The sequence below is a fragment of the Schistocerca serialis genome, chromosome 2 (genome assembly GCF_023864345.2).
Source record: "Schistocerca serialis cubense isolate TAMUIC-IGC-003099 chromosome 2, iqSchSeri2.2, whole genome shotgun sequence".
Taxonomy (NCBI): domain Eukaryota; kingdom Metazoa; phylum Arthropoda; class Insecta; order Orthoptera; family Acrididae; genus Schistocerca; species Schistocerca serialis.
In genome coordinates this window covers 504616679-505193394 of record NC_064639.1, presented here as the reverse complement: position 1 = coordinate 505193394, position 576716 = coordinate 504616679, and the positions used below count along the sequence as shown (strand labels likewise).

The 576716-nt window shown below is 42.6% G+C and overlaps 1 protein-coding gene across 2 annotated transcripts; it reads left to right on the top strand.

Moving 5' to 3' along the window:
* Positions 1–203148: 203148 nt before the first annotated feature.
* Positions 203149–570188, top strand: LOC126455621 (alpha-(1,3)-fucosyltransferase 7-like). 2 transcript variants are annotated; one of them, XM_050091385.1, is made up of 7 exons: positions 203149–203283; positions 463787–463985; positions 520988–521133; positions 532059–532319; positions 544347–544562; positions 558604–558764; positions 568902–570188. In XM_050091385.1, exons 2-7 carry the CDS (start codon positions 463788–463790, stop codon positions 569198–569200), a joined length of 1281 nt encoding a protein of 426 aa, XP_049947342.1. In that variant the 5' UTR covers positions 203149–203283; position 463787; the 3' UTR covers positions 569201–570188. The 2 variants fall into 2 exon arrangements, with proteins under 2 accessions (XP_049947342.1, XP_049947340.1); XM_050091383.1 differs by lacking the exon at positions 203149–203283 and adding an exon at positions 418737–418900.
* The last annotated feature ends 6528 nt before the right edge of the window (positions 570189–576716 follow it).

The window sequence follows — 576716 nt, the reverse complement described above, 5'->3', positions numbered from 1 at the left end:
CGTATCACGATGTGGCATGGACTCGACTAATGTCTGAAGTAGTGGTGGAGGAAATTGACACCATGAATCCTGCAGGGCTGTCCATAAACCGTAAGAGTACGACGCAGGTAGAGATCTCTTCTGAAGAGCACGTTGCAAGGCATCCCAGATATGCTCAATAACATTCATGTCTTGGGACTTTGGTGGCCAGCGGAAGTGTTTAAACTCAGAAAAGTGTTCCTGGAGCCACTCTGTAGCAATTCTGGACATGTGGAGTGTCGCATTGTCCTGCTGGAATTGCTCAAGTTCGTAGGGACATGAATGGATGCAGGTGATCAGACAGGGTGTTTATGTACGTGTCACCTGTCAGAGTCGTATCTAGACGTATCAAGGGTCCCATATCAGTATCAGGGGCCCCATATCACTTCAACGGCACATGCCCCACACCTCTGCAGAGCCTCCACCAGCTTGAATTGTCCCAAGTTGACATGCAGGGTCCATGGATTCATGAACTTATCTCCATTCCCGTAAACGTCCATCCACTCGATACAATTTGAAACGAGACTCTTCCGACCAGGCGACATGTTTCCAGTCATCAACAGTCCAATGTCGGTGTCGACAGGCCCAGGCGAGGCTTAAAGCCTTGTCTCGTGCAGTCACGAGTGGGCCTTCGGCTCCGAAAGCCCATATCGACATTGTTTCGTTGAATAGTTCGCACGCTGACACTTGTTGATGGTCCAGCATTGAAATCTGCAGCAATTTGCGGAAGGATTGCCCTTCTGTCAGGCGGAACGATTCTCTTCAGTCGTCATTGGTCCCTTTCTTGCAGGTTCTTTTTTCGGTCGCAGCGATGTCGGAGATCTGATGTCTTACTAGATTCCTGATATTCACGGTACACTCGTGAACTGGTCGTACGGGAAAATCCCCACTTCATCGCTACCCCGGAGATGCTGTGACCCACTGCTCGTGCGCCGACTGTAACACCACGTTCAAATTCACTTAAGTCTTGGTAAACTGGCATTGTAGCAGCAGTAACCATTCTAACAACTGCTCCAGACCCTTGTTGTCTTATATAAGCGTTGCCGGCCGCAGCTTCGTCTTCTGCTTGTCTACATGTCTTTGTATTTGAATACGCATGCATACACCAGTTTCTTTGGCGCTTCAGTGTATTTTAATCAATAAACTTGTGCCGTAGCTTTTATAGAAGTTCAATCCCGTGTGGATATGTTAATCACCCATCAACAATTGACTAAAATAATGATGGGGTCGCGATTCCATTAATATTACTTCAGCACTCAAGCTCATTTAGATTTTCATAAATGTGATAACCTTAAATACAGGCTAACACCAACCAACACAGACAAAGGGAAATTCGGTTTAGCAGACGCATGGGCCAGATAGTCAAGTGGAAGGCTTATCATTAAAGTGACTGCTTTCAGAGGGTACGCTCATAGTCGCCTGTAGTCTTTTAAAACGTACCGCAAGTCCAGTGTAGTCTGGCACATACTGCAAGACTTTGTCCTCGGACTGAATCAATTGCGTTTTACACAAAAGTGCGTTCTCGCTGCTGCTTTCTTTCTCTATTCCATTAAAAATTTTTGTCCATCATTGTATTTTCTGAATCAAAAACTAAGTGAGGGGAGAACACAAGGTCACTGAGCCAGAATAATAAGTTTTTTTCGTATTTTTTCTAGTCATCCGATACTCTTCTCTGTCGTAGTATCAAAATATAGTTAAATGCACTAAATTTTTGTCAAAATCATGAAATTCCCTAATTTACGTTTTCATTTACACCCATTTCTTGGAGAATCAAAACACGTGCTTACATCCAGAGACGTTACTGCACTGTTAATATGGAATACAGTCGTTTCGAGAATTCCACACAATTTTGCTGTCATTGTATGAACTAGAGCGAAATTTGTATTATTACTTGCTGTTTCACTGTCGACCTGATCAATAAAAAAATCTTCAGTACTTTCGACACGACAATTTGAGGTTGTTTTCGAATGTCTTTTTGCTCTTTACGAACACTGGCAGGAATAGGATTACACATAGATTCTTGCTCGTACATTTCGCTCCGTGCCAAACACACTTCAAAAATGGTTCAAATGGCTCTGAGCACTATGGGACTTAACTTCTGAGGTCATCAGTCCCATAGAACTTAGAACTACTTAAACCTAACTAACTTAAGGACATCACACACACCCATGCCCGAGGCAGGATTCGAACCTGCGACCGTAGCGGTCGCGCGGTTCCAGACTGTAGCGCCTAGAACCGCTCGGCCACACCGGCCGGCAAACACACTTCAATGCACCGTTCCACGGCAGATTGAAACAGTACATGAATATACGACATCACACGGAAACAGAATATTCAGCTGGCGCTGACGTACTGCTCCTGTAACAGGGTACAAGTAGCAAAACACTAATACGATTTAGGTGGACGAATCACAACTCTAACCTGGGCGCGAGGTTAGAGGCGAAATGTCACGGATTGCGTTGCCCCTCCCGCCGGAGTTTCGAGTCATCCCTAGGGCATGGGTGTGTCTGTTGTTATTAGCATAAGTTAGTTAAAGTTGGCTTAAGCAGTGTGTAAGTCTAGGGACCGATGACCTCAGCAGTTTGGTCCCTTAGGAATTCACACACATCTGAGGTGTTTAATTTCGTGACGGCAGTTCTAGTGGCAGTCAGTCATTTCGTTACTTGTTTGCTCGAACCAACTCGACCTACACGTGAAACGGATACATTGTTTGGTGACTTTTGTTCCACTACCATGCTAATGTATTTCGGACTATTATACAAGAAGCTGCAGCAAGCGAGTAACTTTTTTCCTATTCAAGTGCGAACCACTGGGTAAGGAACAGTTAACTAACAGCACTGCCTTTCGTTTACTATTTTACGTAAATAGTTGAATTGATAACAGTTGTTTGCATGTTTGTTTCTTATTTGTAGACGTGGTGCCACTGAACAGTAATCATGAAAATATCACCATAAATGACGTGTACACTAGCAATCTAAACATTACTTCACAGTGAGGGCAGAACTGAATTCTGCATATGCTTCAAGCCAGCATTTTCAATGCAGAAGGAAAGATGCACGTATACTGGTCTCTGATCTCAAAAATGGGCGTAGGCGTTGTTGCAAGCTTGTGAAGTTGAGGAAATGTACAGTGATTAGATTCGTTACAGGAATCTATGAGCCGTACTTTGTTACAATATTATCATTAAAATAAAAAGGAGAAGACTATAATTCTGCTACCCGACAAGGGCAACGCTAAGATCCCGATGTCACATGTGGACTGCAATAAGATTATTCTCCGTCTTTTGAATGGCGGTGCATAGAGACAGACAGATGTCGATCTTGCAAATAAAATCGTGAGGAAGATAATTCTTCTCGGCCAGTCAGGCTTGCCGCATTACGTCACTGTAGCTGTCAGAACACGATCACCTTTGCCACCATGACTATATGCCCTACCTTAGGTACACAAGGCGTTCCTTTAAGACTCTAAGTTAGTTATTTTAGCGCACCTGCATACCAGCTGCCAAAGTATCAGTGAGAGCGCCGGTTCAGGAACACTGGCAAGACATAGTAATTAGTGTAATACATGTATTCACTGAAATTTTTCGCTTGTTCTTTGGTTTGTGGCTGTTATGCTGTTTATTGTTACAGCGTGGATTCCACAAGTGCAAGGAAAGTTATCGGTATAGCCATTCTTAGGAAACCTTGTCTGCAATATGAATTAAGGATTCGGAAGTAAAGTGAGGAAGAAAGCGTACTGGAACTTGCTCAGCGCTTGCGGGCTGCCTTGACCTTGCCAGTATACATTTGGCAGGAATCGGTGAGAGAGGTGAGTCAAGCCATGCTTTTTTGTAGAAATTTTTTAGTTGATATTCAGGATGAGGTGATAGGTTTCGAAGCTGCCTCCCCGCCACAAAGACGAATTTGCCGGTACAGGCCCTACTAGACCATGCAGTTAATAGAATGCGCGATATACGTGCTGGTAGTAAAAATCCTCCTGTGTTGTCGAGCTTCAAAGGTTGTAAGACGATGTTTTAGTCGTGCAGCAACAAATGTTGTTTCAGTTGGCATGAGGATGAGTAAAATTTTGAGGTTAATGTTAGTCACGAAAGGTCAGTGTCAAGCGGTCATAATGCGTTCGCGGGATTACCTAACCCGATAATGGCAATTCTTAATGGGGTGTCAAAGTTGTCAGTGGAAAGTACTATCGAGCTATGTGAACTTTTATGGTTGTTAGGTAGGTTGCACGGGCATGTCAATGTGTTGGGCGTCAATCATAGTGTAGTATTGCAACTTACTTATCTTTTAGCCATGGGACGTTTAGCCAGGATTATTGCTGAGGCCTTAGAGAACAAGGAAACATTGTGGGATTTCCGGAAAACACTCTTAAATAAATGTGTTGGTACTCGTGAGAAGGAAGACATTGTTGATAAACATGTTTATCTGGTACAAAGAAAGCATGAAACACTATCCCGTTAACCAGGTGCGTCTTGCTATCTTAGCCTTGGGTGTTAAAATCTGAGGCTGAAGCGATCGCGAATATTTTGGAAGGTATACAGTGCGCCGATAGGAGTAGAATTCTTACGATAAACCGTCTTCCTTTGCCGAATTGGACGAACTGTTAGCTAAAATTGCAAATGTTCGTTATAGTGATGGCAGACACGAAGAATTAGAAGCTGGCTGTAGTGGGGATAGAGTAATTAGTATTCACGTTCAGCATTATCGGCAGGGATCGACAGCTAAAGGAGTGTGCTACCGTTGTGGAGAAACAGGGCATTTCGTTAGATTGCCCGATCCGGAAGAGTAGGATAATAAATAACTGACGCCAGAAGAAAAAGGGCCGGTCAGCCTTCCGCAGAAAACTGCCGGCGGGAGATCGTAAAATAAGTGCTGTAAATGGTGACCGCCTCCCTTACGTACGTGCGGTGATGGGTACTGAACCTGTTTGTGCTTTTAGTTGATTCAGGCAGTAACATTTCCCTCATTCATTCTGACAGGTACCGGAGATGCCGACGTATAGCTAGATTATCGGTGTCGGGTCGAGTTAATCATTCTTTTCTGTGTATGGGCGGCCTCTTGAACTAGTAGGTCAGGCCCGTTTTAAATTAAGCATTCAAGGCCTTACATGGCCCTTGGAATGCATTGTTGTTAACGGGGTGGCAGTCCTATTGGAACCTAATTTTTTGATCTTAACGCAATGTATAGTGGATTATGCGAGTGGCACTTTTTATTTTAAGTTTAGGTCAAGTGAAAATCTTAATTTGTCCTCGTAAGGGTGGGGTGAAGGCTTGCAAGGTGAGCGTTCAGGTGAACAGGGCAGATGTAAGCCATCTGTCGGAAACTCAAGCGGTTGAGATCATTAAGCTGCTGGACGAGTTTCCTCAAGTATTCACGATCGGTTGGGCGTGGCTAATAAAATCGACCAGAAACCTGTACGTTAGACACCGTACCGACTGTCTCCTCCAAAAATGAAAAAAAAAAAACTATGGGAAATTGATCAGCTATTAGCGGACGGCGTAATTAGACCTTCCGTCTCGCCGTATGCAGCCCAGATTTTCCTAGTTCCCAAGACTTGTGGTGAAGGTTTTCGGCTGGAGGTTTACTATCGGGCCTTAAATCAGAATATTGTTTTGGAATCCATTCCATTTCCAGAGCTTCATAATTGCTTTACTTGTTTTGCGGTTGCAAAGGTTTTCACTGTCCTTGACTTTAACCAAACATATTATCAGATTCCCCTGGCTGAGGAGTCTAAACGTACTACCGCATTTTGTACTGATTACAACTTAGTCGAACTCAATAGATTGTGCTTTTGGGTTGGCTACTGGTCTTGCAGTTTTGTCACGTTTGTTGGATTCGGTCTTGGGCGACCTGAAATTCAAGTTTGTGTATAACTATTTGATGTGGTGATCTATAGCGCGAATTTACAGGAACACTCGAACATCTTAGGGAAGGTTTCCGCCGTCTCAATGGCGCAGGGCTCACTGTAAAACCTACTGTAGCGGCACCACCGTTTAGGATAGGGAAAGTTAGTTTTGTGCAATATTACGAGCGCAAGTTACATCCAGGTGCGGGCCAGATCGCAGTGAGTTACACATGCCAACGGTTGCGAAGTAGAATGGACGCCGTAGGGCTGATGAACCACTGAAAAGCATGGCGCAAGCTACAGGCAGAAGGGGCCCATTGGCGCAACTGGGGTGTGGTGAGTACATGACTGAAAGTGACGTGATAGCGAAACAGAGGTGCACAGCTGAGTATAAATAGGTGCCAGTTTCTAACGAGATTCATTCAAGTGTGGCAGCTCTCCTGGATGGCGAGGCATGTCACACCACTGGCTACATGCAGCAACAGATGGGGCACTAGCATCACAGTTAATGGTGGGTCACTGGTTCGACCCTCTGAGGACGACGTGGGGTCTGCAACCAGCTAGCAGCTGGCCACTCTTCGGCTCACTACTTCAGGCACTTCTCTCAGCTTCCGACACACGCTGGAGATTTCCTAAGACGAGGGCCGCAGATTCTAACGCCGGATCACAGGCGCTTGTTCGTTGCCGTGATCTCATCCTTGCCGGCGAGAAGAAGGATGCAGCTGGCCACCTGCTGCTCACACTGAGTGGTGCTGAGTCGGAAGGGGCGCAGACCGCTGAGCCAACTCCCGGCATGCTGATGGTGACGCACTCCACTGGCATACAGGGCCGACACACAGAGCATTGCACTGGGTCGCTGGGGTGGTGGCCTCAGCATTGCGGGACCCTGTGACATGGACCAAGGTGAACGGGGCACTGTAGTGGAAAAAAATAAATCACTTGGAAAGTTCTCGTTGTGTTTTTATATGGCACCTCCTGGCATCACCCACTACGTTTGGTGTCTTCCCAGTTCATTTGGTCATCCTGATACATTCAGTGGCAGAAGTTGCCACTACACTACTAAGGTGACCCTAGTCTGTGAGCTGATTTCCGTCTTTGACCATATGGTCTCTCAAAGGGAACTCGAGGTGGACCAGAGCCGCTCTGAAGCGATCATTCAGTTCCCTGTACCACAAGATAAAAAGGGCATTGCATGATTGATCAGCATGTAAATTTTTTTCGTAAATTTATTCCCAGTTTGACTCAGTTGGTGGCACCCCTTAACCAATTACGTAGGAATGGCGAAAAATTTATCTGGGGAGAATCACAGCAAGCCACCTTTGAAGGGCTGAAACAGGTGTTAAGCATGGTCTCCGTGTTATGTACACCTGACTTCAATTTGCTCTTTGTAGTACAAAGATATGCATCCAGGGTGGGGGTGGTGGCCGTTCTGTTGCATGAACAGAATGGCGAAGATGTCTGTTAGCCTACATGCTTCGTGCATTGTGAGCAACTGAAGCTAAATATTAAGTGTATGAGTTAGATGTTTTAGCCATCTTGTTTTCCTCAGAAAGATTCAAATTCTATCTTGAGCATCCTAAATTCAGGGCTGAGATGGATAACCAAGCACTAATTTGGGTTTTGGCTCGACCCCGCAAAACTGGGTGTATAGCCCAATAGGTGGATAGGATGTCGACATTTTAGTTTGATGTTTGCCATATAAGATGGTGACAGAATCAAATTGCTGATGCTTTGAGTCAGATGCTCTATGAGCCTGAGGAGGAATGTAGCAAGGGGCTCGAGTGAAATTCCTTCATTATTTACTAATCTCAAGGCAGAATGGCTGGACCCTGAATCAGAATCTGTTCGGGTCTAATTGGAGGCTGGTGAACAGGTGCTCGGATATTCCTTGCACAAGGACTTCTTGCGTTATGAGGCGGTTAGAGATAACCAGCTTGAATTGTGTGTACCTAAGAGCTTAATATCAGGAGTGTTCAGTTATTTTTACCAGTCCTTGTGTGGTGGTCATCAAGTTCGGACAATTGACCTGGAGGGGCATGGGTGGTTGCCTAGTGTGAGGTGTGGTTCAAATGGCTCTGAGCACTATGGGACTCAACTGCTGAGGTCATTAGTCCCCTAGAACTTAGATCTAGTTAAACCTAACTAACCTAAGGACATCACAAACATCCATGCCCGAGGCAGGATTCGAACCTGCGACCGTAGCGGTCTTGCGGTTCCAGACTGCAGCGCCTTTAACCGCACGGCCACTTCGGCTGGCTAGTGTGAGGTGTGTAAAGCCTCCAAGACAGACACTGGGCCTAGGCGAGGGTTCCTTCAGTCTACTAAGGATTTTCAAAAAAATGGTTCAAATGGTTCTGAGCACTATGGGACTTAACATCTGAGGTCATCAGTCCCCTAGAACTTAGAACTACTTAAACCTAACTAACCTAAGGGCATCACACACATTCATGCCCGAGGCAGGATTCGAAACTGTGACTGTAGCAGTCGCGCGGTTACAGACTGAAGTGCCTAGAACCGCTCGGCCACAACGGCCCTCACTAAGGAGTTCAACCTATGGACAAATTATATATCGATTGCCTGGGACCCTTACCTTGCACCCAGAGAGGGAACCGATTCGTGTTACTAATTGTAGATGATTTAACCAGGTTTGTCTGGCTCATCCCTAGTAGTAGCACCATAGTAGCCGCAAGTATGCAGCATTTGGAGAGGATATTCGCCAGTTTTGGAACACCCAAGGCATTGGTCAGCGATAATGCTCCGGCTTTTACTTCCAAAGAGTTTCGGAAGTTTTGTTTGATCAGGGCATAAAAGATGTCACCACAACACCCTATTACCCACAGTCCTTTTTCTCCTAAAGTATCAACCATAATCTTAAGGCGGCCCTGATTACGTATCATTCCGAGTCGCAGAGGAGATGGGATTTTTCCCTTAATTGGTTGTCCTTCGCGTTCAACCCCGCAAATCATGAGGCGCATAGGACTACTCTCACGAAATTTTCTTTCAGCCTGAACTCACCGTTGGCATATTTGTGGACTCCCAATGAATTGTTGCCAGAACAGTTTAGTTCTAAGGGTATTAAGTGGTCGTGGGAGGCAGCCAAAAGGAACCGCAGAATAGCGCATCGCCGAGAATGAGGAACGTATAATAAAGGCAGGCGGATGGAATGAAGGGAAGTAGGGGATAGAGTGTTTGAAGAACCTCCACAGGCAAGCTCAGGACAGCCAGGGGATTGTAGAGATGTTGCAGAGATGCGTAGGACCATAGCTGTTTTTGAAGAAGGTATCACTGCTGAACTTCCTACTCAGGAATGTAAAATCAGGTAAACAAACAAGGACACGTCGCAGCCAGATTAAGGTAGGGGGGGAAGGTGCCACACATAAGGGTTCCAGTCACGAGAATGAAAATCGCTGCCCTCTCGTTCCGCGTTAAGGGAAGGAGGTTGAGCGGTGACTTCCTGCGAAGCTCTTGGCAGTATAGTTTCTCTGTCGAAGTTAGGCGCTTTGTGGCGTCCTGGTTGGGTAGCGCCCTCTATTTACGACGGCCGCAGCTCGCGGTGGGAGACTCGGTCGGGGGCAGCGACGGAGACTCGGTTGGTGACAGTCACAGGGGGAAGACAGCGCACGCAGCATCGCGAGTAGTCAGTTGACGCCTGGTGTACTGCGAGGACGCACGGTGTTGACAGTCACCGGTCAACATAAGCTCTCTTTAAGAGTCGTGTCTATCTCGAATCCTGCGGAGAACGCGGGGTTTTAACCTGGCGTGCATGTTAACAGCGAGCTCCTGGTTTAACTTTAAATGGTGAGCCATTTTGTGGTGGAACTTTTGGATGTGATTGCTCCGTGTAGAAACATTGATTTTCGCTAGTCATTCCTTAAACCACTTGGTCGTGGGTCCGGGTACTTGCTACTGCAAGTCCATGTAACAGCGCTGTGCCCTGGTTTCGTTGCATTTACCTGTAATTACAAGTGTGGACGATATTCGATGATTCCTTTTTTATTATTGTTGTTAATATGTTGAGTGGTCAATTTTGTGAATAAAAGTTTATTCTCTGTATAAAACTTCAGCCTCTAATTTAAATTGGAATTGCAAACTTGCTTGTTGGCAACAACAATAGTAAGAGTTTTGCTCCGTCAAACGGTGCTTTGGTGTTTAAGGTTGTGTGCGGATTGTCTGGTCATTATCACCTTGAGCTAGTTGTGTTTTATAAATTTATCAAGTGAAATTTCACGTCATTGAAGAGTGTTTAGTGAACTATTGCTTTAATAGCAACTGCGGCTCTCACACTATAATGTTTACCATCTCTTGCTGTATTTGGCGCTACCCAGTGCTTGGCTGTTGGCTTTAGTAGTTTAGTGAACTGTTTGTTAATACTAGAAGCCGTTATTGGTGTGCTCAGGCCCTCCTGCCTGTTGCAACTTGAGCCCTCGAGCACGGAATTTAGACTCGCGGCCGATGTGAACGCCAAACGTCGAGAATGCGCTGATGGCTGTGTAGATCTTTCAGGCTATCGTAACTTCATATTGCCGAATGTTTTGCAAATCGATAATTCAAGTATTTATGAGATCTTGCTATCTGAGTATTTTTTGAAACCTAATAAGCTTTTACATATTGCTATTTTTCATATACACAAGGCTTCATAATTCATTTAATTTCACAAATAGTGAGCTCAGACCTGCAGTTATGTTAAGGTTATATTTGCGTGAAGTATTTTTTTTTATTAATTTAAGGTTGGGGCCATAAGGCTGCTTTTCTTTTAAATTTTTTAAATTGTCAGTGCTTTTATAGAATTGAATAATCGGTGTAGATCACAGAAATTTGCAAATGCTAATTCATCATTGTTGTTACCAGTGATTTTTTAGTTAACGTGGTGAAAATAAATTTTTGTATCCACAAATGGGGTCAGTATTCCACTCAAGCAGCCCATGTACCCTGCTTACTAATCCTATACCTTACCACCCACGAATACTCCTCCGAAGGAATGAATACTCAAATCGTCGAATTAAGCAGCCGTTGATGTCAAATTAAAATCGCATGTGAAAGTTGAGACTGTGTCAAAGAGAAGTTAAGAATCGCTTGTCTACGATGCTGGCCCAATATCCGGAAAGATGGGTAGAACTCTATGGAAACAGGGTACCCAGCGTATGTTGTTTCCGTCACTTCTTACCAATGTGGCATGTCTTACGTAGTGTAGACTAAAAACACAGTTGAGGAGATACATAAGGAACATCAGCCACACACTTGGCTAAAACAACCAATCAAATCAGCTGTTGCCGAGCGCTGCCTCGAATATAATTATGAAAAGAGAACAGTATCGTGTTGCAAGTTCCAAGTTTCGGAGACAGCGTAATTAAGGAGCCTATTGAAGCAATGATATCGGAAAAGCTAATTAACAGGGAGAGAGGTTTCGGTTTAAACAAGGCTTGAGGTCTGGCACTCAATTAAGATCTCGCCAGCCACCACATCCACCAGAAGTGGGACACACTGAGACAATGTGCACATCACAGAATGTCAGTGTGGGCTCTGAAACAAAAGAGCATCAAAGAGATAGTAGACGTTGGGAGTTGAACTCGTAGTCAGCTATAAATAGCGGCATGAGACCAACGATAGTTCAGTCTGGTAGGATACCAGGCAGCGAGCACATATAAGGGCACAACTTTGCAGCATCTGAAGGCGATGAATGATTCGGTCGTCGTAATATTAAAAAATTGAAAAAAGCAAGTCTACTGAACACCCGGAACTACACCAGTAATCAATCATCTGAGAGAAAAAATACTTGTTCTCAGTATCTACTATAAGTGGCGAAGATGTTTTCTGGTCACTGAAGAATTTTAGTGAGGGGAATGAAACGCATTGGTCATATTTCGTAGACGTATGTACGGACGGAGCACATTAAACGTTGTGCGTTCGCCCCGGATTCCAGACATTTTTAAAAGAAATTTCTCCAAATGCAAAGTTTAGCATCTGCATTACGCATGGTTACACTGTGGCAGTGAAAACACTTCCATCTGATTTATCGAATGTACTCTCTCAGGTAGTAAAGGCAATAAACCACATCCGACGTAGTGCGATAAACACAGATATCAGTTGTACAAAGAGGTTGGAGCCAAATAATTTGATGTGGTCTTTCTCCATACAGAAGTAAGATGGCTGTCACGTGGAAAAGTGTTGAAGCGAGTGCTCGAGGGCTGACAACAGACTCCTTTATACGTGGACAGTGGAACGACGGGAAAAGAGAAATAAGCGCCAAAATAAGGTCATTTAATGTGGCTTAATTTGCGGATTTGTTTGTAGAAATTCATTTAATCTCTGCTTTCAAGAAAATATGGTGAACATTTTCGCAGCACAAGGCAAAATTAGTAGTTTACTTCGCAGGTTAGCGCTTTAGCAACGCAGCGCTGAAGTTCATTGTAACGCTCCCTGAGAGATACTCGACGCCAACAGCGAAAAATTCTCATTCGCACGTGAAATAAATCAGCACGTATCATCGATAATAGTCAGCAAGTAACTATTTTCCTGAACTGGAGAATCGACCAGTAAGTGCCTGAGTTTAAAGACAGTTATCAGTGAATGAAGGAATGTTTTCCGGTAGTGAAGTTCAGTCCAAAGTATAATTACTTGAACCATGTGAAGACAACACACTGAAAATAACATTCTATAAAACAGAACTGGTAACATTTCGAGAAAGATAGGTGGCAAGTAAACATTATTACCAGAAAAAGCCTTACGAATACTGATTCCATTCGCTATAACTGATAAGTGTGAAATTGGATTTCCCTGCGATACATCCTACATTCCTGTAACCCTCCTAGCCTCAACATTCGTTAGTAACTGTCCTCACCCATCCAGCCCCTTCCCTATTCTCATTCCATCACTACACAGCCGTCATTCCATCATGACACTTAGTCTTTTGCTTCTCTCCTTTTCCACTACTTTCCACTATGGATCTGACAAAGATCAATAAAGCTCCAATCAGCAAATCTGTTTTTAGTTCTAGTAGGGATAAACTCGGAACGGAGGAGGGATACAGCAAAAGACAATGTTAGACACAAATCAAAAAGGGCATGATGAGGAATGAGACGCGAGGGAACTCACTCAGCCAGTAACATACCTTTTATTTACGTTAGTTCTGTCTTGCAAATATTAGAATAACATTTATATAGTGTTATTTATTTATTTTTCCAATAAGCACGTGAATTAAAACTTAAAAGGTTAAAACCTCTCTTCGCTCTATCGAAATACGACGTGACAAGTTGGTGTTTCCAAGAAACAAAACTCAACCTTCTAACGACCTTCGATAATTACCTTTAAGATCATGGATATTGGTAATGATACATGACTTACTTAGTGGCGCTAGAGAGAGAACTTGCGGAAGCATTCCAGGGATCTTCACTGCAGTTGGATCGACAGGGATGTGGCGCGGAAGGATCTGGACCACCAAAAAAAGGAAAAACTACTCTGAGACGAGATGATCACTTTGTATCTAGCATTCTATTTTGCTGTATCCCTCAACTATTCTACTAGAACTAAAATTATGTTTGATTGTTTTACCTTCATAGAACCTTGCCATGATCTTCAAAAATGTACTCGTATCATTTTGTACATAAAATTTTCCGCTACTTTCAAATCCCTAAATTAAACATTAGGGTTCTCTTTTTAAAAAATCACTTTACCCTCCAAACTGCCTTGAAAATCAAGATCAGGGTCACGGTCATTGGTAGTAATCCCGTGACCCTCTTAACCACTTAGACCTTGTATCTAAAACATTTTGCTGTATGTCTTTTTTATATTGTGTTATTCCAGATCAAAATGGTCCACCCTGCATGTGTGGCGAATCACCTAAAATTTTCATAGCAAATATTGTGGAAATGATAAATGCTACTGATGTGCGGTTTTCACAGACTGCTTTGGTAGTCATGGATTCGTATTGTTAGTCAAGCAACAGATTGTAATAGTACTAAGAAAGTGTATGTTATGTGCGAACATACACTTTCTCAAATGGAAGAATGCTTATCAACATAAACAAACTAAAAGTAGTGTAAATTATAATATCAGAGGTATTTGTTGCAGGATTCTAGTGCGAGTCGTTTACGAGATATATTTTGAAGCAGTCCCGCACTGACAGTTGTGGAATACCTGTGGTAGCACATACTAACGAAAAACACACGTGCATACACTAATTATGTGGATTCTGACCAGTACCGAGACAATTGACCATAACTGGTTGTGTTCAAAACGACCACCGGCAGCGGCAACACACGCTTCCAGTCTGGTATGGAATGACTATTGCAGACGTGCTAGCATTTCAGCAGAGATGTCCGAGCAATCTGAAGTAATACTATCATCGGGTGTAATTGTCATGTCCTTGTAGACAGTGTCTTCCAGCTTTCTCCACAGAAAAAAACCTGCAGGCGTCAAATCCAGGGAACGGGTGGACGAAGGTACAGGTTCTCTGCGTCCAATCCAACGACTTTGACACAATTCGTGAAGACATGCTATAGTACTTTGTGCACTATGGGCTGGACAGCCATCATGTTCGTGCCACTGGTTCCTACTAGTCTGCAGAGGAACATCCGCTGGTAATTCCTCGCGGAGTAGGAATGCAGATGTAAACATCGCATTTCAGCTTACTGAAGGGTGGCATTTAGATTAACTTTTCATCGAATAAGGCGGTCGAAATGCTTCATGAATCAGTATAGCAGTTCTACAATCTTTTACGTTAACACATTTAAAACTTGACGATGACAAAGCTAACATTAATAAATTATTTTTCTGTAGAAACAGATACCTCTGTTCTACACTCCTTTCTTCAGTTTCTCACTTGTCTGTTGTAGCTGACAGTCTGAACTGAGGCGACTGGAAGAGGAACAGGGACAGAAAAATAATCTTCGTAAAGTGCTTTGCACGGGGCTCAACACATTGCACAATTGTCGTTGATCGGTACAATAAAGAAAGCTACATTACAAAAAAGCCTTGAGAAAAACCATATTCCAAAAGCTTTCTATTCTACTCTCATCTGAGCTGTTCAACGTCTACGTCTCACTTTCGTAGATGGCTAGACTCCATACACATACCCGCAGGAAAGACTTCCTAACACTTAAATTTAAAATCCATGTCAACGCATTGCTCTTTTGCAGAAACACTGTTGCCTGTCTGCATTTTGGATCCTCTCTACTTCGGCCGTCAGCATTTATTTTGCCGCTCAAATATCACAACTCGCCTGCTGCTGTCAATGTCTCGTTTCCTCGTCGAATAATCTCAGTAACACCTAATTTAATTTTACTGCTTTCCATTACTCCTTTTTAGTTCATGTTATAACCTCTTTTCAAGACACTACACATTCCGATCAGCAGGTCTTTCATGTTCTTTACTGCCTCTGACAGAATTACAGTGTCATTATCGAACCTTAATTTGTTTCCTTCTACCTGAACTTTAAGTCCGTTTCCGAATTTTCCCTTGGTTTCGTTTACCTGGAACAGGGAAAGCTAGCTCGTATGCAACTCAGCACAGTGCAGTAGGAACTTCTTCGTGATTCTGTTTCATACGTCTCCGTTCCTTTTCCATTTTCAAGCCCTCAAGTCAACTCCTTTCTCCTTCTTCTTCTTCAATATATGGACTGATCGGGGATAGGCAGCAACCCTGTCTGTTAGGAGGGTGCGATACCTGTGCGCCTTCAGTGTTCTGTCTATGAAAAACGGGCCTATGAGCTGAAGGTTCACTGTCCCACACCACATGTTTACACTCCATGAACGCTGATGTTCCACCTGAAGAAGCCAAAGAGATTTTCAACAGGCCAAAAGTGCATGTTTCTGCAGTTTACATCGCCATGGTAAATGTGGCTTCATCACTAAACGAGATACGTGACACATCTGGTGTATCCTGTCTTAATGCCCAAGTGCAGTGGTTAACACGATTTTCATAATCATTTCCATGCAGCCCTTGATGTAGAGACGTGTGTTAGGGATGGAACATATGTCGATAGAGAGTGCATGGCACACTTGCCTGACTCGTGCCACTTCTTCGTACGATTGGGCGTGAGTTTAACGTGCGAATCAGGTGCAACAGCAGCAAGAACATTAATTTCCCCTCTTCTTTCGTTACCTGTTTCCTTCTGTTACGTCGTCTAGGTGTTACACTACAACTTTCATGTAACTGGTTGAAGAGGCTGATAACTAATTGCCGAGATGCTTGACGTTTTTGATTATTTGGCCGAACACACCGTAGAAGAACGAACTGTATTCTTCCTACACTCTCCGTACACCATGAGCATGTCGGCTCTTTCGGCATTGGCAGATCTCACCTTCCACTCACGACCCTGGACTGTCACACACTAACTGACTGGCAAGTCGCAATGCACTCAAGGATCACGCAAGCACGCTATAAGCAAACGTAACAACATCGTACCTGGCGACTACGCAGGTTGAATGACACAAACAAGTCTCGATGTGGAAACTTCTCCAAATACGATAACTCGTAAACGTCTCGCACTAGAATCCTGCAACAAACACCACTGACATTCTAAAATTTACGCTACTTTCAGTTTTTTTATGTCAATAAGCACACTTCCATTTAAAAAATTGTGTGTTTGCATAAAAATTCACTTTCTAAGTATTTTTTCAATCTGTTGATTGGCTAACAATATGAGCCCCTGAATACAAATTCATTCTGTGGAAACCGCACATCAATAGTACTTTCCATTTCCACAACATTTGTGGTACAAGTTTTAGGTGATTCACCCTGTATATACATATATACAAAACCTCTGACATTTCTGTTTATTTAAAAGGGCTCAGTTATGTAATAACATGGGCTTTAAAGCTACGGTGCATGACCGATCCCTATGACATCATAATGAGATTGGTCTACTTATTAGGTTGTGTGTTGCCCGCCCAGATAATGGCAAATAAAACAACCGATACTGTCGTACTATTGCAGAAAACATTTGTTTAACAAATTACCCTACATCTAAACCTCCATCTACATATATACTTCAGAAGTCACCGTACAGAGTGTGATGGGGTTAACCTCGTACTATTGTTAGCATATTTATGCCCTACTGTATTCATCTGTCGAGGGAGAAAAGAGAACGTGTCTTAGTCTCTGTACGCACTCGCGCCTGATTCTCACGATGCCTACAAGAGACGTAAGACGGTACAGCAGAAGGATCAGGTAGTTTTCCTTGAATAAAGCTTCTCCAAATTCATTCAAGATGGCTTCAGGAGAACAGCAGTTGTCCCAAGGTTTGTAAGTAGTTTTTGTGACTACTCTTTGATCCACTTTTTTTACATTGGCGATTTTGGTACACCGAGATATTTGACCTAGTGATGTAATCTTCCGTATAAGTGATGTCATCAGTGACATCACTTTTATCAGTGATGTTATCATCCTTATGAATAGGAAGCCATGTCCCTCCCACCTAGCCTCCGGTCTCCATATCTCCAGCCAATCATAAATCGGTATTAAAATACCAACAACCAATTGTTTGAGTGCGAAATTAAAAATCATACCGTCCCCTCCTCTCTTCTCCAACCACTCACGGTGCAGCACACCTCATATCCATCCAATATGAAAAATCCAACACTGAGGAAATAGTATAATTGTGTAAGTGCAAAATGAAGCCAATCATAGACCAGTATTAAAAATACAACGTGATGGAAAAACCAGTTTTGTGCATTACAGCCTCTCTGTTTCTTCTTTCCAACCAATTAGGGAGTAATATTGAACTGATGCGTCAGATATGCAGTATAAAATTACGTAACCCTCAGTTTAAACTCAACAATATTCATTACTTTTATGAAAGTCGCGTACCTAAAACTTAATATTAAAGTGAAGCCGATATCGAGGTTATACGTTATTCACCTGTACATACATAGTTACATACATACTTCTGGCGTAGTATTAAAATTAATCCAAGGTCAAATGTGTGCATTATACACGTAAAAACGGCGTCTCGTTATGTCAAATTGTGTACTCCTTGCCCGCATCTCGTGGTCGTGCGGTAGCGTTTTCGCTTCCCACGCCCGGGTTCCCGGGTTCGATTCCCGGCGGGGTCAGGGATTTTCTCTGCCTCGTGATGGCTGGGTGTTGTGTGCTGTCCTTAGGTTAGTTAGGTTACAGTAGTTCTAAGTTCTAGGGGACTGATGACCATAGCTGTTAAGTCCCATAGTGCTCAGAGCCATTTGAACCATTTTTTTCTGTACTCCTTACAAACATCTGTACTCTCTTATTTCATATGTCACATTGTATATTCCTTACAAACATGTGATCTCTCTCAAGCATAATAGTCTTTCTTCTCTCTCACAAACATATCACTGAATTTCATTCAACAAATAATGCACTCTTTAAACACGCATCTAATTCCGTCTCTCACAACATTGAAGAAAGGCACTTCATATTTTTGTCTCATGCTGAGAAAAGAACATAAATACGTCGATCTCCCAAGCTTTTTCGTCACAGACTTACATAGAATACACATGTCAATACAATGGTATAGCAGAAGGATCAGGTAGTTTTCCTTGAATAAAGGTTCTCCAGATTTATTCAAGATGGCTTCAGGAAAACAGCAAATCTCCCAAAGTTTGTAAGTAGTTTTTGTGACTACTCTTTGAGCCACATTTTTACATTGGCTCTTTCAGCTGCGAACGGAGGAAGCACCAGTGATGAGAAGGAAACATATCCACAAGTCTCAGCTATCCTGATAAGATGTAGTTCAGCTGAAAGATAGAAACACGCTAACACTGATTGGAAACATACTATAGAAGTAGTTGGACGTAAAACCCAAATATAAAAAAAAAATGCTACATATAAAATTTATCACGAAAAAAATTATTCTTTCCTTCAGCGTTTTAGATATATTTAGGTTATTTACGTTTTTGTAATATTGACATTACATTTTTAAAGCAATTACATTTTACATAAAAAGCCAATCAGGTATTTATATTACATACAATCATACTTTTTTCAGGTAATTACATTTCTGTATCTACTCAATACACAGCAAGCAAGCCTCCTGACGATAAGTGGCCGGCAGTACTTCTTGCTCCACTCACTGATTACCCTTTCACTGTTACTCTCACGAATGGCGCGTATCAAGAATGATTGCCGGTAAGGCTATGTATCAGCTCAAAATTCTTGATTTTTTTCGACGTAGTCATTCCGCGAGGTGTACGTAGGAGGAGGTAGTACGATGTCCGACTCTTACCGGAACGTACTCTCTCGAAATTTCAACAGTAAACCTCTCTGTGATCCACAACGACTCTCTTGTTGCCTCTGACACGAGTTTGTTGAGCATCTCCTTAGCACTCTCGAGCCGACGAGGCGCGCCACTCTTCGTTGAATCTTTTCTGTCCCTTCAGTCAGTCCTCCCCGAAAGGATTCCACATTGGTGAATAATTCTCAAGAATCTTTCGTGAATTTTCCTTCAGGTTTTTCCTATGAATCACAGTCTGGTATCTGCTTTTCCTACGATTAGCTTTACGTGGTTATTCCACGTAAGGTCTCTCTGGATAGTTATTACTACGTACTGTTTCCGGCAGTTTGTCATCAGTAGGCTAGTTATACAGTAGTGGATTTTTTTCCTAAGTACTGTCTTCTGGCGCTGCTACTTTCTTATTGACAACCGCATGATATGAGTACAGTCCTTCAGCTTCCAACGGTTTCTGCTATATCATGTATATGTCAACAGTAACGGTCCTATCACATTTCCTTGGGGTACTTCGGAAATTACATCTGTCTGTTTTGTTGTACGAAGAGCGAAATGTTGAGTTGTATCTGCAAGAAAATCCTGAACCCAGTTGCAGATCTCGGTCGATACTCGGAACGCTCGTATTTGCTCACTAAACAGCAGTGCGGGACGGCATCAAATGCCTTCTTTAAGTTAAGGAACACGGTATCAGCTCGAGCACCGTTGTCTACAGCGGTATGGCTCTCATAGAGAAACAGAACGAGCTGAGTTTCCCAAGATCTCGGTTTGGGGAACCCATGTCCTAGAGGATATTTTCGGTCTCAAAAAAATTCATAATTCTTGAGTATAAAACATGTTCCGTAATTCTACAGCAGATTAGCGTTTACTTTATAGGCATCTGTCCCAGAATCTTCTTGAAAAAGTAAATGTACAGTGCTTTTTTACAGTCGGGAGGTACCCTTCGTTCCTCAAACCGATAAACTCCTGCTAGAAGGAAAGCAAATTCTTTCCCATAATGTTTATAGAATCTTAGAAGTGTCTCATCTGGGCCCGGTGTCTTGCCACTGCTAAACGGTTGTAGTTGCTTTTAAGTTCAGTGATCGGTTATCCAAATATCCACCATTGCTACATTCGTCCGAAGACTGAAGGAGGGACCGCATTACGATCTTACGCGGTGAAACGTTATTTCCGATGACCGAATTCTGTATTTCGACCTTCTATCTATTATGAAATTAGAATTATACATTAATACCTTCAGCTGTTGACGGGCGTTGATATATGTCAAAGGGGACAGGTGAAAATGTGTGCCCCGACCGGGACTCGAACCGGGGAGCCCCTGCTTACATGGCAGATGCTCTATCCATTTTTTTTTTTTCGTTGTTGATCGTTGTGTTTGGTCGTTGCGGACGTCACATGACATCCGTTCAAGTTCGTTTATTGATCTTTCCACTCAGTTTTTTTATTACAGAGGCCAACCAGCTCTCTGACCGAACACTGAGCTACCGTGCCGGCTGTTCCATCTGAGCCACCGAGGGCACAGAGGACAGTGCATCTGCAGTGACTATCTCGCGCACGCCTCCCATGAGACCCAAATTCTCATCTTATATGTCCACACACTACATTCCTAGTGTCCCTACTCAACACACTCATTACTCGTGGAAGACATTCTTACCAAGTCCCGTAAGAGTTCGGGTAATATGTGTGCATCCGCACAAAAGAAGAAGGTCATGGCCGGTGTTACCAGAACTATATAATTATGTGGATATGGTGTCTGTTCTTTTGGACATGTCCAAAAGAACAGACACCATATCCATATAAGTATATTCTATCTATTATCTTCCGTTTCGGTTCCGGTATGTTCATTGTGAGACTGAATAGATCATTTCTAACCTTTTACTGATTTTACGCAAGACTAAGAACTCTTAGGGCTTTTAGTCAGACTGTTTCACAAAATTTTAGTTGAAATACATTGAACGTTTCTGTCATTGCTCTCCTTACCCTCGTTTCAGCCTAGTTCAGTTTTTGTTTGTCAACTAGTTTCTCACTTCTCTTTGTTCATGTAGCAGTTTTCTAACATGGCTATTAAACCACGTCGGTTCTTTCCCATCCCTCAATCCCTTCCTCGGCACATCCCTGTCTAAAGAATATGGAACGATGCTTCTGAATCTTTTTCATTTGTGCCCCACGTCTTCATCCTCATCCCCGAATATTTGATGGTGACTACTGAGACACTCTGTAATTTGTATCCTGTCACTCTTGCTACCTTTCTTAACATTCCTTGAAATACTCGTAGTCGTAGTTGCTATCAGAGCTTTATGGCCACTGGTTCCTTTCTCTGCGTCAACTGATTCGACAAGTTCAAATCTGTTTACTGCTAGGACGTCTAAGAAAATATCTTCAAGAGCTGGTTCTATAATTATCCGCTTGAAGTAATTTTTGAACAAGACATTCGGAATAATGTCACACCAATGTTGATCCGTGGCACCAGCTTTCATAGCACGTCTCTCTCAATGTATACCTGGAAAGCTGAAATCACCCCCTACTACAACCATACGGTCAGGAAAGTTTTGAACGATATTCTGCCAATACGCTCAAATGTAATTTACCAGTATAGCTCCTGACCCAGGCAGTCTATAAAAGCATCTGACTGCCATTTTAACCAGCTTTGATGCTTACCTTCACCCATATTAATTCTCAGTCGGGATCCGTGATAACCTCGCTAGATATTATCTAATATTATAATATGCAGTGGTACAACTCAAATTTCTCTTTATGTAAATCTAAGGCGGAAGGGAAGAAAAGAAAGGAAAGAAAATGTTGATGCCAGCTGCATCGGGACTTTTTGAGGAATCAGCAGTCAAGAGTGAAAATGTGTGTTAGACAGGGATTTGAACCCAAGATCTCCTGCTTACTAGGCACTTGCATCAATTACTGCATCACTCGGACACAGTACAGGGTGTTTATAAATGAATATTGGGGTTTTAACGCTTTATAATATTTATTACATTAAATTTACAGTTATAAATAATATGTAAAATGAAAGAGCAACTGAAACAGTTGTGTTTGGCACCAGTGCGCATGCACAGCGCGCAATGTTTCCGCCGCAATCCGCTAGACAGCGGTAGTAGCGAGGATGGCGACTTGTGAACAGAAAGCGTTTGGTGTTTTGCAGTTTGCAAAGACCGAATCTGTAGTTACTGTGCAAAGTGCGTTCCATCTGAAGTTAGGTTGTGATCCTCCAAGTGATAATAACATTCGTAGATGGTACCATCAATTTGAAGATACTGGCTGCCTTTGTAAAGGGAAGAGCACAGGACAAGCAAGAGTTAGTGAAGAGACTGTTGAACGAGTGAGAGAGTCGTTCACTCGTAGCCCAAAGAAATCAGTCCGGATGGCTAGTCATGAATTACAAGTTCCCATATTTGACTGTTTGGAAAGTTTTAAGAGAATGCATACAACTATGTCCTAACTGATTACAGTTATTAGAGGCACTAAAGCACCAGACCATGGATTACGTACGAACTTTGCAAACGAAATGTTGTTTCATGACGATGAAGATTTTCTGGATCATCTTGTATTCAGTGATGAATCTACCTTTCACCTTAGAGGAGATGTTAACACTAACAATGTGCGCATCTGAGGCTCAGGAAATCCTCACGAGGTGGTACAAATGCAACGAGATTCTCCTAAAGTGACTGTTTTTTTGTGCTGTATACTGGCAGAAAGTTTATGGGAACCTACTGTAACTGGCACTGCTTACCTTGATACACTAGACCAATAGCTCTTCCCTCAGTTGGAAGAAAATGAGCCAGAGAACTTCATTTTCGAGCAAGATGTTGCACTACCTAACTGGCATAGCGAAGTACCTGATTGGTTGAACTTCACTGTACCCAAGCGCTGGAGAGGCCAAAAAAGGGGCCCAATGACAGGGCTTGCTTTGAATGGCCTCCACGTTCACCCGACCTAACGCCATGTGATTTTTTTTCCTTTGGGGCTTCATCAAGGATCGTGTGTACGTGCCTCCGCTACCAGCAGACTTCCGTGAATTAAGAAATCGGAATCAAGCAGCTGTTGCTACAATCACTGAAGGCACACTTATCAGTGTTTGCGAAGAACTCGGCTATAGACTTGATGTGTGCCGTGTGACAAATGGTGCTCACATTGAACGTTTATAAGGTTCTTGGTAAAACTGTTTTGGCTGCTCTTTCATTTGACATAATATTTGTAACTGTAAGTTTAATATAATAAACATTATCAAGCGTTAAAACCCCATATATTGATTTATAAACACCCTGTGTTTCCTGCCATTGCAGCAACTGTCCTCTCGGCCGATCCACACTCCTGCCTAGCGTCATCTATCCACAGTCCCCATCCGTGTCCTCCATGTTCGCCACTTTGATATACCCACAGGAGGTCGGACATAATTGTGCATCCGCACTGAACGTGATGGGTTCATTACCCAGCGAAGCGAATCAATTGTATGAATGAATGATGTCTGTTCTTTCGGACATGTCTGAAAGTGCAGACACCACCCATTCATATAATCCAATTTCCTAGACTTCCCTGTTGCCCTCTATAGTCATCCACTCATAGTCTGAATTCTGGATGCCGTAGACGTTTACAGGAACGCCTTCGTTCTGTTTTTCGAAAATGTGAATATGTTTGAGGTCTGTGGAGAATGGTATCTTGGCAAAGTTTAATTTCTTTGCATGCCACCAACATTTAGACTCAGTCCGTATATGCTTATTTACTGGATATAATCATGTTAGAATTGACCACTTGTAGCAGGAAATGTCCTCTGAGTGAACGTTTACAACTGGATGTTCGTTTACTACCGCCTTAGGCAGTTTCATGTATACTCCTCCACAAAATCTATTATTAAATAATTTATTTCACTGCCCAGTCAGAATCACGAGCTTGGAAAGTTTCTAGCTTTTTCAAAAGTCGCTCTGTGACATTCGTTGAGTACCATCCACTGATGTAAGCAGTCAGCGATAGAGGAGCATTCTTTGTATTGAAGTAAATCTGTTGCATCGAAGAAATATCAAGGATCTCAGCCTATTATCTGTAACACCAGTGCATACTCGTCTTCGAAATGCAGACTCAGCATCAACCATCGTCTAACTCGTACTGATGCTGGTTCAGCCATTATAACATTACTATTACTATTATTATTAGGTTAGTCGATAACAGTTCAGTCTCCCTAAGTATTCTTCAGCAGGTTCTCGCTGTTGCTACTGATGCTACTTCTTGCAAATTTCCCACCTGCTCAACCAGGAGGACAGCAGATTCTGTATAATTAAATAAGAGACAAAAACATGTATTCATAGAGATGACAAACATTATGTTTGAATGATAGTGTGCTTAAGAAGAAGAATACTTACATTTGTTCGAATTTCCGACTCCCAACTTTTTTTGTGCAGAAACTCTGCCCTTCTTGCAGAGTTTTCGTGCAGTTTATTTCACTCCAAGAGCTCATAAGATGTTTGAAGGTCTGAATATGAAGCAGAAATGACTTCAGCAAATTGGAATCTCTGCTTTTTATATCCTCCGAAAAATTCTGAATACTTCACAGTGAATCTTCCTGTATCTGTTACTGCAGGTTCTTATTTCATATCTGCTCGATCAGGATTCTGTAACATCAATGACAAAAAAGACTTGTATTCATAGGTATTCCGGCTCTGCTGTCTCAACTCACAACTGATTCCACAACGAAGACAGTTGGACTGACAGAATGTAACTGACTTCCGAGAGCTTATTCTGTGTTTTTATATCCTCGCCTTCCTGTTGAGTCAGGAGAGGTTTCTTTTCTTATGTCTTGAATCAGAGCCTGCATAAGGATACTTCCAGGAAATGTCAGCTTCTCAAAAACATCAAGCCTTTCTCTTCAGGGCTGGGTTCAAGCTGAGACTTGTTTCCCGTCAAGAAATAGCGAGTTGAGCCTTGTTCCCATAGGTTTATCGGGGCTTATCGCACTCAGATTCTCCCAGCTGCAAGCTACTACAAGCTGAGGAGACTTTCTGTATTAAAAAACAAAAATCGTGGTGTACCAGTTTTAAAACATCAATATTTATTCGTATGATCGGGAGGGAATTCCCATTAATATGCACGTAATTTTTCAGTGTAGTAGAGTGTGTGTCTTATGAGCGATGGTGGATTCATCAGCGTCCTTGTGAGAGACAAAAACATGCATTCCTAGAGATGACGAACAAAATATTTGAGTGAGAGTGTGCATAAGAAGAAGAATACTTAAGTTTTTTCGATTTTCCGACTCCCAACTGGTTTTGTGCAGAAACTCTGGTAGACCTTGAAAATTATCTAGAGACGTTGACCTGTCTCGTATGCATCTCCAGAAATTTTACGGACCATTGAACCATCGGAAACCTTTAAGGCAATAATCGAAGGTCCTCTTCAACAGTGTCTTAGGCTTCGATTGGTCCATGTTATAGTAACACTGTTTAATTAAAATGCACAGAAATTTCTGTTCCACAATTTGCATGGCACGAAAAGCAGAGTCTCATCTTGGAAAATGTTATTCCTGTAGAAGCTTCAGAGTTGTAAAGACATCGTTGGAAGGTTGATACACAGGAAGCTGAATTAATATGCAAAGGCAAATTTTCAGAGTAGTGTTATTTCTTTATCAGAATCCATGGCTATCGAAGTGAGAAGACTTAATGAAACCAGTTACTGTGAGAATGGCGACTTCTGATATTTCCAAGACGCTTCTGCTTTTCTACTACACATTGCATATCTCCCAGCCTCAGACAAATCTGAGGCGTACTGGGAACCAAACCTGAATCCTTCCACACCGAAGGCAATGACACTAACCTTAATACAAGCCTCTCTCTTGCAACATTTACTTCAGTCAGGCAACAGCGTTATAATATCGATGTAAGGCTGTAATGAGTGAACAAGGTAGAGGCTTTTTTCACAGCAGGACATGATATTGAAAATTCCCCAGTGCACTTTAGATTGGACATTACACAAGCCACCTGACTCAGTATTGAGTATCTTGAAGGGAGATGAGTTTTTTTTTTTTTTTTTTTTTTTTTTTTTACCTTGAGAGAAATTTACTGGGCAATAAATAATGATATTACCTTTCTCTGATGGAATTAAAACACTTACGTTATCCAATATTAGTAGTATATTTGTCTGCTGTAGGAGCATATAATAGTTTCACCACAGATCGCATCTTTTATGTACGTTTTTTGCAAAATAGGTATATTCTGGTCTCCTAGAATTCTTAAAGTCATATTAGTATCTTTAAAAGATTATGAATTCAGAGGAGTGAAGTTAAGGTCTTCCTGAAATTATTTGAAATAAGAGTGAACATAATTCTGTTTTGGAAAGGCTGTACAATCATTCTAGAGTCACTATGGTAAGATAGATTGTAGTACATATATATGCAGTCGTCTCTATGAAATAGTACAGGAAATCCCTATGAAACACCTTCCACCTATTCTCTGTATAGTGCAAAGGGCTGACATACAATTACTTCGTTAGCAGAGAGTAATACAGCTATCAACTCATGGGGTGTGGTGGGTTTTAAATAAAGAATGTCTGTAACTTTGGATAATAACACCATTCTGACAGAATGCAGTAATACTTATATTTGACCTTGGAGTCATTTTTTAATATTACCAATGTATGTGCACAGAATTTTGCATATTAGGAATTGGGCATTAGCCATTAGATGTCTAGCTTTAGACGTTAGCCATTAGTATATATATATATATATATATATATATATATATATATATATATATATATGTGTGTGTGTGTGTGTGTGTGTGTGTGTGTGTGTGTGTGTGTGTGTGTGTGTGTGTGTGCATCATAGAGAAGACAGAGAGAGAGAGTATAATTACTTCTTTGCTTGAGGGCTGATCACAGTTGTGTGTAGTACTTTTGAAGTAAAAATTACAGACCGATCACATGTTTATTAGAAGTACGGTATGAAATGCAGAGATGTATTTGTTTTGGAGAGAGAGAGAGAGAGAGAGAGAGAAAGGGTTGCTGGAGATCACAGTATTTGACGTATTAGCTAGCAAGATATGTCTGTGTTCAAGCCATTTTACATGTATAGTGCATATCTTTGACCTTAGAGTTATTTTAATACTAAGCCAGAGTTACGTATGCACGTATAACTTCGTATGTATGGCTTTGTATGTATGTATAACTTTGTATGCATGTATAACTTGACTTCACTTTAATATTAAGTCATGGAAATAGTGAATAGCTTTGACTTTAAGCTGAGGGTTACGAAATATTTTACTGTATAGCAGGCGTATCATTTTAATACTACACTCTGATTGCTTGGAACAAGTAGGGGCAAAAGTTATAAGACAGAAAATAGGTCTGTTTCAATTACCTGGGCTTTTTTTTTAATTGGCTGAAGGTAAGGAGGGAGGAAACTTGGAGAAGTGGCATGACTTGATTTCTATGTCTGAAATAATGAAATATGACATAATTTTTACGCGTCATTTAATACTACACTCTGACTGGCTAGGAAGAGTTTTAAATGTTCCACTAACACGGCTGGGCTATTTCAACAATAATGGCTTTCTGATACTGCACTGTCATTGGTTGGAGATGTGGAGAGAGAGAGGAAGAAAGAGTTTTTAACTTCCCGTTAATACAACTGGTCTATTTCCTAGTATTGTTAGAAAGATGAGAGGGAGAGAGTATAAAGTACACAATTAGTCTGTTTTCATCATCTTGCACTTTTAATACTGTGCTGTGATTGTTTGAAGATAGGTGGAGGGGAGGACATTATTTCTACTTCCCACTAACACAGTTGGTCTGTTTCCACCATCTTGGATTTTTAATACTGAGTTACGGTGATAAGGAGTGGGTCACGATGTGTGTGTGTGTTGGGGTGGGGGAGGTGGAAATATAATTGCCCACAGATAACGATGATGATGTCATTGATAAAGCGATAACATCACTGATAAGTATGATGACGTCACTAGGTCAATGACCACGTTTCAGCTGTTGTCAATGCAAACAAAGTTTATCTAAGAGTACATACCTATACTACTGTTATTTTTATGTTGTGCTTTCATGTGGCCTATGTCAGCTTGCTACAATCCTAACAGCGCAACTCTAAATTCACCTTGTGTCTGTTATCGTATCTGTCTGATAAGGACTCAAATAAGACAGGGTTGTTCATAATTATGTCTGAAGTTTCGGAAGACGACTGCATGAAAACTACAAGAGGTACAGAAAAATGACAAATATCAATGGTTAGTGCGACTCTCTACGTTCCGATTCCTAATACGCACCGGAGAGCAGTTAGAGAGAGTGCACTACTAAGGGGCGAGTGTGTCAACATGTAGACAAATCATTCACTTCTTAACGTAGCGTCGAATTAGTTAGCACCTGCAGATAGACAACCTAATTAATTCATTTTTAGGTGAACTGCTCTCTTAGTAGCGGAAACTTCAGTGAACCGCACGCACGTGCTCGTCTGCCCTAATTGACGCTTGTCGTGTCACAAATGGTGTGCATACTGAGCATCTGTAATGTGAGTTAAAAACTAGGAGAGATGTTCTGTACAATGATATGTATCAGTTTGCTGTATGTCTTGAAGGTAGTTTTACTGCATTCGACTTCTGAAAAGCCAGAAGTACTTGACAAATGCACAGCACTTTACCCTCGTAAGAAATTTAAAATTTCCATTCACCGAACAAATACTGTTCTTATTTCTTCATTTAATTTTATATCACTTCTCAATGCCAGTGCCACTCTTTATGTCATTGGGAAGCCTAAGTTATCGGCATTTTGCCGTGTTCTACTACATGTTGCCACGCATAACGGTTCGTCCCGCAGGATATCCACAAATCTTAGATCATGGCCCAATTCTCATGAGATCAGTGTCACAATGGTGACCCTTAAGTATTTAAACGATACACCGACTTCAGATGTTCTCCACTAAATTCTGTAATAGGATAGTATCGTGCTGTTTCTCTTTGTTATAGGCGTTACCTTGCGTTTATCCACGTTTAAAGGGATCTGTTAAATACTACAAATGGAAATTTAGTTCAAATCTTTCTACATTCGTTTATAATAGTCCAACGACGACATTTTAATGCACCTTATACGACTGGCAGAGAAAATTGTGATAGTGCTGCTAGTCCTATGATAATTCGTTTATGTCGTTAGACGTCCTATAAGACTTCCGCGGAGCTTACGAAATCTTACTTTCTGTTCTGCTGAGCACTTGCTGGCCAGTATAGCATACTGGGTCCAGTCAGTCACATACATATAGAGCCAATCGCATATATGCAAAACTATTGAGTATGATCGTAGCACGGTTGTTAGTCGACGTGGTAAAGCGTCTAACACCTTTTGGGAGTCTAGGGTGACGGAATCTACATGTAAATACTATCCATAAAATGTTTTTAAAACTCCCAGTAAGATCATCACATAATTAGCATATCAAAGTGCAGTATAGCAATGATCTAAATTGTGATCAGTAACCACTAAACATAATAACTTATGTTAGATACTTCATTGCACTGTATTTAGGAAACGAGGGCGCAATGGCATTATCAAAATATTGGTCAAGTATGTCATTCAAGTAAAGATTCATAATGTAGTGCTTCACATTCGGCGGGGTACAGCCGTCCTTGTTATAGGTGACACGAAGATAACACCACGAGGACTGCTCAGTGTTATGTTTCGTTTCTAATACAAGAAAGCACTGTGACTAATAAATAGATATGTACAAGGTCCTCTGACAATGAAATTTACCGTACACCAATATAATTATTTGATCAAAATATCCGAATGCCTATTAGTGGTTATCAATATGGGATGCAGCCACCTTTCGCCTTTATGTTGCCTTGAGTTCTGCTGGCGACATTTTCAGGGAGGTGTGAAAAGGCGTAGAGCAGTGGGACTCAATCTGGTCCACGAGTGAGTTTTGCACCTTTTAATGGTGGGCGGCATGCGGTATTGATATTAAAAAAAGAACTTTCAAGCAGTAAAATCGTCGTAACATTTACAAGTTACAGCAGCAACGCTCTTGTTTGCTTGGGGCATCTCCTTATCTGACATTCAACGGGATTAGTTTTAATGGGTTGCTGCCGGTACGACACACACAGAAGACGGTAACGCATTTTAATTTTCACAATTCCTCAGGGTATTGCTCGTCGACGTCGAGCATTACACCATCTCAATCGCAAACAGTAGCTACATGTAACTGCAATAGATGCACCAGAAGATGCAACTAAAATGTTGCGGAACGAGTAGTGCACGTCTAGATGGACTTCAATGAATACGGCTGTAGTGAATTCACGAGCTTTCGGTCTGCTATATGTTCATCCGTTCTACCCACTTTTATATCTGGATTTTACTGCTTGAAAGATCAGTGAACTATGCACAAGTATTTTAGCTGTGTATTGTTTCACAATGCGTGCTGCACATTTCTAGAGGTCTTAGAGGGGACTTATTAGATCAAGTTTTGCGTAGAAACCCACATCCGGTAACATCATCCAACGACGCTACCAAGCGTCAAAATTATAGGCGCCGGTGTCTGTAAATAAACGTACAGACATGGTGATTGCGAGATGATGGTACAAGTTTTCGAGGAAGATGGAGAAGAATAAACGTATCATTTTGACAAAAGGTCCCTGTACCAGAAACAATGAGTCGAAAGTTACACGCGAATACCGTTCTGATACCTTTGACAGAGAGATACGTGTACCTGTATTATTGTTGCTAAGACTGTAGGGTAGGCACCTTTCAGGGGTCGTAGTAACGACCGAAACAAGGAAAAGTGTCCTGTAAACCTGGGCTCTAAAATGCGTACCTTTAGAGCTATGAGGAATTGTTCAGTAGAGGAGGTGTGTTCCACACTAGCGAAGATGAACAAATGCTCATAGCTCAAAAGGTACGGATTTCAGAGCCTATGTTTACTAGATATTTTTTGTTTGTTCTTGTCTTGGTCCATAGAACCACATCTGAAAGTTGCGCAGCCTCGATTATTAGCAGAAACAGTACTTGTACGTGTATACCACTGTCACAGATATCAGAATGGTTTTCGCTTGTAAATTTATACTCGTTCGTTTCTGAACCAGGGACCCGTACTCCAAATTGATATTTGTCCGTGTCCATCGTCCTTAAAAGTTTGTTACACCACCACGAAATCGCCCTGTTCATACATACGAGGTGCGACAATAAAGTAATGAGACTGATGTGAAAAAAATGTTGCTTGTCGTTTTAGTCAAGTTCAGTGTTGCCTTCTTCAAAGTAGTTCCCTTCTGATATCACACACTTTTTCCAGCGCTTCTGCCATTGATGGTAACATTTCTGGAATTCATCTTCTGTAATATCACCCAAGACCCTCGTCACAGCTTTTTGGACATCTTGTATTGTTTGAAAATGATGTCCCTTGACCACCCTTTTGGCTCTTGGAAATAGAAAACAGTCACACGAAGCGAGATGCGGAGAATAAGGTGGCTGTGGTAGTACTGAAATTTGTTTTGAGGTTAAAAATTGCTGTACTGACAGAGCAATATGGGATGGCGCATTATCCTGATGCAGAATCCAATTATCAGCAATGTTGGCACGGACATAAAGAACTCTTTTACGAAGTCTTTCTAAAATTTCTTTGTAGTAATATTGGTTAACTGTTTGCCCAGGAGGCACCCACTCTTTATGAACAATTCCCTTGGAATCAAAGAAGCACACAAGCACGCATTTCACTTTTGTCGTTGACATGCAAGCTTTTTTTGGTCTGAGTGATCCCTTTGAGCACGATTGCGAATATTGGCGTTTTGTCTCTGGATCGTACTGAAAAAAACAACTTCCATTCTGGGTTGATTTCCGTTTGCTCTAACAGATCGACTGCCACATTTTTCCGTGTTTCTTGCTGTTGTGGTGTGAGATTTTTGGGGACCATTTTTGCACAAATATTTCTCATTCCAAGATCTTCAGTTATTGTTAGACGAACCGTTTCTCGATTGATGTTCTTCTTCAATCATTTTCATGGATAATCTTCGATCAGATGGTACGGGTTGACGCATCCTGGCCTAGTTGACACCCGTCCGTGAGGCTAATGGTCGTCCATTGCGGTCTTAATCTTCAACATTCGTTCTGCCTTCACTAAACATTTTATGCCAACGAAAAACTTGAGCTCTTGACAAAACCTCATCTATAAAAGTCTTCTGAAGCTTATCGTAAGTTGTCATCGCGTTTTCACCCAATTTAACCCAAAAATAAATGGCATACGGTTGCGCAATATTATGCAGTTCCATTTCCGTGACGAGAGACTCAAACACATGTTAACTTATTATAGCACAATTCATGACCGAGCAGTTGCATCGATGTGCCGCTTGGACTAGAAGCAGCTTATAGACCAATGTCAAAGCTATTGTGCCTATGCAAGCCTGCAGGGCTGCCACATCTTGCAAAGAAAATCAGTATCATTACTTTATTGCACACCTCATATACAAGCGCCAGCGCTTGTAACTTTGGCACTCTGTAGCGGGGTTCGATGACGTTTCCGGACATGGGTTCCTGTGTAAGACTTGATGAACTGTGGAACACTCAATAGCGTACCCACCACTTCTGTATTTCTGCTAGTAGTAAAAATTTCTAAACGCTCACCAATTTCACAGTAATAGTCTACATCTACATCGACGTCCACGTGGCTACTCTCCAAATCTCAGGTAAGTGCTTGGGAGAGGGTTCATCGAAACACATTCACCATAATTCTCTATTATTCCACACTCGAACAGCGCGCGGAAAAAACGAACACCTATTCCTTCCGTGCGAGCTCTGATTTCCCTTATTTTAATGTGATGATCGTTTCTCATTAGGTAGGTCGGCGTCAACAAAATATTTTTGCATTCGAAGGAGAAAGTTGGTGATTGGAATTTCGTGAGAAGGTACCACCGCAACGAAAAACGCCTTTGTTTTAATGGTGTCCATCCCAAATCCTGTATCATGTCCGTAACACCCTCCCCCCTATTTCTCGATAATATAAAACGTACTGCTCTTCTTTGAACTTTCTTGATGTACTCCGTTAATCCTATCTGGTAAGGATACCACACCGTCCAGCAGTACTCTAAAAGAGGACGGATAAGCGTAGTGTAGGGACTCTCTTTAGTAGATCTGTTACATTTGGTAACTGTTCCACCAACAAAACGCAGTCTCAAGCTTGCCTTCCCCACAACATTTTCTATGCGTTCTATCCCATTTAAATTGTTAGTAATTGTAATTCCTGGGTATTTAGGTGAATTTGCGGCCCTTAGATTAGAGTAATTTGTCGTGTCACTGAAGTTTAACGGATTCCTTTTAGCACTCATGTGGATGACCTCACACTATTCATTATTTATAGTCAATTGCCAGTTTCCGTGTCATTCAGATACCCTTTCTAAAACGTCTTGCAATTTGTTTTGATCTTCTGATGAGTTTAATAGACGATAAACTGCAGCATCATCTACAAACACGCTAAGACAGCTGGTCAGATTAAGTCCAAAATCGTTTATAACATAAGACACAGCAGAGGGCCTATAACTCTACCTTGGGGAACGCCAGAAATCACTTCTGTTTCACTCGATGTCTTTTCGTCGGTTACTACGAACTGTGACTGCTCTGACAGGAAATCACGAATCCAGTCACGTAACTGAGATGATATTCCATAAGCACGCAATTTCGCTGCAAACCGCTTGTGAGGTACAGTGTCAAAGGCCTTAGGAAACTCAGAAACACGGAAGCAATTTTAGATCTCTTGTCAATAGCACTCAACACTTCGTGTGTGTACAGAACTAGTTGTGTTTCACAAGAACAATTATTTCTAAATCCGTGTTGACTGTGTGTCAATAGATCGTTCTCTTCGAAGTAATTCATAATGTTCGAACGCAATATATGTTCCAAAACCCTGCTGCATATCGACGTTAATGATATGGGCCTGTAATTTAGTGGATTACTCCTATAACCTTTCTTGATTATTAGAGTGAGCTGTGCAAATTTCCAGTCTTTGGGTACGGATCATTCGTCGAGAGAGCGGTTGTATATGATTGTTAAGTACCGAGATATTGCATCAACATTCTCTGAAAGGAAGCTAATGGATGGTGATTTATAAAGTAGATAGTAACATTCCTTCATTAAATTTTCAAAGCAGGGTTGCAGTAAGTTGAAGCATAAAATAATTTATACTAGCGCAATGATATTCCAGTATAATAGTAGTACATCCTTTATCAGTAAAAACGTGACACGTCAGTGCCCTGGGTAGTGATCTGTTGTGCGGGCGTCTCTCTGTTGTCCCCAATTAATGGTTTGTAAAGATGAAAAAATCGATATACGAACAGCACTTAGCCGGCCGTTGTGGCCGAGCGGTTCTAGGCGCTTCAGTCTGGAACCGCGCGACCGCTACGGTTGCAGGTTCCACTCTGCAGTGCTTGTGGCGTCCAGATTACTGTCCGCCACATTTTACTTGACTGTCCTTTATTCTCTGACCAGAGGGCGGTGGTTTCCTTGCCACCGGATTTGCCCTCTATGTTGCAAGACGACGCAACGACTGTGGTTAAGGTCTTACGGTTTTGTGTCCTGTCCAATTTGTTGCCTCGGATTTTAGAGAGAGGATTTTAATGTGCTGCTGGGTGACTGGCTCACCCAGGCTTTAGGTAAGAGGTCCGCCAGTCACGATTACCAACTTGTTTCACTTCGATTTCTGTTCTCTTTTCCTTGTGTTTCCTTTCCTTTTTTAGTGCGTTTCTTCTCCTCTCGTTTTGCCTCTGTATGTGAGGATTTGTAACTGCGTCAGGTCTGTGTCTTTTAGCCGTTCTCCTTGTTCGCTGTCCGTCTTCGTCCCTTCACTGCATGTGTTCCTGTTTCTATGCGTTTGGGCGCTGATGACCACGCTGTTTAGCGCCCGAAAACACACACACGAATCCTGCCTCGGGCATGGATGTGTGTGATGTCCTTAGGTTAGTTATGTTTAAGTAGTTCTAAGTTATAGGGGACTGATGACCTCAGTCCCATAGTGCTCAAAGCTATTTGAACCATTTTTGAACGGTATTTAAGTACTTTGTAAAGGAAGGTATGAAATCCAAAGGAAATTCATGCTTATTTTCAGAACAGACTGGTGGACCCTGCTCCTTCATAATCAACTATTACTGAGTAGACGAACGGGTTTCAATTTGAAATTTCCTTGTAGATTAAAACTGTGTGCCGGACCGAGACTCGAACTCGAGATCTTTGCCTTTCGCGGTCAAGTGCTCTACCATCTGAGCTACCCAAGCACGACTTACGCCCCGTCCTCACAGCTTTACTTCCGCCAGTATCTCGTCTCCTACCTTCCGAACTTCACAGAAGCTCTCCTGCATTCCGTTTAGTGGTCGGCCATGATATGCCATTACCCCACAAATTTTTGCAAAAGTGCACAAAACGGTCGTGAAGGATCGCTGATTGAAAGTGCTAGAAAGTGCTGAAGCTGTGGGGATGTACTCTGAACGGACGTATCACATTTTAACAGCGGAATTCCATATGAGAAAATTATTTGCTAGATTGGTGCCGCGAATCTTAACACAGGATAAGAAACGCATCAGAATGTAAAAGTCTGATCACCATTCATCCCGTTTTCAGAGCAGGTAACGAAATTTTTTGCGCCGATTTGTGTCTACAGATGAAACTTGGGTCCACTACTACACCCCACAGCAAAACAACTCAAAGCAGTGGATACACGTTTAGTCACCAAGACCAAAGGACACAAAATCAATACGGTTGGCTAGAAAGATCATAGCGTCAGTTTTCTTGGATGCGAAAGGAAAGGGAAAATAAATTATGTTCTCGCTAATTAAACAATAACAATACTACAATATCCTCCGCCCACCCGATTAGCCGGGCGATCTAACGCACTACTTTCCGGATGGAAAGGCGTGCCGGTCCCCGGCACGTATCCGCCCGACTGTTTAATGCCGACGTCCGGTGTGCCGGCCAGTCTGTGGATGGTTTTTAGGGCGGTTTTCCACTTGCCTCGGCGAATGCGGGCTGGTTCTCCTTGTTCCGCCTCAGTTGGGGTTTAACTCGTGTAATATGAGGCGTTCGCGGGTTCGCGGGGGGCTGGGCGGGTGGGGGTGGTGGGGTCCGCTGGGGCCGAACAGTACAATAACCCTGGGTTCGGTGTGGGGCGGCGGGGGGGGGGGGGAGGGGTGAGTGGACTGCTGTAGCCTGTTGTGGGTTTGTGAACCAATGAGGGCTCTAACGCATCTTACATCAAGATAATGTACGCCCATACACGTGTCGTTGCCGCGGCAGAGAATATAGAAGCTAAGATATGAATTGTTGCCACATCGCCTTGTTCGCCTGATTTGACTCCATTACGCTTCCACCTCTTCACCAAGCTCAAAATGTTCCTCGGTAGACAGTTTCTCTTCACACGAACAACTGACAGCCGAAGTTGGTGGGTATTCTACAGGCTTGGAGGAATCTAATCTTCAAGATTGGATCAAGGCATTGAAACATCGCTGAACTGTGTGCATTAGTATACTGGGAGACGACAGTGAAAAATAAAAAGTTTCGCCTAGGTAAGTGGTTTTCTTGTATTTCATTCCGAGAACATTTCAAAGTACCTTCGTATTTCACTGTTGACACTACGCGTTATGGCAGATAACGTTGTGAAGGCTTTCAGCAAATCCGAATCAACCCATCGGATCGTCACAGGGTATAGCGTGTCCAATCACTCAAATCGCCCGTTTTCATTCGACTACTGTCGATTGGCGTCGCCTTTTAAACCACCTACCGTCTCGCTTGGCTCCATGGACCCAAAAAATGAGATGCTTCACGTGGGTGTGGAGCATGTCAGAACGTATAACAGAAAAAACACAAAACGTATGAATATAATACTTACTGCCCTGGTCATTTGTCAGGAGATTGTCAAAATAAGCGAATACATTACAGTAAACTGAAACTACTAATATTTACAAAATTAATACCCTGTCAGGATGAAACACTGTTATTCACTTTTAATAAACTAATCATACACAAAATACCTAATCTTGACAGTTGTGACCAAGTGCTGTCAAAATTGGAATCTAACAGACATTTTTACTTAAGTTGGTCTAACAGTCCCTGTTAAAATATTCATTTGTGGAGTAGGAGGAGTTGTCTATCAAAAAGTCTTCGAAAGTCTGTTTAAAGCGTGCTTTATCTGAAATAAAGCTGTTAATGGTTGTTGGCATTTTATTGAAAATGTGGGTTCCTGAATGTTGGACCCCCTTTGGGGCAAGGTAATAGATTTTACGTCTTTATGTAAATTGTTCTTATTCCTGGTAGTGATACTATATGTTGAGCTATTGATTGGAAATAGAGATATATTACTTGCAACAAATTTCATTGAGGAATAAATATACTGACAGCAGTGGATAGAATACAAAGTTCCTTGAACATGTTTCTACATGATGTTCTTGAATTTACACCACAAATGATTCTTATTACACACTTTTGCAGGCTAAAATCTCTTGTTCGGTTTGATGAGTTACCCCAGGCATAATAGAATGAAAGTAAGCAAAGTATGCAAGTTTTTTTCTATTTACATCTCCTACATCTGGCATCATTCCCACCGCAAATACAGACTTCTTTAGGCGGTTAAGCAGTTCTGCGTTATGCCTTTCCCAACTGAATTTATTATCGAGTTTTAATCCCAGAACTTTAACACTGTCAACCTCTTCGATCTTCATGTCTTTATATAGTGGGTCTTTTCAAAGTTTAATGAGAGTGAATTAGCTTTAAACTATTTATTAATGGCAGTGAAAATTTGATTAGCAGCTACTTCTAAATCTGTACTAGACTTTCTACTTATTGTAATGTTTGTATAATCTGCAACTAAAACAAGCTTAGCATGTGGCAATGTAACGGACGAGAGGTTATTAGTATACACAAGAAAAAGCAATGGACCCAAGATGGAATCTTGAGGAACACCACATGTAATTAATTGCCAGTCAGGTGAAGACTGACTGATTATTGCACAGGTGCTTCGCAAAGATATCCTTTCTTTCCTGTTGGATAGATAACACTCAAACCATTTCATAGCATTGCCGGTGACATCATAATATTTTAATTTACTTAACAGAATGCTGTGGTTCATACAGTTAAAGGCTTTTGACAGGTCACAGAAAATGCCAGTAGCCTCTAATTTATTACATAAGGCTCAAATGGTTCAAATGGCTCTGAGCACTATGGGACTCAACTGCTGTGGTCATCAGTCCCCTAGAACCTGCGACCGTAGCAGTAGCACGGTTCCGGACTGCGCGCCTAGAACCGCGAGACCACCGCGGCCGGCTATTACATAAAGAATTAAGTACATTCTCACTGTAAGTGTAAATAGATTTGTCTCTATCAGAACCCTTAAGAAACCCAAATTGTGACTGGGACAATATATTATTTGCAATCAGTTGCTGAAGGAGACGCTTGAACATAACATTTTCAAATATCTTTTAGAAAGCCGACAAAAGTGAAACTGATACCTTCTGGCAGATTAAAACTGTATGCCGGACCGAGACTTGAACTCGGGACGTTTGCCTTTCGCGGGCAAGTGCTCTACCAATTGAGCTACCCAAGCACGACTCACGCCCCGTCCTCACTGCTGTACTTCTGCCAGTACCTCGTCTCCTACCTTCCAAAAAGTGAAACTGGTCGATAGTCTGATGGTATCTCTTTATACTCCTTCTTGTAAAGAGGCTTAACTCCAGCATGTTTTAGCCAGTCTGGAAATGTTCCGCTGATAAGAGATTGATTAGAGAAACAACTTAAGATAGAACTCAACTGACATGAGCACTCTTTGATTAACCTCGTTGATATGTTATTATACTCACTGGAATCTTAGATTTTAAGGATTTTATGATGGATGCTACTTCTTTAGGAGACGTGGATGTCGTTTTCATTTTACTGAAGTTATTTTTAAAGACTTGCTTTAGGTGTGGTTATTATTTCGCGTTTGCACTTCAGTCACATCACCAGAAGTCAACTTGGTTAGCTTTAGAAAGGTTGAAATGTTCCTAATGGGTTTACTACTAAGATGACGTGCAATAACTAGTACGGTTCAAAGTCACTAAACTCTCCTGATCGTCCCCATTCTGCTGTCACTACTTCTCTACTGACAACACAGTATTCCCCGCCTCCTTTTATACGGGGGCTCCGCCTCTCGTGACATCTGGTGGTCAATTCCGCTAACATAGGGTGTCCGATCAGATAGTGTATTCTCGCGTGGAAGACAGATAGTAGGCAGTACTCCTTGTTAGTGACATCGAAACTTACCTCGCTGACAGTGACACTAAGACCTGAAAGTGTAGATGAGCGTGGTAAACGGGGACACCGCCGCGGGTGTTGCTAGGAGCGGCCCATGTAGAAGGCAAGCTACTGGGGGACTGCCGACCGCAAAGCGATAACCGCGCGAGATAATCGCACCGCACTGGGCGCCGAATTAACGGTTGCGTGACGCGACTGCTTGCTTTGCGTTTGTTAGTGAAACACGGGACAGTAAAAACAGAGAGCAGGCACAGCCTTGCGTTCTTTCAGTGTTCTACATCCACATAGATACACCGCAAGCCACCGAACAGCAGGTGGCGGAGGGTACTCTGTACAACTACTAATCATTTCCTTTCCTGTTCCACTCGTAAATAGAGCGTGGGAAAGACAACTGTCTATACGCCTCCATACGAGCCTTCGTGGTCCTTACAAGCAATGTATGTTGGTGGCAGTAGAATCGCTCGGCAGTCAACTTCAAATGCCAGTTCTCTAAATTATCCCAATAGCGTTTCTCCTAAAGAACGACGCCTTCCCTCCAGGGATTCCCATTTGAGTTCACGAAGCAGTTCTGCAACACCTGCGTGCTGTTCCAATCTACCGGTGTCAATCTAGCAGCCCGCCTCTGAATTACTTCGATGTCTTTCTTTAATCCGACCTTGTACGGATCCTAAATACTCGAGTAGTACTCAAGAATAGGTTGCTTCAGCGTCCTATAAGCAGTCTCCTTTACTATCAACCACGTTTTCCTAAAATTCTCCCAATAAAACGATAATCCTCACATGCTCGTCCTGATTATATCCACGTCTGAGATTAACAGTTGCAGCCGAGGACAACGTACCGGATTTTATTAGTTAAGAAGTCTTCCAGCGGCTCATGTATCTGGGAACCTATTTCATTCGCTCGTACCTTCGTTAACAGTCTGCAATCGGGCATCGTGACAAATGCTCTCCGGAAATCTAGAAATGCGGAATCAGCCTGTTGTCCTTGAGCCATAGTTCTCAGTAAATCTTGCGAGAAAAGGACTCTGATTTCTAAAGTAGCGCTGAATCGTGGATTTAAACTTTTTCGTCTCTAGGAAATTAATTTTTTCGAACTCAGAATTTGGTCGAGAATCCTGCAGCAAACCGACGTTAAGTATGTTGGTCCGTAATTTTGCAGGTCCATTCCTTTGCCCTTATTTTATACGATAGTCACATGCGTTTTTATTCGGATCCTTGGGATTTTGCGCTTGGCGAGAGATTCGCGCGAAATACAAGTAAGGGGTCAATGCGGTAGAATGCTCTTTGTAAAATCGAATGGGCATTCCATCCGGATATGGAGAATTATTTGCTTTCAACTCTTTCAATTGTTTCTCTAAGCCTGGGATGCTTATTACTATGTAGTCAATACGGGAGTCCGTCCGATCTTCAAATGGTTCAAGTGGCTCTGAGCACTATGGGACTCAACTGCTGAGGTCATTAGTCCCCTAGAACTTAGAACTAGTTAAATCTAACTAACCTAAGGACATCACAAACATCCATGCCCGAGGCAGGATTCGAACCTGCGACCTTAGCGGTCTTGCGGTTCCAGACTGCAGCGCCTTTAACCGCACGGCCACTTCGGCCGGCTCGTCCGATCTTCCAACGACGTTATGTTGTGACATCTATGTGGCTCCTTTTCAAAAGCAGCGAGGGAAAGCGAGGCATCTAATAACTGCTAACGGCGAACGTCGCGCAACACAATCAGCAGAAAGTAATAATTTGACAAGGGAAGTATCCTAGCTCGAATGGGTAAAATCGAGTAAAAATATTTTAAAATACAGACACTAACAAGGACACTAATCGGTAAGGTTGCATTAATTTGTGTGCAATCGAGGTTTAAAGGTTAACGGATCCAAAACTATTGCAGCACATTTCACTGAAGGCACAATACCGTGTGACAGACGCCTGTGACCAGCAGATTCACACCAAACGTAAATGAGACACTGATTAGTAAAATTTGTTAGAACTGTAGACACTTGCAGAGTTAAATTTCGCAAAATACGAGTTGCTGTGTAGTCGTACTTTCTTCCTCTATTAGCAGTCTTCGTGCAGCTGTGGTGTTCGATTGAAACGACTAAAACACCATGGAATAGACCAGTATGCACGCTTGACAAAGGCCACATAAGGATATGCTTCATTATTTTCAGTAAATACATGCTGCGGAAACTCAGTATCAGGACTTACAACGATCACATCACCAAACGATGCAACAGGGTTATGAATTTCGTAACCAGAAGTTTGCCACATTTGTTAACATTGGCGTGCATCTCTGTGCAGAAAGTGCCTGGCAGATAAAATAATGAAGACGGATGATGAAATATCAAGTCCGTGCGACTGCTACAGGCGCAGGTTCGAATCCTGCCTCGGGCATGGATGTGTGTGATGTCCTTAGGTTAGTTAGGTTTAAGTAGTTCTAAGTTCTAGGGGACTGATGACCACAGCAGTTGAGTCCCATAGTGCTCAGAGCCATTTGAACCATTTTTTTGAAATATCAAGTACGTGACGAGACCTACATTTTTTCAGTTTGCACGCGTACAAAATCAGCAGGACGTCTATTACAGAGTTTGTATCACCTAAAAATATATGTGTCCATAGTCTGGCTTTATTTCGTTGTCTTTGGTGGCAGTATTGAAAGCATTGCACTAGTTTACACTTAAACCTGTGAGTTCTTAAGAGACCTTGCACCGAGTTTGAACGCCCTTGAACATTACTTCTTTACATAAATCCGATCCTTACGTAAATAAACGCAATTTGACTAACTTAAATTTCGTAGTGGCAAGAAGTTTCACATAGCACAACAGAAAAAATACCATGGATCTGACAGGAGTTTCACCAAGACAGATGAGACTATTTGTGACAGGAATTCGACGCAAGGTCGGGAACGACGCAAAAGAAACTCGTTGAGGCTGGGCCGACGGACGGGGATCGTCAATAGCGGACGCCGAGGTGCGAACAGAAGGACAAAAGGACGAGAGGAAACGGAACCAAATGTTAAAAAAATGCAACGAGTCATCAAGAGTTATAAGTCATACGACGTAGAGACGGTTGAGACCAAGAATCAAGGGTGTGTTGCAATGACACCACAGCAAAGCTAACGAACTACAGAATGGTGGGTCGCTACGGGGTGAAATTTATACTCTGAAGTGAGAAAAATCGTGGGATAGCGATACGCACATATAAATTGACGGTAATATCGCGTGCACAATGTATACAAGGACAGGGCTTTGGTAGAGCCGTCATTTGTACTCAGGTGATTCATGTGAAAAGGTTTCAGACGTGATTATGTTTTCACGACGGGAATTAAAAGTCTTTGAACGCAGAATGGTAGTTGGAGCTACACGCAGGGGACATGCTATTCCGGAAATCGTTACTAAATTGAATATTCAGAGATCAACAGTGACAAGAGCCTGCCGAGAATACCAGATATCAGATATTACCTCTCACCACGAACAACGCAATAGCCGACGGCCTTCGCTTAACACCCGAGAGCAGGGCCGTTTGCATATAGTTGTTAGTGCTAACAGACAAGCAGCACTGCGTGAAATAAACGGAGAAATGAATGTGGGATGTACGACGAACGTATGCATGAGGACAGTGCGACGAAATTTGGCGTTAATAGCTTACGGCAGCAGACGACCGACGCGCCTGCTATTGCTAACAGTACGACATCTGTGAAACCGTGTCCTGGTCAGATGAGTCCTGATTACCGTTTATAAAAGATGATGGTAGAGTTCGGGTCAAGCACAGGCCCGACGAAGCCGTGAAAGCAAGTTGTCAACAAGGCACTGTGCAAGCTAGTTGTGGCTCCATAATAATGTGAGCTATGCTCACGTGGAATGGAGTGGGTCCTCTAGTCCAGCTGAACCGGTCACTGTTTGGAAATGGTTAAATTAGGCTATTTGGAGATCATTTGCAGCCATTAATGTCCCGAAACAACGATGTCATTTCACTGGGCCAAAGTTGTTCGCGATAGTTTTAAATTACATCTTGGACATTTTGAGCCAACAACTTGGCTGCCTAGATCACCCTACATGAAGCAAATCGAAAATTAGTGGAGAACAATCGAGAGGCCAGCACTGGCGACATTTACACACTACGGACGGCCTATGGAGGCAGCATGGCTCATTAGCTCTGCAGGGGACTTCCAACGATTTGTTGGGTCCATGCCACATCAAGTAGGTAAACTACACTAGGTAAAAAGAAGACCGACTCGATATTAAGAGGTACGCGATGACTTTTGACACCTCTGTGTAATACGATCGCGAGCTTTGCCTGCCGGCGAAATGGATGAGGCGCTGCGGCAAGTCGATGATAGCGCTCGTGGAGATAACAGCGGTGGAGATCTGCTCCCATGCTCCTGACAGGCTTTCAGACTCACTGGGCCGGGATACCACAGAAACCAAAATATTTCCAACAGAAATCTTATGTCTACTCACAATATGTACACTGATGCGCCAAAGAAACTGGTATAGACATACGTATTCAAATACAGAGACATGTAAACAGGAAATATACGGCGCTGCGGTCGGCAAAGCCTATATAAGACAACAAGTGTCTGGCGCAGTTGTTAGATTGGTTACTGCTGCTACAATGGCAAGTTATCAAGATTTAAAGATTTAAGTGAGTTTTAACGTGGTGTTACAGTCGGCGCAAGGGCAATGGGGACACAGCATCTCCGATTTAGCGATGAAGTGGGGATCTCGTGCGACCATTTCACGAGTGTACCGTGAATATCAGGAATCCGGTGAAACATGAAATCTGCGATATCGCTGCGGCCGGAAAAAGATCCTGCAAGAACGGGACCATCGACGACTGAAGGAAACCGATCAACGTGGTGATAGTGCAACTCTTTCGTAAATTGCTGCAGATTTCAGTGCTGGGCTATCAACAAGTTCAGCGTGCGAACCATTCAAGGAAACATCGATTTGGGCGTTCGGAGCCGAAGGCCCACTCGTGTACCCTTGATGACTGCACGACACAAAGCTTTATGCCTCGTCTGGACAGGTCAACACCGACACTGAACTGTTGACAACTGGAAACATATTGCCTCGTCGGATGAGTCTCGTTTCAGATTGTGTCGAGCGGATGGACGTGTACGGGTATGGAGACAACCTAATGAACCCATGGACCCAGCAAGTCAGCAGGAGACTGTTAAAGCCGGTGTATGCTGTATAATTGTGTGGGGCGTGTGCAGTTGGACTTACATGGAACCCCTGATACGCCTAGATACGACTCTGACAGGTGACACGTACGTAAGCATCCTGTCTGAACACCTGCATCCATTCATTTCCTTTGTGCATTCCGACGGACATGGGTAATTCCAGCAGGACAATGCGACACCCCGCACGTCCAGAATTGCTACAGAGTGGCTCTAGGAACATTCTTCTGAGTTTAAAAACTTCCGCTGACCACTGAATTCCCCAGACATGAACATTATTGAGCATATTGGGATGCCTTGCAACATGCTGTTCAGAAGAGATCTCCACTCCCTCGTACTCTTACAGATTTATGGACAACCATGCAGCATTAATGGTGTCAATTCCCTCCAGCACTAATTCAGACGTTACTCGAGTCCATGTCACGTCGTGTTGCTGCACTTCTGCGTGCTCGCGGGGGCTCTACACGATATTAGTCGAGTGTACCAGTTTCTTTGGCTCTTCAGTGTGTATAGATTACGCAGTATAGGTGTACTTCGTTGGTGACAAAGCGCTCGCACTCTGTGGTCTACAACAAGTAGTAAATGGAAAATATATGAGCTAGAGTGTTAACAAAATTTTATCTCTATGTCTCTGTCTCCACAAGCACGTGTCTTGAAGTTCCACAGCAACCTGAACTTACCAGCAAAGCTGCACATGTCATTTAAAATAAAAATACCACCATTGCTGAGGGATCCTTATTCTCTCTTAGCTTTAAACGTAGTTTAACTAAATGTACTATGTTGGAGAATGTTCTCAAGTGTTCTTCAATAAAAGACAGAGGCGGCAAAAATAAGTTCATAAGAATACGAAATTGTATGTATACTTAAGATATTTATTAAATGACTTCACATTCGCCGCCGACTTTATCATGTATTACAATATTCACTATTGCTATTTCGATCTTAGGTTACAAATACAGTCAATATCTACATCAATGTTACACATAGCACTGACAGAAATACGTAGATACATGTTCCGGGGTATGGCCAGAAATAATCTGGGTTAAAAAGCAAACAGCAAATGACTCACGTACTGATAATACTGCAATGATTGATTTTAATAAAGATAACATAAATGACTGAGGTTTTATAACTTGTGTTAGCCTTTCTCAAATACACCATCTCTATATAGTAGGAAATACACCATCACATTACGAGAACATATCATAAAACAACAGATAATTTCTGGACACTTAACTGTCTCCTATAGCTGCAGTATTTGATCTGATACACAGTAATTTAGCTTACTTTCCGTTTTTCACGTCATTTTGCGAGGAAGAGAATTGTGCCTGTGTATCTTAGTGTGTTCACTAGTGTTTACCAGCTTACCTTACGGTTTTTTTGTCTGTGTTAGGCTATGATCAGACTTACAGAGGAGATTTTAATAGTTGTTCGTTCTTCTCTTTTTCATCAAGCGAACTTCCCAACTGCAGCAACGCAATAGTGTGTAATTTTCTCTTTTGATGTAGTCTGCTTGATCCTTCTCAGTTAGTCCAAACTGCTGCTTTGTGTTTTTTGAGATCTGCTACAGTTTCTTAGACAGAACGATATAGCAAGGCACTGTACTTGTGTGCGGACACAAGGGCAATTGACTGCTGTCGGCAAACAGCTTGAAGCTTTATTGACCAGAGTCAACAGGCTTTTGGCTACTGCTTAAAGCTGTGATGGTATCGGAGCACTGGAGACGAGACCTGTGAAACATTTGGTGCCGTTTGAATCCCTTGGTGATCTGGCTGAGGCTGCGACTTCCAATAAGAAATGTGTGACCAGTCCGTCTTCACTGGAGAGTGGGTGGCGGACAGTGATGGGTTCGCATGTCAGTGAGTGGAGGGCGAAACAGAAAACTGGCGGCACAGCTGACTCCATACGACTTGGCAACAGGTCTGAGGCGTTACTCAGTGTCGGTAAAGCTTCTGATGCTTCTGATCCAGCATAGGAAACCTTTCCTGTTGGGCCAGTGGCTGATTTTCCTAACCAGTGCAGAAGGCAAGTATACTAGTCATTGGGAGCTCCTACATTAGGTGGATAATGGAGCCCTTCAGGGAAATGGAGGTCAGGTCGGGAAAGAACGCCATTGTGTAGTCAGTATGTGTGCTGGAGGATCTTGTCCGAAACATAGAACACCAGAGTCATACCAGACTCAGACAGGCAACTAAATCAGCTATAGCAGAGCATTGTCTGGAACTTCGTCATTCAATGGATTACAGTGACACCAAGATTGTGACACAGACCTCAAGATTTTGGGACAGTGTCATTAAAGAAGCCATTGAGATTAAGGAAACAGACAATCTAATCAACCGTGACTCGGGATACCAAATCAGCAGTGCCTGGAATCCAGCGCTTGAGCTTGTGAAAAGTCAACGCAGGACACTCCGGGATTCTAAAAGAAATAGAAGTGGAGACCAAGAGAACAGCCGTGAGACAAGGTGTCGGACATTAGAGACCAGATTTGACACACCCCAGATCATGAACTCGACTTCAGAAGACGGCCAGGCCGGGCGCGGACGGCGGTCGTAACGCCAGCGACCAGAGAGGGCCAACGTAGCCGCGTCTGGCGAGCGCGAAGCGCAGACGGAACACACGACGAGGCGCGGACCGATTATGGAGCGCCCAGCACGTAACAGAAGTGGAAATCATAGTAACAGTCATGAGACAGAGTACCCAACATCTCAGATCGGGTCTGACACACCTCAGATGACGACCATAACCGTTGAGGAAGGCCAAATCGGGTGCGGACGGTAGTCGGAACATCCGCGACTGGAGGGGTCCATTGAAGCCGAGTCTGGCGGGCGCGGACCACAGACGGAACACTCGACTCGGCGCGGACCGATTAGGGAAAGCCCAGCTCCTTCCAGTTATAAATACTGGACTCGATCGACCCAAGGACCCAATGGAACCGCCTCAACGCACAGGCGACTCGTCTCCCGCCACAAACAAAAAGAATTTGATAACACATGTCGACACCTAAATTACAAAGAAGGCCGCAAGTGTTGGAATAAGTTCAAAACGTTAACAGGCCAAAAGGAACCCTCCAACCACATGCTCCTGATAGATAATGAACCAACCACAGACCCCTTAAAATAAGTAGACGCCTTATAAAACATCCTCCAACCCATACATTCCTTCCGAATCGATGACAAATTCGACTATGAATTCTGCCGATTTGTCGAAGATCAACTCCCTGACCTTCTCAGCAGCCCAACAGTAGAAACAGAAGACACCGCCGAACTGACAAAACCAATCACAGACACAGAAATTTAAACGCAATAATGACAGGACGAAAGTCTGCCCCTGGACTGAACAACATCAAACGCATACATATCCAAAGCTCTCCCTTCCCCACCATAATCACAATCCTATCACTAATATTCAACTACTGCCTAACAAACGAAGCCATCCCCAAGACATGGAAGACAAGTAAAACCATAATGATACATAAAGCCGACAAACCAGCAACTGACCCCCTATCCTACAGACCAATATCACTACTAGACGTTATAGGGAAGACATATGAATGCATCCTCAATGACAGACTACAAAAATACACAGACAGAAAACAACTACTCCCTCTCCTACAATCCGGATTCCGAAAGCACCAATCCACCTCCGACCCTCTTCTCCAACTTACTAGTTACATCACCAAAGGTTTCAACAGATCCCGTTGCACACTAGCCATATTTTTAGACATCGAACGCGCACAACGGATTGCTTTACAAGCTAATTAAACTAGGCATCCCACCCAAACTAGTGCGCCTCATACGCATCCAGATCACGGGAAGGATTTCCAGAGTCCATGTAAATGACGCAGCATCAGAACCATTCACCCCAGAGGCGGGCGTCCCACAAGGAGCTATACTATCTCCGCTACTGTACGCGCTGTACTCGCATGACGTACCGACCCCAAGAGACGCCAACGAAAAATTGGCGCTATATGCGGATGATACCACCTACTGGTGCACAGGCCTCTGGACAGACATCATACAACGAAAAGCCACAGGATACTTGACCAAACTCGAAGACTGGATGACAAAATGGAGGATAACACCAAACCCCACAAAAACACAAACAGTGCTATTCCAGCACCGAAACCTGACTCGATAACGACAACAAAAACGTACCGACATCACCCTCAGATTCTGGAACCAACCCCTACAACTGACAGACTCCGCAAGATTTATCGGGGTATTCCTTGACAAACACCTAAACTATAAGACTCATCTTCAGCACCTACTAAATAAAACAAAACAAAGACTGTGGTGTCACCGCCAGACACCACACTTGCTAGGTGGTAGCTTTAAATCGGCCGCGGTCCATTAGTACATGTCGGACCCGCGTGTCGCCACTGTCAGGGATCGCAGACCGGGCGCCACCACAAGGCAGGTCTCGAGATACGGAATAGCACTCGCCCCAGTTGTACGGACGACTTTGCTAGCGACTACATGGAAGAAGCATTGCTCATTAGCCGAGCCAATAGTTAGAATAGCCTTCAACTAAGTCAATGGCTACGACCTAGCAAGGCGCCATTAGTAACATTGCATGTATCTAAAGAGTCTCACTTGTATCGCCACAATCTCCAGATGTACCAAAAGGATGGATTAAAGTTAAGTATTCCAGAAGCTACGTACTTTTCTTTATAGCATTCACTACGTATCCTGTTTCAGATCTCACGCCCTCCTGCTTTAACTTAGAGCGTGCCTTTCGGCTTCCTCTCATTGTGTCTAGTCTGTCATGTCTAGACACAACAAAGACAAAACCTCATCAGACAAGTCCAAGGCTGATGTATGGATGTTCCACCAGGACAGCCATACACAAGTACAAAACATACATCAGACCTATTTACGAATACGCCTCAGCGCCAATAGGTGGTATACCCAAGACTGTAGCGAAAAAACTATACGCAACAGAGCGACGATTGTTGCGCCCATCTCGCACCCCAAGCAACGAAGTATAAAAGATCACAGACATGACACCGCTCCAGACAAGACTCGTCAAACTCAGAGCAAGATATGGATCTCATGTCCTCCACAAAAGACCAGACATGGAAGACATACTGACAAACAAACCACCAACGACACGACGACCAAAATTCAAATACATGTACCCAGCGCGTACAGTAGCTCAAAACACCTCCAGAATATTTCCCGACTTAGCTCCAACAATGACACAACTGGATAATCTTGAAACAACCCCACCTCACCTGACGGAAGATCATCGCAAAAGCCCATGACATGAAGTATAACGCACTAAATTCCACATCCAAAACACCGCAATGGCTCCACACCAAAAAAAACACACAAGTATCATACAGAAAAACACAACCTCAACACACATAAAACTCAACAAAAGAGAACAAGAACAATCATAGAATCATAGACTAAGAAAAATATTGTAGTACCCAACTCTGAGTACTGTAGTAACAGGAAAGGAGAACCTGTAACCTAGAAGTAAGTAAAGACACAAAAAGTACGAACACCACAACAAACACGACACCACAACACATAACACTCCTGCACAAGCAAGCAGTACAAAAAGGAAAAAAAACCACGCTCCACTCTCATAGTACTAAAACTATGATAAAAATCGCAACCACCCTAACCCTAATATAAACACCCCAAATAATGTAAACCATTACTTAATGATAAATCACTTATTTATTTTTATTTATATTTCAATTATTTTAATTTATAATGTTACCAATCACTTATTAAATGTTAATGAACCTAAAAAAAAAACAATATTATGTATAGCATGTATTCAAAAACATAAGTCATGTAAAATAAATAAAATAAAGATGTAAACCTCTGGCTGATGAAGGGCACTGAAACAAGCCTTAAAACAGCCAGCCTTCTCCCCCCGGGAGAAGGAGTGAGAAGTGCTAAAAAAAAGAGACACCCAAGGACGAGTCTCAGGTAGCACCTGAAGAAGACAGCGAGGCACGTTGTTGAAATATAGTGCGAGAACGACCGGAACATCCGCCTGGATTCCCGAATATCCAACATGTCAACACATTGCCGGGAAAGCATGAAGAATTACTGCATTACAACTATTCAGCGTCTATGTTTGAAATGATTTCTTATTGTCTGTACCACAAGAACAGCTCTGAAAGTTCATCTTAAGTAGTTGTATGAGCAATAAAGCTGCGAAAGATCCACTGTTATGAGAGCTGACTCTCAAAACAGAAACGAAGCATTTTTATTAGTTCCCAGTCTTCTTATACTTCTGTTCTCGCGGCTCCGCCTCTGATGTTTATTTGTAGCTATTTCGCACAAGAAAACGACGGCACAGCCTCCCAGAGCAGCCAAGTAAACTAGAAAATGGAGGGCGAATGCGACGTCATCTCCTTCCTCCTGGTCAGCTGCACCCCGTGGCAAGCTGTCCTCGAACCTGACCAGCCGGCCCTCCAGAACGCGCTGGATTGTGTTGCTGATCAACAGGGTCAGCGGGCTGCCTCTGGTGAGAAGCATCGCCACGGGACTGGAGACAACCCTCTGAGCGAGGGGCATAAAGAGCGGTACGCCCGTCTCGTCACTGTAGGAGGTCGCTGCGTTGTACCTGAATCCCATATCCGGAGCCAGGACGGCCACATCTCTCTCGTAAGCCAGCCTCCGAGAGCATTCATCGAATGAATGACACAGCACCGTGACCTCTAATGGGCGAGGATTAACGAATCTGATGTACAGTTCTGTAGTGATTCGTGTAGAGGCTCCCAGAAGGCCTGACTGTAGCAGCTCTTCCATGGTGGTGATCTCGGGACTCAAAGCGGGACTCGACAGGCAGCTCGTTATGAGCGACAACAGCGCGGTCTGCACGATCATGGAGAAGATGACCCAGGAGAGGAAGAGCAGCCTGGAACTGACGGGCTCCGGTTGGGTGGCAGACATGGAGAGGCTGACTGCGAACACTGCCAGGAAGCAGTTCATCAGACTTTGGTAGTGTCGCGTTCCTCGCTGCATGGAAGATGCTTTGAGCAGCAAGCTGACTATCGCACCCAAGACGAATGTAGGGAGAACGATCTCTGTAGGCATGGCAGCAAGTACGGAATCCCAACCAGGTAACTTCTGTGGGGATGGTGTGAACCACGACAGCCCTTGCCAAATGTAGCTGGTGGTGGTTTCTATAGGTTTGCCCTCAGTTAGAGCAAAGACCAGACCCCCGAGAGCTACATCGGCACGTCTGTACAACAGGTCGCCTGCCATGCCACTCCACGATCCGTCCTCTAGTTGATCTCCGTATTTCTGCGGCCTCGGTCCTCCGTTAACGACTCTCAGCTTGAATTTGTGTGCGCTCGCTACGATCTTGAGGATAGACACTTCGTAACCTGTAAATTCTTCCCTACCACTTCTGTCTTTCTGGATCATAGTCAGAGGAGGATAAGAGTACAACAGAGCAGTTAACGGACATCGTTCCAGAATAGACGGTACTTTCCGCGGGAAGAGGGCAGTCGGTAATTCCACACTTTGATTTTCTCCCAGATTCCATTTTCCGAGTACAGACAGGTGACCGTACGTTCCTGCAGAGCTTCCGTGCGTCGGGCAACGAAACCAGGTGTACAGCGCCGCTTCGATGGTAGATGGTGGAACTGTTGTCGGATTGGACCGCTCAGCTACAGTTACGACAGAAGCGTCTAGTGTACCAATCTCATCAAGCGTCTGTAGTAGCAGGGATTCAGACTCGTGCTGCCCACGACCGTCTGCAACGAGAACGACCAAGAACTTGGTGCGCGGCATCCAGTGGGCTGATCGCCCCCGGAGCGCCTCCAGCAGCGACCGCAGTGTTGCGTCAGCTGCTTTGTCGTCGCGCAGAACAACCACGTAACCAGCAGCCGACTCGGCCATGACAGCTGCAGTGACAGCGGTTGGAACACGTGTGCGCAGCAGCAAGGTGGGCAGGGACGAAGCTCGCAGCAGCGCCGTCACCAGTCCAGGCGCGGTCCCAGTGTCCACCACCAGTATGGGACCCCGGGCGAATCCTCTCTCCATCAGCACCACCAGAAGACGATTTAGTGCCGGCGAAGACTGCTCCCGCCACAGCATCGCTGAAGCCAGCAGCAGGAGTTGCGTCACAACCATGAAATCTGCGAAGCAAAGCAGACACAAAGCCGCGTCTTGAAATAGCTGCGCAACTTGATATTTTCCTTATACTACAGTCCTGATCATTAAAATTGCGACACTAAGAAGGACAGCAACTTGACGGAAAAAGACCGCAGCACCAAGAAGCAGTTCTGGGACATAAACGAAAGTTGGTAGGTGTGTTTTATAACGTATCTTTTACGTTGGGATAAATTTATTTTATTTTTGTTGGATATTTTCGTTAAATAGCTGAATAAATTGTAATTAGGAATAATTTAAGTAAGCAGAGTAGAGACGATAAAGTCAAAGAGATGTTCATTTGGCGGACATTCTCGTAATGTAACGTCATTGCGTCGTTCGATTGTTAAAACTAGTCGTTTGTGTTCCGTTCTGTTGTTCGGTCGTGCGCGTATGTGAAAGGAATTAATTCGGAGACTATAATAAACTTTCACACAGTAGTTACGATTCGATGTTCCGACAAAAGGTGTTAACGTCAGTGTTAATTTGAATTGTGGGCGACAGGTTTAGTTTTGACAGTTTTGAAAGTTGTTCGCATATCATCCTTGAACGTGACCTTTTTTTTAAATTAACGATTGCGGGCTCATTAAAAGCTGTTATCCCATGATTAGGATCAATCCCTCTTTCCTCCTAGATAGTGATCATTCATTAACATTTACATCATAAGAAAAAGGATTATTAATAAAAGTGATGTTAAATGACAATTACGTGTTATTCCGTTAGTGTGGAACCGACGTAATATCTCTGAAATGACATTGATATATAATTGGTGTTAAATACTGAATTGAGATAGGAAGTAAATTGAAATTAGTGAATTTGATACTGAGACTATAGAAGCAAAAGCGCTTAAGGTTTCTCTTCTCTAAAATGGCAAAATAGGTACGAACTTTAACTCAATAGTCGACATTATGTGTTGCAAAGACATTAGCATTTCATACTTATTTTGACGACACGCTTTTAAACAAAGGAACGTTGGGTCTCTGTACGAGTAATAAAATTAAATCTAAAAACATAATTAATAACGGCGAACTCCGCTTTAACAAACTGTATTGTGTGTCGTCATCGGGCAATAACTTCTCAACCCTGGAGACTTGTGTGGTGAAATTAGAAGTCGGGCATATAAAACGAACTTAAAAATCTATTCAAGCTACAGTGGAGTCGGCACAACACGACGTGGGCAGTTATAGTTTCTACATCTGAAAGATGATGACTGTTCAAGTTTCTCACCTGTCGTATAAGACTGGCGCTAGTAGCGCCACTATGAATTTGAAAATCAGGTTGCCTTCAAATACTCGCTGTAACGGTCGTGAGCGTTAGTTACCTTTTAAGTTCGGCGTGGTGAGTTTATGCTAGTGAAGATTGCCTTTAACGCGACAAAGATGTCATTATCATTACGTCACTGAGTTTCAACGACGTCGACTAATAGAGCTACGAGAAGCTGGATGTTCTTTCTGCGATTCTGCAGAAAGACTTGGCAGGAATGTAGACGCTGTACGTGACTGCTGGCACCGGTAGTCACAGAATGTACTGTCTCAAGAAGACTGGGCTCCGGACGGCCACGTGGCACTGCCGGTGGGAAAGACCATCGCGTCCAGCTTGTGGCTCTGTCGCATCGTACTGCATTTGGTGCAGCTGTCTGAACAGCAGCTGGCATCCTCGCACAAACGAAAAAATGGCTGACATCGAAATAAGTGTCCAAGGAGTAGAAAAGCAACTGGAATCACTCAACAAAGTCCACTGGACCTGATGGGATACCAGCTCGACTCTACACAGAGTCGCGGAAGAACTTGCCCCCCTTCTAACAGCCGTGTACCGCAAGTCTCTAGAGGAACGGAAGGTTCCAAATGATTGGAAAAGAGCACAGGTAGTCCCAGTCTTCAAGAAGGGTCGTCGAGCAGATGCGCAAAACTATAGACCTATATCTCTGACGTCTAGCTGTTGTAGAATTTCAGAACATGTTTTTTGCTCGCGTATCATGTCGTTTATGGAAACCCAGAATCTACTCTGTAGGAATCAACATGGATTCCGGAAACAGCGATCGTGTGAGACCCAACTCGCTTTATTTGTTCATGAGACCCAGAAAATATTAGATACAGGCTCCCAGGTAGATGCTATTTTTCTTGACTTCCGGAAGGCGTTCGATACAGTTCCGCACTGTCGCCTGATAAACAAAGTAAGAGCCTACGGAATATCAGACCAGCTGTGTGGCTGGATTGAAGAGTTTTTAGCAAACAGAACACAGCATGTTGTTATCAATGTAATGTATTGCGAATACATAGAAAGAAGGACCCGTTATTGTATGATTACAGGATAGCGGAACAAACACTGGTAGCAGTTACTTCTGTAAAATATCTGGGAGTATGCGTACGGAACGATTTGAAGTGGAATGATCATATAAAATTAATTGTTGCTTAAGCGGGTACCAGTTTGAGATTCATTGGGAGACTCCTTAGAAAATGTAGTCCATAAACAAAGGAGGTGGCTTACAAAACACTCGTTCGACCTGTACTTGTGTATTGCTCATCAGTGTGGGATCCGCACCAGATCGGGTTGACGGAGGACATAGAGAAGATCCAAAGAAGAGCGGAGCGTTTCGTCACAGGGTTATTTGGTAACTGTGATAGGGTTACGGAGATGTTTAGCAAAATCAAGTGGCAGACTCTGCAAGAGAGGCGCTCTGCATCGCGGTGTACCTTGTTCGCCAGGTCTCGAGAGGGTGCGTTTCTGGTTGAGGTATCGAATATATTGCTTCCCCCTACTTATACCTCCCGAGGAAATCACGAATGTAAAATTAGAGAGATTCGAGCTCGCACGGAGGCTTTCCGGCAGTCGTTCTTCCCGCGAACCAAACGCGACTGGAGCAGAAAAGGGAGGTAATTACAGTGGCACGTAAATTGCCCTCCGCCATACACCGTTGGGTGGCTTGCGGAGTATAAATGTAGATGTAGATGCAGATGTTCGGGTCGATTACTTCAGGGACAGCTCCCAGACGTACGCCACGGAACATGCATTTCACTGACACCTAACCACTGCCTTTTGAGTGGTGTCAAACGGAAGCTCACTGCAGGGCACGCTGCAGGTTGTTGTGTTTTCTTATGGAAGCCTGTTATGCCTCGGTCCCAGTGATGACCATGTGTTGGTCAGAAGGAAGCCAGTTGAGGGTCTTCAACCAAACTGTCTGCATGCTAGACACGCTGTACCTACACCTGGAGTTATGGTCTGGGGTGCGATATGGTACGACAGCAGAAGCACCCTGACTGCCAGTTTGTACGTCAGTCTGACGATTCGACTAGTTGTGCTGACATTCGTGTGTGTGTGTGTGTGTGTGTGTGTGTGTGTGTGTGTGTGTGTGTGTATGTGTGTGACTTCCTAAGGGACTAAATTGCTGAGGTCATCGTCCCAACACTTACAGACTTCGTAAATTAACTTATGCTAAGAACAACATACACACACACACCCAAGGGAGGACTCGAACCACCGGCGGGAGGGGCTGCATAATCCGCGGCATGGCGGCTCTAACCACGTGGCCACTCCGCGCGGCTGACGTTCATGAACAGCATCCGAGGAGGTGTTTCTCGACAGTATAACGCTCGGCCACATACCGTTATTGTAACCCAACACGCTCTACAGAGCGTTGACATATAACCTTGACCTACTCGACCACCAGATCTGTCTGCAGTCGAAGACATATGGGACTACAACTCCATCTTCATCCATAACCAGCATTAATCCTCTCTGTATTGAAATACCAAGTGCAATAGCCATGGAACTCCAGCCCACAAACTGACATACGTCAGATGTAAGAAACATTACATGTACGTTTGCATGCTAGCATGCAATCATGAAAGAAAGTTGTTTAGGAGAAAGATACCTAGAGGCACAGGAAAGTGTAAGACAGATTGCGTAATGGAAAGACGGATATTTATGAACGAAAGTTTGAATTGCTAACCATTTCCAAGGGCATACGTAACCTCTGATCATAATGTGTTAATTACAAATGCACATTAAAACCAAATAAATTGCAGATAGGCAGGAAATTAAGGAGATGGAACCTAGATAAGCTGAAAACAAAAATATAAAGTGATTTTTGTATGTTTCAAAGGGAGCATTAGGCAACAATAAACTAAAACTAAGACAATGAGCAATATATAAGAAAAATAAGCCGTCTCGAGACATGAAATAGTAATGTTAGCAGAAGATCAAATACGCAAAAAAACAAGAAAATATCCAGTAGAAACTGTTGGATTATAGACGAGATACTATAGCTAACTGACGAAAGGATTAAATATAAGAAACGCTGCAAATGGAGTAGACAAAAGTGAATACAGTCGTCTAAAAAACGAGATTGACAGGAAATGCAAAATGGCTAAGCAGGGATGTCTAGAGGACAAATTCAAGGCCGCAGAAGCATGCATAGCTAGGGGGAAGATAGCTATTGGCTACAGGAAAATTAAAGAGCTCTCTGGGGAAAGAGAGGCATTTGTGTGAGTATTCAGAGCTCAAATGATGAACCCATACTAAGCAAAAAATGGTAGCTTGTAACGTGGAATGCATATGATTGGTTTCATCAAAACAAGAGAGCGATACAAAAATTGGACGATGGATGGTAGCGAGGATCTCTCGAGTAAACCAAACGAGGAACACTTTTGGTAACACCGTCTCTGGATGTCTCCATGAATTTGCTCGTGCAACGACTTGATTGGTTAGCTTGAGTGCTAATTAAATGGGGAACGACGCAATGTATCGAATTTTTTCTTAATTATTTCGCAGTATAACTTGACCTGCAACAGCCTTGCAAGCTTTTCAGAGTGTCTCTGAACAACCTGTACATAAGTGAAATAAACTTGGAAATGAAGATGAAGATGAGATGGGGAATATGATACTGCGAGAAGATAGATAATTTGATAGTGATGTGACAGACATAAAACGAAGGAAATCTCATTGACTAACATTTCCTCGGAATTATTATGATCCTCGAGAGAGCCAGACACGACAACACTATTACACCCCGTATTGAAGATCTATCAGAAAAGCGAAAAACTCTAATACTTTCAGAAGAATGCAATAACTCTTATTCCAAAGAAGGCATCCCGCGTCCGGCCATCCTGATTTAGGTTTTCCGTGATTTCCCTAAATCACTTCAGGCAAATGCCGGGATGGTTCCTCTGAAAGGGCACGGCCGTCTTCCTTCCCAATCCTTCCCTAATCCGATGAGACCGATGACCACGCTGTCTGGTCTCCTTCCCCAAACCAACCAACCAACCAAAGAAGGCAGGTATTCAAAGGTGTGAATATTTCAGAGCAATCAGTTCAATAAGTAATGGGTGCAAAATAATGACACTAATTATTTACAAATGAATGTAAAAGGTGGTTAAAACCAACATCGAAGAAGATCAGCTTGGATTTCGGAAAAACAAAGGAACATTAATTATCTTAGATGACATGTTAACGAAAGGCAAACCTTCGTATATAGCATTTGCGGACTTACAGAAAACTTTTGACATTGTGGCCGGAATAGACATTTTGATATTCTGAAGATAGTAGTGATAAAATGCAAGAAACGACAGGCTACTTGTACAGAAACGAGACGCCAGTTATAAGAGTCGAAGGACGTGAACGGGAAGCAGTAGTTGAAAAGGGAGTGAGACAAAGTTTTAGACCATCCCTGGTGTTATTTAATCTGTAGAGTGAGCAAGTAGTAGAGAAAACCAAGGAGATATTCGAAAAAGGAATTAAAGTCCAGGGCAAAGTAATGACGATTTTGAGGTGTCCTGATGATATTACAATTCTGACAGAGACACCAAAGTACCTGGAAGAATGCCCGCGCGGTTGGCTGTGCAGTCTAATGCACGGCTTTCCGGACTGTGAAGGAGAGCCTGGTCCCCAGCACGAATCTTCCCGGCGGACTTGTGTCGAGATCCGGTGAGCTGGCCAGTCTGTGGATGGTTTTTAGGCGGTTTTCCATCTGTCTCGGCGAATGCGGGCTGGTTCCCCTTATTCCGCCTCGGCTACGCTATGTCAGCGATTGTTGCGCAAACAAGTTCTCCACGTACGCGTATACCACCATACCACGCAAGCATAGGGGTTACACGCGTCTGGTGTGAGACGTTGCCTCCGGGTGTCCACCGGGGGCCGAACCGCACAACAACCCTTGGTTCGGTGTGGGGCGGCGGAGGGGTAAAGTGGCCTGCGGTAGTCGTCGTGGAGTTCTGGACCACTGCGGCTGCGGCGGGGCCGTTTCTAGGCTCCCGGTTAACATACAATACAACACAGCTACCTGGAAGAATCGGTCAACGAAACTGATAGTATCCTGAAAAGAAATTATGATAACAACTGAAACAGTGGACTGCAGACTGCCAATAGCAAGCATTTCAGAGAAGGAGAAATTTTCTGATATCTAGCATACACTGCCGGCCATCCAAAATAAAATATTCTGAAGAAAGCGTCCAAATCAGGTGAAATCTGCAGCATGCGTTGGCGGCAACGACAGGTGCACTTGATTAGCGTTTCAGCGCAGGAGCACATCACGGGCGTCAGTAGCGCCACCTGAAAGCGCTATGTTGTTGTTGTTGTGGTCTTCAGTCCAGAGACTGGTTTGATGCAGCTCTCCATGCTACTCTATCCTGTGCAAGCTTCTTCATCTCCCAGTACCTACTGCAACCTACATCCTTCTGAATCTGCTTGGTGTATTCATCTCTTGGTCTCCCTCTACAATTTTTACCCTCCACGCTGCCCTCCAATACTAAAGTGGTGATCCCTTGATGCCTCAGAACATGTCCTACCAACCGATCCCTTCTTCTAGTCAAGTTGTGCCACAAACTCCTCTTCTCCCCAATTCTATTCAATACCTCCTCATTAGTTATGTGATCTACCCATCTAATCTTCAGCATTCTTCTGTAGCACCAGATTTCAAAAGCTTCTATTCTCTTCTTGTCCAAACAATTTATCGTCCATGTTTCACTTCCATACATGGCTACACTCCCTACAAATACTTTCAAAAATAGCTTCTGACCCTTAAATCTATACTCGATGTTAACAAATTTCTCTTCTTCAGAAACGCTTTCCTTCCCATTGCCAGTCTACATTTTATATCCTCTCTACTTCGACCGTCATCAGTTATTTTGCTCCCCAAATAGCAAAATTCCTTTACTACTTTAAGTGTCTCATTTCCTAATCTAATACCCTCAGCATCACCCGACTTAATTCGACTACATTCCATTATCCTCGTTTCGCTTTTGTTGATGTTCATCTTATATCCTCCTTTCAAGACACTATCCATTCCGTTCAACTGCTCTTCCAAGTCCTTTGCTGTCTCTGACAGAATTACAATGTCATCGGCGAACCTCAAAGTTTTTATTTCTTCTCCATGGATTTTAATACCTACTCCGAATTTTTCTTTTGTTTCCTTCACTGCTTGCTCAATATACAGATTGAATAACATCGGGGAGAGGCTACAACCCTGTCTCACTCCCTTCCCAACCACTGCTTCCCTTTCATGCCCCTCGATTCTTACAACTGCCATCTGGTTTCTGTACAAATTGTAAATAGCCTTTCGCTCCCTGTATTTTACCCCTGCCACCTTCAGAATTTGAAAGAGAGTATTCCAGTCAACATTGTCAAAAGCTTTCTCTAAGTCTACAAATGCTAGAAACATAGGTTTGCCCTTCCTTAATCTAGCTTCTAAGATGAGTCGTAGGGTCACTATTGCCTCACGTGTTCCAACATTTCTACGGAAACCAAAATGATGTCCCCGAGGTCGGCTTCTACTAGTTTTTCCATTCTTCTGTAAAGAATTCGCGTTAGTATTTTGCAGCCGTGACATATTAAACTGATAGTTCGGTAATTTTCACGTTTGCTAACACCTGCTTTCTTTGGGATTGGAATTATTATATTCTTCTTGAAGTCTGAGGGTATTTCGCCTGTCTCATACATTTTGCTCACCAGATGGTAGAGTTTTGTCAGGACTGGCTCTCCCAAGGCCGACAGTAGTTCTAATGGAATGTTGTCTACTCCCGGGGCCTTGTTTCGACTCAGGTCTTTCAGTGCTCTGTCAAACTCTTCACGCAGTATCATATCTCTCATTTCATCTTCATCTACATCCTCTTCCATTTTCATAATAATGTCCTCAAGTACATCTCCCTTGTATAGACCCTCTATATACTCCTTCCACCTTTCTGCTTTCGCTTCTTTGCTTAGAACTGGGTTTCCATCTGAGCTCTTGATATTCATACAAGTGGTTCTCTTTTCTGCAAATTTCGTTTTAATTTTCCTGTAGGCAGTATCTATTTTACCTCTAGTGAGGTAAGCCTCTACATCCTTACATTTATCCTCTAGCCATCCCTGCTTAGCCATTTTGCACTTCCTGTCGATCTCATTTTTGAGACGTTTATATTCCTTTTTGCCTGCTTCATTTAGTGCATTTTTTATTTTCTCCTTTCATCAATTAAATTCAATACTTCTTCTGTTACCCAAGGATTTCTACTAGCGCAAGCGCTATATAAAGGGAGAAAGACTGTCGTGTGGAAGTAGTTGATTGATCACTTATGCAGTTGTTTTGCATAAGCGGCTTCAGTGTGCCTCGTAGAACACAGCGAGCGTCTTTTGAGCAAATTTAGGATTTCCACTCAGGAAGAATCGTCGCCTATAGAGATTGCGGATTATCCTTCAGAGAAATCGGTGATCGTCTCGGACAGAACCAAGCAACTGCGATGCGGATGTGTTATAGTTGGATGCAGGTGAGAACGACGGACCGATGCAACCGATTGTACTCACCTCGTTGCACCAACCACTGCGTGTGATGACAGCCATATTGTGTGCATGGAAGCGATGGATCGCTCTGCAACGACACGAAAAATATCGCACCAAGTTCGGTCTGTTGCGCAGCAAGCAGAGACTGCGCGTTCCATTCATTGTCGTTTGCAGCAAAGTTGACAGTCGGCAAGGCTTGTATTCCTGCGTTTATCACTGCGTCAACGCCACAGATGAACGACGGACATGGAGAACTGAATGGAAAGACAATGTTTAACGAAGAATCATGATTCTGCTGCACCACGACGCAGGTCGGATTAGATTATGTAGACATCGTGGTAAGAGACTGTTGAACTGTTGCCTCATGAATCGCCATGCTGGTTCTGCATCCGGTATTATGGTTTGGAATGGTATTGGATCCCATTCCTGCAATCACTAAGAACGCATTGCCGGTACACTAACCAGCCAACGTTACATGTCTGAAGTGTTGGAGCCTGTCGTTCTCCAATAACTTCGGAGCTTGCCGATGGCCACATTGCAACAGGGTAATGCGCGACCACACGTGGCACGCAGAGTTCAAGACTTCTTCATCGCTCATCACATTGAATTGCTGCATTGGCCTCCCTGTTCTCCCGATCTCTTGCCTATCGCAAACGTATTGTCGATGATTCCGGAACGAATGATCCGGGATACACCACCCGCTGCTACATCAGATCAATTTTCTTAACATGTGGAGGCAGCATGGACTACTATACCCCAACGACACATCGAGAGCCTCTTCGATTCAACGCCGAGGCGTGTAGCAGCGGTTATAGCCAACAATGGTGTCAACACTCAGTGCTGATTTCATCATCTTCCTCACTTTTCAATCATGTGATCTTTGTACAACATATTACCTCCCAAATCAGTCTTGTTGTGAAATCTTCAGTCCTTCTGGGTATTGCATTTTGGATGTCCAACAGTGTAGATCTGAGTCTCTGGAAACGTTTTCAGAAGGTATTTTTATGAAGTGTAGCCTCATACAGGAGTGAGACATACATGATAACCAGCTTAGAAAGAAAAAGAAAATAGCTTTCGAAATATGGTGCTACAGAGAATGTTTGAAATGAGACGGATAGATCGGATGACTAATAAGGAGGTACAGTACCGAATCAGGAAAACAATAAATTTTTGGCACAACTTGACTGAAAGAAAGGACTGCTTGACGGAACACATCCTTATGTATCAGAAAGGAAGTGTGAGGGACGAAAATTGTAGAATGGTACCAAGTATTGATTGATTATAGTAAGCAAATGGATGTAAGTTGCAGTAGTCATTTTGACATGAGGAACCTTGAACAGAATAGATTAGCATGTAAAGCTGCGTCCTGTCATTCTTCGAACTGAAGACCACAGTAGCAGATATGGATGTAAATTCTTGGAAACCGTGTTACTGCTAGTTGTTGCCGCACGCTAGTCTGACAGGATGGTATGCGTTGATTGTGAGTTAGAGTTTCACTGGGGTGACTGTAATGGAGAATTAAACTGGGAACTCAAAGAGGCTCTCGCTTGGAACCCTAGCCTCTGCAAAAACGACAAGAGAATCGCTAAATACGAGGCAATGATTCTTGCTCTGCAGGCTGAATTAAAACACCAGAATTCTGAACTAGATAAGTTGAAAGGGGAAAGAGATCGTGCGAATTGGGTAAAAATAACAAGCAATGGGCGAAAGGGGAACAACTTCTTGATCTTCATTTGACCTTACTGTGTTTAATAAATATGACTTGTTACCTGAAGTAGGGGTTGAAGAGCCTCAACAAGCTGTAGATCAAATTAGGGGGCAGCAGATTTGTAGCAAAGCAATTAAGTGCAAGTCTGTACCGAAAAATAGTTGGAGAAATGAGTCTTGCTGATAGGTAGTAGTCATGGCAGGGATTTAGACCAGTTCGTACACGACAGATTAGAAATGGGGCACGAGGATACAAGTGTTCTGAAGTCAAGTGCTAGCTTTAGCAAGGTGACAGAGGACATAGCGAATTTGTGCAAAGGTTTCGACGGAGATCAAGTAATTATAGTAGACAGAGTAGGAAACAGCATGACAAAGACAGAAATTAAACCATTAAAGGTGACCGCGATGAGATAGGAGTAACAACTACACATATAAATGTAAATTTTGTGGAGTTCCTACACCGGCATGACCAACCCTGTGTTAACACTTCTGTGAGTCGTGTGAACAGTGAGTTGAGCAGGCTGCTGTTGACTGAAGTGAAACCTCATATGAGTTCAGTGTCTGCTGCTGCAGTTGGGAGGTGGAGATATATTGGACACAGCCTACACATCAATAAGAGGGGAAAAGATAGGTTGGCTGACCTTCTTTCATAAAATTTACGGGTAGTACTGTATACAGATCCCCACTGGGAAATTTTGAACTTTTTATCAGGCACTGGAGTCCTTACTATACTATCTGCTAGACAATAGCAACCAGGTAATAATCTGGTTTCATTGTAGATTTTCTAGAGGTCTGTGATAGGAAAAATGATCTGGAAGCCTGATTTGTATTCTACTATTTGATCTCAGTCATTAATTCTAACACCAATGGATAAAGACTGTAGGACACCAACTGATAATATTTTCCTTGAAAAAGCACTAAGGAAGAAAATAGCTATGTGCCCCGCAACAAACACTATCTCTGGTCGTGATGCACAGTTAAGAAGGATAATTGAGATATCCTTATATATCGGTACTGCGCAACGGAAATGTTAGAATAATTATTAAGTCCAGAACAAATGTTTTTATGAATATTTTACAAGAAAAGATTCAGGACGAAATTTACATGAATCAGATGCTGATATAAAATATAAGCTATTCCGTGGTAAACTCACATCATTACTCGTAAATAGCTTTCCGCACAAACGAATCAGAAAGGACATGTATTGAAAAAAATTTTTGTGGAAGAAAAATGGAAATGTAATCTTGCAATAGTCGTACAGTGTAAAAACTACAGGAAATTACGAAGAAGAGTTATTAAAACTTAAGGAACCTGCATATTACGTCAGAAATCAATAATTCAGAAAGCAGACTCAAGGCTATACAGAAAGTAGAGAAACGAGAGACGGGACATCCAGTCTCATAACAGGTTAACATCACTACTGAGTCAGATGGAAAGGCTATAAATGAAGACTCACAGTAATAAATATATTTCACAAACATTTGTTAAATAAGATAGAAAATATGGGGAAAACAGATCAAGAGAAAAATAGCAGAAGTACGTTGAAACAGTAACTCTCATAAAATTTATTCATATGAACTTATTACCAACCTCTCCTTTTCAAATTAAGGAAATTGTATATTCTCTCAAAAATAAAAGATCATCTGGATTTGATGGTGTTTCCAATAGAGCACTAAGGATTTTGATCCCACATGGTAAGCCCTGTCTTATCTGAAATATGTAATGCATCACTAACACACGGAATTTTCCCAGAGAGACTGAAATACGGCGTTATTAAAACCCTCATTAAGAAAGGTGCTAAGAGATGTCAATGACTACCGACCTGATCCGCTACTGACGCCATTTTCCAAAATTGTTGAGAAGGTGACGCACTCTAGATCAGTATCTCACCTGAGCTACAATGATGTCCTCAAAAAATCACAGTTTTTAATTTCTGAAGAGTTTTTCTACTGAGAATGCCATTTACATGCTCATTCACCAAATTCTACACACATTAAACAACACAGTAGCACTGGTTGGTATTTTCTGCCACCTACCTAAGGCATTTGACTGTCTGAATCACAATATTCTCCAGAAAACAGGTTTAATGGGACTGATGGCCTAGCCAACCAACAACTAATTTCACATTAACTAAAATTGTACTTAGTAATTCAACCAATGTAGTCTGGGGACATTATTTGGACTGGGATGAAACGACATATGTGGTTGCACAAGCCTCAATCTTAGGTCCACTACGGTTCCTCACATATGTAAATGACCTTCCGTCTAATGTACAACTAACTGAATTAGTTCTTTTTGCAGATTACACTGCTGTTATAATGAATCTGAACATACATACAAAAAGAACAAATAGTAAACAATGAGCTTAAAAGTGTCATTGACTAATTTTCTGCGAATGATCTCACCCTCAATTTTAAAAAGATACAATATATCCAGTTCTGCACATCTAAAACACTACAGCAAAGATAAATGTAACAATAGTGAGCAAATAGCAAATAGTGCGGAAACTCCAAAATTCTTAGGCGCCCATATTGATAACAAACGCACATTTTCGAACTCCTGGAAAAACTTAGTTCAAACACTTTTGCACCTAGATTCCTTAAAAATGTTGGAAGAGGCAAATTAGTAAATTGATTTTGCATATTTTAGTTCAGTAATTGTCATATGGGTAACTCATTTTTAAAAAAGAATCTTCATTACCCAAAAACGTGCTGCGAGAATAATGTATGGTATTCACCAATGATCATCCTTGATCATTTATTCAGTGATTTAAAAAGTCTGATAGAGAGCAAAGTAAAATTTATTGGAAAATAAACTAATTAACAGAAGAATTTTTATTATTGTAACATGTGAAAGCCGGTGGGTAAGAATTACTAACTCACATCTGTAAAGCCTATTTTTTTAAAGCACTCTTGTAAATGATTAGCATGCATGATGTACATTTACAAAATGATTCGTGATGCGAATATAAAGTGGCTCATTCCACATCGTTACGACTTAGATTGCAAATGATCCATGAGCATAACACTGGGTAAATAACGAGTCGTTGAGAGCAGTGTTAATAGGAGAAGAAAATGCGTGAATACATTATTACATTAGATTGAAGTTCACAGCCATTATCCTTAACTACAAACAATGCTCATCGTTATGACTGTTGTACGCCATTGCTTGTGTTACTCGTACGTTATCTGTTATGTGCTATAGCTAAGTGTTATTAACTCACAAATGGTACGTATATGCTTACGTATGTTTAGTTTAACCAGCAGATGCACTAAATCTAATGAGTTAGTTAAAAAAAGATATACATCTGGTGTATCCGTGTTGTATGTTCCACACATTTTCTAAGTTCAAACGCAAATTCCATGCCTGTTTTTATGTTCCACTTTTGCCAGTTAATGTATTACACATTTTGATTTTGGAAGCCACTAAGAAAGACAGTTTTTAATGAATATTTTTTATGTTTATTTGGACGATTCTGTCCTGAATGAGCTGAATATACTGGAGGGAGGATTACCACAATCAGTGAAGCGCGTACGTTCATTATTAGCGTTAAGTGCGGTTTCCCTTTGTAGGTGTTTGCACTTTATTATTTGAGACCGAGTTTGAACTACACCGTGGTCACTGAGGAGATGGTACAGATATTAAGACACGAGATTCGCTTTCGTTAGGACTGACTTTCAATTCATCGTTCAGTGATTTAGTTTTAGGTTTTCTGTTGTTTCTCTTTATCTCTTAATGTAAGAGTCCGTGCTCCAGCTACGTTACAAGTGATTTGACAGTAATTCCTAAAACTCGTTCCTTTACGGAGTGATCCAATAAACAATTCTGATTTCAGTTTTATATATCAAGCGCAAGTCACTTGTACAGTAAAATTTTGTCCTCAGTGTTGAATATTATAACTGTAATATGAAAATAATCTCTTCCATTCGCACGTACTTCTTTCCATTCACACATACAGAAGGACATACAAACGCAGTGAAGCACTATTTAGAATACTAAACCACGCGATTGAAGTTTCTCAGTTGGAAATTACACAGTGCCTGACATCTATTATGATTGGCAAATTGATATGATTGATGGCTTCATGTGACCTCAGAATGTCACAAAAAATAGTGTGCTTAACTGCAAAACATTTGGGCCCATATGAGTATAACATCACCATCGACATTACGCTCATGGTTGGAAACTGGATATGCACTGGGCATCCTTCCTGCAACCAAACGAGCACACTTTGAATTACTATGAGCCTTTTTGGATAAGAATAATGGACAACTGTGATTTCTCTGTGTGAGTTTCATGTCACAGTCTTTACAAGTTTTGATTCGGAAGCACAAAAATACGAAGGCACTGAATGCACTGAATTTCTCTGCATTTGTCTAAAATATTAATTTACTGATCTCCAGCAAGCCGCTGGTGAAGTGGATTCGCAACTTCATCTTTAAGGAAAGAAATAGTTGGAATTAAGTTGTATGTGGAGCTAGAAAGTCTTCTTTATTTACTGATGGTGACTAGTTTCGGATTTGCTTCCACTCTTAAACCATCAGTCTTCGTGTAAGTGAGTGATACAGTTATGTATGCATGCATAGAACAACCGTAACAAATAATTCAAATGGTAACACAGATACTTTAGCATACAGTAGACAAGTTACAACTAGCAGTGGGCAACTTAAGATGATATTCCAAACATTTTTTCATTAGGAGTATTAACCTGCATTTATTTCGGAAGATTATGTCTATAGAAAATGAAAGTAGCATGCCAAATATTTTATAGAATTGACGCTACGATTCTTCTCTGAATTAATCTAATTTCCGAATAAAATTTCAAAGCCTGACTTTTGGATTGATCGCTTTAAACACCGGTTTCCTACTCAATGGAATGTTGCGGTGTTACTCAGTTACTTAAGTAGCTCGGGACCCGCAATAGTCCTACGTAACGCGTGCTACTACCCCTGTATACGAGGAGAGTTCGATAAGTAATGCAACATATTTTTTTCTGAAAGCAGATTGGTTTTATTCAGCATTCCAACAGATCCTATTATTCCCCACTCTTTTGGCTCTAAAACTCTATTTATCAACATAATCACCGTTCAACGAGAGTGCCTGACATCACCCCACTGGGTGGGCCTGTATACTCGCAAGGTCGACTCTACTCTGCTCGACTTCGGACCCAAAGTCTCGCTGCATTAATGACCTCCCCATTATCCACGTATTGTTTCTCGTAGAGTGCATTCTTCATTGTGCTAAACAGATGGAAGATGAAAAGTGCGAGATCCAAGCTGAGGGTGCGGCTTTTTAATTTTCTTCGAAGGAGAAGCAGTGTGGCGACACTGTGAATTGCCGTTTTGTTTCCGGTCTGAAGAGATGAACCCATGTTTCATCGATTTTGACAATGTTCGACAAAAAATTGTGCAAAAGTGCAGCAAAGTATTTGATTGTAATCCGTCAATTACCTCGAATGAGGGTGTCCGCACATTCCAACGCTGCCGGAGTCAAAGCCGTGTGCGGCTGTTCGGTGCGGGGGAGATCGAGTAGCTTTGCGCGACCTTGCGATGATGTCGGACTCCTCACCCAACAACTCACTGTGCTTTTGTTCACTGCCAGGTCACCGTAGATAATGTGCAAGCGCCTGTGACTATTCTCGATGCTCTGGTTTTTCGCCAAAAGAAACTCAATGACAGCTCCTGCTTGGAACGCGTGTCTGTTACAGTTACCATTTTGAAAGCCACATATAGCACTGTCGTCTATCAAAATTTCATGAAACTCTGGAGGCTGAAGCGGGAAAATTCCACGATGTCCCACAACAAATATTTCCGAACTTTTTCAACCAAAATTGATCGTGAAAAAATGTGTTACATTATTTACTGAACGCCGCTCGTAGTTTATTCACCAGAACATACATGTAAGGTAAGTTAACCTGCGTCATGTGGCACAGGCGTTCGAGCTGTCTGAGTACCTCAGTTCGGTTCTAGTAAGATTAACTCGAGATCGAGAAAGTGCACAGGTAGTAAGCACCAGCAGTACCTCTCGAAGATAGGCGAGAACAGCTATAACGGTGTGCGGCTGCTGATGACACTGTTGGTTATGCAACTGTGACTGTCCTACAGAACTTCGCGTGATAAATGTACAAGCACGTGTTCGCGTTTCTCATGGCAGTGAAGCATTGTTATAGTAATTACCAAATACCATCTGACGCAAATGCAACACTGGTTCTCCTGTGAAGGTGTTTGCACGAAGCAGACATTCGCTACAAGCGTCACGCGACGCATAAGTGATTTTAAGTATTGTATTTGCCGACATTTGACAAGTAAACCAGCTGCTCTAATTCGTGGAAAACCAACAGCGCATGAGTCATCGGCAAGAGCGTAATGTCAAATTCGCCATTTTTATGTTTCAGGCATCCTAAATTTTGTATTTATCAGTAGGAATTTTTATTACGGTTATAAAAAATGAGACAAAGTAATCAGCATTTTTTTTCAATCATGGTGTAAGTGAATAAACGACCAAAAATCTTACGCGGAAAGATGACATTTTGAAAGCTACGTATAGCGCCGACATCTATCGGAATTTCATGAAACTATGGACGCTGAAGCGGGAATATTCCACGATGTCCCACAACAAATATTTCCGCACTTTTTCAACCGAAATAGGTCGTGAAAAAATGGACAAATTTGCGATGAACTATATGCATATCGGCAAATAAAATTTCTAAAATACAACGAAGCAGTTCATGTAATCTACTTTTTATCAGTTAGTAAACGAACTTTGTTTCACCAGAAACTACACGTTCACTGCAAGTTTTTGGTGACATTGAATCCATCCCAAATGGTTTTAATTGTCTCAGTCCTTTATAGAAAGTAGCCCACTTGAGACATTTTCATAGACACGTGCAATTTTGATCCATACTTTTTATATCCACGAAAGATAATGCAATGATGCGGGATCTTATTTTCTGTCTATAGCTTGCATATAGTTTCTAAGCGTGGTTTATGAATGAGGTCGGCAGTTTCTTTGCTCAATTAGTGCCGTAATGGGAGGGTAAGAACGAGGAGGTTAAGGACGATACGGCTGTTTGCAGTAGGATCGCCGTGATGTAGAGGTACGGCGTTGAGGTACCTGAAATGAGTACGACTCAATTCTATGACATCGTTTCCTGGAATTCTGAGGTACCTGGCGAAAAATTGTAACACCTGGTGCACGCGAGGGTTCTACAGACTTCGACGCACTGGTTATCCCCACTTACCTAAACGTAGTTTTTCGCGACACATCATACACTGGTATTCTCTGACTGTCTTTGACTCCTTACGTAACATTCCTGAACTTGTCGTTTGATATGAAAGACACGTATCTTTCTCTTCTATCACTCCTTTTTTTTTTAACTTTGTAAAATCTTTGTTAGACTGATGGTGCGATCACGAGACAGTGTGCTAGCTCAGCCAGGAAACTACCGGAGAATAAATGAGGAACACTTTAACAAAAAGCAACAAACGCCGTTTTCTTCAAAATGCGTTTTTGACAGTTTAATACGAGTCTCACACAACAGCTAAAGGAAAATACGATAAAACTGAATATTTGCCTTTGTAAAATGCGGATTAATGTAGCAAATTTTCACAAAAAACTGTGATTTATCGACGATCCCTATAGCCAATTGTACACCAGAGAGAAAGAATGCGTGTTGCCGTAGTGTTTAATTTTAATTCTGTTCTTTTTTTTAAGTCAGGGTGGATTTGTTGCTGGCTTCATTCATGGTTTATGATGTTGAGAGATATGTCGGTCACCCTCCAACCAATGATGAGGGAAAGATGAAAGCATTAAAAGAGCCTTGTACCCCATCGGATATTTTCAAGTTTCCAGTCACTGGCAAGAAAAACATTTCTTTTCAACGTCACTGGACTACCAGACAGTCATGGCTTGTATATTCAAACGTCATGCGAGGAGAGCAGTTTGCAAAGTATGTGTTTTACTTGGAAAAACACAAGGGGGTCGTGGACATCAAGAACTAGGAGCCCTTGTTAGTAAGCCATTTGTTAATTGGAAGAAAGCTTTAGAGAGCTTTCATCACCATATAGACACAAAATATAAATTTGATAAATTGTGTAAAGGCAAGCACTTGATGTTAGGCGTCCACCAATGTGGAAAACAGCAAAATTGCTGTAGAGAACAGAAAAAGATTAAAGTCTATCGTGGAAACAATTATTCTGTCTGGAGAACAGGAAACTGTCCTAAAAGGATTCTGCGATTCTGGGAAAGTTAGGAAGAAAAAATGAACACCGTTTTAGCGCTTGATAAGGCGATGCAGCACTTACGGAATCAGTTATAAAACTATCCACAATAGGGTCGTTCCTGAAGTAAGTTGTAATGCTATTCAAGCGCAAGTATTTAAAATGGACAAAGAGGCAGATATTTCTACTGTAATGGCTGACGAAACAGAAGATATATCACGATGAGAACAGTTAGCCTTATGTTTACTGTACGAAGAATGCTCATTTGGAAAATCAGATATCGAGGACGATTTTCATAAAATTATCGAGGTATAATATGTATTAGGTCAAGTATTGGCAGGAACGATTATGACTCATCTCTTATCTCGCCTACAACTTGGATATGGATAGAGTGATTGGACAAGGCTTTGATGGTACTGCAATGATGAGCGGCAAGTTACGAGGCATGAGAACAATAATTGCAGACCAATACCCGGGAAAGCAACTCGTACACTGGGTGTCACACATGATTATTTTAGTTCGAGAACATTCATGTGAGATACCTGTTATACGGAACTGTATCGGAAGCAAAAAAGTATAGTAACCTTTTTCGACAACCTCTACTTCGGGAAGAAAAAGGCTCTGAGCACTATGGGACTTAACTTCTGAGGTCATCAGTCCCCTAGAACTTAGAACTACTTAAACCTAACTAACCTGAGGACATCGCACACATCCATGCCCGAGGCAGGATTCGAACCGGCGACCGTAGTGGTCGCGCGGTTCAAGACTGTAGCGCCTAGAACCGCTCGGCCACTCCGGGCGGCCTACTTCGGGAAGACCTTTGGACGAAAATTGTGGATCAAATTAACTGATCTCATTCAACGCTTATCCCACTTTATGAGGTGCGGTGGACCGAAAAGCATGTGCCTATCGAAAGATATACAGAAATGGTTCCAGTAGTAGGTGCTACATTTGTTTATTGTGGTGCTAAGGACAGCTTTTTGTTTCACATATAGCAGACCTAAACAATGCAATGCAGAAGGTCAATGTGAACATGATCAACACTTGCAGTAGTACGAAGACAATAAAAGCTAATTTACAAAATATTCGGTATGAAATCCAGTTCTCAATCCTTTTCCAATAGGCAAAGGAGAGGAGTTCAAGCGGCATTGTCGTTCCAAGAATGACTGGAAAGCAAACCCAGCACAGCAATGTACCAGGAGGAACTGACGAAATATATCACCATCCTAACGTATTTTACCCCTTCATTGAACATGTGATTACAGTACTTGATGCTCTTTTAAATCACATGAAGAAACGATTTAAGGGAGTCAGATGCCTTTGCTTGAGAAAACCTGTAAATTCCACGAAAAAGAAAGTCTTACAGAGATTACAGAAACATTTATGGGTACAAATGGACGCACAGTATGTCTAAGTGAATACGAAATATACCACAATCACTAGAAATATGTAGAAAAAAACGCGCAACTGCAGTAGAAGTCATTAATCCGTGCAATGAACAGTTTGTCCATTCACAGAAAGTACCTTGTCACTTTAGCCACATTCCCAGCGCCCAATGCGACATCTGAAAGACGTTCCTCCCCCCTAAAGCGGCTTCAAACTTACATTAGAAAGAAATTGGACGATGAAAGACTTACTGGTTTTGCCTTAATAAGTGTTTGCAGTAATCTGGTGATAGAATTAGATTCCAGGGAAATATATGTAACATAGCAGTAAGATGTAGCAGGCTAAATATAAGACTTTAAATTAAAGTAATTGTTGTTATTCATTAAATTACATTTATTTGTGACCATAAGTTGGAGCTAAATATCAAAGCGTTATAAACTTAAATATACACAAACAATAATGAAATAATATAACAGTATTGTCTTACATAATGTAATTAATTATATAATTTGATACTATATAATAGTCTACTGTTTTAACTTTGTTACTTTCATCCTAAATAAATACATTAATGCTAACTACAGGGCTATTACAAATGATTGATGCGATTTCATAAATTCACTGTAGCTCCGTTCATTGACATATGGTCACGACACACAACAGCTACGTAGAAAAACTCATAAAGTTTTGTTCGGCTGAAGCCGCACTTCAGGTTTCTGCCGCCAGAGCGCTCGAGAGCGCAGTGAGACAAAATGGCGACAGGTGCCGAGAAAGCGTATGTCGTGCTTGAAATGCACTCACACCAGTCAGTCATAACAGTGCAATGACACTTCAGGACGAAGTTCATCAAAGATCCACCAACTGCTAACTCCTTTCGGCGATGGTACGCGCAGTTTAAAGCTTCTGGATGCCTCTGTAAGGGGAAATCAACGGGTCGGCCTGCAGTGAGCGAAGAAACGGTTGAACGCGTGTGGGCAAGTTTCACGCGTAGCCCGCGGAAGTCGACGAATAAAGCAAGCAGGGAGCTAAACGTACCACAGACGACGGTTTGGAAAATCTTACGGGAAAGGCTAAAGCAGAAGCCTTACCATTTACAATTGCTACAAGCCCTGACACCCGATGACAAAGTCAAACGCTTTGAATTTTCGGCGCGGTTGCAACAGCTCATGGAAGAGGATGCGTTCAGTGCGAAACTTGTTTTCAGTGATGAAGCAACATTTTTTCTTAATGGTGAAGTGAACAGAGACAATGTGCGAATCTGGGCGGTAGAGAATCCTCACGAATTCGTGTAGCAAATTCGCAATTCACCAAAAGTTAACATGTTTTGTGCAATCTCACGGTTTAAAGTTTACGGCCTCTTTTTCTTCTGCGAAAAAAACGTTACAGGACACGTGTATCTGGACATGCTGGAAAATTGGCTCATGCCACAACTTGAGACCGACAGCGCCGACTTCAACTTTCAACAGGATGGTGCTCCATCACACTTCCATCATGATGTTCGGCATTTCTTAAACAGGAGATTGGAAAACCGATGGATCGGTGGTGGTGGAGATCATGATCAGCAATTCATGTCATGGCCTCCACGCTCTCCCGACTTAACCTCATGTGAGTTCTTTCTGTGGGGTTATGTGAAAGATTCAGTGTTTAAACCTCCTATACCCAGAAACGTGCCAGAACTGCGAGCTCGCATCAACGATGCTTTCGAACTCATTGATGGGGACATGCTGCGCCGAGTGTGCGAGGAACTTGATTATCGGCTTGATGTCTGCCGAATCACTAAAGGGGCACATATCGAACATTTGTGAATGCCTAAAAAAACTTTTTGAGTTTTTGTATGTGTGTGCAAAGCATTGTGAAAATATCTCAAATAATAAAGTTACTGTAGAGCTGTGAAATCGCTTCAATCATTTGTAATAACCCTGTACATATGTTTTATTTTAAGTTGCTTGTATTAATTAGCGTTTACCTGCAGCTTAAAGTGCGTGTGATATACAAACCCGTAGATTCTAATTGGTTGATGCAGTTTTTCATTTCCAGTACACTGATTCTATTGGGGTTAACAGCAATATCTTTTTATGATGTGAACAAAGTTACAGGTACAGTCTAGTTTAACTTTCCAAAGGGCAGTGTTGGACATCCCATGTCAAACTTATAAGTACATCAGTTCCACGCCATTTGCAACACAGTGATGGAAGTCCATATTTGTCTCCTCCTGGGCTGTGCTTGGCTCTTGTTTGTCTGCAAAACATGTTTTGGTGCTGTTTTTATATTTAAAACGACATGTGCACACTAATTAAAATTATATTGAGAGCTATTTGGTGTGATTTATTATTTATAAATTATTTTGTGTTCTTTAACAGCGTTTACCTGTATTTTCTCGTGCTCATTAGTGAATTCTGGATCATGTTACGTTGCTGTGGCTTAGACACTAATTTCACGGTACTATTTTTGTTTATTGAGGCGCTATTCATAGTCGCTTGTTTCACTGTTTTGTTTCCGATTGACGGTCGTAAAATTCGAATTTATGGAAAAAATTATGCTGTTGACCTCCTCAAAGCTTGGCTAGAGTCTCGTTAAATCGACTAAAATTAGAAACTCAAGCAAATTGTAGCTCATATGGAGATTTGAGAGTAGGCTGAAGCTTAAGAGATTAGTCAGGAAGAATCAAAACGCAAAGAGGTGGGGTACGAAAGTACTAAGGAATGACGAGATACACTTGAAGCTCTCTAAGGCTATAGATCAAGCAATAAGGAATAGCTCAGTAGTCCGTGCAGTTGAAGAGGAATGGACATCTCTGAAAAGGACAGTCACAGAAGTTGGAAAGAAACACACAGGTACAAAGAACGTAACTGCGAGGAAAGCGTGCATAAAAGAAGGAATACTTCAGTTGACCGAAGAAAGAATGAGGTACAAAAAGGTTATGAGAAATTCAGCAATGTAGAAAAACAAGTCGCTGCGGAATGAAATAAAAAGGAAGTGCAGAGAAGCTAAGACGAAATGGCTCCATGAAAAATGTGAAGAAATCGAAAACGAAACGATTGTCGGAAGGACTGACTCAGCATATAGGAAAGTCAAAGTAACCTTCGGTGAAATTAAAAGCAAGAGGGGTATCATCAAGAGTGCAACTGGAATATTACTGTTAAATGTAGAGGAGAGAGCGGATAGGTGGAAAGAATACACTGAAGGGCTCTATGAGATGGAAGATTTGTCTGCTGTGATAGAAGGTGAAACAGGAGTCGATTTAGAAGAAGTAGAGGATCCAAAATTAGAATCAGAATTTAAAAGAGCTTTGCAGGACTTTAAATCAAGTAAGGCGGAAGGGGTAGATAACATTTCATTAGAAATCTAAAATCATTAGGGAATATTGTGAAACATCCCCTTAGAAAAATTAATGAATTACTGTGCTAATAAACCTCTTACGTTATTTGATTTTCAAACAGCTGAGCAAAACAGAACGTATTCAGACATTCACTAAACTGACACACAATATTTTTTTAGCGCAACGCAATCTGACTTTCAATAATTCCTACAAAAGAATGGCCCCGACTAACAATAACCTATACCTTTCATGAATCACTCATCATCATCATCATCATCATTTAAGACAGCGTTCAGTCTGGAGCATAGCCCCCTTATAAAATTCCTCCATGATTCCCTACTCAGTGCTAACATTGGTGCCTCTTCTGATGTTAAACCTATTACTTCAAAATCATTCTTAACCGAATCCAGGTACCTTCTCCTTGGTCTGCACCGACTCCTCCTACCCCTTACTGCTGAACCCATGAGTCTCTTGGGTAACCTTGCTTCTCCCAAGCGTGTAACATGACCCCACCATCTAAGCCTGTTCGCCCTGACTGCTACATCTATAGAGTTCATTTCCAGTTTTTCTTTGATTTCCTCACTGTGGACACCCTCCTGCCTTTGTTCCCATCTACTAGTACCTGCAAGCATCCTAGCTACTTTCATATCCATAACCTCAACCTTGTTGATAAGGTAACCTGAATCCACCCAGCTTTCGCTCCCATACAACAAAGTTGGTCGAAAGATTGAACGGTGCACTTAGTCTTGGTACTGACTTCCTTCTTGCAGAAGAGAGTAGATCGTAGCTGAGCGCTCACTGCATTAGCTTTGCTACACCTGACTTCCAGTTCTTTCACTATGTTGCCATCCTGTGAGAATATGCACCCTAAGTACTTGAAACCGTCCACCTGTTCTAACTTTGTTCCTCCTATTTGGCACTCAATCCGTTTATATTTCTTTCCCACTGACATTACTTTCGTTTTGGAGATGCTAATCTTCATGCCATAGTCCTTACATTTCTGATCTAGCTCTGAAATATTACTTTGCAAACTTTCAATCGAATCTGCCATCACAACTAAGTCATCTGCATATGCGAGACTGCTTATTTTGTGTTCACATATCTTAATCTCGCCCAGTCAGTCTATTGTTTTCAACATATGATTCATAAATAATATGAACAACAGTGGAGACAGGTTGCAGCCTTGTCTTACCCCTGAAACTACTCTGAACCACGAACTCAATTTACCGTCAACTCTAACTGCTGCTTGACTATCCATGTAAAGACCTTTAATTGCTTGCAAAAGTTTGCCTCCTATTCCACAATCTCGTAGAACAGACAATAACTTCCTCCTAGGAACCCGGTAATATGCCTTTTCTAGATCTATAAAGCATAGATACAATTCCCTGTTCCACTCATAACACTTCTCCATTATTTGCCGTAAGCTAAAGATCTGGTCCTGACAACCTCTAAGAGGCCTAAACCCACACTGATTTTCATCCAATTGGTCCTCAACTAATACTCACACTTTTCTTTCAACAATACCTGAGAAGATTTTACCCACAACGCTGATTAAAGAGATACCTCTGTAGTTGTTACAATCTTTTCTGTTTCCATGTTTAAAGATTGGTGTGATTACCGCTTTTGTCCAGTCCGATGGAACCTGTTCCGACTCCCAGGCCATTTCAATTATCCTGCGTAGCCATTTAAGACCTGACATTCCACTGTATTTGATGAGTTCCGACTTAATTTCATCCACCCCAGCTGCTTTATTGCACTGCAATCTATTGACCATTTTCTCCACTTCCTCAAATGTGATCCTATTTCCATCATCATTCCTATCCCATTCTACCTCGAAATCTGAAACATTACTGATCGTATTTTCACATACATTGAGTAACTCTTCAAAATATTCCCTCCATCTGCCCAAGGCATCCACAAGATTCACCAGCAGTTTTCCTGACCTGTCCAAAATACTTGTCATTTCCTTCTTACCTCCCTTTCGAAGACTGCTAATTACACTCCAGAATTGTTTTCCAGCAGCTTGACCCATAGTCTCCAACCTGTTTCCAAAGTCTTCCCAAGATTTCTTCTTGTATGCTGCAATTATCTGTTTGGCTTTGTTTCTTTCTTCAACATAACTTTCTCTGTCTACCTGAGTTCTAGTATGTAGCCATTTTTGATACGCCTTCTTTTTCCTTTTACTGGCTGCCTTGACTGTATCATTCCACCAAGCTGTTTACTTCATCCTACTTTTACACACTACTTTTCCAAGACATTCTTTAGCCACTTCTAGTACTGTGTCCCTGTACCTTGTCCATTCCTTTTCCAACCACTGTAATTGACTACATTCAACTAACTGGTACCTTTCTGAGATCGCTGTTATGTACTTGTGCCTGATTTCCTTATCCTGAAGTTTCTCCACTCTTATCCTCCTACATATGGACGTGACCTCCTGCAGTTTCGGCCTCACAGTCCCAATTTCACTGCAGATTAAATAATTATCAGTGTCATCAAAGAATCCCCTGAATACACGTGTGTCCCTCACAGCCTTCCTGAATTCCTGATCTGTTATTATATAGTCGATGACAGATCTGGTTCCCCTGCCTTCCCAAGTATACCGGTGAATGTTCTTATGTTTAAAAAAGGAGTTTGTGATTACTAAGCCCATACTGGCACAGAAATCCAAGCGTTGTTTCCCGTTCCTGTAGGCCTCCATATCCTCTCTAAATTTATCCATTTCACACCCTTCTGTTCGATTTCCAATCCTGGCGTTAAAATCAACCATGAGCAGAACACTGTCCTTGTCCTTTACTCTAACAACTACACCACTGAGTGCCTCATAGAAACTATCCATCTTATCTTGACCTGTCCCTTCACAATGCGAATATACTGACACAATCCTAATTTTCTTGTTAGACACTGTCAAATCTATCCACATCAGTTGTTCGTTTACATACCTTATTGCAACTATGCTGGGTTCCATTTCTTTCCTGATGTAACGCCATACACCCCGTTGTGCTATTCCCGCTTTGACTCCTGACAGGTAGACCTTGTATTCTCCCACTTCTTCTTTCTCACCCTTTACCCGGATGTCACTAACAGCTAAAACGTCCAGCCCCATCTTACTTGCAGCCTCTGCCAGCTCTACCTTCTTCCCAGAGTAGCCCCCATTGATATTAATAGCTCCCCATCTCATTACCATTTGTTTGCCAAGTCGTATCTTAGGAGTCCCTGGTTTGTCAGTTAGAGGTGGGACTCCGTCACCTCCAAAGGTCCGAGGCATTTTGCTCTGATTGTTGCCAGCATCATATTTGAAGTACCAGGGAAGCAGGTTGCTAGCCTTACTTGCCCCGAGTCCCATTGGGTTTTACTCCTAACGGCTGAGGGACTAACCGGTGGATTTCGTAGTCTTTTCCGTATGAGCACAAATGTGACCACGACTCAGAATATGTCAGAGATGCCCAGCCTTACTCCAAAGTAACTGGTATCCCGACTGTCGGGACCACTTACTTGGCCACTCATACGTTGCCTGTGGTTCATGAACTAGGGCATGACTACAGGAACCCACGCCATGAACCACTTACCATGAATCACTTACCTCACAAAAATCTTCGTTACTCAAACTACTGCAATACAGCGTGCGCCAATACTGACAGCTGAATAAAAGATTCTAACTACGGAAGGCACTAACTACTGATTGGCATAGTTAGCAAATGAAAGACTTTGATAGAGAACGAACAATGTATTTACCTTAATAATGTTCAAAAGTCATCATATATATATATATATATATATATATATATATATATATATGTATATCAGTTCATAATATCCAATATTACAAATTTACTCTTTCTGATGGACACATGTCCAGATCGTCCGCTCTCAAAAAATTCTGCCATCTCTCTCCCCACATCCACCAGTGCTGGCGGCTCACCTCCAACTGCGCAACGCTACGCGCTGTTAACATCCAACTGCCCAAAACTACAATAGCAAATATTCTAACAATGCAAACCAGCCACAGACTGCAAACAGCTCAGTCAGTGAGTTTCATACAGAGCGCTACGTGGCGTTACCAACACAAAAACCTAAATAGCCTACTTACAGTTGCAAGGAAACGGCTATTCACTTAGGTGTGTAGAATGTATGAGTCTGGCGACGTACCATCTGACTTGCGAAAAAATATCATCCACACAGTTCCGAAGACTGCAATAGCTGACAAGTTCGATAACTATTGCACAATCAGCTCAAAAGCTCATGATCCGATGATACTGACAAGACTAATGTAGAGAATATTGAAAAAGAAAACTGAGGATGTGTTAGATGACGATCAGATTGGCTTTAGGAAAGGTAAAGGCACCAGAGAGGCAATTCTGACGTTGTGATTGATAATGGAAGCGAGACTAACGAAAACTCAAGACACGTTCACAGGATCTGTCGATCTACAAAAACCATTCGACAATGTAAAATTGTGCAAAATGTTTGAAATTCTCTGAAAAATAGCTGTAAGCAGTAGGGAGAGACGGGTAATATACAATATGTACAAGAGCCAAGAGGGAATAATAAGAGTGGACACCAAAAACGAAATGCTCAGGTTAAAAAGGGTGTAAGACAGGCATGTAATCTTTCGCCCCTACTATTCAATCCGTACAGCGAAGAAGCAATAATGAAAACAAAAGAAAGGTTCAGGAGTGGAATTAAAATTCAAGTTGATAGAATATCGATGATACACACATGAAAAAAAGTTTTGCATCACCTCGGTTCCGAGAGTTCCGGAACCTGTACAGAAAATTGGAATAGACATCAACATAAACATCATTTCCACCCTTTTTATTGCTCATGAAAACTACACATTGTATGTTGGAATGCCTATATTCGTCGTGGAATACTGTCCACAAGTTCATCAAGGCACTGTTGATCCAGACTGTTCCACTCCTCAACGGCGATTCGGCGTACATCCCTCTTAGTGTTTGGTGGGTCACGTCTTCCATAAACAACCCTTTTCAATCTGTCCCAAGCATGTTCCATATGATTCATGTCTGGACAACATGCTGGCCACTCTAGTCGAGCAATGTCGTTAACCTGAAGGAGGTCATTCACAAGATGTGCACGATGGGGGTGCGAATTGTCGTCCATGAAGACGAATGCCTCGCCAATATGCTGCCGATATAGTTGCACTATCGGTCGGGGGATGGCATTCACGTATCAGTACAGCCGTTACGGCGCCTTCCATGGCAACCAGCGGCGTACGTCGGCCCCACTTAATGCCACCCCAAAACACCAGGGAACCTCCACATTGCTGCACTCGCTGGTCAGTGTCTAAGGCGTTCAGCCTGATCGGGTTGCCTCCAAACACGTATCCGACGATTCTCTGTTTGCAGACATATGCGACACTCATCGGTGAAGAGAACGTGATGCCAATACTGAGCGGTCCATTCGGCATGTTGTTGGGCCCGTCTGTATCACGCTGCATGGTGTCGTGGTTGTAAAGATGCGCGTCGCCATGGACGTCGGGAGTGAAGTTGCGCATCATGCCTCCTATTGCGTACAGTTTGAGTCGTAACACGACGTCCTGTGGCTGCACTAAAAGCATTCTTCAGCATGGTGGCGTTGCTGTCAGCGTTCCTCCGAGCCATTATACGTAGGTAGTGGTCATCCACTGCAGTAGCAGCCCTTGAGCGGCCTGAGTGAGGCCTGTCATCGACAGTTCCTGTTTCTCTGTATCTCCTCCATGTCTGAACGACATCGCTTTGGTTCACTCCGAGACGCCTAGACACTTCCCGGGTTGAGAGACCTTCCTAGCACAAAGTACTAGTAACAATGCGGCCGCGATCAAACCGCGATATTGACCGTCTAGGCATGGTTGAACTACAGGCAACACGAGACGTGTACCTCCTTCCTGGTGGAATGACTGGAACTGATCGACTGTCGGACCCCCTTCGTCTAATAGGCGCTGCTCATGCATGGTTGTTTACATCTTTGGGCTTGTTTAGTGATACCTCTGAACTTTCAAAGGGTCAGCGTCTGTGATACAATATCTACAGTTAACGTCAATCTTCAGGAGCAAAACTTTTTTTGATGTGTGTACGATTCACTGATGACACTGCTATCCTTAGTGAAAGTGAAGAACAATTGCGCTATCTGCTGAATGGAATGAACAATCTAATGAGTACAGAATATGGATTGCGAATAAATCGAAGAAAGACTAAAGTAATGAGAAGTAGTAGAAATAAGAACAGCGAGAAACTTTATATCAGAATTGATCGTTACGAAGTACATGAGGTTAAGGAATTGTACTACGTAGGCACCAAAATAGAAAATGACTGTCGGAGCAGGGACGACATCAAAAGCAGGCTAATAATTATAAGATTTCTTTTCGGCAACTAGAGCCGGCAACTCACAAGTACGAGGACATGCTGAAAAGTAATGCATACCAATTTCTTATGTGAAAACCCTTGAAGCTTTTTAAATAAAACAATCGTTATTAGTATTCTACATCTTTAGTACCGACCGCTGTGACCGAGCGCTTCTAGGCACTTCATTCCGGAACCACGTGGCTGCTACGGTCGCAGGTTCGAATCCTGCCTCGGGCATGGATGTATGTGGTGTTCTTAAGTTAGTTAGGTTTAAGTAGTTCTAAGTTCTAGGGGACTGATGACCTCAGATCTTAAGTCCCATAGTGCTTGGAGGCATTCGAATTTTTTACATCTTTAGTCTTCGTGTTTACATATTTACAGTCCTCTGCCGCTAGAGGGCTCCGAATTGTAGCGTTAACATGGCGATGCGTAATGTGAATAAAGTCATGCAAAAAAGTATTCATACAACGTTGTCCACGTAGAATTACTTGATTTATTAGATGATCACAAACAGAGATGTTATTTGGTAAACTAGCAGTATGGGGTCGCCTACCCAAGCTGCACATATAGAAGAATTGACTGAACTGGCCTTCTGCAAAAAGAAAATAAAAATTCTGTACCAGTTGGCTTCCCACGATGGGAAAAAAACATTCATACTCTATTCGAAATGTAAACATAGAAACGACTAACAAACCGCTTGCAGCAAGGAACGCCTTCAATGGCAAGCTGCACCACATGCATGTTCTGATACACGGTGAATGCCGTACAAAAGTGAGAGAGGCCGCAAATGGAAGGAAAAAACTGTAGAGGAAATGCAAGCAATTATCCCTTAATACGTCGAGAGCATAGGGACAAAAATATCTGTAGCTTTCACAGAGCCTTCATAGTGTCCACCAGTATATTTGTATATTGGCACCGTCTTATCTGCATTCTCTGCCCAAAGCTCATTGATGCCTAGCTTCCAGGAGCTCTACTGTACTTTACAACGCCTTCACTACAGAAAATCGATTTAGAACCGTGGGAGCAGCGGTCATCTTGTGCAGAATTCCGGCGACTTCTCTGCGGCCGTCTCGACGGTCGCGGCATTACCTGCTGCTCTGGTTATGTCGGCTTGTGACAGACATCCCCTCATCCTGTCCAATACACACAAAAGCCTTCGGCAAACGATGTCCTACCTGGTGGTAGTTTTACAACCTTCATTAAGTTAATGGTGCCTTTCGGCCCACTTTGATCTGCTGTTTGTCTGCGAAATTGCCAGCCCAGTCAAACGTAACTCTCAAGAAAGAAAATGCCTACAAGTATATTGTGTATTGGCAACCACTAACAGATAATCTTTAAAAAAATAAAGGAATACGCTATTTTCACATCAAATTAATTCGATTTAGTACATATCACTCTATATAGTTTACATAATGTAAGATGATGAAACCATTAGTTTCGGCATCTTTCACTACATCCCACTACAAAATAACCATGATCTGACATAAGATCCACACACAAGAACATACCTATCACTTCCGTTCAAAAACTTTTACTATAAATTAAAAAATGAGAAACATAATCAGTTACACAATAACTATACTTTATAAATCACAACATGGAAACATTTTTTAAATAAAAGTAAAGATCACAAGTGAATTAGGAAATACACTAGTAGTAATAAGTTGAGATTCCCACTTTTACAACAATTCAAACTTATACAACAATTACAGAATGGCATAATGATAAATTTACAAGTAAATCATATACCATGACATTGAGAAACAATTTAGTTACATAGCGTGAAAATAGATAAATGATATATAAATAAAATACAAACTTTTCAAAGAATTCCAGAACATTCTTGCTGAAAAGTAAGAATGTTTGTCAAAAAAATATAAATTTCATTCTTAAAATTCTTTTTCCTACATTGAATTATAGATCGCACATGACACCCAGGAAAACACCTTTTCCGTAATTTCGGAGACAGGTCTGACACACTTATTATGGAGGTAAAGATTCATTCCAGCTAGTATGTGGTGGGTGAAAGTGAAGTTGCTAAGCGAAAAGGCATTGTCCTTGCTTCTTGGCAAGAAGAAATCCGTTACCGTTGCTGTTGTTCTTCGTCGCATCTCATGCATTAGTGACAGCTGGCATGAGCATACTTAAGGCTCATTACTGAGGAATCAGGTTCTAAGTATGATTCATTATCATATACATACGTCTTCTTCGTCGACTGGACTGCAGGACTGCACTGGGATTCTTGTGTTGGCTGGTATTGGTTCTAGCTCATTATCAAGATGCTATTATGAGTTATTGCATCCTGCATGTACTAGTCAAGAGCGTAGTTATCCGAGGTATTCATAAGGATATGATGCAGCAAAATTGCTGTGACATGTGGTATTGGAATGGGTTAACCGGTATGCCGTCTGACCCTATAGTTCACGGTATGGCACAAAGAATCGGGTTAACGCTGACGTCGGATTATGGATTAGTTTAGCTCCATTTCATGTGATGATAGCTGGTGTCATAGCTTGATTTCCGCTGCCGTTTTTAGTCATTTTTGTCAACGTCCAAACTCTGCCGTCAGCAAATATTATAACTTCTACCCCGACGTCGGCGTCTGCCTTGGTGGGTGAGTTCCAGTCCCCATTGTGGTCTGACAGGGAGGAAACCGCTCTATAGGGACGATGCAGTCTTCCACGCCAGACAATGTGGCACCACTGCCACCTTACAGTACTGCTCTCGGTTCCAGCCTCTGTACTTTTGTCCCACAGAAGGTGGGTCAACCAGCCTCTACTTTTGCTTTGTTGTCTACTTCGACCATTTGCACATTGCTTAAAACTAAACATTAGATTCTTACAACACTTTGTACATACACAGTCAATCAGATATTAAACTGAATAAATCTTAACCGACAATATTCCTCATGAAATTATTCATGAAATTCCTTATATATACAATGGCTCTATGCCCTTCAATATTTTGTTTTTCTTTCGTGAAAGATAAATTCTTTGGCTCATTGACATAAGATCATTTCAAGAGAGACAAGAAATTCTGTATTTATTTACCACTTGTAATAATAGAAATACATTAGAAGGTGGACATTTGGTCCTTTATGACAACGGGCGTGTACACTCTAGGATACTACGCTAGCGTTTTCAGTAATTTTACATGCCTTAAGGGGGGGGGGGGATGTAATGGAAAGGTAAACATTTATTTAAAAATCATTACAATAATTTTTATTAATGTACAAATCTGAAATTTTGCATGTGTAAAGCAAAAGAGCTGTGTTTTAACAGAAAAATATAACAAAATATACAGGATTAATATTTTGCCAGAAATCTGAATTTTTAATTTTTATTGTATTTTTTTTATAAAAAGGCATAACTCAAATTCTAATCATGCAATTAATCCGAAAGTTTTATTGTAGTGTCCTGAGAACGTTATAAGACCACTGAACTAGTTATTAATGTATGGTACAAATTGTATCATTAAAAGAGTTTTTAATTTTGCATATCCAAAATTAGCTTTTGTTTTTCTACGTACAATCATCTAAAACTCAGAATGTAATTGCAGGATCTCGTGTTTTTTAGTTCCAGGGAGACAGCAACACAGTGCACACAGTTCCTGATACTCCTCGCCCTCCAAGCCACATATGTTAGCTTTCTTGACCCTGCTCCCGTCGCTGGTGTAAAGTGCTTTTGTTGTAAACACACCAGTATCTATACCAACTCTCTTCAGCACTTCAGTTCTGCCATTATTTTCGTTATTGTAACATAAAACTGCACAATAGGCAAATATTTTGAGTACTTAAAGTCCACAGAATGTCCTTTTTGAGCATCTAATGCAAATTAAATTACTGAGGTTTTAATTTGCATATTGTGTCTTTCCATGAAGATAATTCCTCAGTAAGTCAGGGTTTGCAAGAAACCTGAAAGTGAGCTTAACTGCATTCATAATGTAATGAGTGTATATGTGAATACGGCTCATTTCTGTTTTTGAACTTACACCAATCGTCTTTCGGACACAGATTGTGCATTGGTGTTTGATCAATGGATAGTTTGTGGAAAAAAATTGCTGCTTCCTCTTTTTTGTTGGTAAACCGATTTCCATGAAACGTCAGTTTCCTAAATACAGTTTCCCCATTATGTGTATAAATCTTGACTTCCACTTAAAGGTTTGCGAATTCAACCTTCCACGTACTAATACGTGTTAGTATTGTCCAACGTAAATAAATCACATGCAAGAAAGTTTTAGCCAGAAATATAGATGTCAGCCAAAGATATCGAAAGAAAATAGCCTTCTCACTGACAAAGATTCCGCTGAAGCAAGCAGTTTCCCAAATGTCAGAAAAGGTGCCAGTGGCCGCCAGTGCGGAGTTAGTGTAATAATTTGAAGGCATTTCTAAAGCTGCTGTGATTAAACTGTGTATATAAAAAATATTTTTGAAAAAGCGATTTTTTGGACCAAAATCCATTACATGCTCCCTTAACCCTTCATCACCATCACGCTGGTATAATCGTGGATGCCTTCGTGCCCCTATTTAATTTTAACATAATACAGTTTATCTCACGTTTGGACAAGAAGCTGATCAAAAGTCTTCTTCCTAATCATACATGCATTTATCTGGTCCATCTAACTACCTGTCGATCGACTTCCCCTTATTACTCCTCACGTAGTCCTTCCCTCGAACTGGTGTCGATTTTGAAAGCTGTGTTTTGGGTGTTCTTATTAATTTTGCATGTCAGTATATCTGTAGTGTTTGCGTCATATACATTCTCTACAGCTGTTTGTCTGATTATCTGAATTCATTGTTATAGTTATTTTCGGTGAGCGGACTTTTGTTTGGTCTGTGTAGCGTTTATTGGAAACTGGCTAGTTTGTGCGCAGTTGGATGAATAGAATGTTTGTGAATGGCTGCGCTGGTGGTGGTCACTTTCCTGAATATGGAGAATTGGTGTTGGATATGATGCAAACACTATAGATAAACTGAACCACAAAATGAAAACACAGTTAAAAAGACACCCATCACACATAAACAAAAGCCTTCTCACCAACTTACAAACATACAGAACACACATATGAGGACACATTAACAAGATACACCCACAATAACAAACAAGTGGTTCACTCTCACCTACAACAACAAAGCAGCCCACATACGCCAATAGGCAACATACTCAAAAAACAAGTGCTAAACATAGCCTACATGACAGACAACTCAACACAAAGACAACTACGGACAACCAACACAAGCATAGATTAACACAACACATCTGGTGTTAACCAACTAACATGTCAGGACTGTTAATCAGTTTATATAGGACAGAAGAGCGTTAAAAAGTAACAGCTGTCATTTCGTATTTGCTGAACACCTTATGGACAAGAAACATAACCCAACAGACACCAATACTGACTTGAAAATTCTCAAATGCAGCTCTTTGCAGTGGAACTATGTTCTCTGCCCTCAAAGAATTATTAGATAACACCAACCTATAGAACCACTCACCAATCCACACACACACACACACACACACACACACACACACACACACACACACACACACACACACACACACAAAGAATGGCACATACATATCTGAAGGATTGAAACAACTGCCAGGAACACCTTCAACTGTTGCACCGTCCGCCATCTTGTTTTCACACCTTCAACTGTTCCACTGTCCAACAACTTGTTTTTACAGCTGGTAAACAGTGAAAACAGTGACAGTGACAGCTCAATACACAGAACTTCACAGAGAAAAAGATGAGGAGAAAAGAAAACGTAAGTGTAAGATAACATAAACACATATGCATTCATACACACAGAACCTTCCACATAAAATTAATTAATTTCAGCTATAACAGTTTCCAAATCGTAATTTTTCCTTAAATGTTTTGTCTACATTAAGTTGCATATGGTTGCTGATGACAAACTCTAAAAGAAAACAGACACTGTAAAAACATAATATAACAGGAAAACTAGACCATGTGGTAAAAAGGTGTGAATACATAATTTTGTGTGTTCTTCAAAAATCTGTAATTACTTTTTAAAAACCAATATTTACTTGCATACAAACAGTAAAGAACTTTCTTTATGTTTAACAGCCATAAAATAAAAGCCCACTGATGATACTGCAACTGCGGTGAAACATGTTTGGGATAAAAAACAAACTTGAGTTTTGCTAAAGGCGGACCCCTAACAAAAACGAACGTCTTGTTAAAGCAAACCTCAAGATGTTATGCGTACGTTTCTAGCATAATTCTTGGCTGACGGTCATCGTACAGCCTCTGTTTCTAGCTGTCATTGACGTTCCACATCTTTAGGCATCCGCGTGATACTAAACAAATATTTAAAAAGAAGTTTCCAATTTCTTTCCTATCGAATTACTTCAATATCCTGCACAAACGCATCTTGGCGCAGCCTACATAACCTTACCTTTCCTACCTATATCCGGGTGTAACGGGTCCTCACCACCCCCTCGTAGTCTTTCCATTCTATCAATCTGTGTCCAAAAGCAACCTCAGCATGGACCTTAATACCACAAACATCGACACTACTTCCCTCCATTCTAAGGACACCCCTACGAAACATCAACCGCGTAGTCGGTCTCGATACTATGAGCAGCAGAAACCTTCCCCACATTATACCCATTTATCACAAAAGATAACGCAATCTTTTTCCTTTCTATCGCCACTAACTTACTTCTCCGATACCGAGCGAGGTGGCGCAGTGGCTAGCACACTGGACTCGCATTCGGGACGACGGTTCAATCCCGCGTCCGGCCATCCTGATTTAGGTTTTCCGTGATTTCCCTAAATCTCTCCAGGCAAATTCCGGGATGGTTCCTTTGATAGGGCACAGCCGACGTCCTTCCCTGTCCTTCCATAATCCGATGAGGCCGATGACCTCGCTGTCTGGTCTCCTCCCCCAAGCAACCCAACTGAACCTCTCCGATCTCCATACTCATTATCAAAACCACGTTTTTCTTCCTCAAGTTAAAAGGTGTTACTGACCACACGCAGAAACGGTTTGCTTCTTCTAAAACGTCTCGACACCTTTCACAGACCATCAGCTTTTAGCGACAGTGACTATTTTGTTTACTGCTTAAATAGCAACCATGACAGAAGAAAACATCACAAAACTCTATGATAATAATCACTACTCCTGTATTACTAATATTTCCTTTGACTCCGAAATAATTAATCCACTAAAATGTTTTCTACATGATCTAAATGAGACTTACAAAAGAAAATGTAACATTGACTTTTGCTCCATTATGCAAGGCCGATTACTTCCTGCTCGCATTTAAATTCTGCTGAAATGGTGGAAACCAATTGGTTATCCTGTTTACATTGATTCCAGTTGCAGCACGTTCTCGAGTGCAATTCTGCGGATTCGCATAGGTCCTCCATAGACCGAAAAGAATGTGCCAGATCGCTTTTTGTTTCTTCGAGAGACGATGAGGCGGAAGCAACATATTTTGTCCTACGTGGGACTGTCTGATCCTCACTTTCATATCAACTGTAAACGTAAAGTCTGAAAACGAGTCCGTGATCATATTGTGACAGTATTTGAGAAATCCATCTCGATCACACAAACTAAAATTTCACTGTTACAGTGTTCGGCTACCGCTACCTTCAGAGCAAAAATATTTTGATATAGGTATTTACGCCAAATTATACACGTCGGTACTTACTATGTACCTACGTTTATAATCTGGCGTTGATACCTACATCGTACTACTTTATGATCTAAAGATGGCACTAGCCGAAACTGGTAACAGTGAAGTGTAAAAGTTTGTGAGATGAGGAGGGACTTCTTTACCGTCGATTAGCGGTTATTTGACAATGTTTTCGTGTCGTCCCTTGTCTTCCGGCGGATAGTCCACTACTTTTCTCATCCGATCTGGCGGTTGTCGCTTCTTCAGTACCGTGATGTGCGGAAGCTTGGTGGAGCCGTGTGGGCAACTCAGTTCATGACATCATGGTAGTCGGGCAAGGAAACGTCGCAGATCGTGTGCTGTTTCTGCAAGATTGGATGCAGGCCTGAAATGAAAATAGATCTAATCCTATGCATTTTAACGTTTCCACCCATTGTTGCGATCGAAATTGTGGACCGTTATCCGAAACAAACCGAACCTGTTGTATCAAGCAGTCCCTGCTTCTGCTTGAAGTTTATTCTGTATCAACAAAAACATAACATAAACCACTTTTTTACCATGGCTGGGGCCGTAGAAGACCACAAACTGCAAGCTGTTTCAGTTGCTTCGGGAAAATAGGTGCCTGTATACCTTGTGTGGAGGGTTTACCCTTTTGACAGCTCTTACAATCAGTCAACAACTTTCTATTCCTCATTTTCGTGTTCTTATAACGACATAATGTCTTTCACTTCAAAAAGTATTTTCTTGATCCAATTTGAGCATAGCTCACATAACTGTACCGTATAACATCCTATCGTCGATAAAATATTCTGGAAGGCTGAGCAACCACAGCGACTCGTCTGTGTTCTTTATACAGAATGATATCACTTTTCCCCGTAAGTAATACTGCCTGATATTCGCTTAGCTTTTGTTCTTCCACCTAGTCTTGATGTCTAGTAGTAAAAAATGGTTCAAATGGCTCTGAGCACTATGGGACTTAACGTCTGCGGTCATCAGTCCCCTAGAACTTAGAACTACTTAAACCTAACTAACCTAAGAACATTTAGCGTCTAGAACCGCTCGTCCACCCCAGCCGGCCAATGTACAATGTTTTAAACAAACATAACATTATATAAATGACGTTCAACACGTAGTGCATCACAAACATTTTAAAGTGATATTTGAAAAGGGGATAGTCCAAGACACTGTCCTGGTTGTCCTTGGTTTCGCAGTGACCTTTCCCAGATGGGACAGCAGAATTGAATACTACGGACCATCCCAAATGTCGTGTTCACTCCAAAATAACAATATATGGCAAAAGTACTTGTGACAGAAAGCAATGTATGTATTTGCTCATTAATATAACAACAAACGTGTCCAACAAACTTATAAACTGGATGTTGAGTCGTGCTACTTACAAACTTTGAATAACTGTGTTCATAGCATCCCACGGAGCTAGTAACATGTCTTTACGAACAATGAATAATAAACAATAACGTAAACCTTTTTCTAACAACGTTCACAAAACGCTAAGAATCATTGCGTAGTGAAAATGTAATATCTATTTCATCTACCAAAAAAATATTTTTGTGTTTAGTGTAATCATCAAATAATTTCTATATGCTAAAGAAGATGCATCTTAGATTTAGTTACATTATAATAACATCTGAGGTCACCTTAATTTTCGTTATTAAAACAAGTGCGCAGTTACAGTTTTCGCTTTCTCTTCTGTTTGCTTCCGATTTTAATGGTCGAACTGTATCTATGTGAGTAATCAGGCGAGCGCACGCGCTCGCCCGTATGTGTGTAAATGTGTTAAATATTTCAAAATATGACTATAGAGCATTTGTAGGTATTATGTAAGTACTGTAAATACCTCCCCACCCCCCTCCCATGCCGAATTTATTAAGATTTTTCAGCATTTAGCATTTTTAGCTGTTCGAGCATTTTGGCTGACGAGCTGCAGTCGCAGCCATTACGCGGCAAATTTGAATTTAACCTAACCGTGCAAAAGGCGCACGACCTACAACGACTTCAGTTGCTACATTTTCACATGTGCAACAAACTTATTAACTGTGCGTAAAAAAGGAACTTCAAATTGGAACAGTTTTCGGGTATCCGACCTGGTATCGTCGTAATTTCTCCACAATATTTCGGCAGACGTACACGCTGTCATCTTCAGGTGGTTCCTTGCGAATGCTGCGCTGTCCCTCTCGGCACCCTTTATACTTAAATTGCTATATGAAGTAATGAAAGTATAAAGTAAAATAACAGTAAAGTATTTCTCTCACAGTCAATATCATGACAGAAGCTAAAGAAGTTCTACACAGGCCTTTGCGAATCCTTATGACTTTCTCCATCTTACGTGGGAATTGTAATAAATAATATTCTAGATGCGATATAACTTAGCTTATCCAGCGGTTATTCATATTCCTTATAAACTGTAATATTGTGGTCAAAGAAAAACAGACGGAAGTTGTTTCGTTACGTTTTTTAAACACAACCTGCAACAACAATTAACAGTTTTCAAATCTCACTTTATAGAGAAAAATAATATTTAAATACAGAGACGGGACAGGCTTCCTGTAAATTTCGAAGCAATATTTGCTGTTTTTTTTTCATAATTAAGTCGCCAAATGAAGTGGTTTGTTAGTTTCGTGTCCACGGTAAGTTATATTTTGGGGTGTAACTGCTTCAGTGCTTTATGTATTTCGTCTATGTCAGTGGGGTTACCTTCTATAAGCATTAAATTGTAGTCTACGTATCTGTAGTAGCATTTGATTTTTTTATTAGTTGCGGTTTTACTTTCGAAGAATTTTTCTTCGGGTCTTCCTACGTGCTTTATATACAGGGTGAGTCACCTGACATTTCCGCTGGATATATTTCGTAAACCACATCAAATACTGACGAATCGATTCCACAGACCGAACGTGAGGAGAGGGGCTAGTGTAATTGGTTAATACAAACCATTAAAAAATGCACGGAAGTATGTTTTTAACACAAACCTACGTTTTTTTTAAAAAAAATGGAACCCCGTTAGTTTTGATAGCACATCTGAACATATAAACAAATACGTAATCAGTGCCGTTTGTTGCATTGTAAAATGTTAATTACATCCGGAGATATTGTAACCTAAAGTTGACGCTTGAGTACCACTCCTCCTCTGTTCGATCGTGTGTATCGGAGAGCACCGAATTACGTAGGGATCCAAAGGGAACGGTGATGGACCTTAGGTACAGAAGAGACTGGAACAGCACATTACGTCCACATGCTAACACCTTTTCATTGGTCTTTTTCACTGACGCACATGTACATTACCATGAGGGGTGAGGTACACGTACACACGTGGTTTCCGTTTTCAATTACGGAGTGGAATAGAGTGTGTCCCGACATGTCAGGCCAATAGATGTTCAATGTGGTGACCATCATTTGCTGCACACAATTGCAATCTCTGGCGTAATGAATGTCGTACAAGCCGCAGTACATCTGGTGTAATGTCGCCGCAGGCTGCCACAATACGTTGTTTCATATCCTCTGGGGTTGTAGGCACATCACGGTACACATTCTCCTTTAACGTACCCCACAGAAAGAAGTCCAGAGGTGTAAGATCAGGAGAACGGGCTGGCCAATTTATGCGTCCTCCACGTCCTGTGAAACGCCCGTCGAACATCCTGTCAAGGGCCAGCCTAGTGTTAATTGCGGAATGTGCAGGTGCATCATCATGCTGATACCACATACGTCGACGCGTTTCCAGTGGGACATTTTCGAGCAACGTTGGCAGATCATTCTGTAGAAACGCGAAGTATGTTGCAGCTGTTTGGGCCCCTACAATGAAGTGAGGACCAATGAGGTGGCCGCCAATGAGTCCGCACCATACATTTACAGTCCACGGTCGCTGTCGCTCTACCTGTCTGAGCCAGCGAGGATTGTCCACGGACCAGTAATGCATGTTCCGTAGATTCACTGCCCCGTGGTTTGTGAACCTCCCTTAATCGGTAAACAGGTAGAACTGCAACGCATTCTCTGTTAATGCCCATTGACAGAATTGCACTTGATTATTAAAGTCATCACCACGTAATTGCTGATGTAACGACACATGAAACGGGTGAAAGCGGTGACGATGCAGTATGCGCATGACACTACTTTGACTCAGTCCACCGGCTCTCGCAATGTCCCGTGTACTCATGTGTGGGTTCATGTCAACAGCAGCTAATACACCAACTGCACCCGCTTCTCCTGTGACGGGCCTGTTACGGACCCGTTTGCGTGCTACGACCGTAACTGTTGCATACAGTTGGCGGTAGATGCTTCGCAATGTGCGGCACGTTGGATGCTCTCTGTCCGGGTACCATTCTGCATACGCCCTGCAGACTTCAGCTGCATTTCGTCGACACTCGCCATAGATGAGTATCATCTCCGCCTTTTCAGAGTTCGAATACACCATGGTCACAGTTCCTACAACACTACACTATCACAGACGTCTGGTAACACGGTTTACTACAGTTGGTCTGTGTGCGGAGACGAATACAGAATAACAATAGCAGCAAGCGCTACATGCGGACACGGCGACAGCTAGACCAAACCACAACAGTGCACTACAGCAACACTCGTAAACACGGTCGTCATCGTAATCATGTCACTGCAGATGCTGCTCGCCGACCGTGGCCCGTGTTTGTTACAACACGCAACTGAACGTCGGAGGTTTCAAGCGTCAACTTTAGGTTACAATATCTCCGGATGTAATTAACATTTTACAATGCAACAAACGGCACTGATTACGTATTTATTTATATGTTCAGATGTGCTAACAAAACTAACGTGGCTCCATTTTAAAAAACGTAGGTTTGTGTTAAAAACATACTTCCGTGCATTTTTGTATGGTTTGTATTAAACAATTACACTAGCCCCTCACGTTAGGTCTGTGGAATCGGTTCGTCAGTATTTGATGTGGTTTACGAAATATATCCAGCGGTAACGATAGGTGACTGACCCTGTATATGAGAGGACTACAGATATTTTTGGGATAAGAAAGCTGCAGTCTAACACTTATAGAACCTTCACACATTTCCTGCCTTTCTCTGCCGAGAGCGTAGTGCCATAAATACCTGTAGCTTTCACGGAGCCTGAATAGTGTCCACCAGTATACTGCTCTCCTGTCGGGAGACTGGCGCCATGTTCTCTGCATTCTCCACCCAGTACTTACAACGAACTCACCGCAGAAAAACGCTTTAGGAAAGAGGGAACAGCGGTTATCTTGTGCAGAATTCCTGCGACTTCTCTGCGTCCATCTGGACAGCCACGGCGTTACCTGCTGTCTATAATGTGTCAGCTTGCGACAGGTGTCCCCTCGTCCTATCCAGTACACATAAGAGCCTTCGGCGAACGCTGTCCTACCTGGCATCAACGTCACCTTTTAAAATCTGCATTAAGTTAATGACGCCCTTTGATCTGCTGTCTATCTGTCTGAGAAATTGCCAGCCCAGCCAAAGGTACCTCTCAAGAAAGAAAATGCCTACAAGTACTTCATGTATTGACATTCACTATCAGATAATCTTTAACAAAAGTAAAGGAATACGCTCTTTTAAAATCAAATTAATTCTATCTACATATCACTCTATATAGTTTGCGTATCAGATAATGATAATCTGAAAATCGACGAAACCTGCAGTTTCGCTGCATTTCAGTTCTGCATGAACAACAGTGTTTGAATACTTTTTCCCATGACTGAATGTCGGTGCTTGACAAACAGCGTGATATAATCGAATTCGAAAAATTCACCCACACGTGGAGCACCTTCTACAGCACGACAGTACCAGACCACACAGAGCTCCGCGACACCTGCAAAAAAACTAACGCTTTTTTTTCACGGTTGTCGGTCATCCTCCATATAGTACTGACTTGGCTTCATCACCTTTTAAATCTGTTTCCAGAACTTAAAGAACACATTTGAGGTCTTCACTTTAATAGTGATGAAGCAGTGGAAGGAGAGGCGAGGTTATGGCTATGCCAACAAAGCCAACATTCTACAATGATGGTATCAACGAACTGATCTTTCGTTGGAAGAAATATGTTCATCGACAGGGTAACTATGTTGAGAAATAAATATGTAGACATGAAGAATAAAGATGAAGTATGTTAATTACGTTTTTTTATTTAAAAAGCGTTAGGAGTTTTCATATAAAAATTTGGAGGCATTACTTTTAAGCACAGCTCTTACGTCATATGCTAAATTACCAACGACAGTAAACTGATTTTGCAGGTCAAATTTTGGAATAGGTAGGAAACATAATTTTTGCTTACAACATTATCATTCCTAATAATCTTGAAATAACTTTCTCGTTTCACGCTGTTTGTTGCACCTTCTATTCTCCCCCGGAGTCTTCTCTCATAGCGGCAGCGTTATTGCTGTTCTATTACTCATTTTACTAATTCGTTTACTGTGGTAGACTCTTAGGGGACCCTCACCATAAACAACATTCGCAAACACATATAGATTGAAGGTGGTCAGTAATACTTTATATGGACTAACGAAGGCAGATTTCATATGTAGAAAGAGTTGATGTAGTTCTGTTGACAAACTATGATAGTTGATTTACAGGTTTTCAACAGGTTTACGAGAGAACTGGATATCTTAAACATTAACACACACATTAATACTATTTTCTTTTTTCCAAGTATTTGTAGATCCTTCAAATATGCAGTAAATGGAACGTCATCAGAGCGTAATTCTGTAGTAACTTGTAATACTGCATAAAGCCCTTTATTTAAATTAACAGTAAACCACATTTTTGTATTATCTTAAGGAAAATCACTCATTTCAATACTTACAAAGTAGTCTTGCAAGATAGACTGTAAATCTTCAGCGATATTGCAAGTCTTGACAGACTTGCACAGGCACTGGACGACTTGAATATACGAAGAGTAGAACTGCCTAAAGTTCTAAGTTCAAATTTCAAATTTCAATTCTTGAGCCAATTTTCGTTCTGTCGTTGCAGCTACAAAAAAACGTGTCCTTTTTTTCACCGGGCGCGTTTTTCATTATTGAGGTAAAGCATTATCAGTGATCTGTAATTAAGTTCGTACATTTTGCTTTGCTTTAGGATGGAAAAACAGTTCTTTAACAATATGTTGGTTTTAATTACTGTAACCTCCGCTTGATTTCTCGCCTACATCGGGAAATGCCGTCTGTTTGCACACGTTGATGTTTTTCTTCTTTTGACGCTGATAGCTGTGATCTAATTTTTAGTTGCTCTGCAGCAGTATGCATTTTCTATGTTTTACACAGCACACTCCTCCGCACACGACTTTCTTCAGTTTGTTTTTGTACTTCTACGTATGCATTGTGGTTTGTGTTTCGTAGTACCGCCAACAGACGCTTGACACTAGTTTGTCTTTGACCTATACTCTTCTCTTTTTAGTTTATTCTATGTGTATAATTTTATTTAATTATGTTGCTGTGTATTTATATGCTGTGTAAGACTAGGCAAGGAATAGAGATGGAGGTTTTTTTTGTGAGGGAGGGAGAAGTAACGACGAATGGACGTAAGAGTATAGTTGTGGGCTAGAGTGTGAGTTAGAGGAGCACGTGAGGAGCAAGGAGTGAAATGAAACTGGGAAGGTGGTGGGGTTGGGTGGAAGAGTGGGAGAATTTCACACACACGGTAAACTAAAAAAAAAAAAAAAAAAAAAAAAAAAAAAGGTATAGGCTAAAGACAAACTAATGGCAAGGTTATGTTGGCAACACTAGAAAACACAAATCACAATACATACTTACAAGTACAAGAACAAACAGAAAACAGTGGCGTGCGAAGAAGTGTACTGCCTAAAACATAAGAAAATGCACAGAGCAACTAAAAATTAGGCCACAACTATCACTGTCCAAAGAAGAAAAGCATCAACAATGGCCGGCCGCGGTGGTCTCGCGGTTCTAGGCGCGCAGTCCGGAACTGTGCGACTGCTACGGTCGCAGGTTCGAATCCTGCCTCGGGCATGGATGTGTGTGATGTCCTTAGGTTAGTTAGGTTTAAGTAGTTCTAAGTTCTAGGGGACTGATGACCACGGCAGTTGAGTCCCATAGTGCTCAGAGCTATTTGAACCATTTGAACCATCAACAATGAAGACGGTATTTCCCGATGTCGGCTAAACGTCAAACAGAAATAACAGTAAGTAAAACCCAAAATATTTTTAACGAACTGTTTCTCGATCTCAAATCAAATCAAAACTTAACTGTAGACCAATGATGATGCTTTACTTCAATACAGCGAAACGCCTCTCGTGAAAAAAAACACCCTTTTTTGTAGTTGCAACGACAGAACGAAAATACGCTCAAGAATTGTAAAGAAACTACGGACAATATGATCACACAGATGAAAAATCCAAATTTCAAATTTCTGAAGAGAATCAAAAATAATAATATATCTCATTTTGTACTTAACTTTTCATCCGAAAAAAAGAAACTGTATGCTGATACAACAAATTTATACCCCTCACTTCATCAGTGAAAAAATAGTGGGACAAATTAACAACCTTCTAAGTGCCTTACCAGGGAACTGACTTGTTCTAAGTGTCAATAAGGAAGATTTGGTTTCAGGTAACATTAACAAAGAGCCAAAAATTTCATTTGCGGTAACACATCTACAGAAAAGCAGCAGCAATGATTTAACTAGTGGAGCTGTAGTCTACAAAAATCATTTGTCATATCTTTTACATTTTTTTACAAGAGATTAACAACATTGAACTATAAAAAAGAATCTCTCAGGAACAGACTTCTGTTTTTTACACAACTCGATTCTTGGGGTCAGATATTACACAATTTACTCATTGTCCTTTTGAGGAAGAAATGGCAACATCGCCAGCAAGTCTTTCTGTTTTGGAACTACTAAACAAAGCTGGTCTTTCAGATGAAGCACAGACATGGTCTTTCCTCTTGAATACAGTGAATTTTTAGAACCAGTAGCTATTTTAGGAGATGAGTATAAGACATTTTAATCATAATGCAATGGGAGGCCTTACACACCAGTGTGGACAACAGCGTTCCAGCGACTTCTCTAAAGAAATCTTTCGTTTACATTGGAATTACATGGATTGGGATCATAGCTTGGGAACTGAGCGTCTTTACAGCATGAGACGCTCGCAGAGGCCAACTGAAACCATTAGGTCCCATACACAACGCTTAGGTCCCTGCAGGAACAGCAGATAGGTGTGAAGGCAGGGCAAACACCCTGCCTTATGAAGCCAGAGTTTTGAGCGAGCGAGCTTGGGAATGTTGTATAAATTTGGAGCAACAATTGACTTTATTTTGCTTCGGTTGTCTGTAATTGAAAGCTTCTGTGGCAGCTCAGAAAGTTTTACCCACTCAGCAAAAAAATTCTGTGTTACCTCTTTAAACCATCTCAAGCTAAATGGAGGAGACCGGAAGACGTCTTCGAAAGAACAAACACCACATATATAATTAAGGCAGTGATGGCCAATAATAACTTCAGTGCAGATGCACAACACGCTCGAACTCTTACAGAAATCTGAGAAATGGGCAAGGGGTACTACATCTATAGTGGGTGGATAGGTTGAGAATTGGTGCGGTAGTCCGTGCAGTTGCAATGACCAGTGTGTCCGGATGGTGCAGTTGTCACCACTTCAGCCTAGAGACCAGGAGATCTGGATTCGAATCCTGGTAGGGCACAAGTTTTCAATTTTCCCTGTTGATTTAACTGCCCCCTGGCAGCTAACGTAATTAATTCCTTTGTGTCTTGCTCCAGTCGTCTGTTTCACGGCACCAGAGTAGCCGCGCTTGGTGGTGTCGTGGTGTCAGCGGCAGTCTGGACAGAGGGACACAAACTTAATCCTGCTGCAAACAGATAGTTCCATGATGACACAGCAAATGCAAAATGTGCCTGGACTTGGTCCCTTGATTATTTTGGCTATCAAACGCTGCTCGCAAAACCAACTGTTGACATGCGTCTGTACTACATGGATTTCCAGAACCTGTGTACGGGTGTCAGAATGTTCCACAGATCACTGTTGAAAGAGGCGTCACACGACTGATATAATTGTGCCCAACATGCGCAGCAATCCGTCGATATGTCCACTCAGCTTCCCGCTAGGCTGCAAATGCGACCCCGTTGAAATGGCTGAAGCTGTTCAACAGTAGTATTCACTCGCCGGTGGGGCATGGCAATACCCTACATCGAATCTTGCAATCATTGATCTTTGTTCATTGTTCTTTTTTAAACTCAGCATAGTTACTGCCTGTGGAGTCAAAACAGACGGTACAAATATTCAAAAAGAAAATGTTTAACTTCACAATCCACTGTAAATAACTTCATCAGTTTCTTCTTTGTAAACTGAATAAGATACAAAAATGTACATTAGCCTAAAGACTATAGCTTACTCTAATTGGAAATTATTTAGGAGTGATATTCAACTGAAGTCAAAAACGAAATGTTTAAGAAATGTAGCTATTCTTGCTGTCTACTGAAAAAAGAAAAATTGGAACAACTGTGCGTTAATATCACTCTGAAAAATAAGAATAGTAATTGCAAAATGAAAATTCTTAGGAAATGACGATAATATTTCAGATGGCCATTGTACCTGATTTGTACCCCCGCCAACTAACATTCGACATAATTTGTTTAAGTACTTCTGTTACACAAGCAAATTACTATTCGCAAACATTTTTTTTTTTAGGGTACGTGGGGGAGGGGGCGGCGGAGAGGTCCGGGAGCGGGAAATAGTGAAGGGCCAATATCTCATTGCGAAGACTTCCTCTCCTCTGCCAATCTATTTGTCTCACAGTAGCACTTACACCTAGTATGTTCGGCTGTTTGTTATAAATATTCCAGTTTGTGTCATCCACTACATTTTTTTCCTTCTACGGCTAGCTGTAGTAACATGGAAATTACAACATGTTGTCGTAAGACATATATATTTCGACAAAGAAATCGACGGATCACAAGTGAATTATCCGAATGGTATGCAAATGGGTAGATGTTATGTACATGTGCACACAAACAAATGACTACCTTTTCAGAAAAAATTGGATGATTTATTCAAGAAATAGAGCTCCACAAACTGAGCAAGTCAGAAAGGCGTTGGTCCACGTCAGGCATTTGTCGAAGCAGCTGTTCGGCTTATCATTGATTGGCAGAGTTGTTGGACGTCCTCCTGAGGTTGGGGCGTTAGATCGTCAAAATACCGACATGGTTGGAGGACCCTGCCGATAATGCTCCAGACGTTCTCAGTTGGGGAGAGAGCCGACGACCTTGCTGGCCAAAGTAGAATTTTGCGAGCACGAAGACAAGCAGTAGCAACTCTCGACGTGAGCGAGCGGACATTATCGCGCTAAAAGTATAATCAGGCTGGTTTGCCGCGAGGGCAACGAAACGGGGCGAAGAATATCGTCAACATACCGCAGTGCTGTAAGGGTGCTGCGTATCACAATCAAAGGGATACCACTATGAAAAGAAATGGCTCGTGTGTGTGTGTGTGTGTGTGTGTGTGTGTGTGTGTGTGTGTGTGTGTGTGTGTGTGTGTGTGTGTGTGTGTGTTTTACAATTTGCTGATGTAAATACTTGTATGCACTACAACAGCACGCGCCCCAAACCATTATAAAACCTCCACCAGCTTGAACAGCCCGCTACAGAAATGCAGAGTCCATGGATTCATGACGTTTTCTCCATACCCGTACACGCCCTTCCGCTTTCGTTAAACTCGTCTTTTAGTAGAGGAACCGTCAAGCCACAGATAACAGTAGAACGAAGAGAAAACGATACATGATATGTCCCAAAAACGATGTCTTATCATTGTAACGGTATGAAGACACCATCAAACAAAGTGCATGAAGTGTACTACTTGATTCAGATATACTGTACACTTGATTAGCATTCCAGTACTAGCTTACACATTTTGTAGGAGTAACACCATCCAAATTCTGTTTATAAGGAAAGATTACGCACCAAGTTTCTCTTTCAGAAATTACATTGACGTGTTTGTCATTACGTCTACTGTAAAAAGGATAGTGACAATATCATGGTTTGCATTAGGCGATATTAGTGCTTGTGGGACCCCACGACCGTCAAACAAATGGGGAATCTGTGGGGTCAGGTAGGCTAGACCACAAGTGACTAGCACCAGAGAGGACAGACAGTGTTCGCTCAGGCATGCAGATCGTACAGACCTGGAAAGATGTCACTCAGTGCGGATTGCTAACGAGTCAAACGAGCGGATTGGTTCAATTCGCTTGTCATCGCAAGGGAATATCGTCACAAATGTTCTATGAAGTTTCACTGCCTTATCAGAACATACTCAAGATCTGAAGAGGACACTAAGCCTTAACTGCGACCGAGCGAGGTGGCGCAGTGGTTATCACATTGGACTCACATTCGGCAGTACGATGGTTCAATCCCGCGTCCTGCCATACTGATTTAGATTTTCCGTGATTTCCCTAAATCGCTTCAGGCAAATGCCGGGATGGTTCCTTTGACAGGGCACGGCCGACTTCCTTTCCCTTCCTTCCCCAACCCGATGAGACCGATGACCTCGCTGTTTGGTCTCTTCCCTCCAAATCAATCCAATCCAAAACTACGTTAAAGCAATAATTTGGTTGCAGGAGCGTATGGCATGCAGGACACTGCAGACATATCTTGACCCATTAACAATACAGTGGAGAGAGGCGTCCTGACAGTTGTGTGCCCAATGTCAACACTGACCTCCTCATTCCAGGGGAGTCCCAGTTCATGGTACAGCATCGAGATGCATGTCTCCTTGTGTGGAGCCTTCGAGGAGTATAAATGTTGCGTGACTGTTCGCCCAACACCTGGCATGGTAATAATGATTGGTGTTGGATACACAACATAATCACCTCTGGTTCGCACAACCAACAATTTGGACAGCAAGCATTACATATGTGACGTGTTAAGGCCGGCCAGTGTCCTACCTACAAGGTCTCTGTGATGTTATATACCAAAACGGTAATGCAAGCCTGCATGTTGCTTGAACTCTTGTGACTTACTATGATTTCAGACAGTTTCGATTCTGTCCCTGGTCATCGCGTTCACCAGACCTCTCACCCACTGACAACATCTGGTCATGCGTTGTTGGTAGACTGGCACACCGCCACTGGTGAGCCATTATGATTGAACTCTGGCACAGAGTTGAAAAACCTTGGAATGACGTACCTACAGCTGTTATGCAAGTCGAGTTTGACTCAATGCCTATCCGAGTTAGAGCTGTTGCTGAGAAGGCAGTTCTGTGTACTAAATTTCGCACCCTGTATACCTCAAATCACATACAAATTTAATAATGTACTGTTCCTACTATAGTGTGTAAGCGCAATAAGTAAAATTTCGCTATTTACTATCTTTTCTGTTGCAGTTGTGATGGCCAGTAGTGTAATTCACGCGATAAGACTATGGACCTTCCCCCCAAATGTTAGAGCAATAATTTGGTTGCAGGAGCGTATGGCATGCAGACACATCTTGTTCCATTAACAATTGCATAATGACTTACCACCGACTTCTCAGCACACACAAATAAAGAAAACTGATAGACTCAATACAGACTGTACTTTTGGGGCAGTTCCGAAGTAACTTACATTTAAGATCTACGACGGTTTTGTCTACTATCAAAACATAACAATACACGGCACAGCTATTTATAGTTGTTATCCACACACCTCCCAAAATATCTGGCGCACATTCTTTGGATGAAGGAAGGCAATGACATGAGCATTACAACCATTTCATCGTCGCAATAGGGTTTACGTAACATCGTGACTATGCTTAGTTCAGAGAACAAGAACACTTTGTATATTAAACAAGTAAGCATATATGAAAGTTTTCTTGTGTTTTATTTGCTGAAACCATCCAGAGCGATGGCATTTTGTCCTTTGCAATGTTAGTCACCTGGAAAGATGTCACTCAGTGCGGATGGCTAACGAGTCAAACGAGCGGATTGGTTCAATTCGTTTGTCATCGCAAGGGAATATGGCCACAAATCAGAACATAGTCAGGGCCTGAGAGGAAGCTAAGCCTTAACTACGCTGGATCTGCAATCTTGCCTGAGTTTGATTGAAACTCCATTGGAGCCGCCGCTGCTTCAACTTTCCCTATCGATTTAGTCACTGGAATTTATCAAATCTTTACTTGTAATAAATGGATTACCTTTTCTCGTACCCTCCAATACTGCTGTGCCGCGCCTACAAGACAGCAACCTGCAAACCTGCAACACAAACACGTCTTGTGGGTGGCCACGCTTCTGGCAACGTACGTCGCGACAGGCACAGTCGCTCACAAGCCAAATGACGATCCATGCTCGTCCTGCATGTTGGTAAATGTTCCGGACAATAATATCCACACAACCGCCACATGATGGTCTGTTGTCCACAGAATCAGTGGTAGCTGCCACGAGAGGCGCCAAGTCCACTGCCAATAGAAATCGCTTCCACGATCACGGCTTTCAGGTTGCAGGCCCTACGCGGAGCGTTCAATAAGTTATGGAATGTATTTTTTCTCGGATAATTTCCTTTGAAAAAATTTGGATTGTTTGGGACAACGCAGAATATTCCAGATTCAGCCCCTATAGTTTCATGAAGTTCTGATAGACGGCAGCGTAATAAGTAGCCTTCAAAATATCGTATGTAACGGAGGTACGTTTCAAGCAGAGAGCTGTCACTGCGTTTATTTTGCGGCAAACTAGAGCATCGCAGTTATTCATAGGTTTTTGCAGAATGTCTACGGAAGCCTGGCAGTAAACAAAAATACCGCGATTCGTTCGGCCAAGCGTCTCATTATCGCAACAAGGTCGCGAAACCTGTCCGATCTCCCGCGGGCCGACCGGCCGCACATAGAGGAGAAACGACTTCAACGTTTTCGGCGCCACAAAAATGCAAACAAACTTCGTCTTCTCCAGGATAACGCAAGGCCTCACACAAGTCTGCACACCCTAGAAGTGCTCACAAAACGTCACTGGACTGTTCTTACTCATTCATCCTACAACCCGGATCTCGCACCTTCCGGCTTTAATCTGTCTGGGCCATTGAAGGATGCACTTCACAGGAGCCAGTACATGGATCATGGGGAGTTTATTTACGCAGCATGATGTTGGCTCCGACGTCGGCAAGCAGAGTGGTACCACGCGGGCATACGTTTCCTCCCAGTAAGGTCTCCTGAGGTCATCGTATTAAACGGAGATTATGCTGAAAAATAGGGTTTTATAGGGAAAATAGTATACTAGGATCCTGAACAAAACCAATATACTTCCGGAGAAAAAGTTGTGTTTTGTTACTTATTGGACGCCCTTCGTATTTTTCTACGACATATCAAGTGTACCAAATCTTTCCACATGTGAGCCTCATGGCGACTCCCAACAGTGAGCCTCACAGTCAAGCCATCGCCCTTTCCCCTGTGCCTAATGCACTCAAGTAATTTGTGTTCCATTTTCCTGTGGCTAATCGAAGCACATGTGCTGCAAATGGCCACCCTATCCCTATCCACATACGCAATTTCTGTTCCATTTTTCTGTGCCTAATCAACGCACACGATTTACGACTACCCTTCTGAGACGCCCGCTAAACCTGCAGAGCAGAACAGATGATTAGGATTGTGGAAAGGGCCAAATAAGGTGTCGGTCTAGTTCACTCAAAATTCTGATTCATTACAATTTAATAACACCTTTAAACTACAACGGGACGTAACCAAACCTTTAGAACAACGAATTTAAAAAAAGGCAATTATTTCATGGCTGAGGGCCTCCAAACCAGAAATCTTAAAAGTCAACAAAATAAAAATGCAGATAAAATAGCAAATAAAATAATTAAAATATATATGGTATCACAGCTAGGCTGGAAAGCCTCAAGGCGAAAGTAGATAGAACAAACATATGCAAAGTGCAATCCAAGTGGCTGAGGGCCACAATTGAATTTGAAAATTTTAAAATATATTACTATAAATCTTTAAGACAGAAGGCCGCAAAGTTTTTGCTTAAAGGGTAATTTCAAGAATAAGGTTATAAGCGGCTTAAGGCCCACAATTGATTTTTCAAAATACAAAGTACATAAGGTCCAGTAAAAACAAGAATTTTTAAATCATTGGCTATGGTAGATTACTAACAGAGAATTAAACACCGGTGAGAACGACAATAAAGAAAACAGCACTCAGAACAGCACTCAAAACGGCACGAGGTCGGGCTGCCCTCGTTCACTTAGGTGAGACAGGTGGTGAGCCCGACTACACTTGATCTGTCAGAACCCAACCAGGGGACACCCACGGACCGACCGCCACAACGACTTGCTTGCCAGCAATCAGTAGATGAGAATTCAAACAGAAAAGGTTACGAGCGTGATTAACGACAATGAAATACGTATTAACTATCAAAATTGCACACCATGTTAAACAGCGGCAACAGGTGAGGAAAGGACACTGCCTGAAATTACGTTAGTGGTCAGGACAGGAAATCGGAACACTAACGGCCACAAGGCAGAAAATTCCTCTGGTGTACTCGAATCGTAGTCAACCAATATAGTTAATTGCACCGCATGACGGCTAAATTTCAGCAATAGAAACACTCTGTGTTGCTCACAGGATATCCTCCCCAACAGCGAACCGCCGAAACGAACCGCACAACATGAATGGACGTGGCTTGGGTAGTTGAAACCACTACTCAACTTTGACGTCCTGGGTCGGTGAACCACGTAGTTCGTAGGGATAAGACAGCTCCACACACGCTCCGACACTGCGCAGGGACCACCAGCAGACCCAGCACCGCGCGGAGATAACTTCCCTGGTCCGCAGCAACCGACCGACTCCTCTCAGAATGCCGACAACATCTAAAATAGTCGTCAGTGAAAATAAGGTCAACTACACACACAACCTGACAAACACTTGCACGAAGACCTGAAAAATACGCAACGGTAACTAAACACGCACGAAGACAAATCAGGAGTCGATGTACACACACACACACACACACACACACACACACACACACACACACACACACACACACACATAGCCGACTCATGAACGATCGGCGAGCCAAAACGCGTCGTCCGGTAGCACGACCGACCGACGATCCACCAAGACCGTGGTCCGGCTCAAGTGATGCGTGGCGGCAGTGGTCGGGCGAGCCATGTCGACGCAGACCTCACTGCTGCTCCAACCTGACTGCACTAGTGCCGCATTGCAACTCCCCGACTGGCAGGTCCGGATTGCGCTCCACATGCGTTCCAACTGACTGCCCGCTCGAACTCGCAACCCGAGCTGGCTTACGTCAGACAACGACCGGGAAGTAATAGCAATCGAGCAAAGATACTACGAGAGGGGATATATCGATACGCGCTGCTAGCGCCGGTCATGGTCAGGCAAAGCAGCAACTCAGTGACAGTAGTAATTTAAATTAACTTAGTGACGTGGAAGTACGATAAAAACAGGGTTAAAATACATGATGGCGAGAACGTGAGCCACGCACTGTTCACCTTCCCGTGCCTAAAGCATGCACTCGTATCTACATTCAGCTGTACTCTGCAAGTACAGCAAGTGTAGTCATCACGTGCTCCCGCACTTACGTCAACCCTCTGGGCGCCACTACTATATTTGCTGGGTGCTCACGCAGTTCCTTCCACTCTCTGTGTACGGTTTTTCCCATATCCATTCCATGGCGCTCTCATACTTTTATCTGCTATCGACACGCAGTGCTTCTCTCACCATGGTTGGTACCCTGACGAGAATGCTACGGACAGCTCACTCCGCGGCTGCTGCCAGTCTTGCCAGCCGCTCCAAATCCGTCCACCCGAGATTCACAGTAAGTCCAGGATTCCGGTTTCTGGACACGACTGCTGGACACCACTTACGCCACTTCATCAGAGACAATGTAACGATGGATTCTCGACCTACGTCATCCGACGGTGTCGCCATCGTTTACCGGGGAAGGAAGAAGGCCCATCGTATATGACTTCGCCGTCGCTTCCCTGGTGGAAAGGGACGCTGTGTGCTTCCAAGAGAGCAACTAGCATCTCTGTCCCCGTGGGTGACTACACTTCAGGCATTGTCCTCCGCTATCGGACAAGCACCTTCAAGCCAAACAACGATGCACGCTCCTACCGCATGCTGGTTAATGTTCTGGACAACAACAACAAGCTGGTTTACTGCCCACGAAGTCCCTGGCAGCCCCACGTGAGGCACCAAGTCCGCTGCCAGCACAGCGCACCATATCCCTGCTCCCTGACAGTATAACAGAGCCTAAAGGCTCGCTCTCAATCACGAAGGAGGAGGGGGGGGGGGCTAACACTTAATCGCCCACTAACGTGGAAGTCCCATCTACTACATACGCAACAGACAGCCCACAATAGTCTAAAATTACTAAGACTACTAAGCGGCCGAACATGGGAATTGCATCCCTCCACAATCCTCCACACCTATAAATCCATGATCCGACCCATTCTTTGCTGTGCAAATGTGGCATGGACTTCTGCTCCTCCCTCCTTTTATCACGCCCTACAGATCCTCGAACGCCATGAAATCCGCCTAGCCTTTCGGAACCGCTTACCCTCCCTCACCGTCATCCTCTACCTACTCATAAAATTCCCTACTCATCCATTTTGCACACCTCCGAATATCTCATGTTACTCGTAAACTCGACAGTAGCCACCCCCTAGTTTTCCCTCTGCTCACAGCTCCTTGTACTCTGTCGCGCTTCTACCTCCACATTCCCACAACACTACACATCCTCTTCCAACGAAAGTGTAAACGCCTTCCCTTTCCCGACCATAAAATATATACCCATCCTATCAGTTCCTAAAGAATCCATCCCACCTCCCCCGGTCTGGGCTGCCTGCACTCTCCTCCACCCACATCCTAAGCCTTGGTTTAGAACGGCATCCCTCTTCACTCTCCCGAATTCGTCCAAACATCCGCCCACAGAAGCACACACACACACACAAGCTACTCAAATTGCTACGTTCCCATGATACCCTTTTCCTGGCAGTCTAAGCCCATTTATCACTTCGCTCACCTATGTCTCTATTTCAGTCAATCAACACACCGGCCTTTAGCTTTTTAACTTATGCAACTGTCTCTTTGTCTTTTATCTTTTGTGATACATTCATTTGCCATTTCATTTACCTCAATCTTTTAATTAATCCACACCACCTCCCTTTTAATTTTAAATTATACGCCTGAAACAATGTCTTTTTATTTTGTCAAACATTCATTTTGTCAACTGCCGTATCCAGTTTTATATGTTTTAAACTTTTTGCACTCGTATCACTGAAGAGCTGCGACTTGTATCCGCTGACAGCCCACCCCTGCCCATCTGAAGCGAGAGGAATGAAATGTCAATTAAAAAAAAAAGGAAAAGAGGCAGTTCTGTCTCAGCCATCGAACAAGTTATTCCTTCCAGCTCTCTGCGCCAAGCACCAGCTGCTACCTCAACTCATCAATCACAGACTCGCTAAGGAATCTACATCGGAAGCTCCCCGTGCAATGTTTATTTTGTAATCCGTACCAAGCTTATGGCAGTGACTTTCTCTCTTCACATTTCGGCCTTGTGCCAACAACCTTTGTTACTAATTTTGGTCTTCGGCCACCGCTAAATCATTATTTGCTTGTCTTACATGTAACTCAACACTCTACGAAGAGGATATGCGTTCTTTAATGATCAAATAAACTATTGTACATTGTTTCCCTGAACAGTGTTCTCATTGAGCATCCAATGGTGCACGTCGAACAAGATACAAAAATTACAAATTACTATCTTTGGCTTCAAGAGCAATTTCTGACAGGAAAGCTACCAGACTGCTGGACAAATGTCTTTACAAAATAATTCCAACTTTGGCAACTTCTAACGCAATGTCTTTTAAGCTCTATCAAAATTAGAGTTGAAGTAGATTATCTATCGTTACTGTTGTTTAATGACGTAAGCGAGTATTAAAGTATTTCACAAATAAGAGATGATAACCTCAGATTGTTCACATCGATGAAAGACATTGTTTTGGAGATAAGCGAAGTCAAATACAATAGTGGCTAAACAAATATCAACTGTATGCAATTGGCTTGCTATGAATTTCTGTTTGTGCGTGTTATGAAGTCAAGTATACAGCACTGAAATAGATATAAACTTCCGTAAACTGCCATTCGTGATGAAAGAGGAATAACGTATCGCGTGTCTGCCAGAGACGCGACTTGATCCATGAGATACGTGGCTCGCTCAACTCGCGTGCCGCTACTGCCCCACGCTGCCGTCAGCTCCACATAACTACGACTGCAGGCAGTAGCAATTTCTTTGATCGCTTTGCCGTTACCTAACCAACTGCTCTGGCATATTACCTGCACGCTTTTTCACAATAACTTAGGAATAATAACACATTGTGTTGTACATTGTGTTCATAATATTATGTGAACATATAGCACCTTTGTTGATTTTATATTCGAGGTACTATAAAATAAATAAAATAAAATATATAAAATATTACATTAATTATTAATTATTCATGATAGTGATTGGATGTAATTAATATTTGCTTATCTGGAACGTGGACACTTAATTATTCGGTATCAGACGCTTGACAATGGCTTTTTCGTAAATGTAATGTTATTCGTAGTTGACCGTGAAATAAGACTCAAATAATCGAACTTCGTATTTAAATCGTTTCCAAAGACTGCTGCGGTAGGTGCGGACTCAAAATCTAAATCTCAATATTAGAATAATTTGCCAGCCATGTCAATGCGTTGTACAGAGGTGACTGTCTACTAAACATAAAAAGTTTACACAGTTAGTTAAATCAGATATATTCAACGAATAAGCCTATAGTTAAATAATTCAACTTACTTTCATAAATATAGAATCTTTACAGAGTCGAGTGCCAAATGAGATTGCAACTCGCAGTGTTCTTATATAACATCAAAAATGGCGGTGTGCCAGTTAATAAAATATACTTGCTTCCAGCCTCAGCTATTCTACAAGACCTCCCCTTCTTAAAGAAACATAAGAGTATCGTAATTGTGTTTTTGTTTTATCAGCGACACAGCGCTGCAGTTCTGTGCCATAGGCTTTATTTATTTGTCACAGATTAATTATTTAATTAAGATTTCGCGTTTCCGAGGAAACTCACGCACGGCATGCAAATGTGCCTTTATAGTACTACGCGAATTCCTCACCACAGGCAGAATCTGGATGTAAGAAAACTTGAAAACAGAAAAGAACGATGCAAACAGAGTGACAAAATTAGGTAACAGGAAATGCCTTGTCCTAGGAAAAAATATATAATACTACGCTGGTAATAAAGTTCATTACTTCATCCACTACGCGTTTCGATGGTTAACCATCATCATCATGTGGAAGGCATCTCTTGCATGGCAGTCCTTAGTGGTAAGTACTGGCGATATGATGCAGCTACATGTTAAGTTGCCGAGGTTTGCACAGCGCTTATAGATGTGTCGTAGCAGATGCCTTAAAGTCATGAAAGATACACAAAATTTTTCAAGATATGTCAATACGTAAAATTCCTCCAACTTTACGGCCACTGTCGCAAATGGCCTTCCTCAGGTTTAAATTAGAAGGAAGGTCAGCGTTGGCCGTAATATTGATGGTTTATTGACTGAAAAATCGATTTTCAATCACATAGTGATAATCTTCAGTCCTGTAGTGTACAAATTACACTCATAGGCACTGGTGTCAAATTATTATCAGTAACCAATTCTATGAAACGATCACAATAACTCAGGGTGTTTTCCTTGCTGAATTTTATGGACAGTAACAAAGGCTCCGGGAGGCTGCGTTTACACGTGTAAAAGGTACTTACAGCGCAGGAAGAACTCTGTGTATGTTGCATCCAGACGCTGAAATTCGCTGTACATCAATCGCACAATCCTATGGTTATGTAGCAAGGAAGTTACGTTTTTTCGCCAGTGTGGTGAAAACTAAAGAGTTAATGTAACAAAATTATAGCAAACAGAAGATTGATAACGACTTTATTAGCAGATGTACATACATTTACTGCGTTATTGTGGCGCTGTGAGAGCCATGATTCTTTTTAATTATACGTTTCACAACAATAGGGACTGAATAAATTGCTTCTGAGTAGCGTGCAGTTTCTCCACATTTTTCCATAGCAGCATAATGAGGATGAAACTATTCACAGGCACACGAAATCGATAATGGGAGTTACAATGTCTATAATATATCACTTACATTTCTTATACGTATAGAGCTCTACAGTTAATACCTACATGATAAGTTGATAACAATTTTCACTGTAACATTCTGAGGCTGTTAAGGTGAACATGAGGAAATAACTACACTACCGATTAGCACATGGGAAAAAGATAAATATTTAAAAATCATCCAATACCATGTTGAAACTTTTAAAAAAACTGCTTGATTTGCTTTCAGAATGGCCATTGTGTGAGTTCTGGTGCGGTTTCTTTCTATGACCGTGAATGTCGTAGCCTCACGAAGGCCCATTTTGTGGCCTTTATTTAAAGTCAAGTCTTGAGGTTAACACATGTGTTCTCAAAGTTATGACCTGTATACTTGATGGGTATGGCTGTTGCAGATTTTTCACGTGTTATATGTTGGAATTCTTTTATATGTTCCTTCATGCTAGTGTGAAAGCTACGGCCTGTTTGTTCTGTTTTTGGGTAGAACGTTCATCGTAGCTAATTCTGTACGGCCAAACTGTTTAAATTTGTCATCATAAGTTGTCACATTAAGATTCCAATTAAAGACCAGAGACGACTGTTTTAGAGACCTCAACCACTTTTCCGTCCTGCGAATTAAGACGATCATCGAATTCTCCTCATAACGCTGCCATATTCCTCATGAAGTTTTTTCTGTCTTCCTCTACTTGTTTTCTCTCTTCCACGGGTTTACTGCTTATCTGGGTAGCCGGCGTAATCAAAGCAAGTATTACAACAAGAGATCACAAATGTAACGAAAACAAGCAATCACAATTTGTGTGGCGAATAAACAAGTACCGAGCTGCGCATAATATGGATCGCGCAATCGCAGTTGCGCTTCTTACATTCCATTTAACAGCTATCATGCGCCGACAAGCAACAAATAGCGGGTGGATTCCATGCCCTCTACATCGGTCCAGAGCTGAACTGTCTCCTCACGACGGCCCGTAATAGAATGCCCAAAATCCAAGTTCAAGGCCCTCAAGTCTCCAGTCTCTAGAAAACTCTACATGGAGGTGATGCTGTTGTCGGTGTGATGGGCAACAATTGTATGCCGAGTTCATGGAAAAGCAGGGGGGAGCACACTAAACATACCTAGGGTCTTCATGATTGGTCACCCTTACTTGCCAAAAACTCTGTCCAGAGTGACACAACACTATTGGCTAAACCAAATTTTTCGAAGAAATGCGACAGAATGTCTCACATTGGTTCTCTGGTGTCATGTCACCTGAACCTTTGAGTAGCACAGAAAAGACAGAATACCGCATTCAGATACTCTCCGAGGGCTTTCTGGTGGCTGCAGATTACACTGACCCGAGGGGGGAAGGTGCCAGCCAAGTCTTCAATAGACATGTACCAGTTCATCGCCCAAGCTAAGTGAAGTGCCCATACCCCCTCACCACAATAGACCTGTTCGGCCTAATGAGATATAGTGAATATCTTTCTGCCAACAAAGGAGGCTATAGAGATACTTCCAGTGGCACACAACCCACTTGGTGAGTACACGGCTCATGGCTACTTTCCCAGAAACACTGCTCCAGTATATTAAGTAGATAACTGCGAAATCATAGCAGAAAAATGACATAATATTACGTAGCGATACGTGAGACTAACGTCAAATTGTGGCAGTAACTTCAGAGCTTATACCATATTTACTGTAAAAATGGTTCCTGTTCACGTTTATTGTGAATCGTAGCTTCTCACCTATAATACCGGGTGTCCCAGATATCTTGTCCACCCAAAATATCTCTGGAACAATAACAGCTATTGGAAAACGACTTTCACCGGTATCAGTGTAGGGCTGGGGCCCATGAATGTACATATTTGGAAACATTCTAAAACGAAAGCATATGTGTTTTTTTAACACAAACTTATGTTTTTTTAAATGGAACTCCTATATTTTTTCTTCAGCATTCCATAGCATGACAAAGCACATACACAATGGCGTTGATTGCATCGCAATATTCCCATTACATCCCGAGATATTAAGACGCGAAGTTGACGCTTGAAACACCCGACATGCGCTGCTAGCGCACGTCCTGAGGTTCAGGCGTGAACCCAATGCTGCCCGTTATCGCGATGTGATTGACATGCGTAATCACACTTCCATACTTAACAAGAGGTCCGAAACGAATAATACGGTCTGCTGCCATCCTGCAGCATGGGGTTCACGCCTGAGCCTCAGGACGTGCGCTAGCAGCGCATGTCGGGTGTTTCAAGCGTCACCTTAGCGTCTCAATACCTCGGGACGTAATGGGAATATTGAGATGCAATCAACGCCATTGTGTGTGTGCTTTGTCATACTATGGATTGCTGAAGAAAAAATATAGGAGATCCATTTAAAAAAACATAAGTTTGTGTTAAAAAACACATATGCTTTCGTTTTAGAATGTTTCCAAATATGTACATTCATGGGCCCCAGCCCTACATTGATACCGGTGAAAGTCGTTTTCCAATAGCTGTTATTGTTCCAGAGATATTTTGGGTGGACAAGATAGATGGGACACCCTGTATATACTGACCTAAGATATGAGCTCTAAGGAACCCGACAGTAAAGTATATAAAAATGTAGGTATAGTATCTATAAGCAGTGGCATTGACGACGCACGACCCACTAGCGATGCAAACCTGAAAATTAATTCAAATAGATATAAGTTACTTTAAAAATGAATTTTTAAATACTTTCCCCATTACAAAATGTCATTCGAATCAGACCAACGTGCAATTTTGGCTCCCAGCGTTGTTTAGCAGCATTTGATAGCGTAATTTATTGAACATGATATGCGTTAGGTGAATATTTGTACAATTATCAGTTAATGTTACCGAGGTAATCATTATATATCGGTATACTGAAACAGGTGTAGTAACCGTATAGTTCTTCGTTGGTGCTCTTAGTTCGTCGACATCATTTCAAAAACCATTTATAATGGATCAAATCAGATTACAAGCTTTTATGTTCACATATGGAGGTTGGTGGACGAATAAATTATAGAAACGTTCAGTTTGACAAACAATATTTTGTAGATTTTTTAAAATCCGTGCTATTTGGCAATGTATTAAAATCATGTGTTCATGGCTGCTGGCGCGTGGTGTGACCTTCAGCGAGGTGTGGCAATGGAAGTCTATTTCTGGACGCTCGACGGACAGGCATGTGCGCAGGTGATGCGTATGCCGGTGGAGAACAGGCTTGTCGAATTTTCATAGGTACATCAGGCAGCTCTTTGGCTGTGCACATGAAACATCTGTACACCAATAGCAGAGTACATAATGCTTAGCATATGTATGTGATTCTGAAATAAAGGGATACATAATGTTTAGCAAAATCCAAGCGGTTCTGAAATAAAATATCGGTTATTATGTTCTCAATTCTATGAAATACATTAAAAATAAGTGACATCCTGTGTATTAGATTGGTCTGTCTTATACCGGAGGACATTGCTTTTTCTACTTTTACATTTGGCAGGCCTGCATGTTATGCGCCGACTTTCGGACGTAACTGTCTTTCGCTGTCTGCGTCCTATCTCACATTCCATTCGCACATTTTCGTGAAAATAAATATTCATTACAAGTATCTCTGAAGTGCTAGTCATTAATTGTTTTATCACTCTTCTCGAAATTTCCGTGGAATACATACATACAGCTTTCACAAGACGACAATGAAGTGAGAGCAGCAGGTATTGTCACACGCCGCGAGAACGGCTTGTGCTCTCCAGTGTATAAGTGCTTGTGTGTCGCAGCGTATGCAGAGTTCGTCCAAAGCAAGAGCTGTCATTGGATTAATCACACACCTACACTGTGACTTTAGCACTGGGTTCACATTGTACATATTTCGCGTTTTATTTCACCATCTGTATTTTCATTTCACATGTAACGAGTATTGTCTCCTCTGCCTCCACGAATCTTTCAGTGAATAAATGGATTTACGTTATTTACAAAATTTCTTGTGAATAAAAATAAGACTGAACAACAAATTTGAATTGAAAGTGTATAAAGTGTATAAATTGCATGATTTTTAGCTGGTTATGTTTATTTCAGTATAAAATGATACAAAGTCACCATCTTCATAAATTTTTAGCTCTAGTCTTTTTAAAGAAAGTAATCTACATTTTTGTATAAATAACTCGCCACCTAAATATGCATTCATGTTCCAAGATTCAGCTTAACAAATTTTAAGTGAATAATTACTTGAATTATGTTATGTGTTACGCATTGATAAATTTCAGTGACATTCTGGAAGTACAAAAGTAAAATATTAAAAAAAATTGAGATATGGTTACATGATTGAAAAAACTTTGTAAATATACTTTGTACCAGAACTATGTAAATACAAAAGAAGATATATAAATTAAATGGTCACAAATGTGTTTGAAGGATTACAAATGTTAAGTGTCCATATGCACAATATATACAATTACACCGTTTGTTCAGGGATAAATTCAGAGGATGACTGTTTTCACTTGGCTTGACGTTTATACTCATCCTCGGGAACATCCCTTATGACAGTAATCTGCTAAAATAGTAGGGTTCCACTTTCCGGCTTACCTCTTCTCAATGTGGCAGTATCTTGATGAAACCATTCCCCATGTTCATTACTTACTGCACCACAATCTTTGGGGAAGAAGATGACTATGTAAGAAATGCATTTTCAATGGCATGTTGCTACCAAGTTTTTCATAAGATAATAACATGTTATCTACAATTTCGTTGTAATTTATTGCTCGTTTGTTCTCTACGAATTGTAAACAGACTTTCTTAAAACATTCCCATGCATGCTTCTCATCACCTTGTATGATTCCATCAAAATTACGGTCTCCAAAAAGCTCTCGAACCTGTGGGCCTACAAATATGCCCTCCTTTACTATGGTATCACTTAAATAAGCGAATTTTTGCCTTAAATACTTAAACGCCTCACCATCTTTGTTCATTCCCTTCACAAAGTTTTTCATGAGACCCAACTTCATATGCAAGGGTGGGAGCAGAATTTGTTTAGGGTCTACTAGAGGTTCACTCTTAATGTTCTTTATACATGGTTGAAGATATTTTCTGATGGACCATTCATGTTTACTGTAATGAGATGCACGAGCTCGGCTATCCCATTCACAGAGAAAGCAGCAATATTTAGTATACCCTAACTGCATACCTAATAGCAGTGCAACCACTTTCAAGTCACCACAAATCTGCCATTGAGAGTCATCATACTTGATGGCTTCTAGTAAAATTTTAATGTTTTGGTATGACTCTTTCATATGCACGCTATGCCCAACTGGAATAGAAGGAAACTTATTATCAGTATGTAAAAGCAGTGCCTTTAAGCTCAACTTTGAGGAATCAATAAAGAATCTCCATTCATCAGGGTTGTAATTGATTCTGAAAGCCTTCATTAGACCATTTATGTCTACACATTCCACAAGACTATCTTGCATGTTAAAAAAAGGAGTGAATTGTTGCTGTCTTCTGCGGTAGAATGAAATATTTATATTGCTTTCTAGAAAATTGCGCTGCTGCAGTCTTGATGCTAAAATCTCAGCTATAGCTTTAGAGAGCTCCAAATCTTTAATAAGATCACTTAACTCATTTGAGACAATTTTTGTGGATCAGCAGTTGATGATATATTTGGAAGAAACTCTGGATCGTCTGATGTACATGGTTCAGGACGTTCAGAATCCCCATCAGAAGTAATCTCGTACTTTGTTGTGGTTCAGGTATTGGCAGTGCTTCCCCATGTAGAACTGTATCACTGTCCGCTTCTTCTTCTTAGATATTCCCTTATTGATAGGAGGAACCGAACAAAAGTAGTAGTCACTGACGTGGTTAGTTGGCTCACGCTAGATCATGGGCACTGCGAAGGGCATTGTACGTCATTTCCCATGCATCCAGTTCCTTATGTTGCTGGCACAAGTGTTGCAGATCACATGTGGAGTCCAGGGTTTATCCTGACCACCTATTTTGCACCCAAAATAACAACTGTAAGCTTTTTTAATCGATGGAGTTATTTGCTGTTTTTGTGAAGCAAATGTCACTTCTCCACACACATAGCAAAATGTGTCAGCACTGTTAACACAAACTCGCGGCATTTTTGTTCACTTCAGTAGCAGTCAACTTCAATAACTGGTAGTTAGTCTGGAAACAAATGTGCAAAAATTATTAAATGTGTTAATAAAGTCACTGAATTTGAAGAGGATGGAGACAAAAAAATTACTAAAATTGATATAAAAATGTTTATATCCAAAATATTGCACACAAGTAAGACCAGGGACAATAATATAATCCATTGTTACTAGTTATTACGACTTTGACAAACCATTATAATATTTGATTTTAAACTTAACATAAAAATCCGTATATGATTATCTCGCCGCAATAAAATAGGGTAAAATGAGAACTAGAGCTAATTTTGATTTGTCTTTGTGATAGTCGCGATCACTAGGTTAGAACTGATAGAAACTGGCTATTTTCATTCGATTCGCATGTTCATTGTTGCACAGTGTAATTTTTGATGATAGACCTGTAAGGCAGTTTTGGCCTGATACTTACAGTTTCGACTACTGTTCGGAACATTATAAATACATGTGTTATCATAAATGTGGCAAATTCATGCAGGAGGCAGGTGACCATTATGATAATAACCAGTCGGAAAATGGTTCAAATGGCTCTTAGCACTATGGGACTTAACATCTATGGTCATCAGTCCCCTAGAACTTAAAACTACTTAAACCTAACTAACCTAAAGACAGCACACAACACCCAGACATCACGAGGCAGAGAAAATCCCTGACCCCGCAATAACCAGTCGTTCTGCATTCAGGATGACTGGGTATCAAACATCAGGCAAGGAAAAACTTTATTGCTCATATGAAGCGTTTCAGAATTAGTCCATCATCAGATATCCACGAGCGTTTGCTGCACGTAGATACAGCGTTTCCATTTTTATGTGAAACTAACATTGGCAGACTATTGTGAGTTTTCGATTCACATACAACTTCTTTACTGCCAACTGTATTTACGACACATGTTGCAAACAGTGTTCACATACACCATCGAATGTATCACCAAAATTTTGTCTCTGTTCGACACATAGTTCAGGAGATATGACGTCAAATATTGAGATATGTGAAAAACTGCTGCAACATGCATGGCGTTTTAATTGATTACTTTTTTACTACCAACACATATCGCAAACAGTATCTACATATGTCGCTGAATGTACATGGAAAAATATGTCATTATACGTCAAATAGTTCAGATGTGGCGTCATAAAAACTGATATGCGTGATAAATTGCCGGATTATGTAGGGCGTATCAATTTATTACCTCTTTACTGCTAACTCTGCTCACAACACATTTCACAGTCAAGTCACTCCTACCGCTGGATGAACCTCCAAATTATATCATTGTACGATACACAGTTCAGGAGATACAACGTCATAATCATTGAGCTCCGTAAAAATGAAACTACAGGACGAAATTCGCTAAAGATACAAGTGAAATATGCGTACAAATGTGACGTACATTAAATATGTATGAAATATGTTTGACATGGGCGTACGCGAACAAAGCCGCAGGTAAAACGCTCATCATAAACCCCTGGAACGATTTCAACCAAGCTTGGTACACATATTAGTTGCGGTCTGGAAAGAAATAATGTGGGGGTGGGAATCACAACCCTCCTATTGGTGTGGGGGTGATAACTTGCAGAGAGAATGGGGAGGAGGAGATTAACGGATAAAGAGGATGAAGAAGGAGATGGACATAGATAGAGGGGAGGAGATAGAGAGAGGGGAGGTGGAAAGGCTAGAGTAAGGAAAGAGGAGGAGACAGACAAAGATGGGGGCAAGGAAGAGGTGGGCAGAGGGAAGAGGGATGAGAAGATGGACAGCAAAAGGGAAGAGGAGGAGATGGACAGAGAGATAAAGAGGAGGAGATGACGAGCGAGAGGAGGGAAGAAGAGGGAAGAAGGTATGGTAAGGGTAGGCAGACGAGAAGAAGAGGAGATTGGAGGGTGGGGGGGGGGGGGGGAGGAAATGGACAGAAGAGGAAGGAGCAGACAGTCAGAGGGCAGAGAAGTAGTTGGACAGAGAGAGATGGAGGAGGAGAAAATAGAAGATTGGAATAAATACATACCTGGGCAAAGTCAGGTACCCACCTAGTATATTATAAATGCATGCATAAAATTTCAATTATTTCATACTCACGTCCTTGAAGAAACGTCGCCAGTTCAAGCGTACCCTCTCGCATATAATTTATGATGGCCTTCGATTTGGTCTCTAAAGAATTCGACTGTAAAGAATATAAAAATGAACGTAAATTTATAGTATCGCCACATTGAGAACGTAGACTTCAAAAGCTATGGTAGGCTGAAAATTAGTTAAAATATTTGAAAGCTACTACACAAATGATTTTTTAAATACGTCGCCATCACAAAATTTCATTCGAATCAGACCAATGTGCAATGTTGACTCCTGTCGTTGTTCAGCGGCATTTAACCATGTAAGGTATTGAAACTCTCATGAAACGACATCCTGATTGAAATATAATCGAACTTTGTCTTGTATGAAAGCAGGTTAACTGTGAAAAATAAAAAGTTAGTTGACGATAGTACGCGACTTGTGCACGATCGTTTTAATCACTAAACAATCTGGTCCCAACGCTTTATACGCCGAGAATTCCGAATTCATAACTGGATATTTCTCATACAATGAAGGAAATAACTTTTTTAAACGAATTTCTTTAAACAGATTTGCATTAAAATGCTGTTATTATTAGCGTAAAGTTCTTTACAGGATACATACAACTGAACAGTCGGTCGCTAAAAGAAAGAAGAAGATAGAATGTTTAATAAAACGACAATGTGCGCCCAATAAAAGACAAATAATTTAAAAAAGATGATACCGTCGAACAGAGCTTATACTAAGTCTTTGACACACAGTGGCCTATTTACACTGATTTATCTCTTTACACGATTTGTTTTCGTATCATATGTGTTGGATAAAGACAATTAAAAAAATCGTATACCACTAGTTACCAAATTAATTAATCCTTTCTGTTGTTTGAACTCATCTGTAAATGATCAGGATACATCCATACGTAAATACTAATTAGAGTAATATTCGGTAAGCTAACTAAATCGACACTAGTAAGATGATTCGTGGAATTTACAACTAACTTAGTTACCCTTCACTTCATCAACTCATCGTCGATAGTAGATACGTGTAATCCGAAAATAGGCGATAATGGACCTTCCTAAAACTGGTGAATGTATTGTCGTGTTACTGTGAGCTATCATGCGACAGTTCTTCAGATTCACAAGTAATGCTCACATCCATTTGTAAGACGCAGAAACGATGATATCATCGGTAGAGCTAATAAAAGCACAAGGAAGCATACACTTGCTACCTCTCATTCAGCTGTTATCAACAATAACACCAAAACAGACTATACTGTGTATATCATAAGAATAAACCTATTGTGAACATTACATCATCAATTCTTTTGTTATCTCACTGGATTTCGTTTCATACGGAGCGGAAGCCAAGCTGTCTGTAGTACAGTCGTGTACGATTATAAGGATACCGATACTAAAGAACTGCAATTTTACCGGCGCCTTTAACTCTGACAGCAGTGACCCTCCAGCTGGTCTAACTAACCTGCAGTGATGTGAGCAGTCACAGTTAAGAAGAAAAAACAGACTAGCAGAGAAACAATATACCTTCTAATGTCATTCAATTTTTAAAGAGAATGAAATGATAATCGGCGAAATTCCAGCAATACCGCAGGATTCTTAGAGCATCAATCGGGAAGCATAACATGCTCTCGTTCTCAGCTAACATAGTATTGCAATTACGAACAAGAATGATGAAAATTCGTTACTTAAACAAATGGTAATTTTCCTGAGCTAGCTATGTGTGATGCAAAAGCGTAATGCAGGGATTTCATCGTACAGTTAAAACATGAAGCAGCTGAAGGTGTTCGTACAGTCAGTCGCCTAGTAATCTGTGCTCTTCCCATATTCGAATCCAAGAAATACATTTCAATAGTGAAACTGACATCTGCTACGCTGCTAAAATGTCGATTGTTAATCAGTCGATCAACAACAAAACCCACGAAGCATTCCATGCGCCAGATTTTCTCCCCTTCTTTTGACGTGCCGTTCTGTATCTCGCCAGAGTTCGGCAGTGACGGGTGACGTGGCTTCGTGCATCGCTTCCAGGCAGATTAAATGTCATGTCATTTCTCGCAACGAATCCCCGAACTTGGCTCCAGATCAGTTCTGTTGGGTATAGCAATGGTAAAGTGGCAGCTGTAAAAGTGCAGCAGCTGTGGTGGTGTGCTCGATGCTGTAGAAATTATCGTTTTTCATGTTTCTACCACATTTATAACTGTGGCTCGTGTGGGACCACACTGTGGTATAAAGCAAGGGACATACTCCAAATAAACAGTTCCTGATTTTTCATTTTGCCCTAAAAACTTAATTTGTTACGTTTTTTAATTATATAACTTTCATTAACGATCTTTTATAAAATATCGATAATTAAGAATTTATATTTGCAATGAAAACTGGAATTTTGTGTACAGTGTGTATTTAGAAACAACAAGGCGTGTATTTTCACAAAAAGTAATTAGACGTGTTAATTAGCACAAATTTGATGAGTTTTACATTTTGTAGGTGAAGGGATCCACAACTGAACGACACACAAAGAAAAGAGAGACCAAACCTAGATGTGAATCATCGATCCTTGGACTAAATCTATTAATCATTCTCCGTCGCTACCGTTTCAGCTATGCATGCCACACCTGAAGCGGAACAACTGTAAGAACTACAGTTCCTCGTAAATATTTTTGTGAAAAACATTAGCAACAACTTGTTTCCCGCCACTTTTTAACGATGTTTCACGTGCGTCTTTTACTACGGAGCAGCAAGCAGTGTCAGCCATTTTCTCACTGCGTATTAACAGCGCGACGATCAGAGTCCGATGGTACTGAAACTGGACCTGTACACGAGTTTCGGAATAAAAACTAAATAGCTAAAGCATGATTACAAAAACAGTTGATGACTGTTAATACATTAGAATATCTTAAAGTGACATCTACCCTAAATTATTATAATATATCCACTGCATAACTAGGACCTACTTGCAAGAGCAGAACAACACCACTTTACGTGTGATACGAATTCAGAACGACTGTCCCGGTTGCGTTTGTTTGCATAAGGTTTAGTCTTATCATGAAAGAAGTATACTTGGCTGTACGAGTTTAATTGTGCGTTGTTCGCATTTTCAACTCATTAAGTTCCTTTTGACAATATGGTCTTGCAAGCGAAAGTGGAACTGTTGCCAGTTGCATTGCACATCTTTTGTTTCTTCCCTGCTCACTTCCTTTAGACGTTACCGTTCTCAGTACATTATTTGCTCTTCTCTCTTTTTTCCTTTTTTTGAACCTGTTACACTATGTGATCAAAAGTATACGGACACCCCAGGAAACATATGTTTTTCATATAAGGTGCATTGTGCTGCCACCTACTGCCATGTAATCCATATCAGCGACCTCAGTACTCATTAGACATCTTGAGGGAGCAGAATGGGGCACTCCGCGGAACTCACGGACTTCGAACGTGGTCAGTTGAGATTGGGTGTCACTTGTATCATACGTCTCTACTCGAGATGTCCACGCTCCTGAACAGCCCTAGGCCAACTGTTTCCGATGTGATAGTGAAGTGGAAACGTGGAAGGACGCGTACAGCACAAAAGCGTACAGGCCGACCTCGTCTGTTGACTGACAGAGACCGCCGACAGTTGAACAGGACAGTGATCTGTAATAGGCAGACACCTATCCAGGCCATGTCCGCCCCCGGTAGCTGAGTGGACGCCGGCACGGTAGCTCAGCGTGTCCAGTCAGAGGGTTAATCGATGAACAAAGGACTTAGACGGATGTCTTACGACGTCCGCCCCGAGCAGATGCAACGAACAAAAGCGAACAAAATGAGATTAAAAAAAATTTAAAAAAATAAAAGTGGTCAGCGCGACAGAATCTCAATCCTAAGGATCCGGGTTCGATTCCCGGCTGGCTCGGGGACTTTCTCCGCTCAGGAACTGGGTGTTGTGCTGTCCTAATCATCATCATTTCATCCCCGCCGACACGAAAGTCGCCGAGGTGGCGTCAAATCGAAAGACTTGCACCCAGCGAACGGTCTACCCGAAGGGAAGCCCTAGTCAGACGACTTTTTTTTTTATCCAGTCCATCACACAGGAATTCCAAATTGTATCAGGATCCACTGCAAGTATTATGACAATTCGGCGGGAGGTGAGAAAACTTGGATTTCATGGTCGAGCGGCTGCTCATAAGCCACACATGACGCCGGTAAATGCCAAACGAGACCTCGCTTGGTGTAAGGAACGTAAACATTGGACGATTGAATAGTGGAAAAACGTTGTTTAGAGTGACGGATCACGGTACAATACGTGGCGACCCGATGGCAGGGTGTAGGTATGGCGAATGCCCTAGGAAGGTAATTTGCCATCGCGTGTAGTGCCAACAGTAAAATCCAGAAGCGGTTATGTTATGGTGTGGTCGTGTTTTTCATGGAGGGGGCATGCTCCCCTTGTTGTTTTGCGTGGCACTATCACAGCACAGGCCTACATTGGTGTTTTAAGCACCCTATTGCTTCCCACTGTTGAAGAACAGTTCGGGAATGGCGATTGCATCTTTCAACACGATCGAGTACCTGTTCATAATGCACGGCCTGTGGCGGAGTGGTTACATGACAGTGACATCCTTTAATGGACTGGCGTGCACAGAGTCCTGAACTGGACCCTAAAGAACACCTCTGGGATGTTTTGGAACGCCGACTCCGTGCCAGGCCTCACTGACCGACATCAATACCTCTCCTCAGTGCAGCACTCCGTGAAGAATGGACTGCCATTCCCCAAGAAACCTTCCAGCATCCGACTGAACGAATGCCTGCGAGAGTGGAAGCTGTCATCAAGGCTAAGGGTGGACCGACACCATAATGAATTCCAGCATTACTGATGGAGGACGTCACGAACTTGTAAGTTTCAGTCAGGTGTCCGGATACTTTTGATCACATAGTGTACGAGTATTTCCTTCTGTCACAATGCTATTTGCATGCATCTTCTCTTACTTAACAAAGATTGGCGTCTGTGTGCGCTGTTTTTCCCGTTCTGTTCGCGCTCTCATACCTATCCAACGTTCCACGCCCATAGTAATCAACGTAGTGAACGTGTAAGACTGGAGGATTTGGGCTTAACTTTTCGTCGATGTCCAATTCGTTAGCGACGGAACAAAACTTTAGATCGGACTAAGATTGGAAAAGGGAAACGGCGGAATCATTTTCAAAGGATCCAGCAACAAGTAAATATGCTCTCAGGAGTTTACCATACGGCTTTCGACCCTAATGTCTGCTTTCCAAATTGTTGAACAACATATTACGGTCTTTGACGACGACTGTCAAATGTTGTCTGATGACTGCGACTCAAGCCGATTAGCGCTCAGCAAAATAAAATAAAAACTGCATTACGTTAACAGCACGTGATTTAGGTTCTCCTACGCTACTTTACGCAAGTGCTGGGATGGTTCCTGCTATAAGACAACGACCTCTTCCATCCTTGTCAAACTAGATCTGTAAGTATGAAAATATCTTTCTATATGAATTACGTTATTGTGTTTTTCTTCAGTTGTAATACCAAGACATTGCCAAAATCCACATTAAAGCCATCTACAGATGAACAAAACTGCTACTACTACTGATACTACTACTACAAAAACTACCGCTTTCTAATGGGGCAGCTGAACAGTTGTGATGCTTGTCAGGAGTTATCGCAAAATGTACCTTGCCTTCGAATACAGCATTGTTCTAGATTGGAAAAAAAATTCTGAAAAAGAACCGCAAAATTTTCTGAAATGGTTCGTCGAAAACTACGAAATAAAATAAATTAGGAAAACATCTGACGCTCCCGTGAGTGCTGCTCGAAATGTTTCTTTAATCTGTTTCATTTTTTACTTTTAGACAAATCATTTCACAAACATTTGATTGTTATTTTTGTCAGTTTTTTTTACCTTCAAGTTTCGTTCAGAAGGCGTGAAATATAATATACAGGGTGTTTCAAAAAGGACTTTACAATTTTGAAAATTCATATAAATTAATTCATAGTACCTACAGAGGTGATTCTAGTGTCAATTTGTAGGGAAATAAATCAAGTTTTGTCTCGCATAGTTCCCTAGTGCCGAATCGCTCCGTAAGGAGCACTAGCGGCAGTTGTGTTAGGGATGGCTGCCCTTCCTTGTCCAATGTTTTTACCAAGATTTTAGTGAGAGGATCTTAATTTGTTCACAGGGTGGCTGGCTCGCCCATATTTTACGTAAGTGACAAGCCAGTTACAATTTACTGTGGCATGCTTGACGCTCCTTTCTCGTTTTCTTTACGTTTTATTTCCTTATACAGTAATTTTCATCTTTTCTCGCTTTCTTTGCTTGTATGCTTCCATTTTACTAAGTTTGACCACATTCGTTTCTTTTAATGTGTGCGAGGGCGCTGATGACCACGACGTTGAGCACCCATAAGCCCCAGCACAGACACACACACGCACACACACAACTTCACTGGACCCGAACGTGCTAGCTGCGTGTTTTGGTTTGAAGAGTCGGCGACAACAATTCAGCATAATTTCCATCCCAAATACGCTAAAGATCCTCCTAGAAGCCCTCCAGTTTACGAGAGGCGTAAATATTTTGTAGAAACAGGGTGCTTGGTTGGTTGGTTGGTTTGTGGAAGGAGACCAGACAGCGTGGTCATCGGTCTCATCGGATTAGGGAAGGATTGGGAAGGAAGTCGGCCGTGCCCTTTCAGAGGAACCATCCTGGCATTTGCCTGGAGGGATTTAGGGAAATCACGGAAAACCTAAATCAGGATGGCCGGACGCGGGATTGAACCGTCGTCCTCCCGAATGCGAGTCCAGTGTCTAACCACTGCGCCACCCCGCTCGGTCAACAGGGTGCTTGGTAAGACATAGGAAATCATCAGGACGCCCAAGCACATCCGACGACGACGTTGAGCGAGTGAGACATTTTGTCAGCAGCCCTACGAAATAGACCCGGCGTGCATCTCGCGAACTGCAAATCCCACATTCGACTGTTTGGCGAAGGTTGAGAAACCGTTTCCATTTGAAACCGTACAGATTGACGATGGTACAAGCAATAAAAGTTATTGATAAAATTGCTCGCAAGAACTTCTGTGCGATTATGGTAAATCGATTAAATGAGAATGAACATTTCTTGGACAGAGTCACCTTTTCTGACGCGTCGACTTCACACGTAATTGGCAAGGATAACACACATAACTGTAGGATTTGGGTCAGTGAAAATCCACATCAAACATTGCAACAAGTTCGTGGGAGCCCTAAACTGAACTTCTTTTTTATTTTTTGCATTGAGCAAAAACAGAGTGTGCGACCCCTTTTGTTTCTAATCATATGTCGGTACTTCCTGTTGCTTAAAACCTTCGTGTATTTTGCTAATTATCTTTTCTGTACCTGATTCCTTGTTAGCACGTTATCGTTAGAATCTGTAGTACACACGGCTTATTTACATTTGCATTGGAATGGTAGATTTTGTATTGTGGATGCATAATATTGACTGCACGCAGCCGAAGATTATATGGTCCGAGTGCGTGTTCTGTGTTGGTGGATCAGCAGTCTTCCGTTTCCGTGGTCCTGCATGCTTCGGAACAGTATTTGCTACCGTTGGTGGCATTACATCTATTATTCACATAAAAGATTTTAATCGGCTTGCATGAACAGCCGGGGGTAACTGTAACTTGACGTTAATTGGTGATGTGATTTCGACAAGTTGGTAAGGCCCATGGTAATTTGTCACAAATTTTTTCGTCTTTCCTGTAGCAACATATGGAGTGGATAGAAAAAACCATTGTCCAATTTTGAAATCTGTATACGTAGCGTCTACGTTGCCTTATTTCTGTTGCCATTCTAATTCTCTGGTATTTGCTTTCTGTGCTTTTTTCTAAGCGTCCTTAATGATTCGTGGAAGTTTTCTGACTGCTTCTCCGTTATTTCCTTTTTTGGGCTTAATAACATCGAATGGCGACGGCATCTTCCTTCCAAAAATAACTTCATACGGCGGCATGTCTGGTCCTTCGTGTGTTTTGACGTTGTATGCGCTTACACAATATTGGCTCTGAGCACTATGGGACTCAACATCTGAGGTCATTAGTCCCCTAGAACTTAGAACTACTGAAACCTAACTAACCTAAGGACATCACACATATCCATGCCCGATGCAGGATTCGAACCTGCGACCGTAGCGGCCGCGCGGTTCCAGACTGAAGCGCCTAGAACCGCTCGGCCACATCGGCCGGCTACACAGTATTGAATGGCGATATCCCAATTGTTGTGTTGGTCTTGATAAAATAACTAAGCATCTTCCTGATAGGGTGGTGGAACCTTTCTGTCCGTCCGTCTGTCTGTGGGTGTAATGAGGGTGGAATGTAATTTAAGTACTTTCAGTAAACACCAAAGTTTTGTCATGAGGTCGGACACTAAGTTACTACACTTATTGCTTATAAGTCCTTCTGGTATGGAGAATTTTGAAACCCGAATACTGACCATAGCCTGTGCAATGGTGTTTGCCTTTGATCATGGAGACTTAACATGGTTAGATATCTTGAGAAATGATCTATAATAATTAGTGCGTAACTCTTCCCATCTGGTGTTTTATTAAAGGAAACGTAAAAGCCCATCTTATTATTTGAAATGTGTCCGACGCTTCTGGGAGTCTTTGTAACGGTATACGTTGACGGCAATAGTCTGCTTGCAGGTCACATGGTATGATATTACGCATTCTTTCTTGTCTCCCACCAGAAACGTTCAGCAAACGAGTCTTTCAGTAGTTCTTTGACCACCGTGACTTGAAAGAATGTGATCATGGGTCTCTTGCATGACTTCATGTTGGAGGTCCGAGTCTAGTTGTTCGACACAGTACCGCATCCTGTAGGCAAAACTGCCATTGTGTCGCATGTCTGTTGCAATCTGTATCTGAAGCCTGTGCTTTTTGCTATTCTTCTGCATCGCGATCTACTGCTTCTGATACTGTTACTTTTCTACTAAGGCAGTCTGCGTTTATGAATGACTTCAAAGTCCTTTTCGGAGAGGCACAGGGACCAACGCATCAAACGACTTGACGGGTCTTTTAGCCCAAGTAACGACTTGAGAGCAGCATGCTCCATGATTATCTCAAATTTATTCCCGTTCAGATAGCACCTGAAATATTTTATGCCATAGATGACACTCCGTAACTCCTTTTCTGTTGTTGAGTAATTCTTTTCTACTGTATTTAATTGTCTGGATGCATAGGCTACTGGATGTTGAACATCGTTTATGTTTTGACCCAAAACAGCCCTGACAGCATTCCCAGATGCATCGCAGGACCTGTACAGATTAATACAGGACGATGTGTTAGTTTGTATTTTAGTGTTTCAAATGCTGTGTTACATTCTGTTGTCCAGTGAAATTTAGTACCTTGTTTCAATAACTGCGTGAGAGGTCGTGTTACTTCTTCATAGTCTTCTACAAATTTTCGATAATAATTTCAGAGGCCGAGAAAATGCTGCTCTTTCTTCGTTGGCTGCGGTGTTGGAATATCTTTAACTGCGGTTATTAGCCGTTGATCGGTTTTGATTCCGTGTTCGCTGATAACATAGCCTAAATATGTTACTTTATTTAATGTAAAGTGACACTTTTCCAAATTTAATGTTAATTTAGTGTCCGTGAGTTGTTGGAAAACTTCTCGTAACCGAATTTCATGCTCCTTGATGTGATTTGAAAATACGATTATATCATCGACGTATATCATGCATTGTCGAGGTTTTAACACACGTAACACACCATCTAGCAATATTTGGAATTGCGGGGCATTTTTCACTTCGAAAGGCATCCTCAAAAATTGCCAGTGACCTGAAGGGGTAGAGAAAGCTGTCTGCCCCCTGGTGCAACTACTATTTGATGGTACCGGCTCCTCAAGTCAATTGTGGAGAAATATTTACTGTTACGGAGATGTTCAATGGTATCTACGATATTCGGTAATGGATACACGTCCAATATTGTTTTGCTATTTAAATGCCTGTAATCACAACAGAATCTATAACGTTTTCCACAGCGAGCCGATTTCTTTGGCACAATTGCGAAATTTACGCTGTATGGCGAACCCGAATACTCTATTATACCATCCTCTAATTGCTGATCTATGAATTCATCAAGTAATGGTTGTAACTGGTGAGGAACTCTGTATGGTCTCCTATAAATTAGCGTGTTATCTCTTGTTGGAGTTCTGTGTTGTGTGATGTTCGTTGCTAGTAGTGGTCCCTGTGAACTAAACAAATCCTGAAGCTCGTCCAGCACTGCTTCAATCATATCCCGTTTGCTTTCTTTGAAGTGTGATATCTTCTGGCGCAATGCATTTTTGTAGGCAGCTGGTTTGTCGCTTTTGTCCACGTCTGACCAATGAGAATCATCTTCCTCTAAAGCATTTATGTCTGCTATTCAAATTTCTTTCGAAATTCCTTATCTTCTGTCCAAAAATTATCTATATGCACCGGCACCTTCTGATGGCATCAGTCGTTGCGGTACGAACTATACTCCTGCGCATAACACAATGTGCTCTGTCTGATTCATCATTTTCCTATCACAATTCCATTATGCATAATGTGTTTGCAGGTAAAGCAGCATTAATGTCCACCCAAAGTAACTTTCCTGTGCCGAATGGTATTTTATCCCGCGAATCTACCTTCAAGGACGTTGCTCGCAGTTTAGTTGATTTCTCTTTCCTCAGAAAGGGATCTTGCGGCAGAGCCTCCTTGGCAGGTGTGGCACTTAGTCGAAACAATGGTCCTCTAAGCTCCACTGTTTGCTGCCCGAGGTTGATTATGGCGTGATATTTATTCATGAAATCTAACCCTTGGATACCATCCCATTCACCGCTTACCGTTGACACGAATTCCGCAACCTCCTGCAATCTAACACCCTGAGTGTGAAAGGTTAGTGACGTACAGCGTAATGAACGTACGTCACCTCCGCCTGAACCACTTAACTTATATCTAGGAGAGTCATATCTCCAGGCCTCAGTGCAATGTTTACTTATGACTGACACGTGAGCCCCAGTGTCGACTAATAGTCTGTGTTTTAACCTGAATAGTTACTGGTAACCAGCACTCCACCTTTGCATGCGCTCTAATAGCGTAGAACTTTAATGGGAATTCCTAGCGGCGGTTCTGGCTTTCCCGTTCTTGTTTAACGGACCCCTGTTTGCAAATTTCCTTGTACTGATATGTATGGGCCATCCTTTGACAATTTGTACACAGTGGTTGGCGACAGTTTTTCGCGATGTGTCCGTGCCTATCGCATCTAAAACAACGAACCCCTGTGGAAAATATATTTTTCCTTTCCTTGTACCTCGTCGCGGCGTGTATTTTTTCTAATGCTGTAGCAATGTTGACTGTAGCAGTTAAATTCTTCGGAAATTCTGCCCTAAAACGGCACGATGTTTCGGGTGGCAATCCTTGCAAAAAAGGAGAATATACTTATTGGCTTCATCACTGGCAGGCAAGTGCTAAGTGTTACTATTAACGTGTCGTATTCTATCAACAAAGCTTTCTACTGTTTCGTTGTGTCTTTGAGGCATGGTGTTCAACTGCCGCCTATAAAAACGGCAACTGTTCTGCTTTTTAAACCTTTTGAGCATACCTTGTTTCAATTCTTCAAAAGTTAATTAATTTCGTAACTTCTCTTGATATAGTACATGCGCCTTAGCTTCCTCGATTAACTGCAACTTTGGCATTTGCAACATCTGTCCACCTGACCAGGAACCGGCCGCGCGGGATAGCCGCGCGGTCTAGACGTCTTGTCCCGTGTCCTCCCTCGGGTATGGGTGCGTGTGTTGTTCTTAGCATAACTTAGATTAAGTAGTGTGTAAGCATAGGGACCGATGACCTCAGCAGGTTGGTCCCATTAGACCTTACCACAAATTTCCATTTGACCAGGAACCAAGTTATGGCTGCTAACGAATCAGCAAAAAATGTTTCTGTATCCTCGCTTGGCTTGCCTGACAAGGGAGTCGCAAGGGTGGCTGCTGACGAATCTAGTAAGGGAGGGGTTGCCCTAGATGTTGACCTATACTCGGATAATGGATTCAACAGTTCATTATTGTCAGACGTCAGTTGGGCTACCAGATTAAGTAGGCTACGAACAGCCTCGTGGATGGAAACTCCTTGTATCTTATTGTCTGTCATTGTAGTGCTTTCCTGTTTAAGAAATGGTTTTTCACTCAACTATACTTCGTTATGACCAGAAGAACATAGACTCAGCTATATAACAGGTAACATTATAAATCTGATTACAATTCCGATCAAAATGACAAAACCAACTAACACCATCCGAAATCTGACACCAAATGTATCGTGTCGTCGTTTTGTGACACTAGATACTGAGCGTCAGTGACAGAGGTGAGCAAAGGTTATAATTTTTCCAGGGATGGCGGGAGGGAAAGCGACACTTTGTGGGCGGTGGAATGGGTTCTTTCCTTGGATCAATGGGTGAGTGAGACATTGGTGGTTTCACTATTAGTTATTTATTGACACATAAGACCCTTTAAACAAATAGAGTAACAAATTGTGTTTAAAATCGCTCAATTCTTCGGGGCAGCGGCGCGACACGGAGTCGTAGCGTCCAGATTCCAGTGACCGCTGATGTCACATCAGCGGCTCGTGTTGCGGCGGAGAGCCAGGCGGCGTATTATCACATTCAGTACCGTACCTGTGACCCACAACGGCGGCGGCGCCGTATTCTCCTTGTGAAACCGCTTGTTGCGTTATTAACAAGCGGCTACGGCGTGGCGCAGAATGCTCTGTCCTGTAATCGAACAAACGACCTCAGTTTCGGCGTGTTCTGGCGGAGTTCATCAACCTCTAGGTTCACAGATGACCCATTTGGTGTGGCCGCAGTCGCTTCGTCCTCACCAGCCACCTGGGTAAGTACCACAAGAACTTCTTTCTGGTAACATTTGGGATAGCATCTTCTGCTTTGACCTACTGGTGCGGTACCGACATCTGCTTCTGTCGAGCAGCTTGCTAAGTCGTTGCACCAAAGTGTCACGTCCGCTGACTAACCATCGGTCCGTCTGTCCAGGCGACGTTTCTTCGACTTCTCCCCTCAAAGGAGGTATTTATTCGGTGCTTTCGCGAATGTCGCGAAGTTTCTAGGGTGGCGAATGGCTTTTGGTCGCTGATCTGTCGCAGTGCTGACTGCTGCTGCGCAAACTCCACTGGTCATCGCCCTCCTTGTTCCACTGCTGCCGCTTCCGAATACTGTGGCTTAACGTGCCAAAAGTCTCTAAAATACTCACTTAACCTATAATAAACCAGCTGTTCGTGAAATATTTCAATTTTCCCGCAAATCACTAGTTTCTTCTGAACACCCTGATCACTTTCAAACAAATAAATCTTTTTTATCGAAACTAGATCTCACTTTGGTCCGTCTGATAACCCGTTTACAGTGTGTTAACTGTAAGACGGCAGAGTTGTGAGGGGAGTGAGGGGAGAGGAGGAAGTAAGCATTGGCCGGCGAGGGGAGAGGAGCCGTTGGGCGGGGGGACAAGGCACGCCTAGCAGTTGCAGTGCTGGCACTACAAATTGCGCGTCATGCTTACACGAAAGCTTTAAATGTTGTTCGTAAACGAAACTGAAATCGTCATGTACGTTAAAATCTATGTATATAAAAATGAACGTATGTATGCTTGTCTACTATGCGCTCAAAAACCATTCATCCGGTTGCAATGTACTGTAATACGAATGTGTTTCGAAATAATACAGTAACCAGTGGTGTTTCCATACAAAGCAATACGGTAGCAAGGAAAAATGAAATATAAGGTAATTCGGACGAAATAGGGGCTCCTTCAAAGTGATCGCGAACAAAATATCTGGAATGGAAACTCACCTTTTCTCGCCAGGCGTTTGTGGTGATACGCCAGGATGATTCTTGAAAAACTGTTTGAATCTTCCAATGCTATGCATGCTTTCTCCTGTGTATGTAGCAGCTCTCAATGAATATTTGTAAATGGGGTGAAGCAATTTTTTCTGCTCCCTTTCCCTTTCGCAGCATTCAATCACACGCAATATAATTTTGCGAGCATCGCTACGTAATACTGGTTTCCTTCTAACCGTAGGCTTACCGGTAGGTGTTGTTGGCGACTCCCGAGATGGGCCAGCAACTGCCTCTTCACTCATTTTGATCATGTTTAGCACAACTGCACAATAAAAACACGCAGAACAGTACAGGGAAAAACAATAACGAAGCAGACGACAATGGCTACCTTGTACGACACAGTCAGCTACGTAATGTTGGCAGCAATCGAAACTGCGTGCCTACCGAAGCCTCCCGACGTTTACCGACTTCTACCGATTCAGGACTAGGGAGAGGTCTGCCATCTAAAAGTTTACACACTGTACGCGTATCACATTCTTCGTTTGCCTATGAAAATTTGAACAAATATCCATTTCTAGGGAGTCTAGTTTTCGGTCCGTTCAAATATTTGATCAAAATGTAGTAAATACTAAGGCAGTCAATACTAAGACAGTTGTGTGGCTAACAAATCTTGTATTTATTACTACTACGGAAACGGTTCCTGTCAGAGCCAGAAGGTGACAAAATTTGCTATACTGTAAGTCTGAAACTGTACACAAATAAGCTATAGTAAATAATCTTTTGATATGACTCCACTGTAGCTATAGTAAATAATCTTTTGATATGACTCCACTGTCAAGAGAACAGCAGTGCCGTGATTTCAACCTGCTGCGCCAGTGTGGCGTGCCGACACATCGAACAAGTGGATCGTATCCATGAAGTCTCTACATCGGGAAGTAAGTAAATAACTGATAATACGACACAACGCCTGCACTGCTAACATTATGAACGCGGTAATACAGGAAAAACCACGGTGAGCACCAGCGACCATGCAACCATATGGCATGAATTATTCACGTAACCCTTCCATGAACGGAATTGATTATACACGTCCCGCTCGAGAAACTCTACTACAATGATATTTGCAACAAGCAGAATGGCTGAGCGAAACCTGCAGCGCAATAGTGCCTTATTAATTAAAAATATTTTTTGGCAGCAAGAGGAAAGGAAGTATTCATTGCTGCATCAAGAAAACTAAGTGACTTTTTTTTATTTTCTGGAAATCATGCACTGTAGTGCCCAGACCGAACTCTTTCCATGATCACTCACATCTCTTTCCCTAGAAGCTTAGGAGGTAAGGCAAAGACCGCGACTTCATCTGTTGGTACAGTATTTAAAATCATATTCCTTTTCGAATATAATTACTGTTAGTTGCTGCCCCTAAGTGTATCAGGGTCTATTCCCTCTCTCAGGAAAGATGTCAGTTCTCCAAGGGAAAACTTGCCATCCAGTTTCGGTTCCGTGAAACTCTTCCTTTTTGCGCCACCGAGTGGGAAATCTAGAGACTTACGGTCATGACGCTTCCTTCCTGAACTGTACAGTCTCTTGCCATAATTTTACACATGGACCGTGTTCGTGGAACTTGTGTGCAGCCAGAACTTCTGGTTCTTGCAGAAAGAAGCATACGAAAATTCATTATTATAATTACACTGAATAAGTTCTTTACTCCAGTAGTTGAACGCACATGATGACCATTTCAGTCCACAATGGCTGTCGTTCAGAGTCTATGTTGAAATATACAACTTTAAATGTATGTTAGCATATTAGAATACACAGGCCTAAAGACAACTGTGGTCGAGGGAAAATGGTCATTATTTGCTACAATTATCAAACAAAATGTGGAATGTAGAAACTTTTCAGCCATTACTGGACTGTTACCCTCCTCCATAATGTCGAGCTCGTATTTCATTGTAAGCTTCATTAGTGTCCTTTACGTCAAGAGATCTTGGACAGTAAAAAAAAAAAAAAAAAAAAAAAAAACTGCGTCATTATGACACAGTTCGGAGTTCGGATTAAACTGCGGTGAAACAGCACAGTAACATGTGAAATGGACGCCATGTCAATAACATATAGCTTGAATATTCTGCAACATTCCATGTGGATGTAATGGTTTGTGACACTTGTCTCCAAGTGTTGTTTTCACGTAATTTTGTTGTAGCTTTATAACAGCATATAACACGGCCATTGTTGTCTGTGGAATAACATTGTGACTGTTGCATATGCCCTAACAGTTACTATGTTTGAGAAGCCTAAATGCACTGCGTGACAAAAAGTGAGCATCCAAAAGACATGATCGAATGTCAATCTAATTTCGTACAATTTCATACCATCGGAGGGTTTGTAAACGTTGTAATTAATTTGGTATTACACTGCAAAGATAAAATTGTACGCTGAAACGGGATTTATTTAACAGCCATCATTTCTGTGATAAAAGATTTTTAACTTTAAAAAATAATTTTCTGTCGGTCTTCACCTGTCCACCCAAATGTAAGAACGCTCTTTCACGTCACATCTGTTAATTCAAATAATGATTGTAATATTTATTTGAATATACGTATTTGATTTTATAGTAATAACTTGAGATTCTGTTTTTAATTAAATATCTAGAAATTCTTTATGTTACAGTTTTAATCACGTTGGAAAGCGATTGGTATGGTGACGTGTTGATTTATGTGCCATCCGCGCGCCGGTATGTGAAGACTTGCACGTTACAAAAGTCGACCTTTGCAGTTTAAATTTCTCTCACGAAGGCAGATTAATATTTTATAGCATGATGCAAAACATTTTGTTGCATTTCACTTCATACAATGGCCGTCCACTGTCACCAAACTTACCTGCTTCCCAACAAAGTCTGAACCTGTCGAATACAACAGCGGGTATCAAATACTCACATTCGCCTGTCAGCAGGATAAGTTACTTAAGACATAAATTATTTTACTATGTCTGTCCGTGTTCTGCTCCTACAGTGGTCGCTGTGACATATCCCGAATTCCGAAAAATTGGTTTTCGGAAGAATGCAATATTAACTTTTTACGTCAATTCATTCTCCTTTTTTTTATTTTATTGGGATACGTTGCACTGGCTACACGATCACAGGGCCACATTCACATGTATATATACATATGCAAATTTGAGGTACAAGACGTGACATTGTTATAACCTTTTATTCGTTTTCATGAAAACAACGCATGGAAAACAACGGCAGAAACTGGAAGAAATTAATTAGAAGGGATATAAAAGAAGACAATAATATATAAAAGAAGACTGGATAAATACATCATGAGTGAAAGTTCGATGCCTACACTAGACCGTATAAGAAAGCTGAGGAAGACATTGTCTATTTTTTTTCCTTGCTTGAGCGTAGTGTGTATGTTTATCTAAGTTGTACTCATACAAAATAGCTTCTGCTTTAACTTTACGATGGTAGATAGCTTTAACAACACTCAGTAGCTTAGCTACGCAAAATGGCTGAAATCATGTTGCAAACGCGCTTAATGGCGCAAAGAGTTTTCATTGTTTCATCTCAGTAATGTAGTATTCGAGAAAAGTTTTGCTCGGTAGACTTATTCATGTGTGTGCCGACAGTAATTTGGATTATGAAAATTTATATACTTGACATTAGTCATTTTTTAGTGTTGTGGTAAAACTCGGAAAGAAAATGCATTATGAGGTGGAATTTAGTGCTGATGACAGTCAATGTGCTGATGCGGCTATACATGATGCACATGCTTCAGCTTCTAAAACCGAATAACAGGCTGAAAGATTAATTATTAATCAATTATTAATCCTAAAGCTAATGCCACCACCAGCCAAGTCCAAGATTCAAAATTCATACTGATTCACAATTTGATGGAGATGATGAAGAATATGTCAACCAGCAATGATGATATGCGAAATGAAATGAAATGGGTGCTATTTCTTCCCAAAAAACATAGTTGACCACTAGCGTGTCAAGTTTAACTTTATAGCAGAATGTGACAAATATGTCTTAACAATGTGGCACGCTAATTAAGGAAGTCACTGCACTGAACGATGCATTTCAGGTGCTAATGGAATCTGATATTCTGTCACCCAAATCAGAAACAGCATCCGATGAAATGCTAATTCACGGAAATAATCAATTCAAATCTGAACTGACAAACGACGTGCAATCTTCAGCTATTCAAGATTTATCTCAGAATTGTGCTTTGTAACAAGTTGTTGATCCTTAAGTCAAATCACCTGAGAATCCATTATGTGAAATTTTTACTGGAACACAAGACAAGACAATCATAATGTAGCGAAATAGATCAGTAATGTAACACAGAAGCAATCAATATAAAACAAACAGTACCTTACACGATGCTGTCTGTTGCTACTAAATGTAGTGAAAATATTTATCACACAACACACAGTGAAACGTTCAGTGACAAAAGAAATCATGCGGGTCCGTCGCCCAAAACTATGTCCTTTGGGATGGGGGTAGTGCCATATTTACGCTCAATATTTCTACCTGAATGCTTTTTTGAAAATGAACAGGAAAAAAGGAATAAAGGAATAGGACACAAAAACCTAGTCGGTTACTCTCATCATTGTCTATGACTGTGCTCTGTTTACATCATAAACATTGACTGAAATGCAAATCACGTAAAATTACTATGGATTTCCATACGATGTAGCACTTTTAACGTGATCTGCCAAAGGAACCACACGCTGCAACATTAAGTGTGACTATAAATAGTAAAATAAAGGATGGGATGAGGGACTGACAATAGCACAGTAAACTCGTTACATTATAATGATGAGGTTGACATCTGAGAGGAACTAACCACAAATCACTAAAAATTACGTCTTTAAAATAAAGGTATTCTACAAGACGTAATACATGCAGTAGTGAGATGCAGATGCTATTACGAGCGTTGTACCATCTAATTTATTCAGTTAAAAGCTCGAGATCTCTGAAGGACCCCTCTGCAGGCAAAAGGTTTTTAAACATCGATAACCAGAAGACTTGCAGATTTATGAAAACAGCATCGGACCATGGTAAATTCTGCCAGGCTTTACGGATAGGACAACTTAAGACAAAGACACTGTAACCTCCCCGCAAGAAATTAGAAAGTCCCACAAAAGTGAATAATAAAAATGAGCCAAGTGTAACCTCCTTGCAAAATTAAAGAATAACAGTGGCCCAAATATAAACTTTCCACAAACATTAACGAATGAACATTGCTCATTAAACCCACAATAATGTTAATTAAATAGTGAACCATCAACTGAATGTAACATCTCAACAGAAATAATTAAACCTGATAAATTTTATAAGGGCAGCATCGCAGACCTTCGGCCCAGTGTTCTGAATAGAAAAACCAAAACTCTTACCTCAGTATAACTGCATCTATATCTGCTCTTATTTTTCGGCACAGCTCCGTGCAATGCTGGCGTATATTTAATTCTGATTCTTGGAGGAAATGCATAGGAAATATTCTTTAAATTGAAATGAATGCTTTTTCTTCAAAAGAGTGGAAAAATTCTTTAAATTGAAATGATTACTTTTCTTTAAAAGATTTACTTTCTAAAAAATTATTATTGGGGCATTTCTTGAACAAATTAATTACAATTACCATACATTATTAGCTGAGCGCAATGCTGCTTCATTACTTTCTACAGTAATACACATAGTCCACCACAATCCTGACCAGATTCTGAAGAACAGCACGCCGTCGACGCATGCGGACTCCCGCAGACTAGCACCGACTACTACACCAGACTGCTACTACTCTCCAACTGTCGTCTCGCGCGGTCAAGCGCAGACTAGCCACGATAAATAACTCTCTGGTCAGAGATTCTGTCATGCCTTGCCATCGCTGGTAATGAATACATACGTGTTTCAACACAATACGCCAGTAGTATACTCTCGCAATGTAGTATGTAGTCAGATTAAAGATATTGAAAATTTGGTAATGGTAATAATCCTGAATCCACTACTACTGACACAGTGCAACAATCAGAAGTAACAGGTAGGCACATTTGTTTGGGAGTAAGCCTGGTATTACAACAACAAAGCAGTATTAAATGGAAGTCAGTCCCCACAAAATCTATTGTCACAACATTTATTCCATCCCTTGACCCAAGAGGTCAGCCATCAGAAATGAAATCAAAGAAATGCTTGAATGGAGAATAACTGATCCTTCCACGCCATCTTATTGTAGTTCACTATTAATTGCGTCAAAACTTGACAGGATTATTCGTCGGGCTTTGGATTCAAGAGCCCCTAATAAGATGTGTTCCTGTGAGAACCCGAAACGAAAACTTGGATAAACAATTGCAGAAATTTCACAGAGTCAGATTTTAGAAGTTCGTACGAGCAGGTTAGTCTCACTAAGGAATATAGGATTTATACAACTTTTATCTTTGGAGGGAGAAGCTACCAATTTTGTGAGCTAGAATTTGGTCTAAATGTGAGTTCAGACGTGTTCATAGCTGCCCAAAATGCCCAACAGAGTTAGGATATGCATCGACGATATATTAATAGTCACTCACATCTGGGAAGAACATGTATATTTGCTAGAAGAGACACTAGATAAATTTTCATATGCAGCAGTCGCATCAAACTGGAAACTTTCACAATGTTTGAGGGCAAAATTAAGTTTCTTGGACACATAATTTCATCTGCAGGAATTACACAAGACCTGGAAAAAATTGGCGCAATCCCAGCACGAAAAAACACCGTAAAGAATTCTCGCTTTGTTTTCCTATTTTTAAAGATTCGTGTGCAATCATTTCTTGAAAAGTACCGTCCTATTAGGTCTGTTGAAGAAGAATGCCCCATGGGTGTGGGACAATGTCTGCAGGAGAGATTTTGATGCGATAAAAGATGCATCAGTTAACTTAAACACTTTGCACCATCCTGTTATGACCAACGAAGCTTTCTGCCCAGTCACTGCTGCATCATTTTCTGGTCTAGAAGCCTGTGTATTTCAGCTGCGTAAGATGATGGAAGTGTTATTAGTTTTGCAAGTCAAACACTGTTGGATGGTGAACGTGCATACTCAGCCATAGAGTTGGTAACATTAGCAGTAGTGTGGGCGTTTAAAATATTTAATAATTATTGTTATGGCAAGATAATTAAGGTTTACTAAGATCATCAAGCGTTGAGCATTTTGTTGCCTTGCAAAATTACTCCACCTGAACTTATCACGTTGAGTTCTCCTTCCAGACGAATACAATTATGAGGTCATTCACATTTCAGGAAAAGATAACATCGTAGCAGTTGTTCTGTCACGACTACCACAGGGCTTACCAGAATACACAGAGCTTATGGAGATATTTAATGACTATAGTGTTCTACTCATGAAGGATAACAATTACCGCCAAAATTACTAAGATATGTGGAGGGACATGGCAGATCTACAGAATGCTGACTCACGTTGGTACAAAGTTAAGACATTGCTTATACTAAATCCTTCACATAAGCAACCACAGCATTTGAAATTACAGAATTATGTTCTATTTTACAGACATGATCCACAATCTGACATATGGAGCGTCTGTATTGCAACTACAGCTGAGAATGCTTTAATCTGGTATGCACATAATGTGTGAGGTCAGTGTGACACAGCCAAGTGGATTCGCAAGATCAGTTTATACAGCTGCTCTCCAAACATGAGAAGACTCGTGCAGCAGCTGTTAAAAACATGCCTGATAACTCACAAAGCTAAACCCGCAAAAACAAATGCTGCCATACAGACTTTCACCCTGTAATACCAACAAACTCCCTGGAATTATCGTAATAGAAATCGCAGGACCTTTAGCCTCAGCTGAAGGTTAAGTATGTAGCAGACATCCAATTATTATATACAGTCGCCAATTATTATCAACAGTTGGCAAGACTGCCACTTTGCTGCCATATCACTCTTCGAATTTCATTTGTCACGCATGAAAAAACATTTTTACACCTAAATGACATGAAACAAATACTAATATTATGCTTTAGTACTCACGGAAACCCGAGTGAATGTATATTTTGAGAATTTAATAGATTCATTAGAACATAAACATACAGTAATTAAGCCAGGTGGACAGAATATTTAGAACTTTTTAAACAGCTTGTGATCAATTTGCCACTGTACAATACACGATGCACACCGGCTGACCTCACAAGTAGCGCGGATGAGGAAAATGAATGGATACATCCTCTTCCACGTCTATGGAGATAAGAGTGTTCCTAGGAAGAAATGGTAAGAAAAATCTTAGTCTCACTCACTGAACAGGCACGCCTGAAAAAAATATATTATGACAGAAGATTCTGACAAATGCAGAAGTATTAGGAAGGAGAATACATTCTGCTGAAAACTCACTAGAAATGACTACTGCTTCGCAAAAGAAACTGCAAACGGTACCTTTCGTATAAGGGTGCGTAACATTGAAAGCATTCCACATGAAGGAAGTTACCTCTTGGCTTATCCTAAAACCACTAGGATTAAGGATTTGCATGCACACCAGGACCTGAAACAATATTTCCATCAATGAATGGACTTATTTATACTATACGTGATATCTTGTGTTTCATGTAATTACTTTGAAATTTGTAACTGGATTAACCTGTGCTGTCCGTGGGAAACTTACTGCTATATGAGAAAGATATCTGTATGGATTGGAGAAATATTAGGATGTATCGCTACTAATTAGACATTCACTTGTGAGAGAAGGTTTAAATTCGTGATGTTTAAGTGAGCATAGCTCTCAGTTACAGACTGTATGTGTTGAGTGCATTATTACTTGCTAGGCCTTGTACGCCCTAGAATTTTCAGGTATTAAACGTTGTACATAACTGTGTAAATAGTAGTTGTATGAATAGCTACACCAAAATGGTGTGATGTTAATTTGTACACTGCTTCGAACAACGCTGTCGCACAGACCCTAAGTGTTGTAATGATTCGTGGTGTAGCAACGTCAACTATGAACTCAACGAGAAGATTTACAACTTCCATTTACTTGATCACAATGAGATGGTGCTTTTGTGCCCTAGAGTACTAGTATATTTATGTTAAGGAAAGAAAACCAAGGCATTTGGACATTCATCTGAGTTTATTCTTTACGATGTGAACAATCTGCGATATATGCGAAATTAAATTGTAAAGGTGGATGGTGTTAACCAGACATTCTCTTGGTTTCGTATGAGTACAGTCTCCTACCTTCTCGCGAGTTTGAATGTATATTTTTCTCAGCTTTGGGCTTTTGGTGTCCTTCTGTTTTCTTGCTTCTCCGAGAGAGGTGTGATGCTTTGATCTAACATTCTGTGCAACAGTTAAATTTTTTTGGCCTATAAGTAGGCAATGTCATCGTAACCTCTAGGAAACGTGCTCCTTACATAACGCTGGAACACATAGTTAGGACAGAGGCACATACGAAGAAAAATTAATGATTGTAAAACCCACTTTGTTGTAATGTATTGTGATGATTCCTACGACAAGAGATAGGCAATTGCTTTTTAAATATGATAATTACATGTGTTTTACTAAGAACACTTGGAACCCGTGGGGGATAATAAACTAAAGAATTGTGGTAATGTCAACTCGATTCCTAAAGATAAAGTTTCTACGTTAGCGGATATACGAGGAGAATGTATTCAGTGATGAACACATCGAGGCAGTGGTCACCAGTCAAGCTAGCAGTGTGTCAGGGAGAGATAATGTGAACAACAAAAATAAACTTCCAGCACACGCCTTACGACGAAAATTAGCACTTACCAGGGGTGAACTCGGCTAAAGACCTTCCGCTGTTGGTGTAGTGCAGGTAGATGACAGTGTCATCTAAGTGTAGGGTGCGACGTCTGTGCGCACACTTCGCAAGCACCCACACTAAGGAACGCACTGTGTCGACACAAAAGAATTAGACAGCCGGTGGCGTGATAGAACCGCCTGTGGGCGGGGCGCCAGGCCTGATTGTCGCTACGAACGCTCAGCAAGCCGTTATTATTGAACTGAAATATGTGTTTGTAAATAAAAAGGATTGTCCACAGAGGCACTAAAAATGTTGTGGACCCTAATTGAAGAAGCGATTTTAACTATATGAACTCTTTCATTACAGACTCTAATAGTTTTGACAATATGTATGAAACGAGGAGTGACGCCTTATAGATGAAAAACGAAAATGTCCCCCACGTAAAACACGGATTCGTTTAACAATATATAAACCTATGCTGTTATCTGCATTGATGTTAAAAAGATATTGCTTGCGCTCTAAAGAAAGTTTTTTTTGTATAACCTTCTTGGTTATACAGTATTAGTAATTAAATTGTACGATTGTTCCGCGTAACCTGGTGATGCGATGATGTATGAGGGAACCTTGAGAAATAAAGAACTCTCGGTGGATACCCCCACCTGCTGTTCCGAACATGACCTTCCTGTCGAGAACCTGATCATTTATTCGGTTCCTGCCTCAGCCAACGAAGTCGCTTGAATCAAATCCTTATGTCCAGTGCGTCTGATCGTGATCTACTGTAACTACAACCCTCAAATAAACTGTTGGTGTGGACTCAACAATTCGTTGGAAGTCCCCTGCAGATATATTGAGCCATGCTGCCTCTAAAGTCGCCCAAAACTGCGCAAGTGTTGCCGTTGCAGGATTTTGTGCACGAACTGACTTCTCGATTATGTCCTGTAAATATTCGGTGGGATTGATGTCGAGCTATGTGGATGACCAAATCATTCGCTGGAAGTATAACCAACTGCGAACAATTGTGGCCCGGTGAATTGGCGCATTGTCGTTCATAAAAATCCCATCGTTGTTTGGAAACACGAAGTCCACGAATGGTTGCAAATGGTCTCCAGGCAGTCGAACATAAACATTTCCAGAATGACTGGTTTGGTTGGACCACAGGACCCCAGTCCATTCCATACTAACACAGTCCACAGCTTTATGGAGCCACCACCAACTTGCGCAGCGACTTGTTGACAACTTGGGACCTTGGCTTCGCGGGGTCTGCGCCATCTCGAACCCTACCATCAGCTCTTACAACTGAAATCGAGACTCATTGGCCAGGCCACGCTTTTGCAGTCTTCTAAGATCCAACTGATATGGTCTCAAGCACAGGAGAGGCGCTGTAGGCAGTGCCGTGCTGTTTGCAAAGGCGCTCTCGTCAGTCATCTGGTGACATAGCCTGTAAACGCCACACTTCGCCGCGCTGTCATAACGGGTAAGTTCGTCACAGGTCCCACATTTATTTCTGCGGTTATTTCACGCAGTGTTGCTTGTTTGTTAGCGCTAACATCTCTGCAAACGTCATTGTACTCGGTCGTTAACTGAATGCCATCGGTCACTGCGCTGTCCTTCGTGAGAGGTAATGCCTGAAATCTGGTATTCTCAGCACACTCTTGACACTGTAGATCTAGGGATGTTGAATTCCTTACCGATTTTCGAAATGGAATGTCCAATTCGTCTGGCTATAACTAAAATTCTGCGTTCAAAGTCTATTAATTAGCGCCTTGCGGCCAGAATCACTTCGGAAACCCTTTTCATATGAAACACCTGAGAACAAATAAACAGCTCCGCCAATGCACTGCCTTTTTATACCTTGTCTACGCGATACTAAAGCCGTCTATATATGTTCATATCGCTATCCCGTGACGTTTGTCACCTAATTGAATTATCTACAACAGATGAAATGATAAACCTCTGCATACATCAGTAGTCATTCCAAAGCAGTGTTTCTTAAACTATTTATATGTAAAACATAATATATTAGTATAATTTTCTATAGTGGAAACACTTGTAAACACATCTGATCCGTGTAAAGTCAACGTCTGAAAGCTCCGTCGCAGGATTCTCCCCTTTCCTAGCGATTACGCTCAGACTGGACAGTGGTGGGCAGGGGTGATTGGGGGGGAGGGGATAAGGTTCAATATTTTATTTAAATCACCCGGAACACAGTTATGATTCCAGCTGTTCAAACTAATTCGTGAGATATGATGTTTTGCTAACTAATTCTAAACATTATATAGCAGTTTTCTGTTTCAACAAGTTACTTAGCAGGAAAATCGCATTGTCAAAATTAATTGAATTTTACTGTTCATGATAACATCACGAACTCACGTGAAAAATATAATTTCACGTCTAATGTAAAGCAATTCTGTAACTTCGAGTGTGTACTTGGGTAATGATAGCTGAATGGCTTTGTCAGTGCTGTTAACAATAGCGTCATAGCCATTCAGTAGGGCAGTGCAATTTGTTAATTTCTTCTTGCACTGCAAATATAAAATTTCCACTGCAATTATTTTACAGCCATAGTTGCTGTGGTTTTCGATTTTCAGCTTTAAAAAATAACTGAGGCACGAATCGCCTCCTAAAGTCTGTCCAAAATTACTTATGTTTGACGCTTCGGCAGGAACACGTGAAGGCGCACAACAGAGTTGCCACCTCCCGCTCGGAACACACTTCATACGATTATATTTCATTCATCTCTCTCAAACAGGCAAACTACTCACTTTACAAATATGGGAGTACATCAGTTTGTTCTGGAAGGGTTACACTACGCTTTGATTTTAGCTTTATCTGTGACAAGAAATTATTAAGGCTATATACGGACAATTTACGAAAATGCATTTTTCTCACGACGTTACCTAATTTTCAACATGCAGGTAACTTGTTTGTTGTTGAAGTTAGGTGAATATATTATGTGAACGAAATCTTAAGAATACATTATATTTTCATGTGTTTGAAACCACAACTCTATTGGAGATCTGTAATGGAAGACGATTTGTGTTATATATGACGCGAGTCAACTACTAATCGGGCGACCGTACGGCTTCGACACGGGAAACAGATCGCTATAGGTTGGTAACGAAACTGGTATTATTTTTCTGATGCGCCCACTTAATTCTAACACAAATCAAGAAAAAAAAAAATTAAGCGTGTTTATCACAGTGGGAGTACATACATTAAATGGCCCAACTCTATTGCTTAGAAAGAACAAAAGCGATACAATTTAACAGGGCCACTGTTTTACAGCAGCTGCATTGTAAACAGTAATATTTATTTTGTGTGATACAGACTGCATTTCTGAGACGAACTTCTTTAGAAATTAATTACTCTCAAGGCCTTTTTTAAATTTTAAAACTTAAGACGATATAATTTTGTTGTGTACTTCCTTACAGATGTCACCTGTGCACGCTAAACACATAGCCGAGACTGCTCGTTTTCTCTGGGGATAATGGAGAAACTCCGCTGATATCACTCTCGTCGCTACGACGGATTCTTGAAGTGACTGTCACTGTCGTCTCTTAACGAAATTATCATCTCATCCACTGAATTTTCCAAAAGAACTTCATTCTACCATGCTCTTTCCATGACGCTCTGGGTATGTTGAAGGCTTTCTTCCAATTTTCATGGGTGACGTTTCCTAACAGCTTCTCTTGTGAGCGGTTCGGCTGCAGAGAGGATAAATTTAATGTTATTCTTGGCAGGAAGCCTTAAATTTGAGCCCATATGAACTCTCTTGCCCTGAAATGACGGTGGTAAGATGATAGCCTAACGACTGTACGCCCATGTTTTATAGGCAGTTCTTCAATTTCTTACATGGGAACTGTGGCGTATGGAAGGACATTTTTTTCATAAGCTCCTCATCGTGGATGTCGCTCAAAAAACGGCATCATGAATCTAAGTGCCCCCTCTCCATTAACAGCTTATGCAGCTTATGGCCACAGAAATATCCATAGTTGAAGTCTAGATTGCGTGAAACTGAGGACAAGCGTGTGCAACTGCTTTGGCTGATTTCTTACGCTTGACCAGTCCCAAGTGCAGCAGTTCTGTCGGTTTCTTTGTTAACGGAGAGTAGCAGGCCACCATTAAGTTTTTCATTCTTACAGCAGCCACATAACGCGCAAATCATTTATGCCGGTTGACCTCGTACGGCAGTCCCCTGGCCTATAACTTTTCAACGAACTTCCCGCTGACATTATTGAGTACCACACAACCAATAAGTGTAACAAAAAATAATGGTAACAACGAATAACGATAACAACAAACAAAACAGTAACTCCTACAACCGTAGAAACGAACACACAGAAAGTCACAGGGAGCAACGATCACACAGGACAGCAAGGTGACTGTATCTGAAGCCCACTGCAAGCACGAAATGTTGAAGTGTGAGGTGAAAGTGTGGCAACTTCGCGGATTCGCTGCGGCTGCAGGCAGCGAGGTATTGGCGGAGAGTGTCCCGTGCCTGCCATGTGGGCTTCCCCTTACCACTTTTGTCCTCGCTGTCAATCCTAAGGCACTTTTGGACAGACTATAGCTCCTTTCTTCATCTGTGCACCTAAACGTAAGGACGCCATATCATATTACTTATGTGTATTCCCCCCCTCCCCCCCCCCCCCCCCCCCATGAACCATAGACCTTGTGGTTGGTGGGGAGGCTTGCGTGCCTCAGCGATACAGATGGCCGTACCGTAGGTGCAACCACAACGGAGGGGTATCTGTTGAGAGGCCAGACAAACATGTGGTTCCTGAAGAGGGGCAGCAGCCTTTTCAGTAGTTGCAAGGGCAACAGTCTGGATGATTGACTGATCTGACCTTGTAACATTAACCAAAACGGCCTTGCTGTGCTGGTACTGCGAACGGCTGACAGCAAGGGGAAACTACAGCCGTAATTTTTCCCGAGGGCATGCAGCTTTACTGTATGGTTAAATGATGATGGTGTTCTCTTGGATAAAATATTACAGAGGTAAAATAGTCCCCCATTCGGATCTCCGGGCGGGGACTACACAGAAGGACGTCGTTATCTGGAGAATGAAAACTGGCGTTCTACGGATCGGACCGTGGAATGTCAGATCCCTTAAACGAGTAGGTAGGTTAGAAAATTTAAAAAGGGAAATGGATAGGTTAAAGTTAGATATAGTAGGAATTAGTGAAGTTCGTTGGCAGGAGGAACAAGACTTTTGGTCAGGCGAATGCAGGGTTATAAATACAAAATCAAATAGGGGTAATGCAGGAGTAGGTTTAATAATGAATAAAAAAATAGGAGTGCGGGTAAGCTACTACAAACAGCACAGTGAATGCATTATTGTGGCCAAGATAGACACGAAGCCCACGCCTACTACAGTTGCACAAGTTTATATGCCAACTAGCTCTGCAGATGACGAAAAATAGAAGAAATGTATGATGAAATAAAAGAAATTATTCAGATAGTGAAGGGAGACGAAAATTTAATAGTCATGGGTGACTGGAATTCGGTAGTAGGAAAAGGGAGAGAAGGAAACTTAGTAGTTGAATATGGATTGGGGCTAAGAAATGAAAGAGGAAGCCGCCTGGTAGAATTTTGCACAGAGCACAACTTAATCATAGCTAACACTTGGTTTAAGAATCGTAAAAGAAAGTTGTATACGTGGAAGAAACCTGGAGATACTGACAGATTTGAGATATATTACATAATGGTAAGACAGAGATTTAGGAATCAGGTTTTAAATTGTAAGACATTTCCAGGGGCAGATGTGGACTCTGACCACAATCTATTGGTTATGAACTGCAGATTAAAACTGAAGAAACTGCAAAAAGGTGGCAATTTAAAGAGATGGGACCTGGATAAACTGACAAAACTAGAGGTTGTACAGAGTTTCAGGGAGAGCATAAGGGAACAATTGACAGGAATGGGGGAAAGAAATACAGTAGAAGAAGAATGGGTAGCTTTGACAGATGAAGTAGTGAAGGCAGCAAGTAGGTAAAAAGACGAGGGCTAGTAGAAATCCTTGGGTAAAAGAAGAAATATTGAATTTAATAGACGAAAGGAGAAAATATAAAAATTCAGTAAATGAAGCAGGCAAAAATGAATACAAACGTTTCAAAAATGAGATCGACAGGAAGTGCAAAATGGCTAAGCAGGCATGGCTAGAGGACAAATGTAAGGATGTAGAGGTGTATCTCACTAGGGGTAAGATAGATACTGCCTACAGGAAAATTATAGAGACCTTTGGAGAAAAAGAGAACCACTTGTATGAATATCAAGAGCTCAGATGGAAACCCAGTTCTAAGCAAAGAAGGGAAAGCAGAAAGGTGGAAGGAGTTTATAGAGGGTCTATACAAGGGCGATGTACTTGAGGACAATATTATGGATATGGAAGAGGATGTAGATGAAGATGAAATGGGAGATACGATACTGCGTGAAGAGTTTGACAGCGCACTGAAAGACCTGAGTCGAAATAAGGCCCCGGGAGTAGACAACATTCCATTAGAACTACTGACGGCCTTGGGAGAGCCAGTCCTGACAAAACTCTACCATCTGGTGAGCAAGATGTATGAGACAGGTGAAATACCCTCAGACTTCAAGAAGAATACAATAATTCCAATCCCAAAGAAAGCAGGTGCTGACAGATGTGAAAATTACCGAACTATCAGTTTAATAAGTCACGGCTGCAAATTACTAACGCGAATTCTTTACAGATGAATGGAAAAACTGGTAGAAGCCGACCTTGGGCAAGATCGGTTTAGATTCCTTAGAAATGTTGGAACACGTGAGGCAAGACTGACCCTACGACTTATCTTAGAAGCTAGATTAATGAAAGGCAAACCTACGTTTCTAGCATTTGTAGACTTAGAGAAAGCGTTTGACAATGTTGACTGGAATACTCTCTTTCAGATTCTGAAGGTGGCAGGGGTAAAATACAGGGAGCGAAAGGCTATTTACAATTTGTACAGAAACCAGATGGCAGTTATAAGAGTCGAGGGGCACGAAAGGGAAGCAATGGTTGGGAACGGAGTGAGACAGGATTGTAGCCTCTCCCCGATGTTATTCAATCTGTATATTGAGCAAGCAGTGAAGGAAACAAAAGAAAAATTCGGAGTAGGTATTAAAATCCATGGAGAAGAAATAAAAACTTTGAGGTTCGCCGATGAAATTGTAATTCTGTCAGAGACAGCAAAGGACTTGGAAGAGCAGTTGAACGGAATGGATAGTGTCTTGAAAGGAGGATAGAAGATGAACGTCAACAAAAGCAAAACTAGGATAATGGAATGTAGTCGAATTAAGTCGGGTGATGCTGAGAGAATTAGATTAGGAAATGAGACACTTAAAGTAGTAAAGGAATTTTGCTATTTGGGGAGCAAAATAACTGATGACGGTTGAAGTAGAGAGAATATAAAATGTAGACTGGCAATGGCAAGGAAAGCGTTTCTGAAGAAGAGAAATTTGTTAACATCGAGTATAGACTTAAGTGTCAGCAAGTCGTTTCTGAAAGTATTTGTATGGAGCGTAGCCATGTATGGAAGTGAAACATGGACGATAACTAGTTTGAACAAGAAGCGAATAGAAGCTTTCGAAATGTGGTGCTACAGAAGAATGCTGAAGATTAGATGGGTAGATCATATAACTAATGAGGAGGTATTGAATGGGATTGGGGTGAAGAGAAGTTTGTGGCACAACTTGACTAGAAGAAGGGATCGGTTGGTAGGTCATGTTCTGAGGCGTCAAGGGATCACCAATTTAGTATTGGAGGGCAGAGTGGAGGGTAAAAATCGTAGAGGGAGACCAAGAGATGAATACACTAAACAGATTCAGAAGGATGTAGGTTGCAGTAGGTACTGGGAGATGAGGAAGCTTGCACAGAATAGAGTAGCATGGAGAGCTGCATCAAACCAGACTCAGGTCTGAAGACCACAACAACAACAACATGTGTATTCAAATAATAATTATAATATTTATTTGAATATACGTTTTTATTTTGTTGTAGTCACTTGAGATTCTGTTGTTAATGAAAAGCCCAGAAACTACTTATGCTTCAGTTTTAATTACGCTGGGAAGCGACTAGCATAGTGATGTGCCGAGTTGTGTGTTATCCGTGCGCTATTACGTGCAGATATTCACGTTACTAAACCAGAACCTTCCAATTTAAGTTTCCTTCACTAAGTTCTATTAATATTGCATGGCATAATTCAAAACAGTTTGTCACATTGTACTTCATGCTACCTCATTCTACCGCCACAAAATTTATCAGCTCTCCGACAAAGATTCTTGAACCTGACGACTACAAAAGCAGGTAACAAATAAGTTTCATTCGACCATCAACAGTATGAGTTACTCAAAATTGAAATTATTTCACTTTGTCTTTCCATGTTCTCTTCGTGCTGTAGTCACTGTGATCCATCCAAACTTCTGAACAATTAGTTTTCAGAAGAATGCAACATTATCACTGCAGCTCAATTCCTTCTCTTTTTTTTTTTTTTTTTTATTGGGATACATCACAATGATCAACGCTGCTGTTGTCTGTGACAGGTACACCGGCCGCCAGGGTGCATTAGTGTTGTTCGTGTTTAATGTTGTTCCCGGGACTGGTAGGGTATCAGGGTGAGTCACTAACCATTGCTACCTAGAATAACTCCGAAAGTGTGATAGTAGCTGAAACGTTTGTGGGACAGATGTGGCATGGGACAAGGGGGGCCATAATATGTTCGTTTTTCTTTTTTTTTTTTGCTGGGTGGGGTCATGTCAGAGATATGAAGTTCAACATTGTTTTTTTAAATGGGATGCTATGGTTTGGTACTTATTTTCTGATAGCGGCCATCGAGACGAATCCAATGATGTGTAACAGTAAGGTCTTTGAAGGTCAACGAAGGTCACAAAGGTGGCATGAACGTCCATTTACAGAAGGTGTTCGAAGTGATGATCATTGGTATCAATGCAGTTCTGCAATCTTCTCATCATGGACTGAGTGGTACTCTTTATCACTTCGGCGCTTATCGAAGCACATGCTCTCACAATTCTCTCTCCTAGATCGCGCAAATAGTATACATTCGCCGAATACGGCGTATCCATCTAATGTGCCTTGTCAATGTAAACGCTATTCGACGGTTTCGCAATACAATACTAATAGGAGCGGTAAGACTAGTATGTCGAATCAAGCGAATGTGAGCGATGTATTCCATCGAAGAACAAGTCGATATGGTTCTAATTTACAGAGAATGCCAACGAAATTCAGTGAGAGCTAGAGACTTATTTGCTGAAAGATATCCTCAGCGCACTCACTCTACAAGTCGTACATTTAAATATGTTTCCAGATTGCTATTTTCACTCTGCAGCGAAGTGTGAGCTGATATGAAACTTTCTGACATATTAAAACTGTGTGCCGGACCTGGAATCGAACTCGGAACCTCTGCCTTTCGTGGTCGAGTGTTCTTCTAACTGAGCTATCCAAGCATGACTGACGACCCGTTCTCTCAGCTTCAAGTCTGCCAGTACCTCGTCTCCTACCTTCCAAACTTCACAGAAACTCTTCTGTGAATCTTGCCGAACTAGCACTCCTGGAAGAAAGGATATTGCTGAGACATGGCTTAGCCACAGTCTGGGGGATGTTTCCAGAATGGAAGGTAGGATAGGAGGTACTGGCAGAATTGAAGCTGTGAGAACGGGTCGTCAATCGTGCTTGGGTAGCTCAGTTGGTAGAGTACTTGCCACGAAAGGCAAAGGTCCCGAGTTCAAGTCTCGGTCCGACACACAGTTTTAATCTGTCAGGAAGTTTCATTTAAATATGTGTATGATAAACTAAGAACAACTGGATCTTTAACGCATTGGAAACATATCCGGCAAAAGAAAGTTAATAACGAGGAAACGGAAAATGGTACTCTTGCCACTGTGGTTCGAGATCCTCGTGTTAGTTCGCATCAAATCACAAGGGAATCTGGCATGAGACCGAGTAGTGTTGTTTGTGTTCTGCACCGCCATAAATATCATCCTTACCATATCAATCTCCACCAGGAATTAACCGGTACGGATCGTATGCGTCGCATTGAATTCTGCCGATGGGCTCAACTTCAGATTCAGGGGATGACACATTTATTAATTTGATTTTATTTACTGACGAGGCTACATCCACGAACCATGGAAATGTTAATTTGCATAACATGCATTATTGGTCAACTGAGAATCCATGTTTACTGCAGCAAGTGGCACACTCAAAACCGTGATCGGTGAATGTATGGTGTGGCATTCTGGAGTACAGAATTATAGGTACCTGTTTCATCGAAGGAAATCTTAATGGCAGGAAGTACACCACATTCCTGCAAGAAACATTAGGTCTGTTATTTGAAGAAATACTTTTAGGAGCAAGGAACAGAATGTTGAATCAACACGATGGGTGTCCCGCACATTTTTCGCTTATGGCTAGAAATGAGTTGCAGAGACAATTCCCAGATCGTTGGATAGGACGCGGATGAGATGTGTCGTGGCCGGCTCGTTCGCGAGACTTGACGGCTGTGGATTTTTTCTAGTGGGGATTCGTAAAAGACATTTTTTATAAAGAGATTACAGTACACTTGAAGATATGCGAGGCAGAACTGTCAGTGTATGTGCTTCAATAAGGGCCGATGTGATAAAGAATACCACTAAATCCATGATAAGAAGATTGCAGCACTGCATTGATACATATGGTCATCACTTCAAATACCCTTTGTAAATGGACGTTCATACCACTTTTGTGACCATCGTTGACCTTTAAAGACCTTATTGTTACACATCATTGGATTCGTCTAGATAGCCGCTATCAGAAAATAAGTTCCAAACCATAGCATCCCATTTAAAAAAACAAAGTTGAACTTCATATATCTGGAGATACCCCTCCTAGGAACAAAAAACCAACGTCGGTGGCAATACTTAGTGACTCACCATGTATGAGGGGCATGAACAGCGTCAGATGGTAAGATATACAAGGGGCGTAACAGCGTCGGGTGGTAGGGTATATATGGGGCGTGAACAGCGTCAGGTGTTAAGGTATATAAGAGGCGTGAACAGCGTCAGGTGGTGGGGTATATAAGGGGCATGACCAGCGTCAGGTGATAGGGTATATAAGAGGCATGAACAGCGTCAGGTGTTAGGGTATATAAGAGGCTTGAACAGCGTCAGGTGGTGGGGTATATAAGGGGCGTGAACAGCGTTAGGTGTTAGGGTACATAAGAGACGTGAACAGCGTCAGGTGGTGGGGTATATAAGGGGCGTGAACAGCGTTAGGTGTTATGGTATATAAGAGGCGTGAACAGCATCAGGTGGTGGGGTATATAAGGGGCATGACCAGCGTCAGGTGATAGGGTATATAAGAGGCATGAACAGCGTCAGGTGTTAGGGTATGTAAGAGGCGTGAACAGCGTCAGGTGGTGGGGTATATAAGGGGCGTGAACAGCGTTAGGTGTTAGGGTACATAAGAGACGTGAACAGCGTCAGGTGGTGGGTTATATAATGGGCGTGAACAGCGTCAGGTGTTAGGGTATAAAAGGGGCGTGAACAGCGTCAGGTGTTAGGGTATATCAGAGGCGTGAACAGCGTCAGGTGGTAGGATATATCGTGAACAGGTCGGGTGATAGGGTATATAAGAGGCGTGAACAGCGTTAAGTGTTATGGTATATAAGAGGCGTGAACAGCGACAGGTGGTGGGTTATATAATGGGCGTGAACAGCGTCAGGTGTTAGGGTATAAAATGGGCGTGAACAGCGTCAGGTGTTAGGGTATATCAGAGGCGTGAACAGCGTCAGGTGGTGGGGTATATAAGGGGCCTGAACAATGTCAGATGTTAGGGTATATAAGAGGCGTGAACAGCATCAGATGGTAGGGTATATAAGAGGCGTCATTCGCGTCAGGTGGTGTGGTATATAAGGGGCGTGAACAGCATCAGGTGTTAGGATTTATAAGAGGCGTGAACAGCGTGATGTGGTGGGGTATATAAGAGGCGTGAACAGCGTCAGGTGTTAGGGTATATAAGAGGCATGAACAGCGTCAGGTGGTAGGGTATATAAGAGGCGTGAACAACGTTAGGTGGTGGGGTATATAAGGGGCGTGAACAGTGTTAGGTGTTAGGGTATATAATGGTCGTGAACAGCGTCAGGTGGTGGGGTATATAAGGGGCGTGAACAACGTCAGGTGTTAGGGTATATAAGAGGCGTGAACAGCATCAGGTGGTAGGGTATATAAGAGGCGTCAGCAGCGTCAGGTGGTGGGGTATATAAGGGGCGTGAATAGCATTAGGTGTTAGGGTATATAAGTGGCGTGAACAGCGTCAGATGGTGGGGTATATAAGGGGCGTGAACAGTGTAAGGTGTTAGGGTATATAAGGGGCATGAACAGCGTCAGGTGGTAGGGTATATAAGAGGCGTGAACAACGTTAGGTGGTGGGGTATATAAGGGGCGTGAACAGTGTTAGGTGTTAGGGTATATAAGAGGCGTGAACAGCGTCAGGTGGTGGTGTATATAAGGGGTGTGAACAGCGTCAGGTGTTAGGGTATATAAGAGGCGTGAACAGCGTCAGGTGTTAGGGTATATAAGAGGCGTGGTGGGGTATACAGGGTGTTACAAAAAGGTGCAGCCAAACTTTCAGGAAACGTTCCTCACACACAAAGAAAGAAAATATGTTATGTGTACATGTGTCCGGAAATGCTTACTTTCCATGTTAGAGCTCATTTTATTACTTCTCTTCAAATCACATTAATCACGGAATGGAAGCACACAGCAACGGAACGTACCAGGGTGACTTCAAACACTTTGTTACAGGAAATGTCCAGAATGTCCTTCGTTAGCGAGGATACATGCATCCACGCTCCGTCGCATGGAATCCCTGATGCGCTGATGCAGCCCTGGAGAATGGCGTATTGTATCACAGCCGTCTACAATACGAGCATGAAGAGTCTCTACATTTGGTACCGGGGTTGCGCAGACAAGAGCTTTCAAATGCCCCCAATAAATGAAAGTCAAGAGGGTTGAGGTCAGGAGAGCATGGAGGCCATGGAATTGGTCCGCCTCTACCAATCCATCAGTCACCGAATCTGTTGGTGAGAAGCGTACAAATACTTCGACTGAAATGTGCAGGAGCTCCATCGTGCATGAACCACATGTTGTGTCGTACTTGTAAAGGCACATGTTCTAGCAGTACAGGTAGAGTACCCCGTATGAAATCATGATAACGTGCTCCATTGCGTGTAGGTGGAAGAACGAAACTAAAATGAGCTCTAACATGAAAATTAAACGTTTCCGGACACATGTCCACATAACATCTTTTCTTTATTTGTGTGTGAGGAATGTTTCCTGAAAGTTTGGCCGTACCTTTTTGTAACACCCTGTATAAGGGGCGTGAACAGCGTCAGGTGTTAGGGTATATAAGAGGCGTGAAGAGCTTCAGGTGGTGGGGTATATAAGAGGCGTGAAGAGCTTCAGGTGGTGGGGTATATAAGAGGCGTGAACAGCGTCAGGTAGTAGGGTATGTAAGAGGCGTGAACAGTGTCAGAAGTTGAACACTGACTGTGAAGGACGTGGAGGCGCTGCATACTTCTGTGAAACACAGTAACCAGCACATGACACAGTTGTAAGGGGCCTCATAGTTCGTTTCCATTTGACCGATAGATCGAATCTTGCAGTATCCATATTTGTGTCAGACGTGACAGTGTCCTGATGTTAGACTACATGAGAACGTGAGGGCACATAATAATCGCTTCAAATGGTGTATGAAGAAGAGAACAGAGTTTTTAGTGAGTAGTGGAGAGAGGAATTCGTTTATAAAGATACAATGGATAATCTAGTGTATTTTATGTCAGACGACGATGTTACATTTTAGGGTAGTAATCTGTAACGCCATCATGAGTTTCCTGTTGCTTCTCAGTTAAAGCAGTCGAGACTGATGTCACTGTATGAAAAATTTCAAGGATAGCGTAAAGTTATTTTCACCTTTACAATGAAAGCAGACTCAACATTCGAAGCTGCCTTTGCCTCGGCCTCTAATATTGTAAAGGCAAAGGAACATTACCATCATACCTAATTAATGCTCTTAATGATATGGTGCCGCTCATTATTCCAGAGGTAGGGTGGCTGAACTACTTCGTTGACCTTGTGTGTTACGAAAATCCGGATCATTGGCGGATTACAGACGGTACGTAGTAATTGTAAAATCGACATGGAGGTGTGTGTCATCCACAGCAAATTTTATTGGTCTGAAGAAGATTGCAGGACGGAGGACTCATTCAGTGACACCAGGGGAACGTCAATAACGTGCTATAGCCACCTTCAGAATTGTTACCGTCTGTTATGTTAGATCGTGGTCAGAATTACACACAAACGGTGAGAGATATCGCATTAGTTCTTTCACAACTCAACAGTGGGAACCTTTGTCCCTCATGCAGTGTCATAAAGCATTGTTTTGCTTTGAATTCCTAACTAAGATACACAAGAAGTGACAAGTATGCACGTTTGTCAAAGGTGTTTGATGCCGACTATCAAACGTTGGTCGATCGACAGAAATGAAGATCGGATACTGCAGGAGGACAAATATCCGAAACAGCACAATAAGCTTTGCAGCGACTGGAAAAAGGAGAAAGGTATGCAGGTATTGGATTGGTTTTCACAGTGACGTGGCGCTAATTCTATTGAAAATGTATGGTCTAACGTCAAACGATCTTCACCTTGAAACAGCTGTAAATGCAAATTCGACACATCTAGAGATCTCTTCCACGTTAATACGCGGAAAAGACGCTGATTAACACGGTAGGTGTCTTGGATGGGAACAGTGCCACTGGCTCTGGACCACAAATCTTCCGTGAGACTGTGTTTTGTCATCTTCAATAAGGAGTCTGCCATAGAAGTTCCCTTTACATAAAAACACGCTAGTGTCTATGAAAGGGATTCTTTGGGAAGTGGGGCCTTGATCCATTGAGAGCACCTAGGAACAGCGGGGTAACTTCCCGTTTAATGACGAGTCGCCGATTAGCCTGGAGGGGTGACTCTTGCCGATTGTTCATTTGGCGCCCCCTCCGAACCCTGCCAATGTGTTACTGCCTGGACGGCACCATGTTTCGAGCACAAACGGTTTTGCGTGTTTTTCTTAGGTGCACTGTGATAATAGTAACGTACTGGGATGAAAGATACAACGGTATGACCGTCTTTCTTGTGGCACATAAACTAAAATGCCATATGACTGATGATATTTTCCGTGCATACGAGTATAACGTTAAGTCTGTGGAAGAGTTAACTTCGGCGGTGGAAACCACGACCTTAGACTTGCCAGCGGGTTCACCAAATTGAAGTCATCTCAAATTGCTTGCAACACTAAACTCTGAAGAACCAATGTCATAACACCACCACGGCCACGGATCATTGCCTACATCCTACGTGGGCTACGCCAGCAGTGGCAGGCGTTATCGCAGGCTAGACGAGACGGCCTGATCCATACCGTGAGGAGCCATTTCACACCCTGTACTGCCATGCTACAGAATCACACCCCGCTTTGGCAGCCTGTGTGCGACTAGCCGAGGGACATCACTTATTGTGTGACCCACGACATATGGTCATCGTCGTCGGTTACTTTGTATCTGTGTCACTGTGTCACGTCTCGCAGTTCAGCCAGGATGCACGTTATCGCTGTGCTGTGCTTTTAAGTTCATGTAACTTATGGACATAAATTTATTATTTTTAGTATTGTCGGTTTCTTCATGTAGCACAATCTTTGTACGTTCTTCTTCCAAATACAAATTTGTAATATGGACAGTCTCAGCTGTTGGAATTCATGGTAAACTGAACTGGAATAAAATCGCAAACAGCTGTTAATTGATGGTTTATTCACTATCTGTTCTGACTAATTTGTTATTGATAAGTTGCCTTAAATAGGTTTCATAACTTTATAAGGTTTCTTTAACGCTTTTCGTCCTGTATCTGCATTCTGTTTGCACTTGGGCGAGCGTGTAGGGCTGACAGCTTAATTAACTTCACGCTTCCCTATTCTGAATCTTGCATAACTTTTTCCTTTTGAGGTTTTTTATCTTTTTGATAATAGGGCTGGAAAAGGGTTCTGTTCTTTAGGCAGGTGCTCTGTTGGCGGTATCTAATTTTCTGCTTCTTTTATTACATTTTAATCATATTTATTATAGTAACAAAGGTTCTTTTTGCTGTAATGCCTCATCCTCTGCACTATTCGCCCCAGTGCTCTTCGGGCTATTATTTGTTGACCACTTATTCTCTTCACAGAGTAGGGTTTTGTGACTACGAAGGTAGGAGTCTCTTGGTGTGCTAATCTATGTGACAAAACTGGTAGTAATTTTTATTTGGGCTTCGTTTTATTGGTTGTCCTTAAGTGACCTTGAAATATATAGATTAAAAGGATGTTTTCCTTTCTACGTAGAACCACCTGAAGATACAGCTTTAACGTAACAAAATTACTCTTGAATAAATCATCAGTTAACAGCTGCTTGCGGTTTTATTCAAGTTCAGTTTATCATTCTCCCGCCAGGCCATTCAGGTCAGCTAATTTGGAAGGTGCGATCAAAAAGTTTCCATTCGAGGGCGTTACTGCAGAGTACATGCGACGTAGCGCGATTCCGATGTGGGTATATAAGCACTGACGTGTAGGCAAGGGATTATGTGGCATTCGTGTCTTTTCGATGTATGTGCGGTAAATGCGGCTACGTGAACTATGGTGATGTTATTACCAAATGCCTCAGAACCACCATTCCGTTGCTCCTTTCTTGGCTGCCGAAGGACAGGCGTCGGTAGAAATCCATCGAGAAAGAAGAACGTGTGTGGGGCAGCATGTCTGTAGAAAATCACGGCTGTGGAACGGTGCTCCGAATTCCGTGACGTTCGCTTCATGATAACGCACTTCCCCGTACCGCAAATGACGTAACTCAGAAGTTACGCCAATTCCCAACACCCGCCCCATAGTCATTATCTCTCCCATGCCATTATCACACCTTCGTTCCCTTAAAGAATGCCTTGAAGGGTTCCCGTCCGACAGGGATGTGCAACAGGCAGTTGCGGACTCCTTCTCGCAGCAGGACACTGTGTATTAGCCAACGGGTATCTTCAACCCGGTGGATAGATGTGAAGGTTATCTCAGTGCTTACGGCTATTTTGGCTGATTGGCATACAGACTGTGGACTGTACGGTCTTCGAACGGAAAATTTCTGTTCGCCCCTTGTTCTAAGGTGAAACAAAATAGATAAAATATAAAGTAAAGTACTAATTTATTCGCACTCAGGTGTTTTGATGGCTTGGAGTGGTCAACGCAGGTCACAGTACGATGAATTTTAGCGACATATTACATAAAACTTCAAGCACCACTAATTAACCTGCTCTCGTAGTTATACTGGCCTTCGAAATCTTCAAGACTTAGTTAAGAAACAATCAAAACAAAATCTGATGCCAATAGTTAAAAGCAATGTTACATTACTGCATTTTTTCTTGTTCTAACCGACGGGGCCGTTGCTGTATTGTTGTGCCGTCCGCCGATGCGTGGCCCAGCGAATGAGGTCAGTAGCTTGTCGCTTTTCTTGTCTTTTGCAGTTCTGAGATTACAGTCAGGTGTGGTTTCTATATTTGCCGCCATGTACCTCTATGCTCTGTGTACTCATGAAACATTTTGTTAGGAGAGACAGTTCAAATGAGAGGCTAAGAAACAAATTTTTATCGCCGCACTGAAGTTTTCTTCTCTCTCATTCACATATGGTGCCATCTCACAAATAAATGGACAGACAAAACTGAAATGGTAGGGAGCTAGCTTGGTGAGCGTTAGGATACTTGATCAAATAAACTGATACAGTTTCAGTTAGTCTATTTATCAACAAGGCCAAACATCAAAAAATCAGGGAAAATGTCTTAATGCCCCGGGAGAACACTTTAGAAAGCAATTTACATCCTGTTAACTTTTCTGACCTGGTAAATACTCGGAATAATGAGGAAACAAACAATAAAATATGAAAAACGTTTAAGTATTAGGCACCTTAAAAGGAAATAAAGTAAGTAACTAAGGGCCTTCACAGTGACCAATGTGCTTAAATACAATTTCAAAACAGTTATAATTAGTGACTGTTTTGAAACTGAATTTAAGCACATTGGTCGCTGTGTAGGCACTTAGTGAATTACTGTGTACCTTTTTACAATTAGTTACAATTAATAGCTTACTCTAGTCGACAACCAGTATAAGAAAAATTAAATAACAAATAGCATTTGGTAACTAACAGTGCCAGAAATAGGGTTGAAATCATCAAAACAAAAACATCAAAATGTAAGTACCCCCATCGGGTGGTCAATTACGTTTTAGATGAGCTACAAAACTTGGAAGGCAGCTCTTGAACAAAAGCCTTTAGGAAACAAAGCTCTTCATTGGGATACCTTTTAAAATTTTAAATTCCTTAAAATGTCAAAGCCCATAAATAGTTAGAGACTACCCGAAACACGTCAAAAGTCTTTAAGCTTTTAAATACTGCCTCGACAAGCACACAAAACTAAATTTAAAATACGGAAATCAGATAAAATGTTTAGTATTCCGACAGTAAAATAAAGAGTACATATAAGAGCAATCACCAAATGGCCACCAGCGTGAGAGACCACAAGAATCAAAATATAAATGCCAAGTCACGCCGAACTGGCACACAATAGGTCGAGAGCCAAGAAATAACAAACAAACTATAACTGGTACTTCTGTCAGTGCCGCGAGACTCACGCATTTTTATGCACAATGTAAATACAAATGTAACAGATTACGAACGGTCAATGTCTGCTTGGCATGTGTACTGACCAGATAACACTCCGCCAAATGTGAGACAGAACTTTTTAAAAATTTAACAAGAAGTAATACTTTTGTTATTTACAAGAACAGAGAATAACCGAAGCGATCACACAGGTTGTGACCGCACAAAATCAAACCCAGAAAAACATGACTTTTAAACCTTGGTCATAATTCAACACATTATGCTATCTTGCTGTTTGTGTGTGTCGTGAGATCGTGCCGCATACTGCGAGAAGGTTTTGAAAATTGTAGCGAGAATTTTGACGACTTGTGTTTCATATTTATATCTATGTGTGTGAAGAATGCGCGCTCGCGCTTCTGTGTGTGTGTGTGTGTGTGTGTGTGTGTGTGTGTGTGTGTGTTTGCGAGCGCGTGTGCGCCTGCGCGTATGTGTTGTTCCTCTTCTGTGTCCTGTGACAGTCTTCTTAAAGCCGTAAAGAGGATGTTGTTGAAATGTGCTGTGTTTTCATTTAGTAGCTTTTTCCATTCCACTACAGGCTCATCATCATAATCATAATTGTCTTCAAGGATAACGCATTTTGGCTTATTCCGCTCAGAATGTTTCGCGCCGTCTCTTTAAGTGACGTCCAACGATCTTCTTGCCAGTTGGGTTACATATTATTGCCGCTTTCGTAATTCTATTGTTAGAAATACGTTGGACGTGGTCTTTCCAGTTCAGTCGGCATTTTTCAATTATATTTGTAATATATTCCACACTTAGATTTTGTTTAATATGGTTATATCTTTTATGGTCCAACAATGAATATCCCACTACAAAGCCAAGGAACTTCATCTCTGATGACTGATCCGATGTTAAGGTCCAACATTCGCTACCATATAGCAGCAAAGGTGATGCTATTACTTTGTATAGTTCAATTAATGCTTCTTTCCGCACATTATGTTATAATGTAAATTGTATAGTTCCACAGAAATGTCTGAATTTGGCCAATTTTAGTTCACTTGAGAAATTTAAAATCGAACCATAAATATTTAAATTCTCTTACTTGTTCAATTATTTGTCCATCTGTAAAAATTTTGGCTCTTGTGCGTTACAGTTCTTGAAATGCCATCATTTTTGTTTTATCTGTTGATATTCTCTTTCCGTTTTCAGGAAAGTTTTACTCTGCATACTGAAATTTGACCCTTCTCTTTTGATTCTCCCATTGCAATCTGATCATCAGCAAATATCATCGTCATAAAATTAAAATTATCACTTTTTAATATGTCATTTAATAAAATCAGCCATTTGCGAATAACATTGATATTCTCAATACAAACATTAAAAAGTGTGCGAGACAGTGGCAACGTTGTCTGACCCTTTACTGATATCGGCAGATTCTGTCCCATTCCTCACAGTACTGATTCTTATTTTATTATTATTGTATAATGACTGAATTGTCGTAATCTAATGTGCTGGAACTCCCAATTCCTTAAGTGATTCCTACAGCATTTTCTGCTTTACCTTGCCAAACACCTTTTCATAGTCGATATAAACACTATAAGATGGCAATATAAATTCCCTTCTTTTCTCGGTTACTTGTGCCAAAGCGAAAAGACAATCAGAACATGATCTAACTTTTCTGAAATCATGTTGCACCTCTAACGTACGTGCTTCTGCTATTGCTGCTAATCTTTTGTCTCTAATTTCAGTGAACGGCTTATAGCGAGAATTTAGTAGCTATATTTCTCGGAAATTTGTGCATTTTGATTTATTGCCTTTCTTATAAATATGGCTTATCAAATCTTCATTCCATTTTTCTGGTAAATGTCCGTTCAGCCAGCAAACATTCATAAAATATAAGGATCTGTGCTTTAGTTGGTCATATGGATATTTAATCAGCTCAATGTTTATATTATCAGAGCCAGGGAGATTTTTTATTTTTTGTTTCTTTTATCACATTTTGTAGTTCTTACATTGTTATCAAATCTACAGAGTCGTTGTATTGCTGTTTATTTCTGGTTCTTTCACATAATCAGCGGACAAACATTTGAAATGTTTTAACCATTCGTTTTCGGGTATTACATTTAATTGTAAAGTACCTCGTTGTTGTTTATTCAAGCGCTTCATGGTCTTGTATGCTTTGTTTTGTACTCCATGACTATCATGTTCCATTTCACTCAGATATCAATCCCAACTTTCCCCTCTAGTTTTTTTTATTTCTTTCTTTAGTAAAGCAAATTTACTTTTATAACCCTTTCTGTAATTAAGTAATTAGCTGACGACAAAGTTTGTAGATATGGCTCTTTTTTTCATTTATTAACTGGCTAATGTGATCATTTCAAATCGGTAATCTCCCTTTAGAGTATATCTTTTTCCTAATTCGTAATGTTTCAACGGCTGCGTTCGCTATCATTTCTTTAATAGTATTTATTCTCTGCGACCGGTCTGCGGTCGGGTAGTGTATATCCGCCCAAGAGAAAGAGTCGTGGCCTGGAAGTTAGGCAGCCGACAGCACTCGCAAACATCTCGTGTGGGCCCACGTCCTGGCAGTCAGCACCAGCGTACTGAAGACGTGACCGAACGACAACCTGGTTCTACTGTGTGTTAACGCAGCGTCTAGTATTATTGTTTTAATTTTTTTCTAATGCAACAAGTTACATCATGTGCTCAGAGAGTGTGACAACTACGCCTATAGAGGGAAGTATGTCTCGCCGCAATAGCCACTGCATAGTCTCTGTCATCCCAAAATTAGTTTCAAAGCGTTATTCTGCAATTTTTTTAAAAATTAAGTTGAATGCAACTTTAAGTGACCGCAGCAGTAGAAGTCAATCGATTTACCTGCTGATTAACCTACCGACCAACCTCAACCAGTGCCTCGCTCATGGTACGGTGTATTCGAATGCAATAGTAAGAAACTGGTCTCGAATTAGGGAGGACGGCTGCTTAGATCCCCACCCAGCCATCTTGATTTAGATTTTCTGGGGTTTTCTTAAGCCTCTTAAGGCATATATCTGGTGCTGCCTTTGACAAGAACATGGATGGGTACCTTCGTCACCCTTCTCTCATGCCAAGCTTGTACTGGGTCTGTAATGACCACGTTCTCAACAGGTCTTTGATCCCTAATCTTCCTATTCCTTCCATGCAATAATATGCTACCTCACTATACGACTGAAGTGAGATTTTGTGTCACTGAGCTAGTACCGTAGTTTATTGCAAAGTTCGGTTACACGTCAAGTTAATGTAGCAGTTTGACGTCTGAGAAGATCTCAAAGAAATGTCGATGAATGAAGTGTCGATCAATAAGCATACCACAGAGAATTCCTGTCCAAGCTCTCTGGGAAGACATTTCTTAGCAATGGGATTCCTATACTGCATTGAGCTTCGTGTGTTCCCGTACACTCTCATTGTGAAGGTTGAAGACTTTTTGCAATGTAGATGATGCTTTCTTAGCCAACAGCGCAGTACCCTAAAGGCTCAACTAAGTGGACATTTGAACCCTTTCCAACACTCTGAATGCCTCAGCCAGTCAGGAAGAAAAAAATGTGCGCTATTGTGAACGATGTAATACGTTCACTATATTGTCGGCAAGTCAAGTCGTAGCAAATGCGTTTACGTCAGTGTAGTCCAATACACTGCCCTAGATCTATATCTAGGGGCGACCATATTTGTGGTAACGTGCATGTATAGTACCCGTTTCAGGTAATCACCTACACACTCTTGCCAGTATCGTTGGAATGGTGCCACTGAGAGACGCATTACCCGAACATATGTTCACACTGTACGCACGATGGTAGTGCAGGATTCCTGTATTCCAGGCACTCTTCCATTCGTCATATACAGCAAGATACCAGTTATTATTGCGAGAATTGTGAGGATTAGCGATTAGTAAGAAGTCGACAGTTTTATTAACTTTTTCCTAGTTCTCTAGTACATATCGGGAAAATCTGCTTTCAGTGCAGGATTATACACTTGTATGAAGATCTGAGCCCAGTTTTAATGCAGGAAAATGACCAGTTCCCCTATGATATGTTGTGTGATCGCATGAACACCATGAGTTAATGACATTGACACAGGAGAAGGGATATTATGAGGATGAAATCAATGAAGATGCAATGATATAAAATTATATCAGTACCGGTAAGTAGCGTTCAGAATAGTAGTTAACTTTTAAAATAAATTATCCGAAAGAACCCTCATCGGTTAGTCTTTTTCCATTCATTTTCTGAATTGTAAATCTGATTTGTCTAGTATCTAACGTATTAAAACTATTTGGTTATAAACTACATTCGGTGTTTTACTTTCGGGCACAAAGACCAATAATTTTTGTAATTGTTCTACTTGAGTAAATTCTTTTAATTCCATTTCGCAATACTGATGTGTTTGACATCACGCTTTATTGATAGTCATACTGTACGCTAATCTCACTGGAAATTGGAGCCTTTTAAAAGTGATTGCTAACTTAGTTTTTTTTCGACTTTTTTCTTTTTGATCTTTTGAACTTTTCCTTTATGGTTAGTACTTCTGTTTGTGCAAAAATGTTTAGAAGCCTTTTGCAGTGGAACACAGAGATAATGCAGCGAATTCAGGAATTCTGCTGGGAAGTTGGCGCCTTCGTTTCGGTTTATCATTGCATCAATGGATTTCAATATTTTTCATCTGCTGATATTATATTATGCATTCACTGAATTGTTCGTTGAACTACGTCAGTTTTTGTTGCTAAAATTCGTTACTCACTCAACCATTCTTTGCTTATGTAACATCTCTCTATAATTTGATATGTTGTTTCGATGAGTTGTTTCTCTGTCTTTACCATGTTGAACAAATCGTCGGTTAAGACGATTTTGCCGATATGCGGAACAGTTTAATATGTTACGTTGCAAGCTGTATTATAAAACATTAGAAAGTATTCTAGAGAATTTTAAAACGTTAGTTAACAGGTATATATTCTCAAAAGCTCAGGAACATTACAGAACAACATCGAATTCTGTTTTCTTGGAAAATAAGTTGATGCAAAAGAGACAGAAAATGTGATATTTTCTGTTCCAAGTTGTATTTAAGAATATTCTAAAAGCCGCGCGGGATTAGCCGAGCGGTCTAGGTGCTGCAGTCATGGACGTGCGGCTGTCCCGGCGGAGGATCGCGTCCTCCCTCGGGCATGGGTGTGTGTGTTTGTCCTTAGGATAATTTAGGTTAAGTAGTGTTTAAGCTTAGGGACTGATGACCTTAGCAGTTAAGTCCCACAAGATTTCACACACATTTGAACATTTGAACAATTATTCTAAAACCTTCGTTAACATTTGAGAATATTCACAAAAACCAAGAGTAGTGCCAGGCACTAAAGCAACTGATTGTCCCAGCCAAGAATAGTCTTCATTAGTCAGTATACATTTACACACTAGAGTTAAGAATTTACAAACATTACGCTCAAGCTGAAGGAACTTGCTTTCTTTCCTGTTACTTCTTTTCAATTTGGCAAACAATGTATGCAAGATGTCTCACATCCATAGAAGACCACAGCATGTGTACGAAAAGGATACCAATGAAGAGAGCAATGTGTGCTGATGGGTAAAAAAAAATATCATTTGGGGAAACCAGGATTGAAGGAAAGCAGAGACCGTATATTAGGGTCACTGACACGATCGTTGTGTAGTGTAAGATACGATCCGCGAGAAAAGATGTGTCTAAATACCAAGCAAATCTTGCTGCGAACTGAACGGTGGTCAAAATGCAACACACATTATGAAAGCTTGGGATACCGAAAAGTAAGTAGGAAATTAGTAACTCGACAGTTGACATCTAAATGGAGCGAGCGAAGGATGGAGGTATGCTCTGATTTATATGAAGAGTTCAAAACTGATACAGACACACCTCAAAGTTACAGGAACTTTGAATGCCAGACCTCAGCACATTATTTTGGTGCCTATACTCTCAGAATGAAACAGCTGTTTCTCTCGATTTTCTGGGAAGCAGCTGTACCTTCAAGCGAGCGCTTCAATGAAAAGTTACAGAAGCTTTGTGATGTTGTTAGAAAAGGGACTTAAATCCACCCTTACAATTTACGTTAATATACACATTTTTGGAAAGGATCCAGGTAATCAGCAAATTTGACAACTCCGTGGTTCATATACGCTTTCTAGAAGAGACATGGTAATATTCGACTTTAAGATATTGGGTTTAATGAAGAACCGCCTTTAAGGTAAATATTAAAGTGCACCTTCGATCACTTGAAAGAGGATCTAGCAACTATGTTCGGTCGTAGTGCAAATGCATCGCCATAAATTTCTACCATGTTGAATCGTAACTTCGTGTAGGCGAAGTATCACTCAAAACACACATGAATTTTTAACTCTAGACACTAATCTGAAGGGGAATGAGACAGCCTTTGTTACTCCACTGCTGCATCAGGGAGCTTATTTCCCCTAACTTCAACATGTCTAAAGACGCAACAGAATAAAACCCTCTTCTCTTGCTGCCGTAACAAACTTTCAACATAAATGTCTTGAGGCAGTTTTTCTCTCCAGGATAAATCTGCCAAGAGCCTAAATAGCGCTAAGGGAAGAAACAGGTATTCCATGAAAAACGAAGGTATTAAAATATCACATAAAAAAAGAGGAAGTCGGAAAACGTGATGGTCCATTATTACTTGAGTTCTACAAAAGAATGTAGTATGTTTAGGAAAATTACTAAAACATCCCGAAATATAGACATCACGACAGAAATTAATAATTTTGGTAATAATTAAAACTTGAAACTACGAGGAATACTGAGAAACGAGAAACCAGACACCAAGTCAGTACACAAAACACTATCACAGTTAAACTGAACTACTATAATGTTACTGATAATTCACAATATGCAAGTGTTTCCAACAATCAGTTTTTAAATGTAGCAGAAGCAGTAGGAGTATATAGTTCAGTCGAGGAAACTAGGGAATATATTAAAAAATTTGCTTTCAGGAACGTTAAGCGTTTTCAAATAGCACCAACACCCTTCACTGAAATTTATAGAAATTTAAAACGTATCAAAAACTCTAGCTTAATCTATTCTTATGGATTTTCAAACAGAATTCTGTAGAACTGTTTTTAATTGCTCACGCCGTTAGTGGTGTATGTAATGTAGAAAGAGTAGCAAAAACGTAAGAAGAAAAGGCATGGTGGAAATCCTTGGATATCACAGGAGATATTGAATTTAATTGAAGAAAGAACAAAATTTAAAAATGCAGGGAATGAAGCAGGCGAAAGGGAATACAGTTGTAAAATTAGTCTGACAGAAGTTAAGAATGACTAAGAAGAAATGGCTGGAGGACGGATGTAAGGATATAGAAGCATATATAACTAGTGGACAGACTGAAATTCCTATAGGAAGATTAAAGGCGTTTTTGAAGAAGGAGAAACAACCTCATGCACATGAAGAGACCAGGTGGAACGAAACACAACTAAGAAAAAAGTGAAAGATCAAATTTGGAAGGAGTTTGTGAGAGAGGGATAAGAGATGGTACACAAGGAAAATGTATTTGAAGGCAGTATTATAGAAATGGAACAGAACGTAAATGGACATGAGATAGAAGATATGACACTGCGAACAGAATTTGAAAGAGCACTGAAAGACCTACACTGATCATCTAGAACATTATAACTAACGACCTAATATCGATGTAAACCCGTTCCGGCGACAGCAGCGTCACCTGGTGAGGAGTGACTGCTAGTCAGACACATACACTGTACATGTTGTATGAGTGAGCGTTCTTTCCGTATTTAGAACGGGTAAGGCACGCAATCTATCTCAGTCTGACGAGGGCAGATTGTGATGTCCCGGAGACTCAACACGAGCGTATCTGGAACTGCACGACTGTCGGGTGTGTTGTGTCTGTCTTCAACACGTGTCGAAACCGAGGTGAAACCACGTCCAGACGTGGTGGGGTTGGGCGGCCACTCATCATTGCAGATGTCGCACGCCGTAGGCTGGGCAGGCTGGTAACACAGGACAGGTGGCGAACTGTGACGGAAGTAACATAATGGTGGGCGGAGTACAAGTGTTCCTAAGTACACAGTGCGCCGAACGCTTCAGACGATGGGACTCGGCAGCCGACGACCCATGCATGTGCCAATGTTAACACCACGACATCGGCAGCTACGACTGAAATGGGCACGTGACCGTCGGCACTAGACGTTGGTGCAGTGGCAGAGCGTTGCAAGGTCTGATGAATCCCGATACCTTCTTAATCATGCCAATGGAATGGCGCGAATCCGTCGTCTTCCAAGGGCGGGACATAGACAAGCTGGCGGTGACTCCATTATACTTTCGGAAACATTCACGTGGGTGTCCGTGGGTCCAGTGGAGCTAGTGCAAAGCACCATGACGGCTAAAGAGTATTGTACACTGGTTGCATACCACGTACACCCCTTCATGACGATCACGTTTCCTAACGACAGTGGCATTTTTCAGCAATATAATGCGCCATGTCACAAGGCCAGGAGTGTGATGGACTGGTTCGAGGAACACAATGACGAGTTCCAGTTGGTGTGTGCTGGCCTCTACCCAGCCAGATCTGAAATCTATTAAACATACCTGGAATGTCATTGAACGTGGCGTCAGAGCTCATCGCCCCCCTCCACGGAATTTGTGTGTGCAGATCTGGTGCCAGCTATCTCGAGTGACCTACTAAGGCCTCATTGCTTCCATACCACAACGCGTCTCCACTTTTACCCGTGTCAAGGGTGGACATACCTGCTATTAGGTAGGTGGTCATAGTCTTCTGGATGATCAGTGTTTGTTGATACAAGGCTCCTGGAGTAGACAACATTCTGTTGAAATACTGGTATCCTTGAGAAGAGCCAGCCATGACAAATCTGTTCCATCTGGTGTGCAGGATGTATGAGACAGGCAAAATACTCTCTGCTTTCAAGAATAATGTAATTCCAGTTCCAAAAAATCAGATGCTGAAATGAGAGAATTTTGCCGAACCATCAGCTAAATAAGGCACGTTTGAAAAATACTAACACGAATTATTTATAGGAGAATGGAAAAAAGTGGTAAAAGCCGACTTCAGGTGAAACGTCCTCTTAGAAAAAATTAAGAATGACTTTGCTGCTAAACCTCTTACGTTATTTGATTTTCAAACAGCTGAGGAAAACTGAACGTACTCAGACATTTCTCTCTTTACATATTCTGATCATCACTAAACTGACACACAATATTTTTAGCGCAACGCAATCTGACTTTTTTTGGCGTTGCCAACGTAAAAACCTAAACAGCCTACTTACACAGGAAGAATCAATTTGCATTTCGGAGCAACGTATCACTACCCGAGGCAGTACTGTCTCCACGACTCGTCTAAGAAGATAAGCTGTATTTATAACTTTTCTAGATTTGGAGGAAGCTTTTAAAATGTTGACTGGAATACACTCTTAGAAACTCTGAAAGTAGCAGGGTAAAATACAGGGAGCAAATGGTTATACACACGTTTACAGAAACTAGACAACATTTTTAAGAGTGATGAATGGGAAGCAATGTCTGATATAACGGATCATATTAGTTTTCCTTTCTTCGTTCTTTTCCTCTTATACATGTAAGCTACATACACACGAAGCCAAACGTAAATTAACGAGTTGCTTTGTGACAGAGATAATGTTTTTATACAAAGAAAGAGAAGAGATACGATATTCAATTGATTAATTTCTGTATTTTCACCAGTTCGTTTTTTAAGTGGTAGCGGGCAGACGTATGACGAGATCCGACATACCAGTATTGTTTAAACATGTGTATTTCAAGCGTACATTAAAAGTGTTAGAAAAAGTTATTAGGAAAGTAGAGTTTTATTCATATATTTACGCCGACCACAAATGTCTGTTAATCATTTCGTCCGCGCCGAGAATCCTGCATCAGGAGGTTGGAGCAGACAAGAGGAACTTGCTCGAGCAGCGAAGGAGCAGTCCTGCATCGGCGTTGTTATAATCAGGACTAGGCACAATGGAATTAATGTGAAGAAGTGTATAACTTCAATGATGAATGTTGATCTTAAATGTATTGACATTGAAGGTCTGTTGATATTAGTACCAATTAAAGTTCATCCAGGATATGTGTACCTTCCAATTTCTTTCAATTATTCTTTCCAATTAATTTTCTTTTTAATTATTCAAGCAGAAATTATTAATCAGTTTCCATTATTTATATGCCGACCTATATGCCACTACTCACTGAGATGGGTATGAGTCAGGGTTGCAGCATATCCCCCATGTTATTCAATATATACAGTGAGCAAGCAGTAAAGGAAACCAAAGAAAAATTTGGAGAAGGAATTAAAGTTTAGGAAAAAGAAATAAAAACTTTAAGGTTGCCGATGATGTAGTAGTTCTGCTTCAGACAGAAAAAGACTTAGAGCATACCAGACAAGCATCAACAAGAGTAATGGACTGTAATAGAATGATATCAGACGATACTGGGAGAATTAGGTTAGGAAACGAGACACTAAGAGTAGTAGTTGAGGTTTTGCTGTTTGGGCAGTAAAATAACTGATGATGGCCAAAACAGAGAGGATATAAATTGTGGACGTGCAATGGCAAGGAAAGCGTTTATGAAGAACAGAAATTTTGCTAACATCAGATACAAATTTAAGTGTCTGTAAGTCTTTTCTGGAGTTAAACTTGGACGATAAACACTTCAGAAAAGAAGAAATCAGAAGTTTTCGAAACCTGTTGCAACAACACAATGCTGAAGATTAATGGGTAGATCATGTAACCAACGAGGCGCTACTAAATAGAATTTGCGAGAAAAGGAATTTGTGACATAAGTCGGCTAAAAGAAGGAATCGGCTGCTAGGACACATCTGAGACATCAAGGGATTACCAATTTATTATTGGAGGTAAATGTGGAGGGGATAAAAATGGTATAGGGAGACCAAGAGATGAATATACTAACCAGATTCAGAAGGATGTGGGTTGCAGCAGTTATTCGGAGATGACGAAGCTGACACGGGATAGAGCAGTTTGGAGAACTTCAGTCTTCGAACTGAAAATCACAACAACAGCAACTACTACTACTACAACGTCAAAATACGCCGTTATTAAAACTCTTAATAAGAAAGGTGACAGGAAAGAAATAATGACCCTTTGCAATATATTGGAGAAAATAATGTACTTCCGAGTAGCATCACACTTAAACAGAAATAATATATGAAATTCGGTAGGTTTGTCCTTTGCGGAAACCGCTGACAGTGATATCTAAGTAAACTGCAGAATTTGCAGTCTTGGTAACGTATAAACCTACTGGAATAGATAAACGATTTCAGCTTCACAGCGCTCATCAAATTTTGAAAAGAAGCGACAGAGCAGTAGTAAACGACAAATATCTGACCTATGTGACACTACCTGTCAAGATTTGATGGTGTTTGCAAAGCAGAAACTTGTTACCTCTTAAAGTAAATTCACATGTGACGATAACTGCCAGTTCAATAGTTTATTGAGAAATAATTTACTCGGCACGTCACAGCTTAGATACTAGGAGACGTCGTCTGCTGAGGAGGTCATTTACGCATTTACTCACGAAATATTACGTACCTTAAATATTAAAAAGCGACAGTTGGTATTTTTTGTGCTATCTCCGAAGCATTTGTTTATGTGAATCGTAGAAAAATTAAGTTTTACGAAAGTGCTGATTTTTAGAAACAAGTATATTCAACCATACATTACAATAAGAATGCAAAGAATTATTCTGAATAATCCAAACAATGTTGGAAGGAGAGAAACTTTTAGTGACTAGGGCTTCATCGGGAAATCACACAGGGTTTATTTCTGAATGCAATACTATTTTGTGTGCAGGGTATATCATAACTGATAGCTAAAACTGACACAGGTGAAAGTATGTCGTATCAAAATCAGTTTGTGAGTTAACTGCGTTTGTGATTTTGTGATTATGAGTCGTCCCTTACTTCAGTACGAAGTATTCTCCTAGTAAAAACAAATGTATAAGAAATGTACACTTTTCGATTAATGCTCCGTAAAAGTGGGTACAAATATTGCCCATGGTCCATGTAAAGTTGTAGGTGCATGATGGAGTACTGGAACGTTTTGCTGCTGATGTCAAACAACATGTAATGCGTCAATGCGGTCCAAGATACGTAGGTCGAACAATCCTAATATCTTGACTAACCATGTCCCCTGATCTCAGTCCTCTGGATTTTTCTGCCTGGGGTTCGCTCATAAAACAGGTGTATAGTACTCCCGTTGATACGATGGAGCGGTGAATCGCACAATCTGATGAGATTATCCTGGGCTGTTTGAAAGAATTAGAAACACAGCAGAGGCTAGCGCAGTACCGCATCCACATGCGAGGACGAAGCATAGTACACGTCCTTCAACAGGTACAAGTGTACAGCGAACTGTATCTTGTAACATGTTCAAGCGGTGTAGTATAAGGAGAGGTCAAAAAGGTTCCGTTTGAAGGCATTGCTGCAGCCCATATGCAACGTAGCCCGACTCCGGTGTGGGTGTATAAGCACCGACACGTAGGCAAGGGATTAGTTTGGCATTCATGTCTTTCAAACGTGCGGGCCCTACATATGGAGACCTGAACTAATGGCGACGTTATTACCAAATGCGTCCAAACAGGACCAACATGATGTTATTCTTACCTTTGCCGTCGAGGGACATACACCGATAGACATCCACTGGAGAATGAAGAATGTGTATGGAGCAGCATGTCTGTCGAAACCCACCGATACGGAATGATGCGACAAGGCCTGCGTTGGTCCTGATTAGACACAAGACGTCAGCCGATCCAGGAGAAGCCACGCCAACTCAAGTGGCAGATACTTAAGCACCCACCCTGTAGCCCTCTACCGATTATCAAGCCTTAGGTCCCTTAAGAAAGTCCTTGAAGGCTCCACGATTCCTGTGGGACGAGTATGTGAGCGTGCAGTTTCGAACTTATTCACACAACCAAACGGAAAACTTTAACTGATGCATCGGTGGGATGATTGTCTCAATGCTCACTGCGATTTTGCCTCATTTGCACACCGATTTTGGACTGTACGGCCTTTGAACGGAAACTTTTTGATCCAGCCTTATATTTCTTTTTAATTCAGGCTATGAGAGAAAGTTGAGCCAAATAAGATGGAGTCTCAACCGAGAACTGTACTTTTCTAATTCATATGCACAAAGTAGGACAATATCTTCCCGTGCTGTCGAGTCTTCCCCAAGTACATGTCCTCCTCTTCCGGTTCTTGAACAGAGAAGTTGCTATTACTAGCTGACAGTTATCGCTGATCTCAATTACGCTTTCTCGTCTGCCATTCCTACTACCAAGCTCCTATTCTTCCAAAACACTTTCTTATACCCTTTCCCCTACAACTGTTTCCAGTTTCCAATGATTATTTGTTTTTCATCTCCCTTTACATGCTGAATGACCATTTAATATCCTCCTATACTTTTCCAATCTCTTCATCTTCTTCTTGCGACGTCGGCCTGTATACCTGCTGTTGTCGGAATTCGTTTGTATAAATTCTGATTAGAACAACTTAGTCACTGAACTCTTTGAAGTAATTCACCTTCTGACTTAACGGTACTTTCCTACTCTTAACGAAACCTACGCTCGTTTTATCATTTTCTGCTGCTGTTGATATGACCCTGGATTTCTGGTTGAACAAATATAGGGCCATATCAACAATAGCAGATAATAGATAACAGGAACAGGACTCTTTATAAATAGGGAAGTAGGATACAGATTTAATTATTGTGTACAGTTCAGTGACATCGTTATTATCACCAGAACTGATACCAAACCAACATCGAAAACAATATTTCAGGTATACAGGCCAACGTTACAAGAAGATATGAAGAGAAGGAAAGATATGAGGACATCCAACAGGTAATACCGTATGTAAAGGAGATAAAAATCTAATATTCATGTAGGATTGTAATGCGGCTGTAGCGGAAGTAGCAGAAAGAGTTACGGGAAAATATGCCCTTGGTAGTCGGAATTAGAGCAGATTAAGAATAATTAAGTTTTGCAATAATTGTCACCTAGTAACAGCGAATACTGTTTTAATGATTTACAAGAGGAGGTAGCATACTTGGGATAGGTCCGGCACATGGAAAGATACCAGCTTCATCTAATATTCATGTAGGATTGTAATGCGGCTGTAGCGGAAGTAGCAGAAAGAGTTACGGGAAAATATGCCCTTGGTAGTCGGAATTAGAGCAGACAAAGAATAATTAAGTTTTGCAATAATTGTCACCTAGTAACAGCGAATACTGTTTTAATGATTTACAAGAGGAGGTAGCATACTTGGGATAGGTCCGGCACATGGAAAGATACCAGCTTCATCACAGAGATATTGGCTTGTAAGGCGTAACCCAGCAACATATATAGACTGAGATCACAATTAAGGGGCTCCGGAAAGGCTCAAAATCATGAAAAGTTCAATTTTTACTTTTTTGCGTTTTCTGAATCTGCAGACTATTGCCTTTTAATAGATATATAATTTATTCAATTCCGAAGACTACAACTATTTTTAAATTTTTTTTGAAATGTGTTCTACATGGGCGTGACTCACTGTGGCGCTTTAAACTGCTGTCAAATGGTGTTATTATTAACGTCCGTGTTCATCAGGTACATTTTAGTGATGTGAGATAAAGTATGTGTTGTGGCTAACCTGTGATGGTTCAATATATATCGCTGGTGTGATTGTCGATTGTTTCATATTTATTTGTCGTTATCTCGAAAATATTCGTAATTAATTCTGTTTCTTGAGTCTCTGTTTTGTTGAAGTATAATAATGAGTAAAAGTAAAGTTATTAGAAATCCTCTGAAGGCTTTAAAGAAAAGGAGAAATGGAAAGCCAAAGGTATGTGTTATTACTGTAAACAATAAAGACGATAACCAAGTGAGTGAACCTAACCTCTCAAGTACACCTGCCCATAGCAGTCAAAGTGGGAAAGAAAATACTTCACAGAAGAAGCTTGGTTCAATGAGTGAAAACTATGAATGTTTTATGGGCGAATCGGATGAGAATGAAATATTTGATATGTCGGTCCTCAAAGGAATTTTTTCAAACTGTGTAAGATGTATTCATTGTAGTGAAGTTGGTCTGGAACTCTCCATAATAAAGCACGTAGGACTTGCTAGTGAAATACAACTGAAATGTGATAAGTGTTCATACATGACTACCTTTTGGAACAGTGTTGCAGTAACTGCAACTGAAGAAAATGGTAGCCAAATCTACGAACACAACAACGAGCGATGCTTGCTTTAGACAAGGAATGCCTTCGGGCTGCAGACAGGGCTGTCAAGAGTCTAGAAATACAAGCAAGAGTAAACAGGAGGAGGAACAAGAGGAAGCTGGAGGAGGAGTTTGCAGAGGATGAAGATAATCCATCCTATGGACCTGGAATGCACTTAAAAATTAATCCAATCTTTGTCGCTCGATTCCCAAAACTTTTATTTTCTCATACTAATTACATGTTTTCTAAGGATCTTCGAAACATATTTGTTTCAAACTTTCAGTAAATGTTACACAGTACCTTCTGCATAATTTAACACAGCCTTTTTCCAAAAAACTGTATATTTTTGAATATATAAATAAAAAATTGCAAAAAAATGTTGTGAATTTTCATTACAATTGAAAAAAAATCATCTTTAATAACTGAACTAAAATTTTGTAAAATCCCTGTGTTAAGTTGTAGCCCATATTCCAATAAATAATCTGTAAAAAGTTCAACTTCCTACCTCAAATACTTTGTGAGGAAAGATGTAATTTATAAGCGTTATTTTAACATTGCAAGTATAGGGCGTTCCGGAGTCCCTTAAGTAATGGTGAAGAGTGGACTGAAACTTAGACAATCCTCTAGAAGAATTAGTGCCAAAGGAAGAGGGTTACTGAAGCACTAGGGAATGACAACATGTGTTTTAAGTTTTCTAAAGAAGTGGATACAGTGATAAAGAAATTAAAGGAGGCAGTTGAGTTGAAGAGAAATGTACGTTTCTAAAAAAGAGCTGTCACACATGTTGAACGAACATAGAAACAAGGAAGGTATTGTATTGTATTGTATTGTATTAAACAGGGGACCTAGAAACGACGGAAAGGCTTCGTCCCGCCGCAGCCCTCAGAGGTTCACAACCCCACAAAAAGCCACAGCAGGCCACCCACCCCACCGTCGCCCCACACCGAACCCAGGGTTACTGTGCGGTTCGGCCCCCAATGGACCCCCCGGGAAAGTCTCATACCAGACGAGTGTAGCCCCAAATGTTTGCGCGGTAGAGTAATTATGGTGTACACGTACGTGACACTGGTGTTTGCGCAGAAATCGCCAACACAGTGTAACTGAGGCGCAATAAGTGAACCAGCCCGCATTCGCCGAGGTAGATGGAAAACCGCCTTAAAAACCATCCACGGGCTGGTCGGCACACCGGTCCTCGACATGAATCTGCCGGGCGGATTTGTGCTGGGCTCCGGTAGCCCGCTCGGGAAGCAGCGCTTTCGGCCGCGCGGCTAGCCGTACGGGCTTACAAGGAAGGCAATTGCGAAGAAACCTTGGCTTACGGAAGAAATATTTTAACTGATCGACGCAAGAAGAAACAAGAATGTTCCGTGAAGGACAGAAACTCAGCAATATAAGTCACTTAGGAAAGAAACGAAAAGGAAGTTGAGGTAAGCTAAAACGGAATAGCCGCAGGAAAAGTGTGAAGAAACTGAAAAAGAAATGACTCAGCAGCCTTCCGTGAATTTGAAAGCAATTATGGCAACGTTAAGAGTGCAATGACAATTTCACTATGGAACGCAGTGCAGATAGGTGGAAAGAGTGCACTGAAGGCCTGTATGAAAGGGAGAAGTTCCCTGATGACGTGATAGAAGAAGAAATTGGAGTCGATGTGGAAGAGATAGGAGATAAACTATTAGAGTCAGAAATTAAAAGAGCTTTGGAAGACTTGAGATAAAATACGGTAAAAAGGGATAATAACATTCCACTGCAGCTTTTAAAATCATTCAGGGACATGGCAACCAGAGTCCAAGAGTAGAATCTATGAGACTTTCGGATAAATATCATCCACACAATTCCAAAAATAACAGGTGCAAATAAGTGAGAGAACTATCGCAGCATCACTTTGACATCTCATGCATCCGTTGCTGATGAGATTAATACAATGAAGTGACAGAACTCACATATACGAGGGGCGTTCAGAAAGTAAGCTCCGATCGGTCGCGAAATGGAAACGACTATGAAAATCCGATAAAGCTTTGCACAGATGTGTTGGGTAGTGTCTCTAGTATAACCCCAGTTAGCATCACGTCGCTCTTCTCATTTCTGAGCTCGCAGTGAGTGCGTAAAGATGTCTAGAAAATAGTGTCTGCCGCCAAGTACGAGGGCCTGGTGAGAAATTTCGCCTGAAGCTATGCAGCTAACATTACATAACTGTCGTGCTGTTTCGTCTTCACGACAATTCTCAGCCGCATTCTGCAGGGGCAATGAAGATGCTCCTGCATCGTTTTCAAATGGAAATGTTAGATTACCCACAATACAGTCCGCAATTGTCTCCCCCTGAGTTTCATCTCTGGTCACATGAACCGCTGTCTTTGAAGACAACATTTTGACACAGACAACGAGGTGTAGGCCAGCGTGGAGAATTGGCGGAAAGCACTGGCGGCTGCCTTCTATGATGAGGCTATTGAAAAGTTGGTACAACGCTATGACAAAAGTCTAAGTCAGAACGGCGACTACGTAGAGAAGTAGCTGAAAGGTGTAGCTAATTGTTACAAGTAAAACATTTCTGATGTTCACTGTGGTTTGAATTTGGCAATCAATCGGAGCTTACTTTCTGAACAGGCCTCGTATATATGGCGATAGTATCGCGTATGCAAGGTATAAAAGGTAAGTGCATTGGCAGAGCTGAAATCTGCGCTTGATTGATTCGTGTGAAAAGGTTTCCGGTGTGATTATGGCCGCACGGCGGGATTTAACAGACTTTGAACGCGCAATGGTAGTAGGAGCTAGACTCATCGGACGTTCCATTTCGTAAATCGTTAGGAAATTGAATATTCCGAGATCCACAGTGTCAAGAGAGTGCCGAGAACACCAAATTACAGGCATTATCACTCATTACGGACAACGCAGTTCTCGACGGTCTCCACTTAACGACAGAGAGTAGCGGAGACTGCGTTTGAGTTGTCAGTGCTAACAGACAAGCAAATAATCGCTGAAACCAGTATGGGACGTACGACGAATGTATCCGTTTGGACAGTGCTATGGTAGCAGACGACCGGCGTGAGTGCCTTCGCTAAGAGCACGACATCGCCTGCAGCACCTCTAATGGCCTTGTGACCATATCGGTCGGACTCTAGACTACTGTAAAATCGTGACCTGGTCAAATGAGTCCAGATTTCAGCTATTAAGAGCTGACGGTAGGATTCGAGTGTGGCGCTGACCCAACTTGTAGGCAAGGCACTGTGAAAGCTGGTGGTGATTCCTTAATGATGTGGACTGAACAGATTGGATCTCCTGGTCAAACTGAACCGATCATTACCTGGGAATATTTATATCCTGCTACTTGGAGATCATTTGCTGGAAATTTATGGATGGCACTACGCCACGTCTCTAGGCCACAAATGTTCGAGATTGGTTTGACGAACATTCTGGACAAATCGACCGAATGGATTATCCACCGAGACCGTCCGACATGAATCCTATGCAACATTTATGGTGCGTGATCGAGAGGTCTATTCGTCCATAAAAATCCTGCACCGGCAATGCTTTCGCAATTATGGACGGCTATAAAGGCAGTATGGCCCACTATGTCTGCAGTGAACGTCCAACGTGCCACGCCGAATTGCTACACTACACTGGGTAAAAGGAGATTCGAGATGATATTATGAGATATCCTATGAGTTTTGATAATGGAAGCAAGACTGAAGAAAAATCAAGACACGTTCACAGGATTTGCTGACTTGGTGAAAGCGTTCGACAGTGTCAAATGGTGCAAGATGTTCGAAAGTCTGAGGCAAATTGGGGTAAGCAATAGGGAAAGACGGATAATACACAACATGTACAAGAACCAAGAGGGAACATAAGGCTGGAGGATCAGGAACGTAGTGATCGAATTAAGAAGATCGTAAGATAAGGATTAAGCCTTTCATCCCTACTACTCAATCTACATATTGAAGAAGCGATGAAGGAAATAAAAGAAACTTTCAAGATGGGACTGGAATTCAGGGTGAAACGATGTTACTGATAAGATTCACTGATTACATTGCTATGCACAGTGAAGAAGAATTACATGAACTGTTGACTGAAATGAACAGTCTAATGAGTACGGAACATGGATTGAGAGTAAATCGAAGAAAGAAAAAAAGTAATGAGAACTAGCAGAAATGAGAATAGCGAGAAACCAAAAATTTTTGCCCACTTCTGCCAACTCTGAAGCAAAATAACCAATGGCGGACGATTCAAGGAGAATATAAAAAACAGACTAGCAGTGGAAAAGAGGGTATTATCGGCCAAGAAGAGTCTAACGGTATCAAAATGAGGGCTTAATCTGAGACGGTAGTTTCGGATAATGTAAGTATGGAGCACAGCGTTGTATGGTAGTGAATCATGGATAGGGGGAACACTGGAACAGAAGAGAATGGAAGCTTTTGGTATGTGGTGCTTCAGAAGAATGTAGGTGTTGTGTTGGCAGAAGAGCCAACACCGTGTTACTAGTGGAGGCCGAAATGCACGCGTTTTAGCTCACGCAGGCTGGCGTGAGGAGGGAAGAGCTATGCTGACGTGAGGTCTGGAACATGACAACGAATTAGAATTCAGAAAGCGGACGTAATTAGTTTGATACTTAACTTTAATCCATTAATGATGAACGTCGCTCTTGACGGTACATGATTCACAATATTATCTGTTCAGAATACATTCTTGAGATATGACTTCTAGTAACTGGATAGGGCGCCTTGCTATGTCGTAGCAATTGACGTAGCTGAAGGCTATGCTAAACTGTCGTCTCGGCTAATGAGAGCGTATGTAGACAGTGAACCATCGCTAGCAAAGTCGGCTGTACGACTCGGACGAGTGCTAGGGAGTCTCTCTAGACTAGACCTGCCGTGTGGCGGCGCTCGGTCTGCAATCACTGATAGTGGCGACACGCGGGTCCGACGTATACTAACGGACCGCGGCCGATTTAAAGGCCACCACCTAGCAAGTATGGTGTCTGGCGGTGACACCACAGTAGGTATTTGGGTGGAATAATAATGTAAGGAATGTGGAGTTTCTGCGCAGATTCGGCGAAGAAAGGAACATATGGAAAAGACTGAAAAGGAGACGGGACGGGATGATAGGACATGTACTAAGATATCAGGAAATAACGTCCATGGCACTGTAGAGAGCTGTAGAGGGTAAAAATTGTGCTGCCCTGAGATGGAGAGGTTGCACAGGGGAAGAACTCTTCTATTTGATTCTGCCTCCGCCACATAGTGTTTGAGGATTAACATTAAGGAAGGCACAAATCACAATAAAAGTTAACCATAGGCGTCCACATTGCATTGCATCTGTTGTCAACCTTGATACGTTTATATAAGGAGTTCAACGTCAAAAAAGAAAGGTAAGAAGGTTAACGTTTGACATCGAGTCGACGGCGAGGTCATTAAAGTTGGGCATAAGCTCCAAACGGGGAAGGAAACAGCCGTGCGCGAAAGGAGGAACCATAACGGTTTCGTCTTAAGTGATTTAGGAAAGACATATACTGAGTTGACAAGTCATGGACAGCGATGTGCACATATACAAATGGCGGTAGTATCGCGAACATAAGGTACAAAATAACAGTGCTTTGGCGGAACCGTTATTCGTACTCAGGTGATCCATGAGGAAAGATTTCAACCTGATTATTGCCGCACGACGGGAATTAACAGACTTTGAACACAAAATGGTAGTTGTAGTTAGACGTTTGGTACGATGGATTCCGAAAATCGTTAGAGAATTCAGTATTCCGAGATGCTCAGTTTCCAGAGCGTGTCGAGAATATCAAATTTCAGGCATTAGCTCTCATCACGGACGACTCAGTGCCCTACGGCCTTCACTTAAGAACCAACAATAGCGGCGTTTTAGTAGAGTTGTCAGTTCTAACGTACAAGCAACACTGGGTGAAACAACCGTTGAAATCAGCGTGGGACATATCCGTTAGGGCAGTGCGGCGAAAGTGTCGATGGGCTGTGGGATCAGACAACCGACGCGGCTGGCTTTGCTAACAGCACGACATCGCCTGTATCGTCTCTCCTGGCAACCTCCTGGATGGTGCCTTTGAAAGGACACGGCCGACTTCTTTCCCTGTCCCGCCCTGATCCGATGGGACGGATGACGTCGCTGTTTGATCCCCGTCCCCAAAGCAACCAACCAACCAGCCTCTCCTGGGTTCGAGCACATGTCGGTGACCCTAGACTACTAGAAAACAGTAGTCTCGTCAGATTAGCCTCGATTTCAGTTGTCAAGAGACTATGGTGGAGTTTGAGTGTCACAAAGACCGCAAGAAAGCCGTGGAGTGAACTTTCCAAGAAGGCACTGTGCAACTGGTGGTTGCTCAATAATGGTGTGAGCTTTGTTTACGTGAATTAGCCTGGGTCCTCTGGTCCAAATGAATCGATTATTACTGGAAATGATTATGTTCCGTTACATGGAGACCATCTGCAGCCATTCGTTTCCTCAAACAACGATGCACGGTGTCAGCAGGCAAAGGCTGTTCGCGATTGGTTCGAAGAATTTTTTGAACAGTCGTAAGGTGGCAGAATAAATGGAGGTCAGATTCGCACCTTACATAAGAGCTTCATACATCGCAATGGGAAGGTGAATATGGCACCTAAATTAATTCGGCGGTAACGAGCAAATTTGCCTATCAGTATGTAATGCAAAAAGTGATGACATTCAATCGGCGGCAATTAACACACTGTTCCTATAATGCATGTTTGAGCGGAAACAAGCAGTAAGAGGCGTTTTAGTTTGGAATTCAGAGGGACGATGCAGAGGCAAGGCCACTCTACAAGGGGTACTACGGAAATCACTTAAAGGGGTGTCCCAGGCGGAAAGTCAGCGACCGATCAGGTGACTCAGAGGGGGAGAGCGAGTATAACGTCCCATCTGAGAGACTATTGCAACATTAAACATGTCATTTCAACTTACACACTTGTCTTCAATCCTAGAAGATTTCACCTTACACAGTTCGAGCGAATGATTTGGCCACACAGATCATCCGACATGAATCCCATCAAACATTTATGCGACGTAATCGTGAGGTCAGTTCATGCACAAAATTCTGCTCCGGCGACACTTTCGCCCTTATGGGCGGCTATGAGACAGCATTACCCACTATTTCTGCAGGGGACTTCCAACGACTTGCACTACGCCAGGCTAAAGGCGATCCGACACGATATTAGGAGCTATCCCATGACTTTTGTAATCTCAGTGGGTCTGGATGGCCGAACGGAGATTTGAAACTCCATCTTGCTAAATACGAGTGCAGTTTCCTGCCATTACGCCAACTCCCTTACTTTCAAAGTTAGCGAAAGATAACTCGCAACAATAAAACAATGGCTGCCTATTAGTGACAGATTTTCACTGCTGGCTAAGAAAATCATAATTTCAGCCTATAGTTAGACGGTTAGCTAAAGAACTTGAGATGACACACACGCATATCGTATCCCAGAACTCTAGTTTCTAGCTATGGCTATCAAGCGCGTTTGAATGAATGAATTAACCGTATATATGCCTAGTAAGATTTTCGTACTTGAACATAAAACGCAGGACTATCTGCAAATGTTGCAGTAACTTAGTATGTTTTAGTCGTGCACTCTGCACTTGTCAGATTTATATTTGCTGAGCAATGATACTCTTAACAACATTGTAACTTCAGTCATGCTACGTAAAAAGGCTCTGGTAGTTTACTGTTTCTTTTCTCCAAAAGGCCTTGTCTTTTCCATAATATTTATGAGGTTTTACAGTTTATTTTGTTTAAGCTGTCTCTCTTTTTGAAGAGAGTTTGTGGCAATGCGGTGTTACAGGTTAGAACCTTATGCCATGCCAGACCTAGACCCTGGAAATTGTACATACTGCTGATTTACAGAGTCATCTTGTCACTTAGAATATTATATGGAATTCCTCTTTCTCAGACTACGATAAAGTGTAATTCTCGGCTATTTCCTTATAAAGGTATGTTAACCACACTGTGTGATACTAGAAACGACTTTGAACTCAAAATAAGCCGAGAGGACCTAGTAGCAGTTTAAGTTTACAGAATGGCGCTGAGGTATTCTCAGATGGCTCAGCTAATACAGCGCAGACTCCAGTTCAGAGGTGTAGAGGTAACGGTTCTCGTCCGGCACACAGTTTTAATATAGTGCGAAGTACTCAGGCTTTATGCAGGCCTACGTAAAATTAACTGTAATAAAGGCACGTGCATATACGCCCTCATGCTGGACAGGGGGGATGTAGGTGAGAAGGGGGGGGGGGGAGTGGTCAGGAATAAGAAAAGATCAAAAACACAACACATGACCATCCCTCCATGCCTAATACCGTGTAGCAAAACCGTTGACGTTCAAAACAGCTTGCAATCGTCATGGAATGGACAAATACAGGTCCTGCACGGTTTTTAAGGGAATCTTATACTTGTAAAATAGTGGTAACTATGATGGAGGTGGACAGCAATCACGCACCCTTCTCTCCTAAGTAGTTGCCAGGCGTGATGCGACGTGTCATCCTCGTGCGCACAAAACCTGTCCTGGACGATGCGATGTGTGTGGCTAGAATGGTTCAAATGGCTCTGAGCACTATGGGACTTAACATCTACGGTCATCAGTCCCGTAGAACTTAGAACTACTTAAACCTAACTATCCTAAGGACATCACACACATCCATGCCCGAGGCAGGATTCGAACCTGCGACCGTAGCAGTCGCGCGGCTCCGGACTGAGCGCCTAGAACCGCTAGACCACCGCGGCCGTCGATGTGTGTGAGTAGGGGCCCTGTCGTCTTGGAAAACAGCATTGCCATTGGGGGACAAACACTGGTCCATGGTCGTATAATCTTTGACAATAACACGGGCTTGCAGAGTAACCATGGGGTCCATAGAGTACCTAGATATAGCTGCCCAGATCATCACCGACCTCCCGCCATGTTTTACTCTTGGAATCTGGACTTGGAAAGAAGTTGGAGTCTGAAGCAAGACCCATCTGGCCAAAACACTTTCTGCATCTACATACATACTCCGCAATCCACCATACGGTGCGTGGCGGAGGGTACCACAACTAGCATCTTCTCTCCCTGTTCCACTCCCAGACAGAACGTGGGAAAAAATGACTGCCTATATGCCTCTGTACGAACTCTAATCTCTCTTATCTTATCTTTGTGGTCTTTCCGCGAAATATAAGTTGGCGGCAGTAAAATTGTACTGCAGTCAGCCTCAAATGCTGGTTCTCTAAATTTCCTCAGTAGCGATTCACGAAAAGAGCGCCTCCTTTCCTCTAGAGACTCCCACCCGAGTTCCTGAAGCATTTCCGTAACACTCGCATGATGATCAAACCTACCAGTAACAAATCTTGGAGCCCGCCTCTGAATTGCTTCTATGTCCTCCCTCAATCCGACCTGGTTGGGATCCCAAACGCTCGATAGCCCAGATTTTATGACTTCGGCACCACGTTGTTTGGTACGTCTATTTGTACCACTGATGAGTAGTGTTGGGATTCCAGCTTGCCTTTACAAGTGTAGTCCTTTTATTTTTAGTCGTGAACCCTTTTCCGTGACCAACCGTCCCGAACACTCCAACTCACACTTTCGGTCATGTTGTGACTTAGTGGATAATGTTTTTCCAGTTTCCCTGCATGCAGTATAAATCTTCGATACGATGCCTGCGCAGGAAGGAGCGTAGCACAGAAATAAATGGCCTAAAATCTAAATCATCATACAGATGGAGCACAACCATTTGCTCGGACGAGATGGATAGGTAATCGGTCTTGTGCTTTCACAAGAATCGTCACATTAGTCGCATTTAGAGATTTAGGAAGACCATGCAAAACCTGGAGATGTGTGGCCGGACCTTCATATGCACTACCTAAAACGATTCCAGTATCTTTGCTACTCTGCGCCTTCACTTGGACAAATATTTCGTCTATTTGTTCCTAGTGTTTGAACCCACGTCACTGCTGGATAGCCTATTGCTTATCTCTCTTCTGAAATTTCCTATTGTGTACCACTGCAGCAGTACGTTGTAGTGTTTGTTGCTTACAGTGGCGGCACTATTATAAACGTTGTCAAAACTGTAAGTCGATTGCTCTGACGTTTAGATTTCTACGTTCATCTGTGTCGCACAGACGAGGGCCAGCAGAAATTTATTTAAGAAGGGGCAGATTTTCAAAATTGCAGTTTTTTATACACAGTGACTAACTTCGTGACGTTTTGAAAAGGTGCTGTCTCTAAGGCTAAGTTTAATAGGAATCACAGTAAACTTATTGTATTTCAAACAACCGACATATTATTTTGATATCGAAATGGCAATCATGTTTCATTAGCATAAGATAACTGTACATTTTTATATTATTAAATACAAATACGAATGTCACTATTTTGATTTGAAGTTCTAAAATTACATCCATATCGTGATTAGATCCATGGTATTCAACGAGTTAGAGGCGCAGTAGTAAGACTGGTTACCATCAGATCACCGAAGTTAAACGCTGTCGGGCTGGGCTAGCACTTGGATGGGTGACGTCCGGTCTGCTGAATGCTGTTGGCAAGCGGGGTGCGCTCAGCTCTTGTAAGGCCAATTGAGGAGCTACTTGACTGAGGAGTAGCGGCTCCACCACGAAAACTAGTAACGGCCAGGAGAGCGGTGTGCTGACCACATGATCCTCCGTATTCGCATCCAGTGACGCCTGTGGTCCTTTGAGGCCTGTTCGGGCGGAATTTAGTTTTATTCAATGAGTTATTCACAAAAAAATTTTGTTCATGTACCCATAATATTAGATTTTCACCGAAAATTATAAACCTCAAACAAAAAAATTTGTCATTACGAGTGAGGAAATCCTGTTCGATAGCAACAAAAATAATCAGGAATTAACGACATGTTATTACTCCCGATAGTGTAGAAACAGAATTAACCCTGACACCTTCCTTAAGAACGCTGTACATATATGCTCTTTCAGGTCGTAAGATCCCGGCATGGTATTTAAAGGCCATGTTGATTATAAACTATTAAAATTATTATGATGGTAATGTAGGTTTATTTGTTACTGTATAAATAAATTTTACAATATTCCATGCCAATAATCTCAAGAAAGACATAAGCGCCGGCCCTCAATGAGTTGTTACGCAATCATAGGAAAAATTAGAATAGAATTTTACTTAGAATTCCACTATTTATGTAGTGGTATCTAACGTAAGCTTCACAAACACGTTTGTTACTATTTGAACACTTCACTGGTATCCCCATCAAGTTGTTGTCATAGCTTGATGGACATAATCTACAGTTGGCATGTTTCTGTTTTGGTTGTCACCGCTGGAGCTTGGTAGTGACGGACTTCCTTTCTTCTAACAGTGGCCGCTGACTGCCCATTTCTTGACACTATTTTTCTAGTTTCAGTGTAAGGAGTAACTAGATGTCTTACCAATTCATCGAGAAATATTCTTCTTTTGCAAAGAACATTCCTTTCTCTCCGCAGCACAAAAGCACTGCAGGCGGAAGTCTCAATGATATTGTAGAATATGATCGTTGGCCACCGATTGGTTTTCCTGCTGCTTGCTTATCCGATGTGTCAACTGCTCCCTTACTTGCATTGTAGTCCAATATCATTTTTGCTTCCTTGTTTCTCTGTTGCTTATTTCCTCACTGTTGTGCATTGTGCTCATTAGGAAAACCTTTTCGTTCTTCGTTGGAAGGCAAGATACCACCATGGTATCCTAAAAAAAAAGAAATTGGAAGTGTGAACTTCTTCTTCGCTTGATATATTATTAGAGAGTTAAGGCCTATTTTTTCTCACCGTCTCTAGCATTGTAAGATGTCTTTTGAGCAATCCTTTGCCTAATGCACATGATGAGAATAAATTGTCACATGCGACTTTTTGTCGTTTTAGCTCATGCGTCAGATCCATGACAACCCTCATACTTTGGTTTTTCCCAGGTGCTTGTCCAGGTAATTTTCATCCGTAGATTGTGTCTTCAAAACGTAAGAAATAGCACAGTTTCACAATGTCCGCATTTTTAACCCACATTTCGAGGATTTTCTCGGTATATATTGTTTGAACGGATAACGTCTTCGGTTACATTTATGGCAGGATTACATACATCTAAAGCACTTCCACCAACTTATCGCATAGATCTCTAATAGTTGCGAACTTGTCGTTTACTCTTCGTGCTCTTCGATCAGGCTTTTTATCCAAACGAAACACACGTGAGATGCAACAGAACCGTTTCAGCGACATTACGGGAGGGAAAGGTGGTGTAAGTAGACTGTTTATGTTTTCTCTATGTAAGTAGGCTGTTCTCTATGTAAGTAGGCTGTAGTAGGCTGTTTAGGATTTCTTATTGGTAACGCCACCTCTGTATGAAAATCACTGGCTGTGCTGTGTGCAGTCTGTGGCTAGTTTGCATTGTTGTCTGCCATTGTAGTGTTGGGCAGCGGCAGCTGGATGTGAACAGCGCGTAGCGTTGCGCAGTTGGAGGTGAGCCGCCAGCAGTGGTGGATGTGGGGAGAGAGATGGCGGAGTTTTGAAATTTGGCATGAACTGATATATATATTATGACTTGTGATGATATTAAGGTAAATACATTGTTTGTTCTCTATTAATATCTTTCATTTGCTAACTATCCCTATCAGTAGTTAGTGCCTTCAGTAGTTTGAATCTTTTATTTAGCTGGCAGTAGTGGCGCTCGCTGTATTGCAGTAGCTTGAGCAGCGAAGATTTTTGTGAGGTAAGTGATTTGTGAAAGGTATAGTTTAATGTTAGTCAGGGCCATTCTTTTGTAGAGATGTTTGAAAGTCAGATTGCGTTGCGCAAACAAAATATTGTGTGTCAGGTTAAGCACAGTCTTGTATAATTGTTCAAAGGGGACGTTTCATATGGCGACCCTGCCAGGATTCGAACCTGGAATCTTCTGATTTTTTGTTGTAGTTTGTGTAATTAGTGTAGATTTTGTTTATTGCTAGCGCGTAATTGTAGAGAAAATCTCCTTTGTAGTTGCAGACTTTCATTGTTCTACAGTAAAACAGTTGTGGCATGCATGTAGATTTGCACCAAGTATTTCGCAGCTGCGCTGGCAATTAAGTAGACATTATTTCCATTGCTATGTTATTTTATTTTGCTCTTCAAATTGTGCTTTTCTGTGTTATCGTGTGAAATATTGTGACAATAATGGCGTGTGAAAAACGTAATACTAGGCTCCAAAGTAAACTGAGAAATGACAGTGAAGACGAAAGCAGTGTGTTAGCGCCACCGAGTAATGAATTAACTGATGTTCAAAGTAGTAATTTGGTAATTGTGCATAGGGAAATGGAGCGGGCGGCAAACAATGGTGTAGACAGTGAAACAGGTAGTGAACAGGGAAGCGTTATCGATCGATTGGTCAGCAACAGCTCGCCTCAGGAATCGGGAATGACAGAACACAATATTGCAAATACTGCAGACTCAGGTTTTGGGTTCTCACCGTTTTCTCAAATGAGTCAAGACACATTTTCCGCTTGTCAAAATGTGAATGTTGCCGGTGCAACTTCACTGCCGAAAAGCACTGAGGAACATGTTTCAGACACCAGTGCATTGTTATTACAGTTAATGCAACAAATGGGACAAAGGCTACAAAAGTTAGACACAACGCTTGAACAAAATCAGAAACAAATGGGACAAAATCTTCAAAAGTTAGACACAATGGAACAACACCAGAGACAAACACAGCAACAGTTAGACACAATGGAACAAAATCTCAAAAAGTTAGACTCATTGGAACAAACTCTCGAACAAACACGTGAGGATTTAACTGCTGAGTTACATCACATTGAATCGAAATGTCAAAAAGTCTGTAATGACGTAAAAACTCAAATTTGTGAGCATTTTCAACCTATTTTTTCGCGGCATGAAAATGCATTACAGAATCACGAAGCAGCCATAAAAGAACTGCAAATTATTGTTCATGAAAATCATGAGACCTTGCAAGCTAAATTTGACTCAGTTGCATCTACCGATTCGGTTACGCAACTTGCAAAAACTCAGGAAAACTTTAAGGACACAGTAGATACTCTGAAACTTAGTTCAGAAAAACACACTGAGGAAATAAGTACACTATCGGAGAAAGTAGTTGAACTTTCGGATCAGCTAAATAATTTATCTACGAAGGTAGATGATAATCTGAATGACGCAAAACCGGTAGTCTTTAATGACACAGAACAGAGCGAACAAATTAGGAAACTGAAACAAAATCTGAATCAAATTGATACGCAACACCAAAGAGAAATCCGGGAAGTATAAGATCAGCTGACACAGGTAATACAAAAATTACGTATTTCAGAAGACACTCGCGCTCCAACACGGGAAGAGGGACTTAGAAATACGCAAAAGCCACAAAATAATAACACAGGGCATTTCGGTGATTATGAAAGAAATTGGCAAGGTACACCGAATTTTGAGATGGAACCGCCGACACGACGTAACTATGACCGAGATGCTACTCGCCGACACGATGATTTTGACTATAAGTTGTTCATTACTACACGTAAATTCAAAACATTTAAAAATTCTGGCAACGACATTCATCCACAAGCATGGCTCCATCAATTCTCTCATTGTTTTCCTCCCAACTGGTCATTAGAGCACAGATTAGAATTTATGTGTGGCTACTTAGAGAAGGAACCAGCTGTAAGAATGCGATCGGTCATTCACGATTGCCACAGTGAAGGAGAATTTTACCATGCCTTCCTCTCAGCATATTGGTCTCAAGCCACACAAGACCGTGTAAAACATGGCATCATAATGATGAAACATTTCGAACAATCTGAATTCTCCAGTCTTGTGAAATATTTTGAAGACATGTTGCACAAGAATCAGTACCTGTCAAACCCATACAGCCCCTCAGAACTCATCCGCATTTGCTTAATCAAATTACCTGAACATTTACGACATATTATTTTGGCAGGACGTTGCAAAGACGACACTGAAGCTTTTCAGGGACTGTTACAAGAACTGGAAAGTGACACTGACAGTCGCGGAACGCAGGAGCACAACAATTACAGATCACATCAGTCGCAATTCCGCGATGAAAGAAATAATAACTGGACGCGACAAGGCTATTCTCACAACACAAATCGTGACCAAAACAGACACCACCCGTATGACAACCGTTGGCAGAGTAGTAATAATTACAGGGAAAGATCACCTCTCCGCGGTAATGACTATCACAGAGACAATCAGAGAAACAGACAATATGGGAACCAAAACAATTATTATTATGGGAGACAGAATAACTTGAGACGCAACGGTCCAGCGCGCAGTTACGATTCAGGGAGAAATTCTCCACCACTTAACCGACAAGAAAGAAACTACAGGAAATACCGACATGACGACAGACGATGTGATCGTAACGACAGACCTGAATTGCATCAGAACTGGCGGGATTCAGACAGAGCAGGGCCCTCTCGTCACGGTGAATTTGTAGAAGTTAGGTCTCCAAATCCCATTAACGACGCTCGCCAACAAAGAGACAATAGGCAATGACTCACACCGCTGGCAGCCACAAAACATACTTATGAAACTGACGACGCAGCTGCCGTAGCTAGTAATTACGTAAAAATGGAAGACATTAGGGACATCTTACTCCAGGAACACGACATAAAACATAACAATATTGCATATCCTGTGATTCACATTACAGTAAATGATGTAAAATTTACGGCAGTACTTGACTCTGGCAGTCCCATTTCAGTAATCAGTGAAACAGCCTTTAGCAAATGCAACAAATCGAACGATTGCCCCACACTTCCGTTACGTAAGATTAAATTACAAGGTGCAATCTTTGGAAAAAGTGTAGATGTACGCCAACAAACGAACTTAGAATTCTTTTGTCAAAGCCACAGCTTCTCTATGAACTTTCTTATTGTTCCATTATTGTCGACGGAAATTATACTGGGAGTAGACTTTTTGAATGAATACAAAGCAATCTTAAACTTTCACGATGCTGAAATAACTTTAGAAAAAGTAGGTAAGTCAGTAGCTTTGAAATTTGAAGATTGGCTCTCAAACCATGACGAAGAAATTAATCGGCTTTACCTCCTGTTAGACAACAGTTCGGAATTTTCGACGGAACTTGACGCTAACAATCATTCTGCAAGTACTGACAGGGATGATATCGACGGCGCATTTGACACTAATAAGTTAATTCAGAATAAAATTCAAACAATTGAGAATTGTAATGACACTGATAGGCAGGACCTTTTTGAGATATTACAAGCACATTCCACAGTTTTTACTCACAAAACAGGTACAATCAAGGGATTTCAATACCAATTTCGTGTTCGTGAGCATACTAAATTTTGTGTTAGACCATATGTAATTCCAGCACATTATAGGGACCGTGTTAGAACAGAAATACAATCTATGCTCGACGAGGGCATTATTGAGCCTGCAGTAAGCTCATACAACAATCCATTACATGTTGTTGAGAAGAAAAATGGATCGATCAGGCTTGTCTTAGATTCGAGACAAATCAATACGATCATTATTCCTGAAACAGACAGGCCGCAAACGTTGGAAGAACTTCTTCAAAATTTTAATGGTGTAAAAGTGTTGTCTTCCATTGATCTCAGATCCAGCTTTTATCAAATCGAACTTCATCCAGAATGTAGAAAATACACAGCTTTCCTTTGTTTCGGCGTTTGTTATCAGTTTCGGAAACTTCCTTTTGGTTTGAACATTTCTTCAGCAGCATTCATTCGCGGGCTAAATTCCATATTACCTGAGTTCTTAAAACGTCACATCACCTTATATGTGGACGATATTCTAATAGCAGAAGCTTCATGGGAACTACATAATCGCATCCTCAACAGTTTGTTACGTATTTTTGCAGAATCTGGAATTACAGTTAACTTGGAAAAGTCTGAATTCGGTAGGACAAAGGTGAAGTTTTTGGGACATATTATTTCTTCTGAAGGCATTCAGCCGGATCCTGAAAAGTTAGAAGCAATCAGAGCCATTCCAGTTCCATCCACAAAAAGACAAGTCCGCAGTTTTCTAGGTCTCGTAAATTTTTACCGTCGTTTTCTGAATATGCAAATTCTTGTTACACCAAAACTTTGTTCTCTCACTGGAAAAAATACTATTTGGAACTGGGACGAACAAGCACAGTTGGAATTCAATTCTTTGAAAGAAGCGTTACTTCACGCCCCAATCTTAGCTCATCCAGATCTGTCACAAGATTTCTGCCTTAGCACGAATTCTTCTAAAGTCGGTCTTGGTGCCCATTTATTTCAAGAAGCCACAGAAAATGACACTACTGTTCAGAAAACCATTGCTTTTGCTAGCCGAGTGCTAACAAAATCTGAAAAAAATTATTCCGTTACTGAATCGTTTGGGCATTTAACAAATTCCGTTTCTTTCTTTCTGGTAAGCACGTAAAAGTATACAGTGATCATCGTGCATTACAATTTCTTATGTCTTCAAAATTAAATCATGACAGGTTAAAACGTTGGGCATTGTTTCTGCAAGAATTCCGCTTCACAATAGTCTACATTCCCGGCAAGGAGAACATTGTTGCGGACGCACTGTCACGCGCACCGGCTGGGCTTGAGAAAAGTACCACAGAAGGCAACCTCGAGAAAAATTTCAGTATTCTTTACATTCAGAAACTCGCCTTTGAAAACTTCATCACCACATCTTTAAAGGACATTGCTCATGAACAAGATAAAGATCCGATTTGGAAAGACATCAAGAGCAAATGGCATGAAAAGACACACACACAGATTCGGCATTATTACCTGGTTAGAAACAACATACTCTTCAAACGCTGCACTGTTGATGACAAGCTATGGGTACTTTGCATTCCAGACGATTTTGTTAATAAGCTCATTTGGTACATTCATTTCAGCTACGCACATTTTGGCCCACGAAAATGTTATCATATTCTTCGAACGACTTGTTATTTTAACAATATGGAAAAGAGAATTCGAAGAGTCTTGTCTATTTGTAAACTTTGTCAAAAGGCGAAACCATCTACTGTCTCACATCGTGCTCCGTTGTTTCCTATTATTCCTTCTAAATTAAAAGAATTTGCTGCTGTTGATCTCTTGGGACCGCTTGTCAGAACATCTAATGGATTTTCGTACGTTCTAGTCGCTGTTGAACTTACTTCAAAATTTGTTTCTTTCACTCCGTTACGTAAAGCCACTGGACGGTCTGTATCCAACGCCTTTGTTAAAAATTTCTTACGTGAAGTTGGCCACGTTGCTAAAGTCATTTCAGATAACGGACCGCAATTTAGATCTGCTGTTTGGTCACGCATGCTTCGCAACCATAAAATCAAACCTGTTTTTATTTCATTGTACTCACCACATTGTAACCCGTCTGAACGTATTATGAAAGAAATCAATAAGCTTTTCAGACTTTATTGTCACAGAAAGCATCAGCATTGGGACAGATATTTACACTTATTTCAAAACGTGCTGAATGAAATGCCTCATGATTCCACTGCTTTACCACCTACTCTTGTACTAAAGAATGAAGAACCACCGAACAGAATCAGAGAGCTTGTACCTTTCCCAAATACACGTAAACTTCGACACAAAGACATAATTGATTTGGCTCTTAAAAATATAAAATCTGCAGCAGACAAAAGAAGAAAACTACACGGTAAAGCAAATGCAAAGAAATTGTATATTGGTCAGAAGGTTCTCATTAAAGCTCATTCATTGTCACATAAGAAGAAACATTTGAGTCACAAATTCTTTCTAGTTTACAATGGACCTTACAGAATCCGACGTATACCACATGGTAATTGCGTTGAGGTTGAAACTCTGCGTACTAGGAAGAGTAAAGGTTTACACCACATTTCACATGTAAAACCGTTTATTGAAAGATAATCTGCTTTTTAACTTAGTCCTTGTCATAAAATTTTTCGCTTCACATTACTAATATGCTTTGTCAGACTTAGAAACTGTTAACATGCAACAATGTTTGAAGTTAAATATCCAGTCTAGAACCTAGGGAACATTTTTAAAACAGAAATTACGAATGCATTGTTATAGTGAACAGACGACACAGTGTTGTATTTGTACATTCTTGCTTGTTAGTTGCACGATTACGTAACGACTATCAGGGTTACATACTTAGGACACATACTGGTACTGCTAATGAGATTTTAATGCAACATTTTGGTTTACTTGAAAATACATTCTGGGTTTAAAGTGCTTTCTGAGAGATACCAGATGACACAGAGGTTAGTTTATGTGGCAGCTACACGATTTTTATCACGACGCTACTAATGAGTGACAATGTACAATGTTGATTTTGCGGTGTTTCTGTTTCATATCTGCACAGTTTTTCTGTTTTATTCTAGAAAGTAAAACATGTTTTAGTAGTAACTTTTGTGGTATAGCTACAAGGAGACAGCCTTTTCCATAGCACAACAATACGTTACAGCACAGTACTTTCATCATCATGGCAATAAGCGTAATAACTAAGATATCTATACGCAAAGCATTTCACTTTGTTTATCATGAGGTAAGTACATTGACTTCTGCAGAACTTAGCTTTCGGAGGACGATAACTACGACACTTCCACAGAGATTATGTTGCAACAAGACGCACATTTAGCGCTACAGGACACGTATTTGAGTCATTAATTTTGTACTTAAAACATTTATTTTTAAAGATTTTTGAATTACAAAGAAAGTTTTCCGTGATACATTTCATTCCATTGCTGTAATCTGTAACACCTGAGGGTATAATTACATTAATCCTCAGGGGGGTACACGCTTACTTTGTGTACCATGTGTGTGGCAACCACAAGGAACCCTAGCTAATATGGTATTTGCTTATACAACTTTACACATCGGTACCATATTTCTCTAACACACAAATTACACAGCTATCTGATTATTTAACTGAGAGAGACAAACATTTATTTTACTACATCAGTGACACATGTTTACGTAATTACACCGTTGGATAACTTCACACTTATGAAACTGTATTTTGTCTGTACTTTGTAAACTGTTCATATTTTTTCGGAACCATTGTGATACTATGAGAGCTTTGAATGTCGTATTTGGTATGAGATCATGATTTTTAAAGTACGTTTGAGGCAGATGACACTTTTGACATGAGCAGAGAATTATTTTAGGCTTAGAAATTATTGGAGGAAGTTACGACGATTTTGAGATTTGACTGAAGTGTTATGATGTTATTATTACGACGACGATGTGTATTATGTTGTTGAGGAATGTTTATTATGCTACGTATTTCTTACGATGAAATACTGAAGAAGTGTCGACGAATAAGGTAAGGAATAATGAGTAGTGTTTAGGGACTCTGATTTATGAAAAGGTTGTTGGAAACCAAGAATCGTACTTTAAGAGTTATGAAATGTGTGTGTATATGCATGAATGTATCACAATGCCACTGAAAATTTTTTTGGACACTGTTATATTTATAGGGTTTTGTTTCTACAGATTTGCAACGCTAATTCTTGACCTGTGAAATATTTTTGTATGAGACTACCACGGTAGCAGAATCTCCTGTCGTAAATATTTCCGTAAGAAAGTTAAGTGACCACCTGCACGTAATGCGTCGCGGGCACCCAGCTGTGTCAGACGCCTGGAGAAAAAGCCATTATTGCGAGCCCTTTTCAGCGGCACAGGTAGAACAAAAAAAAAAGGGGAGGCCATTATCCTCGGAAATATTTTTACATCTGCACACCTGATTACGACAAGCGTCTTTCTACGAGAGTTGAGAGAATTTCTACTAACTTATGAAATGTCACATGACTACTGAATGATATTTTTATACTTTGATTTTCGTAGTTGCTTATTTCACTTGATATCTGGTTTCAGCTGTGTTGCAGCATTGCTTTTATAAAATAAAATGCATTTGCTAATGTGAACACTTTCTGTCAACAGATCTATTAAATAATTATTTTATGATCCACATTCTTTAAAAAAGGAGCACTTGGAAAGGAAAGAACAATAAGAAGGAACTAGTAACTGCATTCATAATTTTCTTTTCAAGTAATTGGTAACTTTTTGGTAGAATAACTTCTTGTGGTGCACCACTTTAATTACTTAGACATTAAGATGTGATTATACATTTGCCTTATCTGCATTGTTATCTTTAGTGTACTATTTTTTCTGCTTGCGCTATGTCATGTTTAGGTATAAGTTGCTGCTGTTTGCCAGGCATAGTGTTATTGAATTTGAGTTTTGCTAATTTATGCTGCTAGCTTTGCCAATTTGCATTTTTTGCATTGCTGTTTGTGTTGATTTGTTATGTGATGCTGCATTGCCTCGTCCCTTAGTTTAGCATCTGAGCTCAGTAGATTTAAGTTAGCTTAAGAGGGGGTAGCCTCTAAGAGAATGAGTTGCGATGAATTGGAAGAAATGCATTGAGAAAACAGGTTTAGGTAGGATTTTCTTGGAAATAAATGTTGAGGTAAGAAATGTGTGAACATATAAATACAGAAAGCATGCTTAGATAGAATTTTTTTTTGGTGGAAACAAAGGATGAAATAAGAGGAAAGATATATGAAGTTTTGGGTTGGACTGCAGTACCACATGTTACGCTGAAAACGAACCCTGTCCTTTCCTATTGGTGTTATCCCACTATGTGTGTGTGTACCCTTGTGTATTTGGTTTCTTCCTGTCTCTGTGTAGTTTCATAGAATTTTTTTTTCTTTTAATATTAAGCTACATTCACTATGATGAGGAATACTGTTATCCTCGAATATAATTGGCATTAATAATATGTTATTTACTTTGTAAAGATGTTTAGACATTATTTACTCTGTTTTGTGTTAATGCTAATGTGTGAAGTTGATGTTTCAAAAGTTATTGTGATCTTTTATGTATGTACTCATGTCATAATTACTGTAACACTGACGTATATGTCTATTTCTATTCTTTTGTAACGCCTGTTTTACTACAAATGTTATCTGTATTCTTATGTTCTTTAATGATGTATTTTGTACCTTTGTTATTGTATTCTTCTGTTATAAAATTGTAATTGTCACCAGTTCATGATATTATTAACTTGTAAGCATTCCTTTCACTGCACACGTTTCTGTTGGTCATAGTATATGGACAATATGTGAGAAGTAGGGAATGTTAGTGTTTGCACGTGTGTTAATAATTCAGCAAGGGACTGGATAACAGCATTGCTGGTTCTGAGGACAATTCCAAAAACTTTGTGAGTGCACAAGTGGTGGTTTATGGACTTGCTATATTCTCTGCAAGACTCTTCGATGGTGATTGTGCACCTGCACAGTCGCAACAGATGGCTGCTGGCCATCTCTACAAGGACTACAGTGGGTCTGCACCTCTGGTGGCCCACCAATACCATTATCTCTACAAGGACTACAGTGGGTCTGCATCTATGATGACCTACCAACGCCATTATTTCTACAAGGACTGCAGTGGGTCTGCACCTCTGGTGGCCCACCAATACCGTAATCTCTACCAGGACTCCAGTGGGTCTGCTCTGTGATGACCTACCTACCAATATTCTTCCAAACTTCGAATGACTCTGCTGTGGGTTTGCTCTGTTGTGGCCCATTACCTGTCTGCATGTCGAGAGTCAGCACTGTCTTTCCGTTGGAAGGACAACACTACTTCTTCAAGACTGCATGGAAATCCACTACTTCTGTGTGCATTTTCTTTTACTGCTCAGACTTTGAGAAAAAACACTGCTATTCTACTGTTATGTACGATTAGGACTGTCTTTATGGACTGTGAGAAAATTTTAGCTTTTGACCAACATTGTATCAATAAGTGTGTGCATTTGATTTCTTTGTTATTGTAATTATGAAAAATTTTATCAAATCATTATTGGGCACTGCCCAAAAAAATTTTGTAAAATTTTTTGTGGGGAGCATGGGGGCTATGTAAGTAGACTGTTTATGTTTTCTCTATGTAAGTAGGCTGTTCTCTATGTAAGTAGGCTGTAGTAGGCTGTTTAGGATTTCTTATTGGTAACGCCACCTCTGTATGAAAATCACTGGCTGTGCTGTGTGCAGTCTGTGGCTAGTTTGCATTGTTGTCTGCCATTGTAGTGTTGGGCAGCGGCAGCTGGATGTGAACAGCGCGTAGCGTTGCGCAGTTGGAGGTGAGCCGCCAGCAGTGGTGGATGTGGGGAGAGAGATGGCGGAGTTTTGAAATTTGGCATGAACTGATATATATATTATGACTTGTGATGATATTAAGGTAAATACATTGTTTGTTCTCTATTAATATCTTTCATTTGCTAACTATCCCTATCAGTAGTTAGTGCCTTCAGTAGTTTGAATCTTTTATTTAGCTGGCAGTAGTGGCGCTCGCTGTATTGCAGTAGCTTGAGCAGCGAAGATTTTTGTGAGGTAAGTGATTTGTGAAAGGTATAGTTTAATGTTAGTCAGGGCCATTCTTTTGTAGAGATGTTTGAAAGTCAGATTGCGTTGCGCAAACAAAATATTGTGTGTCAGGTTAAGCACAGTCTTGTATAATTGTTCAAAGGGGACGTTTCAGTGGCTCTGCCTGTTTCTGAATCCCACAGATTCTTTCTTCATTCACCATATGGATTCTACTCACCAGCCATTAATAAGAGGGTAATATAGGCTACAAGTGTAATTTCATCTAAAGTTTCCCAGCTATCCCCATGAACTCTTCGACGCCAAATATTAATCATTTCCACCACAACACTGTGAATATTATCGTTCATCATAATCTGAAAAAATGATTTTATATGAATTAGTCTGATGATAGCGTGTCTTGTCGGACCAGAATCAGTTTTATAATATTTCCGCTGATTTTTTGCTTTTAGACTGAATCAGTTAAACAGCTTGTACTTTGTCCTTCGAGATATCAGTATCTGAAATGTTTTCTGAATCACATGATAGATGTTTTCATTACTGGTGTGATTTTCTTCTTCAGAAATATTCTCCTCACTGTCAGAAGCATTTACTAATGCTTCCAATTGTTCATCGGAAAGAACTCGTTTCGTCATGATGGCCACACGGAAATTACTACGATAGGTACATGAAATGCGTCTGCACACATCAGTTGATAAAATGTAACTTTAGTGAGAATGTGAATTTGAACCCAATTAGCGACTTAAGTTGTTTCGTAACTTTCGCATATTTCAACGATAAGAAATCAGGTACTTACTTTATCATAAAAAACCATTAAGCATATACCTCAGGCATGTAGAAATAAAATTTGACTACGATATTTGTACATTCTGTGAATTTTTGAGCGCCCCCCCCCCCCCCCCCCCCAGGAACAAAAGTGTAACAAATTAAGTTTTAGCAAGTGCGAGGTAACTAATATTTTTAATTCGAAATTTAAAGTAATTAGAATAATTAGAATAACAAAGTCATCAAGTCAGGAGCAATATCATTTAAACATTAAAAGGTTATGTAAGGATAAATTCCTTTTCGGGTCGTATTGACCCGAAGATAACAGCAGAGCTAAACTTTGAAAATCACAGTCATTCCCTTCGTACTAGACATTGTTAAACCTGCGATTCAGTAGAATTGCAGGCATCCATTGTCAGAAATGTGCGAAAATTAAGTCTGTACTTCGGTTTCCAAAAATTTTCAAATGTGTGTGAAATCTTGTGGGACTTAATTGCTAAGGTCATCAGTCCCAAAGCTTACACACTACTTACCCTAAATTATCCTAAGGACAAACACACACACCCATGCCCGAGGGAGGACTCGAACCTCCGCCGGGACCAGCCGCACAGTCCATGACTGCAGCGCCTTAGACCGCTTCTTTTTTTTTTAATTTCATTTTTGTTCGTTTTCGTTCGTAACATCTGATCGGGGCGGACGTCGTAAGACATCGTTTTAAGTTCGTTGTTGATCTATGAACTCAGTTTTTTTTTATTACAGAGGGCGGCTAACTCTCTGACCGAGCACGCTGAGCTATCGTGCCGGCTAACCGCTCGGCTAATCCCGCGCGTTTGTACCCCTTGCGGACGCCTACCGTCGTACTATGACATATCGACACCTGTTGCCGGCAACAGTCAATGAGCCCACGACATGTCTGCTTTTGCCATCGGCACCATTGGGTGCGTGAGACCACTTTTCTGACTATACGTTCCATGGATGTAACTGTCGTGGAATATGCCCAACAGTGTTCTTTAATTATTTTCATGAACTATATGAACAGGGTAACCGAGACGCGATCTGACAGAGATACAGAAAGAAGCGGAATAAAGCAACCGAAAGCGTCGGTATCAAATCTGCCAAACACTGTGAATGCAGTGGGTAATGGTACTTCCGCCGTCTACTACCTGGGAGCAATAGTTTTGAGGTGCCGCCACAGAGGCGCTGTTGTCGGGAGTGAAGCAGCGCGCGAAATATTGGCGGAGCTCGCGTCGTCAGTTGTTCCCGTAGTGCGCGCGCACACCGCCACCGTGTTCGTGAGCTCGGCTCGAAACATGGAAGCCAATCTCTCCGGGGCGCCGACAGGCAGCAGCACCGGCACCGGGACCGGCGCCTTCGTCGTTTGACGTGCGGCTGTAGTCTGCAGGTAAACAACCGCAGCGCAGTTCAGTACGTGCCACATCTGCATGCCTGCGGCGTATTGTTAAGCGAATCCAAGATACTTTCGTACTCACTAGGATGACCAGCTCTCCCGTATTTCCCGGGTTATAGCAATATTTTCTTACTCCGCCCGGCTCCCTTATTGACCCACCTGTTTTCCCGTAATATTTCGTTAGTCATCACTGTTGTAAACATTAATCCCGCGAAGTGCTATCGATAGTTCAAGTTCCCTAAGCGACAGATCTGCAAAAGTTTTCGTCTAATAAACGATAGTGTTGTCGACATATAGTCTCTTTTAGATCTGTGCTTGTACGGAAAGAAGACGGTTTGATTCAAAAGAATGCAAGGGTTGGAGAAAGAGCTATACAGCCTACGCGTCTACAGAGGTCGTGACAGGGGGAATGTTTGTTTCTCGGTCAGTACTGTACTGGCAACCCACGGATGTGCTCGCCTCGTACCGATCGGTAGCTGTGCTACAAATAACGCAAGTAACAAGGTCTCGCGAAAGAGGATTACAGAGACGCTCGATACGTTATTTATTTTTCAGTTGACTCACACAACACAAGAACATTTTTTAACTCTTTGAAAGAGTTCTTTCTCTTATGAACAATAAGTGGACTGTTCAGAGAAAGAGCAGCAGACTTATTAAGTCAGGCACTATGATGTAAATTAAATTTGATTGTTGGTATTTGGGAGCTCCAATGTTAGGCGCGTTATGGGGCCCCTTAGCGACTTGGCTGTCAAGAAGAGGAAGAAAGCTAATGTGCACTCCGCGTGCATACGGGTGGTGTCATTCCAGAAGTGGAAGGGGTACTTTCGGATGCCATGAAGAGTACACATGCAGCCAACTGCAGATTGTTGCTCACGTCGGTATTGTAATGCGTGTCGCTTCGGATTGGAACAGAGCGGCTAACAGAAGTGATGAATACTGCCAGTCTTGTTTGAGAGATGAAAGCAGAGCTCACCATTTGCAGCATAGTCGACAGGACCGATTGCTGATTTCTGGTACAGAGCCTAGTGGAGGGTCTGAATCAGAGGCTCAAACAGTTCTGCGACCGCATAGGCTGCAGATTCCTCGACTTCGTCATAGGGTGGTTGGTTTTCGGGTTCCACTGAACAAGTCAGGAGTCCACTACACGTAGGAGGCGGGTATGCGGTTAGCAAAGGCTGTGTGGCGTGGACTGGGCGATTTTTTTAGGTTAGAGGCTCTCGGGAAAACACAGAAAAGGACTTCATTTTCAAAGGGTGCAGGCCAAACACAGAAAGTACGTATATCCAGGAACCATCGGTCTAACAGTTGTAAATTGTTGTAGCTGTGTAGGGCAAGTACCAGAGATCCAAGCGCTAATAGAAATCTCTGATGCTCAAATCGTTATAGGCACTGAAAGCTGGCAAAAGCCGGAGATCAGCTCAGCCGAAATTTTTTCGAAAAATCTACCAGTGTTTCGCAAGGATAGGCTACACACAGTTGGCGGTGGGGTGTTTGTTGCTGTTAGAAGTAGTTTATCTTTCGCGAAATTGAAGTACATAGTTCCTGTGAGTTAGCATGGGCAGAAATCATTCTTGGCGACCGGAATAAATAATAATAGGATCCTTTTAGCGACCTTCCAATTCAGATGATACAATTACTGAAGGGTTCAAATAAAACTTGACTTTCATTTCAAACACATACCCGACTCATACAATTATAGTTCGCGGCGACTTTAATTTACCCTTCATATGTTGGCGAAAATACATGTTTAAATCAGGCGCTACCCATAAAACATCATCCGAAATTGTCTAAATGCATTCTCTGAAAAAAATTATTTCGAGCAGTTAGTTCATGAGCCTACGCGAACAGTAAATGGTTGTGAAAACACACTTGAGCTCTTAGCAACAAATAATCCTGCGCTAATAACGAGCATCAAAACGGATATAGGAATTAGTGAACACGGGCAGAGAGACTGAATATTATAACTCCCAAATCCTCCAAAAATAAACGAAACATAAACCTATTCAAAAAATCAGATAAGAACTCACTTGACGCCTTCCTAAGAGACAATTACCGCGCCTTTCAAGTTAACAATGTAACTGTAGACCAGATGTGGCTTGAATTCAAAGAAATAGTATCGGCAGCAATTGAGAGATTTATACCAAATAAATTAACAAACGGCGGAGATGATCCTCCTCGGTACACAAGACGGGGCAGAGTACTGTTGCAGAAAGAACGAGAAAAACATGCCAAATTTAAAGGAACCCAAAAGCTCCAAGATTGGCGATCTTCCACAGAAGCTAGAAATTTAGCGCAGACTTCAATGCGAGATGCTTATAATAGTTTCCACTATGAAACTCTCTCTATAAAACTGGCAGAAAATCCAAAGAGATTCTCGTAGTACGTGAAGTATGATAAATGCAAGACACAATCAATGCCATCCCAGAGCGATGGCAATGGAAATACTATCGGCGACAATACCGAACGTAGAAGTAAACATCCTCCGAGTACTGAAGCAACTTAAATCACTTAACAAAAGCAAGTCTTCCCGTCCAGCCTGTATACCAGTTAGGTTCCTTTCGAAGTATGCTGGTACAATAGCTCCATACTTAACAATCATATACAACCGTTCGCTCGACGAAAGATCCGTACAAAAAGACTGGAAAGTTGCACAGGTCACACCAATATTCGAGAAAGAAAATAGGAGTAATTCACTAAGTTACAGGCCCATATCACTGACGTCGACATGCAGCGGATTTTGGAAGTTATATTGGGTTTCGGAGATCATGAATTACCTCGAAGAAAATGGTCTATTGACACACAGTCAACACGGATTTAGAAAACATCGTTCTTGTGAAACACAACTAGCTCTTTACTCACACGAAGTGTTGAGTGCTATTGACAAGGGACGCCAAATTATCAAATTGATTCCGTATTTTTTGATTTCCAGAAGGCTTTTGAATCTGTACCACACAAGCGGCTTGCATTCAAATTTCGTGGTTATGAAATATCGTCTCAGTTATGTGACTGGATTCGTCATTTCCTGTCAGAGAGGTCACAGTTCGTAGTACTTGGCGGAAAGTCATCGAGTAAAACAGAAGTTATTTCTGGTGTTCCTTAAGGTAGTGTTAAGGGTCCTCTACCATTCCTTATTTATATAAACGATTTAGGAGACGTCTAGACAGCCGTCTAGTCATCAGAAGATCAAACCAAATTGCAAAACGATTTATAAAAGATATCTGTGTGATGCAAAAATTGGCAATGGACCCTTAGTAACGAAAAGTGTGAGGTCAGCCTCATGAGTGCTAAGAGGAATCCGTTAAATTTCGGTTACACGATAAATTAGTCAGATCTAAAGGTGTAAATGCAACTAAATACCTAGGAATTCCAATTACGAACATCTTAAATTGGAAGGAACTCATAGAAAATTTAGTGAGGTAGGCTAACCAAAGATTGCGTTTTATTGGCAGGAGACTTAGAAAATGTAAAAGATCTGCTAAAGAGAATGTCTACACTACGCTTGTCCTTCTTCTTTTAGAATATTTTTTGCTAGGGATCCTCAGCATATAGGAGTGACGGAATACATCAAGAAATTTCAAAGAAGGGCAGCACGAATGCGAAAATATTTTGTTGACGCCGACCTACATAGGGAGAAACGGTCATCATACTAAAATAAGAGAAATCAGAGCTCGCACGGAAATATATGGGTGTCCATTTTTCTGCTCGCTGTACGAGTTTGGAACATTAGAGAATTATTGTGAAGGTCGTTCGATGAACCCTTTCCCAGGCACTTAAATACTATTTGCGTATGTAAGTGTAGATGAAGACTCCAAAAACTATTTGTACAAGAAGAAAAAAATTGCAGAGTTCTACAGTTTTTGAAAATAAGTGCTTGTAGCGCGTATATGTTACGTGTGTGCATGCAAATTTGTGTATTACATGCGAAGAACAAAAAAACTGTTTTGTTTCGATTCTATTAGAATCATTTTTAAGAATACGATAAACCCAAAAATGAGGGGATATCCATAGGTGTGTAACACGCCAGAAAACTTCATATAAAAACATATTCAAAAGATTTGAGTTTAATACGCAAACCCCGCGATCAGTTCTTAAGATTACTGGACAGTCGACCGACCGTTTTGCCGTCCTCAGTCATTCATAATTGGATACGGTATGCACCGCACTCGCGGCTGTTGTCGACGTTCAGACCTTGGAGTCCAGGCAGCTCCTTAATTAGCACGTGAGGCTGAGTGTAACCCTGTCCAGTCGTTCCACCAGGGAAGAATTCCTGTCTGTACCAGGAAACGAACGCGGGTCCCCCGCATGAGGGTCTTGTCACGTTGACCACTTTTTTTTTTATTTGTTTCTTCATTTTGATCGTTACTGCTCTCGACGTTTGGTCTGGGTTGACGTCAGATGACAGCTGCTCAAGATGGTCGTTGAACACTTCACTCAGCTTTTTTATTACAGAGGGCAACCAGCTGTCTGACAGAATACACTGTGGTACCGTGCCGGCACACCCATCTATAGAGGCGGACCGAGTACTGATTTCTGAATTTGTACCACAAATGAGTCTTATTACACGCTTTTGCCTTCTAAAAACATTCTCTGCTATTGTGGAGTTAACCAAAAAATATGATACCTTATGATATTTTACGTAAACGTAAGCAAAATTAATTTATATTTCAACTGCCACCCATCCCAAGGAAATTCAACGTTGTTGTGCTGTTGAAATTTATTGCTACTAAATGTCTTTTAAACGTCCCTTAAAATCGTCGTCAGATGTTAGTCATCTCCCTTACAACCATGTCCAAATTTTGTTAGCCATAGTAGGCACGCAGTAGTGGATACGAGTAATATGGAATACTGACTCATCTCAAAATAATTGCAAACGCGACGTACTCAGGAAATCGGCAAACATTTTATTTGTTTAGATTCTATCGGATTCATTTTTCATTCCATAGACCCAAAAATGTGGGGATACTCGTAGTTGTAACATTTCAGAAAACTTTCTTTTTCTGGCCAGCAAAGTTGCTGTAAAGCTAAGGTCGGGAGGCTCGTATTTAATGAACCAGCCTTACTGGTGACGAAGACACAAGTCAAAATACGAGTTGAACCGAAGATAGTTCTATATGGCGCGGATGTAGGAAACGAACTAGCGAGAAGGGAAAATTTTATAACGGTAATACTAAGTGATACCGTCTGTGTTTATGTTTCCAAAAGCTGTGTTCGAAAACGCGATTTTTCACGGGATCATATCTCACGTTCTATTGATAACAGAACGGATGGGTGAAATGTTTTGGATAGTTATTGGCCTAGCGACCATTCGGAAGAACGGGTATCGTGTGCCTGTCCTACACTACAGGGTCAGTATTTAAACATTACACACTTCCTACAGCCCAAAGAAATTGATAAATCGGTTAGTTTTTCTGTATTAGGCCTCGTCTAGGTTGGACCTCAGGCGGGTTACAAAAGCACCGTTTGTTCACGGGTGGTTCTTGAGAAAACCCCGAAAAACAATGATTTTTGATCGCGAAAAATACGAATTGTGAGGATGGCCACTTCTATGATTTCCATTCACGGTAGTATGGCAGATCGTCAAAATTTTTACCATATGTTCCCAAGAACGCTTTGTCTCTGTATAATGGGCACCTCACGGCTATACAAATACGTCCACAGTGGTACTACAGTGACAACAAATTGGCTGGAAATCATCTCAACATGTGTGAAAAGAACATAGAGTGACTGCAAAAGTTATGTATTCAATGAAATATTTCTAATGACATTTTTACTCTTTTAAGATAAAAATCATAAGCCGTTTTCCATTAAAAGTGATCCTTGAGCAAAGTACGGAGAAAAAAATGTAAATCAAATGATTTTGTGTTAACCTTATACTGTGTGTACTTATTTGTTGTTTAGATGTGTCAAAGTGTGTTAGTGTGCCGGAGTATATGAATGAAATGTCAAAACTTGATTGACATATAGGATTCGTTGTATACAACCAGTACAACATGTTGTAGCAGGGAAAAGAAGGGAACCAGCGGGAAAATGTTTCTGTCGAAACACAAAAAGTCGAAAAAGCTCCTCACACTCTGACATAATAGTGAGGAATCCGCTACCTCAATCCTCATTCCCCTTCCTCACCAAAAATTTTGGCATGCCAATATATTCTCGCTCTTTATGCTGAGAGAGTAGAAGAGAGACAGTTACTGTGGGAGAGAGAGGAAACGGTGATAGTGGGAGACAAAGAGGGAGTGGTGGTGGGAGAGAGAATGTGCCAGTGAAAGAGAAAAAGAGATGGATGAAGACAACAGCAGTAGAAAACAATGAGAGAGGAGATATTGACGGCCAGTGAGAGACAGTAGTAGGAAAAGAGAAACAGATGGATGGAGACAAAAGCATTGGGAGCAAATGAGGGAGGAGCCAGTGGAAATCAAAAATGTAGGTCAGTGGAGACCATACAAGTTGGATTCGCCAGAAATTCTGAGCCCCCGAGGTAAGGTGGACACAGTGGCAATGGAAAAAAAGACAAAAGGAGACAGGGAGAGAAGACGGTGACCATGGGTTACATGTAAATCAATGGGAAAAAAGGGAGACAGTAAGAGAGAGACATATACACAATTGCAGTGAGTGGAGATGCTGATTATGGGGGCTTAAAGAAAAAGATTTAGAAGGTTCTGGTTTAAAAAAAGCGCGAATATGTTCGCATGTCAAACTTTTGGTGAGGAGGACGGAATGACGATTTCGGCAGCTGGTTTCCCATTGTTCCGTCAGTCTTTTAAAGACGAACATATTCACATTTTCTATGCTCCAATTGGAGCACTTTCCGCTGGTTTTAACTTGATCGCATAGCTTGACACAAAGTGCTGTGGGTTGCGAGGAATGGCGGTGAGCCGGTCTCGGGTAGAATCCGCTAGTTATCATCTAAAACCCTACCTAAGTCCGGTTTTCAGGCGGTTTTCTGCAGTTGAGTGCCGTAATACCAGGCAAACGCCTTCTCCGCTAATCTGAATCGTAAACAACATTACAGAAAATTGAAATACGTACTTGAAAACTAAAATATTTTATCGGTGCATAGCCACTAATTTAACGCGTGTCGAAGGTACGTGCTTTCCTCGTCAGGAATGTCTATTGTAAGTACAAGAGTCTCCACTACTTATTTACTTCCTGTCATCTACGCAAGGTCCTCACAGTCGTCACACTGAATAAATTTAGGAAAGGTAAAACCACATAAAAATCAACAAAAATTTCGTGGTCACTTCCTCTGTAACTGTGTCTTTTTGAAGTATAGCCCATCAGCATCTGTGATTCTGTAAATGAGTGTACTTGTTTGCCGGTAGTAAACGTTGACAGCGACCCAGTGCAGAAATTCGTGCGCGCGGCCGCTCCTACACCAGGGGAACACGTCCGGACATCAACACACTCGAGGCGTGTCATAAAATACGTATACACAAAGACAAAATGTCACAGACAGAATGCTCAAATAACTTTCCTTATTCAGGATAACGGACACTTGAAGCGAGCAGAAGGAAATCTATGCCTGTAGTCCGCAAAGAATTTACGGTGAGAGAAGGTACATGTGATATCATTATCCTGTTCGCTGTTCCATCTGCGAATAGGAAGAGGTACTGTAGGCGACACTCCGCATGAACTCTAATTTCCCGGATATTCTCGCTGTCGTCATTTCGCGAAGAGTTTGTGGGACGAACTAATATGTTGCTGAACTCTTCCTCGAATGTACTCTCTCGAAATTTCAGTAGGAAACCTCTCCGTGATGCACAACGCCCCTCTGGAACGTATGTAATCGTAGTTTGTTGAACATCTTCGTAACGCTCTCGCGGTGACTAAACAATCGCGTAACGAAACGCCACGCGATTCATTGTATCTTGACTGTCTCTGCTATTGATCCAGTCAAGAATCGGTCGGACAAGTCTCTCCTAAACCACTTCCTTCTAGGATGTATTACATCTCCTTAAGATTCTTGCTATGAATCACAAGTCTATCGTCTGCTTTTCTTACTATTTGTTTTAACTAAGTCGCTCCGGATGGTTACTTATAGATATTTTAAGGTAATTAATGTTACCAGCAATTCGTCACCGATAACATAATTATACAGTACTGGATTTTTTTCTACTATGTACGCGCAAAATGTCACATTTATTTATTTACTTTACCAGCTGTACTCGGTCACGCTTTGCTATGGGTCTGCTTAAATGGGAGAGAAAGAAAAGAGTAAACACACATTTCTAATATGTATGAGAACTGGATAAACGTCTTAATCTCCTTTTCTCCCCTGTCTCTGTCCATTTCCTCCTTCCCCTTTCTTTGTCCATCTCCCCCTCCTACCCCTTCTTTCTGTCCATCACCTCCTTCCCCCTCTCCATCCATTTTCTCCTGCTTCCTCTCTCTCTCTCTCTCCATCGCCTCCTGCTTCCCCTGCCCTCCCCCCGCCCCCAGGCCAACCTCTCACCTCCTCCCCACTTCCTCTGTCCCTTTCCCTCTCCACCCTCTCTCTCCATTTCCTCCTGCCTCTGCTCTCTCTCCATCTCCTCCGTCCAGTTTTCTATGTCCATTTCCTGCCAACCCTGTGTCCACTTCCTCTTTCCCCCCCTCTTCTTGAGCCTCGTTCATTGTTATTGCAAATTCAGATTCTGTAGTAATTTTCTAATCATGAACCAACAATCCACAAATACAGGTTTCCTGTTTGTTTGTAACGTTATATATACAGGGTGAGTCAGGAGGAAAGGTACAGGCTTTCAGGAATGATAGTATTAGTGATTCTGAACAAAAAACTTCATATGGACATATGCCCTATTCCGAACGGTTTCCGAGATAGAAAACATTTATTATCACTTTTGTATGTTTTTCTTGAATAACACGAAAACCGCACCCTACAGAGAAAACGTGCCACAGTACAAAATTAAACTATATTAAATTTCCTAGAAATAACGTACTCTTCATTTTTTACTCTAGAACTAATGCTTTGTGCGAAGAGAGCGCCAGAATTTTGAAAAACTCGCTTAATGCGAGTCGACTTGCCAGGCAGGTAATATTCAGATACTTGCAAATACCATAAATATTCCCATTTTCAGACACAGGCTGGTAACACGAGGAAAAACCATCACGATTTACGGTACAGCAACACTTGGAAGCTGTTAGAACTCAGAGCCAACAGGCGTGTTCTGATGCAGTGGTACCAGTTGCAGTCTCCATCCCCCAATTGCGAACCATCTTGGATAGGACTGTGCTGACTGGAATGTCGAACGTGGTTAATTATCTGTCCTGCGGCTGGAACTTTTGTCAAAGTGAATTCGTAGGTAAGTTAGAATTTCTTTATGTGGATCATTTTCTTCTCACCCCACCCCCTCTTCTTTTTGATGGTACTTCTTATTTCTTGACTTGAGGAAGAAATTTCTAAGTGATACATCTGGAATACAGCATTGTATGAAACTGAAATGTGGACTGCCAGAAATCCGGAGAAGTAGACTTTGGAAACAACTGTAATATGGTGCTATCGAAGAACGTAAAACTTTAAGGGGGCAGACTGAGAACGAAATGTAGAAGTCCTAAAAAGAATAGGTGTGGAAAAAAGTCTGTGGAAGGTCCTTGCCAGAAGAAGGGACAGTTTAGTGAGAAATATGCTACAGCATACGCCTTGGAGAACTAATTACACGAGTATGTTGAGTCCCACAAGGTTCTGTCTTTGAACTATTATTTTTACTTTTGCAAGTTAATGACGTTTCACCAGTCGCATTGCCAGATAACAAGTTTGTTTTGTTTGAAGTTAGAAAGAAAAAACTATTTGCAGTTCAAAACTTGTAAAATGTTTGTCCCCAGTATATATCTAAAATACGAGAAGCTGACAAAAGAAGTTGATAGTGTTAAATTCTTGGGATTACAACTTGACAGGAAATTCAATTGGGAGGAGCATACTACATAATTTATGAAGCACTTGCACGTATTTTCATTTGTAACGTGGATGTTGTCAGACGTATGTGACATAAAAATTAAAAAATTAGCATAGTTGGCATTCTTTCATTACGTAATGTCATATGGAGTTATTTTTGCAGTAAGAGATGAATCCAAGCTAATGTTTTCAGAGTCCAAAAGCGCGTAATACGAATTATATGTGGTTAAATCAAGAATGTCCTCCAGAGGGCTGTTCGAGAACTGGGGATACTAACTAATACTTCCTATACATTTATTCCTTAATGCAATCATAAATCGCCAGCCGGAGTGGCCGTGCGGTTCTAGGCGCTACAATCTGGAACCGAGCGACCGCTACGGTCGCAGGTTGGAATCCTGCCTCGGACATGAATGTGTGTGATGTCCATAGGTTAGTTAGGTATAATAGTTCTAAGTTCTAGGCGACTGATGACCTCAGAAGTTAAGTCACATAGTGCTCAGAGCCATTTGAACCAGCCAATCATAAATAACACATCCCTTTCAAACCAACGCCTACTATAAATAAGGCCAAAGACTCAAAATCACTTACTTTCGTCCAGAAAGATGTCCATTATTCATGAACGCATATCTTTATTAACTTGTCAGCAGTCATAAAAAGTTTATCTACTAATAAAGCCAAAGAATTTGTTCGTGGCTAACACCTACTCCTCTGAGTAATTTTCTTAGTATAACCGATTGATGTGTACATATTATAATTGATATCAAATAACTTGAGAGTAACGTAAAATCTTACTTCTGCCCATCTTCAGAGCAGTAACGTGAGCATTGGAAATATATGTTGTTAACTGATTTTCTGTTTGATCGTATGCACGTCATTGTACTGTACATTTACATGAATTGTGACAACTTTGTTATTACCTTCTAAATAAAAATAAGATTAAGATGTTTTTTTGTTATTCCACTTCCAAGAGGAAAATTTCATTACATTACCATACGTCGTTTTTCACTTTAAATATGTGTTGTGTATTATTTTTGCATGACATACTCTGCATACTTGAGGATCCTCTCAGTCTACGTCTATGGAAGAAAACGTGAATATAGTCTAACGTAACAATAATAACATAACTAGGCGCTAGAGTGGGCAGTAGCCTGGAAAAATTGTAGACGAACAAGAGGGATATTGTGTGTACTAGTTGTATCGAGATAAAAAATAATTACAAGATACGAAAAGGTGGCGAATGGCATAAAACCAATGGAATGAGTGCTGAAAGGAAGAAAAAAAATTGGTGCCGCAACTTCGGAAACTTGCATGTCGCGGGCCTTATGTGCAAGTGTTTTGGTGTACGTGGTTGATGACTACGTCTAGAGTGAAGTCTTAGCATGATGAAGGAGATGGAAGAACGCGGTACCAGAGCAGAGCGTAGTCTTCAGGAATAGTGCCAAGGTTAAAGTTCCCATTCGTTCAGACCATGAACATCCTTCCCAAGTGCCCTCACTTCTGAGGTACAGTACTCAGATGAAGAATTCGCCAATTTTCCAGTCAAATACTGTTGATCATTATGAGTCGAAGCAGCTTCCCGTGGTTCGGGCATCACCGTAGAAGCAACCTCGGCTACGATGCAGGCCAGTCCTTCGCTAGAACTGTTGCGTAATGCGTGAAGGATGCAACAGGATGTGCATAACTAAGCCAATATCTTCTGCATCGTTGAACAGGGCAGTGATAAATCACGAAAGTCCTTCGCATCATTCAGATGACTGCAGGTGATGTCTTGAAATGAGATACGATAGAAGAGGACGCTGTGGAGGTAAAGCCTAGCACCACACTATGATTATCTGGACACATAGTAAGAGAAGTAGCTTATAGAGAAAAAGTAGCTTTCAAAACATCACTTCTGCGAGTCCTTTCTTACGTATATTTATCGGTTTTCGGATCTGTACAAATATATGAAATGTGCATTCACAGAAAAAATTCCAACTACAGCCTTTACTTACCGCAAAGGGTTTATTGAGTCCCGTGATCGTGTCACAGAGGCGCTAAACAGATTTTGAAGGGAAATTCTACAATCAAGACAATGGGAGAGAGGCTGTTCTTAATTCGCATCAGATAAATCACAGAGCCTAACAGAAGTTGGATTAAATGATCGACGATTAGCAGAAAAATGAGATGGGAATCATTCTTAAAATATGCCAGTAGTTCGAAGAAGTTTTCACGTAATTGGACATACAGCCTAAAGAGAAGCAATAGACAAGTTCTGCGTCTAACTTCAAGTGCAGTGGTATAGTGATGTGTAGTGTAGATCACAGTAATACAAAATCACGTGACTACTGGATCCCGGATAAATATACATACGCATACCAGACGTCTAAACGCTCGTAAGTAGACGTTTTCTTATAAATATGTAACTGATTGCTCTTCTTCCCCGTCTCTCTCTCTGGGCTCCTCATCTCTTCCACCTGTTTGGGCACTGTTTTATGCATATCAACGTACTGAGAAAAGAAGTGACATACGCAGGGGATGAGGATGAGGAAACAAAAGGAAAGTTCACCGTTTGTGAGGCTATGTGACGTTATTTCGGTGATAACAATATTGAGTCAAATTCACAAAGAACTTACGAGTGTGAGCCAACTTATCAGTATGACACTGTATCCGCTCTGGCCTGGATATTTGCACTGACTCCCTTAGTAAAGGTGTCACAAAGCCATTGTATTCTCTCCTGAAACAAACTGGCCCACAAGTATTGTAAGTGGTCCTTGCTGTCTTGGGTAGGCAATGAGAGAGCGTTGACGTCCGAGCAGATAACAAACATATTCTGTTGGTTCTGTTGGGGGTAGATCTCGAAACTTGCTGGCTACTGGGGTACCTCAATATCAAGCAGACTGTTCATAAAGAGATTCGCCAGGTGTGGACGAGTGTTGTCCTGTTGAAAAATGACACCTCAATACTGTCCCAATGAGGACGCAGGATGTCCGTGATATACCACTGTACCAGCTGAGTTCCCTCAATTGCTACTAGCTGTGACCTGAAGTCATACTTGATAGCTTCCAGTACCGTTACCCCAGCACTGTGCCTCCCTAAAACATTACAAGAATCGGACCTCTCCCCGGTTCGCCGCTATACCTGCTGACGACGGCCATCCAGGATACTGCAGAGCTATGATCGATCGCTGAACACAGCCCACGCTTCCCGTTCATGGCACCATTCCAGACGCAGCCATTTGTATCGTGAGGCAGCCCACGCATAGGGCAGTAGTTCCTTAATCCGCCTGCTGCCAGTCTCCGACCATTGTGCTAGATGACACAGTAGGTAGCATGGAATCCAATAGTTGTTCTCGGATGGAAGGTGCAGATGTCAAAGAGGTTGCGATGTGCTTGCAGCACAATACGGTGATCGTCCCTTGTGGTGATGGAACGTGGTCGACTGGAAAGTTGACGACAAGTATGTCCAGTTTCACGTATCCGTACCACCAGACATTGAGCCAAAGTGTCGCCCGAATACCCCACAAATCTGGATACAGCACTATTCGACCAGCCGGCTAAATGGAGGCCCAGAATGAGGATTCCCTCAAGCTCCGTTTGTAGCTCGTAACGCTGTCCCACAAGAGTACGCAGTATCTCCGTACCCTTCACACTGATATCGTAACATATGGCGCTGTTCGTATCTCCTATATGATCTACCAGGGCTAGTAACAACGTAAACATGAAGAATACCAATGAGCTCTTGTGGGTACTACTTGCCACAGAGAATTACCACCGTTTATATATCTGCAGATAGTGTGTATGTTATTGAATTTACATTGTCTTCTGTTTGTGTCATCCTTTTTTGTCGGGTGGTGAGTGTTAGTGTTCTGTACAATGTGGCCAAAGAAGAATGTTAAACATTCAGGCAAATGTCAGGAACGATCCTTCAAAGCAACAAAGTCTAGTCATCATGGACACTAAAATGCATTCCTTGAGAGTTGTGAGTTATGAGCAGCTCTTCATGTTCGCTACTGTGAAACAAGTCTCATCCGATGCAAGCTCCTTGTTGTCCATGGTTTTGGAGGAGGTAGTAGGGACAAAAATAAGAAAAAGTTGTATAGTAAGCATGGGTTCTAAAATGCATATCGTGAGCGCTATGAGCACTTGTTCAAAGAAATACACTATGCGATCAAAAGTATCCGGACACCCCCAAAAACATACGTTTTTCATTTTAGGTGCCACTTACTGCTGATACTTCATATCGGCGACCTCAGTAGTCATTAGACATCGTGAGAGAGCAGAATGGGGCGCTCCGTGGAACTCACGGTCTTCGAACGTGGTCAGGTGACTGGGTGTCACTTGTGTCATACGTCTGTTAGCGAGATCTCCACACTCCTAAACATCGCTAGGTCCACTGTTTCCGATGTGATAGTGAAGAGGAAACGTTAAAGGACCCGTACGCCACAAAAGCATACAGGCCGACCTCATACGTTCACTGACAGAGACCGCTGACAGTTGAAGAAGGGTCGTAATGTGTATTAGGCAGACATCTATCCAGACCATCACATAGGAATTCCAAACTGCATAAGGATCCACTGCAAGTACTATGACAATCAGGCGGGAGGTGAGAAAACTTGGATTTCATGGTCGAGCGGCTGCTCAGAAGCCACACATCACGCCGGCAAATGTCAAACGACGCCACGCTTGGTGAAAGGAGCGTAAACATTGGTCGACTGAATAGTGGAAAAACGTTGTGTGGATTGGTGAACCACGGTACAGAATGTGGCGATCCGATGGTAGGGTGTGGGTATGGCGAATGCCCGGTGAACGTCATCTAACAGCGTGTGTAGTGCCAACAGTAAAATTCGGGGACGGTGGTGTTATGGTGTGGTGGTGTTTTTCATGGAGAAGGCTTACACCCTTTTTTATTTTGCGTGGCACTATCACAACACAGACCGACATTGATGTTTTAAGCACCTTCTTGCTTCCCACGGTTGAACAACAATTCGGGGATGACGATTGCATGTTTCAATTGCATGTTTCAACACAACCGAGCACCTGTTCATAATGCACGGCCTGTAGCGAAGTGGTTACTCAATAACATCCCTGTAGTGGACTGGCCTGCACAGAGTCCTGACCTGAATCATATTAGAACATCTTTGGGATGTTTTGGAACGACGACTTCGAGCCAGGCCTCACAGACTAACATGGATACCTCTCCTCAGTGGAGGCAGCACTCCGTGAAGAATGGGCTGCCATTCCGCAAGATACCTTCCAGCACCTGATTGAACGTATGACTGCGAGAGTGGAAGCTGTCATCAAGGCTAAGGGTGGGCCAACACCATACTGAATTCCAGCATTACCGAAGGAGGGCGCCACGAACTTGTAGGTCATTTTCAGCCGGGTGTCCAGATACTTTTGATCACATAGTGTATTTCACAGCAGCGAAGATGAAGAAGTACTCATAGCTCTTATTATATGCACTTCAGACCCCATGTTTACTGGACATTTTTTTTTTATATTTTGGTACATACTACCATCTCCCAAAAGCTGAAATGCAAAGAGCTTGCAGTTTAAGAGATTTGCTTCACGGCATCGAGCATGAAGATGTGCTCATGTTTCTTAATGCATGCAGTTTACGGCCCAAGTGCAATGTACTCTTTTGATTCGAATTGTCGTTCCTATCATATGTGGGAATATTGACCGTTCGTCCTGGGACATCCTGTATACAGGTTTATGTGCAACACGTATCGTCTGGTTTAGAATCTGGAGAGCAAGCCAAAAGAAAAAAGCAAATAAAGTAATAAGGAACGAAGAGTCAGCAAGGAATATTTCGAGTAATATGAGCTCATCAACGACTAATTCAAGTGAGGCAATGTTTGTAATGCGCTTATGTTTGATAAAAATAACTGCCTGCCTCGTAATCGCTTGTGGTGCTACCTCAAAGGACAACGCACTCTGGCCCATAATATATCCATAACGGAGGTTATTACCACTGTTTATGGTTCGCGGTTGTTGCGTAATCGCTTCTAAAAGCAATGCACGGTTGTCCATACTGGAGTTTATTACCACTGTTCACCGTTCATGACTACTTCTCGGGGACGGAGAATTACTCGCTACATAAACTTGCAGACATGTGAGTAATGTCAGGCCATATACATTGTAGTGCACAGAAAACAGACCAAATGTATCGAGAAAAGTTAAAAGATAGGCGTCATCGCATATGGAAGAGATTTATCATAGTGCCAGAAACGGATAAAAAACTCTGTCGTTCAAGCCACAGGGAGCTGGTGACAGTAGAATTTGAGGAGACGGTGGTGCAGCGTTAGGTGTAGACAGGTGTTCCAACATGAATATCAAGAATCCGTACTGCACCAAGGGCCGAGGCAGCAGCAACGGTTCGCCCTCGCTCTGTGTCGTGTTGGCTATGGGAACTTCCTCGTTAAGCGCAGGTGCACAGTATGGCATGTTTGCAAATAGCATGGAGAGTAATTCTCCAGTCCCATTCGGCTACAGATCCTGGACATTCCACACTGCGTATAGTAGTCGTGCGGTAGTTACCACCACTGTGATATGCAAGCCTTATCTTCCATTACCTTTGGAGCAGCCTTGGGCATAGAACGTCCAGTTTTGTCAGCTCGTTTCGAGATAGGAAGCATGTAGTAGTTACATTGGTCGCTACTGTGTACGTCGTTTGCACCGCAAGAGTATCTGGCATAGTGACTCCACTGATCGCAGTCTACATCTACATCCATACTTCGCAAGCCACCTGACGGTGTGTGGCGGAGGGTACCTTGAGTACCTCTATCGGTTCTCTCTTCTATTCCAGTCTCGTATTGTTCGTGGAAAGAAGTATTGTCGGTATGCCTCTGTGTGGGCTCTAATCTCTCTGATTTTATCCTCATGGTCTCTTCGCGAGATATCCGTAGGAGGGAGCAATATACTGTTTGACTCCTCGGTGAAGGTATGTTCTCGAAACTTCAACAAAAGCCCATACCGAGCTACTGAGCGTCTCCTGCAGAGTCTTCCACTGGAGTTTATCTATCATCTCCGTAACGCTTTCGCAATTACTAAATGGTCCTGTAACGAAGCGCGCTGCTCTCCGATGGATCTTCTCTATCTCTTCTATCAACCCTATCTGGTACGGATCCCACACTGCTGAGCAGTATTCAAGCAGTGGGCGAACAAGCGTACTGTAACCTACTTCCTTTGTTTTCGGTTTGCATTTCCTTAGGATTCTTCCAATGAATCTCAGTGTGGCATCTGCTTTACCGACGTTGAACTTTATATGATCATTCGATTTTAAATCACTCCTAATGCGTCCTCCCAGATAATTTATGGAAGTAACTGCTTCCAGTTGCTGACCTGCTATATTGTAGCTAAATGATAAGGGATCTTTCTTTCTATGTATTCGCAGCACATTACACTTGTCTACACTGAGATTAAATTTCCATTCCCTGCACCATGCGTCAATTCGCTGCAGATCCTCCTGCATTTCAGTACAATTTTCCATTGTTACAACCTCTCGATATACCACGGCATCATCCGCAAAAAGCCTCAGTGAACTTCCGTTGTCATCCACAAGGTCATTTATGTGTATTTCGAATAGCAACGGTCCTACGACACTCCCCTGCGGCACACCTGAACTCACTCTTACGTCGGAAGACTTCTCTCCATTGAGAATGACATGCTGCGTTCTGTTATCTGGGAACTCTTCAATCCAATCACACAATTGGTCTGATTGTCCATATGCTCTTACTTTGTTCATTAAACGACTGTGGGGAACTGTATCGAACGCCTTGCGGAAGCCAGTAAACACGGAAACTACCTGGGAACACGTGTCTATGGCCCTCTGAGTCTCGTGGACGAATAGCGCGAGCTGGGTTTCACACAATCGTCTTTTTCGAAACCCACGCTGATTCCTACAGAGTACATTTCTTGTCTCCAGAAAAGTCATTATACTCGAACATAATACGCGTTCCAAAATTCTACAACTGATAGACGTTAGAGATATAGGTCTATAGTTCTGCACATCTGTTCGACGTCCCTTCTTGAAAACGGGGATGACCTGTGCCCTTTTCCAATCCTTTGGAACGCTACGCTCTTCTAGAGACCTACGGTACACCGCTGCAAGAATGGGGGCAAGTTCCTTCGCGTACTCTGTGTAAAATCGAACTGGTATCCCATCAGGTCCACCGGTATTTCCTGTTTTGAGCGATTTTAATTGTTTCTCTATCCCTCTGTCGTCTATTTCGATATCTACCATTTTGTCATCTGTGAGACAATCTAGATAAGGAACTACAGAGCAGTCTTCCTCTGTGAAACAGCTTTGGAAAAAGACATTTAGTATTTCGGCCTTTAGTCTGTCATCCTTTGTTTCAGTACCATTTTGGTCACAAAGTGCCTGGACATTTTGTTTTGATCCACCTATCGCTTTGTCATAAGACCAAAATTTCTTAGGATTTTCTGCTAAGTCAGTACATAGAACTTTACTTTCGAATTCATTGAACGCCTCTCGCATAGCGCTCCTCACACTACATTTCGCTTCGCGTAATTTTTGTTTGTCTGCAAGGCTTTGGCTATGTTTATGTTTGCTGTGAGGTTATCGCAGTCCAGTAAGGTTTGTCGTTCGGCTTCTGTCTGCGTGATCATATTTCGGAATTCGTGGGTAACATTTTTGATTATCTCGATTCACTTCGATTACGCAATCGTAACTCTGCCTAGTGACTGGACATGCGAGTATTCTTGATTAGTTCACGTTGTGTACCAATACATTTTTTGTCCTATAACACAAGGTGGCAGCTCGGAATCTCAGAGTTGTGAGTGTGCTCATGGAATCACTGAGACAGGACTACCCTACTTTTGTCTTCTCTTCTGCAATATATTCAAAACTAATCGAATTTACTGCTAATTCTGATCTGCTGCTCTGCAACTTTCCCTTTAACTATACTGTCAATTTAGGCGAAATACAATAAGTGAAGAATCCCGACGGTCCTGGGACACAAGGTCAGGAGGTGAATGCAACTTCTTGTCCGATAGGAAACAGTGATAGGCAGAACATCCCCAAGATTTTATCTACTGTCGCCACAGGCGTGACGACAGACAGGGTTGAATAACTGTTCTCATCTTCTTCCCCCACCTCCACCATCTATGCAACCATCTCCGCCTAGTTCTACACCCACTGGAGTCGTAATTGACGATCTCGTTGGGCCAACACGGAAATACATATGTGTCCTCTGCTGCCGAGTCCCATGTCTAACAATTTGCGCTGAATTGTGCTGTCGGAAGCACTTGTTCCTGTTGTATCATTGTACCCTGTCAGCAGATCTGCCATAGATCAACATCTACCCTCTTTGCAATTCATCTCGCATCACAGAGCCAAGTGAACTGAATGCTGGCCAAAAAGCTACCATTGCCGTTGGGATCTGAACTGCAAGATAAACTTATGAAAAGAAATTACTGAAGAACCATTACACCCGAACCTCATAACCACTCGTCCATTGTTAGAAAACAAGACAAACTGAAAACCAAACGAAGTCACATAAACAGGAACTTGTTTTATATAAGTACATAATGAAAATAGGAGGGGGTGGCCAAGATTAGACTGCTGCCTCACATTATGTCCTCCACGATGAATGAAATTGATGCTGATCAGGTTACACTAAGAAACAAGGTGTAGCCTTTACCATTCAATTTATTCCAAAACCACCTGCCTTGAAAAGAAACCAAAAAAGTGCGAGGGATAGGGAAGTAAAATTTATTCTGTTCTGGCCTCTACTCCAGCATTCGATCCACATTCGTTCAACTTGAGCCATCCCCACCCTCTCACTCAGACTCCCTCACTGATACACTCCCAACATAATTTGTTACGTTATAGCAACGAAACCTGTTCTTAACTCTCCTCGTTCTTCATTAGCTACCACAGTGTGGGTATTCCCATAAAATCAGTACTATACATATGAAGATGGTATCTGTTCTTTCGGACATTTCCTTTTGTCTCTGCAGTCGCACTATCCTCTATGTCCTCGGTGCTCAGATGGATAGAGCGTCTGCCATGTAAGCAGGAAATCCCGGATTCGAGTCCCGGTCGGGGCACACATTTTTTAACTGTCCCCGTTGACTTATATCAACGCCAGCTAGGGGTATTCATTTCATTGTAAAATCAGTACTACTTTACAAAGGTAAAATTTCAGGGCTGGATTTCACAACTTCACACTTTCTCATCTTATGACGGCTCCACATTATTAGGATTCAAAAATGGTTCAAATGGCTCTAAGCACTATGGGACTTAACATCTGAGGTCACCAGTGCCCTAGAGTTAGAACTACTTAAACCTAACTAACCTAAGGACATCACACAGCTCCATACCCGAGGCAGGATTTCCATTTAGTATTGGAGGGCAGCGTGGAGGGTAAAAATCGTAGAGGGAGACCAAGAGATGAATACACTAAACAGATTCAGAAGGATGTAGGTTGCAGTAGGTACTGGGAGATGAAGAAGCTTGCACAGGATAGAGTAGCATGGAGAGCTGCATCGAACCAGTCTCAGGACTAAAGACCACAACAACAACAACATTGATTTCCAATAATTGAGTCAACATTATGGGAAACAAGCTCAGTTTATTTGTCTTCACATTGTAGTAGAAATTTTTTTCTCTCAAAATGAAAATAATAAATTTACATTGAATAAATAATGCATATAAAAATTCACTTAAGGTACAAAACTTTAATTAAACATATTGTAGATGTCCCTACTTGTATAACGCTAGTCATTCCTCCTAAAATGATAATCTAAATTGTATAATGTTCTTTTACATCTGTAATGTGTCTCACAAAAGTGTTTGTTACATTATTGTACATTCACATGATTTCCAATGCAGAATTTTACACATATCATGCAGTGAAAATAAATCATATTGAATGACCGCTGAAAAGAAAAATTTGACATTGGAAATAATAAAATTCCCTCTCTAAGAGGTGCAAAGCTAGAACACTGTCCTCTGCTTTTCAGTACATGGGTCTCTGCACGGTCACTACGCACAGCGCAATATGTCGCCCTGGGATTCAGCTTAATGCTCCGCGTGTGTTCCTTGGTCGGTAGTCTGGCATTGGATGGCAACAGGCAAATGTTCATGCGCATCAGCGGTGCAAGCCAGGAAATTCATGGCTGTTTTGTGCCGTAGTCCGCTGGCAAGGTAGTTAGGGTAGGATATGAGGATTCCGCTGATAAATGTATTGGGCCAGACAAAGAGAGGTGATTGATGACAAGGTACTGGTTTTCATCATGAGCATCATCTGTAGATCATCGCAGGACACACTGGGCCACGGTCTCTCATAGAGAAATGATAGGCTAGTCTGTCCATAGGGTAGGTTGGTTCTGTTAACAAGAACAAAAAAAAAACAAAGATTTTCTACGGTTCGTGCATTACACATCATGTTGCTTTATAATTTAGAGAAAGTTTCGTTTGAATTACGCACGTACAATCATTAGGCTGTCATTCTCCGTGGAAAATAACAGAGAATGAGGAATATCACAGTGCTCATGACCAGATGCAGGTGCTGCTTGGGCGCAATTAAAATGTTGAAACGGAGCATACTTCTTTTTAAGCATTCCACTCCTCCACTCAGCCCGTCGCCTCATTCAGTGGCTTTCACTCTCATGCTGATTGCTTTATGTTTTTGTGGTGGCCGCCGTGACTGGGTCAGTCGAGCAAGCTGCCGCAGCGTCCTGCTGCCAAAGACGAAGCCGCCCAGCTACAGCTGTTGTCATGGCTTCTCAGACAGCGTGGAGTCTTGCCGCCCTCCAGAGGTGTTGACGTGCTCGTCACGCTGAACTCCCTGCTCAAGCATGGCTGCCATTGATGTCTCTTTTGTGTCCACCAAACATCCTCAGAACAACAGCACTAATGGACCACCGCCGGCGGGACCGTAGCCTCGTTCGGGTCATTCTCAACGCTCCGTTAGTCAGTGCCGCTGCTCGATCGAACACTGAGTCTCCTGTGCACAGCTCTCACAAATAAATTACTAACTGCGCCGACTAGTGATCCTTATTACATTTATATAAACACTATAATTTTATGCAAACAAAAGTTATTGTTACACAAATATTGGTTTTATCCCAAAGCACACACACATTTTAAAGGTCATGAACAAACGACCTTTTATAAATAAAAGACTGAGCCTTGTGTTTTCATCATTAAAAAAGTCTCAAACTTTAAACCCACTAATTAAGGAAATGGTGAAACTTCACATACACTTATTACAAGTAAGTGATTCTAGAAAATGATGTTGCAAAAATTAAAATGCCTCTTACGATGTTGCAGTATTACAGAACATTAACAGCATCAAATGTACATATTGAATTAATCTCTTATTCAAGGTTCTTCTGTTCTTTTTCTACCTACCTGTCATCATTCCAACACAACCACACATAGTCACTCTCACGTAGGTATCGGATAGTCCTAGTGTCTAACAATTAGTATTAGTATTCCGCTAACTTTCCCATTTCATCCACTGCCACTTTCTTCAAGTTCTTTTACAAAAATGGAATGAGGCATATACACTGACGTGAAAAAATTGCAAGAAGTAGTTTTGCGACGTAAAGTAAAGCTGGTAGGCGTGTTTCTACATCTGAAAAATGATGTCTATTCAAATTTCGCGCTAGTGGCGCCATTATGAGGACACAAATCAGATCTGCTTTAAATTTACGCTATAACAAATGTGAGCGTTAGTTATCTTTGAGACTGAACGCTGTGTTAGCCAAGAATACCTTTAAGGCGACAAAGACGCCATTGTCAACACCACACTGATTCGAATCAGGTAGTGTAATAGGGCTTTGAGATACTGGATGTTCCTTCCCCGATACTGCAGAAGGACGTGGCAGAAATGTTGTCACTGTACACGACTGCTGGCAGCGGTGGTCAAGTCAACGTACAGTCGCAAGAAGACCGGGCCCTGGACGGCCAGTTGGCACTACCGTGGGAAGACATCGCGTTTGGCGTATAGCTCTGGTCCGTCGTACTGCATCTGCAGCAGCAATCTAGGCGTCAGACATAACGAACTGCTACAAATCCATTCCTTAAAGGACAGTTCGGAACCGGACGCTCTGTAGCGTGCATTCCTCCGACCCCAAACCACTGGTGTTAACCGAGAGCACACTGAAGGACTGTTGCATTTTCTGATGAAGCCTGGTTCTGCCACGGTGCCAGTGGTGGCTGTATGTTGGAGGAGGGCAGGTGTGTACCTGTAGCCTGCCTGTCTGCCGTCTTGACACACTGGACCTACACCTGCAGTTATCGTCTGGGGTGCGACTTCGTATGACACAGGATCACTCTGATGATTATCCCACGCATACTGAGTGCAAGCCTGTACGTCAGTATGGTGATTCGACTTATTGTGCTGCCCTTCTTGAACAGAATCCCCAGGGACGTTTTCCAGTTTTCCAACAGAGTAACGCTCCCCCACTTACCGCTGTTGTAACCCAACATGCTCTGCCGAGTGGCGACATGTTGCCTTGGCCTATTCGATCACTAGAACTGCCTCCAGTCGAGTACACTTGGGACACCATGCGACGACACCAGCGTCATCCGTAACCAGTATTAACCGCGCCTGTTTCGACCGGCCAAGAGCAACGGACTTGGAACTCCATACCACAAACTGACGTCCGGCACCTGCGCAACACAATGCGTGCCTGTTTGCATGCATGTATTCAACATTCTGGAAGTTACACCGATTCTTAATGGATCAGCATTTCACCTTTGCAACGGCTTACTTCGCGCTTAAATTAACCTGTGATCTTGCAGTATTGATGCCTTAAATATGTTACCCAGGCAAATGGATTCCCGAAATTACGTTCTCTATATTAATTATGTTTTGGTGTTGTGATTTTTTTCTGTCAGTGTATTATCCTGTTTTCGTCAATATGTGACGTTCACCCTCGTCCTCTTTATGCTAGATTAGATGCATGCGTTGTTTATCTTATTCTCTACTGCACACACATTTTCATACAAGCGTCATGTAATGGTTGAAAATCATGCTCTGAGTCATGCTACAAAAAACTGTGACGACATGACGACATGTCTATACGCCGTTTTCCTCATCCTTCATATCTAGTCCAACTTTCCCCTTAGAAAATCATTCTTTCCTACTGCATCTTCTATCGTCGTTGATCCCCATTTAGTACTTCCATTCGATAGTGCCTCCTCATTGTTGTTGCCGAAGCAAAAAAAATTTCTTCCGCCCCTTCCGTCTTGACACCAAACACTTCATTATTTTTCTACTTAAACTAACCTATCATCCTAAGAACCAGTGGTGAGCATTGTTTGTTTCACATTAAATTCAACAAAATTAAGAATTTTCAAATACCTGTTTTGTGCTTTCTGACTTACCCCATCATTATCTTTTTGAAGCCATTAGCTGATATTCGGTTCTCTGCCTCAGTTTTCCGTTGATTCCTCTACACTTTTAATGCACGTGGGCCTTCTCATACTGCTCTTGATCGTTAACACGTTTCTCGTTGGACCTTATCAGATTCGAGTTGCACGTCGAACGTGACGGTGTCCTCCTAATTCAAACAAAACATCAGAGTAGTTATGGTATGGATATAATGGACTGACATCCCTGACTAAATAATTCCACTCAGCAAGATTTGATGCCTAATGTTCGGTTTTGATTGCTGTGACGTCTCTCAGGTGCGTGGTACTACTCGAAAACTGCAAGCAGTTACTAAATTTTCCTCTTTCTGAGGGTCCCTAATAATCAGCCCCTCATTTTTCATTCCCTTAACATTGGAAGTCCCAACATACTTGACTTGAGCGGCTAATTCTTTAAATATATGTGATCCAAGAGTTTCTTAACATGAACAAAAATACTTGTGCGTCTATCTATTCATTCTTTCCAAATGCTCTTAGATCTGACTAACAAGCTTCTCATACAACCTCATATTTAAGTCGACAAAGTCCTCCACCTTCGTTATCTTCATGGACAGAACCCTTAACAGTTTATCATCAAACAGCCCTTCGTATTGTCAGTTACTTACCAGTCTCACTGGATTGTCAGCTTACATTCTTCCATAGCCTCTCACCGTACATCTATTTCCATGTAATCACTAATATCTGGTTCTTCTGGCATTCCGCCACAAGTTGGACCTCTCAACACGGCACCTTCTTTCCGACCTTATGATAACAGCTCTACTCCTGTGTATTTTTCCTCTCTGACTCCAATATCTAACTAAGTTATTGCACACGTGGACTACGAAATGTAAGCAATATCACTGATTCTAAGCCAGATCCCTGCGGTCTCTCACATTTGAACCACAATTGCAAACTAAAAAAAATCCCCTGAACTCTTTCCTCAAACCGAGCATCATTGCCCTCTAACATCAGCATCGAGTTCGTTACATGCTAAACACACATTATTAAACTGTCAATAAGTCCCCTAAAATTTCAAACTTCCTGAAAAATAACAAACACATCTCTCAGCTATTTCGTCCCCTTTCAATTTTATCGATACAGTTACTCATATACGGTTTAATACTCACAATTTGATGCTAACCATTTGATGCTAACCCTTCCGCCGCAACGAAAAACTCTCTCCCCTATTTCACGATAATGCAAAACGTGCTGTCCTTCTCGGAAACTTTTCGATGTACGCCATTAATCCTGTCTGGTAATGGGTCCCACACCACACAACAGTATTCTAAAAGAGGACGGACAAGCGTAGTCTAGGCAGTTCTCCTTAGTAGATCTGTTACATTTTCGAAGTGTCCTGCCAATAGAACGCAGTCTTTGCTTAGCCTTCCCCACAACATTTTCTACGTGTTTCTTCCAATTTAAGTTGTTCGTAATTGTATTACCTAGGTATTTAGTTGAATTTATGGCTTTTAGATTAGACTGATTTATCGTGTAACTTACGTTTAACGGATTCCTTTTAGCACTCATGTGGATGACGCCACACTTTTCGATATTTAGGGTCAACTGCCAAATTTCGCACCATACAGATATCTTTTCTAAATCGTTTTGCAATTTGTTTTGACCTTCTGATGACTTTATTAGTCGATAAACGACAGCTTCATCTGCAAAAAACCTAAGACGGCTGCTCAGATTGTCTCCCAAATCCTTTATATAGATAAGGAACATGAAAGGGCCTATAACACTACCTTGGGGAACGCCAGAAATCGCTTCTGCTTTATTCGATGTCTTTCCGTCGGTTACTAGGAGCTGTGACCTCTTTGACAGGAAGTCACGAATCCAGACACATAACTGAGGCGATATTCCATAAGCACGCAATTTCACTACAAGCGATTGTGTGGTACGGTTTCAAAACCCTTCCGGAAATCCAGAAATACGGAATCAATCTGAAATCCTTTGTCAATAGCTCTCAAAACTTCATGCAACAGCTTCATATTTTCACATAAAATCCATTCCAAATGCTACACTTACTGACAACTGTGACAACACTAAAAAATTCCATTCCAGTGAGTGTCGTTAACAGTAAAATTCCAACCTGACCTAACGATTCACTTCTGTAGTCTTTCCTGCAATCGCCCCTTTAATTTTAATGTTCTGTAACTATAAAATGGGCCAGTCCTGTTCCAGCAAACACCAGTTCAATACTTCTTCCGAGATCGCTGAAGCCTGACTCCCACTGTTCCAAACTGCTTCTAAGTTAACATCTTTTACTGAAATACACTACTGGCCATTAAAATTGCTACACCAAGAAGAAATGCAGATGATAAACGGGTATTCATTGGACAAATATTGTAAGTAGGCTGTTTAGGTTTTTATGTTGGTAACGCCACGTAGCGCTCTGTATGAAAATTACTGGCTGAGCTGTGTGCAGTCTGTGGCTGGTTTGCATTGTTGTTTGCTATTGTAGTGTTGAGCAGCTGGATGTTAACAGCGCGTAGCGTTGCGCAGTTGGAGGTGAGCCGCCAGCAGTGGTGGATGTGGGGAAGTGAGATGGCGGATTTTTGAGAGCGGATGATCTGGACGTGTGCCCATCAGAGAGAGTACATTTGTAAGACTGGATGTCATGAACTGCTATATATATTATGACTTTTGAACACTATTAAGGTAAATAAATTGTTTCTTCTCTATCAAAATCTTTCATTTGCTAACTATGCCTATCAGTAGTTAGTGCCTTCAGTAGTTAGAATCTTTTATTTAGCTGGCAGTAGTGGCGCTCGCTGTATTGCAGTAGTTCGAGTAACGAAGACTTTTTTGAGGTAAGTGATTTGTGAAAGGTATAGGTTAATGTTAGTCAGGGCCATTCTTTTGTAGGGATTTCTAAAAGTCAGATTGCGTTCCGCTAAAAATATTGTGTGTCAGTTTAAGCACAGTCATGTATAATTGTTCAAAGGGGGCGTTTCATATGTTGACCCTTAGCCGAGGACACCTCACTGGAATCTTATGATTTTTTCTTGTAGTCTGTGTAATTAGTGTAGCTATTGTGTATTGCTAGCGCGTAATTATAGAGAGAATTTCCTTTGTAGTTGTAGTTTTTCGTTGTTGTACAGTAAAACAGTTGTGGCATGCATGTAGATTTGCACCAAGTATTTCGCAGCTGCGCTTGCAATTAACTAGATATTATTTTCAGTTCTATGTTAATGTGTTCTCTTATTTTTGCTCTACAAATTGTGCTTTTCTGTGTTATCGTGTGAAATATTATGACAGTAATGGCGTGTGAAAAACGTAACACTAGGCTCCAAAGTAAACTGAGAAATAATAGTGACGACGAGCATAGCCTATCAGCACCACTGTGTAATGAATTAACAGACATTCGAAGTAGTAATTTGGTAATTGTGCATAGGGGAATGGAGCAGGCGGCAAATAATGGTGTAGACAGTGAAACAAGTAGTGAACAGGGAAGCATTTTCAATCGATCGGTTGAATCCCGTCTCCAGCCATCCTGATTTAGGTTTTCCGTGATTTCCCTAAATCGTTTCAGGCAAATGCCAGGATGGTTCCTTTGAAAGGGCACGGCCGATTTCCTTCCCAATCCTTCCCTCACCCGAGCTTGCGCTCCGTCTCTAATGACCTCGTTGTCGACGGGACGTTAAACACTAACCACCAACCAACCAACCTCAATCGATCGGTCGGCAACAGCTCGCCTCAGGAATCCGAAATGACAGAACACAATATTGCAAATACTGTAGACTCAGGTTTTGGGTCGTCACCGTTTTCTCAAATGAGTCAAGACACATTTTCTGCTTGTCAAAATGTGAATGTTGCCGGTGAAAATGCACTGTTAAAAAGCATAGAGAAACAGATTCCAGACACTAATACATTATTATTGCAATTAATGCAACAAATGGAACTAAATCAGAGACAAACACAGCAAAAGCTTCAAAAGTTAGACACAATGTAACAGAATGAGAGACAAACACAGCAAAAGCTTCAAAAGTTAGACACAATGTTACAAAGCCACAGACTGCACATAGCACAGCCAGCGATTTTCATACAGAGCGCTACGTGGCGTTACCAGTATAAAAACCTAAACAGCCTACTTACAATATATTATACTAGAACTGACATGAGATTACATTTTCACGCAATTTGGGTGCATAGATCCTGAGAAATCAGTACCCAGAACAACCACCTCTGGCCATAATAACGCCTTTGATACGCCTGGGCATTGAGTCAAACAGAGCTTGGATGGCGTGTACAGGTACAGCTGCCCATGCAGCTTCAACACGACACCACAGTTCATCAAGAGTAGTGACTGGCGTATTGTGACGAGCCAGTTGCTCGGCCACCATTAATCAGACGTTTTCAGTTGGTGAGAGATCTGGAGAATGTACTGGCCTGGGCAGCAGTCGAACATTTTCTGTATGCAGAAAGGCCCGTACAGGACCAGCAACATGCGGTCGTGCATTATCCTGCTGAAATGTAGGGTTTCGCAGGGATCGAATGAAGGGTAGAGCGACGGGTCCTAACACATCTGAAATGTAACGTCCACTGTTCAAAGTGGCGTCAATGCGACCATCATGATGCTGTAAACAGAATATGGATTCATCCGAAAAAATGACGTTTTGCCATTCGTGTACCCAGGTTCGTCGTTGAGTACACCATCGCAAGCGCTCCTGTCTGCGATGCAGCATCAAGGGTAACCGCAGCCATGGTCTCCGAGCTGATAGTCCTTGCTGCTGCGATCGTCGTCGAAATGTTCGTGCAGATGGTTGTTGTCTTGCAGACGTCCCCATCTGTTGACTCAGGGATCGAGACGTGGCTGCAAGATGCGTTACAGCCATGCGGATACGATGCCTGTCGTCTCGACTGCTAGTGGTACGAGACCGTTGGGATCCAGCATGGCGTTCCGTATTATCCTCCTGAACCCACCGATTCCATATTCTGCTAACAGTCATTGGATATCGACCAACGCAAGCAGCAATGTCGCGATACGATAAACCGCAATCGCGATAGGCTACAATCTGACCTTTATCAAAGTCGGAAAGGTGATGGTACGCATTTCTCCTCCTTACACGAGGCATCTCAACAACGTTTTATCAGGCAACGCCGGTCAACTGCTGTTTGTGTATGCGAAATCGGTTGGAAACTTTCCTCATGTCAGCACGTTGTAGGTGTCGCCACCGGCGCCAACCTTGTGTGAATGCTTGGAAAGCTAATCATTTGCATATCACAGCATCTTCTTCCTTTAGGTTAATATTCGCGTCTGTAGCACGTCATCTTCGCGGTGTAGTAATTTTAATGGCCAGTATTGTAATTATGGTGAAATGTAGGTTCCACTTTTTCTCACTGTTTTTCTCATCCAATAATTTATCACATCCTAGCCAGTAAAGTTGCAAGTATCCATGAGTCTGGAATGGGATGCTCTCACTCTTGTGGAGCCAGTCTTACGGTCGATCAGTACGGGTTCCAAGGCCAAGAAAATTGACAACGTCTGGATCGACGGTGTGCTGTCCATATGCCTCTCCATAACGCATCCAATGACGCCACAGGCAGGATGACAGGTCGGTCGGTTGGGGTCAATTGTCCCATCTAGGGCTAGAACATGGAACTTTAATGCGGAACTACAAACGTAGATGTAGACGAGGCACCAACAATGAGTGTACTCAGAATAAAGAATCTGGCAACCTCAGCATCTGTTTCAAAGGTGGAAGCTGAGATGAGACAAGAATATTGTGTAATTTGTGTCTTTTTACCGTGTGCATTTCCTTAAGCCAAGCGAATGGCTGATTTCGTTACATATGATCCTGCTGGACGAGATATGATATCATACTCTTATCAGTGAACCGCTGTACTCCATGTGTGTGTGAGTGTGTTCTCAGGAATTCTGCTTCTGCATATATGCCCCTCCCGTCTATATGACTTTTCAACTGATTTCTCTTTCTATACCTCACTTGCCTGTGTGTAAACAGAACAGCTTTATCTGCAATTTGCTGATTATTACGTCTTACATCGTTGTATTGTGAGCTGGTTTAGTTACTGACACATGGAGTATGGTTAAATAATTGTGGCAAGTAATGTAAGCGAGTCGGAAATTTTGCATTAACTCAGCTTTATTAACTTGTTCGTAATTCCCTCACAAATACTGAACAGATTTTCTCATTCCTGAAATTGGAGTATGAGTTGTTCTCAGTCTGGACACTAACCGTAACGAACTGATCGCTTTCCATTGGCCTCCTCCTCGACAAATGAATCTGAGGCGATAGTAAGAAAAAATTCAAACTCTACTGTCAATTGCGAAACTACACAGAATAATTTAGGTCGCAGCAGGGATAGTTGTAAGATTGTCCATAATGAAAGTTACGCTGTCGAAAGAGAACCAGTATTGACAATGACGTCAAATGTGAACAGGAGGAGACATCATTGAAAAAATAGAAAAACAAAAAAAAAAAAAACGATAATTTTGTCCTGTAAACAGTGTAAATAGGGTCGACTACAAATGACACATGAATCACAATATGACGGCTATACTTTCAGTTGCACAGAACACATAGATACTGCTGAATGCTCATGACTGCAAAAGTTTAGCTAGCCTATCCACCATAGCACGATCGTATCGGATGTGAAAAAGTGGTTTTTATCTGTCCAGAGGCAAAAATCTGCATAACAAAGCAAAATGACATCCAACAAGGAGCAAAATGACATCCATCTCTAGTTGTCGTGAGTCTGACGGAGTATATGTTGGATATGCTGTTCGCCGTTTTCTATCACAAGTTGAAACCGAGAAACAGCATGTTCCACAGTAGATCGGAGTGTCCCAGGGGCCACGTTCAGAATGCGTGGTGCCATGCGTGCCTTCAATTCATCCATATTTGTAATCGGAGCACTGAACACATCTTTCACATAGCCCCTCAGCCAGAGGTCACACAGATTGAGACCAGGTGATCTGGACGGCCAGGTTGTGAGGAAATGACCGTTGATAATGCTAGCATTTCCGAGATGGCTCTGCAGCAGCCGCTTCATTGACGGTGCAAAGTGCGGAGGTGCGCCATCGTGCGCAAAAATGATCCTACCCACACATCCATGCTGTTGAAGAGTTTGGAATGACGTTGGTGCGCAAGAAAACTCTCACAGCGTGTACCTGTGACGGTACAAGTAACAGGACCCGCAGGACCCATCTCCCCGAAAAAAATACGGACCTACGATAGACGATGCCGTCAACCCGCATCACACAGTCACCTTCGCAAAATGAAGCCGTACCAGACGATGTGAATGCGGATTTTCCATTCCACATATTTTACAATTTTACGTATTCACATGTCCTCGGAGATCGAAATGGGCTTCATCTGTCTACAGAATGTTCCACGCTCATCCATTGTTCACTTCCTTGAGAGCAAGATATTCCAGAGCGAGGATCTGTCTTGCTGGCAGGTCAGCAGGAAGCAACTGCTGAGCACGAGTGGGTTTTGTATGGATGGCGATGCAGGATGTTTCTCTGTATTTTATACACTGCTCCCAGGTATGTCCAAAATTCGAGCACAATGCCACATATTTGTCAGATGTTGAATCAACTGCTTTCCTCACACATTGCACTTCAAAACGAACCTGTCTTTTCGAATTCTGTAATCATTTTCTCCAGACCCTTCGCATGCATTGAACAAATGCACAAATGCCTTTTTTCATGCCCTTGAGTATCAGAGCTACTGGCGCTTAATGACCGTTCTTGTAAAAGAGCTTTATCGGCACCCCGAAATCCTTCGAGGAGACAGTGATGTGGGAATCTCGGACGAAAACTGAGGAACAGCCGTGTGCTGCGCGTCTGTTGGTATGCATATTCTGACGCTTAAAGTGCCGTCTATTGGCAAAATTTTCGTTAATTTTTTCTTTCTTTTTGTTCCAAGACGTTTCCCTGCGCATCAGTGATATGCTGTTCAAATTTGACGTCATTCTGAGCAGTGATTCTCTTTCTACAGCGTTTTGAAATTAGAACTTCAAGTGGGGACTAATATGGTGATTCAGCTTTCCCCACCTATGTCGTTTTATGCAACCCGCAATGTTATAGTTTTCCTTCAAAAACCACTCCTGAGATTTTCGTATTCTCCCCGTCGCTACGTAGGAAGTATTAGTACCACAGAAAAATGAGTAGGACCTTTTTGTAGGAAATTCAATGCAGTTAAATTTTATACTGGAATACGTTTTCTCTGGTGGCCGCTGTTTTCGAGTTATTCGAGAAAAACGTACAAAAGTGACATTCAAACGCGCCTCCTTGCCCATACTCGACCCTCAGCAGCCAAGACGTCTAGTATTCTGTTCGTGGCGCTCCCTTCCACCACTGTACAAAAATTTACAACTACACGAACTATTCGCGATATTCGACCTTTTTTGGCCTATATGAAACATTACGTCACCAGCACACTCGGTTACTTCGTTAACATTATTAATTTAAACGTGGCAGCGAGGTTAATGAAAGAAAAATGACTTTTTTAAACGTTACGCTAAAAGTAATAACGTTGAGAATTCGACCCGAACTTAACCTTTACAAGCGCAGTAGTTTTGTAGTTATAGGAATGTCACTTTTACAATTTATGAGTGCTCGACTAAGCCGGTGACGTAATAAGACCAGTCAATGAAGACAAAAAAGGTCGAATGTGGGAAATAATTCGCGCAGTCGCAAATTTTTGTACAGTCATAGGAGGGAGTGCCATGAACAAAATACTAGAAATTCTGACCGGTGCGGATTGAGTGTGAGAGTGGGGTGCGTTTGAAGATACTTTTTTACGTTTTCCTTGAAAAACGCGAAAACTACGGACTATCGCGAAAACGTATCCCAGTTCAGAATTTAAATACATTAAATTTCTTACAAAAAGATCCTGTTCATTTTTTCTGTAGTAGGACCAATTGTATGTGCGTAGTGAGCCAGAGAATATCGAAATCTTGAGCGTCGTTTTTTAAGGCCCGATATAACACTGCGGGTTGCATAAAACGACATCGGTAGGAACAGCTGAATCACCATGTATAAATTCTGGCTGATTTACGAACAGATATTTCGGCTATCTCAGGGTGACGCTTTGCCTGTTTCAGGCTGATGTTTACAAACACCGTAAGAAGCAGAAAGTCCTAAGGTTCTGACACCTTCAGCTTGAAAATTCAATTCATCTTCACATTCAGTACTATCACAGTCATAAGCGATAAGGCACAGAGGAAAAAAAGACAGATGCGGCGTTACTGGTCGTCCATAAACTGAAATTTCATTAGCTCCCTGCTCTTATCGCCATGAGTGACCTTTCATTTTGCGAGCTAATTTTACGGCTATTACCAATCAGCTTGTTTAGGACTCCGTTACTCAGTCCCAGCCAAGTTTATATGGCCGATAAGCCACGAAGCACAAGACTGGATTACTGAATGTATTTAGGAGCAGATCGTCCTGTTTACAAAACAGTCGGTCCATACACTATAGATTCGAATGAAAACATTACATATAGATGCTTTCGGCTGCCATAGGGACAAGTCTTGAACAACTTCCACAGCTAAATAATATCGTAGGACACGTTCCAAACCACCAAAAACATTTTGCCATGAGCTAAGGATTCCAGCTGCACAACATTCAAACACATGTGGACAAGACAGTGGAACAAAAGCAAAAGTGTGTAACTGCGTCTTCAAATGTTCTTTCACAAAAGAAAATCAAGGGATATGGCTGTCATTTGAAATACATACAACATAATTGTCGAGTGAAATGACGTTCATTGTTGAACGTAATTTATCACAGATTTCTGGAGCGGAGAAATGTTCCCTGTCAATAGAAAAAAGCACCCATCTACAAAAAGTAAAGTACGACTGATGCGGGCATCTAATGCTCCGACCCCAGTGGACACCAAATCGAACTGAGCTTGGATGACACATACCAGTACGCCATTGCTCGTAATGGTGGCGTGCCACTGTCTCTCGGCAGTCGAAGACCAGACCTTTCAATCTCTATAACTAAAAGAAAATATCCTGACTGACTTGCTGACTGACTCACCATTATCCAGTCCAAACTGCTAAGTACAGAAACTTGAAATTTGGCGAAACCGTTCAAAAAGGTTTTTCCTTAGAAATTGCACCCCTGGCGTGATGAGTAGGGGATGAAACGTTTCCCGAAAATATTTTGCTATTAAGGCAATTTTGAAGCTACAACTAAGAAAATTGGTATTTGGTTCGTCAATACGAAATAAAACGATTCGTACTTCAGCGTTCTTAGAATTTTAACAACTAAGGGGGTAAAATAGTCGGTGAAATTTTTTGAAAATAAATGCCTATTAAAGTACTAATAAAGCTACATCTATGAAAATTGGTGTCTGAGTTCTCGGTTAGAAATAAAAAACTATTTGTTTCAGGTTTATAGGACATTCGCTCCCTTAGAGGGTGAAATAGTGGATGAAACTTTTTACGAAAATATGTCATTATGAGAGCTTGTTTTAAATAAACCGAAGAATTTTATATTTGGCTTCTCGGTTAGAAACAAAAAAAGTGTTTCATTGTTTTATGGAAGTTCTCCCCTATAGGGTTAAAACAGGAGATGACAGTTTTTATAGAAATATTTGATTATGAAAGCATTTTTGAAACTAAATCTCTAAAATTTTCTATTTGGCTTCTTGGTTAACAATAAGAAAAATTACGTTTCTCCGTGGTTTTTGGACATTCAGCTCCAAAGGGGGGAACCTGGGGAGGAATTTTTTTGGAAAGAAGAAAATCGTATATTAAAACATTTTTAAACCTAAATCTATTAAAATTACTATTTGCCTTCTAATGAATATGTCTTAGGGGATGATAATTTCTGTGGAAAAACATGAACCAAAAGGCAGGATTAACAAAGACCTTCGATCCGGCTTTTCTTAACAAATACATTAGGAAAAGACCATGCTACTGTAGCCTTAACTGATATGAAAAGGTAAGAAAATGTTGGAATTTGTGAACAACATAATAATGCCATTACAGAAAAAAAGATAACTTCGGAATCCCTACAAACTATGCGAGCAAAGCAGCGGGCGCTAAGCTAATGTGCGATAAATCAGGAGAGCTTGCTTGTCTAACACCCTTTTCATCGAGGTAGGCGAGGACAGCACGAGGAACATGCGGATTTGCGTTATCTTGTTAAAAAAAATAAGGTCAAGATGAGGCATAACGACTGGAGTTAACACATCACGTATGTGATCCAGAGGTGATCGTCTAGTGTACCCAATGGTACCCCATATTCTCAAGCCAGTCGCTGGGCCTCTATGACGATGATGAATGCCAACGTTCGTTCGCCTCATAGCCTCTGCACAACGTTTCATCCATCGTGATGCTGTACACAGGACCGAAACTCACCAGAAGAGACGACGTGGTACCTGTCTGTCTCCAGTGTTGTAGTTGGGCGCACCAACGTCGTCGCGCCTGTCTGTGCTGCCGCATTAAGGGATGCTTCAACATTGCTGGCCGTGCTGACAGTCTGTGGTACGCAAGACGTCGCCACACTGTCCTCATTGATGCACATCAAGCTCATTTCCCAACTCACGGGAGTTAACGTGGCTGTACGATCCTGCACGGCCGAACGAGCAGTATGTCTGTCCTCTCAAGCACTAGATACGTGGGGCTGCTGATATCCTGTACAGCGTTGACTATGCTCCTGAACCCATCGATTCCTTGTTGGCATGCCATTAGGTGTGGAATCTAGTCTGGGATCTCATGCAGCATATCACGGAACGATGAACTGCAGTCTCGCTAAGTCACGATCCATCCACCATCAAATTTCTACACATGGTGGGAGCCATTTCTCCTTCTTACACGAGGTATAACACGATCTTATCGCATGCAGATAATATTCTTTCCTTATACGAGTTGTCCCAGGAATGTTGCGGCAAACTTCGAGGCGTTGTAGAGGGCGTCTTGATGAAGAAATCGAGGATAGGAACCGGTGTTCGGATGTGTGATCCTACGACGCTACAGTGCATCAAAGTTAGAGACGCTGGAGCCTGCCTTTAGGCCACCCCTTCGGCAGCAAACGTAACTTCGTACACTGACGGACTGTCGGCGGAACATCCTGCAGTGTTTATTGTTATATAGCGGTCGCGTGTGACTGCCACGACCGCCAATGAGAAAATGGAGCTAGCTGTTGCGTACACGGGCCTTGTCCCCTAAGTATGAGATGTTCTGTTGCCTTGGTGGATGACACTTCCGTACACGATTTTCCATCCTCCGTTTAGTTTTCTCATGTACACCGTAAAGCCAGGAGAAAAATAAACTGCTGATGTCCAAAACCGTCATCTGCCAAGCCAACGGAGCAACGTATTCATTGGAGACAAGGGTTTTCTGCACAGCTGACAGATCCAGTTAGGTTCAGGCTCTGAGCACTATGGGACTTAACATCTATGGTCATCAGTCCCCTAGAACTTAGAACTACTTAAAACTAAGTAACCTAAGGACATCACACAACACCCAGTCATCATGATAGATCCATCTTCTCCACTGTCCGCTGTGGCCGAGCGGTTCTAGGCTTCACAGTCTGGAACCACGCTACCGCTAAGGTTGCAGGTTCGAATCCTGCCTCGGGCATGGATGTGTGTGATGTCCCTAGGTTAGTTAGGTTTAAGTAGTTCTAAGTTCTAGGGGACTGATGACCTCACATATTAAATTCCATAGCGCTCAGAGCCATTTGATTTTTCTCCACTGGCGATCGTGGCAGTCATTCACGGACACTGAAAACAAATAACATTTCGAGACGTTCAGGTTATGGTCTGTCGGCGTAAAAAGTCACATTTTCTGCCTAAGGGTTTGAGTAATGCCAGGCTCTGTAGCGTCGTTGGATGACGTTTCTGGACACAGGTTCCTACCCTCGATTTGTTCCACTCGATATCCTCTACATCCTCTAGACGTTTGTCGCAACAATGCTAGGACACCCTCTATAGTGAGTGTAAATGGCGATCTTCCTATTTAATTTTTGTGGCTGACTCAAATGCTGATCATTTCCATTCCTAAGCATTTAGTAACACTTCTTGCCAATTTGACGTTTGTTGCACAAAATTTTGCGAACACGTGGGTAGATGAATAATAATGAGAATGACTAAAACTTCTGGGAGAGCCACTGAATCTTACGACCATTTTGCACATGTTATGTTAAGTGCTCCCTCTCCCCCCCCCCCTCCCCCCATGAACCATGGACCTCGCCGTTGGTGGGGAGGCTTGGGTGCTTCAGCGATACAGATAGCCGTACCGTAGGTGGAACCACAACGGAGGGGTATCTGTTGAGAGGCCAGACAAACGTGTAGTTCCTGAAGAGGGGCAGCAGCCTTTTCAGTAGTTGCAAGGGCAACAGTCTGGATAATTGACTGATCTGGCCTTGTAACACTAACCAAAACGGCCTTGCTGTGCTGGTACTGCAAACGGCTGAAAGCAAGGGGAAACTACGGCCGTAATTTTTCCCGAGGACATGCAGCTTTACTGTATGGTTAAATGATGATGGCGTCCTCTTGGGTAAAATATTCCGGAGGTAAAATAGTCCTCCATTCGGATCTCCGGGCGGGGACTACTCAGGACGACGTTGTTATCAGGAGAAAAAAAAACTGGCGTTCTACGGATCGGAGCGTGGAATGTCAGATCCCTTAATCGGGCAGGTAAGTTAGAAAATTTAAAAAGGGAAATGGATAGGTTAAAGTTTGATATAGTGGGAATTAGTGAAGTTCGGTGGCAGGAGGAACAAGACTTCTGGTCAGGTGACTACAGGGTTATAAACACAAAATGAAATAGGGGTAATGCAGGAGTAGGTTTAATAATCAATAGGAAAATAGGAATGCGGGTAAGCTACTACAAACAGCATAGTGAACGCATTATTGTGGCCAAGATAGATATTAAGCCCACGCCTAATACAATAGTACAAGTTTATATGCGAACTAGCTCTGCAGATGACGAAGAAATTGAAGAGATGTATGATGAAATAAAAGAAATTATTCAGATAGTGAAGGTAAATGAAAATTTAACAGTCATAGGTGACTGGAATTCGTCAGTAGGAAAATAGAGAGAAGGGAACGTAGTAGGTGAATATGGATTGGGGGTAAGAAACGAAAGAGGAAGCTGCCTGGTAGAATTTTGCACAGAGCACAACTTAATCATAGTTAACACTTGGTTCAAGAATCATAAAAGAAGACTGTATACGTGGAAGAAGCCTGGAGATACTAAAAGGTATCAGATAGATTATATAATGGTAAGACAGAGATTTAGGAACCAGGTTTTAAATTGTAATACATTTCCAGGGGCAGATGTGGACTCTGACCACAATCTATTGGTTATGAACTGTAGATTAAAACTGAAGAAACTGCAAAAAGGTGGAAATTTAAGAAGATGGGACTTGGATAAACTGACTAAACCAGAGGTTGTACAGAGTTTCAGGGAGAGCATAAGGGAACAATTAACAGGAAAAGGGAAAGAAATACAGTAGAAGAAGAATGGGTAGCTTTGAGGGTTGAAGTAGTGAAGGCAGCAGAGGATCAAATTGGTAAAAAGACGAGGGCTAGTAGAAACTCTTGGGTAACAGAAGAAATATTGAATTTAATTGATGAAAGGAGAAAATACAAAAATGCAGTAAATGAAGCAGGCAAAAAGGACTACAAACGTCTCAAAAATCAGATCGACAGGAAGTGAAAATGGCTAAGCAGGGATGGCTAGAGGACAAATGTAAGGATGTAGAGGCTTGTCTCACTAGGGGTAAGATAGATACTGCCTACAGGAAAATTAAAGAGACCTTTGGAGATAAGAGAACCACTTGCATGAACATCAAGAGCTCAGATGGAAACTCAGTTCTAAGCAAAGAAAGGAAAGCAGAAAGGTGGAAGGAGTATATAGAGGGTCTATACAAGGGCGATGTACTTGAGGACAATATTATGGAAATGGGAGAGGATGTAGATGAAGATGAAATGGGAGATACGATACTGCGTGAAGAGCTTGACAGAGCACTGAAAGACCTGAGTCGAAACTAGGCCCCGGGAGTAGACAACATTCCATTAGAACTACTGACAGCCTTGGGAGAGCCAGGCCTAACAAAACTCTACCTTCTAGTGAGCAAGATGTATGAGACAGGCGAAATACCCTCAGACTTCAAGAAGAATATAATAATTCCAATCCCAAAGAAAGCAGGTGTTGACAGATGTGAAAATTACCGAACTATCAGTTTAATAAGTCACAGCTGCAAAATACTAAGCGAATTCTTTACAGAAGAATGGAAAAACTAGTAGAAGCCGACCTCGGGGAAGATCAGTTTGGATTCCGTAGAAATGTTGGAACACGTGAGGCAATACTGAACCTACGACTCATCTTAGAAGCTAGATTAAGGAAGGGCAAACCTACGTTTCTAGCATTTGTAGACTTAGAGAAAGCATTTGACAATGTTAACTGGAATACTCTTTTTCAAATTCTGAAGGTGGCAGGTGTAAAATGCAGGGAGCGAAAGGACATTTACAATTTGTACAGAAACCAGATGGCAGTTATAAGAATCGAGGGGCATGAAAGGGAAGCAGTGGTTGGGAATGGAGTGAGACAGGGCTGTAGCCTATCCCCGAAGTTATTCAATCTGTATATTGAGCAATAAGCGAAGGAAACAAAAGAAAAATTCGGAGTAGGTATTAAAATCCATGAAGAAGAAACAAAAACTTTGAGGTTCGCCGATGACATTGTAATTCTGTCAGAGACAGCAAAGGACTTGGAAGAGCAGTTGAACGGAATGGATAGTGTCTTTAAAGGAGGGTATAAGATGAACATCAACAAAAGCAAAACGAGGATATCGGGCGATGCTGAGGGAATTAGATTAGGAAATGAGACACTTAAAGTAGTAAAGGAGTTTTGCTATTGGGGGAGCAAAATAACTGATGATGGTCGAAGTAGAGAGGATATAAAATGTAGACTGGCAATGGCAAGGAACGCGTTTCTGAAGAAAAGAAATTTGTTAACATCGAGTATAGATTTAAGTATCATGAAGTCATTTCTGAATGTATTTGTATGGAGCGTAGCCATGTATTGAAGTGAATCTGGACGATAAATAGTTTGGACAAGAAGAGAATAGAAGCTTTTGAAATGTGGCGCTATAGAAGAATGCTGAAGATTAGATGAGTAGATCACATAACTAATGAGGAGGTACTGAATAGGATTGGGGAGAAGAGGAGTTTGTGGCACAACTTGACTAGAAGAAGGGATCGGTTGGTAGGACATGTTCTGAGGCATCAAGGGATCACCAATTTAGTACTGGAGGGCAGCGTGGAGGGTAAAAATGTAGAGGGAGACCAAGAGATGAATACACTAAGCAGATTCAGAAGGATGTAGGTTGCGATAGGTATTGGGAGATGAAGAGGCTTGTACAGGATAGAGTAGCATGGAGAACTGCATCAAACTAGTCTCAGGACTGAGGACCGCAACAACAACAACACATGTTAAGTGGAACATGGGACCAACTGATGATGACGACAGATAACTGCTACACTACTTGATAGCGCAGTTAATAAGTTGGTAGGTAGTGATCACTTGAAATTAAAGAGAAATGGAAATAGATTACGTACTGTTTGGTGGATGGCAGACCTACATCCTACGGGCCCTGAGGACAAATGGCCTGTTCTATCAAGGGGTTGGACTTGTGAACTGCTCTAGCGCTAACATAGTTCAAATCTGTTGTGATTTGAACCAATATGGGGAAGCACAATATACTTGTAAGCTTTGACAAATGATTGACTTTAATAGACACACCATATCCAACATGCGATGGACGTAACAGAATGTCAAACCAAGCACGTTTCAGCCGTCTAAATTTTCGAATTGCTATTTTATTGGGCTACCAGTTTCGGTCCAATAAAATATCAGTTTGGAAATTTATACGTCTGAAAGGAGTTTGATTTGACATTCCGTACTGAACAGCCGAAGTCCCCCAACTATCATAGAAAAGATGGGCATAGAGAGACATGAACTTAACATGCCGCCTGATGGTCATGAACTTTGCACTCACATATGTCAGCTACATCAGTAGGAAAACTAGTCGACACCTGTGTGTAATACTGATTCATTTGCATGAGATTACGATTACATGCTACGGAAAAGGGATAAAAATTGCCGTCGTTAGTGATTTCATAGTGCTCAGTTTATTCAAAAGAGAAGAGGTTGGTCGTTTAATGTCTGTAGATGACAATAAAGAAGGATTCTGGTTTTTGCGACGGGCATGTGGAATGATTCTTTCTGCTACTTTCCAGAAAGTGATGTGAATTTCCGAAATGACAACACATGTCGTTCATACGAATGGACCAAGTATACATTTCACACTTTCATTGTCTTAATGGTCCCAGAGGCCTAAGGGAGTTAAATCCTATTAAGTTCTTGGAGGAATTCACTCATTACGTGTCTCATTTACACGTCAGAATTGACAGCAGCACGCCTGGTCGCAACACAAATTTACTATTCACGTCTGACTACAACGGAGTCAGTCGGCCGTGGTGAGCGAGCGGTTCTAGGCCCTACAGTCTCGAACCGCGCGACCGCTACGATCGCAGGTTCGAATCCTGCATCTGGCATGGATCTGTGTGATGTCCTTAGGTTAGTTAGGTTCAAGTAGTTCTAAGTCTAGGGGACTGATGACCTTAGAAGTTAAGTCCCATAGTGCTCAGAGTCATTTGAACCATTTTTACAACAGAGTCAAATCGTATCAGTGCTCCATGGAAGGCGCAGAAGGTTCTCAGGAGAAGTTCATAATTCTCTGATTAAAAAATGTTCATCAATACCAATCGACCAGTCCCAACTGAGGATCAGATTAGTTGCATGGACCTACTAGTACGCTACATAACTCCTTTAACACCAGAGAAATGTGAAGTTTTATGTCGAAAATATAGGAAGTACAAAGCAGCTGATGAAATTGGTGAAAAAATGCAGTACCTGTCATTCTAAAATCAAGTAGGTTTCGGAAAAGTGTTGTCGAATGAATCAGTGGAGCAGCGAAAGAAAATAATAATTGTTTTCCATTGTTACTGTACAACCGTCAGAGTGTACATTTTACATGAGAATACTGCAGATGACATGTGCCATCACGAATTTATCCATATATTATCTAGAATTTACAGAATGAGGGAGGAAGAAATAGTATCTGAGAAGCTCAGAGTCAAATTTCCTCACTTTTCTCCACATGAACACGTCGACAGTTAACACTGCACACTGCCGCATTCCAGTAAAACCGCGCTGCTCGTTCATATGCTGTAGCAAACTGAAGGAAAACCTTAGATTCCCGGATAGCAGCTTAATCGCAACCGCAGGGAAAAGTTTATGAGCAATTAGCTGATTCGCTTTCAAGGACAGTAATCCACTCACTTTGTGTTCAGATACCTTTCTCAGACAAGTGACTCAGGCATTGGTAAACTATCTGACAACAAACACCTTGTTAACATTTCTCAAATTCCAGTCAGATCTTGTACTTTTTCTGTGTACTACGCATAGTATTGGCAAACGTCAATAGCCTGTGGAAGCTACAACATTAGTTTCATTTGCCAGAAATTCGTTGAGTCAGGCAAGAAACATCGACTACAGTTACCCCAGAACGTTTTTCGTATCTCCATATACGGGACTGTCTTCTCAATCTCTATCGATTTTTCCGAAGATCAAAAAATTTATCACAAGCCTTTCACCCCTTTTGATTTCTTTATTATTTGTTTTTTATCGCATTCCAATACACAATAGCAGTTCATAGAAATTAAAAATATACAAATATAAAATTATAAAAACATAACATTTATTATTATTATAACGATTGTTCCCCTTTACGAGAGCGATTGAACTTGAATTCATAATTTCATCTCCGAACGTTTCTCTTATTTGCTTCCCAAAAACTCTTCATCCTCTCAGAATGCTCCTTCTTTCGTTCTTCTGTCCATTTTTTACCAGGCTGGCGCGCTGTCTTTCTTCAAACGTCACATTTGCGATTTTATTCCGGCACTCAGTGAGGTCTTCGAGATGTTGATCTGCTGCATATCCCTTTGGACTTCTCTCAGCCATTCTATGCCGCATTTACTCTTTGTTATAATATTGAAAAGTTTCCTTGTTGTTCTGGAGTCTTCCATCCTGTAGATATGTGTATAAAATTTGGCTCGGTGTTTTCTGATTTCGTCTATTACTGTGTTGGTCTTTATATAGAGATTGTTTTGTGGTCTCTTCATCCAAATGCCGTTTTTGTTGATTGTCCCACAAATCTTCCTGAGAATTTTTCTCTCCTGCTTTTCTATTTCCCTAATTTTTGAACATTTGTTACTGGCAGTTGTAAATTTAATAATAGTCCAGTGCCATCAACCACATAATGGCAGAATCGGCTGCTTCGGACAGAAAATCCTACGAAGTTTTGTTCTTTTCTTAAATCAAGAAACGGATTGAAACCATCTGGCAGACACTCTGTGTCTATAATGGCAATGAAACGGAAGACGACACAGAAAAGGCCGAAATAGTAAACTGCTTTTTTCAAAACGGTTTCACAGAAGATCTGACTGTAATTCCCCCTTTAAATCGTCGCACGAATGACAAAATGACAGATGTCGACATGTGACCGTAGTATAGGAAAGCAACTTAAATCGCTCAATATAGCAAGGGCCACGGGACGTGATGGGATACCAATTAGATTCTACATATATGTGAAATAATTTGCTCCTCTTCTAGCAGCAGAGTACCGTAGGTCTCTGGGGGAGTGAACCGTTCCTAATGATCAGGAACAAGCGCAGATCATTCCAGTTTTCAAGAAGGGTCGCCAAGCAGACGCATAGAACTGTCATCTTTATCTCTGACGTCGACCTGTCGTAGAATTTTCGAACATGTTTTATACTCTCGTATTCTCCAGACTGAAAACCCTCTTTGTAGGAACCAACATGGGTTCCGAAACCCAGCTCGTGCTTGCGTCTCAGAAAGCAATAGGTACAGGCACACAGATAGATGCTCTGTTCCTTCACTTCCGGAAGGTGTTCATTACAGTTCCAGACTGTAGCCAAATGAACAAAATACGAGCGTACGGAATATCAAGACAGCCGTGTGACTAGGCTGAAAAGTTTCTAACAAACAGAACGCAACAAGTCATTGTCAATTAACAGAAATATTCAGACGTAAGAGTAACTTCCTGCGCACGCCAGAGGCGTGTTATAGGACCATTACATTTCACAATATTCTCGTACATAAACGAGTTAGTGGATAACCTCGGAACTTCCACGAGGCTTTTCGCGGATGACGCTGTCGTATATAGACAAGTCGCAACGCTGGGGGATTATAGACAAATACAGGAAGACCTGCAGAGGATTCACACTTGGTGCAATGAGTGGAAATTGACTGGTAACATAAACAAATGTAACGTACTGCGAATACTTACATAGAAAGACAAATTATTTTGTGACTACACGATTGCAGAACAATCGCTTCAAGCAGTTACTCCGATAATATATCGGGTGGTTATAATTAAAGTTCCTTATTTATCACAATGTAACACGGAAATTAATTACCGTACGAGGATCAAACTTGGTAGCATTAATGTCAAGGACACGCTGAAGAGAAATAATGAGCAATCAATCCAATTGAAACACTTTCAATGTGGTGCCACGGTACACCATACCATTACATACTGGTACCATTACTGCTACTAAGGGGCTCAATATGGCGCCCATCAGTGTCCAGAAGAGTATGAAAGCGCAGGATTGCATTCTGCACAGCAGAACGAAGCATATCCATAGGTATGTTGGCGTGATATGCTGCGCTTCAGATCAGCACATATGTGAACGTTCCCCTGGTAAACCCTGTCCTTCAGGTAGCCCACAACCGGAAATCACAGGGAGTGAGATCAGGTGATAGCGCCAAGCATTTGGAAACGATCGGCTGGTAATTCCATCGTGTCCAAATATGTTTCGGGAAGCAGGTGAACTTCACGAGCGATGTGCGTGGGGCCTCATCTTGCATGAAAACTGTTAAGTTCAATGCGTCTCTCTTCTGCAGAGCGGTTATGACATGCTGGCGAAGCTTATCGCAATAACACTGGCCAATCACATTGCATGTCTTTTGTCCCTGAGCGCCAACCTGTTCAAAAAAGAATGGGCCAGTGATGAACGTAGCCGTGAAGCCACACGTGACACGTTCACCGTACTCACCGTACAGAGGAACTTCATGCACAGTGACTGCAGGTGAAGATCCGCACACTCGGCATTTCTATGTGTTCGCCTCACCCATCAGAGAAAAATGAGCTTCGTCTGTCCATAGGATGGTTCAATTTCAATCCTTGGCAGAAAGTGGAGAGCGAAGTCAACACGTCGTTGTGCGTCCTGTGATACAAACTGCTGTATCATGTGGATTTTGGATGGATACCATTTGAGAATAGTTCGAAGCCCCTTCCGTTCAGTGGAGCACGGGATGTTCAACTGTCGTGACACTGCGCGCGTTCTGCCTGAGGATCGGGAACTGCCCGCAGCCTTGTCTGCCACAGCAACTGCGATTTCATCAACCACCTGTGGTGCAACCGGTCATCGGTCTCTTCCCGGAGCGACATCAGTTCTCCAGTTGAATCGAATTTCTTCATCAAGCTTCATACAGCAGAGACGGCCGACCGTTGAAGAGGGTCGTAATGTGTAATAGGCAGACATCTATCCAGACCATCACACAAGAATTCCAAACTGCATCAAGATCCACTGCAAGTACTATGACAGTTAGGCGGGGGGTGAGAAATTGGCTTTCTTGGATTTCTTGGCCGAGCGCCTGCTCATAAGGCACACATCACACCGGTAAATGCCAAACGACGCCTCGCTTGGTGTAAGGAGCGTAAACAATGGACGATTGAACAGTGGAAAAACGTTGTGTGCGGAGACGAATCACGGTACACAATGTGGCGATCCAATGGCAGGGAGTGAGTATGGAGAATGCCCGGTGAACGTCATCTGCCAGCGTGTGTAGTGCCAACAGTAAATTTCGGAGGCGGTGGTGTTATGGTGTGGTCCTGTTTTTCATGGAGGGAACTTCCACCACTTGTTGTTTTGCATGGCACCATCACAGCACAGGCTTACATTAATGTTTTAACCACCTTCTTGCTTCCCACTGTTGAAGAGAAATTCGGAGATGGTGATTGCATCTTCCAACGCGTTCAAGCACCCGTTCCAAAAACACGGCCTTTGGCGGAGTGGTTACACGACATTAACATCCCTGTAATGGACTGGCCTGCACACAGTCCTGACCTGAATCCTATAGAACACTTTTGGGATGTTTTGGAACGCCGACTCCGTGCCAGGCCTCACCGACCGATATAGATAGCTCTCCTCAGTGCAGCAGTCCGTGAAGAATGGGCTGCTATTCCCAAAGAAACCTTCCAACACCTGATTGAACGTGTCCCTGCGATACTGGAAGCTGTCATCTAGGCTAAGGGTGGGCCAAGACTATATTGAATTCCAATGTTACCGATGGAGGCGCCACGAAGTTGTAAGTAATTTTCAGCCAGGTGTCTGGATACTTTTGATCACATAATGTATTTGTCAATGAGACGTTAAGCCCACACACGTTGGTGGAATTTCTGTACCTGGTGTTGTGGTGGTCGTTAAAACTGGAGGTGGCAGTTACGCGTGACCTACAGAGATTCCCGTGTCACGACGCGACACTACTGTAACTGTCACATGTGTCGCTTGCGTACGGCTCTACAGCCGAGATAAGCACAGACGCCTTCCGCAGGAGCTCCAACTCCATTGTGTGCGGAGACGGCAAAGTGCGGGCCAGGCTGGTCGGCGCGTCGGTTGTGCCCTGGGGAAGGTCGCGGAGTGCCCTCTGGTCCTCATGTTCAGCTTCCTACGGTAAGTCGGCAGCGGAGAGACAGAACATCATAGAGAGGTAACATAGCGACCAAAGTGCGGCAAAGTCATGGGATACATCCTAATATTGTTTGAGACCGCTTTTTGACCAACATAGTGCACGAACGCGACGTGGCATGGACTCAACAAGTCGTTGGAAGGCCCATGCAGAAATACTGAGCCATGCTGTCTCTGAAACTGTCCATAATTGCAGAAGTGTTGCCGGTGCAGGATTTGTGCACGAACTGACCACTTGGATATGTACCTTAAGTGTTCGATGGGGTTCCTGTCGGGCGATGTGGGCGGACAAACCATTCGCTTGGATTATCCAGAATGTTCTTCAAACCAATCGTAAACAACTGTGACCACAATGTCCATGGGAACATGAAGTCCATGAATGGCTGCAGATGGTCTCCTAGTAGCTGAGAATATCCGTCTCCAGTCAAACATCGGTTCAGCTGGACCAGAGGAACCACTATGTTCCATGTAAACACAGCCCCGCATCATTATAGACACACCACCAGCTTGCACTGTGCCTTGTTGACAACTTGGGTCGATGGCTTTGTGGGATCTGCTCCACATTCGAATCTTACAGTCAGTTCTTAAAAACTGAAATCTTGGCTCATCTGACCAGGTCACGGATTTCCAGTCGTCTAGGGTCCAACCGATATAGTGAGGAGATGAAGCGCTGCAGGCAAATGCACTCGCGTCGGTTGCCTGCCGCCATAGCCCATTAACATCAAATTTCGCCGCACTACCCTGACGGATACGTTCTTCGTACGTCCTACATTGATTACCGAGCGAGGTGACTCAGTGTTCAGCACACTGGGCTTGCATTCGGGAGGACGACGGTTCAATTCCGCGTCCGGCCATCCTGATTTTGGTTTTCCGTTATTTCCCTAAATCGCTCCAGGCAAATGCCGGGATGGTTCCTTTGAAAGGGCAAGGCCGACTTCCTTCCCCGTCCTTCCCTAATCCGCTGAGACCGATGACCTCACTGTCTGAACTCCTCCCTCAAAACAACCCAACCCAACCACATTGATTTTCACTATTATTTCACAAGGTGTTGCTTGTATGTTAACGCTGACAACTCTGTGCAAATGCCGCTGCTGTCGATCGTTATGTGCGGGCCTTCTGCCACTGCGTTGTGCGTGATGAGACGGAATGCCTGAAATCTGGTACACTCAGCACATACTTGACACTGTGCATCTCAGAATTTGAATTCCGTTATGTTTCCCGAAATGCAATATCCCATACGTTTAGCTAGTTACCATTCCGCGTTCAAAGTCTGTTAACTCCCAGCGTGCGGCCATCATCACATCGAAAACCTGACTACAAATGACAGCTCCACCAATGCGCTCCCCCTTTATACCCTGTGTATACGATACTACCCCCATCTGTAGGCTTATATTTGCATATCGTTATCCCATGACTTTTGTCATCTCACTGTAGAGTAAAAACTGTGCCAAGGAACTACGAAATAATGCCCAACTGTTTACGTTTAGCAATTACATCTACATCTACATCTATACTCCGCGAGCCACCTTACGGTGTGTGGCGGAGGGTACTTATTGTACCACTATCTGATCCCCCCTTCCCTGTTCCATTCACGAATTGTGCGTGGAAAGAACGACTGCTTGTAAGTCTCCGTATTTGCTCTAATTTCTCGGATCTTTTCGTTGTGATCATTACGCGAGATATATGTGGGCGGTAGTAATATGTTTCCCATCTCTTCCCGGAATGTGCTCTCTCGTAATTTCGATAATAAACCTCTCCGTATTGCGTAACGCCTTTCTTGAAGTGTCCGCCACTGGAGCTTGTTCAGCATCTCCGTAACGCTCTCGCGCTGACTAAATGTCCCCATGACGAATCGCGCTGCTTTTCGCTGGATCATGTCTATCTCTTCTATTAATCCAACCTGGTAAGGGTCCCATACTGATGAGCAATACTCAAGAATCGGACGAACAAGCGTTTTGTAAGCTACTTCTTTCGTCGATGAGTCACATTTTCTTAGAATTCTTCCTATGAATCTCAACCTGGCGCCTGCTTTTCCCACTATTTGTTTTATGTGATCATTCCACTTCAGATCGCTCCGGATAGTAACTCCTAAGTATTTTACGGTCGTTACCGCTTCCAATGATTTACCACCTATGGCATAATCGTACTGGAATGGATTTCTGCCCCTATGTATGCGCATTATATTACATTTATCTACGTTTAGGGAAAGCTGCCAGCTGTCGCACCATGCATTAATCCTCTGCAGGTCCTCCTGGAGTACGTACGAGTCTTCTGATGTTGCTACTTTCTTGTAGACAACCGTGTCATCTGCAAATAGCCTCACGGAGCTACCGATGTTGTCAACTAAGTCATTTATGTATATTGTAAACAATAAAGGTCCTATCACGCTTCCCTGCGGTACTCCCGAAATTACCTCTACATCTGCAGATTTTGAACCGTTAAGAATGACATGTTGTGTTCTTTCTTCTAGGAAATCCTGAATCCAATCACAAACCTGGTCCGATATTCCGTAAGCTCGTATTTTTTTCACTAAACGTAAGTGCGGAACCGTATCAAATGCCTTCCTGAAGTCCAGGAATACGGCATCAATCTGCTCGCCAGTGTCTACGGCACTGTGAATTTCTTGGGCAAATAGGGCGAGCTGAGTTTCACATGATCTCTGTTTGCGGAATCCATGTTGGTTATGATGAAGGAGATTTGTATTATCTAAGAACGTCATAATACGAGAACACAAAACATGTTCCATTATTCTACAACAGATTGACGTAAGCGAAATAGGCCTATAATTATTCGCATCTGATTTATGACCCTTCTTGAAAATGGGAATGACCTGCGCTTTCTTCCAGTCGCTAGGTACTTTACGTTCTTCCAGCGATCTACGATAAATTGCTGATAGAAAGGGGGCAAGTTCTTTAGCATAATCACTGTAGAATCTTAAGGGTATCTCGTCTGGTCCGGATGCTTTTCCGCTACTAAGTGATAGCAGTTGTTTTTCAATTCCGATATCGTTTATTTCAATATTTTCCATTTTGGCGTCCGTGCGACGGCTGAAGTCAGGGACCGTGTTACGATTTTCCGCAGTGAAACAGTTTCGGAACACTGAATTCAGTATTTCTGCCTTTCTTCGGTCGTCCTCTGTTTCGGTGCCAATTACAGCTAGCAGCAAAATTTTCCCTGGTGACGACGGACGAACGCTAGATACAGATTGTCTTTCTGCAGTTACTGTGACCTGTGACTCCTACAAGCCAATATTCCAATCCCAGTTGTTCTATTGCGTACATTTAGAGTTAGAAGACATGGTCTGGAAAATCTGGTTTATGATCACCCTTTGTGTCATTTAATACACTTTTCACTTTACATAAGGCAAACCCAGGACAGAAAATTTCCAAAATCAGTTGAAGATATATGTAAACCACAAACCCCCGAAGAGACTTCTTCGTTCTGGAAAAAGTTTTCTTATACGTAAATTATATGGAGCATACTCTTAAATTTGTATTTGAGAAAAGTGAAGCAAGCTATGACTTACAAGGACCACATACGTAAACTGCGACTCGCGGATCAGGTACGTAACCGACACAGCCAGCTGGATATACAACAAAGTTGTTGGATGATAATAAGGTTATTAAGACGTAAGACAATGCCTAGCTACACTGAATAACTTTATCAAATGCTCGTTATATAGATCCAAATTTTGCTAAATGACTATCCGTGTATAAGAACACGCCAAGATTATGTCATAGAGTAATTTTCACTTTTTACATTGAATAAAAAGGTTTCCTATTACAATTTGAAGATATAATTTAGAAAACGTAACTAATAGGTTCACAGGAAATTACAGGTATTTCTGTCTGTAAAGCATATTCGCTAATGTGAAGGCTTATTTCCTTTAAAATATCTAGAAAACAACACAAACAACTATTGGATCAACGTCTGTTATAACGTCGAAAATGAATACCTTACTTTATAATACTCATACGCAGGAGACGTAGTTCATACCTTCCATCCAGCAACTATGTTTTCAGTCACAAAGATCTTACGACCTGATGCTACTGACTTATTCATCAGGCTTCTCCCTCTGACAAAATTCTCTGTACATCGCGTGGTTTAAAGTACATGCCATGGAGAATTTGGATGAAACCAGGTTTATTACGCAAGAAAATAAATTCATCAACGTACACAAAACAAGCAAAGTTACAGAACATACGTAAAAATATGTACACCACTTTTTTCGCGATACGTGCGTGCATTTGTAGTCTGAGCATACTGCAGGCATATTCTGAAAAGAATTGCAGCTTGTGTAGCTCAAAAACCACACACGAACACTTTCGCTTTCAAAACAACCACAGAATGACTTCCCAAAACATGGTGATACGCCTTGGCACTTCAGGGAGGACTGAGTTGCATGTCACCTCTCTAGTCGACAACGCAGCTTGCGGCATTCTAGACGTGAAACTAGATCACCTGCCATGGCGTCCCATGTTGTATCGAGAAGGGCCCTACACGGTTCGTAGCCAGAGGGCACCATCTGTGACTTACATCAGCACTGGTGCTGCTTTTATGATGTCATTCCTACAGCAATTGTAGGTAGAGCATCTCAAATGTGGATCCTTAATTATTTATTTTGCACAAACTAGGCTCTGCGAGGCTCCTCTTACGTCTGAGCAGACGTCTGTAGGTATCATCTTTACAGATGAGGCGCATAGCAGTCAAGGGAGCACGGGATACTCTACCATCTGGGTGCTCCGCTTTTCCTGGTTTTGCCCTGTATCTTCAGGGACGTCGCAAAAGTGCGTGTTGCGTTATTTGCATTGATGTCTCTGTTGTCACGTTTTCAAGTCGTATTATGACAATACAAATTTAGTGGAAAAAGTTGTATTATATTATCAAAAAAACTGCTATAAAACTTTGTACCTATGAAGCATCTTTGTCCCACGGTTTCAATCAAGAACCACACACGGCTCTTCGACACACTCGGCTTGCTGTCACCACTGTTGTCTTTAATGAACACTTCGATTCCCATATTCGTGAACCAGAATCGTATAAAATGACATCTACGTAGATTGGTGAGATGAAGCACAGTAAGTTCATAATCATTTATTTTCCTTTAATAGAGAGGGTGCGTGTGGTTAAGGCCCTGAACTCACTATTAACATGATACAAGTTTTCTGCCGTTTCCTTAAACTGGTTAAGGTGAATGCCGGAATGACTCTTTTGAGAAGGTCACGGTCTCCATACTTACCTAGCCCGAACTTATACTACTTCTCCAATGACCTTGTCGTCGACGGGACGTTAAACTTCAACCTTCCTACCTATTACTTTCATGTCTTTTGTCTTCAGCAGAAACTGGCTTCGACCTTCGAGGGAGTTCTTTTACAAGCACGACTTTCCTATGCTTCTCCAGTGACTGTGTGCTCATACATAGCTACCCAAAATCCGGTATTGAGTTCATTGTTTGATTATGAAACACTATCGTTATCCTTTCTTGAAAAGTATCTACTGTGTGTTATGCATTCCTCTCCATGCATTCTTAAGGTCTCGTTTAAACTGTTTTATCATCTACCTCTTCCGTCCTCAGGACAGCAAACATTTAGGTAGCTTTGGCAGCTAGCTGTTTCCATTGTTCTGGTAGATAAATGTTTCATTGGCAGTGATGTTCAGTTTCACCAGTAATCTAGAAATGCTGATCACGCTCGTTAACTACCTGTCCACTCTGCAGGTACTCATGGTGAATTTTCCAGCCTCTGTATTGTTCGTGACCCACAGCCAGAAATTTTCAAAAGGATGGCTTTTGTTTTTCCCATCTTGCTTTTTCCCATTTCTTTCTCATTATAGAATTTCACTTACTATGGTGAAGGCTCACCAGAACTCACAAAACTGAATCGATGTGTTTTACACAACAGCATAATTTGAAGAAGAAGAATCTTCACTCATCCCGCAGGAAGAGCATATATTCATCACACAACAAAGCCCCGAGACGTGATGACAGCAATTAACCTGGCGCGCTGCGCTGGAAACATCACAGCGAAGATTTCCATCATAATTGTAAATAAGACCTTCGCGAAAACTTGTAAAAATTCGGACGAGAAGCCACTTCCTAAGGCCAAGAAGAAGTACTCCGAAGCGAAAAATTATAAATCGATAAGCGAACTCTTCGAAAGTGTTCGAAAGGTTTACCTTGCAGCGACTGAGCTATAACATTTCATAGCAGAGAACGTCTACGTCAGACGCAGCACTGTTGTCTCAGGGGCAATCTCACAGCGACACAACTAATTCTTTTGATAGACGCTATAGTCACTCTCAGCAACAAATAAATCTACGCTTGCACAGTAAGCTACGCCCAACTTCAAAGAAATATACTGACCTTTAAATTTAGTAATCTGTGGCAAATGATTGATTTCCGATTACATATTCGTTCAGGACTTTCTCTGCCCTTCTTAAAGCCACCTTGATATTCACCTAAATTACCCTCCATTATTGTTTATATTCTGTTTAGTATAATCTTGGAAAATTTGTTATATGTAAGTGGTAAAAGTTGGGAATTTAAGGAGATGGGACCGGGGTAAATTGACAGAACCAGAGGTTGTTGAGAGTTTCAGGGAGAGCATTAGGGAACGAATGACGAGAATGGGGAAAGAAATACAGTAGAAGAAGAATGGGTAGCTTTGAGAGATGAAATAGTGAAGACAGCAGAGGACCAAGGAGGTAAAAATATGAGAGCTGATAGAAATCCTTGGGTAACACAAGATGTATTGAATTTAATTGATGAAAGGAGAACATATAAAAATGCAGTAACTGAAGCAGGCAAAAAGGAATACAAAAATGATATCGACTGGAAGTGCAAAATGGATTAGCAGGGATGGTTGGAGGACAAATGTAAGGCTGTAGAGGCTTGTCTCACTAGGGATACGATAGATGCTGCCTACAGGAAACTTAAAGAGACCTTTGGAGAAAACAGAAGCACTTGTATGAATATCAAGAGCCCAGATGGAAAGCCAGTTCTAAGCAAAGAAGGTAAAGCAGAAAGGTGGAAGGAGTCTATAGAGGATCTATACAAGGGCGATGTACTTTAGGAAATGGAAGAGGATGTACACGAAGATGAAATGGGAGATACGATACTGCGTGAAGAGTTTGAAAGAGCACTGAAAGACCTAAGTCGAAACAAGATCCCGGGAGTAGACAACATTCCATTAGAACTATTGATAGCCTTGGGAGAGCCAGCCCTGACAAAACTCTACCATCTGGTGAGCAAGATGTATGAGACAGGCGAAATACCCCAAGACTTCAAGAAGAATATAATAATTCCAATCCCAAAGAAAGCAGATGTTGACAGATGTGAAAATTACCGAACTATCAGTATAATAAGCCACGGCTACAATATACTAAGACGAATTCTTTACCGTCGAATGGAAAAACTGGTAGAAGCCAATCTCTGGGAAGATCAGTTTGGATTCCGTAGAAATGTTGGAACACGTGAGGCAATACTGACCCTACGACTTATCTTAGAAGATAGATTAAGAAAAGGCAAAGCATTTGTAGATTTACAGAACGTTTTGACAATGTTGGCTGGAATACTCTCTTTCAAATTCCGAAGGTGGGAGGTGTAAAATACAGGGAGCGAAAGGCTAATTACAATTTATACAGAAACCAGATGGCTGTTATAAGAGTCGAGGGGCATGAAAGAGAAACAGTGCTGGGAAGAGAGTGAGACAGGGTTGTAGCCTTTCCCCGATGTTATTCAATCTGTATATTGAGCAAGAAGTAAAGGAAACAAAAGAAAAATTCGGAATAGGAATTAAAATCCATGGAGAAGAAATAAGCAAAACGAGGATAATGGAATGTAGTCGAATTAAATCTGGAGGTGTTGAGGGAATTATATTAGGAAATGAGACACTTAAAGTAGTAAATGATTTTTGCTGTTTGTGGAGCAAAATAATTGATGACGATCGAAGTACAGAGGATATAAAATGGCAAGGAAAGCATTTCTGAAGAAGAGAAATTTGTTACATCTACTATAGATCTAAGAGTCAGGAAGTCGTTACTGAAAGAATTTGTGTGGAGCGTAGCCATGTATGGAAATGAAACGTGGACGATAAATAGTTTAGACAAGAAGAGAATAGAAACTTTCGAAATGTGGTGCTGCAGAAGAATGCTGAAGATTACATGGGTAGATCACATAACTAATTAGGAGAAGAGAATGGGAAGAAGAGAAATTTGTAACACAAGTTGACTAGATGAAGGGATCGGTTGGTAGGACATGTTCGGAGGCATCGAGGCATCACCAACTTAGTATTGGAGGGCAGCGTGAAGGGTAGAAATCGTAGAGGTAGACCAAGAGATGAATACACTAAGCAGATTCAGAAGGATGTAGGTTGCAGTAGGTACTGGGAGATGAAGAAGCTTGCACACGATAGAGTAGCATGGAGAGCTGGATCAAACCAGTCTGTCGACTGAAGACCACAACAACAACAACAACAACAACAATAAGTGGTTCCAAAGAAATTCCTTTGTTGTTGTTTACATCTTTTTTATTGTCTTTCTTATTTAGTTGATGTATCAAGGTCACCTTCCACTCCCCAGGGAGTTTTTCTATTTTACATGTTTTCTCAAAGAGACCGTTTCAAAAGTTCCGCTGTAATACAGACTTCTCCCTAGCTTTATAATGATTTATTCAATTTCTTTTATAGGTGTGAGTAAATCTTCTTCTAGAATTTTATGGGTGTTTCAGTATTCGATCTTATGGATTAGTTCTGGACAATTAAAAAGCTGATCAAAATATTTGGGAAGTATTTTGAAGTACTTAAGCTAAATCAGTGAGCCTCATCTGACGACCGTTTGTTGTTAGATTTCTGTTTGAAGCAACTCTCTAAATCCTTTGTCCTCCAGAGATTTCCTGGAAAAGGGCCTCTTTAGTAGATCATCCAATTAAAAGCATTTTCGTACTAAACTTACTCGTACAATCACTTGTTTCACGACTGCCTAGGCTACAGCCTTTTGTCTTACAATGGCAGTAATCATAACTAAATAGAATATACGTAACTAAACAGAATATATTAATTTTAAGTATATAAACTGAACTTTCGTTTTTAAATTTTATGATTAATAATTCAAAATTGCGAGGAATAAGGAAATGAAAAAAAAAATGTTGGTGACAGCAAGCATTGAATCCAGGTCCGCAAATAACTGTGCTTTACGCCACTCACCCATGGTTGCGTCACGACAATGGTTCTTAAAAAGGTCCTCATGCTCTGCAGTTGCACAATGTGCTACATGGCATTTCAAAGAAAAATGCTGACCTGGTGCTGTACGTAGTGCTAGAAAGGATTACATCATAACACAACATGCGCAACGAAAAACAAACAACTGTGTCGCTTCTCTTAATTGATAGTAGCGCCGCTCACCATCATTTCATCACTCGACACTGGTTTCTATTTATCGGAGAGAGAGCGTTACGTAACATATTATCGTCCGTTTTAGTTGCATGCCAACATGCATATGAAGAGAAATAGTGTAATTTTAGTGTCATCTCCGGCTCGCTTTTGAAGAGAAATGTCATTTTAATGCGATTTCCGACTCGCATTCGATGCGAAATAGCATAATTTTAGTGCGATATTTACAGTGTGCTGTAGTGCTTTAGAACACTATAACCTGCCCACTGTAAATGTTTGTTTATTATAGCACCCACACACACACACACACACACACACACACACACACACACACACACACACCAACCTGCTGTCACCGCTGTTACCACCATACAAATATTTAAAGCAAAAATAACTATCATCACACAACATGTCAGCCTCCTACTTACTGTCAGATCGACCGCTGGCTGCCAGTGCAGCCCTGTGCCTGTCACCACCCACCTGTAACTGAGGTAGTTTCTATTCTAGCGGTGGATTTTACTCCATTGTTATGGCACCAGTCAAGACATGCGTCATAACAACATAAATTATTTTTTGAGTAATTTTAAACTGAACTGAAGCACAATTTTATGCAAGATAAGAAGTTCAAGATAAGAAGTTGATCAAAATATTTGGCAAGTATTTTGAAATTATCATTGTTCATTAAGCTAAATCAGTGAGCCTCATCCCATAATAATAATAATAATTATTATTATTATTATTTTTATTGTATTATTATTATTATTATTATTATAACATGCAAATCATGTGTGTAGTACGTTGCTTTAACACGATTGTCATGAGGACAGGAAAACTAAAAACAAAACTCAGTACAAAATACTACAGTAAAGATACACTATTGGCCATTAAAATTCCTACACCAGGAAGATGACGTGCTACATTCGCGAAATTTAACCGACAGGAAGAAGATGTTGTGATATCCAAATGATTAGGTTTTCAGAGCATTCACACATGGCTGGCGCCGGTGGCGCACCTACAACGTGCTGACCGATTTCTCATACACAAACAGCAGTTGACCGGCCTTGCCTGGTGAAACGTTGTTGTGATGCCTCGTGTAACGAGGAGAAATGCGTACCATCACGTTTCCGATATTGATAAAGGTTGGATTGTAGCCTATCGCGATTGCGATTTATCGTATCGCGACATTGCTGCTCGTGTTGGTCGAGATCCAATGACTGTTAGCAGAATATGGAATCGGTGGGTTCAGGAGGGTAATACGGAACGCCATGCTGGATCCCAACGGCCTCGTATCACTAGCAGTCGAAATGGCAGGCATCTTATCCGCATGGCTGTAACGGATCGTGCAGCCACGTCTCGATTCCTGAGCCAACAGATGGGGACGTTTGCAAGACAACAACCATCTGCACGAACAGTTCGACGACGTTTGAAGCAACATGGACTATCATCTCGGAGGCCATGGCTGTGGTTACCCTTGACGCTGCATCACAGACAGGAGCGCCTGCGATGATGTACTCAACGACGAACCTGGGTGCACGAATGGCTAAACGTCATTTTTTTCGGATGAATCCAGGTTCTGTTTACAGCATCATGATGGTCGCATCCGTGTTTGGTGACATCGCGGTGAACGCACATTGGGAGCGTGTATTCGTCATCGCCATACTGGCGTATCACCCGGCGTGATGGTATAGGGTGCCATTGGTTACACGTCTCGGTCACCTCTTGCTCGCATTAACGTCACTTTGGACGTTACATTTCAGATGTGTTACGACCCGTGGCTCTGCCCTTCATTCGATCCATGCGAAACCCTACATTTCAGCAGGATAATGCACGACCGCATGTTGCAGGTCCTGTACGGGTCTTTCTGGATACAGAAAATGTTTGACTGCTGCTCTGGCCCGCACATTCTCCAGATCTCTCACCAATCTAAAACGTCTGGTCAATGGTGGCCGAGCAACTGGCTCGTCACAATACGCCAGTCACTACTCTTGATGAACTGTGGTATCGTGTTGAAGCTGCATTGGCAGCTGTGCCTGTACACGCCATCCAAGCTCTGTTTGACTCAATGCCCAGGCGTATCAAGGCCGTTATTATGACCAGAGGTGGTTGTTCTGGGTACTGACTTCTCAGGATCTATGCACCCAAATTGCATGAAAATGTAATCACATGTCAATTCTAGTATAATATATTTGTCCAATGAATACCCGTTTATCATCTGCATTTCTTCTTGGTGTAGCAATTTTAATCGCCAGTAGTGTAGATGAAAATGTTGGTGTTATGTATATAAAAAAACTGTGTTTGAACTTGGTGAAGTACAATCCGCAACGGGATTTTGTTAAGCCAAAATATTTTGAAATTAATCGATACTCCTCTTTTGATGTTTAAATTAATTATCTGTAATTAAAATATCGTCTTTTAAGAGAAACTATCTATCCGAATAGAAGTAATTGGACATCCTGTTTCCAATCAGGTCCCATTAGTTACGTAACAAATGTTTTTTTTCAGCTGCCAGAAACTCAGTTGAGCAGTGCTGTTGTAGCAGTATTGGGGGATTAATTGGAGGAAGCTATCCTTCACAAAACGTGATACGTTAAGCGAATAAGGGATGGTTTCCACCTTCAAAAAATGTCAGTAATCTTAGGTACAAGTTTTAAAAGGAAACCAAATTCGAAGACTTGAAACTCACAACGAGAGTTGAGACGTTAGATGTATTGATCGAGTATTTGGAATCCATCTTAGATTGACGTAAGGAACGAAAAATTTAACGGTATTAGTCACCCCTTGATCCACAGGACCTCACGCCCTGTGCTGACTCTCCACAACGGAGCTTTCTAAGCTGGCTGTCCCGACAGCCCGGCGAGTCGAGCAGTAGCTTCAAGCGTGTCACGAGACTAGTAAATTCAGAATGTAAAACGATTTAAAAAGTTGTGATAAAATGCAAAACATCCTTCTCTTCGTTCTATTGCTATGTAGATCACGCATTAAACGAGTGATCGATGTGCTGAGTTCCACATTTTGTGCACGTAACTTCTAACTGATGCTGTACGTCGGCGCTCTCTACCAGTCCATGTCTCAAAAAGGCCTTCGATCGGCGATGTTGGGAGACTGCACACTTTCCCTTCAGTCTTTTTCGTTCTTGACTTGTGTTATTATTTTACTGCTTTCAAAGTAATTTAATTTACAGAAGTCATCAGAAGTGGCTAAATTTATTGCCAGGAAAATAACTGGCAGTTTATGAAACAACAGATTAATTTTATTTTATTCATTTGGCCTCTGGCAGGTAATAGCCATTTAGCTAGCTAAACGCTAAATAAGAGACATGTTGTACAACCTATACATAGATGACTTAAGAATGATACAAATATAACTATATTAAAGGTTACATCATAAATTAATACAGAAAACGTAAAATAGAAGCAGTAGATATATAGCTGTTGAGGGTCTAAATTAAAATAATCATACATATGAAGTACATATAAACATAACAGTTCATATACATCCCAGTGCTGGGTTATTATTACAAAGATATCTTGGCAGCTTGTAAAAATTTGAAAACCGTTTCTTACAAGAAAATAAAATGGTGGCAATCTTAGGAAACTCTGCTTTTAGACGACGTAATTGTGTAAAAAATGTTGTGTGTGCCTCTTCCATTTTGCATATGCAAAGAGGACAAAATTGATTCACCTTCTGTAGTGTTATTACAGTCGCAAAGAGGGGCTGGAGTAATTTCAGTGCAGTGGATGTGCGTCGGAAAGCTTGCGTGGTTGGCTCTCATACGGGAGACAGTAGATGTCAGCCATTTGGGTAAGCGAACATCGTGAAACTAGAATCTACGTGAGATAACAGGCTGAACACAGTCGTAACATCTTCCCCTGACTGGTTGAGGTACGTTCCAGTCCTCTTGTCATTGTTGAAAGGCATTATCTGTGGCCAGACGGTACAGTGCAGACGCAGAGCAACAGTCAAGCAATGTGTCAGTAACATCAATAGATACAGAATAACAACATAGTGCGTGTGAAACCACTGTTTCTTTCGCGCCATCGTATAGTAGCAAGAACCCAAAAGTGAGGCTGCATAATGAAAGATATTGTTGTAACAAATGATATTTTAAAGAAATATTAATCTTTCTATTTCATTACTAAGTACATATAACTATTCATTAAAGACCTTTCCAGAGGCACAAAAAAATTGGGTTTTCGTAGTGTGAAGACTGATTTGCTGTTCTACACCGGAGTGTGTGATGTGTGGAGAGAATCTTTCCAGTGTTACCGAATTACTTTCTGTGCCATATTTCAGCAAAACTCAAACAACTACAAGGAAAACGTTTTGACTATTTCAAAGAATTTCTAAGACGAATCAGCAGAGTTCTTTGTTTACTGAGAAATTTAAGACCTCTGATAAAGCTCAAGAAGTTACCTTGCAGCTAAGGTTACCGTAAAAAATAGTTATCTCGTGTAGTCGCGGAGGAAGCCATCATTACAACTTGCTGTACTGCTGTGAAAACAATTTTTGAGCTTGATCGTGATGTGAAAAAATATTCCCTTGGTAGGTAATATAGTTCGAAGACGTATACAGAATACGCCTGAAAACAGTGGACATTCTGTTAAAACTCGAGTTGGTGAAACAAATTTAATATTTGCAATTCAGCTGGATGAATTTACCTATGTAAGTGGCCTAGCTCTGTTCGCTCCCCAAATACACTCCTGGAAATGGAAAAAAGAACACATTGACACCGGTGTGTCAGACCCACCATACTTGCTCCGGACACTGCGAGAGGGCTGTACAAGCAATGATCACACGCACGGCACAGCGGACACACCAGGAAACGCGGTGTTGGCCGTCGAATGGCGCTAGCTGCGCAGCATTTGTGCACCGCCGCCGTCAGTGTCAGCCAGTTTGCCGTGGCATATGGAGCTCCATCGCAGTCTTTAACACTGGTAGCATGCCGCGACAGCGTGGACGTGAACCGTATGTGCAGTTGACGGACTTTGAGCGAGGGCGTATAGTGGGCATGCGGGAGGCCGGGTGGACGTACCGCCGAATTGCTCAACACGTGGGGCGTGAGGTCTCCACAGTACATCGATGTTGTCGCCAGTGGTCGGCGGAAGGTGCACGTGCCCGTCGACCTGGGACCGGACCGCAGCGACGCACGGATGCACGCCAAGACCGTAGGATCCTACGCAGTGCCGTAGGGGACCGCACCGCCACTTCCCAGCAAATTAGGGACACTGTTGCTCCTGTGGTATCGGCGAGGACCATTCGCAATCGTCTCCATGAAGCTGGGCTACGGTCCCGCACACCGTTAGGCCGTCTTCCGCTCACGCCCCAACATCGTGCAGCCCGCCTCCAGTGGTGTCGCGACAGGCGTGAATGGAGGGACGAATGGAGACGTGTCGTCTTCAGCGATGAGAGTCGCTTCTGCCTTGGTGCCAATGATGGTCGTATGCGTGTTTGGCGCCGTGCAGGTGAGCGCCACAATCAGGACTGCATACGACCGAGGCACACAGGGCCAACACCCGGCATCATGGTGTGGGGAGCGATCTCCTACACTGGCCGTACACCACTGGTGATCGTCGAGGGGACACTAAATAGTGCACGGTACATCCAAACCGTCATCGAACCCATCGTTCTACCATTCCTAGACCGGCAAGGGAACTTGCTGTTCCAACAGGACAATGCACGTCCGCATGTATCCCGTGCCACCCAACGTGCTCTAGAAGGTGTAAGTCAACTACCCTGGCCAGCAAGATCTCCGGATCTGTCCCCCATTGAGCATGTTTGGGACTGGATGAAGCGTCGTCTCACGCGGTCTGCACGTCCAGCACGAACGCTGGTCCAACTGAGGCGCCAGGTGGAAATGGCATGGCAAGCCGTTCCACAGGACTACATACAGCATCTCTACGATCGTCTCCATGGGAGAATAGCAGCCTGCATTGCTGCGAAAGGTGGATATACACTGTACTAGTGCCGACATTGTGCATGCTCTGTTGCCTCTGTCTATGTGCCTGTGGTTCTGTCAGTGTGATCATGTGATGTATCTGACCCCAGGAATGTGTCAATAAAGTTTCCCCTTCCTGGGACAATGAATTCACGGTGTTCTTATTTCTATTTCCAGGAGTGTAGCAAAGCTCATCTGCTACTTTAATAGTCTCGTTTCCTGAACTAATTCCCTCAGCATCATCTGGTTTAATTCGACTACATTCCATTTACTTTTGTTGATGTTCATCTTATATCCTCCTTTCAGGACGCTGTCCATTCCGTTCAACTGCATTATATAAAAACAGTTGAACGTGAAATTGTGAAAAAGTTAGATGATCAAATGCGTTTAAATTTGTCCTGCGCCCGATCTAATATAAGACGAATTTATAACGCTCGTGACGCCCATGTGAGTCACTGAATTCATAATAGTATTGAAAACTTTTGTACCTATGGAAAGGTCTTTAATATATAATTATATGCACTTATTAATGAAATAGGAAAATTAATATTTCTTTAAAATGTCATTTGTTACAATAGAATCTTTTATTAATGTTAGTGAAAGCGTATTTCGCGAAACTGTATTTTTTAGAAGCACGTCACAGTGAGGAAAAGTTTGAAAAGTTCTGCTTTAGATAACCGCTCGCCCACGGCCAAAGCCTGGTTTTGCGGTACACCTGTTATCTGTATCATTGTGTGACAACGTTGCCATGGCGTCTTTTAGTACACACTTTACCGCGGTGCTCATGTTTCACGCATCAAGAACAAGCCTCGATCTGTTGACGAGGGTGCTCTGCAGTGTATTTAAGAGGTATCTCTTCATGAACTGAGCGTTTACTCAGCTTAGGAGAACTACAGACATACAACATGGCTAAACCCGACCGCTCGGGAAATACGTTCGAGAATGTGGCAAGGACGGAGCGGCTCGGAAGTTATCTCACACAAGAAAATTAGCCAGCGCATCGCGCTTGCGAAATGTAGTAGCAAGTACCTGGGAACTACACGAGGTCATCCAGCCACTAGGCACGAGGAAACTGACACAGCAGTTTGTTTGATGACGGTAGGGAATGGAACTTAACAGCTTCAAATCGCATCGACGTTGTATTTCTTAGTGTGTTAGCAGTGATTTGACGAGCTTGGTGACAGGAATCTTATTTTGGAATCACAGCACCATTCGCTTAAAACGATTTACGATACCATCGGCAAGCTCATAAGAGAACTGCTGAATAAAACTGAACCTCGCTATACCAGAATCGATTCCAGTACGGTAACATCTGCTCACATTTCTCGGCGCTCTAATAGCATTTTCACACACGCTCGAATTTATCTTTTTGTTCCTGTACAAGAAGCCTCTTATGTCGTCTGGAAGGGTTCGGCAGAAAGCTTTCAAAGACACCAGAGCCTTGGCAATAAACGAATTTTTCACATCAGTTCCATTCGCTCTGTGGTTAGCGCTGTTGGATCGTAGCATGGAGATCTCAGATTCAACTACTCGTTTCTTTATTTATCCGTACTAGCACGAGCCGGGGCGCCTTCTTCACACACATAGATATAAATAGGGAACAAAAGTCGTCAGAATTCTCGCTACAACTTTCAAAACCTTCTCGCAGTGTGCGATACGCTCTCGCGACACGTACCAACAGGAAGGCCGGCCGTTGTAGCCGAGCGGTTCTAGGCGCTACAGTCTGGAACCGCGCGACCGCTACGGTCGCAGGTTCGAATCCTGCCTCGGGCATGGATGTGTGTGATGTCCTTAGGCCAGTTAGGTTTAAGTAGTCTTAGGTTCTAGAGGACTGGTGACCTCAGAAGTTAAGTCCCATAGTGCTCAGAGCCATTTTTGAACGTACCAGTACGATTTGGAATGGAGTGTAACGGTCCTCAATAGGTCAAACAGAGACGTAACTGCGTCAGCACTGGTAAGACTGAAAGCATCTCGTCGAATACGTGTATAAAGGAAACAGTTCACTTGCCTGTAGATCGAAGGGCCCGTCAGTTTGAAGAGACAAGATGTTGATGCATAGGTAAAGGTCCAGGCCGACACTACACTTCTGATTGAATCGTGGAAAGAAGTCGATAAACATCTGTGCAGAGTCGACAAATGTCTACCCACTGCGCAAGCAGCGAATATTCAGTAACTTATATGGCTATGTGGTGAGTGTTCAGGTGACGTTTGCTCTGTAAACCATACAAACTACAACTAGTGCAAGCATTCTGCATCGGTGAGAGATGGAAACTGTAAGTAGGCTGTTTAGGTTTTTTATTGGTAACGCCACCTCTGTATGAAAATCACTGGCTGTGCTGTGTGCAGTCTGTGGCTGCTTTGCATTGTTGTAATACTCGCCATTGTAGTGTCGGGCAGCGGCAGCTGGATGTGAACAGCGCGTAGCGTTGCGCAGTTGGAGGTGAGCCGCCAGCAGTGGTGGATGTGGGGAGAGAGATGGCGGAGTTTTGAAATTTGTCATGAACTGCTATATTTATATATGATGATATCAAGATAAATACATTGTTTGTTCTCTATTAATATCTTTCATTTGCTAACTATCCCTATCAGTAGTTAGTGCCTTCCATAGTTTGAATCTTTTATTTACCTGGCAGTAGTGGCGCTCGCTGTATTGCAGTAGCTTGAGCAGCGAAGATTTTTGTGAGGTAAGTGATTTGTGAAAGGTATAGTTTAATGTTAGTCAGGGCCATTCTTTTGTAGGGAATTTTGAAAGTCAGATTGCGTTGCGCTAACAAAATATTGTGTGTCAGTTTAAGCACAGTCATGTATAATTGTTCAAAGGGGACGTTTTGTAGCATGCATGCAGTTTTACACCAAGTATTTCTCAGCAGCGCGTGCAATTAACTAGATATTTTTTCAGTGTTATGTTAATGTGTTCTCTTATTTTTGCTCTTCAAATTGTACTTTTCTGTGTTGTCGTGTGAAATATTGTGACAATAATGGCGTGTGAAAAACGTAATACTAGGCTCCAAAGTAAACTGAGAAATGACAGTGAAGACGAAAGCAGTGTGTTAGCGCCGCAGAGTAATGAATTAACAGACATTCAAAGTAGTAATTTGGTAACTGAGCATAGGGAAATGGAGCGGGCGGCAAACAATGGCGTGGACAGTGAAACAATTAGTGAAGAGGGACGCATTATCGATCGATCGGTCGGCAACAGCTCGCCTCAGGAATCGGGAATGACAGGACACAATTTTGCAAATACTGTAGACTCAGGTTTTGGGTTCTCACCGTTTTCTCAAATGAGTCAAGACACATTTTCCGCTTGTCAAAATGTGAATGTTGCTGGTGCAAATTCACTGCCGAAAAGCACTGAGGAACATGTTTCAGACACCAGTGCATTGTTATTACAATTAATGCAACAAATGGAACAAAATCAGAGACAAATGGGACAAAAGCTTCAAAAGTTAGACACAATGGAACAACACCAGAGACAAACACAGCAACAGTTAGACACAATGGAACAAAATCTTCAAAAGTTAGACGCAATGGAAGAAAAGCTTCAAAAGTTAGACTCAGTGGAACATACGCTTGAACAAACACGTGAAGATTTAACTACTGAGTTACATAACATTGAATCGAAATGTCAAAAAGTCTGTAATGACGTAAAAACACAAATTTGTGAGCATTTTCCACCTATTTTTTCGCGGCATGAAAATGCATTACAGAATCACGAAGCAGCCATAAAAGAACTGCAAATTATTGTTCATGAAAATCATGAGACCTTGCAAGCTAAATTTGACTCAGTTGCATCTACCGATTCGGTTATGCAACTTGCAAAAACTCAGGAAAACTTAAAGGACACAGTAGATACTCTGAAACTTGGTTCAGAAAAACACACGGAGGAAATAAGTACACTATCGGAGAAAGTAGCCGAACTTTCGGATCAGTTCACTAATTTATCTACAAAGGTAGATGATAATCTGAATGACACAAAACCGGTAGTCTTTAATGACACAGAAGAGTGCGAACAAATTAGGAAACTGAAACAAAATCTGAATCAAATTAATACGCAACACCAAAGAGAAATCCGGGAAGTACAAGATCAGCTGACACAGGTAATACAAGAATTACGTATTTCAGAGGACACTCGTGCTCCAATACGGGAAGAGGGACATAGAAATACGGAACAGCCACAAAATAATAACACAGCGCATTTCGGAAGTTATGAAAGAAATTGGCAAGGTGCACCGAATTTTGAAATGGAACCGCCGACACGACGTAACAATGACCGATATGCTACTCGCCGACACGATGATTTTGACTATAAGCTGTTCATTACTACACGTAAATTCAAAACATTTAAGAATTCTGGCAATGACATTCATCCACAAGCGTGGCTCCATCAATTCTCTCATTGTTTTCCTCCCAACTGGTCATTAGAGCACAGATTAGAATTTATGTGTGGCTACTTAGAGAATGAACCAGCTGTAAGAATGTGATCGGTCATTCACGATTGCCACAGTGAAGGAGAGTTTTACCATGCCTTCCTCTCAGCATATTGGTCTCAAGCCACACAAGACCGAGTAAAACATAGCATCATAATGATGAAACGTTTCGAACAATCTGAATTTTCCAGTCTTATGAAATATTTTGAAGACATGTTGCATAAGAATCAGTATCTTTCAAACTCATACAGCCCCTCAGAACTCATCCGCATTTGCTTAATCAAACTGCCTGAACATTTACGACATATTATTTTGGCAGGACGTTGCAAAGACGACATTGAAGCATTTCAGGGACTCTTACAAGAATTAGAAATTGACACTGACAATCGCGGAACGCGAAACCAGGAACACAACAATTACAGGTCACATCCGTCGCAATTCCGCGATGAAAGAAGTAATAACTTGACACGACAAGGCTATTCTCACAACACAAATCGTGACCAAAACAGACACCACCCGTATGACAACCGTTGGCAGAGTAGTAATAACTACAGGGAAAGATCACCTCTCCGTGGTACTGACTATCACAGAGACAATCAGAGAAACAGACAATATGGGAACCAAAACAATTATTATCAAGGGAGACAGAATAACTTCAGACGCAACGGTCCAGCGCGCAGTTACGATTCAGGGAGAAACTCTCCACCACGTGACCGACAAACAAGAAACTATGTAAACTACCGACAAAACGATAGACGTGAATTTCATCAGAACTGGCAGGATTCTAACAGAGCTGGGCCCTCTCGGCAAGGCGAATTTGTAGAAGTTAGGTCTCCTAATCTCAATAACAACGCGCGCCAACAAAGAGACAGACAATGACTCGCACCGCAGGCAGCCGCGTGCGCCGGCTGGCTCAGAGAAAAATAACATAGACGCTAACCTTGAGAAAAATTCCAGTATTCTTTACCGACGTATACCGCATGACAATTGCTTTGAAGTTGAAACTCTGTGCACTAGGAAGAGTAAAGGTTTACACCACATTTCACATGTAAAACCGTTTATTGAAAAATAGTCTGCTTTTTAACTTTGTCTTTGCCATAAAACTTTTCAATTGACGCTACTAGTACGCTTTGTCACACTGAGAAACTGCTAACAAGCAACAATGTTTGAAGTTAAATATCCAGTCAAGAACCAAGAGAACTTATTTAAACAGAAATTACGAATGCATTGTTATTGTGAACAGATGACACAGTGTTATTGTGTATGTACATTCTTGCTTGTTAGTTGCACGTTTACATAACGACTATAAGGCTCACATACTTAGAACATTTACCAGTACTGCTAATGGGATTCTATTACAACATTTTGGTTTACTTGAAAATACATTCTGGGTTTAAAGTACTTTCTGTGAGATACCAGACGACAGAGTGACAGATACACGATTTTATCACGACGCTACTAATGAGTGACAATTTACAATGTTGCTTTTGCGCTATATCTGTTTTATATCTGCACAGTTCTTCTGAATTATTCTGGAAAGTAAAACAGGTTTTCGTAGTAACTTTTGTGGTATAGCTACAATGAGACTGCCTTTTCTGTAGCACAACAATACGTTACAGCACAGTACTTTCCTCATCACGGCAATAAGCGTAATAACTAAGACATTTATACGCAAAGCATTTCACTTTTGTGTATTATGAGGTAAGTACATTGACTTCTGCAGAACTTAGCTTTCGGAGGACGATAACTACGACACTTCCACACAGATTATGTTGCAAGAAGACGCACATTTAGCGCTACAGTACACGTATTTGAGTGATTAATTGTGTACTTAAAACATTTATTTTTAAAGATTTTTGAATTACAAAGAAAGTTTTCCGTGATACATTTCATTCCATTGCTGTAATCTGTAACACCTGAGGGTATAATTACATTAATCCTCAGGGGGGTACACGCTTACTTTGTGTACCATGTGTGTGGCAAACTCAAGGAACCCTAGCTAATATGGTATTTGCTTATACAACTTTACACATCGGTACCATATTTCTCTAACACACAAATTACACAGCTATCTGATCATTTAACTGAGAGATAAACATTTTTTTACTACATCAGTGACACATGTTTACGCAATACACAGTTGGGTAACTTCACACTTATGAAACTGTATTTTGTCTGTACTTTGTAAACTGTTCATATTTTTTCGGAACCATTGTGATACTATGAGAGCTTTGAATGATGTATTTGGTAAGGGAGCATGATTTTAAAGTACGTTTGAGGTAGATGACACTATTGAAATGAGCAGAGAATTTTTTTTAGGTTTTGAAATTATTGCAGAAAGCTACGACGTTTTTGAGATTTGACTGAGGTGTTATGATGTTATTATTACGACGACGATGTGTACTATGCTGTTGAGATATGTTTATGATCAATAAGATGATGCTACCGTATATGAGGAATAAGAAGTATGTTGGAAACCAAGAATCGTACTTTAAGAGTTATGAAATGTGCGTAAATGCGTGACTGTATCACAATGCTGACGAATATTTTATTTGGACACTTATATTTATAGGATTTTCTTTATACAGATTTGCAATGCTAATTCTTGACCTGTGAAATATTTTTATGTGAGACTGTCACTGTAGCGGAAACTGCTGTCGTAAATATTTCCGTAAGAAAGTTAAGTGACCACCTGCACGTAATGCGTCGCGGGCACCCACCTGGGCGACAGCCGCCCGAAAAAAAGCCATTAGCCTTTCAGCGGCACAGGTAGAAAAAAGAAAAAAAGGAGGCCATTATTCTCGCCATTGTCATTCCTTTAGAGAAAGCATTGCAAATACGACACGCTAATTACTTGGAAACATATCGTACTTTCTGATATTTACTGAAATGCCTAATGAAATGACGAGAAATATTTTTACATCTGCACACCTGATTACGACAAGCGTCTTTCTACGAGAGTTGAGAGAATTTCTACTAACTTATGAAATGTCACATGACTATTGAATGATACTTTTATGCTTTGGTTTGCGTAATTGCTTATTTCATTTGATACCTGCTTTCCAGCTGTGTTACAGCATTAGTTTTATAAAATAAACTTAGATGCATTTGCTAATGTGAACACTTTCTGTCAACAGATTTATTAAATAATTATTTTCTGATCCACATTCTTCGAAAAAGGAGCTCTTGGAATGGAGAGAACAATAAGAATGGACTAATAACAGTAACTGCATCTATAATTTTCTTTTCAAGTACTTGGTAATTTCTTTTGTAGAATAATTTGTGGTGCACCACTTTAATTACATAGACATTAAGATGTGAATATACATTTCCCTTAACTACAGTGTTGTTTTTACTGTAATATTTTTTCTGCTTGAGCTATGTCATGTTTAGGTATAAGTTACTGCTGTTTGCCAGGCATAGTGTTACTGAATTTGACTTTGTGTTACTCTGCTAAGCCAGTTTTACTACTCATTTATTTTTATTGTTGCTGCACATTGGCTCATATTAGTTGCAATGTTGCATTGCTTGGTAATTTAGATTTACTGTAGCTTGCTTTGCAATTTTCCATTTTTTTGGTCATTGCTGTTTGTGTTACTTATTTTGTGCTGCTGCATTGACTCGTCCCTTAGTTTAGCATCTGAGCTCAGTAGATTGAAGTTAGCTTAAGACGGGGTAGCCTCTAAGAGAATGAGTTGCGATGAATTGGAAGAAATGCAATGAGAAGTTATACGAAAAAAAGTACAGAAAACAGGTTTAGGTAGGATTTTCTTGGAAATAAATGTTGAGGTAAGAAATGTGTGAACATATAAATACAGAAAGCATGCTTAGATAGAATTTTTTTGGTGGAAACAAAGGATGAAATAAGAGGAAAGATATATGAAGTTTTGGGTTGGACTGCAGTACCACATTGTTTTGTTGTTGTGGTCTTCAGTCCTGAGACTGGTTTGATGCAGCTCTCCATGCTACTCTATCCTGTGCAAGCTTTTTCATCTCCCAGTACCTACTGCAACCTACATCCTTCTGAATCTGCTTAGTGTATTCATCTCTTGGTCTCCCTCTACGATTTTTACCCTCCACGCTGCCCTCCAATACTAAATTGGTGATCCCTTGATGCCTCAGAACATGTCCTACCAACCGATCCCTTCTTCTGGTCAAGTTGTGCCACAAACTTCTCTTCTCCCCAATCCTACTCAATACTTCCTCATTAGTTATGTGATCTACCCATCTAATCTTCAGCATTCTTCTGTAGCACCACATTTCGAAAGCTTCTATTCTCTTCTTGTCCAAACTATTTATCGTCCATGTTTCACTTCCATACATGGCTACACTCCACACGAATACTTTCAGAAATGACTTCCTGACACTTAAATCAATACTGGATGTTAACAAATTTCTCTTCTTCAGAAACGCTTTCCTTGCCATTGCCAGCCTACATTTTATATCCTCTCTACTTCGACCATCATCAGTTATTTTGCTCCCCAAATAGCAAAACTCCTTTACTACTTTAAGTGCCTCATTTCCTAATCTAATTCCCTCAGCATCACCCGACTTAATTAGACTACATTCCATTATCCTTGTTTTGCTTTTGTTGATGTTCATCTTATATCCTCCTTTCAAGACACTGTCCATTCCATTCAACTGCTCTTCCAAGTCCTTTGCTGTCTCTGACAGAATTACAATGTCATCGGCGAACCTCAAAGTTTTTATTTCTTCTCCATGAATTTTAATACCTACTCCGAATTTTTCTTTTGTTTCCTTTACTGCTTGCTCAATATACAGATTGAACAACATCGGGGAGAGGCTACAACCCTGTCTTACTCCCTTCCCAACCACTGCTTCCCTTTCATGTCCCTCGACTCTTATAACTGCCATCTGGTTTCTGTACAAATTGTAAATAGCCTTTCGCTCCCTGTATTTTACCCCTGCCACCTTTAGAATTTGAAAGAGAGTATTCCAGTCAACATTGTCAAAAGCTTTCTCTAAGTCTACAAATGCTAGAAACGTAGGTTTGCCTTTCCTTAATCTTTCTTCTAAGATAAGTCGTAAGGTCAGTATTGCCTCACGTGTTCCAGTGTTTCTACGGAATCCAAACTGATCTTCCCCGAGGTTGGCTTCTACTAGTTTTTCCATTCGTCTGTAAAGAATTCGTGTTAGTATTTTGCAGCTGTGACTTATTAAGCTGATAGTTCGGTAATTTTCACATCTGTCAACACCTGCTTTCTTTGGGATTGGAATTATTATATTCTTCTTGAAGTCTGAGGGTATTTCGCCTGTTTCATACATCTTGCTCACCAGATGGTAGAGTTTTGTCAGGACTGGCTCTCCCATGGCCGTCAGTAGTTCCAATGGAATATTGTCTACTCCGGGGGCCTTGTTTCGACTCAGGTCTTTCAGTGCTCTGTCAAACTCTTCACACAGTATCATATCTCCCATTTCATCTTCATCTACATCCTCTTCCATTTCCATAATATTGTCCTCAAGTACATCGCCCTTGTAAAGACCCGCTATATACTCCTTCCACCTTTCTGCTTTCCCTTCTTTGCTTAGAACTGGTTTTCCATCTGAGCTCTTGATATTCATACAAGTCGTTCTCTTATCTCCAAAGGTCTCTTTAATTTTCCTGTAGGCGGTATCTATCTTACCCCTAGTGAGATAGGCCTCTACATCCTTACATTTGTCCTCTAGCCATTCCTGCTTAGCCATTTTGCACTTCCTGTCGATCTCATTTTTGAGACGTTTGTATTCCTTTTTGCCTGTTTCACTTACTGCATTTTTATATTTTCTCCTTTCATCAATTAAATTCAATATTTCTTCTGTTACCCAAGGATTTCTACTAGCCCTCGTCTTTTTACCTACTTGATCCTCTGCTGCCTTCACTACTTCATCCCTCAGAGCTACCCATTCTTCTTCTACTGTATTTCTTTCCCCCATTCCTGTCAATTGTTCCCTTATGCTCTCCCTGAAACTCTCTACAACCTCTGGTTCTTTCAGTTTATCCAGGTCCCATCTCCTTAAATTCCCACCTTTTTGCAGTTTCTTCAGTTTCAATCTGCAGTTCATAACCAATAGATTGCGGTCAGAATCCACATCTGCCCCTGGAAATGTCTTACAATTTAAAACCTGGTTCCTAAATCTCTGTCTTACCATTATATAATCTATCTGATACCTTTTAGTATTTCCAGGGTTCTTCCATGTATACAACCTTCTTTCATGATTCTTAAACCAAGTGTTAGCTATGATTATGTTGTGCTCTGTGCAAAATTCTACCAGGCGGCTTCCTCTTTCATTTCTGTCCCCCAATCCATATTCACCTACTATGTTTCCTTCTCTCCCTTTTCCTACACTCGAATTCCAGTCACCCATGACTATTAAATTTTCGTCTCCCTTCACAATCTGAATAATTTCTTTTATTTCATCATACATTTCTTCAATTTCTTCGTCATCTGCAGAGCTAGTTGGCATATAAACTTGTACTACTGTAGTAGGTGTGGGCTTCGTGTCTATCTTGGCCACAATAATGCGTTCACTATGCTGTTTGTAGTAGCTTACCCACATTCCTATTTTCCTATTCATTATTAAACCTACTCCTGCATTACCCCTATTTGATTTTGTGTTTATAACCCTGTAGTCACCTGACCACAAGTCTTGTTCCTCCTGCCACCGAACTTCACTAATTCCCACTATATCTAACTTCAACCTATCCATTTCCCTTTTTAAATTTTCTAACCTACCTGCCCGATTAAGGGATCTGACATTCCACGCTCCGATCCTTAGAACGCCAGTTTTCTTTCTCCTGATAACTACATCCTCTTGAGTAGTCCCCGCCCGGAGATCCGAATGGGGGACTATTTTACCTCCGGAATATTTTACCCAAGAGGACGCCATCATCATGTAATCATACAGTAAAGCTGCATGCCCTCGGGAAAAATTACGGCTGTAGTTTCCCCTTGCTTTCAGCCGTTCGCAGTACCAGCACAGCAAGGCCGTTTTGGTTATTCTTACAAGGCCAGATCAGTCAATCATCCAGACTGTTGCCCTTGCAACTACTGAAAAGGCTGCTGCCCCTCTTCAGGAACCACACGTTTGTCTGGCCTCTCAACAGATACCCCTCCGTTGTGGTTGCACCTACGGTACGGCTATCTGTATCGCTGAGGCACGCAAGCCTCCCCACCAACGGCAAGGTCCATGGTTCATGGGGGGGGGCAGTACCACATGTTACACTGAAAACGAACCCTGTCCTTTCCTATTGGTGTTATCCCACTATATGTTTGTGTACCCTTGTGTATTTGTTTTCTTCCTGTCTCTGTGTAGTTTCATAGAATTTTTTTTCTTCTTTTAATATTAAGCTACATTCGCTATGATGAGGAATACTGTTATCCACAAATATAATTGGCATTAATAATATGTTATTTACCTTATAAATATGCTTACACATTATTTATTCTGTTTAATGCTCATGTGTGAAGTTCATGTTTCAAAAGTTATTGTGATCTTTTATGTATGTACTCATGTCATAATTCCACTGATGTATATGTTAGTTCGATTCTTTTGTAAAGCCTGTACTACAAATGTTATCTGTATTGTTATGTTTTTAATGATGTATTTTGTACCTTTGTTATTGTATTCTTATGTTATAAAATTGTAATTGTCACCAGTTCATGATATTATTAACTTGTTAGTTACATTTCACTGCATACGTTTCTGTTGGTCATAGTATGTGGACAATATGTGAGAAGTAGGGACTGTTAGTGTTTGCACGTGTGTTAATAATTCAGCAACGGACTGGATAACAGCATTGCTGGTTCTAAGGACAATTCCAAAAACTTTGTGAGCGCACAAGTGGTGGTTATGGACTTGCTATATTATCCGCAAGACTCTTCAATGGTGATTGTGCACCTGCACAGTCACAACAGATGGCTGTTGGTCATCTCTACACGGACTGCAGTGGGTCTGCACCTCTGATGGCCCACCAAACCCGTAATCTCTACCAGGACTACAGTGGGTCTACATCTTTGATGATCCATCAATATCATTATTTCTACAAGGACTGCAGTGGGTCTGCACCTCTGATGGCCCACCAAACCCGTAATCTCTACCAGGACTACAGTGGGTCTGCTCTGTGATGACCTACCTACAATATTCTTCAAAACGTCGAATGAACTCTGCTGTGGGTTTGCTCTGTTGTGGCCCATTACCTGTCAGCATGTCAAGAGTCAGCACTGTCTTTCCGTTGGAAGGACAACACTACTTCTTCAAGACTGCATGGAAATCCACTACTTCTGTGTGCATTTTCTTTTACTGCTCAGACTTTGAGAAAAACACTGCAATTTTACTGTGATGAATCGGGACTGTCTTTATGGACTGTGAGAAATTTTTAGCTTTTGACCAACATTGTATCAATAAGTGTGTGCATTTGATTTCTTTGTTATTGTAATTATGAAAAATTTTTTCAAATCTGTATTGGCCACTGCCCAATCCAATTTGTAAAATTTTTTGTGGGGAGCATGGGGGCTATGTAAGTAGGCTGTTTAGGTTTTTTATTGGTAACGCCACCTCTGTATGAAAATCACTGGCTGTGCTGTGTGCAGTCTGTGGCTGCTTTGCATTGTTGTAATACTCGCCATTGTAGTGTTGGGCAGCGGCAGCTGGATGTGAACAGCGCGTAGCGTTGCGCAGTTGGAGGTGAGCCTCCAGCAGTGGTGGATGTGGGGAGAGAGATGGCGGAGTTTTGAAATTTGTCATGAACTGCTATATTTATATATGATGATATCAAGGTAAATACATTGTTTGTTCTCTATTAATATCTTTCATTTGCTAACTATCCCTATCAGTAGTTAGTGCCTTCCATAGTTTGAATCTTTTATTTACCTGGCAGTAGTGGCGCTCGCTGTATTGCAGTAGCTTGAGCAGCGAAGATTTTTGTGAGGTAAGTGATTTGTGAAAGGTATAGTTTAATGTTAGTCAGGGCCATTCTTTTGTAGGGAATTTTGAAGGTCAGATTGCGTTGCGCTAACAAAATATTGTGTGTCAGTTTAAGCACAGTCACTTGTATAAATTTTTCTAAAGGGGATGTTTCAAAACTTGTTACTTCAGCAATGCTCTGCTGGAACAAATGGAAGACGATTGATTGTTATTATGATAGGTTTCCTGTGATGAAGTAGTATTTCATGTGAGTACTAAAGTGAATTGTCAGGATGTGCACATGCGGGGACTTCAGAACCCTCATGCAATTGTTGAGCTTGAAAGGTTTTTTGTGCCACTTCATATAAGAAAGTTTGTGACCTGTTCTTTTTTTGACAGATGCACAGTGACCTGAATGAGCTGTCTCCGAGTGCTGCTGACTTGGCTTTTTGCACAACTTGAGGACTATAATGACTTGATATTGCAGCACGATGAAACTTAACTTCAGTGGCACAACATTACTGGACAATTCTTCAGTGACACGCCGCATCAACACTTGATGTGACAAATGGGAACCAGGACACTACCCTACATTCTTTGCCCCCAAGATCTCCAGACATGACCCCACGTGCGTTTTTCTTATGAGGATACCTAAAAGAAAGTGTTTCGCCTCCGCTGTACCTCATGAGATAGATCAGCTGCTAACAGAATAAAAGCTGCAGTCACTTCTGTCAGCGTACATATGTTGCACATGGTTTATGGTGAACTGACCTTCGTCTAGATGTTGTGCATACTGCTGCTGGTAGGCACATCGAGCAATTGTAGTAACTTGTTACAAAATATTAAGATTTTGTGAGTATATTGCAATTTGTTTTCCAATATGCTTCCGTCAATATATGTGAAGTTTTTAAATTGGGTTCTTCTATTTCAGATGGTCTGTAGATTTGCACGTAATACGGTACCATTTTTTGTCAAACGTCCCGAATTTCGATAGACAAGTGTATGGTTGGTTGGTTGGTTTGGGGAAGGAGACCAGACAGCGTGGTCATCGGTCTCATCGGACTAGGGAAGGATTGGGAAGGAAGTCGGCCGTGCCCTTTCAGAGGAACCATCCCGGCATTTGCCTGGAGTGATTTAGGGAAATCACGGAAAACCTAAATCAGGATGGCCGGACGCGGGATTGAACCGTCGTCCTCCCGAATGCGAGTCCAGTGTCTAACCACTGCGCCACCCCGCTCGGTGACAAGTGTATGCTACCACCCAGAAAGAAGCAGTAGGCTGTATTGTTACGAAGTCGTTTTGAACAGAGTCTTTGGTTAAAGAAATTTAGCCTAGGAGCAGCACATTTTTTGTAAGAAAATACCTTTCATTGACACTTCCAGATTATCAGTGACATAAAGGCTAAAATATTTCAATGACTTTACATTTATCATTGATGATAAATATTTATCTAATGACCGACATACGATTAGAATATTGCTATTATTAATAGAACGAGAATAATGCAGGTGGTAGAGGATCCTAAAATGAGTACGTTGAACTAAGGAACTAATGGTGGAAAACGAGTATCCTTAGTCTTTTTATGAAACAAACAACTTTCACATTACCAGGTGTAAGCGCCCTACTATATATCTTTTCTGTCTGAAACTTAGACCAACGTTACCTCACACTCTAGAAAAGTCCACGTATTACTAAAACTATGTACTCACAAGCTGTTATCCAACTTAAAGCGTATGCTAACCTTTAAGTACACAGAACCTAATTTGAATTGAACTGTAACTGGTCTGAATACAACTTGTCTTTATAGTAAATCCGCATCTGAAGTAAAACAATTATCTGGCCAATCAAAATTTTCACTTACCTCGCGTCTTGACAACATTGCTGCAGATTTCTCGAAAGCATTACAGCACATAGCGAGCAGGCAGCGGCTAAGATAGATTCCTCTTTCTGAATAAAATTTCCAGCTGTTGCATACATGTGGTAAAGCGTAATGATAAATAGTGGGGTGGGGAGAGTAGTTATTCCTATGAAATGATATTCCAAGACAACGATTTTAGAATGAAATATATATTCAAAAAGACAGAGTAAAATACTTCGCGTGATATTCACACATAACATAGGTCTGGTCAGTACTATGCTTATCAAATTGAAGAATGATTTAAAGAAGGTTATTTAAAATTTATTTTCCCTTCGCTTTCAAATATATACATCATATTCATCCTTGCTGTCCTTTGCAATTAATCCTTCTTCATCTAACAGAAACAACCAGAAGTCAACGCAGCACTGCAGAATCCGTCCATCAACTACCATACTTCAACTAAGAAACGTTAACAGACTGCACAGAGGCAAAGACTGTGCCACGACAAGGATAAAGAATGTTTAACAGTAATGTAACTTGATCTCTGTTTGACGTGCACTTCGATAACATACAAAAGCCAAAATGACATGACCACCTTGCACAGCCACCACCTAAGATCGTAGCAACTGCTCAAAGTGAAGACTGTCAGTCTCTTTGCACGCGTTATAACTTAATCGAACGACATAAATGAACCTTCGATTTAAAATAATTTGGCGTCATAGTTTGAACACGTTGTCTGTGATGGAAGCAAAATTAATGCTTTATCGGTTCTCTCCATAGTGCGCTACTCGACTTCGTGTCAACCAGTTCGTTCCGCTTCTTTTCCATATGGATCGTTGATAAATCTTCCCCTGCACAATCTAGTGGCATCTCTTCAAGGCGAAAGTACGAACCATTCTTTTTCGGTCTTGGACGGCTTTTGGTGACTTGAACGCTCCTCCCCTTTTTTCTCGTAATTTTCCATCTACATCAATAAATTTCTTCCAATTTTGCTGACGCTTGTTGGTAACATTCCTCTGTGCTTTTGTTAACTGATACAGGCAGTACAACTTATTTCCATCATATATTGTCTGACAAAAAAGTGAGGCGCCCTGAAGACATTGTTACACGTCAGTACAGCTCTGTGCCTGCACACAGCATCACCAATATGTAAATGATCAGAGTTGCAATTCTCTGCGGCAAGTAAAACTGCCACCAGATTGCGTTATTGTTCCTACCGGACCTGGCAAAGCTTATAAGAGACGTGATGATGAGCGATCATTGAGAAGGATATGGAAATGCTGCGTTCTGCTGTGAGACTGCGTTATCAGCATCTGGGCCTCATTGTGAATCTCCATTTTGGCGGCTGGTTGAATCGCGTTATATCCAGTTTTGTGTGGCATTCGGACTACCTGCTGGAGAGCCTCCCACCAGCAATTAGCCGTCATGTTCAACGAGATTCTCCGCTCAGGCTGCTACGCTACAACATGGAAACAAGCCAAAATTCTGGCCATCCCGCATGCGCCTGTAACCTTCGAAAGTTTTCGAGAGGCTATGCACGAGATGGCTGATGGAACACGTCACCCAGGTGGGTGTCATCCTAGACGAGCAATTCGGCTTTCGAAGCTACCGTTCAGCCTCTGAGCAGCTACAGCGACTTGCAAAGCCAGCGATAAGAGCACTGGATACGTGAGAACACCTTGACGCAGTGGTCCTCGATTTCGATTCTCTCCGTCACTACAGATAAAAGACTGTCCTGGGCGCCTCATATCCGGGACGTCAGAAGTAAAGCCATAGGGCGCCTTGGCTCTCTATACCCGCTGCTCAACCCGTAGTCGAGCCGCCGCCGGAATACGGCATAACGCTGTACCTAATACTGGTCAGACCAGTCTCAAAGAGTACACAGACGTGGTATGGGGAAAGGCCGAAGATTCACTCACTGCTACTCTGTAAAGGATCCAGAACCGAGCTCTGAATACCATTCTACGTCTTCTGAGGAACTGTTCCACTCGTCTACTACACGAAGAGACAGACATTCCGCTCTTGTAAGAGTGAGTATCATCACGAGGTCTTTCTACAAGAAAGCGGTGCTATCCCGCAGCCGGCTCGTCTGTGGCCTGGGCCACCGACCACATCACAGGCCCGACCTGCTGCGAGAATAATTTTCTTGCAGTAGACACAGGAAATCATCATTACGTAACACAAGGCCAATTCATATAGGTAAGATTTCTCTTCTCTCCCCCACAGGAATAGCAGGAACAGCATTTTCATCCTTACGCTGCTCAACATGCCGAGCAAGAAAATCTCGCCAAAGCTACGATAGCGACAATCGAGCTGTCATTTGTACTCAGCTGATCTGTATGAAAAGGTGTCAGACGCGAAAAAGGCAGCAGGGGCGGGGGGGGGGGGGGGGGGAATTAACAGTTGGAAATAGACGCACGAGACATCCCATTAACGAAATCGTTAGGGAATTTAGCGCTCCGAGAGCCACAGTATCGAGTGTGTGCGGAGAATACCATGTGCGGAGAATACCACATTTCAGGCACGGAGAACGCAGTGGTCGACGGCCTTCACTTAACGACCGAGAACAGCGGCGTTTGCTTAGAGTTTTCCTTGACAACAGACAAGCAAGACTGCGTGAAATAACCACGCAAATAAATGTGCGAAGTACGAAAAACGGATCCGTTAGGATAGTGGGGCGAAATTTGGCGTCAATAGGCTATGGCAGCAGACGACCGACGCGAGTGCCTTTGCTAACAGCAAGATATCGTCTACAGCACCTCTCCTGGTAACGTCACCATATCGATTAGCTCCCAGACGACTGGAAAACAGTGACCTGTTCAGATGGGTCCCGATTTCCGTTGGTAAGACCTAACAGTAGATCTCGAGTGCGGCGCAGACCCCAAAAAGCCATGGACCGAAGTTGTCAGCATGGCACTGCGTAAGCTGGTGGTAGCTCCATAATGGTGTCGTCTGTGTTTACATGGAATGGACTGGGTCGTCTGGTCCAAGTGAACCGAACATTTGACTGAAAATGGTTATTTTAGGCTTCCTAGAGACCATTTGCAACTATTCGTGAACCTCAGTTTTTATAAATGACACTCCGCCAAGTCACCGGGCCACAATTGTTCGTGATTGGATTGAAGAACATTTTGAACAATTCGAGCAAATGATTTGGCCACCCAGATCGCCCGACAGTAATCCCATCGTACATTTATGGTACATCATCGAGAGTTCAGTTGGTGCACAAAATCGTGCACCGACAACACTTTCGCAATTATGGACGGCTATAGAGGCAGCATGACTCAATATTTGTGTACGGGGTTTTCAACAACTTGTTGAGGCCATACCACGTCGAGTTGCTGCACTATGCTGGGCAAAAAGAGGTCCGACAGGATATTAAGAGGTAACTCATGGCTTTTGTGATCACAGTGTAATGTTTATTACGGGTAATGCCAGATGCATCAAGAGCTGTATATGGCGATTTTTTGTTATAAATAAGCTTCCTACTTAGGTAGTTGCTGGTGCTGAATCTTATTTTTTCATCTGTGTTTCTGAATAGCCTTGCTAATTTGTCAGATATTAGACAAAGATATGACATTTTTACATATTTAACAGTCTCATCAGATCATGCTGTCGGATAAATTACATCTACTGGTTGTAGCATCAGCAGTTGCCGCTAAAAAAGATTCATTCCCCGTAATTTTTGTTCACACGTTGTTGAAATCTGGTATCGTTAGTTATACAAGAACGCAGAACTTTATTCCTCGAAAACACAATGCACAGTTTTCTCTTTAAAACAATAAGGATCAATTCGCGGCTGAGGGCCGAAATAACTTTTCAATAATAAGGTTTAAATAATTCCTTTTAAGACACAAGGATTTACAGAAACGGGTGAAGGCCTTACTTAAGTAAAATTAAAGTATCTTCTCTGCTAAACGCCAGAGTAATATTTCAGATCAACAAATTGTTTAAAATGCAAGCATTTACCAATTTCGGGTAAAAGCCATATTAAGGAAAATTTGAATTAATTCCTCTTCTGAAAGCCCAATAATATTTCAACGTAATAAATGGCAACCTTTAAAGACAAGCATTTACGCAGTACAACTGAAAACCTCCTTAAGAAAACTTGAAATATCTTGACGGCTGAAGGCCATTTTAAGAATTAAAGAGAAGCCTTACAGACAGGAATTTACACATTACGGATGAAAGCCATAGATTTTGAAACAAACGCGGCTGAAGGCCATATATTGAACATAAACCTGACAAAATTAATACACGGCTAAAGGCCTGGTACAGTACTTGTGACGAAAGAAAAACTCAGTCACAAAGAACAGAACAGTGGTGCCAAGAAGAGTTCCAAGGGTCGGCCTGAGTAGGTAGCTCTAACGTAAGGTTAGGTGAGATAGGCAGCCGAGAGTAAGATTAAGCAATCAGATGGCTACCCGACCCAGGGACGGCTGAAGGACCGACCAACAACCTAATCAATTCCCTTCCGCCGACCAACGGCACGACAACGGAAAGTGTCAGCCGAGGACGAAGATACCAGCAACACTACGTCTTCAAAGTTGGCGTCTAAAAACAGCCTAGGCACAATAACCACCCAAAAATATGAACACCACCAAAGGCTGTCGAACTACACGCCGTGCCGGACAGCATCAACACGGCGAGGAAACATACACGCGCTGCTCTGTCCTAACCGACCGACTACCTACTCCGGTACGCAGACAGCATTCATAACTACTCAGTGTAAATCACACAAGCTACACGTAGTTCCACGTAGACACTTGCACCAAGAACTCCGACGATCCTAAAACTAATCACTGTGGAACAACAAGGACGAATCACAAGTCGACACACACAGAGTTTCCGTAAGCGGTTTGCGACCAAATACACGTCGTCCGATGAGACGACCGACTGAACGACCAACCAAGGTCGTCCTCACTCAAGTCAGGATTGCCTCCACTTGCTCCACTTGGGGGGCGTCTCTGTGGCGTTCCTCTGGATCCCAGGACATGTTGGTATCTGTGGAAATGAGGCGGCCGATATAGCGGTCAAGGCTGCAGTCTCTCTTCTTCAGCCTGCTATTCGCATGATTCCCTTCACCGATCTACTGAGTGTTTTATGTCGTCCTGTTGCTCTTTTATGGCACGCACATTGGTCGACACTTCCCAATAATAAATTGCGGGACGTGAAAGCTCTTCCCTGTGCTTGGACCTCTTCCTCCCGAACTCTTCGTTGGGAGGAGGTAATTTTAACTAGACTCCGGATAGGACACTGTCTTTTTAGCCATCGACATTTTTTAAGTGGCGATCCTCCCTCACTCTGTCCCCACTGCTCTCAACTGTGGACGGTGAGACACCTTTTACTTGAGTGCCCCTATTTTACTCCGTTATGCGCCCGTCTACAGCTGTCGCCTGATATATCTTCCATTTTAGCAGATGACACATGCTCAGCCGATTGCGTTCTCGAGTTTATTAGTGCCAGTGAGAGGACGTCAGTCATTTGAAGCTCTTTTTGGGGACAAACAACCCCCCCCTTCTATAGTGTTTTTTTAAGCTTTCCGTCTGTTTTTAGTTTCCCCACTTTTTTGAGTTTCGCTCCCATTGCTGCTGGTTTCCAGTTTCGTTTTTTTTTACCTTTTCCTAAGTCACAGACCGGGCGATAATGACCGTAGCAGTTTTGCGCCCTAAAACCATAACAAAACAAAAAACTCAAGTCATGTGTGTCAGCAACTGCAGCTCCATCCCGACTCAGCTCTATGCCCGTTCGGAACACGGAGACACGGCGACCCGGGCACACTGGCTCGGTCCCAACCATGCAGAGGTAACTCTTGCCCATTGGCCACGACATCTCTGCACAAGGAAGGAACTGATCCACATCCGGCAAGATGACCAACTGACGAGGCCCAGAAACGGTCAAAAGACCAAATACACGTCGCCCGATGAGACGACCGACCGACTGATCTACCAACGGTCGTTCCCGCTCCAGTCTCCTTCCGTCGCACAGTACATGTGTGTCGCCAGCGGCCGGCGAGTACTGCCCGTCCGCGCCTGGCGTTCCATCCCCGAATGAACTCCCGACAGACGACGCCCCTGAAATAATAACGGTAGCTCCAGAGATAGTACAACAGTGCACTTATCGATAAGCGCTGCTGCTGCCACTCACGGGAAAGCAAACCAGCAATATAGTGCCGCCAGTAAATCGAATTAAAAGAAAAACGAGGCGACAAAACTACCAAAACAAGATGACGAGCAATAAACAGCATGACAGCGAGCCGCGTACGGCTCACTTGTTTTTAGTCATTACATAGTGCATGACATATTCTATGTCTTGCGATTTCTAAATCCGAATTGTCAATCACTGAGTCCATTGTGTTGTGTAGAAGTTTTCTTGGCACGGTGCTGAAGTCGTGTTTCGGCGCTGCTCACCTGCTGGGAGTGTAGCGCGGGGGCCCGTGTTATCTGGACACCTCCCGGCCTCTAATTGCAGGCGTCCTCGCACGGTGTGCGCTCTGTCGGCGCCTTTGTGCGCGGTCATGGCCTCGGGCCGCATCGCCATTATCTTCCCCCTCCCCCCTCTTTGTGGTTCCGCAGTTGGTGTCATTGGGCGCGCAGAAACTTGGCTTCATTATACCTCTGTTGTACGCGCAACGCTTATAGCGCGCTTCCCAGGCGATATATGTTTTTGCTTCATTACGGTTCAACGTCCTTTAGACGGTGACGTCACTGGAGATGAACCAGTAGCAATCTTATCCTTTTATTTCATTTTTATTTTAATAGGGTAATGGTTCACTCCAAGCTGTACTTAGAAGTTTAGCTGACCGTAGTCATAGTGTAAGTAGGCTGTTTAGGTTTTTATGTTGGTAACGCCACGTACTGCTCTGTATGAAAATCGCTGACTGCGCTGTGTGCAGTCTGTGGCTGGTTGGACTCATTGTTGGAATATTTGTTTGTGTAGTGTTGAGCAGTTGGAGGTGAGCCGCCAGCAGTGATGGCTGTGGGGAGAGAGATGCCAGAGTTTTGAGAGTGGACGATCTGGACGTGTGTCCGTCAGGAAAAGGAAATTTGTAAGACTGGATGTCATGAACTGATATTTATATATATTATGACTTTTGAATACTATTAAGGTAAATACATTGTTTGTTCTCTATCGAAATCTTTTATTTGTTAACTATGCCTAGCAGTAGTTAGTGCCTTCAGTAGTTAGAATCTTTTATTTAGCTGGCAGTAGTGGCACTCGCTGTATTGCAGTAGTTCGAGTAACGAAGATTTTTGTGAGATAAGTCATTCATGAAATGTATAGGTTATTGTTAGCCAGGGCCATTCTTTTGTGGGGGTTATTGAAAGTCAGATTGCATTACGCTAAAAATATTGTGTGTCAGTTTAGTGATAATCGGAATAAATAAAGAGAGAACTGTCTGAGTACGTTCAGTTTTGCTCAGCTGTTTGAAAATCAAATAACGCTGTCGTTCTTTACATATAAAGGGCAAGTTTCAGTCGGAGCCTGTAATCTGTAGGCTGTAAAGTGTCTACCGGTACTACTACACTCTGGACATAACTCACCTCCAGCACTTTTGACTGCCTCCGGAGCTAGTCTGTAAAATCGTATCAGGTCTCCTTCCTAACAGTCATCAGGCACTTTTTGTCTGATGTTTCGACAGATATCTGAAATTTGGTTTTTGGGGCTCCATACCTTAGTATAAACGGAACCCTTGTAGAATCACTGTATTGTCCGTCTGTTTGTCTATATCTGTCCGACTGTTAAAAACTACGTTCCTCAGCAACGGGTAGACATATTGTAATTAGGCTGTTTAGGTTTTTATGTTGGTAACGCCACGTAGCTCTTTGTATTAAAATCGCTGACTGCGCTGTGTGCAGTCTGTCGCTGGTTGGACTCCTTGGAAGTTATTCGCTAGTGTAGTGTTGGGCAGTTGGACGTAAACAGTCCGTAGCGTTGGGCAGTTTGAAGTGAGCCGCCAGCAGTGGTGGATGTGGGGAAAGAGATGCCACACTTCTGAGATGTTATTAAGAGCAGACGATTTGGACGTGTGTCCGTCAGAAAAAGGAAATTTGTTAAACTGGATGTAGCGAATTTATATATATATTATGACTTTTGAACACTATTAAGGTAAATATATTGTTTGTTCTCTATCAAAATCTTTCATTTGCGAACTATATACCTATCGGTAGTTAGTGCCTTCAATAGTTATAATCTTTTACTTAGCTGGCAGTATTGGTGCTAGCTGTATTGCAGTAGTTCGAGTAACGAAGATTTTTGTGAGGTAAGTGATTCATGAAGAGTACAGGTTATTGTTAGTCAGGGCTATTCTTTTGTAGAGATTATTTGAAGTAAGATTGGTTGCGCAAAAATATTGGAGGAGGAGGAGATTAGAGTTTAACGTCCCGTCGACAACGAGGTCATTAGAGACGGAGCGCAAGCTCGGGTTAGGGAAGGATTGGGAAGGAAATCGGCCGTGCCCTTTCAAAGGAACCATCCCGGCATTTGCCTGAAGCGATTTAGGGAAATCACGGAAAACCTAAATCAGGATGGCCGGAGACGGGATTGAACCGTCGTCCTCCCGAATGTGAGTCCAGTGTGCTAACCACTGCGCCACCTCGCTCGGTGCAAAAATATTGTGTCTCAGTTTAGCACAATGATCAGAATAAGTAAAGAGTAAACTGTCTCAGTACGTTCAGTTTCACTCTGGAGTTTAAAAATCAAGTGACGTTGAAGTTTTACCAGCTCAGTCATTCTTTACATACAAAAGTGGAAGTTTCAATATCAAGCTGAAATTTATGTCACATACTAAGATCTATAGCCCCTTCAGTGTAATAAATATAAACTTGTAAGTCAGTGCAAACAAAATATACGGCCATTTTGTCATATATTTTGATGCTCGCAAACTCATTCATCAAAACATATAGGGTATTTCCCGTTAACCAGAATCACGAAATTTGGCAAGAAGCAAGGTTTCACGGCATAGCCAAAGGAAAAATTCCGAAAATTCTTAATTTCTAATTATATAACACGACAAATATTATTATTTTTTTTGTAACTTCTTATCTGTCTGTCCTTCCGTTCAGTCCCCTTTTTCTCATCAGTGTTGTGACATTACAGCCTTTATCACTGCGATTTTTAACATGTAAAAGTTTTTTTTCTGTATTCGCGTCAGTATGTGCGAACTTTTAACATATACCAATGAATGTTGTAACCAGATATCTTTGCCGCGCTCCTGAAAAGGGCAGAATATCACGATAGCTATAAACTGTTATACGCTGCTATCGATCAGTAAAAAAAAACGATGCACTTATGTTTAAAAATAACAATTGCCAGTTTTTACTTCTGCAGGGAGCCGCGCCGCTCTCTAGCTGTTCTTCTGTGAATGTGTTGCGAGTCGGACGCAAAAGTATTGTGCTCCATACTGATATAATCATTTTATTGTAAATTTAAGAGTTTAAGTGATTAAAAATATATGTAGCCACAAACAAGCGAGAATGTATATCGTGAAAATTCGCTCCACCGCCACAATGGGTGGCCGTGTTAATGTAAGTTTCCGTTTCGTAATATAATACTTGAAGCCTTGAAGTTTATTTAATTTCAAAGAAAATTTCTCAACCTTATTTTAATTAATTATACTTGTGATAATCTTTCCTGTTTAAAAGATTTATGCAGCCTATGATCCAGCGTGTGTTCTGTCGGAACAGGAGGCTGTTGTGACGACATCGTTATAGTATTTATTCCAAGTTCTTTCAGTTCCGTTTATATGTTCGTACAAATCCAATTAGTTGGTCCCTTAGGTTTCTTTCATGTAACTTCCGTCTGTTTTCTCCGCGCGATCTTCCTCCGAAAAAAAATTTCTGTTCATTTTTTTTAGTAATTTTCGATATCGCGAATGAGAAAAGACAGCCGCCTCCTGCTCCGAACGGAACACCACGACTTTTCTAACGTCGGAGAGTACCGCACGAATTTTCCGCTAAAAGGTAATAGAATTTCTTAAAGCTGGATCAATTACACATGATGCTGCTGTTCTCCGACAAATCTGGTGTGATTAATAGTAATTTATTCTGTCACGACAAAAAGAACCAATTTTATTTTTACCAAAGCAACAAAGCTTTCAATTAAATTACTAAAAATCATACCAGAGTGTTTAGATGTATGTTTTGCCTGTATTGACATCGATAACAGGCAAAAATCGTCGATATTCTCGATTCCCCTGCATGAACTATCTGTACGCCTCACTAAGTTTGTTCGGAACTATCGGTGAATGAGTCCTACTCGCGCGTATTCAGACTTTTTCGGTGTTTGGTTGCAGTCAACCCAGGCAAACGGTGCTCATCACGTCTTTCATACAACGCTCGGTGTCGACGGACGCGTCGGTTAGTTTCTCGTTGCACACAAAATAATTGTTAAAGCGGAATTTCACGTGTCCGTTTGGTACAGTGGTCCCAAATTAGCCTAGTGTGATATTGGTTTTATTGATATGTGTTAACAGGGACGGTTAAACACGAAAAATACCCAGTAGTCCAGCTGCGACAGCACCGCCTTGGTCCGTGCTGGCTATTGCCTCTCAGTGTCGCTTCAGCATTGGGTATTCTTCATGTTTTACTATCTCTGTTATTGCATATCAATAAAACGAATATCGTACTAGACTAATTTAGGGCCGTCAAAGCTCATTTTGTTTGTTCCGCGAAACAAACCGACGCTTTTCGTCGATACTGTGCATGAAATGAAAGACGTGAGGAGCGGTATTTGTTTGCGCTGGCTTCAGCTACACATTGCAAAAACGAAATTGAAAATATCTGCCGAAACGCCAGAGAAAATGCCCCTGACGATCCTTAGTGGACTAGGCATAAGGATGTAGACAACGTCACGTACGGAGGTTTGGTTCGGTCCGGGGAGCGTGCACAGATAACCGAAATGGTTAAGACGCAATAAGCGGGAAATACGGATTCGTGTCCCGATCCGGCACAAATTTTCATATATCACTAATACACCGAAGCGCCAAAGAAACTGGTATAGGCATGCGTATTCAAATACAGACATACGTAAGCAGGCAGAATACGGCGCTGCAGTCGGCAACGCCTATATAAGACAATAAGGGTCTGGCACAGTTCTTAGATCGGTTACTGCTGCTACAATGGCATATTATCAAGATTTAAGTGAGTTCGAACGTGGTGTTACAGACGGTACACGTGCTGTCAGAGAATGAATTTTTAATTACGCGCACTATGGACACCATGAATGCTGAAGGCTTCCGTAGACAATCACCGCAGCCAACAGCCACCGCAAATGATCACTCAAAACATGAGTTGCTGAGGCATTTCTACAGTATCAGCACTAGTGGGAGATCCAGTCATTCACTGATCTCATTGAAAGACGCATCTCCTGCTAGTCTCGTGAGTAAAATTGCAACGATTTGGTATAATAAATTACCTCTTCATCTAGACCACGTCAAACTTTGTCCTGAAGCTATACTTACTACCCTAGTACTCGTAGACTATGCGGCAAATGTGTGGACGTTTAGGGCAAGATTAGTTACATATAAACTAGCTTTCCTTAGAATGCAGAGAAGCATACCACTGAGATTTTAGGTGACATACCGATCCACTCCTATTGAAGCTTTTTTCATATTAGGAACTTGTCCCTTAGACCTAGTAATCAGGAAGAAGAGAGTGCAATAATAGCTACGCAAATTTAAGAGATATATTAAGGCAAATAGCAAAGTCTTGGAAGAGACTGCTTTCTGCATATTGGGAGAACGACAGGAGGTCTACGATGCAGGAGCAACAGGACAATGCACCTAAGAGGTCTTTCCCACTGTGAGAAGAAGACTTCAAATTAAATCTGTTTTACCCTTGATGGACCTGGTCTTATAGGTCTACTCATAGGGGTCTTATACAACAAAACTGAACAGAACAGGACGTTGGATTAAAGATGAATGGGACTGTGAAAAAACTGCAAGGCTGGGCCATATTGTTTGGCACTATATTAAGATTCATCAAGAAATACAAAAGAGCTAAAATATGGGATTAAACAGTACACAAATTATAGGCTATCAAAGCGAAAAAAGCTAAGAAAAATAGCCAAAAACGTATACAAGAGAGTGCTCGAGATTTATATTCAAAGGAAAGAGACTAGAAACGCTTAGTCGCTGTAAATAATTAATTACTTTCGTAAATGTAGGTGATAAATATAAATGATGAGCCTAGCGGAATTGATGGATTATCAGCAGAGTTGTTTTAGAGCCATGGGAGTAGTGGTACGAAAGACTCAACTTTCCTATGTAACATGAAATACGAAAAAGGTGATTGGCCGGATGACTTTCTCTCTGCAGTAGTGATACCGATTGAGAAGGAAAGGAATGCCGAGAAATGTGAAGAATTTAGAACTTTAAGTTTGATTTCTCATACAGTGGAAATTCATCGAAGCGTGGTGAGTAGAATTAGCAGAAGACCGGAAAAAGGTACTGCAGAGAAACACTACGGATTTAGAAGAGGGAAAAGTACAAGAGATGCAATTGGTCTGTTGAGAAATTTAGGTGAGAGATACATTGAAAGAAGAAGAGAGGTTAATACTGCTTTCATTTGCGTGTAGAAGGCCTTCAACAGAATACAGTGCAACACATTAATGGACATTCTAAGGAAGAATGGAGTCGACTTGAACGACAGAAGGCTAATTAAGAACCTCTACCTACAACAGAAAATACTAGTATAGATTGGCGACAAGATGACAGGAAAAAGCACAATTGGAAGGGGTGTGCGCCAAGGCTACTGTCTCCCTCCAATACTGTTTAACAAATATTTGGGGCTTGTTAGTCTGAAATTTTTTAAAAGAAAAAGAGGATTACTTGTTGGTGGTAGGAGGATAGAATGTATTCGATTTGCAGGTGATATGGTGTCATCGGCAAAGAGCGAAAGAGCTATGACTGGAATGTTAAAAAAATTAAATAAGACCTGTGAGGAACTCGGGATGAGAATTAATAATAAAAAAACAAAATGGATGGTGATAAGTGCTAGAAAATTAAGCACAACTATAAAGTTAGAGCAGGAGGATATAGAACGAGTTAGTGCTTTCAAATACCTTGGAAGCATTATAACAAAAGACATGAGACATAATAGGGAGGTGAAAACGCGTATAACAGCTTCCAAGAAGGCATTTAATAAGAAGAGAAGGCTTCTATGTGGGTGGATGGACAGGAACCCGACGAAGAGACTGCAGAATGTTTTATATGGAGCGTGGCATTATACGGAGCTGAGACATGCAAAATGAGGAAAGAGAAAGAAAGAAGAATAGAAGGATTTGCGATATAGATTTGGAAGAGTATGGAAGGGATGAAATGGATAGACAAAGCGAGAAATTGGATGTTGAGAATTTTGGGGGAAGAGAGAGAAATTTTAAGGTGACAAGGAAGGGGAAACACAGTTGGCTTGGACCCTGGACGAGAAGACATTTTTTACTGGTGGATGCTGTGATAAAAACGGTGAACGGATGAAGAAGAAGATGATGCAGTAGATACCAGATGGTGCATAGTATAAGGATAGAAAAGAATTATGAGAAAACGAAGAGGGTACAAACGCCAGGACTGCATGGAGAGCTACATGTGAAGAGCAACCAGTGCACTGTTGGTGAAGATCGCAGCTCTTTGGACCACGAGGCTACCGTTGGGGGAAGTTTGCAGTGGAGCAATTGCAGTACGCAAGAAGACTGCTCATTCGCTGTTGTCGCAGTGTATGTCCTTTCTGGAGGCCTGGAGGCAAGTTCAGAGGTGGAGGATGTACGGCGCTGATGGCGGCGCAAGGTGTTACTGTGAGACCGTACTACAAGTCACTGGATACCTCTAAAAGGCTGCTCATCTTAAGAGATTTGAACTCTTCAGCCTGCTGAAGGTCTTCTGGGTTCCACAAACGCTATGCTAACGCCACAGGCAGAGATTCTAACTAGTAATTAGCTAGTACTTAGGATGGAGGTAAATTTGATTGGGAAGGAGTTTTATCTTGGTAATTAATCAACCATGTGGACATTTTACTTGTTTGAAAGTACTTACCAAATAGCAATTTAGAGTAGTTATAGAGCAGAGGTGGACTTGCGTTCAAGAAGACGGGAGTTCAAATCCCCACCCAGCGGTCATGTATGTCTAGCTTCTCCTTTGTCCCTTAAAACGCTTAAAGGGATTTTCTTGCTTTTGTTAGGTAGTAGACCTGTATGTACACCAGCAATAAACAAACAAAAACTTCAGTGAGATTAATTCCTAAGACTCCTCTACTTGAACAGTGTGTCGAGGCAAATCTCAGGACAGACTGCCACTAGCAACGTCAAATATAGTTCAGGCCTTTCGGCTGCTACGCAGCAGTTGTCCATTAACAGAGAAAAACAGACGGTAATCTACACTGTTAACATGTAGAACGCATCTTTTCCTCTAAGCTTTGAGGTTCGCACAGGTAAACTAACCATCTCGAACTTTAGAGATAGTGTGATACCACGTGTCAGTAGATTTCAAAATCACTACTGGAAAGTGTGGCGGCTGCTATTTACGCCATTCAAAAAAATTACAGGCATTATTACATTGTATTGTGGACCGAAATTAATAAAGAACCAATCAAATATTTACGTTAATCACTACACATTTTTTACTTTTATGATGAAAAGGGCAGAGTAAAAGGTAAGGGCACTAAGAATCAATAGCCACTTTACATAATTCTTTTGAAGGTGTCTGCTTATCCGTCACTGGCGTACTTTCGTTCTCAGACATTTAGTCTGACTTTTCAAGCATTGCTCTATTCCTGAGTAGCTTATTTTTAGCTTGGGAGCTGCTTGATCCACAGCGCGCTAGCAGAGAAGTAAGACAAAACCATATTGGAATTCTTCGAAAGTGTGCACTGCACGAACAACCATCAACCTTGTACAATGGTCAGTCCGTTTGCAATTTTTAAACGCATTTCCACATAATCTAGGCTAACGCTGGGTGATTTCTCATGTTAGTGATAAGAAATCAGTCTTCACTGACAGGCAGCGAACAAGGCTCTCTCCCTTCAAGGAAATGGTGAGTGAGGTGACATGAAGGATATCGGGACCGAGAATTGGAATAAAATAAAATAATTGTCACATAACGTGTAACCTCCCCCTCACTTATCGACCTTAATGACAGTGAAAAATGAAACCGTGTGTACCTAATGGGAATTTTGGAAAAGCAATCGTCACCGAAGTTAACCTGTCGGTAAAGAGGGAGGAAAGGGTTACATCTAAATGAAAGGAAAAATGCAAGTGAAACTGGTGGAAATTAATTTTGAAATAGGGATAAAGTTAATAAAGAAAGTAAATGTGCGGCCGTTACGTTAACAATCAACTAGCAGTAATTAGATATTTGAGATTTGGGGGAAATTACGATCGCCAGTCCTATGGACAATTACTATAATAACTGAAAAAGAAAGGTTATTACACATATAATTAGCACTAGAAGCGTGGCAACTGAAGGTTGACACGTGTAGTGTGAAAACTGAAAGTTTGTCAGAAGTAATAAATTTCGCTACACTTAATTTAGCAAAAGAATTAATGAAACCGGAAAATCGAAAGTTAATTTAGTGACTGAAGTTAATAGTGAGCTTTCTTTCTGAAGCACATCGAAATACAGTTAGTCTTCGACTACCTCAACAATCATTTCTAAAGCTACTTGAATCGACGCAATTTAGAAAGAATTGATTTAACTTTGAACTTGAATTAAACGATTCTGAACAATTAACAATAGTAAAATTTAGTACGTACCAAGCTGAGCTGCAGTCACAGGTAAGCTAAAATATGGTAACAAAACTCGCACTCTTAATTTGTGCTTGTGTAATCTAACTATTGTAGCCAGCTATGAATACTTAAATTGAACTTTGAAATTAAAGCAGTGAAATGGAATTATGCTGGCGTTTGAATTTCAACGACACTCGGGTTCATTTCGGAAAAGGAAGGGACCCTGCTTGGCAATGCAATCGGGATAATGAGCAACAAAGGTTCATGCTAAGTTGCTGTAATTTTGCGAGGCAAATGGAACAATGTGAAAAGCTGAGGTCTGCCATACAGTTCTGAAACTTTACGTGCTTTTAGTCTTCCTTGTTGGTTGATTGAAGGTTTGAAGCCGTCGATCGAGGAGGTGGCGACAGTCACTCATTGTCGGCCGTCGCTGTTGCAGAAGCTGGATGTTGGCGCGCCTTCTTCTCGACACGGTCACCAGGCGAAACGGGCTCTTGATGTGCGCCAGCTAATGCTTCCCGTCCGCGACACCATGTCAGAAATTATCATCGCGAGTCGAGCGCAATTACATGCTGCCAAACCCCGAAAGCGCGGCAACTCGCGGGAGCGTCACACAACACACCTGCTCCACTCGCTACTCCAGCCAGACTCCTACAGCTCTGCCCGCGCTCCACGCGGCAGAGTTAACACTACCAAAGATCCTGCACACTTTGAGTCTTCACACGACCTATCGATGTAATCGTTCGATAGCAGTTTTCTCTAGGCAAGACCCAGCGTAAAAATACAAATAATATTTACGGAACAAACCAATTATACATCGACATAAATGCATAAATATATATATATAGACACAGAAATGTCATATATTCAGGTAACAAAAATAAGGAAAACAAATTATAGTACAATAGATGGAAATAGGAGGATATGCATTTCCGGCGTTACACGTGCCCCACATTGTCTGAGGATGTTCGTGTAACGTAAACAGACTCAGAAAATGTCCAAAAAAAAAAAAAAGAAACAGCGGAAATGCATATGCTCAAAACATCAACAAAACTTAGCATTCGCCTAATTAACCATAAATCAATTTTTAGACGATAATAATTGAGTGGAGACACTCCTAATCTTATTCCACTTTGTCATCTTGGTCAAAATAAAACAGGTTGACAACATATTAAAATTCATAGAAAACATAGAAAATGGTTTAGCTATTCTAAAAATCTAAGTTCCTAGCAGTATCAAGAAATGGAATACTATTTACAAAATTAATCAGATTACATGGTCATAGAAAACAGGTATATCAAGATACGCAAATTAATAATTAATTACATAGAATACGTATTTTATATAAACTTTTCATAATTAATATTCTCGTCATGAGTGTGCACTTAACGCTAAACAAGAAAATAATATACAGCAGATCGACAAAAACATAAATATTAACAGCAGAATTCTTTCAGTTGTCCAGGAAGAAAAACAATTCCGCCTTCCGTACTCGCAAGTACAAAGAATGCCGACAGCGGCACAAGAGCCAACAGCGGCACAAGAGCCGACAGCTGCTCGCCTCGCCAGTATTAATGCGCCCGCGTGTGCGGCACGCTTGATCTCACTCGCCCTTGTGACGGCGTTTCCAGAACGTCCGTTTCACTGAATTCTTTCGGAAAAACTCACTCCCGAGTAATCTCAAGGAGTCCATAAACACTATCACAGTGGATAACTCAACACTGTCCATCATCACACGCATGTACTAGCCTGAAACTTAAAACAGCGTCTAAGTACATCGGCAATGACTAGTAAATCACATATTTATGGAATCTTACAGCTATTTACAAAATCATATTTACGTTCCTTGATCTACTGTAACTCAGCTGAAAACTTAAACTAGCAGCTTGGATTTTTCAGTTGATTAGATCATGATTAAATTGATTAAAATTAAATTGATTAATCAAAATTAATTACTTATTAATTACAACTTCTTTAATGACCTTGGTCAGCCAAAAGCATGGCAATCTAGCAAATCGTTAAATCTTACACTCTATTTTACATACTGGACAAATTACCCATTCTGTGGTATTAATCAATCCTAGGTTGGTACAATTTCAGGTCTACAATGTTCCGTATACCTAATAGTTTTCCAGAGCTTGGATACTCTAAGCAGTAAATACTTGTGTGAGGTATACCAATGACTTTATATGGTCCATTATAATCAAACTTAAATTTAGAGATTTCATGGTCTATCTCGCTCGATTTCTCATGAGCTTTTACAAGTACTACGTCTCCGATTGCAAACTTAGCAAAACGCGCTTTAGCGTCATGACGACGTATGCGAGCATCGGCTTTTAGCTTCATTACTTCTCGCAAACGATCTTTTTTCACACCAATACTAATGTTAATCCGTGGAGGGAATTTGATTATCTCTTCCAATTCACTTTCTACACTTTTGTCAATGCCGAAATTCCTCATGTTACGGCAGTTCAAACTCATTCCTACGTCAATGTCAACCGGCCAGTTAACAATGTGTATAGGTTGGTATTGCCTATGCACACCGTCTCCTGCCTCGTCAAAACCAACTACCATTGTTTTATCTAGTGACATACATGTCAAAGTTTTGCTTTCGCAGTTAATCACTGCACGGTACTTTAATAGCCAATCTAACCCGATAATTACTTCTGTAGTTAAGTCTGGCACGACTTCAAACTCTTGTTCAAATCGTGCCCCACATATCTCGAAGTTGACAAAAATCTGTTTTGTGACCGGTTTACTGGCCTTCCCAGTAGCACCGATAATTTTCACTCCTGTTACTGGCATAACTACGATGCTGGGTCCGTCTTTCAGTAACTCAAATATTTTCCCAGATACAGCACTCAGTTCTGCACCGGTGTCAATCAACACGTTTAGTTGTAGGTCGTGCATATTAACAGACACTACTATCTGTCTACACTTGTCCTCGACTGTTTCTTTATTTTCCCACAGTAAATCCTCGTCTATATCCAGGTCATTCCAGAAAAAACCATCTGGCTTTGATCCTAAATCCGGTTTATCTGGCGGCTTTTTCAGCCTCTGTTCACATACAGTTTTAATTTCAACACGACTGTCCTGAGGCTTAGTCTGTAGCTTCGCCTCCAATACCGAAACCTTTTCCTGTAACTCGTCAACTAGCGAATGTTGCTTTGCTATCAGTTCACTAATTGTCACCTTCGTTGATTCCTCTTTAGCCAGATTGATCTCATCTGCCAATCTACCTGGAGAAATGTGCCCAGTAGTATCTGCAATTACTTCCTCTAGATATGCGCAACCCGCACTGTTATCGTCTGACCGTATAACGTCAGCTCTAACCTCATACCTCATACACACTGTAATCTACGTGGTTTTCTACCAATCGTGTCCGGCTATCACAAAAATTTTCGCAATCTTTCTTCTTAATACTTTCGCAATGTTTAAACTGGAGGTTTGCGTCGGATGGGTCGGCTACTTCTACCACTGAAACTTTCGGTAAGGTCTGCCGGTTAGGGCCAGAACTTTCCGTTACTACTTCAACATCCAACTCTTGCGGGACGAACACGACCAATCTTGCTCGTGTTCCCCATTAACATCAACTATTTCTAGTAAAGTCTGCCGGTTAGGGCCAGAACTTTCTATCATTTCACAAACACTATCTTCCTGCGGGACGAGACGCGGAAAATCCTGCACGCGCTCCCCATAAACACTTCTCCCATACAGGCCCCTATAATCTCTTAGTTCGTCGTATAAGCGACCGAACTGCCTTAACCAGACCTCATCCCTCTCTGCATCCCCTCGCTCGATGACGGACGTTTTATCCGACATCTGATCTTCTCTCAACACTTGCGAATCATTCTTAAACTCAATCTCCAGTTCCCCTGTGGGTATTACAGCTGCCACTTTATAATCGATTTCCGGAACACTACTTAAATTGTTCTCACTGACAGTGAATGTACTTCCTACTGCCGTGTATACAGCTGATCTACTACTTGTGGGCGCACTCCTTTCTCCTAACACTGGCACACTCTCCCGCCGTTGATTATTCCATAAGGAATTTTCATAACGACGACACCTGAGTTTTCCCCTGTTATTGGGCCGCCAAAATTTCTCCACGCCCGGTGGGCCCCTCACCGGCGCGGCTAATGGTTTCCCTGTCTCGTCCCAGCAGATACGCTCCTCGGATGCTGCTGAGGCGGCTGATCACACCCTCTGGCGTTATTACTATTCTGTGAAGCCCGTATCACGTTAGTATGATACTGGTTTCCGTCATTCGTGTTATTATTTGCATTGTACCGATTGTTATTACGATCCGAACCATTATTGTTATTGCTGCCATGGTTGCGGTATGCATTATTCCCATGGTTATCGTTGTTGTGGTTGCTGTGGTACCCGTTGTTGTTACCACGGCCTCTACCACTGTCGCGATTATTGCGCCAATTGTCCTCGTCCTCCACTCTTTCCAGGAAATCATTTATTGTTCTGTAATTGCTTCCTACATAGCGTTTTGTATCATCTGGAAGCTTTTTGTAGAGTTCCCAGACTATTTCGGATTCCGTGCGGCGATCACGCAAGTATTCCAACTTGCGGATCCAGCCCTCACAAAACTCCTTCATCGAACCGCGCGAATTCGCATCGAAACGCCTCGATACGACAAATTCGCGCCAGACACTTTGCTGTTTTTGCTCTGACCAGTATTCAACCAGAAACAAATTTTTAAATTCGTCAAAAGTCAGGTCCGTAATGTTGAGGTTTAAGCCCCAACGCTTGGCATCACCAGCCAACACATCAATAATCGCATTAATTTTTCTCTCATTAGTCCATGATCTGGGTAAAACTCTTTCACAATTCTTAATGAAATCCGTCGCGTGTATACCGCCTTTTTTCGAGGGGTCGAACCGCTCCTCTTTCGTCAACAATTCCGAACTATGTGCATAGATTGGCACATAGCTCTGTTTTTCGTCAAGTTTCTTTTCTAATTCCGACACTCTCGTAATTACTTGGCAAGTGGCTGTCGCAAGCGTTTCTACTTCCCTTTTTTTCTCTTCGCAGGTGTTAGCCTGCTTCGTCACTTTGGTATCTACTTCGGATACTAAAGCCTTTAAAGTTTCCACCTTCTTTTGATCCTCTTTTTTCACTAATTGAATTTGTTCCGTCACCTTATTCTCGATGATCGGAGCAACTGATTCTCCTACACTTTTCTCGATTCTGCTAATTTCGGAATAAAAACGAGTATTTATGCTCGCAATTTCCGCCTGAACGCCTATTATTTCCTGTTTAAGATTACCGATTTCGCTATTAATCACAACAATATCTTCTTTGATTTCATCAACTTTTGTGTTAACAACTCCAACATTGTTGTTAACAACATTAATAGCTTTGCTGTGACTGTCTAGCTTTCGTTCAATTTTTTCAGACTGAGCTTCTTGCTTGGCCGATTGACTCTTGATTTCGTTAATCAAAACATTCAATAAATCAGTTACATTCCCGGAAACTACCGGTTTTACTTCCGTAGCGGCTTCCTCTTTAATTGTCCCCCCATATTCGTCATCAAGGGATTCGCATTTGATTTTCACTTCCGACTCCGAAACATTTTCTAAAGTGTGGAATTCCATTTCTGCACTTTGTTGCGTTTCGGCGGTCGCATCTTTCATGCTAGCCGCCTTTCCCTGAACAATGGGTACCGCGGTGCGCGTTTCCCACTGTTCGACCGATTGTTCCTTATCCAAGCCTACCAAATTTTGGTAATTGTTGCCTTCACTCATTTTAATAATTTTCAATATAAATGCCAAATCTCAAATCTAATTAGGATTCCTCACACTAATATTCTCGCTGACGTATCGACCATTTCGTAACCAGTACTTTGTTACGAGATTTGTACAATGCAAAATACGTGTCCAGAACAACCTCAAATTTGAAGATTGTCCTGTCACGAGGTCGCCATGTGTAACCTCCCCCTCACTTATCGACCTTAATGACAGTGAAAAATGAAACCGTGTGTACCTAATGGGAATTTTGGAAAAGCAATGGTCACCGAAGTTAACCTGTCGGTAAAGAGGGAGGAAAGGGTTACATCTAAATGAAAGGAAAAATGCAAGTGAAACTGGTGGAAATTAATTTTGAAATAGGGATAAAGTTAATAAAGAAAGTAAATGTGCGGCCGTTACGTTAACAATCAACTAGCGGTAATTAGATATTTGAGATTTGGGGGAAATTACGATCGCCAGTCCTATGGACAATTACTATAATAACTGAAAAAGAAAGGTTATTACACATATAATTAGCACTAGAAGCGTGGCAACTGAAGGTTGACACGTGTAGTGTGAAAACTGAAAGTTTGTCAGAAGTAATAAATTTCGCTACACTTAATTTAGCAAAAGAATTAATGAAACCGGAAAATCGAAAGTTAATTTAGTGACTGAAGTTAATAGTGAGCTTTCTTTCTGAAGCACATCGAAATACAGTTAGTCTTCGACTACCTCAACAATCATTTCTAAGGCTACTTGAATCGCAATTTAGAAAGAAGAGATTTAACTTTGAACTTGAATTAAACGATTCTGAACAATTAACAATAGTAAAATTTAGTACGTACCAAGCTGAGCTGCAGTTACAGGTAAGCTAAAATACGGTAACAAAACTCGCACTCTTAATTTGTGCTTGTGTAATCTAACTATTGTAGCCAGCTATGAATACTTAAATTGAACTTTGAAATTAAAGCAGTGAAATGGAATTATGCTGGCGTTTGAATTTCAACGACACTCGGGTTCATTTCGGAAAAGGAAGGGACCCTGCTTGGCAATGCAATCGGGACAATGAGCAACAAAGGTTCATGCTAAGTTGCTGTAATTTTGCGAGGCAAATGGAACAATGTGAAAAGCTGAGGTCTGCCATACAGTTCTGAAACTTTACGTGCTTTTAGTCTTCCTTGTTGGTTGATTGAAGGTTTGAAGCCGTCGATCGAGGAGGTGGCGACAGTCACTCATTGTCGGCCGTCGCTGTTGCAGAAGCTGGATGTTGGCGCGCCTTCTTCTCGACACGGTCACCAGGCGAAACGGGCTCTTGATGTGCGCCAGCTAATGCTTCCCGTCCGCGACACCATGTCAGAAACTATCATCGCGAGTCGAGCGCAATTACATGCTGCCAAACCCCGAAAGCGCGGCAACTCGCGGGAGCGTCACACAACACATCTGCTCCACTCGCTACTCCAGCCAGACTCCTACAGCTCTGCCCGCGCTCCACGCGGCAGAGTTAACACTACCAAAGATCCTACACACTTTGAGTCTCCACACGACCTATCGATGTAATCGTTCGATAGCAGTTTTCCCTAGGCAAGACCCAGCGTAAAAATACAAATAATATTTACGAAACAAACCAATTATACATCGACATAAATGCATATATATATATATATATATATATATATATATATATATATATATACAAATAGTAAAACAATTACAATATGTAAAGACACAGAAATGTCATATATTCACGTAACAAAAATAAGGAAAACAAATTATAGTACAATAGATGGAAATAGGAGGATATGCATTTCCGGCGTTACAAACGGACAAGGGACTATCACAGGATCCTGCCTTGGAGAAACAGACGCTATACAAAAAGAAAGTATTATATTCCGAACATTTTTGTGAATCATCATGCATCCATCAAGTCTTGTCTGAAGAGCAAGATTACGGATGCACTACCTCCAAGTAACACCAGCATGCAAGCAGTCGCACAGGTCTGGTATCTGAAGTAAACCAACGTGGGTTAGCAATTGATTGGACATTAATTCGAAGACGCGCCACAGAACATGTTACCTGCCCCCGAGCATCACGCTTTTTCGCAATAGCGGTAAAGTCAGATGGCTTGCATTGAGATGTACTGATAGCTTTTCTTTCACAATCAGTCACTACACCAAGGAAGTGATAAAATACGAGGGTTGCCCAGAAAGTAATGCACCGCATTTTTTTTCTTCAACAGTTCTTTATTGAACATAATGAGAATTACACACACGATAGAACGGTGTTTTATCTACACCCCCTTTATTTCACGTAATCTCCATCCAGTTCTATGGTCTTCCTCCAGCGCGAAACAAAGACATGTATGCGCTGCCAGTAGCAAACCTTGTCCTGGTGGCGGTGCCAGTGCTTCCACTGTGTGAACTTCCTTTGCAGCGCCAACTGCCGATTCGTAATACGTCTGTCCTCGTGAACGACATCAGCGCTCTGCAACATGTCAGATGTGACAGCCGTAGATGGTCTCCCCGACCGCTGCAAATCGTGGAGCGCCGCCGAACCCCCTTTTGATGATCTCACCCTCCGTGCCCAGCGACTAACTGTACTTCTGTCGACAGCAGATGCTCCATACACTTTGCACAAGCGTTTGTGAATAATCCGCAAAGTGTCTTTCTCTGCAGTGAGAAATTCAATGGCGGCACATTGCTTGTAACGTACATCACCTACAGAAGTCATTTTGAAACTGTCTTGCAGCTACGCTAACTGTCGGAAGTGGAGGAAACTTGGCTCGCTCACTCAGGAGACTTCAAATAATACATACGTAACGTTTCGCATTCGTAGCGGTTGACTAACAAAATGCGGTGAATTATTTTCTGAGCAACCCTCGTATTAATGGGTGCACTATGCACTCACTTCTCGTTTTCGTTTGGAATGAAGTGAATTGGCAAAGTATGTTCTTATGTGTCTCTCCTATCCTACAGACCGTTTTTATAAAAGAAAAGTGGCCAAGTTTTCATAGAGCTGGTATTTAGTTGTACTGTTCACACTGCATCGAGTGAGGTGGACTCGAGTTCGGGAAGACTGGAGTTCAGATCTCCTACCTGCTGTCATCTAGGTCCAGCTTCTCCGTTGCCCCATCAATCCGAGCTTGTATTCCAATACCGTCGTCGATGACGGGACGATAAATCCTAATCTTTGAAATATGCCAGACGACGCCACGAACTATCGAAAGTAGTTCTACATCTACATATATACACCGCTAGCCCCCAAGCGATGTGTGGCGGAGGGCACATTTTGCGCCAATGTCATATTTCATCCCCTCTTTTCCACTCGCGGATCGCGCGAAGGAAAAACGATTTTTTGAACGCCTCAGTACGAGCTCTACTTTCCCTTATCTTTGAAAGGTGATCATTGCGCGATTTGAAAGTTAGTGGTGATAAAATATGCTCTACATCCTCGGCGAAGATCGGATTTCGGAATTTAGTGAGCAGCTCCTTCCGTTTAGTGCATCGTCTATCTGCAAGTGTGTCCCACTTCAAACTTTCTGTGAGATTTGTAACGCTCTCGCGATGGCTAAATGTACCAGTCGCGAATCTTGCCGCTCTTCTTTGGATCTTCTCAATCTCTTGAACCAGACCCAACTGGTAAGGGTCCCATACAGACGAACAATACTCTAATACTGGACGAATTAACGTATTGTAAGCAATTTCCTTTGTTGAAGGACTGTATCGCTTCAGGACTGTACCAATAAACCGCAATATAGAGTTCGCCTTGTCCGTTACTTGTGTAATCTGATCATTCCATTTGAGATCATTTCGAATAGTCACACGCAGATACTTGACAGATGTTACCACTCCCAAAGACTGGGCATTTATTTTGTACTCGTACATTAATGGGGATTTTCGCCTTGTTATACGCAATAGGTTACAGTTTCTAATATCGAGAGATAACTGCCAGTCATTACACCACGCATTTGTTTTCTGCAGTTCCTCATGGATTCGTTCACAACTTTCGTGTGATACTACTTTCCTGTAGATTACAGCATCATCGGAAAACAGTCTAATGCCGCTGTCAATACCTTCAACCAGATCGTTTATTTAAATAGTAAAAAGCAGTGGACCTATTACGCTGCCCTGGGACGCACCTAAAGTTACGCTTGTTTCTGTTGAAGTCTCCCCATTCAGGTTTGCCTATAGCGATTTAGGGAAATCACGGAAAACATAAATCAGGATGGCCGGACGCGGGATTGAACCGTCGTCAACCCCAAATGCGAGTCTAGTGTGCTAACCACTGCGCCACCTCGATCGGTTTCTGTATGGTGTTCAAGGGAATGTGATACGATTCTTCCTGCAGAACAGTAGTTCAGGAAACGATGATGGAGGTGCATAGCGATCACGCACAATTGTCTCCAAAGTTGGCCACAAAGTTTCAATAGTATTAAAATCCGGTGTGCGTAGTGGCAAAGGGGAGATGCGACAATTCATCCCCGTGCTCACAGAACCAGTCCTGGACGATGCGAGCTGTGTCAACACTGGCGCTGTCATCTTGGAAAACATCACCACCATTGCGAACAACCACCGTAACGTAGGATGGATCTGATCAGCCAAAATGGTTACATAATCCTCGGCAGTAATATGTCCTTGCAGCACAACCAAGGTGACCGTGGAATACCAAGATATGGCTGCCCAAATCATCACCGAACCCTCGCAATGTTTCACATTTGGGACGTACATTCTGCCAGTATTTGGAGACGTGGTGAAACAAATCATCCGACCAAATTACATTCTTGCATTGCTCCATAGACCAGGTTTCATGGCTTTGCCACCACGTTTTCCTGTAACGAGCATTTGCATGTGCTGAGTGGCTTGGGAATTCCAACTCATTCTGCAGTTCCCCGCTTATGAAGCTCCCTTCGAGTTGTTTTGGATCTGACAGGATTTGCTAATGCTACATTCAGTTCAGCAAGCTCCGCAATGACTTTCACAGCTATCGTACTCTTATTTTCGTCACATTCCTCTTCAATCACCGTCCGCCAGCACCATTCAACATACACTTTCGCCGGCCTTGTCTTTATTTATTTATTTATTTATTTATTCGACTATCTCTTTTGGAGGATACGATAAATCATCTTTTAATTATGCTTCTTTGTGTTACATTTCCGCTGCTTCTAGACGTCCTTCATCTTTCGAGAGTGTCGTTCCTTTTCTTCCTCGGTCCACTTTCTTCCTTTTGCAGCCCTCTTTCTTTCCTGAAACCCTGCCTTGTGTCTTACTTCTGTAAAATGTATTCGGTTATCTATTATGTCCATTCCAATTCCTGTGTTTTTCAATTTTTTGTCAATATCGGTGAAACAATTGGGTTTAGATTTTTGGCTGTTTCGTAAGTTAAGATCTGCTTGGTTAGTCTGTTACTAACTTTTGGTATATGTGGCAATAAAACTGTAATCTTCGTTTCCTCATTAACTTTTCCATTTTCAAACAGTTCTCTCCATTTGATCTTAATCGTAAGCAACATTACTATTATTTCTAGAACCTAAAATTTTCATTAGAAGTCTTCTTTCAGCTTTTTCCAGTTTTTCAAGATCTCCAAATCTTGTTAGTTTAAGTGTTTCTGCTGCATACAGCGTTTCAGGCCTTACCATTGTTTGTTAATCTCTTAGTTTTGTGTTTCAGGACTAAGTTTTCTTTCTTATGTATTGTTTTCGTCATTTGCAATGACCTTTTCATTATATGTACTCTATTTTTTACAGCTATCTTTTCCTTTTTGTTACTTGCCATCCATTCTCCTAGGTATTTAAAACAGTTTCTTTTAGATATTGTGTTGTTATTAATTTTAGGGTTTGGAGGGGTATCATTGATATTTGTCATCAAGTGTGTTTTTTTTTTCAAGTTATATTTTTAATTTTACCTTGTCCACTTGTTTCTGTAGTCCTGTGATTTGTACTTTGGCACTACCTAGTGAGTCAGTAATTAATGCCATGTCATCTGCAAAAGCTAGAGAGCCTATGTGATTTTATTTGAGTTTCTTCCTAGCTGAAGTACTATGATGAATTTTATCCATTCACTCACTATCTTCTGCAATGCACCATTAAAATATAGGGGTGATAAACCGTCTCACTCTCTTACTCCTGATTTTATTTCAATAGCTTTTGGCAGTTCCCCCATAAACTTTATCTTTGACGCTGTGTTTATTAAAGTTTCTTTAATTCTTTTATTGTCGAGTCAGAATTCCTTTAAAATTTTGATTAGTACATTTCTACCATTTCAACCATATACCTTTTTAAAATCTACTAAAGTTATCATGTGTTTCAAGTTTCTGATTTCCCTCATTTCTGTTATGTTCTTTACATTTAGTAGTTGCTGTGCATAAGACCTTCCATTCCTAAATTCTGCTTGATGCCCTCCTAGTTGTGAGAAGAGTATTCCTTCAGCTCTGTTTAAAGTATTCTGCAGTTCTTCGTGTTATTGTATATAGTCTTTTGTGTTTTTGGATCTGTCAACTATAAACTTGGTGGTGTGTACATCTTTAAACTAATTTTTGAATATTTTATAAAAATTTCTTGTGGTTTTTGCTTAAAATGTGACTCAGTTGGCGTTAGTTGATCTTTTGTATGTTGCACTTTGGTCTTCTTGACACTTTTTGGTACATGTTTCCTTCAGCCGGCCGGAGTGGCCGTGCGGTTCTAGGCGCTACAGTCTGGAACCGAGCGACCGCTACGGTCGCAGGTTCGAATCCTGCCTCGGGCATGGATGTATGTGATGTCCTTAGGTTAGTTAGGTTTAATTAGTTCTAAGTTCTAGGCGACTGACGACCTCAGAAGTTAAGTCGCCGGCCGCGGTGGTCTAGCGGTTCAGGCGCTCAGTCCGGAACCGCGGGACTGCTACGGTCGCAGGTTCGAATCCTGCCTCGGGCATGGATGTGTGTGGTGTCCTTAGGTTAGTTAGGTTTAAGTAGTTCTAAGTTCTAGGGGACTGATGACCACAGATGTTAAGTCGCATAGTGCTCAGAGCCATTTGAACCATGTTTATTTCCTTCAATAAAATTTTTCCTGTTCTTATCATTTTCATTTGCGTTACAGATTTTCCAAGCTCGCTGCCTCTTTATAATTAACTCATTACAATCATAATTCCACCAGACTTGTGTTAATTTTCTTTGAAGAAGGATCATTTCTTCTGTAGTCTCAATAATGCATTTTTGAAATTGTTCCCAAGACGTAGGTATTCTTTTTTCTAACTGAATTTTGTAATCATTATCTCTAGATAAATTCTACAGATACTCATGTAGTTGGTTTTCTTGGAAGTTTTTTGAGGAATGTACATGTTAGTACTATGTTATGCTGCCGCCTTAAGGTTCAGAGTCCTTGTCAGTTTGCGTTGGTTCCTTCATGTGGAGGGAATTTTCCGACTATTGATATGTGCTGTTGATATGTGCTGACGTTCTTTGCCGATTTGTGCATTAAAACCTCCAAGTAATAATACTGTGTTCTTCGATGACAAATTAGGGTGTTTGACACATTTTGACAAAAATTTTCTGTTTGCTCTTTCTGTATCTTATTTTTTTCATTTGTTAGTGTACGTGTATTTAAAACAATGTAAACTTTGTTTGATGATTTAAATGTTAGTATGGAAAGTCTATCATTAATTAATTTAAATTGCATTATTGGGATAGCATTGTTGAGTTTAATATATTTTTGTTTACAATGAAACATGATCCAAATTGGGGTACATTTTTCATAGCTTTTTTCCCTGCTTTTTCCCTTAAATATCCTGAATCCTCCTAAACCGTAAGCAATTTCTGCAGTAAATATTGTTACCATTACATTTTTTCCTTCAGAAAGTTTATTAAAATTTAAGTTTTCCTGCTTTTAAGAGTGCATTTACATTAAAAGTGGCTAGGTAATTTATGTTCCTGTGTTTTATTTTATGGGTTTGTTGTTTTAAGCAAGTTTCAGAATGCTCCAACTCATTCCTTGCACGATGTCGTAGGCCCCACAACCCGAATGTCTACTTTTCATTTCCTTGGAAGTTGGAGACTGATTGCTCCCTGGGGTAAAATCTCCTACATAGTGCATCTCCACTGTTGACTACTTGTTGAACTAGGGGAACTAAGTCCCCAAAAGGTAGTTCTCAGGGTTGTTGGCTCTGAGGAATAGGTTTCCAGCCGCACCTCTGGTGAACAGGCGCTGGCCACTGTGCCGCTTGTTGCAAGTCAAACGTAATGTGGTATTTTTTCTTGCGTTGCCGCCGTTCCAAGATCCATTCTTTCCGCCTTCACTACCGCTGAAGTCTTCACTGTAACCTCAGCATGGAGCGCTCACTGGGTGCTGTCGCCCGGGCCAGGTGAGTCCTGCTTTTTTTACGAGCTTCTTACTCCTCCTCTTGCTCTTTCTTCATCAATTGCACGATGAGGCCCCGGGCTTAGGACCGACAGAGCAAATATTCTAGTGTTTTAGCGCGACGATTTCCCCACTTTCGAATTCATTTAGCTCCGACATAATAAACTAATGCACAAAGCACTGTGCTGATCACGACTTACACTTGCAAAGTATTGAGGACATTGCACATGTGCAGTTCGTAATCAAATACAATAGCGCAACCAGTAGTCTTGGCTAAGATCTTCATTTATGTTCAGTCAAGCATTTCTCGCGCTATTTGCATATTTCTGCCCAGCCCCTGTAACTTGATACAGAAAACAATAACCTGCTGCGTCTTCCTGTGAAGACACGTTCAGTTATCGTTTGCTGTGCTCGTCTTACGAAACAACAACAATGCGCACAACTCTGTAGTTCAACGTTGCCCCAGTTTTCACGTCAACGGGCTATTTTCTGCAGCACTGTTTTCATAATTGGATATTTTTTCGGCTTCAAGGGTGCTTGCCGTTGTGAAAGAGTAACAGCCGATTCGATGTCGGCAGTGTTCTGTGACACGTAAAATCTAAGCCGATCTGCGGGATAAGGCTCGGGCCCGTTACCGAGACGCCTCGTCACGCAAAACAGCCCTTTGTTTACAGTAAGTTGACGGTGCCCACTTTCTCCCGATTGTCAGTCGTTAGCGGGAGAAAGCCCGAACGCCGTCCACCTGGGCCGTTCCGTTCCGCGGCGTGATCGCGCTAACAAGCATCTCTAAGGCCGAGGCGCATCTGCTCGTTTAGCGTTTCACGTAACAGCCTGTCTCGTGGCACAAAGGTTACTCTGCCTGTCTCAAGGGCTTACCGTTTTGCTGTAGAAGTCTTTTTAATTTCCTCATCTCATCCATTGTCAAACAGAATACAGTTCCTACTTCTGTCTGGTAAATGTAATATGTTTACAACCTAGGTTACCCTCAACATCCCAGTACCCCGATGTCTCGCTAATGACCTAAGAACATTATGAGGAAGAACGAGCACACTCTTAGCGTAACTCTCAATCATTCTCACGTGCATGGCACAGCGTACGCTTTGTACTATTGTTCAGGTATTCTTCCTTCTACTTTTTACCGCTGGAACTTGAGAAGAATATCATTAATAATTTTCCTGATCGCGTCGTTGTAATCGGTCTCGGAAACTGACATACGGTCGGGAGAGCGGTTCATATGGTTCAAATGGCTCTGAGCACTATGGGACTTAACTTCTAAGGCCATCAGTCTCCTAGAACTTAGAACTACTTAAACCTAACTAACCTAAGGACATCACACACATCCATGCCCGAGGCAAGATTCGAACCTGCGACCATAGCGGTCGCGCGGTTCCAGACTGTAGCGCCTAGAACCGCTCGGCCACTCTTGCCGGCGGGAGAGCGGTTTGTTGACCACATGGCCCTCTATATCCGCATCCAGTGACGCATATGGGCTGAGGATGATACGGCGGCCGGTCGGTACCGTTGGGCCTTAATGGCCTGTTCGGGAGGAGTTTTATGTCGTTGTAATAGGGGGTGACTTCAACTTACCAGGCATGCATTGGGAGTGTTACGCGATTAAAACTGGTGCCGTGACATTGTTCTGGATGTCTTGTCCGCAAATTACACTGAGCAGATAGTTAGAGAACCGACTCGTGATGGTAACGCCTTAGATCTCCTGGCAACAAACAGACCTGAAGTTATAAAATCAGTTAACGCAGAGGAAAGTACCAGTGATCATAAGGCTGTGATAGCATCTATGACGACGGGCCCTACAAGGAATGTTAAGAAAGATAGGAAGATGCATTTGCTCAGCAAGGGTGACAGGATGCAAATTTTAGAATATACGAGGCCTGTTCAGAAAGTAAGCTCCGATTGATTGCCAAATTCAAACCACAGTGAACATCAGAAATGTTTTACTTGTAACAATTAGCTACACCTTTCAGCTACTTCTCTACGTAGTCGCCGTTCTGACTTAGACTTTTGTCATAGCGTTGTACCAACTTTTCAATAGCCTCATCATAGAAGGCAGCCGCCAGTGCTTTCCGCCAATTCTCCACGCTGGCCTACACCTCGTTGTCTGTGTCAAAATGTTGTCTTCAAAGACAGCGGTTCATGTGACCAGAGATGAAACTCAGGGGGAGACAATTGCGGACTGTATTGTGGGTAATCTAACATTTCCATTTGAAAACGATGCAGGAGCATCTTCATTGCCCCTGCAGAATGCGGCTGAGAATTGTCGTGAAGACGAAACAGCACGACAGTTATGTAATGTTAGCTGCATAGCTTCAGGCGAAATTTCTCACCAGGCCCTCGTACTTGGCGGCAGACACTATTTTCTAGACATCTTTACGCACTCACTGCGAGCTCAGAAATGAGAAGAGCGACGTGATGCTAACTGGGGTTATACTAGAGACACTACCCAACACATCTGTGCAAAGCTTTATCGGATTTTCATAGTCGTTTCCATTTCGCGACCGATCGGAGCTTACTTTCTGAACGCCCCTCGTATCAGTAGTCAGCATCAATTATTTGGTGATGAGGACCAAGATGTGGAGAACAAATGGAAAAGATTCAAAGGCATCGTTCAATATGCCTGAGACGTGGGACTTAGGGAAGCAGAAAAGGTGTGGACGGGGCCTTATCAGTTACCGTTGGTTGCACAGAAAACACATACACTTTATTTTTAAAAAACAAAACTCTCAACAATCATTTTTAAAAGGCTTTGCTACACTGGCGGCTGAAAGCCTTATTAGAAGAGTTGCAAGATATTGTCGGCTGAAGGCCACAAGCAATGTTACAAACAAATAACGGCTGAAGGCCAGAATTACATGTAAGGAAGGCAGTTGCATGTTAAAATACTTAAACGTTTTTAAAACAATCTTAACGAATTTTAACAGGCTATAGTGACGGCTGCAGGCCTTATTAAGAGAAAATTGAAACTAATTTGTCGGCTGAAGGCCACAAGCCGTGTTATAACAATTAACGGCTGGAGACTGTAATTACAAGTGGGGAAGGCAATAACGTGTTAAAACATTAGGGTAAATTTCAAACAATTATGGCAACTTGTCCCAATAAGACGGAGTGATCCACAGACAGTGCTCCCCGGATCGACCTAACGAAGGTGACTACAGGCAGGTGAGACAGGCAGCCAAGAATTGTACTCACGTAACAGGATGGCAACTCAGATTAGGGGTAGCTCAAGCGCCTACCGACCGACTAACCAATCCGCCTAACGTCCGATCACCGGTACAACGATGGAATATTTTTAAGCAAGGGCGAAGAGACGGACAGCACCCCGTCTTCAGAAACACACCTAAGGCCGAAGGAAAGACTAGAACCAAGGTAGACCTCCCAAAAACATATGCACAGTACAATTCAAGATGCTGTCGAACTACACGCCGTGTCGGACAGCATCAACACGCCGGAAAAATAAGCTAACCTTCAGGGCAGGTAACTGGGGCGTTAGAGGCCACAAGGCAGAAAATACCGCTGGTTGCACTTCACTAATATGAATAATACTAAATCCAAATTAACGTAAAGGAGTAGAACGCGGATAATAGCTTCCACCAACCAGACAGACTCCACTTGTTGCCGTTGGTCTCACCGACCCTGGGAGCAGCAACACGCAAACAACAGCGAGACCTCAAACAGTGGAGGTTTCAGTACTGGAGATGGTTCACTCAACTTCAAACGTCCTGGGTTCGGTCGTCGGCTACAATGCTTTAGACAAATATTTTCCGAGTAAGGTTTTAAGCGATGGGGAAGATCCACCATAGTTTAATAGCCGCGTTAGAAAAGCGGTACGTAAAAAAAGAACACTTCATCTCAGATTCAAGAGAAGTAAAACCCTAGCTGACAAACAAAAGCTGAACGAAACGAAAATGAGCGTGAGGAGAGCAATGAGAGAGGCGTTCAATGGTTTTGAAAGTAAGACGCTGTCAACCGACTTGAGTAAAAGCCCTAAGAGATTTCGGTCGTATGTAAAATCAGTAAGAGGGTCAACATCATCTACGCATTCTCTCAGCGACAACACCGGCACCGAAACGGAAGATAACTGAGAGAAGGCCGAAATACTGTATTCGGTCATCCGAGGTTGCTTCACCGCGGAAGATCGTAACACTGTCGCTCCTTTCAATCGTCGTAAGAACGTCGAAATATTGAGATAATCGATAGCGGAATTGAAAAGCAGGTATAATCGCATAGAAGTGGAAAGGCGTCAGGTCCAGATGAGATACCTATAAGATTCTATAAAGATTATGTGAAAGAACTTGCTCCCCTTCTAGCAGTAATTTACTGTAGATTCCTTGAGCACCGAAAGGTACCTAAGGATTGGGAAAAAGCGCAAGTCATTCCCGTTTTCAAGGAAAGCCGTAAGACAGATCCACACAATTATAGACCTATATCGTTGACGTCAATCTGTTGTAGAATTATGGAACATGTTATATGCTCAAGAATTATGACTTTTTTGGAAAATGAACAGCTCCTCTATAAAAATCAACATGGATTTCGCAAATAGAGATCCTGCGAAACTCAGCTCGCTCTGTTCCTCCATGAGATCCACAGCGCAGTGGACAACGGCGTCAGGCTGATGCCGTGTTCCTTGACTTCAGTAAGGCATTTGACACCGTCCAGTAGTGTCGTTTAAAGAAAAAAAAATACGCGCTTACGGAGTACCGGAACAGACCTGCGATTGGATTCAAGATTTTCTTGCAGATGGAACTCAACACGCCGCTCTTAACGGACAAAATCGACAGATGTAAAGGTAGTATACGGAGTACCACAGGAGAGTGTGATAGGACCGTTGCTTACAATATATATAAATGATCTAGTAGAAAGCGTCGGATGCTCTTTAAGTCTATTCGCAGAGGATGCAGTTGTCTATACCATAGTAGCAACTCCAGAAGATAATAAGAATTTGCAGAACGACCTGCAAAGAAATGATGATTGATGCAGGCTCTGACAGTTGGCCCTATACATACTGCGCATACATAGGAAAAATAAACTACTACTGTAGAGCTACACTATTGATGGAGACTGCGTCTGCCGTAAATTATTTATTATCTAGGTGTAACTATACAGAGCGACCGTAAGTGGAATGACCAGATAAAACAGATAGTGGGAAAAGCAAACACCAAACTCATAATCATATGAAGAATCTTAAGGAAATGCAGCTCATCTACGAATGAAGTGGCTTATAAGGCGCTTGTTCGCCCGATTCTTGAATATTGTTCATTTATCTGGGACCCCTATCAGGTAGGCCTGATTGAGGAGATAGAGAAGATTCAACGAAGCGCGTTTCGAAACCAGATCGTTTAGGTGGCGAGAGAGCGTTACGGAGATGCTAAACGAACTCCACTGGCAGATGTTACAAGAGAGGCGTCGTGCATCGCGGAAGATTTTCTCTTGAAATTTCTGGACAGCACTTTTCAGGAGGAGTCGAACAACATATTACTTCCTCCCCACATACATCTCGCGTATTGACCACGACGAGAATATTCGAGAAATTAGAACCAATACAGAGGCTTACCGAAAATCATTCTTCCCACTCACTATTCGCGAGTGGAACAGGTTTGGAGGGGTCAGATGGTGGTACCGAAAGTACCCCCCGCCACACACCATTAGGTGGCATGCAGAGTATGATGCTGACGCAGATATACTTTAATCTTGTTCACTGATTACAGCGTTTTGCTCATATTATAGATCTGACTCTTAGAAACTAATCCTTCGAAATGTAGAGATATCGTGCTGCGGGTACGGGTCTATCACCGGAGTGTCTTGAAACGGAGATTTTAATGCATCTCTGCGAAACAAAATTGTGGCCATATCTGCAGCTCTTTCTTGTATATGCTTTATGTTTTCTAGTTGCACCACATCAACATCTGTGAATATACCCTACTAGCGAACCCAGTAGTGATTTTATATTGGTAAAAGTGTGTGAAAACTGGATATACATCCTAATCTCCATCTCCCTCTTTCTCGGTCAGTCTCCTCCCCCCGTCTCTCATTGTCCATCTCCCTCCCCCTTCCCTTCTTCTGCTCACCAATCTCTCTGTCCACCACATCCTCCTCCCTCTCTTTCTCTCTCTCTCTCTCTCTCTCTCTGTCCATCTCCTACTCCCGCTATACATCTTTAACACCTCCTCCTCCCTATCCTCTCCGTCCATCTCTATGTCCGGTTACTCTCTCCCCTTCTCTATCCATTTATTCTTCCCACCTCTCTCTCATCTTGAGGCTCGTTTATTATTATTGCCAGAGAAACCTCGATTGAAATGAATGGGTAAATCGGTTGGGATCATTGGTACACGAGATACGAGAGAGACCTCTCTTCTTGCTGCATCTGTAAGAATTGTAGCTTCAATGACAGTATTTCACATAATTTTAATCTACGAGCGGATAGGATTATAAAGTTTCGGACGATTCAGAGTCTGTAGTAGCATTGTAGCCATAAATCGATAAGCCATAAATACAGCTTTCCTGTTTTCTGTTAAAACCAACTGCCAGGACGCAAACAAAACAGCACAAAGTTGTGTATATAACTTTTGTTTCATTTATATGTAAGAGGAAAGGATAGAAAGGGTGGTCAGAAACAGTCTGAACAGCTTAATACACTGATCAGCCAGAACATTACGACCAGCTACCTCATAGCTGGTGTGTCCACAGTTGGCACGGATAACAGAGGCGAAAATTCGTGGCATGGAAACAGAGGGACCTTGGTAGGTCGCTGGAGGGAGTTGGCACCACATCTACGTACACAAGTCACCTAATTCCCATACATTCCAGGGAGGTGGTGATGAGATCTGTTACCACATTCTATCACATCCCAGACGTGTTCGATCGGGTTCAGATCTGGTGAGCTGGGTGGCCAGCACATCAATTGGAACTCTCCACTGTATTCCTCGATCCGCTCCATCACAGTTCTGGCCTTGTGACCTGGCGCATTATCTCGCTGAAAAATGCTACTGACGTGGGGAAACATAATCGTCACGAGAGGGTGTACGTGGTATGCGACCAGTATATGGTACTTCTTGGCCGTCATGGTGCCTTTCACGAGCTCCACTGGACCCATGAAACCCAGGTGCATGTTCTCTACAGCATAGCGGAGCCGCCGCCAGCTTGTCTCCATCCAGCAGTATAACTGTCAACGAGCTCTTCCGATGAAAGACAACGGATTCGCGCCCTCTGATAGGCATTATGAAGAAGGTATCAGGATTTATCAGGCCACGCAACGCTCTGCCGGTGGGCCAACACGCAGTGCCGATGGTCACGTGCCCATTTCAGTCGTAGCTGCCAATATAATGGTGTTAACATTGGCACATGCATGGACCGTCGGCTGCGGACGCTCATCGTTAGGGGTGTTCGGTGTACTGTGTGTTCAGACATACTTGTACTTTGCTCAGCATTAAGGTTTGATGTTAGTTCCGCCACAGTTCACAGCCTGTGCTGTATTACCAGTCTGCCCAACCTACGACGTCCGACATCTATAATGTGGGATGGCCGCCCAACCCATGACGTCTAGAGGTGGTTTCACCTTGGTTTCGCCACTTGTTGAAGACGCTTACCGCAGCACTCTTCCAACACCCAACAAGTCGTGCAGTCATTATTCGCCAGGTGACTCCGCAGTCGTCTGGACGGGTTTATATCGATAGTACGTCGGTGGTCATAAAGTTCTGGTTGATCATGGTAAATGTGTTTGAACGTAGGTTGTGCTGAGAAGTAACTGTTGGGAAAAGAAGTTCGATACGTTGCACCGTTTGTGGTTTAATTGTTGGCATTAGGCAATCACGCTGTAGCGGTCGTGAGGGTTAATTACCTTTGACATTAGATGTGGTCAGTTGATGGTACTTAGGTAATCCTTTAAGGCGACAAAGACGCCAATATCAGCACGATACTTAGTTTGTACGATATCGTGTAATGGGGCTACGAGAAGCAGCATATTCCTTCTACGGTACTGGAGGCAGAATCGTCAGGAATGTAGCCACTGTACATGATTGCTGGCAGCGGTGGTCACGAGAATTTATCAGAATATGTCCAGGCTACGTGGCGTTAGCGTGAGGGTAGACTATGGTGCTCGGCGAATGGCTCTGGCGAATCGTACTGCATCTGAAACTGCGATTTGAGCAGCAGTTGGCACCACAGTTACACAAAGAACTGTAACAAATCGGTTACTTCAAGGACAGCTCCGATCGAGGCGCCCTGTAGCGTGAATTCCACTGAACCCAAACCATCGCCATTTGCAAGTTCAGTGGCGTCATGCGAGATATCATTGGAGGGCCGGGTGGAGGTCTGTCGTGATTTCTGATAAAAGCTGGTTCTCTCTCGTTGCAAGTGACAGCCCTGTGCTGGTTAGGAGGAGGCCAGTTGAAGGCCTGCAGGCCGGAGTGGCCGTGCGGTTCTAGGTGCTACAGTCTGGAACCGAGCGACCGCTACGGTCGCAGGTTCGAATCCTGCCTCGGGCATGGATGTGTGTGGTGTCATTAGGTTAGTTAGGTTTAAGTACTTCTAAGTTCTAGGCTACTGATGACCTCAGAATTTAAGTCACATAGTGCTCAGAGCCATTTGAGGGCCTGCAACCACTCTGCGTGCGAGACACACTGGACTTACACCTGTAGTTGTGATCGGAGTGCGATTTCGTGTGACATCAGCAATTTCCTCGTGGCTATTCCAGGCAGCCTGACTGCAGCTTTTGTACGTCAGCATCGTGATTCGACCTGCTGTGCTGCCATTCATGAACAACCTTCCAAGAGGTGTTTTCCAACTGGCTAACGCTCGCCCACTTGCCATTGTTGTAACCTAACAGCCTCTGCAGAGTGTCGACATGTTGCCTTGGCCCGCTCGTTAACGAGATCTGTCTCCAGTGGCGCACATATGGGACATCATCGGACGACAACTCCATCATCATCTGCAACAGGCATGGAACTCCATCCCACAGACTGACATGGGGCGTCTGTACAACAGAATGCATGCGTGTTGGCACTCTTGCATGAAACATTCTGGTGGTTACACCAGTTATTAATGTGCCAGCATTTCACATTTGCAGTGACTTATCTCGCACTTATATTAGTCTGTGATCCTGAAATGTTAATCACTTAATATGTTACCAAGACAAATTTATTCCCGGAATTTCATTGTTGTTGTTGTTGGTGTGGTCTTCAGTCCAGAAACTGGTTTGATGCATCTCTCCATGCTACTCTATCCTGTGCAAGTTTCTTCATCTCCCAGTATCTACTGCTACATAAATCGATCTGAATCTACTTAGTATATTCATCTCTTGGTCTCCCTCTACGATTTTTACCCTCCACACTGCCCTTTGAAGTGTTGGCAGGAGAGCCAACACTGTGTTGCTAGAGGAGGCCGAAATGCACGCGTTTAATTACACGCTGACTGGCGTGAGGTTTGGAACAGTTAAGGGAATTAATAGTAGCAAATAAAGTACGTAGTTGATATAACACTTAACTTTAATCCACAATTGGTGTACATCGCTCTTGACGGTACATGTTATAATCTCAATATCAAATGCTATGGCGCCTTGCTAGGTCGTAGCAAATGACGTAGCTGAAGGCTATGCTAACTATCGTCTCGGCAAATGAGAGCGTAATTGTCAGTGATCCATCTCTGGCAAAGTCGGCTGTACAACTGGGGCGAGTGCTAGTAAGTCTCTCTAGACCTGCCGTGTGGTGGCGCTCGGTCTGCAATCACTGACAGTGGCGACACGCGGGTCCGACGTATACTAGCTGACCGCGGCCGATTTAAAGGCTACGACCTAGCAAGTGTGGTGTCTGGCGGTGACACCACACCCTCCAATACTAAATTGATGATCCCTTGATGCCTCAGAACACGTCCTACCAACCGATCCCTTCTTCTAGTTAAGTTGAGCCACAAATTTCTGTTATCCGCAATTCTGTTCAACACCTTGTTATTTGTTATGCGATCTACCCATCTAATCTTCATCATTCTTCTGTAGCACTACATTTCGAAAGCTTCTATTCTCTTCTTGTCTAAACTATTTATCACCCATGTTTCACTTCCTTTCATGGCTACATTCCATATAAATACTTTGAGATAAGACTTCCTGACACTTAAATCGATACTCGATGTTCACAAATTTCTCTTCTTCAGAAACGCTTTCCTTGCCATTGCCAGTCTACATTTTATATCCTCTCTACTTCGACCATCATCCGTTATTTTGCTCCCCAAATAGCAAAACTCATTTACTACTTTAATTGTCTCATTTCCTAATCTAATTCCCTCAGCATCGCCAGATTTAATCCGACTACATTACATTATCCTCGTTTTGCTTCTGTTGATGTTCATCTTATACCCTCCTTTCAAGACACTGTCAATTCCGTTCAACTGCTCTTCCGGGTCCTTTGCTGTCTCTGACAGAATGACAATGTCATCGGTGACCCCCCAGAGTTTTTATTTCTTCTCCATGGATTTTAATTCCTACTCCGAACTTCTCTTTTGTTTCCTTTACTGCTTGCTCAATATACAGATTGAATAACATCGGAGATAGGCTACAACCCTGCCTCACTCCCTTCCCAACCACTGCTTCCCTTTCTGCCCCTCGACTCTTATAAGGACTATCTGGTTTCTGTACAAACTGTAAATAGACTTTCGTTCCCTGTATTTTACCCCTGCCACCCTCACAATTTGAAGGAGTATTCCAGTCAATATTGTCAAAAGCTTTCTCGAAGTCTACAGATGCTAGAAATGTAGGTTTGCCTTTCCTTAATGTATCTTCTAAGATAAGTCGTAGGGTCAGTATTGCCTCTCGTGTTCCAGTATTACTCTACCTTAACTCGTTTCTGGTGTTGGGATTTTTTTCCGTAGGTGTATTTAAAATATATGTAACATATGTCCGTTCAAACGTTTATTAAAGTGTTGTGCAAAAATGTGAAGCAACTCGGGCAAGAACTTATCTAGAGGTTTAGTAGTAACGACTTATTCTTGTGTTGTAAAGATATGATTAAAGACATCCGGACACTCCTAATGCTGCAGAATTAACCATCAGACGTCACGAGAGGCGGACCTATCAACATAAGACAAGTTTATAGAGAAGCAGTAACAGAAGAATGGGTCAGTGAGGAGAACTCAGTGACTTCCAATGTGGAGTAGCTAATCCACTAGGGACATTTCAACCCCCTACAGCTGCCCAAATCCACAGCTGGTGATGTGATTGTAAAATAGAAACGCGGAGGAACAACGAGAGCTGAACCAAGACCAGGCAAACTTCACGGACTGATGGACGGGAACCGTCGATTGTTGCCATTGTTACAAAAATCGCATGAAATCAGCAATGAATCGTGGGTTGCAAAGTGCTACCAGAAATCCAGACAGCACAACAGCTGTCTGTAGGGAGTTAAAAAGAATGGGGTACAGTGGTGGAGCAGCTCCTCGTAAGCGACAGATGGCTGCAGTCAGTGCCGTGCGACAGTTTAGGTGGTGCAACGAACGACACCACTGGACAGTGAACGACTTGAAACGAGGGATTCGGAGTGATGAATCACGCTACAACCTTTGGCAATTCGGTGGAAGGGTTTGGGTTTGGTCAATGCGTGTGGGACGTTACCTGCCATCACGTGTGGGACCAACAGTGACGTACAGACTAGGTCGTGTTACGGTATGGAGGTGTTGTCCGCAGTTAGGATGTGGTTCCCTCAAAGCTCTTAAGAAAACACCAAATGCAGAAGAATGTGAACTCACTTTACAACATTATCTACATCTGCATGGATACTCTGTAAATCACACTTAAGTGCCTGGCAGAGGTTTCACCGAACCAGCTTCACAATAATCCTCTATTATTGCAATCTCGTACAGTGCGCGAAAAAAAACGAACGCCTGTATTTTCCGTTGGGAGCTCTGATTTCCCTTATTTTATCATAGTGATCTTTTCTCCCTACGCAGGTAGGCGTAAAAAAAATATTTTCGCTTTCGGAAGAGAACGTTGGTGATTGAAATTTCGTGAGAAGAATTCGCCGCATCGAAAAACGCCTTTGTTTTAACGATGGTCACCCCAAATCCTGTATCATTTTAGCGACAGATACTCTCTCCCCTATCTCGCGATAGTACGAAGCGTGCTGCCTTTCTTTGAACTTTCTCCATGTACTCCGTCAGTCCTAACTTCTAAGGATCCCACACCGCGCAGCAGTATTCTAAAAGAGGATGGACAAGCGTAGTGTAAGCAGTCTCTGTAGTAGATCTGTTACATTTTGTAAGTGTCCTGCTAATAAAACGCAGTCTTTGGTTAGTCTTCCCCACTACATTTTCCACCGAGCGAGGTGGCGCAGTGGTTAGCACGTTGAAGTCGCATTCGGGGGGACCACGGTTCAATCCCGCGTCCGGCCATCCTGATTTAGGTTTTTCGTGATATCCCTAAATCGCTCCAGGCAAATGCCGGGATGGCTCCTTTGAAAGGCCACGGCCGACTTCCTTCCCTAATCTGATGAGACCGATGACCTCGCTGTTTGGTCTCTTCCCCCAAACCAGCAAAGACAAGGAAATCATATTTGTAATCAAATGTTTGCTGTCCACTCTTCTTCATTATATTACTATGTTCTTCACCTGACGTCAAGCTAGCATCCAACAGCTAGATCCTGATTAGGCTTTTCGCTACTATCCTACTTTTCGCTAAGAATATATGTAAAAAATTTCCAATATCAACACACTTTATGACTAAATATGTGTAATTCTCGTGGTTGCTAACTATTTGTGCGTAAAAATCAATAGTGGAATGAATGTTTGTTCGCTCTTAAAATAAAGCCAATCGTAAGTGCTACAACAGACAATGCCTCTTTCAAGACGCAGGGGTGTTTACAATAATCGATTCAAGATCGAGGGGGAATACTTGTTTCATGAGCGAAACACTTGTACTGCCTTGTTACTATAGCAGCCCTGAAAGTTCTTGAGGATCCTCCTTGTAATTTGGATCCTGCAGTATACGAACTTGCCGTACAAGCGACAACTCGTATTTGGAATTTTCATTACACTTTTTAAATTGTCTCATAATCCACAACGCTTGAAATCACAATATAAATCTGTATAAGTTATTTAGTTTTATGATGTATTCTGACACAGGAGCATTTAAAGCTACGCTTGTTGCAGGTTTTCCGTGTTTTCCCTAAATTACTTCGGACAAATATCGGGCGTACCATAAAGCCACTGCCGACTATCAGACTACATACCGCATCCTTATCAAACTATACCTATAAATATGTAAAAGCCTGCGTTTATTAATTTTATATTCTTATAAACCTCTAACACCATGACTCGTCCAATATCCCATTAAGAGTGATCCACGGATAAATAAAACGGCTGCTACCGGAACGCCACCGACCACGCCCTGCACTCAGAGGCGACCTTGGAAGGACGCCGCTGCAGAAGCCTACGCGCTCACTTTCATTCTGTCGGCTGGGAAAACACGATCTCCTTGCCCAAAGCGTGTCTTTTTGGGTCAGCATCAGCGAATGTTGACCTACACTACGCAGGGCGCCAGAACGCTGACATCGCTCTGACTCATCGATTGGACAGCGGAAAAATACCAGACCTCACTTTTCCAACAGCTGCCTATATTTCCATGGTACTTTTAGGTTCTGACTCTAGATCCTTGACAAGTGCCCAGCACGATTCATTCCGAGTGAAGTAGACCATTGCCCGACGTATTCCGCGATTCGCATTAAACCCACGTGGAACATTTTTTAGCTAATAAGTAGGACGCTCATCACACATTCTGAAGTCGTCGGCGTCCGCCCAGAACTAAATTTGAAAAGCTACAGCGAGCAGAGTGAGGCGTCGTCATTTGCTGCTGGGTAAAGGTCTTCTGTAGCTTTTTTCGTGCTGTACTGTCTTCACCTATACACACACCTATGTAACTCCTCTCTTTTCTTATCCCATTCACGCACCATGCATTAGCTTGTCGTGTAATTCTTTTAGTATATCTTCCAATCGAGTAAATAACTTTCCCTCTCATCGATTTGCCTGGCTACATCTTCCGCTCACCCTCAGTTTCTGAATGATCCTGTCGTTAAAATTCGTATGTCATTGTCATATATCAAGAATGAATTAAACTTTCCTTCTCAGACCAAACCGCTGCTTATTTTTGGAAATCCTACTTGTCATCGCTATTCAGTTTTCAAATACTCTTCATACTAAAACTCATGAAATGGCTCTTTGAATTCATGGTCAATTTGTACTACTTCCTTTTCGGTGTGGTAATTGCATATTATTTTATCCTTATTGTACTTGATTTTCAAACCTACTTCAAATTATCGTTGTTAATGTTCTCCAACGGTCGTCGAATTTGATTTCCAACGGAAACAAAAAAGTATAATGGATTACCAGCAAGTTCGGCAGTTTTGTACTTCAAATTGAAAAAAATAGTGTAATGGCGACAAGAAGTCAAAGGTGGTTCACGTATGTTCCATTAACACACATTATTCCTTTGTTCTCCCAGTATAAGTATCTCAAAGCTTGCACTATTGCTGCTGGGAATAGTTCTGCTGACGTGGACTCTCCTTACGTAACTCCACTTTGTAACCTGAATTTCTCACACCTGAAAATCCACCAATCACGGGCCAAGTGGTAATTCATATTCATTTCTCTTTTCTAGAATTTGTTAACGATCTGCAAATTGTATATTCTATTTCGAAACTTGCTCCTCTGCTTGTTGCATATCTAACTGTTTTATGCAGTTGGCAGTAGCCTAGTGAAGATCTCGTTCGCACATTATGGGCAGAAGTCTGACAGGGCTACTGTTTCTACGTATTCTCTGACCTCTGTCTGGAGGAAAACGATAAATGGGTAATTGTTCAAGTTTCGAGGAATTGTAATTTTTTTCAAACACTCTATAAATAATTTTTCAGTTCTTTTTGTATTATTTTGTCTCCAGTTATAATCATTTCAATGGGACCGTCATCATTTCCAGCTCATTCTCGTACCTAGAACGGCTTTACATACCTCATCTGCTATTACACCTGTACTACCATTATTTACGATGGGCGCAGACATTTGGGTAACCTCCCTCTCTGCTCACATTTGTCTCAACGAACGGGTTAAGAAACAGATCCAACAATTCATTGGCGGTACGGAGTGTGTCATTCGCAGAGTACAGATGTGAATATGCAGGAGCCGTAACATGCGGTGGCTTTGTTTTCTCATTCCATAGTCCGGATGCAGAAGGACAATGCATGCGGCACGTTACGCTTGGCTGTTGCCATCCATTGGCTCCGCGCATGCGCAGAGTGTGCACAACAAATCACGAGACTGGTGTGCATTGCCTGAAAGCTTACCGGGATGACAACTATGCACGTGTCCCACTCCGGTGATGACAGGTCACACCGTAATCACCTCATTATAGACTTTCGCCCAAGTCACGAAACACGGAATTGGCTGAGTGGGTCATTACGTCTGACGAAATTTCGTTTCTCTGTACTTTCTCGTCTAGCAATAATTTCTTACATCCAGTATGTGCGAGTTTCTCATAATTTATATTCGTGCCTCAGCATGCACTGTTGCGACACAAACTCTATGACTTGTTTTAAAATGCGCCCCGTGGCTTATCGAATAGTAACTGGATGATGGGAGAGGGCCTGTAGAACGATGCTGCAGTTTCTGTTGCTGTTGATTTCTCTATACATTTTTCCAATCAAGCAGTTTGTTTTAACTCCATCCGCAGCTTGTGGTCGTGCGGTAGCGTTCTCGCTTCCCGCGCCCGGGTTCCCGGGTTCGATTCCCGGCGGGGTCAGGGATTTTCTCTGCCTCGTGATGACTGGGTGTTGTGTGATGTCCTTAGGTTAGTTAGGTTTAAGTAGTTCTACGTTCTAGGGGACTGATGACCACAGATGTTAAGTCCCATAGTGCTCAGAGCCATTTGAACCATTTGTCTTAACTCCAGAAAACCCATGTTCAGTTGAAACAGAACGTCGCCTACACCGTACTCTACTGTCAGCTCGTGTGTGTCCCAGGAAAGAAGTTATGGACACAATCATAATAGAGACTGAGAGCGATAGGTTTTTGGGATTATTAGTTGATATTAAAATGGAGCGGGAGGAGGTTACTACAAAACGGCCAAGAAGAGTAAATCAGTCTCCATTTGCAATGCTAGTTTGGTCAGAAGTGACATGAAAAACCCAGTTAGGATAACTAATAGTGACGAGCGATTTTTTTCCGAACCCGAAAGCATGGAGCGCAAATTACTCATGGTATGACTTAAAGAACGAACTGGAAAATCTTTTTCAAAAACTCAAGTTCAGTAATTAGTGATTCTCAGATGATTTATTCCTCGATTAAAATAATACATATTGCATTTCCAGCCAACAATTCAGTTCAGAGAATCATTTCAATCAAAATCATTAGTGTTATTCAGAAACACGTATATCAATAAATGGTTCAAATGGCTGTGAGCACTATGGGACTTAACATCTGAGGTCACCAGTGCCCTAGAACTTGTTGTTGTTGTTGTGGTCTTCAGTCCTGAGACTGGTTTGATGCAGCTCTCCATGCTACTCTATCCTGTGCAAGCTTTTTCATCTCCCAGTACCTACTGCAACCTACATCCTTCTGAATCTGCTTAGTGTATTCATCTCTTGGTCTCCCTCTACGATTTTTACCCTCCACGCTGCCCTCCAATACTAAATTGGTGATCCCTTGATGACTCAGAACATGTCCTACCAACCGATCCCTTCTTCTGGTCAAGTTGTGCCACAAACTTCTCTTCTCCCCAATCCTATTCAATACTTCCTCATTAGTTATGTGATCTACCCATCTAATCTTCAGCATTCTTCTGTAGCACCACATTTCGAAAGCTTCTATTCTCTTCTTGTCCAAACTATTTATCGTCCATGTTTCACTTCCATACATGGCTACACTCCATACGAATACTTTCAGAAATGACTTCCTGACACTTAAATCAATACTGGATGTTAACAAATTTCTCTTCTTCAGAAACGCTTTCCTTGCCATTGCCAGCCTACATTTTATATCCTCTCTACTTCGACCATTATCAGTTATTTTGCTCCCCAAATAGCAAAACTCCTTTACTACTTTAAGTGCCTCATTTCCTAATCTAATTCCCTCAGCATCACCCGACTTAATTAGACTACATTCCATTATCCTTGTTTTGCTTTTGTTGATGTTCATCTTATATCCTCCTTTCAAGACACTGTCCATTCCATTCAACTGCTCTTCCAAGTCCTTTGCTGTCTCTGACAGAATTACAATGTCATCGGCGAACCTCAAAGTTTTTATTTCTTCTCCATGAATTTTAATACCTACTCCGAATTTTTCTTTTGTTTCCTTTACTGCTTGCTCAATATACAGATTGAATAACATCGGGGAGAGGCTACAACCCTGTCTTACTCCCTTCCCAACCACTGCTTCCCTTTCATGTCCCTCGACTCTTATAACTGCCATCTGGTTTCTGTACAAATTGTAAATAGCCTTTCGCTCCCTGTATTTTACCCCTGCCACCTTTAGAATTTGAAAGAGAGTACTCCAGTCAACATTGTCAAAAGCTTTCTCTAAGTCTACAAATGCTAGAAACGTAGGTTTGCCTTTCCTTAATCTTTCTTCTAAGATAAGTCGTAAGGTCAGTATTGCCTCACGTGTTCCAGTGTTTCTACGGAATCCAAACTGATCTTCCCCGAGGTTGGCTTCTACTAGTTTTTCCATTCGTCTGTAAAGAATTCGTGTTAGTATTTTGCAGCTGTGACTTATTAAGCTGATAGTTCGGTAATTTTCACATCTGTCAACACCTGCTTTCTTTGAGATTGGAATTATTATATTCTTCTTGAAGTCTGAGGGTATTTCGCCTGTTTCATACATCTTACTCACCAGATGGTAGAGTTTTGTCAGGACTGGCTCTCCCACGGCCGTCAGTAGTTCCAATGGAATATTGTCTACTCCGGGGGCCTTGTTTCGACTCAGGTCTTTCAGTGCTCCGTCAAACTCTTCACGCAGTATCGTATCTCCCATTTCATCTTCATCTACATCCTCTTCCATTTCCATAATATTGTCCTCAAGTACATCGCCCTTGTATAGACCCTCTATATACTCCTTCCACCTTTCTGCTTTCCCTTCTTCGCTTAGAACTGGGTTTCCATCTGAGCTCTTGATATTCATACAAGTCGTTCTCTTATCTCCAAAGGTCTCTTTAATTTTCCTGTAGGCGGTATCTATCTTACCCCTAGTGAGATAGGCCTCTACATCGTTACATTTGTCCTCTAGCCATCCCTGCTTAGCCATTTTGCACTTCCTGTCGATCTCATTTTTGAGACGTTTGTATTCCTTTTTGCCTGTTTCACTTACTGCATTTTTATATTTTCTCCTTTCATCAATTACATTCAATATTTCTTCTGTTACCCAAGGATTTCTACTAGCCCTCGTCTTTTTACCTACTTGGTCCTCTGCTGCCTTCACTACTTCATCCCTCAAAGCTACCCATTCTTCTTCTACTGTATTTATTTCCCCCATTCCTGTCAATTGCTCCCTTATGCTCTCCCTGAATCTCTGTACAACCTCTGGTTCTTTTAGTTTATCCAGGTCCCATCTCCTTAAATTCCCACCTTTTTGCAGTTTCTTAACTAACCTAAGGACATCACACACATCCATGCCCGAGGCAGGATTCGAACCTGCGACCGTAGCAGTCGCACGGTTCCGGACTGCGCGCCTTTGAACCGCGAGACCACCGCGGCCGGCCGTATATCAATAAGTATCCAGTAACCACAGGAAGTCTGTCTTCGAATAAAGTGTAGTTGAATAATAGGCTAAAGGATTTACTAATGTCCAATCTTTTCTACTCCATTGATGAATTTCTAGACCTAATTAGATGCTGCGATATTATTCATAATATCGTATAATGCGAATTCTACCTTTTATTGGACTTCTTTTTACTTCTAGTTCGGAAATATAATAACAGTAAGTAAATATTATAAACCCTTTTCTTCTAACAGTAATTACCTAAAGAAAACCAGGAATAATTTGAGAGACTTTAGTGTGTATACATGCGCTGTCTTATGCATCCTATTACATTAATTTACATATAGTATACCTTTTTGCCTTGTTCCTCGACTTAGAGGAACGCTGTTCTAAGGATATATGGAGTGACCAAGAATCTTAAGACTTCTTGATTATTATACTGAAGCGGCAAGGAAAGTGGTATAGGCATGTGTATTCAAATACAGAGATATACAAAGAGGCAGAATAAGTTAAAACTGTGTGCCCGACCGAGACTCGAACTCGGGACCTTTGCCTTTCGCGGGCAAGTGCTCTACCATCTGAGCTACCGAAGCACGACTCACGCCCGGTACTCACAGCTTTACTTCTGCCAGTACCTCGTCTCCTACCTTCCAAACTTTACAGAAGCTCTCCTGCGAACCTTGCAGAACTAGCACTCCTGAAAGAAAGGATATGGCGGAGACATGGCGTAGCCACAGCCTGTGGGATGTTTCCAGAATGAGATTTTCACTCTGCAGCGGAGTGTGCGCTGATATCAGCGCACACTCCGCTGCAGAGTGAAAATCTCATTCTGGAGGCAGAATAAGGTCTGGCGCATTTGCTAAGTAGGCTACTGCTGTTATATTAGCAGGTTATCAAGATTTAAGTGAGTTTGAACGTGGTGTTACTGTCGGCGCATGAGAGATGGGAGACAGCATCTCCGAGGTAGCGACGAAATGGGGATTTTCCCGTACGACTACATCACGAGTGTACCGTGAATATCAGGATTCCGGTAAAACATCAAATCTCCGACATCGCTGCGGCTGGAAAGAGATCCTGCAAGAACAGAATCAAGGAGAGAATCGTTCAAATTGCTGCAGATTTCAGTGCTGGACCATCAACAATTGTCAGCTTGCGAACCATTCAACAAAACATCATCGATATGCGCTTTCGGAGGCGAAGGCCCACTCATGTACCCTTGATCACTGCACGACACGAACCTTTACCCCGCGCCTGGGCCTTCAGCACCGACATTGGACTGTTGATGACTGGTATCATGTTGCCTGATCAGACGAGTCTCGTTTGAAACTGTTTCGAGCGGATGGAAGGGTACGGGTAGGGAGACAACCTCAAGAATCCATGGACCCTGCGTGTCAGAAGGTAAATTTTCAAGGTGGAAAAGGCTGTGTAATGGTGTGGGGAGCGTGCAGCTGGAGTGATATGGGACCCATGTCTGATCACTGCATCCATTCATATCCATTGTGAATGCCGACGAACTTGGGCAATTCCAGCGGGACAATGCGACACCCCATACGTCAGAATTGGTACAGAGTGGCTCCAGGGACAATCTTCTGAGTTTAAACAATTCCGCTGGCCACCAAACTCACAAGAAATGAACATCATTGAGCATATCTGGGATGCCTTGCAACTTGCTTTACAGAAGCGGTACTACTTCAGACATTAGTCGAGTCCATGCAACGTCATGTTGCGACATTTCTGGGTGCTCGCGTGGTCCTAAACGATATTAGGCAGGTGTACCAGTTTCTTTGGTTCTTCAGTGTACAAAATAAATATTCTGTACTTAATTGTGTTGATAAGATCCATATTATACATACTATACATCGTTGAATACTGTTGGCTTACAGTACACAAGAAAAGTAAATAACGAACTCAGATGCATGGCGTGATTTCAAGCCATGTGATTTACGCACGAATGCCATAATTATAAGGTGCACAGCTTCACAACGCCTCTGGTGTACGTGCTCCACGTAAGCAAGGTTTGCTCCATTAGATTAGATTAGATTAGATTTACTTTCATTCCAATTGATCCGTAGTGAGGAGGTACTCAAGGATGTAGAACTTGTCAGAAAAACAATAATACATGACAAATATTTACAACTAAAACAAATAAGCTAATGTACCTTCCACAGGTCGCAAGTGGCATGATCGTAATTTTTTTAAAGAACGCTATATGAAAGAGCCGTTTTACAACACTCATTTACTAAGATCGCATTAATGCCCTGAATTTAAAATAAAAAAATTGTTTATGAGGTAATAAACATATATTAGAACTACTACAATATTTATTTACAATGAACACATTATTGGACTGAAATGGCGCAGAAATTAGTTTGTGCTTTATGTGCATATATATAAAAGCAGTTGGTTTTACTGAGAAATTCATCAACAGAGCAGAAGGAATTGGTCACCAATAAATCCTTTGGGCTTCTCTCAAACTGAATTTCATTGGTTGTTAAGATTTTTATAGCGGCTGGCAAGTTATTGAAAATGTGTTTTCCTGAGTAATGCACACCTTTTTGTACAAGAGTAAGTGACTTTAAATCCTTGTGAAGATTATTCTTATTTCTAGTGTTTCCACGAACTGAGCTGTGGTTTGAAAAAGTGATATATTTTTAATGACAAATTTCATTAAGGAATAAATATATTGGGAAGCAGTAGTTAGTATCCCCAGTTCTCTAAAAAGGTCTCTGCAGGATGTTCTTGAGTTCACACCCCAAATATCTCTTATTGCACGTTTTTGTACCCGCAAAACTTTAGCTTGGTTTGATGAATTACCCCAAAACATAGCCCCATATGACATTATGAAGTGAAAGTAAGCATAGTATGCCAGCTTTTTCATGTTTATATCCCCTATGTCTGACAGAATTTGCATTGCAAATAGAGATTATTTTAGACGCTTCAGCAGTTCTGTGGTGTGCACCTCCCAGTTGAATTTATTATCAAGCTATAATCCCAAGAATTTAAGACTGTCCACGTCTTCTATCTGCTTGTCACCATATGTTACAAGTTTTGAACTGAATGTAGTGTGTTTTTTTTAAAGTTTAGTGACAAAGAATTGGCTAGGAACCAGTGATTAATGTCCACAAATACACTCCTGGAAATTGAAATAAGAACACCGTGAATTCATTGTCCCAGAAAGGGGAAACTTTATTGACACATTCCTGGGGTCAGATACATCACATGATGACACTGACAGACCCACAGGCACATAGACACAGGCAACAGAGCATGCACAATGTCGACACTAGTACAGTGTATATCCACCTTTCGCAGCAATGCAGGCTGCTATTCTCCCATGGAGACGATCGTAGAGATGCTGGATGTAGTCCTGTGGAACGGCTTGCCATGCCATTTCCACCTGGCGCCTCAGTTGGACCAGCGTTCGTGCTGGACGTGCAGACCGCGTGAGACGACGCTTCATCCAGTCCCAAACATGCTCAATGGGGGACAGATCCGGAGATCTTGCTGGCCAGGGTAGTTGACTTACACCTTCTAGAGCACGTTGGGTGGCACGGGATACATGCGGACGTGCATTGTCCTGTTGGAACAGCAAGTTCCCTTGCCGGTCTAGGAATGGTAGAACGATGGGTTCGATGACGGTTTGGATGTACCGTGCACTATTCAGTGTCCCCTCGACGATCACCAGTGGTGTACGGCCAGTGTAGGAGATCGCTCCCCACACCATGATGCTGGGTGTTGGCCCTGTGTGCCTCGGTCGTATGCAGTCCTGATTGTGGCGCTCACCTGCACGGCGCCAAACACGCATACAACCATCATTGGCACCAAGGCAGAAGCGACTCTCATCGCTGAAGACGACACGTCTCCATTCGTCCCTCCATTCACGCCTGTCGCGACACCACTGGAGGCGGGCTGCACGATGTTGGGGCGTGAGCGGAAGACGGCCTAACGGTGTGCGGGACCGTAGCCCAGCTTCATGGGGACGGTTGCGAATGGTCCTCGCCGATACCCCAGGAGCAACAGTGTCCCTAATTTGCTGGGAAGTGGCGGTGCGGTCCCCTACGGCACTGCGTAGGATCCTACGGTCTTGGCGTGCATCCGTGCGTCACTGCGGTCCGGTCCCAGGTCGACGGGTAAGTGCACCTTCCGCCGACCACTGGCGGCAACATCGATGTACTGTGGAGACCTCACGCCCCACGTGTTGAGCAATTCGGCGGTACGTCCACCCAGCCTCCCGCATGCCCACTATACGCCCTCGCTCAAAGTCCGTCAACTGCACATATGGTTCACGTCCACGCTGTCGCGGCATGCTATCAGTGTTAAAGACTGCGATGGAGCTCCGTATGCCACGGCAAACTGGCTGACACTGACGGCGGCGGCGCACAAATGCTGCGCAGCTAGCGCCATTCGACGGCCAACACCGCGGTTCCTGGTGTGTCCGCTGTGCCGTGCGTGTGATCATTGCTTGTACAGCCCTCTCGCAGTGTCCGGAGCAAGTATGGTGGGTCTGACACACTGGAGTCAATGTGTTCTTTTTTTCATTTCCAGGAGTGTACTTTATTAGTAGATCTTTCTAAGACTACACTTGACTTGCTATTTATTGTGAAGTGGACTGACAAGGCAGCCAGTCCACAGTGATGGGTAGCCGAAAGAAAGGCACGCGTACACACACACGCCGACGGGGGTCAAGTACTGGAACAGGCTACGTAATTAATGCTATGAAGAAAAGTACGTAGCTGGATTAATACTTATCTTTAATCAATCATTGTGGTACATCGCTCTTGACTATACACAGGAGACTTTAATTACAATCACTGTAAGGCTAATGGCGCCTTGCTAGTTCGTAGCCATTAACTTAGCTGAAGGCTATTCTGTCTCTCGGCTAATGAGAGTGAAAGGCTTCGTACATCTAGTCGCTAGCTAGGTCGTCCGTCCAACTGGGGCGAGTGCTTGTTCGTATCATGAGACCTGCCTTGTGGTGGCGCTAGGTCTGCGATTACACAGTGGCGACACGTGGGTCCGACATGTACTAAATGGACCGTGGCCGATTTAATCTACCACCTAGCAAGTGTGGTGTCTGGCGGTGACACCACATTCCTCTCCTGCAAATCGGCGAACGGTCGTGAGATAAGGCTTCCGCCCTCCGTGGGGAGGACCCCATGTTGACGTATGCGATGAGGTGGGGAGCCTAACAACAGGCGAGGCTGTGCCACCCGCACCCGGCCATTCGGTCCGAGGGGAGCTAGGAAACGCCTGAAAACCTAGTCCAGGGTGCACGTCAACATGCGGTGTATGCGCCCGTAAAGAAACATGAGGGGCCGAAGGGTCGACCTCCATTGCGTCGGGGTAGCCGACGCGCGATGACGTCATGTGGTCCGGAGCGGGCGGGAGTTCCATGGCGGAGGACAGCTGGTCACGGGAAGCGATCGGCGGCGCGTGACCCTGGAAGGCGCTTGGCGGCTGCAGCGAAGCGTCGAATGCGGGCGGCGCCGGCCGGAGGACCGGCGGCTGCGGCGGCGGCGGCGGCGGCGGCGGCTGCTGCGGCGGCGCGTCGCCATGGGGCAAAATGGAAGGCATCGTCGGTAACACCTGGGGATGAGGCGAGCCAGTAGATGGGTCCCCAGGGCGCTGACCGGACGGCACCGTCGCTGAAAGCAGACGGGGAGCGGCAGAACCCGTGCGACGACAGAGGCGCAGCTGATTGAGATGCCGACGCACCTCACCAGAGGCCCCCAAAACCAAATACATCGCGCGGCCGAGGCAGCGAAGAATGCGCCCTGCGAGCCAACGCCGTGAACCGCGATAGGTGCGATAAAATACAACGTCGCCAGGAGCAAAAGCAAGAGTCTGCCGCTGCAAAGGAACCTGATGCGGCGGATGCAGCAAAGACATCAAGGTGCGATGAGTACGACCATGGAGCAACTCAGCCGGCGAGCGACCATATCGGGGCTGAGAGCGATACGAAGACAAAAAGAGCAACAATGCGTCCTCCCGAGAATGCGACTCTTTCAATTTCAACATCTGTGACTTGAAAGTCCGGACCAATCATTCAGCGGCACCGTTTGACTGAGGCGAAAACGGCGCGGATGTCAGATGTTGAATACCATTGGCCTGGCAGAATGACTGAAATTCTGCGGACATGAATTGTGGGCCATTGTCGGAAACAATAGTCTGCGGAAGACCTTCAATGCAAAAGATAGCAGACAACGCTTGGATGGTGGCGGAGGACGTCGTGGAAGACATCCGGACAACAAAAGGAAAATTACTGAAGGCATCGACCAGGACCAACCATCGAGCATTCCAGAATGGACCAGCCAAATCAATGTGCAAGCGTTGCCAAGGGGAAGGGGCTTTTGGCCATGCAAAGACTTTCCGCGGCGGTGCGGATTGTTGTTCGGCACACGCCATGCAAGAAGAACACATATTCGTAATCGCAGCATCGATTCCGAACCAAGTACAGTGCTGACGAGCAACTTGTTTCGTTTGCACTATACCCCAATGTCCTTGGTGAAGAAGCCGTAAGACAGAGGACTGTAACGAACGTGGGACCGCGACTCTGGACTGATCATTATCAGAACGCAACAACAAAACACCACGTCGAACAAAAAGTCTCTCCCTGTGAGCAAAAAATCGGCGAACCAACGGATCCTCGATCCGAGACTTTGACAAAGGCCATTGCGTAGGAACAAAACGCAAAACAGTAGCAAGGACTGGGTCAGCAGCTGTGCCTGTAGCTACACGACGAAAATCAATCGGAAACGATTCGACCACTTCATCGGTTTCCGAATCAATGAACAGGCAAGCAAGTTTGGAAGAGTCGAATGCTTTATCCTCAGCAACAGGCAAATGGGACAACGCATCGGCGTTGCCGTGCTTAGCAGTGGACCGATACAAGATATCGTAGCGGTACTGCGAGAGGAAAATAGACCAGCGAATGAATTTCTGCGCTGTACGCGGAGGTACAGGCTTGTTTGGATGAAAAAGCGATGTCAAAGGCTTGTGGTCTGTGATGATGGTGAAGTGACGACCATACAAGACATCATGGAACTTAGTAACACCAAACACGAGAGCCAAAGCTTCTTTCTCTATCTGCGAGTAATTTCTTTGCGCAGACGAGAGCAATTTGGACGCAAAGGCAATAGGGCGATCATGGGAGCCAACTTTGTGCGCAAGCACAGCACCGATCCCGAAATCCGATGCATCTACCATCAACAAAAGGGGTTTCTGGGGATCGAAAGGCGTGAGGCAAGTATTAGAAAGCAACGCCGATTTCAACTGGCGAAAGGCGCGTTCGCATTCCGTCGTCCAGACGAACGGAACACCTGTACGGCGCAAGCGATTGAGCGGAGCTGAAAGGGAAGAGGCATTGCGCACATTCACTTACACCTTGTGATGCTATATCCTTTAACGGTCGTGCGACCGCATCACGCAATGCGTGGGGAACAGTGCGCGCTCTGAAAAATTTCGGTTGCGCGTTTACTTTCAGTTCCAATGGTGCTGCATAGTGTTTAGCGCAACCTAAGCCCGATGCAAAAATGTCTGCAAATTCGTCACATAAGCGAGAAACACTGTCTGAAGGCACAGTTTGATTCACTGATAGGACCTGATTTACTATAGACATGTTAAACAACTGAAATAAGTCTAAACCAAACAAGTTCACTGCAGTAGAAGAACGAAGAACGGAAAATGACACAAGTTTTGTTTGTCCTTTATATGTTGCAAAAAGAGTGCACTGTCCTTACACAGATATTGTCTGTCCGGAATAACTTTTTAACTGAACATTTGCGGCACGCAACGGAGGTTTGCCCAGTTGTTTGTACGTGTCGTGATTGAGCAATGAAACTGCAGCTCCGGTATCGAGCTGGAATGGTATCACTTTGCCTTCAAAGTCTAAGTCCACAAAACGTTTATTGTTCTGCTGACGACAAGAGCGACTGTTGTGTGCAGTAGGAATAGACACTGGTACAGAATCACTTGCTAATTGACGTGATTTCAGGCGACGTCGACGCACAGTTTTTGTGGGACGAATACAGTCAAAGTTAGAAAGAGTGGCACTGGACGAAGCGGAATTAACGACATGAATGTCCATGGGCGAAGGTCCACGATCCTGAGTGTCCTTGGTTCGATTCCGGCGCGAAGCAAAGGGCCTGGAATGATTGTGATTGTCTGATCGGAGCTTTTTCTGGCAAACACTTTGAACATGTCCTTTCCTATTACAGAAAAAGCAAATAGCTAGGCGTGACGGGCAATGTTCACGCGAATGTTTAGTAGCACACCGCGGGCACGATTTCACTGCATTTGTGGGCTGGCGCGGCACACCTGGTTTAGAGCGCGGCGGCAGCTGCGCTTGTTTGCGCGAGGGCAGTTGACCGGGTCGCGCAGCTCGCCCGGCGGGCCGGTTAATGTTACACACTGCTGGCGAAGTTCCAAAAGATTCCTGAGCACAGTCAAGTGTGTCCTGTCTATCCAATATGTCTATCACTTGTTGAAGGGAGGGATTAACTAGTTTCAAAATTTGCTCCCGTATGCGAACATCAGAAACGTTCTGTGCAATTGCATCACGTACCATAGTATCTGAATAAGAAAGGCCACAGTCACAGTCAAAGGCACAGTCCCTAGTAAGTCCTTGCAATGTTGCTACCCACTCCCTATTAGTTTGACTGGCCGTACTTTTTGTACGAAAAAACGTATACCGTTTTGCAACTACATTAGCTGTTTCTTTGAAATAGGCATCTAAAGCAGACAAAATTTCCTCGTAGGACAGAGTTGCTACGTCGCGTCGGGGAAACAATTTCACTATTACTCGGTAGGTGGACACACCGACACAAGAAAGCAAAAACGGCTGCCGCTCATTACCTTGAATTCTGTAGGCGGCGAGGTGGAAGGCAAACTGGCGGGACCACTCTTGCCAGGACTCGTGGTTCGGGTCGTAGTGCCTAAAAGGCGGTGCAACAGCAGGTTGTGGCTGCGGTACCGGTGAAGCGGCGGCGGCCGCATCGGTTTGAATGGCACGTTGACCCTGGACGAGCTGTCCAAGGGCATCCAATAACGCCTGCGTCTGCTGATTCTGCAAGCGATAAAATTCGGACAGTACATCTGGAGATTGTGGCGAAGCCTTGACACAATTAAATTAGGGCAAAGTAAAACACAAGATCCCATCCCATCCTCGTCGCCAATGAAGTGGACTGACAAGGCAGCCAGTTCACAGTGACGGGTAGCCGAAAGAAAGGCACGCGTACACACACACGCCGACGGGCGTCAAGTACTGGAACAGGCTACGTAATTAATGCTATGAAGAAAAGTACGTAGCTGGATTAATACTTATCTTTAATCAATCATTGTGGTACATCGCTCTTGACTATACACAGGAGATTTTAATTACAATTACTGTAAGGCTAATGGCGCCTTGCTAGTTCATAGCCATTAACTTAGCTGAAGGCTATTCTGTCTCTCGGCTAATGAGAGTGAAAGGCTTCGTACATCTAGTCGCTAGCTAGGTCGTCCGTCCAACTGGGGCGAGTGCTTGTTCGTATCACGAGACCTGCCTTGTGGTGGCGCTAGGTCTGCGATTACACAGTGGCGACACGCGGGTCCGACATGTACTAAATGGACCGCGGCCGATTTAATCTACCACCTAGCAAGTGTGGTGTCTGGCGGTGACACCACATATTGCAATGTTTGTATCATCAGCAAACAAAACAAACTTGGCATCTGGTAATGTTACTAATGAAAGGTCATTTATATACAGAAGAAAAAGTAAGAGCCCTAAGATGGAAACTTGTGGGACCCCACATGTAATTACATGTCTCTTTCCTAATAACACCCTTTGTTTCCTGCCAGAGATACAAGATTTGAACCATTTTGCAGAATTTCCTGTTACACCATAATATCCCAATTTACATAAAAGGATATTGTGATTTACACAGCCTTTGATAGATCGCAAAATATACCAGTTGCCTTCACTTTTTTGTCAAATGAGTTACGTACATTTTCACTGTAGGTGTAGGTAGCCTTCTCAACATCAGAACCTTTTAGAAAGCGGAAGTGAGACTTCGATACAATGTTATTTGTGATAAGATGGTTATAAAGCCGATTGTACATTACCTTTTCTAAATTTTTTGAGAATTCTGCCAAAAGTTAAATTGGACGGAAATTTGACACTATTTCTTTATCTCCCTTCTTAAACAGTGTATTAACTTCAGCATTTTTCAACAATTCAGGAAGTATTCCATTGATAAACGACAGGTTACACAGATAGCTTAATATATTACTTAACCTAGAATCACATTCTTTAATTACCTTTGTTGATATTTCATCATACCCACTAGATGTTTTTGATTTTAAAGATTTGATGATGGACGTTACTTCTGCTGGGGTAGTGAGGGTCAAATTCATATTATGGAAGTTACTTGAGATGTCTGGTCTGTGGTATCCCAGGGCAGTATCTGTAGAACCTGACAACCCCATCTTTTCAGTAGCAGTTATAAAATGTTTGTTAAAAAGTTCCGCAACACTATACAGCAATCTGTCAGCAATGTGTCATTTACTCTTAATGTTATTCGCCCCTCTTCATGTCTGGTTCTACCGCTCTCCTCCTTCACTATATCCCATATTGTCTTTATTTTGTTATCTGATATGACTATCTTTCGTTATAATATATTTGCTTTGATGTCTGTATTACAGTCTTCAATATTTTGCAGTATTTCTTGTAGTGTGCTATAGCATCAACATCAGAACTGTTTCGGATTTTTTTTTTTTTTGTACACGGTATCTCTATTCCTTGAGTAATCCATAATTTCTTTGTGGACTTTGCTCTAACCTTGGTTAGTTTTGGGAGAAAATAGTGTTCAAATAAGGTAAGCACTTTCTTAGCAAAAGTGTTATATTTTTCATTCATGCCATGAGCACTGTAAACATCATTCCAGTGAATGTCTCTGAGAAGTGTTCTAAAATAATCAATTTTTGGCTTATTGATTACCCTCTTGAGTTCAGATTTAACAGATTATATATTATGTTCAGTATTAACATTTAAGAAAAGGAACTGCACATCATGATCTGAGAGGCCATTGACTATTGGTTTTGTAATATAATTTCGTTCATTGGACTTTTCTATAAATATGTTATCAACGGCTGTTTGTGAATAATGGGCTACCCTAGTTGGGAACTTTACAGTGGGAATTAAGTTGATTGATAGCGTTACTAACTCAAATAAGTTATATAGAGAGCAGTGTCATGCCTACCGTGGTATACACAATATTGTTTGCTATGCACGTCTCCAACAGCAGTGAGCAGAAGAGAAAAGCGTTGCGCTCGGCCGGCGGCCTTCGTGTATGGCTCGCAGCGGGCGGGCCCGCTCCATTACGTTTTATAGCGACTGTCCCGGCACGGGCGCCGTCGCAGGACAGCGGTTTCACGCCGTGTCTGCGCCCCCAGAGGCGTCCACAACTATCTCGCAGATTGCCGTCAAGATTTCACTTTGCGTAGCCCTGTTACGGGCTGCAACTGTTTCCCCGTCACCATTTTTCTCGGGTGGCTGATCCACAGCGGAAGAAATACCATCGCTGTAGCCCTTTCTGAATTGGGCGGCCCGCTGTCTGCTGGAAAAACTCGCTGCAAAACTGGTCACTACAGGCATTCATAGGGACACACGGGTACTGCCGGTCACGCTCCAACCGCAGAAGGAACGGGACAAGCAAGAACTGGAGACGCGACGACGTAAACGTCGGAGGTGCATCTTTTTCTGCAACCGCAACTCGAGAGGAGAGCTTTACGTTCTAAGACCTTTGAACGGCAGTGCATAATGTTTAGGAGAGCTTTACGTTCTAAGACCTTTGAACGGCAGTGCATAATGTTTTCGACTTCAGTGCAGCTCTCAGCTTCTCGTCAGAGAAAATAATATTGCAACACACTGCGGTTTCCTTTCTGTTGCTGTTCTCCCCAGCACCCATTCTATTGCTTTTACAGTATTTCAAGTATTATTGTTTCTAATTTTTTCTTCGCATTTTCTTCTATGTTCAAAGCAATGAAACAAAGGAATACGCATATATGGGACTTACGTGATGACGTCATCGTGAATAGTACTGTTAAATACAAGTTATTGGTCCCATGGAACTCACCACAAATTTCCAAAAATTTCGAAAAACAAATTCGCTATTATTTCAATCGTTACTATTGAGTACAGTCGTTGGTCATCACAAAAAATTGTGAACCATGTCCAGAGTTCATCCAGAACTCGGTAGCTGTTCCTTTTTGTTCACAATTTGAGAGGTACTTACAAGATAAAGACGCAGAAATTACTAATTATGTCTGTATATTGCCTTCATCTACGTTTGCAACAGCTGTAATTTCAATACGAACTGCATATAACTAGTGCACCGGAGCTCAGAGCAATCAGTTGGACCGTTGAAACGTGGAAGGAGGTTAGCTTATCGAAGGAAGAGATTGAAGTAATGCGTTCTATTGAACAATGTGTTTCTCTGGTACTGGACTATCACAGGTTAGAACTAAGTCCTACGTCAACAAGGTGCAGTTTTCAAACACAATTTAATGTTCCAAAAGGACTTAATGCGAAAACCGTTTGCAAGCTGTTCGCCAAATTCCAACGAACAGACAGCGTGGCGGATTATCTAGGGTGGGGGGATGTGGGCCCCAAGCGAAATATAGTTACCCCTGAAAATGTTGCCACGGTTTCTGGAACTATTCAGCAAAATCCAAAGCAATCCAAAGCCACCAGGACATACCTGCACTTGTTGTGCGACAGAGGGTGGATTTTACACACCAGAGTGTCACAATTATTGATAATGAAAGACTTGATGTGGCTGCATCTGGTTCAAGATTTGCACGCTTTCACCTGAATCTTGTCGTGAATAAAGTAAACCGGCGATTTTGGGGATCCGAAAACCCACTCTTGCGTTAAGCGAAACCTGTATTCTTCTCAAATTACTTTTTGAGGTGCTGTATGCAGCAGAGGCAGTATTGGCTCTTTTTTCGTGAGAAAAACAATCATTAGCGAACGTTACGCTGCAATTTTGCAATAATTTGTCGCCACACATCTAGCGTTAGAGGATCGTCCAGGCACCGAATGGTCCGTGCAAGATGGGGCCACACCGTCAGGTGTTTCGCTTTCTTGATGAGTATTTCGGGAATGGAGTCAGCCGGCCGGAGTGGCCGAGCGGTTAAAGGCGCTACAGTCTGGAACCGCACGACCACTACGGTCGCAGGTTCGAATCCTGCCTCGGGCATGGATATGTGTGATGTCCTTAGGTTAGTTAGGTTTAAGTAGTTCTAAGTTCTAGGGGACTTATGACCACAGCCGTTGAGTCCCATAGTGCTCAGAGCCATTTGAACCATTTGAATGGAGTCATGCGTTGAATTATTGTAAATTTTATGGTGCAGTGATGGGTCAGCCTACATATTCGTTCGATTTAACTCCTTGTGACCCTCTTTTGTGGGGCACATGGAAAGACGCTGCGTACCGGAACCATGCCACCACGCTGAACGAGCTACAATCGGCGATCTGTGGGGTGTCTGAATCCATTGCCGTTGAGATGGTACAAGATATGATGGCAAATTTCATTATTCGTTTGGGCGACCTCCGTACTGCGAGTGGTGGAAATTTCGAAAAGATTGAGATGTGATTGCAAAGACAGCTTTGGAGGCACGCTGATACTGTACGAGCTGCACAGCGTAGAAAATGGTTCAAATGCCTCTGAGCACTATGGGACTTAACATCTGAGGTCATCAGTCCCCTAGAACGTAGAGCTACTTAAACCTAACTAACCTAACGACAACACACATACCCATGCCCAAGGCAGGATTCGAACCTGCGACCGCAGCAGCAGTGCGGTGCTGGACTGAAGCGCCTAGAACCGCTCGATCACAGCGGCCGGCGCACAGCGTAGAGCCCAAACTGTTAGTAGCGTATCGAACTGTTTAGAAACTTCCGTGTAACTTCTGTATAAATTTCTTACGACTTTCACAATAAAAATACCTTTCGTTGCACTCGTCTGTCAATCGTAGTTTCCGAGATATCTGATTCTGAAATCAGGATCGCCTTCGCTGGACAGTCTGTATCCTGAACGTAGGTACAAACTTTCTTGTTCCAACGCCAGCTTTTCTACCCCTTCGTGATCATCAGTGTCATCGGTGAAAGTCATGACACCTACACTTCGCTTCGTCTATAAAAAGTGAAAGGTATCTTGGAGTAAACAATTTTGTCGATGTGTGACCCCTTTATGTTCCAAGACCGGGATGACTTCCGTGATTTTTCAGAGTGAATTTTAACTTTTTTTGTCCCATTGATTTTTCAATTATTCACAGGTTTGTATAAGCTAACTAACTTTCATCGCCCTTCACAGTGCAGTCCAGAACACCGTCTCCTCTTTATTTGTAAGGCGTTAAGCTATGTCTGAACCAGAAACAGTCGATGTAGATTGTCATCTTCAGTAAGCACTTTCGGCAGTGGGTGTGTAATTCGCTAATAGTATGATAAGTTCGCGCCCATTTCAGGAACAACTGCTCTTGTATACGTGTGCTATTAACAGTCATGATCATCAGCTTCAAGAGGCGGTCATAGAACTGTAGTTGTTATGAACTGCTTCTCCTCCACCGGTAGTAAGTAACAATCACAGTACCTATTACCAACAAGACAGTCACATGCTCAGTAAACAATTCCTCCTCTAAGGATCTGGCAGGTCGTCACCGTACTCTGGATCATCACCGGCACGTAGTCCGCAGCGCGTGCTCTAGTTCGATTCCCTGTCGGGTTGGGGATTTTCTCCGCCGGGGGGATGGTGTTTGTGTTGTGCTCATCATTCCATCATCATTCGTGAAAGTGGCGAGTTTGGACTGTGTACGGGCTCTGATGACAGCGCAGTTGAGCGCCCCCCAAGCCAAACATCATCATCATCATCATCACCGGCAGCTTCGAAACACTATACCAAGCCCAGGTCTGTGGCCGTAACAGCAATGAACGATCCGTCACGTAGAACTGACGCGCAGCAGCGCAGCACATTCATTTATACAAGTATCTCTGCTCGGGCTGCGATGGGCCGTCCGGTTTGCCATCGGTGTGGCTGTGTGCCGGTCACAGAGGTCTTTCGCTAAGACCACGGAGCCTGCAGCGGATACAACAGATCAGCTAAAATGAAACTGACTTAGAAAATACTTATGACTGACTATGAAATGAGTGTTATTAATGAATGAAAGAAGCTGCCCGTCACAGATAGTGCTGGAAACCGTGATTTCGATGCAACAGTTGGTTGACATCATATGTCTGCACATGCGCATCTCGTGCCTGCTCTGTCCAGAGTACTTGGCTGTGTGATTATGTTTCAGTGAGCGACAGGAGCAGAAGTGTTTACTGACAGACGAATGCAACACAAAATGGTACTCGCAATAAGATAGCGGATGTTCATAGTCGAGTGATAAGCGAAGCACAATTCGCGGAAAACGTTTGCAGAACTATTTGCGCAACTGGTTAAGACTGGAAGCGTTTTGAAAAAACCTCCAGCAAAGTCTGCAGCGCAAAATTGATTGACGGATTGAAATGTGCTCACTAGCGAAAAAAAAAAAAAATAATAAACCGTAACTGTCCGAGACGAGTTCCAACACCAGAAAAAATGGCTCGAGTGAAGGAAAGCTTAAAAAAAAGTCCGACGAAATCTCAAAGCCGTGTTTCCGTGCAATTGAGAATTAAGGACCTTCCTCTGCATCTTTACAAATTTAGCTCTGTGCATGAGTTCAAATGACCAGACGAACTTCCATGTTTTGAGTTCCGCGAGTGGTTTCTGAGTGAAGTTTAATCAGGACTTCCGAATCTGTAGTTGCTCATATCTTCATATTAGGCCTGGGTCAGCCTGTCGCACTACTGGGTAGCTACAGACGCGAGATGATGGAATTCACTACTCTTTGTCTTACTGCAATTAGAATTTAATTCGAGAAAACGATTATTTATATTGTGATCTGACATTGTTTTTAATTTAGCCAAAGGACGCTATCATTAGAAAATGATTCTGAGTGTAGAAGGAAGGTGGCTATTACGGGAGTGTTCGCTAATGTGAGACAGCTAGATTCTGATTAAAGTAAGTACCCAGTTCTGTTGGGAACTATCAGAATCTAATTCTCGTAGCACCTGAGGCGGGGACAGTGACAATACGACTATTTAGGAGCTGGATACTGTCGAGAATCCTTTATTTTAAAAGTGTTCAATTTCACGTTTCCTAATTATGTGTGCTTGTTGGGCTTCGATACGTGAAGTTCAGTTGATATATCTACATTCTTCACTAAGTGCTCTTTCATTCGCTATAATGAACTATCCTTCAAACCGAATATGGTGATTATGAGGCCGTGTTCTTAATACAGGATGGATTATTCCTAAATTGCGATAATATGAGTGTAGTGAGTATTTCGCATGTTAGGACGCCGTAGTAGCTAGTTTCAGAATCGTATTCCTACTAAGTGGTTTCACCATTTTGTAAACATTATGAAGCCATCTGGTGATGATCCTGTTGTGCTAATACTTGATAGGCATCATATTAAATTTGTGAGATAGACAGAGCAAGGGAAAACCGTGTTCCCATCTGTTTATCACCCCATGCCCGCGTAAAATCCAGCCTCTTGTGTAGAATTCATGCGACTGTTTAAAACACAGTATCCACGAGAAATAGAAACGTGGTGGACAAATAACTGAGTTCAAGAAGCAACCTCATATTTGATTAAGGGGTTATTTGTCGCGGCCTATTTGAGAGCAGTAACAATGGAAAGTCCTGTAGGCAGACTTTTGAACTCTTCCCGTGTAACAGACATATACTTAGATAACGGATTCGAAGTACATCAGGAGATTGACATACAAGGGGTGAACAACGTAGTAAATGTGAATCGCATTGGTATCCGGCTAGCTCCCAAAGTCAGCAAGCAACATCAAGAGCAATCGATCTAGCACAATCATCAGTTTTTGACTCTGTTAAATAGCGAACATCAACCCCATAAAAGGAACGCTTGAAACGATTCAAAGACATGAAAGCTATTGCGGTACCAAAGGAGACAGAAGTGGAGGTTTTACTGTTGAAAAAGAGAAAGAGAAGCACACGGGAAACAATCTCTCAGTCATAGTCTGATATAAATTTGAGCGAGGACAATGCTTCAGACATGCAGTCTGAAGAAGAAGAAAAGGGAGAAGAAGAAGACAATAAATCTATATTTTGCACTGGTCGTATTTGTGAAGACTAACGGAGAAATGACCACGGTATATGCAAAGCTGTTCTTGGGCTCTCGAAGAATTTTAGCTTGCAAAAGAGCTTTTTATGCCATGGCCGCACTTATTTTGCAAAATAAACTCAGACTATATTGGAAAGATAGTAAGAAAGAGAACATTATTATTTTAGGGTTTACCTGCTCTTATATTCGTCAATACTGTTTCCTCTGACCGTCTCGTATTAGGACATCAGTTCTACTTGTATTAAAATTGACTTGTTTGAGCTTTTGTAAAATTTACATGCATTGAGTAACCGGTAGAGCGAATTAAATAAGTAAACTGTAAAGTACAATGGTTTCACGTAGATTTTATAAACATACAGTTGTCTGTGATGTAGTAATATAAATTGGCGTCATGTGAAACCAGGAAAGTTTCACCTCAGGGATGCGATTAGTATGAGGTTCAGTCACCACTGGTATCAGTTACCTGCCTCAATCCGACGAGGCGTGGAGGCTGTCACTATCTGCAAATAAATTGAGGTGACAAAGTCAGCCGCGCGGAGTGGCCGGAGCAATTTGGTCCCTTAGGAATTCACACAGGTTTGAACATTTGACAAAATTCATCGGATAGTGTCATGCACATAAGTATACAGTTGAGGATAATAACGCATACACAAGGTATAAAAGGGTAGTGAATTGGCGGAGCTTCATTTGTACTTAGGTAATTCATGTGAAAAGATTTCCGACAAGAGTATGGCCGCAGGCCTAAATTAACAGTGGAATATGGCTGTTGTTGTTGTTGTTGTTCTTGTGGTCTTCAGTCCTGAGACTGGTTTGATGCAGCTCTCCATGCTAACCTATCCTGTGCAAGCTTCTTCATCTCCCAGTACCTACTGCAGCCTACATCCTTCTGAATCTGCTTAGTGTATTCATCTCTTGGTCTCCCTCTACGATTTTTACCCTCCACGCTGCCCTCAAATACTAAATTGGTGATCCCTTGATGCCTCAGAACATGTCCTACCAACCGATCCCTTCTTCTAGCCAAGTTTTGCCACAAACTCCTCTTCACCCCAATTCTATTCAGTACCTCCTCATTAGTTATGTGATTTACCCATATAATCTTCAGCATTCTTCTGTAGCACCACATTTCGAAAGTTTCTATTCTCTTCTTGTCCAAACTATTTACCGTCCACGTTTCACTTCCATACATGGCTACACTCCATACAAATACTTTGAGATAAGACTTCCTGACACTTAAATCGATACTCGATGTTCACAAATTTCTCTTCTTCAGAAACGCTTTCCTTGCCATTGCCAGTCTACATTTTATATCCTCTCTACTTCGACCATCATCAGTTATTTTGCTCCCCAAATAGCAAAACTCCTTTACTACTTTAAGTGTCTCATTTCCTAATTCCCTCAGCATCACCCGACTTAATTCGACTACATTCCATTATCCTCGTTTTGCTTCTGTTGATGTTCATCTTATATCCTTCTTTCAAGACACTGTCCATTCCGTTCAACTGCTCTTCCAAGTCCTTTTCTGTCTCTGACAGAGTCACAATGTCATCGGCGAACCTCAAAGTTTTTATTTCTTCTTCACGGATTTTAATACCTACTCCGAATTTTTCTTTTGTTTCCTTTACTGCTTGCTCAGTATACGGATTGAATAACATCGGGGAGAGACTAAAACCCTGTCTGACTCCCTTCCCAACCACTGCTTCCCTTTCATGCCCCTCGACTCTTATAACTGCCATGTGGTTTCTGTACAAATTGAAAAAAGGCTTTCGCTCCCTGTATTTTACCGCTGCCACCTTCAGAATTTGAAAGAGAGTATTCCAGCCAAGATTGTCAAAAGCTTTCTCTAAGTCTACAAATGCTAGAAACGTAGGTTTGCCTCACGTGTTCCAATATTTCTACGGAATCCAAACTGATCTGGCTACATTTTACTTTTAGTTAACAGTGACATGAAAACGACAGAAAATACAAATGTTACAAATGTGTTTGACAATGACGCTTAGTTGAAATTAGCTAATCGTACGATTAAATAAACATCGCATTACATTTATTAAGAAATCAACAGACTTTGAACTTAGAGTGGCAGGTGAACCTACACGCAAGGGACATTCCATTTCAGAAATCATTAGGGAATTCAGCGTCAAGATTGTGCCGAGAAAACCAAATATCAGGCATTACCTCTGACGACGAATGCCTTCACATAACCACCCAGACCAGCGGCGTTTGCGTACAGTTGCCAGTGCTAACTGCGTGCAATAGCCGCTGAAATCAGTGTGGGATGTACGACGTACGCATCCGTCAGGACAGTGCTGCGAAATTTGGAGTTAATGGGCTACACCAGCAGAAGACCGACACGAGGGCCTTTGCTAACAGCACGACATCGCCTGCAGTGCCTGTCCTGGGCTCGTGGTCATATCGGTTGGAGTCTAGATAACTTTGAAACCGTGGCCTGGGCAAATAAGTCCCAATTTCTGTTGGTAAGAGCTGATTTACGGTCAGAGTGTGGCGCAGATACTACGAAGCCATGGACCCAGGTGGTCAACAAGGCACTGTGCAAGCTGGTGGCGGCTCCATAACGGTGTGAGCTGTGTTTACATTGAATGCACTGGGTCCTATGGCCCAATTGAACTGATACTGAGTGGAAATGGTTATGTTCGGCTACTTGGAGATCATTTGCATCCATTCATGGCCATCATGGCCCAATTAACGATGGAATTTTAACTGGGCCACAATTGTTCGCAGTTGGTATGAAGAACATTCTGTACTAGTTGAGCGCATGTTTTGACCATCCAGACTGCCCGGCATGAATCCTATCGGACAGTTGTTGGACATAACCGACTAAGGTCAGTTCGTGCACAAAGCCATGCACCAGCAACACTAATGCAGCTATGGACAGCTATAGAGGCAGCACGGCTCAGTATTTCTGGAGGGAACTTCCAACGCCTTGTTGAGTCCGTGCCACGTCGAGTTGCTACACTACGCCGGGCAAAATTAGGTCCGACTCAGTAGTAGGGCCGGCCGTTGTGGCCGAGCGGTTCTAGGCGCTTCAGTCTGGAACAACACGACCACTACGGTCGCAGGTTTGAATCCTGCCTCGGGCATGGCTGTCTGTGATGTCCTTAGGTTAGTTAGGTTTAAGTAGTTCTAAGTTCTAGGGGACTAATGACCTCAGATGTTAAGTCCCATAGTGCTCAGAGCCATTTGAACCATTTGAATCGGTAATAGGAGGTGTCCTTTGTCTTTTGTCACTCATCGTCAGCGAGTCTCCCTCATATATCCAACATTAGGTCCGGGGCTCGGTGGCGACCTGTGTAAGTTCATGTGATGCTTCTTCTGACCAACTAATTTTCCATGCGATCCAAGTGTAGCGCTCGAACAGGCTACTAGATCGGGTTGAGGTCGACTTGTTGCGGACACCATTGCTGAATGATTTGTGTGCACCGGTGAGTGATCCTGCTGGAAATGGATCATTTATTTGGGATAGCGCACTGAAACCATCATACTGGACAAGTGCCAGGACGCTATCTCTCATGACCTGTGCATGCTAAGAAATTGTGACAGTAAGTCCCTATCACACAATGCACCTAATGTGTACTCCTACGCAGCAGCGCCCCAAGCGTACATGTTAGGAACTGCAGGCTTGTTCACGTCCCCCGATTACAAGACGCACGTGGAACAGTCCTGGTGTGAACCCACGCATGCGCACTAGACGGAAATACCCTGCTAATATCCACGTGGACTGTCTGATTTTTTGTAAAGTCGTTAATTCAAACAAAAAATTTCGGAGAGCTCAACGTTCCTATTTACTAGGTAATGATTTTTATTTTTGTTCTTAATATTTATTAGGTCATTGTTTTCCTATGTAAATCTCACGACATTATCTTATTACTATTCTAAATTATGGGCTGAACAGCCCGGTTTTTTATATGACACTTCGTAACTCGAGAATATATATAAATTTACGTTTATAAAGCATCTTTCACATGGGAGATGCAGCTGTTTTTGAAACTATTGCCCTGATACTACCTAAAACCCTTAGAATTAGGAAAAGATAACGACGGCAAAAAGCCGACGTTGTTGGTTTAGACCTACCTGGAAAGAAGGGGAGAAGGCAGTGGCATACATGCCCTGTTAATGAAGGAATTGAGGCCAGAATATGCACAGGAATTCGGGAACTTCTTGAGAGTGGACGTGTCTTATTTTGAAAAGCTGCTATTGATGATACAGGAAGCAATCCGTTCAAGTGAGGCAGTAACTCAGGAGGCTGTTTCAACTAATAAAAAGTAAGAATTAAATCATTTGTTTATCCTTTTTGTGATCGGACTCTCTCGCCGACTATTTGTTTCTCCTTCCTGGAATACTGAAATAAAGCAAAATATGCAGTCAGATCAAACGTGAGCTTCTGTCAATAACGGCATTACATATACAAACTGAAAATCACACTTATAAAATTATATGCGCAGTTAATCAGAAATAAATGACTGTCGACGAACCTTATTATGATACAGTGGGTCGTGATGATCATACCGACATCTTTCCTCACTAAAAGCCTGAATTATGACGCTTAATGCTTCTTTGGCCCATTCTATTTCTGGAATACGAAGCAATCTGTACAAAGAATTCTATTTGCAAAGGGCTTGTATAAAAGAAAGTTTGTTGGCAAAAAGTTGCTTTCGTTTAGTGACAAATTCATTATTTCATAAAGCTTTAATTAATTCATTAAGGCCGGCCGGAATGGCCAAGTTGTTCTAGGCGCTTCAGTCTGGAACCGTGCGACCGCTACGGTCGCAGGTTCAAATCCTGCCCCGCTCTAGATATGTGACATGTCCTTAGGTTAGTTAGGTTTAAGTAGTTCTAAGTTCTAGGGGACTGATGGCCTCAGATGTTAAGTCCCATAGTGCTCAGAGCCATTTGAACCATTTTTGAATTCATTAAGTTCATTAAAATTTAATAACTGAAAAACACGCAAAATTTCGAGTATGAAAACCTGAAATTATCTGGACAGATGTCTACAACATCCGTAAATGAGAAACAATAACAAGCAGAAAGCATACACGGGAAACCCCTTCCTGCGCTTGAGCGAGCTGTCGCCGTCTAGTGTACATGTGCCAATTCAGAGAATTTTAGTGGTGCTTTCTACTTACGATCGCGAATAATGTGTTTGCAATTCTCTTAGTTTTACCCGTTCTACCACCAGATAGATTCTGTGCTAGACTAACCTTTCATGGCGGACCGCCACGTACAGAAGAAGATAGGACAAATCTTCGTTCTATCATTTAGATGTTTAATACAGTAGTTGCCTTTTGCAACGTATATTTCTTTATTTCTGAAGAATGGACAGTTGATTTCTCTGTTTCAGCTCACGTAAATCTGGGAGGATGCACAAATGTGAAATACGTAGTTTTCCTAAGTTCTTTGTGATACGCTAGAGTCTAGCTTATGTCGTATTTCAGTACGCAAATTTTGCAGGTTAACCTGCTTCTAAGTCATAAGTTGGTTCAAAGGGAAAAACAGCTTTATTCTTGCAGCCCAGCAGCGCAGGCCCACCTTATGGTGTACAACAACGAACCTTGGGTCGACACGCCTGCTTGGCAGTGTTTGCACCCCAGATGCCGTTTTCAGCCACCGTGCTCTCACATTCTAGAATATTTCTCGAATTTTTTTTACGACAGGTTTCATGATCAGCGTTAACAAACTTTGTATCACTGTAATTGTCTTCTCCAGAGCTATCGAGTGCTGTTATAAAAAGTATACGGTTCCGTTAAAAGAGCCGTACTTACTTCAATATCTCAGTTGATAACAGCACTAAACATCAGGCAAACAAAAACATGTGTGCCCTCGACGGTCAAACATAGGCCGAAAACGGTGTTACGTCTTGGATGAGTCACCCTGTATATACACTATACCACTTACTTTCATCTGTTCGAAACGCCGAGTCGTTTCTGCATTTAGTGCACACAAATAAGAGCAAGAGTTGCATAGTTGCTTGGTATCCTCATGGCAGCGTCTAATGAAATGAATTTCCGCGGAATGGTTCAAATGGCTCTGAGCACAATGGGACTTAACTTCTGAGGTCATCAGTCCCCTAGAACTTAAAACTACTTAAACCTAACTAACCTAAGGACATCACACACATCCATGCCCGAGGCAGGATTCGAACCTGCGACCGGAGCGGTCGCGCGGTTCCAGACTGTAGCGCCTAGAACCGCTCGGCCACCCCGGCCGGCAATTTCCGCGGAAGTAATTAAGTATCGCTTCTCCTCGATACCATTTTTTTTTACAGTGATTTGCTTGTTGAAGTAATGCAAGTGTAAGACGTATATAGCGGAACTATAGCGAACATGCACCGCAGACGAGTATATGACAGTCTTATGAGGAGCTGCTGAATGATCGTACACGTCATTCTTAACTCCCAACGCACACTCATTGTACACTACTGGCCATTAAAATTGCTACACCGCGAAGATGTGCTACAGACGCGAAATTTAACCGACAGGAAGCAGATGCTGTGATATGCAAATGATTAGCTTTTCAAAGCATTCACACAAGGTTGGCGCCAGTGGCGACACCTACAACGTATTGACATGAGGAAAGGTTCCAAACGATTTCTCATACACAAACAGCAGTTGACCGGCGTTGCCTGGTGAAACGTTGTTGTGATGCCTCGTGTAAGGAGGAGAAATGCGTACCATCACGTTTACGACTTCGATAAAGGCCGGAATGTAGCCTATCGCGATTGCGGTTTATCGTATCGCGACATTACTGCTCGCGTTGGTCGAGACCCAATGACTGTTAGCAGAATACGGAATCGGTGGGTTCAGGAGGGTAATACGGAACGCCGTGCTGGATCCCAACGGCCTCGTATCTCTAGCAGTCGAGATGACAGGCATCTTATCCGCACGGCTGTAACGGATCGTGCAGCCACGTCTCGATCCCTGAGTCAACAGATGGGGACATTTGCAAAACAACAACCATCTGCACGAACAGTTCGACGACATTTGCAGCAGCATCGGCTATCAGCTCGGAGACCATGGCTGCGGTTACCCTTGACGCTGCATCATAGACAGGAGCGCCTGCGATGGTGTACTCAACGACGAACCTGGGTGCACGAATGGCAAAACGTCATTTTTTCGGATGAATCCAGGTTCTGTTTACAGCATCATGATGGTCGCATCCGTGTTTGGCGACATCGTGGTGAACGCACATTGGAAGCGTGTATTCGTCATCGCCATACTGGCGTATCACCCGGCGTGATGGTATGGGGTGCCATTGGTTACACGTCTCTGTTACCTCGTGTTCGCATTGACGGCTCTTTGAACAGTGGATCTTACATTTCGAATGTGTTACGACCTGTGGCTCTACCCTTCATTCAATCCCTGCGAAACCCTACATTTCAGCAGGATAATGCACGACCGCACGTTGCAGGTCCTGTACGGGCCTTTCTGGATACAGAAAATGTTCGACTGCTGCCCTGGCCAGCACATTCTCTAGATCTCTCACCAATTGAAAACGTTTGGTCAATGGTGGCCTAGCAACTGGCTCGCCACAATACGCCAGTCACTACTCTTGATGAACTGTGGTATCGTGTTGAAGCTACATGGGCAGCTGTACCTGTACACGCCATCCAAGCTCTGTTTGACTCAATGCCCACGCGTATCAAGGTCGTCATTATGGCCAGAGGTAATTGTTCTGGGTACTGATTTCTCAGGATCTGTGCTCCCAAATTGCGTGAAAATGTAATCACATGTCAGTTGTAGTATAATATATTTGATCAATGAATACCCCTTTATCATCTGCATTTCTTCTTGGTGTAGCAATTTTAATGGCCAGTAGTGTAGTATCTGGATTGCAGATATCACTCTGTAACGCACACTTGATTTCTTCCACTGATTTCGTGCGATTTCTTACAATCACCTTTTGCAATGCTACCCGTTCCCCGTCCGTCAATGGATCACGTCTGCTTGGTCTTGATTTAGCAATAGTTTATCTTTCTCGTTTCCATTTGTCACATGACGAACCATCGACGTGAGCAACTTTAGGAGGGTTGAAGTGCCCTTGATTAATTTCTTACTTAGGTGCCATTCAATGACTGGCCCACTTTCGAAATCTCTGAGCTCACGCGACCAACACATTCTGCTGTTGCTGCTTCTCTACCGACAGCGCAAGGCACCTGCCTTCTTTTGTATTGCGAGTTCGTTTCCCGTGACATCTCGTAGTCAATATCGCATTGCACAGGGATTTCGGGACACTTGTGATTAGATTACCTGTGTAGATCACAAAATACGGTTTCTGGTTCGGTCTGCGTGATCAGCAAGTAACTACGCCTCTTTGATAGTTTCTGCTCCCGATGCTGCTATCCACGATTGATGTACTGGGTTGCAGGGTTATATGCACCGACGTGACAGAAGCCGTCGGGTACCTCCTAAGATCTTGTCGGACCTCCTTTTTCCCGGCGTAGTGCAGCAACTCGGCGTTGCGTGGACTCAACATGTCGCTGGAAGTCCCGTGCAGAAATGTTGATCCATCCACCCTACGTGCAGAAATATTGAGTCATGCTGCCTCCATAATTGCAGAACTGTTACCGATGCAGGATGATGTGCACGAACTGACCAAAACGTTCAATCGGATTCTTGTCGGACGATCTGTTGGCCAAATCATTCCCTCTAGTTGTGCAGAAAGTTCTTCAAACCAATCGCGAGTAATTGTGGCCAGGTGACATGACATCGTTGTTTGGGAGCATGAATTGCATGAACCGCTGCAAATGCCCACAAAGTTTCCAACCAATAATCAGTTCAATTTCTTGTAAATATAGCGCACGTCATTGTGGCGCCACCGCCACTTGCACGTTGACTTGTTGAATACATAGAGTCTGCACCACACACGAACCCTATCATCCGCTCTTAGCAGCTGATATCGGGACACATCTTACCAGGCCACTTCAGTCGCCTACGGTCCAACTGGTATGGTACTGAGCCTAGCAGAGGCGGTGCAGGTGATGTGCTTTCAGCAAACGCACTCGTGCCAATCGTCTGCTGCCGTAGCCCTTCAACACCAAAGGACACTTCGTCATATGTCCCACATTGATTTCTGCTATTATTTGTTGCTTGTCAACTCTACACAAACGCCGCTGCTCTCGGTCGTTTCAGTCTGGAACCGTGTGACCGCTACGGTCTTAGGTTCGAATCCTGCCTCGGGCATGGATGTGTGTGGTGTCCTTAGGTTAGTTAGGTTTAAGTAGTTATAAGTTCTAGGGGACTGATGACGTGAGAAGTTAAGTCCCATAGTGCTCCTCCAATGCACAGCCCTTTCCTGCCTTGTGTATGGGATACTACCGCCTTCTGTATCACTACTGACCGTTAAAATTGCTAAACCAAGAAGAAATGCAGATGATAATCGGGTATTCATTGGACAAATATATTATGCTATAACTGACATGTGATTACATTTTCAAGCAATTTGGTTGCATAGATTCTGAGAAATCAGTACCCAGGACTACCTCCTCTGGCCGTAATTACGATCTTTATACACCTGGGCACTGAGTCAAACAGAGCTTGGATGGCGTGTACAGGTACAGCTGCCCATGCAGCTTCAACACGATACCACAGTTAATCAAGAGTAGTGACTGGCGTATTGTGGCGAGCCAGTTGCTAGGCCACCATTGACCAAACGTTTTCAATTGGTGAGAGATCTAGAGAATGTGCTGGCCAGGGCAGCAGCCGAACATTTTCTGTATCCAGAAAGGCCCGTACAGGACCTGCAACGTGCGGTCGTGCATTATCCTGCTGAAATGTAGGGTTTCGCAGGGATCGAATGAAGGGTAGAGCCACGGGTCGTAACACATTCGAAATGTAACGTCCACTGTTCAAAGAGCCGTCAATGAGAACACGAGGTGACCGAGACGTGTAACCAATGGCACCCCATATCATGACGCAGGATGATACGCCAATATGGCGATGACGAATACACGCTTCCAATGTGCGTTCACCGCGATGTCGCCAAACACGGATGCGACCATCATGATGCTGTAAACAGAACCTGGATTCATCCGAAAAAATGACATTTTGCCATTCGTGCACCCAGGTTCGTCGTTGAGTACACCATCGCAGGCCCTCCTGTCTATGATGCAGCGTCAAGGATAACCGCAGCCATGGTCTCCGAGCTGATAGTACATGCTGCTGCAATCGTTGTCGAACTGTTCGTGCAGATGGTTGTTGTCTTGCAAACGTCCCCACCTGTTGACTCAGGGATCGAGACGTGGCTGCACGATCCGTTACAGCCATGCGGGTAAGATGCCTGTCATCTCGACTGCTAGTGATGCGAGGCCGTTGGGATCCAGCACGGCGTTCCGTATTACCCTCCTGAACCCACAGATTCCATATTCTGCTAACAGTCATTGGATCTCGACCAATGCGAGCAGCAATGTCGCGATACGATAAACCGCAATCGCGATAGGCTACAATGCGACCTTTATCAAAGTCGGAAACGTGATGGTACGTATTTCTCCTCCTTGCACGAGGGATCACAACAATGTTTCACCAGGTAACGCCGGTCAACTTGTGATTGTGTCTGAGAAATCGGTTGGAAACTTTCCTCATGTCAGCACGTTGTAAGTGTCGCCACCGGCGCCAACCTTGTGTGAATGCTCCGAAAAGCTAATCATTTACACATCACAGCATCTTCTTCCTGTCGGTTAAATTTCGCGTCTGTAAAAGGGCATCTTAGTGGTGTAGCAATTTTAATGGCCAGTAGTGTACGTACATATCTCTAGCCGGTGACCTCAGTGCAATATACTGCAATGTCTATCCAAGACAATTTGTCCATAAATGTGCGATCAAGTAATAATGTGGTATCCAGTGCGTGAATGTGGCAGGGTAGTAAAGATAGACAATCTGTTGCCTGTGGAGCCACAGGACGGGAAGACAGTCGTGTCGTGATGACGTAAGCAGCTACTGTAGGGCAGCGGTGATGACGCCGCCGGAGACACGGGCCAGGGCGCCACCGGAGTCGACGACCGGCGCTCCAGTCTGGGCGTCACGCTTATCCTCTTCCCGTCTGCGCTCCCTCCTCCGCCCATGGAGACGGGGCCGGGACGCGCCGGATCGGCGGCGGCGAACCGCTGTTCTGCGCGAGGTTCGTCGTCGAAAAGTGAAACAAGTAGGCCAGTTTCAGAGTTTCTCACATCTCATTACAGACGGAGCACAGTTACCGTCCTGGTCACTTCACTTGCATCTTGGAAAATTTAAGATGAGAAACTTGAAGAATAAAAAGTAATACCGCTTGCGGTGGGAAGGAAGAACGAAGGTGTTTCAATAAATCGCCTTGCATTTGCAGATTGTTTTGACATTTTTTCTGGAAGCTTAACGAGGGCAGCGGTGTAAGTGTACATCCTGGAAGAGACAACCAACATGGCAGCCTATAGAATATTGCAGAGGAAACAAAAATTAATGACAATGGTAAAAATGGCCCAGAGTTTTTAAGAACAGGTACAGCACCGATAGAAAACGTATAGAATTCCACCTATTTGGGGGGAAAATGGTTCAAATGGTTATGAGCACTATGGGACTTAATATCTGAGGTCATCAGTCCCCTAGAACTTAGAACTACTTAAACCTAACTAACCTAAGGACATCACACACATCCATGTCCGAGGCAGAATTCGAACCTGCGACCGTAGCAGTCGCGCGGTTCCGGACTGAAGCGCCTAGAACCGCTCGGCCACCGCGCCAGGCATCTGGGGAAAACAATCCAAGAAAAAATATTAGAAAAATCTTCTAAAAGATGGAAAGAACTTATGATATAAAACGAACAGTGCCCGGAACAAAAGATTACTTATCCCAAAACGCTGAAATAAAGCACAGCAAGTCAGTAGTGAAACTGTAACGACAACATGTCTACAAACTCTTAGTGCTGAATTATAAGCTTGAAAAGTTAGAAGTACTAGATGGAAGTATAAATGTGTTGAGGTTTTCTTGCTTACTTGTTGAGATATTGCCCTTTAACTTTCGTCTCGATATTTTCGACAGACGTTTGTTTAACGACTTTCTTGACGCTTCGCCAGCACGAGTGACTAGCGTTGTGAAACGTTCACTCTGGATTGCTGGTGGCGTCACGAGCGAAGGAGTGTGAATCTTTGACAATGCCAGCCGCGTCGACCGAAGATCCCGAAACAAAAGCCAACTGGAGAGAAGATTTGTAAGTAGAAGATTAGGTCCTCTAAATAATTGTCACTTTAAAAATTAAAGAGTAGCAGTGAAATTTAACGTGTCAGAAACTTTGAGGAAGACAAGATTTCTATTATTTGCTCATATTTACGAAATTGGTGACGATGACTAACCAAAAGAAACTTAAAATATGTAATGAAAGACAAATGACGTAATATAAATGAAATTGTTTACAAGAAAAGATTTAAAAATGGAAAATTTCCTTAGGAGGAATGAAGAAAAAATAGGCACAACGTGGGCTGAAGAATGGAAAAAGAAATACGGTGCAGTAATGAGGGAATACTGGAAGGAAAGGAAAGAAAAATGAAACATAAATAAAATGAAACTGGAACGTGGTTGCCTAGAAGGCTGTAACGCAGAGAGAAGAAGAAAGCCTCTTCCTTAACATAATTAAGGAGCTGTACTTCACACGTAACAGTAAGTTCTTTAACACTATCGGACGGCCGGGGTGGCCGAGCGGTTCTAGGCGCTTTAGTGTTGAATCACGCGTCCGCTACGGTTGCAGGTTCGAATCCTGCCTCGGGCATGGATGTGTGTGATATCCTTAGGATAGTTAGGTTTAAGTAGTTCTAAGTTCTAGAGCACTGATGACCTCAGATGTTAAGTCCCATAGTGCTCAGAGCCATTTGAACCATTTTTTAACACTATTATTGTGGTTTTCGTTGTACTTTAGAGTATATCCTGTAACATGTTATCTACTTTCTGGCACTTAACACATCCCTTGTGGCGAGTACCCGTCCCTAACCACGGGGAGGCAGGCGAGTTCCACTACTGAGGTAACAATGTAGTCCTAACTATAAAGTTAGAGTTGTCAAATTATTATGCTTATACATTACGGATATTTTAGAACCGTGACTGTATATTAAATGTAAATAAGTTATACACAACTGCAACCAGTCACTTTTTTTCAGTAATAATGCTTTATTACATGAACCGGTTTTGCAGTTGGTTGCAGTTGTGTATAACATATTTACATGTCAAATTATTACCGAGCAACGTTCCAGATGGTTTACAGTAACAAGTAAATGAAGTGTGATTAATCGTCAGATGAAACCGATTTTTTGCTACCTAACGACTAGAGGGCGAGCGTACCAATGTGCACCGAGAATTAATGTCTCCGAATTTTTTGTGTGAAAACTTTTTAGATAAAACAAAAGTAGGTCTACACATTTATTTCTCGTAGTCACCTCGGTGACGAACACATTTGTTCCAACGAGAGACCACACTACTGATAACGTCACTATAGAATATTTGAGTTTGTTGACGGAACAACAACCTCACCTCTGTTTGCATTTCGTCATCACTTTCAAAATGAAGCTCTAGAAGGAGTTTTCAAATTTTGGAAACAGACGGAAATCGGATGGGCCCAAGTTGGGAAAGTATGGACGATGGTTGATGACAGTGAACCCTACATTGTTGAGGATGTCGCCAGCGGTCGTGTGTGTTCTGGCATTGTCACGCCGAAGCAGAGAGTGCTCCCTGAGTGGATGAACTTTTCGAATTCAAAAATCGATTACATTACGCTGTTTCTCACGCACAGAGTTAGTTACGTCACACTCCGCCATCTTACATGCTACACGCTCTAGCGGTAGAGCGCTGCAAATACGTAGACATGAAGAATAAAGATAGAGCATGTTAATAACGTTTACTTTATTTAAAAAGCTTTAACATAAAAAAATTAGAAGCCATTTATTTTCAGCATGCTCTCTTGTAACCATGTATTAGTTTAATGGCTCCTTGTGCGGTGTCGCAGCTTGGTGTAATCAAATCTTTTAAATAATGAGAGCCCAGCCTAATGTAAAATCAATGAATACCTTGCAAAGGCTAATAAATGTAAGATATTAAATAAAATTATACAGGGACAGTCTCTTAGGAAAATGATGAATTAAGATGGTTCAAATAACTCTGAGCACTATGGGACTTAACATCTGTGGTCATCAGTCCCCTAGAACTTAGAACTACTTAAACCTAACTAACCTAAGGACATCACACACATCCATGCCCGAGGCAGGATTCGAACCTGCGACCGTAGCAGTCGCGCGGTTCCGGACTGCGCGCCTAGAACCGCTAGACCACCGCGGCCGGCGATGAATTAAGATTCACTCTCAGTTTTATGTAGCACAAGAAAACAAGTTACACTGAATGGTGGCCTTACGCAAACTAATATTACACACAGAGAAACAAACTAGATTTGAAACAACTGATCTAGTAAAGGAAGCAGTGTATACGCAGGCAATGACTAATATATGCCAAAGTAATTTTGCACAGCATCAAATACTTAATCTGAATAAGTTTATATGATTTAACAAGTTCATTCAACTCTAATTGCAGTTACAAATTCTTTAAAGCAGAGTTAAGTAACTAATGTCTATATTGCCTCGTTCTGTTCAAATATTCTCCACGTCCCAATCTGTTCCATGGAAAGCAGCTAAGTCCCGAATCGGTGCACTTCGAAATAAACATAACACGGACACATCTGAACAGATTCGGCTCTCTGGCCACTCTCCCTTACCAACAACCTTACGCAACCAGATGAAAGCTTCCAAAAACGATACTTGCTCTCCTCACTTATTTGAAACCTCGGACATGTGACTGACAGCTCTAGTGGAAAGAGTAAGTGCATGGCTGACAACTGTATTAAGAACGTAATTCTTTACGACTTTTAAATATTCTGAATATTTACAATTTTCACTTAAGGACAATTGCCACTGAATATCATTAACTTTTAATTACACAACCGTGAACCACTAATAGTAATGACTTATTTGAATGTAGACTTACCTGGCGTACACTGCTGGTGAAACCTTCCCGGGCTTTCATCAAGGTGGCTGCGTTCAAATTCTCATCATCTTATGAACAGTGACACTCATAGTAACTATAGTATCACTTTTAATTATTCTCCTTCCGTTCAACCATGTTTCTGGGCTCGTTGATTGATGTGCAGGGAAAAAGAAGGTACAATGGTAATAACAATATATATTTAATATTCTACAACGGTCGTTCTGTCACGGTTGCCAGTTGAAATGCGCGTTCTTGTTAGAGAAAATTATACACAGGAAAAATCTTTATATGCCTAATGGATGTTCACGCCACTGCATTGTAGGAAGCTGCTGTCATTGTTCAGTGACATTTGACCAGAAACTTCAATGAAAATCTTATATCGTACAAAAGATTAGTAGAATCGGAATATGGTTCTGACAAACATAGGTTCTTTCTCTAAGGCGAGAATGATTAACGAAAGAGCTGACATGAGGCTCAAATTTTATTGTTATTAAAAATGCTGTTGCAGTGATACACCACTGGCCATTAAAATTGCTACACCAGGAAGATGACGTGCTACAGTCACGAAATTTAACCGACAGGAAGAAGATACTGTGATATGCAAATGATTAGCTTTTCAGAGCATTCATCCAAGGTTGACGCCGGTGGCGACACCTACAACGTGCTGACATGAGGAAAGGTTCCAACCAATTTCTTAGACACAAACAGCAGTTGACCGGCGTTGCCTGGTGAAACGTTGTTGTGATACCTCGTGTAAGGAGGAGAAATGCCTACCATCACGTTTCCGTCTTTGATAAAGGTCGGATTGTAGCCTGCCGTGATTGCGGTTTATCGTATTGTGACATTGCTGCTCGCGTTGGTCGAGATCCAATGACTGTTACCAGAATATGGAATCTGTGGGTTCAGGATGGTAATATGGAACGCCGTGCTGGATCCCAAGGGCCTCGTATCACTAGCAGTCGAGATGACAGGCGTCTTATCCGCATGGCTGTAACAGATAATGCAGCCACGTCTCGATCCCTGAGTCAACAGATGGGGGCGTTTGCAAGACAACAACCTCCTGCACGAACAGTTCGACGACGTTTGCAGAAGCATGGACTATCAGCTCGGAGCCCACGGCTGCGGTTACCCTTGACGCTGCATCACAGACAGGAGCGCCTGCGATGGTGTACTCAACGACGAACACGGCTGTACGAATGGCAATTTTTTCAGATGAATCCAGGGTCTGTTTACAGCATCATGATGGTCGCACCCGTGTTTGGGGACATCGCGGTGAACGCACATTGGAAGCGTGTATTCGTCATTGTCATACTGGCGTATCACCCAGTGCGATGGTATGAGGTGCCATTGGTTACACGTCTCGGTCACCTCTTGTTTGCATTGACGGTACTTTGAACAGTGGACGTTACATTTCAGATGTGTTACGACCCGTGGCTCTACCCTCATTCGATCCCTGCGAAACCATACTTTTCAGCAGGGTAATGCACGACCGCATGTTGCAGGTCCTGTACGGGCCTTTCTGGATACAGAAAATGTTCGACTGCTGCTCTTGCCAGCACTTTCTCCAGATCCCTCACCAACTGTAAACGTCTGATCAATGGCGGCCGAGCAAATGGATCGTCAGAATACGCCAGTCGGTATTCTTGATGAACTGGGGTATCGTGTTGCAGCTGCATGTGCAGCTGTACCTGTACACCCCAATGCCCAGCCGTATCGAGATTGTTATTACAGCAGAGGTGGTTGTTCTGGGTACTGATTTCTCAGGATCTATGCACCCAAATTGCCTGAAAATGTAATCACATGTCAGTTCTAGTATAATATATTTGTCCAATGAATACCCGTTTATCATCTGCTTTTCTTGTTGGTGTAGCAATTTTAATGGCCAGTAGTGTATTTAAGTCATCCTGCTGCGACAACATCAGTTTATAGCTCTGACTGATTAATGACGTGGAAATAACGTATTTTCAAACATTTCTACGAAATAAAACACTGTTTAATAGAGTATATCGTTCTTTATTCAGAAAGCAGCGTACAGATAAGAACTTATATCTTTTGTGGACTGCCAAGGCAGCCAATCCACTAGGACGGGAGGCCGAAGGGCACGCGTTTAAGCTCACGCAGGCTGGCGTGAGGTCTGGAAAATGACAAGGAATTGAGACTAGCAAAAAAGGTACGTAGCTTCTGGAATACTTAACTTTAATCCATAATTGGTGAACATCGGTCTGACGGTACATGCTTCACAAGATAAATAGCAATTGATAATGGCGCCTTGCTAGGTCGTAGCAAATGACGTAGCTGAAGGCTATGCTAACTATCGTCTCGGCAAATGAGAGCGTAATTTGTCAGTGAACCATCGCTAGCAAAGTCGGCTGTACAACTGGGCGAGTGCTAGGAAGTCTCTCTAGACCTGCCGTGAGGCGGCGCTCGGTCTGCAATCACTGATAGTGGCGACACGCGGGTCCGACGTATACTAACGGACCGCGGCCGATTTAAAGGCTACCACCTAGCAAGTGTGGTGTCTGGCGGTGACACCACAATATCATGCTTCCGCCCAGTAAAGCTACAGATAAGAGAGAGTTTCGAGGAAAGAAGAGAAATTTCTTGTTACAGAATATATTGGAAATCGTATAAGTGGCTCCTCAGTATAAGCAAAAGAAATCTCTAGTTAAAGAATATTCTTATACACTTTGTGTATGAGAGAGACAGATTTGTTTCTCTAATGAAAAGTAATACTACAAAACATCGCGGAAATTCAACACATCCACTCGGATGGAGGCCTGAGAAACTGGAACGATGATTGCTGGTTAAGTAAGCCTCTTTATTCTTTTCGCTAATCCCTCATTGTCTTGACAAATAGATGTTTTACGAACATTGATTCACAAATTTCTAATTAAATAAGTACAAAATTAGAAACAGTAGAATAAATATTTAACACAGAATCCGATCTTTTCGTGTAACAGTGGGTAAAATTTTGTTTTGGTACTTCGGATACAATTGTACAGTAATTTATTTATGATAAATATCTAATTTATTGCTATGTTAAATATGCTCATTTTATACTTGAGTTTGTAGTCTTTCAGATGCCGTATCATATGTATATGTGTTTTGCGCGTAGCTTTTGTTATAAACAATTATACACAGAAACATTAACAACATTGCTAATTCTCAAAGTCTGCAGGCGGCCGTTGTCACTGTTGTTAAAATCTTATAGGTTGCTATGCCACGTCATATTTCTTCCATCAACAGTAGACACCCAAGGTTCTGAAGAAGATCCCAGCAGAGGGGTCGGAGTATCGATCACTCAGAAAAATTGTGATGCGGCCTGACAACCCAGAAGATTTTATCTTAATTGCTAATATTTGTCGTACGAGTGTGGTGATGGTTTTATTGGAATCGTCTCTTTATCATGGATTTAAAGCTGTATCACATTTTCTGCTACTAATCTGGAACCGAGTGTAGTGTTTTCACCGTATGATTGGAATTTGGTACATCGGCAGAGTCAGACCCTCGCCTTATTAGCCTGTTGCTCGCTAGTGGCCTATCGAAAGCAGCACGTAACAGCTGGCGGCAGGTGAATGGAGGCCCCATCCTCCCTCAGTCACTACGATTCTCGCCCACCACGGTTTGCTTACTCGCTGCAACTGGCCAGCAACATGACGCTTTATATACATAGGACCTAGTGCTAGTAATCTCACAACTACTGAACAACGCAGTATCTGCAACGATAATCTAAAGACACGTTCTAGTAAAGGTGTCAGAGAACATGAAAATGTTTTGATTAACTGTAAGGTGAATCGGCAGACATCGCCTTAATACATTTCCTAATGTATCAGTAGACCGAGGTATCGCTTTCGCTTCCTTCGTTACCCTCTCGCCTTTCTTGCCGATCCAGTGATTACCACGCGTGATACCATCAGACTGCTCCAGATTATCACTGTTCGGTCTCATCGCATGTAACGCTTGCTTGATGGTAACTAAGCACTGTCTTCCAAGTTTCTCGTACCTTTTTAAAGTAGCAGGCGACACATCAACAACTGCTTCTTCATCACTCGATTAAGAACACGGCTGAATCTTGTTTCACTAATCTGACAATGATGTTTTTAAATAAACACACCGCCATTTGACTCTATAATTGTTTATTTAAACACGATCCAGGTTTCGGCCACTTATGCCGTTTTCAAGTGTTTAATTTATGTCATTAACATATATTGCAGGACATAGAGAGCAAAATTGGTCATAAATTAAGAAAAATATGGCATAAAAGGTCGAAACCTGGGTCGTTATTAAATACACAAAAATACAGACAAATGGCGGCGTGTTCATTTAAAAATTATTGTATGACTGTTGCTCAGCAACATCAAAAACTGTTTACTGACACTGCCTGCGGGACTCGCAAAAGTTGAGCTCTTCCGCCACCCCCCCCCCCTCCTCTCACTGTGTCTGTCTCTCTCCCTCCCTCTCCTCTCTCTCTCTCTCTCTCTCTCTCTCTCTCTCTCCTTCTCTCTCTCTCTCTCTCTCTCTCTATCTCTCTCTCTCTCTCTCTCACACACACACACACACACACACACACACACACACACACACACACACACACACACACACACACACACAAACGCGCGCGCGCCTGCGCAGATAGATAGGTAGATAGGGACATAAATACGCATGTTTAGAAAACCTTGTGGAAAGCACTACGAGCTCATATGTACTCAGAAACTCTTCTGAAATTTTGCTGATGTAGCAGCCAACCTGACACTGATTCTGCTTATTGTCACCTACGGCGACGATTCGTAGCAAAACAAGAGGATGGTGTAAGGTTATAAGTCTCATGTTCCAATTTGTTATCATGTGACATGTAGTCCGTAGCCCAGTCAGTGGCGGATACATATGGGATGCGCGGGGAGCGCTCCTTCTCCTCCCCCCCCCCCCTTCCTTTACGGAGCCGCCCGCATAGTCGCCCGTGCCACCCCACCAGTCAGCGTGCACGCTATTCGACTCGTCTGAATCAAGTTATCGAGTAGTTGTACTTTCCTACGTAGCACGCTGTCTGGCACACGGATAGCTAACACATACCTAGGTCGCGGCCATTCCAGTGATCTCGATACGTTATTCTGCCTCGCATTTTTTCGAGAAAAGTCGCGAATATTCTACTGTTTTCTTGTACAGAGAACCTTCGATACGTAGCGTTATAAATACGGACTATTTGGCGAATAGAAAGCTAGTTTACATTCAGAAGCAGAAATATTAAGACTGAAGAGTGAATAAGTAAAAAGTCCTAGCTGTAGCAAGTGCAAGTGTGGATAATTAGTCAAGAGTGAGAGCAGTTGATCGTGAAATATTAATAATAGTAATTCATAGTAATTTCTCAGTAAAAATATTGTTACGAGACTCGTAACAATATTTTTACTAATAACGTAACAATAGTTTCCTATACCTAACTCGTTACATGCGGAGTGTGACCATGCGTTTTTAGTGCTAAGTGTAGTAGTGTTGCATTTTTTAGTGCGAGTAAAGTGTTTATTCGGTAAAGGTAGCTCAAGATATCTTTAGTGCCCTCTCCTGGAAATTTTTCTGTATCCGCCATTGAGTCCAGTAGATATACAATGACAAAACGACCTGGATATAAGATACTCGGAAGCTGATGCGTTTTTAGTGCTAAGTGTAGTAGTGTTGCATTTTTTAGTGCTAGTAAAGTGTTTATTCGGTAAAGGTAGCTCAAGATATCTTTAGTGCCCTCTCCTTGGAATTTTTCTGTATCCGCCATTGAGTCCAGTAGATATACAACGACAAAACGACCTCGACATAAGATACTCGGAAGCTGCTGATTTTCAACTACAATATGATGCGGATATAAGATATCCGGGAGCTGCTGGTTGACAGGAATTGCTTTGCATGACTGTGGAGCAGAATGCGATGCAGTCGTGTGATCGGAAATATATGACCAGTGAAATTAAAACGATCACCTAATCCATGACCTCAGCTCACTATGTGGCTTTTCCATTGTCTCTGCAACATGTCATCCCATTCGACACTACTAGCTTACATCGCTTTTGTGGTATTAACCTGAAAAGCAAAGTATCCTGGAACTCCTATATGCTGTAACCACACGTGATATATAATTTGCTTGTCTTCGAGCTGGAAGGTAACAACGTTTGCGCCATGTTGAAGTAAGAATTTCCATTCATGTAGGCCTACCCTTCAAGCAAATGTGGTCTGCGCTGGTATTGTTGGTTCCTTTCCACCTCTTTCACTTAATGAGGATTTTACTTAGACCAGAAAACCATATCACTCGTTTCTAAACTAAGATATATCGCACATTCATCAGAACATAACACTCTTGAGAGACACACAAAATTTGAGTATTGTGCCAACAAACCATGGCAGGCTATAGCTCATTGCTGCATGTCTTTGCCAGATAATTCATTCACACTAATCTGTCTAAATACTTTTCTTCGACTTCCTCTTTTCCTTCTTCTTCTCCTTACATTTCAAGGATGGATGCAGACCCTTTCCGACATCAAAGGAATTTAACAAAACTATTGTCTCCATCTCTTCAAGGTCGTCCTATAACCCGTTTCCCAGTTTAGTTGAAATGTAAGCTTGCCATGGCAGGCACTCGGGTGTCATTCTTTTGACGAGGTTATCATTTTCTTGGTAGTGTCTAACCTCTTCTGTTGTTCTTCTTCTTACATCTGGCTGTTGTTTTACACCTTGACATTGCAATCTGTCTCTAAGCGTTAGTAGCAGAAGTGACCTCAGAAATCTGGTCTCAGTTGCTTAAATTCTTTCATCATTTTCTTTTCTTAGGATACAGTTGTCACTTCTATAGTTACATAAGAGCAGGCTTCGCCCGCCACCATGTTTCTAGTAGTAGCGTAATCTCTTTCCTCATAATCCTACCAAGATATCTCGTTACACAATCACTTACAGTATTATATTTCCGTATATTTTGAACCACATCTGGATTAGTTTTGTATATTGATATCTCTGTTCCGAGATGTTTTAAACGAATTTTCTTGTTCTATTACTTTATTATTAATCATTTTTTTCCTCTTGTTATGCTTTTCGCTTCCTTTGCCATTACTTTTCTTTTACTTAAAGATTTAACCGTTTGTTAAGTTAGTAAAAGTTATTCAGTTTAAGCACATTTTCTTGTAAAGCGCTTTCATTATCTGTTAGACGAACTTGGTCGTCTGCAGATAAAATAGTGTTAATAAGTTTGTTCTTTCCCAGGTCCATTTTGTTGGGATTTTTGTAGTTACATTCTTCTAGGATTGTTACGGTAGACGTACAAAAATAATTTGTGAGAGACTACACCCTTCTTTTAGTCCTTGGTTAACAGTCAATAACTCTTTGTTTATACTAATTTTAGTGTTATCGCCTAGTGATTTAATTTCATTCAACAAATTTAGGGGTACATTTAGTCAGCGTGTGTTTCCCACAATTTGAATTCTCTTCTCTTTTCTGCCAGTTATTTCAAAACAAACGTTGCCTCTGCACAGGAATTTTCTTTACGAAAGTCACATTTCTCCTGTCGTAAAAGTCTCGCTGCTTTTTGATGGAGTTCCCTGTTGATGATAGACGAATAGACTTCATAACCAGCTATTAAAATGGATATGCCCTGTTATTTGAGCATTCTAATTATATCCTTTGTTGTTCGTATATACTAGTAATTCTTGTTACGTTCCACTCCTCTGGAATTTTCCTCAAGCACCAAACGTCAAATAGGAACTACACAAATAACTTTTTCCATTTAAGCTGGCCTGTAGCCTTCCTGTTCCTGACCCCCTTTCAACTAATTGCCTACTTCTTAAGTAGTTTATTTTCAAGGTAGTCATGTATTGTTGACCGCTGTACTAATAGGTCAGCTGCTCTTCTGGGAATAGATTTCTTTGGAGACTGCTCAGTTGATTGAACATCGACAGCACACGTTTCCTCTCGCGTTTACTTCGTCCACTACGCGGCCTGTCTTTGACGCAGTGTGAAACAACTTCACGTTTCTGCCAGCCAAGCAAGCCTGCCTTGCCAAAGTTCAGTATCTTTGTCACTGTTTGCCCGGATTACGGACGTTGGCATAACCACACAGAAGGCACTAATAGTCCCACAAAAATATAGCTGTGACAGCACTTTTCGCTCTTCAGTGTGTTCATTTTCATCAGAACCTGGGTACGCTCATATAACAAAATATTAGAACAAAATAAAGTGAGAGTGGAAAATAATAAAAATTAACGTAAACAAGCATAGAAAATAACCAACTCAAGAGAGGACGACGTTACGAAAGCGACGTAGTGCACGCCTGTAATAGTGCCGTTTGGCATGACGCGATAGCCAGAACAAATCCATCCACCCAACAGCGGTTTAATGCTGCTAAGTACATTGATTTTGCGATTTAGACCGTAAGGTAATTATTTAAGTGCTGAAGAAAATGATTGCTGACCTCTAGTGGTATTTCATGTCTCATGTAAATACCAGGGAAAGCATGTTCTCGTTGCCTGGGAGACCCAAAGGTTTAGATTCAGCCGCTTAATCGGAAAGGGATTTTTTCCTCCACGCACATTGTTCCCTTTCCTCACGTTGTATGGCAGTTGTATCATACGTGTGCATGTTGAGGGCAAGTGTCTGTAACTGACGGCTGTGTAGTGTGGTGTCAGGTGGGAGTCTTATGTATGGACCACGGCATCTCAGCCCGGAAGTGTTAAGTGATGACAACACCTGCCGTGAAAGCCTTTATTCAATGATCAAATGCCTCTACGGGTAGGATATGTCGGCATAGGTTCGACGATTCGAGAGCATGCACAAGAAGTCACAACAAGTGTGTTCGCTCACCTTCCTGTTACGCTGCAGGGACACGTCAACTGTTCTGAAATTTTTGCAAGTGAAGAGGACGTTCCACTCGGCACAAGCTCATCGAATTTACAGCCGTATGGAATCAGCAGTGGTACGAGAGAGTATTCACCAGACGCGGCGAGCACTGGCGGAAATCAACAGTAAGCTATTTCAACTTCATATTCTCATTAGTAATACCATGCAGTATGACGGCTGGAATAAGATTGACAACCTTACATTTAGAACTATGGAAGTAAGTGCAGAAATATCAGTGGTTAGACAAAAGAAGAAGTTCGGTAGCTTACAGAGGATCACGTCGGAAGGCACAAGAGAGGATAATTCTCGGACAACTATTAACCTATCAGACAAACTCTTGACTGTAGATGAAGTTTCAGTACTTGCTGAGGGTGGAAATTTTGCGGTGACGCCCCGAATGGATCCCACGGAAGATATTGTTGCTAATGTTGAGGCAGGTATCCCTCAGCTGTCACAGTAGTCCGCTGATGTTATAGGAATGGAAACAGCTAGAATCTTCCTCACATGTAAGCCATCTAATAGTAATCTATCACAGGCACAAAGGAAGGCACTGAGGGACATCAACGCAGATGGAAGCATCGTCGTGCTTTCTGCAGATAAAGGCAACGCTACTATCGTAATCAAGAGTAAAGATTATCATGAAAAAATCATGGACATTTTGGATCCCAACAATTACAAACAACTTCAGAAGAATCCGACATCGAAGGTTTTAAAAATGACCAATCAATTGGTGAAAGCGTCTTCCCTCTCTTCAGTCGACAAGAAGCAACTCTTTAAAGCAGATGCTTACTGGCCCAGACTCTATGGGTTACCCAAGGTACATAAACCGCTGGTACATTTGGGACCTATAGTTAGCGCAATAGGGTCTCCCACCCATGAATTAGCTGGACACCTTGTCTCGCTGCTGAAACCTCATGTTGGTGGAACTGACAGTCATGTTAAAAATTCATAACACTTCATCGATATTATTAAGGAAATTAGTGTGGGCCCTAATGATATCCTGGCCAGTTTCGATGTGGTGTCGTTGTTTACCATGATTCCGGTGAATGAAGCGATCACATGTATAACGGACATTGTTCCTAGCGATATCTTGTCATTATTTAGACATTGCCTTACAACAACTTATTTTCAATATAATAATGTTTTTATGAACAGATTGACGGGTTCGCTATGGGAAGTCCTCTTAGTCCAGCTGTGGCTAACTTGTTCATGGAGAACTTTGAAGAACGGGCGCTGCAAACAGCTAGAAAAAGACCAGCCAAATGCTATCGTTATGTAGACAATACATTTGTTATATGGACCCATGGGGAAGAGGAACTGGATGCCTTCCTGTTATATCTGAATAGTATTAATCCAAGAGTTCAATGCACTATGGAAAAGGAAATCGATGGTCACCTGAACTTCTTAGATGTGACTGTAATCAAACGAGAGGACGGATCATTGGGTCGTAAGGTTTTCATTAAAGACACACACACTGATCGTTATCTGCAGAAAGATTCAAACCACCACCCAAGATATAAAAGAGGGGTGATTAAAACATTAATAGACAGGGCGCACAAAATATGTGAACCAGCTCACTTGGATGATGAGACTGAACACCTTAGAGCGACTTTAAAGAAGAATGGGTATTCCAACAGAGAGATAGATCGTGCACTACGCCCTCGACTGACAGCCAGGACGGACGAGGATCGACACCAACCCAAGGGGAAAGTGTTCTCACCATTCATCAGTAGGGTCACTGATAGCACTGGAAAAATTTTAAGCTAGTACGATGTGGAAACTGTTTTCAGACCCACCGCGAAAATAAAAGAATGTTTAAGATCCGCAAAAGATAAACGACATCCTCTAGCTACACCAGGAGTCTATAAAATTCCGTGCAGTTGTGGAAAGGTCTATATAGGAACAAAAAAAGAAGCGTCAACACCTGTCTGGGTGAACAGAAAAGGAACTGCGGCCTCGGACATATTGATAAATCGGCTGTAGTGGAACATGTGTTTCAGGAAGGTGATCATGAAATAAAGTTTAGCGAGACGACCGTCATAGCAAAGACGTCGCATTATTATGCGCGAATGTACAGAGAGGCCATTGAGATTGGCAAACACTGCAATAATTTCAATAAAAAAGATGAAGGCATTAAGCTGGATAAGATATGAATGTCAACACTGCAGCAACACCGTAACAATCGATTAATTTCAATTGAGAAAGTTGGCAATATTAGAGAGCATAGCTCAGCCGACGTCACGTGATTGACAGCGGCGCCCTCTGGATCGCTTATATATACGGCGCTCACTAGCGCTCTCGTTGCAGTTCGCCGATTGTCCTCGTATGATGCCTTCCGCAGTCGAAGGCGAAACGTCAGGGGAGAGTCTTATGTATGGACTACGGCATCTCAGCCTGGAAGTGTTAAGTGATGAGTGTGGTGTATTGTTTGTTTTGTTTGATGCAACAAGAAGAGAGAAGCTCTAACCTGGGCTCAGAATGAAATTTCATTAATTATTAAATGAAAAAAACAGTGACAGAAACTGTTGTATTGGGTTATTTGCCCAAATTTTTCTTAATTAAATCATACACACAATAAAATTAGACATCAAATGTAAAACATATCATTTTCTTCCCTTTCGCTCAAAAGCATTTCTAGTTTCACCAAAGAATACTTTGTTTTTATATATGTAGTCACAAAAAATCCATCTTTTAATGTATTCTCTTTGTAATTTTACGTGATCTACTGTCTGTCTTGTTTCACCAGGTGATTACGTTGCTGTCTTGGATATGAACTCTTTGGCGTCAGTTACAGTTGTTAACTTGTCTCCAGGATCCCACACATATAGTTGTGCACAATGGTTCACATCAGTAGGGAAATAAGGTAAAGCTAAGGACAGTGTGCACTGTTGCCAAATTTATTCGAGATTGCACCTTTCCTGGGTGGTGCATTCACCTGTTCTCTGCAGGGTGTAGAAGTCGAAACATAGCATTGTTGATGTCACTGCCCCCACTCCTTCCCGACACTACCCCTCTCCTCCCCAGTTCAAAAATGGTTCAAATGGTTCTGAGCACTATGGGACTTAACATCTGAGGTCATCAGTCCCCTATAACTTAGAACTACTTAAACCTAACTAACCTAAGGACATCACACACATCCATGCCCAAGGCAGGATTCGAACCTGCGACTGTAGCACTCCCCAGTTCCTATTTCCCTCCCCCCACTTGTGGGTTGGGGGAAAAAGACTCAGTCTGTGCTGGGCTCCTGGAGAGGAAGGACGTAAGGTATTTTTTATTTATTTCTGATGGGATCTGTATTCAACTGACAAGATGTTGACGTTGGACATAGGGAAGTTTGTTGTTGTTGTTGTTGTTGTTGTGGTCTTCAGTCCTGAGACTGGTTTGATGCAGCTCTCCATGCTACTCTATCCTGTGCAAGCTTCTTCATCCCAGTACCTACTGCAAGCTACATCCTTCTGAATCTGTTTAGTGTATTCATCTCTTGGTCTCAGTCTACGATTTTTACCCTCCACGCTGCCCTCCAATACTAAATTGGTGATCCCTTGATGCCTCAGAACATGTCCTACCAACCGATCCCTTCTTCTAGTTAAATTGTGCCACAAACTTCTCTTCTCCCAAATCCTATTCAATACCTCCTCATTAGTTATATGATCTATCCATCTAATCTTCAGCATTATTCTGTAGCACCACATTTCGAAAGCTTCTATTCTCTTCTTATCCAAACTAGTTACCGTTCATGTTTCACTTCCATACATGGCCACGCTCCATACAAATACTTTCAGAAACGACGTCCTGACGCTTAAATCAATACTCGATGTTAACAAATTTCTCTTCTTCAGAAACGCTTTCCTTGCCATTGCCAGTCTACATTTGATATCCTCTCTACTTCGACCATCATCAGTTATTTTGCTCCCCAAATAGCAAAACTCCTTTACTACTTCAAGTATCTCATTTCCTAATCTAATTCCCTCAGCATCACCCGACTTAATTCGACTACATTCCATTATCCTCGTTTTGCTTTTGTTGATGTTCATCTTATACCCTCCTTTCATGAAACTGTCCATTCCGTTCAACTGCTCTTCCAAGTCCTTTGCTGTCTCTGACAGAATTACAATGTCATCGGTGAACCTCGAAGTTTTTATTTCTTCTCCATGGATTTTAATACCTACTCCGAATTTATCTTTTGTTTCCTTCACTGCTTGCTCAATATACAGATTGAAGGGAAGTTTATGCTTACAGGTAATACACTTCTTCAGGGAAGTTTAAGAAGTGTATTACCTGTAAGCATACAGCTGTGGACTGCATCCATAGCCCAGTGCACAGCGAATGCAAGGAGGTGAGGAGGTGATAATGAGCGAGTGTAGGGGGAATAGTTTTCAGCAGATAATAGTATGCAGCCGAATGGACTGAGGATGCTTTTCGCAACTCATTGAGACTACTTACTGCCTGTGCTGGAGCTGTTCATGTTTTTTGAAATTGTTGGCCGATCCACAGTGCAGGAGACAACTTTGTCCTATTCCAGTATCCCTGCTCATCTTGGTTAATAGGTCTCAACTGAGCAGGCTTGAAACGGATTTTCATCCCCTTTACAATGACGTGTGTGTGTCCTAGTCCACAATATCACTCGAAATTGGCGGTGACTGTCCTATAGACGCTGCTAGAACCATTGCCTCCTACTAATTTACAAGTGTATAGCTGCTGAGGAAGTTTGATACAGACACATGGTAAGAAGGGATAGGAGAGCAAACTATCACTGAAGTGTATGAACACCAATACACTCTAGCACAACTGATGAAAAATTCCTCACTGTTTTAATTACACATCGAAACTATAGTGGAAAGAACACCACATGTTCTTGGTTTCTTCGAAAACAGAACACCGAAACATCTGCTACCCTGTCACAGTGGATCATGAGATTAAATGTGGAGGTCTTCATCTTCTGAAAGCCATTTGGAAACGCTTCACAATGCTGCAAAATCTGACAGTTTCCATATGTTGTGATGCCTCCCACAGTTTTGTCAGTAAGAAACACCGCCTCCATCTTTTATTTCCACCATCCTGTGTGTTTGGGGGCAGCATACTCTACACCACGCAATGTCGAAACGTGTTAATGTCAGTTTACCATCTGACGTAGTCCTGAAAGTTGTGGCATGGCGGTTAGAAAGCTGTAGTCATAAACTGCTTGGATGTGTTCTAGAAAAAAAACAGTGTATCAAACTGCTTATGAAACTCTAACACAGGCACCCCCTATCATGATTGATAGTCTGTACGATATGGTCATCTTGCAGTACAGGTGGCAAAACTTTACACGGGTCTGTGGAAGTGACTTAGATCACTGGCCACCCAATCCTATCGACCAATGCGTGTAGAATTTATGAGATCACCACATATGCTGGATGTCAACACATGAACAGTATCTGTTTTCGATGCATCTATCGGAAAAGAGAGATGTGCTAAAATGTAAGCGATTTAGTGAAGTCTGTATAATTCGTTGTTTTACATCGCTGGATGTTACAAAATACACTCCTGGAAATGGAAAAAAGAACACATTGACACCGGTGTGTCAGACCCACCATACTTGCTCCGGACACTGCGAGAGGGCTGTACAAGCAAGGATCACACGCACGGCACAGCGGACACACCAGGAACCGCGGTGTTGGCCGTCGAATGGCGCTAGCTGCGCAGCATTTGTGCACCGCCGCCGTCAGTGTCAGCCAGTTTGCCGTGGCATACGGAGCTCCATCGCAGTCTTTAACACTGGTAGCATGCCGCGACAGCGTGGACGTGAACCGTATGTGCAGTTGACGGACTTTGAGCGAGGACGTATAGTGGGCACGCGGGAAGCCGGGTGGATGTACCGCCGAATTGCTCAACACGTGGGGCGTGAGGTCTCCACAGTACATTGATGTTGTCGCCAGTGGTCGGCGGAAGGTGCACGTGCCCGTCGACCTGGGACCGGACCGCAGCGACGCACGGATTCACGCCAAGACCGTAGGATCCTACGCAGTGCCGTAGGGGACCGCACCGCCACTTCCCAGCAAATTAGGGACACTGTTGCTCCTGGGGTATCGGCGAGGACCATTCGCAACCGTCTCCATGAAGCTGGGCTACGGTCCCGCACACCGTTAGACCGTCTTCCGCTCACGCCCGAACATCGTGCAGCCCGCCTCCAGTGGTGTCGCGACAGGCGTGAATGTAGGGACGAATGGAGACGTGTCGCCTTCAGCGATGAGAGTCGCTTCTGCCTTGGTGTCAATGATGGTCGTATGCGTGTTTGGCGCCGTGCAGGTGAGCGCCACAATCAGGACTGCATACGACCGAGGCACACAGGGCCAACACCCGGCATCATGGTGTGGGGAGCGATCTCCTACACTGGCCGTACACCACTGGTGATCGTCGAGGGGACACTGAATAGTGCACGGTACATCCAAACCGTCATCGAACCCATCGTTCTACCATTCCTAGACCGGCAAGGGAACTTGCTGTTCCAACAGGACAATGCACGTCCGCATGTATCCCGTGCCACCCAACGTGCTCTAGAAGGTGTAAGTCAACTACCCTGGTCGTCTCACGCGGTCTGCACGTCCAGCACGAACGCTGGTCCAACTGAGGCGCCAGGTGGAAATGGCATGGCAAGCCGTTCCACAGGACTACATCCAGCATCTCTACGATCGTCTCCATGGGAGAATAGCAGCCTGCATTGCTGCGAAAGGTGGATATACACTGTACTAGTGCCGACATTGTGCATGCTCTGTTGCCTGTGTCTATGTGCCTGTGGTTCTGTCAGTGTGATCATGTGATGTATCTGACCCCAGGAATGTGTCAATAAAGTTTCCCCTTCCTGGGACAATGAATTCACGGTGTTCTTATTTCAATTTCCAGGAGTGTAGAAGAGAGAGAGATGCGAGTGGTGGCTTGCTGCCAGCTGCGGTGGCGGAGCAGTTCTAGGTGTTGTGGACTGGCAGGAGCCAACCCACGGAGTTTGGAGGAAGCCGAAAGGCACGCGTTTAAGCTCACGCAGGCTGGCGTGAGGTCTGGAACAGGACAAGGATTTTAGACTTCAGTAAGAGGTGGTACTTGGTGGAATATTTAACTTTAATCCATTAATGTTGAACGTAGCTCTTGTCTGTACATTATTTACAATATCAATAGTAACTGAATATTGGCGCCTTGCTAGGTCGTAGCAAATGACGTAGCTGAAGGCTATGCTAACTATCGTCTCGGCAAATGAGAGCGTATTTTGTCAGTGAACCATCGCTAGCAAAGTCGGTTGTACAACTGGGGCGAGTGCTAGGAAGTCTCTCTAGACCTGCCGTGTGGCGGCGCTCGGTCTGCAATCACTGACAGTGGCGACACGCGGGTCCGACATATACTAACGGACCGCTGCCGATTTAAGGGCTACCACCTAGCAAGTGTGGTGTCTGGCGGTGACACCACACTAGGCGCTTCAGTCCGGAACCGCGCGAGTGCTACGGTCGCAGGTTCGAATCCTGCCTCGGCCATGGGTGTGTGTGGTGTCCTTAGGTTAGTTAGGTTTAAGTAGTTCTAAGTTCTAGGGGACTGATGACCTCAGATGTTAAGTCCCGTAGTGCTCAGAGCCATTTTTTGTGGCTTGCTGTTGGACATAAAACTGATTCTGTTTTTTTTTTCCAACATTCCAATAAATAGCATGAAAGATACTGTTTTCTACTGATATTTCATGTGTCTGAAATTCGTGTAATACCAACAAGGACGACAATTTATTTACAAGACATCCACAAACACTAATTTTTAAATCGAGGAACGCTCTCAATTATGCCAGGTTGTCCATCAAACTGAAAGAAATTTGCTAATATGTTCTCTGCTTTATTATCATCATGAATGTGTTTTTTTAATAGCTGGTCGTATATATGAGGTAAGTTGACGTTAGATACAACTGTTCCACTAAAAATCACACAACAGCTTATAATAATGGATGTTTTAGTAGATTGTATGCTTTTGGACATTAAAGTTCTCAGTTTTACTCAGATGGATGTTCCGAAATGACAAGGACCTTCTGTGGTGATCAGTAGTTTTCACAACAAAACAGTGGAAGTTTTAGATCCATTTAAGATGTGTTATCGGTTTTTATACACGTACAAGAGACGTGTGATAGGTTCACATATGTCTCACATTTATTGCTGTGGAGCGCCGACCTTGGTAGTTCTGCTATCCGTTATCGACAACAGCATCATAGACCGAGTTCATAGTTTTACTCAGTTGGATGTTATAAAATAACGAGGAAGGGCAGGGGATGCCAAATGTAACTTGCAGTCAGGTGTAAAAATGACTGTATTTTTTTCAGCTAGCGAACAGATAGCGTGAAAGCCGCTGTTCTGTACTGATATTTTGTGTGTCTGAAATGTATGTAACACCCAAATACATGACATTGTATTTACAAGTCTTCCACAGACACTAATTTGAGTTAAAATGGTTCAAATGGCTCTGAGCGCTATGGGACTTAACATCTGAGGTCATCAGTCCCAACTGGTCGGTGTGGCCGTGCGGTTCTAAGCGCTTCAGTCTGGAACCGCGTGACCGCTACGGTCGCAGGTTCGAATCCTGCCTCGGGCATGGATGTGTGTGATGTCCTTAGGTTAGTTAGGTTTAAGTAGTTCTAAGTTCTAGGGGACTGATGACCACAGATGTTAAGTCCCATAGCGCTCAGAGCCACTTGAACCATTTCATCAGTCCCCTAGAACTTAGAACTACTTAAACCTAACCAACCTAAGGACATCACACACATCCATGCCAGTGGAAGCATTCGAACCTGCGACAGTAGCGGTCGCGCGGTTCCAGACTGAAGCGCCTAGAATCGCTCGGCCACACCGGCCGGTTGTCTATCCATCCCCGAGTGTTCGATTACTATTGATTATCGTGTTGTTGTTTGGCTATACCAGCATTACATTATTGGCAGTCTTCTACTTTCCACAGTGAGTGGAACGTGTTAGCTGAACGTATTTTTAAGGATTGCTGGATGCTGTTAAGTGCTTATTTTGTAGTTCATTCAATGGAAGATTCAATGTTCTCGGCTCAGTATTCATTGTAGCAAGTATAATTTCAAAGCACGAGAGTGAGTTTACACTTATTTAGCTAGAGATTTCATTGATTTTAGTACTATATGTACTATTTGCACTGTGGCTGTCTCAGTATTCATTTTAAAATCTTAAGATCAACTGCCTTTACACGATGTGAGGTCTTTCGGTAGAATATTCGTTGTAGCAATCATAAAAATCACACCTGGGAGTTAATTTACGCTTATTTAGCTGGATATTTGATTATTTCATTGATTTAGAACTATATCCACTATTTCCATTGTCACAGTTCGGTATTCGTTTTAATAGGGTAAGACTACATTCTTTAAACGAAGTATGTGATGTCTCTCGGTACAATATTCGTTGTAGCAAGCATAAGAATAAGAAGTGAGGGGGGGGGGGGTGGATTAACACTTATTTAGTGGGAGATTTCGTTGATTTTAGCACTATATACACTGTTTGCACCGTCAGAGTAACCGTTTTAAAAACGTAAGACTACGCCTCTTCCAAACTGTGAGGTGAGGTCTGTCGTTAGATATTCGTTGTAGCAAGCATAAGAATCACACTAGGAGAATACACGATTCATGCAGCAAACGAGTGTTCTTGTTTAGTCACTTTTTATAAAGAAACGAGTTGACATAATAGCACTTGAGCTGTAAAGAATGGTAACGGTAACACTTTAGACAGGCATGTAGTGTGTTACTCCAGGAGGAGTGACTTACCTCTGTAAAATTTCTCCACCGTCTATTCCTTTCCCGTGTGTACAGCACAAATCTCATCCTTTCACAGCATACGAGAACACACACACACACACACACACACACACACACAAATCTGTTATTCAGTACAGCAGAGCGTCTGAAACCCCTACCAAGCAGCCTTCGGACAGTTGTATTATTTCAATGTTTTTCTTACATGATACCGATTTTACTTAGCTGAGGAGCACTTTAAGACAGTTGCATCACATCCAGAATGTTTAAAAGCACACCACTGTTGACCGTTCAGTTCTTCATCTGTGACTCATTGTCACGTATTTCGCTATTGCTCCATGGGGGGGCAGTCTTTCCGAGAAATACGTTTAAAGGCATCCAGGGCGCGTGCTGTTCTGGACTCTTTTGCCCTTTTTTGTCCACCTATGACAGATTTCTACAGACTGGAAAAGGTATGTCACTGCCACCAGATGGGTCTCTTTGTGTACCATTAGCAGCAGGTTAGAACAGGACTGGAAAACCGATATCCCTACGTATGGAGGGGTGGAGAGGGTCCGCAGCTCGTGGTCGTGCGGTAGCGTTCTCGCTTCCCGCACCCGTGTTCCCGGGTTCGATTCCCGGCGGGGTCGGGGATTTTCTCTGCCTCGTGATGACTGGGTGATGTGTGATGTCCTTAGGTTAGTTAGGTTTAAGTAGTTCTAAGTTCTAGGGAACTGATGACCATAGATGTTAAGTCCCATAGTGCTCAGAGCCATTTGAACCATTTTTGGTTGGAGAGAGGGGGGGGGGGGAGGGAGGAAGGGAGATACGAGGGAAGGTAAGACTTAATTCTGAGCTGTTTATTCTGTATCCGTACCTCGAGGTGAACACACGTGTAGTTGCCGCCATTCTCTCATGGCAAGGTCTTTTCTGGTCAGTTTTTGTGGTAGTTGTGTTAATACAACGATTTTCCTCGATTACAAGTGCGTGTGTTACATTATGATCTGTTGTTTACAAATGGTGGAATTTTTGTCGACATGCGGGGTGAAAGTCGAGCTCACCATTTGCAGCATAGTCGACAGGACCGATTGTGGACCTCCCGAGTGGAGGGTCTGAGTCAGAGGCTCAGATGGTTCTGCGACTGTGTAATCTGCAGATTCCTTGACTTCCGTCATAGAGCGGTGCGGTTTCGGGTTCGGCTGAATAGGTCAGGAGTCCTCTACACGCAGGAGGAGGCTACACGTGTAGCAGGGGCTGTATGGAGTGGACTGGGCGGATTTTTAGGTTATCAGGTCTCGGGGAAACACAAAAAGGATTCATTCTCAAAGGGTGCAGGCCGAACACAGGAAGAACGTAGATCTGGGAACCATCGGTATGAGTGTTGTAAATTGTCGTAGCTGTGTTGGGAAAGTAGCAGAACTCCAAGCGCTAATAGACGACACTAATGCTCGAATTGTCATAGGCACTGGAAGCTTGCTAAAGCTGGAGATAAGTTCAGCCGAAATTTTTCGAAGTACCTAACTTGTTCAGGTAGGATATGCTAAACACAGTTGGCGGTGGCGTATTTGCTGCTGTTATAATTAGTTTACCTTGTAGTGAAACTGAAGCCGATAGTTTCTGTGAGTTAGTAGTGGTAAGGGGCCATTCTTGGCAACGGGAATAAAATACTAATTGTATCCTTTTACCGACTTTCCAACTCAGATGATACCATTTCTGAAAGGTTCGAAGAAAAATTGAGTCTATTTTGAAACACATACCGATTCGAACATTCATAGTTGATAGGGATTTTAATTTACCCTCACTTTAATGTGCTAATCGCATTCTCTGAAAATTATTTCGAGCAGTTGGTTTACGAGGCCACTGGAATACTAAATGACTGTCAAAAATACGCTTCATCTCTTAGCAATAAATAATCCTGAGTTAATAAAGAGCATTAAAACGGATACAGGGATTAATGAACCAGAAATGGTATCGAAAGTAACTCAGAGATTTATATTAAATAAATTAACGCAAGACGGAGCAGATCTCCCTCAAAACACAAATGGGTCATAGCACTGTTGTAGAAATGGCGAAAAATCGTGCGAAATTTAAACGAACGCAAAACCTTCAAAATTGGCGATATTTTAAAGAAGCTCCAAATTTAGTGAGGACTTCACTGAGTGATGCTTTTAATAGTTTAAACAACGAAACTGTCCCGAATCCTGGCAGAAAATCCATAGAGATTCTAGCCGTATGTAAAGTATGCGAGCGGCAAGACACAGTCAATGCTGTCTCTGCGCAATGGCAATGGAAATACTGTCAATGACAGTGCTGCTAAAGCAGAGCTACTAAACACGTCATTCCGAAATTCCTTCACCATAGAAGACATAGTAAATATCCTATAATTCGAATCAAGAACAGCTGCCAGCACGAGTAACTTACAAGTAGGTATTCTCGGAGTAGAGAAGCAACTTAAATCATTTATTAAAAGCAAGTCCTCCGGTGCAGACTGTATACCAATTAGGTACCTTTCACAGTATGCTGACGCAATAGATCCATACTTAAACTCTCGACGAAAGATTCGTACCCAAAGATCGGAAAGTTGCACAGGTCACACCAATATCCAAGAAAGGCAATAAGACTAATCCACTGAATTACAGGCTCATGTCATTAACGTCGATATGCAGCTGGATTTTGGAACATATATTGTGTTCGAACATTAAGAGTTACCTCGAAGAGAATGGTCTGTTGACAGTCAACACAGATTTTGAAAACATCGTTCTTGTGAAACACAACTGGCTCTTTGCTCACACAAAGTGTTGAGTGCTATTGACAATGATTTCAAGTTGATTGCGTATTTCTAGATTCCCAGAAGGCTTTTGACACCGTACCTCACAAGCGACTTGTGATCAGATTGCGTGCTTATGGAATATCGTCTCATTCTGCGACTGGATTCGCGATTTCCTGTCAGAGTTCGTAGTAATTGACGGAAAGTCATCGAGTAAAACAGAAGTGATTTCTGGCGTTCCCCAAGGTAGTGGTATAGGCCCTCTGCTGTTTCTCATCTATATAAACGATTTAGGACACAACCTGAGCCTCCTTGATGCTGTCGTTTATATTCTATTAAAAGTCAACAGAAGATCAAAAAAATTGCAAAACGATTTAGGAGAGATATCTGTACGGTGGGAAAGCTGGCAATTGACCGTAAATAATGAAAAGTTGAGGTAGTCCATATGAGTGCTAGAAGGAATCCATTAAACTTCGGTTACGGGGGAAATCAATCAAATCTAAAGACCGTAAATTCAGCTAAATAATAAGAAATTACAATTATGAACAACATAAATTGGAAACAACACATAGGGAAGGTTGTGCGGAAGGCGAACGAAAGACTGCGATGCAACAGAAATACTGAAGAGACTGCCTACACCGGGCTTGTCCGTCCTCTTTTGGAGTAGTACTGCGTGGTTCGGGATCCTTACCAGATAGGATTAACAGAGTACATCGAGAAAGTTCGAAGAAGACCAGCAAGTTTTGTATTACCGAGAAATAGGGGAGAGCGTGTCACGGATACGATACAGGATTTGCGGTGGACATCGTTTAGAGAAAGGCGTTTTTCGTTGCAGCGGGATCTTCTCACGAAATTTCAACTACCAACTTACTCCTCCGAATGTGAAAATATTTTGTTGCCGCCGAACTACATTGGCAGAAACGATCATCATCATAAAATAGGGGAAATCAGAACTTGCACTGGAAGATATAGGTGTGCGTCTTTTCAGCACTCTGTTCGAGATTGGAATAATGGAGAACGATTGTGAAGGTGATTCGATGAGCCATCTGCCAGGCACTCAAGTGTGATCTGCTTAGTATCCACGTAGATGTAAATGTAGCTGTAGATGTGTAATTAGAGCAGTAAAGCATTTTCCGTAAGTTGTGGTAGCGTGTATTGTCCTTCCTACATTCAGTGCTTGTGTATCACTTCTTCAGCAGCTATTTCACTTGTACATCTGTAGGAGGCAACTCTTCCTACAATTTAATGATAGTCTGCTATGCTGTCCCTTCGTACCATGTATCCTTGTACAACTTCCTCAACAGCTGTAGATTGGTTGGAGGCAATGCTTCTGGCAATAACTTTAGGACAGTTCCCCACCAATTTCGAATGGGATTGTGGACTAGAACACCCAGCAAGATGTACATATACTCAAAGTTGACCGGAAAGGGGAACGAAACCCGTTTCAAGCGTTCTCAGTCGAGCCCCATTCACCAACACGAACACGTCTGGTTCTTTCAATCTGGGGTAGTGGAATAGGACAAAGTTTCCTCCTGCACTGTGAATTGACAAGCATTTCGAAAAAACTGAAAGTTCCAGCATAGTGAGTAAGAAGTCTCAATGAGTTGCGAAAATTATCTTCAGTCCATCGTGCAGGATCACCTTTATATGCTGAAAAGCATTCCCCCTATGCTCATCCCACCTCCTTCCATTCATTGTGTAGGAGGCTATGGACGCAGTCCCCAGCTGTATGCTTACAGGTAATACACTTATAAAACTCGTCTTCGCCCAACACAACGTCTCATCAACTGAACACATTTCCCAGAAAATATATAAGTAAATACTTTATGTCCTTCCTCTCCAGGATCTCAGCACAGACTGAATCTTTTTCCTGGCAATTGTAAACATTTTTGTTTATTTGAATTTCAAGCAGCAAGGCTGCAGTGTAATTGTCAGTTTTGTTTCTCCATCAAAATTTAGGAATTTCTTCCAGCAGGATGATACACATATAAATGAATGAACACAGTTCTGAAGACAGTACCTTACGTCCTTCATCTGCAGCAGCTCAGTGCAGATTGAGTCTTTTTCCCACCAATTCGCAAGTGGGAGACGGGAGTGGGAGTGGTAGGGGTGAGAGGGGAAATGGCAGGGAGGGTAGTGGAGGAGGGGTGAGGAGTGGGAGTGGTGACGTCAAAAACGCAACATTGCAACATCTACCCCCCACAGAGAGAAGGTGGGGGACCATCCAGGAAGATTTTCCATCTCGAATAAATTTGGCAACAGTGCAGATTGTGCTCACTTCAAATTTATTCTCCTACTCGTATTTGCCCCTCCCCCCCCACCCCACCCCCAGATGAGACTTGAAACTCCAACACTGAAAAAACGTTCCTTGAGTTTGTCGAAAAAGGGTATTTCAAATGACCAATATGCCAGGCAAAGGCATTGTCAGGGAAAAATTTTCAATGAGGCCATGAAACTTGTTCAACATCAGTGTGACTTTATTGCATCTACTACCCACGGAGAGGAGGTGGGGGGGACCACCTAGGAAACGTTGCCATCTTGAATAAGTTTGGCAACGATGCAGACTGCGCTCACTTCAGCTTTATTCTCGTACTAAAATTGTGATGTCACCGCCAGACACCACACTTGCTAGGTTGTAGCCTTTAAATCGGCAGCGGTCCGTTAGTATACGTCGGACCCGCGTGTCGCCACTATCAGTGATTGCAGACCGAGCGCCGCCACACGGCAGGTTTAGTCTAGAGAGACTCACTAGCACTCGCCCCGGTTGTACAGCCGACTTTGCTAGCTATGGTTCACTGTCTACATACACTTTCATTTGCAGAGTCGACAGTTTAGCATAACCTTCAGCTACGTCATTTGCTACGACCTAGCAAGGCGCCATATTCTTCAAGAATGTATTCTCAACAGATAATATTGTGAAACATGTACCGTCAAGAGCGACGTTCATCATTAATGGATTAAAGTTAAGTTTCAAACTAATTACGTCCGCTTTCTGAATTCTCATTCCTTGTCACGTTCCAGACCTCACGTCAGTATAGTTCTTCCCTCCTCACGCCAGCCTGCGTGAGCTAAAACGCGTGCATTTCGGCATCCACTAGTAACACGGTGTTGGCTCTTCTGCCAACACAACAAAAATCCCCCCTCCCATTTGTGAGACTCGGAGCTCCAACGTTGGAAAGACGTTCGGGGAGTTTGCCGAAAAAGGATACGTCAAATGACCAATAAGCCAGGCGAAGGAATTGTCAGGAAAAGATTTTCAATGTGGCCATAAAACTTGTTCAACATAAATCATATTTGTGGAGGTTCTTGTGATGATAGAGTACTTTTTTCTCATCCAGTTGCAACTTGCATAGATATAAACGGTCCAGTCACATTAATGTGACCACTTATCAAAAGCCTGAATAACCACCTTTTACAGCGCGAGAGGTGTAGGAAGAAGGTCAGTAAGATTCTGGAAAGTACCAACAGGGATGTGGAGGTATGCCGACTCCAGTCTCTTGGTCACCTGCGTTAGGTTTCTCGGCCGCGGATCCATGGCGCAAACAGCCCGATCGGGCTTGTGCACTGATGCTCCACCGGGTTCAGATCCGAGGACTTTGGTAGCCAAGGCAGTACGGTAAACTCATCCTGATGCTCTTAGAATCATGCACGTAAACTTCGAGCTGTGTGAAACGTTGCATTCTCCTGTTGGTAGATGCCATCGTGACGAGTAAAAGCAAGCTACATGTACCTGTAGTTGTGGACTAAACCATTACACTCCCTCTTGGTTGCATGATGTTTGCTTTCAGACATTTCACGCCGTAAACGCCAACGGCCATCTGTCTGATGGAGACGTGATTCATCTGAAAAAGAGACTGCCGCTATTCTGTAGATGTCCAGTTGCGGTATTGGCGTTCAAATTCCTGCCTTCGTCGTCGATGAACAGTAGTCAGGATGATGCATGAACCAGGTGCCTGCTGTGGGGGCCGACACGCAGCAACGTTCGTAGACGCTGTTGGTAACCCCTTGGTTCATCTCCTCGGTCAGTTGCTCCACAGTTCGCCCGTACACCTCTCCGCTGTCTTCATTCACCCCTATCATCTATGGCCCGTGGTTTGCCACAGTTGCCTCATCACCGGTTTTGGATAGTGCCATTCTGCCATGCACGGTATACTGTACTTTAACCATGGCGGCACATGAACATTTACAATGCTTCCAGCCTTGCCTCCAATAATCATGTCGTTTTGGACGTCAGATGAATCGTTACGTTTCCACATGACAACAACGACTGCACTGTTTTCCGCGTCCTCCCATCTGGATGCAGATACAGGGGAATGGAGGATCAAATACAACCAAGAGCTTGAGGAACTATACCAGCAGCCCAGCATAGCAGGAACTGTCAAAGCCAAACGAATGCTGTGGGCCGGCCATGTCGCCCGGATGGAGGATCACAGATGGCCTCGGAAGCTCCTGGATTTCACACCTACGGGAAAGAGACCGTCAGGAAGACCCAAGAAGCGTTGGAGGGATGGACTCCACGAAGATTTAAACCAAGTGTCAATAGATGTGAACGGATGGCGGATAGCAGCAATGGACAGAATACAGTGGAGGAGGAAACTTGTAGATGCGTGCGGTCCACTGGGCCTGATCACGTAGTAGTAGTAGTACCAGTGCTGCCACCTGTCGTTGCACGTTGACGTCGAACACAGGCGGTGGTCACTTTAATATGACTGGACAGTGTCTGTGTACCCTGTTCGCTTCAACACTACACACTTCGTGTAAGGCAGAAGGATCAGTTTCATTTTATGCTTCTCAACAAGGGTTTCGGTAGGTTTCGGTAAAGATGTCTAGGCATAGATTGTTGGTATACCTGGGCACTTCATCAAACTTGTGACCCATTTGTGTTAGGATATCTGCCGTAATATGGGTAGGAGTGCTTTGGTTAGTCGTTGACAAACTCTTACTGAAGACTGCCTCAGTGTGTTTTCTCCTATGTAGCATGTCTGTATATATATTGGATGCAGACAAATCTGTTAATTTGGCATTCTGGATCCATGTAAATCGGTGGCCCTAAAACTGAGGATCGAAACATCTGAAAGATATTTTCTCTGATGCTTCTTGCGCCTTCCATGAATGTACTGCTTTTTCGTTACAGGAATATTGTCGCCCAATTCTACCAATTCCCGTATCGATTTCTCAACCCCACTCCGTCGTTGATAAACGACAAAAGTCAGTCTAAACAAATTGAACCACCAGAGATGTTATGCAACCACGAAACGTATTTATCTAGCGTATTTTTCTGGTGTATGTAGGACTGCAGCTACATGACTGTCACTGAATAGACCGGCTGGGGTGGCCGAGTGGTTCTAGGCGCTACAGTCTGGAACCGCGCGACCGCTACGGTCGCAGGTTCGAATCCTGCCTCAGGCATGGATGTGTGTGACGTCCTTAGGTTAGTTAGGTTTAAGTAGTTCTAAGTTCTAGATGACTGATGACCTAAGATGTTAAGTCCCATAGTGCTCAGTGCCATTTGAACGATTTTTTCTAACCACTGTGAGCAGCCATTGGTGGTGCCGAGATAGAGACGTGATTTATTCATTATAATCCTGGTTCCGCTGGTCTACGCTTACTCGTCTTACGTAGTTACAAAATTTTATCTCGAGAGTTTCTCTTGATATTCTTCTCCGCATAAACGCTCACTCTCTTTTTTACGCATCTCGCTGTAACGTCCGTCGTATGTAAATCCCATTTCCCGCATAAAAAGAGAGAAACAAAACAGTATATTACATGCACCAAAAGGATTTTCTACTATCTCTATTTAACTGCTGACATTGAGGAAGCACGCTGGCGGCTCATTTCCGCCAACAGAGGAATACGGCGCTACTTCGCGCAGCAGCTAGCAGCCGAGCTGTCTCATTTTTTGTTGTCCTGTTGTAGTTCAGTGTGAGAACTGGCGAGAGCATCCCGGCGCGCCGCCCGGTGCATTTCCGCTCGCAGCCGCGGTGTGAGCATTGTGCTAGTGCTTTCCGTCCGTCATTCCCCTTAACGACTCCAGCTCCAGCGGCCGGGAGCAGCGACCCCACAAAGCCCCGCCTGCAGCGCCGCTGCCGGCAGCCAACTCTCCGGTGGCTCTCTGTACGTGACTCAGGCGTAGAGCTACTGGATATTAAGTGTTTCCCTTACTGAGCGGCGGCTACGCGAGGAGAGTCGAAGTACCGATTCTTTACCGTACTACGACAAGGCTCTGTCTTAGCAACCCGTCCTGTTCAACTCGTATTCAGGGTGAATCACCTAAAACTTGCGCCACAAATACTGCCGAATGTAAGGTGTTACTGATTTGCGATTTTCGCTAAATGGATTGATAGTCAGGGCTCGTACTGTTAGCCATTATTTAGATTATAATAATACATCGAATATGTAACTTTTTTAAAACATTCACTTTTTTAAATGGAACAATGCCTATTAAAATTATTGTTGTTGTTGTTGTTGTTGTGGTCTTCAGTCCTGAGACTGGTTTGATGCAGCTCTCCATGCTATTCTATCCTGTGCAAGCTTCTTCATCTCCCAGCACCTACTGCAGCCTACATCCTTCTGAATCCGCTTAGTGTATTCATCTCTTGGTCTCCCTCTACGATTTTTACCCTCCACGCTGCCCTCCAATACTAAATTGGTGATCCCTCGATGTCTCAGAACATGTGCTACCAACCGATCCCTTCTTCTAGTCAAGTTGTGCCACAAGTTCCTCTTCTGCCCAATTCTATTCAATACCTCCTCATTAGTTATGTGATCTACCCATCTAATCTTCAGCATTCTTCTGTAGCACCACATTTCGAAAGCTTCTATTCTCTTCTTGTCTAAACTATTTATCGTCCACTTTCACTTCCAGACATGGCTACACTCCATACAAATACTTTCAGAAACGACTTCCTGACATTTAAATCTATACTCGATGTTAACAAACCAAAAATAGGATAACTTAGAATGTTAATGTTGTTTGTTGCAGGGTTCTAGTGCGATTCGTTCGCAAGATATCGTATTTTGAAATGTTTGCACACCGACATTTGTTTCTGTCACTCAACCTGAGTAGTAGCTGATTACGATGTTATTATGTTTGCTTACAGTGCGCTTGTGTGTTTCTTGAGTGCATTGCGACTTTCTACTCAGTGTGTAACAGTCCACGCTGTAGGTCGTGCGTTTACCAATAGACGTTAAGCATCTCGGCAATTATTTATCAACCTCTTCAGTCAGTTACGTGAAAGTTGTGGTATAACACCTAGACAACGTAACAGAACGAAGTAAGTGACGACTGAAGAGGGGCTCCCGCGCAATCGCACGAGGCGTGAGTCTGGCAAATTCCCTACCAATTCTCCATAGGTTCCATCCCTATCATGTCTTTCTCCATCAAGAGCTGGAAGTGATTATGAGAATCGGGTTAACTTCTCTACTTGGGCATTAGGACACGACACTCCAGATGTGTCACGTATCTTGTTTAGTGATGAACCCCAATTTACCAAACATGGTCATGTAAACCGCGAAACATGTAGTCCTTGTCTGTTGATAGTCCCTGTTGGCTTCGTCAGGTGGAATATCAGCGTCCATGGAGTGATAACATGTGTTGTCGAATAGGGGACCATCAGTTCATAGGCCCGTTTATTATATATGGAACACTGAACACAGAATCCTAGCAGAACCATGTGTTCACGAACTGTTTCCAGTTCGTTGATTAGATGCAGACGATCTGTATCTTGGCCGGCCGTTCCCCCCCCCCCCCCCCCCCAAATTTGACGAGTGTAGACTTTTCTTTTGTGGAGAAAGCTAAAAGACTTCAAGTACTTGCCAGCTACACCCGATGATATGCAACGACGTATTACTGCAACCTGCTCGGACATCTACGCTGAAATGTTAGTATGTGTGCAGCAGTCGTTCCAAGCCAAACAGAGGGTATATTGCTTCTGCTGATGGTCCTTTTGAACACAATGAGCTACCGTCAGTTTTCTCGTTACTGGTCAGAATCTTCATAACTAATGTATGCGCCGTGTTCTTCTTTAGTATGTGCTACCACAGATATTGTGCAAGCGACAGTGTGGCAATTTTCAAAATACAATACCTCGTAAACGACTCGCTCTAGAATCGTGCAACAAACACCGATGACATTCTCGCTTACCCTACTTTTTGTTTCTTATTGTTAATAGGCACTGTTCCGGTTAAAAAGTGTATATTTGCACAATAATGCACTTTCTAAGTGTTATTAAAATAATCTGTGTATTGGTCAACGATACGAGTCCCTGACTATCAATCCATTCTGTCGAAACCGCACATCAATAGCACTATACACCTCCGCAATATTTGCGGTGCAAATTTTAAGTTATTTACCCTGTATATACACAGTGTCTGACTGCAGTACCTGTGTTACTATATTAAACTTGTAGCATGTAATTATTTTGAGGGGAAACCAAACCAATGACAACGATTTATTGGCAGAGCACTTAGGAAATGCAACAGGGGTACTAAACAGACTGCTTACAGTCCATCGTCTTCTAGAGTATTGCTGTGCGGTGTGGGATCCGCATTACACAGAACTGACGGAGGACATCGCGAAGGTCCAAAGAACGTCTGCTTGTTTTGTATTATCGCGAAGTAGGAGAGAAAGAGCGAATTGTGGTGGCAGGCATAAAGCAAAGGCGTGTTTAGTTGCCACAGGATCTTCTCGAAAAATTTTAAGCAGCAACTTTCTGCTCAGCGTGTGAAAGTATTTTGTTGGCGCTTACCGACATAGGGAGGAATGATCGTTATAATGAAATAAGTCAGAGTTCGCCTGGAAAGATTTAAATGTTATTATCTGCGTACTGTTCTTGACTGGAAAGGTAGAGAAGTAACTTGAAGATGGTTCGAAGAATCCTCTGCCACCGCGCGTTCTAGGGCGCCTTGTCACGGCCCGCGCGGCCCTCCTCGTTGTAGGTTCGAGTCCTTCCTCGGGCATGGGTGTGTATATTGGCCTTAGTGTAAGTTAGTTTAAGTTAGATTAAGTAATGCGTAAGCTTAGGGACCGATGACCTCAGCAGTTTGGTCCCATAAGACATTACCACAAATTTCCAAAAGTCCTCTGCCAGGCACTTAATTTTGAATTACGGAGTACCCGTACAGTAGATATAAGTGCAGATTATACCCCTTCATGAGTAAATTGTGTCATCATTTTAAATTTTTAAATCCGGCAGTAATTATAAGAACTACTGGAAATCAGAGTTTTGTTGCCCCTGGGAGCCGTTATACAGGCAATATGTAACTGGGAGTGGTTTGTCGTGCCTCGAGTTAGCCGCTTACTAATACAAGAGCGCTTTACTGCGTTCTTGCAATCACGAAAGTTGATGTGAACTTTCCTGTTTCTTTCCTGTAAGGATTCACCTTCTGAAATCTGTCCTCTTACACAATATCATGGGTACATCAGATCGAAATCGCTGATGAAATCAGTAAATATAGTGACATTACAGTACACCAAATTCAAAATGGTTCAAATGGCTCTGAGCACTATGGGACTTAACGTCTGAGGTCATCAGTGCCCTAGAACCTAGAACTACTTAAACCTAACTAGCCTAAGGACATCACATACATCCATGCCCGAGGCAGGATTCGAACCTGCGACCGTAGTGATCGCGCAGTTCCAGACTGAAGCGCCTACAGCCGCTCGGCCACCTCGGCCGACAATATACCAAAAGTGGTCAGAGTTTTCTTAGGACATCATCTCCTAAATCAGAAAAAAATTCTAAAATTGATTAATAGCACGTTTATCGTGAGACAGGACGTATGTGAACGGCCAATAAGGTTCCCGGAAGTTGCCTGAAATTGCCCAGAGACCTTGGAAGCCGTCTGGTCGTGAGTCACGCATCGCACTTGCTGACACGGCTGACGTCATCTGGACATTAACTCCGTCGTGTCTTCCCAGGACGTCAGGTCGCTCAGCATCCCTCGAGAGGCTTCACATTAGCGACGAGAAGGACGCGAAAAGTGGCAGCGGTTCTCTCCAGCAGCTGATGCACAGAGCTTCACTTGTGCCTCACCAGCGAGTCGTAATTGGGGAGGTGGGCACTCTCAGAGCCTGTTATTGGCATCCCAGCCACAGGTGGGGCGCAGTAATGCTGTTCCGGTTGAGCACTATCTCTAATGACGAACCTGTAGACGAAGAACGACAGTCCTGTCGCTATTAATCCGTATTGTTGACTTATCTTCACATTAATATACTAAGATCAGGTAACAACTGACTACTGTATATACGTCTTTTTGTTTCTTTTACACTCAATCGCAGAACTTTATTAGAATCGCACCGTTTTCTTTTTTCCTCATCGTATGTAGAGCAATGTAGCGTGGTCTGTCCTTTTGGCCACTTGACGCGATCTTGTGTTCGGTCAGGGTGGCGATCCGCTGTCTTGATCTCTATACGTAGTATCTCTAGCCAACGTTGCCTCGGTCTTGTCTTGTCTCATTTACCATGGTCTACTACCGAAAATCGGCATTTTGTTATAGTATCTTGGTCTGCTGGAAGTACATGTCCGTACCGTTGTAGACAGCTTTCCCTCACTTACTCAAGGATACGCTCTACTCCGTATTTCTGTATGTTTCTTCAGTGGCCAGTTAATTATGAAGTATCAGATCACATAATAATTTAGTTCCAGCAAGATGGACGTAGAGAAATTATGGACAAAGTTTAAAGTGATTGTAAATCACACTTTGGAGAAGGATGTGCCGAGTAAGTGGATTAAGAACCGAAAAGACCCACCGTTGCTTAACTTCGAAATTCGAAAAATGTTGAGGGCAGGCAAAGGTTATTGCACTCTCCGTTCAAAAGAGAACGCACAAATGACCACAGGCAAAAGTTATCAAAGTTAGGGCATCTGTAAAAAGATCAATGCGAGAAGCTTACAGCAACTACGACCGCTATCCCTTAGCAGTACATCCTGCCGAGAACCCGAGAAAACTCTGGTAATACATTAATCACTAAATGGACCTAAGGCTTCTATCCAGTCAGTCGCTGACCAGTCGGGTGTGGCAGCAGAAGACAGCAAAGTAAAGCCAAAGTTTTAAGTTTCACAGTTAAGAAATCCGTCACGCAGGAGAATCATACGAACGTATCATCGTTTCACCATCGCACAGTCTCCCGTATGGAGGACATGGTAATAAGCATTCCCGTTGTAGAGAAACAACTGAAACAGTTGCAAGCATGTAAGTCACCACATCCTGATGTAATCCCAATTCGGTTTCACAAAAGGTACTCACAGCAATGGCTCCTTACTTATCTTGCATGTACCGCGAACCTCTCGCCCAGCGTAAAGTCCCAGGCGATTGGAAAAAAAGCGCAGGTGATTCATGTATATAAGAAAGGTAAAAGAACGGCTTCGCAAAATTACAGACCAATATTTTTAACATCAGTTTGCTGTAGAATCCTTGAACATATACTCAATTTGAATATAGCAAATTTCGTCGAGGTTGTCCTCAAGGTTGTCTACACGTCGCACCCCAAATCATCTGATGATGAATTGAATCAGGGTCTGCCGGCCGCTGTGGCCGAGCGGTTCTAGGCGTTACAATTCGGAACCGCGCGACTGTTACGGTCGCAGGTTCGAATCTTGCCTCGGGCATGGATCTGTGTGGTGTCCTTAGGTTAGGTTTCAGTAGTTCTAAGTTATAGGGGACTGATGACCTCAGAAGTTAAGTCCCATAGTGCTCAGAGCCATTTGAACCATTTTTTAATCAGGGTCTGGGGCAATATCGTGAGATGTTGCAAGAACATGAAGCAGTTGTCCTTCCTCAGTGAAAAATTCATTATATAATTCATCTCGGTGAGGGCTAAAACATAGATGGATATCTTCAACTTAGCGTTTTCATGTCAGAAAGGAAGCTGGGTAAGAAGAGTATGCCGATGCAATCGTAAAGTTGGTTGCAAGATGTTGAGCAAGAACCGACACACTGACACAAAGAGCACTATGAGGGACGGCGCACTGAACAGTTCATCTTTGGCGGTTCCGAAGATTACGGACCTTGGTCCACACCTGGGAGGAAGGGGAATGCGTTTCGAAAGGGAAGACGTAGAGCTTTCAGCATTCATTCTTGATGCGCTTAATCAGATAACAAGCCTTGACTTGGAGTCACTTAAAAGTGAGGAGGGCGACATGTGAAGGATGCCACTTGAGACACTGCAGGGCCCAACGATGCTTCTGAATAGCCGTTGTAGTGTCTTTTGTCCACCATGCTACTGGGGGAGCATGACTGTAGAAAGAGGAAGAGCAGTTCCAACGGCTCCGGTGATTCCGTCGGAGATGTCTCCCAGAACCTCATCGATACAATCTGACAGAGAGGGGATGAATGTGACAGCAGAGGAATGTAAATGCCAGTCGGCTCTTCGAAAAGTCCATCGTGGTCATTGGTCCTTCGGGTGGTGACAAGGAAAAGTGAGGAAGAGGTCTTAAGGACTAAAAGGTGCCATGAGCGGCACGGAAATGGGAAGGAGCGTCATTGATGAGGCACAGATCGAGGTTGTAAAGCAGCTGGTCAGTCAGAAGATCTGTTCCAGACAAAATATTTCTTCCCCGTAGGGAGTGGTGCTCATCGAATCACCAAATAGGAGAAAAGGGAAGTAGAGCAGTTGTATTAAGGTGGTCATCCCAAGGGAAGTACGATTCCTGTCTGAGGATAAATGTTACAAATGGTGACTTCTCGAGTAGTTTGAACTCGCATCGCTATTCCTCCCAATCTGGTAAGGAGAGAATCCATTCGCTGAAAACATCTTCATGAACGAATGTACAAACTCCTCCAGTTGCCCTCCTGGAGCCAGCATTGTTTAGACAGAATGTACAGTAACGACAAAGACTCTAGTCAGTGAAGTGAGTTTCTTGGAGGACGATAGAGACTGCCCAAAATAACAAGAAATTAGTTGTCGTTCTGGCAGGTGACAGTAGTAACTACTACATTTCCACTGGATCATAGCGTTGATGGTTTCCTGGTCAGATGTGAGTGGGCCAGGAAGACTGATCACGTCGCAGGACCATTATCTGCCACTCGTGCAGCCACGATTTCATCAATGAACGTTGGTTCATAATCCGACGGCGTGGGGGAGGGGATCTGATGCCTCTGGGATCACTGGAAAGTCCTTCTCCCTATTCGTCTTCTTCTTCTTCTTCTTGTGTTTCACAAATTTTGCTGACCGCCATTCTAGCAAGGGCTCACCCACTATAGGTGGGGTGGATGAAGAGTGGGCAACGCTGAGACCCACAGCCCGTGTCTCCTTCAGCCATTGGCTCGTGTTGAACCTCTGGTCTGCGATATTTCGGGGAGAGGACTCCTGATTGAGTCTTGTCACTAGTAGGCGCTGGAGGAGGAATATATTTCTCCGGGTGGATGTGGGAAGTGGTTCCTGAAGATTGTGTCACTGGAACCACACGCGTGGAGGTGGTGATAGGTCTGGTTTGGAAAAAATTGATGTGACTTGGGTGACTACAGTTACAGTTGCTTCATTTATCATCACTCCAACAGGAGGAAGTCGTCTATATTTCTTTTTTTTTCTTCAGTATATGACATGCTGTCAAGTGATTTATATTCTGTTTTTTTTTTCTTTTTCAAATACTGGTAAAACCATTGAATGTGGAGGATAGTGTTCAGTACAACAGACACACAAATCCGTTGTTCACAGAGGTCCTCAACACTGTATGCAGTAGGCGCTATTTAAGGCGTTCATTCTCAGTCACTCCACACTGCAGAAAAAATTTTGAATCTGGAGGTCAGATAGAGAAGGGTACCAAAATCACTTTAACCAAAAAGTGATGGAAGTGAAATTAATGAAGATATCGACGAAAGAAATCACCCAGTATGGAAAGAGCCAGGCCGACATCAAGGGCTGCCACCATCAAAGTGAAGGTAAAGTAAGGTAGCCGGAAACGGGAGATTTCAGCACAAGAAAGAAAGTATGCAGCAATAGCTTGAGGCCACAAGCTCGCCGTGCACGTGGCCTGAGGGATAGTCACGAAGTGAAGCTGACTAAGAACTGTCACGATATGGGGCTGAGAGAGCGTCTCTCAGTAGTTTTGTAACCTCAGACGCGGAGCTGCAGTGAGTCACCTCCAATAGAAAAGGTCCCTGTAGCCAGATTGACTGGGGTGGGGGAGGGGGGAGGGGTGACAGTGCAAAGCATTCCGACTGCTTTCAGCCGAGGGGGCTCCACAGACGTCCGCCCCTCTAAGTTGGTGACACTGTGGTGGCGCCAGTTCTCTGAACGCGGGTGACGTCAATGTTCATATGCGCCGATGTTGTTGTGGCATGAATATGAAAGTAACGACCCAAGAACTTCTGCCGATTATCGCCATCTTGCGTATTTTATGAATTAAATGATAGGCGACCATGAAAATTCAACCTCTCAAGTCAGGCAACTTATTTGTAGTCAGTTTGCCACAGAAAATTGATTTAAATAAATAAATTGGCAGATTAATTTCATTGAGTTTTTAGTTAAATAACTTGTAGAATTGTGTGACTACTTGATCAGTACGAGTCTGTAATTGGAAATAAGTTTACAGTTTTGTTCAGCTTTCTCTCATTGTAAGGGGACTGGACGGGATAGCTGCTGAGATTTCTGCATGAGCTGTGCACGTCTCCACAACATTTAGTAACAACTTTTGCGCAGGTAACTCATGTTAGCGTTTCTCAACCGTGACCTATTAAACTGACGGTCCTGTAATATACCTATTAACAACTACCTTCATAGATGTTAGGAATACTTCATTTATCGTCAGGTCTGAGTATGTATCTCTGTCTCGTGGATCCATTATGTCGGATCGAACAGTTTTGTCGAGATTGATTCTTCCAAGAGTCCTAATAATTCTGCCGAGCGAGGTTGCGCTGTGGTTAGCACACTGCACTCGCATTTAGGAGGACGACGATTGAAATCCACTTCCGGTTTCCCAAATACAGATTTCCCGTTATTTCCCTAAATCGCTCCAGAAAAATGCAGGGATGGTTCCTTTGAAAGGGCACAGCTAAATTCTTTCTCCATCATGGGCCCTATCCGAGCTTGTGCTCCATCTCTAATGACCTAGGTCACGACCGGACGTTACACCTTAATCTTCATTCATAATAATTCTGGGAGGATGATGACTGTTCATGGTGCCTTACTTTGATTTAGGTCTTTGTCAAATTCTTCTCACAGTATAACATCCTCCATCTGATCTTAATCCATTTTATCTACGTTTTCCCTAACATTACCTTTTAGTTTGTTTCTTTTACATAGGCATATGCATTTGTAATATCTTCCAGCCTTCCCTTATTTATTTAGTACCAGCTCGTTATTTGAGTCATTTATATTTATACGGCTCGCGCGGTAACGGTCTTCCTTGTTTGCTTTGCTGGCCTGTGCTGCTTACCTGTTTGGTTGTTTGCTGCACATACGACTAGAATGACACAGTATTCGCATCTCCCCTTCTGGATACTGTGGTTGAGTGTGCCTGACAATATTTCGTGTGAGTACGACTCTGAATTTTAATTATGGATAAAATACTACCGCACGCAACGGATAAAAAGACACACACACACAAAACCAACGCACTCGGTAAGGGGGATGGTAACCGCTAGCTTTTTTTAGGGCTACGCCCATATTCCTATTGGGTTATCAAGAGTGGCAAATGGTAGTTGATTTGGCATTACTTACTAAGGTACTAAGGAGCTTCTTACCCATAATTATGAATTTGAGCTTTGGGAGGCGAGAGGTAGCTTTCTGAAAATTCCAACTCTGTTTCTCTTAGGTGATTGAAATTTTATTACAAATTTAGATGTTGTAATTCAACCTAATCTGGAATCACTGGTCCATACTATTATCGGTGCTGACAAGTATTGAAATTGCTAATTGGTGTCGTATTACCAACCTATCAGTAGTCACCATGAAGGGAGTGCGAAAGGAATTCATTACCGTACACCAGGGCACAACCTTCCTATGCGTCTCTACGCTGAAGGACACCGGGAAGCAGTACGCGAAATGCCGCTACTACATAAATTACTGCAAAAGCGCGACCGCACGGAGGCGGGAAGCTACCCTCAGAGATGCTTGAGCACATAATTTTCAAGTGCGCTCGTGAAATGAGTCAAAGAGGGGAAGTTGGTTCGAGAACTGTGTCTACCACGATATACTATATTTCACAAGTTACCACCTCCCAGACGGAGCGTCTCCGCACTGCATCCTCTCCTCAGCACGGTCTGGCTACCTTCTCTCCGCCACTCTACCGACCGTCCACCCCGGCGTTGTACGAGCCGCCACGTCCCTATTAGCTGAATGCCAACCTCCGCCCTCTACACTTCTCAGAACCGATCTTTCCGAGGTGTCTCGAGCAATTCCTGTGTTTAGCTTCCAAAGTTTCTCTTTTGAGAACCCTGGCGCACCTATTGTCAATCTTTTAAACAGTCCTTCACCTTTATAAGCCCAACACATCCACACAACACGCCCTCGTACATAATGGAAAGGTACAGAGAGATCGAGGAGGTGTCACACACTGAAAATGTAATCGAAATAAAAAACTTACTTGCCTTCTATCTGTCTATTTAGTTGGGTTATTCATGAAGCGTACTCTTGGTACCGCTTCACGTTGCTTCTTATTTCTTCAAAGGTTTTGTTTTTATTCACCTTCCGCGTCATCCATATTTCCAATAGTCATGTAATCTTCTACAGCATTGCTTATCTCATCTAGTCTTTCCTGGTTTTCTACTTTGAAGTTTCTATTAGTTCTAATTTTTCGAATGTCTTTATTCACTTAGGTCTGCTTCATTTGCTGCATTTCATTTTTCTTCCTTCATTTATTACACGTGTGTTGTCAATGGATTTCTACTGGTACTTGTCGTTTCGTTTATTTGCTTCTCTACTGTCTTCACTATTTTATCCGTCAAAGCTTATCACTCATTGTGTGTTTTATTTATTTCCGCTATTTCAGTCATGTGTAGTGTAATGCCACATTTCCTGCAAAACTTTGAAGACTCAGCGTTTGATCATCACCTTGATTAGCTCCTTTCGACCACGGCTTTTTCGCAGTGGCGGAAAGCTTCACCTGCTGTGGCAGCCGTGTTAACGTGTACCTGTTACCGCGTTAGAGTTCCCATACTTAAAGTTGGTTGGAAGATCAGAAAGTCCTCTAGCCCATATAATCTGCAGGTCGTTGGGATATCCTCGATACACCATCTATCCACAGAAAATACCCATGCTACCTCCTTTACGTTTCTCATCAATTGTTACCTTCAAAAATCAAAAGACACTAATTACTTCACCTCACATATGGTACAAGAGACATTGCACCAGCATTAGGACAGGGACGTGAAACACTTAATTCGGAGGGTACCAAGCATGATATACGTAGTGCTACAGAGTAACTCTCATTTGAAGGTTTTGGAAATCGTAGCGAATTTCTGATATGTTAAACTTGAATGTTCCCCAATTTTTTGAATCGAAGGGTTATTATTGATTCTTGTTCATAACTGATAAGACATAGTCTGCAGTAGTCATGCCGTAATGACACAGACACCATCTCGTTGGGAACATTTGGTGCCTTGCATTAATTTCGGTCTGGATGTTACTTGTCTGTTATGGCAGGTGTTCGAATGCGTTAAGCGCTCAATTCTTTTCTTAGTGGGAAAGACATCGTCATCGTGCTCCTGGCCCCTGCTGCCATTCGTCTGCGGCTGAATTCCGATGAGCGATCTGAATTGCAATGAGCGAGCACATTCCATTAGCATGAAGCGACAAGACTTGCCGCAGCTGCGTAGGTTAATACGCTCTTGAGAGGGGGCTTTCCTTGCGAGGTATCGCCGCAAACAAAGATGGAGTCTGAAAATAATGAGTAAGTGATACGCATCTGACTCCCTTAACACATCATTTTAAAATATATTGGTCAAAGCTACTAAAGTATCTTGTATTTAAGACAGTGACGAAGCTTTTAATTATGTGCGTCACTGATGCACACTGAAGAAATATTTCCACGTAGGACATCCAAGTAGGTTACACTGATCAGATGGAATTCGTTACCAGTCAGAACATGGCATGTTACTCTTTCCAGGGATATATCAAACTATACCAACAACTTATTTTGAGCAGGTGGTTCCCCCCCCCCTCCCCGCCCCCCACTCCCCCCCACCCCAAGCTCTTACATATTTAAAGAAGACCATATTTATGTATTACCAAAAACTACTGATGAAAAAAAAAATCTTTGTTAGCAGTTTCGACCGAAGTGATCATCAGCAGATAACATCGAATTTTCGTATCAGTGTGTACGGTGTCACATTTAGTGCAGCCTCGTAATAAAAATAAAGATATTAAAGCTTGTCCTGCATCTCTGTCGTCAGAGGTATAACCCACAGTTGCACCAATCATCGGACATTGTCCGTGTTTATATTCGTGATTGTCGAGTGGAGTGCTCTGTGGACAGTCAAGAAAACCGGTAACAGATAAAGATCGGTTTTATCGTCAGCTCGAGGTGGTACACAAATACCATTTTTTATGCTCTAGTAATATGGGATGTTGTTATACCCACCTACTCTTTGCTGAAATAAAAAAAATATGGAAAAAGTTTAGATGTTGTTCTACAATTTTAGGATAACTAAAATAATAAATAAGATCTGTGCGGATCCTAATGCATCGTACGAAGACTCTTGCCGGTATGTCTCTCTCAGTGTCTAAGTTAATCATTCAGGCAATATAGTTTGGTACTGGTCACTAGTATGAACAGTGGGGTGTGTAGTCGTAACATCCCTCATACCACTCACAGAACGAGAACAATTAATGTGCTAGTACCTTCAGTGAAAAGGTTTCATAGATTCTGTTCTCAGAAGCATTATAAACATTTATTGCGTTTGCCACATAATCACAAACATTTACTATTAAGGCAATTCTGACTAAATATAATACAACACAAGAATTACTAAAAGCACAGCAACGTGATACTTAAGTCTAATGAAACAGTTACGTGCATAATAAACCACTGTCTTATCTTATCGGCATCTCTTGGCATTGAACATGAACAATGAACTACAGGAGAGAGTGTAATACTTCGTAAAATGACTGTTATTAATAAATAAAATGTCGTGTGACTAGGGCCTACCGTCGGGTAGACAGTTTGCCGAGTGCAAGTCTTTCGATTTTACGCCACTTCGGCGACTTGTGCGTCGATGGGGCTGAAATGATGATGAAGAGAACAACGCAACACCCAGTCCCTGAGCGGAGAAAATCTCCGACCCAGCCGGGAATCGAACCTGGGCCCTTAGAATTGACATTCTGTCGCGCAGACCACTTTTTTTTATCATTGTGTTTTGTCGTTGCGGACGTCACATGACATCCGTCCAAGCTCGTTTGTTGATCGTTCCACTCAGTTTTTTTTTTTATTACAGAGGCCAACCAGCTCTCTGACCGGACACGCTGAGCTACCGTACCGACGATCACTCAGCTACCAGGGCGGATAGTGTTAATGTCTCATGTATCAAGTAGCTCCATCATGAACAATGGACAACTAACACACTTTTTTGAAAGCAAAGTGATATTCAAGAAAATTTAACTGCGTTACACTTCCGAAAACGTCAGATTCCTACATGTTTAATTTTTACTTCAGTGATGTTGAAATGATTATAGCCTACTTCAAAAATAGCAACAGTGTCTGTAATATAAAAGTCTCGGAATTCTTGCAGCATCAGTGCGAGGTAAAACCTCGAACTTTCGACGATTTCCACCATCGTCATCGTCAGTTGCTCCTGACGGTGACGATGGTGAAAATCGTCGAAAGCTCAAGCTATTACCCCGAACTGACGCTGCAAGAAATCCGAGAATGTTTCATACAACAGTGACGTCGCGGAATACTTCGTTCTCATATAGCAACAGTACCTGTTCTTTCCAGTATCTTTTCTTGCAGTTCTAGTTTGTCGTCCCTCCTTCTACATTATGACAACTCAGGGTACCCTTTTTTTCAAAATTACGGTGAACAACTTCTACTTTACCCTCAAACGCAGGATATAGTTAAATTTCCCTTCAGACACTGAAAAAGTTTGTAACGTAAGAATAGAAAGCAGTTTCATCCCCGAGAAATATTTATTATAATTTCTCACAGAAAGTTCTTGAGAGATAAGAACTGTAACGACTGATTAAAGTAACTTGTGGTTCGTGCCACTGTTCACAACTATTGCACAGTAGGTACGGTTCGAACTTACAGCGAAGTTTCACATATACTAGAGCCACACCTGTTTCCACTGCCAACTTCGAAATTGCGCATCTAAGCTCTTCTAATCACCATCTTGAAGTATGGCCAGGCTCTCCTTCATTAAACTACCCATTCTTCAACCAAACCACAATAATATACCTCAGAGCTCCCGTCTTTAACATCAGTGTCTTCAAATATCTTAAGACATGTCAATATGTCTAAGGGCCAATGCAGTGTGCTACCTGCTCTAAAAACCACACCTTCCAAGTCTCTAATAGTCTGTTGGAATGCCAACCTTGTGTAATAAGTGATTCCCAGTTATCTTACATAAAACGAATGGATTCAAGAATTTCTCAATCACACAATACATGTGCTAGCAGTTTTCTCGTAAGGGATAAAATTTACAAATCCATAAAAACATAACACAAAAAATTTTTATATTTTAACATACAAGATAGATCCTAATATCCACATGCTAGACCTGTAACATTTATAGCTACTACCGTGATAGCCAGTGAGCCAAGCGTATTAGTAGGGCTGGAGAAACGGCATTTACTTTAAAAAGGCGATTTTGTGCCATAAACTCACTGCCTGCCGCTAACGTATTGATACGTCACAGTGTACCTGTGGGCATGTGGCGTGATCATTATCTATGATGTTATACTGTTATTAATTCAAGAGTCAAGTTTCCAACTCAAATTTTCATGACTGACAAGGTTCTCTATGAAGCATTACTCAGAACGGCTAAGTGGTAACCCAGCCGTAGCAGAAACTAACTTAATTACGTAACTAAGTACAGTGGTGTTTCAGTACAAAGCAGCGTATGTTGTTACCTCGCAGTGTGAGCGTGAAAATTAATCACGACTGCAGAAAATATCTCCCCGGGAAGACACGCGAACTTGCTGTTAAAGTCATTAATTTTACGGATAATGAGAACGAAGAAGTTGTGATAGTGCCGACAGAGAAGCTGATGGAAAGTGCAAGCAGTTGTTGACACGCAAACGTTAAATAAGTCAGTGGCGTGCAAATTACAGAAGCAGAAACACGATGCAGCTTGGACCTGGACTCAAGTACCTGCTCCAAAGCGGGACAAGTAAAATACACACAATAAATATTTAATTGACGATACAGATCAAAGCACTATTACAGCGTAATTTCTGCGGTGTTATGAGCAATACACGGTTATCTGTGTCTCCAAAAACTTCACAACTTTAGTCGCACAAACCTGGGCTTCCATATTAGCTGATCAACTCGGAGAAAATACTGTTCCATCAATGGGATTTGATTTTAAAAGATGCCTGAATGAACGAATCATTATACTCGTATGTCGACGAGAGAGTAGCTATCTTTCGAAAAAACGAAGCATCAGAATTAAAGAGGCTAACGGTTTACTTGAAAAGCAAAAATGTCCGACGAGGGCGTCAAACAACATTTGTCTGGCTTCTCCTAGTATCCACAGATACCCAACTATTGTGGTTGCTGCTGTGGTACGGCTTTCTTTATCGTTGAGGTACGCAAGCCACCCCACCTTAGTAAGTCTGTAATTCATGGGGGCAGCTGTTCCTAATTAAATACGATTCTTGGTACAAATTTTCATTTGTCGCTTCTGTGTGCATATACGAGTATCGATCATAGATGTTCGAGCCTTTGAAAGGTCTTTGGAACCTTACACTTCCATTTGATTACATAAGATTCAGCAATTCCTGTCTTAATTTTCAGTAAGAAATAATTGTCGATATCACCACATTTTCCGATAGAAGGCGCTGAAAGGACTTTCGTTCACACGGAGTTTATCCTCTCGGTTTGCAGTAAGACACAATAGCACAAACTGCCGACTGTTTATGGTAGTTCTACTTCTACATAAACACTATACATGAATTGTGCACATGGTGGAGGATACACGGTACCCATTGTATCGATTTTATTCCCTATTCCATTCCCCTGTTGAAAGAGGTAAGAATGACTGCTGAGTGCCTCTGTACGCGCCATAATTTCTCTTATTATTTTCTCGTAATTTATATGCGAGATATACGACGGTGGCAACATAATGGTCGCACAATCACATTCGAATACAGGTTCTCTAAATTCACGCAACAAGGCTACGCGAGAACTACGTAACCTTAATTTTCTGTAGAATCCCACTTACGTTCTCGGAGCACTTAGGTTAGACTTCCACGTGGTCTGTTTTCACCTATTAAGATCCTAGCAGCGCGTTTCTGAATTTACTCTACGTCTGCTGTCACACCTACCTGATAAGGACTCCAAACATTGGAAAAAGACTGTAGAACTGGTCACACTGGCGTCTTGCATGTGACTTCCTTTACACTCAAGCCGCACTTTTCCAGATCCCGTCTAACAAATCTTAGTCCTTGGTTCACCGTTCCTAGTACTAATTTACTTGATTGTTCCAGTTCACATCGCTTCTTGGTATTATCACGGAAGACTTGTTCGATGTTATGTTGTTAAAATGTAAAATCTTGTTATCAGGTACTATACCGTTGTTTCTCTTTGTTGTAGGCATTGTCCTACATTTATCCAGTTTTACGGACAGCTGTTGTTAATTACACCATGTGGAAATATTGTCCTCCTTCCTTACGTTCATCCAACGACATCACTTCCATTTTTCCTGTACAAACTCCTCCAGCCTCAGCTAACAATCTTACAGTGCTGCTGATACTATCTGATAAATAGCTTATATATAGTCAAAACATTGTAGGTCCCATTAGTCTTCCTTGGGTGATGCCCTGTGTTACTTTCTTTTGGTTCAAATGGCTCTGAGCACTATGGGACTCAACATCTATGGTCATAAGTCCCCTAGAACTTAGAACTACTTAAACCTAACTAACCTAAGGACATCACACAACACCCAGTCATCACGAAGCAGAGAAAATCCCTGACCTCGCCGGGAATCGAACCCGGGAACCCGGGCGCGGGAAGCGAGAACGCTACCGCACGACCACGAGCTGCGGACTACTTTCTTTTCTGTGGAACAGTCCCGACCAGTATAATTTACGAGTGGGTGCTAATAAGTACTTCGTTTATTACTAAACACGCCCCCCCCCTATTTCAACACATATACGTCGTCTTTATTACTCATTCTTTAACCCAGCTAAAATAAAAGCAAAAATGCGATTAGAGTCAAAACGATGCACCCGCATCCATTCTGGCTTTCTCAGTTTTAATAAATCGTCCCTCAGTGAGTTACGTCAGGTGAAAGTGGAGGATATTTGAGTATTTCAAAGTGAATATTTGTGAAATTTTGCCTTAAGAGGAGGGGGATTGTCTTGCAGAAACAACATTTCTTTTCTCAGCATTCCTCGACGTTTGGAGACCTATTGTTGCTTTAGTTCATCAAGAGGTTCAACATAGTACCTTGACGTAATGGTTTTACCTTCTTGAAAGAAGTAAACTACACTCCTGGAAATTGAAATAAGAACACCGTGAATTCATTGTCCCAGGAAGGGGAAACTTTATTGACACATTCCTGGGGTCAGATATATCACATGATCACACTGACAGAACCACAGGCACATAGACACAGGCAACAGAGCATGCACAATGTAGGCACTAGTACAGTGTATATCCACCTTTCGCAGCAATGCAGGCTGCTATTCTCCCATGGAGACGATCGTAGAGATGCTGGATGTAGTCCTGTGGAACGGCTTGCCATGCCATTTCCACCTGGCGCCTCAGTTGGACCAGCGTTCGTGCTGGACGTGCAGACCGCGTGAGACAACGCTTCATCCAGTCCCAAACATGCTCAATGGGGGATAGATCCGGAGATCTTGCTGGCCAGGGTAGTTGACTTACACCTTCTAGAGCACGCTGGATGGCACGGGATACATGCGGATGTGCATTGTCCTGTTGGAACAGCAAGTTCCCTTGCCGGTCTAGGAATGGTAGAACGATGGGTTCGATGACGGTTTGGATGTACCGTGCACTATTCAGTGTCCCCTCGACGATCACCAGTGGTGTACGGCCAGTGTAGGAGATCGCTCCCCACACCATGATGCCGGGTGTTGGCCCTGTGTGCCTCGGTCGTATGCAGTCCTGATTGTGGCGCTCACCTGCACGGCGCCAAACACGCTTACGACCATCATTGGCACCAAGGCAGAAGCGACTCTCATCGCTGAAGACGACACGTCTCTATTCGTCCCTCCATTCACGCCTGTCGCGACACCACTGGAGGCGGGCTGCACGATGTTGGGGCGTGAGCGGAAGACGGCCTAACGGTGTGCGGGACCGTAGCCCAGCTTCATGGAGACGGTTGCGAATGGTCCTCGCCGATACCCCAGGAGCAACAGTGTCCCTAATTTGCTGGGAAGTGGCGGTGCGGTCCCCTACGGCACTGCGTAGGATCCTACGGTCTTGGCGTGCATCCGTGCGTCGCTGCGGTCCGGTCCCAGGTCGACGGGCACGTGCACCTTCCGCCGACCACTGGCGACAACATCGATGTACTGTGGAGACCTCACGCCCCACGTGTTGAGCAATTCGGCGGTACGTCCACCCGGCCTCCCGCATGCCCACTATACGCCCTCGCTCAAAGTCCGTCTACTGCACATACGGTTCACGTCCACGCTGTCGCGGCATGCTACCAGTGTTCAAGACTGCGATGGAGCTCCGTATGCCACGGCAAACTGGCTGACACTGACGGCGGCGGTGCACAAATGCTGCGCAGCTAGTGCCATTCGACGGCCAACACCGCGGTTCCTGGTGTGTCCGCTGTGCCGTGCGTGTGATCATTGCTTGTACAGCCCTCTCGCAGTGTCCGGAGCAAGTATGGTGGGTCTGACACACCGGTGTCAATGTGCTCTTTTTTCCATTTCCAGGAGTGTAGTAGGATTTCATTCTGATCGCAAAAGACGAATGCAAGCAATTCGTTTGCTGATCTTGGTGTCTTGAACTTCTTTGGACGTAGAGAACCACTGTGTCTCCATTCTTTAGGTTGTTCTTTGGTCTCTGGATCATAATTGTATATCCCTGTTTCGTCCACAGTGATGAGACGATCAAAAATCTCACAGGATTTCGGCGAATCTGGCCCAAAATGTACTGTGAAGCAACCACTCTTTCACGTTTTTAGTCTGCTCTGATACATTTGAATAGATATTTGACTGAGAGCTTTCTCATGTCCAATATATCATGAATAATATGACCCACACACTCTCAGGATATGCCCAGGGTTTCTGCTATCTTTCTAGCAGTTATCCTACGATCATCCAGGACCGTGAAATCAATAGCATCCAGAACAGTGACTTAAGTTGGCTTAGCAGGATGCTCTTTAGCTTCAGTGCTGAAATGCCCTGTTTTAAAAGAAGCAACCAAATTCTTGATAGTGGAGTAGGAAGGGCATGTATTAGACGCATCATCATAAATTTGTTTTGTCGTATTCGCCTTAAAAAGAATAGTTAATCACCGCACCACTCTCTTTCACTGTGAATTCTCTATTTTTTTACTTCATGTTCACTTCAGGCACGCACAAAAAATAAAAATAAAACTACTTACTGTCACATGTAATTTAAAGAACAAGGTTTCATGCCAAAATACCAGAAATAATCTCTATAAAATTTAATTAGGAAAAGACACCGACTTATCAGCACCCACTCGTACAGATTCTGTTAGTCAAATATTCTCCAGCCAGTCACACATTAGCTAAGGCGCTCCGTATCGTCCTATCTTGATTAGCAGGCGACTGTATGGTAGAGTTCAAATGGTTCAGAAAATTATGGTACTTAACTTCTGAGGTCATCAGTCCCCTAGAACTTAGAACTACTTAAACCTAACTAACCTAAGGACGTCACACACATCCATGTCCGAGGCAGGATTCGAAACTGCGACCGTAGCGGTCGCGCGGTTCCAGACTGTAGCGCCTAGAACCGCACGGCCACACTGGCCGAAAGTCTTGCAGGAATATAGGGCGACGCAGTTTACCTGTTCAGCTGCATCTATTGCTCGCAAGATACCGTGTACGAATAAAGCAAGCTTGCTTCACGTGAGTGCTTTTTCTTTCTGAATCAGTGATGAGACTTTGAGGTAAAAGTGTTTTACTTAAGAAACATCATAATCTTCGAGCTTAGAATGTGCTCTGGGATCCTGCAATGCAACGAACAGACGTTACCGGTACTGATCTGTAGTTCTGTGCTTCCGGTAAGTTATCTTTTTTGTAAACAGGAGCGACGTGTTCTCTTTTCCCAACACAGTGGACTATTCGCTACGCAAACGATTCTCCATAAACACCGAAGATGCCAATACAGATATCGCTCATCTGTGAGTCTGTGCGGCGGTCAGACATTGGTACGTTAGTTAGTACCCTCTTGTGTGAATACTTTTTTAAATGTGGAATTTTAAATTTGTACTTTCTGTTCGCTGTCTGCCAAACGGATCTATGAAGAGTTTGGATCCGCTCCTTGATTTCGCCTATGACCAAACTTCTTAGGACTATCTGATGAATGTCTCAGGAACTGACTATCAAATTATTCCAAGCTTCACGCATGGCCCCTTACAGAAGTACGATCCTGCTAGTATCTTTTCCCTATCAGCATTCCTGCCAGTTTTCTTGTACTGAGAGCGTAACAGACACTGTTTTCCCAGCTGTCTTCGATTGTTACCATTAAACCAGTGTGGGTCTTAGGCTTCTTTTGTTACTTTAATTGAAACGTACTTTGCGGGATCACCGTTTAAATGTCTTTCAATTGTAACCAAATGTTTTCCACTTTTTCCAGATTTAAACCAATGTTCTCATTTCGTCGTTTAACTAAGTTGACAGTGACTCGCAATCAGTTCCACAAAACACCAGTACTCTCGTAGCTTTCTTAGCGGCTTTTTTGCTTTTGATGACTGTTGTTGCAGTAACAGCATCGTGCTCGCTGATTCCTCTCTGGCTGGTGACACTCTCGAAATGATCAGTTTTGTTTTCAAGTAGGAGGTCTGTAATATTTCTTCCGCTTGGTGGTTGTCGACCTAGCTGTCCGAGACAGGTATCAGATAAAGAGTTGAGTGAAATTAGAAGTATATTAATACATTCAGCTGCTAACGGGCGTTGATATATATCAACGGGGACAGGTGAAAATGTGTGCGCCGACCGGGACTCGAACCCGGGATCTCCTGCTTACATGGCAGACGTTCTATTCATATGAGCCACCAAGGACACAGAGGATATTGCGACTGTAGGGACTATGTCGCGCAAGCCTCCCGCGAGACCCACATTATCACCTTATATGTCCACACACTACACTCGTAGTGTCTCACCCCAACACGCTCATTACTCGTGGAAGACATTCTTACCAAGTCCAGTAAGAGTTCGGGGAATATGTGTGCATCCGCACAGAAGAAGATGGTCATGGCCGGTATTGCCAGAACTATATATTTATATGGATATGGCCGTCCGGGATGGCCGAGCGGTTCTAGGTGCTACAGTCTGGAACCGCGCGACCGCTACGGTCACAGGTTCGAATTCTGCGTCGGGCATGGATGTGTGTGATGTCCTTAGGTTAGTTAGGTTTAAGTAGTTCTAAGTTCTAGGGGACTGATGACCTCAGATGTTAAGTCCCATAGTACTCAGAGCCATTTGAACCATTTATATGGATATGGTGTCTGTTCTTTGAGTATCACTTCGTAAAACTGTTCGTCCTTACCACATTAACATACGTGTAGTTTTTCCAGTCGATGCGGGCAGGTTAAAGTCACAGTATGCTACTGCCGTATATTCAGGATATATCTGTGAACTTGAATTTAGGATATCTTGGAATGGCTCTGTGATCGGTGTAGCAGCATCTGGAGTTCGGTAGAATCACCTCATTTTTAATGTAAGTCCACTGACTCTGGTTTCTCTTGTCCATATAAGTTCGCAGTCGGATTCCTTTTGGATCTCACTAATCCCTATCATTTTCTTGTCATTGTAAACACTCCTCCTCCTGAAGAATCTGATCTGTCTTTACGAGAAACATTCCACTTATTGAAACTTCCTGACAGATTAAAACTGTGTGCTGGACTCAGACTCGAACTCGGGACCTTTGCCTTTCGCGGGCATAAGGTCTACCATCTGAGCTACCCAATCACCACTCGCGACCCGTCCTCACAGCTTCACTTCCGCCATTACCTCGTCTCCTACCTTCCAAACTTCACAGAAGCTCTCCTGCGAAACTTGCAGAACTAGCACTCCTGGAAGAAAGGATATTGCGGAGACGTGGCTTAGTTTCCAGAATGAAATTTTCACCTTGAACCGGAGTGAGGGCTGTTATGAAACTTCCTGGCAGATTAAAACTGTGTTCGGACCGAGACTCGAACTCAGAACATTAGCCTTTCGCGGGCAAGATCTTCTGTCAAGTAGTTCTTTCCCTCCTCCGTTATGGTGCCACAAATTCATGTCCAATCGTATCCACTAGTCCGGGCCACTTTTATTTGCTCCGCCCTGTACTAGTAGGACGATGTAAGTCCACTGACTCTGGTTTCTCTTGTCCATATAAGTTCGCGTTCGGAAATTGGAAAAATCGAGTTCAGTACTTATAATGTAGGTCGTGAAAGGAATCTTCCATCTTTCAACAAACAACATTTGTAGTTATACACGATTGTAAAAATAGTTAACAAATTTCGCTCTACATTTCTTCTCTGAACATTTGATCAAAATCCTATCTTTATATGTTTTTGAGTACTAAATATTGTAGGCAGCGCATTTATCTCGAGTTTCTTTTAAATGTTTCAGCATCATACAGTTAGGAGTGTTTTGTTGTTGTTGTTGTTGTTCTTGTGGTGTTCAGTCCAAAGACTGGTTTGATACAGCTCCCAATGCTACTTTAACCTGCCGGCCGCGGTGGTCTAGCGGTTCTAGGCGCGCAGTCCGGAACCGCGCGACTGCTACGGTCGCAGGTTCGAATTCTGCCTCGGGCATGGATGTGTGTGATGTCCTTAGGTTAGTTAGGTTTAAGTAGTTCTAAGTTCTAGGGGACTAATGACCTCAGCAGTTGAGTCCCGTAGTGCTCAGAGCCATTTGCTACTTTAACCTGTGCGAGCCTCTTCATGTCCGAGTAACTACTGCAACTTACAGCTCTCTGAATCTTCTTAGTGTATTCATCTCTTGGTCTCTTTTTACGATTTGTATCCCCTCCCTCCTCTCCCCCCCCCCCCCCCACTTCCCAAAGTACTGTACTGGTGATCCCTTGATGCCTGCCGGCCGTTGTGGCCGAGCGGTTGTAGGCGCTTCAGTCTGGAACCGTGCGACCGCTACGGTCGCAGGTTCAAATCCTGCCCCGCTCTAGATATGTGAAATGTCCTTAGGTTACTTAGGTTTAAGCAGTTCTAAGTTCTAGGGGACTGATGACCTCAGATGTTAAGTCCCATAGTGCTCAGAGCCATTTCAGCCTTGATGCCTCAGAATCTGTCCTATCAACTGATCCGTTCTTTTGGTCCAGCTGTGCCTCAAATTTCTTTTCTCCCCGATTCTACTCGGTATTTACTCATTAGTTTCTTGATTTATCCATCTGATCTTCAATATTCTTCTGCATCACTACATTTCGAAAGCTTCTATTCTCTTTTTGTCGAAACTGTTTACCGCATGCATTTCACTTCCATGCATGGCAACACTCCAGACAAATTCCCTCATAAAGCACTTCCCAGCACTTATATTTATAATCCATGTTAATAAATTTCTCTTCTTCAGAAATGCATTTCTTGCCATTGCTAGTCTACATTTCATATCCTCTCTACTTCGACCATTATCAGCTATTTTGCTGCCCAAAATAGCAAAACTCTTCTACTGCTTCAGGTGTCATTTTCTAATCTCATTCTTTTACCACCACCTAATTTAATTCGACTACATTCCATTATCCTTGTTTTGCTTTTCTTTATATTTATCTTATATCCCCCTTTTAATACACCGTCCGTTCCGTTCAACTGCTCTTCCATATCCTTTGTTGTCTCTGACAGAATTAAAATGTTATTGGCAGACCTCAAATTTTTTATTTCTCCGCCCTGAACTTTAATTCCTACTCCAATTTTTTCTTTGGTTTTCTTTACTCCTTGTTGATTGTACATATTGAATCATGTCGAGGATAGGCTAGCAAACTGTCTCACTCCCTTCTCAATCACTGCTTCCGTTTCACGCCCCTCGACTCTTCTGGTTTCTGTACAAGTTGTAAATAGCCTTTCGCTCCCAGTATTTTGTGTGCACGCCTTTGTAATGTATTCCAGTTACTTTTCCCGAAAGTATGTACCATTGTTGATAATTCTCTGATGAGTATGGAACAGTTACCATGAAACATCTATTCACAAGACTTTCCCCAGTATCTTTCTTACCATTTCACCGTACAGATTTCAAAAAAGAAGCAAATAAGAAAGTAAGAACTGTAAGGGATATATTACCCTTCAGTGTCCTATGGAAATGCCAGAGGCTTTCCCCTACAGCCTACAGTATTCGATCTCTGAATTTCGAGATAAGTCGTTGGGCATTTGACAAAAGGCTTTTCTGACTACCTTCCCATCACTTTTGATTATTATTGAGGTGTTCTCGCATCGTTTGCGTATCTATTGAGCAACAGGAAACATTGCCTTAATTGGGATTTCATTGTAATGTGAAAAGTTGCATGCAGGTAGAAAAAGAATTTTCCACTATTAACTATGGCCTTAGAATTTTCTTAACGTCCAGTGCAGGAAGAAAATCATATCTGAATTCTAAAAGAGGTTCATCAATTAAGTGTGTGACGTATGGGTTAGTCTATACATTTGTGGCTACATGATTTAGCTCGACTATCGTACAGCCTCAGCGTGCAACAAAATTTGATTCAGTACTCTTGAAAACCAGCTGATACGAAAATGACATTGATATCACCCTGCAGGTGCTACATAAACTTAGATTAGCCTGCAGACAGTCGTTTCGTACTATGGGAAGCAACATTACCATAGTAGACCACACAAACGCCCCTTCCTTCAGCTTCCCATGTTGGTGCGCATCCTATAAACAACAAGAGTGTTTCATGAACAGGAAATAGACCGTTATCACAGAACACAGTCTGAAGGTAGTTTCAGGAATGTCAAAGTTATTGCGTATCATTAGTGAGACAATGATATCATTCAATGACGCATCTCCCCATCGCAGTGCCTTGGAAACTGAGGAGCCAAATGGAAATTTTCATGGTCGTTTCCGTTACCAGCATGGTAACAAGGAATGAACAACTAATTTTGTTAAAGACACATTTTCACTCCTTGTGTTGTGAACATAAACTCAGCTGAGTACAAATGAAATCTGTTGCGATGCGGTAAGTCGTTTTCCTGAATAGCCACGGAGATCGTGTTGTGCTGAGACAAGAAGCAACGGAAGTAGCCGTGGCAAGCTAACGTCGTGGCAGTGCCTCACGGTCCCACAGCATAACGGACACGCGGCCCGCATGGGGAACACAGGGATCACCTGCCGCTTGTCTAATTCGGTAACCAGCGCACAGGAGGGGGTACCCTAAATATACGTTCTGTGCTGCTGCTGTCTGGACGGTGATATTTGTTTCCAAACCGACAAAGTACAATTATTTAGAGTTGCAATAGTTTACCCGCGCTACATTTTCTAATATTCGTCATCCCACATATTATTATTACTATTATTACTTGTATTATTATAACTTTTATTGAGTGTACCGGAAACTATTTACACTCTGTAAGTAAATAAACAGAAACTTATATAGTACTGAAAACAGTGTCGTATGGTTTCTTTTTGCTGATCTTGTCCTCCTTCTCGTTCGTCTTATTCTAGAGTGCGTGCATCCTCCCCTCCTCCCCCTCTCATTGGCCCAGTCCTCCACACCTGTCAACCCCCCCCCCCTCTCCACCCCCACCGCCCATCGCCCATCGTTGATTATTCCATCTTTTAGTGATGTTTACCTTCCTCTTGGAAGTCCCCTCCGAGCACCGAAAGGATGATTAGCTGGCAATAATTCGCTAGTGTGCTAGTAGAGATGTTCAAGATACTTCTTTCAGTAACAGGCCACGTGTCTTCTGGATGCACACTGCGTCTTTAATGGAGTAGTTTCCATTGACTTCTTATTCCTGATGGCGTTGATCATTTGTATTAAAAATGAAATTCCTCCAGCTGTTGGGTTGGGTTGTTTTGAGAGAAGAGGCCAAACTACGACGTCATCAGTCTCATCGGATTAGGGAAGGAAGTCGGCCGTGCCCTTTCAAAGGAACCCTCCCGGCATTTGCCTGGAGCGATTTAGGGAAATCACGGAAAACCTAAATCAGGTAGGCCGGACGCGGTATTGAACCGTCGTCCTCCCGTATGCAAGTCCAGTGTGCTAACCACTGCGCCACCTCGCTCGGTCCCCTCAGCTGTACTTAAGATTTTATATTTACTTCACTAGTAGTTTCGACGTTGCGTCAACGCTGTCTTCAGACCCGTACACTTTGCTGAGATCAGTTGTGTGTGACTCAGTCTAGAAGTCCACAGTGAGACTAACAGGTGCTCCATGGATGTACGAATTTTACTTTTTATTTTTTATTTTTTCACTGCCCGCCATCCATGTGGAGAACGTGTTGGTCTCACCGCGGACTTTCAGACTGAGCCACACACAACTGATCTCATCAAAGTGAACGAGCCTGAAGATGGCGCTGACGCAACGTCGAAACTGGTTGCGAAGTAAATATTAAATCTTAAGTACAGCTGGAGGAATTTCATTTTTAATAAAAATCATACCAGCTGTGTCCCACCTTCATCCAGTTTAAATATCGATGTACGAAGTTTGAACATTTCTGTTTCTTCCGCCTTTTAGGAGTAGTTTCCCATCACAAGCGCAAGAGGTTGCGGTGTAAGTGGGTCCGCTGCTCCGCCGTATTTGACAAGGCCGTTGCGAGAGCGACGACGACTTCTTACGCAAGTATTCCTCAACTGGCGTTGCTGATGATTGTTATTCAGAATTTAAGAGGTGGCTGAGATCGAATACAGTAAGCACGATGTTCTGATTACTAGTCAGTACTCTAGACCACTGATGCCAGTATGCAAGCGTAATAACAATGTAACGTCTCTCCATGCCCGCCGGCCGCGGTGGCCGAGCGGTTCTAGGTGCTTCAGTCTGGAACCGCGTGACTGCTACGGTCGCAGGTTCGAATCCTGCGTCGGGCGTGGATGTGTGTGATGTCCTTACGTTAGTTAGGTTTAAGTAGTTCTAGGGGACTGGTGACCTCAGATATTAAGTCCCATGGTGCTCAGAGGCATTTGCCATCTCCATGCCCGCCCTTGTATGTTGACCAATACAAGATTTCTTCTGTCGCCGCTGCGAAATGGTGTGGTTATTATCAAGGATTCCTAGGATGCGGGTCTTCCTTGTGGTCCATACATGTGGGAGCAGTCCGCCTGCTTAGCTGGGTGGTACTGTGTTTGCCTACCATACAGCAAGCCTGGGTTCGATCCTCGGTCGGGATGGAGATTTTATAAGCTCGTGGACTGGGTGTTCTGTTCTCATCACTATTTCATCATCACCGACCCGCAAGTCACCAAATGTAGCGTCACCTACAGTAAGTCTTGCAACTCGGCTGCCGAACTTCCCTGGATGGGGCCTCGCGGCCATCAATGGCACATGACTTTTTCATCTGGGAGCGATTACCTGTTAATTTTGTCCCATCAGGCATGTAGTATGTAGAATCTTTTGAAGGGTTGCGGTATAAGGGTGAAAAGAGTGACACGGCTAGCCGTTGGAAAGCCGCCCGCGACCGTCTAGATGGGTGTTTACGGCTGCTGGCGGATTAAGTTGCCCGCAGTGACTGTTCATCCCAAGGGAGCAAGGACCAGCAAGAGCGGGGAAGATCTGATTGTTGCTGGGCACCGAACAGGACTCCTGGATCAACCGCAGTACTCTATACGCCAAAGTCATCATGAGAAAGGTCAGCCTGATTATAAACTCGGTCGCTCCGTGTAAATTATCTAGTACGTCGTTCTTGTGATTAACGTGTCGTCAGCTTCCCTGTGATAGCCCGAAGTAATGGCCGCTATCAATAGGGGATCTCAAGTTGATTCCGTGTTTCTGGATTTCCGGAAGGCTTTTGACACCGTTCCTCACAAGCGACTTCTAATCAAGCTGCGGGCCTATGGGGTATAGTCTCAGTTGTGCGACTGGATTCGTGATTTCCTGTCAGGAAGGTCGCAGTTCGTAGTAATAGACGGCAAATCATCGAGTAAAACTGAAGTGATATCAGGTGTTCCCCAGGGAAGCGTCCTGGGACCTCTGCTGTTCCTGATCTATATAAATGACCTTGCTGACAATCTGAGCAGTTCTCTTACGTTGTTCGCAGATGATGCTGTAATTTACCGTCTAGTAAGGTCATCCGAAGACCAGTATCAGTTGCAAAGCGATTTAGAAAAGATTGCTGTATGGTGTGGCAGGTGGCAGTTGACGCTAAATAACGAAAAGTATGAGGTGATCCACATGAGTTCCTAAAGAAATCCGTTGGAATTCGATTACTCGATAAATAGTACAATTCTCAAGGCTGTCAATTCAACTAAGTACCTGGGTGTTAAAATTACGAACAACTTTAGTTGGAAAGACCACACAGATAATATTGTGGGGAAGGCGAGCCAAAGGTTGCGTTTCATTGGCAGGACACTTAGAAGATGCAACAAGCCCACTAAAGAGACAGCTTAGACTACACTCGTTCGTCCTCTGTTAGAATATTGCTGCGCGGTGGGATTGACGGAGGACATCGAAAGGGTGCCAAAAAAGGCAGCTCGTTTTGTATTATCGCGTAATAGGGGAGAGAGTGTGGCAGATATGATACGCGGGTTGGGATGGAAGTCATTAAAGCAAAGACGTTTTTCGTCGCGGCGAGATCTATTTACGAAATTTCAGTCACCAACTTTCTCTTTCGAATGCGAAAATATTTTGTTGAGCCCAACCTACACAGGTAGGAATGATCATCAAAATAAAATAAGAGAAATCAGAGCTCGAACAGAAAGGTTTAGGTGTTCGTTTTTCCCGCGCGCTGTTCGGGAGTGGAATGGTAGAGAGATAGTATGATTGTGGTTCGATGAACCCTCTGCCAAGCACTTAAATGTGAATTGCAGAGTAATCGTGTAGATGTAGATGTAGATGTTGGATTGTACGATTATAGCTGGAGAAGACATTCAGTATTGCTGTGGTACAGGTGTGCATCACGTCATGTTGTCTGTGTTTATGTATTTAAGCTTTCCGTACGAGGTCACTTGCCTGTTACCCGTCATTTTTGATCGTAATCCCCTAGAATCTGAAAGAAGGGGCTACATGTGGCGAGTTTATGTTCCGAGGGTCTCGAGGGAGAATTCGTTGTGGTTGTCAACAACAGTGCAGAGCGTCACGCTGGTGGACACGACGCGCACCAGACTACGAAAGGGAGAGCTGCTTCAGAGTGGAACGCGGGGCCGCGAATGTGTGGGTTTTCCCGCTCCGATTACGTCGGCAGGTGCCCACGGGTGGACGGCGAGTGCGCCGCGGCCGTGACACGGATCCCGCGCAGCGCAGCGCAGCACGCGGCGCGCGGTGCCCACGCCGGCGTAGCCGCGCCCGCCAGTCTCCGGTGCGGCCGCTCACGGCACGTACTGCTGCTGCTGCTGCTGCTGCTGTGTAGTGCGTGGGCAGTGCTATCAGGCCGTCCGACCAGGTCATCGCGCGTCTCTGCAATGACGCGTCGCGCATGGCACCGTATAGTGGCTACTCTTCTCCCGAAGGAGCTGTTGTGGATCCGACGGATGGGCGTAACTGCGAGCGACTGCAGATTGCTGTCCTAGCTGTAGGGCAATGGCCTTTAGGCGGTACGTACTGCAACCCGACGACAGGTGCACCACGCTCGGCGTTCCGTAGTATCTAAATTACTCGCTCCTCAGTTACAACCATTCTTGTGCCTTCTCCTGTCACTCCCCGGTCACAACTCCTTGTCATTTCTACATCTACATCTACATGGATAATCTACAAATCGCATTTAAGTGCCTGGCACTGGGTTCATAGAACCACCTTCACAATTCTCTATTATTCCAATCTCGTATAGCGCGCGGAAAGAACAAACACCTATATCTTTCGGTACGAGCTCTGATTTTCCTTGCTTTATCGTGGTGCTCAGAACCATTTGAACCAATTTGATTACAATTCTGGAATATTTACTTCGTCTTCTTTTGTGAAGGCATTTCGGAAGGCTATGTTTAGTAACTCTGCTTTGGCAGCACTATCTTCGATAGTATCTCCATTGCTATCTCGCAGAGAAGGCATTCATTGTTTCTTGCCGCTAACATACTTCACATACGACCAGAATCTCTTCGGATTTTCTGCCAGGTTTCGAGACAAAGTTTCACTGTGGAAACTGCTATAAGCATCTCGCATTAGTATTCGCGTGGGCTCATGAACTAACTGCTCGAAACAATATTCAGAGAATCTCGCATTGAATCCCGCCCTAAGTTTCGAGCTTCTGTAAAAGGACGCCAATCTTGGGGATTTTGCGTCTGTTTAAATTAGGCATGTTTGTTTCTGCAGCAGTGTTCTAACCCGTTTTGTGTACCAAGAAAGATCAGCTCCGTCGTTTGTTAGTTTATTTGGTCTAAATCTCTCAATTGCTGCCGATACTATTTCTTTGAATTCAAGCCACATCTTGTCTACACTTATATTATTAATTTGGAATGAGTGGAGATTGTCTCTCAGGAAGGCGTCAAGTGAATTTTTATCTTCTTTTTTGAATAGATATATTTTTCGATTATTTTTGGAGGATTTGGCGATTACAATATTCAATCTCGTACGACAACCCTGTGTTCACTAATCCCTGTATCGGTTTTGATGCTCATTATTAACTCAGGATTATTTTTTGCTAAGAGGTCAAGTGTGTTTTCACAACCGTTTAGTATTCGCGTGGGCTCATGAACTAACTGCTCGAAACAATATTCAGAGAATGCGTTTATCACAATTTCGGATGATATTTTATGCGTATCTCCGGAATTAAACACACATTTTCGCCAATATTTCGAGGGTAAATTAAAGTCACCAACAACTATTATCGTATGGGTCGGGTACGTGTTTGAAATCAAACTCAAGTTTTCTATGTACCTTTCAGCAACTCTATCATCTGAATTGGGAGGTCGGTAATAGGATCCTACTATTATTTTATTCCGGTTGCCAACAATGACCTCTGCCCATACTAACTCACAGGAAGTATCTACTTCAATTTCACGACAAGTTAAACTTCTTCTAACAGCAACAAAGACACCACCGTGAACTTGTTTAGCCTAATCCTTTCGGAACGCCGTTAGGTTCTTCGCGAAAATTTCAGCTGAGCTTATATCCAGCTTTACTGAGATTTCAGCGCCTATAATGATTTGAGCATCAGTGCTTTCTATTAGCGCTTGGAGCTCTGGTGCTTTCCCAACACAGCTATGAAAATTTACAACTGTTATACCAATGGTTCCTGTATCTACGTTCTTCCTGTGTTCGGCCTGCACCCTTTTTGACTGAAGCCCTTCTTGTGTTTTCCCGAGAACCTCTAGCCTAAAAAACCTCCCAGTCGACGCCACACAACCCGTGCTACCCGTGTTGCCGCCTCCTGCGTATAGTGGACACCTGACCCATTCAGCGGAACCCGAAACCCAACCACCCTTTGGCGCAAGTCGAGGAATCTGCAGCCTACACGGTTGCAGAACCATCTGATCCTCTGATTCAGACCCTCCACTCGCCTCTGTACCAGAGGTCCGCAATCAGTCCTGCCGACTATGCTGCAAATGGTCAGTTCCGCTTTCATCATGCCGGCAAGACTGGCAGCCTTTACCACTTCTGTTAGCCGCTCGAAACCAGGGAGAATCTCTTCTGATACGAAGTGACACACATCATTGGTACCGACGTAAGCCACCACCTACAGCTGGCTGCAACCTGTGCTCTTCATGGCATCCGGGAGGACCCTTTCCACATCTGGAATGACTCCACCCGGTATGCACACGGAGTGAACATTGGTTTTCTTTCCCTTCTTGTCACCAAGTCCCTAAGGGGCCCCATAAAGCACCTAACGTTGGAGTCTTGTACTGCAGGTAAGCAAGCGAGAGGATGTTGTTACGCGTGGCCGTTATCTTCTTTCTACAACACAAATGCACACATGGATTATTGCGCTTCTTTATTTACATGTACTGGAACATTTACTTAACTTGAATAGAGTCCATGCTTGTTGTACAAGCTCATCAGTAACAGTCCCGCTATAGTCACTGATCTGGTCGCTATGTACTGTCGTAACCCGTGACGAACTAAACCCACTCTGTGAGAACTGACAGACGCCAAACTGGATGAGTGAGTGAGTGAGTGAGTGAGTGAGTGAGACCTTGTGGCCAGTGGCGGGGGCCTAAATACATGCTGTTGAAAGGGCGTTGGCGGCGTGTTGCTTCTGGATGTGTCGCTGGCCTCTCTCGTGAGAGGAGCGCTTGAACCAGCGCCTATTAATCGATCTTCGCGCTTCATCTTTGCCGACCGGTCTGCTGGCGATAGCTTACACCAGCACACTTTTTTCTTCTGACTTCTCTTTTCACCTTCCTCTTCGATCTCATCTGCTATTTAACTCCTCTTCTTCTCAACTAGCACTGTCAGCATAATAGGACCCTTACTGTTCTCAATGTACGTAAACGATGTATCAGAAAGAGTGAGCACCACTCTAAGACAGTTCGCTAACGGTGATGTTACCTACAGGATGGTGATTAACTACTAAAACCCCCGAAAAAAATTTCCACTTTGTACAATAAATGACTGCTCTTTAAATGTCGATAAAAGTAAAGGAATGTCTGTGCCAAAGAGAAATAACCCCATAGCGTATGATCGCAAGATTAGTGGTGAACGTCTTGAGCAAACCACGTTTTACGAGTATTTAGTGATAAATAAAATGTGAATGCCGTCGGGTAGACCAGTCGCTGGGTGCAGGTCTTTCGATATGACGCCACTTCGGCGACTTGCTCGTCGATGGGGATGAATTGATGATGATTAGGGCAACACAACACACAAGCCCTGAGCGGAGTAAATCACAGACCAAGCCGGGAATCGAACCCGCGCCCTTAGGATTGACTTTCTGTCGCGCTGACGACTTTTTTTTCTTTTTTTGTTGTTCATCTCATTTCGTTCTATGTTGTTGGTTGAATTTGTTCGTGGCGGACGTCCGATGACACCCGTTCAGGTTGTTCGTTGATCTGTTCACACAGTTTTTTTTATTACAGAGGGTAGCTAAACCCTCTGACCGAACACGCTGAACTACCGAGCCGCCTAAAAATCAGGACGACCACTCAGCTACCGGGGGCGGATAGTATTTAGGGATAATGTTACGAAGCGATATAAAATTGGACGATCACGTAAAACGGATATTAGCGAAGACGAATGGAAGATTTATGAGTTTTTGGGAAGGTTCTGTAAAGGCACTCGCATTCAAGAAGCAAGTGTGACCCAGAGTGTTATTTCTTTGTTCGGAGTCCTTCCTGATCAGGTACGACAACAGGTCTCTAACGCACTGCTCAGATCAACAGCTTGGTTCAGCCGGTACCAAAGCACAACTGAAATTCTCGGGAAACTTAAATCAGAATTCCTGGGAGAGATACGACGTAGTTCTCGCGAAATCTGTTGGATAAATTTAAAAAGCTAATTATTTAAATAAAAACTTTCACTTATTTAAACGGACTAAAAAGTATTAAAAAAAAGATCACCTAGCCCCACACAGATTGGTCTCCCATGGATAATGCTGAAAATTTGTCCTTATGAATTGTAATAGCTATGATAATAGTTGTAAAATTTTAAATGAAACATACAGTGCGCTTCCAGGAGGTAATAGAGGTATGAATAGTTCACTTAAGTTACAACCAACTTTATTGTACTAATAGCGATGTGAACTGATTTTTCTCAACAAGAATTATTCTCTACACTCCTTACTATGGTATGAGCCTCCCGTTTTTCGTTTTAAACTTTTGAACTATTGTCATAGCTATTAAAAGTTATGAGGACTGTGTGTATGGTAATAAGAATCTGTATGCTGCTAGGAGAAACACTTTTGTCCATTTTTTAAATCATTTTTAAAGAAGTTTTGATAAGTTTATATTTAAACCATTATTTGATGTTGTTTAGTGTCATCTGTCTCAAATTTTTCAATCGATTTCAATCATCTTGATGAGATTACAACAGAAACATGTCGTAAATTTCCGGTTTATTTCACTTTCTCTTCACCTTGGCAATACATTGCTTTCTCGTACGTGTATCTCGAGAATATCCCTTAAAGTGAAAATCAGAGAGAATCGACTTGACAAAGAGGCTTCTCAGCAGTCGTTATTATCGCAAAAATTTCGCGACTTCAGTAGGAGAAGGGGCAAATAGCAGTGGTACACAAAGTACCCTTCGCCACGAAACAGGCAAGAAAGTGAGTTAATATTGCATTGTCAACTAGTTCTGAGATATGTCGAAAGTTTCAAGTCGCTAGTCCATTGGGCAGTTAGTGTAAAGCCAACTGCAAAATTTATACCAAACAAACAGGCAAGAAATCGACCTAACAAAAAGTGTAAAAAAAGAAAAAAGACTTCATTAGAAGAAGACTGTGCGACTCTTATACTGCTGAAGTCTTATATCTCGTGCAGGGGTGATTAGAATAAGGCACTAAGAGAGCCTATGGCGTGTGCAGACACATACAGATAACAGTTATAGTAAGGAAAATCCATAATATCTTTACGATTTACCCTCCGTCACGCACTGTAGAGTGCCTTCCGGATCACTACTTCCATGATTCACTAAGATACATTCACTTGGTCACAGTCCCGCCCACCCCTACTTCGATTGGTCGCGCGGGGTAGCCGAGCGGTCTGATTGCGTCTTGCCACTGTTCGACATATTATGAAATATTCTTGACAAACTGATCGGAAGCTTGGCTTTGAAAACCCTATTTAGTTAACCAAAGGCACCCCAGGAAATTTTTGCTCTCCTACTCCACACTTCTATACCGGCGTTGTCTTCCTGCGCCCTCAATACAAAACCCGTCAGTCAACACTTCATAGTTGATTTGTACTATTTTCTTTCCGATACGGTCGTTATTCGTTGTTTAACTATTTGTTTAATTGATTTTAAATATACTTTCAAACGTCAACCATTAACTTCATCCATTCGTTGTTGCAGTTTATCCACGTTAGAAGCAGAGAGTAAAACAGCCAACTTTGTGTGGATATATAAGTCAGTAAGTTAAGGTATTCCGCATATTTTCGTTTGTTCATATCTTATGAGACAATATACTGAGATAACTCCTCGCTTAGGCAAAAAGTAATCATTGTGCAGAAGAACGTAATTAGAAACTGAGTGGAGTTCACAACACTAAAAGGAAAAATAATCTGCATTACCCTTTAATGAATATGTCTTTGGCACAGAAAGGGGTGAAATTTGCAGCTAAAAACGTCTTTCACACTCTACTCATGGAGACACTACTCATTCTATAGAACAGAGGATTGCTTGAGTATATGTAATTAGTCATTAAAAATCCTGTAAAGGCCAGAATGTGGTCATAAATATTATTTTCTGTTTTTAGTTGTAACTTCTATATAAGTGTTCTGTGTTTGTTCTGTTGACATGTTCCACATTATAACGTGAATTTGATCTACGGAAAAAGTTAGTGACCAACTAACAAAACTTCAACACATGAACTTGTTTCGTATATGTTCCACTAGCAGGTGCTTGTTCTTCGTTTTCCCAATTCAAGGCTCTCAAAGCTTACTCCCGGGCCGCTGAAAATAGTTTTGGTTGTAAGGAATCACCTAGGACTACACTCACTTCAATTCTAAGCCTCTCAATGTGGTAATTAAGTCTAGTGGAAGTTTTAGCAATTACGTGTATACTCAACTGAATCATTTCCCCGTTTTATTAGTATAAATTACATTGAAATCTGGTAAAAAAACGTTCTGAAGATCTACGAACACCAGTCAGTTTCGTAATTCATGCACGCTGCTCCATTCTATAATCTCGTTGCTTCATTAAGGTACAACCACTTCTAAAATTGTTTCTTTACTTGATCAAAATGCAGTGCTGTTGTATGCGGTTGGATACGGTTTTAATAAATATCAGCTACATTACATACAGAGAGAAGGCTGTCAAGTCTGTAGTTTCTTTTATGTCTCATCTGTTTTTCTGCCTTGCGGTGGCTAACATTATACATAGAGCATAGTTATAGTTTCGGGAAATTTTCTTCCTTTGCAGACATTCTGTAAAACATTTTACAAGTTCCTGTCATATATTCTCTATCTAGCATTCCCAAATCTCACCGGAACTTCGGTGCCAACAGCATTTTCAATTTCTTCATACGTCCAGTGGCTTTGCATATCCGACATTACATCATAAATGTTATTTTCATCATTAAGAACGTGTTTTTCCAGTTCATCTCTTTAACTACACAAAGATTTAAGCAAAGTCTTGAAATGCTTGCACATTTTTCACTATGATGTTGTTTATTATGTTTTAGGCATGAAATGTGGTGTCTAAAAAATAAAGATTTCCGTTTTCTCTTCTTCATGCGTTTTTTCTTTGATATTGTTTCGGTTATTTTGATTACGTTGTCTTTCCTCACATCCTCTCGAAGACATTTACGAATAGTTTTATTTAATGTGGCATATTCTTTCATGCGCCCATTACCGGTTGTTTGAAAGTGTCGCCTTCTCTTTGTAGCTGCCTCGTTCAGTCTCAGATTTAATTTCATTTGGTATCTTCATAGCTGCAACATCTTGTGCCATCTGAACAAATTTCTTTCTTCAGTACCAGTTCCTTTTGTCGATGTCTGTATAAACATTGTCTAAGGTGTTGAACGTCTCTCATTGATTTAATGTTTTTAAATAAATCTTCAAGATCACTAATTCTGACATTCACTTGTCAAAGTTACTTAATTCTAATATCATCTTCGAGCGAAAACAGGAAAATTTGCACGTAGCCCATATTTAATGTTTTGACAGAGATCTGGTCGGCCGGAGTGGGCGAGCGGTTCTAGGCGCTTCAGTCCGGAACCGCGCGACCGCTACAGTCGCAGGTTCGAATCCTGCCTTGGGCATGGATGTGTGTGATGTCCTTAGGTTAGTTACGTTTAAGTAGTTCTAAGTTCTAGGGGACTGATGAGCTCAGATGTTAAGTCCCATAGCGCTCAGAGCCACTTTTTTGACAGAAATCTTCGTATATTCTTCGTTAATTCAGTAAATGTTTCGCTATAATTTCGCTAATGGAACCTGACAACGACCTATAACTCCCACTACTCGCTTTTGTTGTGTTGACATCGCACCGAGAAGCCTTACTTACAACGGAAGCCATGATAATAAAGCTGTAACTTCGAAATGTACACTGATATAGTGAAAATTCCATTAAAGAGACAGACGGATTTTTTATTAAGTTGTCAATTAATCGCCACCGTTGTTTGGCTAAGTTCTAAGCATCTTCCACATAAATGAATTTATCTCTCTTCCTTTTCTTCCATTAGTAAACTTTTTTACAGTTAATTATCTTAATCCTTCGTCCTGGCAGTAGTTCATTCCCAGCACATAATTTTTCTCACATTCGTCTTCATATTCGGACAGCAGGGTTCTTGAAACATTAGGTCATCACGCCTGTGTCCTTCTGTCTTCTGCGTGTTCGCCACTCTATTCAGCTCCAATCACTGTTTTGAGAAGTGACCAGCAGTTCTCCAGTGTGATGGACCTTACTGTGAATGGTAAACTGGTACATTGCACTATTTACCTGCTTTTGTAAGATGGAAATAAAATTATGTTGTATGATCCGTTAGTTCCCTTCATTCCATGGAAGAAGCCAACACACGTGTAACCTGATCGTTTTACCCAGCCAGATAGTAGTGTGACATGATAATACAGTTGATCACGGTGGCATTCTTCGATAAATGCTGAGAATAACAAAAAAAGTACTGTTTGTAGTTGTTTTAGTTGAACTGAAAATAGAATGGGTGGCTCGGCCACTGGAAAGTCAACATATACTGACCTTTATCTAAATTACGTTAAACTTTATTTAGACAGCCCAAAAGAGAGTGGTTCTAAACATATTGATACAATGAGTTGAAACTCTTTATTACGTGAATGCGTACTGTCTTCTTTCGAACACGTCTAAAAGAACAGACACCCAGCGGAATCCACAGCTACGATATCTATTACGTAAACTGAAAATGGAGGGGGAGCAAGGAAAAGAAAGTGAGGGAATGCAGGACGGAGAAAGGAAAGGAAAGGGAAGGAAATGATGACAGCAGTTGCATAGGGACTTTATGCGGAATCAGCAGAGAGGATTGAAAGTGTGTGCGGACCTGGACTCGAACCCGGGATCTCCTGCTTACTAGGTAGTAGCGTTAATCACTGCACCACGCGGGCACAGTGTCAATCGCAAATGCCTGGACACCTCGGCACGCTCATCAACCGACCCAAATTCCCACCTAGCACCACCATTTATCCACAGTCCTTGTCCATGTTCTCCGTGCTCGCTAACTTTAGATTCCCACCTGAGGCCTAACATAAATGTACATCTGAACTGTTGGTTGTGAATTCACAGACCATCGAGACATATCAGTTATATGATTGCGTGGTGTCTGTTCATACGGATCTGTCGGAAAGAACAGACACCACGAGGAATCCGCCGCTGTGATACATCTTACGTAAATTGAAGGCAGAGAGACAGAAAGGAAAGGAATATGAAGGAACTGATGATATCAGTTGCTTGTCCCAATGAACAGACACCACATTGTCATATAACTGATATGCCTTGATGGGCTATGACTACACGACCATCAGTGCAGATGCACACTGACGTTCGACCTCCGGCGGCAATCTAAATTTAGCGAGCACGGAGGGCATGTACGCTGATTACAGACTGGTGGCGCTAGGTGAGAATGTGGGTACGTCGAGGAGCATGGCCAGATGGTTAGCGCGTGTGCTACTGACCCTGTGTGCAGGATGGAGGAGTGGTTACCGCAGCTGCCTGGTAAGCAGGTTATCGCAGCTTCGGGTCCCAGTTCGACACATAATTTCAGTCGTCACTGCTGATTCCAGATAATGTCCTCATGCAGCTGATGTCATCAGCTCTTTCCCTTTTCTTTCCTTTCTGCCCCTCCACCTTCAATTTACAGAAAACTGTATATGATAAGAATCACTTCAATTACGAGATCAGGTATCCAAAAAAGGTGTTCTCGACGAACTGTTGTAGTGAACCACATGTTCAGTTAGTAACGAAAATACGGAGATAGTCAGTACAAGATGATCAGCCTGTAGTACTCCTTTCATTTCTCGGAGCTACAGTAAATACAACAAGCTCATTCGTGTGCAGACATTGTATTACACTACTGGCCATTAAAATCGATACACCAAGAAGTAATGCAGGTGATAAACGGGTATTCATTGGACAAATATACTATACTAGAACTGACATCTGATTACATTTTCACACAATTTGGGTGCATAGATCCTGAGAAATCAGTACCCAGAACAACCACCTCTGTCCGTAATAGCAGCCTTGATACGTCTGGGCATTGAGTCAAACAGAGCTTGGATGGCGTATACAGGTACAGCTGCCCATGCAGCTTCAACACGATACCACAGTTCATCAAGAGTAGTGACCGGCGTATTGTGACGAGCCAGTTGCTCGGCCACCATTGACCAGACGTTTCCAATTACTGAGAGATCTGGAGAATGTGCTGGCCAGGGCAGCAGTCGAACATTTTCTGTATCCAGAAAGGCCCGTACAGGACTTGCAACATGCGGTCGTGCATTAACCTGCTGAAATGTAGGGTTTAACAGAGATCGAATGAAGGGTAGAGCCACGGGTCGCAACACATCTGAAATGTAACGTCCACTGTTCAAAGTGCCGTCAATGCGAACAAGAGGTAACCGAGACGTGTAACCAATGGCACCCCATACCATCACGCCGGGTGATATGACAGTATGGCGATGACGAATACACGCTTCCAATGTGCGTTCACCGCGATGTCGCCAAACACGGATGCGACCATCATGATGCTGTAACAGTGTGCGATTTGCAGGGGGGGATGGGGGGGATTTCCCCCCCTCTGCATCAGACCATCCTCTGGTTTTAGTTTAGGCATCCCAACCTGGAATGTTTATTTCCCACGTAATGTAGTAAAACTTTACATATAATTTAAATTAATGGAGCCGAACACTGAAAGTTTACTATTAATACCATTAATATGTTTGATTATTAATTTTGAAAAAGTGTTATGTAGTAGCTAAGCATTTCAAAACATTTAGAACTAAATGACAAGACGACGTACGCCACATTTCCGTAGCATGCCACAACGTTGCAAGACGTCGCCCCAGCGTAAACGAGGCATTAGAGCCAGGTCTCTATTGTATGGTAGATGTGATGTGTTGCGTACGAAACTAAAACCTGCAATCAGATCGAAACGTCGTGGAAAACTGTGAAGAGGTGTCATCCTGCAGCAAGATAACGCTCGCCCACATTCTACCAAACTGACAGCCGACGCAATAAAGGAGTTGAGATTCGAGGTGCTGGAACATCCACCATACAGTCCAGACCTGGCTCCAAGCAATTTTCACTTGTTTGCACCCTTAACGGAAGCACTACAGGGAAGAAGATTTGAAAGTGATGAAGACGTCATTGCTGAGGTGCAAAATTGGTTACATACAGATGCAAGCCATAAACGTATTTTCTGATGAAATAAAAAAACTCGTAAAACTTCAGGAAAACTGTATTGAAGTACAGGGAGGTTACGTAGAAAAATAACGCATGTTTCAGTTTTCAATCTTCAGAATAACTACGGCTTTTTACAAATGTGCCTTTACTTTTTGAATTCCCCTCGTATACCTGTATGTAGATGATTTTGTAAATAAGCTTTACCTATAATGTACTTTTAAAGATATAACAAGGGATGGCTTTTCTGATAGTGCATAGGCGTGAATAGTGAGTTTCGGCATCAACATCTATTTATAAATAACTGTTTCACCATGGGTAACGCCACGGTCCAAGCTAGTAACATATATAATTATACTAAACCCATAAGACATCCCCCCCACTGGTAAAAGCACAAATCGCACACTGGGCTGTAAACAGAACCTGGATTCACCCGAAAAAATGACGTTATGCCATTCGTGTACGAAGGTTCGTCGTTGAGTACAACATCGCACGCGCTCCTGTCTGTGATGCAGCGTCAAGGGTAACGGCAGCCGTGGTCTCCGAGCTGATAGTCCATGCTGCTACAAACGCCGTCGAACTGTTCGTGCACATGGTTGTTGTCCTGCAAAGTCCCCATCTGCTGACTCAGGGATCGAACCGTGGCTGCACGATCCGTTACAGCCATGCGGATAAGATGCCTGCCATTTCGACTGCTAGTGATACGAGGCCGTTGGGATCCAGCATGGCGTTCCGTATTACCCTCCTGATCCCACCGATTCCGTATTCTGCTAACAGTCATGGAATCTCGACCAACGCGAACAGCGATGTCGCTATACGATAAACCGCAATCGCGATAGGCTACAATCCGACCTTTATCAAAGTCGGAAACGTGATGGTACGTATTTCTCCTCCTTACACGAAGCATCACAACAACGTCTCACCAGGCAACGCCGGTCAACTGCTGTTTGTGTATGAGAAATCTGTTGGAAACTTTCCTCATGTCAGCACGTTGTAAGTGTCACCACCAGCGCCAACCTTGTGTGAATGCTCTAAAAAGCTGATCATTTGCATATCACAGCATCTTCCTGTCGGTTAAATTTCGCGTCTGTAGCACGTCATCTTCGTGGTGTAGCAATTTTAATGGCTAGTAGTGTAAATGCATTTTACGACCACACAAGAGAATCATAGATGCTGCTCCCACTAAAAGACAACTTCAGTATCGGTGTTCCATGAATATGTAAAATTCCTTGTGGCTGTGCTAGCAGTTCCAATGGTCAGGCAAAACGAACGGTTTCACAACGCTGCATAAAGCATCGTCGCCACATTAAATATCGCGATTTCGGTTAATCTGTGGTTGCTGAACAAACCTCACTAACAAACATACGGTTATTTTTCATAAAACTGAAATCTTTATCCAAAATCTTTTACCAGGACAGTAGCTATATCATTAGAGGTGCGGGCGTTTGACGCTGAAATGTTACGAAGAAATGATCTGAATTATCCACTATCTAATGAAATCAGCATCGCTAGAAATGTTCGTCCGCAGCTGACATAGAAATAGTTTCTGGTACCTTACGTCTACACTACAGTTTGTTCAGTTAAATAAAATTCTACGCAATCTACCGACAAATAACGATGACGAAGGCATGAGTCTTCGAAAGCCTGACGTTACGCCCACAACTAAAGCGGCAAGATACTCGTGAAGCAATTATCGAAGCAGTGTGACATGTCAGAGAGCACGCGTAAGGGTAGGATTAATTTTCCTTTAAAACGTAGCTCTTCATGGCGAAAGGAAGTTGCGCTGTTTTACACAACTACAAGGCATCTGAGCATCATTTGACAATCGTTTTCTGGATACCGATCGTTTGCGAGAATTGCTATTTCATCCTGTGATTATTTTCCAACTGTTATATCTACAAAGCAATTCAATTAAACTCTATCAGAATAACAAAGGTACAGTGTTCCGAAGAGTTTCGCTATATAGGGGGTAGCCTGTCAAAAGGAAGCTGAGCCCGCTGCGTCGGTACATAATGGTTACTGCTAAGTGTGATTGTTCTTGCAAACAGAGTCCATACGAGCAAACTAGTTGCGTCTTTACCTGCGGTTACTCATACGTTACGTAATGGGACTATACACGGCTCTGTTTGAAAAAAAAAAAAAAAAAAAAAAGCTCGATGTAGTCATAGGGACGAGCCGCGTACGTCTGCTTTCATGTCCCGTAGCTAACTCGCTGCAAATAACAATCTGCAGCTGCGATCCTGCTGTGAAATAGTCTGCGCGTTGGCTAGAACTGCAAGTTAATAAAATAAAAGATAAACGAATAATTTAATATAAAGGGTTCTGTTCTAACGTCTGTAATTGATGGAGACGACAGAGAGTTGTGTTGAATATATTTATTCAGGAATTGATATCTCAAATGAACGGGAAATGGTTCTACGATTTTCAATTACAATCCAGACAGAAAATATCCGTATCGAATGCAGTAAAGTTACATTGAAAGCGTTACGAGAATGATAGCAAAATCCCCAAACTAAATATTCAACAAAGATACTCAAAAACTAAGTTCATTTCGTGATAACAGTACATCAAACATTCACCAGGTCAAAATGACTCAGAGTTCATCATGATGATCCACAAATTAACACACCCGACACAAAGAATACTAACTCATACTCTGTCTTTTCTCAGTTCCGTACATCAAGCGGCAAAAGTTAGACTCCTACTGTAGACCACATTCAGACCTCTCGAAAAATAAAATCCCTTCATAAGTTTAAATACGAGGGTCGCGTCCGTTCACTTATGCGACCGTTCACTCACGCTTCCTCAAGAACTCGACATAAAATGTTCAGAATCACTCCCTCGAGCACTTCACTCAGAAAGTCCAGGTCTCCACTTGACTTCAGCAGTGATCCGCCACTGTCCAACTTTAATTGGCTGAAGGCCATCCTCACCAAAAATACCTGTTACTCAGACTCTACAGACACGATCTGACTCACTTGACCATTTTCCCGCACCACACTAATATATTATAACAATATTTAGATAAAAGAAATATTATAAACATTTGGTTACATTCAGGCCATTCACAATAACTGTAAGTAATAGCTGGTTCGTAAATCAATCAGCCAACACCCTTGTACAAGTGCTCTCACTTTAAATATAAACTAACTGTCGTTAAATATAGTTTAAACAATCATTCAGGCCTGCCTGTCAGAAGAGTCTTTTGGCTTTCTCCTTTAAAGGTGGCGTCCCCTAATATAGGCGACTGACCACGTTTAAATCAGCACACTACTGGCAAAATAGTAAACTATTCAGTAAATAGCAACACAAGTATGACAAAATATGACAACTCATGCAGGATTCATTTTCTGTGAAAATGTGGAGAATACGATGTTCTGACAAACATTTGCATAATGAAAAAGATTTATAAGACGTCGTAAATTAATAAATAAAATAGATGCAGATAAGTATCTTTTAGGGAAGGTAGCAATAGCGCGATGTTATCGTCTGAAATAACGTTTGTTGAAATTGTATTAAGTTATTAAAAGCTGTTAATTCAGAGGGTCACTGTGAAAATGTTTATTCGCTGTGAGATATTAACTTCTGTAGCTTGAAAGATATTGAGATGTTGCTGTGTCACTGGATGTGCCTCATTTTTCTGAGATTGTGAATATATTCCGATTTGCATTAATATTCGTCGTGAGCTACTGTCGAATCTCAAAGAGCTGTTACTTGTCCATCTTTAAGAGTGTCTGACACTCCGCCATTTTATGGGGCATATTCTTCAGGAAAGCATTGCGAGCATCAGCCGTCCAAATTTCCAGTTCTGGGATTTACCCGTTTCAAGCGATGCGCTCATTGTCTCTGAACCTCGCTGGCCGGAAACGTTCAGCTAACCAGACTGGCCGCGGCGCTCCCTGAGCCATGGAGCAGCTAGCGTTCAGCCATGCATCAAATTCACCTTAAACCTCGAAGCAATTCTAGGCAGCCGATTAGCTCGCCAAGATACACGTAACGTTGCACTGGTAGGTATAAACGGCTTCGTTTTCGAATAAACAACCCACAACTGCGTTAAAAAGTCATTCACATACTTCGCACCGGAAATGCTGACGTTCAGTGTAACAGAAAAGGTCTTTGCCGGACGAATGGCACCGTCGCTGTAAATTTCGCACCTTCAATTCCAAATATATCGGCGCAACTTCTTTCACGTTGATACAATCGACTGCATGTAACTCTCGCCTTCTTTTTATCGTTGCCTCGCTCCATGTGAGATTTTCGTCCTTTTCGTCTTTTCATGCCTGCAACATCTTTTCAATTTCTGAATAATTGTCTTTGTTAAAGAACTCTTGTGAGATTATGGATCTCTTAACTTGTATATGTTCATGTTCTTAAATGAATCCTCTTACCGACATTTCTACAATCCACATGGGGGAGTTTCTTCATTGTGATATCATACAGCACTGAACACAGCAAAGTTCGAAGGTATACTGTAAGTTTTAACAAAAACCTACCATTTGGACGTATGAGAAGGCGACGGCACGAATGGTCACAAGTCAAAATTACTCATGGTAGAGCGTCACGGAAATACTACAAACCCCCGATTATCTGACACCTGAAGATAGACGCAAATTATTTCACTAGAGCCTGTTTGCAAAGTTCAGGAACCAATATTGAATGAAGCATCTCAAGATAAACTTCATCTCCTCTACGTACCGCTGCCATAGGGACTTCGAGGAAACGATTGTACTAATCGCAGCACACACACGCTAAATAGCCTTCATAAGCCTTTCATAGTGGTTTTCTGCCAATGAAAGTAGATGTAGATGCAAATGAAATTCGTATGTGATGCTTGACACGATTGATCTGGAAGATAGTTGTATATACGTTTCGCTGACGTCAATGTTTGGCAGGAGGTGGGTATGTTGACATACGAGTCATAATTTGCCAGTCAGATCTGAACAGCAATGATATTCCGCGCGCTCTCAGAGCAAAAGGAAGCGTTTTGAATCTATTGACACGTGCCGCGTAACTGAGCGGTCCTCTGGCCTGAAGAAAATATGGTTGTTCCGCCCTCCCCCTTCCCCCGACCCTTATGTACAACCGTGACCGCAAAATACCATCTTGCCTCACACCGTCTGCAGGCTAATTGGTGTCGGCCTGAAAGTGGATGTGTAACTAGGTCGTCTACAGGTGAACGTTTTCACTTGTTTCGACTGTGTTGGCAAACTGAGTAAGATGTAATGGAGACTGCTATACTGAATGGTGAAACATTTCTTTTGTTTGTGATTCTTCAGTTTCTCCAGGCGTATTTTATGACGAAATAAATCTCGGGTGAACAGCCTGGTATGAGTGCGCATAGGACACAATATTTCGACAATCGACCACGTTGCCATCATCAGGTGCGCTGATGATAGCAACGTGATCGATTGCCGAAATATTGTGTCCTATGCACACTCATACCAGGCTGCTCATCCGAGATTTATTTCGTCATTTCTTTTGTTTCATTTCTGTCACTTGATCTGTAGTATCAGTAGATGCGAAGTTCAGTACTGATGGAAACATTCGACACTTAAAGAACGATTCTCCATTTAGTAGATTAATATATGTTACTTAATCAATATGGTTGTATGATACTCATATATACAGATATCTCGTATTAACACGGCCATCGGCCTTGCCGCAGTGATAACACCGATTTCCGTCTGATCACCGAAGTTAAGCGCTGTTGGGCTGGGCTAGCACCTGGTTGGGTGACCATCCAGTCTGCCGAGCGCTTTTGGCAAACGGAGTGCAGCTAGCGCTTGTGAGGCAAACTGAGGAGCTACTTGATTGAGAAGTAGCGGCTCCGGCCTCGTAAACTGACATACGGCCGGGAGAATGGTGTGCTGACCACATGCCCCTCCATATCCACATCCAGTGGCACCTGTGGTCAGAGGATGACACGGCGGCCGGTCGGTACCGTTGTGCCTTCATGGCCAGTTCGGACATAGTTTTTTCGTATTAACACACGAGAGGAATGAATTTTAACTAATGTATAGTTGTATAGTTTCATTTGCGTGTAAAACAACTAATAGGTACAGAGATGTTTGTAAGACTCTAACATGGGATTTCTGTCGCACGTCGCATTACAAGGGCTACCGTACTTGTACAACAAATGTAAATATGGATTTCACAGGCTTTGACGAAACTGGAGTCATCATAAGGGTTCTCATTTCTCATATACCGTATCTGTCCCCCCCTTTTTTTTCTTTTTTTTGAGATTCAATGAAAATTACTAATTACTTACTAACCTTAACTTCAATGTGCTTCTGTCTTCTTCGTTTTCTGACAAAGGAGCTACGTCCTGCCGAGCCCTAGTGCTAGTCTTTATTCCCTTTGTACTGTCGAGCTTCTTGCTAAATTTCCTTTCACCTGCCACAATGCACATTGCAGGCCCCCTTCAGTCCAGTTTAGAATGGAACAGAATACTGAGGGGTGATAAGGAAGATCAACGGCTAAGTACTTGTTCTGACAACGATTCCGGCATTTCTATTAATTCAGTTGGTATATCTGTACCAAAGATAAAGCAGCGTTTCCTAAAAGTTATATGAACATCGCGAACATCGTTGCTCCCAAAGAGTCTTAGTGAGCGACTCCCTGAAAGCGTAACTGTCTACGGAGGCTAATTTCTTTTGTAATATGGCAAACACTGCTTGGGCATTGCAGTGCGAGCAATGCGAACTTTTGATTCGAACGCTCATTCGTTTTTACAGGGGGCGTCGTTCGAGTGGAGTTGGGGCAGTCAGAATTTAGAAGAATAATATTATCTGGAATAGGAATGAATATGAAATGTGAACTGAATGTAGACGATGAGTAAAGCAGAGGAAATGTGATGAAAGAAAGAATATTGATTAGTAATACAGATGAAAATGTTATGAGAAGGAGCTATTAACCTGTGCTCATTAAAAGTAGCTTCAGTGGTTGAAGGTAACCCTGGTCTCTGTTTGATAAGAAATGTTGATGATATTTCAAATAAATTTTCGTGGTTTTCGTGAAGGAAAATACAGACTGACATCGAACTATAGCGAAAATGGTATTTCAAAAATAGTAACAAGTGATTGTGCGAGTGGAAGTGTTCAGGATGAATTGCTTATCAAAAAACAGTGACAATATTTACATATTTTGCTAGCAGGGAGTAACTGAATATTGACCATTCTCATAGCACTGCCTACTGTAAGTGCAACTAGTCATAATCGAGCTATAATTAAACCTAAACAGGGCATGAGATGAGTATCAGGCGCACGATCACAGGTCTTAGCCTTCCCGTGCTTACCTTTATGTGAGCTCCTCACTGCAGTCATGTTAAGCCCGAGTACTTTTCGTTAAATTTTCTACCGTTTATGGACATAAAGAAATGGATGTAGTTTATACTACGTCAGATCGGAAAATACCACTTCAAAATTGCGCTGAACAGGAATCGAACATGTGACATGCGTGTAACTTCTCGACTGCATTCAACATCATTTGTATGTCCCAGATGTTCCGTTAAAAAGATCCGTCGTATTCTGTTGCGCCGCTCTTGTGTATTCTGGAGCTACACTGAAGAGCCAAAGAAACTGGTACACCTGCTTAATATCGTGTACGACATCCGCGAGCACGCAGAAGTGCAGCAACACGAAGTGGCGTGGACTCGACTAACGTCTGAAGTAGTGCTGGAGTCAACTGACGCCATGAATCCTGCAGGACTGTCCATAAATCCGTAAGAGTACGAGGAGCTGGAGATCTTTCCTGAACAGCACCTTGCACGGCATCCCAGGTATGCTCAAGAATGTTCATGTTTGGAGAGTTTGGTCGCCAGTGGAATATTTAAACTCAGAAGAGTGTTTCCGGAACCACTCTGCAGCAATTATGGACAAGTGGGGTGTCGCATTGTCTTGCTGGAATTGCCCAAGTCCGTCGGAATGCACAACCGACACGAATGGATGCAGGTTATCAGACAGAATGCTTACTTACGTGTCACCAGTGACAGTCTTATCTAGACGTATCAGGGGCCCCGTATCACTCTAACTGCACACGCCCCACAGAGTTACAGAGCCTCCACCAGCTTGAACAGTCCCCTGCTGTCATGCAAGGTTGTCTCCATACCCATACACGTTTATCAGTTCGATACAATTTGAAACGAGACTCGTCAGACCAGGCAACATGTTTCCAGTTATCAAAAGTCCAATGTCGGCGTTGACGGGCCCAGGCGAGGCGTAAAGCTTTGTGTCGTGCAATCATCAAGGGTACACGAACGGGCCTTCGGCTCCGAAAGCCCATATCGATGTGTTGTCGATGGCCCAGCATTGAAATCTGCAGCAATTTTCGGAAGGGTTGCACTTCTATCACGCTGAACGATTCTCTTTAGCCGTCATTAGTCCCGTTCTTGCAGGACCTTCTTCCGGTCGCAGCGATGACGGAGATTTGATGTTTTACCGTATTCCTAATATTCACGGTACACTAGTGAAATGGTCGCACGGGTAAATCCTCACTTCATCGCTACCTAGCCGGCCGGTGTGGCCGTGCGGTTAAAGGCGCTTCAGTCTGGAACCGCGTGACCGCTACGGTCGCAGGTTCGAATCCTGCCTCGGGCATGGATGTGTGTGATGTCCTTAGGTTAGTTAGGTTTAATTAGTTCTAAGTTCTAGGCGACTGATGACCTCAGAAGTTAAGTCGCATAGTGCTCAGAGCCATTTGAACCATCGCTACCTCGGAGATGCTGTGTCCCGTCGCTCGTGCGACGATTGTAACACCACGTTCAATCTGACTTAAATCTTGATAACCTGTCATTGTAGCAGCAGTAACCTATATAACAATTACGCCAGACACTAGTCTTACATAGGCGTTGCCGACCTCAGTGCCGTATTCTGCCTGTTTACTTATCTCTGTATCTGAATATGCAGTTCCTTCGGCGCTTCAGAGTATGACAGTGTGCCTGTCGTATGAGCAGACAAAGTGACACGGCGTGGCTCTGTTTGTTTATTGCGTACATGATTTAAAAAGACCGGCCTCTCAGCTGTGCTAACGGGCAGAGCGCTCCTTCGGAGGCCGGTGACGCAACTGCAGCAATGCACAGGTAGCGGCCACCAGGCGGCCTTGTGACGACTTCATAACGTTACGGGAACACGCGCGGCAGTGCCGCTGTGGGAGCCGGCGGCAAAGGGCAGAGGAGGCTCTGCAGTCGAAAGCACACTTCGGCAGAGTATAAGATATTAATGCTACCTAACTTTGCGAAGAATAAAAACTAAATATTTCAATATACTGCTCAAAAGATTTAGGGGAACAGATGTGTCAACTTTCGGTATGTTAAATCTACAAAATACAACGATACCTGTGGTCTTATTGTATAGCCTGACATTACACATTACATCATATTAATCGTTGTTCCATAGACCATGAATACGACATTTCGTAATGATGTGGAACGTGTCACTTTAACATAAGTTTTTTTACACAAATTAATTAATTAATTAATTTTTTTACAGTTACTACTTCATATCTAAGAATTCATCTATTGAATAGAAGGAGTTGTAATTCACAAATTCTCTTAATATTGTTTTAAATGTTAGTTGGCTATCTGTCAGACTTTTAATACTATTTGGCAAATGACCAGATTTTTGTGGCAGCATAATTCACCCATTTCTGTGCCAATGTGAGATTTAATCCAAAATAGTGAATATCATCCTTTCTTATAGTGTTGTAGCTATGCACTTCGCTGTTATTTTTGAATTGGGATTGTTTATTAACGACAAATTTCGTAAGTGAATATATGTATTGCGAAGGTACTGTGAATATCCCGAGTTCGTCTGGAAGGTGATCTTGGGTGGGCTCCAGCTATTATTCTGATACACGCTTTTGTGCAATGAATACTTTCTCTCTTAATGGCGAATTGCCCCAAAATATGATACCATATGAAAGCAGTGAATGAAAATAGGCATAGTAGGCTAATTTACTGATATGTTTGTCACCAAAATTTGCAATAACAGTAATAGCATAAGTAGCTGAACCTAACCGTTTCAACAGATCATCGATGCGTTTCTTCCAATTCAATTTCTCATTAATGCACACACCCAGAAATTTTGAGTATTCTACCTTACCAACAGACTTCCATTCAAAGCCTATATTTATCAATGGTGTTATGCCATTTACTGAACGGAATTGTATGAACTGTGTTTTCTCAATATTTATGGAGAGTCCATTTGCAAAGAACCACTTAATAATTTTCTGAAAGACATTATTTGCAATTACCTCAGCTGATTCTTTCTTCTTGGGTGTTATTACTATACTTGTATCATCAGCAAGAAGAACTAACTTTGCATCTTCATGAATATAGAGTGGCAAGTCGTTAATATATATCAAGAACAATAAGGGACCCAAGACTGAATCCTGTGGGACACCATTCTTGATACCTCCCCAGTTAGAGGACTCTGCTGGGTTTTGTAGACTATCTGTACTGTTAATTTCAACCCTCTGCATTCTTCCGGTCATTTGTGCACTGTCCCACTCATACCAAGCTTATGTAGAAGAATTTCACGATTCACACAATCAAAAGCCTTTGAGAGATCACAAAATATCCCAATGGGTGATGTTCGGTTATTCACTGCATTTAATATTTGATCAGTGAAAGCATATATAGCATTTTCTGTTGAAAAGCCTTTTTGAAAACCAAACTGACATTTTGTTAGTACTTCATTTTTACAACTATGTGATGCTACTCTTGAATACATTACTTTTTCAAGAATCAAGAATCTTCGCTTTCAATGTATGCAACAACTGAAGTCATTCACCATCTGTCGGCTGTCTTATGCGTTACAGTATCAGGTGATCCCTTACAAGGGAGTGAATATCTGTGTCGCAGTGTTCACTAGTGAGGCACGCAGATGGCAGTTGTCATTTGTAGACGTTGTAGTCAATCAAACACATGTGATGCGACATTTTAGTGCAGTGCAAGTTGCAAGGGCGGTCTGTTTGATTCAAGAAGAATGGAGTCTCCGTAATGTTACAGCACGTGTCAATATCATTCCATCTGTCATCCGTAGGTTGCGGACACGCTCCTGGGTCCTCAAGTCAGAACATAAGCCGAGTTTGACAAGGTCGATGAAGCATTACAGTCCCGCGTGAAGATTGATGGATGGCTATCTCTGGGTCGTGGCGTCGTACAGCTACCGCCAGAGCACTGAAAGATGATCTCAGAAGGACCACGGGAGCTGTTGTGTCCGATGAGATTGTAAGGAACAGGTTAAGAGGAAGGACCTTACGATCCAGACGTCCTGTTCGAGAATTCTGCTTGACACGACAACATATCGCACCTCGTCTTCAGTTCTGTCGTGCCCGAGTCAACTGGCAACTTCGTCACTGCTGGGAAACGTGTTATTCACAAACGAGTCCAGAATTATTCTGATGCAAAGTGGTGGCCGTGCTTGTGTGTGGAGATGCCGCAGTAAGCGGTACCTGACAAATGTTATACAGAATATCGACAGAGCCTATCAAGTTTCTGTGATGGTGTGGGGAGGCATCAGTGTCGACAGCCATGGAGATCTTGTCGTTGCCCACGGTCGCCTTACCGCCAAGCACTACATAGAGGAGATCTTGTTCGACCATGTAGCAGGAATTTGGAAATTTGTGGTAAGGTATTATGAAACCAAACTGCTAAGGTCATCAGTCCCTAGACTCACACACTATTTAATATAGCTTAAACTAACTTGCGCTAAGGATAACACACACTTCCATGCCAAAGGGAGGATTCGAACCTCTGATTGGGGGAGCCACGCGAACCGTGATAAGGCTCCCTAGACCGCGCGGCTACACAGCGCAGCACTATGTGGTACCTGCTGCATGCTGTGATGACCCTAAATTCCTTATCATACACAATAACGCCAGGGCCCATGTGACGGGCGTCACCAGTGATGCCTTGCGAACGGTGGACATTGAACCAATGTATGGAACATGCTTGGCAGACGTGCTAGAGGTCGTTCTGTTCCACCACAGTAGGGATGCCTGAGCAGGTAATCGTCCGCATGATCAACGTGACACGCCGGTCTCTTGCGACAGGGTGTCGGACTGATTTGGTAGGACTCTGAAGCATTTTCTGGTGAACTGCAGCCACATTTTGTGGTGTGTGGGCACGTTTCGGAATGTTTTTGACTTGTTCAGAACAGATTCTGTCTGACTCCATTTTTGGCCAAGTGTTTCATGGCAGTCTTTTACTGTCACTTCGACATCAATGAACTTCTCAGCAAACTACTGACCACACGGTTTCCATGACTTCGTTGTCACGCAACTTTCCACAACAAACACCCGCTGCTCCACACTGAATGCCATCGTCCCCATTGCACTGATGCACTCACACCAAGACAGGCCGCACTACGCTCTGAAGCGGTGTGGATCGCGTGGCGGGCGTACACACAGTGTGTGTGACATGGGCTGTGAGTCTGTGGTTATACGCATACATTTACATCTAATTGTATCCACTCCTCCGGGCCACTTTTATTTGCCCCACCCTGTAACATCCCTTTGTACCGTCGAAACGGAAAGAAACGAGATGCATGGAAGTTATCAGACAAAGATATAGATGTCAACCAAAGATACTGTTGTCAACCAAAATTATCGAAAGGAAAGAGTCTTTACACTCACAGAAATGCCGCTGAAACACGAAGTTTCCGAAATGAGTCGGGCGTGACTACGGGTGCAGATTTAAGTATTTCAATATTTTAAAGGCAGTTGTAATGCTACTATAAAGATCAATTTTATACATAACATAGACTGAACTCTGCATATTACGAAACAAACTGAAAAATCCATGACAATCCCCTTAAACTGTGCTATTAGTTTCCTACCTAACCGTTAACTCGGAAACTACAACATTTTACGGGAAAACAGAAATATATTTGTGTCAACGAAGATGTATATTTTTCGTTACACTCGCAGCAATTTAAACTGTGCTTTTGTTTTTGTGAATTTCAGTCCGAAAGTTGACACGATGCACCTCTCCACGCTAGTAAATTCTGTGTATGTATTTTCATCTCTGCGTAACTACCGCAACCCACGTCCACTTGAGCCTACTTAAACTGTATTCATGCCTTGGTCTCCCTTTACAATTCTTTCCCCCACCATTCCCCCCATTATCAAACTTAGATCTCTTAATGCCTGTCAGTCGAACCCTTCTTCTGGCCAAGTTGTATCATAAATATCTTTCTTCCACAGTGCATTTCATACCTCCTAACTATTCAATTGATCCACCTAATCTTCAGCTTTCTTCTGTAGCGTCACATTTCAAAAACTTCTGTTCTCTTCTTGTCTGAACTGTTTATTGCCCATGTTTCAATTCGCTACATGGCTACATCCCAGAAAAACACTTCAAGACAAAACCTTCCAACATTTAAATATGTACTCGATGTAATGAATTTCTCTTTCTCAGAAATGCTTTTCTCGCTGTTGCCAGTCTGCATTTTATGTCCTCTCTACTTCAATCATCGTCAGATTTCTGCTGTCCAAATAGCGAAACTCATTTACTATTTTCAGTGTCTCCTTTCCAAATATAGATTTCTCAGCATCTAAAACTAAAAAAACTAAGCTCCTCCCGAACAGGCCATGAAGGCTCAACGGTACCGACCGGCCACCCTGTCATCCTCAGCCCATAGGCGGCACTGGATGCGGATATGGAGGGGCATGTGGTCAGCACATCGCTCTCCCGGCCGTATGTCAGTTTCCGAGACCGGAGAAGCTACTTCTCAATCAAGTATCTCCTCAGTTTGCCTCACAAGGGCTGAGTGCACCCCGCTTGCCAACAGCGCTCGGCAAACCGGTTGGTCACCCCTCTAAGTGCCAGCCCAGCCCAACAGCGCTTAACTTTGGTGATTTGACGGGAACCGGTGTTACCACTGCTGGCATTTCAGCTGATATAATTTAACTACACTACCCTTCTTACGTTTATGTAGATACGCATCATACAACCTCTTTCGATGACAGTACTCATTACGTTCAGCGGCAGCTCTCAGCCGTTTGGACCACAGACAGAATTCCGATATCATCAGCAAACCTAAAAGCTTTTTCTTATTTTTTGAATCTTAATTCCTTTTCCAAATTTTTCGTTGGTTTATAGTAAAAGGAAGTTAGCATGCGCTAACTCTACATATGTACATGCGCATATACTCCTCACCCCAAAAAAGATGACCGATTAACGGAAACAACTGCATGCCTACATAGATATCGCTTACAAGCAAATCTAAAATTTTCTTGTTTTAAATATTGTAACTACATAACTAAAATGTCCCTGAGCTTGGTGTTCAGTACTTCGGGATGAAAGCGTCTATTTTCTTTTCTTAGTTTCATATTTTTGCTAATGTCCACATATTACATCAATGATTAACGACGAATGCAGCAAACGTATACTAGGGCCGATTATTAATAGAGTGGTTCCAAATGCATGACTTCCAGCTGGCAGTTCAGTTTGTTGTAAAACATTTACCTGGCCCATGGGCATAAATATCGTTCAAATGTAAACCGGAGCTGCCTCACCGCGTCACGAGGTTTATGTAGTACCTATGCAGTTTTCCTTTATATTGTCTGAATGAAAAACTGGTCACCTTTTTGTGGCAATGATAAGTCAAATTGAAAGAGCAACTGCATCTTTCTGTCACACATGGAGCTCCCGCATTCCTGTTCGCCACAGGGCGCAATTTTTGGTGGATAAAAAGTATCGCAAATCTGTGCGTCCTAAGTAACTTCAAGGACACCTCTCCTAGAGCAACTGAATATCAACCCATGCGACGCCAAATATAATTTTATCTCTAACATCTATTTTGCTCAGTCTTAAATTATTTAAAAATATTTTACTGCCTACTTCATTAATACTTACTTGCCTAAATTTCAGTTCTGTGTAGTTTATACCTTAGTCTACTACAGCTTATACAATTATTTTTGTTTTTAATGTTTCCTTGGTCTATATCTTTGAATAATATTGCCGTAGCCCAGTCATCAGCGTTTATGGCTACTGTGCGGAGGACCTGGGTTCGATTCACTTTACTGTTAGGGTTTTACTGTGAACGGAGGATTGAACTTGGTTTCACTCTGCCTCGTGATGCCAACTGAAGAGCTACTTGAGTACGAAGATGGTCCGAGATCAAGAACGTCGACAACAGCGAAGAAAACGGTGTCCCGATCGCACTATTTGCTTTCTAAAACGCCAGTGCAACCATGTAAATATTAACCTAATTGTAGGAGATACGCAGCGAGGTGGTGTACTGGTCGGCATACTGGACTCGTATTCGAAAGGACGACGCTTCAAACCCGCGTCCGGCTATCCTGATTTCGGTTTTCCGTGAAATCGCTTCACTCAAATGCAGGAATGGTTCCTTTGAAAGGGCACGGCCGACTTTCTTCCCCATTCTTCTCTCATGCGACGGAACCGATGACCTCGCTATTTGGTCCCTTCCTCCAAATCAACCAACAAACAGTTGGACATAAATTACAGATATTTAACATAAACGGGAAAGTAGTAGAATTTTCATAGCCGGCCGGGGTGGCCGAGCGGTTCTAGGCGCTACAGTCTGGAGCCGCGTGACCGCTACGATTGCAGGTTCGAATCCTGCATCGGGCATGGATGTGTGTGATGTCCTTAGGTTGGTTAGGTTTAAGTAGTTCTAAGTTCTAGGGGACTGATGACCTCAGAAGTTAACTTCCATAGTGCTCAGAGCCATTCGAACCAATTTTTTTTTTCATAGCAGCAACTTTCTGTCTCATTGACTTGGTTAAATTTAGCTGGCATTAGCATGACTAACTTTAAGAAACCTTTATTATTAATACAGTGTAACATTAAGTATCAATGATGTACTTGTCTTTTTTTAATGTATACCTTGACTCGTTCCATTTGGATGAAAGTACGAATGTCCACAGCGTTATTCTTTTTAAATACCTATAAAATAGGACATCCTATTGCATACAACAATGCAATAACAATTACGTCGAAATACAACTTCATCAATTCCTAAATAGTTTTGTCGTATATGCAGATATCATGTCTCAAACAATTACTTTGTCCTCTCCTCTGTCAAAGATATTGTTGACAGCAGGCACAGTCTGCGGTTTTACTAAGCGTTTATCTTTCGTCAACGCTGATGCTACTTTTCTTGAGAAATGTTGAGTACTTCAGAGTTTTATTTACTCACTGTTATCCAGAGTCATGCAAACTGCAAAGGTAAGACATATCACATAAATCAAATAATTTCAGTTTTTTATTTTTTTGTTGAATGAATATTCGAATAATGTGAACGTTTTGATGGTGCTATAATCACTTAACTGCCGCAAAAAGATTAACAAATGCAAGACGTTTTCGTAAGGGATTTCAAACTTGTTTTTACGTTTTTATTTCCTTTTAACAAACAACACCTTCATACTCTAGAGTGTCATTATAGACGTTTGGAATCGGCAATGCATATACGCATAAACCCGTCAAATTGCTGTTGAGTTCACAATGCAGTTAACTAACAATTCCATTGAGCTCACACAATGCACAATGCAGTGTATTACTGCTACAGCTACCTAACACTCCGTTGAGTTCACACAATGCGCAGTGCAGTGTATAACTACTACAGCTATCTAACAATTCCACTCTTCCATAACAATAATTATGCCTGAAGTGGCTAGGACTGTAAACGAATGAAGTTTTTTTTTTTTTTTTTTGCAGACACCAAGTTATTTTGTGAGTTACATTTTGTAGATTACGGGCTGTTCAGTAAGACCACTTTGCAGTGCTTCTTTTCTCGAACAGCCTTCAGCAGCTCGGGAATCAAACTCATTTCATTAAAATCTGTAGAACTGATCCTCAAACATGTTTATAGAAATCTTGTGGTCTATATTTGACACACATCAGCTTAATTTTCGGTCGTGAATAAAAATATCAACCCAAACAGAGAACTCTGGTACACTGCAGCAGGAAACGTTACGGTAATTTCCAAGAATGTTTGCCTATCTAACGCGAGGGCTCATTAATATGTGTATCGAATGTGACTCGATGTCGACCACTTGACTCTGGTGGCGCGAATTATGGTAAGATTTTAGTGTGTTACCAGAGGAAAGTAGTTTATAGTTTTCGGTTGTGAACATAATGAGTAAAAACGTAGCAGTTTCGAGTCCATCACATGACAAAATCTAATTCCTCGGTTATGTAGTATGGAAAGTTATACCTCTTCTAATATCTACATAACTTAAGATGGCGTGGAAAAATCGATCTTCCTTATACTCTCCCGATATTTTTGACTGACATAGCAAGACTGTACCCAGATTATGGGAAAAATAATTGCTGCTGGCGGCTAACACAGCACGAGAAATAGTGCATGACGAAGACATGGCTGACGAGTAAAGTAACTTAAGTTACTATTTTCATTTGTAATCAGCTGTAACTTAATGAACTTTCGTCTTTTGTTGTTGTTCTCCTGAACACTGTAAACAGTATACGTAACTCACGCCATCAGAGTCGTATGGTCAACATCATGTCACACGTTCGATATATATCGTTAGGGGCCCCGCGTTCGATAGGCAGTCATTCTTCGAAATTAACTACGTCTTGGTAGGCCACCTACTGTACGTATTAAAATCTGGCGATTCCACAGAATACCATACATCGTGACAGCAAAATCTGCTAAAGAAGCGCTAACTTCACTTTTGCAAAGCAGATACGTTATCTCGCTTCTTTATTCAATGAAATTGTAGCTTGGTTCTTGTTCCAACGATGAGCCATATGGAGTGACTCTCTACGACTTTCTTCATGATTAAGGGATATGAAGGTCAGTGCCTGCCTAGACATCAGTTTCTTTAAAGCAAAACGACGCAATTCTAAAAAAAGTACGAGTAATAATAAAAATAAATATAAAAACAAATAAAAACGAATAATCATTTTGAAGATTAGAAGATTTCCCAGCGCTGTTGACATCAAAATATATCTATGTTAGTACTGAATACATAGGTATCTCAATCGTAGCGTGATCGAATTGTAGTCGTAACGTCGCTGGCTCGATCCTCGATAGTCGGTTACAGTTGTATTTTACTTCTTTTTAGTTCCATAGTTATTAAAGGGACGCCCACACGAGCACTGCCGGTGAATCACTTCGTAAATCACATGGATATCACAGGCAACCTGATGGATTGTGCATGAGATTCATGCATGAAACATGGCTGCCTGACTGGTGATATGATATGATGTGTGGCAATACGGCTGTTTGGCTGCGACTCGTTTGCCTAGTTATTAAAATCTGCATCTACATCTATACTGCGAAAACCACCGTGAACCCTATGGCGGTCCAAATCTAACAGTTATTAGCTTTTTTCGTTCCCTTCACGTATGAAGCGCGGAAAGAATGATTGTTTAAATGCCTCCTTGCATGCTGTAATTAATCTAATCTTGTCCTCACTATAACTACAGGATCAATATGTAAGGGGTTGTATATTACTTGTGTCATAATTTAAAACCGGTTCTTCGATCCCTGTAACTAGGCTTTCTCAAGACAGTTTACGTCTATCAAGATTCTGCCAGTCCAGTTTCTTCAGCTTCTACGTGACACTCTTCCATGGATCAAACATACCTGTGACAGTTCGTGCTGCCCTTTTCTGTACACTTTCAATATCCCCTATTACTGCTATTTGACAAGGGTCCAACAAACTTGAGCAATATTCTAGGATGGGCCGAACAAGTGATCTATATAAGCAACTCCCTTTGTACACTGATCTCATTTCCCCAGTATTCTACCAACTAACCCAAGTCTACCCCTCGCTTTACCCACGGCTGAGCCTATGTGATCGTTGAGTTTCATATCCATTCGAAGTGTTACACCCAACTGTTAGCAACGTTGACTCACTGAAACTGAGGTCGTAGAATACCACTTTTTTTTCATTTTGTGAAGTGCACAGTTTTATATTTCTGAACATTTAAAGTCATTTGCCAAGCTTTGCAGCACTTTGGAATCTTATCAAGCTCTGAATGAATATTTAGGAAACTTCTTTCAGATAGTACTTCTTTATAGATAACCGTATTATTTGCAAAAGTCTGAGCGTACCATTGATACAGTGTGCGAAGTCACTAATACACAACATGAACAGTAAGGGTCTCAACACATTTCCTTGAGGCACACCTGAAGTTACTTCTACATCTTTCGATTACTCTCCATCCAAGATAGTTTGCTGCGTCCTGTCTAACAAGAAATCCTCGATTCATGTACAAATTTCGCTTGCTACCTCATACGATGTTACATTTGATAATAAGAGGTACTGCATCAAATGATTTTTGGAAATCAAGAAATACTGCGTCTACCTGATTGTTTTGATCCAATGCTTTCAGTATGTCATGTGAGAAAAACGCTAGTTAGGTTTCATATGATCGATGATTCGGAAACCATGCCTGCTGGTTGGCATGGAGGAGGTCATTCTTTCTCTTTATGTTCGACTTCAGAATATGTTCTAAGATTCTACAATAAATCGATGTAAAGGATATTGCACTGTAGATTTGCGGATCACGTCTACCACCCTTCTTATGAACGGGTGTGGCCTGTGCTTTCTTCAGACTACTGGGCACGGATTTTTGTTTGATGCATCTACGCTAGATTATAGTTAAAAGAGGGGATAACGCAGCAGCAAATTCAGTATAAAATCTGATAGGAATTCCAATAGACCCTAGAGGTTTGTTTAGTTTTAATGATTCCATTTGTTTCTCAACACCACTGATACTAACACGTACGTCACTCATCTTTTCAATGGTACGAGGATTAAACTGGGAAGAGTCTCTTGGATTTTCCTTTGTAAAAGGACATTTAAAAACGGAGTTCAGCATTTCTGCTTTTGCTTTCCTACCCTCAATTTCAGTTCCTGTCTCATCTGTGAGTGACTGGACGCTAACTTTGGTGTCACTAAAAGCCTTTACATACGAGCAGAATTTCTTCCAATTTTGTGAAATATCATTGGACAAAATTGTGCTACGAACGCGTTTCATTCGGCATCTCTCTATCTATAGTCATATGCTTTGTTTTATACTTATTATGCAATTATCTCGGGTTCTTTAGAAATTTCTTCATAGTGACTGTGTACCATGGAGATTCTCTCTTATTATGAACTGCCCTATTGGGTACATATCTATCCAGTGCATGGACAACTGTTCTTTTAAAATTGACCAGTAGCTCCTCTAAATGTTCCTGTCCTGAGCTAAAAGTTTCAGTTTCTTCATTGAGATACGACACTACTGCTTATTTATCTAGTTTATTGAAAGTACATATTTTTCTACTTGGTTAAGTTGCTCTTTGCACTCGATAATCATTGTTGCCCCTAACATGTCGTTGCGATTACAGTATGATTGGGGAACTTAAGTACAAGCGAACTTAGTTTATCGCTAGAGATGTCTTTTACGTCTGGAGGTGAGTCTGGTGGTCGATAGAAGGATCCAACTGCAATTTAATACCTAATTTTGCATGCACCTTCAATTTCTATCTCGGAAGATTTGAGTGCCTTATGTACTGCGACAAATACACCACCTCTATTTCCCAATAGCCCGTCCTCTCGATATACACTAAAATTTTTCCAAAAAATCTCCCCCTTTCAGATTCAAGTTTTAACCAGCTTTCTCAGTCTAATATTATGTGAAGTTAACTGCTCTTCAGGAGCGCTTCAAACTCTGGGACTTTATTGCGAATGCGTCAACAGTTAACTATTAGAATTTTTAATACTCTCCCTTATGGTTGGCATTCCTTTGGATCTTACTCTAATACTTCTGACTCTCCTACAGCTGTTCTTATCGGGATTGGATGGAGAGTAGCCTAATATAATCCTCCACAAGCAGTCAGTTACCAGGTTAGCAACTTTTAATGCTTTTGTGCACATCTGACCCATTTAGAAAAACCTTACAAGTTCCAAGTCCAGGTTGTCACTACGTAGCTTGTCACAGAATCTTCGAAGTCTCTGGTTCAGTCGTTCGAGTCGACTCAGAACCAGGGGCCACGATAATTTCTGGTGACAATGCTGCAAATTTTAAGCTTATTTCAAACTCTGTGATCGAGGCTGGTCTTCTCAACCATCTCCGCCAGTCGCTGGAAAACGACTCAAGTATGATCTCGGAACCCAGAGGACAGGCCTCGTTTGTTCCAACGTGCGCCACGATCTCCAGCTGACTGCACCATGTTCCCTCAATGACTGCCGGAATAGCCTCTTCAGTATGTTGAATGAGGCCACCAGGCGTACACATTAAGTACACATGGTGTTCCTACCTGTCCCTTGCTGCCATTTTGCTGAGGGGTACCTTTATTCGCCAACGATTAATATACACCTAATCTTTTACATTTGCTTTTTCTTGGCACAAGACAAGGCAGGTTTCCAATTGGTAAAGTTACAGTTTCAGTAAATGACAGCACATCGAACCTCTTGGTTAGGGGGATGAGTAAAAACTTTACTTTAGAATTTATAGATATTCAGGAACCAGGAACCACTTAGAGAACTGAGGTTAGGTCTGAGTTGCTATTTATATTAAGAAGTAATAAAAAATACATCCCCGTATTTTGCAATGATTAGCATTTTAAAGATTGCACTGCAGAAGTAGAATTAATGCGAAGTCCCTAATAATAGTCACGGTACATTTGGTTGCATCTGACGATTTTGAATTATTTATGAAATAGTTTCACTTACTATTAAAGTTTTATACCTCTGAACAGAATGACATAATCTAATTTTAAATTGGCATTTAAATTTAAATGTTCAGAGCAAATCTATTATACAGCTGTACTCTTTTCTTCCTTATTTTGTCCTTCCTCTCCCATCTCCCCTTCCTGGCCCATATGGGTCAACGGTAAATTCAACCTATTTGTCAGCCAAGTGACATGTTATGCTATCTAGACTATATAAAACACTAATATGAAGATGAGATATTCACAGGTGAATTGAAATTTTTAAAGATGAAATTAAAGGACGTTTTTATGTATTAGACTCAGGGATATCTTCGGTTTTAATTTGAAACAGAAATGACGAAAAAGTAGAACAAAAAGCACAAGGACACATTTAAAAAATTTAAAACTCGGTGTAAAATACTGATCTTTAAAAGAAGAACTTCACTGCCATTGAAACTGAGAGGACCTACTCTGGGAACGATCGTCTGTTGTTGAAGGAGAGAAGGTTGGGCATTGACCAGCGTAGGAGTATGGGGTTGTAAAGATGGAGGACAGATGCGTAGTATCAATGGAGTAGGAACAGATGTTGGGAGACGAGAATGGAGGATTTGTTAGAGGTATCGATAAGGCCATAATTTGAAGGGAGAGAAATAATCGGGAAAGAATGGAGAAATGGAAGAGTTAAAATGGGTGGGGTGGATTTATAGTTGGTAGGATGGGTAAATGTCCGTGCGGATTCATGATCTGCGGAGGGAGACAGTCAAAATTTTTGAGAGAGGATGTGAGGATGTGGAGGCGTAAGGCTTCATACATCTGGATGTGTCCTACCAACACATGCTTTGTCTCAGTCAGTATATGCGTAGCTGACGCATTGACCATGAATGGCTTCAGGTAGGTTCCTATGTTCGACAGATTCTACTTCTTGAAGGTGTTACTGCTTTCGCCTTTTTCGAAGAGCTTTTCTTATGGTGAAAAAAAGAATGTTTGTCAACATTGTTGTTGTTGTTGAAGACTGGTTTCATGCAGCGCTCCACGCTAGTATAACTTATGCAAGACTTTGCATGTCTGTATAATACGGCACCCCACAGCGATTTGAACTTGGGCGCTGCATTCGAGGTCAGTCTCCATAGCTCAGCAGTTAGCATGCCCGACTTCCATTGAAGGAGCCGGGATGGCTGCTGTGACCGAGCGGTTCTAGGCGCTTCAGTCCGGAACCGCACTGCTGCTACGATCGCAGGTTCGAATCCTGCCTTGGGCATGGATGTGTGTGGTGTCCTCAGGTTCGTTAGGTTTAAGTAGTTCTAAGTCTATGGGACTGATAACCTCAGATGTTAAGTCCCATAGTGCTTAGAGCCATTTGAGTCATATTTTTCTTTTGAAGGAGCCGGATTCTGTTTTCGGTATATCCAACAAGGTATTTCGTTGTTAGGAGGAGTGGAACAACTGGCCCACAACCTTGTGAGGATAACTGAGAAGCTACTGGAATGATGAGTAAAGGGTCCTAGGTTCGGAAACGCGAAAACGGCAGGCACAGTGGTGTGCTGACCCCATGCCCCTCCGTACTACCTCCAAATGACGTCCCGCTGCGGGTTCGGGGGTAAGAATAGGCCCGCGGTATTCCTGCCTGTCGTAAGAGGCGACTAAAAGGAGTCTCACATGTTTCGGCCTTATGTGATGGTTCCCTCTCGGGTTTGACCTCCATCTTTCTAAATCATTCCGAAGAGCGAGCCAATTGGGGAAGGGCGCCTTACATGGTGCACTGTATCCATCGTGCAATTAGACCTTTAGCCGGCTTTCTCGTCGTTGCAATGGCGTCCCGCTCGTTTTCGATCTCTTGGGCGAGGATGCGTCCCTGGGTGCGATTACCACACTGCTCTCTGCAGTGTTTCTTTTAACTGCGACGACGACCTTGGACATTTTTGCACCTAAGATCCAGCACGATAGCCAGTCCGTTGTGGTGGGGCCGCCATGTACCCTCTTGGTTGTAGCCCCCTGACAACACAGGGATCGCTCTACTGATGCCTGCGCCGTTAACTCCCCACGTATGCCAAGGAGTAGATGCCTATCCTACTGGGGTATCGGGACTCCCGGCAACGGCCATCCTGCCAGGTGGCCTTTGCTGTGGCTGGGTGGCGCCCGCGGGGAGGGCCCTTGGTCGGAGTAGGTGGCATCAGGGCGGATGACCCGCAATGAAGCGTGGTACATCATCTCTCGCTGGCGGCCAGCCGCCAGCAGTCTCTAAGCGTTCTCGGGCTCAATTTAATGCTCAGAAGTACGATCCGAAAACGTTCCCCTCCCTGGCCACGCCGTGGGAAGAGCGTAAGTCTCAGGATGGAGTTAACAGTTATTCGCCCTGATTCTTAGTTTGCACGAGAGCTGATGGGGAGTCTTTTCTCTCCACAAAGCCTCAGTTCTTCGTCGAGCATTTAGTGGACAAGTTTGGGGAGGTGGAGGGCTTGTCTAAAATGCGCTCTGGGTCAGTACTGATACAAACGGCATCCTCCGCCCAGTCACGCAGGTTACTTGCTTGTGACAAGTTGGGGGATGTTAACGTTACTATTACACCACATAAGAGTTTAAATATGGTCCAGGGTGTTATTTTCCATAGGGACCTCCTTTTGCAGTCTGATGACGAGCTGCGCGCCAACTTAGAACGTAGAGGTGTTCATTTCGTCCAGCGCGTCCATCGGGGTCCGAGGGACAACCAGGTTGCTACCAGTGCCTTCATCTTGGCCTTCGAGGGTGATACGTTACCGCAAAATGTCAAGGTGATGGTCTACCAATGTGACGTCAAGCCTTATATCCCTCCCCCGATGCGGTGCTTCAAGTGCTGGAAGTTCGGCCATATGTCTTCCCGCTGCACTTCCAGCCTCACATGTCGTGATTGTGGACGCCCATCTCATCCCGATACTCCATGTGCCCCGCCTCCCATCTGCGTCAACTGCGGGGAGCACCATTCACCTTGCTCGCCAGACTGCAGAGTGTTCCAGAAAGAGCGCAAAATCATGGAATATAAGACCCGGGACCGGCTGACTTATACTGAGGCCAAAAGGAAATACGACCGCTTACATCCAGTGAGAATGACATTTTCCTACGCCGCTGCTACAACACCTGTGCTCACCCCATCAGTTTCGCGACTTCCGGCCGGATCGACGAGTGGTACAACTCCTCCTGCCCCCTTGCCAGTGGGGGGCTCTACCCACCGGGTTGCTCCTGTGCCACCTCCCTCAGGAGCAACACCATCCCCCCCATCGGGGACGTCGGTCCCCGCTTCTAAGCCGGTGAAGTGTCCAACTTCTTCGGCTTCCCACGCTCGCAAGGGGTCCCTTGGGTCCCTCCCTTTCCGGGTATCCACCAGCGGGAAGGCTGACGACCAACAGTGGCGTAAGTGCCCACAATCAGCTGGTCGACGGGCTTAACGACCCTCCTCAGTCCCGGAGACTGAATCGGTGAAGCCCTCCCCGCCAGTTAAACCCAAGGAGCAGCGTGAGAAATCAAAGAAGAAGAGCACTAAGCCCAAGGAACTCGCGGTGGCAGCCACCCCGCCGCCACCTTCCAGCTCTGCGTCTGAGAACGAAGTGGAGATTCTGGCGTCCGCTGAGGACCTCGATCTCGCCAGTCCCTCAGACGCCATGAATAGCACTAGCGCAGGTGCTCAATCGGAGGCAGCAGGTGACCCAGTGGCGTAATCTGCCTTCCCTGTCCCGTCCGTCACGCCTTTCCCAGCCATGGACAACACCATCCTCCAGTGGAACTGATGTGGTTTCTTCCACCATCTAGCTGAGCTCCGCCAACTTATCAGCCTTCATCCTTTCCTTTGCATTGCTCTGCAGGAAACTTGGTTTCCAGCAATGCGAACCCCCGCCCTCCATGGCTATCGGGGTTATTTTAAGAACCAGGCAGCTTATGAAAGGGTGTCTGGTGGCGTCTGCATATATGCCCTTAACTCTCTTCACAGCGAGTTTGTACCTCTACAAACAGCTTTAGAGGCTGTTGCTGTTCGGGTGTGGACGCCACAGGCTATTACCGTCTGCAGTATTTACCTTCCACCGGATGGTGCTGTCACGCAGCATGTCCTGGCTGCTCTGATCGCCCAACTGCCGCCACCTTTCTTGTTGCTGGGCGATTTCAATGCCCACAACCCTCTATAGGGTGGGACTGTCTCCGATGACCGCGGTCGTGCCGTGGAGCATTTGTTGGCTCAGCTCGACCTTAGCCTCTTGAACACCAGTGCTCCCACGCATTTCAGTGTAGCCCATGGCTCGTTCTCGGCCATCGATCTCTCTCTTTGCAGCCCCGGACTTGTCCCATCCCTCCACTGGAGAGTGCATCCTGACATGTGTGGTAGTGACCATTTTCCCATCTATTTGTCACTGCCCCAGTGTCATTCTTCTGGGCGCCTGCCCCTCTGGGCTCTCCACAGGGCTGCCTGGCCGGGTTTTACTTCTGCGGCAACCATTGAGTCTCCCCCACAGGGTGACATTGACGAGGTGGTCCGTGTGTTAACCACGTCAATCATTTCGGCGGCCGAGGCTGCCATCCCCCGCTCTTCTGGACTCCCTCGGAGGAAGGCTGTACCCTGGTGGTCGCCGGAGATTGCTGAGGCTATTCGCGACCGTAGGCGGGCCCTCCAGCGTCATAGGCGGCACCCGTCTCTTGAGACCCTCATCGCATTTAAGAGGCTCCGTGCCTTCGCCCGTCGTCTTATTACACGGCGTAAGCAGGAGTGCTGGGAGCGGTGTGTCTCCTCCTTGGGCTCCCGTGTCTCCCCCTCGCTCGTGTGGTCCCGGATACGGCGGATTTATGGACACCAGACCCCTACGGGTGTCCCTGGGATCTCTTTGGACGGCGCTGTCTGCACAGACGCTGCCGCCATTGCTGAACACCTTGCTGCGCACTTCGCTAAGAGCTCTGCGACTGCAACTTATCCCCCCGCCTTTCGCTCTCTCAAGGAGCGTGCCGAGCAGACGCCGTTATCGTTCCGCACGTGTCATTCTGAAAAATACAATGCTCCTTTCAGCGAGAGGGAATTCCTCGCTGCCCTCGCCGATTGCCCTGATACAGCACCAGGCCCGGACTGCATCCACGCACGGATGCTGAAGCAACTCTCCAGGGACTGCCAGAGACACATCCTCACCATCTTTAACCGCATCTGGAGCGAGGGCGTGTTCCCATCGCAATGGCGAGAGGGTCTTATTGTCCCCATCTTGAAGCCCGGTGTGGACCCACGGGCGGTGGACAGCTATCGTCCCATTACCCTCACCAACGTTTTGAGCAAATTGCTCGAACGTATGGTGGGGCGGCGTTTGTGTTGGGTCCTTGAGTCGCGCGGTCTCCTCGCTCCATCCCAGGGTGGTTTCTGCCGGGGCCGGTCTACAGCGGACAATTTGGTGCGGCTGGAATCTGCTGTCCGTACAGCCTTTGCCCGACATCAGCATCTCGTTGCTGTATTTTTCGATCTGCGGAAGGCGTATGACACCACATGGGGGCATCACATCCTCGCCACGTTGCATGAGTGGGGTCTTCGTGGTCGGCTCCCAGCTTTTCTTCAAAGCTTTTTATTGCGCCGCTCTTTCCGGGTGCACGTCGGTGCCACCTCTAGTTCATCTTATATACAGGAAAATGGGGTCCCACAGGGCTCGGTGTTGAGCGTCTCCTTATTTCTAGTGGCCATTAATGGTCTGGCTGCAGCAGTGGGGTCATCGGTGTCTCCTTCTTTGTATGCCAACGACTTCTGCATCTCATTTAGCTCCACGACTACGGGAGTTGCCGAACGCAGGCTGCAAGTCGCCGTTCGCAAGGCAGCATCATGGGCGCTGACTCAATGGTTTTCAGTTCTCTGCTGCCAAGACTCGAGTTATGCACTTCTGCAGGCGTCGGACGGTCCACCCTCATCCTGAACTTTACCTCGACGGCCACCTGCTTGAAGTGATGGACACTTGCCACTTCTTGGGACTCGTGTTTGATGCCCGGCTCACATGGGTTCCTCATGTTACTCAGCTGAAGCAAAAATGCTGGCGGCACCTCAACGCCCTCCGCTGCCTTAGCCACACGTCTTGGGGTGCAGATCGCTGCACGCTGCTGCGATTGTACAGAGCCCTTGTGCAGTCCCGGCTTGATTATGGGAGCCTGGCCTATGGGTCTGCGTCACCCTCAGTGTTGAAGTTGTTAGACCCCATACACCACTGTGGGGTTCGGCTTGCAACTGGCGTTTTCGTACCAGACCCGTGAATAGTCTACTGGTGGAGGCCGGGGTTCCTCCGCTGCGGATTTGCCGCCATCGACTGCTCGCCGACTATGCTGTCTGCGTGCATTGCTCGCCAGGCCATCCCAATCATCGCCTGCTTTTCCCTGCCATGGTCCTCCATCTGCCTGAACGGCGACCTAGGTCTGGGCTTTCCATAGCTGTCCGCGTCCAGTCCCTGCTGTCGGAACTGGGGTCATTCCCTCTTCTGCCTCCCTTTCGGGTCCGTGCACCTACGCCTCCCTGGTGTTTGTCCTGGCCGTCCGTCCGTCTGGACTTGGCACAGGGACCCAAGGACTCGGTTCCGCCTGTGGCCCTCCGTCGCCGTTTTCTTGCGCTCCTCGCCTCATTTTCGGACTGTGAGACTGTCTACACTGATGGTTCCCTGGTTGATGGTCGCACTGCCTACGCTTTTGCTCACGCTGCCCATGTTGAGCAGCGCTCCTTGCCAGCTGGCTGCAGTATTTTTACTGCTGAGCTGGTGGCCATATTGCGCGCTCTTGAGCATATGCGTTTCTGCTCAGGTAGGTCCATCGTCATCTGCAGTCACTCCCTGAGCAGCCTTCAGGCCATCGACTGCTACTATCCCTCTTCTCCTCTGGTGTCCTCTATTCAGGAGTCTGTTTCCGCCATTGCGCGTTCTGGTCGTTCGGTGGTCTTGGTTTGGACGCCAGGTCATGTTGGCATCCCGGGGAATGAACGTGTTGACAGGCTGGCCAAAGGGGCGCTCGACGCCCCAGCTTTGGAGATCGGCCTCACGGCTCCCGATCAGCAGCTGGTGTTGCGCCGTAAGGTGCTTGGGATGTGGTCTGCTGAGTGGTGAGGCATGACAGTGCCTAATAAACTGCGGGCTGTCAAGGAGACGACCGATGTGTGGCGCTGCTCCCTGCGGTCTTCTCGCAGGGACTCTGTTATCCTGTGTCGGCTCCGCATCGGCCATACATACCTGACGCACGGCCATCTTTTGCGTCAGGAGGATCCCCCCCTGTGTCGGTGTGGGTCCCAGCTGACGGTCGCCCACATTTTATTGGAGTGTCCCCGACTGCGCACCCTTCGGCAGTCTTTTCATCTTCCGGGCACCTTGCCTTTGATTTTATGCGACGATGCCTCCATGGCTGACAATGTTTTACATTTTATCCATGCTAGTCCTTTTTATGGATCCATTTAGGGGGGTCCTGCACCTTTCCGTTTCTGTGTCTTTTGTCCTCGCGTCTCTCCATATTTGTTGCTGTTTTGGTGTGTCGTCGGATGGTTGACTCCCTTTTTTTTTGTTCTGGTGGTCAGTCAACCAGTCTCCGGCCATCTTCTTTTCTTCTATTTCTTTCTGTCTGGTGTTCGTCTGTACTCTTCTTTTCTGTAGTGTTTGTTGCCTAATTTGTGTTCTTTAGCACCTGGGGGGGGGGGGGGAGTCTCCTTCCCCTTGGGGTTTTATCTGCTCTGCGACTTTGTCTCGCCTGTTTTTGGAATGGGGGACTGATGACCTTAGCTGTTTAGTCCCCCTTAAACATCCCAACAACCACCACCATCCAAATGACGCCATAGAAAAGAAGATGATATGGTGGTCGTTCATCAACTCGCTGTCCCCAGGGCTTGATCACAGAGATCAGGTGGTAGAAAAAAATACTGTGGTATAGCCTTGGTCTCTCTCTGCAGTTTATATCCTCACACTCTTCTCGCCATTACCGAATTACGAGGCCGTGCTGACAAGTAACGCATCCGAATTTTTTAATGTGAAAATTCATAAACCTTCTTAACTAAAAACAAACGTTATTAACATTCTCCATCTTTATTCTTCACGTCTATATATTTGCAAGTCTCTGCCGCTAGAAAGCTCCGAATTGTGATGTGTAACATGACGGTGTATAACGTAACTGTGTCAGAGCGTGAGAAACAGAGTGCTGTAATCGATTCGATCGTTGAGTTCAGTCTCATGATTCATCTTCCATACAGTCTCGACTTGGTTACATCCCATTTTCATCCGTTTCCAGAGCTTAAAGAACGCCTTCGAAAACTTCACTTTCATAGTTACGAAGCGGTGCGAGCAGAGGTCAGGTTGTGGCTCTGTCAGCAAAATCAGACATTTTACAGTGACGGGACCAATAAATTGGTCTCCCGTTGGGAAAAATGTGGCTCGTCACCAGGGTGACTACGTTGTAAAATAAGTATGTAGACATGGAATGTAAAGATGTAGAATGTTAATAACGTTTGATTTAATTAAAAAGCTTTAAGAGCTTTCACCTAAAAAAGTCGGAGGTATTACTTTTCAGCACTCCGTCGTAATTGTTCCTTGATACCTCATGATGTATCCTATCAAAGTATGTCTTCTTTTAGCCAAGCTGTGCGATAAATTTCTTCTCTCCCCGATTTCGTTAAGTGTCGCTTCATGAATCATCCTATATACGCGCTAACCAATTTGATCTTCAGCATTCTTCTATTGAATCACACTTCCAAAAAGTCTGTTAACATCTTATTTCACTTCCGGACAAAGAAGATAGGAAAAGAGTTTATAATACATTTATATTGTACCTTAATATATTTCTTTTTTTTCAGAAAACATAACGTTCTACATATGCTTCTATTTGCTATTTTAATCTATAACCTTCGCAATAACGTTTGTGTACTCTAAAAGTAATAGCTTCTGCCTCAGTACCGTTAGCAAACTGAGTCTGCTTTCCTTTAGTGTCTGCTGTGCTACTATTACCTGGACAAAGACCACTTCCTTTTTTTGGGGGGGTGGAGGGGGGTGGGGATGGGGGGAGTGGAGAAAATGAAAATAAACAATGGGCATATATCAACAACGTTAATGTGTCTGATACTGGTGGCACTAATACACTGAGGTGACAAAAGTCATGTAATACCTCCTAAAATCGTTTCTGACCTCTTTTTGTCCAGTGTAGTGCAGCTAATCGCCATGGTATGGAATCAACAAGTCGTTGGAAGACCCCGCCGAAATATTGCTGTCTATAATTGCGAAAGTGTTGCCGGTGCAGGATTTTGCGCACGAACTGATCTCTCGATTATGTCCCATAAATGTTCGATGGAATTCATATCTGGCGATCTCGGTGACCAAATCATTCTCTCGAACTGTCCAGAATTTGTAAATACACTTCTCGAGTATGCCGTCGGGTCGTATTGTGTAAACCTCACAGTATTTCATCGATGCAACTGGTCGACATCATCAGGTGGTGGCAGTTCCTGCTGTCACTGATGCAAGGCTTGACTGAGATGATAATCGCGCGGCGACGTCGGAATTTATCAGGTCGGGAGCAGGAAATACGCGTGCGCGCGAAGACCCTCGTAGTTGAAGGAAACCGGCGCTCCTAGTGTCCCCTGCTCGAAGCAGCAGAAAGGCCTTCCACGTGTGCCCTGTGGGCAATGACTGTGCTGCCGGTCGCTCCTGTGGTTAAAAGCTGAATTAAATCTCAGTAGTGAGCTGCGTCGCATGATGAATCGGAATTTCTAGTTTTCCCTGTTTTTATTTAATGACAGTCGGTGGTGGATTCCAGGCGGCGCTTAGGTGAAAACCTGAATCCCTGTTGACAAGATTGTCCGCCGTACAACTGCCATCACCTGATGATGTAGAGCAGTTTCATCGATGAAATATTGTGCGATTCACACAATGAGATTCGTCGGAAAACTCGAGAAGTGTATTTGCAACGCATCCGTCGGGAAAGCATGAAAAGTCACATGTCTAGAATTTTCTTCAAAACAATCGCGAACAGCTATAACTCGGTGACATGGCGCGTTGTCATGGGAAAATGAGGTCCATGAATGGCTGCAAATGGTCTCCAAGTAGCCGAACATAGCCGTTTCCACCTAATGATCGGTTCACTTGGACCACACCATTGCGCAGCCACCACCGGCGGGCACAGTACCTTGTTGACAACTTGGGTCCATTGCTTTGTGGAGCTTGCGCCACACTCGGACCATACCATCAGCTCGTACCAACTGAAATCAGGACTCATTTGACCAGGCCACCAGCTTTCCAGTCGTCTAGAATCCAACCGATATGGTCACGAGCCCAGGAGAGGCAACAGCAGTGGATGTCGAGCTGTTCGGAAAGGCACTCACGTCGGTCGACCGCTGCCGCAGTCCACCAAAGCCAAATTTCACCACAGGGTCACAACGGATACATTCGTCGTATGTTCCACATTGATTTCTGCCGCTATTTCCCGCAGTTCAAATAGTTCAAATGGCTCTGAGCAATATGGGACTTAACTTCTGAGGTCATCAGTCCCTTGAACTTAGAACTACCGTATTTACTCGAATCTAAGCCGCACTTTTTTTCCAGTTTTTGTAATCCAAAAAACCGCCTGCGGCTTAGAATCGAGTGCAAAGCAAGCGGAAGTTCTGAAAAATGTTGGTGGGTGCCGCCACAACTAACTTGTGCCGTCGAATATATGTGGCGCTACATAGGCATGCTTTGTAGGCACAGAGATAAATACTGGCACCAAAACAGCTGCGTCAAAAAAAAAAAAAAAGTGGAAGACGAGCTTTTTTCTCCGCCCCGAGTTTCGACCACTGCATTTTCGTACATTATCCAACGAAGTAAATACAAATTCCGTATGAATTGTGAATCACATGCAGTATTCTCTTCACCATAAGAATAATACGAATATAAACATTTTGCCATGTATTGTTTCGTGTTTGCTGCTATCTCGTTTAAATCCTGTCTGCCTAATAAACTACGAAACTAGAGTGAGACAACAGCAAACGCGGAAGAATATACATATCATGCCATCTTTATATTCGTATTATTCTTATGCCTAACAGTGATACAGTCAGAAATGAAGCATGACAATTGACTACATTTTTAAATCTAAGATGACTCTAATTTCTGTGCAGAATGTAATGTACTAAAGAGGCGCCTGTAAAGATTTTCAAACGGAGGAAAATTTTCGCTAAACTGTCGTTCATAACATCTATCATACGCAGTCTAATATTTGGTTCTTGTTAATCATTAGCAAAGAAAGCAGCAGTGTAAGTAACAACAGATACCAGTCTCTTGCCATTGTTTCGCTAATGAGACGATTCCTCTTTTTTTTAAAAATTATAAGCGACGGTAGCGCACACAAAAGGAAGCCATGCCGCGAGCGGCGACAGGCCGTAAACACGCACTATCAGAATGCAACAAACAATGCATGACACAGTATAGTAATGCATTTTCAGCTTGGAGTGACATAAACACCTATAACAAAGAAAACGGCGCTTATCAGATCAAAGAAAAATAAGCAATCAATTCAAACCAGACAAAGCACGTGAAAAAGGAATCGTACCCGTATAAATAAGGACGGAGCGCCTGACGCATAGCAATGGCTACCAGGCAAAGCGTAACTGCTAAGCTTACGACTCGAACCAAACTTCTGTAGCTGTATCGTCATTAATTCGATCTAAATTGCGTCTCATATTACAATGGACCAACTTTGTTTCGATTTGGAGATTTGGCCTAAAACTTTTGTCTCCCCTTGAATTTCGAGTCTCAAATTTCAGGTGCGGCTTAGATTCGGGAAATTTTTTTTCCTCGATTTCGAGTCTCATTTTTTAGGTGCGGCTTAGATTTGAGTGCGGCTTAGATTCGAGTAAATACGGTACTTAAACTAACCTAAGGACATCACACACATCCGTGCCCGAGGCAGGATTCGAACCTGTGACCGTAGCGGTCTCGCGCTTCCAGACTGTAGCGCCTAGAACCGCTCGTTGTATGTCTGTTAGCACTGACACCCCTACGCAATCGTTGTTGCTCTCGGCCGTCACGAGTTGGCCGTCGGCCACTGCGTTGTCCGCGGTCAGAGGTAATGCCTGAAGTTTGGTATTCTCAGCACACTCTTAATACTGTGAATCGCAGAATATTGAATTCTTTAACGATTTTCGAAACGGAATGTCGCTTGCGTCTTGATCCAACTATCATTCTGCGTTCAAAGTCCCGTCGTGCGACTATAATTACGCCGGAAACCGTTTCACATGACACATCTGAGTACAAATGACAGCTCCCCCAATGCACTGCCCGTTTATACCTTGTATATGCCATATTACCTCCATCTGTGTACGTGCATGTCGTTATCCGATGACTTTCGTCACTTCAGCGTACATGGCAATATCGAAGTCTGTGTCAGCCGGTTTGTAACTGCCCAATGATAAGTGGTGTTGTTGTGCAGGATGCGGAGGAGCCGCGCGGTGTGGTCGCTGCTCGTGGTGGCGGCGCTGGTGTGCGGCTGGACGCTGGTGTCCGTCAGCGACGTCTACAACAACAGCCTGTCTGATGCCCCTGTTCACAACGCCTGGGAAGACAGCGACGAGCCTGACGCAGACCTGGATGGCACCCTGGCCAACTGGCGCGGCCTCACCGACGAGCAGGTGTGTTATGTGGCGACCGCTGCCTTCCCTGGGGTGTTCTACAGCCACTTACATACGCCGCCGGCCACAGCCTACCAAATGATGGGACGTATCCTGTGCCACTGTTAAAGCGCGTACACTCTGGGCCAACACAGGCCAACGAACGACAACCAACCACTTTGTTGGCCGAGATCTGCTTAGTGCGTGTGGGTAGCAAATCGGAATCAACGGAGCAGTCGGCCTTGGTTGTGGTTCTGACTGCCAGCTCTACATCAAAGTGTTGGCAGTGGGTTGGCCTTGGGTCCCTTCTCCTAGTAGGGACGTCGGATCGCATGATCGTAGTTCAGTACCTATTTGCTGTGTCTGTTGAACGGATGTGGCCGCGTGGGATTAGCCGAGCGGTCTAGGGCGCTGCAGTCATGGACTGTGCGGATGGTCCCGGCGGAGGTTCGAGTCCTCCCTCGGGCATGGCTGTGTATGTTTGTACTTAGGATAATTTAGGTTAAGTAGTGTGTAAGCTTAGGGACTGATGACCTTAGCAGGTAAGTCCCATAGGATTTCACACACATTTGAACGGTTGTGTGTCTGTATTTACTGTGTTTAAAAATATTGATCTGTTGGATTGGAATGTGGATTCAACATTTAGCTGATAGATTTTTATCATCAATGTGAATGTTTATGGGATTCTATGAACTGCTACTATAAAAACAAACTGAATAGGTTAGACGGTTGGTGGGAAATAAGCGAGCTGTTAGAAAGTAATGTTCACGGTGTGAATAAGAAAATGAAGCCTGTACTGACATCTGTTTCTTTCATTCGGAAAAATTATGAAATAGCCCATATTACATTTCGTCTTTGTCAGACATTAGTTTTGTCCCTCTACACTTTTCACTATTTTTTAAAAGAAATGTCGTCCACCATCGCCGTTTCTTCTTCTTCTTTTCCTGTTAATCAGCTACTTACAATGCCAACGGCCTTGCCGCAGTGGTAACACCGGTTCCTGTCATATCACCGAAGTTAAGCGCTGTCGGGCTGGGGTAGCACTTTGATGGGTGGCCATCCGGTCTGCCGAGCGCTGTTGGCAAGCGGGGTGCACTCAGCCCTTGTGAGGCAAACTGAGGAGCTACTTGATTGAGAGGTAGTGGTTCCGGTCTCGTAAACTGTGCTGACCACATGCACCTCCATATCCGCATCCAGTGACGCCTGTGGGTTGAGGATGACTCGGCGGCCTGTCGGTGCTGTTGGGCCTTCCAAGGCCTGTTCGGACGGAGAGAGACAGCTACTTACTATAAAATAAACGCCACAAATGTGATAACTGCTAAATCCTCATCTGTCCTCGCAATACCGACCGGTGAAATTGCAGTTAAAATGCTTCTTTATACCAGTAATAAAATGGGAACATCCTCGACGAGTCATCAGAGCCAACTACAATTCCAAATGGCCGTTTCCCTTGGCCCCAACCCTTTGGTTTGGTGAGGATGCGAGGCCAAAAGCCAGAGCATTGGCAATCAACGTTCTGCCGAAGCCGTTGGCAGTCGTTAGTTGGCTTCCGCTGGCCTGCTGTGTACGGGGTTTTAGTCATTCACTTTCCTGCCCCTGAAACAAATGGAGCAAGGGAAAACATGATTCCCTATATGCTTCTATACGAGCCCTAATCTTTCTTATTTTATTCCGGTGGTTATTATCCTGGACGGAAGCTGGCAAAAGTACAATACTCGCTCTCGCGTCGTATGGTTCACTGAACTTCCTCAATAACGTTTTGCGAAAATATCTTATTCCTTCCAATGACTCCCATCTAAGCTCACGCACAGTTTCCGCAACAACCTCATTAAAACAACTGATATAAAATCTGTCAGCGCACCTCTGAATTACCTCGATGTCTTACTTTAATCCAACTTGGTGGTGATCCTAGACTGCAACCGAGAACCAGTGCAGCGTTTACATTACAGCGCGATTGCTTTTCCCCAGCACTAGCGAAGTGTTGCGGCATCTGACTCTCCCTAAGTGCTTTAGTAGTTACTAGTACCTATGCATATATCCGAATGCAAAAGACGAGATTAGTAGCAATTTGAGCGTGGAACGGCGTTTGTGGATTCAAAACCATAAATTGATAACCTGATGGCATCCCTAAACTGAAAATCGGATTATTCAGTGGAAATAACAATATAATAAGCGAGTTGCCACAACGTTTGGCACACAAGATTCACGTTCTAGAGGACGACGGTTTAAATTTATATCAAGGCCATCCAGATTTAGGATTACCGTGATTTCCATAATTCTTTCAAGACAGATGCCAGGGTGGTTCCTTTGAAAGGGCACAGCCGATTTCTGTCCCCATCCTTGAAACATTCCAGCGTTTGCTTAGTCTCTAATGATGTCGATGGGACTTTGAACCGTAATCTACCTTCCGTCACAACAAAATATCAAGTGAATTTAGCAGGATAGTTCTGTGCCATCCAGGAAGTAATGCGATGATCACAGAGTTGACAATATATTTTGCGTTATTGCCAAGTTACAGTTGTACTACCAACAGTAAAAATAATTTCCACGGCTATGTGCTCCTTGATATGGGTCGACACAGAATACAATCTGTCTCTCAAAGACGCGGCTGCCGAGGGCCAAAATACCGAAAGTATAAGCCAAAGAGTTTTATTACCATCCCTATAAACAGCTTTAGCGGCTACACGGTTGTTGTTAATAATAATCAGATGAACCTACTGCAAACTAAACATCATAAACCGATAATACCACAGTTACTTTCGTATCTCTGGTTTAAGCATGTTCTCCAGCCGTGATTCACATTTTTTGGAACCTCTCCAGTGGTTACACTATTCAAATGGTTCAAATGGCTCTGAGCACTATGGGACTTAACTTCTGAGGTCATCAGTCCCCTAGAACTTAGAACTACTTAAACCTAACTAACCTAAGGACATCACACACATCAATGCCCGAGGCAGGATTCGAACCTGCGACCGTAGCGGTCGCACGGTTCCAGACTGAAGCGCCTAGAACCGCTCGGCCACAACGGCCGGCAAAGCACTATTATCAAAGAGTAGTAATCACGTCCTTTGATCATCATGATTGTGGAAAACGTTTTTCTTAAGAATATTGTCATTGGTACAATCCCCAAAACACAGGAAAACAAATGAGAAATTGAAAATGAAATGAGCGAATGACATCGATAGCCGGGAGGCCCCATCCGGGGAAGTTTGGCCGCCAAGTGCAAATCTTATTTCAGTCGACGCCACATCGGGCGACTTGGGTGCCGGTGATGAGGATGAAATGATGATGAAGACAACACAAACCCAGTCCCCGAACGGAGAAAATCCCTAACCAGGCCGGGAATCAAATCCGGGCCCGCTTGCACGTGAGGCGAGCACGTTACCACCCAGCTAAGCAGGCGGACAATGCAATATTAACAACACAACACTGATTTCGGAACGAGAACATCTACAGAGAGCTACGAATAACAATAAGTTATAAATCAAGGAAGTCTGTTGTACAAGGGAACCATATGCAGCGACCAAAAACCCGGCTCAAACAGCTGTGAAGGAAATGAAACCAGCGAACGTGTACAACCGAAGTTCGATTCCAACCTCTACTAACATGAAAGGAAAAGTAACTGTTATCAGAATGTGGAACAAGGAACAGGAAACTTGACAATAATGTCTAGAAAAAGTCATCCTTAAGCAACACTGTCACTCCGTCTGTAGATACTGCAAGACAAGTGTCTTTCTATTCCTAATGATTACAGTATAACCGGTGCTGATACTTTCCCAAAAAAAAACGAAAAGTGCCTAGATTGAAGAAAATGGAAATTTTTGGTAAGTTCCTATGGAGCCAAACTGCTGAGGTCATCGGTCCCTAGGCTTACACACTACTTAATCTAACTTAAACTAACTTACGCTAAGTACAACACACACACCCATGTCCGAGGGAGGACTCGAACCTCCGACGCGGAGGAGCCGCTCAAACCATGACAAGACGCCCTAGACCGCTCGGCTACCCCGCGTGGCGTTAAATTGAAGAACTTTGCAACTTACAGCACACTTAAAGAGAGAGAGAGAGAGAGAGAGAGAGAGAGAACGCGAAATAATAATAGGTTCCCTAAGCAAAGCGTGCTGCTGAATTTCTATGCAGTGCCTCACAATTGCTGCAGAGTTATTAATTTACTCCCTGATGGTTTCATATGACCATTGCCTCTAGGCTATCACAATAGTTACTTGAGAATTACCGAGGTGTAACGTCACGGCACAAATGGACAGACAGTTCTAAAATTTGCATGGACTGTTCATATGCCGCCGAGTCATATTGGCAAACTATCACTATTTTATTTTAAAAATGGTCGTTGTTAGCCAGATTGTAGCATATATTTGAATCAGAGTGCAATGCCTATTGATTCAAATAAGTAGTGGCCATTATATTTCAGAACAGTGAAAATAGGACTGCAGCGACTGATTACTTAATTACATGTAACAAAGAGAACGTGCGTAGTATCTCATTTCAGTTTCGTAGCGGACGGTAATATTTATTATTCAGTTACCTACAGAATTAATTTAGTTACCACAGCAATGGACACTATTATCGTTTTTGTATCATTAACCGCTCATTAATTCAGGACTGTGTTTGCTACATTAGAGTATCTAGATCGCTGCCAAATACAAGAGACGTCGTTTTTAAACTGATCTTCGGGTGTACTTTGCAAACAGCGCTGCATGATTTAACAGCAATGTGGGTAGTGTTTAACACGTCACATAATTTGTATTTCTCCTTTCTCCATGCTGAATCGCATGTTTCACGAGGTTGGCATGATATTCTAGATTTGGGATGTTACTGGAAATGGATGGTCGGATGTCCTTCCTACTGCCGCCAGTCCGCCACCTCACCCTGGCCGGGACAGAAAGTGTGTACCCTATCTATACGCACCTAGTCTTATCCCACGTGAAAGTGAGAAAGCGTTTTCAAAACGTTTTGAATCGTATAACTTAGATGTGACATGGATACCAGAACATTATTCACGTAGTCGGACGTAGGAAACCATCTCCCAAAGCTTCACCCAGGCTGACCAGCAAGCCAGCCAACGTTAATCCACTGCACAGATTCTATCCGGGCCTCGCTGAACCACGGTAGCGGTATGCTTGCAGATGGAGCTATCGGATTGGGTACATCACATAATATGAATTAGCCTTCAAGGGTCAGAGGTATAGCAGGAGCTAACTTTGTCACTTGACTGGTTACAGCAACGCTCCGATTAAAGTAGTACGCGTTGTTACGCCGCAGTGCAGGCAGGGAAGGTAAGTGCAGAAAATGTCTAGTGGCAGGCGCGATGGCTTTCGATTAATGTGATTAAATTTGTTGACGGTGAGGAAGATGTGAGATTAATCGTACCGGCGGTGGCGACGATGGAACGTGCAGCCAAAATTTTAAAGTTGAGCAAGATAGCGGTTTGCAAATTACGGAAGAAGGGGCACGAAGCCGAGTAGAATGTCATTCAGATTTCTCCCGAAAAGGAGGAGGAGCAACTTGCTCACAATAAATATTCCATTGGCGATATGGATAAATGTATTATCAGGTAGCAATTTCTACGCTATTACGAACAATTTAAAAAAATACCAACTTCGAGAAAATCGCACAGCTTTTGCCACACGAAACTGGACGTCAAGGCTAAGCGGGAAACTTTTAGAAAAATTGTTCTGTCTATGGGATTTCGTTTTAAAAGAAGCCAAAATAATCGTCTTGTTATGGACGAACGGGAGGACGTAGTTGCAAAAAGGGCATACTACATAAAGTTTTTACGGAAGAATGAAGCACCGGTATCAACGCTGTCAGTTGTTCACCTAGATGAAATACTGATTCACAAACATTACACAGTAAATAAATTTTGGCAGGGAGACAGTGTGCGAGAAGTATAGTAGGAGAAAATTCCCGACCAGCGTGTAATTGTTGTGCACGCAGACGGTGACCTGGGTTTCGTTAAGGATTTAATTCTCATGCATGACTCAAAAACCAAAACGTCGGATTACCACTCAGAAATAGTGCATGAAGCGTTTTCTTTATTTACTTCAGGAGAATCACATTTCATGTTCCTAAGAAACAGGATACATAAATGTTTAAATAATTTTTTTAAATTCAAAAATAAATTAATTGGCTACAACCGTATTATCCTTCTCAGCAGTATATTTGTAAACTACTATACCCGATTTATTACACTGGCAAACGCACTCGTCCGCTATCATTTACTGGTGAGAAAACATTCAGTAACTGACGATGGGAGGGATGGAATCAACTGTTTCAAGCTATCTACGAGTATATGGAAGGGGCTAATAAAAATGTTAGTACGACGATTAAAGTCATGAGTCAAAGAATTAGAAAAAAAAGTAAATGCAATTAACTGAATGAAAATAATAAATAAAATCATTTTAATGAAGAATTAAAAATAAAAACTGCGTCACCACTAAATGTTTACCCCCTGCACTAAACCATTGCTTGGAACAACATTACTAATTGTAATGTTCTAGAGCATCACTCGAAATACTTTTTGTTGATTACTCGCAATGTCTTTACCTATTCGGAATATTCCTACCCATTGTTAAGTTTCCAAAATGTTTGATTACAGTAATGTTCAGCCAACGATCACTTCGCATTTATTTTCACCGTGGGTGACGCGGTAGGAGTACTAAAACAGTCTCGCCAAGTTTTTAAACATCTCCTCTTGAACAATCTCGTCTCTCTGTTAAATAAAGAACACTACGAGTGCGCTGATAATTTCACTTCAGAGTTCACTAAATAGGAACAGCAGATTTACGTAATCTATGGGAACGCTAGGTTATTCTCGCGTTGACGATAAATATCGTTCAGTATTCGATAATGAACTTGAATTATGCAAGCATAGAAAGGCAAGGCACAGAAAACTATACAACTGTAAATAACAACAGTAACTATGACGATAGCCGAGCGGTTCTAGGCGCTACAGTCTGTAACCGCGCGACCGCTACGGTCGCAGGTTCGAATCCTGCATGGGGCTTGGATGTGTGTGATGTCCTTAGGTTAGTTAGGTTTAAGTAGTTCTAAGTTCTAGGGGACTGACGACATCAGAAGTTAAGTCCCGTAGTGCACAGAGCCATTTTTTGAACTATGACGACAGCGGCAAAAATGATTATTATCGTCCGCGATGATTTCGTCCGCTTATGGCAGCGAAGTGTACTGTGGTGTCCCTCATCTTAATCTCGATTCTCGAGAAAACGGTTGGTGCAGTCCGAAGATTGCTTCTGGTCCAAGACGCTCCGGTGTCTTCTACCGGTGCTACAGGCTCTGCCTCCACATTGAAGAGTGATGATGACGTGCGCGGAGGCGACGTACTCTCTTCGATACACGCAGGCTTGTGTCGTCTACTGGCACGAGTGATAACTTTGTACGGTCCTGAATATGGAAAAACGGTGGCAGGATGCACGGTATCATCCGAACCACACGTGTGTCGCTTGTCCTAAGTTTTATGCTATGCACAAACACCTGCCAGTCTCCGTGTCTGACAGGAGTGTATACTGACTGGGCCTCAATCTGAGACTGAGTTGCTGTGCATGCCGGGTGCATAGATCCAGAACTGTTAGCCGTGTACCATTTCTTCGGTGAACGCTGGATGTCCTCCTTCAGTATCTTCTCAACCCGAGTAGAACAAGTGGCAATGCTTCTGGCCAGGCGCGGCTCGTGGTTTCTATACTGGGGAAGGCTGCGGCATTTATCAATCGGAGCCAATATAGACCTCTGGTTACGCTACAGGTTAGTCTGACACAAACAACTAAGAATTCAGGGGGAGGGGGGGTGGGCAGATCACACTCTACCCATAATTTTACGTACTGTGTCTTCTACAATCAGGTATTAAATATCATTAGAAGCTAACTTCGAGTTAAAATCTTTGCAAAAACAGACATAATGTCTTATGGGACAACCGCAATCAGTGATTTTATAATGTTACTTAAAATCCGTCTTGATTGCAAATTTTTTTATTATTCATATGACCGGTTTCGGTTCATTCAGAACCATCTTCAGATCTGTAAAAATAATTATACTAATTTACTATTTCACGAAAGCAAATCTTTTTCATCCTATCTTATCAACATCAAATGTACCAGAACGTACCTGATATTTAAGTTACAGGAGTAACCCGTCCAATTCAGCAACTTTCACATGCTACGTCACATAAAATTGGTTGGCAGAGTGCACGTCATTTATATTAATTATAACACTATTACCGACAGGTGGCGTCTGGTACATTTGTTACATTCCATTTGCACATACTGTATTCAGTAGATCTTTTTTATATTAAAAATATTTAATTAAAATATGTAGATGTCAAAGCTAAAATCTGTACTTGTCAGGATTAAAAAACAGTAAAATTATCATTTTTATACGATCTAACAGGCATAGGGCGATTTATATATCTATGGTGCTGGTGTGAACTTTTTTTCTTCTACGGTCTGCTTCCGTGGTTCCCGCCACTTTGGTGCAATCAAGACGGATTTTAAGTAACATTATAAAATCACTGATTGCGGTTGTCCCATAAGACATTATGTCTGTTTTTGCAAAGTTTGTGCCACGTCAGGCTTCGGGATACATTACGAAGTTCTTACGTATTAGGACAAAGATAATGAAAGAGAACTTGAAAATAAAATTTAACAAAACATGCTTAGACGCAGGGATTACTCCTAACTACGCAAAAGTAAAAATCAGGAATATGTCAAACATAGCACAAATAGTAAAACGTAAAAGTGAAGTATTATGGATTAAAACTCAAATTCGAGAAGCATATAAAATGAAAGACAAGTTAAATAGAGAAGCTTTTAATCTTCACTTGATTTTAGGTGACATTTTATCTCCATTACAGTTCACATGCGTAAGCAGAGAGATTTTAAATAGAATTGGCAGGGAGCGAGAATTAACTCTTAACAGACATCAGAAGAAGCTTTTTAACCTAGGTGTAGATTTTAATACTGATAACGAAACGGCGTATAAAAAGTTGCATACTTTTTGTGAGAGGGTCGTGAACTTAACTGAGATAGAATTAACAAAAGATGAGCAGAATCTTTTAAATAAAGCCCTGCAATATAACCTAAATCCCGCAATTAACTCAAATACAATAAAAAAGACTGTCGCAGAAGTGAAAATTGCATGTGATATCGCAAATATGAACAGATACGAACAGACAAACACGGCAATTAAAGTAAAGAAGTCGATTATAGATGAAATGCACTCTGCTCACAAGAACAGAAACGAACTACTAACTCTTAAGTCCTTGAATAAGAAGTTAGAATCACGTAAGGCTATCGTCACAAAGGCAGATAAGGGCGGCACTATGGTTTTAATACACGATACAGACTATATAGAGAAAGCTGAAAAGTTCTTTATGGAAAACGGAATAGTAGAAGTCAAGAAAGATCCAACCAAGAAATTTCAAACAGAAATAAGGAAACAAATAGATAAGTGTGTTTCTATTCACAGAGGAGGAAAAGTTTAAACTGAAAGTAATGAATCCGCGAATCCCCGAATTACGATCACAAATAAAGCTCCATAAAGTTGAAAAATCGATTCGCCCAATCGTTAATAACACCAGCAGCCCAAGTTATAAATTAAATAAAGAGCTAAATAACAGATTGAAGGCGGCATATACATATCGTCGGACTTTCAACATTAGCAACAGCTACGAATTTGCCGAGCAAATTAAAGACGTACTTATACCTCAGAATGCGTCACTAGCTTCATTGGATGTCACCAATCTGTACACAAACATTCCCGTAAAAGAAACGATTGAGATCATTAAGAACAATCTCCTCACTCATGGTGAATTGGCACTGGGGGAAGTGATTGAACTAGTGGAAATGTTGGAACATGTCTTGTCGTTCAATTACTTTACTTTCAATGGTAAAATTTATCAACAGAAACCCGGGCTGGCAATGGGGAACAGTTTAGCTGGGACGCTGGCTGACATTTTTGTAAATCACTTAGAAAACAAATTCTTTGATGAAAATCCTAATATCACTGAGAAAATTGTATATTACAGGAGATATGTGGACGACTCCATTTTATTATACAAAGGAGATAAAAATGATATCGAAAACTTAGCACAAAAAATGAGCTCTCAACACCCGAAAATTAGATTCACCATGGAATTTGAAGAAAACAACCGTATAGATTATTTAGATTTAACACTAATAAAGAAAAATGGGAAGCATGAATTTAGCATATTCAGAAAACCTACGTGTACAGATCTAGTTATCAACGAGCGCTCTTGTCACCCACCGAGATACAAATGGGCATATTTTACTTCGATGGTATACAGGCTACTAAGATTGCCACTAAGCCAACACGAAGTAGAAAAGGAGTTAAGTATTTTAAAACAAGTGGCCGTAGCGAACGGATATACGTGTAAGCAGGTGATGAATATTTATAGGAAGATAAAGAAGAGGCAAATGGAACAAACAGAAGGAAGGCAAGTAGCAGTTAAGAGGAACAACAAGAAAAAATATGTAGCTTTCACTTACAATGGAAGAATTGCAGACAAAATTGAAAGATGCTTTCGTAAATCCGACGTTAAAATAGGGTTCCGAACAAATAACACGTTAAAATTGAAGCTCCGGCATAGAATGTGTAATAGTAGGAATAAATTTCAGGATTCAGGTGTATATAAAATCAAATGTAATGACTGCTGTAAGCAATATATAGGGCAGACTGGTAGGAACTTTGAAACCAGATTCAGGGAGCACACCTACTCTCAAAACAAAACAGCTTTTGGGGCGCATATGGCTGCGACAAAGCGCTCAGTCACGAATATTGAAAACAACTTAGACATCCTGCATAGAGCTCACAAGGGACGGTTCCTTAACATTTTAGAAGAGATCGAAATATACACCCACAAAAATAAAGATCCGGATTTAATCCTCAACGAACAAAGCGAATTCAATCATAACGCCTATTTTAGCATTTATGACGACCTACTAAGATGACAACTGTTGCGTATGGAGATCCAGGCCGAGGGATGAGAGATGGTGCGCGGTGGAGAAGACGGAGGACGCGTGCAACGCCTGGCGTCGTTGACGGGGCACTCCTGTGCGGCCCTCTTGCCCGCGGCGATGGACAGCAGACGACTGAGCGGACCGCGGCACAACACCAAAGTGGCGGGAACCACGGAAGCAGACCGTAGAAGAAAACAAGTTCACACCAGCACCATAGATATATAAATCGCCCTATGCCTGTTAGATCGTATAAAAATGATAATTTTACTGTTTTTTAATCCTGACAAGTACAGATTTTAGCTTTGACATCTACATATTTTAATTAAATATTTTTAATATAAAAAAGATCTACTGAATACAGTATGTGCAAATGGAATGTAACAAATGTACCAGACGCCACCTGTCGGTAATAGTGTTATAATTAATATAAATGACGTGCACTCTGCCAACCAATTTTATGTGACGTAGCATGTGAAAGTTGCTGAATTGGACGGGTTACTCCTGTAACTTAAAGATCAGGTACGTTCTGGTACATTTGATGTTGATAAGATAGGATGAAAAAGATTTGCTTTCGTGAAATAGTAAATTAGTATAATTATTTTTACAGATCTGAAGATGGTTCTGAATGAACCGAAACCGGTCATATGAATAATAAAAAAAATTGCAATCAAGACGGATTTTAAGTAACATTAAAATCTTTGGTTAGTGTTTTTATACGTCATCATTACATTTTCTGACACTTTGCAGCAAATCATATGAAAAGACGCGTTTCGGAGAGATCTTTAATGCGATGAATGTTAACTTTGCGGCTGCTTAGTATTTCTGGTGTTTTCAGTTCTAAATTTAAGGCGTTTATTGTAGTTTACCTCCAAAGCTCGAAAGTAAATATTTTTCGTTGTGATTATGTTTTTTCACCTTTGCGTGAAAATTCTTTAAGTCAGTGATACCAGTTTCAGTCCAGGCACTATCAGTACTATTTGTACGAAGACAGGTGAAAGAGAAAAATGCATTTTTCACTTCACAACCACACAACCACTCAGCTGCATCGTATATTGCTCTATTAAAACTGCGTTTGTATCCTTGCCTAGATTTTCACTGTTTCTGTTCTTGATTGATCGTTAGATCGGGTCTGGGTGCACCAAGTTCTTTCACTTGCATCCTATGGCTGTGTTCGAAGTTTTTACCTATTAAATTGCACACTGAATTCATATTGCGCTGGTTTCACACTCGCGGTATGTCGCAGATATTCACAAACAAGTAAAACTCACTAAAATCTTGCAAAATACACTCCGAAAAAGAAACTTGCTAATATTACACGGTATCAACAAAAGCAGTCAGCATCAGCAAGCAAGGAAAGTAAAGTAACGGCACAAGTTGCGCGCGCTTTGTCCTCTAATTACTTATGAAACTCTCGTTAGATGGCAGTACTGTTATGTTACGGTAGTCTAGTGCACTCTGGCGGGATATTTGCAAACTTATTCTAAATGTGGATAAAATAGCCAATGGTAGAAACAAAACAACTATGTAAAACATTATCAAAACATTAATACTGGAAGTCGATTAATGACGCATCGAAACTTAGTAGAGATGTGCAGAGACAGAGATTGGATAGCGAAGTTTCGGCCACTCTACATTCCTTTATTACATAGATAGTGGAACGTGAAAAACGTGTGGTGGTTGGTATGACACCCTTAGGCTGCAAGCTCTGAGCCTTCGGGTCGCCCATAAAGAGCAGTACTATGTAGAAGCCACGCCCCCAAACCGCTACTACATGCAGCTTACTGAAGTTCCAAGGCGCAGCCTAAACACTACTAACCGTTCGGAAAACATCTATCGATACAAACAGTTCCAAAAACGTTGACCGTCGTTATTTTAATCGGAATGGGATATGTGCGAAATTCGTCCTGATAATTTAAATTATGTAATATGTTCTTGCGAAATTTACTGTAACATATATTTTGGGGCGGCTCCGCCTCAGATCCTTTAATTACGAGCCGCGTCTGCTTCTGACCATGATGCTGAACCGCACAATACGCCCGTTTTGAGTGTACGGTGGAATCGCTTTACTATTCCATTATTTGCTCGGTGGTTGCTTGTAGTACGGAGGTGGCTACAACCGCACAGTGGGTGAAGTTCATTGGAGACGTAGCTTTCAATTTGTTTCCCATGATCTGTAGTTATGTCTCGCGGTACACCAAGCCTGGGGAACCAGACGTGCGATTCAGGGAGTATATCTTGTATCGCGGCGACCTCTGCCCACCTGGTCAAATGATCCATGATCGTAGTAAATAACGTTGCCTGGCATAGTATGGTAGTGGCCCTACGATGTTCAAGTGTATGTGCGTCGGGAAGTGTGCAACAAGCACGAAAATATGCTGCCGATCCTGTTACGCTGGCATGTGAGGCATGTTTGTGCCCATGCGCGATTGTTTTCTGCGCTCCCGACCGCACGACTTTAGCGGAGACTTAACTTAGCTGTCGCTCTGACTCCTGTGTGTACTAAATTCAGCGTGTCCAAAACTTCTCGACCTCTCTGATATGTAATGTTGCTGCTTCCCTCTTGCTACGTCACATGAAATACCATCCGACACATCCTGGGCTGGTACACACCTGAGCTGCATCGCTCTTCGCCGCTCTTGTATGAGACTGCGTTGTTTTAACTCTGTATCTGTCCAACGAGTAGAGTTTACAGTGACACAGTTGTGAGACAGGCAATCTGTAACCAGGTTGTCTTTTCCAACTACGTGATGCACATCGCTTGAGATATATGCAATGCACTCGACCTGCTTGAACTGACGTGGTGAACTGGGATCAGTGTCGCGCTGAAAAATGGCTACCAGCGACTTGTGATCAGTAAAAACTGCGAAATGAGTCCCTACAGTGGATGAGCGGAAGTGTGTAATTGTTAAATAAACAGCGACTCGCTATCAATTACACTTCATTTTTGCTATTGTCGAATCAGTTTCTTAAAAAAAAAAAAAAAAAAAAAAAAGGCATGTGGCAGCTACTTGTCGTTTGTTTGGCTTGCATCTGCCATAAGTGCCAAGGCGGCGTTCAGTCGAAGATTTCGCAGCATTGGTACCTGTGCTAGATATTTCCTGGGGTCCTGGAGAGTTGTTTCGGTACTCGGAATCCACGGTGCCTTACGAATCCCTGCAGGGTTCTTGCCGGTGAGTTGCGCTGTGAGCGGCTCTTGGACAGCAGCTAGGTGAAGCAGGTGCCGTACATGATAGTTCAGAGTGCCTAAGTATCTGCCAAGTGCCTTATAAGTTTCGGAAGAGCCTTCTGTCGTTCTGCTTCGAGCCTCTCTGGTGACAATCCTGCACTCCTGCTGCGGAGATAAAGAATAACAGGAATTTAGCTTTACGTTTTCCTAATACACACTGTGCTACATTAAGAATTATGTCATATTCTTGAAGGCTGCTGAAAAGCTACCGTAGGTGTGCTTTTGCTGTTGTACTGTATCCGAAAATACGAGAATATCGTCCACATAACAAAAAACAAACGGTAATTATCTAAGCACTTCGTGCGTGAACCGTTGTCAAGTACGTGCGGCTTCCTGAGATCAGTTGGCATAAACTGATACTCGTACAAGCCGAATGGTGGGGTCACAGCTGTTTTCTTAATATCAGCTGGCGCTATGGGAATTTGTGAATATGCTTTGGTGCAATGTATCACACTGAATATTTATGCGTTACTGATGGTGTTGTTAAAATCAGTTACGTTAGGTACGGGATAGCGGTTTGGAATTGTGCGTCTGTTAAGCACTCTATAATCTCCATCTGTCTCCAGGAATTATCCTTTTTATGAACCACGTTGATCGGGAAGGCCCGTCGACTATCCGACCTGGTCATGATACCCACTTTCAGCTGCTGATCGAACTCTACTCGTTCTACAAGTAGCTTCTCCGGATGGAGACGCCACAGGCGGAAATGAGACGGGTTTAGCTCGTGTCGAATGGATGTGACGTTGAGCATTGTGTCAGCGTTTCGTGGCGGTACAGAAGAGTTTAGTGAATGCTTGAAAATTTAGGAGTACATTATGAAAAGATGACTCCTCAGATGACGCCATGAAGCTTTAAGGCTCCCGGGGATCTTCATGCGTGAATCACACGTGTGCGCCTCGCGTTGTTGCGGGTACAGAAACGAATCAATACTCCGGCACGGATGACGCGATGGAGACGCCTGACATCTTCGTGTGGAACGTAACGGAATGTCGAACTGTTTTTGCTCAAGAGCGGAACTCACGGCAGAGGTTATCCATTGTGTGGATGTGTGGGTACTGGTGCTATTCGATGGCTGACCTTGTTGGGCATAATCCGATAATGACGTAAAATGTCCCCTCCTATTACTTGTTCAGACACGTATGCGATCACAAAAGTCGATGTCGGGTGGAAGTTTGAATCGAGGTGTAGCGCTAAATGTTCTTCACTGTTGGTAGCGGTCCTGAAACCGTTGGCCACAGTAAGTTTATGTTGCGTTGTCGTCAGTATGTCACCGACACATCTTGCTCAGACACTAACTTCCGAAACCGTATCGATAAGACACTTGCCATCTGATAATCAATTGATGTGACCCGTTGATTGCTGCTAACGTGGCGTTTGCATGTATCTTCTTCTTCCCATTCGGGTCTGGGCTGTTGTCCTGCTGCTGATGGACATTAGCGCCTTCTACCGCTCGCGTTTGAAATTTGGGTAATTAAAGGATTGAGGTCATTGACGTGCTGAGTTGCCGAAACGCCTATGATACCAGCACCACCGCTCCAGCGAGTCTTGTTCCATGACAATCTTCCTATTTTTCAAACTGCGATCTTGTAGTCGCTGTTGGTGTGTGGCTTCCTGCATATTTAGTTTTGCCACTTGTGTTGCTAGCTGGTCCTTGGTGGGTTCACCCGATGCGTGCTGTTGGTCAGAATTATTCGTACACGCTACAGGACCAGCGACCTGCCTTGTCTGTTCCTGCGTCTTTGCCTTGACTCCTGCTGAATTTTGCACACGAGGAAACCTCACAGCTGTATTATATGGTATCTGCCTTCTTTGCGAAGTGTTGCAGTAGCACGTCTGTTTGTGCCACAATGATGGCTTGAGTGGTGGTTGACAGTTTATGAAGCCACAATAAGAGTAAAGAGTGTCGGGGCAGAAGTTTCGGACGTGCTTGTGTAGGTAAAGTTTTGAGCAGTTGTGACGAAGATATGTCGCCCATGTTTCTGTCTGCGAAAATCTTTTGTAATGGCCGTTCTGGTGACAGTGTGTAGCGCCGTACGAGATTTTCCCTTAGCGCAGCCTAACTTTACTGTGACAATATTTCTTCAGTTTACTCAATCACTTCTGAATCCAAATGATAAACCACAATATTAAATCTATCCATGTTAGCGAACAGCCGACGCTGCTGAAATATGCGTTCGATTTGCGCAAACCAAAGCTGATGCCACGTCGACTGGAACGCTGACGCTTAACATTTCCATTCGCGCGTACATATTCACTTCTTCTGTATTTACATTTGTCGTGTCGTTTCGCGGCTAATTAGAAGGTTTCGAGTGGTAGTCCAGTGTCGAGCAGTAAGCTTTGATCCGTCCCGATTTTCGTTTTCAGTGCTTGCGTTAACGGGTACATTGTTTCCGACGATACGTTTCCCTGTTGTCCTTTGCTTCTTTGCCTTTAAGTGGTTACCACATGGGAACGCTAGCTTTTTCTCGCGTTCACAATAAATATAGTTCAGTATTCCATAATGAACTTTACTGTGCAAGAATAGGAAGGCAAAACACAGAAAACTTAACGGCTGTAAAAAACATAATAAACCATGCCGACAGTGACAGAGATGATTATTATCGTCGGCGATAATTTTGTCCACTTATCACGGCGAAGTATGCTGTGGTGTCGCCACAAATCCACTCGTTAGACATGTGACACTCGGAAACCGATATTTTATTGGATAAAGAAAATATATTCAGACCTAGCATTAAACACGACAGGCGTACAGTAAACAGAAAATACAATTTATAAGGAGATTTTCGATTTTATTGGCAAAGCGTCAGCAGCAATTATATTGTGATCGATGCGAGATTACATGAACAACTCTATGATCAGAACTGTACAGGTGCTCAGTGAATGAGGTGATGTTACACTGGCTGACTGCTCCGCATGACGTTAGAGGTGGTGTACCTAATGTAGTGCTGAGGACGTAAATAAAGATAGTGTGGAGGCGTCTCCACTTTTTATGAGCAGCAACTCTGGTTAAGCTCTACCAATTTCATCCTGCTCTGCAAGCAGCACACTCTACGCACACACGTGTCAATAGGACGGGTTGACCTCGTGTCGTATGGATGTGACGCTGGATATTGTGTTTCCGTCAAGAACGAGCACAAAATGGAATCAAAAACTGGTAACATTTGAAAGGAAGCATCTGTCAACTTTCTCAATCTAATATCCGAAGTACTTGTCTCATTACACGAAGAGTGCATGAATGCTGCTGAAAATGGTGAGTTATACTAAAGTTCTTGGGTAAAGCAAAAAAGATACAACAGAGCTGAACTGCAATATTAAAAAAATTACAATGTGAATCGCATTATGAACTGAACGTAAGGACATATTCCTTTTCAAATAATGTTGCGTTTTTCTTTCTACACATTAGAGAATGCAATGTGATGTAAACCGACATTTATATTCACCATCAATGTTAATGATATCTTATCCATTGCCATTTAATGATTATTTTTGCATGCTAAATGCAATGTATGTATTGTTGTTATGAATAATTACATGTAAGATTACATCTAAGAAAGCAAAGTTTGGCTATAACCCTGAGTTATGTACCGATACTGGCAATTCCACTTGACCTATTAACGTTACCGTCCATCCTTCTGGGAACTACAGGTTGACTGTAAAAGGACATCACAGAACTTCTACGGGCTGACACATGAATAATGAAAGATCTGCATATCAACTCTGTAATGACGCAAATATCGCTAATTTCTGATAAACTGTAAGTAAAACCACCACGACACCTTTAAAATGAAGTACTGGTATAAAATAAAATTACACACTCGCCAAAGAAACTGGTACAGGCATACATATTCAAATACAGAGATGTGTAAACAGGCAGAATACGGCACTGCGGTCGGCAACGCCTCTATAACACAACAAGTGTCTGGCGCAGTTGTTAGATCGATACTGCTGCTACAATGGCAAGTTATCAAGATTTAAGTGTTTGAATGTGGTCTTACAGTCGTTGCACGAACGACAGGACACAGCATCTTCGAGGTAGTGATGAAGTGGGATTTTCCCGTAAGACCATTACATGAGTGTACCGTGAATATCAAAAATCTGGTAAAACATCAAATCTCCGACATCGCTGCGGCCGGAAAAAGATGCTGTAAGAATGGGACCAACGATTACTGAAGAGAATCGTTCAGCGTCACAGATATGCAACACTTCCGCAAATTGCTGCAGATTTCAATGCTGGCCATCAACAAGTATCAGCGTGCGAACCATTCAACGAAACATAAACGATATGGGCTTTTAGAGCCGAAGGTCCATTCGTGTACCCTTGATGACTGCACGACACAAAGCTTTACGCCTCATCTGGGCCCGTAAAATCCAACATTGGACTCTAGATGACTGGAAACATGTCGCTTAGTCGGACGAGTCTCTTTTCAAATTGTATCGAGCGGATGGACGTGTACGGGTACTGAGACAACCTCATGAATCCACGGACTCTGCATGTCAGCAGGGGATTGTTCAAGTTGATGGAGGCTATGTAATGGTGTGGGACGTGTGCAGTTGGAGTGATATGGGACCTCTGATACGTCTAGATACGACTCTGACAGGTGACACATACGTAAGCATCCTGTCTGATCACCTGCATCCATTCATCTCCATTGTGCATTCCGACGGACTTAGGCAGTTCCAGCAGGACAATGCTACACCCGATACGGCCAGATTTGCTACAGCATAGCTCCAGGAACACTCTTCTGAATTTAATCACTTCCGCTGACCACCAAACCTCCAGACATGAACATTATTGAGCGTATCTGGAGTGCCTTGCAACGTGCTGTTCAGAAGAGATATCCACCACCTCGTACTCTTATGGATTTATGGACAGCTCTGCAGGATTCATGGTGTCAATTCCCATCGGCGCTACTTCAGACATTACTCGAGTCCATGCGACGCCATGTTGAGGCACTTCTGGCTGCTCGCGGGCCCCTACACGATATTAGGCAGGTGTACCAGTTTCTTTGGGTCTTCAGTGTGTCTGTCATACTCACTACTAGGGCACTAAGGGAGAGAGGAATTCATAGCTCTTTGTTCCCTCTGAGTTACGGAATCCCACTGTAAAGTTATGGCTGAATTCGTTTTAGATTTCAGACTCAATGTATACCAAATTTTTGTCTGTTCTGTGACAGAGCTACAAGCAGCGATACCGAAAATTATTTAAGATACCTTAGGATATTTCTCCTTTGTAAGTCATCTCACTACTTCCAGTACCCCATAAGGAAAGGGCAAAAAACTTTTGGTACTGCACATATGATATTGCCTTTTATGTTTCTACTGATAATTTTTGGTTTTGGTAAATACAGACATGCAGTTACATGAATAATTTATTAACTGAGTTGCCCCAGTTCCATACTACTTGAGTATGATGTAGGACACCACATAAACACAGAATGTTTAGGAGTCCAAAATGAGTAATATCTATCTAATTCCTGCCGACTTAGGCACGCTCATGTTGCGGATATTTTACATTTTATGGAAGATTATCGTAGTGAGCTGTATCAGATTTATATCAGAACAGTACATATTTCAAAAACTTTTCTCTATTAGTCTTCGTAAACCAATAGTAAAGACAAGACAGAAATTAACCATCAGCTATATACTCTCCAACATTATAACGATCTGACAGTGCTCACGTAATTTATCAGTTCTCTGCCGTGTTCAGAGAAAAGGTGTCGAGCTACGGTTGACAAGTATTTTAGTATGGAAAGGATTTTTCTTGACAGTTATTCAACAACAAGTGGATAAGGTAAACATCAAGGGCACAAGATCAGAAGTGGACAGTTTTGTTTGTGAAGTCAGGCGACTGCATCATCATGTAGTACGACCCCTTGATGAATTTTTATGTTCACTGAGTATCTTCTGTCGCTAATTTGTAGGACAACATTATTAGAAATGAAAAACACAATGCTGAATGTGTCGGCAAGATTAATTTACTTAGTTAACTTATAAAGCTATCATTAAGTTTTATCTGAGTACTGTCTCAAAAAGTTACAGTATTTATATAGAATACTGAAAAAGTTGTTACTCATCTAGACAGAGGCACTAACACACAGTAAATGTGATTTTTGACAATGCAGCAGTAATGCAATAAAGAAGGTAAAATCTGAATACAAATAAATATAAATATAAAGGAAGGATACCAGGAAAAAAGTTTTCACTAAACTCGAACAACAGTGCCTATATGAAAATTCAATTTAAGGTAACAATCCAAATAAAATAATATTAATACTTGACATGAGCACTAACGAACGATTTGAGTACAAAACACTGTTTCACCCCCGTAGATGATGTAGCATGTATGCGAACAGGCACTAAAAAACAGTTGAATACCTTTTTTCATTGCCTAAAGAATCAACATGGAAATACTCAGTTGTCAATGGAGATAGGCAACAAATATATAAACATCTTATCATTGTTTCAAAATTCATAGAAATGCTACAACTACAGACATACTAATACCTCCTTGCTCACAGCACCAGTAACTCACAGACATGCAACTTTCCTTTCAATGGTGCACCATCTGATATTTGTTCCTATGTTCAAGGAAGATTTCAAAACAGGCTTAGACATACTAAAATTTATTGACATGGCCAATGGCTGCAGTCCTGACCTGATTGTGCACATCTTGCATGGGAAACAAAAATCGAATTTATACACCTCTTGTATGTTCCCTCTGCTATTCCTTCCACTATCTGCAGGAAGTGGTGTACAGTAGCCATACCTAAGATAGGCATCGCAGAGTGTAGCAAAAGGACTGAAATACTGCAACTACAGGATTTTCTGATATGTGGGGAACATTACAGCATACTGTATTCTCAATAGCAAAGATAAGACCCAGTTACTAGCCAACATCGGGGTATACAAAATTACTCGTCCTGATTCTGAAGAGTTTTATATAGGTCAGTCAGGTAGAGAAATCGCATCTACGTTGGTTGAACATAAAAATGGCTTGAGGTTCCAATATTATGACTACACATTTGCTGAGCATGTATTGAGTGAGGACCACAGTTACCAGCAACAGTCTCATGTCCTTCAGGTAGGAAAAAAAAAAACCTCAAACTGTTAGAAGCCCTGGAACGCAACAAACATCTGGAACATAGTGCTGTTATAATCTTAAATCACCAAACGCAGCTCAATACTTCCCCTCTTCTAACCATCATTTAATCCTCGCAGTTGTCCAAATGCTCCCATACTGTCTGTTTCTTTCTGTTCCTTCATTTTCCTGTATTTCTTTACTTTTTTGTCCCAGAAACCAACTTCAACCAGTACCAGTGGAGTAAATGTCCAAGGACAACAAACTCCAGAATACAGACAACCTCTAGAGAGGTTGCCATCGCCAGAGCAGAGAGACCATCTGCTTCCTGTGACGGCTGACAGCGAAAGTCAAAATACAGTAGCCCAAGTTCCATACATCGGTATCTGTTTCAAACCTGTAAACATGTCGAGTTTTGTGCCTACGAACTACGATTTGCGGACGGCATTGGTTTTCTGTTATCAACTGAAGAAAACTGCTGCAGAATCGTTTCGAATGCCTGTCGAAGATTTCGGTGAACATGCTCTTGGGAAAACACTGTGTTTCGAGTGGTTCTAAAAATTCAAAAGTGGTGACTTTGACGTGAGAAACGGAGAGCGCGAGAAACCACCGAAAACGTTCGAAGACAATGAATTGCAGGCTTTATTGGATAAAGATGATACTCAGACTCAACAGGAACTCGTGGAACAATTGAATGTGACGCCGAAAGCCGTTTCTCTTCGGTTGAAAGCTATGGGAAAGATGCAGAAAGTGGGAATATTGGTTCCGCACGAACTGAATGAAAAACAGCAAGCAAATCGAAAGACCACGTGTGAAATGCTGCTCGACAGATGCAAAAGTAAGTCGTTTGTCCAACGAATAGTGACAGGTGATGAAAAATGGATATGTTTTGAGAATGTTAATCGTTGTAAATCAAGGATGAATCTAGGCAAACAATCGACATCCACTGCTAGACAGTGCTCTGTGTTTGGTGGGACCAGAAGGGTGTCATCTATTATGAGCCGCTAAAACCAGGTGAAACCATTAACATTGATTGCTACAAACAGCGAATGATCGCTTTAAATCCAGCATTACGTGAAAAACGACCGGAATATGGAAAAAGGCAACACAGAGTCATATTGCTCCTTGATAACGCCCTGTGACACACAGCAAAATGGGCCAGGGAAACGATCGAGGAGTTCAGTTGTGAAATACTAGAGCATGCGGGTTATTCTCCCCACTTGGCTCCTTCCGATTGTTATCTGTTTGCATCACTGGGACAAGCTCTCGCAGGACAACGCTTCATGAAAATGTACGAAAATGGCTCGCTGACTGGTTCGCTTCAAAAGAAGAACAGTTTTCTTTCTTTTTTTTTTTTTTTTGGCTTGGCATTCATAGCCTGCTGGAGAGGTGGGAGAATGTATAAATAGCAATCGAGATTATTTTGAATAAAATATTGTTTATCAGCTTCACACACCAGACGTGTAATAATTGCAACCAAATTCCGATTTCATAATTCTACACCTGGTACATTTCCTCTTACAACCTTCCGTGTGCATCCCCTCCTCCCCCCTGTCAGCCCATCTTCTTCTCCCCTATCTCTGTGCGGCTTCTCAAACCCCCACTCGTTGCACATCTCGTCCTCCCTCTCCGTATTTCTATGACGTCCTTCCCGCTCTGGTTATCTGTTTTCCCTTCCCCATACCACTCCCCACCTCCTCTTTCCCCTCTCTTTCAACAACAGCTCTCTCAGACTTTAGCTCCGACCTGCAGTGTCGTGTTTACAGACTTCTGGAATTTCAGCATAGGCTCGTGGACTTGGAAAAGTATTTCAAAACTGATGTGCCAGACTTAGTGCATTCTTAATCTAGGAAGTGATTGAGTCTGTCATTGCTCTCGCGGCATTAAGCAATGGTTGAATAAACATTTTCATAACTAAATAGTACTCAAAGTAAATTAAAGACATTTATTCATTTCACCAACCGTGTTTCTAACTGCAGTTTAGTCAAGTCGTAGGAAGTTAGCCGCGAGGAATGCCCGCGTGGTTTGAGGCGCCATGTCACGGATTGCGCGGTCCACCCGCCGGAGGTTCGAGTCCTCCCTCAGGCATGGGTGTGTGTGTTGTTCTTAGCATAAGTTAGTTTAAGTAGTGTGTAAGTCTAGGGACCGATGACCTCAGCAGTTTGGTCTCTTAGGAATGCACATACATTTGAACATTTGCAGGAAGTTAACAGAACAATAAACGAGTAATGTGACAAGTGTCTGGCCGTCCCCTAGACACATACGAAGCCAACAAACTTTAGAAATCAGTCACACACTTATTTAACCCCTTGACACATTGAGCCAGTGTGAGAGAAGACTTTAGGACGTCACCAGTATAGTAGTAGTCCAGCAATACTTCTCTGCGGCACTCCTGACTTTGTATATGATGAACATCTGCCATCAACGATAATGTACAAGGTTCTATTACGCAGAACATCTGCCACAAATTTAAAAACGTGTTCTGTATGCGCCGATCTGAGTTAAATCTTCATTGTCGATTATTTTCTGGACGACTAGTAATACAGAATCTGCACCTAAGGGGCATCCCACGTCGATCCAATGCGCCAGTCTACGATTAGTTCGTCATTCTGCAGCAGAGTGTATAATCTCCCTGAAAGATTAAAACTGTGTGCCGCTTGACACACATACGCAAACCCCTTTCTTTCGAGGACAGTGGTTTAACCAGGCTACTATCAAGACGTGAGTCAACTCGTCTTTTCAGCATACATTCTGAAGGTACTTCTTTTCTGCTTCCTAATACTCTGGCGCAGTGCAATGGTCGCGGTTAGTATCTGGTATGGCAGACAGTGTCAGCCTGTCAAGAGGTTTCCCAAAAGATTACACTTAGCTACAGAATGAAAGATTTATTCTGGAAATAGGTACCAAGTTGTGGCTGAGCCAAACTCATTGATACATTTACTGTGCCTTATCAGTTTGTGATTCACATACAATACGTACATTTTTGGATATGTCATGGCATTATTTTTCTTGAAGAAGACATTGCCATCTATTGTAGTAAATCAATATTAAGTAAGTTTTTCAAACACACTTCTTAGACTATACATAATGTATGTTTTATGATATATTTTATACCAGATTTCATAGGCTTCTGAAGCTGACCGATTAACCCCCCTGCTACCAGGTCATTTCTGTTTCACTGAGTCCACTTGGGTGTTAAAATCCCCACGTAATTTGCATGGGATACATTTTAGCATTTTATTGGGCATAAAAACATAATTACAGCTGTTTAATGTAACAGTAACAATTGTAGACTGTCTGTTGTAAAATATTATTTTCGTATGTCAGAAAACCAAACTTGTATTTGCTGTACCTTTGAACTGTTTCTTAGTAGACTGCGATTGAAAATGGTCTGTAAAGCCGAAACTGGCAATCGTACGGAATGTAATAAAGTGAATGCTTATCAAAAAGAGCCAAGGTGGAAAACTTCAAAAGTCTTTTAACAAACATACGGCTGTGGTACCCCACATGAAGAAAATGTAATACTCCTCATTCTGTTTTCATAACTGTTACATTTACGTCCGCAGCTCGTGGTCGTGCGGTAGCGTTCTAGCTTCCCGCGCCAGGGTTCCCGAGTTCGATTCCCGGCGGGGTCAGGGATTTTCTCTGCCTCGTAATGACTGGGTGTAGTGTGATGTCCTTAGGTTAGTTAGGTTTAAGTAGTTCTAAGTTCTAGGGGACTGATGACCACAGATGTTAAGTCCCATAGTGCTCAGAGCCATTTGAACCATTTGTTACATTTAATAAACAAAAAGAAAATTAGGTTGGTTTATATCAACCCCAGTAACAATCAGTAAAACAACCAAGAATAAAATTTAATTTATTTTATATACAGAATGGAACAAACTGTTTTCGGAAAGAAGTGTGTCTCCGTATACCGTATTAACTTCTTCCAAAAATTTTTTAAATATTCGATGAGGCAGAGTTAGATTTCCTCAGCATATTGTATTCGTAGTTTTCGTTACGTCTTTCACTGCGAGAGTACGTCCGTCTTTTCACACATGGTACTTCCTGATGAATAATTCAACGAAAATTAAACTGTTCCGTCTTTTCATAATCGACCAAAGTAACCATTTTACCTACCGACCACAACTTGTGCGCCATAGGTAAAAATTGCAAAGAATTTTTTTAAAGCCACTCATTCTGTCAACGTACTTTTTAACTGCATTAAAATATCCAAACGCGTTGTTCCTAGCATCGGAACTAAAGCGAGTAACTCGTCGTGTACTGGAAGTCGTCCTTTATTACGCAAAAAAAAAGTAGCTGACTAAGAGCTGTTCAATCAGTACTCTGGTTCACACACAAAAAATAGTACCGACAGTTTGCAATTAAATTGTTTTTTTTTCTTTTTTACGTTATGTAACATACCACGAAATCAATGTTACGCGGCAAAGCAGCCATTTTAAAATGTGCTGCGGCGACATCGAAACCAAATGCTTTTGCGATTTCTATTGCACATTATTTTACAGGTGTATTCTGAAATAATACGCAATATTCGTAGCTGATGGCAGCCTCCACTGACGTTAAGCCATACAGGACACTAGTTGTACAAAGATTTTAGCTAAGGTGAGCAAAAACAACATAGTTTGACACAAAGATACTTGGACTGTACAAACGAAGGTTCTGTGGTAAGTGGATAATGTTTGACGAAGTTCCATTAAACCACAGACAAAGTACTGAGCCACAAGTTGCCGATCAAGGCTGCAAATTGGTTTGTCGTAGTGAAATCTGACCGCGTGGCTGGCGCTGTCAGCTGCTTGGTGATGCCTTCCGTGCCGAAGAGACTACGTACGTACGTTTCTCATTACCAGAGGTTCTTGAATTTGTAATGACATTACTTGTATATTGATTATTGTTAGTGTTTTTCTTTGTATGAGTCCTAGGGCAGGAGCACACTCAATGTCCCTTCACGTGGCATTACACATTGTTGCCCCTAAAATCCTAGTCCAGACACAGCTCAGACGAGACGGTAGCACAAGATGATCTGGTGTACTGACCTCAAACCTGTCTGGCCGTTTTTGCCATTGTCAAACTTAGGTTCGTACACTACAGTTTCGTTCTTTCGCGGATCTCGGGTGACAAATCGAAAATATGGGGCCAGCGACCATACCGTCATAGTTCCTTTACCACATTCTTGAAGGTTTTAGATTAAGGTTGTTCGTGATTTGGTTCCCAGTATTTACACAGTACTCCAACAAAAAAAGTCTCAAGTCCTTTGACTAAACGCAGCCTGTCCTCCTAGATGTCTCTTCTTCATTAGCCGCCAGAGAAAATAAACGTAAGCGCAGCCTGACTCTTACTCTGCGTACCTGAATTGCAAGTCCATCTGTCCTTCTGAACCCCAGTCTTCAAACACCACACAAATGCCAGACCTCTGCCCTCGCAACTCCGTGTTCTGAAAGTCACGCAGTAACTCGTAAACCTGCAGGAACCTACGCTTCACTCCTATTAAAGGTCAGTACAAAGTAATCCTCGTACATTCGCTGACATTTCATCCTTTCACCTGACCAGCACTGCAGCTGTGGTTGGATTGTCTTTTGCTTCTATTACAGGAATTCCCATTTGTTTAACTCCTATTTCGCTTATTACAGCCCTCTGTATGGTGTCACTTCACGACAGTGCATAGTGTCATTACTTATCATCATAATGTTCAGTCTGAAAATTCAGCAAGTAGCAAAATAAACTAAAGAGAACTTCTGTAAAGGGAATTAAAGTTCACCAAGTAGAAATAAAAAATTAAGGTTTGCCGATTACATTGTAGTTCTCTCAGAAATAGTAAAACAGTTGGTGATTAATTGAATGGCCTCCTCTGCGTAAAATACGTAGAAAGTAAATATGTTATCTGCACTTGCTAAAATACGAAAACTCCGCTCGTTGTACTAATTCCGTTAAATGAGATGATTGTATCTTCTGATATGATATGGATGCAGTCTTTGTTCTTGTAATATTCTCAATATAGTGGTTTATCACACGTTCAGAACTCATGCGACGTGCTGTCAACTTGAGGAGTAATCGTGACCAATCGCATTTAACATATACACTATCCAAACAACGGATCCTACTCGTCGCAAGGGTGCAAATCTATTGAAATATGTAGGCGTCGCTACAGGAAAAGCTCTTCTTAGCGAAGCTGTACTGACCCTCGATTACATTCCCGACACCTCTACACAAGATGTAAATCAGCCAGTTTTGCATACGTAAGTTCGTGCAGCTATACGTTGCCGGTTTGCGACTAGCACTGCCTGAAATAAAACCCGAGAAATAACTAAACAGTAGACATTTTAAGTCAATGATTAGGAGGCAAGTGTCCTTTCTATTGTCCACAGCTACAATGAGGCAATGGAAGACGATTTATTTACATGGACGACTCACATTTTGTATACCGCGCATTAGTTCTACTGCATACTGCAGTATTCTCAATGAAGTGCCGTCACAATGGTAATTCCTATAGAACTTCGAATGAACCACTATATAACGATACTTTTTGTTCGTTAGAATATACACTCCTGGAAATGGAAAAAAGAACACATTGACACCGGTGTGTCAGACCCACCATACTTGCTCCAGACACTGCGAGAGGGCTGTACAAGCAATGATCACACGCACGGCACAGCGGACACACCAGGAACCGCGGTGTTGGCCGTCGAATGGCGCTAGCTGCGCAGCGTTTGTGCACCGCCGCCGTCAGTGTCAGCCAGTTTGCCGTGGCATACGGAGCTCCATTGCAGTCTTTAACACTGGTAGCATGCCGCGACAGCGTGGACGTGAACCGTATGTGCAGTTGACGGACTTTGAGCGAGGGGGTATAGTGGGCATGCGGGAGGCCGGGTGGACGTACCGCCGAATTGCTCAACACGTGGGGCGTGAGGTCTCCACAGTACATCGATGTTGTCGCCAGTGGTCGGCGGAAGGTGCACGTGCCCGTCGACCTGGGACTGGACCGCAGCGACGCACGGATGCACGCCAAGACCGTAGGATCCTACGCAGTGCCGTAGGGGACCGCACCGCCACTTCCCAGCAAATTAGGGACACTGTTGCTCCTAGGGTATCGGCGAGGACCATTCGCAACCGTCTCCATGATGCTGGGCTACGGTCCCGCACACCGTTAGGCCGTCTTCCGCTCACGCCCCAACATCGTGCAGGCCGCCTCCAGTGGTGTCGCGACAGGCGTGAATGGAGGGACGAATGGAGACGTGTCGCCTTCAGCGATGAGAGTCGCTTCTGCCTTGGTGCCAATGATGGTCGTATGCGTGTTTGGCGCCGTGCAGGTGAGCGCCACAATCAGGACTGCATACGACCGAGGCACACAGGGCCAACACCCGGCATCATGGTGTGGGGAGCGATCTCCTACACTGGCCGTACACCACTGGTGATCGTCGAGGAGACACTGAATAGTGCACGGTACATCCTTACCGTCATCGAACCCATCGTTCTACCATTCCTAGACCGGCAAGGGAACTTGCTGTTCCAACAGGACAATGCACGTCCGCATGTATCCCGTGCCACCCAACGTGCTCTAGAAGGTGTAAGTCAACTATCCTGGCCAGCAAGATCTCCGGATCTGTCCCCCATTGAGCATGTTTGGGACTGGATGAAGCGTCGTCTCACGCGGTCTGCACGTCCAGCACGAACGCTGGTCCAACTGAGGCGCCAGGTGGAAATGGCATGGCAAGCCGTTCCACAGGACTACATCCAGCACCTCTACGATCGTCTCCATGGGAGAATAGCAGCCTGCATTGCTGCGAAAGGTGGATATACACTGTACTAGTGCCGACATTGTGCATGCTCTGTTGCCTGTGTCTATGTGCCTGTGGTTCTGTCAGTGTGATCATGTGATGCATCTGACCCCAGGAATGTGTCAATAAAGTTTCCCCTTCCTGGGACAATGAATTCACGGTGTTCTTATTTCAATTTCCAGGAGTGTATTATCCGCGGAGCAAACATTAATTGTTGCTGTCAAACCTGACATTTATTCAAAAAGTAGACAAGTGTATCATTTCCAATTCACTGTGCTTGAACTATGCACTGAACCACACGTACGTATGTATTCCTCTCAAATCACTGTACCGATTTCAACCAAACTTGGTGCACATTAATTTTACCATCTAGACAGAACCAGAGTGGGGTAAAACTCATCCACCTGTCAAAGGAGTGGGACTGGGAATGAAAAAGCAGTGTAGCCCATGACTCCAGAATACTCATGCTTTAGTTACCGAGTATTTGGGAATGAGAGCACTCCGGGACTTGCAACAAACTTTACGCATAATTTCAAGCCTTTACGAAACTTTTTCTCGCTAACTACACCCACGAAATGATGAAATGAAGAAAGTTTGTCGCTTACTACATTTTCGCTGTTCATGGAGTAAAAGTTCTACATGAAGCATGACTTTTAATTTATTACTTCTTTACTACTGACTGTATTTCTGACACATTTCAGAGACAGTATTAACATATACCACTTAATGAATCAGAAAAATTGCATCATTGAGCAATACCTCTTTCAGAAGATACGACGTCAAAAACACTGAATGCGTGAATAACGACCGCATCATGCAAGACAATTAAATTTATTGCTTCGTTGCTACGAACTATTCACAACATTTTTCGCAGACAGTATCCACATTTGCTGCTGAATGTACCTACAAATCTATATCATTATACGACTCATAGTTCAACGGATATGACGTCATAACCGCTAAACTGCGTGAAAATTAAACTACAGGGCGAAATTCCATAGACATACAGTTGACATGTGTACAAATCGCGTGAAATATGTTATATGTGTGTGAAATACACACATCAAAAAAAGTTTTGCATCACTCCGGTTCCCAGAACTCCTTAAGTGGACGTTGACTGTGGGTAATGTACTACAGACACAGTCCCTTTGACCGTTCAGAGCACTAAACCCACCCAAAGATGTAGAAAACCATGCAAGTGCAGCCCCTATTAGACGGAGGGGATCTGACCCGACAGCCAATCAGTTCCAGTCATTCCACACGGCTCGTGTTGTCCGTAGTTCAACCCTGCCTAGACGGTCAATACCGCTGTCCGATCGAGTCCGCATTGTTACTTTGTGCCAGGAAGGGCTCTCAACAAGGGAAGTGCCCAGGCGTCTCGGAGTGAACCAAAGCGATGTTGTTCGGACGTGGAGGACATACAGAGAGATAGGAACTGTCGATGAGATGCCTCGATCAGGCTGCCCAAGGAGTACTACGGCAGTGGATGACCGCTACCTACGGATTATGGCTCGGAGGAACCCTGACAGCAACGCCACCATGTTGAATAATGTTTTTTGTGCAGCCAAAAGACGTGTTATGACTCAAACTGTGCGCAATAGGCTGCATGATGCGCAACTTCACTCCCGACGTCCATGGCGACGTCCATCTTTGCAACCATGAAACCATGCGGCGCGGTACAGATGGGCCCAACAACATGGCGATTGAACCGCTTAGGATTGGCATCACGTGCTCTTCACCGACGAGTATCGCATATGCCTTCAACCAGACAATCGTCGGAGACGTGTTTGGAGGCAACCCGGTCAGGCTGAACGCCTTAGACACACTGTCCAGCAAGTGCAGCAAGGTGGAGGTTCCCTGCCGTTTTGGGGTAGCATTATGTGGGGCCGACGTACGCCGCTGGTGGTCATGAAAGGTGCCGTAACGGCTGTACGATACGTGAATGCAATCCTCCGACCGATAGTGCAACCATATCGGCAGCATACTGGCGAGGCATTCGTTTTCATGGACGATAATTCACGCTCCCATCGTGCACATCTTGTGAATGACTTCCTTCAGGATAACGTCATTGCTCGACTGGGGTGGCCAGCATGTTCTCCAGACATGAAGCGGTCGAACATGCCTGGGATGTATTGAAAAGGGCTGTTTGTGGACGACGTGACCCACCAACCACTCTGAAGGATCTACACCGAATCGCCGTTGAGGAGTGGGACAATCTGGACCAACAGTGCCTTGATGAACTTGGGGATAGTATGCCACGGCGAATACAGGCATGCATCAATGCAAGAGGACGTGCTGCTGGGTATTAGAGGTACCGGTGTGTACAGTAATCTGACCACCACCTCTGAAAGTCTCGTTATATGGTGGTACAACATGCAATGTGTGGTTTTCATCAACAATATAAAAGGGCAGAAATGATGTTTATGTTGATCTCTGTTCCAATTTTCTGTACAGGTTCCGAAACTCTCGGAACCGAGGTGATGCAAAACGTGTTTTGGTGTGTGTATACATGGCACGTGCGTATGCGAGCAAAGCCACAAGTGAGAAGCTCATCCTTGGGCCTTGAAATAATTTCAGTCAGATTTGGTACACGTATTTTTTACAAACTGGAAAGAAATAATGGAGAGATAAGAACCACCAGCCTCCTACTGGGATGAGTGTAATAAAGAGTAGAGAGAGAGAGAGAGAGAGAGAGAGAGAGAGAGAGAGAGAGAGAGAGAGAGGAATGAGGAGATGGATAAACTGGATAAACGGAGAAGGAGGAGGTGGGCACAGATATGAGGAAGAGGAGGTAGATAGAGATAGGGGAGAGATAAATGGACAAAGAGAAGGGAAAGGAGGGAATAAGACGGAGAAAGGAAAGAGGGCGTGGAAAAAGGCAGGTGGAAGAAGAGACAGGGAGATGGGGAGGGAGGAGAGAAACAGACGGAGGGGAGGAGATGGAATTAGAGAGGGGAGGAGGAGACAGACAGAAAGAAATGCAGGAGAGGATGAACAGAGTGGGAGGTGGTGGAGATGGAAAGAGAGAGGAAGGGGTGTAAGTGATGGACAATGACAGGGTGATAGTTAAGGAGGGAGCTGATGTGGATAAAGAGAGAGTGGAATGGTAGAGAGAGGGAGGAGGTAGATAGACACAGGGGGAAGGAGATGGACAGAGACATGGGGCAAGAGGAGGTAGACAGAGAAAAGGGGAAGAATAATATGGGTAGAGAGAAGAGATTGACTAAAAGAACACTGGAATAAATAAATACGTGGGCAACGTCAAGTTTGTCAGCTAGTGTTAATCTAACTTTGTACATATATTAATTTTGATATATTTAACTTACTCTTAATACTACCAATAAAACATTCCAGCTGCTCACTGGACGCTACTCTACATACAAATATTCGTGGTAATATTTTACACTCCCTGGCGAATATGTTGTTTCTTGTCAAAAGAAAAGTAAGAAGTTTTCTCTAAATATTATCTATTCTTATTTTTATTTCATTGAGCTGTATCATCTGCTACTGTTCGGTACTAATAAAACAATAATTACCTTTCTGAGTAATGATGGATATTGCAACTGCAACAATCATTACTAATTTTGTTAGTTCTTAATTACTCACCTTCGTATTCACGCTTGTCCGTTGACATTCGACTGGAAGATATTCAGTTCCAATCCACGTGGTGTAAGATATTTTTATAGCTAGTTTTTGGCCGACAACGTGAGATGTAACGACGTACAATTTGCGATTATGAAAGTTGACGCGAGTGTCCTGGATTCCGTTCCAAATTCTCCGCAGTGTGGGCATATGACACAGTCCCTTTGGTATTATTTGAGGCCGGCCGCGCTGGCCGAGTGGTTCTAGGCGCTTCAATCCCGAACCGCGCGACTGCTACGGTTGCAGGTTCGAATCCTGCCTCGGGCATGGATGTGTGTGATGTCCTTAGGATAGTTAGGTTTAAGTAGTTGTAAGTTCTAGGGGACTGATGAGCTCAGAAGTTAAGTCCCATAGTGCTCAGAGCCATTTGAACCATTTTTATTATTTGAGGACCCGGCACCCGGTTTCATTCTCCCCTTTCTCTCTCATCGTCATCAATAACATAAACATGACACTGAACTCTATAATCTCTCCTCATAATCAGCTACACTGAACAGATACAGTGGTTTCCTAAATTGCTTTTACAAATACCGGGATGGTTCTTTGGAAAGGGATGCAGTCTATATCCTTCCCCATCCTTCCCGAGTAAGAACCTGTCGTTGACAGAACGTTAAACCCTAAGCTTCCTTCGTCTTTCTTGAACAGATATACTACGTTCATTTCGTGAAGGAAAGGTGCAACTGTACTCCAAGGAAGAAAACGTTTTGTATTCAGCGACTGAACTACCTCGTGATCAGTTATGCCATACGACTTTACTATTCTCACAGGATCGAAGTCTTCTTCCGTTACCTTTATTTTTTGACTATTATTAATACTTATTCTGCTAATGCTAATGCTGTACCCATATTACTAACAGTACTTACTTACGCCTAACACTCATTTTATCTGAATTTGAGATCACTTATTATTGTAATAATCATACAGGAAATGAGTTAAACTTACACACTGAATTCATTAGCGTCTGCTATCAAAATCGACCGTCACAAAATTTACAAAAAAGAGTTAAAATTGTCAGTTTAAATTACAGATTTTTACTATTACGTGAAACAAGAATATCCTTCAAAATCGGCAGTGTGTTCGTGCTACAAACCATTGAAGTCTTGGCTCTGCAGCAGAATGGTCCATGTCTTGCACGCATTGAATTCATAATCGGCCGTGTGAAGGAACGAGCAACAGTCTTCTTCATGTTAGCATTTTTGTCAGAAATCTTGTGTTAGAATACGCAACGGTGTGACCATATCAGTAGGAAAAAGAATTACAAATGAAATGACATAATTTCAGGGAGTTTACAGGTATCATGCAGATATAGTTTTATGTATATAGATTGAATCAGCGAGTAAAAATTTGTACGAAAATCGGGAATCGAACCCAAATCTTTTGCTTACTAGGCAGGTATGTTTTTTACTTTTTTTAATGCTCTGACCACTTTTTTATTAAAGAAAAAAAAGAAAAATTGGATGGTTCCGGGGGCAAAATGGGCAGGTGTCATTTTACGAGGCCTGACCACGTTATCTCATATTGAAGGAGTAAAATGCCACAGGAGAGTATTCATTTATTTATTGACAAAAAATAAATCCGCATTTTCCATAACTTGTCTCTGTTGCCAAGATTTTAAAAGAGGAAGGGCTATGTACTACTTGCTTGAAAAATAAAGTAGACAAACACAAAGTATCACTTCTGGAACACGCACGTGCGGCGTCGATATTCCACGGACGCCACCGATCCATCTTCATGGCATGTTTTCTCGGTCTGTCACGTAGCTAACGTTGTCTGTTCAATCTCCTATGTGTGAGTGTATCAAATTTACCTTCTTCCATGAATGATCCAGCTACGGGGCGGATATGCACTGCAAAAGTTCGAAAAGTGTTGGCTGTACTTAGAGTTCTTTACAATGGCACAATGACAATCGTTTACATAGTTCCAAAAATCCGTGAGTCCTATGTCACCACCTCCAAACAAATAATGAGTCGGGTGACCTCTGATCAACGTGACAGAGTTGTGTTCAGCCTTCAGGTAATAAACAGCGTCCGGGTAGAGGAGAGTGCGGGAATCGACGTAAGTGGGTGACAAAGTTTGACGCACAAAATACCATATCTCTTCCGCCGGCCGGCCGGTGTTCTGTACCCCGAACATTGCAGTTCACACTTAAAAGTGAATCGGCAAGATGAATACTATGGAGTCTGTCTCGAGTAATCTGTTCCTTTGTTCACTGTGACGTACCAAGTCGAACGTACTTCTGAATCTAGCGTTACCTCGTTGACAGTGCACCGTACTAACTTCCAGTTCACGGTAGGATATGTCAGTTCGACGACATTAGGCCAGCGTTAGCAAAGTAGGGTGCGGTAAATGTCACTGGTCGTTAGTAAGCGACAGACAGAGAGAACATTCCGTAGGTAGCTGTACTCCAGATAAAAACCTCCCGAAGTACCGACATCTCAGTAAGCTCCAACGGAGGGTCAAGGGAAGATTGTGGCAGAGCCTCCATCAGAAACCCCGTGAGGCTGGTCGGGCATCGAAGTCAAAACTTGAATTGCATTCCAACATCCAGAGACACTGCTCGATCACGAACATTGACAAGGCAAAGTCCACCACGTTCTTTAGGAGGAGTAAGGGTGTCGTATCGAACCTTAAATATCATTCCAGCGCTGACCGAATGCCGCCACGAGACTCCGAGCTGTGTTTTTAGGCATCGGTAGCGTTTGTGCTACATGCGGAATTCGTTGTGCCTGATTAACATTAATAAATGCGGTCCGTTGATGACGGTCCAAAGCACGGAGACGATGATCTAGAAGTCCAGCACGGATTTGTTGCAAGAGGCTGCGACAATAAGGGTCGTCGTGCGTGAAATGACGTCCGTGAAATCGGTACCAAAACAACGGATTTTATCGCACAGCCTGAGCGGGGCGACGCTTACAGGTGTCGTCCCAGTGCCAATATTCAAGGCCACCGACTTATGTAGATTTATACGCCTCCCCATGAGTGGCTTTGCGGGCATCATTTTCGTCGCGAAGAGTTAACATCAGATCATCTGCATGGGCAGTTCACCTAACAACCATGCCACCAAGAGAGAAACCTTTCAGGCGTTGTTGCAGACCTCACAACAAAGGCTGTAATGCTAAAGCGTTGAGTACCGTCGATAAGGGGCATTCCTGTCTAAAAGAGCGGCGAATCTGCAAGGTGGTGGACAGTCTACCGTTGACAAGCACTTTCGATGTTCGATATTCTGAAGAACACCAGTTAAGTACATATGACTGAACGAACAAACACTTGACTAAAGTCTATTGCAGCCAGTGCTCCCGGTACACGACATTCTTAGAGAGGGCAATCAGGATTCTGTGGCGACATAGTGCGGCGAGGATATTATGCGTCCCACCCATCGATACCTGATTCATTGATAGGAGACGAGACGTCGTAGGCCGAATTCGAGCTGCCATTAGACGTGTGAAGATTTTTATGTCACAGTTCAACAAAGTTAATGGTCGGTAGTCCTTAATACGTGATCCTCCGCGAGGTTTAGGGATTGGGATGATGACAGCTTCCACAAAGGCAGTCCGAAGTTGCACCTCTGGCATAATGAGCTCTTGACATATACTACCCCAATAGGGTACCAATAGCCTCTGGAACGTTCCATAAAACTCCAGGGGTAGCCCACCTGGACCAGGTGTCTTATTGGGTGCCCCTTTTCCTATGGCATCCAACACTTCTTCTTGAGTCATCAATTCTAGCATTTCCTTTTCGAGTTCCGGAGTAACTGTAGCGTGCGTCAAACCATGGGCAGCAGCATTGATCTCTGGATTAGGTCCCTTCTCCGTGCACAGGTGAGAATAATGGGTAAAGTAAGCATTGCTTAAATCTCCTTGCACGAAGTGACGGACGCCATCTTCCGACGTCATATCATGGATCAAAGTCCTGGCTGTCGCCCGGGTTTTACTTTTTATCCGTCGTAGCAATATGACCAAGGACATGCAATCTTTAGTTCGGAACCCCTGTTGTCTCTACGGCGTATTTTATGGACCTTTCTCGAAGAGGAAGTCATTGTCTTTCTTTCCATCGATTGGGCTTAACGTGTAGTCGTTTTTAGCTCCATTTTCGTATTAGTGATCTAAGGTTTTGACATGGGCGCGTATGACCTAAGTTGTTTTTGCGCCCTAAAACAAAACAAAACAAAACAAAACCTTCCAAGTGCTGACGCATTAAAGTCACAATCTTTGTTTTTGCTCGACTGACAGTCACCTGGTGGTCCGGTGATGGAGGCATAACGAAACATTCTCCGAGAATGGCGTAGCAGAACTCTGTAGTGTTGCGTCTCCACGCGGCAGCTTCCATGCTAAACGTCTTCAAGGTGCGGCGAATTCTCGGGTTGGCAGAGTCCAGCCACCACTGTAAAGAGACGTATATGGTCTTCGTCGTCGTAGACACAGTCTCCACGTGTCTCCCACCGCCCTCTTGACATTTCGGTGAGGCTGCACTGCATCCGTTGCCGTCCAAGAGTGATGGTACAGATGTAAGCAATGTGGTCAGTAAATGCTGCGGTACAACCCGAATGTCGTGACCGCACCCCTGAGAGAGTGGGAGGTATACATCCTGTCCATTCTGATGAACAAATGTTCCTTGAAGTGTGTGAAGCCCCTTGTGTCAGCACAGATTATGTCCCAAGTTTCTACTAGTCCGAGCTCGCGAATGACAGCGGCTGCTGGGCATGGTGAGTGCTGAGGATATTGGTCCTTGGGAGATTGTGTACAATTCAGATCATCCCTGATCACCACGTCATCTAACCTGCCTTTGCGTTAATTCCTCAGTAAAAAAAAGTGAAAGTTCCGCCTCTTGCTGGCACAGGGCGAGGTGTATCTCTTGGGCCGGTAGCGCCACACCCCAGACAATTTGATAGGTAACGTACATCGGTGGCTACTGAACCTTCTTTGAGAAGTATTGTGACACCACTGCCCATATCCGCCGCATGTGATATGCATATCATGTATCCAGAGATTTCCAGGAAGTCACGACGGTATACCTCTTGCACTTAGATCACGTCAGTATCGCCCACATAAAGTGTGTCGCATAGCAATGACAGATTCTTGCGCGACCAGATGGTATTGATGTTGATAGTCGCGAATCGATATAACTGTCGTTCGGCCATTAAGGCAGTGGTAGTTATCAGCGTACGTGGTGGCGACGACTGCGGTCATCCCAACGCCACCTGGTCGTTTCTACACTACTGGCGATTAAAATTGCTACGCCAAGATGAAATGAAGATAATAAACGGGTATTCATTGGATAAATATATTATACTAGAACTGACATGTGATTACATTTTTCACGCAATTTGGGTGCATAGATCCTGAGAAATCAGTACCCAGAACAACCACCGCTGGCCGTAATAACGGCCTTGATACGCCTGGGCATTGAGTCAAACAGAGCTTGGATGGCGTGTACAGGTACAGCTCCCCATGCAGCTTCAACACGATACCACAGTTCATCACGAGTAGTGACTGGCGTATTGTGACGAGCCAGTTGCTTGGCCACCATTGACCAGACGTTTCCAGTTGGTGAGAGATCTGGAGAATGTGCTGGCCAGGGCAGCAGTCGAACATTTTCTGTATCCAGAAAGGCCCGTACAGGACCTGCAACATGCGGTCGTGCATTATCCTGCTGAAATGTAGGGTTTCTCAGGGATCGAATGAAGGGTAGAGCCACTGGTCGTAACACATCTGAAATGTAACATCCACTGTTCAAAGTGCCGTCAATGCGAATAAGAGGTGACCGAGACGTGTAACCAATGGCACCACATACCATCACGCTCGGTGATAAGCCAGAATGGCGATGACGCATACACGCTTCCAATGTGCGTTTACCACGATGTCGCCAAACACGGATGCGACCATCATGATGCTGTAAACAAAACCTGGATTCATCCGAAAAAATGACGTTTTGCCATTCGTGCAACCGGGTTCGTCGTTGAGTAGCCTACACCATCGCAGGCACTCCTGTCTGTGATGCAGCGTCAAGGGTAACCGCAGCCATGGTCTCCGAGCTGATAGTACGTGCTGCTGCAAACGTCGTCGAACTGTTCGTGCACATGGTTATTGTCTTAGAAAACGTCCCCATCTGTTGACTCAGGGATCGAGACGTGGCTGCACGATCCGTTACAGCCATGCGGGTAAGATGCCTGTCACCTCGACTGCTAGTGGCACGAGGCCGTTGGGATCCAGCACGGCGTTCCGTATTACCATCCTGAACCCACAGATTCCATATTCTGCCAACAGTCACGGGATCTCGACCAACGCGAGCAGCAATGTCGCGATTCGATAAACCGCAAATGCGATAGGCTACAATCCGACCTTTATCAAAGTCGGAAACGTGATGGTAGGCATTTCTCCTCCTTACACGAGGCTTCACAACAACGTTTCACCAGGCAACGCCTGTCAACTGCTGTTTGTGTATGAGAAATCGGTTGGAAACTTTCCTCATGCCAGCATGTTGTAGGTGTCGCCACCGGCGCCAACCTTGTATGAATGCTCTTAAAAGCTAATCACTTGCATATCACAGCATCTTCTTCGTGTCGGTTAAATTTCGCGTCTGTAGCACGTCATCGTCGTGGTGTAGAAATTTTAATGGCCAGTAGTGTACTAATATGCTGTCCGCAGGAAGTGGAGGGGATGGTGCATCTTCCCTCTTCTACAAGTGCTGTCCCCGCTAAAGAGTCGTCTTCTACGACGTCGGCCCACGAGTCACTGGGGACATGCAGCCGGCCGTTACAGCGTCTACCAAAGAGCCTTTGTGTGCATCTACATCTACATCTATACTCTGCCAACCACCGTGAGGTGCATGGCAGAGGTACGCCCCATTGTACCAGTTATTACAGTTTATTCCTGTTCCACTCACGTACGAACCGCAGGAAGCATGATTATTTGAATGCCTCTGTGCGTACAGTGGTTATTCTAATCTTATCGTCACAATCCCTATGTGAGAGATACGAGGTGGGTTGTAGCATATCCGTAGAGTAATCATTTAAAGCTGGTTCTTGAAGCTTTGTTAATAGAATTTCTCGGGATAGTTACCTCTGTCTTTTAAGAGTCAGCCAGTTCACTTTCTTCAGTATCTCTGTGACACTCTCCTACGTATTAAACGAACCTGTGACCACTCGTGCTGCTCTTTTCTGTACGCGTTCAGTATCCCCTGTTAGTCCTATCTGTTATGGTCCCACACACTTGAGCAATATTCTAGAAGCGGTAGCACGAGTGGTTTGTGAAAAGTCTTTTTTGTGGACTGATTGCACTTCCCCAGCATTCTACCAATTAACCGAAGTCTGCCACCTGCGTTACCCACGACTGAACCTGTTCTTCGCGGCTGCGACGGTGTTCCATCGCCCTCTCCATCTCCGAACATGTTTCCAGGAGAAGAAGAATACGTCATCTCAGTTCTTAAAGAGGGAGCATTGTCGGTCTACGCCTCCGTAGCAGCTGCATTTATGACACGGTCGAAATCAGTAGGATCGTGTGTATCTGTCCGCAAGAGACAGTCGTCAGACGGCGTCTGTCGGCGTTTCTAGTGCTTGCGAGGTAAACGCTGCTTCCGGACGTACATCTCCATGTTAGAATGTGAGTGTAGATCCGACTTCTCTGGACCTTCCGAGACCAAAGGCTGTGATGACACGACTCGTGGATCAGTATCCATCCGCTCATTCTGCGGCGGCAGTTGCCATTCGGGGTTATCTGGCATCTCCCTCTGCAGTGCGCGGGCGGTATGTGCCCCGTCAATAACGTGTCGGTCTGTCTGCAGTGATAACCTGTCCCGATCAACACCGCCAGGCATCGTAGGTGCCGTCACTTGTTCATACGTAATTGGTAGGATCGAAGGAGGAAACTGAACCTCTCTGCCCGATAGAATGTAGGTGATCTGCCACTGCAAACAATCAGATCGAACATGACAGTCCTGTCCGTATCCTGAGCATGAGCACAGTTGTCCATCGTAGACGATAATTGTGCGACAACCGGCAATGTTTAGGTATGAAGGAACATGCTTCGTTCTGACCCGTCTTACTCCTCTGAGTACAGGATACGTTATAAATGTCTGCCACTACAGCCATGTGGTTAATGACAGTCCTGTACGGCTTAAGAGTGGAGATAACGGAATCGGCGGGTTCTCAAAAGGTAGCTGGGAAATCCGGAGGTTTCTCGCGCCCAGGCATGCAAGTTCAACAGTAAAAGCGCCGATATGTCCATCTGAGTGCCTAAACTGCAGTTTGAGGGCAACATCAGAAATAATCTTCGTGCACGCTTCTTCGTTAATCATTTACGATACTGGTCGTGATCGAAAAGAGAATACCAGTGATATCCTGTGGATCTAGATTTAGTTCATCACGCAAGAAGTTTTATACTTCAAATGCTCGCGGCCGTGGATATTCGGCCTAGAGCGTAACCTTCCTATAGGAGTTCGTCATGTTACTTCCATGAACTTCTAGTACGAGACTCGCGCTCGTGGAAAGTAAACAAACTCGCGTACGCCAGCACACCGGCTGAACGCTAAGCATACATCCTTACCGCTTCGTCGCTGATAGCTAACTGCCACTGAGCCACCTTGGCACATCGGTTCACACAACTGTACGGATTACCCTGGCAGGCCTCCCTCCTCAATCCAACTTCTCACGGCCGCCCCAGTCTACTTTAAATTCCACCTTATACGCGAACGATATACATAAAATTATATCTGTTTGAGGCCAGTAAAGTCTCTGAAATTATGTCATTATATTTGTACAAGTACCTGCATCTGGGTTTCAGGCTGGACCACCCCCCCCCCCCCCCCCAATCCAGAAGATGGAGAGCCTTCGCAATTTGGTTCGTGTGTAAGGGGGAATTTAAAGTAGACTGGGGCGGCAGCGTGAATTTGGACGGAGGAGGGAGGTGTGCCAGGGTAGTCCGTACAGTAATGTGAACTGCTGTGCCAAGGTGGCTTAATGGCTATCGCACCTGCATAGTAAGCAGAAGACCTGGCTGCGATTCCCAGCCTTGGTACAAATCTTCATTCGCCGCTTCAGTCTATGCACATAAAAGGAAAAATAATTCGTTGTATTGTATATTCGTTAAGTCACAATATTTCATTTGTACGTTGGCAACACCAGTCTTTTCCACTAACTTCCGTATTGGCGGGCTTCTTATCGCGATCACACAGTGATGAAACCCATTACGCTTCCAGTCTCTAAAACAAAAGACATAAAAAAGTCTCATGTGGAAACACTTTGGCCCAGTATGGGAAGATGTTCAGTCACTGCAGTTTTACAGTAATATTAGTTTGTAAAACAGCTTACACTGGTGTGAGATTTCCGTCACAGTCTCTGAAGTTTAAGTCAATGGTTCACGTGGAATCCCTCATACTGTAATCTAAATGAGAACAAATTGAACAATGATAACAACAATATTACTCACTATGGGTGAGCAGTGTCCATCATAACAGTGATTCTAATAATCTTCTTGATTATTTGCAAATTTTTCCTTTTTATCGTATTTTAAGATCTAAGTGAATTACAAACTTTTGGTCAGAAATATACTACTTCGATTTTCCTCAGTTTTCTGATGTTCTTTCTGATATGTTATTCCCCAATTTGTATTGAAATTCCTTTGTTGATGCTATAAAGAAAAGTAATTACAAAGTCACTATTTTCATTTAATTGCTTTATTCACAACTTTTTGAGATTAAAAATAGTACAGTTTTATGAAAAAGAATATAATTTTAGAAATTTGCAGCAAAAACAGTCAAGTCAGAAATTAAATTAACAAAAAGTTGGGGTTCCTTTCGAATTACTAATAGATTTCACAAAACATTAGAAACAACATTAAACCATTAAGGATGTAACTATTAAATAAAAACGTTTGTGACCATCATTTTTGTGCCTCTAAGAGGTTTTTCGTCCATATTGAAAAATATGCCTTCAGCGACTTGGCCACATTTGATACTTGAGGTATCAACTACTACATTTCGTAAAGCAATGTTTGGATATATCTTTTTATGTGTTTTGTTACTAAATATGGCACTAACACATTACTTATTTTCAGTAGGCCTACATGACTGAAACTAACATTACATTACTTATCATGTTTCCAATCACAAGGTATCGATGTGATCCGTAGCTTATCGAAACTACTTCACATTAATGAAAACACTCTTATTCCCAAGATATATAACACAATGAATTTTTGAACGTTTCCTAAGTACTTCTCTTTTTCACGCTTCTTGTGCAGCTCACATGTGCTGGGAGAGAAGTTAGTGCCAACCCTAAGATATTCAACTTGAAAGTCCTACCTCTTCACAATACTATTTGATCATTTGCATTTTCGAAGTGTACATATTTCTTGAGACGATAGTACTGCCTCTTTTTCTGGAACAAATAATACGTTAAGACTTTTAACAAGCAGAGGTACTGCAAGATACATTGTGAACAACTTGCAAAGATTTGACACATACACGCTCTTAAACAAGGGTAATCTTAGTATTTGAAAGCAAACTTCAAGTAATTCAGAAGAATAAAGTATCTCAGAAGGCATTATACGTCTTAAACAGATAGCAGCTATGCGGAATGATATGACTTCATGATAATGTTCAAATGTCAGTGTTGTCAAGTAGCAGTATCTTCAACTTTGTCTCTTCGGGAATAATTACTTCTTTCCTTTTGACTGTAGCAACTCATGAAATGACGGACAAATACAGGAATTACAGCAGTGTTGAATACAAACAAACATTTGTGGCAACTTTAAAATTCTATTTTAAAGTTAAGGCAACTAAATAAACCTGATCACTAATCTGTTACAAATTTTGGCTAAATAAATAGAACGTTCATGCGTATGGCTGCAGCGATCTGGAACAAACACGTTTAGTTCGTAAATGCTCTGACCAATTGCGTAACGTTGAACAGTATAGACATTGCTTACACGATCGTCATACCAGAAATGTGAACTGCTGACCATTCGCTCGTCAGGGATCATAGTCAGATGTCAGCAGCGGGATTACTACAAATACGGCTACTGAACTGCCGCTTCTTGCTTCGCACACGACAACTGACTTACGAAGATAACGGCAAGTGGCATAACTTGATTTCTCAGAAACTTTGCTTAGTGCAAGAGGAGTCAAAATAAGCGAATACGTGTCTCGATTTATCCGTATATACTCGACTATTTCTGAGAAAACGACAGTCAAAGTTTTATAGACTGATAATCTCAGCTGAAATGGTGGCACAGTGACTAGTGTCGCGGTTTTTCATTTCTTGCCACCCGTGCTCGACATCCAATTATTGTTTTTATTTGTTTTATTTTTGTTGTTTTCATTTATCTACCCACGTCCGCAGAAGGTTATTACACGAACGTTTCTTATCAAGTTAGGAGACACAAAGACGTTATAGTAACTGTAAAACTACAACTAGGTTTCACAGTAAGTGTCATACATTTATCATATAGAAGGTGTTTCATAAGTGATGCTCAATATTCAGGGATATGACAGGAAATATTATTAGAAACAAAAAGGTCAAATGAACTTGGACTCCAAAACGCATACCTTAAGAGCTATAAGCAGTTCTTGATCTTCGACAGTGTGAAACAAATCTCTTCTACTGCAAGCTCTTTGCTTTCCTTATTTTGAGATATGGTAGTATGGACCAAAACAAGAAAAACTATCCAGTAAATATGTGCTCTAACATGCATGCCTTAAGAGCTATGAGCACTTGTTTATCTTCGCTACTTTGAAACACAACTCTTCTAATGAACAAGTGTTCATAACTTTTAAGGTATGCATTTTAGAGCACATGTTTACTGGACATTTTTGTTGTTTTTTGGTCCATACTACCACTTCCCAAAATATGGAAAGCAAAGAGCTGGCAGTAGAAGAGATTTGTTTCACAGTGTCGGAGATCAATAATTGCTCATAGCTCTTACGGTACGCGTTTTAGAACACGTGTTTACCCGACTTTTTTGTTTCGAATGACCATTCCTGTCATATCCTTGAATATTGACCATCACTTCTGACAGTGTGCGTGGTATTTCCAAGGGTTACAATTTTTTTTAAAATTCTCGTGTTTTTATATTTCATTCTTATATCAATTCTTACATTAGTTCTTATATTTTATTCTTACGTTTATTCTTCAGAAAGATTTTGTGCATTCCCTTGTATGATACCGATCGTAGTAACGTTAGAAACATAGAAATTCCGAACATCTCGACCATCTGATGTAGGCACGTATGCCACAGTGACATTTCTTCGTATGAATCTCACTCAGAATAGACACGTCGTTATCATTGCTGAAGATTTGGCGCGTTAACAATGATTTCGTGAGAAACCACGCATAACGGATCATTTTTCCAAAAACTGGCGCTTGCAAATGACTGATTCAAAATACACTGTAGGTATTCCACCGAAAACAATTCGTTTAGTAATCTTCTACGGACATGGGTGGATAAATGAAAAATAAAATAAATGATAGGGTTCCGAACACGGGGCGCAAATGTGTGAAGCCACGACGTTGGCAACTATTCCATTGCTTTGGTGGAACTGTTTACTCCTTAAACAGAATATAAACTAACTTAAAAACTTTGATGGTACTTTTCTCGGAAACGGTCGAGTATCGATGAATAACTGAAACACGTGTTCGGTTATTTTGACTCCTCTTCCTCTGAGCGAAGTTTCTAAGAAATCTGGTTATGGCACTTGCCGTATTCTCCTCGTTAGTACGTTCGACCTCGAGTACTGCTTATTTTGAAGTGCCTCTAAGCGTGGCCACCAACCTTAGCGCGACATATTAACTGGGTTTCCCTAATGTTGTGGTACATGAGCATATTCATATATTTACGAAAGTACTACTTACTCAGGGCAAGATCACAAATCCTAGAAATCATACAATCTCGGTGATACGTGTTTTGGATCTTTACGCTGTCTTAGTCACAAAAAAAGAATAATTCATACAAATACCTGGAATATTGCGCAAAGACTGCATATATCAGTAGATAGAACATCTCTCGAAATTTAAATTTGTAAGAATCACCATGTCGTAGATGCAGAAAGCATAGCCAGGGAACAGGGCGTGTGCAGGAATAATTTGTCTGGAGCCCGAAGAAATCGACGTCACATGCGGGCAACCTTATGGGGAGGGCAACCGCAGCTCAGACATATTATGAATAACAATAACAACACTGAGCCCTCAATAACCGTTCCAATTGTCATAAAAATTACAAATAAAAAGTCAAGAATGATGAATTTCCAAAAGCCGAATGTCTGTATGAAGGTGCTTTATTCGCAACTGCCGGTTTCATGTCAGTATAGACACGTCTTCAGGTTTATCTGTCAAAAATACAAATCACTGTGTGACATTTTTGAAATGGTAGAAATACAAAACTATAGTGTTGACACTCAACAAGAAACAACGACAAGTACTCGCAATGGTTATATTTCCATAATATAGATGGACTACTACGGAGTCACAGCATTCGGGAAGTTATCCAGCGTAAAAAGTCAAGCCACAGTGGTGGGTTGTAATAAAATTGAGTGCACCCAAAAAATCCGTGTAAAAATGTACAAAGCATGACTACTGAATGCGTCAGGCCTAGACAAAAGAGGGAGGAAAACTAATAATTACTGTGCGAGGTATAAAATGCCTAAAAATAACTAACGTCTAGGGAAAGTACTTATAGTAAATATTACCCCAAAAATAATATTGCAGTACGGAGCCAAAACGTTGAGAATTTCTAAAAAGAACTTACTTCTAGACAGAGTGCTATAAGTACACGGGAAATATTATCCCAATAATAATAATCCAGTACGGAGCCAAAACGTCGTGAATGGAAGAAATCTGAAAAATAGCTTACCGTATAACACCACGTGGGGTATATTGTAAGATCCGGGGAACACCAACTGCATAAAGCCAATGAAGTATAACTCAAAATCCCTCGGAATGTGCGTAATTTCGTCGTTGTGACAACCGGATGAAGTGCTGCAAGCAGCCCGTGGAGGCTACCAATACACTGGAAGGCGGAAGGCCTCGTTGGCTAAGAGGCAACCAAACTAAACATACGAGCGCTGCAAGGAGGAAATCATAACTAGGAAAACAACCGAAGACTGCGAACCATATTACATAACTTTAAAAATCCATAGTTTATTGTAGGTATTAATGAAAAATAATCATCAGTACTTCAATATTCTAAAATTACCAATGGAGTAGTATTAGGGTATTAAACGGTTGCTAAATTGATCTTAAAATCATCCTAATCGCTACTGGTGACAATTCAAATTGAATAGTGTCTCAGTTCAATCTGATTATTCAGAGTTGAACCTGGGGCTCGCTTTAATATCTTCGTGATATGTATTTCTACCAAAACATTTAAAGCATTTCCTTTTGTTTCCTTAAACATAATAAGGAAATTTTTCTTAACATTCGATATAGAATGACCAGTTTCGTTCAGATGAGCTGAGCTAGCTGATTTAGGGCCGGCAAGGTTTAGTTTTTCTTTAAACCGTATGTTAAAACAGCGCCCAATCTGACCTACATACTGTATTTCCGGGTGCAGTCATTGCAAGCAGTTGTAACGCCGGAAATGCATATCCTCCTATTTCCATCTATTGTGCTATTATTTTTTTCCTTGTTTTGTTACCTCAAGATATGACATTTCTGTCTCTTTATATATTGTAATTGTTTTACTGTTTGTATATATATATTTATGCACTTATGTCGATGTATACTTGGTTTGTTTCGTAAATATTATTTGTATTTTTACGCTGGGTCTTGCCTAGGGAAAACTGCTATCGAACGATTACATCGATGGGTCGTGTGAAGAATCAAAGTGTGTAGGATCTTTGGTAGTGCTAACTCTGCCGCGTGGAGCGCGGGCAGAGGGAGTCTGGCTGGAGTAGCGAGTGGAGCAGGTGTGTTGTGTGTAGCTCCCGCGAGTTGCCGCGCTTTCGGGGTTTGGCAGCATGTAATTGCGCTCGACTTGCGATAATAGTTTCTGACATGGTGTCGCGGACGGGAAGCATTAGCTGGCGCACATCAAGAGCCCGTTTCGTCTGGTGACCGTGTTGAGAAGAAGGCGCGCCAACATCCAGCTTCTGCAACAGCGACGGCCGACAATGAGTGACTGTCGCCACCTCCTCGATCGACGGCTTCAAACCTTCAATCAACCAACAAGGAAGACTGGAAGCACGTAAAGTTCTATAACTGTATGGCAGACCTCAGCTTTTCAAATTGTTCCATTTGCCTCGCAAAATTACAGCAACTTAGCATGAACCTTTGTTGTTCATTGTCCCAATTGCATTACCAAGCAGGGTCCCTTCCTTTTCCGAAATCAACCCGAGTGTCGTTGAAATTCAGATGCCAGCATTAAAGTATAATCATTCCATTTCACTGATTTAATTTCAAAGTTCAGTTTAAGTATTCATAGCTGGCTACAATATTTAGATTACGCAAGCACAAATTAAGAGTGCGAGTTTAGTTACCGTATTTTAGCTTACCTGTGACTGCATCTCAGCTTGGTACGTACTAAATCTTACTATTGTTAATTGTTCAGAATCATTTAATTCAAGTTCAAAGCTAAATCTCTTATTTCTAAATTGCGTAGATTCAAGTAGCTTTTGAAATGATTGTTGAGGTAGTCCAAGACTAACCGTATTTTACTGAATTTCGATGTGCTTAAGAAAGAAAGCTTCTTATTAATTTCAGTCACTAAATTAACTTTCAATTTTCCGGTTTTATTAATTCTTTTGCTAAATTAAGTCAGAGTGCAGCGAAAGTTACTACTTCTGACAAACTTTCAGTTTTCACACTACACATGTCAACCTTCAGTTGCCACGCTTCTAGTGCTAATTACATGTGTAATTACCTTTCTTTTTCAGTTACTATAGTAATTGTCCTTAAGACTGGCGACCGTAATTTCCCCCAAATCTCAAATATCTAATTACCGCCAGTTAATTGTTAACGTAACGGCCGCACATTTCCTTTCTTCATTAACTTTACCCCTTTTCAAAATTAATTTCCACCAGTTTCATTTGCATTTTTCCTTTCATTTAGATGTAACCCTTTCCTCCCTCTTTACCGACAGATTAACTTCGGTGACGATTGCTTTTTCCCAAATTTCCATTAGGTACACGCAGTTTAATTTTTCACTGTCATTAAGGTCGATAAGTGAGGGGGAGGTTACACGTGGCGACCTGGTGACAGGACAATCTTCGGATCTGAGGTTGTTCTGGACACGAATTTTGTATGTTGCAAATCTCGTAACAAAGTACTGGTTACGAAATGGTCGATACGTCGCGAGAATATTAGTGTCAGGAATCCTAATTAGATTTGAGATTTGTTATTTATATTGAAAATTATTAAAATGAGTGAAGGCAACAATTGCCAAAATTTGGTAGACTTGGATACGGAACAATCGGTCGAACAGTGGGAAACGCGCACCGCTGTACCCATTGTTCAGGGGCAGCCGGCTAGCATGAAAGACGCGACCGCCGAAACGCAACAAAGAGCAGAAATGGAATTCCAAACTTTAGAAAATGTTTCGGAATCGGAAGTGAAAATCAAATCTGAATCTCTTGATGACGAATACGGGGAGGGGGGGGGGGGGTGGCAATTAAAGAGGAAGCCGCTACGGAAGTAAAACCGGTAGTTTCCGGGAGTTTAACTGATTTATTGAATGTTTTGATTAACGAAATCAAGAGTCAATCGGCCAAGCAAGAAGCTCAGGCTGCCAAGCAAGAAGCTCAGGCTGCCAAACAAGAAGCTCAGGCTGCCAGGCAAGAAGCTCGGGCTGCCAAGCAAGAAGCTCAGTCTGAAAAATTTGAACGGATGCTAGACAATCAGAACAAAGCTATTAACGTTGTTATCAACAATGTTGGAGTTGTTAACACAAAAGTTGATAAAATCAAAGAAGATATTGTCGTAATTAATACCGAAATCGGTAATCTTAAACAGGAAATGATAGGCGTTCAGGCGGAAATTGCGAGCATTAATACTCGTTTTAATTCCGAAATTAGCAGAATCGAGAAAAGTGTAGGAGAATCAGTTGCTCCGATCATCGAGAATAAGGTGACGGAACAAATTCAATTAGTGAAAAAAGAGGATCAAAAGAAGGTGGAAACTTTAAAGGCTTTAGTATCCAAAGTAGATACCAAAGTGACGAAGCAGGCTAATACCTGCGAAGAGAAAAAAAGGGAAGTAGAAACGCTTGCGACAACCACTTGCCAAGTAATTACGAGAGTGTCGGAATTAGAAAAGAAACTTGACGAAAAACAGAGCTATGTGCCAATCTATGCACATAGTTCGGAATTGTTGACGAAAGAGGAGCGGTTCGACCCCTTGAAAAAAGGTGGTATACACGCGACGGATTTCATTAAGAATTATGAAAGAGTTTTACCCAGATCATGGACTGATGAGAGAAAAATTAATGCGATTATTGATGTGTTGGCTGGTGATGCCAAGCGTTGGGGCTTAAACCTCAACATTACGAACCTGACTTTTGACGAATTTAAAAATTTGTTTCTGGCTGAATACTGGTCAGAGCAAAAACAGCAAAGTGTCTGGCGCGAATTTGTCGTATCGAGGCCTTTCGATGCGAATTCGCGCGGTTCGATGAAGGAGTTTTGTGAGGGCTGGATCCGCAAGTTGGAATACTTGCGTGATCCCCGCACGGAATCCGAAATAGTCTGGGAACTCTACAAAAAGCTTCCAGATGATACAAAACGCTACGTAGGAAGCAATTACAGGACAATAAATGATTTCGTGCAAAGAGTGGAGGACGAGGACAATTGGCGCAATAATCGCGACAGTGGTAGAGGCCGTGGTAACAACAACGGGTACCACAGCAACCACAACAACGATAACCATGGGAATAACGCATACCGCAACCATGGCAGCAATAACAATAATGGTTCGGACCGTAATAACAATCGGTACAATGCAAATAATAACAGGAATGACGGAAACCAGTACCATACTAACGTGATACGGGCTTCACAGAATAGTAATAACGCCAGAGGGTGTGATCAGCTGCCTCAGCAGCATCCGAGGAGCGTATCTGCTGGGACGAGACAGGAAAACCATTAGCCGCGCCGGTGAGGGGCCGACCGGGTGTGGAGAAATTTTGGCGGCCCAATAACAGGAGGAAACTCAGGTGTCGTCGTTATGAAAATTCCGTATGGAATAATCAACGGCGGGAGAGTGTGCCAGTGTTAAGAGAAAGGAGTGCGCCCACAAGTAGTAGATCAGCTGTAGACACGGCAGTAGAAAATACATTCACTGTCAGTGAGAACAATTTAAGTAGTGTTCCAGAAATCGATTATAAAGTGGCAGCTGTATCACCCACAGCGGAACTGGAGATTGAGTTTAAGAATGATTCGCAAGTGTTGAGAGAATATCAGATGTCGGATAAAACGTCCGTCATCGAGCGAGGGGATGCAGAGAGGGATGAGGTCTGGTTAAGGCAGTTCGGTCGCTTGTGCGACGAACTAAGAGATTATAAGGGCCTGTATGGGGGAAGTGTTTATGGGGAGCGCGTGCAGGATTTTCCGCGTCTCGTCCCGCAGGAAGATAATGTTTGTGAAATGATAGAAAGTTCTGGCCCTAACCGGCAGACTTAACTAGAAATAGTTGATGTTAATGGGGAGCACGAGCAAGATTCGTCGTGTCTCGTCCCACAAGAGTTGGATGTTGAAGTACTAACGGAAAGTTCTGGCCCTAACCGGCAGACCTTACCGAAAGTCGTAGTGGTAGAAGTAGCCGACCCATCCGACGCAAACCTCCAGTTTAAACATTGCGAGAGTATTAAGGAGAAAGATTACGAAAATTTTAGTGATAGCCGGACACAACTGGTAGAAAAGCACATAGATTACAGCGTGTATGAGGTTAGAGCTGACATTATACGGTCAGATGATAGCAGTGTGGGTTGCGCAGATCTAGAGGAAGTAATTGCAGATACTACTGGGCATATTTCTCCAGGTAGATTGGCAGATGAGATCAGTCTGACTAAAGAGGAATCAACGAAGGTGACAATTAGTGAATTGATAGCAAAGCAACGCTCACTAGTTGACGAGTTACAGGAAAAGGTTTCGGTATTGGAGGCGAAGCTACAGACTAAGCCTCAGGACAGACGTGTTGAAATTAAAACTGTATGTGAACAGAGGCTGAAAAAGCCGCCAGATAAGCCGAATTTAGGATCAAAGCCGGATGGTTTTTTCTGGAATGACCTGGATATAGACGAGGATTTACTGTGGGAAAATAAACAGTCGAGGACAAGTGTAGACAGATAGTAGTGTCTGTTAATACGCACGACCTACAACTAAACGTGTTGATTGACACCGGTGCAGAATTGAGTGCTGTATCTGGGAAAATATTTGAGTTACTGAAAGACAGACCTGGCATCGTAGTTATGCCAGTAACAGGAGTGAAAATTATCGGTGCTACTGGGAAGGCCAGTAAACCGGTCACAAAACAGATTTTTGTCAACTTCGAGATATGTGGGGCACGATTTGAACAAGAGTTTGTCGTCGTGCCAGACTTAACTACGGAAGTAATTATCGGGTTAGATTGGCTATTAAAGTACCGCGCAGTGATTAATTGCGAAAGCAAAACTTTGACATGTACGTCCCAAGATAAAACAATAGTAGTTAGTTTTGACGAGGCAGGAGACGGTGTGCATAGGCAATACCAGCCTATACACATTGTTAACTGGCCGGATGGTATTGACGTAGGTATGAATCTGAACTACTGTAATGTGAAGAACCTCGGCATTGACAAAAGTGTAGAAAGTGACTTGGAAGAGATAATCAAATTCCCTCCACGGATTGACATTAGTATTGGTGTGAAAAAAGATCGTTTGCGAGAAGTAATGAAGCTAAAAGCCGATGCTCGCATACGTCGTCATGACGCTAAAGCGCGTTTTGCTAAGTTTGCAATCGGAGACTTAGTACTTGTAAAAGCTCATGAGAAATCGAGCGAGATAGACAATGAAATCTCTAAATTTAAGTTTGTTTGTAATGGACCATATAAAGTGATTGATATACCTCACACAAATGCTTATTGCTTAGAGTATCCAAGCTCTGGAAAACTATTAGGTATACGGAACAATGTAGACTTGAAATTGTACCGACCTAGGATCGATTAATACCACACAATGGGTAATTTATACAGCACGTAAAATAGAGTGTAAGATTTAACGATTTGCTAGATTGCCATGTTTTTGACTGACCAAGGTCATTAAAGAAGTTGTAATTAATAAGTAATTAATTTTGATTAATCAATTTAATTTTAATGAATTTAATCATGATCTAATCAACTGAAAAACCCAAGCTGCTAGTTTAAGTTTTCAGCTGAGTCACAGTAGATTAAGGAATGTAAATATGATTTTGTAAATAGCTGTAAGATTTCATAAATATGTGATTTACTAGTCATTGCCGATGTACTTAGACGCTGTTTTAAGTTTCAGGCTAGTACATGCGTGTGATGATGGACAGTGTTGAGTTATCCACTGTGATAGTGTTTATGGACTCCTTGAGATTACTCGGTAGTGAGTTTTTCCGAAAGAATTCAGTGAAACGGACGTTCTGGAAATGCCGTTACAAGGGCGAGTGAGATCAAGCGTGCCGCACAGGCGGGTGCAACAATACTGGCGAGGCGGAGTCGCTGTCGGCTCTTGTGCCGCTGTCGGCTCTTGTGCCGCTCTCGGCATTCTTTGTACTTGCGAGTACGAAAGGCGGAATAGTTTTTCTTCCCGGACAGCTGATGTGAAAGAATTCTGCTGTTAGTATTTATGTTTTTGTCTATCTGCTGTACATTATTTTCTTGTTTAGCGTTAAATAGATTCTCGTGACGAGAATATTAATTACGAAAAGGTTATATAAAATGTGTAGTCTATTTAATTATTTATTTGCGTATTTTGATCTACCTGTTTTTATGACCATGCACTCTAATTAATTTTGCAAATAGTATTCCATTTCTCATAGTGTTACGAATTTTAATGATTTTGGAGTAGCTAAATCATTTTCTATATTTTCTATGAATTTTAATATGTTGTCAACCTGTTTTATTTTGTGCAAGATGACAGAGTGGAATAAGATTAGGAGTGTCTCCACTCAATTATTATGGTCTAAAAATTGATTTATGGTTAATTAGACGAATGCTAAATTTTGTTGATGTTTTGAGCATATGCATTTCCGCTGTTTCTTTTTTGGGACATTTTCTGAGTCTGTTTACGTTACACGAACATCCTCAGACAATGTGGGGCACGTGTAACGCCGGAAATGCATATCCTCCTATTTCCATCTATTGTACTATTATTTTTTTTCCTTGTTATGTTACCTCAAGATATGACATTTCTGTCTCTTTATATATTGTAATTGTTTTACTGTTTGTATATATATATTTATGCACTTATGTCAATGTATAATTGGTTTGTTTCGTAAATATTATTTGTATTTTTACGCTGGGTCTTGCCTAGGGAAAACTGCTATCGAACGATTACATCGATGGGTCGTGTGAAAAATCAAAGTGTGTAGGATCTTTGGTAGTGTTAACTCTGCCGCGTGGAGCGCGGGCAGAGGGAGTCTGGCTGGAGTAGCGAGTGGAGCAGGTGTGTTGTGTGTAGCTCCCGCGAGTTGCCGCGCTTTCGGGGTTTGGCAGCATGTAATTGCGCTCGACTTGCGATAGTAGTTTCTGACATGGTGTCGCGGACGGGAAGCATTAGCTGGCGCACATCAAGAGCCCGTTTCGTCTGGTGACCGTGTTGAGAAGAAGGCGCGCCAACATCCAGCTTCTGCAACAGCGACGGCCGACAATGAGTGACTGTCGCCACCTCCTCGATCGACGGCTTCAAACCTTCAATCAACCAACAAGGAAGACTGGAAGCACGTAAAGTTCTATAACTGTATGGCAGACCTCAGCTTTTCAAATTGTTCCATTTGCCTCGCAAAATTACAGCAACTTAGCATGAACCTTTGTTGTTCATTGTCCCAATTGCATTACCAAGCAGGGTCCCTTCCTTTTCCGAAATCAACCCGAGTGTCGTTGAAATTCAGATGCCAGCATTAAAGTACAATCATTCCATTTCACTGATTTAATTTCAAAGTTCAGTTTAAGTATTCATAGCTGGCTACAATATTTAGGTTACGCAAGCACAAATTAAGAGTGTGAGTTTAGTTACCATATTTTAGCTTACCTGTGACTGCATCTCAGCTTGGTACGTACTAAATCTTACTATTGTTAATTGTTCAGAATCATTTAATTCAAGTTCAAAGCTAAATCTCTTATTTCTAAATTGCGTAGATTCAAGTAGCTTTTGAAATGATTGTTGAGGTAGTCCAAGACTAACCGTATTTTACTGAATTTCGATGTGCTTAAGAAAGAAAGCTTCTTATTAATTTCAGTCACTAAATTAACTTTCAGTTTTCCGGTTTTATTAATTCTTTTGCTAAATTAAGTCAGAGTGCAGCGAAAGTTATTACTTCTGACAAACTTTCAGTTTTCACACTACACGTGTCAACCTTCAGTTGCCACGCTTCTAGTGCTAATTACATGTGTAATTACCTTTCTTTTTCAGTTACTATAGTAATTGTCCTTAAGACTGGCGACCGTAATTTCCCCCAAATCTCAAATATCTAATTACCGCTAGTTAACTGTTAACGTAACGGCCGCACATTTACTTTCTTCATTAACTTTACCCCTTTTCAAAATTAATTTCCACCAGTTTCATTTGCATTTTTCCTTACATTTAGATGTAACCCTTTCCTCCCTCTTTACCGACAGATTAACTTCGGTGACGATTGCTTTTTCCCAAATTTCCATTAGGTACACGCGGTTTAATTTTTCACTGTCATTAAGGTCGATAAGTGAGGGGGAGGTTACACAGTCTCATGAACCCTTGGCCTGCGTGTAAAACTGTACCAGTTGCACTTGTTACGTGTTCTAGCTACTCGAGATAATGAACTCCGTTCCAACGTTTGCAGTGAGTTGTAGTGGCTACTGGAGAACGACGGTTTTTTAATGAAAAAGCCACGTTTCGTGCGTGTGGAAAAGTGAATCGTCCTAATGTGCGTGTTTATTTCACTGAACATCCGCACGAGATTGCGGAACGCGTTTGTGCTTCATCAGAAGTTAAGATCTTTTGTCCCATGTCTCCTTCAAAAGTTTGTGTACCATTTTTCTTTGCGGAGGAAACTGCGACTGATTTTGTGTATCTGGTCATGTTGCACCACTGGCTTATGCCGAAATTACAGCAAGACAGTTGACACTTCATTTTGCAACAAGACAGTGCTCCACCACTGTTTCTTTCAGACATTCATGATTACCCCAGTGCCGAACTTCCTCAGCGTTGGGTCTGACGTGCTTCCCATCATGAGTCATGACTCTCCTTTTCTTCTATGCCTCCCACTCCCCTCCTTTCACTGGAATTAACTCCACGTGATTTCCTCTTAGGATATTATGTCAAAGATCGAGTATGCCTGCCTCCACTGCCAAATCATTTGGAAAAGTTGCAAGAAAAGATAAATAATGATGTCGTTGATCTAAGCTGTGAGGTGCTGGGTCTTGTATGGCAAGACTGTGACTAGCAAATTGAAGTTTTGCCTCGTCACAAGTGCCCTTATTCATTACATGTAATGTGAGTCAAACACTTGGGAAGTAACTCTATCCACTTCTTCTTCTTTCACTACTGCCGTCGTCCCGCTTTGCGAGTGTCGGCAGGTTTTAAAGACGGATTGGGATGGTTAACGATTGAGCGGTGGCCGGTTGCCGTTCTTGCCGCCACCCCAAACCCCCCGGGACGGAATTAGTGTACCCCAGCTATCTGCGTCTAGTGTAATTCAAGAGAGTGGGAATGTGTTTCAAATGTCTGCGAGTCGTGTAACGAAGGTGGAACGTGGGGACCAGCCCAGTATTCACGTCTGGGTGTGTGGAAAACGGTCTAAAAACCACATCGAGGCTGGCCGGCACACCGGCCCTCGTCGTTAATCCGCCAGGCGGATTCGAATCGGGGCCGGTGCGCCTATAGGAGTCCAGGAAGCAGCAGCAGTGCATTAGCGATCTCACCTAACCTGGCTGGTGGTAGTAGCTCTATCCACTGATGGGTGTTTTCTTCTGGGTGTATGTAGTTTTCGCTTTCTGAAAGCCTGAATGTACTTACGACCAACGCTGTACAAGTACAATAGAAAGTTATACGAGTATACTGAAATTATGTATTTAAAAATAAGCAGATATGTGGTATTTGTATGTGTCTGACAGTGTAGCTACGTTGCAAACTGCTAAAGGAACAAAGTTTAGAGCGCTCCGTGTGGTGTGTGTTCAGATCGGCCAGATGTCAGAGCTGGGCCGGCTGTTGTTCGTGGACCCGTCGCTGCGGCCACCGCCACGCCCCCGCAACTTCACCATACTGGTGTGGAGGCACGGCAAGCTGCTCGAGAGGAGGCACCTCCGCCGCTTCGGCGACCGCAAGTGAGTCATCAGATACTACCATTTAGATCAATACTAGTTTCCTTTCCTCTAGAAGTAGTTCCTCGCACACCTTCCCACCTCTCTGTCCATCATCTCCTTCTCTGTGTCTCTCTCTATCCAACTCTTGCTCCCCACCCCCCTCCTGTCTGTCCATATTCTCCTCTGTCCATCTGCTCCTTTCCCTCTGTTCATCTCCTTCTTCTCCCCTTCTCTGTCCATTTCCACCTCCCCCTTTCCCTCTCTTTCTCCTCCTTTTTCTGTCCATCTCCTCCTCTTTCTTTTCTCTGTCCAGATCTCCTCTCCCCCTCTCTGTCCATCTCCTCCTATTCTCTTTCTGTGAATTTCTCCTTCCCCCTCTCTCTGTCGTGCACGTCGTCCCCTATCTCTGTCCATCTCCTCCTTCTTCCTTTCCATAAGTCCATCTTCCCCCTTCTCTCTCCGCGTTGTCACCCCTACACCAGTAAGACGTTGCTGGTTCTTACCCTCAAAGTATTTCTTTTCAGATAGTTACTGGTACGTGTACCAAGTTTGGTTGGAAACGAGCCAGGACTTTAGGAGGAGCTTTTCCCCAGTGGCGTTGCCGGTGTACCCATATATAATACATATTTAACATAATTTAGTGCGTATTTTTACACATATCTCACCTGCATATCTAGCTGTTTTTGCCCTGCAGTTTCATTTTCCCATACGACGTCATATCTCCTGCATTATTTGTTGTGAAAAGATACATTTTTCTAGGTACACTATTCGCCATATGCGAATGTCGTCTGCGAAAAGTGTTGCAAATAGAGCTAGTAGCAGATACGTAGTAAAATATAACGTCATTCTTGATGTAACAATTTTTACACTTCTTAGTATTTTATGAACTATGTATCATACAGTGATATATTTTTGTACATTCAGAAGAATATTTGGATACCTCCTGCGAAATGTGTTGTGAATAGAGCTGGTAACACAGAAGCAATAAATTAAATATCATGCATGATGCGGCAGTTTTTTCTCGAAAGTGAGTGTTTCACGTCAAATCTCCTAAACTATGTGTCGTACAGTGGTTCCTTTTTGCAGGTACACTGAACGGGGCCAATTCACTCCGAGAGGGCTTCCTGGGCCAAGCGCCGAATGCTTACGCATTTCCACAATCAGGAAATGACTCCTGATTCGTCGATACGTTACAATCGCCTTTCGAACCTAACTCCTCCTCCTTTATCGTGCAGCGTGGCCTCTCGGAAGAAGAAGTGTCTACAAGACGAAGTCACGGAGTTGCAATATTTCTTTGACTGCCAGTGGTTCAGTCTCGCTGTACTTAGAAAATTCTTCTTACGAACTTAGACTCTAACTTTTCTGTACTGGACTCTGTTTGATGTTGGAGGTGTTTTTTTCTATCAGACGTTTCCCTTATACTAAATGTGTTGCGAACTTCGAACAGATTTAGTGAGGACCTTTACTCACAACAGTGTTTTATATTAAGTGTGCCAAGATTTAGTTCAGTACCTAGTTTTCCTCATTACCAGACAGTGGATTGTGTTTTTTGTGTGTGTGTGTGTGTGTGTGTGTGTGTGTGTGTGTGTGTGTGTGTGTGTGTGTGTTTGTGTGTATTTGTGTTCTAGTTAGAAAAGTTTATTTACACTTCTTTCAATTAAGATTGCTCAGAATCTTGAAAACTTGTTTTCTCCTCCCAATGGTTGAAGGATTATTTGTGTCTACTCAACGGAGCTTACTTTTGTTCACGACTCCCAAGACTGTGTTCATCTTTATTTAAATAAACGTTTGTTTGTTTTATATTATGGCCTGTTTAATTGTGGCCTGCGTGTGGTGGATTCATCAATTGGCCATGAGGATAAAGTTTAGTGTCGTTTGACAGTGCATTTTGATGTTGTCGTCTCTTGTCTCGTCCGCCGTACATTAACTGGCAACGAGGTAAAAGGGGTTGTTTGCTTTTCCAGTGTGTCTCTCGCCAAGATATATAGTGCGTTTTCGTGTCGTTTTTTTCCTGTTGTCCTGTGGCTTTAGAGACGTCCCATCTTCTACTGTTGATCACTTCTGTTTCGGAATTTCACTTCGTTCGTTGACAGTGGAGATTTTGTGGGAGCTTCTTGTAGTTTATGTGACTTTCGACTTGTTTATGTTAGTTTACGTCACCAGTGTCCGTTACATTTGCATCCCGATTTTGAATCAGTGCGTCGTGTGCCTAATCGGGTTTGCCTGCTTCACTGAAGCAGCTGTCGATCTTCTCCTTCTGGTGCGACTGTTGGCACATACAACGCCGTCTTTGGACTTGTTGGCTTGTTGTCCCATGATGTAGCAGCTGCCCGTCGAAGTTGCTCTCCTGACATCGCTGCAGTTGACGGTTTCTGGCTCAGCACGCTAACCAACGGCCGGCAGTTTCGTGAGCCGCGACCGACCGCAACCACCAGTGCTGTCTCTCGTTTCTGGCGTAGCACCACAGCCCTCGGACAGCATTCTGCTGCTAGCTGGTTCCCCGGCGCCGTCACAGTCACTCCGTCAGAGTCATCTGCCGCCGGACTGCACCGTCGCCGTCTCTTTCTGTGGACACTGCGCCGCCGTCCTTATATGTTTCTGCACTGCCTTGGGGTTTCTCCTCTCGGTGTTCCGTATGTCAACACGTAGTCCAGTCCCTTCCTATTCACTGTACTTACTTTCTGTTCCTACTGTGCGTAGTTTATGCACTCCATGTGTTTATGTCTCCCACGTGGTTCTGTACAACAATGTTTTATATCAAGTGCTTCCGCAGAGCAACTTTTTATCTTACATGTTTGTGCACGACAATTTATCATCCCTTGCGGTATTGCACAGTTCGTATCCTTCTCACTTGCTTTGGAGAACTTCCCTCTCTGCGTTTTTCGGCCATCCATGTCCAGTCTGTCACTGTTCTGGTATGATCTCCTTCCAGATTGGCTTCGGGAAGCCTGCCAAATGGCCACTGCCTATCTTACCAGTCGCTCCAGGCCTGCCTATCCATCTTTTTGGCCGTGGACAGCAGACGTCCTGGACGCCGTATCCGCAGGTCCTGGCCTGCCTGCTTGTCGACGCTATGCTCATTGCACTTAGGCAGCTTGCAGGTCCAGACACCATCTGCGGACATCACACAGTCTTCCACCTTCTCGCTTCAGTGGGAGGTGGGAGAGGTCCAGTGAGCCTTGGGAAGGGGGGGGGGAGGGGGGAGGGGTGCGGTGGCATGCTAGATATCCTGCGCCAAGGTCACCACGCACACCTAGTCGTTCGGGTTGCCGCAAGCCCATCCGCTTCGGAGCAGACCCCTTGGGACCTAGGAACTCTGGAATTCCACGGCCAGGTCAGCAGATGGAGCCAACAGCATGCTGGCCAGGCCGCCAGATGCCGATCAAAGCGCCAGCAGAGACTGATGGTATCGTGTACCTCTCTCTCACGCCAGCCACGTGACAGAAAGGAGAACAGACCATATTCTGGCGCCGAGGGCTGTACTTAAGGCCGAGGCACGGCCCTTAGGAGAGGGCATGGGGGGGGGGGGGGGGAGGAGGGGGCAATTCTCTCTGAGCGGGCTTCCTGGGCCAGCTGCAGAATGTTTATGCATTTCCATATTCAGGAAGTCGTCGCTATGCTGCAATCGCCGTCCGAACCGCCTCCTCGACCTGGATCCTGCAGCGTGGCCCCTCTGAAGAAGAAGCGGCCCCGTCCGGAAATCTGATTATCAGAATCGTAATATTTCTGTGAGTGCCTGTAATTCGGCCTCGCCGGACTTGGATAAATTCTTGTTTGGAATTAGAGTCTAACTGTTCTGCACCAGACTCTGTTTTATGTTGGAGGTGTTTAGACTTTCTGTCCGACTTGGTCCTTATACTAAATGTGTTGTGAACTTAGTACAATACCCATTTTTTCTCATTTCCAGACAGTGGACTGTTTTTTTCGGGAGGAGGTTCTACACAGAAAAGTTTATCTGGTCTTTCTTTAATGAAGATTGCTCAGAACCTTGAAAACTGGTTTTCTCCTTTCAAGGGGATGAAGGATTGTCTGTGTTTACCCAGCGGGGCTTATTTTTGTTCATCATCCACAAGACTTGTCTGTAATAAGTTGCGTTGTGTTATTCATCATATAAGTAAACTTTTGTTTGTTTGATGTACCTGGGATGTTTACTTGGGAGCAATAAATCATTTTCTGTTATGATGTGTCGCCCAGGACGATATCTCAATGTTTTGGCAGCAAATAGGAATGGCCATTTAATGAAAAAGCGTCTGTATAGTTATTCTCTGGTTTAAGTGATTCTCAAGGTAAGGCAGCAAGTTAGGTGTCTCAGTTGTTGCCGGCCTCTGTGGCCGAGCGGTTCTAGGCGCATCAGTCTGTAACCGCGCGACCGCTACGGTCGCAGGTTCGAATCCTGCCTCGGGCATGGATGTCTGTGATGTCTTTAGCTTAGTTAGGTTTAAGTAGTTCTAAGTTCTAGGGGGCTGATGACCTCAGATGTTTAAGTCCCATAGTGCTCAGAGCCATTTGAACCATCTCAGTTCTTAATACTCAGTAAGGGTTGGGGTTTGATTCCCGGTTCAGCGATACAGATTCCGATCTGCATTTTTTGCCTGAAGCAGTTATGATATAACGATCGGTTTGCTTTTCTAGAAAAGAAGCCATAGATTCCTTGCTCTGCCTTTGTTCTGTGCAGGCTTCTGTTGTATCTGTACTGGCCTCGTCCTCGACGAAACGTCAAGCTCTAAACGGCATTCCTTATTCAGCAATGAGTATTGTAAATGTTTATACCATTACCCTAGTATTGTATTTTTCATTAATATCATGAGTTAGATGATATAATTTATTTACAATACTGAAAATTCATGGTACTCCCTTCTATACATACCAGAGTCCAGAGTAACTTACGTTGCTCTTGTTGCGATCTTCAGCCTGAATACTGGGCTGGTGCTATAGTCTGTGCTGTGCAAGCCTTTCCATCTTCTGATAAGATCTACAATCTACATCCATTTCAACATACTTACTGTACAAAATATTTGATCAAGTGAACTTCCACAACTGGGGAACATATTTGTAGAATACCACTTCATTAGTAATTTCTTCATTCATTCCGCGACCGGTTTGGAAGGATAAAGCTTCATGTTCAGGTGCTATTAAATAATGGAAATATAAATGTGTCTGGACCATCTGCACTATTCACTTCCGCATCGTGTTGTCAAGGTGGGCGCTGTGATTGCCAGTCTTACGCTCCCATGCGCTTGTTTGTTGTTTGACGTGGGCGTAACCACCCACTCTCCCATGACTGACTGGCCCGACCGCTACACGTTTATGTTCCTCTAATTATCTGGCGGCACCTGAAGATGAAAGCTTTATCTTTTCAAAACGGTCATCCAGTAAATTAAGAAATTATTGTTTACTGTATTCATGCCTAGCTTTCCCTGTACAATTATTCTTATCCCACTCTTCTCTCTCCACTACCAAACTGACTAATCCTCGATGCCATAGGATGTGTCCTATCAACCACATCCCTTTTTTAATAAGTAAATTTCTTTTTCCCTCATTTCTATTCAGTACTTCCTTATTAGTTACTCGATATACGCTTTAATCATCAGCATTCGTCTGTCGCTTTTAGTCCCTTATCGTCTGAAATGCTTATCTTGGGTTATAATTCCATATAAGACTACATTCCAGACAAATATCTCCAGAAAAGTCTTCCTGAAATCAAAATTTATATTAGATGTAATAAATACCTCTTTTCCAAAAACGATTTTATTTCTGTCGCCAGTCTACATTTTATATCGTCTCTGCTTCGCCCATCAACGGTTATTTTGCTCCCTCAAACGCAAAACTCTTTTATTGCTCTTGGAATCTCATTTCCTAATCAAATTCTCTCAGCATCCCATCACCCTTGTTTTAGTCTTGTTGCTGTTCGTCTTACAATCCCTTTTCAAGACACTGTACATGTCGTTCAGCTGCTCTTCCAAGTTTGTGCTGTGTCTGCCAGAATTATAATATCAGCAGCAAACGCCAAAGTTTTTATTTGCTCCTTGAGCTGTAACTCCGTTTCCAAATTTCTCCTTCGTTTCATTTACTACTTGCGTAACGTACAAATCGAAAAACACCGGGGAGATGCTGCAATCCCATCTCACTCCCTTCTCAACTTCTGCTTCTGTTTTATGACCGTCGACAGTTATAACTGCAGTCTGGTTTCTGCACATAAATGACTTTTCCCTCCTTGTATTTTATCCCTGCTGCCTTCAGAATTCCAAAATATTCCTCAAAATCTACAAATGCTATAAACGTACGATTAGCCTACCTTTTAAGATGTGTTGTAGGATCAGTATAATCTCGCGTATCCCTACTTTTCTGCGGAATCCAATCTGATATATCAGTTTTTCCAATCGATTTGTGAATAATTCGTATCAGTATTTTGCAATTGTGATTTGCTAAAGTGATGGTTCGGCGGTATTCGTGTATGTCAAAAAAATGTTTCAAATGGCTCTGAACACTATGAGACTTAACTTCTGAGGTCATCAGTCCCCTAGAACTTAGAACTACTTAAACCTAACTAACCTAAGGACATCACACACATCCATGCCCGAGGCAGGATTCGAACCTGCGACCGTAGAGGTCGCGCGGTTCCAGACTGAAGCGCCTAGAACCGCTCGGCCACTGCGGCCGGCCATGTATGTCGGCACCTGCATGTTTTTGGAATTGCATTTATTACATTCTTATTGAAGTCTGAGGCTTCTTCCCTTGTCTCATCTATCTTCCATACCTGGTGGAATAATTTTGTCTGATTAGTTCTCCCAAGGATGTCGTCTACTCCAGGCGTCTTGTTCCCGCTTAGGACTTTCAGTGCTGTGTTAAATTCTTCTCACAGTGATTGAGTTTTCTCAACATGAGAAATTAGAAGGAGCGATCTGTTTTACTTCGTAAAAAAAGACCTTCCTATAGCCAATATCGCATAAATTCTTTTTTATTTTCGACTACTGGTTTCGACTGACTTTGATGTCTTCTTCTCCCTTCACAATTTTTGTTACAGTACATGTTCGTTGTTAGTAAGAACCTCATGCCATGTTGCGATATTAGTGGATAAAATGTAGCACTTCATATAAAGGTTTGAAAGAAATATAACATTTATAATTAAAAAGCATCTTATGTGTGATCTGAGGTTTCCCGGCGCACGGAAATCTTGAAAATTTCTCTGGTATTCAGCCGGATGGCGTCGTCCAACAGGCGCGATATTTCGCCAAGCCAACTTCTTGCCAACTTCAGGTGTTATTGGAATCTGATTAATCTCTGATGGATGCCGACTTTATATAATCTTTATCCCCCTCCCGCACCTCCGTCTTAAGCGCTTCCGTGCGTACGTTGCCGGTGGTGAGGGAAGCGCTGCGCCGGGTTGTGGAGGAAGCGTGGCGCTCCGCGACAGATCGTGGGCAGCAGTCCTTCCGCGGCAACGGCCGCGTGGGGTACTCTACCGCCATGGTGACAATGCGTCTTCTTCTTCAGGTGTTCTGACAGGGGCGAATTTCCGTGTTCAAATGTGTGTGAAATCGTATGGGACTTAACTGCTAAGGTCATCAGTCCGTAAGCTTACACACTACTTAACCTATATTATCCTAAGGACAAACACACACACCAATGCCCGAGGGAGGACTCGAACCTCCGCCGGGACCAGCCGCACAGTACATTACTGTAGCGCCTAGACCGCTCGGCTAATCCCGCGCGGCGATTTCCGTGTAGACTGTCACTGTATTTTAATCATTCTCATGGCCTTGCATAACTAGAAACCGCTGTCTTTCTTATTAGCTCGTTATGCGGCCGGATCTCCACTGCCTCTTTGAGGATACCGCCCCAGAAGGTGTTCTATTGCTGTAATAGCTTTGTGCCATCGTAGTTCATGTCATGTCTATGTGAGATGTAGTACTCTGCCACGGCGGACTTGGTCGGCTGTGCGTTGTCTTCATGGCATTTATGTTCACAGCATCTCTCCTGTACAGTTCGGATGGTCTGGCCTACATACATTTTCCGGCACTGGAAAGGGTGCGGGAAACTCCCTGTTTTCTGAATCCTAAGTCGTCCTTGACTGATCCAAATAACGTCTTCGTTTTGGATGGGGGGCGAAACACGCACTTGACATTGTATTTTAGGAGTATTCTTCCGATCTTTGCCGATGTGTTCTCCGCGTATGGTATAATCGCCGTCACAGCCGGTTTGTCTTCGTCCTGGGAAGGCTGCGGTCTTGGCTTCTTCGGTCTTAAGGCGGTTGTTGTAACCGTTCGTGCGGAACACGGCCTGTAAGTGCTGCAATTCAGCTGTTAGGCTGTCACGGTCCGAGAATTCGCGTGCTCTGTGCACCAGTGTGCTCAGGACTCCCTCTCGCTGTGAACAAGCATGACAGCTGGAGGCATGCAAGTAAAAATCTGAATGTGTTGGCTTACTGTAGACACTGTGTCTTAGTGTGGCATCTGGTCTTCGCTTGACGAGCACATCTAGAAATGGAAGCTGTGGTTGTTTCCTTCTACCTCCATTGTGAACTTGATATTCTGGTGCAGCAAGTCAGATGCTGCAGCAAGTCTTTAAGGGGATGTCGTCCGTGCGACCAGATTAAAAATGTATCGTCTACATATCGAAATAAGAAAGAGGGCTTGTAGACTGGCGACTCGAGAGATTCTTCTACAAAAGCCTCCATAAACGTATTGGCCACTACTGGTGATAGTGGACAGCCTATCGCTAATCCATCTGTTTCTTCATAGTAGTTCCCGTCGAATAGAAAGTATGTTAATTTGAGCACGAATTCGTAAGCTTTCGTTACCACTGGTCCGAATTTTTCTCCTACGAGTCTTAGGGAGTCTCTCAGAGGTACCCTAGTAAAGAGGGATAGCACTTCAAAGCTCAGCATGAGGTCTTCTCGGCCCAGTCGGGAGTTCTGGAGCTGCTGGACGAAATGCGCCGAGTTTCTAATGTGATTCTCACATTTGACCACAAAGGGACTGAGCGTCGACGTCGGGTGTTTTTCTATTTCGTATGTTGGTGCTCCAATGTTGCTTACAATCGGGCGAAGAGACATTCCTTCCTTATGGACTTAGGTAGTCCGTAAGGTCTAGGAGGCGCAACTGCTCGAGGACGGCGTTTCTTCACTGTTTTATTATCTGCAACGGTGTGCTGAAGAAGTTCAATGGTTGGTTTTTTTTCTTTTTTTTAAAAAAAAAAAGCATCTTGTGCACTTGGCCATGCCCGTATATGCAATGCCCACAGATGATTGTTAAGTCTTCTGACAGTATCATATTTCCCATTTCATCTTCATTTCTTCGGTTTACCTTTCTGCAATAATGGCTTCAAGATTATTTTACTAATATGGCCCTTCTAATTAATTCTTCCATCCTCTAGCTTTTTCTTCTTTATTCAGTAGTGGCTTGTCATCCGAATTCTTTACATCATTTAGCTGATTTTCTTTTCTTCAAAGGTCCCTTTAATTTGTTATAGGTGGCTTCTACATTTCCCCTAGCCCTGCAATCTCCTACAGTCCTGCATTTGTTCTCTAAGCATTTCTGTGTAGCCAGTTTGCCTCTGCTCGTACTCTTGTTTTAGATACCTGTATTACCTTTCGCCTGGTTCAGTTGATGCATTTTTATATTTTCTCCTTTAATCATTTAAATTCAATATCTCCTATGCTATGCTAGAGCTTGTCTCCTGTAAATGTGTGCTACCTTCAATAATTCATCTGTCGAAGTTGCCCATTAGTCTTTTGTCGTATTCCTTTACTCAGTTTCAGTCCTTCGTTCTCTACCGCTTCCCCTGAAATTCTTAACAACCTCTGCTTCCTTCATTTTATTCACGTCTCGTCTCCTTATTTTCCTACCTTTTCTCTCTAAATGATGGCACCATTTTAACCACCGTAGGCTTTCAGTTTTATTCATTTAATGCACTATGCATATAAATTACATTACTGGCCAGTTTTGACCTTATGCCATTATCGACTGCTTGATATTGGTGAATTGTCCATCACATTTAAAAATTTTGTCTCGTGTTACGTGGGGAAAGATACGTTCCCAGACGCACACATCTCGAATGTTACAGATTTGGTCTTGCACATACCAATCTGCATACAAGAACAACTTTCACATCACTTAATGTACGAAGAACCTTACTAACAGGAAGCATACTATCCTTTGCACATTCATTTAACAGCACACCGTGTACTTTCCACACTCATACAAACACATAACAGATTTGGCATGAACCATTCAGCATGCACAAAGTTTGCGCGAAAACAGACAATTGTGCTCATATTTTAAACAACACTGATAGTATTCCAGAATTTTTACGCGGAGTGATTACTTGTGGTGTATCATGGGTTTTTTCAACTACGCTTCTGAAACAAAGTCTTGAGCGATGCATTGGAAGCGCCCAACTCTATTTTTTTACGTTCACTGGGTCCCCGAAGATTCAGGCTGTTGTTCGTAAACGAGTAAGGAAAAAGATTCGATTTGTGGAACGGCAAGTCTTGGATATTTCAATAACACAATGCGCCAGCCCATTCTGCCTTGCCTGTAAAGGCGTCGCGTCCTTTACGAAATATGTGGCATAAACCGGCGTATTCGCCCACCTGCCCCCCCCCCCCCCCCCCGATGTGACTCTTTATTTCCTAATGTGAAATTGGCGTTTAAGGGTACAGGATTCGACAGTGTGGAAGCAGCAGCGAAAACAAAAGCGACGGAGTTAGTCAACACGCTGACAGAACCGGACTTCCAGCACTGCCTCGAACAATGGAAAACTGAACATTGTAGAGAATCACAAGGAGAGTACACTGGAGGTGACAAACTTTGTAATGTACTGGTGATCAATAAAATGTTTTGTGGCACCAGTCCGGTTGTTTAATTGCCACAGCTCGTATTACTGGTTTAGATGAATGTAGGGTGGTATTAGTGTTTAATGCAGCTGTCCACTTCGCTTTGCAGGCTGTCGCCGTGGGAGGGGTGCGCCGTGGCCAACTGCCGGCTGACGTACGCGGATGTGGACCTGGCGGTGTCCGACGCGGTCGTCTTCCACCTGCACCGCACAGAGTCGCCGGCCGCGCTGCCCGCCAGGGGGCCGCAGCACGCGCACCAGCGCTGGGTCTTCCTCACCGACGAGAGCCCCCTGCACACCTTCCTCAAGGCGCGCAAGGGCACCAAGCTCTCACACTTCGACGGCCTCTTCAACTGGTCTATGACGTACAGGTTCGCCGCACATCTGTTGCTTCTTGCTCCTCTGTTGTTCCTATGTAACACTGACTTAACCTTGTCCGCTGCGCTCGTAACACTTCTACCTTGTAAACTACGGCAAATGACGGATTTAAAATTGACGGTAATATAACTTTCATTGAACTTGTACCTACAACAAATCCTTCAAAGATTGTGATATGTCGGCGTAAGCAGAAGAAACTAACGATCAAAGTCCGAAAACAATTTATTGGACTGTTCAATTAACCAAAACAAATTCTCCAAGTATAAAAAATGGTTCAAATGGCTCTGAGCACTATGGGACTCAACTGCTGAGGTCATTAGTCCCCTAGAACATAGAACTAGTTAAACCTAACTAACCTAAGGACATCACAAACATCCATGCCCGAGGCAGGATTCGAACCAGCGACCGGAGCGGTCTTGCGGTTCCAGACTGCAGCGCCTTTAACCGCACGGCCACTTCGGCCGGCCAGCCGGCTCTCCAAGTATAACGCCAACACAAAACAATGATCCGTCTTCAAATCACAACTACATACAAGAATAATATAGAAAACAACTGAGATAATTTCCTACTAGTCTCCGCCTGAGACTTCTCCGATATACCAAGCCTAATCCATATATCAGTGAGAAGATCCAAGCCGGGCTGCCGGGGCGGCAGCTATCCACGCCTGCTGGCGGTCGATGAACTGCCCATGTGCGGCCGAGCGCCGGCCTTTATAGCGCTTGGGCGGATGAGTACCTTGGAACTATTTTCCATCACGTGGTTTGACGGGTGAAAATAGTTCCGGGATCTGCAGCGACCTCTTCCTTTATGTGGGTCGGTAGTGGCCCCTGGTGGCCGCTCGTGTCTTTTCTGTGTTGTTGTTGTTGTTGTTGTTGTGGCTGTTCATCAATATTGCCTGTCGGTTGTGTAGTGCTTCGGTGTGCCTGCGAAGCAGGCAGCCTGTGGCTCCAGGCTGTCAGTTTGGTTGCTGATACTCTAGGCGCCGTGATGTCTGATGGAGAAGGCCACAGCAGATTGTATACCATCTCAATCTGTCAATTTTACGTATTTGTTGCACTTTTTTACAATTTTGGCTTTGGGACTTATTCAAGTATGTGGACATTTGTAGACAACACCCTTATCAAAAATCAGCGATGTTACATCATGCCATACTAGTCTCTTGCACATGTTGCCTTGAAGATTGTTTGCAGCCATTGCACTTGTGGGGTTAAATGTCATAATTGTAATAAAATCCTGTACCATGTTAGTGTCGGGCCCAAATTATCTATTATCCGGTCATTATGTGTAAGTCATGTGTGACATACACCCGTATTAATGATGCTAGTGGTACACATTACATTACAATTTTGACATTTGTCTTCTTAATACAATGCATGAGGACAAACTTCAAATACAAATGTGCAAGAGACTAATAAGTACATTGTGGGATGGTATCCCGCATATCATCTCTTCCTAGAGTGTCCAGAGCCGCTCTCTGATTTTAGGCAAATAGCTACTGTGCGTTTTCGTCCTTTATTTGTCGCCTAGGCTGGCTGGAGCTACTCTCCATTGCTTAGTTTATCGCATCCCATCTGCAAGTCCGTGTCTCCATCGCGGCTTTGTGTCGTCGTCTGCTCACCTATATGTTGGTATCCTCACCGTGGCTGCGTTTCGTCCCATTCTCGTCTATATGTCAGACTACTTATCTCCATCTCAGAAGTCTCTTTTCATCACGTTTGCGTCCTCATAGCCTGCTGGTGACCAGCAGTGCCGTCCTTCACGTCACTAACCTCAAGCTCATCCTTTCACTTTCATAGAATTGCCACTCTCCAGCTGAACTCCCAACTAATACTTTCATCTAGTCTCTAAATCCCCACTTACCCCGCATACCATACCCTGCCAACATGTGCCCCTATAGCAACATCCTCAGAACAGTCGGCTGTCCGGAGTAGCCGAGCGGTTCTAGGCGCTACAGTCTGGAGCCGCGCGATCTCTACGGTCGCAGGTTCGAATCCTGCATCGGGCATGGATGTGTGTGATGTCCTTAGGTTAGTTAGGTTTAAGTAGTTCTAAGTTATAGGGGTCTGATGACCTCAGATGTTAAGTCCCATAGTGCTCAGAGTCATTTGAACCATTTTAACAGTCGACTGCTACCCTAGCAAGAGTAAATACCCAAGGAGCAACTGTAGCTACGCCATCACAAAATTATTCCAAGTGAACTGTAATGTCTTCAGGTAACCTCCAATACCAACTCATTCCACCATCTCCCAGCCCATAGAAACCCGTCACTTTCCATCCTACTTTAACCAAAACGCCTTATAAAGTAAACATAGACATTATCTCCAACATCATTCCCAAAATCTCATACAAAAACCGGTAACACTGAATACTTGGATACAGTATCCACTCCTTCTCTACCTTTTCCTATGTTTCACACCTTCATTCACACCTTCATTCTCACCCTCCCAGAACAAGAATTTCAGAACGCCAAAACCTTAATTCGAGAAAACAATAAATACATCCCAAACAGTACCATCCAGTAAATAATCACAAGGAACCATTTGGTCCTGATAAAATCCACTAGTCCCAACTTTCACGCCAATCTCCACCATAAACTCCCATGTATTACCTTCGGTCCCAAACAGCTTCTCTCAGCATCCTCCATGACAAGTAACCATGACCTCCCCTCCATCTCCCCACCCTCATTGCTGTGGCCACAAATGTCAAACCTGAGACCACAGGTGAGGTGGTAGAATCCGAAGGCAGCCCTCATCATCACATCGAAATCTTTAAAGCTCTCTGAATCAAAAGTGATTCGTTTAAATAGGAGCCCTGTTTTACTACCGCCCTCATACAGCTGAACCTTCAAAATCCTCATCGAAATGCTGATCCTACCATTGCCAAGAATACCTAATCTACTCGTATAATCATCTCATCACCGATTGTTAAAATCCGCCAAACTGCTCCCATTGCAGAACCCCTCACCCCCTAAAATATTCTCCCAATCTTTTCTCCTCTCACGCCTGCAACACCTGCGACCATTTCCATCCCACCTATTCCTCTAAGAGTAAACCCAGGCCACCGCCCACAAACCAGAATTGTCTGTAGCCATTCGTCCCATGGTAGTCCTATCCATCCTAACAGTCCCCTCCGGCAAGATCTCAGTGCTGAAGGCATAATTAGATTCATAATCATCGCTTTGCCAATGATTTACTCTTTCCAAAGATTACACACCCTTCAGTCAATCTCCTTTCCATCCAGGACATGTTACACCTAAACATACGAGCCTCCTATTCCCACGACCAGATAATTTTGTTGTTTACCACTTCGAGACCCTAGTTTAAACTGTTCCCTGTTCTCTCCGCTGCCTAAACATCTTAATGGCGTTGGAGTAGTATTGCGTCCTGTTCCATAATATCCATCTCCTTTTAACAAACAAACAATTATATATGCACACCTGCACACCTTCTTGCAACGCCAAGTTCACACCTTCATCTTCAATGAAACATTCCTCCAACGTTATCACACCATCCAAACTGATCTGATAGAGAGCTACGTGGTGGAGTGGCGCTCTCTAATTTCAACAAATTTATTTTAATATTTAAAAAAACAGAGCGTGGAGTCAGCTTTAACCTTTTCTTTTACAATACAAGACGTCTACATTGCATAACAGCAGATAATAATTTCGATCCAAATGGATTCAATTAAAAACAATTCCAATAAAAAGCAATTACTAAATTCACAGTTAGAATCCTTAAGATGCTTAAGTAAATTCCTCAGCCAATTAAATTCAGAAAACTTAATGATGATTCATGAACTTGAAAAAATAAACCTTCAATATTTGAAAAAGTTCTTTAAAGGAAACAAAATACAAGATTTACAATTGCGATTTCCAGAACAAGCGGCCTTGCAAGCAGTGCTGTACAAAGTGAAGGCCCCTGTTGCAATGTGTTCGCAACGAACCACCTCTGTTTACTAGAGCTTGCGCCACGTCCTCCGCGTAGCCACTTATAGTTTCAAGGCTTTTGTGATAGAATAAAGAAGCTACCTATAACACATCAAATATGTTTAAGCACAAGCATAGTTAATACAAGCACACAATAAAACAACTTCAGCAGCCGAAAGCCCTTAAAACTTGAAGACAAATGGCTTTCAGGATGCCATGTGAAAAATATGAGGGTTGAGTTTCATATGGTCGGTGCATGGAGGAGGGCACTTTGTTCGAGATACATTACCTTTGATCTCAGAATATTTTCTAAGATCCTACAAGAGATGGCCTTCAAGGGTGTTAGACAGCAGTTTTGTGGACCACTTCTGCTACGCTCCTCGTAGACGTGTACGATCTGTCTACTACTGGGCACAGGTTTTTTGGTTGAGGGAGCTGCGGTATATGATGGTTAAACTCAGTCGCGAGTTCTATATGGAATCTGACAGGTATTCCATTGGGTCCTGCAATTTTGATCAGATTTATTGATTTCAAATGTTTCTCAACACCACTGTCTGTATCACTCATATTGACAGTAACGTGAGACTCAGAATGAGGCAATATGCCTCTGTTATCTTTTCTAAAAGAACATTAAAAAACAGGGCTTAACTTTTCTTCTTTTGTCTTATTACCCTCGATTTCAGTTCCTGTGTTATCTATGAGTGTCTGGAAACTAAATTTAGAGTCACTGACAGACCTTAAATATGACCAGAATTTCTTTGTATTTTTTCAAATGGCATTTCATTACAAATAACAGTGTCACCTGCAAAATTTCTGTAGTTACTATTACTTGCAAGGTCATTATAACATGAACAGCGAGGGTCCCAACACACTTTACTGGGACATGCCTGAAATTACTTCTACGTCTGGCAGTGATGCTCGATCCAACCTAATATATAGCGTCCAACCTACCAAGAAAATCTAGGCCGAGTCACAAATTTAGTGTGGTATCCCATATGACAGTACATTCACAAATTATTGTTGACGTGGTAATGAGATGAATACTTTTTGGATTGAAAGAAATACTGCATTTAGCTAATTGCCGTGTTCCATGGCTTTCAGGATGTCATATGGCAGAAGTGGGGGTTGGATTACTCATGACCATTGTTTGCGGAATCGATGCTGGTTAGCATGTAGGTCATTCAGTTCGAGGTACGTTATTACGTTTGAGCTCAGAATATGTTCTAACATACTGGATCGCTTCTGCTAAACTTTTTGTAAACGGATGCAACGTGTGCTTTCTGTAAATCACTTGACGTACTTTCTTATTCGAGTGATCTGCGATATGCGAGTGCCTTGATGAATTTTTGATTGTAGTATACAGTGCGTTATACGCATAACCAAAGGAAGTGTAACAGGACCACTAACGTCTAAATATACATAAGCGATTTATCAGATAAAATTGTGGGAAAGTAAATCATACACAAGACAGTACTGGGACCAATTCTGAAGTTCAGAAACATTTCCCCCTATCCTGTACACGTTCCTAATAAACTGACGTTAGTAATTTTTAAGGATATTTAATCACTCATTCTCATATGGTTTTTGATTAAAAATGCACCGTCTGAATACTCCAAAAGAAGAAATAAGTCATTAGGTTGTGATGTACAACACACTTAATCCTGATCAGGTATAGTGATCGCTGTTCAGGTGTATGTATTTCCCAGGCACACCTATGCGACAGATTTAGCACTTATCGGTCAGACCCCAAAAGGATACTGCGTGTGTCCTGAGAAACAACATTAAACCAAACAAGGCACCGAAATATTCTAACACTTTATGTCAGTTTCATCAGTGGGAAAGTGTCAGCGTGGGCAGGACGCCACCTGTTAACCAAACTCTATTTCTATTACTGAAAATGAAGGAATTCATTTGACAAACAGCCGCCTTCCTGTATCCAGATGACCTGAAGGAGCGAGCTAGTACTTCAAAAGCTATTAAATGGTTTCATTGAGTCATTTTGTTCTGGTATGGAAGTTGGGTTTTATGACGTCACTGCTGTAAAGTTAAGACAATAGGGCGTTCCAGATTAGCTTTCAGTCAATTTCAAAACGAATATTGCTGATATCCAGGGTCCTGTTGTCCTTGTTGCGAAAAAGCTACACAAACGAGGAAACGTAAGGACAACGTAGTACGGAGTTACAAGGAGACTGTGATTGCGGTACCTTTGATCTTCTGTGAGGAATGAAACTGTAATGAACAATCGCCTGTTCAACATAGAAGCAATTATTTTCCAAAGCGTCTTTCCTTCTTTGATCTTGTATTTTACGTCCTTTACTTTTCTCTAACTGTGCGGGGGAGGAGCACACCTAACTACTAGTAGGGGAATGGCTCTAGCAAATAAAACGCAGTGCATTAGATACATAGTATCTCTGTGCTGTCTTCTCTTCCATTGTGCGACTTTTTTTTATCTTTTGGTAAATGTTTAAAGCCCATTGTCGCAGATATGCCATCTGTAGCCTGTTTCAATGGAAACGTTTAACAACGTAGAACCCACGGACGTCTTGAAGTCTCTAAGGCACACTACAGTGTCGGCACTGTTGAATTCACAACATTTCGTCAGTTCAAGGCCTTGATGACGGTTCTGAGACGCAAGGAATGTAAAGTACAAGCAAGTAGATGATCGACCAAAAGCCACCACCCCATATCATGTTTCTATCTCGCATCAACTGCGTAACGAAATTCAACTATCCGTATAAAACTTCCGTCTGCGGAGAAGCAGTTTTCTAACAAACTAACAGCAATGTTTGCCTGTATTCCAGACAACCATATACGTGGGTTTTCACTCACAGCAAGACCTCTTTATTATTGAATTTAGCAATATCGAGGATGAACCAAAAGTGAGCGTCGCCGATTCGTCTAAATGAAGATACTCAGTGTATATAGCACGTGTAGTACATCCTACAAGTCCCACGCTATGTGTGTACGTGGAGGGTTGGGGGCGCACTGAACTGCCTGTTTTTTCGGAGGATAATTATTCGTTAACATTCTTGTTAAACCGACTACAGCAACTGTTGAGTAATCATGTATAAGTACAGCCAGTTTCGCAACAGTAAAGATGCATCATCAGGTACATATGAATAGGGAGATAGAGACTGGAGAAAAATTTAAAAAAAAATTGCTCAAGAGATCCATTGAAATCAATACGTAACTCCATTGATGTTTAGATGCTAAATATACGAAATGGACAATAAATCTCAAGAGAATCGGGTAGGCAATTAGCAGAAACTGACACTAAAATCACTTATAGCGAAATGTAGAGGTCATTGGACGCCCAGATCAGTCTGTCATGTTGTATTAAAAGTCCTTGAAAAGGAGTGGTAGTAAAAGTAAGAGTGCTGAAATTAAGAAGACAGTTACGGTAAATGCCTCAAGAAATATGGAGGATAGCATAATAAAGCGTTATCAACCGGATCAATGAATAAATATGGCTCGTGAAGGTCTGTTGCATCATGCTCACCTGAATAAAATAACCATGGTATTGTGTAAGGCTATGAAATTGACAGTACTATAAGGGTACTAGAGTGATATAAACTATAGTGTCGTGAAAGTCTGTTGCATTGTATAGGGCCATGAAATGCACTATATTGCAGGGCTTTTGGAGTGATAAAGGCTATAGCGAAATACAGTTCTTTATGCGATGTATATAATTTTGTAATATTATTCTCCAGATTTCATTTCAAGATTGGGGTATTTGCCATGGCCGTCTGAGGATCTGTTGCATTGTGTGGGGCTATGAAATGCGCTATATAGCAGGGGTACTGGAGTGATACAGGCTATAGTGAAATACAGTTCTTGATGCGATTGATATAATCTTGTAATATTATTCAACAGATATCATTTCAGAATTGAGGTATTCACCAAGGCCGTCTCATTCATTCCGGCACTCTTATTTTCTTTATCACTCCTTTTAAAGGACAGTTTAATGCAACTCGACTGAGAGTATTGGATACATTCAATAATCTCTACGTTTCGCTGTAAACGATATTAATTTGAGTATTCCACTTATTACCTACCCGATTCTAAAAAAATGGTTAAAATGACTCTGAGCACTATGGGACTTAACATCTATGGTCATCAGTCCCCTAGAACTTAGAACTACTTAAACCTAACTGACCTAAGGACAACACACAACACCCAGCCATCACGAGGCAGAGAAAATCCCTGACCCCGCCGGGAATCGAACTCGGGAACCCGGGCGTGGGAAGCGAGAAGGCTACCTCACGACCACGAGATGTGGGCAACCCGATTCTCTTCAGAATTATTGTCTGCTCCGTATGTTTAGTATCTAACCATCAATGCGTGCGTCTGGTGTTTCCAAAGGCACCGTGTCGTAGATTTCACTGGACCTTAGTAAATTTTTTAAAAATTTTTTATCCCATCTATTCTTTTCTATTCAGATGTACTTGATGATGCAACTTTACTGTTGCGTAACCGGTTGTACTTATAGAGGAAGCTGCTGCGGTTTTGTTTAACAAGAATGTATTCTTACAGCTGTGGTTGCCCGCATTATGATCTTTGTTGCTATAAGTAAGCAGCTTTGAAATGAAAATAACCTTGTGGAGATTGTGTGCACGTGATTATGGAATACTTCATGACCCTTTCGTTGTTGATAAGACACGTACCGGGGTTGGACAAGAAATACACGCTTGAACGTAAGTGCTGATGCTATACGAGTCTGTAGGTGGTGCTGTTTTATTTGACCACGGACGTCACATGTGCAGTGCTCGCAATACGTTGAAGTGTCATCAGCGGTCAGAACAGTGTTCGGCGTAGTTGTGTATGCGTTATGTCGGAGTTAACTGAATTCGAACGTGCGCAAGTTGTTGGTGATCGTATGGGGGGTGCTTCCGTAACCAAGGTAGTCGAAGCGTCTGGTGTTTCCAGAAGCACCGTGTCGTAGATTTATACCACATACAACGAAAGCGAAAAACCGTCATCCGCTAAGTCACAGCGCAGACGAAAGTGTGTGTTGAGTGTTCGTGACAGATGATCATTGAAGAGGTTTGTGACAAAAATAAGAGGACGACCGTGCAAAAGTCACTGCAGAAATGATTGTAGCACTCGCGAAACCTGCCAGCACCAAAACAACGGAAGAGAGGTCCTGAAGAACGGAATCGCAAGGCGAGCTGCAATTCCAAAACCTAAGATCAGTGAATCAAATGGCCGTAACATGAAAACATGGTGCCGAAGCCATATAATCTGGAGTATGGCGCAATGGAAGGAAGTCGTTTGGTTGGATAAGTCTTGTTTCTTGCTGTTTCCAACTTCTGGACGATTTTACGTCTGGCGTACGCCGTCCCAAGCCTACGATGCAGACTGGTTGCTGACAAGACTGAAACATGGCTGGTGTTCGATGATGATTGGGGCAGCCATAACATGCTATTCCATGGACCCCATTGTTACCGTGCAATGTCGCATTACTGTCAAGGATTATATGACCATTTTTGATGGTCAGGTCCATCCCATTGTACTATGTTTTCCAGTGGTGATGTTGTGTTCCATGATTACAGGGCCCCTGTTCACACATCTCGCATCGTCCAGGACTGGTTTCACGAACAAGAGGATGAATTTTCACATTTCTCCTGCCCAACAGCCACCAGATCTCAATATTATTGAGCCTGTGTGGTCTATTTTGGAGAATAGGGTATGTGATCGATCTACTTCTGTCTTCGTTTCATGAACTTGCCACAGTTTTGCAAGACTAACGATATAAGATTCCCTTGGAGACCATGCAGCACGTGCATGTATCCATTCCAAGACAAGTGCCGGCCGCTGTGGCCGAGAGGCTCTAGGCGCTTCAGTCCGGAACCGCGTCCCGGGTTCGATTCCCGGCGGGGTCAGGGATTTCCTCTGCCTCGTGATGACTGGGTGTTGTGTGATGTCCGTAGGTTAGTTAGGTTTAAGTAGTTCTAAGTTCTAGGGGACTGATGACCATAGATGCCAATTGCAATAGTGCTCAGAGCCATTTGAACTATTTTTGAACCTGAACCGTGCTGCTGCTACGGTCACAGGTTCGAATCCAGCTTCGGGCATGGATGTGTGTGATGTCCTTAGGTTAGTTAGGTTTAAGGAGTTCTAAGTCTAGGGCACTGATGACCTCAGATGTTAAGTCCCATAGTGCTCAGAGGCATTTGAATTTGAGCCAAGGTAAGTCGTATTTGTTTTGAGGGGGTACACCGTGTTAGGCATGGTAATGTGTTGTGTTTTTAGTGTGTCCATATTTTAATCCACTCCCTGTATCTTCCCATAAAGTAATACGAACTTTTGGCCGTTGGGACATCTATATTCCATATCTGTTTAATGCTACCCTGTACCGGGAAGCTTTTGTGACTTGCACAAAAATACTGTGGACCATGGGGAGGATATATAGCAGAGTGTGAGGGATCAAATGCGGCTGCATGTGTTTATACGAGTAGCCAGTTCAGTTCGTCTCATCCTCAAAAGTGGAATCAAATCATCATCTTCTTCGATCCGAGAATGTCTGAAAACTAATTTGTTTTCTTATACATCATAGAAATTGTTTTGAGCATTACTGTATTCCTCAGTGATTCAAATTCTTTGTACTTAACTTGTATTAATGCGATGTATATGCCCCGGAAAACTTCTTAGAATGTGGAAAACATTAGTATGTGATATGTCAAAGTCATCTTGAAGTCTTAAGTTGGAAATTTGTGAGATATTTCATGATTTTGACTGTCGCGAGAACAAATATGCTGTGGCCCAGATTTGTAATATTGTAAAAATGTAATCTTGAATATCCTACTTTCACATGAAAACATGGATCGGGTTATGTTCGTGAGCCACATATGTTCCACGTCACCGATTTTCAGTACCGGTCGACTTTTTAATTTTTTAAATTGACCATAACAAAAGAGAATTTTTGGCCTTTTAGTCCTCAAGCAGATGTAAAATTAAATTTAACCACGAAAGGGTTAAATCACTGGAACTAATAGATCAGTGACGTAAAGGTGTCTTTATTTTTGAATTTTTGAAGATCGCATTCGACATAATTCGGTTTCTTTAAACCGAACTTTATGCATTACAAATTGGAGAGATGGTTTTATTTGATTTTAAAGTTTCAACCCTATTTATTATTTCCTCACCAATTGTTAGAAGCAATTTTCGGTTGTTCATTAGAAACCTTCTGCCGTTCAGTCGAATTATCCTATACTACGGTGTGTGCGTGTTCGCAGATCACGTACATCTACATGGGTACTCTGCAAATCAAACTTAAATGCCTCACAGAGGGTTCATAGAACCACCTTCACAGTAATTCTCTATTATTTCAAAATCGAACAGCGCCCGGAAAAAACGAACACCCTACATCTTTCCGTGCGAGCTCTGATTTCCCTTATTTTATGAAGATTATCGTTTCTCCTTATGTAGGTCGTCGACAACAAAATATTTTCGCCTTCGGAGGAGAAAGAAAATGTTCAAATGTGTGTGAAATCTTATGGGACTTAACTGGTAAGGTCATCAATCTCTAAGCTTACACACTACTTAACCTAAATTATCCTAAGGACAAACACACACACCCATGCCCGAGGGAGGAAACGAACGTCCACCGGGACCATGACTACAGCGCCTTAGACCGCTCGGCTAATCCCGCGCGACATTCGGAGGAGAAAGTTGAGGATTGAAATTTCGTAAGAAGATTCCGCCGCAACGAAAAACCCTTTTGTTTTCATCTTGTCCACGCCGAATCCTGTATCATGTCAGTGATTCTCTCTCCCCTACACCAGGATAATACAAAACGCGCAGCTCTTCTTTGAACTTCGTCGATGCACTCCGTTAATCGTATCTGGTAGGGATCACAGACAGCGCAGCAGTACTTCAAAATAGGACGAACAAGCGTAATGTAGGCAGTCTCTTTAGCAGATCTGCTGCACTTTCTAAGTGTTCTGCCAATAAAACGCAGTCCTTGGTTTGCTTTCCCCGCAATATTTTCTGTGTGTTCTTTCCAATTTAAGTTGCTCGTAATTATAATTCCTAGGTATTTAGTTGAATTTACGGCCTTTAGATTTGATTGTTGTTGGCGTTGTGGCCGGCGCAGGATGGACTCTGACGTGCCGGTGCCGTACGGGCGCACGCTGGCGTTGCCCGCGAACAGCGGCCGCGGCTGGCAGCCCCCGGAGCAGCGGACGCGCCTCGCTGTCATCATGGGCTCCAACTGCGCCCGCAGCGGCAACCACCGCTGGGACTACGTCCGCCGCCTACAGCAGCTGCTGCCCGGGCAGGTCGACGTCTACGGCCGCTGCGGCACTCTCAGGTGCGTACGCAGCCTCTCTGCTTAAACCGCTTCCGCCGTGATTAAAATTTATGTCCGGCTATCGTGATTTAGGTTTTAATAGTTTTCCAAAGCCGTTTGATACGGATGCCTCACCCTAGCTTCTCTTCTGTCTCGTGTAATGTCATCGTCAATCGGACTTTGAACCCTAATTTTTTTATTTTGTTTACTTTCAGGCGGATCCCACATCACCAGATGCAAAACCTTAATCTTCTTTCCTTTTTCCCTCTCTCCTTCTTCAACCACTTAATCTTCCCCATCTACTTCCGCTTTATATCCCTCTTACTTTTGGCTTTCGTTGTTTGTGTTTCCCCTTCTCTTATTCTCCCTTCTTCTTAATCCCCGTTCTTCTTCATGTGCGCTCTACCTCCTTTTCTTCTTCATACTTCTCATTTTCGTGCTCTACTTTCTTTTCTTCAATTTCTATTCCTCCATTGTCTTCTCATCTCTTACCCCTCCACCTTTCTCTTTTTCTTGTACTCCATATGCTTCCTTTTCTTGTCGTACTAATTTTCTTTCTACTCCTCTATCTGTTCATTCTTTCTCATAGTCTACTCTACATCTCTCTGCCACTCCTCCTATTCCATTGTTTCTGTTCTCATTTCATGTATTTAATTCTTCCTCACTGTTCCTCTGTGTTAGTGTTCGACTCTTTCCTTTTCCCGATTTTTAACGTCATTCTTCTAACAGTCTTTCTCTTCTTCTTCACTTTCTGTTCTTGACTTTCTTCTCCCTGACCCTTTTTTCCTCCACATTCTGTTATTTCCTTCCTTCCTATCCTTCTTACATTCGCCTCTTTCCTCACCATCCTTTTGCCTCTTCTTCCTCTTCTTGTTAACTTATTCTTCTCGTTCATCTTACTTCTCTTTGAGGATTTCTTATTACTTTTGTTGTTCTCGTTACTATGTTCTTATTTTCCAGTTTTCTCTCCTCGTTATCCTCCTTCACTACTCATCCTACCATATCTCACCCTATTGTTTTCATCTCTTCATCCTTCTTCCTCAATGTACACAGTCTTCTTGCTCTTCTTTTTGTGCAGCTTCTCTCTTCGTCGCCAGCCTAATTGGCCGAGCAGTTCTAGGCGCTTCAGTCTGGAACCGCGCGATTTCTACGGTCGCAGGTTCGAATCCTGGGGGCATGGATGTGTGTGATGTCCTTAGGTTAATTTGGTTTAAGTAGTTCTAAGTTCTAGGGGACTGTTGACCTAAGATGTTAAGTCCCATAGTGCTCAGAGCCATTTGAACCATTTGAATCTCTCTTCGTCCTCTTCTTTCCAGTTCATTTCTCCATCTGCTTCCACATACCATAAATGTTACAACCTCATATAAATAAAAGTACTAAAATATCTTGAAAATGTTAAATAGGATTAGATAAATGAAATTTCGTGTTATCTGCCAAGTTGTACTTTTTATCTATTTCTATACCATTAGTAACGTAATTGTTCTGTCTGTTACAGTCAACACAAAAAATTTACCATTCATACAAAGAAAGATAGTGGCATAGAGACAAAATGTAGTTATATTGACGATCTGTTGCCTTTTTTCAGTACTTAATTGAGAGACTGAACTGATGGTGAATACCATAATCTAACAATAAGCGCTTGTATTGTGCTGTCCTACAGGAATTTCACTTTTAAAGAAAATATGTGACTGGCTATGAAACGTTTTCGATAGTGACAGTGAACTATTAGCTGTGATAAGTCCCATTCAAGTCCCATAAGTTTAATGATCGTTATCAAACACATTAAATTATGCGGATATCCTGTAATAAAATGCGCCTTAAGAAAAACTTGGAGTGTGACTTTTGGCTGATGTCTCAGCACTTTTAATTAATTAATGTGTTCGCTTTCACAACGTAAAGATGGTTTATTTTCATTGTTTATGTAAAGGTATTTCATTAATTATTGATCATTTTCCTTAGCCTCAAAGCAACCTTCAACGGCCACAACACACTTTTGTATAAAACTGCTGGAAATTGTCATCGTAGGTTATTTTTTGAACCGTTTGAAATACAAGCATCATAAGTCCTTAGATGTGCAAAATTGTGATGTCAGTAGTTGTGCACTCTGACCTTCGTCGTTGCCTACCCAAATTCAAAACGTGAATCGATGTGGTAGCAGCGGATCTCAACACTTGTGGTTATGGCAGGCGGAAATACTACAACCTTGTCATAAGTTCACTAAAATCTGCCATCATTTTTCAGTTACGTTACCTTCTACTCGTCGATTAATGAACAGTTATTGAAGGTACTAAAGTCTTGGTAAATTATGGCGTTTTCAGTGTTACTGCTAATCAATCATTCTGCTGATATCAATGTCAGACGTAGTATTTGACTTTATGCAAGTATGTCTCACTTTCTCGGCGTTGTCTGTCGCTATGCCAGTTGACATTCTTCTTAAAGTTCAATATATTCCATTATGGAACGACACTGCCACAATGGTTGGAAGCTCATAGACTCGAACATTATCCTCCAAGATGATATGAAAACTCTGTGTTATCTTTGCGCACTATCGTAGCTAAACAAGGTCGTAGAAGATAATGACAAGGGGACTACATGGCAATCGGACATTGGTACTTGGTTATATTTATGGTACCTGAAGTTCAGAACCCAAACATCTATTAGTGAATGTAAAACGATACAATTCTCAAAAATTCTCGAGAAAATCGACTTTTGATGTTGCCTGAACTTCCGTAATACCCTACAGCAAACCAACAAGTCTGGTGCGCCGTGTGGCTCTAAGGTAAGCTCCTTATGTACGATATGCGTGGCGTCGGTTCGATTCCCAAACATGGTAAAATTTTAAACAAAGCTACATGTTCCATGAAGATTTCCGTGAAGCATAAAAATACGTAAGACTGAAAAAATTAATTTATAATGTTTTTATTAATCGGTAATTATGAATTTATATTTGCAACAAAAACGAAATTTTTGTATACTATACCTAACTAGAAATAAGAAGACGTGAATTTTTCATAAAAATATCAATTAGATATCTTTTAATTAGCATATATGTGATGAATTTTATATTTAAATGACGTAAATTATCGAACTGAACGGAAAGAAACGAAAAATGTAATGCGTGAGACAAGGGACGAACCAGAGATTATCAGTTTCGAGCGCTACAGATTTATTTCCACCTTTATGTATTTTACGCTTCACTGTAATGTTAATAGAACATGAATCTATGTTTAAAACTTGCATAAACCAGGAATCGAACCGAAAACCCCTTCATGAGACGTAAGCATTCTACCACAGAGCTTTGCTGCCTTACAGAAAAATCTATCTTACTTAGTTAGGATGTTAAAGGAAGTCGGAAAACCTCAAGGTCGATATTTTCGAGAATTCTTCAGAGTTGCATCGAATTGCTTTGGCCAATTGATGTTTTAGTTCTGAACTTCACATATCATAAATATAAAAAATTACAAAAATCTGATTGCAGTGTGACGTATTTGCGAAAATATCGTTGACGGTGTATGTATAATATGCAGCCATTCGCTTTTTGAAGTTGATACTGTTTATTATACCGTGGCCTATTTATCGAGTCGCTCAAGCTGGTCATCGGATGGACGTAGTACAGGAACATTATTTTATGGATTATGTGCAGGTAGGCATTAGGGTCCTGGTGCTGGCGAAAATAACGGAAATTTTGGCATCAGTTAACGATTTATACAAGTATGTGTTCATTATTACGATGTTTGTTCCTTCAGACATGCACGCATGCAAAACCATGGTAATAGTAACGTTGAACACGTTTGTCTCATTAATCCTGTTGCGGAAACCCAGGTAAGCTGTGAGCAGCGTGGCCGTAGACACTGTAGCATATGATGTTTGGATCGGTCCTGGAAGCATGCGTGGATAGCCAGTATTGGTAAGGCAACCTCTCGCGATAAACGGGAAATCCGGGTTCGAATCCCAGTCCAGCACAAATTTTCATGTGTCACCAATAGATATGGTTTCGTTGCCTAATACAGCTCATGTCAAAAATATTCACAGCTGCGACAAAAGTTTACACTGTTTAGAATCACTTGGCTTTATACACTCCTGGAAATTGAAATAAGAACACCGTGAATTCATTGTCCCAGGAAGGGGAAACTTTATTGACACATTCCTGGGGTCAGATACATCACATGATCACACTGACAGAACCACAGGCACATAGACACAGGCAACAGAGCATGCACAATGTCGGCACTAGTACAGTGTATATCCACCTTTCGCAGCAATGCAGGCTGCTATTCTCCCATGGAGACGATCGTAGAGATGCTGGATGTAGTCCTGTGGAACGGCTTGCCATGCCATTTCCACCTGGCGCCTCAGTTGGACCAGCGTTCGTGCTGGACGTGCAGACCGCATGAGACGACGCTTCATCCAGTCCCAAACATGCTCAATGGGGGACAGATCCGGAGATCTTACTGGCCAGGGTAGTTGACTTACACCTTCTAGAGCACGTTGGGTGGCACGGGATACATGCGGACGTGCATTGTCCTGTTGGAACAGCAAGTTCCCTTGCCGGTCTAGGAATGGTAGAACGATGGGTTCGATGACGGTTTGGATGTACCGTGCACTATTCAGTGTCCCCTCGACGATCACCAGTGGTGTACGGCCAGTGTAGGAGATCGCTCCCCACACCATGATGCCGGGTGTTGGCCCTGTGTGCCTCGGTCGTATGCAGTCCTGATTGTGGCGCTCACCTGCACGGCGTCAAACACGCATACGACCATCATTGGCACCAAGGCAGAAGCGACTCTCATCGCTGAAGACACGTCTCCATTCGTCCCTCCATTCACGCCTGTCGCGACACCACTGGAGGCAGGCTGCACGATGTTGGGGCGTGAGCGGAAGACGGCCTAACGGTGTGCGGGACCGTAGCCCAGCTTCATGGAGACGGTTGCGAATGGTCCTCGCCGATACCCCAGGAGCAACAGTGTCCCTAATTTGCTGGGAAGTGGCGGTGCGGTCCCCTACGGCACTGCGTAGGATCCTACGGTCTTGGCGTGCATCCGTGCGTCGCTGCGGTCCGGTCCCAGGTCGACGGGCACGTGCACCTTCCGCCGACCACTGGCGACAACATCGATGTACTGTGGAGACCTCACGCCCCACGTGTTGAGCAATTCGGCGTTACGTCCACCCGGCCTCCCGCATGCCCACTATACGCCCTCGCTCAAAGTCCGTCAACTGCACATACGGTTCACGTCCACGCTGTCGCGGCATGCTACCAGTGTTAAAGACTGCGATGGAGCTCCGTATGCCACGGCAAACTGGCTGACACTGACGGCGGCGGTGCACAAATGCTGCGCAGCTAGCGCCATTCGACGGCCAACACCGCGGTTCCTGGTGTGTCCGCTGTGCCGTGCGTGTGATCATTGCTTGTACAGCCCTCTCGCAGTGTGCGGAGCAAGTATGGTGGGTCTGACACACCGGTGTCAATGTGTTCTTTTTTCCATTTCCAGGAGTGTAGTAAACAAACGTAAATACTGGTGTGAGTTCAGTTCTGTCATATCTGTACGTTGGTGTCAGTAATAAACGTGCTTGCAGTGCTAAGGGCTGTACATCATTGACGATACTGCTTTCAGATTTGGATTTGACTGTAGTTACCACATGGCTTTGTTTAATGGAGATGCCGGGTACTTCAAAATATCCACCTCACCGCGGCTCCAATTAGACGAAGCAAAAGTCTTTGCCTACACGGAAAGTAACCAGAATACAAGCAGTCCGTCGTTCCACAGGTCTGTCTGAGTCTCCAGCAGACCAACGGATTCTGAAACAGCAAGAAATCAGTTACACATCTGGCAGCCACCAGTATTTCCAGGATGCGCTGGTCAAGACCAGACGATATGTGTGAAAAGATTAGACCTAATTTCCACATACAGCAGATCGGATGACTTTATACGTTTAGAAAATGTATACTTTTAGCTGAACGACACGACCTAGCAGTGGTCTGAGAATAACAAAACGAAGCTCGACGCCTGGGACAAATTCCAGATCAGACTGAAGAAAACATTTTGTGACATTTAGTTTGATATTCTCTTAGCGAAGAACAAGTGAATAACGTAGCCCAAAGTCATGGGGAAACGATATCGTCTTACATATTTAATGATATGGCCCTATGCCACACTGTGAATCAGACTTTGCCGGAAGCTGACAAAACGTCACACTTGATGAAATGGATTCCAGAAGACATGTACCAAGCTCTTCTGGCAATGGATGCCATAGTAACAGAGGAATTCATTAAGATGTGCCAGCGCAACACACTAGTTCGTTCTCGCTGTGAACGCCCTGGACTCGTACGCTTCTTCAGAGAAAGAAGGCGAGTTTTCGACGGCTACTACGCCGCCAGACGCCAGCCTCACAACAGTCCTATTCTCGCCAGTCACGTGGAGACGATTATAGTCGATCTGTGGGACAAAGGCCACCACCGTGCTCTGGACGAAGTCGCTACCCAACACACCGTAACAGTTCCTCACCGCAGTATAGAGGTACCAACCACCCGCCTAGCCGCCGACGTAGGGAAAATTAAGGGAGGCGACAATCTATGGACGAGAGGCCGAGACCATCACAGATGAAAAATCCTCCAAGAGTGACAATTCATAATACGTTAAGGAATCTCATTTATGTCGTCATCGACGGCCAGTTTGTTCAGGCGATGGTCAACTCAGTGGCTTCTTTTTTTATGATGTCGAAGGCTTGTCGTCGCCAGCTAAAGAAGACTATTATGTTCCGTGTTACGAAGGCGATTGTGCTGAAAGTCGCAAAGGGCAAATATAGCCAGTCGAAAAGAACGTGTATATCAAAAATAACCACCAATAACAGAATACAGCCCTAGAATTTGTCGTTTTAATATCATGTAGTCATAATGTTGCCGGATGAGAGTTCCTGCAGGCACACAAACAGTCACAGACTGTCGCTTCAAAGCGATGAAGCTATTCTAACGTGCCCAAGTAACAAAGATTGCTCTGGGCTGTTGTTTACCATTCGAGATGTTATTATCCCGCCACCGTCAACGAGAGGTGTTATATTTGTCAATTTAGATGCTCAGTAAAGCTGTGAAGCTTTCGTTAATTGCAAAAATCTATTAAGGCTCACTATACAAATCTGCATGCCAGCGACAATCGCAAGCTGATGAAAGAGAATTTTGGATCAATAATTGCCTCGAGCAGCAGCCACAGTTCATTCCTGTATGAGCGTAGGATCAGCCGACTGAATCCGCGAAAGGCAGCTTAGGGCCATCGATGAAGAATCGTGGTCCGCTGCCATTATAGGCAACGCAATGAAGGACGCTACTGTCGAAGTGCCAAAAAGATCCGACCTGTCCAAGGAACAACGTCGGCAACTATTAGTGCCAATTTATAGATGCTTTCAAATATGAAATGGAGAAAAGACAGACTATACGGCATATTATAAAACACTGCATTAACATTGAGGATCATACATATTTTAGCCAGCGCTCATAAAGGGTATCATCGGCTGAAGGGTAAGTCGGGTGGACGTGAAGAAGATACTGCAAGATGACATCAGTAAACTCTCAAAGAGTTCATCTTCCTCTCCTGTGGTCCTTGCGAAGGAGAAGAATGGCATATGGCTTTTCTATGTCAGCAAGAGGGGACTGAACAAAATCACAAAAAGGTGTCTACCAATTGCCACGCTTTGATGATACCCTAGGTTATTTGAAACGAGCAAAGTACTTTTTGAACTATGGAGGTGCAAACAAGCGACTGACAAATCTAGGTTGACAAGATTGACTTGGAAAAGATTGCCTTCATAACACCTGACAGCCTGTATGATTTCAATTACATTCCGTTTTTGCTATGTGACGCTCGAGCCGTCTTTGATTGTATTATGGACAACCTGCTTCGACTCTTTAAATGAACGATGTATCTTTTCTGTTTTATTGCACTGTTAATTTTCGAAAGGATTTGAAGGACATCTAAGCCACATGAGAACGTGTCGATGTGTGTTGAGACAGGCCTTCGTCACGTAAATAAAAGATTTTGGAGGTCTGGTGAACAGCGATGGAATCTGTCGTATCAATTCAGAGAAAATATGAACAGTCACAGATTTTTTCACAATCCTTGACACATTTGTAATGTGAGAAGTATTCTTGGAATGTGCTCGTAATACTGGCAATTCGTAGAGACTTCAGTACTTAGACACGTTCCTTGCAAGAACTCTTGCTGGGAGACGCCGAATTTTCTTGAACGAGGTGCAAGAAAGAGCTTTCGTTGTCCTTGGCATTAACATCATCTCCAGTCCTAGCATTGTATTCGAGAATGCAGAGACAGAATTTCACGCATGGCTATCGTGTATGGCGGAAGTGCAGTTCTGACACAAATTAGGAAAACGTTCTGAACCCGTGATAGCTTATGCTTCACATTGTTCTTTCTGCTTTTCTGCTCCACAGTCGTGAGAACGAAATGACAATCGACACCTTGATCCCATTTCAACCGGACGATACTCAGGGTGATTACACGAAACATATCATCGCTAGGTTCGAAGAAGCAAGACAGTTGGCTCGATAAGAACCCTTGAGGCCCAGGAGATGAACCGAGATCGCTATAAACCTAGCCCGAGAGACTTGGTATGAAACTTCACCCCTTTGGAACTATCGTAAAAGCCGCTGAAGTGCTACTTTGAGCAGTGTCGTATCCTTCATTGCTTGTCAGACGTTGCGTATGAAGCTGAGGATTGTAACCCTTTATCAAGATGGCAAAAGCGCAGGGACGTCATCATGTCCTGCGTATGAAGCCCTACTATAGTCCCAACTAACAGAGTGACGATGGAGGCTTCTCGTTAAAAGAAAATGAAGATCTGATCGACAATCACGAAGCTTCGACGGCAGAAGCTACCTTTGATGATCATCATGGTGTAGAGGAGGTGACAATACGACCACAATGGGAGGATCCACTAGTACTGCTACACAAAGGGTCCTAACAAGATCTAGATCCAGAGAGCTGTAGTTGACTCCAACGAGAACCTCTCAAACAGCGAGTCGCTGTTTCTCCTGAAGTGGGATTGTTTGTTATTTATTATAGATTTTTGGAAATTTGTGGTAAGTTCCGATGGAGCCAAACTGCTGAGGTCATCGGTCCCTAAGCTTATACACTATTTATCTGCCTTACACTAACTTACGCTAAGGACAACACACACACCTATGCCCGGGGGATGACTCGAATATCCGACGGGGTCAGCCGCGCGAACCTTGGCAAGTCGCCTCAAACCGCATGGCTACCCGGCGTCGCTTGTTATTATATACATATCATTTCTGCAAGGTTCTCCAAACTTCCTTACATTTTTAATGTTTTCATATTTTAGAATATTCGACGACTGTGTAAATATCAGCACTCTCCGTCCAGAAGTTCAGTTTAGTCATGTCTGTACGTAGGTGTCAGTAATAAATGTGCTTTCAATGCTTAAGTGTTGTTCTTCACTGATGATCCTGCTTTTGGAATTGATTGTGGTTATGAAGTGACAGTACTATGGCAGAGCACCAGAATTCACACACAGTGGGAAGCAATCAGAATCAGTGAGATGGGCAGCCAGTTATGATGTCTGAATCCCAGTGCCAAGTGGTGTGATGGAAGTAAAATCCCAAAATCGTGTTCTCCCGGCAGACCAATGCAACGTTTAGGAGGTGAGTTGAGAGACGACATCTAACACAGATGTGAGTTTCGAAAGAGTGATGACAACGTACAGAAAGTCGAGATATTAAACTCTGCATTTAAAATGCATACTAGTACCATACCAAATTCTGACCGCAGGAAAGTCGTAGATTAGAGATATCTAAGTAAGTACTTTCGTATTTGGAAAACAATTACTCCTACGAACCCAACAACAACTAAATAGCGAATTAGGATACGTTCCTCGTTTTAATATACGATAGAAACTTCCTATTATTTTCTAGTAAATCTTTCGCCAAGATCTGACTGTGGAATTTGTTGCAGACTTGATGTATTGCCACTCTTGCGAATGAACGAGTTGCCATTAACCTTTCTGTGTTAGTTTCCCTACACTGTCTTCTGGAGGGAGAGCGAAGCGGTTTTCTGATTCCAAATCCTCCGAATTATATTCTTAAATGACACTGCGTCTTTCCCCTTTCTTATTAACATATTTAGAATTTTGTTGTTTAGAGCGTGATTTATGTTATGTGTTGAAATTCAATTCCAACTTTCCTACGTTTGTCAGATTGAAACTGAATATTCCTATTTTCCCTCTTAAGGAGGATTAAAGTGACTGTCAGTTAGTCCTACCGTATTCAAATACAGCCAGACTGTCTAGATAAAAAATTGGCCTTGGCAAAGCTGTAATAGCGTCAGTGTTGCTAATGTTGTTTCTTCGGTAACATTCTCAGAAAGATCGATTATGTTTGTAGCAAGGAGATCCGAAATATTTCTGTATTATGTGGGCTGCCAAACTACTTGTATGAAGGAGTTCAGTATCGCCTCGTACAACATTCGTCTCATTCTCACCTAAAATAGAGGGTAAATCTGCAGACAAATTAGCCGTTACCCACTTTTCCGAAAATAAAATACAATTAACAGAAGTGTTGTTCATTTCGATAAGAGCAGAGCAAGCACTACATTTTACAGTGTCCTCCCGCTGGAGCAAGACGTCATGATCAGAGTGTTGTGTTCTGTGCGAGGACCAATGAGAAGGGCCTCTTCTTCTGTGTGAATAGAAGAAGGTACGTCATAGCCATGTTGACTTTACTAGCTGCAGCTTATTGTCCGTCACTTCCAACAACCTCTTCCCATGCAAATTGCTCTGTGCCTCAACAATGAAGTGATATCATGTAGGGGGACGTCATACTGAACCCTCTACTTAACACTACACATTACCTTAGTTCCCACATTAATTCGATTTCCTTAATGCACATGTGCTCTGGTATTAGCAGAACAACGTCTCCTTCTCATGTAGTTGGTGCAGGGCGTCCAGGGTACTCTCGACTACGTTATCTGCTCGGTAAAATCGTTAGAGAGGATCAAAGGATCAGAAATTTCGTAGTATGAACACACCTCCAGTGCCCTCAAGACTGCATACATAGATGCTAGCCAGACCTACAGTTAGCAGAGCTGTATTTGACTACGAAAAGCATTCGTACGATGCTCAATAAGTTGCAGGTGTCAGGCGCATTCAGAACAGTGTTATATGTAGTTGTGAGTACATTATGTCGAAGCTCAGTTCATTCGAGCTTCGGCTAATTGCTCATATGGTGGGTACTTCCGTCGGCCCCTCCCACCGGAGGTTCGAGTCCTCCCTCGGGCATGGTGTGTGTGTGTGTGTGTGTGTGTGTGTGTGTGTGTGTGTGTGTGTGTGTGTGTGTGTGTGTGTGTGTGTGTGTGTTGTTCTTAGCATAAGTTAGTTTAAGTAGTGTGTAAGTCTAGGGACCGACGACCTCAGCAGATTGGTCCCTTAGAAATTCACACACGTTTGAACCTTTAGGTACTTCCGTAACCAAAGTAGCCGAAGTGTTTGGTGTTTAGTTCATATTACATATAGGGAAACCGGAAAAGCATCATCTGCTAAGTCACAACGTGGACGACAGTGTGTGTTGAGTGATCATGATGAGCGATTATTCAAGAGGATTAGGACGAAAAATAAGATGACAGTAGCTCCAAAAGTCACTGTATAACTGAAAATCGCACTTGCGAACCCTTTCAGCACCAAAATAACAACAACTTTCTGCAGTAGTGATGATGTGTTCCAGTACGACAGGACCCCTGTTCGCACAGCCCACATGGTTCAGGACTGGTTTTGTGAGTGCGAGGATGAATTGGAGCATCTCCCCTGATCACCACTACACCAGATCTAAATATTATTGAGCCTTTGTGGTCTAAGGCAACTGCCTTGCCACAGTGGATACGCAGGTCCCCGTCAGATCACCGAAGTTAAGTGATGTGCTGACCACACGCCCCTCCTATCCGCATCCTTAACTGAGGATGACACGGCGGTCGGATGGTCCCGATGGGTCACTTGTGGCCTGAAGACGGAGTGCCTTGTTTTGTGGTTTACTTTGGAGAGAATAGTGCGTGATTGCTGTCCTTCACCATCATCGTTAGCTGAGCTGGCCACTATTTTACGGAAAAATGGTATAAGATTCTCTGAAAACCACAGGGTCTTGTGTTTATCCATTGCGAGACGACTGGAAGATGCGTTGAATGCAACTGGTTTTCCTACACCATATTAGTCACGGTAATGTGCTGTATTTTTCGTATTCCAGTACTTTTGTCTACCACCTGTAATTCTACATCGTATGCAGTGAACGCCTTAGGTAACCGGATCTTGAGGAGACAGTCAACAAAAACCACGTAGCGACAACGAAGTTGTACTGCCACTCAGTTAAACTGTTAGTATAGCTATACAAGGCGGTTAGAAACAATATGAAAAGCTCATAAGTGTGCTGCAGTGTAGGTGGTACTGGTAACTGTTAAGAAAAAATTTCGGTACGTTGCGCCTTTTCTGGGTTAATTAGCATTTAAGTTAGTCAATCAGGCTATTGCGATCGCAAATTCAAGCGACCCGCCAGAGGCAGTGTCCCCAAACGAATTTTTCGTTTGGTATGCTAAAACTGAACAAGAGATCGATCCAAAAATGGACAAGAAACGGTAGAAAGGATCGAAACTGACCCAAAGGCTGAGTAGTCTCATCGACAATCGTCTGCACTGTGAGAACAACTGACACTAATTATATCTTGCGGGCCGCTTACATTTGCGCGTAATGGCCTGGTTGAATTACTTCAATGCTAATTAATTTGGAACCGATGCAACGTATCAAATCTTTGTCTTAACACTTATTTCTCAGCACAGCCTTCCATGCTACACTCTTACAAGCTTTCCAGACTGTTTATGACCACCTTGTGCAGTTGCGGTGGTGATATAAAGTTTCATAAAACTTTATATAAAGGGCATGTGTCTGTGTCCAGTACCTCCTCTGACTCATTAAATCAAAAATTTCTCTGGACTTCTTCAGTAACCACGGTGGCTGTCGATCAAAACTTGGGTTTGGATTTGTACTTGTCCCACAACAAGTATCTAGCTTGTAATCTACGCAGATCCTTAATCTCAGACGATTTGAGAAATTTCTGCAATAGTTAGGCGATCAACGGTATGGTGCATCGGTCAATTTACAACATAAAGGATGCCATAACCCGGATGCACCATAATAAGTGGCTGCCAGATGGCAAGTGGCGGCTCCAAAACCTCAGCATAGAGAGTGGCTATGAGATTCGTCTTGTAAGCTCCTGTGGTCAAGCTGATCTCCTCATCGTTGATACTGTCACTGATCTTGAGCTAAGAATGTCCCGTTAATCCACACACTGCACAAATTGTTCAGCCAGGATCTCACGAAAACCTTAACTTCTAACAAATGCTCAAGCGACAGATTGGAAATGGAATTGCCGTGTGGCTAGGGCCTCCCGGAGGGTAGACCGTTCGCCTGGTGCAAGTCTTTAGAGTTGACGCCACGTCGGCTACTTGCGTGTCGATGAGGATGAAATGATGATGATAAGGACAACACAATACCCAGTCCCTGAGCGGAGAAAATCTCCGACTCAGCCGGGAATCAAACCCGGGCCGTTAGACATGACATTCCGTCGCCCAGCCACTCAGCTACCAGGGAGCGACAGATTGATGACGACCAGAGATTCATCCTGCAATGAAATCGAGATTAATAAGAAGAGGGAAAAAGTGAAGAGAAGGGAGTAGGGGAACGTGTTTGCATGTCAAGGGGCTATCTGTATTTCAGTAACGAAACAGCACTGTTTCATCTTGTCTAACTTCTAGCACCAAATTACAGTTCCCGACGATTTCCATCAGTGCTCCTGCAAGATATCGGCATGAGACGGTATTGCCGCATTGCTTTTGGAAGTTTTGGAGACTGCAGCTTTGATTATTTTGAAAAATAACCAAACTTATTTTACCGTGTGGCTTAGAAACATAAAAACGCCTACTCCAATGTAGCGCATGCACCCAGCATTAGCACTAGTCAGCGCAAGCCATCATTAAACAGAACCGGCGCCTCTGTGTTGCAGCTGCCCTGGCCACTTCACGAAGGACTGCCCTGCGCTGTCGCAGTACAAGTTCTACTTGTCGTTCGAGAACAGCAATTGCCGCGAGTACGTCACGGAGAAGCTGTGGTGGAACGCCTACCATCACGGCGCGGTGCCCGTCGTCATGGGCGCCTCCCAGCAAGGTACGTCTGTCTTCAGTCTCAAAATAACTATAAAGCGCGCTACAGACGTCGTAATCACATGTACTGCGGTTTCGTGCTGTTCCATTTAAACGTGGAGCGTGATAGGACTAACTAAACGAGAACCTACTGATGAATCTAGTTACCTTGTACAAAACAGAGGAAAAATTTATTAATTACTACACGTTTGATTTTGTTGAAACTCTAGAACAGATGGAACATGAAATTGTTTACTGGTGATGTGCACAGTTGACCATTAAAACTGCAACACCAGCAATGATAGCAAATAACGAAAATTACTTATTGGGCTTATACAATATAGTAGGATGGATACATTATTAAATTTGTATATGTAGGTATACAGTGTGCCAAATTGGTACACAGAGCTGCCATCCGTCGCTACAGTAATGGTTCTAATGCGGCTGGGGGTCGAGTCGAAATGATGTCGATGACAGATACGGGTATGCTATTCCACACAGTGTCGGCACTATGCTATAGTTCATCGGTCACAGTGTCTGGCGGGTGGTGGCTTTCCAGTCTCCCAGCAACCCATCGCCAGATGTTTCGAATAAGTGCGGAATATGCGCTATCCAGGGAAACAATCGACCAGCTCTGTACCAAGGTAGGTCCAGGCAACACTGCAGTATGCGTTCTTGCTTTATCTCGTTGAAATACAACTCACAGACACATCGAAGAAAGATCGCAGCCACTGGTCTAGTCACGAACGCAACCTGGTAACTTCGTTCTCCTGTGACCCTAAACATACAAATGCGTCCGTCATGGTGTCATACCACGATCAGCAATGTGGTTGCTTTCTGTGTCCAATGTTGTCATTTGGTGCTTCAATATAGGCGTGGCTACCTACTGCGATATCACGGGAGCTTGCACCAACGGTTTCCCTGTTGACTGTCTGTGGTACTACATACATCGTCGCACTGTTTGTGTGGATACTTGTCTCAAGGCACGTGACTTACCTGCACGATCCTGCACAACCAAGCAAACAACACTTCTGTCTTCTCGGGTGCTAGTCGCTTGTTGTCAAGTAGATACTGTATGGTGTTGAGTACTGCCCTCTTGAGCTCATTGATTCAATATTCACAAGACACTCGTATAAGGAAATGGGCCCTACCCAACAAGAAGAAACCATACCACCATTTGCCTACGTGATTTAGAGAAACTACAGGAATCTCTACACACGCATAAGCATCTGAATCATCGTCTTACGAATAAGCAGAAAACATTAACAGTTTGATGTAGAAAAAGCCAAAGCTGCAAAATCCAGTTTTTTTATTTAACTGATGATTAGTTTCGGGTTAGCTGGACCCATTTTCAAATCATCCAGACAGACAAAACTGTATTTTTCATAGTAAAGTGCAAATCAAGTTAAGATTGTACATACACAAAGTCAAGTTTTTCTTTGAACAATGTCCTGCCACTGTTCACAAACTTGACAGCGGCAGGACACTGTTCATAGGAAAACTTGACTTTGTGTATGTACAATCTTAACGCTATTACAGAAAATATTTTTTCATCTCTCTGGATGATTTGAAAATGGGTTCAGGTCACCGGAACTAGTCGTCAATTAAACGGAATAACTTAATCTTGCAACTTCGGCTGTTTCTAAATCAAACTGGTTAACACAAGTTGCCGTCCCGTTATTAACTCAGTATGATGGAAATCCATAATCATTAACATTGTTTGCTGGAGAAACACGAGAAAAAGTTGCTGGATTACGTTAGGTGGGACATGTTCGATATATTATTCAACGATAAATAAACTGAGGGAATAAAAGCAAAATAAGTCTCTTATCCTGTGGCAGTGAGTGCACTGTTTTGAAATTACTTTTCAGATTTCAAGTGTGTATCGAATTAGAATTCCAACTGGAAACTAGTTTCCCGTAGGCATACACCTTACTAGCTATTCTAGCATGACTCACAAGCCCTCTCACAGTTTCCATGTGCCATTATAGATTTTCTGTGCCTTCTGAATTAAAATTATCCTGTATTCCTTGATTGCTGCTCTCAATGAAATGATATGCCAGAGAATGGCAAACTAACACGATATTTGGAGAATTCAGATCAGTGAAGTAGTGGCACTCATCGCTTTTCGCAAAGTACTTGCAAATCCCTCGTCTCATAGACTGGACATTGTACTAATGAAGTTCGGCATGAGGGGGAGTTGCTTGAAGGAAGAGCAAATATTAAGACTGCCCTTGGTATGGAGGGGTCAAATTCGTGAGTGTTATGTAACAGTGCCCTAAATACACGCTCTAGGCATTTCACTGCTATGCCACTGGGTACCATGGACATTAATATTCTGATATTCTTATATGTAACAAATACAGCCTACATCCTTGACTTCAATACAGGTTGTAGCGGAATAGTGCTCAAATGTGATCTGACTGTTATGTCCATGCAGATAAGTTGGCGATCATCCTGTTCTGTGATCACATTGTGTGGTCTAGTACTCTTTTCTATCCGCTGACTCAGCATATGCATCAATTAGCGTGTTATGTATGAGGCTGAATTTCACGGTATGACAACAGTAATTTGCCAGAGACAGATGCTTTTGCCCCGTTCAGTCTCACTTATCTGCTGATATTCCACCCTTTCGCATGAAAGAGACATTCCAGCATTGCATTCATGCTTTTTCCTTGCATGTCTACTCTGCACTGGCGTAACATTGACCTTCACAGTGCATAAGGGTGGACGCTTTATGGCCTATATATATGTGATATCTCTGTGCAGTGTTAATCGATCATAGCCGATTTTTTTTTCTACACACGCACTCGAGTAGGCTATTCGAATTTTACCCCTTAGGATGCGGGCATTCCTAAGTATCCTGCCTCGGGCATGGATGTGTGTGCTGTCCTTAGGTTAGTTAGGTTTAAGTAGTTCTAAGTTCGAGGGGACTGATGACCACAGCAGTTGAGTCGCATAGCGCTCAGAGCCATTTGAACCATCCTAAGTATCCCTAAGCTAGCTCGTGGGCAGGTGTTGTTAGTGTAGGCTATCCACCAGTCGACCCTATTACACGCATTCTGCCCACGTTGGCACGGTCAGCACGACTTCTCAGCCCAGAATTTTAACTTAAGTAGACACCGGCTGTAAAAGGGTACTGTCTATCAGATACCTTCGTCGATTTATTCGCATCATGTTGCTCTTATTTACGTCAAGGGCCAGCAGCCAATTTTCGTACGAGGCACTGACCATCTGCAGATTTCTATGTATTCCGTAACGAATTTCTTACGATGTCACCTCCATGAAGGCAGCTACGTCATCAGTGAACTACCCAATTTTGAGGGCAGATTTTAATCCGCCCTATCGTTTATGCTGGATCAATTACCTGAAACTTGCACACTTTAATTTCTCGAATGGTTCAAGATACCTAAACGAGATGTAAACGAAGCACAGACGCTTGCAATCGGGTTTCATTGGAATACTGTTGACTCTTGCGGTAACCGAAATATTTAAGGAAGTACGATTCTTTTTAAATGGAACCATATACTTTAACGGCATTGGAAAAACCTTGAAAAACTAGTACTGTAATACAGCACTCGTTAAGACTGACGTCGATATTGTTCGCAAAAGAGCCCAAAACATCCGCTAAAGTTGAAAGCCAGGCGGCTGGATTCGGCTATTGCGGTGCTCTCATGCCAGGCACCGACGTTATATGCATCAAGAAGATGGACTTAATCTACAAAGATGAAACGTATTTACACTTGTCCCTGCTTTATGCGGGATACAGACAAGGTCAGCCACGATAGTTATAAATACAACTATATGCTAATTTACAGAGCATCAGAAGCGAATTAATTAAACCACGTCAAACATGTGTAGGCCCTACATACCCATGGTTAAGTGGAGATGTTTTATGCAGACAAAGTCCCACTAGGTGGCATTTACACTGCAGTAGCAGATTCCGGCGCGTTGTTCTTCAATTTTAGCATATTTCTCCGATGCTTTTGCGAAAAGTTTCACCGCCAACGTTAACGAGCGTTTTACCACCGCATTCGCCTTTTCAAGAGCTTACGTTGGCTTTTAAAGTATATCGTTCTATAACAAAGTAAACATACTTGTTCTAATATCCGATTGATACAGGATTTACATGGATCGCTTACCCATGCAACAAAACTGCGTACTTCTCTGGCTACTTTCATTTGCCAAAAATCTCTTTTCAGTATCTTGAATTGTGCACAAAATAAGTTGGGTGAAAGCTTTAGATGACTCATACCGAATATATCTTTAACAGTACAGGCCTTGTCTACATCTTCATCTATACTCGGCAAGCCATCTTATAATGCGTGGCAGAGAATAATTTGTAGTTCGTGTATCATTGTGTTCATCGCCCCCCTTCCCCCACCCCTCTGCCCCACTTTCTCATCTGTACCAGTCGTGAATCATGTGCGACAAAAACGATCGCTAGTAGGAGTCCGAGTGAGTTGTAACATGTCTCATTTTACCTTCTTGGTCTTCTCGCGAGACATGCGTAGGAGGAAGTAATTCTAGCAAAGCATGCTCTCGTAATTTTCACAGTTAACTACACTGTTCTCTTACAGCTTCCGCCGCTGGAGAATGGTGAGCATCTCCATAACGTTTCCGCATTTAGCAATTGAACCTCTGACTACACGTGCAGCTCTTCTTCGGTTGTTCTCTGTTTACTCTATTAATTCTGTAACAGGCGTGTCCCAGGACAACAATTAATACTGAAGTATTAGTCGAACAAGGTCGATGAAGGGCTTTGTAAGCTACCACCTTCGTGAGTAAATTAAATTTCGTGATGATTCTTGCAGTGAATCTCAGTCTGGCTTCTGCCTATCCTGCGATTTGCTTTATACGCTCGTTCCGGGAACACCTGAGGTCATCAGTCCCCTAGACTTAGAACTGCTTAAACCTAACTAACCTAAGGACATCACATACATCCATGCCCGAAGCAGAATTCGAACCTGCGACCGTAGCAGCAGCGCGGTTCCGGACTGAAGCGCCTAGAACCGCTCGCCCACGATGGCTGGCCATTCCAGTTTAAACCATTCCATTTACACACTCCCAGATATTTAATGGTTGGTAATGCTTTCAGTACTTGTTCGGGAATCATGTAATCATACAATGATGGGTCATCATTTATGCAAAATTCGCTACATTTGTTTATGTTGAGGATCAAGTGACAATCCATGGACGAAGCTTCGACGTTCTGCTGGCCTTCTTGCATTTCACTTCAATTCTCCAGCGTTGCGACTTCTCCGTTTACAGCTGCACCATCTGCTAACAGCCTCTTAGAACTTCCGACCTTATCCACCAGGACGTCCATTGTGAACAGTAATTGTCGTATAGCACTCTCTTGGAGTACATCCTCAGTTATCTTTGCGTCAGCAGATTTGTCTTCGTTAAGAATGGTGTGCTGTGTTTTGTTTGCTGGAAATTTTTCAGTCACATCAGAATATGATCTGATATACCGTATGCTCGTATGCGTTCACTAGATGGCAGTGCGGAACTGTATCGAATGGCGCCTGGAAGTCAAGGAACACTGCATCAACAGTTGGCGTCCCCAGCTACTTCTTTGTCAGTCTCGTGGGCCAGCAGACCGAACTGGGTTTCAGGCGACCGTTGTTCGCAGAATCCATGTTAATTTCTTCATAAGAGAGTTTTAGGATCTTGGAGAGTCATAAAATGCGAGTATAAAACGATTTATAACATTCTAAAACAGTGTGTGAAATAAAACGTCTTCTGCTCAGACCGTTAAAGTTCTTCATTGAAGGATCACGACCGATTTCACATTCGCAAAATGCAACATCGAGTGATATTTACACAGGAAAAATAACATATTTACTCTTCGGAAAAACCAGTTTTTAAAAACAAACGATCGTTATCAAGTCAGGCACCTAAGAACAGTATCTTTACATTATCTTTCAAATCAATGCAGTATACAGAAAAGACAGCCAGAGGCAAATTCCGTCGTTCATCGTAAAAGCAATAAAAAAGTAAGTCGCTGTAAAGCGGTGGTCCAATCTAAAATGATTGGGCTCGAATAGCAATCTATAAAATAAAGGCATGTCTAAGTAACTACGTAAAACAGAAGAAATCGGAAAAAACCATAGTTGTCGTAAGAATATCCGAACAAATTAAGTCCAATAAACGTAGCCTAACTTCAAGTAAAGTCAGAAAGAAAGAAACAAGGCTGAACACATATGTTATCCGTAGATTACTCAGGGAGGTAACACGGCATGAAACTGGCAATGTAACGCTGTTATAACACAGCATTGGAAATGGCTCATGCGCAAAGTTACGTAAGGGCTGAATCGTGTGTCCGACGAGCAGGATGGAAAGTAGCTGTACTGTGTTACTAAACTAATCCTCCAATAAGCAAGTGGATGAATATACTGAAATCTAAAGGCAATGCATGAAGAATATGCCTCTGGAAACCACTAAACTACTTATTGAAACAACTGAAATGGCCGAAAGGTTTCTATGGCGTAAATCCGCCTGTACATTACGTGTTTCGTCAGAAATTTTTTTCAATGGTCGATAAATTTTTATTTCTTCGAAAGTATTACGTTATGGCTGTTGCTTTCTCGATGCAAAAACTGAATATTAGAGGGAAGATCCGTAATCGAATGCCGAGTTTCCTGTAGGTGGGTGCTTAAGGCTGATCTGAAGCCTGAGTTAATGTGCTTCTTAAAATATATCTCAAAATTTCTACCGATTTGAACGATATACCTTGAGGTATGAATTAAAAAACGCCTTCAATCACAATTTTTCGTGTTTTATTCAGTACACGATGCATATTCCTGCCACGAAAAGGTTTGATATGCCTTTCATCGACGAATTACACTTGAAGATGGACCCACAGGGCCCGAAATGCATCGTGTACTGAATAAAACAAGAAAAGTTGCGACTGACGACGTTTTTTAGTTCATACCTCGAGTGTATTGAGTACAGTCATGTTTGAAGCTGCAAAATATGGATAAAATTAAAAAGATATACCTTGAACTACACACATCACATGTAATACATTGTGCTTAAGGGGGCTTATAACTTTCGGATCTCGACTTTTCGTTTTGTCTGAAACTCTAGCCATTCTCTATAGCAGTGAAGTAGGCCGAAACTATGTTCTTAGAACTCCAACGTCTGCCATTGCTGCCTTGAGATAGGGCAGACACTACCTTCACTTCTCATTATGCCTCTGCATTGACATAGGGTTTGTTACTAGGTTTTACGAGGGCCTATGAATAAGTCATGCAACACTTTTTTGTGAAAACAGGTTGGTTTTATTCAGGATTCCGATAAAACATGTTATTACCCACTCTTTTGACTACAAAACCCTATTTTTCAACATAAGCTCCGTTCAATGGGACGGCCTTACACCACCTCACTGGGAGGACCTATATGCACGCATCGACGTCGGAACCAAAGTCTTGCTGCATCAATAACGTCACCATCAACCACCTACTGCTTCCCGAGGAGTGCATCCATCACTGGGCCAAACAGATGGAAGTCGGAAGGTGCGAGATACGGGCTGTAGGGTGGATGGCAAAGAACAGTCCAATGAAGTTTTGTGAAGTCCTCTAAGCTTTGCAGACTTGTCACACTTTGCGTTGTCATGGAGAAGGAGAAATTCGTTTGTATTTTTGTGCCGAAGAACACGCCGAAGTCGTTTCTTCATTTTCCTGAGGGTAGCACAATACACTTCAGAGTTGATCGTTGCACCATGAGGGAGGACATCAAGTAAATAAGACTGACAGAGTCTCAGAAGACCGTCGCCATGGCTTAGTGGCTAAGGGTGAGACTTTCAACGTTTTCGTCGGAGCAGAGGTGGTGTGGCGCCGCTCCATGGATTGCCGTTTTGCCGGCCGCGGTGGTCTCGCGGTTCTAGGCGCGCAGTCCGGAACCGTGCGACTGCTACGGTCGCAGGTTCGAATCCTGCCTCGGGCATGGATGTGTGTGATGTCCTTAGGTTAGTTGGGTTTAAGTAGTTCTAAGTTCTAGGGGACTGATAACCACAGCAGTTGAGTCCCATAGTGCTCAGAGCCATTTGAACCATTTGATTGCCGTTTTGTTTCCGGTTCGAAGTGATGAACCCATGTTCCATGGCTTCTGACGATGTTCAAGAAAAATTGTCTCTATCAGCCTCATGACGAGCAAGCCATTCCGCACAGATGGTCCTTCGTTGCTTTTTGTGGCCTTCTGTTGGGCGACGAGGACCCCAGCGAGCACACACTTTTGAGTACGCCAACTGGTGGATGAGTGAGTCATCTCTATCAACAGATGCGTCCAGTTGTGCAGTAAGGTGTTTGACTGTGATCCTCGATCACCTCGAATGAGTGTGTCCACACGTTCCAACATTGCAGGGGGTCACGGCTGGGTGTTGCCGGCCGGCACGCGGGAGATCGGACAGGTTTGCGCGACCTTGTTCCGATGATGTGTGTGGCGTCCCCGCACTCCAACCGTGTGCTGATATTGTCGACACCGTAGAGCTGCTACTGCCACAGCTCTCGCAGTGCAGTTGAGACACGATGCGCAATGACATAGGTCCCCGTTGGTGACCGGGAGACAGAAATGCGAACTCGTACGATGGGTGCTTCTTCTGGTTTAAGATTGAATGATTCATTTCCCGGATATGCAGTAGTTGTGAAATCTTATCTCATCCGCATCGTACACACCGCAAATTGCGAGGAAACATTGTAATTATCAGTCTTCTCGTACGTTGTTGGCTCGTTGCTATGGAGTTGTTGAACCTGTATGAAGCGAGATCCACAGATACTCTTTCATCACGTCTGAGTGAACCTACGCCGTAATGTTAAAAAAATGTTCAAAAGTTCTCTTTTCAATTAATGAAGTAGGTATTTTGATATTCAGATTAAATTGTCCCTGCTGAACAGTCGTTGGTTAACTATCATTGATTAAATCACTTAATAATGTAGTCCACGCTTGATATTACACTTGGAACGAACAGTTTATTGTTCCTTGGCTACTAAATACTTTATAAGTTTCGCACCACACGCAGTTGGTTGGTAAAGTCAGTTCTATTAAAATTAAGTTTCTTGACGATTGCGACAACTTGACTCTTCAGCGTAATTGTATTATCTTCGTGAAGTCGTGTAATTGTGTCCTACTCGAGACTAATTGAGTGTAGTCCTTTGATATACTATACACTCATCTTTTAGTTCCAACTATTTGAAAGCCAAGTCCAATATTCACTAGTTTCATCAATTAAGTTCAATTAACCCGTTATGCACGGTTAAACGCGTCTATCAGTTCCTGTCTCTGCTTAGAAAATCAGCTTCTGAAGTTCGTGAATCACGTCACGTAAGAAACACTTCTGAACGCAAAACAACCTCGTCGCGTTCCGTACTCTCAATAACTAAGACAAGAATTGTTCTCGCACGTCTTTACAGGAGGAGAGCCAGCAAGCGACTTCTTCTGTGAAAGAGTATTGTAGGCGCATTGACTTTCTTCGTTGCGCTCACAACTCTCTTCCACATAAAAGTTATCTCTGACTAACATCACCTTGGACTTAGCTTTCAAGATATTAATTGCAATTATCACTTAGATATTTGTCCATTAATTAAATCTGAGCTTTCTTCCTCCTCTTTTCATAGCAAAAACTCTCAGTGATGTATAATGTTGTTGTTATCAAAACTTCTTGGTGTTAGCTTATCGGCAAAGATGTCGTATTTGCCAAGATAACTCTTCCCTACTTCATATTATGATATTCTGTCTTAATTGACTTTAAGGGGACGTTGGGGTGTTATTGATGGCAGTCTTCTCGCCCAACGACTCGTCGTTGTTTTGTTCACTGCCAGGTCTCTGTAGAGATTCAACAAGCGCCTATGAATATGTGCGATACTCTGGTTTTCCGCCAAAAGAAACTCAATGAGAACTCTCTGCTACAAACGACCCTCCATTCCAGATGCCATTTTTAAGACTACGAATAGCGTCACCACCTGTCGGAATTTCATGAATTTATAGGGCCTGTCACGGAAATATTGCATGATGTCCCAGAACAAAATTTGCAATTTTTTAACCGAAATTGGTCGAGAAAAAAATTGTTGCATTATTTATTGAACGCCCTTCTTATCATTTTCACAGACGCTTATGAACATTTGACATTTTGTGCACCCCTGAACGTGTCCGCCGGTTGCAGACTGCCAGCGGCTGCTGCCGCCCGGGTCCTACCTGCACGCGGCGGACTTCGCGAGCCTGGCGGACCTGGCGCGCTACCTGCAGCACCTGGACAGGTCCCCGCGCGACTACGCCGCCTTCTTCCGCTGGCGCCGCCGTTTCCGCGTCCTCAACGAGCACGGCTACTTCGGCGCGCCCACCCGCCACTACTGCCGCCTGTGCGAAGCCCTCAACTACAACGAACGCACGCCCAAGGTGTACAGCCGCCTCGGCGACTTCTGGAACGCCGGCAGGGACTGCTACCCGCCCTACTACACCTAGACGTGCCGTCACATTCCTTGAGTAGATCTTTTTCTACTGTGATTTACGTCACCACTTGCCACGAAAAGAATGGAAACATTCCCACATATGCACATTGACCGTCAACGGGAATGGCAGAATAGGATGTTTACCTGAGTTCCCTGTATGCTTTCCAAGATAATGTGATGTTACGACGTTTAAGAGCTGTTGCGACCTAACGATGTTACAGCAGGAAATCCATCGTGACAGAACATTTCGTAACTTAAACCGTGTACATACGCTACAGACTACGTTAATGAAGGCGTTCTATTGTAGCAGGCTATTTTAACAATGCCCCACGAGGTACGATCGCCCGCGAGCAGCCGCTACGGTACAGAGAGTGAGTATTTCCACTTTAGTCAATACTCAAACCTCAGTAACGAGTTCTAAAGGATTCATCGATGAAAATACTGCCGAGATTTCAGTACGACACGTGCTGGAATATAGCAACCAGCACATTACTCGAGGACGATGCCATTTCATACAAGGGAGAAAGTAGTAGGAACACATTTTCTCCTTTCAAGAATTTAATAAAGTTAGATTACTTTAAATACTACACGAAGGTGTAACCAACCTGAGTTTCGAAACTTCCTATCACAGAAAATGTGAAGAAACGCATTTATAGCTTTCTTTATTATGCTGATTTTTCAAGAAAATGTATGTTTTATTGTTTTTACATTACGGAAATGGATACGAAAAATATTGCTTGCAATATTACTTTTCAGGAACTGCTACCCATCACTAAAGCAGCTAGAGTTATCTATGCAAATTTTAGCTAATTTGGATAGAAACATGAAATAATGCATGCTCGACGCCACTCTTTCAGGCAAATACCACGTATTTAATGTAGTATTTGAACTTAACAATGTGATCTCTTTTTGTTTATGTAAAGAGAGTTAGTTGTAAGTATTACACAACCAAAGAAATCACAATAACAATGTTTTTGTGCTACTTCAGATGTGCTACACAATACTTTATAATAAATTCGTTTGAAAAATCGACATTACTATGACTGCATAAAAGGTGTGTGCATTATAATTTTTTTATACATTCATTTCTCGTCCATTATAACTGACAACCAAGTTACATGCGTGGAAAATAAGAAATTAAAATCTTTAAAAGAGGCTACTGAAACATATAATTGTGCATGAAAATTAGAGGGATGTTAATGATTTGAGCAACAGACTAGTAACTGTGTACTAGGTTGGAATCGATAAAACAATAATAACGATGTGTGACGTGCTTAAAAATAGAAGTCTACTCTTCCTAGCAACGTACATGGATGGCAAACCTAAGACACAGGCCAAAATGGCATGTCTAAAAAGAGCTGCCTACTGTTTACAGCGGCGTATCTGAATGATAATAGTAACAGACACACAAGACGGCATACTAACACAGCTAGTGCATTTCAATGAATTTCAGTGTGTCGTATTTTGTACATGTGGAGACTGAACAGTTCTTTGGAAGAATTACCTGCACCTTGGTTGCTGACGGCATACATACCTCCGCCAAAATTGCCACATCAGATGTACAACACAAATTCCGACTAATTTGGCAGCCAGAGTTTCAGAGAAAACTTATACATCTGTAACATGAAGTCAGGACAGTTGTCAATGTCCAAGATACCATAACAATTAAACTAAATGACAGTGTTGTGACTCGTAATTCACAAGCTGTGAGAACCTTTAACAATCACTTTCTAAATACAGCACAAAAAAAGGATGAAATGGTTCAGCTGAAAAAGCAAGAGAATGTATTAAAAATTCATTCCATAAAACTTTAAGCAGCTAGAAGTAGCATCCTTCACTGAAATTAATAGAATTCTGAAAGTTCCGTATTCTATATTTTACTACTGGCTGGATAATAAATTAGAGTCTTTGAATTTGAAACGTTTCCTGACTTTCAAATATAAACCCATAAACGGAAATTAATTAAATGCTATTACGACCAGCTGCTGAAGAGACACCACCAAACATACCTGAAATAAACTTCGTAGGAAATTTAATAATAAATGTTCTTAGTTGTATTTTCGTCTCAGTGGGAAGCTTTACCTCTTCTTTCTGCTGCGATGGTCGTCTCGAATACAGCCGCCGGAAAAGTTGCTAATTGTTGAGCGTGCCGCCTAATGAAAGAAACTAATATATTTCGATGCGTTGAGATGAACTGTTTAGCAAATAAATATACAGGCACTGTAATTCACTTCACGTTGTTTACATTAACTCAGAATACAATATTATTAACAAAACTGTTACAGCAGGAAGAGTGATAAAATGTTCGCACCCTCTCTTCGTCAACACACACCAAAGATTTCTCTTTTTTTCGTCTTAAAAAAAGTGATAGTCATCTCTTTCATCTTTGCTGCAGCGCATCGCTTCCTTTTTTTTATCTTACGTGTACCTCTTTGGAAACATCTAGCAAGTGCCATTACACTTGCTCCCTACTGTGGGCTGTGGATTCATATACACAGCACACATTACAAGACTTCTTTCTTTTATGAATTTATACAAATCTGTACATTTTACGTTTTTATCCAGAGGGCAAGGTGTAGTCGTCTGCTTTCATGGAAGGGTCAGAACCACTTATTTTGGATGTTCAGTTATTGGCATATTATTTTTTAATATACTCTTTCACTTATGTGTGTCAGCTGTGGGGGAACTTCGTTTTTATCAAATTCTTTATGTGTCATATATTTTACAAAATTTTTGTTACACTACATTAAAATTGCAAATCAATAAATTATTTTACATATACAAGGAAAATATTACCAATTTTGTTTTACATCATGTAGTCCTTTTTCACATTAAATGAAATATTTATCTTTCTTTATTTACATGTATGACAACTGCGTATCTCACCTTTATTTGGCAACAAAATTTGCTTCTTCACTGTCCTTTGTTTTTATATTGTCGTTGAGTCGTCGGCATGTGCTGACTACATTGTTTGAAGTTCCTCGCGGCTATTGTTTTCCGCACCGCGCGCGTGAAGGAGTGTGAACAATTCGTAATGCCCACTAAGTGTGACTATTTACACCTGACTATGGATTCCGTAATCTTCGACAGTCTCCACTGCATTACGGGGCTGAAGGACCCTGCTGAACCATCTAACCATTTACGTCTGGATGAAATCTTCGTCGATATTTTGGTGAGTGTTCGTCATTTGGTGAGTGCTCCATCACCACACAAGTGCCACTATTCCACTTATTCAGCTCGGCGCTGCAGATTCGTTAAACTTTTTGCATTGCGGATGATGAATCACTTAGTGATCGCGAACCAGAATCGTCGCACAGCACAATTTTCTAACCACTAGGTGGCAGCTTCACATATTTGTGGTACGTTTCATTACTTACATACACTCCTTCACACGTATTTCCACTTTCTAATACGTCTGGTGTCGCGTAATATTGGTTTTTACAAATTTAAAAAATATCCTTGAACATATTTACGAAGGCGTGAAACAAATAAACGTCATATAAGCACAGTTACAAGAAAATCTTATCTATACTCTAATTCGAGGTTCCTCGTAATGAATTTTTGCTGACACCTTTATTTTTAGCTCTAAGATAACTTCTCCTTTCTATTTCTTTCTGTGAGTGAAGAATTTACTTCTCAAAATTTTTGCATCTCTCGTAATAACCTGGAAACTGATTTTGTCATCAAGACAATCAAGAACAATTTCACCACTACGCAAGGAAAGGAAAAGCATAGGATTACATGAAGCAACTTCTGTTTAAGAAAAATATCGTGGATCTTCTTGTGCTAGTATTTGTTCTCACAAACAATTAACGCTACTTCCTACAAAGACAGGTGAAACACTGGTTGTAAATCCATGTTTTGCTCACAGAAAAGTGTTTCTCATATTCCTATCTATGTATTAAAATCCTTTGTTTAATATTTATATTTTTCACTCATATAATCACTGTTGAAACCGTCTTTTTATGCTACAAACAGATATATGCATATATACTTTATATATATTTCTGTTGCATTTTATGTTCAGTTTCACTGGCAACACTGCTACAAACCGATATATGCAGACATATATTTTATATATATTTCTTTTGCATTTTATGTTCGGTTTCACTGGTAACCCTGTGTCTTAACACTGTGTTCAGTTTTTTCTACAACGCTAGTTTTATTACTCTTTGTGCAACGTGAACATAACTCTTAATTTACCATGAAATGTGGCATTGGATGTAGCACTCAAACGTAGGGTAAATTAAAGCGAGGCCCATTGCACGCGTTATTACTCTTTAGGTGGCACAGCTACACTCGTGTTTTGTTTATTTCAACGTACTGAATATAAATGTACCTACATATCCGATCCGCAAGTATTTAAGTGTGCCATCCCCCTGCACGCACTCACCTCGCTGTTGAGCTCACGAGTCATGCGTCGGTGGGAGGATACGTGGCTGGAAATGACTGACAATAAGCTCCGTTTAGTGAAGCCCACAACGCGTGTGTGGTGTACTTCCTTTCAGGCCCATAGACGGGACGAGGTTCTTCTCACTCGGCTTCGGATAGGCCACAGTCCTATGACGCATGGTTTCCTGCTCCGGCGAGAGGACCCTCCAATGTGTCGTGCTTGTGGCGTCCAGGTCCCTGTGCGCCACGTTTTATTGGATTGCGTTTTATTTTCTGACCAGCGGGCCGCGGCTGACTTGCCGGAGGACCTGCCATCTCTTTTAGGAAATACTTAAACGGATGTGGTTAAAGTTTTAAAGTTCTGTGACTTGTCCAATGTCTTTACCAAAATTTTAGTGAGAGGGTCTTAATTTGTTCACAGGGTGACTGGCTCGCCCATATTTTACGTAAGTGGCCTGCTAGTGACAATTTCCCATGGCATCCTTGAGGCTCCTTTCTCGTTTTGCTTGCGTTTTATTTTCTTATACAGCATTTTTCATCTTTTCCCGCTTTCTTTGCATGTATGCTTCCATTTTACTAAGTTTGTCCACATTCGTTTCTTTTAATGTGTGTCAGGGCGCTGATGACCCCGACGTTGAGCGCCCGTAAGCCCCAAAACACACACACACACACACACACACACACACACACACACACACACACATATTTCCTCCTTTCCGTAAAATCGCACACTGTCACAATTATACATAACTTATAAACTGATATGAGGGGAGTCCCCTTTATTTGGTACCTTGCACCTGCAATTCAATCCTTTCGCCAAGCAAGACGTGGTACTTTGCATCATTCCATGCAAAATTCTTATTACTTCATAACTCCTTAACTGTGCATAACTACCCGTAGGTCAGTCAGCATGTTCATTGAAACATATGCACTCGTAAGTACAACTAGCTACATTTAATATTTTTGCTAGTAATGTTTCGCCTCCTTATCTCTGAGTATATTTTTATCAATATTTCAGATTTTCTTATGCACACTTTGAAGGGAATTTTCCTGCTGCACTGTGTTTGTGTAAATAACGTTTATTTCCAGAATGAACTCTTAGGCCGGGAACACATTTTTGTCCAATCGGTATTTTTACCGTCGCCGCCGTACCAGTAGTGGCGCGTAGGATAGTACTGCGACGTACACATTGTGCGGCAAACTGGACGATCGGATTCTTTAACACAGACGACAGCAATTCGGCTGCCAACTGCCACTACAATCGACGGATTTTTTAACGTCCCCGCTGAAATGGTGGCCTACTTGACTAAATGCGCTGTTACACTCTCATCGTACAGTCTGCCGCCGACCGCTGTTGTGTACGCGTTGAGAGTGGCATAGTGGTGTGATTTAATCATGGCCGAAGTGGCTGTAATTGATAATGAGTTATTAATTCATTTTGTACAAGAAAGGCCTGAGCTCTGGGACAAAACCTTGGACATTTTTAAAGATAGGAACGCCACAAGGAGTGCCTGGCATGAAGTTTGTCTTCAACTTAGGAATGATTTTGAAAAGCTGAATTATCCTTAACGGTCTTAAATTTATTTTTTATTTGCAGTTTTAAACTTACTAACAAATGCAAAGAATCAAAATTTTAGAAACAAATTAAAAACACCGTACATTACACAAAAGGGAAAACAAGACACTAAAGTACAATTTCAAAACAACAAATATCTTACAATAACATCAGCAGATAAGGGGACAGTCATAGTAGTAATGAATAAATTACATTATCATCATGTTTTAAAACAAAGCTTGATAAAGAAATTCTCAATTTCGAAATGTCGCCGAAGCAAAAGTAATAAAAGTAATTAACAAATCATTTCTATTACATTCAATACATGTAAGACTATTAATGTCAGTAAAATAGCATTTCAACTAATAATCAATAATCTTTAAATTATTTTTCGATATCATTGCATTTATTTTACATTTTTATTGTTTCAATGTACATAGTACCTGTTATATGTCGAATTATACCAATCAGTGAGATTGGAGTTATTTTTTATGCCAAACGGTGTCAAATCTGTCCACAATGTTATGCTTATGTTTCCTGGTTTCACGTATCTGGTCCTCAGATCTTCGACGTCTGCCAGGGAATGCCTCCAACACTTGACACGAAGTACTTGCACAGAATGTTTCTCATGTTGTTGGCTTTCAAATCTCCTCTTGAATAGCACGCTATTCGGTTGTTTTACAGTCCTGTAATTGACGTAGCATCCTCAGCTACGTACCCGCCTCTATCTCTAGCTTAATTGTGAAGGCCAATACAGGCCTTGACAATATCAGTAGCAAAATCAGGTTGTACATTCAAGGGACGATGAAAAATTCGCCATTTGTTACTGAGTATTCCGAAAGCGCACTCTGTGTACCTTCTTGCTCTACACAGTCTGTAGTTAAATACTCTCTTTTCAACAGTCAATTGAATACCAGCGTAAGGTCTCAACAAATGTTTATGTGAGCCAAATGCAGCGTCAGCAACAAAGAAATAAGGTACTTTCGGGCTTTCTGTTCCTGGTAGGCACATGTCTTCCGTTAGATTATGTGAACCACATTCAATTGATTTTCACAGCTTAGTGTCTTTGAAAATAGAAGAGTCACAGTCGTTTCCGTAACTTCCAATGTTCACGAACGTAAATCGGTACGAACTGTCTGCGATAGCCATTAACACAACTGAGTAATAATCTTTATAATTGAAGAATATAGAGCCACTTCCCGCTGGACACACGAGACCGATGTGCTTTCCATCCTCATACAATGAGGGAAATTTGTTATTGATTCAAATCCATTTACTGATTCCTCCCAGATTTCTTTAGTGTGTGGTGGTATGCACTCACTTTGCAAAACTAGCCACAGAGCTTGAACGACCTCTTTAACAATCAATCTCGCTGCAGATATTCCAGTTCTGTACGAATAATGGAGGTCGGTAAATGTGCATCCACTGGCCTAATACCTAGAAGTAAAAACATTATTTTAGTATCAATGCAACACATGTATTTTAGTTAACAAGTTGTACTTTTTCAATATACTTCCTTATTTCGCCTTACAAATATTTTATTTTCAGATAGAGAAGTGATGAAAAGGTGGAAACACTTACG

Bases quoted from the DNA above. Each gene is read 5' to 3' on its own strand.
- LOC126455621 (XM_050091383.1), top strand. The intron at 463,986-520,987 runs GTGTGTTATGTG...GTGTGTGTTCAG, and splicing joins GCGGCCTCACCGACGAGCAG to ATCGGCCAGATGTCAGAGCT. The intron at 532,320-544,346 runs GTTCGCCGCACA...TGGCCGGCGCAG, and splicing joins AACTGGTCTATGACGTACAG to GATGGACTCTGACGTGCCGG.